A 490691-nucleotide genomic window follows, 5' to 3' on the forward strand; every position below is an offset into this window, starting at 1 on the left:
ATGGACATGAATTTTAGCAAACTCTGGGAGACAATGAAGGACAGGGAAGCCTGGAGTGCTGCATTCCATGAGATCGCAGAGTCGGACACAACTGATCAACAACAGCCTTCGTTTTGCAGATGGGAAACAGACACCCAGAGGTTAAATGACTTTTCAAAGCTAGTTAGTGGCAGAAATAGAGGCAGGAGAATGCATATCCCCCTTGCTCCCAGTTTGCTACTAAACACTCCAAGGCCACTGAGAAGACTGCTTCCGCTTTAGGTTATACTGTTTCATTTTGATTTTTTCCTTTTTCTTCTTTCTTTCTCTCTTCACATGCTTTATCCCACTACTCGTACAAGAGATCAACAGGCAAATCAGAGAATTTAGAACTTTTTATAAAAATCACGGCTGTTGTGTTGTGGCCCAGTGTGGTGGAGGTGGAGCTTTCTCTTTCTGGAAAGGTTTTGTATTTACTCATGTTCTCTGGGCCATAGTTGAATGTGGGAGCCTTGCCCAGGTGCAAGCATCTTTATTGTTCAGTAGAGGTGCCTTGCCCTGGAATGTCAGGAGACCTGAGCTCTCACCTTGACTTTGTCACACTTTTGTGGCTGTGGGAAAGTTAATGTTCCTCTCTAGGCCTCAGTTCCTCCTTTAAAAAGCATGAACTTGTACTATGTAAACTCTAAAATCCTATGAGTTTACCTGTTTCCACTTCTGAATTAGGAAGAATTAAAACTGTTTTCTATTTTTAAAGTAAAAGCCACACCTAAGCTCCATGGAATTTGATCACCCTTACATTTTTGTGTGAGTGTTGACAGGCCTTCTCTGCTCTGCTTGGTATAACTGGAATGATTTAATTTTCATTTCAGAGGTTTCAATTATTGGCTTCCATTTGTCATTCTACCAAGGAAGTAATTGGCACAATGGTTAAAGGTGATCTATGACTCAGTTCTTTTGGGTCCTGTTTCAAGTGTTACTTTGAAAATCTCTAGACCTCCTCCCCTTTATCTGTTACTCATCCGGAGTTGGAAGATATCCATGGAACCTATCTTCTTTTTCTTCTTGTGCAATTGGGAGAGAGGGCATAGGGTCTCTTTAGGATCAGGGATCCAGGGAGATGCCTGGAAGGGGGAACATTTTCTCTAAGTAGATGGAGGGAAAGCTGCCAGGTTGCTGACTCTGCTATAGCAGGTGATAAGGAGTTAGTTGCAACCTGACTCCTCTCCCCGCTGTGGGGTTACTGACTTTGTGTTGTCTCAGCAAAGTCCCCTAGACATGTCATGGCAGCCTATCCCTTGCCTTCTTCTGCCTACACACCCAGGAATGGAGAATCAAGAGATCAGCTTTCTGGCTGCTATTGAAAGGATGCCCTGTTTTTCAGAGGCAAGTGGCCTGCCTTACAGTGAAAATTGTCCTGATGTGCAGAGCTGCAGAACGCATAGTTACGATACCTGCACTTAAAGGAACATGAGACCCAGTGTCACATTACTTTGTTTGCCTCTAACAGAACTTTCTTTTTTCATCGACTGTTTCACACCATTCATCACTCAACAGCATTTATGAAGCACTTCCTTTAAGCCTGAAGGAAAGGTTGGAAAGGAAGAAAAACCATAATTTCTGGCCTTGAGGACCAGAAACTTGCTGAGGAGAGACTTGAGAATGCATAAAAACATGAAGTACTACACAAACAAATACAAATTAACATAATGCAGAGTATTTCCAGACAGATTTAGGAGTTAATTGGCAAGTTCAAACTTGGGGGGAGTTAATCAGAGAAGGCTTCTTAGAAGAAGACTTCCCTGCAAATGTAATTGACTATACTAACATACTTACCAAAGAACCCAGGGACGGTTTTCCAATGTTTAAATGATTAAAGAAAGAGTCATATTCCAGAGAACACAAAAGTTGCAAACATGGCAAGCTGTGTGGAAAGGGTTGAATAGACCGAGAATGAGGAAGCGAAACAAGATTTTGTAGAAATATACCTGAAGGCCGAGTTGAAGAATTTGGATCTGATAAAATTTGTGATAGAGAGCCTCTGGAGATTCTTAAGCATGGTAATGGTGTATGAAATTGTCTGAGGAAGATTAATCTTCCTCCTGTGTATAAACTAGCATGGAAAAGCTAGTAGAGGTGCTCAGATTAGAGTTGCAGCTATGAAAATGAAGGAGAGGTGACCTGGAGGCATAAGATGGACCAGTGAACAGAGCTTAACCATCACTTGAACAATTATCAGGACCACCCCTCCCCTCACTGAGTGCTTTCTCTGTGCCTGTCACAAGGTAACAGCTTGTTATGTGAATTAATGTGTTTAAACTTCAACAGAACTGTTTGAGAAGAAATTAAATAACCTGCTCCAGATCATACAACTATAAGCAAGGAACCAGAGTTTATATCCAGGCACTCTGGCTCCAAAGCCACTTAACAACTAGGCTACATCTCTGAATTCAAAAAAAGTTAGGAAGAAACTTACCCTACCGCCATGGTTGAGAGTATGACCTCTAGATTCAGATTCCCTGGGATTTCTGCCTATGGCTAGTAAGTGCGACTAGCCACAAATGCCTAAACAATCCACTTAAAAGTCTACCTTTCCTTTTCCTTATCTATAAAAAGAGATAATAGCACCCAAGTATAGGGTTGCTATAAAGTATAAATGTGCTATAGTGTGTGCTGTACTCAATCCAGTTCCTGACACATTGTGAGTGTTCAATAAAGGTTAACTATCAATAAAATGGTTTTTATTACCCCATGTTTTAGAACCTGGCAGGACAGTACTATAATTGCCAGAATAAGAAAAGGGAGACATTTGGTTACTTTCCACACACAAGTCCTTTGCTCTTGAGTTACAGAATATTTAGGGATCAGTAGAAATCATGCTGAGGGCAGTGAAGAGAAATTGAAAGATGTTCCAAAGAGAAGAATTAACTGAAAATGCCAGTCATTCAGAGCATTGGAGAAAAACCATATAGAAGTGAGAGAAAGGGAGGGAGGCTAAGACTTTGGTTGGTGTGGAGCCTCTGTTTTGTGGGCAGGAAGGAGTGGGATTGCTGCTTTATTAACTTACATATTGAGTGTGAATTTAACTTCCCTTTTGGTTTCTGCTTTTTTATCCTCACTGTTAATAGATGATGCCCATATTAAGAAGGAATCCATGCTGCAACTCTCTTTCAAAACTCTGAGTACTTAAAGGGAGTTACGAGTGGGTTTTAAAAGACATTGCTTTAAAATATATATATATATTTTATATATACACACACACACACACACACACAATGAAGAGAACATGATAGGCAATTGTCATTGTTCATAGGTCAGAGCTGCTAGTTCTCTACCAGCTTTTCTCTCTAGAGAGATCTCTAAGGAGAAAGGTCTTTGTGCCCCATGTAATGAGTACTTGGGAGCTGAGTCAAACAAGCAGTCTGATTTTAGTTCTCTAAAGACCAAGTCTGGGCAGGCCTATGCTTTCACTACATGGGAGGGGTAAGTGATTAAGTTTATTCACCTGTGAACTGCCTAAGTCATCTCACAGGGTACCATGGCTCAATTAATTCTCCCAGCTGACTGGAGACACATGCATGGGGGGCTAAGCGACTCCCCACTGAATCTAACAGGAAGCAGTGATTTGGCACTCTGCTGTTTGGATTCGCTCTGTATTCTGGCATGACTAAGTGATACTGAGAAAAGATAGTGAGTGGTAATCATTGGTGAAATTAGTGACCTAAAATCACCCATCCACAAATATTTATTGACAATGATGAGTATAGAACACAGTACTAGTACCTAGTAAAATCTCACATTTTGTTGACTCCAAACCAGTGCTTGGACTGTACATTTGCCAATATACAGCTTTCAACTGCATTTCTTTCAGGAAAGTTCAACTGTATCTATAAAGTAAAAGCTTAGGTAAGAAGGAGTGATTAGGTACAATGTAGACTGACTATTTTCTCTCTTCTGTTTCCCTCTGTTAAGAAATCCAGCTCCAGTTCAGCAATGGTACAGTGACGATTACATAGCAATGATTGGTAGCCTGTGAGCTCATGTTGAATGCTTGTTATAGAATTTGAAAGGGCAAAGCATATTTTGTGTACCAGCCCTCAACTATCTCCATCAAGTTGTCACCATAGAGACAGAAAATGTAAAGGCTTCCTTACAGTCATTTGAGAAGGGAAATGTCTATTTCTGGCTGAGACTTGGCCTCTCCAGGGTAGAGTTTGTGAAGAATTTCTTACTGTCTGCCATGCAGTGAAGAATTTAAGACAAAATATGGAGCAACTTTATGGGGTAAGATGATCAGCAATTTTAAAAAAGGAAAAACCTACTTTGATTACCATAGAGGTAGATCCTACAGGTCAGTTATGACCTGGATGTAATTTAGCTACTTTAGAAGCTAGGGTTAGGGTTAGCTACTTTAGAAGTAGCTAAATTGGGCTTCTCAGGTGGTGCTAGTGGTAAAGAACCTGCCTGCCAATGCAGGAGACATAAGAGATGCGAGTGCAATCCCTGGGTCGTGAAGATCCCCTGGAGAAGGGCATGGCAAGCCCACGCCAGTATTCTTGCCTGGAGAATCCCATGGACAGAGGAGCCTGGAGGGCTACAGTCCATAGGGTCGCACAGAGTCAGACACAACTGAAATGACTTAGCACGCATGCACTTTAGAAGTAACTTATCTTCATGTTCTGTGGCCTGCCTCTTTCTGGAGTGTGGCTGAATAGTTTCTTGCCCTAATTATTCTTGTAACTTACAGAGCAATCACTGCCCTGAGATAGATCTCCCACAAATAATTAAGTCATAAACTCAAATATCAGTTACCAAAGATCATCTATCTGGTTTAAACAGTTTTTTTAACTGCTACTTCCTTAGGTCCTTATAGATAAATAAGACCAAGTACCTCTTTATAAGTTTCCATTTTTGCCTCTATTGCAAATGGCCTTTATGGAGAATCTAATTTTGTTTTCTAGAAAGGTGAGAAATTCTAATCTTTCAAATAGCCTGTATTAGCACTAATTCTGAAGCCAAGTAGGACCCATGGAAAAAAAGAATGTATTTCAGTCTATTTTACCTCTTGGAATGTTAATTCCATAAGAAAAGCATTTTATTAAATTCTGCTGACATTTAAAACTTATAAAATGCATTTACTTTGTTCTTTTAAACCACATTAAACTTTTTTCTTTGGATGCTTCTAAAATTGCATTGGAATCTATCAAATTTTAAAATGCATACCCGTAGATACCACAATTTCACCTCAAGGAATTTTTTCCAGAAAAATATTTCCATTAAATAAAAGTCTATTCTGAACTTGAAACTACTCAGCCTAGTTTCTGCACTTGGCTCCAAGAATACCAGACAAGATATTGGTGGATTCTCTTTTGAAAAAATGTATCATCTCAAGAGAAATTATGTTTGGGGGCTCTACAAATGAAGCAGGTGGATTCCTGCTTCATGACCCTGAAGTAAAGCCCACCAACAGACAAGCACTACTGGAGTACACAGAGCTACCAATCAGCTATTATGTGAAAGTCACTTGACCTTTAAGGATTGCCTCCATCATGACAGGCACATTCCAAAACAAAAGGATTTAGAGGAAAAAAGAGACAATGCAGGAAAATAAATTATATCCACAAAACATGAATAAACAATGGAATGCTATAAAAAAGCAGGAATGATCAGAGAATAAAGGGAGCTTTTGGAAATGAAAAATATAGTGACTGAAGTAAGAAATCTGTAGAAGGGTTGGGAGATGAAGACAAGGAAATTTCCCAGGAGGTAGATCCAAGAGATGAGATAGAAAATAGAAGAGAACATTAGAGGGTTAGTCCAGGAAGTTCAATAATTCTTGGAAAATGGAAAGAGAGAGATTGAGAGCGGATTGTAGCAGTCGGAGTCCAAACAGCAAACCCAATTGACCCTACATGGTTCTGATGAAGTCATTTTTATAAATGGACTCCTTATGAAATGTGAGAAGGAAGGATTAAGGGAAAACAAGGGTGGTATAATGTCAAGGTTCTTCCCAAGTGGTGCTAGTGGTAAAGAACCTGCTTGCCAATTCAGGAGACCTAAGAGATGCGGGTTCTATTCCTGCGTTGGGAAGATCCCCCTGGAGGAGGGCATGGCTATCCACTCTAATATTCTTGCCTGGAGAATCCCAAGGACGGAGGAGCCTGTAGGGTTGCAAAGGGTTGGACATGACTGAAGCAACTTAGCATTGCACACATGCATAGTGTCCAGAGACTAGCAACAGTGAGAAGCTGTTACACTCCCACGGCTAAAGGGATGAGGTTGGAGGAGGTGGTATACACAGAGCCCAGCGAGAACTGTAGCCAAGGAAGTAGGCCTTCCTAGCAGGAAGAAATGTACCCAAGAAATGTGGCTCCACTTCAGGGATTCATAAGCAGGGAAGAATTACTCTGACTTCTCTCTTTGTGATCTGATCTCACATTGGCCAAGCCTAACCAGAAACCAGTTGATACAGTCTATAGTGTACAGGAGTCATTCTCTCAGAGCAGGACAGGACTAGCATATGAAAGGAAATAATTTACTGAAGAATAATACTGTAACAATTTCCCTTCTGAAAACCATCCGGTGACCATCCCAGAGAATGTGACCAAAAAAAAAAAAAAAAAAGCCCAGCAAAAGCACGGAATAATGAAATTTCACAACCCCATTAATAAAGAAAAGATCTTAAAAGCTTCCACAGAGGAAAAAACAGATCTTATATAAAGGATCAGAAATCACAATGGTGCTAGGTTGGATCAACACTGAATGCTGTATGACAATGGAGCTATGTCTTCAACTTTCTGAGGAAACATTCTTTCCAAGCCAAATCTTCATTAATTGTAAGGATGGAAAAAAGACTTTGGCAAACATGCAATGTCTCAGAAATTTACCCTCTAGACACTCTTTCTTAAGAAGCTATCACACACACAAAAAAGGAATGAACAAGCAAAGAAATAAAAACAGAAGTTTCCTGGGTTAAGGGAACATGTTGCATAGCCAAGAAGTGAAGGGAAATCCCAGGCTGACAGCTATGCAGAAATCCTAGAATATTTCTAGGATTTAAACATAGCAGGAGAGAAGAAGCTTCCCTTAAGGCATCTTTAAGGAAAAAGACAAACTACTAATCATTTTCAGAGAGATTTAACAATTCTTTGGAGGATTTGGGAAGGGCAATGAAATCAAATGACCATTTAAGAAAATCAGCCTTCTAAAGCTATTTGACTTCTTAATTTGTGTATATATATAACTAAGATCATGGCATCTGGTCCCATCATTTCATGGCAAATAGATGGGGAAACAGTGACAGATTTTATTTTGGGGGGCTCCAAAATCACTGCAGATGGTGTCTGCAGCCATGACGCTTACTGCTTGGAAGAAAAGTTATGACCAACCTAGACAGCATATTAAAAAGCAGAGACATTACTTTGCCAACAAAGGTCCATCTAGTCAAAGCTAAGGTTTTTCCAGTGGTCACGTATGGATGTGAGAGTTGGACTGTGAAGAAGGCTGAGCGCCGAAGAATTGATGCTTTTGAACTGTGGTGTTGGAGAAGACTCTTGAGAGTCCCTTGGACTGCGAGGAGATCCAACCAGTCCATCCTAAAGGAAATCAGTCCTGACTTTTCATTGGAAGGACTGATGTTGAAGCTGAAACTCCAATACTTTGGCTACCTGATGCGAAAAGCCGACTCATTTGAAAAGACTCTGATGTTGGTAAAGATTGAAGGTGAGAGGAGAAGGGAAGACAGAGGATGAGATGGTTGGATGGCATCACCGATTCAATGGGCGTGAGTTTGGGTAAATTCTGGGAGTTGGTGATGGACAGGGAGGCCTGGCGTGCTGCAGTCCATGGGGTTGCAAAGAGTCGGAGACGACTGAATGACTAAACTGAACTGATTGCATTTATACAACATTAAATTTAAAATACCCTCACAAGAATGCAAAGTATAAGTGCAAAGATATCATTCCACCATTGTATGATATATCAAAAAGTTGAAAATAAATGAAATGTCCATTAGTGAAAGATTGGTTAAATTATGGTGCTGCCAAATGATAGAATACTATGTACCCTTGAAAAGGAATGAAAAAGAATCCAGATGTATACTGAGCAAAAAGATGTCCAGGTTATATGTGTAAGGGAAAAAAAGAAACAGATCTCAAAATTTGTATCCAAGATGTGACTCTATTTTTTAAAGTAAAAAACTTCTTCTATAAATTACTTTATACATAGAAAAACGAAAGTCTGAGGAACTGTGGATTTTTATTTCCTAATTAAAAATTTTGGTGTTGAATTGTTGTTCATACTGAGGATGGACTTCATGTACTAAGAAAAATCAACACAGATGAATTTTTAGTTTTATTTATTTTCATTTTTATTAAACACAGTTGATTTTTAATGTTGTGCTATCTCTGCTGTACAGCAAAGTGACTCAGTTATACACATATAGATGCTCTTTTTTTTGTATCCTTTTTCATTATGGTTTATCACAGCGTACTGAATATAGTTCCCTGTGCTATACAGTACAACCTTATTGCCTATCCATCCTATATATAATAGTTTCAGATTAATTTTTAATAAGATTACTTTGGAGCTTAGAAATCAGTTTTTCTATACTTTCAGTTATCACGATTCATTCATCAAAATACTGTGTTTGGTACTAAAAGACAGAGATGAATAAAATATCTTCCTTCAATTTTATCACAGTCTAGTGGAAAGGTTTTTAAATTGCCTAGTGCTTTAGGGATGGAGTAAATGTTTGCTCTGAATTTCATTTCAAAATATATTTAAATATTAAAACACCTATAATAAAATCAATTAATTTAGTATAATAAATATAGCTGTGTAGCTATCAGCACTGAATTTTTCCTGTTATTTCTGAGCATATATTTGAATTTATTGTAAACATGTCATTACTTAGAAAGATGTAGCTTCAGGCTCCCCTGGTGGCTCAGTAGTAAAGAATTTGCCTGCCAATACAGGAGACACAGGTTCAATCCCTGATTCAGGAAGATCCCACATGCCTCGGAGCAACTAAGCCTGTGCACCACAACTACTGAGCCTGCGCTCTAGAACTCGGGAACCCCAGCTGCTGAGCCCACACGCCACAGCTACTGTGGCACACTCACCCTAGAGCCCATGCTCTGCGACAAGAGAAGCCCGCACACCACAACTAGGGAGGAGCTCCAGTTCACAGCAACTACAGAAAAGCCTGTGCAGCAATGAAGACCCAATACAGCCAAAAATAAAATAAAACAGTTTTTAAAAAAGATTGTAGCTTTATATTGGTCTTTTAAAAAATCTAATCTGCATAAATGTGCTTATATAATAATTGCAATGAGACTATGCAACCACAGCATATATGTACTGAACATGACTAAATACACAGCAAAGTTCAAGTTCATCTGCTTGATGGGCATTCTTATGTGCCATAACAGATAAATGTATAACAGGTAGGGTAGATAGGATTTTGCAGATCCTTAAAGTTTTATAAAGTTTTCATTGTTTGACTTTTGTAGTAAAGCATGTGAGTGGTGGTTGGCTATTTTTGTGAATCAATGTGTAAATCATTTTATTATGAACACTTTGAAATAGATACAAACTGAACAATACAGTAATCAACAACTCTACATTTATTGCCCAGCTTTAACAGCTATAGTCTGCCATTCTTACTTCATCCAAACCTCCATCTGTTCCCTACTTGATTATTATTTTTTCTAATAAACATTTAATTATTCCTTTTTATCTGAATCTGTCCAGTTGAAGAACAATTAAAAGAACACTGTTACCATTTGTAATTCCCTATCTTTGTTAATCAGGATTTCCTCAATGTTACTCAGTCAAAACAAAATAGAGAACTATTTTGGATAGTGAAGACTACAATTAAAAAAAAAAGAAAAAGAAAAAAAAGAGACTTTCCTGGTGGTCCAGTGGCTAAGATTCTGGGTTCCCAATGCAGGGGCCCTGAGTTCGATTCCTGGTCAGGGAGCTAGATCCCACATGCTGCAACTCAGAGTTTGTGTGCTGCAACTAAGACCCAGCACAGCTAAATAAATAAGTTAAAAAAAAAAAAAAGATAAAGACTGCAATTATCATTTATAAATCCTAATTTCAAACCTGAGTGTTTACCAAAATAATCTGGTTTTGAGAATTTTTTATATTAATTTTTTTGCTAAAATTAACACATAAAGATGCTTTAAAGGCTTCAAATATAGTACAAAGAGTACACATAAAAAAGAACATTTTCAAAAAAAAAAAAGAACATTTTCCTCCTACCCCTACCCCTCTTAGTTCCTCTTTTCAAAGGCCAGTTTCTTGGGAGAATTTCCAGAAATATTCTATGCATGCACACACAAGCATGTGTGTAACTATAATCCTTAAAGAGAAAAGCGTTATTGGCAGTGTACACTGTTCTATACCATACCTTTGTTCATTAATGTTTCTTCTAATACACAGATCAAAGAGTTTCTGAAAAGACACAAAACTGCTGGTATAATGGGAACCATATCTCTGACAGCACAAGATCAAGGAACAAAGAGAGGAGGGAGTGAATACCTAGCTTTTGGGAAATGAAAAAGGCCATATGATGTTTTAGCTGAATCTTGACGGAAAGGCTCACATGGCAGAGAAGTACAAGAAGCTTTTTTAAAAAAATAATTTTATTTATTTAGTTAGTTATTTCTGGTTGTGCTGGATCTTTATAGCTGTGTGGGCTTTTTTCTGGCTGCTGTGAGCTGCTCTCCAGTTGTGGTGTGCAGGCTTCTCATTGCAGTGGCTTCTCTTGTGGCGCACAGACTCTAGGGCATGCAGGCTACAGTAGTTGGGGCTCCCGGGCTCTAGAGCACATGCTCAGTATTTGTGGAGCATGGGCTTAGTTGTTCCAAGGCATGTGGGATCTTCCCGGATCAGGGATCAAACCTGTGTTTACTGCATTGGCAGGTGGATTCTTTACTGCTGAGCAACCAGGGAAGCCCTAGAAGATTGTTTTAAGTAGTAATACTCACTGTTCCAAACCTGATTCCTTGGTTTTTCTTTTTTCTTTCTTCACAGCAAATGTGAATTAGTAGGTACAAAAGGCCCATCTAGTCAAGGCTATGGTTTTTCCAGTGCTCATGCATGGATGTGAGAGCTGGACTATAAAGAAAGCTGAGCACCGAAGAATTGATGCTTCTGTGGTGTTGGAGAAGACTCTTGAGAGTCCCTTGGACAGCAAGGAGATCCAACCAGTCCATCCTAAAGGAGATCAGTCCTGGGTGTTCATTGGAAGGACTGATGTTGAAGCTGAAACTCCAATATTTTGGCCACCTGATGTGAAGAGCTGACTCATTTGAAAAGACCCTGATGTTGGGAAAGATTGAAGGCAGGAGAAGTGGATGACAGAGGATGAGATGGTTGGATGGCATCACCAACTCAATGCACATGAGCTGGGGTAAACTCCGGGAGTTGGTGATGGACAGGGAGGCTTGGCGTGCTGCGGTTCATGGGATCACAAACTGTCAGACACGACTGAGCGACTACACTGAACTGAACTGAACTACCCAGAGCAGCTGCTAGTCGGTTGAAAGTCATCCCTGCTATGTTGAAAGAATGCTGAAATTTGAGTCAAAAGACCTGGGTTCTGGTTTTAAGGAAGCACGTAATTTCTGTAATTTTCTATAATTTCTGTAATGGGGATACCACATTACTTAAATTTGTCACCAGGTTTTGAGACTGTCTACTGAACTAGAGTAACATCCTATGGTGAGAGCAGATTAGATTGTCTTTGGAGTCTAAGACTCATAGGTATGAAAAGACTGTTTTGAAGCTGTGAATGGATAGTTGCAAAATCATTTATTTCATTCACAGGACATTATTGAGCACCTGCTGTATGCTGGACACTGTCCTAAGTGTGAGGATATAAGAGTGAACAACACAGACGGGAGCTTAAGTAGTTTTGAGCATTTATTATGTGCCAGGCTCTGTGCTAAGGCTGAGAAGTAGTGGTTAATTCTTTAGTTGTCTCGTTTGCTCACATGGCTACAAATAATATCTACATATGAAAACTCCCAAATTTACACTTCCAGGACTAATGTTTCTGAACTTGACTTTCATATATACAATGCCTTTTTTTTTTTTTTTTTACAATGCCTTTTTGATGTTGTTGTTTAGTCACTAAGTCATGTCCGACTCTTTTGTGACACCACAGACTGTATCCTGCCAGGCTCCTCTGTCCATGAGTTTTCCCAGGCAAACTCCCAGGAGTGGGTTGTCGCTTCCTTCTCCAGGGGATCTTCCCAGCAGGGATTGAACTTGTGTCTCCTGCATTGTAGGGTAGGTTATTTATCACTGAGCCACAAGGGAAGCCCGTTCACCTTTTTGATGACTCCTTTTAAATAAAATTCATAAGAAACTCAATACATCCAAACCTAGACTGATTTTGATCCCAAAGTTGTTTGTCCCTCCTCTTGTCCCTATCTCTGTAAACAGACCACCATCCACCAAGGTGTTCAAGCTGGAGACGTGGGGGCCTTGCCTGACAGCTCCTCTCCCTGACCTCCCACCTGCAAGACAAATTAGTTCTACCTAGAAGGCAGATCTTGACACCATCTGCTGTTTGTCCCCCTGCAACCCTCCTTGCTTAGACTTCTTGCAATAGGTGCTCTACTATTTTCCCTGCTTCCTCTTGCTACCTTACAAGCCCTTCTCTATACAGTGGCCAGAATGGATTCCCAGTGTGAAAGCAACAGCTACAGTACTGGTAACAAACACAAAACACAACAAGTAAACAAAACTAAAAATATAAGTATTCTTCATTCCCACTCCTTTCTGGGAAGATTCTTACCCCTGGGCCTGGGGCTTCTGTTGTGTTGATGAGGGTAAATTGGTAGAGATAAAGAACTGATGAGATCAGAAAGGACAGATTGATTTACATGAGCAAGAGCAGGAGGTTATTCAAGGATCAAGAATGGTCTCTTAAAAGGTTAGAGAAGGAGGTCAAGGAAAGAAGAGTCAGGTCCAGGTCTGGTCTAGTTTGGGGGTCAAATTTAAAGAGAAGTGCAATTGCAGACTGTTGTGCTGTGATAGGTAGAACTTAAGAGAAATAGATAGATCAAGATTTTTAAAAAGTACTGTTTACTGAGACTCATACACAGAAATTTCCCTTTTGTGCTTATTTCATAAACTTCTATAAACATTGCTTTTCATTTTTATTTTTGGTACTTGCTGTTTCTTTTGAATGAGACAGGCTATGGTGATATAAGCAATGAGTGGGCTCAGCTTTATTCAAAATCCTTTACCAGGGCCTAAAGGATGGCACATTCTTATTTTAGGTCCTATCTTAAATGTCATCTTTTCAGAATGTCCTGTGCATCTGTCTTAGCTGGCTTTCCATTGTTGTTCTCTTTCATGGCCCTCTGTGGTTTAGTTCATAGAACTTTGTAATTGATAATTTATTCATGTGTGTGCGCACGCACGTCTGTGTTGTTCATTGTCTCTTTCCAGCAGATGTACGTCTAAGAGGACAAGGAGTTTGTGGCTTTGTTCACTGCTGTAGAGCCAATGCCTCTCTCAGTGCTCTGCACATAGAAGGCTGCAAATGAACACTTGTTAAGTGAACAGACAAGCTCTTGTAGAGCTTAAAATTTTGAGAAGACAGATACTGAACAGATGATCACGTTATGACGACCGCAACAGGGAAGTATGATATTACTGTTAACCTGGAGAGGATAATTTATGTAGGGAGCAAGTCAATCCAGGCCTCCCTGATATAAAAATGGGTTAGGAGTTGGCCAAATGACTAGAGTGAGGATTGTTTCAGGCAGAGGAAATAACACGTGTGAAAGCCTCAGGATACTCTATAGAGTATGGAATATTGGGGAGAATCAAAGAAGACCACTATGGCTAAAGCCTAGAGAGGAAGAGGCGGGCACATGTGAATACTTGCTAACCCTCAGGATTGGGAGCTTCGTCCTAAGGAAATGAAAATCTTCAGGCAGCAGAGTGAGATGATTAAGTTTGTGTTGTTTTTTTCTTTTAATTTTTATTTATTTACTCTTGGCTGCATGCAGGCTTTCTCTAGTTGTGATGAGCAGGGACTACTCTTCATTGTGGTGCTTGGACTTCTCATTGCGGTGGCTTCGCTTGTGGCAGAGGACGGGCTCTATGTGTGTGGGTTTCAGTAGTTGCGCCACATGGGCTCCGTAGTTGCAGCTTACAGGCTTAGTTGCTCTGCAGCATATGGGATCTTCCAGACCAGGGATCAAACCTGTGTCCCCTGCATTGGCAAGCAGATTCTTAATCACTGGACTACTAGGGGAAGTCCTAAGTCTGTGTTTTTAAAATACCACTAGCTGTGTGGGGAATGGATTACAGGTGGGGAATGGATTACAGGTGAGAAATAGAGCGCATGGAGGAGGGAGGAGCTTGGAGGAGGCCAGGGCAGAGATGATCTTGGTTAGAGTGGCTACGTAGGAGCACAGGCCAGAGAAGATAGAGGCTTGGCTAGAGAAGCTGGCAAGTTTGCAGAATAATGGTAGATCCATAAGAGATTTAGAAGCCAGAGTAGTTAAGATACGGTGGGTCACTGGACTTACTGTAAGAGAGCTGGAGGACCAAGATGATTTCTGAAGTTTTGATTTAGATGACTGAGTGGTACCATTGACAGGGATAAGTGAAAACTGGAAGAAGAGCCAGTTGTTTGTGGGTAAGTGGTGGGAGAATGATGAATTCAGCTGTGGACACAATTTGAGGCACGTGTGAGATACAAGGTGTGAGGTTGAGCAGACAGGGAAAAGATGGCAATATAATGGTCAGCCGGAGTCTGTGTACACATGAATCTGTCTAGGAAGTGAGTGGAGTGAAGGGCTTAGTATGAAATCCTGAGATCCTCTCACCATTTTAAGGATCAGGTTGAGAAGGAGCCAGCAAAGTGACCAAGGAATAGTCAGAGGGTAAAAGTAACACTGCACTGTGTGGTGCTATGGAAGGCCTTGAGGAAATGGCCTAAGACAAAGTTTCAGTGAATTAGCAGTCAAATTTTAAGTAGAGAACATCACTCAATAGTTTATGTTCTGATAATTCTTCCCTTTTGTTAGGAAATTGTATATCAACATTTCTTGGGGGAAAAAACACCTCCTTCACTCCCACCTTAAAATAACTATTTTCATATAAGTATTTTATCTTCCAGTATTTATTTATAATGCATAAACATTTTTGCATGGCTGTAGCTAAAATGAATGCATAAATTTTTTCCATTTGAAAGTGAAAGAAACTTAATGACTTCCTAATTGTCATTTTAGTGGCTGTGTAATGTTTCACTCAATAACATTTTAGAGATCTGTAAAGAGATATGGTCTAGACTATCAAAACTATAGGAAGAAAAAAAAATTACAGGATGATCAGCTTTTCTCACAACCCATCCTCCTTTACCATTAACAAGATCATTTACAATAGTTTAAAAACCATGGAAGCAAATGAGTCTATTGATAATCCTGTCTTCTGGAAATTAAATACCAATAAGCCTATTCAATGTATTGCTTCTTCAACTTCATACAGTTAACCTTGGAGAGAAAATGGAAAATTCAAATTATATCCTAAGAACAGGGTTAAACCACAGGGAGACATGTTTATTTCATCGAGTCTTGAAATACATGGACTGTGTTTGTAGATGAACTAGCAAACTGAATATCAGTGATGAGCTGGTTGGATGGCATCACCAACTCAATGGACATGAGTTTGAGCAAGCTCCAGGAGTTGGCAATGGACAGGGAAGCCTACTGTGCTGAAGCCCATGGGGTCGCAAAGAGTTGGACATGGCTGAACTGAACCTTGATGCATATCGTTTTGAATCTTTATCAACAGATAATGTAAGTCAAGGGCAAGAGTATATAATGCTTTTATGCATTGCCATCAAATCTTAAAAACAGAATGAAGAGTTCTCAGACATCCAAACAAGTATTTTTTTTAATAATATAAAATTCTATTATTGTAAAAAAACAACAAAAATAACAACATGCACATACTAATAGATAAACAGGTTTAACAGAGGTTTTTCTCCCAGGGTAGAACTATGGTTATTTTTTCTCTTTTTTCATCGGAGGATAGTTGCTTTACAATGTTGTGTTGGTTTCTGCCATACAACAATGTGAATCAGCCATTAAGCATACACATCTGCTTTCCCTCTTGAACCTCCCTCCCACCCCCTCTCCCCCATCCCATCCCATCCCTTTAGGTTGTTACAGAGCACTGGGTTGAGTTCCGATTATATAGCAACTATGTTTCAATGCTACACTCTCAATTTGTCACACCCTCTCCTTCCCTTACTGTGTCTAGAAGTCTTTCTCTGTGTCAGAGTCTCTATTCCTGCCTTGCAAATAGGTTCATCAGTACCATTTTTCTAGATTCCATATATATGTGTTAAGGTATGATATTTGTGTTTCTCTTTCTGACTTACTTCACTCTGTATATCAGGCGATTCATCCACCTCACTAGAACTGACTCGAATTCTTAGTTCCATCTTTTAATGAGACTATTTCTTGAAATACTCCTTAAAAATGACATCTTAAGTATCCAAGGGTTTTGTCAATTTTGGAACAGATGAATGGATAAAGAAGATTTTGTGTATACAATGGAATATTGCTCAGATAATGCCATTTGTAGCAACATGGATGGACCTAGAGATCATTCTAACTGAAGTAAATCAGAAAGACAAATACCACATGCTATCACTTGGTGCAGAATGTAAAATATGACACAAGTGAACACACCTACAAACCAGAAACAGACTCACAGACATATAGAACAGACTTGTGGTTACCAAGGGGGAAGAGAAGTGGGGGAGGGATGGATTGGGAATTTGGGATTAGCAGATGCAAACTATTACATATAGGATGGATAAACAAGAAGGTCTTTCTGTATAACACAGGGAACCATATTCAATATCCTGTGATAAACCATAATAGAAAAGAATATGAAAAAGAACACACACACAGTCATTTTGTTGTATAGCAGAAATTAATACAACATTGTAAATCAACAAAACTGCAGTAAAATTTTTTTAAAAAGTAATTGGTCAGGAAGTCTAAGACATTAGGGCTGTGGAACTCCCTCAGTTTAACTCAGTGAATATGCGTTGGGTTACAACTTTTCTTCCTGATAGTTCAGTTGGTAAAGAATCCACCTGCAATGCAGGAGACCATGGTTCAATTCCTGGGTCAGGAAGATCTGCTAGAGAAGAGATAGGCTACCCACCAGTATTCTTGGGCTTCCCTTGTGGCTTAGCTGGTAAAGAATCTGCCTGCAATGTAGGAGACCTAGGTTCCATCCCTGGGTTAGGAAGATACCCTGGAAAAGGTAAAGGCTACCCTCTCCAGTATTCTGGCCTGGAGAATTCCATGGATTGTATAGTCCAGGGGGTTGCAAAGAGTCGGACACAACTGAGCAACTTTCACTTTACTACTCTGCATAGGACAAAGTACCAGATACAGCTTCTAGGGTAGTCTTGTGGCTTATCTTCTCTCTTACTCATTATTTTAAGACTAGCTTTAGCTGTCTGCATTGGTGTTTGCAACTTCCTTCTCCTTGTCTAGGGAGAAGTTGCTTTTGTCTTCATTCCAGGTTATTGGGATGAGTAGTGATGTTAGGTCTATCTAGAGCACCAGCCAATTTAAGGAAGGTCCTAGAATAAGGGCCTGGGGCCTTTCTTTCTGGTAGGGAAGAGGGGAGGAATGCGTGATAAGGAGAGACATGGGCCTCTGAATCACATGGAGACTCAAAGTACTGAGTACTTTGCACCAGGAAGTGAAGTGAAGTGAAGTTGCTCAGTCATGTCCGACTCTTTGCGACTCCATGGACTGTAGCCCACCAGGCTCCTCCATCCATTGAATTTTCTAGGCAAGAGTACTGGAGTGGGTTGCCATTTCCTTCTCCAGGGGACCTTCCCAACTCAGGGATCGAACCCGGGTCTCCTGCATTGCAGGGAGACACTTTACCGTCTGAGCCACCAGGGAATCCCTTGTATGCACCATACTCTCATTTAACTCTTGGTTGAAAATCACAATTGTATGAAAGAGATGGTATTGTTTAACTGCATTTTACAGATAAAGGAAAGTGGCTGGTGACTTATCCCAGCCACAGAGTATGTTGTGGATCTGGAATATGAATCTCTTTTCTAGGTCCTCAAAGGCTCTCCACCACAGTGTATAGGACCCAGCAGAATTTCAGGTCCAGAGCAAATCACACTGGGCCCTCCACTCCCATATTTTTACAGGATGAAATCTGTCTAGAATATTTATCTAATGAAGTAGTAAAGGGAAAACAGGTCATGCACAGGGAGTATATAGCTTGGGAAATGAGTATGTGGGGTATGGGTTCACTTTTTTTCTTTTTTTGTCTTGATGAAGAGCCTTTCAGGTTATTTGAGAACTAGTGTTACTGATTTCTTGCCCATTCTACAAAGACCTGTTTTCTCCACTAGACAAAAATACGAATGGCTGGTCCACTTCTGTCTCAAATAATGACTGTGAGGATAAAATAGGCCCTTTGAAAACTATGGCACTTAACAAACTTGTAAGGCAACAATCATCTTTCCAAGGTATCGGGGAACTCGGAAGTGGCTGATTGAAATAAATTCTTGATTACTTGAGATACAGGAGATGTAGCAATAGCATTTGGTTACTGGGCTTCGTTGATACAATCTAAAACAGCATTCAAACCAGCAGTTTTAATCTTTCTAAGATTTGGCTCTCTACAGAGCTTTAAAAAAAAGAGAAACAAGGTGTAAAATGCCAGTAACATTAAATTTCTTTTCCTTTGAGCCCTGTCAAGACGTTGATGGAATTAGGACAGAACAAAAAGATCAAGGGAAAAAAATGCCAGAAAGAGACTCAGGAACACAGACTGTGCCAGTAAATACTGAGTTAAGGAAATGAGTTGGGGGGAAAAGACTTGAGACATCCCTGGGGACCGCTCTGGTTCGGGGGCAATCCCTTTGGCAATATTCCAGAATCTGAGTCCCCAGGGCTCCCCCCAGTGGGAAGGAAAAGATTGCGCGTGGCCAGGCGCAGGCGTACGCGTGTACACTCACGTGTACACTCACACGCGCGCGCGCGCACACACTACACATACACACAGCCTGTTTCCTCCGCTCCCCCTCCCCCCGGGGGGGCGGGTCTCTTTCTCTTTAAAGAGCAGACGGTCTCCGCGCAAACCCAGGTTCTCTAAGGCCCCGGGGCCCGGGACCCGAGCTCCTCGCAGCCAATGGGCACGGTGGAGCGGCTCGAGCGCGGCTGACGCTGCACCAATGGGCGCTCGCGGGGGGCGGGGGCAGCGAAGGAGACACTATTGTTGATGAGGAGGAGCAGCGGCGGCGACGGCTGCACCACCTCGTTGCTGCCGGCCGCGGCCCGGGAGCCCCCAGCACCCCAGACTCCGGCTTCGTCACCCCGTCGCGGAGGCCTTCCCTCCAGCCTCGAGAATCCTCCCCCTGCCTTCTAACAACAAAACCACCCCACGTCTCGCCCAGTCACCAGGGAGGGGGGGACCATGTCCCAGCGGGTGAGGCGCAATGGGTCCCCCACGCCGGCCGGCTCCCTCGGGGGCAGTGCGGTCGCCACGGCCGGGGGATCCGGGAGCCGCCTGCAGCCCATGAGGGCGACGGTTCCGTTCCAGCTGAAGCAGCAGCAGCAACATGGCAGCCCCACGCGGAGCAACGGCGGCGGCGGCGGCGGCAACAACAACGGCGGCTGCTGTGGTGGCGCCTCAGGCCCCTCGGGCGGCGGCGGCAGCGGCGGGGCCCCGCGCACCGCCTCGCGCAGCACGAGCCCCACGCGGGGCGGCGGGAGTGCGGCCGCGCGCACCAGCCCCACGGTGGCCACGCAGACGGGCGCGTCCGCGACGTCCACGCGAGGCACCAGCCCCACGCGCGCCGCCGCGCCAGGGGCCCGCGGAAGCCCCCCACGGCCGCAGCCGCCGCCACCGCTACTGGGTACCGTGTCATCGCCCTGCTCGTCGCCCACCCACCTGTGGACTGGAGAGGTGAGCGCGGCCCCACCCCCAGCCCGCGTCCGGCACCGGAGGAGGTCCCCGGAGCACAGCCGAAGCTCCCCGGAGAGGAGGAGCCCGAGCGCCCCGGTTTGCAAAGCAGGTAGGTGCTGGGGGCTGCGCGAAGAGGGAAAGGCGGCGGCGGGAAGGGGTCCGGGGCGCGCGCCGCTACCGCGCGGGGACTGCGGCGCTACCGCGGTGCCGGGGTGGCCGTGGGCGGGGCTGGGGGCGGGACCTGGGCGGTGCGGCCCCGCCTTCCCCGGGCCAGCCCCGAGTCCCCTCCGCCGCTCCCGGCCGCCTCATTCATCCCTCCGTCCGCCTTGAGTTGGTCCTGGTCCGTGGAGATGCAGTCGCTAACCTTGTGCCTAAGCAGATGTGTTAATGATAAACCTGGGGTTCTGGCCGCCCGCTGTCTATCGCTTACCCTCTCTTGGGAGTGAGGCTAAGAGTAGTTTGTCACTTTAGTGACATGGTTGATGTTAGTATAGTGCATGTTTGTTGCTAAGCCTTTCTCTTTCACAAAACAGTGTCAGATTTGGGTAACTTGAGTGCACTAGCATAGCAGGTTTGGTTGGATCCCTGAAGAGACGTAAGGCTGGGAGTGTGTTAGCATTTCCTAAGACTAAGTGGGTAGCAAGAAGTGAGAAGTAAGTTAAGCAAGATTCCTTTGGAAGGTTTATGGGCTTTGAGGGTCTGGTATATTTCTGATATACTGATTTTGTGTTTAGGATATAAAACCATTTTTTTTTTTTTTTTTTAAGAACAAGATCTAAAGCTTTGTCTCCTTCTTGTTATTTTAGGGACCTAAAAATTGTTTTCGGAGAAGGCAATGGCAACCCACTCCAGTACTCTTGCCTGGAAAATCCCATGGACGGAGGAGCCTGGTAGGCTGCAGTCCATGGGTCGCTAAGAGTCGGTTATGACTGAGCGACTTCACTTTCACTTTTCACTTTCATGCATTGGAGAAGGAAATGGCAACCCACTCCAGTGTTCTTGCCTGGAGAATCCCAGGGACGGGGGAGCCTGGTGGGCTGCCATCTATGGGGTCGCACAGAGTCGGACACGACAGAAGTGACTTAGCATCAAAAATTGTTTTTCTCTAGACCTGGGAGCTTTTTTGGGAAAGGTCCTGAATGGAGCTGTTGAATTCCTCAGTAGTCATTCATAAGACAAATTCAGATTGTAGACATTGAAAGAGATAATATTTATCATCTGATTGTCTTTGTAGAATCTCCTGAAAAGAGGAGTGTGTGGTTTCTAGCTTGTGTTTTAATACTGCCAGCATCTACCGTTGTCTTACCCTGTTTGGGAAACTTGTTAGAATTTTTAGGCAGAATGGCTGATTATTTCAGGAAACGTAGTACAGTACTTCCTAACCAAATAAAAATGATAATGAAATGGTTTCAAGGGTTCATTCAGAATTGCAGGGAATGGGATGAATCTTTTCTACCATTTATTTTATCAAAGATTTTAGATGGTGGATACTTTGAGGGGAGAGAATTGTCCTGAAAAATGATTGATAGTGAAACAAGAGTACTGTTTTAAAACTTTCAAACATGCAAAATGCTTTATTCTAAACTTTGTTGAAGAAAAAATCCCTCTCCCTCAAATAATAGCTCTTATTTAGCTCCTACTTTGAGTGACTTACTTCCTGATTCTTACTTTAACTCTCACAGGGGATTTTGGAGAGCAAGCAGTGGAGTGGATATTTGAACTCTGATGAGTGGCACTCCAAAACCATGTCTTTTACATTGTATCAAGGAGGAAGCTTCATGGTGTGTAAGATAGTACAGGGGAAATATGTAGCACACCAAAAATGACATGTGCTTAGTTTTCCAAGCAGCTCTTAGAGGTATATGGTGAACATAATCTATTCAGTTTGCTTTCAACCTTCTGGAGCCGGTGTAATGTGGCAGGTGGAAAGAAAGGAGAACTACTTAGGTAGGCAGTTAAGATGGAGGAAGCAGGTGGTGATCTGATGGTCTGATAACAACATCTGACTACTCTCTGAACTATTTGACCCTTAAAAAGCAGCGACCTGATGAGAGCCGGGTTAAATTAAGTATTGGGAATGTGTGGAGGAAGGTGCTCTTTTCTTATCTTTCTAGAAGGGCTCTATTTTCCAGGATCTCAGACTCCCATATGCCCACTTTTCATGTTTCCCAAAGCTTCTTTATCTCAGATCTGTCATTTCATAGAGTATTCATGCTGTAAAATTGACTCTTTTCATTAGCCCTCTCCTCCCACCCTCCACCCCCCACCCCGCCCCACACACAAACAAAACAGAAAAATAAAACCTTTTTCTTCGAATGGAGCGCTCTCACTTGGGTGTGAAAAAGGGATACTGCTTGTTACTGAGTTATACCATCTGAGTATCTGATAGCTTCCTTCCCAGGAATGTGCTCTTGTTTTGCTCTGCTGCTGCTGCCGCTAAGTCGCTTCAGTCATGTCTGACTCTGTGCGACCCCATGAATCACAGCCCGCCAGGCTTCCCTGTCCATCACCAGCTCCTGGAGTTCACTCAAACTCATGTCCATTGAGTTGGTGATGCCATCCAGCCATCTCATCCTCTGTCGTCCCCTTCTCCTCCTGCCCCCAACCCCTCCCAGCATCAGGGTCTTTTCCAGTGAGTCAGCTCTTTGCATGAGGTGGCCAAAGTATTGGAGTTTCAGCTTTAGCATCAGTCCTTCCAGTGAACACCCAGGACTGATCTCCTTTAGGATGGACTGGTTGGATCTCCTTGCAGTCCAAGGGACTCTCAAGAGTCTTCTCCAACACCACAGTTCAAAAGCATCAGTTCTTCGGTGCTCAGCTTTCTTTCAGTCCAACTCTCACATCCGTACATGACCACTAGAAAAACCATAGCCTTGACTAGACGGACCTTTGTTGGCAAAGTAATATCTCTGCTTTTCAATATGCTATCTAGGTTGGTCATAACTTTCCTTCCAAGGAGTAAGTGTCTTTTAATTTCATGGCTGCAGTCACCATCTGCAGTGATTTTGGAGCCCCCCAAAATACTGTCCTCTTAGCACAAACTAAATCTGGAAGGAAAGGGATAAATCATGAGACTTCCTTTAAAATTTTTTTATTCCTTTTTTTTCCCCTCTGGACGCCCTACATGGCATGTGGGATCTCCCCTGACCAGGGATCCAACTCATGCTCCTTGCAGGGAACGTGTGAAATCTTTACCCCTGGGCCACCAGAGAAGTCCTTTATTATTTTTCACTGAAACATAGTTGATTTACAGAGTTTCAGGTGCACATCAGATACTCCCTTTTTGATTGAAGGAGATTACTGCTAGTATTCAGCTTCAGTGAAATGCAGACATCCTTATTGGTAGAGGCAAGGGTCTACCTTATTAAATAAACCTCATGTAACTCAAATTCTGGGGTCCATCTAGATCAGGCAGTCAGCTTGTAGGTGAGTTGGATGCCCTAATCTTTGTTAGGAATCCAGTCTGAAAGTCCCCTGTTTGAAGGTCTCAGGATCTTTTGAGGGGTGTCCCTATTCAGTCAGCTCCCTCCCCACTTGCTTTATTCCCCCAGGGTTACAGTTAATCATTGGCTAATTGAGAACTTCCTTCTCTTGAGGACTATAAGGTAATCCAAACACCTGTCCCTGACAGATAGCTTCAACTTCCCACCTTCAATGCCTGCCATTTCCAGGGCCAAGTGGTTTGTCATTAGAAGCTGAGATAGGCTTAGAGAAGATAACTAGGCAGCAGTGTTAACTGTAGATAAAATGGTGAAGAAGGTGAAGTTTTTGTTCCTTCCCTCCTTTTACCTGACTTTGTCTTACTCTGTATAATGTCAAACGGATGAATTACAAATAGAGAGGCGGCACAAAGAGGGCAGGAGCACAGGCTCTGGGTAGACATTCTGTCCTCTACCACTCAGAAGCCACATGATACAGGGAAGTGATTAACTTTCTATCCCTTAACTTTCTCATTTGTATTAATATAATCGGTGATGATATTTACTTCATATGGTAGTAAGGATTAAATGTAAGAAAAGTGAAAAATACCCAGCACAGTACCTCAGTATAAAAGTGAGCTGCTGTGTGTCATACTAGTTTTTGCTTCTGGTTGTAGTGGATATAGCATGAATTGCCACTGTAGGCTTAGTTTTCATGGTGGTATGACATTTCAAGTTGCCAAGAACATCCAGAACTGTTTGGAGTGCGATCTGTGGTTCATTTGTATCAGAATCATTTAGGGTCTTTGTTAAAAATGCAAGTTCCCAGGCCCTACCTACTCCAGATCTTGAAAGTACCTTGCACCTCTTTGATTTTGCTGAATTCTGTGTTTGAAAAACAGTTACTAGAAGCAAAAAAGGGAAATAGTTTGAAAACTCCTCTTTAGAGAAAAAGGCATTGGTACAGTATGTGTAAAAATTATTTTTGCAGTATGGCTCACTAATAGGTAGACAGCAAGTTGTGTTTTTGCTCATTTTTCCATTACTTTGGATGCATTTGTTGTGTATGAATATGGTTATTAATTGAGCTGGGAGTGTGGCAAGAGCAGCAATAAGAGATGGACTTCTCTGGACTAATAATAAGGAAGTAGTGAAAGGGAACTTAATATTGGTGCCATCTTAGACGTCTGCTTTCTAGTACTTTGTGAAATATGCAGCTTAGAGACTTAGGTGTTTCTAACCATTTGGAGGATTGCTGGTAATCTCACACTTTCAGGGGAATCCTTTTGGTTTTAATATCTGTATTTTACAAACATTGAAGATGAGGCAACTGGAACCTTATTATTAGTTCAGCATCTTGGCTAATAGAATTTATATTGAATTAAGTTCAATTCTATAATCTTTGAACTACTCTGTGTTAGTAACTGTGTGGTGTGCTTAGTCGCTCAGTTGTGTGCAACTCTTTGTGAACCCATGGACTATAGCCCACCAGGCTCCTCTGTCCATGGGGATTCTCCAGGCAAGAATACTGGAGTGGGTTGCCATGCCCTCTTCAACTGTGCAATACAGGAATGTAAAAGAGAACTCCAAAGACACAAACCAGCCTTGTAAGACAGGTTCCTAAGTATGTAATATGAGAGCTTTGGGTTCATAGAGAAGTGAGTAATTCTGTAGGGAGTGGGTATAGAAATTCAGAGGAGATGGATTTTGCTTTGAGTTGGAAAGAGAGGACCAGCATTTTACAGCTGGATCATAGAGGTGTGAACATATACATGTCATATTCAGTCCTATGTCTTAAAATGTAGAGTATAGGATGTGTGGGGAGGAAAGAGAGCAAGCAGTCGAAAAAGAGAGTAGGAAGGTAAGTTTACAGAATGGCCTGGAATAGAATGTGTGAATTCAAATGTATCCCATGCATAATACCATTGGAGCTAGACTGTCAGGTTCAAATCTTGGTATTACTGCTTACTTAGTAGCTGTTTAACTTTGGGCAAATTCACTTCACCTGTAAAAATGGGATACTAACTAATATTTAGTAATAAGTTGACCCTTGAACAAAGCAGGTTTGCATTGTCCTGGTCCATTTATACGTGAACTTTAAAAGTCTAAATCATGCTACAACATACCTGATCTGAGCTTGATTGAATCTGGACATGTGGAACTGTGGAACCAGATGGCCGACTCTAAAGTTATATTTGAATTTTCTTCTATGCAGAGAGTCAGTGGTCATAACCCCTTGTTATTCAAGGTCATTGTTGTTCAGTTGCTCATTCATGTTTGCCTCTTTGCAGCCCCATGGACTGCAGCACACCAGGCTTCCCTGTCCTTCACTGTCTCCCAGAGTTTGCTTAGATGCATGCTTATTGAGTCAGTGATGCCATCCAACCATCTAATCCTCTGTTGCTCCCTTCTCCTCCTGCCCTCAATCTTTCCGCATCAGGGACTTTTCTTTGCAGGTGAGTCAACTCTTTGCACCAGGTGGCCAAAGTATTGGAGCTTCAGCTTCAGCATGAGTCTTTCCAGTGAATATTCAGGGTTGATTTCCTTTAGGATTGACTGATTTGATCTTCTGTCCAAGGGACCCTCAGGAGTCTTCTCCAGAATCACAGTTCGAAAACATCAATTCTTTGGTGTTCAGCCTTCTTTATGGTTCAGCTCACACACCCGTACATGACTACTGGGAAAACCCATAGCTTTGACTAGATGGCCCTTTGTCAGCAAAGTGATATCTCTGCTTTTTTAATATGGTGTCTAGGTTTGTCGTAGCTTTTCTTCCAAGGAGCAAGCATCTTTTAATTTCATGGCTGCAGTCACTGTCTGCAGTGATTTTGGAGCCCAAGAAAATAAAGTCTGTCACTGTTTCCATTTTTTCCTCATCTATTTGCCATGAAGTGATGGGACTGATGCCATGATCTTAGTTTTTGAATGTTGAGTTAGCTGACTTTTCACTCTCTTCTTTCACTTTCATCAAGAGGCTCTTCAGTTTTTCTTCACTTTCTGCCATTAGGGTGTATCATCTACATGTCTGACGTTATTGATTTTTCTCCTGGCAATCTTGATTCCAGCTTCAGTTTTATCCAGCCTAGCATTTGTTAGAAGGACAAAATGTTTTGTAATTTCTGTGTAGGAATAATAAGGAATCTCTTGATATTAGCTATTTTCACATTATTTTTATCATCCTCATCATCCAGGGGTTTAGGCATTAAAAATAAATTGATTACATTAGTGGTGTTTACACTCTTCAAATACACAGAGTTGGTAAATATCTCGGATGAGTAGACTGCAAATGTGAGATGGGAGAGACTGTCGAAGGCATCAAGCACATGAATTTAGTTGCTTTGGCAGTGGGAATGGTAAGGATAAAGGAGACTGAGGAAACTTGGGTTCAGTAACCTGTTGGATGTAGGGATGGAGAAAGGAGGAGTTGAGGGTTGGATGTACTAACTGAGACAACACTGAGTAATGCCAGTTTGGGAAGAGAAAAATGAGTTCAGTTTTGGGCATACTTAGTTTGTGCTCTCAGGAAATTCAGGTAATTTTCTAAATTGTGGCAAATACAGTTTAGAACTTGGGGGTACAGTTTGAACTGGAGGCAAAAAATTGGGACTTGTTTACTTCAGCTCAGTAAACATTCATTTAACCCACACTTCATGCTAAGTGTTTGCGTGTGGGTGGTAATTGAAATGATTAGTTACTAGGATGGATAAGATGATAGGAGAATGCTGAGGATACAACGGTGGGAGAATACAAGCATTTTAGCATATTACTGACTGGGGAAATTTTTGTAGAAGCTAATGCCTGTGGCTGTAATATGTCTCCGGTCAATAATGTGTTAAGTGAAAGTTGCTCAGTCGTGTCCGACTCTTTGTGACCCCCGTGGATATACAGTCCATGGAATTCTCCAGGCCAGAATACTGGAGTGGGTTATCTTTCTCTTCTCCAAGGGATCTTTCCAAATCCAGGTTTGAACCCAGGTCCCCTGCATTGCAGGTGGATTCTTTACCAGCTGAGCCACCAGGGGACGGTAGATAGAAAAGCCAACGAAGAAGCCTAAGAATGTGGTGGTAGAATAGTTAGTGTCGAGAAAGCCAAGAGAAAGATTTGGATTTCAAGGAGGAGATGGTAAAGATTTTAAAATTCTGTGGTGGTAACAAGTAGGCTGAGCCTGGAGAATAGGCTTTTGAATTTGACATTTCAGTCCAGTTGTTAATGTTAGAATAGCATGTTGGGGACACAAATCAGGTTAAAGTTTTGGTTGAGGAAGTAGAGGTAATGATTATAGATTGCCCTTGCGGAGTATTAATTACTGTCTCACTGTAAGGAAGGTGACAAAACAGGACCAAGAGGTGAGCTAAAGTTCACTTGTTTACTTATAGGATGGGGAGAACTGCGGCATGTTTTATAGGTTTGGGGAAGGATTCACAAGAAAATGAAAGACTGCAAGTTCAAGAGGAGGAAATAATAGATGGAGCAAGGTCATGGAAAATGAGAGGCAGTGGGCCAGCACAGGGTGTAGTCTGGAAATCTCAGAAACAATTAAGGACACTTCTTTCTCTGAGGATGGAGGGGAGGTAAGGGTGGGTTAAGATGATAGATGACTCAGCAATAGACAGGAAGGGAGTAGATAAAGTAAGCTATTTCCATTGCCAAACTACTTGAAGAAGAAATAGTATGTTTGTCAGATACCGTATTTTAAAATTTAAATTTTATTTTTATCAAAGTACATGTATGTAATTTAAAATGTCAAGTAACACTAAAACTCCTAATCAAGTGAAGTGTCTCCCTGCCACATCTCTTTCCACTCCCGCTTCTTGCCACTTTGAGACAGCTGCTTTCACCTCTTGGTTTCTTCAGGTGTTCACCTACATATTTCTAAATGACTGATAACTGCTGCAGGATTTCTTTGTTCATCTTCGTGTATTATACAGTGACTTCCTACTTTGACAGCTGTAGACTTGGTCCTTTATTGTCCTTCCCAGTCTTCCCGTTGTAGTTACAGCACTCTCGGTTAAATTATTATTAATGTTTATATTATTATGACTGTGTAAATACTATTTACAGCAGAACCTTGTGGTATGCTACGATTATATTTCCTTTCTTTTATAACTTTTTAGGCTCCTTGAGATTGAAAAGGCTTTTGGTTTGCTTTATTTTCTGTGTGCCTCTGACTAAGTCATCCCCAAAGTTTTCATAACAAACTTTCTTTCAAGTATTTTAAAACGCATCCAGTACTTTGTCAGTTTTAATTTTTTCTTGAAGATAGCCTTTCTGGAATCTCCTATCCTCCTATTCCCAACTGTCACATTGTTTCCAGATTGATGGCATGGCTTTTGCCTTGGAATGTCTCTGGAAACTCCTTCTCCTCCTGTTTTTGGACACCCTGATCTCTGGAACTTGTTTTACTAGAGCATAACCTCCAAAGTGTTTTTTAAGACCTTGAATGTCTGCACTTATCTGTCTTTGCACTTAATGGTTTAACTCAGTATAGAATTCCAGGTTGGAAATAATGTTTCTACTGATAATTGAAAGGACTTCATTTTTTAGGCTCTAGAAAAGCCTTTGGGAAGTCTGGACGCCATTCTGCTTCTTAGTCCTTTGTGTATGGTTTGTGTGTGTGTGTGTGTGTTTCTTTGTGAAAGTGCTACCACTGTTCTGAAGTGATTGCCTTGGTGTAGGGTTGTTTTCTCCCATTCAGTGTGCTGGTTACTCTGTGAATTTTACAGACTCTTTGTTTCTGGGACCTTTTCTTCTCTAATTTGTTCTTTCTGTTATCTTTGTTTTATCTTGTTGGAACCACCACTATGTGGAACCTCTTGGATTCAATCTATAATTTTCTTATTTCTGTCCTAGTTTCCATGTCTTTTGTTGTTGTTGTTGTTCTTCTAGCAGATGTATTTTCTATCACTTCAACTGAGTTTAAATTCTTTGGACATAATCATTTTTGGGAAGGATTTAACCTTACTTTTTGTGTTAGTATCTTTTAAGTTATTCCTTGTCTTGTCAGTGTCTTCTGAAAACATTTATAAAAGGTATAAATACCCTCCAAGTTTTCTTTGCCTTCTTCGTTGTCCTGAGAGACCTTTTTGTCTTGAGCCATGTCTTTCTGGTTGGAAACTTTCCTTAGTTTTCTATTAATATTTAAAAAAGATACAAAATTGCTGGTTAGGTTTTCAGTCTGAGTGCAGGTCAGTCTGGTAGACTGGAGGATCTCAAAGTTGAATGATGATGCAGCGTCTCTCAAAAGTAGGTTTTTTTTTGTTTTTTTCTCCTCTTAGGCCAGATTCTCCTGGAAAGAGTCCTACAATATCATGCCCGAGGATCTGTCTTGTGTCCTTAAATACAGAGCCGGTCTAGTTAATCTCTCAAGCAGTTTCTCCCAGTCTTTTTGCTCTGGAGACACCCTTGGAATAATTTTCATTTCTCAGGGAACCCCTGCATGAGTAAGTTGAGATACGATAAAATAATATTGTTCTGAGTACAGACTGGTTTCTCTGTGGATCTTTTTATTTGGCCAGTTTATAAGCCTATTCATTTTATAGGTGTTTAGGTGTAAACAGGTAGGTGTATAGATTTCACCTCTACCCTTCTTAGACACAAACATAGTTCAGCTTAGCTTACCGTTCTTGGTATTAATCCCTTTTCATAGATTTTTTTTTAAAGCTCAAAGGCAACCAAAGTACACTGTGATTAAATAATTGGCTTAAATCAAATGAGGTTTAATTTTTCGAAAGGTAGGCTCAGTAGTTTTAATGGGGCTTCCCTGGTGGCTCAGATAGGAAAGAATCTGCCTGCAACGTGGGAGACCTGGATTCGATCCGTGGGTTGGGAAGATCCCCTGGAGGAGGGCACGGCAACCCATTCCAGTATTCTTGCCTGGAGAATCCCCGTGGACAGAGGGGTCTGGCGGGCTACATTCCATGGGGTTGCTAAGAGTTGGACACAACTGAGTGACTAAGTACAGCACAGCAAAGGTAGACTCAGTAGATTTAATTTAAGTAAAATTAGTAAATTTATCCTTTTATAATGTGAAAATTTATTGAGAAGATTGTACAGTAAAATGACAGAAATTTAGCCTGAAATACAATTTTGTTTAAATTTGAAAAACTTCCAGTTACACGTGCCTGCTCAGTTGCTCATTTGTGTCTGACTGCAGCCCCATGAACTGTAGCCCACCAGGCTCCTCTGTCCATAAGATTTCTCAGGCAAGAATACTAGAGGGGGTTGCCATTCCCTCCAGGGGATCTTCCCAACCAGGGATTGAACCCGCATCTCCATCACTGGCAGGCCATTCTTTACCACTGAGCTACCTGGGAAGCCCCCTGAAGTAACATCCCCTGTCTCAATATAGGTTTAGCAGAATTACTGGCACATATTGACTTTGTGACCTCATTTATAGATCTATACATAAAAAAATGATATTTTAAAATTTATATTTTTAAAGTGAAATGTGTTCTTGAGGTTTTTGTGTGTATGTGTGTGTGTGTTTTCTGTACAAATAGTCAATTCTGAGTTGAACTAGAAATGAACACAGCCACATTTCATTTTCAAATGAAATGAAACATTAGTTTCCTAGCTCTTGATACTTGTTAAACAATTAAGTTTGTTTATTCATGTAAGAAGTTGAAAATGCAGCAAATTATTCATTGCTTTCCTGTGAATGACAAGATACTTTTCTTGCCACAGAAATCTAGAACTTGTGTCAGGGCAGATCAGAAAGTCTTGATTTAAGTTTATAGTCAGACCGCAGCTAAGTTACCACTTAGACATCTGCTTTGGAAACTTCATTGAAACCTCTTTTCTGCTCTTGCCTCCTTCCCTGTCTGTTGTCTTTGTGAGTAACATGTTTTTATTTCTTCAGTATTATTTTAATTGGAAATCTTTGCTACTTTTTCTGATAAAGGCTAGTCAAGGTGAAATTAACTATAGTTTATTCCAAAATGAAAATACATATAACATTTTTAAGTGACCCACTTTTCTTTATGAACTAGTATAAATTTCTTTTGGAAGTAAATTTCAATTTGGTGGGATTTCTTGCCTCCAAGGAGCTAATTCTGGAATTGTGTATTTTACAAGTTTACCTCCCGGCCTGTATTCCTCTTTCCCTCCTTCCCTCTTTTCCTCCCTTTCTTCCTGCCTTCCCTCCTTCCCTCCCTCTCTCTCTCTTTTCTTTCTGTGCAGTTAATATATGCACATGATAAAAATTATAGATAATAAAAATAATACAGTAAGTAGTCTTCCCCTACTTGTCTTTAACATCACTCTTCTCAGAGAAATAGTTAGCTGCTGCTTTTGTATTATTCTACAGTTATTCTATGCACGGCTTCCCTGTGGCTCAGACGGTAAAGCGTTTGCCTGCAGTGCGGGAGACCCAGGTTTGATTCCTGGGTCAGGAAGATTCCCTGGAGAAGGAGACATGACTGAGCGACTTCACTTTCACTTTCATTCTATGCACACATACATATATGGGTGTGTGACTTTATGATTAGGGCTGCTGCTGCTGCTAGTCGCTTCAGTCTATAGACCATATGTTATTTCCCCAGCCTTCTGTTTTGAACGTTTAGAGCATTTTCCAGTCTTCTGTTGTTAAATGGTCCTATGTTGAACGTTCTTATTTATACTTCTTTGTGCACTTATACATATAAATGAGCTTATCTGTAGATAATTTTTAGAAATGAAATTCTTGATCAAAGATGTACATTTTTTCTTTCTATTGTAAAATATATTTCAGGAGTCAATATCAGTTCAGACTTGAATTCTAAGATCCTGCTTCTTTTTTCCTATCTTTGTTTGGATTATTTTTATATTCATTTTATCTCTACTGTTAGTTATCAGTTACACCTCTTTTCATTACACTCTCAGTGGTTAATGGTTACGCTACAGCAGCGCTGTTCAAAAGAACTTGGTGCAGTGATGGAAATGTTCTGTATCTGTTACCTAATATTTTACACTAGAACCTTATAGTAATATACTTCCATTTCCTGCCTTACATCTTTTGTGCTGTTGTCCAGTATTTTGTTTTTCTGTTGTAAATTCCACAGTACATTGTTACTCTTTGTACCTTAGATGGTTATTTTTTATCTTTATTCTCATTTTCATCATTCGTAATTTCTTTGTGTGAAATAGGGTGGTTGTAGTGTGAGTGAAAAAAGGATTATTTGAGAAGCAAAGAAATAACAGGACTTGTTACCTGATTAGATTTGCGGGGTGAGAAGATGAGAAGTCATCATTTTGACTGAGATTTCCAACCTACCTGGGTGGTTAAGTTAATAATGCTGTCGTTATTAACTGGTTTCGTAAATGCTGTTATATTCAGAATACATACAGAGTAGGCCATAAACTTTTGAGGCATAATGCACTAAAATTTTTTAACATTTCAGAAGAAATAATAATAATATGGAAATTTTGGAAGATAAAGCCTAATTTTTTTTCTGCGTATACTCTTTCCAATTTATTATTCTTAAAAACTTGTAATAGTTATTTTACTTACTGTCCTACTGTGTTTACTGAGATCTATCTAGTATTTTCTGGAAAACTATTTTGCATTAATTATGTTTTCCTATTGTGCATGTATGCTGATATTTTTAAAGATAAGGACAAATGGTATCTTTTTTTTTTTTATTTTTTAAGACGTGTGCTGATCTTTGTTCCTTTTCTCTAGCTGCAGTGAATGGGGTTACTCTTTGTTGCACTGCACAGGCTTCTTGTGGTGGCTTCTTTTACGGAGCACAGGCTCTAAGCACCTTGGCTTCAGTGCTTGCAGCCTCAGTTGTGGCTCGCAGGCTCTAGAGCACAGGCTCAGTAGTTGTGGCGCCTCAGCTTAGTTCCCTGGCACGTGGAATCTTCCCTGACCAGGAATCGAACCTGTGTTCCCTGCATTGGCAGGTGCATTCTTATCCAGTGCACCACCAGGGAAGTCCAAGGGATGTCTTTGTATTCTTTTAGAATCCGTGCTCACTCTGTGCAGAACAACATGTAAGCCATTGAGTCGGCATCCCTGACCTTATGGGCTTTAGAATTAAAGACAGAGACAGTGTGGATTTTTGTACTATTCAAGGATTAACAATAAAAGTAAGAAAATATATAGTATTACTAAGAAGAGTATTACTTAATTGCAAAAGCATGCTCTGGCCCTGTGGGACTCTCTTGATTCTGAGTGGTTTGTGTGCAGTCAGGAATTGCTAGGTGACTTGGAGGATGGACATTCGTCACTTCTCTAGAAAGCAGTTGCCATTAATACTGTCCCTGGAATTCTTGGAAAGTCTGCTCCTGGAAATTGATTTAGTGTCACAGGAATGCTGTTGTCCTACTTCAGAGATGTCTCTATTGTATTAGGAAGAATTAGGATCCACAAGTTAAACTTATATTCTCCCAGATAGCCCATCCAAAACCTCCTTTGTAATTAAATCTGTTACTCTCTCCCCTCAGTTGGGGTATTAGTAAAATGCAAGATTTAAATGAGACCCAATAAAAACTTTGAATGAATGGATGGCTTCCTATTTTAAAGCAGTGTGAGCCTGAAGACCCATGCCTGTCTTCTGTGTGTCTTTTGTCTGTTCCCTTGGTTTGGAGTCCTTGCATAGCACTAGGTTTTAAGTGCTACTGTTTTCTTGTAATTGAGCTTTGCTTATGAAGATTGTACTGCTAGCTCAATATTGAGTAGAATATCTTCAATAATCCTTGGAAGGCCTGTTGGACATCCTGTTGGATAGGGAAGTTACATATTTCTGGTAATGGTTGATGAGATTATACTGATCCATCTATTAATACATACTCTTGTCTGATACATATATTTTTTGGGGGGGAGCCTGTCCTGGGTCTTTGTTACTGTGTGGGCTTTCCTCTAGTTGTGGAGAGTGGGGACCACTCGGTAGTTGTGTGCAGGCTTCTGATTGCTTCTCCTATTGTGCAGCACAGGCTGTAGGGTTCGTGGGCTTCAGTAGTTACGGCCTGCAGTCTGCAGAGTGTGGGCTCTGTAGTTGTGGTGTATGGGCTTAGTTGCTCCAAGGCATGTGGGATCTTCCTGGACCAGGGATTGAATTGATGTTCTCTGCATTGCAAGGCAGATTCTTAACCACCGGACAGAATCCTGATATATTTTTTTTTATTAATAGTATACTTTTGACTGATAAGTGGGTTTAAGGCTAAGTATAGTGAGAGGTTATAGAACAGCTTCCCCTTTGTAAAACTTTATAAACTTTGGCTTAATCACTCTCCTTTTCAGTGGATTTCTATTTTCTTTCCTATAAATTACCTTAGTAAAAATATATTTAAAAATGTGTGTGTTTGGGGATTGGTATAGATAAGTGTACGTTGATATGTATCCTCTTTAGGAAAAAATATTCCCAAGATTGAGATTATTTAGTTGTTTTAAATAATTTGCTGCTTTGTAGTGCTGCTTACCAAAAAAGTAATTGAGTCAGTTTACCCTGCAAACAGAAAGAAGTGTGTCTACCTGTTGCTGTGAAGCCTTATCAGAATTAGACTTCATATCTTTTCTTTAGTTTTATCAATTCAGTACGTGTAATAGAGTACCTCATTGCTTCCATTGATATTTCCTTAATATTTATTTCTTGGAGTCATAGAGAATATTTGAGATAATATATTTAATAACTTCATGTAGTAGCCATGTAATGCCATTTAATAAGAAATAATAGTTGTTATTAATTGGACATGAAACAACAGACTGTTTCCAGATAGGAAAAGGAGTAAGTCAAGGCTGTGCATTGTCACCCTGCTTATTTAACTTACATGCAGAGTACATCATGAGAAACGCTGGGCTAGATGAAGCACAAACTGGAATCAAGATTTCCGGGAGAAATATCAATATCCTTAGATATGCAGATGACACCACGCTTATGGCAGAAAGTGAAGAAGAACTAAAGAGGCTCTTGATGAAAGCAAAAGAGGAGAGTGGAAAAGTTGGCTTAAACTCAACATTCAGAAAACTAAGATCATGGCATCCGGCCCCATCACTTCACGGCAAATAGTGGAAACAGTGAGACTTTATTTTTCTGGGCTGCAAAATCACTGCAGATGGTGATTGCAGCCATGAAATTAAAAGATGCTTACTCCTTGGTAGGAAAGTTATGACCAACCTAGACAGCATATTCAAAAGCAGAGACATTACTTTGCCAACAAAGGTCCATCTAGTCAAGGCTATAATTTTTCCAGTGGTCACGTATGGATGTGAGAGTTGGACTGTGAAGAAGGCTGAGCGCCGAAGAATTGATGCTTTTGAACTGTGGTGTTGGAGAAGACTCTTGAGAGTCCCTTGAACAACAAGGAGATCCAATCAGTCCATCCTAAAGGAGATCAGTCCTGGGTGTTCATTGGAAGGACTGATGTTGAAGCTGAAACTCCCAATATTTTGGCCACCTGATGCGAAGAGCTGACTCATTTGTAAAGACCCTGATGCTGGGAAAGATTGAAGGTGGGAGAAGAAGTTGACAGTAGAGGATGAGATGGTTGGATGACATCACCGACTCAATGGCTGTGAGTTTGGGTAAACTCTGGGAATTTGTGATGGACAGGGAGGCCTGGTGTGCTGCAGTCAGTGGGGGCTCAAAGAGTCGGACACGACTGAGTGACTGAACTGAACTGAATATTCTTTTTATTTATTCTATTTCTTTTGATCATGCCACAAGGCTTGCAGGATCTTAGTTCCCCATACTGGGATTGAATCTGGGTCACGGCAGTGAAAGCTCTGAGTCTTTTAACTATTGGACTGCCAGAAAGTTCCCACATGTGGTATAGAGTACTATAGGTATATAATACTGTACTGTGGTGGTTTAATTGTTAAGTCGTGTCCGACTCTTTGCGACCCCATGGACTGTAGCCTCTGTCCATGGGATTCTCCAGGCAAGAATACTGGAGTGGATTGCCATTTCCTTCTCCAGGGGATATTCCCAACCTAGGAATCGAACCTGGGTATCCTACATTGCAGGCAGATTCTTTACCAACTGAGCTATGAGGGAAGCCCAATACTGTACTGTAATAGGTTTATAATATTTTTCACACAAATAATACATAAAAAACAACACAAAATTAAAGAAGACATGTTTAATCTCACAGTACACTACCTTGAAAAGTATAGTAGTTCAGTACAAATGTTGGTTACAGGGGCTGGCATTGAGTAAACACGCAAGAAAAGTTACTGACTAGAGGAGGGAGCGGAGGTGGGAGATGGTAGAGCAACTACGTCACCATGCGTTTACGCTTGCGTCCAGACATCTTGGTCTTGAAATAAAGACACTGTACTGTTGTACTCTATACAGTGCTGTACACTCAAGTACACAAAAGCACAGCCGGGTGTAGAGGATGCGTGCATATGACAGTGTACATGTGTGAACTACACAATGGGACATGCAAATGCACATTCACATCTTTGAGAGTTTGCAGCTTGGAGGTTCGTAGGGGACTTAACTGTATTCTTTTTAAGTGCTTGTTCCCTATTTATATGAAATATATAATTCTGTTCGTATCTGTTGAGTGAACATTTTACTCATTGAAAGTTTAACTTTTTTAGCCCTTACTGTTTTTAAAAGATTGTCTTCATTTGGTAGTTGTGTGGAGTGTTAGGTTTATTGAGGTATAATTTACATACACTAAAATTCATCCTTTTTAAATATATACTGTCGTATGAACTTTGACAAAGAACACAGTTATATAATCTCAACCACAATCAAGATACAGAACATTTCTATCACCCATAAAGTTTCCTCATGCTTTTTAAAGTCATTCCCATCAGTGGTTGCTAGGCCATAGCAACTACTGATTTGTTTTTGGTTCCTGTAACTTTTACTTTTTTCAGAATATTATGTAAATGATTTGTATAGTACTTAGCCTCTTTATTCTGTCTTCATTTGCTTAGCATAATGCATTTGAGATTCATTCATGTTCATGCATATATCGGAAGTTCACTGTTTTTTATTTCTGAGTAGTATTCCATAATATAGCTGTATCCCAGTTTGTTGATTTATTTCCTAGTTGAAAGATGTTTGGGAATTTTCATTTCTGATATTGGAAATTTGTGTCTTTTCTTTTTTCCTTAGACATTTTAACTATAATTTATGATTTTTATATACCTTGTCCTAGAATCAGCTTTTAGTTTAATTTACATTGTTACATTTGTTTCATTGCCGCTCCTATCTTTATTTTTTTCTTTGTTCCACTTGCTTTGTGTTTAGTTTATTCTTTTTCTAGTTTTTCTCAGATGGAAAGTTAAATTATTGATTCGAGACCTTCTTTTCTAATAGAAAAATTTAATGTTGAATATTTTTCTTTAAGCAGTTGTTTAGCTGCATCCCACAAAATTTACTGCATTTTATTTTCATTTTAACTCATTCAAAGTATTTTCTAGTTTCTAGTTTCTCTGAGGTTTCTTCTTTGATTTATGGATTACTTAGAAGGGTTTTGTTCAATTTCTAAGTATTTGAGAGTTTTCCACATAGCTCTCTTTGATTGATTTTTAATTTGATTCCATGCCAGAAAACATACTTTCTATGAGTTCATTTCTTTTAAATTTCTTAAGAATTGTTTTATGTCCCTGAACATGATCTACCTTGACGAATCTTTCATGTGCCCTTGTGTATTCTGCTGCTGTTGGATGGAGTGTTACATAAATGTCAGTTAGATAAAATTGATTGATAATGGTTTTTAGGTCTTCTCTGTTCTTTCTGATTCTGTTTTCTTTATCAATTACTGAGAGAGGAGTGTTGAATTCTCCAAATATATTAGTGGGTTTTTATTTCATTCCAGTTAGCTTTTGCTTTGTGTATTTTGAAGGTTTTTTTGTTTATTTTTGTTTTTTAATTTGCAGAACCATTTAAGAGTTGTTATGTCTTTTTGGAATTGAGCTTTTTATCATTATGCATTTTTTTGGGGCTCTGGTAATTTTCTTTGTTCTGAAGTGTGCTTTGATTAGTGTTGGTATTATCTATTTTTTTTTCTATCTTTTCTGTATTATTTTATATTTCCATCCTATCTGTATTGTATTTGAAGGGCATTTCTTACAGACACCATATACCATCTTTTTGGATTACTTGAGTATTTTTTAATAATATATTTTATTTTATATATTGGCTTTTGACTGTGTCTCTTTATATAGATTAAAAAAATTTTTTTTTTAATATTTGTATTTATTATTTTTGACTGCGCTAGGTCTCCCTTGCTGTGCTTGGGCTTCTCATTGTGCTGGCTTTTCTTTGGGAAGCACAGGCTCTAGAGCGCGAGGGCTTCAGTAGCTGTGGTGCCGCTCAGTAGCTGCGTTTCCCGGGCTCTAGAGCACAGGCTCAGTAGTTACGGTGCACTGGCTTAGCTGCTCTTTGGCATGTGGGATCTTCGTGGATCAGGGATCGAACCCATGTCTCCTGCAGTGGCAGGCAGATTCTTTACCACTGAGTCACCAGGGAAGCCCTAAAAAAAAATTTTTTTTAATTGAAGTATAATTGATTTACAATGTTCTGTTTAATTTCTTTTTTTTTTTCTGTTTAATTTCTGTTCTTTGTATACTTTTTCGTTGTCATTGTTGGTTGCTATGGGAATTATAATATATATACCTAACTTTTCATGTAATCAGATAAAATGTAGAAATTATATAATCAATTATGTCTTTCTGTCCTCTTCCCTTTATATTAGAGTCTTCATGTATATTATATCTTTAGACATTGAAAATTCTGTACAGATCATACATATGACCATATGTATATGCCTTTACAATTTTTCCTTAAGAAATTGGGCATGACAGTAATAATTTTTACAAAGGAAAACTCTTGATGATAAAGGCCTTAATTGATAAAATTTGACGAGTCAAAAGCCGATTGCATCTTTTCTGTAAGCTTTACATTAAAGGCGATTGAAACAAAAAATTATTTTAGCAAAATAAACACGAAAATTGAAAAAAATTAGAAATAGTCTACCTATCATCTTTAGTAAAGTAATAAAAAATTAATGGACTCATTAGAATTTGCACTGAAAGAATACTTTGTTGATAAAAGATGAATTAATGTTGCACATTCAAAAACACATACACGACATACTATACACACACAGCTTTGGTCAGGATGGACGGAATGAAGGCTTGAAGAGTCAGAGAAGCTTACACTGCCATATCTGTTTTTTAAAAAAATTGTATCTGAGTGTGTACATATGAACATTTATATTCTGAAAAATCTCAGACTCTACTGCCTGTTAGCTGGGCTTCCACTGATGGCATGGGGGAATGCAGCACAAATAACTTTGCACTTTCTACTTTATCCAGTTCCATTTCTTTTAATATTTTGATATAGCATGCTTCATTTCTATAATAAAAAGCTAATCAAAATTCTGTGTTAATAGCACTGACTTACAATGGAATTAACTGTTGAAAAAAGAAAGGATAAAAAACAGTAAAAGCGTTACCTCTGGGATTTGCTCTAAGGTTCTATTTGGGCTGTTTTGGTAGAGTTTTCTTTATAACACGGTCCTAAACAAGCTGCTTCTGTGTGTGTCCTCTATTTCCATAAGAGAAGTGATATTCTGTATTGGATCCAGTTCTTATGATGAAAATAATTGCATCTAGAGGGACCGTTGTGTCAGGATGCCCTCAGATGGTATTCCTTGTGTTATGTTTTAGACTAATCTCAAAGTGAACCTTAGTCATTGGGCCCCACTGGATTATTTCAGGATGTAAGCTAAACTAAGTAAGTTGGGTTACAAAGTTAAGTAGAATTCTGGGTGTGTTGATTTCTGCTAGGTTTCATTCTTTCTGAGGCCTTTGGAATAGTGGCTGGTGAGAAGATAAACGGGTATGTAGTGAAGTAAATTAAAAGACGCTTACTCCTTGGAAGGAAAGTTATGACCAACCTAGACAGCATATTAAAAAGCCGAGACAGGGAGGGAGGTGGGAGGGGAGGTTCAGGATTAGGAACGCGTGTACACCCTTGGCAGATTCATGTTGATGTATGGCAAAACCAATACAATATTGTAAAGTAATTAGCCTCTAATTAAATAAATAAATTAAAAAAAAAAATCCGAGACATTACTTTGCCAACAAAGGTCTGTCTAGTCAAGGCTATGGTTTTTCCAGTGGTCATGTATGGATGTGAGAGTTGGACTATGAAGAAAGCTGAGCACTGAAGAATTGATGCTTTTGAACGGTGGTGTTGGAGAAGACTCTTGAGAGTGCCTTGGACTGCAAGGAGATCCAACCAGTCCATCCTAAAGGATATCAGTCCTGGGTGTTCATTGGAAGGACTGATGTTGAAGCTGAAACTCCAATACTTTGGTCACCTGATACGAAGAGTTGACTCATTGGAAAAGACCCTGATGCTGGGAGGGATTGGGGGCAGGAGGAGAAGGGGACGACAGAGGATGAGATGGTTGGATGGCATCACCAACTCAATGGACATGGGTTTGGGTGGACTCTGGGAGTTGGTGATGGACAGGGAGGCCTGGCATGCTGCGGTTCATGGGGTCGCGAAGAGTCAGACACGACTGAGCGACTGAACTGAACTGAAACATCTGGCATGGCTAAACCACAGAAAAGTGGATAAGGCTATAGAATGATAGTGCTGTTAGAACTGAAATCACTGTAATAGCAACATACATATGCCTGGTCAAAACAACTAGGTCCTAAACATCAGTGGGCAGAACTGCCCTACACACACACACACTTTGGTTTATCTAGAATCTAAAAATATAGAGTACAATTTTTTAAAAAGTCTGTTTTCTGTTTCTAAGGAGAGGTTAGTAATCAGAGCAGATCAGTCGCTCAGTCGTGTCTGACTCTTTGCGACCCCATGAATCGCAGCACGCCAAGCCTCCCTGTCCATCACCAACTCCCGGAGTTCACTCAAACTCACGTCCATCAAGTAAGTGATGCCATCCAGCCATCTCATCCTCTGTCGTCCCCTTCTCCTCTTGCCCCCAATCCCTCCCAGCATCAGAGTCTTTTCCAACGAGTCAACTCTTCTCATGAGGTGGCCAAAGTACTGGAGTTTCAGCTTTAGCATCATTTCTTCCAAAGAAATCCCAGGGCTGATCTCCTTCAGAATGGACTGGTTGGATCTCCTTGCAGTCCAAGGGACTCTCAAGAGTCTTCTCCAACACCACAGTTCAAAAGCGTCAATTCTTCGGTGCTCAGCCTTCTTCACAGTCCAACTCTCACATCCATACATGACCACAGGAAAAACCATAGCCTTGACTAGATGGACCTTTGTTGGCAAAGTAATGTCTCTGCTTTTGAATATGCTCTCTAGGTTGGTCATAACTTTCCTTCCAAGGAGTAAGCGTCTCTTAATTTCATGGCTGCAGTCACCATCTGTAGTGATTTTGGAGCCCAGAAAAATAAAGTCTGACACTGTTTCCACTGTTTCCCCATCTATTTCCCATGAAGTGATGGGACCGGATGCCATGATCTTCGTTTTCTGAATGTTGAGCTTTAAGCCAACTTTTTCACTCTCTACTTTCACTTTCATCAAGAGGCTTTTGAGTTCCTCTTCACTTTCTGCCATAAGGGTGGTGTCATCTGCATATCTGAAGTTATTGATATTTCTCCCGGCAGCCTTGATTCCAGCTTGTGTTTCTTCCAGCCCAGTATTTCTCATGATGTACTCTGCATATAAGTTAAATAAACAGGGTGACAATATACAGCCTTGACGTACTCCTTTTCCTATTTGGAACCAGTCTGTTGTTCCATGTCCAGTTCTAACTGTTGCTTCCTGACCTGCATACAGATTTCTCAAGAGGCAGATCAGGTGGTCTGGTATTCCCATCTCTTTCAGAATTTTCCACAGTTTGTTGTGATCCACACAGTCAAAGGCTTTGGCACAGTCAATAAAGCAGAAATAGATGTTTTTCTGGAACTCTCTTGCTTTTTCCATGATCCAGCAGATGTTGGCAATTTGATCTCTGGTTCCTCTGCCTTTTCTAAAACCAGCTTGAACATCAGGAAGTTCACGGTTCGCATATTGCTGAAGCCTGGATTGGAGAATTTTGAGCATTACTTTACTAGCGTGTGAGATGAGTGCAATTGTGTAGTAGTTTGAGCATTCTTTGGCATTGCCTTTCTTTGGGATTGGAACGAAAACTGACCTTTTCCAGTCCTGTGGCCACTGCTGAGTTTTTGCAAATTTGCTGGCATATTGAGTGTATCACTTTCATAGCATCATCTTTCAGGATTTGGAATAACTCAACTGGAATTCCATCACCTCCACTAGCTTTGTCCGTAATGATGCTTTCTAAGGCCCACTTGACTTCACATTCCAGGATGTCTGGCTCTAGGTCAATGATTACATTAATCATCGTGATTATCTGGGTCATGAAGATCTTTTTTGTACAGTTCTTCTGTGTGTTCTTGCCGTCTCTTCTTAATATCTTCTGTTTCTGTTAGGTCCATACCATTTCTGTCCTTTATCGAGCCCATCTTTGCATGAAATGTTCCTTTGGTATCTCTGACAGAATGATCTCTGTTTGTTTCCAAGGGAAACCATTCAATATCACAGTAATCCAAGTCTACGCCCCAACCAGTAACACTGAAGAAGCTGAAATTGAACGGTTCTATGAAGACCTACAAGACCTTTTAGAACTAACACCCAAAAAAGATGTCCTTTTCATTATAGGTGACTGGAATGCAAAAGTAGGAAGTCAAGAAACACCTGGAGTAACAGGCAAATTTGGCCTTGGAATACGGAATGAAGCAGGGCAAAGACTAATAGAGTTTTGCCAAGAAAACGCACTGGTCATAACAAACACCCGCTTCCAACAACATAAGAGAAGACTCTGTACATGGACATCACCAGATGGTCAACACCGAAATCAGATTGATTATATTCTTTGCAGCCAAAGATGGAGAAGCTCTATACAGTCAGCAAAAACAAGACCAGGAGCTGACTGTGGCTCAGACCGTGAACTCCTTATTGCCAAATTCAGACTTAAGTTTAAGAAAGTAGGGAAAACCACTAGACCATTCAGGTATGACCTAAATCAAATCCCTTATGATTATACAGTGGAAGTGAGAAATAGATTTAAGGGCCTAGATCTGATAGATAGAGTGCCTGATAAACTATGGATGGAGGTTCGTGACATTGTACAGGAGACAGGGATCAAGACCATCCCCATGGAAAAGAAATGCAAAAAAGCAAAATGGCTGTCTGAGGAGGCCTTACAAATAGCTGTGAAAAGAAGAGAAGTGAAAAGCAGAGGAGAAAAGGAAGGATATAAACATCTGAATGCAGAGTTCCAAAGAATAGCAAGAAGAGATAAGAAAGCCTTCTTCAGTGATCAATGCAAAGAAATAGAGGAAAACAACAGAATGGGAAAGACTAGAGATTAGTAATAGGATAGTGAATAAATAGACTGATAAATCAATGGATGGGAGGGGTCCAGGAAAATTGGTAGAAGAGGTTAGAAAACAGGGCATTTTAAGTAGAAATATTAATCTCAGCTCTTGATTTCGTAAATACAAATATTATGCTGTGATGTTAGAAATTTTCAAAACAAATATAGTTTAAAAAATAAAGTGATTCTAGGAGAAAAAAATTTTAGTTTCTAAAAAATAGATACTCTTCTGTATCAGTCATGTAATGTCAGTATAGATGGGTCTGCTTACTTGCCAACAGGCTTGTCAATCACACATAATGTGGAATCCGAGTTTTTAATTTTTGGAAACCTGATTTTATTGCCAGAAGTACAGCAAGAAATATCAGCTTTGCAAAATAAATTATATAGGGAGGATAAAGTTTGCTTATTTTTGAGGGGCAGCAAACTAGAAGACATTTCGCCCTGAAATTCTCCAGACTATTTTTTGAAAATTACTTTGTTAACTGAGACAAGCTTAAATTATAAAACCTATTCTTAGAGATATTTTGGCCAAGCAGGAACATAACTAAGGGAAGTGTTCCTCACATTGTTTCAAGTGGAATTTTGAGACATGTCATTGTGAAAGTATTTCCTTAGATCATCCTTTAGAGGAGTATTGCTTTTTTTTTTTCTTTGAAATCCTTATTTTTGAGTTTTTTATTGGGTCAAGAATGAAGGAATATTAAAGCACCAATTTGATTTATGCCGTTTTTCCTTTGTTTGCTTGAGGTAGTTTTTTCTAGCCTCTTGGTTGTAAATGACAAACCAACTTAAATTAAGTAGAATGACAGTAGATTTGGTGAAATTCTGAACAACTAAGAGCTTGGATAGATCTGTCCACAAGGATCAAATGCTTTCAGGATACTTTCTGAAAATCCTTTAATTTTTCATCTTTGTCTATCTCTTAGCTTCATTCTGTCCTGTTGACTCAAATCAGTAGTCCTTTATTGAATATGTAGTATGTGCTAGACATGATTTTAGTTGGTGGAGAAGCAAGTGATAACATAAGACAAACTAAGTCTGTGTCCTCAAGAAGCACTCTTTCTAGTGCAGGGACTTGGTCTGCATAGCAGGGGACAAGGCCAGAGACCATTATGGACTTGATTTTCATCTGTAAGACCCATGAGGCAAGAGGGCGTCTTCCCCACCTACTCTCCTAGAAAAATTCCAGGGAAGGACTGTGGTAGGTTGTGATCCCATTCTGCAATCAGTAACTGCACCCAGAAGGGTAAAATATTGTTACTAAGCCTGGGTCATTTAAACTCAATATTCAAGGACTAGACTCTGTTACCACAAGGAGGAAAGGCAAAGATACTAGCCAGGCAAACATAGCAGCTCTTCTTGGCATTTGCATTATGAAGTTTGATTTCTTGTATTTGTGCTTCAGATAAATGTATCACATATGCCAAAGCTTTACTGATTTTGAAGACTTTAAAAAAATGTTAGTCTTTCTCCTCATTTCTAAATCTAAATTGTGAACTTCAGTTTGATATGCGAAGAGCCAGATAAATAATTTAATATGTTGCTTCCCACATAATTCGCCACATTGATAGGAAAGTTGTTGTCTTGTAGATTATAAAGACATGGTTTTGAAAGCTAATGTTGCATGGTGTTTTAGTTTGGTTTCTCCAAAACATGGACTTGTTTGGTTGATTCCAGGAAGAGATGTAAAGGAAGTAATGAAGAGATGGGGAAAGGACAAAAGCCAATATGAATGTGTTAATAAGTAGTATACCACAGTGGAAAACAGGAGCTCAGGCCTACTAAGCACCTCTGATTGATCATGTGGAACATACCTCAGAATTGTCTCAATGAGGAGATAAGGAAGCTGGGGTATTTATCCATCACCTTTTGTCCCTCAGTGGTTGGAGGTTTAAGGGATGTTGACTTCCAGCCACTTCCTGTTTGGCCTGCTGCCTATTGAGTGTGTTCCTTCAGTTTGCAGAAAGCTCTGAGGCACAGAGGGACAGATGCTTGAGAATTATTCAGAGAATTATCCATAGAAACTGCAGGTGCTCTCCATAGTGGCTGTGAATGGATATGGGTAGGGCTTTAATAGTTTCTTTCCTTTATTGAGCCCATCTTTGCATGCAATGTTCCCTTGGTATCTCTAATTTTCTTGAAGAGATCTCTAGTCTTTCCCATTCTGTTGTTTTCCTCTTATTTCTTTGCATTGATCGCTGAGGAAGGCTTTCTTATCTCTCCTTGCTATTCTTTGGAACTCTACATTCAGATGCTTATATCTTTCCTTTTCTCCTTTGCTTTTTGCTTCTCTTCTTTTCACAGCTATTTGTAAGGTGTCCTCAGACAGCCATTTTGCATTTTTGCATTTCTTTTCCATGGGGATATTCTTGATCCCTGTCTACTGTACAATGTCACGAACCTCCGCCATAGTTCATCAGGCAATCTATTTCTCACTTCCACTGTATAATCATAAGGGATTTGATTTAGGTCATACCTGAATGGTCTAGTGGTTTTCCCCACTTTCTTCAGTTTATCTGAATTTGGCAATAATGAGTTCATGATCTGAGCCATAGTCAGCTCCCAGTCTTGTTTTTGCTGTCTGTATAGAGCTTCTCCATCTTTGGCTGCAAAGAATATAATCAGTCTGATTTCGGTGTTGATCATCTGGTGATGTCCATGTGTAGAGTCTTCTATTGTGTTGTTGGAAGAAATGGTATGGATCTAACAGAAGCAGAAGATATTAAAAAGAGGTGGCAAGAATACATAGAACTAAAAAGAAAAAAAGAAGAGAATACATAGAACTGTACAAAAAAGAGCTTCACGACCAAGATAATCACGATGGTGTGATCACTCAACTAGAGCCAGACATCCTGGAATGTGAAGTCAAGTGGGCCTTAGAAAGCATCACTACGAACAAAGCTAGTGAAGGTGATGGCATTCCAGTTGAGCTATTTCAAATCCTGAAAGATGATGCTGTGAAAGTGCTGCACTCAATATGCCAGCAAATCTGGAAAACTCAGAGTGGCCACAGGACTGGAAAAGGTCAGTTTTCATCCCAATCCCAAAAAAGACAATGCCAAAGAGTGCTCAAACTACCGCACAGTTGCACTCATTTCACACGCTAGTAAAGTAATGCTCAAAATTCTCCAAGCCAGGCTTCAGCAATACATGAACTGCGAACTTCCAGACGTTCAAGCTGGTTTTAGAAAAGGCAGAGGAACCAGAGATCAAATTGCCAGCATCCGCTGGATCATGGAAAAAGCAAGAGAGTTCCAGAAAAACATCTATTTCTGCTTTATTGACTATGCCAAAGCCTTTGACTGTGTGGATCACAACAAACTGTGGAAAATTCTGAAAGAGATGGGAATACCAGACCACCTGACCTGCCTCTTGAGAAACCTATATGCAGGTTAGGAAGCAACAGTTAGAACTGGACATGGAACAACAGACTGGTTCCACATAGGAAAAGGAGTACGTCAAGGCTGTATATTGTCACCCTGTTTATTTAACTTATATGCAGAGTACATCATGAGAAATGCTGGGCTGGAAGACACACAAGCTGGAATCAAGGTTGCCGGGAGAAATATCAATAACCTCAGATATGCAGATGACACCACCCTTATGGCAGAAAGTGAAGAGGAACTCAAAAGCCTCTTGATGAAAGTGAAAGAGGAGAATGAAAAAGTTGGCTTAAAGCTCAACATTCAGAAAACTAAGATCATAGCATCTGGTCCCATCACTTCATGGGAAATAGGTGGGGAGACAGTGGAAATAGCCTCAGACTTTATTTTTCTGGGCTCCATAATCACTGCAGATGGTGATTGCAGCCATCAAATTAAAAGACGTTTACTCCTTAGCAGGAAAGTTATGACCAACCTAGATAGCATATTGAAAAGCAGAGATATTGCTTTGTCAACAAAGGTTCGTCTAGTCAAGGCTATGGTTTTTCCTGTGGTCATGTATGGATGTGAGAGTTGGACTATGAAGAAAGCTGAGTGCCGAAGAATTGATGCTTTTAAACTGTGGTGTTGGAGAAGACTCTTGAGAGTCCCTTGGACTGCAAGGAGATCCAACCAGTCCATCTTAAAGGAGATCAGTCCTGGGTGTTCACTGGAAGGACTGATGCTAAAGCTGAAACTCCAATACTTTGGCCACCTCATGCGAAGAGTTGACTCATTGGAAAAGACCTTGATGCTGGGAGGGATTGGGGGCAGGAGGAGAAGGGGATGACAGAGGATGAAATGGCTGGATGGCATCACTGACTCGATGGACGTGAGTTTGAGTGAACTCCGGGAGTTGGTGATGGACAGGGAGGCCTGGCGTGCTGCGATTCATGGGGTCGCAAAGAGTTGGACACGACAGAGCGACTGAACTGAACTTGATAGTTTCAGCTGTAAATGGTGAAAGATATCCTCAAGTATATCCTCAAGTAGGTGGGTTATTCCTTTGATTTTTCACCAAGATTCTTGTGTAGTGCTAGAACAACATAAGTACCTATACTTACCTCCCACCCCAGTTCAGCTCATTTTCTCTACATTATGATTGTTGATACTGTCGGATGAAATATACCGCAGAAATTTCAGCCACTCAACAAAGGTTTATTGTGGCTAGTGTACATTTGGTGGCTTTCTGGAAGAGCTTTCCTCCAAACAATGGATGACTCAGAGCTCCAAGCTGAAATTCCACTGTCCCAGAGTACTCCCTGTCAACCAGGTGGACAGGAGAAAGTGTGGAGAGGGGACATGTCACTTCAATCATATGTGTGGCCAGAACCAGTTACAGGGCTCCAGCCTTATTAGAAGGAAGGCACTGTCTCTGACCCATTTTGCAATGAAGAATTTTCACTCAGCTGTCAAGATTTCATGAATTTTAATGGTGGTCTCCAAGATCCATAAGTCACATTTCTTCTTCCTTAATAGTATTCATATATTGCACATACACAATTAATTAGTTTCCTTTATTGATGGTTACATCACAAATGGTAAAAATAAAGAGCAGTTATTTACTTTTCACAAAACTGAAAATTCTTGCTTTGTCATTAATTTGGCACCCGGCAAAGAATTGCAGCAGAATTTCTTAGTTTCCTCTTTAAAGTTTGGCACCACTTTTCAAAAGGATTGTTTCAGTGGCTAATTTATTCTACATGAACAAATGGTAGCAGAGTGTAGGATGGGATGGTGGGAGGAGAAGCCAAAGCTGATTGATGTAATTGTCAAAGCAGGAAGTGATGAAACCTGAAATTAGGACAGATGGTAAAGAATCTGCCTGTAATGCCGGAGACCCAGGTTTGATCCCTGGGTTGGGAAGATCCCCTGGAGAAGGAGATGGCAATCCACTCCAGTATTCTTGCCTGGGAAATCCCTTGGACAGAGGAACCTGGGGGGCTACAGTCCATGGGGTCACAAAGAGTTGGACACAACTGAGTGAGTGACACTGATGGATATGGAAAGGAAGGAATGATAAGGAAGTATTGTCTTGGTGAATCTTACAGTTTTTGTTCGGGATAGTTTACAGGAGGGGAAAAGGTAAAGTGATTTTGGAAGGTCAATAGTGCTTCTCCCACAGAGCTTTTTCCCAAGCTGCTCTTCTCTCCAGCTGGGCCACCCCTCCTATACTCTTTCCTCTCTTCTTTGTCTGTTCAAAGGCCTTCCTAAGTTCTGTCTAAAATGGCAACCTCACACAGCTCGCTCCTCTGCTGCTTTGCCCTACTTTCTCCCTGTTATTAGCACCTACCATATTGGTTTTATGAACAACTTCCCCTATTAGAATACAGGTTTTGCAACTGCAGGCATCTTTTCTCTCGTTCATTCCTGTATCTTTAATAGGTACGCAATAAATGTTTATTGAATGAAAGCCATGGAAGGTAGGCCACTCAGGAGATGAATAGACGTGGTAGGTTTAAAATTGCTTTGTAACTCACCTCTTTAGACATATATGGCAGGCAGTTCTAAAGTGTACTTCTTAAGGGATAGAGAATTGAAGCTAGTGGTGTAGACGTTAACAAGTACAACATGACGCATGTACTGATTGATATTAAAATTCCAAGTACCTCCTGAAATAGGAAATTTAAATTCCCTTTTGTTTTTTGTATTTTATTTATTGTTGCTCTTTGAAGACTTGTATTAACAAGTTTTTATTGGTTGTAAAAGGATCTGTTTATTTTAGTTTTTTAAAAGAATTATTTGCAAGAAAAGTGTTAAGACTGCAGTGGAAGCCCAGAAAGGAGCTGTGGCATGCTGTGAACTAAGATAGCATGAACTTTGGTTACAGCTGGCTGATGCTGAGAATGCTCGAGGGCTAAGTCCTTGCTTCACTGTTCAGTATTTCCTCTTACTGTTTGTTTAGACTTGAATTTAGTGTAAAAAAATTGCTAGCGCCTGCTTTAGAGTGATGAATTAAAGGCCAATTATTCCTTCTACTCCATTTCTTTTTAAAAACTTTATTGAAATGTAGTTGCTTTACAATATTTATTCATTCTGCTGTATAGCAAAGTGATTCAGTTATACATTTATATATTCTTTTTTATATGTTCTCCCCTTCTCCTCCATTTCTTAAAGCTTTTACTTTATACTCCTTTACCAGGAACCTTCTTTAAAGGGTCATGTGTGACTTCTCACATCCTGTTTATGCCTCAGACTGTACAGTATAACCTCTGCCTGTTGACTTCATTGACGTATCTCTTGAAAGGGAGGGAGTACAGTGTTCTCTACATGCCAGGTGCTTTATGTATTTTTTTCTGTTTAATCCTCACAGCAATCCAGAGACAACCTTTCCCCCAAACATCTCTTTGCAGGAAACGTTCTTGTTTCCCAAGATCCCATTCAGTACCTGCTTCTCTTAGGCTTCATCCGTTGTGTATGCGTCAGTGGCTTTAACCTGTATAGGCAGATTACTTTTAAGTTTCTCCTTCTGACACAGAACTCTAGACAAACTCACCAAAGTGTAAAACTGACTTAACTCTCAATTTAATATCCTACACCTGTATCAAACCCAGAGTTTGAAACTGAATTATAGACAAGTTGCCTAAGCCTGCAACTTGGGGAAATCGCCATCATGCTAGATGCTATTTACGAGATTTGCATTCTGTACAGAAATATTCTCTTTTAATCCTCACAACAACCCAGTTTGTTTTACAGAAGCACTAAGAGAGATTTAGAACAGTTAAGGAGCTTAACCAGTCGGCAGTACAACAGATGGAGTTGGGTTTGAACAGAATATGTGTAGTTGCAAACTCCATACTCTATCCGTTCTGTGGCACTTCTGGTCCCCCTCCCTTCAACATGAACACAGCACACTTACACGCCCCTCTGAGCACCCACTACTGCTGACCTTTTGAATTGCTATGAAATATTTCATGTTTCTTGATTCTGTTTGCCTTGCTTACTTGGATTATTGCAATAGCCACTTAATAAATCTTTCTGACTCAGTTTCTTTTACATCCATACTGCTATCAAAAAATTTCTTCTAAAATGCAAATCTGATTATGTCATTTCCCTTACTGCTTTTGGGATAAAATACTTGGCACGGTATTCAAGACCTTCTTTGCTCATGGTCATGTTGTGTGCACGGTCCTTTTGTTTCAGCCATTATAAGGTACATTTACGTCCTAGAGCTATATTTCAGGATTACGTTTTGTTCTTCGGGCATGCCCTTTAGTTGTTTCATCACTGTCAAATTCCCATTTTTAAGAGTTGCATCAAGTGGCAGCTTTTTCACAAGACCTCTGCACTTTCAGCATTTCCTCTCCCTTTGAGTATCCTCATTTGTGATCACTAGGACCGTGGTCCTTATAGGTATGACCTCTTACAGGTGGGGAAAGGAAAGATGCAAATGATAATGGAGAAATTTAAATTTTGACTATGAGGAAGCTGTAGTTGAGAGCTCAGAAGGAGATGAGAGAGATGTTGAAACTTGAGAAAGGGGCATCCTTGTTATGTTGAGGCAGAAAATTTAGCCACACTATTGAGATTAGTAGGATAGAAAGTAGGAACTATGCCTAAAAAACAGGATGATCTAGCTAAGGAGATTTCTAAGCAGAGTGTAAAGGTGCCAAGAAGTTTCTTCTTGCTGCTTATAGCAAAATGTGTGAGGTGCCCTGTGACCTCTTAACACTGTGGACTTATCACTCGTCTCATTTGTGTGTGTGTGTGTGTTTTCTTAATGGAAGTAATAGTTAATTTACAATGTTGTATTAGTTTCTGGTATACAGCAAAGTGAATCAGTTATACATACATCTCTGTATATGTGTATATATATTCTTTTCATATTCTTCCCCATTATGGTTTATTGTAGGTTAGTGAATATATAGCAGGACTTTGTTTCAATCCCAGTCTCCCAGTTTACCTGTCCCTTACTCCCTCTCCCCTTTGATAACTGAAAGGTTTTTTCTGTGTCTGTGGGTCTGTTTCTGTTTTGTAAATGAGTTCGTTTGTGTCACATTTTAGATTTCATACATAAGTGATAAGGTAAGTCACTTCAGTCGTGTCTGACTCTGTGTGACCCCACAGACGGCAGCCCACCAGGCTCCCCCATCCCTGGGATTCTCCAGGCAAGAACACTGGAGTGGGTTACCATTTCCTTCTCCAATGCATGAAAGTGAAAAGTGAAAGTGAAGTCGCTCAGTTGTGTCTGACTCTTAGCGACCCATGGACTGCAGCCTACCAGGCTCCTCCGTCCATGGGATTTTCCAGGCAAGAGTACTGGAGTGGGGTGCCATTGTCTTTCTCTTTGTGACTTCACTTAGTATAATAATCTCTAGGTTCATCCATATTGCTGCAAATGGTATTATTTCATTCTACTTTATGGGTGTATATAGGTACACACTGTATATATGTATACAGTGTATATATGGACCACACCTTCTTTATCCATTCCTCTGTTGATGAATATTTAGGTTGTTTCCATGTCCTGGCTATTGTCCATTAGATTTTTACATTTCTAGAATAGACTTTTTTTTGATAACCAGTTTGGTTAATTTGATTATTTAGTTCTTATTAGGGTTAATCATTAATTTGGTACTGCTGTGCCTGCATCAGTTCTTGATGTTATCTGTTAATGTTTCATTGAAAACTTAATCAAAAAACTAACTGAAACCTGGAGTAACTGAAGAATGTATGAAGTAGAAATAAATTATGGAAGCATATACTTTTCCCCTAAATTTCCCTTAACAGATTATAAATAAAGTTCTCATGTTTATCGTTTTAAAACATACTTTTTAATAATTTTACTATTCCATTATATTTTTCATCAGTTTCCTTAACCTCCACTATTGGCTATATTATTTATGGTTTTTACTATTGTAAATGTTATGAATGTCTCTGAATTTAAAACCCTTTCCACATTAAAAAAATATTTAATTTATTGGCTGCATCTAGTCTTATTTGCGGTATGCAGGATCTTCGCTGTGGTGTGTGGTCTTCTCTTGAGTTGTGGTGCGAGGGCTCCAGAGCGTGTGGGCCCCAGAGTCTGCGGTCCACAGACTGTCTAGTGGAAGTGCCTGCGCTCAGTAGTTGCAGCACACAGGCTTAGCTGCGCTGAGCTGGGTGGGATCTGAGCTCCCTGACCAGGAATCGAACCCACATCCCCCGTACTGGAAAGCAGAAGCTCAACCATTGGACCACCAGGGAAGTTCCCCTTTTCTACATTTGATTATTCTATTTACATGTCTAGATAGAGAGTCATTGAATCAAAGTTTATGAATTTTTAAAATACAGGTAGTAAGTTCACATGTAAATTTTAAAACGTATAATTAGAAATACAGTGAAATAACTCCCTTGCCACCTCTCTTGTCTGCCCACCATCCAGTTCCCCTTTGTGGAGGCAGCCATTGTCATCAATTTTTTATATTTCTTTCCAGAGACATTTTAAGTATGTGTATGTCTGTGTGTGTGTAGGAGGTGGGAGCTTAGACAGTGGATGAATAGACATACACTGTTGTAGGCATTTAATCATACTACATGTACTATTTATGAAGTAGGAAATGGCAACCCACTTCAGTATTCTTGCCTGGAAAATCCTATGGACAGAGGAGCCTGACAGGATACAGTCCATGGAGTCATAAAGAGCTGGACATGATTAAGCGAGCACATGTGTACTATTTAAGACAAAATCAACTACATGTAACTTTACTAGAATATAATAAAAGAAGAGGAAGGTAAAGTGAAATTGAAGGAATTTCTTTTGATTTAACTATTTCTTGGGGATTCCCTGATGGTCCCATGGTTGGGACTCTGCTTTCACTGCCTAGGGCCTGTGTTCAATCCCTGATAAGAGAACTAAGATCTCTCCTGCAAGCCACACAGCACAGCCAGAAAAAAACACAAAAGCATTCTTCATCAGAAGAAAATAAAATACTTACAATACTAGTAACGTACGAGAAATATAAATTAGCAGTGAAATTAAAATTTTTAGAACTCAATAACAATTGAAATGCAAATAAAGTGATATTTTTAATCTTTGGGAAAATTGAGAAAAATTAATGAATATACTTAAGGATGTGGTAAATGAGTGTTGTTGTAAGGGCAAAATTCTTTCTAGTGGCAGGTAATTTGGCAATATTTAAAATTTTAATATGTGTTTACCGTTGGAGATACAAAATTTGATGTCTAGAAATTTTTCATAAAGAGATAAATAAGCATAAAATGATATATATCTGCCGCTGAAAATGTCCATCACTATAAGATTAAGTTATGATGTATCCGGTCAATTGGATACTGTACAGCTGTTAATATTAAAAATGGTGATGAAAGGAGGAGGGGACATGTATACCTATGGCTGATTCATGTTGATGTGTGACAGAAACCAACACAATATTGTAAATCAATTATCCTTCAATTAAAAATAAACTTTAAAAAATGGTGATATAGATTCATATTTATTACAGTGGAAATAGGTCCTTGACATGCCCTTCTTCTTTCTCAACAATAAATAATAGTGTGCCTAATGGGACCTCATTTATATAAAATTGTACATGTGTGTAAATGTAGACAGATTTCTGGAAATAAATACTGATTAAAATGATTATCTCTGAGTGGTGGCCTTTTGGGATTTTGTGGGTTTTTTTTTTTTTTAGTACTGTTTGGTTTCTTTATATTTAATCTTTATCATTTTTATACCTGAAGAAAGAAGAGTATTTTTCCCCTTTCTGAACAAATAAATATGTCTAATTTATCCCTTCTGCTTGTTAATTAACTTTGTGGATAACAAAAAATACAGCTTTTAAACTAATACCTGATAAATTCTAGAAATACCTAACTCTACCAGTGTCTGTAGAAACATTCTAATGTGATATCTGGAGCCATGGTTTGGGATGCTGTACCACTGCCATTGAAACTACCCAAGCACTGGTGCCGGTAGTTGGGGAGTTCTGAACTCCAGACCCCAGGGCATTTACTGAAGTTTTCATTGCCACACCCTGCTGTAAGTGCTTTAAGACTTGATTTTTAAAGAACAGAGTCAAGTTTGAACCTTTGTTTCTGTTGCTTTGATTTACTTTTTCTCAGCTTTGTTTATAAATAACAAAGAAATTGTTAGATATATAAAGCATAGCTCATAATGATGTAATATATGTATACATTGTGAAAGATTCCTCCCATTTGGTTCATTAAAGCATCCATCACTTCACATATTTATCTTTTTTTCATTTATGTGAGAGAAAACATTAAGTTCTACTCTTTCAGTGAATTTCACTTGTACAATATAGTGTTACCAATTGTAGTCACCATGTTACATATTACCACCTCAGACCTTATTCATTCATTTATAGCTGAAAACTTATGCTCTTTCATCAGCCTTTCCCTGCTTCTCCCATACCTCTGGCCGTCACTTTTCCTACTATCTGTTTCCATGAGTTTGACTTTTTAAAAAAGATTGTACATGTAAAGTGATACTGTGCAGTATTAGTTTTTGTTGATTTACTTTGGATTAACAAAGTATCTGAATTTATTGCACACACCTGTTCTTGTTGATAAATGATAGAAATATTAGAAATCATTCTCTTTTCTGCATATATGTCAGGTATTGTTTAAATCATTGGGTTGAGGGAAAGTAAAATTCCTGCCCTCCAAAATCTCACTCTGCTAGAGCACTGGTACAGTCAGGAGAGCGTATCGGTGAACGATGCTAAGGCAGTACACAGGAGGGCTTTTGACCTAGATGCTGATGTATCGTTTTTTTTGGGTTTGGATGACTATTCAAGGAAGATTTTTTTTCAGAGGAAACATTTGAACTGAATTTTGATCTGAAGTTTCAAAGATTAAATGTAAATTAGCCAAACCCAGGAAAGGGATATGAGGGTAATGTAGGGTAGAGACAAATTCTTAGAGGCAGACAGGGCATGGCACATGTTGGGAACTGTAAGGCCTTCAGCATGGTTGGGATTACAGGCAGTCCAGGCAAGAAAAAGGGAGGCTGGAGAAGCCAGATCATGAAGGGTCTTGTCAGCTGTCAGCGAGTTTCTTTCTCTGGACTTCCATGTAAATACAGCCTTTGTTCACATAGACGGGAATTCTTTGAGTCATCTTTGACTCTTAAGTCTTCCTCCCTTCCCTTAAACTTCCTCATAATTAGGCACCAACTCTTGTCAATTTTGGGAACTTGGATTGAAATAGAATAATGACAAGCTAGATGTAGACTCTGTGTTCTTTATGGCAGGCTGTAACTTAGTCTTTTTAATTTCTAGGGCTTAGCACTGGCTCCCAGACCCTTAGTAAATATTTACATGAAGGGAGTTCAAAAGAAAATGTTTAGTGTTTTTACGTGTGACCATGTATAACTTTTCTATTCTCCATTTTGTTATGGAAAATCTAATAGTCTTAGAAAGTCTAGTTGAAAAGTCAGTGCTTGGATAATTTAAAATCTTGATGATGAAATCAGACCTATTTGATTAGTGCACTGAACAGTGATGGAAGCAATGTTGTAGTTAAGGAAGAAAAGGGCCAGCTTTTAACAATTGGATTTTAATGAATATACCCCAGTTTACATAGTCGGTGTCCCTTTTTTGTGGACAAGAACAATATTTTTGTGACTTTCCCAATAGAGATTCATTTTTTAGTTAAAGGAAAAATCATGTACATGTATATTTATTGCTTTTCACTTGTTACAGGTAGTTACATGAGTACATGCTTCCTTGAACTTATGGATGTGTACTGTATTTATTTTGTGTTTATAAAAGGAAGACACTGCAGAGATATGGTTAGCATTTGCAACATTTAGGCATTGTTTTAGTGAAATAATTGTACCATTTTGAAAACAAATTATGTATCTGAGGCATATCTTGTGAGGCAACTTTTTTTTTTTTTTTGTGAGGCAACTTTTATGATTATCAACAACACAGCTGCTAAAACTATTATCTTGGTGGAATTGAATCTCTTGTTATTTGGGTCACATAACCAGCAACTGAACTTTTATACTTGTAACTATATAAGACCCTTGTCAAGAAATAATGTGATACGATTAGAAGAGAGGCATCTTAAAATGTTTTCATATATGGCCTTAAGAAAAACAAGGTATTTGTTATATAGAGAGAGCTAGAATGGTAGCACTATAATATAATCTACTCATGCCTATATTCAAGTTTCATATTTTTAAATCCTTTAATTTTTAAATTTTTGTAATATAATTAGCTAAGCCTATTACTTTCCCCCTTCAAAAAAAAAAAAGGAAATAGAGTATTTTTTCTGTATCACTTCTAACTTCCCATTACCTCTAGTTTCTTTTTTTTTTTTTTTTATAGTTTTTATTTTTGGCTTATATCTAAATACATATCCTGTATCTTGAAATGGAAAATATATTTGCATATATGTCTTCAAGTATAGCTCCTATAGGCTGGTTAGTTTGGTTTCTTGAAGTCTATTTAGTATAACAAAACTCAGTAAGACATGTGCCTGACTGAGCTGATTAAAGTGGAATTTTACCTGTAACTTTATCTTATCTGCCTTATTTCCTTTTGAGTGAGTATAGGTGGTATAATAATAAGTGATATTTACCTATTACACCTACTTAATCTTAAACCCAAGGTGAGCATTTTGAAAATGGGTAGATAAGGATGGTGACCTTTCTTATTATGCCTTTTTATCTCTCAGGACACGGTAAGCTTGTAAATCCTCTCATGGATAATATTGATACATTTGTCTTATTTTCTGTTTTTTTTGTAGAGATTAATTGTAGTTGTAAGAAATAATACAGAGATCTTTTGTACGTTTAGCCTATTTTCCCCAGTGATAACATTTTTGTAGGATTACATAGGATTTTGACATTGTACAAACCACTGCCCTTACTCAGATTTCTTCAGTTTTTACTTGTACTTGTGTGTGTGTGTTTTAAATTCTATACTGCTTAATCTCCTTTTTATGTTTGTACATCCCCACTACAGTCAAGATGCTGAATAGTCTCCTGTCACCAAAGGGTCCTGCACGTTGCCCTTTTGTAACACCTGCTTCTCTCTTGCCACTTCACCTTCCCTCTTCCTATCTACTAGTGGACCCCTGGCAACCATTAATCTTTCTTCCATTTCTAACATTTTGTCATGTCAAAAATGTACAAATGAAGTTATAAGTAGCCATTAGAGAGTGACTGTTTTTACTTAATATACCTGGAAATGAAATGAAGTTGCTTCAGTCGTGATCAACTCTGCAACCCTGTGGACTATAGCCTGGCAGGCTCTTCTGTCCATGGGATTTTCCAGGCAAGAATACTGGAGTGGGTTGCTATTTCCTTCTCCAAGGGATTTTCTTGACCCAGGGATTGAACCTGGGTCTCCCGCATTGCAGGCAGACTCTTTATCTTCTGAGCCACCAGGGAATCCCTTAATGTGAGAGCCATCCAAGTTTGTGTGAATCAATAGCTTATTCCTCTTTGTCACTCACTTTTTATATTTAAGTTAGAGAAACTCTACCTAGTTTCTGCTTTGTTTCCTTCCTAAGCTATTTTAAAATAAATGTATCTGTCTTAAATCTAGGGGACAAAACGAGACCGCCTTCCTCCAGCCCCTCTAGCATCATCCGCCGTACCTCCTCCCTGGATACACTCGCTGCTCCGTACCTCGCAGGGCACTGGCCTCGTGATGGTCATGGGCAAGCTGCTCCTTGCATGAGGGACAAGGCTACACAGGTAGGTTTATTACAGTTCTTATCTTGAAGTGTTTCACTCTGAAACCATTTCTCATAATATTGTTTATTCTACTCTGCTCTCAAATTCTTAAAACTAGTGTGTATTAGCATTATCTGGGAAGCTTATCAAAAATGCAGATCCCCAGGCTTGACCTTGAATGTTCTCCAGTAGGTTTTGATTGAGCCTTAAGAATGTGCATTTTAAACAGTTCTCAAAGGAATTCTGATACATGCAGTAATTTATGGACATGTTTTCTCTCACTTTTTTACAGTTTAGAACATCACAGTAAATTTAACTTATGGAAATTGGACTTAAAAATTTGTTACAGTAAAGGTTACTTTTTCATCCAACCTTATATTTTTGTGCCAAAAATCTTCATGTTTTGGGGAATGGATATTATTTTATATTGCTGATAGAGTCTATAAATGTAGATATCCTGACAAAGGGAGTCTGGAAGCAAAGTTTTGTACTTGTAGATTTATGAAAAGTTTTAATTAAAGGGATCTTAAAGGATCATTTGATCTAACTCCTAGTTTTACGAGTGAGGAAACTAAGGTCCAAGATCATAAAGCCAATTGTTGACTGTGTCTTAGTTGGGTGTAGTTTCTGTCACAGCAACTTAACTACAGTTATAACTTAATTAAATCTTTGTATAATCATTTAATGTTTCTCATAATCATTAGATGGCAAGCCCATGAAGGCAGGAACTGTGTCTGGCTTGCCCATTTTTATATTTTCATCCCCTATCTATACTTGATGGAATAAGCACTCCAGGAATATTTGCAACGGATTGAATGAGCAGAACAGTTAAAGCTTTATGGCTAGTGAAGAATGAAAATCATTTTAAAGAGTTAAAAGATCTTTGATACTGATTGTTGAAAATCAGCTAAGGTACATCTTGATTTAGACTTTAAATTTACGTCACTTGATGGTTGCTTGATCTCAGCACTTTATGAGAGAGCGTCCTTTTACAGGACCAAGTAAATACACTTTGCAGTGGTTTTTAGATTTACATATTGGCTTCCAGAATTCCATTAGTTTGTTTTCTGTTTTTTTGTTCTGATACTCTTAAAACTGAGCCCCACTGTTAGGGTAGATACTTAGGATTCGAAATTACCTTGAGGGTTATACTCCAGTTGCAACTGCAGAAATGAAAATGCAGAGTCTGTACTCTGCGTTGAGTCTTGTACTCATCAAAAGTAATGAGTCTTTTAAGGAACTGTGACTCTTTAAGCCAAAGAGTTCTGTGGTGGTTGGTGGTTTAGTGGTTTAGTCGCTAAGTCGTGTCCAACTCACTGCGACCCCATGGACTATAGCCAGGCTCCTCTGTCCATGGGATTCTCCAGGCAAGAATACTGGAGTGGATTGCTATTTCCTTCTCCAGGAGATCTTCTCAACCCAGGAATCGAAACCGGGTCTCCTGAATTGCAGGCAGATTCTTTACCAATTGAGCTATGAGCGAAGCCCTCTGCATTTATTCTAAATCTGTAACTTTACTGAGATTAGGGCATGGTCGTATAGAAAATGAGTAAAAATTCTTTTCCCATTTAGGTTATTACAGAATATTGAGCAGCATTTCCTATCCTATACAGTAGAATTTGAAAAATAGAAACCCATATATGTATAACTGAATCACTTTGCTGTATACCTGAAACTGACACCTTATTAATCAACTGTGCACCAATATAAAATTAAAAAAGGAAAATGAATATGGTCTCTACTTGCTTTAGCTTCATCCACATGTGATGTTTAAAGTAGTGTGAGTGTATTTCCTTCAATATTTCTGCAACCTTCTTTATTTCCTCTACAGTTTCAGATTCAGTGGGTTCAGATATTTTGCCTTACCAGTAAGAATGTACAGTTTTATAAATCGCTGGGAGCCCCTTGTTCTGTGGAAGTTCAGTAAGTCTCTTCAGCAAGTTGCTGTGATCTAGCTCTAGCTACCACTTGACTTGTGTTCCTGGCTTTCATTTTGTTTGTAATGCTTTCCCACCATTTGCCTGGATAGTTTACACTCTAATGCTCACAGCAGCTGCCTCTAATCCCATAGAATCTTGCCTGCCTACTTTTCCTGTCCTTCCAGGTTTGGATTAGGTGCCTTTCTTAGGGGACCTCAGTCATCACATCATATCCAAATTGGCTATTTATCCTTTCTCTCCTAGAAAAAACTCTTTGAGCATAAAAACTGTATTTTCTCTCTAACTCCAACACCTAGTCTAGTACCTGATATGTTAGAAGATACATATTGCTTTCCAGTATACAATGCAAAATTGAACAAAATTGATACATACTTAATTAAAACTCAATTTTACTTTGTATTAATTCCTGAGTGTCTTATAATAAAGGCTTGGCTTCTTAGTTGAACAAAGAAAGCAATTATCTTTTGAATTAGGAGGTTAAGTAAAATTAACGACTTTTGCTGAATATTTTTTCCTGCCTGAACATCTTATCACTGAAATTAACAATGCTGTCTTTTGCTCTTTATGCTTATTTTTATTTGTTTTGCTAATTAATACTTTTTATCTTTACTTTGTTCTTAAATCTATAAGAACCTTCCATATTCCTTTGCTTTTCCTTGAGTTTTTATACTTATATTGAATATCTTTAGTAATTTCTCTAATTTTTAAAAGCTTTTTGTTTGGAAAAGTCTCAAATTTATAGAAAAAAATCACAAGAATTAAGATTGAGCACCAGGGTACTCCTCACCTATATTTACCAATAAACATTTTTGCATATTTTGTGTTCTTTAATATATAATTGTTATTATCATTGATGTTATTATTTGCTCTTTGTACTTTACAGACATTGTGACTCTTCTCAAATACCTCAGAAAGTATATACGAACACAGACTTTAAAAATTTAATTATCAAATTCAGAAGATTGAGCATTGATGCAATTCTGTTCTTTATTATGTGGATACATAGACCCATTTTTTTTGGTGTGTTTCCCCAATTATGTTCTCTGTAGCAGTTTCTTCCTTAAGCTAGGATCCAGTGAAGGAGCGCAAGTCAACGTTTAAGTGTCATATTTCTTTAGAATTCTTTAATTTGGAATAGTTCCTCAGCTTTTGTCATTTGTGACATTGATACTTTCTAAGGATGCAAGGTGGTATTTTGTTGAATCTCAGCCCGGGTTTATCCATTTTTTAAACAATTCGATTCAGTAATAACATTTTTTACAGAAATACTGTAGTTGATGTGTGTTCTTTGTGCATGTGCATCAAGAAGTGCCCAACGTCAGTAATGTTGTTTCACCCACCGGGTACCCTTTGTAACTGTACCTGCACAGGCTGTGGGGAAATATTTGAGACTATAAATATCCCATTCCCCAACAGACTTTCACCCATTGTTTTTAGCATTTGTTGATGATTCTTGCTTAAATCAACAATGACTGTAGAAGTTCCAAATGATGACTTTCTAACTCTTGTCATTCTTCCTGCCTTTCTTTGTTGGTCTAATACTTTTTGATAGAAATGGTTCTTTATGAAATTGTCCAAAATGGATTTAAAATGTCGACTGATACGACTTAAGATTTATTTTTCCCCCTCTTTAACTTTTTACTAAGAGAATGTTCAACATATAAGAAAATGGGAAGGACATGTTAGCTGTCCTTAGATTCAGCAGTTTTAAACATAGCCATGTTTGTTTTATCAACCTTTGTGCTTTTATGTATGTATTTGCTGTACTTTCTCAAAGTGTGTTGCAGATTTCACATTTTATCCCTAAATCTTTCAGCATATATCTTCTTGTATAATCACAGTGCCATTAGCTCACTTAGGAAAATGAATAATTACATAATATCATGTAACGTCCAGTTTATGTTAAATTTACACAAGATTTCTTTCTTTTTTACCAGGATCCATTTGGAGAGTCAAGCATTTTACTTAGTTTCTCTTAGTTCCTTTTAATTTAGAACAGTTCATTTTCATTCTTATACTTTCTTTCAGTTTTAATAACATTGTTATTTTATGTTTTATGAATGACATATTTGTAAAGGAGATACTTTATCCTTTTTGAATTAGGAAGTAACTGTAGAATATGTCTCTGCACCAGTGAATATCCTGTTCCTTAGTAACTTTTCACCTAATGTTTTAGTGTCCATTGATAATCCTTGCCTAAAGGTGATATTTTTTTTTTCCTTAAACACAAGATAGCATATTCTGTACATTCTTCTGCAATTTTGTTTTCACTTAAAGGCATCATTTTATCCATATAGAAAAGTTTCCCCTGGTGTTAAAAGTTTTTTTACATCATATATGTAAAGAGGTATTATTTTGAATAGGCTATACATTTTTCATATAGTACAGAATTTGAGAGACATCTTCCCCTGAGGCAGCCACTGATACCAGTTTCTTTTGTTACCATGTATACTCTACATGTGTATATATTCTTTCTAGCAGTCCTATCTATAAAGGTCATTGCTGTACATACTGTACTGAGCCTTGACTTTTTCATTTAACAGTATCTCATGGAAATTATTTTGTGTAAGTATATTTTAGATTTCCTTATTAATTTTTATAGCTGCATATTATTCTGTTGTAATGATATGCCATAATTTATTTGGCCAATCCTCTGTTTGGTTATGGTGGTGATTATAGTCGCTAAGGTGGTTAAAATCCCTGATTGGGAAGAATTGAGAGCAGAAGAAGAGAGCGTCAGAGGATGAGATGGATGAATGGCATCACTGCTGCAATGGACATGAACTTGGGCAAACTCTGGGAGGTGGTAAGGCACAGGGAGGCTAGGCATGCTGCATTCCATGGGGTTGCAAAGAGTCGGACACGACTAGGTGACTGAACAACAATAGTTGCTAAGTCTTGTTCGACTCTTTCAACCCATGGACTGTAGCCTGCCCGGCTCCTCTGTTCATGGGATTTCCCAGTCAAGAATACTGAAGTCGGTGGCCTTTCCCTTATTCAGAGGATCTTCCTAACCCAGGGATTGAACGTCTCCTGTATTGCAGCCAGAATCTTTACTGCTGAGCCACCAGGGAAGCCCAGTCCTCTATTAACATTTTTCTAATCTCTTGCTTGCACAAATGGTGCTGTAGGGAATAATATATGTCATTTTGTGCATAGAGGCATAAATTTGTAGATCTGTGATATAAAGTACCAAAAGGTTATTGTGTCAAACAGTGTGTACATTTGTAACTCTGACAGCAGTTGCCATGTCACCTTCACTAAAGACTGTACGAATTTTACATTACACCAGCAATGGAGGAGAGTGTATGTAATCAAATTGCCTAGTCTTAGTAACCTTAACTTGCATTTCTCTTATTATGGGGTGAGGCTGAGCAGTATTTTCATGTGCTGAGAATGACTTTTTTCCCCCCGATACAGTGTTTTTAAGTTCTGGATTTTGTGTAACCACTAAGAATGTAACATTTTTGAAGCTGTACTCTGCAGTTATTTAAACCAAGAAAAGACATAATTTAGAGATTAAGATTATAAACTCTGGAATTTTAGGTTTATATCTTTGACTTCACCATTTCCTAGCTGTGAGACCTCAGGCAACTTCCCTAACCTCTCATTGTCACAACTTCTTTATCTACAGACCTTGAAGAACTTTGTGTATGTATTAAATCAGATAGCACAGTGATGACCTTTCATTTACTTTCATAAAGCACAGTATATAGCACATAATAAGATCACAGGAATGTTGCCTATTATCAGTATGCATTTGCTCAGTAAATGGTATGCTTATAATTATATAAAAATAGTAATTTTTATTAGTAATAGAAATGAAAGAAATAGGCTAAAGTATTGCAGTTAGGTAACTGGTGCTGAAGAATTATGGGTAATTTGCGTTATTTTAAGTATTTTGTAATACCTAATTTTTCTGTAATAGGCATGTATTTTGTAATAGGAAAATATGGTATACTTTTTTTTTTAGAAAGGAAAAATGTTTTCAGGTTTATTGAGATATAACTGACATATAACACTGTAAAGTTTAAGCCATACAGCATAATGATGTGACATATGTGTAGCAAAGAAAAAAAAAAACAAAACGTAAGCTTAGTTAACATCCATTACTTCATAGTTACCAAAAAAATCATTTTTCCTTGTGATGAGATCATCTAGGATCTAGTCTCTTAGCAACTTTCTAATACACCATACAGCAAGTGTTAACTATAGCCATTGTGTTGTATGTTATATCCTCAGTACTTATTTATCTTGTAACTGGAAGTTTATACATTTTGACCACCTTCATCCAATTCCCCCTCTGCTAACCACAAATCTGATCTCTTTTTCTATGGGCTTTTTTCTTTCTTTTAGATTCCATGTGTGAGATCATACAGTATTTTTTTATCTTTGTCTGACTTATTTCATTTAGCATGATGCCCTCAAGGTCAATCCATGTTGTTGCAAATATGGCATTCATTATTGTTAAATGATTTACTATTTTATTAAAACCTCTTTCTTCTCTTTCCCATTATAGACAGAGAGTGCATGGGCTGAAGAATACTCTGAAAAGAAGAAAGGGTCTCACAAACGTTCAGCATCGTGGGGCAGCACAGATCAGCTTAAGGAGGTCAGGAAAATGGTTCTAAGGAAGTGGGTGTGAAAGTTTGATCCCTTGGTTGACTAGTTCCCAGAAACCTGTGAGCTGCAGAGATTTGTCAGTTCCATTGTTTTTTAATTTATTTCTTTTTTTTTTGGTGGTGGTTTTGTTTATGAGAAATAATACCAGAAAAACAGAAAGATTTGAATAGGGAAATATACATGTAACTTACCTGATTATGTGGTTTTTTTATTTTTTAATGAGAATCCATAGCTGTTAATATAATTAAATATCAAATGTATGAGATTGTAGTGATACAACAAATTCACTCTTATTATTTCTATATACAATGGTAAGTATTTTTGATATTTAGTAACCCAGTATAACCAAGTTGATTATGGCCCTATGTTATGATTACCATTTTTTGTGCCTATAATTAGCATATTTGTGTTTTAAATATAATGTAGCCATAAAACAGAAAAATTCAGTCAAGGAATAATAATATTAATCATAATTAATAATCAGAGATTAATCAAAATTATATTTGTTATTTAAAGATTGTATCTAAATGCATTTCATGGCTTGAATTGATTTTTAAATAATACTGTTTACTTTTTTGGAGCTGTTGAAGGTAAGGTATTTGATAAATCTAATTCTGAATAAAATGTGACTTACTGTAAGGAAAATCAGAGAATAATTATCATTGTTTTTGAATTGTTTGTGAAAGCTATAAGGTATAATTGCTAAAAGCTTCATGTGTTTAATACTTTTGGGAAGCTTAAAGGTGCAGAACAGTGTTGGAACATAATTTTTTCTTTGAAAGAAAAATATACATTTATACATAGAATAGATATGTGTATATATACATATAAATTTTTAAAAGTAAATCAGATTTTTGTGGTATGGTTTAAAAACTCAAAAGATATAATAGGGTTGAGTTTTATTGGTTATTATTAAGCAAGGATATGTTTTATGTGATGTGGAAGACACTCTGACGCACTTATTTTCCCCTTTTCAGATTGCAAAATTACGCCAGCAATTGCAGAGAAGTAAACACAGCAGTCGGCATCATCGAGATAAAGAAAGACAGTCTCCATTCCATGGCAACCATGCAGCTATTAACCAGAGTCAGGTAGGAGCACAAGATACCACAAAATCCAGACAAGGGATATGTAGTTTTCCTGGTGTTATGTTATTGCATAGGTAAAGGGTTATGATAAAGATGTTCAAAAGCATGTTTGAAACAGTGATTAAATACTGAATCACAGCCTTCATTAAAAAAAAACCACAATACTAAGTTGACAAAAATGATATTTTCCTTTAATGATATGAGTTCTAGGAGATATAGCTGGTTACATATTTTGAATTTCGTCTTTGTCAGTGTGGTGTATTGGAGGCAGAATAACACAGATGAGCGTTGGCTGTGGAGCTAGAGCCTGGATAAGTAACCTGTTCAAAGTCTGTTTCCTCATGTGACAACAGAGGATGATAATGATACCTGGCACATGAAGTCTTTTAGTAGAAAAGGTCTTTAACTGCTTTGATTTCTTAATTGAACCCTATGAACTGCTCTTGATTGCTCACCCAGGGAGCATTTCTCTTCACTGAAATTGAATTGAAATTGGATGGCATCCCTTGGCAAAGAGAGAGCAAGAAAAACTTTGCCTGTTCCTTTTTTAGGTTGATAGCTTCTGATGATTGTCAAGTATATGTGGATTGTTTTCAAGAGAAAGTATGAGTGAAGGTGTATTTTTTTTTCAAACTAACTGATCATGTCTTAAAATATTGATAGGTGGGTCAAACTTGATTTTACAGATTTATAGTTTGATTGCAGTTTGGCTTCCAGTAACGTTTTTCCATATATAAGCCATTTTAATTATAAAATATGAATATACATTGACACATTTAAAAGCCTAAACAAATTGCATTTATATTTGGAGAAATGGAAAATGCAAAATTGACCAAGTAAGAAGTGAAAAATTTGAATAGACTATTGGGATACTAAATATTCCACTCACAAAAGGCTGCAGACCTACCTGGTTTTACAGGTGAGTTCGCCAACCTTCTGCTCCCTCTAATTCATCCATAAATAATTTAGATGCATTTCTAAGAGATAAATCCAGTTCTTATTTCCTATTCATATTTTTATTCCAAGTAGAATAGAAGTTAAGATTGAGTTTTATTGAATTTTAATTGATGGATTTTAGCAGTTTATAACTTTCTGAAGTGGTTTTTTAAAAAGTTGTATTTAAATTAACAGTTACAGTGGTAAAATTATCCAAAAATTTTTTTCCCCTGCTAGTTGAATTTGCTTAGTAAAGACTATTGAAGTTCACATGAACTTCACAAAGGTGCCTCTTTGTGGAGAAGGTGAGGACTAGAAAATACAGTAACTTGAAAAATAAATTCATGTGGCTTGACTTTTGTACACTTGACACACCAATCATCTTGACTACTTGACTTGCTTTATTGAGTGTTAAAGCCAGTCAGAGATCAAGCACGTGTGTATTATGATAGCTATGGCAGTAGTATTCAGAGTTAACTGAAACTTTAAGACTGTGAACATGAAAATATTATTCAAGTCATGATTGTGGCTTTGTGTAGTGGATTCTCTCTCTAAAGGAGAAAGTACCACTTGGAGATATGTGTGCTTTGAGGCCATTCCTCCATCCACGCAACATTTATCAAATATCTGCCATATGACTGGTATTGTAGTACTCATTAGTGGATGCAGTGATAAATGAAATGTTGGGGCTTTCCCCCCACCAAATCTCAGATAATAAGTAAACAGTTAATTTTTATACAGTATAATGAGTATGTTGATCAGGAAGTGTTCAGAGTATTGTAGAAGGAGCATTTATCCTTGAATTGACAATGAGCCATCTAGAAAGACTTCTGGAGAAAGTGGTGTCTAAGTGATCCATGAAGGATAGGTAGAATTTAGCCAGTTTTGGGCTTCCCTTGTGGCTTAGCTGGTAAAGAATCTGCCCACAATGTGGGAGACCTGGGTTCGATCCCTGGGTTGGGAAGATTCCCCTGGAGAAGGGAAAGGCTACCCACTCCAGTATTCTGGCCTAGAGAATTCCATGGACTGTATAGTCCATAGGATTGCAAAGAGTCAGACAGGACTAGAGATCTTCACTTTCACTTTCTGGACGCAGAAGAAATCATGGCTCTAGGGATGGTTGATAGTAAGAGATTAGGTTAGCCAGAGCTGAAAGTCTTCATGTCTCAGTTGTTAAGAAATTTGGACTTTGTCCTTGAAGCACCTGAGAACTATTTGCTACAATGCAGGGGGTTGACAGGTGATCAGATATGCATTTTGACATGATCATTATGAGTTCAGAGTAGAGAATGAATTTGGTACAGGACAAGATTAGGGACAGGAAAATCTATAAATAGATTTATAATCCATGTAAGAAATGATGGTGACCTAAAGTAAGGTAGAAGCTATGGAACTGGAGAGAATGGACAAACCTGAGTCATATTTAGAAAGCAATAATTAATAGTTGAACTTGAGTAAGTACTTCAGAGAAGGCAGTGGCAACCCACTCCAGTACTCTTGCTTGGAGGGTCCCATGGGCGGAGGAGCCTGGTGGGCTGTAGTCCATGGGGTCGCACAGAGTTGGACATGACTGCAGCGACTTAGCAGTGAGTACTTACTAAGTAGCGACTTAGCAGTGAGTACTTACAATATGGGAACACTGTACTCAGCTTTTGTATATTTAGCAGTGACTTAGCAGTGAGTACTTACAATATGGGAACACTGTACTCAGCTTTTGTATATTTAGCAGTGACTTAGCAGTGAGTACTTACAATATGGGAACACTATACTCAGCTTTTGTATACTAAGCAGTGACTTTGCAGTGAGTATTTACAATACGGGAACACTGTACTCAGCTTTTGTATATTTAAGCATTTAATCCTCATCTTTGAGATGGAGATTGTTACTATTCCAATTTACAGGCAAAGAATTAAGGCTCAGAGAGTTCATGTATCTTGTTCAAGGTCATATGAGACAGAGCTGGGATTCTAATAGAAGCATTTTGACTTCAGAGTCTGAGTCTTTAAACTTTTTTAGCTTATGGTTGATGATATGGGAATGATAGACATATAGGAGTAAAAGGTAAGGCCAATTCTAGCCTTTAAATATGATTTAAGAAATATATCGACCTACCTCACACCATGTACAAAAGTAACTCAAAATGGATCAAAGACCTCAATATAAGAGCCAAAACTAAAAACTCTTAGATGAAAACATAGGCATAAATGTGATGTTGGATTAGGCAATGGTTTGTTAGATATGACACCAGAAGCACAAGCAACAGTAGAAAAAAGTACATAAATTGGGCTTTATCATAGTTAAAAACTTTAGTGCTTCAAAGATAAGCTACAAAATAGGCAAAAATATATACAAATCATATGAAACACTTGTATCTAAAATATATGAAGAACTCTTGAAACTCAACAATAAAAAGACAAGCAGTCCAATTTAAAAATGGACAAAGGATCTAAATAGAGAGTTCTCCAAGGAAGATGAGCAAATAGCCAATAGGTGTGTGAAAAAGATATCTATCATTATTTGTCTATAGGGAAATGAATACAAATTCCAGTGAGATACTACTTCATACCCACTAGAACAGCTAAAACTAAAAAGACAAATAGCAGGTTTTAGAAAGAATGTGGAGAAATCGAAACCATTATATATTGCCGATAGGAATGTAAAATCCTGTTAGCACTGTATAAGCTGATAGGAATGTAAAAAAGTCTAGTAGTTCCTCAAAAGGCTAAATAAACATAGAGTTACTGTATGACCCAGTGCTTCTTCTCCAAATTATGTACTAAAAAGAGTTGAAAACATATGTTCATAAAAAAACTTGTACACAAATGTTCATAGCAGCATGGCTCACAGTAGCCAAAATTTGGAAACAACCAAATTGTCCTTCAACCGATGAGTAGATAAATATAATGCAGTATATATCCATACAATGGAATATTCAGTTCAGTTCAGTTCAGTTACTCAGTCGTGTCTGACTCTTTGTGACCCCATGAATCGCAGCATGCTAGGTCTCTCTCCTGCTAAGACGCTTCAGTCGTGTCCGACTCTGTGTGACCCCATAGACGGCAGCCCACCAAGCTCTGCCGTCCCTGGGATTCTCCAGGCAAGAACACTGGAGTGGGTTGCCATTTCCTTCTCCAATGCATGAAAGTGAAAAGTGAAAGTCAAGTCGCTCAGTCGAGTATGACTTTTAGCGACCCCACGGACTGCAGCCTACCAGGCTCCTCCATCTATAGGTCTCTCTATCCATCACCAACTCCCTGAGTCTATCCAGACCCATGTCCATTGAGTCGGTGATGCCATCCAACCACCTCATCCTGTTGTCCCCTTCTCCTCCCGCCCTCAATCTTTCCCAGCATCAGGGTCTTTTCAAATGAGTCAGCTCTTCGTATCAGGTGGCCAAAGTATTGGAGTTTCTGCTTCAACATCAGTCCTTCCAACGAACACCCAGGACTGATCTCCTTTAGGATGGACTGGTTGAATCTCCTTGCAGTCCAAAGGACTTTCAAGAGTCTTCTCCAACACCACAGTTCAAAAGCATCAATTCTTTGGTGCTCAGCTTTCTTTATAGTCCAACTCGCACATCCATACATGACCACTGGAAAAACTTTAGCCTTGACTAGACGGACCTTTGTTGGCAAAGTAATGTCTCTGCTTTTTAATATGCTGTCTAGGTTGGTCATAACTTTCCTTCTAAGGAGTAAGCGTCTTTTAATTTCACGGCTACAGTCACCATCTGCAGTGATTTTGGAGCCCAAAAAAATAAAGTCTGACACTGTTTCCACTGTTTCTCCATCTATTTGCCATGAAGTGATGGAACCAGATGCCATGATCTTCGTTTTCTGAATGTTGAGCTTTAAGCCAACTTTTTCACTCTCCTCTTTCACTTTCATCAAGAGGCTCTTTAATTCTTCTTCACTTTCTGCCATAAGAGTGGTGTCATCTGCATATCTGAGGTTATTGATATTTCTCTCAGCAATCTTGATTCCAGCTTGTGCTTCATCCAGCCCAGCATTTCTTGGTGTACTCTGCATATAAGTTAAATAAGCAGGGTGACAATATACAGCTTTGATGTACTCCTTTCCCTATTTGGAACCAGTCTGTTGTTCCATGCCCGGTTCTAACTGTTGCTTCCTGACCTGCATACAGGTTTCAGAAGAGGCAGGTCAGGTGGTCTGGTATTCCCATCTCCTTCAGAATTTTCCACAGTTTGTTGTGATCCATAGAGTCAAAGGCTTTGGCATAGTCAATAAAGCAGAAATAGATATTTTTCTGGAACTCCCTTGCTTTTTTGATGATCCAGTGGATGTTGGCAATTTGATCTCTTGTTCCTCTGCCTTTTGTAAAACCAGCTTGAACGTCTGGAAGTTCACGGTTCATGTATTACTGAAGCCTGGCTTGGAGAATTTTGAGCATTACTTTACTAGCGTGTGAGATGAGTGCAATTGTGTAGTAGTTTGAGCATTCTTTGGCATTGCCTTTCTTTGGGATTGGAATGAAAACTGACCTTTTCCAGTCCTGTGGCCACTGCTGAGTTTTCCAAATTTGCTGGCATATTGAATGCAGCACTTTCACAGCATCATCTTTTAGGATTTGAAATAGCTCAACTGGAATTCCATCACCTCCACTAGCTTTGTTCGTAGTGATGCTTTCTAAGGCCCACTTGACTTCATATTCCAGGATGTCTGGCTCTAGGTGAGTGTGAGTTACCACACCATCGTGTTTATCTGGATCATGAAGATCTTTTTTGTACAGTTCTTCTGTGTATTCTTGCTACCTCTTCTTAATATCTTCTGCTTCTGTTAGGTCCATACCATTTCTGTCCTTTATTGAGCCCGTATTACTTGGTTACAAAAAATGAATGGAATACTGATACATACGACCATATGGGTGAACCTTGGAAACATTATGCTAAGTGAAAGAAGCCAGACACAAAGGAACACATGATTTCCCTCATATGAAATGTCCAGGAGAAGCAAACCCATAGAGACAGATTGTAGACTGGTGATTGCTTAAAGGTAAGAAAGTTGAGGGAAGATGGAGAATGAGTGCTGATGTGTGAGGGACTTGTTTTTTGGTTTGATTCTAAGATTAATTGTGATAATAGTGGTACATTTCTGTTCAATTACTGTTCATAAGCAGAAGTTGTACACTTGAAATGCGTGAGTTGTATGATACTGTGAATTATTTTTCAATAAAGTTCTACCAAAAAACGTGTACTAACCAACATAAAAATGAATAGATAAAATGCAAATGTAATTGTCTGGAAATAATAGATTAGATGCTAACAAAGAACCCAGAAGTAACCCAGGAGGTCTTATAACTGTAGAAGGTGAGCACAGGTGCTCTGAGCTCAGATTGTTTAGCGTAAGATCTGAGTCATGCTGCTTGCTAGCTATTTGAAGTTCCTTGGGTTCTCTGCATTATATTACCTGTTTGTTGTGTTGTTCTGAGGATTAAATGGTGCATGTGTGTGTGTGTTAGTCACTCAGCTGTGTTCGACGCTTTGTGTTCCCATGAACTGTAGCTCTCCAGGCTCCCCTGTCCATGGAATTCTCCAGGCAAGAATACTGGAGCAGTTAGCCATTCCTTTCTCCAAGGAATCTTCCCAACCCAGGGATTGAACCTGGGTCTTCTGCATTGCAGGCAGATTCTTTACCATCTGAGCCACCAGGGAAGCCCACTAAATGGTATTCAGTTTAGTCCAGTCACTCAGTTGTGTCTGACTCTTTGTGATCCCATGGGCTGCAGCATGCCAGGCCTCCCTGTCCATCACCAACTCCCAGAGCCTGTTCAAACTCATGTCCATCGAGTCAGTGATGCCATCCAACCATCTCATCCTCTGTTGGCCCCTTCTCCTCCTGCCTTTGGCTTTTCTCAGCATCAGGGTCTTTTCCAATGAGTCAGTTCTGCACATCAGGTGGCCAAACTATTGGAGCTTCAGCTTCAGTCCTTCGAATGAATATTCAGGACTGATTTCCTTTACAATTGACTGTTTTGATCTTGCAGTCCAAGGGACTCTCAAAAGAGTCTTCTCCAACACCATAGTTCAAAAGCATCAGTTCTTCGGTGCTGAGCTTTCTTTATGGTATAGAGTATTATAAAACAGTTAATGTAATTCTTGGCATAGAATAACTGCTCAATAAATCTCAGGTTGCCTCCAGTTGGATTTTTCTTTAGGCTTCTCTGCCAATTCATATTTAACTTATTTTCTAAAACTTTAATTATCATAAAAATATTTACATGCTTATTACAAGAAACTTTAGAAACTAAAGTCAATAGAAAAATTATATCTCTATACTGTACATTTTAAACTTATACAATGTGGTATGTCAATTATCTCAATAAAACTAGAAGAAAAACTAAAAATAAGAAATGTTAGACCTCAGTCAAGCTGTTACTTTAAAAAAAAAATCAAATAGGAAAGAAAAATCATCCAGTTTCACTCTATAAAGACAGGTATTCCTTAAATTCTTTCTTTTTCCTTTTTCATTCCTTGTGGAGATCATACCATGTATTAGAGTATGTATTTTTAAAAATTTATTTAGTGTGGAAAAATGTTTGTTATTCAGAGGGCTTCAGAAACATTTTTAATGTTCCAGATTCTGTAGAGCAGTTCTCTAACTTTGGTCATTTAGTTGGGTCCAGTTACTGTGTGCTTAAAGCTTTTTTCTACATTATACTTTTCTAGGGGTAGAAAATAACTTTCCATTATTTGGTTAATAAGTTTAAATATCTGGGGGCTCTTTGACTTTCCTCTTCATAGGCTCTCCAAGTTATTACAGTTTTTTTGTTTGGAGTTCATGATATGTAGATGATTATTTTGGGGGGGGGGCGGATTCAGCTTTTATCTTTACCCCTTTACACTAAACAAAACAGAAGAAATTTTATTGGATTAAACTGCAAAAGTAGTTAATTGGTGGAACACATGCATAAAAAGCCAGATAGGAAGACAAGCTTATTTATCATGGGGGACCCAGTGCTCTGTGACTACCTTGAAGGGTAGGAGGTGGGAAGGGGAAGGCAGGTTCAAGAGGGAGATGACATTTGTATGCCTGTGGCTGATTCATGTTGATGGATGGCAGAAACCAGCACAGTATTGTAAAGCAGTTATTCTCCAATTAAAAAAAAAGGAGACATATGTGAATGACAGTAGTTTGTAGTTTTTGGAAAAGACATTAAAAAAGAAAAGTCAAATTACATGTTACTGTTTGTAGCACACTGTTTACATCAATATTAAAGGGGAGAAAACACTAATCTAGGGACAGATAAACCACATGGTCCAAGTCTTTAGGAAGATTATTGGGAAATTCCTTTAGCATCCTTTAATGATCAAGGACAGTATTGTTCTGATAGTGGATAGTCTGTAACCACTGGCTAACATGAGATCTTTTTCTTGGGCTTGCAATGGATTTTTTACAGTTAGAGAATTCTGACATACTTTTGAGTGATTCCTTCCCTGGAAATTCAGGAGGGGGGATTATTTATTATGAAGAATAACTGCTGCCAAGTTCCTTAGGAGAGAGAAACTTTTCACATGTCATTGGTTTCCAAAATTGACAAAACTCTTGGATACTTAAGGTATCATTTTTAAGGAGTATTTTAATAAATACCCTCATTAGAAGATGTGGCCAAGAATTCCAGTCAGTTCTGGTGAGGTGGATGAACCTAGAACCTGTTACACAGAGTGAAGTAAGTCAGAAAGAATAAAATATCGTATGTTAACACATATGTATGGAATCTAGAAAAATGGTACCAATGAATCTATTTGCAGTGCAGGAATAGAGACGTAGACATAGGGAACAGACCTGTGGACGCTGCAGGGGAAGGAGAGAGAGGGATGAATTGAGAAAGCAGCATTGACACATACACATTATCGCATGTAAAAGAGATAGCTGGTGGGAATTGCTGTATGATGCAGGGAGCTCAACCTGGTGCTCTGTGACTACTCAGAGTGGTGGGAGGGAGGTTCAAGAGGCGGGGACATACGTATACTGGTGGTTAATGCATGTTGATGTACGGCAGAAACTGACACAACATTGTAAAACAATTATCCTCCAGTTAAAAAAAAAATTTTTTTTCCAAAAAGATGTAGCTATCACGTTTCAGAATTGTTTGATGATTAGAGTCAGATGTTAGTAACAGAAGAGCTGGAGATGCAGCATAAACTAATTTAAGAGTGCACATTTTTAAAATCATGCAGGTGTTTCTGGCTGTGATAGGCTCAAACAAGAAAGCCCTCCCATAGGATTTTCTTATTGCTTCATCTGGGCTGGGCACACGATAGTTTTGTAATAGCTTAGGAGGGTTTGAGAGCAAAGGGATCATGAGAAAGAAAAGGGGAGGAAAAAAAAACATATTTTCATCTGAGAAGTGAGAGAAGCATTGCACTTTAAAGAGAAAATTGCTTCTTAGCACTGGAATCTTTGTGTGCCTGTCCAGGACACGATTGCTGTTCTTGAAAGTTTCAAGATTTTGCCACTGAGAAATCAAAACAGTAGGTGCTTCAGCTGTGACCTTCATTAGAGAATATAGCTATAGCTTAGAAGAGCTAAAAGGGGGATACACACCAGAGGACACTGATCTCTGGAGGACAGAAATAAAGTGATGCTGACGGGACAGGAGGAATCAAGGCCCCCCTACCAAAGCCCCTATGATGGGAAAGCTTTTTTCCCCCAGTGCTTTCTAATTTTTTAAAAAATCCATTCTAAACATCCGTTGTGGCCACCGTTTTGTTGTATTAGGGTTTCTGGCTCATATTTCTCTCCTAGATTTCTGTTGAATTGCTCAACAGACCTTTTTCTATCCTACACAGTTTTGTTCCTTTGAAAATTTAGCTCTCTTTGTCTTTTCCCCTGCTCAGCTACTACTTCAGTAGGTATTCTTCCCATCTTTCCTGAGTCTGCTTGTCTTGCCACAATTTTATCCCCATTCTTTGAAACAGATATTTAAGTTATAGTGTAGATTGGATTCTTATGAAGCTTCAGGGTTAGCCAAACCGTCTCTTGGAGTTCTTTGTTGGTTAGTTCACAGCTTTAATGCAGTTTGATCTTTAAGCTGTAACGTAATATATAGATAGACGGAGAATGTAAATAGCAAAAAGAAAACTTTAAAACCGTGATTCACCTAATTGAAATCTTACTTGAGTGGAAAACTATGATTTGAAGAGAAAGAATCAAGAACTGAGAAAAATAAGAGATCCTTGTTGTTTCCAAAGGCCAAATCTTAGGAGAGAGAGATTTTTCCTTAATAATGGAAGGATTTTTAACCTTTCAGAGCTGTCTAAGGATCAGATCAGTTCAGATCAGTCGCTCAGTCATGTCCGACTCTTTGCGACCCCATGAATCGCAGCACGCCAGGCCTCCCTGTCCATCACCAACTCCCGGAGTTCACTCAAACTCACGTCCATCGAGTCAGTGATGCCATCCAGCCATCTCATCCTCTGTCGTCCCCTTCTCCTCCTGCCCCCAATCCCTCCCAGCATCAGGGTCTTTTCCAATGAGTCAACTCTTCGCATGAGGTGGCCAAAGTACTGGAGTTTCAGCTTCAGCATCATTCCTTCCAAAGAAATCCCAGGGCTGATCTCCTTCAGAATGGACTGGTTGGATCTCCTTGCAGTCCAAGGGACTCTCAAGAGTCTTCTCCAACACCACAGTTCAAAAGCATCAATTCTTCGGCGCTCAGCCTTCTTCACAGTCCAACTGTCACATCCATACATGACCACAGGAAAAACCATAGCCTTGACTAGACGGACCTTTGTTGGCAAAGTAATGTCTCTGCTTTTGAATATGCTATCTAGGTTGGTCATAACTTTCCTTCCAAGGAGTAAGCGTCTTTTAATTTCATGGCTGCAGTTACCATCTGCAGTGATTTTGGAACCCAGAAAAAGAAAGTCTGACACTGTTTCCACCTTTTCCCCATCTATTTCCCATAAAGTGATGGGACCGGATGCCATGATCTTCGTTTTCTGAATGTTGAGCTTTAAGCCAACTTTTTCACTCTCCACTTTCACTTTCATCAAGAGGCTTTTGAGTTCCTCTTCACTTTCTGCCATAAGGGTGGTGTCATCTGCATATCTGAGGTTATTGATATTTCTCCCGGCAATCTTGATTCCAGCTTGTGTTTCTTCCAGTCCAGCGTTTCTCAAGTTAAATAAGCAGGGTGACAATATACAGCCTTGACGTCCTTCTTTTACTATTTGGAACCAGTCTGTTGTTCCATGTTCAGTTCTAACTATTGCTTCCTGACCTGCATACAATTTCTCAAGAGGCAGATCAGGTGTTCTGGTAGTCCCATCTCTTTCAGAATTGTCTACAGTTTATTGTGATCCACACAGTCAAAGGCTTTGGCATAGGACATCTCTCAGTTAATATGATTGCCCACTTGTATTTGTATAGGCTGACTTATATTTAGAAATACAGATTTTATTAAAGAAAGCTATGTAGATGTGGGAAAAATAAATTATATATACACACAAAATTCCTTAAGAACCCTTGAAATGAAGCATAAAAGTTCCAAGTATAATCATTTTTTTATTTTTAAATATTTTAGAGCATAGTTTATGTAAGGAGTAAAACCAAAGGCCTATTACTTTTTATTTATGGAATAATAACACTATGCTTAATGAAGAAAATATTTCCCAGACAGCTTGGTAGATTATTTTTCTTCTAATCGTATAACTATTTGCTGGTTAAATGAATTACTGTTGAACCTTTGCTTCATTTACCTAAAATGGTGTGTTGACCTTAAGAAAGTGGGCATTTTCTTTTTTTTTCCTTCCTTTCTTTCCTTTGCTTTAAATAAATTAAACTATTGACACTTGCCGCTATTTTAGATTACATTTGAGAAGAACTTCTTACCAATTATCTAGGATATGACTTCTGTAGCTGCCTGGAAAGGCAGTAACAAGATGTCCAGTTATTACACTGGTGGGTTCCTGTTGTGTGCATTTCTCAACATGACACCCAGCAGACTTAAGCTTTCTGTTCTTAGAAGACTTACTAACAGATCCTTATGGTTCCAAAATCCAGAAAGGTCAACATTTTGCAGAAACCTTGACAGATCATCTTCCCCTTCTAGTCTTCTCCTTCTTCATTTTTGTAATGTTAGCTACAAACCAGATGCAGCCTAAAAATGGCATCCAAAGCAAGCCATTATTCATGTTGTTTTGTGATTTTAGGAGAGAAAATTAAGTTTAGAATTGAGTACCTTTCACTCAATATAAAAAATAAAATCAAAGTTCTGTTTGTAGTATATATACTGATAACTCCTGAAATCTTAGTCTGTAGCAGTTCTCTGTTACCTCATTAGTTTTTGACAGAGGAAGAGTCCAGGCACAGGAAGGATGCCTGCCTGACAGAAATGCTCTCACACGCGCTCCACTGCAGACTAGTGAGCTCTGGGTTCCTTTTAACCCATAGGTGCTTCCGTCCAATCAGTTTCCTTTCGTCCCTTCATTCGTTTTTGTTTTCTCTTGCCACCGCTTTGAGAAAGGTTTCTTTCCTTCCTTGACCTGTCATGAACCAAACCATATTCTTAGCTTCATTCTCCCACTCTTATCCCAAGAGTAAGTACATATCTAATTGGAGAGAGTTTCTTTTCTTTTCTTTTTTTTTTTTAGGCCTGTTTTAGATTATTCTTTGGGATATTATTCTGTTGCTAAGGAAACAAGAGGGTGAGAATAGGTAAAAAAAGAAAAAAGTACCCTTCAAGGTGTTAGTGACAGGTCTTGGGATATAAAAAACTGATGGGAAATTGCCAGTTTCAGTGGCTGTCTTAGGCATTGTTTCACTGAAGTAGGAAAGTGAAGACCTTGGGGTGAGAGTAGGGTGGAGGGTGGAGAATGCAAGTTCTTGGAAGAATGGAGGGGAGGGCTCTGGTGTTTACTTTCCTCTTCCTGTCCCGTCTTATCACAGTCCTGTCACAGGGTGAACCAGGCTGGCCTGCTGATGAGGCTTTCGGGAAGTGCGGGAAGTTACTGGCTTTGTAGCACTAAGACGGAAGGATTGAAGAATAGGGGATCTGAAACCTCCCTGAAAGAGAGGTTTCTCAAAGAGGCCTCCCTAAATGAAGGATGAATTAATCACATTTCTTTACCAGACAGCAGGACAATACTAGATGACCTTCTGGCACACTGTTGCTATGAACTTTGGCAGATACCTTGCAATTCTTGTTTCATATTTTATTTTGAGTATCTTGTCAGGAAACCAAGTGATATCCTGTAATATAATCAGTTATTTTTTTTCAAAAGTAATACTGTGCCAGTGGGAACATTTTTTTTAAACTAGAGATAAGCTTTGAAACAAAACATTAAAATAATTGCAGTTGAAGTATAAATAAATTTCACAGGGAAGTTACTCTATCATCTTGCTACTGTATATGGACTTTGGAAGTGATTTTGTTTTTCCTACCAAATTTTTTTTTTTTTTGATAAATTACTTTTTGTTATTTATTTTCTGGAATATAGATAATTATGGCAGTGGAGGACTTTAAAGTTATGTTCTGAAATCTGAACTCCTATAATCATAAAAGAATGTCTGAGGTTAAGATTCTTTTAGTGTTTTCCTGTATCCCTCTTCTCTTTACAGTCCCTCATAGATGTGAATTAATTTCTGAAATTCTACCTTGATTGTCTGGGATTTTTGCTTGAAATTATATTTTATGTATACCAAGGAGCAGGTTTCGTTATTCACACTTTTTGTGAGGTCTATAAATTTTGATTTATTTTAGAGTTACCCAGATCAAGTAAGTATGTTTCCATCTAGAGAATGTAAAGGTAGTAATAAATGTTTCTTCTCCCCACTCCACCACTTTTTCTTAAGGCCCCTGTTCCAAAGAGTGCACTTATTCCAGTAATTCCCATCACCAAATCAACAGGCTCCCGGTTCCGGAATAGTGTGGAAGGACTGAATCAGGAGATTGAAATAATAATTAAAGAGACTGGGGAAAAGGAAGAGCAACTTATAGTAAGTAATCTTGTATCTTAAAATCAGCCTTATACATTAATTCTTCTAATTATTTTTTAAAAATCACAATTTTGGTTTCCATATTTACATGTTTCTTGCTTCTTGTTGAGAATAAAAATTTATCTCTTTTGAAAAACTCTTGACCTTTGCAAGTAAATGACAGTTTTTGTTTCTTGGCATCTCATAGAGACAACTGATAGGACTTAAATTTGGGTCTTTGAACAGAAACTATTTTTTGTTTTTCTGTATTTAAAAAATCAATATCACTTCTCATTATCTGTAACTCCATTTAACAAAAGTTCAGCTTACTGGTTTGTTGGTGGTGGCGTGGAGTATTTTCTGAGTATGAATATATATCTTACGGTTTGTCAGTTACTGTTTGGTTGACTGTATCATTGTGAAGCACAGGTCTGTTTACCTATAACATACATAGAATGTGTATTCTATTAACTGTGACATACAAAAGTATGGTTTATATGTAAGACAGAAAATTTCCTGTTTATATTTAAAAGCATGTCACAGTATCCTGAAGCTTTCATTCTCCAGTGAAAGAGGATTTGGGGAGTTTAAAGTAGTATTTTATTGATGCCTGAGATTTCTCTCCCTTAAGATGAAAGGCTGGTTTAGCTTAGAGAAAACACCACTGCCCACACCCTACCCTCCTTCACTGCATGATGGTGAAACTTCCCCTGATGGATAATAAAGGTAAACGCGGCAAAGGTGTCCAGGGAGCTGGTTTCCCTGCTAAGTGAGTCACACAAGCCTTCCTCTGAACATTCTCCTTGATTTCCCTCTATAATTAGCACTGCTGTGATTAACCGTTCTCTCATTTAGGAAGGTTTTGAGAACACTGTTTGAGGAGGAAGTGAGCAGGGGGAGAGGGCGGCAGAGGCTATCATCAGGTATTACTAGTTCACACAGTGCACAACCTTTTCTTCTCATGTGGAACCTAGAGTTACACCTAGGTTTCTCCTCTTTTATAATGGTGTGTCTTGTTCATTTTGAAAATAAGTTAGCACGTGATAAGTAATTCAGTGTTGTTTCATCCTTCAGCGAGCACTGACCACTCATGTGCCAGACCGCTGTGAGTTCAGAGGCCCTCTTCTGCCAGTCGGTGTCCAGCGGCAGGGGGGGCAGGCAATGAGACAGGAATGGCTGTCCCCACAGCCAACACAGAGGCTTCTCCCTCTATCGTGAGCCCGATAAGGAGAGGGTTTCTGACTTTTGAGTCTTCAGCAACTGCAGGGGAAGGTTGAACCTTGGGTGCCTTTCCAGGGGAATTTCAAAATTAGTGACCAAAACACATACATTTAAAACATTTTTGTAACAGCCCCAAGACATTCCAGACGGCCACCGTGCGCCTCCGCCCCTCGCTCAGAGAAGCAGCAGCACACGCAGCACCGACACGCAGACCCCCGGCGGGGCCGAGCGGGGGAGCAACGACAGCAGCCGCTCCCAGTCTGTGTCCCCCACATCCTTCCTCACCATCTCCAACGAGGGGAGCGAGGAGAGCCCGTGCTCGGCTGATGACCTGCTTGTCGATCCCAGGGATAAAGGTACAACACGGGAGGAGTTTGCTGCCACGGGATAAGCGACACCACCGCTGTATCCTGCTTTCTGTTCATTTTCTAGCAGAACACATACACTTAGGGCCACTAAGATCATGACTTTGAGATGTGTTCAAAATACAGATTTTAAAGAATTGTAGTACAGAACCGTAGGTTTTACTGTGGTACTCAGGTGATGGTCAGGTTGGCTGGGTTTATGGGCTTTTGTTTGTACACTTTTTTTTCTTTTTGCATTTACTAATACAAGTTCCTTAATAGTGAGTAACATTGTTTTTTGGTATAAATGAGATAAACATTTGTCCTGAAAAGCATTTGTTTTCTGTTACCTTAGTTGTCATGTTTTTACTATCTTACTACTTTTTAATTGAATGTGAAGCCTTCAAGTTAGTGTGTTTCAGGATCTATATTTGTGATATTTCTAATAAGAATTAAGCTGACTTATATCAGTGCAAGATGAGTATTCCAGGCAAGCCTGGAGTAAAAGGGGAGGTGGGATACTTATAGTATTAAACCACTTGCATGATTCAGAAAGTAATTGGAGACATAGCACTTTGAATATTAGTTACTGATAATGTTTTACTTTTAAAACAAATATGATCTTTCATCTATCTTTATCAAGGCAATCTTTTCTTAGCCTAAATTCTAGTTATTACTGCATGAGCTTGAGAAAAATGATAAGATAAATTCTATGGCTCAGTTCAGTAGTCATTTATTTAGACCCTCCTACTTGCAATGTGTTGACTGTCCTAAAATGTTCCACGTCTGATGACAGCTGGTCATTAGTGCCAGTCATCTGAAGTACTGAGACTATAGCAAGTGCAAAAGACCCAAGATTTACTGAAGAAGTCACTTCAGACCATGGGCAATTGTAAAATCATACTATTTGGGCCCTTATTTGTCATCTACAAGGTTAAATAAAACATGGCTATACCCTAGACCAGTTATTAATAAATCACACCCCCTGGGGGCAGGACACAGGCACCAGCAGTTTTCCGTGCTCCCAGGCGATTCACATGCACAGAATTTTGACGCCACTGAATTAAATCCTTTGATTGGGCCTTGTGTTTCTTGTCAGTTGACATACTTAATTACTTCTGATACTTGCTAAAGGATTAAAAGAGAGAGTGAATGCAGCTCCAAGTACTTAAGCTCAATCAGGTGCACCCGCCCCCCCCCCCCCCCCCCCGACTAACCACAGCTATTAAAATCTGCCCTTCATTTTCCGTACTTTCTACTTTTACTTCAGCAGCATATAAGGAACTCTGTAAGTTTTGTGTCCTGTTCATTTGACTTCAGGAAACTAGTGACTGGTTAACTTCTCTGGATTTCTTTTGTAATAAAGTGCTACTGTCAGCAAGGAGTTGTAGTTTAGTTGACACACACTGTACATTTAGAACACACAGGTTACATATCAAGAATTCTAAGTTAATGTGGTAGAAACTGAGGAAATCAGCACTGAACAGAATCACCAGAGTAAAGAAGTGTTCCCTTGGGTAGGGTTAATTTAGAAAGATAACAAAAACTTTGAGCCAGACTTTGAAGGAGGTTTTGGAAAATGAGCAGAGGAGGACCTCTTAGGTACAGAGAAGTTTGTAGGCAAAAGAAAGTCTCTGCCATACACTGTGCATGGACTCTGACTACCCGGAGCAGAGACTGCAGCCAGAGGAGTAGAGGAATCAACTGAGAGATTCTGAGGGGCAGCCAAGAGTGAATGATAAGCCACCAGTGAGGAACCATTTTAGTTATTTGTCTTGGGAAGAATGGAGGTGGCATTTGAGCCCGTGTGCTGTGTATAGAATAGAAATAAGGAGCAGCATACCGCAGTATTCAGTGCTGAGGAGTAAGTTATACAGGCCTAGGCTGTGGTAATTGTAAGTAGAAAGGAAATCTCTGGTTTATGCATTTTTTAACAATTATGTCTTTTTTTACCAGGAATTGTGTTAGATATTGGGGTAATGTGGATGAGTAAAGCCTTGTTCCTACCCTCAAGTAGTAGCTCATGGTGTACGGGAGGCCAGGAGCAATCAAATACAGTAGGACTATGCACGCATGTGCTAGTATTGCTTAGTAATCCAGCATGTCGTTTCTTGCAGAGAATGGGAACAACTCTCCTTTGCCCAAATATGCAACCTCACCAAAACCTAACAACAGTTACATGTTCAAAAGGGAACCTCCTGAGGGCTGTGAGAGGGTCAAAGTCTTTGAGGAATGCTCGTAAGTATCCCCCCATCCCTCCCCCACCCCAAACTTTTATTATGAGAAGTATTAAAAGAATTTCAAACAGGCTGAAGAACAGTACGGTGACCACCTGTATATCCAACACTAGATCCTATGGTTAACATTTTGCTTTGTCTCTCTGTGTTTTGGTGTTAGTTTTTACGGAACTGTTTGAAAGTAAGTTGTAGTCATGACATTTACCCTTGAATACAGTTTACTTATTTCCTAAAAGTAACCACTCCTACATAACCACAGTACCATTGTCACACCAAAGAAAATTACAGTTGTGCTTAACACCAACTAGCATCCAGTTATTATTCACATTTCCTCAGTCATCCCCAGCATATCACCCGTGGTTATTTTTGAACCTGTGAACAGTCAGCGCCACACATTGAATTTAGCAGTGTATTTATTCAAGAGAGACCACAGATCTCAATGCAGAGTGGGTTTCCTCCTTTCAAGGATCAAATTCCCTTCAGTTTTTAGTCTCTGGTTCTTTAAACAATTAAAATATTCTGCTGCCAACATGGGGAAGAGAATTCTATTACTTTGCAGAAACGTGTTGCTGTGATAAAGATCATAGAAGAAGCAGAACTTTAAACAGCATCTGGTACCCTTGGTATGCAATCTTCTGTACTCATGTATTTCTGTTGGCTTTTACTCTAGCCAGGGACTCTTAATTTTAGACTCAGAATCTGTTTAGAAGGTATTGCAGCCATGGCCTGTTTTCAGCAGCTGTGGCCCCTTGCTTGTAAGTGATGGCTACAGGGTTGTAGGTATGTATGATGCTGAGCAAATTAGGTGACAAACATTATTTGAAGAGAGAATGATGGTACATATATAAACCTCACTTTTCAGTCTCGTTGCAAGACTAAGAGACACCTTCTGGCTTTTTCTCACTATGAAACTAAAAATACAGGGTGGAGATTGTCCGCCCTTGTTTGGTTCACATAACTTCTTTGTTCCATCATGAGTATCTTAGAATCGTTCTGAAACATGGCATCCTTTTGTTCTGTGCCCCTCCTCTCAGTGCTTCCTTTAATGTCAATTCTAAACAATTTTCCACACAAAGAGCATTGTCTTTGAATCCCTTCACCTTCTCTACTAGGAGATCCCAGCTGTCAGTCTTTTTGCTTTTGTGACAGTAATTGAAAACCCTGTTCTGGCAGCTTCTTCTTTACTCTTTGCACCATGTAAGTCTGAAGGCATGCGTGGTGCCAGAGAGTTTAAGCAGTATTTCTGCACACATGTGTTTCATGGACTCCTTGCACCATAATCATCCAGGAAATCAGCTCAGACTACAGAGTCCCAGGTCCCACCCTAGCCCTAAGGAGTGAAACAATATGGAGCTAGATAGGACCTGGATTATGCATCTTTAACAGATCTCAGAGGACTTTTATGCTTCCCTTCAACATGCTGGCTTAGACCTTTTCATGAGAGTTCTTCAGAAATGGAGTCATTCTAATAGGTAAAAGTTAGATGGTCCACGTGGAACCTTTTGGAGTATTTGACTCATGGCTGATGGACTTAAAAAGCAATTTGAATTTCTGTATAAATGACTTTGAGTGAATATTAGTTGTGTAGGTTGGTGTCCTGTGGCATCTGCCTAGACTGTTATATTTGGAAAAGTTCTCAGTATCTGAACTGTATACATACAACTGTGTTGGTTGTTTCTAAAGAGAGGGAAGAAAGGATGGGGAATATGTATGTATTGTGTGTGTATGGATGGATGGATAAATAAAAGGTGAACCATGACATATAAAATGTTTTATGGCATATCCATCTGTTATTAGAAGGTAAATCTCTTTTTTGAATGCACATAGTTTATTATAAATTTTACTGACATAAAGGATGTGTAGCACACAAAAACCTATTTATTTTTAAATATCTTAATTGTATTCCAAAAAGAAATGAATGGCAGTAACCCAAGAATGGATTTTTTAGAGCTAATTTTAACCTTCTATCAATAAAACAAGTTACTCAAAGTCTAAAATATTGGTTTCTTTTTGCCCCAGATATGTATGTCATAATTAGAGCAAAACCCACTTTATGCACTAGCATTAAAGCAAGGGTAATTATTGGCCCTAATCTTAAAATTTTAGCTTATTTAATCATTCATTAAAGTATATTTTTCTAAGTCTTCATTTTTGCTTAAAGGTAGACTTAAAGATCTGAACCAGGAGTCAGGTGAGGGCTTAGTCTCTTATTTGCATGTTTATTTGCCTGAAAGAAAATAGGTAGTTGGATTTGGGCCCAGAAAGGACAAGACCAGATTTAGCTTTTTTTTTTTTTTGATACAGCAAAGACCTTAGCCATTCCTTCTGCACTTAGCAAGTCCTTTTTAATGAAGTCACATAGGCTCTTTCCTGATCCCAGTTAATGAACTCCTTGACCTTAGTTATCTTAGGTTCCTAGATATTATGGCCTCTTTGCAGTATAGAGATTTTTTTAAAAGTATGACAGAACTGCTTCCTCTCTTTCTTCCTTTCTTTCCCTCTCTCCCATTCAAAGTAAATTGGAACCACCATTTCTTAGCTGATAATTTATTCCTGAATTTGAAAAGAAAATTGCATAAGGCTTTAAAAAAAATAGCAATTCCTTACATCAGTATGAAAATACCTATAATAATTATCTAGTCTGACCATTTATTTTTCAGAAATCATCTAGCAAGCAGTTATATCTGTTTTTGAGAAACAGTAACTTTTGGTATAACTTATGGAAAAATAAAATATTTACATTAGTTCTGAGGGTTTCTGTGTGTGTAAGTGTTTTGGTTTTTTGACATCCTTGTTTCTTAAATTGAAGAAAGCTTTGTAGTAGTATTAGAACTTGCAGCTTCTATTAATAGTGGCATAAGTATTATACTGGTTGTGGATAACGAATTTCTTGGAGAATCTTCTCCTAAAAGTTAAATGGAGTGAAAATTGATTGCTTTTGGTGGGCTGCAGTCATGACTCGGGGGGAGACTGGAAGAGGGGTGGGGGCCTGATACTTTTTTTTTTCACTGTTAGTGTTTTGTTTCTTGATCTGTGCCCATTAGACAAGTTATGTTTTTTTATGTTATTTTGTGTGAGATCTGTTGCTAAGTCTGTTTTCATGAAAGCAGAAAGGGAGTTAAACTGATTTTAGGTTCTGTCATTTAAAAAGTCACAGTTATCAGATCATTAGTTGAAGAAAAACTGAACAGTTTTTTTGACTCAAGTATAAATATATGTAATTTTTAAAAGTGTATTTTTTGTGCTGATGGGATGTAGGTGAGAGGGAATTTTAGATTCTCTTTTAGCAGTACAGAGGCTGAGAAACTTATTGATAATAATGATGCTATATAATTAATGTTGTGTTGAGAATTCATTTGAAATGTGATCCCATTTAGGCTAGAGCTGGAACTTGGAGTAGCTACCTACTTAATAGCATTAACAAAACAAATGAATTAGCCTTAAAAAAAAAAAAAGGAAGAAGTTTGTTTGTATTTCAGAAATACGAGGTTTCATCCTCAAGATCCATTAGCAGCATTGTGTCTTACGTGATTTTTAGCAAGATAACATCAAACAATAAATAATTAAAAACCTAAGCCTCATTTGAAGGAGGGTATAAAACTTGATTAGCCCTTTTTCCCCCTAATATAAGAATGAAAGTTATCTTTACTAATTCTTCGAAAAAAAAAATACAAGCATTATTTAATTATAGAAACATAATATCAACTTCCTATCTGCTTTAAGGAATTGAAAACCATGTTGTCAGTAAAAATAGAGGGGTGTATGCCCTTCTTACAGTATACCCAAATACACATGTGACCCTAAAAGTACTCACCATATAAAGTTTCCATTTTATCCAAGAATAACAATACACAAGTAAAACAAATTTAAATGATGTAATTTCTTTCTTCTTAAATTATTCTTGCCAAAGATATCCATGGGTAGTATTCACTATTAATAAAATATGCCTGCCCAAAACACTGCCTATATGGAACATTTTTTTTTTTGCACCTACTCCCCAGGGTTGGTGTTTATTCATTCTTTAAAACTCAGCTCAGATGTTCCTTCCTCTGGAAGTTATCTTCTACCAAACTCCCCCTGTTTCTTTGTGCCAGAGGTTATTCACTCGCTTGTTCTACCTCTAAACAATTTACAGACCATTTTTATCACATCTCTCAGACATGCTTGTGCCAGTTTTTAACCTTTTTTTTGCTGTGGACATCTCTGGCAGTTTGGTAACGCCTTTGAAGTGATTCATAGCTTCTCTGAATTATGTTTTAAAAACATATTAAAGATTATAATGGAGACTGATAATACTGGAATGCAGTCTGTCCCTTATACCTCTCTCGTCCCAAGAACTACATATTTAGTATGTCTCCATGTACGTCACTCTATCTTTAGGTCTTCAGAATCTAGTGCAGACGTGGCACACTTGTATTTTTTTTTTTATTAGGAGAGATGAGAACCATACTTTTATCGTATGATCATACTACCTTTCCCCACCTGAATCATGATTTATTTAGGTTCTTCCATTTGACTTTCTTCTTAATTTTGTGTCACCTCCATGTTACTTTAACAGTTTAAATTTTATATTTTTACTTTTAGGGAATACCACTAACACTTGTATCCTTTTCCAACCATTTGGGTTAATTGTCAAGAGCACCTGAGGAGAGGGAAGGATTTGGCTTCAATAAAACCTTTAGAACACAGGACTGTCGTTAGTTTTACTTTGATTTTACATTTACATTATATTATTCAGGAAATCATTATGGCTGTTAACTCAGAACTGTTTCAAAGAGATTTTTAAGCACACTTGGAGAAGCCAAGCCCAGCAAAGTTTAGTCACGCAGTGGCAAAGCTCAGCAAAAGATAGACATCTTGGGTCATTCATTTCTTTGCCTTTGCCCTTCAAAATAGTACAGACTTTGGAACAATCATAGTGGAACATATTTTTGTCTTTAAACAGCTGGAATATCTTTTGCTTTAGGAAATTCTTTATTCACATTGGCTGTCTTAGAGCTTCACTGAGATGCCTGAGCATCCTGTGTGGAGCCTGGGCTTGCCAGGGAGCTGAAATCAACAGTTAAACTCATGTCCTTCCAGCATTCTGAGATGCATAATTCAAATCATGTGTCCTTTGGTTGATGGCATTTGGAGCCTTAGACATAGCTTGAGTTTTGTTTTCCTTTTTTGTGTCTATAAGTTGTTGTTTTTAAAGAAAAAACTTCTAGTGTTTCGTGACTTAAAAGTCTTGGGTTATTTATTCTGTGTCTAGGCCAAAACAACTTCACGAAATCCCGGCCTTTTACTGTCCTGACAAAAACAAGGTGAATTTCATTCCTAAGAGCGGCTCTGCTTTCTGCCTCGTCAGCATCCTGAAGCCACTCCTCCCCACACCAGATCTTACCCTCAAGGGCTCTGGCCATAGCCTGACCGTCACCACTGGCATGACCACCACTCTGCTGCAGCCCATCGCTGTGGCCTCCCTGTCTACAAACACAGAGCAAGATCGAGTCTCTCGAGGAACAAGTACAGTCCTGCCCCCCGCCTCTCTCCTCCCCACACCAGAACCCATTGAGGAAGCAGAAGGATAGGTCCCAGTGCTGTGAGGCTGGAGTTCTGGGCAACTGAGAACCTCCTCGACCCCTTGGCAGCGATGGCATCGTGGCTCCTGGTTGGCTGTGAAGTGCCCCAGCTCTTCCACACTGATGCGGCGTGGCGTGGCTGCTGGAAGGGAGCGGCCCCTCTGGAGGCCGGCCCTCAGCGCCGAGCCTGCCTTTGCTTAAAGCACCGGTTGAAACAAGAAAAAGGTATCATTCTTTGCTTTTGGAGGGCCAATATCACGTTTTTTGTTCTCAAATTAGACTTTTTTGAAAAAAACAAAAAACTGATCCCTGCAAACATGATTCCTGAAGGGAGACGTGAATGATGCTGCAAGAACCATCTTTTCTATGAAAATGACTATTTTATACCAATGTTACATTTTCTGGAAACGTAGCAAACAGGATGTTCTTTGGTGGCCTCTGTTTCTTGTTTCCCTTTCTAGATGTGTGCTTTTCTCAGCTGTTTTCAGCTTTGGGACCAAAGGGATTGTTGACATTTTCCTAGCAATCTTAATCTCATGACTGTGTTCTTTCTCCCAAACAAGAATTGATAGGTTAATAATACCTTGAACCAAGTACATATATAAAAAAGATAAAAAGCAATATGAGTACATTATGTGACTTATGTTTTCTGATGTCAGAAGTTTGTGCTTTGGGTGAAATATTTGTAAAACTGCTGTTTTCTTCACTACTCTTGTATACATTTCACCACGTTGTCAGAAAAATTATAGTCTGGAGACAAGTGCTTTAATATTTTCTCACCCATCATTGGAACTTGGTTTAAAAGTCAGCGAGCCAAAAGGAAACTTAACTGCCCAGTGTTGACTGCTAGCTAGGAGTAAGGAGCCCCTTGGATTTTCTGCGCAGTTTTTATCACAGGAACACCCTTCTGTCCCGTGGGTGTCATTCTACCTTTAACCGTCACTGTATCATAGCCCCAAGAGATCCTGAAAATGGCTGTGCATGGATTTCCTCCTCTGCTTTTGTGATGTTGTCGTCTTGTGGATTTGGTCTGGGTTAGTAGTTTGCCAGGAGTGTGATCCATTGAATAGCAACCCTTAGTCACAGAATCTTGAGACTGACGTTTCCTTTGTGGTGGCTGGCACTGAGATATGTTGCCTATAGATTTTGCTAGTTTTTGCTCCAGCATTCCACACAGAGGGGGAAAAACAGGCCAGAAGGGCTTTGGAGCATAAACAGCAGGAATCTTTGAAGAATTGGGGATTTAGTCCGATCTTAACACAAGCACTGCCAGTATCACGTGACAGCAGGCTTCATGTCTGGATATGTGGTATTAAGGAGCAGCGCGTTTTAAAGTTACAGCCTTGTTGATAGAAAGCATCCTTCTAAGATCTTCGTAAACTACCTTATGATGCAATAATTTAATGTTCCTATACATATTATAGGAAGAGAACATTTAAATACTGTAAAAGGGATTCGGTTTAGAAGGTTACTATGTCAGTTTGTCCAGATATATCCCATCAAAGAAAACCTAGTGGTAGCAATAAATCTTCTGAAAGGACTTCTTATATTTAAGTACCTTTAAAACATCTAAATAATTAAAAATATGCCCTGTTAAAAATGGAGATGGATTTAGGCAAGTTAGGTAAACAACATTTGAACAGTCTCAGGTTTCAGTTGGTAGGCCTGATGAATTTTGGTTCCTTTTCCACCCAAAACTGATTTAGCTGGAATTAGTACATTGTGGCTTCCAAATTGGAAAAGCTCAGTTATTCAAGGTCTAAGTGTTCTCTGGTGGGTTGGTTTTTGAGAACCTTGATCATTTGACGTTACCATTTCACCACCGAGAACCGTTCTGTGAGAAGTACAGAAAAGGGCAAAACAGATCAGGTGAGCTGGTGTTGAAGGTTGGAAGTTAAAAGTAAGGTTTCAGAAAAATCCCCCATCAGTTTTTGGATTACCTGAATTCTGTTAAATCTCTGTTCTTTTCCTTGCCTCAGACTTACTTCTTTTCCCACCTGGACGTGGTCACAAGGGTGTTTTACCAAAATGCCACTTTGTAATACAGTTTCTCTTCTTACTGTGTTGTGCACGTTTGTCTAACACATCTTTCTGTAGAGTATTCATATATCCTTAATCTACAGTAATTTAAAATCAGAATGGGAGACAGTTTTAAGATACTATCATTTTCATAGTCTTATAGGTGGAACTTTTAATGTTTGGCTGTAAGGAGAATGTGAATTTGCAGGTAAATGAATTATATGGCAACCGGACATAGCCCTCGTGTTTGGGAGAAATAGAGCCTGAGGTTTGAAGGAAGGAAAAAAGGTACAAGGTATAAAAAAACTCTTAACTGCCAGTGCCAAAGGGCTAAATTTTAAGTTTATGAGCTTTATGCCGTCTTGAAAAAATATTGATTGTAGTCCATTTAGCTTTTATTTAACCTTGGTGCACAGGTGGTTGACTTTTTTTTTAAATGGGTCTACTCTTAATAGAATGCATAATATTGTTTTCTAAAATTACATTCCATAATTATCTTGTTATTCTGTAGAAAACTGTACAGAAGGTAAGTAAATCAGAATAGCTTCAATGGAAATACAATTTAAATTTTTAAAAAATTTTGAATAAATGTACTTCCATTGCGGTAAAAGAAACAGGTGGCTTGTATATTTCAGCAAAAGGAAGCTATTCTCTGGTTATTAACTTTGTCAGTGTTGTTATTTTTACTCTTAAACAGTTTCTTCCTTGCTGTGATAAAAATATATACATTTACTGTTTCTGATCATGACCAAGTCTGTATTACTTGTCAAATTTAGATCTTAAGTTGTCATGGCTTTTGTGAACAGTTATGTTTTTAAAATACCTGTTTTGCTTCTTTGATTAATACGGTGAGCATGGATGCCAAAATTATTTTTTAATTAGATTCATTTTTTTAAAACTATTTCTGATGTTTGTGACAAGCCAAATCAGCCTTTTAGAAGGTGCTACTGCTAACTGTGGAGTAACTGGCAACAAGGAAGCCCCCACCCCCCTTTTTTCCCCTAATGGTTGGCTTTTACTGGGAAAAGGTATTTTAAAAAATAGCAGAGTTTATAGCCTCCTCTGTGTCCATGATTAGGACTGGATTGTCAGAATTTTCTTTTGTTAAAGAAAGTAAAAGAAAAATCGCCACTACTGAATTTATTAAATATAACTCTGAAGATTCATTCCTTAATGCTTAGAATTTTGATGTTTCAAGACTAGACCAGTGGAAGTGCTGAATTTGCATTCAAAAAGCTAAAATACTTAATTTCGCACTTTAAGGTTTAAGTTTTACTCTTCCTAAATTAGGGGTAAGCAGATCAGCCCTGAACAATATTTTGTTTATACAATCCTGTTGATGGATATAATTTATGTTTTTTAAAAGTCTTTATTTTTCATTTCTGTTAAAGCTGTGTAAATCTTTTTCAAATGCAATTTTTAAAGTTTTGTTTTTCTAACAAAATTCTCCCCCCAAACTGCATTTCCAATGGTGATATTGTTACTGTGTACTTATGTATTCCCTATATCTGAACACTTGTTGCTGCCTCACAAGAAAATGGAACTTTTATGTTAAAAATAAAGTCTGTTCTTCTTGAGAGTTTTTTTCTGTGTACTTTTATGAATATTGCCTCAAATGCAAATTTCTTTTCAGATATTTCTAACTTGAAAAAACTTTAGTATATTTTCACAAGTAGAATAATGAATTTGTATTAAGTAGCAGGATATATAATATTCTCAGTTGTTCTTCCTTATTTCCTTGCTACCTCCTCCTCCCTCTAGAACTGAGAGTGCCTGGTATTTGTGGTAAGTGCTAAGCAGACATTAAAATATCAGCAAGCGCACTGAACGATGTACCTGTAATTCAGTACTTTACAGGTTAAGAGATTTAGCTGGGGGCAGTCACTTAATTTCATTCTAAATTACACATAAAGGAGTTTTTTCCCTTTTGGTAATTCGTTCTTGCTAAGCCAGGTATATTCTTCCTGGTTTATAGATGCAAGGCAGTTGTTAGCCTGAGGGTTTAGTCTGTATGAAGATTGTATGCAGTATAATCTCTTAGAAAGCAGGGTCACCTTTTAAGTGAAATAAGTGTCACCATGGCTGCCTGTCATAAAAAGTGGTCACCAAATTACTTTGTAAGAAATTCTAAAAATTATTTCTGGGGGGAAAACATTAACCATAATTTGGATATATATATATGTGTGTATATACATACATACATACATAAACACACAAATATATAAACACATAATGTAACATAGCATCAAATATGAAGAGAATCTCTCAAACTGGTGTAACATTTTCTTCCATTTTTCTTTTTTTCTGTCTTTTCCCTCCACCTTTAAAGAGGTTGAGAGGAGAAAATTTAGATCTTAAGTTGGGTGTGCCTAATTTTCTCTGTTTTTTTATTTTTTTGCTTTGATTCATTAATATTAAATATACCCCCTCTCCCCAAAAGTTTTTAGGTCTATAATGATTCTTTCCCTTTAATTTCTTTTAAGTGGCTGGTTGTGAAATACTTAGCATCCCCTTCCTAGGAGTTCCCTGCTGATGTATATCACTTTTTCCCTTGCTAGACCTCTATTAGAATGGGCTTCCCTGATGGCTCAGACAGTAAAGAATCTGCCTGCAATGCAGGAAACCCAGGTTTGATCCCTGGGTCAGAAAGTTCCCCTGGAGGAGGAAATGGCAGCCCACTGCAGTACTCTTGCCTGGAGAATTCCATGGACAGAGGAGCTTGGTGGGCCACAGTCCATGGGGTTGCAAAGAGTCAGACACGACTGAGCGACCCACACTTTCACTTCTATTAGAACATGGCAGGATAATGTAGGTGACTTCACAGGTGGCGCAGTGGTAAAAGAATCCACCCGCCAATGTAGGAGACTCGAGACGTGGGTTTGTTCCCTGGTTCAGGAAGATCCCCTTGAGTAGGAAATGGCAACCCACTCCAGTTATTTTTGCCTGGAAAATTCCATGAACAGAGGAGCCTGCCAGACTCCAGTCCATGGGGTTTTAAAGAGTTAGACACAACTGACTGATGATATAAATAACCTTTGTATCTTTTTAGTTCAGTGTTTTCAAACTGTTTGGGTCTTGAAATGAATTATATAGGTCTAGCTAACATTTTTTTTTAATGAAATATAACAAAAAATATAAGTATATTCAGACATGAGGGGAATAGTATTTGTATGTAAAGCTTTTGCTAGCCTTGAAAGTGAACGTGAAAGTCAGTCCTGTCGGACTTTTTGCGACCCCTTGAATATATAGTCCATGGAATTCTCCAGGCCAGAATACTGGAGTGGGTAGTCATTCCTTTCTCCAAGGGATCTTCTTAATTTAGGGATTGGGAAGGGATCTGACCAAGGGATCAAATCCAGGTCTCCCGCATTGCGGCCAGATTCTTAACCGGCTGAGCCACCAGGGGAGCCCTTAGTAGCCACAGGGATACATGTGTACTAGGTTGTAAAGTAAAATACATTTCTTATTGTGAGTTGTCATCAAAAATGATTTGAAAAATACTGTTATAGATACAACTTTTATATATATGTGTTTTGGGGTTGGTCTGCTATCTTAACAGGGAGACTGCAGTCTTTAAGGATACTGTTTCTACTTTTTAGTAACTATCTCCAAATTGCTGGTTTTATTTAAAAATTTCTCTTTAGTGGTTTGCATCTTCCTCACATGGAGTGTTTAACTCCATATACTCTTTGATTTTATACAGGAGTATGGGTACATCATACTAAATCATTGTTTTGGAGAAGACTATCACGGAGCTCAGGGCTTCCCTGGTAGCTCAGTTGGTAAAGAATCCGCCTACATCGGAGGAGACCCCAGTTCAATTCCGGGGTCAGGAAGATCCGCTGGAGAAGGGATAGGCTACCCACTCCAGTATTCTTGGACTTCCCTTATGGCTCAGCTGGTAAGGAATCCACCTGCAATGTGGGAGACCTGGGTTCAAACTCTGGGTTGGGAAGATCGCTTGGAGAAGGGAAAGGCTACCCACTCCAGTATTCCAGCCTGGAGAATTCCATGGAAGTATAGGCCACAGTGTCGTAAAGAGTCGGACGTGACTGAGCGACTTTCTATCATGGAGCTTTGATGGCCAAAAACCAGGAGTATGACCATTCATCTCAGTTCCATGCCTTAAGCAGTTATTTTTGAGATCATTGGGATCATTCAGAGGAGATCCAGGAAAAGCCCAAGATTTAGGGCCACAATTCGGGAACTAGTTCTGGCTCTGCAGCTTAATGGTCATGGGATCTTAAGCAAAGAAGTCACCTCTTTGAACTTCAGTTTTCTGATGTGATTTCAGGAAATGCTGATGACAATGCTAGTCAGTTAGATGGCGAGTATGAAAATAACAAAACTGGAAGCAAACACATGTTATCTTCTCCTTTCTCTTTTGTTGGGTAAGTTTATTCATTCCTTAGAAAAGCCACAAGTTGTTGATCAGGGAAAATGATCCCATGAAAATTCATTTTACCTTGTAAAGTATAATACAGTCAAGGGTGTTTAGCTGAAATCATAATAAAGGTAGGTAACACTTTCTGATAGCTTTCCACGTGCCACAGGCTTAGTGCTTACAGAACCCTAGGAAGCCAGATACTACTAGTTACTATCTTATAAATCACAAGATCAGAATTAGATTAACTTATCCATGGTCATATATCTGAAAAATGTCAAAATCTGGCTTTGAACCAAGTCTGACTCCACAATTTAGACTTAACCACAAAGCCTTACTGCTACTTCTCCTGTAACAATGACATTAATAAAATATAAGTGTCCGGTATCATTGCAGATTATGTGCCCTTGGGTCATTGCCTCATTTGTTCTTTGTGGTATTCATTGGTTCAACTGCTGGCAGTTTGGTTTGGAGGGCAAAGAGAAAGTAAGCTGGTTAAACATCAGTTCCTGACCAAGCAAGTTAGTGACACAAATCCTCAAGCTCTGGTTTTTAATGTTGCTACAGCTGCAGAAATTCAAAAGAAATATTTTAATTTGAGAAGCATATCTTTTAGGGGTTTCCCCGGTGGCTCAGATGGTAAAGAATCTGCCTACAATGCAGGACACCCAGGTTTGATCCCTGGGTTGAGAAGATTCTTTGGAGAAGGGAATGGCTACCCACTCCAGTATTCTTGCTGGAGAATCCCATGGACAGAGAAGCCTGGCAGGCTGTATATAGTCCATGAAGTCTTAAAGTGTCAGAAACGACTGAGTGACTTTCACTATCTTTTTTAGAGAGGCAAAAAGTGGGGCTTTCAATCACATTTTTGGTGAGTTTTTTTTTAATGTGACTTTTTGAGGTAAAGACTTAGTAATTTTTAGTCTGTTACTTTGCATGCCCATTTCAGACACAGTAAAATCACCCAGATGACAGTTTAGTTCCTATGTAACATTAATAGGAGTTACCCCTAGATGGTCAGGCTGTGGAGGATTTCTTGGTCTTCTACTTTTCCAGACTTTTTAAATGAGAGAGCATTATTTTGAAATGGGATAAAGAAATTTTTTTAAACGTAGTAACACGCCCTTCAAAATCTTACCTGTTAACACTCACCTCACCTTCATCTCCAGTTTGTACTTACTTTTTGGATGCTGAATGGTTTTATTTACATCACTGAGTACAGAACCATGTCTTGAATTTAGATGCCAAGGACAGTTCTTAATGAACTCCGTGTGTGTGCATGCTTAGTCGCTCAGTTATGTCTGACTCTTTGTGATGCAATGGACTGGAGCCCACCAGGCTTCTCTGTCCATGGGGATTCTCCAGACAAGAATACTGGAGTGGGATGCCATGCCCTCCTCCAGGGGATCTTCCTGACCAAGGTGTCAAATTCATGTTTCCTGTGTCTCCTGCATTTCAGGCGGATCTTTTACCCACTGAGCCATCGGGGAACTCTTTAGTCTTCTTTTTTTTTAAAAAAATTTTATTTATTTTAATCATTTATTTATTATTATTTTTTTTTACTTTACAATATTGTATTGGTTTTGCCATACATCAACATGAATCTGCCACAGGTGTACACATGTTCCCCATCCTGAACTCCCCTCCCACCTCCGTCCCCGTACCATCCCTCTGGGTCATCCCAGTGCACCAGCCCCAAGCATCCTGTATCCTGCATCAAACCTGGACTGGCGATTCGTTTCTTACATGATATTATACATGTTTCAATGCCATTCTCCCAAATCATCCCACCCTCTCCCTCTCCCACAGAGTCCAAAAGACTGTTCTATACATCTGTGTCTCTTTTGCTGTCTCGTATACAGGGTTATCGTTACCATCTTTCTAAATTCCATATATATGCATTAGTATACTGTATCGGTGTTTTTCTTTCTGGCTTCACTCTGTATAATCGGCTCTAGTTTCACCCACCTCATTAGAACTGTTTCAAATGTATTGGCTGAGTAATACTCCATTGTGTATATGTACCACAGCTTTCTTATCCATTCATCTGCTGATGGACATCTAGGTTGCTTCCATGTCCTGGCTATTATAAACGGTGCTGCAGTGAACATTGGGGTACACGTGTCTCTTTCAATTCTGGTTTCCTTGGTGTGTATGCCCAGCAGTGGGATTGCTGGATCATAAGGCAGTTCTATTTCCAGTTTTTTAAGGAACCTCCACACTGTTCTCCATAGTGGCTGTACTAGTTTGCATTCCCACCAACAGTGTAAGAGGGTTCCCTTTTCTCCACATCCTTTCCAGCATTTATTGCTTGTAGACTTTTGGATCACAGCCATTCTGACTGGTGTGAAATGGTACCTCATTGTGGTTTTGATTTGCATTTCTCTGATAATGAGTGATGTTGAGCATCTTTTCATGTGTTTGTTAGCCATCTGTATGTCTTCTTTGGAGAAATGTCTGTTTAGTTCTTTGGCCCATTTTTTAATTGGGTTGTTTATTTTTCTGGAATTGAGCTGCAGGAGTTGCTTGTATATTTTTGAGATTAGTTGTTTGTCAGTTGCTTCATTTGCTATTATCTTCTCTCATTCTGAAGGCTGTCTTTTCACCTTGCTTATAGTTTCCTTTGTTGTGCAGAAGCTTTTAATTTTAATTAGGTCCCATTTGTTTATTTTTGCTTTTATTTCCAGTATTCTGGGAAGTGGGTCATAGAGGATCCTGCTGTGATTTATGTCGGAGAGTGTTTTGCCTATGTTCTCCTCTAGGAGTTTTATAGTTTCTGGTCTTACATTTAGATCTTTAATCCATTTTGAGTTTATTTTTGTGTATGGTGTTAGAAAGTGTTCTAGTTTCATTCTTTTACAAGTGGTTGACCAGTTTTCCCAGCACCACTTGTTAAAGAGATTGTCTTTTCTCGATTGTATATCCTTGCCTCCTTTGTCAAAGATAAGGTGTCCATAGGTGCGTGGATTTATCTCTGGGCTTTCTATTTTGTTCCATTGATCTATATTTCTGTCTTTGTGCCAGTACCATACTGTCTTGATGACTGTGGCTTTGTAGTAGAGCCTGAAGTCAGGCAGGTTGATTCCTCCAGTTCCATTCTTCTTTCTCAAGATTGCTTTGGCTATTCGAGGTTTTTTGTATTTCCATACAAATTGTGAAATTATTTGTTCTAGCTCTGTGAAAAATACCGTTGGTAGCTTGATAGGGATTGCATTGACTCTATAGATTGCTTTGGGTAGTATACTCATTTTCACTATATTGTTTAGTCTTCTTTTAAGTTGCACATAAAACATGGGAGAAGATAGACTGTGACCCATCCTAACAATAAGCATTTTTCTTCCCATCCTGCTCTTTAGGTTTTCTTTGGTATATTTAAACGAACCCTTATTGTTGTGTGTTTTAAATGCATTACTTTCAGTACTGCTGAATTGGTTAATATGTTAAAGTTTGTAGTTTAATGTAAAGTTAAAGTTTCCCAGTTTAATGTCTACATCCCAAGATTCTGGGTGTGTTTCACTGCTCAAGGTAAGGAAATGCAGGGCCCTGCCAGTGCTGTGGAAGATAGAAGTAACTGGATCAGTTAATCCTGGCTTTCTATTCCTCCTGTCAGCAAATCAAGTTAAATAATATGGCTTATATTTCACTGGTTATTGCGTCCAGGCTCAGAACTTTGCTGTTTAGTATTCTGTATTTTGTTACTAACAGTATTTACACAAAGAACACACATTCTGTTATTTCCCATATCTTACAAAGTCCCTCCTGCATGAAATAGAAAGAATCAGTCTCACAAGGATATTAATTGCCCTGGTTTTATTTTCATTCTGTGGTATCTGTATCATTCAAACTACCTTCTTACTACTATGGTCCTGAGGTAAAAACCAACGTTTTTGAATAGGGAAACAACAACTAGATTTGTATTGAACACTTTAGAAAATAAACTTTTTAATGCCATCTTATAGTTTTATTATTAATAAAAGAGGCTCAGAAAAATAGCACATTCAAACTTCCTTTGTTCGTACACAGTTAAGACCTTTACATTTCCAGATGGTCTGAAATACAAACACTTTTTCATTGTGCAAATACTGAAACCTGTTTTGTTAAAACAGGTTGTTTCTAATCATATCAGAGTTATGTTTTACACTTAATGAAAGATTTCAAAAAATACAAAGTCACACCAATTTGATCTTAATCTGCCCTAAAGTTGGTTGAAGAAAGATTAGGCAAATTTTAGTTCTTCTGGGGGCTCTTCTAAGTTTAAATGCATTTTTGTCTGCTATTAAAAAGTATAAGATAGCTATCCCCCCCCACTCAACATAAAAAGCATTCATTTATTTTGATAAGAGTTGTTCTCAGCTCACCCTTGGTTAAGGTTAATTCATTTATTTATTGAATGGTGGTTCTAGATTTAAGCAAATAGCAACTGACCACCTTTCTGTTCTGTGTTTATCCTGTCCTTTCCTTTCACTCCCAACTGAATATGTGCTTGGTTTGCTATTATACCTATTTTAAGTGTAATACAGCCAAATTTCTGTTTCTGGCTCTTAAATTAATGATTGAGCTTCAAATAACTAACCTTGAGGAAAAATAAAGTTTTAAATGTGCACTTCAAAAATGGAGTCATTAGACTTGCTGAAGTTATAACTGGACTTTCTAAGGCAGTGTTGCTTTTGGGTTAAAGGAGAAAATGGATACTCTGTTGAAAGCAAAAATGTTAGAGAAACTAAGAACTGAATAATACAAATTCTGATATGTTTCTATTTTTTGATAACCTTTGCTCTTGGAAAACTGGGGGGCAGTATCCCCCTACATCCACTGTCAGGGATTTAGGCCTAGGGAGAGTACTGGTTTTCCTCTTTGTTTACGCCATAACAAGGACTGCTCTGCATGGATGTGAGGGAGCTATTCAAGTATTTTTTAACTAATGCATTAGTGAGAATTAATAAGAGAAAAATGGCAAAACTCAAGACAATTAACACTTTCTGAGGTACTCCCAAAGTTGAGAGCTCAGAGTGACCATGGGTATAGACTTCAGATTGTGATTCATAATCATGACCCTGGTGATGGATTTTGGTGGAACAATGTACTGCACTGGCAAATGTCACTGAATACAAAGGGAGAGTTACAAAATGCTTAAAGGTTAAACCAAGTAAATATGAATAAGCACGTGAAAATATTTTAAGGAAAGTTTTACAGACTCTTTTAAGTCCATATTCCTGACCCTCAGTTAAGGTCTTTCTAGCCAGCCACTACTTGACCACAGTTGTGGTTTTCCAAAGACCCTGTGGGCGGTTCAGATCGTAGTTAGGCCAGACTGCTATGGATGGGAAGTGGACTGCGATTTACCTGCCCTAGTCACTCCTAAGAAAATGTTTTTTCTATATACAGTGACTCAGAGATTACAAGCAATTCTCCTGTAAATAATAGTTAAGCTTGCTTGGAACTAGGAGTATAGTGAAATCTGCTGTGAACATGTTCGTGAACACGGTCACTTATGCAGATACAATGGACTGGACGATGATGAAACAGGACAGTGGGTGAACTGCCTCAGAACTAAGGCTGGGCAGGAAGAAAGAACAGGACATAGAGTGACTGTGTCTACAATGGCTGTGCTTGTATCAGCATATACTTCAACTTCCATTAAAGGACCTGCCTTCTGATACTTAAGACTCTAAACCGTCCAAGGGTAAGTTTGTCCTTAGTAATCAAACAGAACCTCAGCTGATGTCACCCACAGAAAAGTGGAAAAATGAAAGACTGCTTTACTGATGGTATAGAGCTTTCTGTAACTGTGCCAGAAAGTATTCTGGGTTATATCATGTTAAGAAATACTGGGTAAGTATTGCACATCTGTTCGAGGGTGAGTTAATCAGATTTTTCCCTCATTCAAGTAGACGTTTCCGGGTGGTTGCAGGAATACGACTGCCAGTTGCCCAGGGAGTATCCTCCCTGGTCTTCCTTCAGGCAGCGTGTGAATACAGGGCACTGTGACGGCAGTGTGTGAAGACTTAGGCCTGAAGACAAAATGAAGTACAACGTCTGAAATACTGTTGGACAGTCCTGTAGTTTATAAGATGGGAAGAGAATTTTCTGTTTCTACAGAGGGTGGACTTAGCAAATAACTCGTCCTGCTACTTTCCCCAAAAAATTCAATAATGAAATTGGAGGGTGTCCATGATTTTGTATGAAGGAAAAGAACTGAGATACTACATTTTAGCCTCCAAGTGGAGAGAACAAATACCAAGTTTCTCTGTGATTTCATCAAAGAAAACTGAGTTCTCAAATCTTATTCTACCTTTCTAAAGACAAAACTAGTCTTGTTTCTAGTGCTATGTTCCACAACAGAAAATCCCCCCTGCCAGTGTTTTATTTAAAAACCAACCTCAAATCACAACCCAGTTTACATGCTGTCCTTTATCTATATATAGAAATCTCACAGCCAGCAAGGCAACTCATACATAAAAGATTTTCCAAATAAATAAACCCAATCCCTACTAAGTTTTGGTATCAATTTCAGACTCAATAGTGTTGTAAAGTTTTACATATATTACCAACTGCTGCAAATCCAAGATATTAAATAGACACTTAATGTATAAAAATGTGGTTGGTCCTTACCATCTGTCTAAAGTTGGCTGTCAAGTGTTAAATTTGCAAACACAATGTCTTCATATGTGAGTGACAACATAAACTCCTTTTCACTAAGGCAGTAAGTTGCAAAACTGGTGTCTCAAGGCCATTGAAGTGGCATCGTAACTTCAGTCAAGCATTAAGAAGTTCATCATCTGAGTGTCCGATAGCATCTGGGTTTGAAAGTGGATCCAAGTCTGCAAATAGATTGAACCAGGCTGACATGTCTTGGTTACCACTGTTGGGAGCTAGTAAAAAAGAAAAAAAAAAAAACAACACATTGAAGAGTCCCAGATTTTTAAAAAATCACATCACTGTACCACATTTATAATTTTAAAGTAGATGCTGCTTCTTTTGAATCAAATTTAAGACAACTGACAAGAATAAACATCGATTATGTCTCCTTGAGGATAATTTGGAAAGCTAATTGCATGTTGCTCTGAGAAGGACTTGATTAAAAGTGAAAAGGCAGGAAGTAATAGAAGACTCTCAGATAAGGCTCAAGGTTAAAAGTAACCTTTGTTCCTACACTTGCAAACTTAGTGCTTGGAATACATATTTATTATCAAAGTAATCTTAAAATATAGACGTAGGGAGGAAACAATCCCCTAATCCTGTCTCTCAGCAGTTGTCCTTTTCATTTACAGTTGTTTTGTCTTTTCCACGTGTACTTTACAAATTTTTGATAAATATGGAGTGAATTATGTCTCAGATACAACTTCCTGTTAACCAACTCTCTCCCTGTGGAGAATGGAAAATTGCATATATGGATAATCTACAAGTAATGGGCAGATAGTCAAGAATAATACATTTATGCTGAAGGCTGGGGCTAGTGAAAGACTGTTCAGTGGCATGGACAGTGGGTCATCTCAGAAGGCCAGGGGGTCCAGAAAGCAGGGCTGAGACCCAGGGGACAATCCGAAGGTTACATATGAGACCAGAGACGCAGTGGACAGAGGACGGAAGGCAATCCAACTCACGAGGCTAAAGCAACCCTCTCTTACAAGCATGGCTGTCACTTTACACAGAGGAGGGGGCTGGAGACTGGGCTGTGGGGATCCCAAGCCTCAGGGATCTGGACAGAGTGAAAGGCAGCTTTGTGTATCCAGTTCTGTTTCTGGGAACCCCAAGGTAGTGTCAGTGATGCCCACACAAAATTCTGGCTCTGAGTCCTGGGTGTACCTACTAATAAGTAATAATGAGCAAGTCATTTAACCTTGGGTCCTCTTGCTTCCTCATTTGTAAAGATCATATAATTTATTATTAAACCAGGATACTTGAGAGGAAGTAGGGCGGGGCAGGGCTTTTAATAATTAAACTTGAAGAACAGTGTCAAGCAGGACATTTGATCATTTCATTAACACCTGAACTCCCTCTAACAGCTGTTGAGAGGTTCTGATGAGCATATAAAAATCGTACAGTATTCTACAAATGTGGCATGGTTTTATATTTATCTGTCACAGTGGGAAATGAAGGTCTTAATTACGTTATTTTCATGGGGGCTTTCCTTGTGCACTTTTCTTGCCTACAGAGATTCTTAGAGGACAACAAGTAGAGGGTGAAGGAGTGAGTCAGGTGGCGCTAGTGGTAGAGTCCAGCTGCCAGTGCAGGAGGCATAAGAGACGTGGGTTCGATTCCCTAAGTTGGGAAGATCCCCTGGAGGAGGGCACGGCAACCCACTCCAGTATTCTTGCCTGGAGAATCCCTTAGACAGAGGAGCCTGCTGGGCTATGGGTGGCCCAGAGTCAGACATGACTGCAGCGACTTAGCACGCACACATGTACAGAGAAAAAGAGCCTAAATAACTAATTTTCATACAGTAAAAGCAACCATAAAAATACCAACATCAAGAAACAGAACATGACCACTCCTTAGAAGCTGGCACCCTCCGGTCACTACTCACACCACCCTCACCCAACCTCTCACCCAGCATCACAGATAAAATAAATACCATTGGGGCTATTAGCAACAGTGCTGTCAAAACATCCTTTTGCATCTATTTTGGTTAACAGTTGAATGCATTTCTGTTGGAAAAGTACTTAGGAGTGGAAAGGTACATGCATCTTGTGGTGCGTGTATTTCAGTTTTAGCAGAAACTGCCAGTTTTCCAAATGGTAATGCTAATTTACACTCCCACAAGTAGTGTCCAAGTTCTTCCATATCCTTGTTAGCATGAGTGGTTTTCAGTTTTTATTTAAGCTGTTCTGATAGGTGGGTAATGGTATTATTGCATTTTTGGTTTTAGTTTGCATTTCCTTAAGGTGGATCAGCTAGTCAAAGAACTCACCTGCAATGTGGGAGACCTGGGTTCAATCCCTGGGTTGAGAAGCTCCCCTGGAGAAGAGAAAGGCTACCCACTCCAGTATTGTGGCCTGGAGAATTCCATGGACTGTATATAGTCCATGGGGTTGAAAAGAGTCAGACATGACTGAGCAACTCACCTCACTTCACTAATGACTAATGAAGTGGGGGGTACTTAATGAGTGAATTTTAAAATTGTTAAGAACTTTAATTTTTATTAAAATTCTAAGGTTTAATTTTATTGTAGCTTTTTGCTGAAAGCTTTTTCCCCCTATTTTCCCCCCACTAAGCCTCAAGGATTATAAGCAAATAGCAGTATTCTCAGTATCTCAGCTTTTTTCTGTTCAGTGGTAAAATTTACTCACTTTTTTAATGATTAAACACAATTAAGTTTTAGTGAGTTTAAAAAGAGAAAACTAAATAGTCTGAATCCCTAAAGGTGTCTGTATTCAGAATTGGCTGCTGTGAATCTGTGATTTGCTTGGAATTGACAGATTCCCCAACTGATTTATCCCAAAGTATTAGGAAGAATAAAATAGGATTCCATGAGTCCACAATGATACATATCAACAAGTAAGTAAAAGTGAGGACAAGACAAAGCTTTTCTGTACAGCAGAACGCCAACTAGTAAACGTAGAAGGAATGACCAAACAGAAACCTATCATCTGGTAACAACCACAGTAACAGACGTTTCATGCAGGAATTATCAAGGAATGCTGAGTTAGTGGGAGAAACTTTGGTAATGAGAAACAACCCATTCTTACAGTTTCAAAATATTTTTCCACATGATAATTATTCATCACAAAGGAAAAAACAGAATAGTAATTTGATAGTGAATAAACCTGGCAGACACCGCCTTAACCAAGTGATCGAAGTTAATAACATCGTGAGCAACGGAGCACAAGAGGCACCGTGTGCCTCCCGGTATGGTTTCCTAAGAACACACAACATCATTCCTGTGCTGCTAGTCCTGACAAAATGCATAACCTGAATCTATGAGACAGCGTCAGATAAACTCAATTCGAGGAATATTCTACAAAATTAACCACACACACACACAAAAAGCCACAACAATGGAAGGCAAAGACTGAGGAACTGTCCCAGATTAAGAGGCTAAAGAGACCTGACGACAAATACAGTGTGATCCTGCATTGGATCCTGGATTGGTCTAGGAAAATATCTTTTTCTCTTGTTATAAAATACATTATATAATTTGTAACACTACTGTATTTTATAACAACTGAAATAATCTGAATAAGATCTATAGATTGCATAACAGTAGTAAGGTAATGTTTAATTTCCAATTTTGATCACTAAATTGTGATTATGTAAAAGGATGTCCTTCTTAGGAAACAGATGCTAACGTTTTTAGCGGTGAAGGGCATTACGTCTGCTATTTAAGTCTCAGAATAATTTCAGTTCACAAGAAATTACATATACTGCACACACAGAATAAGGCAAACATGGTAACATTTTTTGAAATCTAGGTGGGAAAATATGGGAATATTTGGTACTATTTTTGCAAGCCTTTCTGTAGGTCTGAAATGGTTTGAAAATTTTAAAATATTGATACTACAAAGATTTAGATGTCAGCCTAAAAGTGCTCCCACTGGTCAACATGGGGACAATTTGAGAACCAAAATGATTAAGAACAGCAGTGATTATAAACCACAGAAAAAGTATGAATCCATTCTGACAGTGAACACATATGTAAATAGGGAATAAGAGATAGTTTTCTGCTTACAGCAGAAGGGATAGGCCACTCATTCTAGTATTCTTGGGTTTCCCTGGTGGCTCAGACGGTAAAGAATCTGCCTGCAATTCGGGAGACCTAGGTTCAATCCCTGGGTTGGGAAGATCCCCCTGGAGGAGGACAATGGCAACCCACTCAAGTATTCTTGCCTAGAGAATCCCCACGGACAGAGGAGCCTGGAAGGCTACAGTCCATGGGGTCATAAAGAATTGGACACAACTGAGTGACTAAGCACACACAGCACCGGGCAGGTCAGTCAGTCAAATCAGTCGCTCAGTCGTGTCCGACTCTTTGCGACCCCATGAATCGCAGCACACCAGGCCTCCCTGTCCATCACCAACTCCCAGAGTTCACTCAGACTCACATCCATTGAGTCAGTGATGCCATCCAGCCATCTCATCCATCCTCTGTCATCCCCTTCTCCTCCTGCCCCCAGTCCCTCCCAGCATCAGAGTCTTTTCCAATGAGCCAATTCTTCGCATCAGGTGGCCAAAGTATTGGAGTTTCAGCTTCAGCATCAGTCCTTCCAATGAACACCCAGGACTGATCTCCCTTAGGATGGACTGATTGGATCTCCTTGCAGTCCAAGAGTCTTCTCCAACACCACAGTTCAAAAGCATCAATTCTTCGGTGCTCAGCTTTCTTTAGGAGACGGCAACGGCACCCCACTCCAGTACTCTTGCCTGGAAAATCCCATGGACGGAGGAGCCTGGTAGGCTGCAGTCCACAGGGTCGCTAAGAGTTGGGCACAACTGAGCGACTTCACTTTGACTTTTCACTTTCATGCACTGGAGAAGAAAATGGCAACCCACTCCAGTATTTTTGCCTGGAGAATCCCAGGGATGGGGGAGCCTGGTGGGCTGCCGTCTATGGGGTCGCACAGAGTTGGACACGACTGAAGTGATTTAGCAGCAGCAGCAGCAGCTTTCTTCACAGTCCAACTCTCACATCCATACATGACCACTGGAAAAACCATAGCCTTGACTAGACAGACCTTTGTTGGCAAAGTAATGTCTCTGCTTTTTAATATGCTGTCTAGGTTGGTCATAACTTTCCTTCCAAGGAGTAAGTGTCTTTTAATTTCATGGCTGCAATCACCATCTGCGGTGATTTTGGAACCCAGAAAAATAGTCAGCCACTGTTTCCACTGTTTCCCCATCTATTTGCCATGAAGTGATGGGACCAGATGCCATGATCTTAGGTGGAAGAAGCCAATTGTATGGCATGTGAATTATATGTCAATAAGGCTGTTTAAAAAATGTGATTAACAGATGAGTGGATAAACAAAATGTGGTATATCCATACAATGAAATATTATTCAACTTTAAAAAGGAAGGACACCCTGTCACGCACTACAACACGGATGAACTTGGAGGACAGTACGCTAAGTGGAATTAGCCAGGTACAAGAAGACAAGTACTTGCAGGACTCTGTTTATATGAGGTGTGAAGGTAGTCAGATTCATAGAAACAGAAAGTAAAATGCTGGTTACCAGGGGCTGGGAAGAGAGAACAGGAAGTTACTGTTTAACGGGTACAAAGTTTCACATTTTTCACAGCAATGTGCATATACTTTACTGAACTATACACTTAAAAACGGCTAAGATGCTAGATTTTGTTCTGTGTTTTTACTACAATTTTTAAAAAAGTGTGGAGAGAGTGCTAGGGTTGGAAAATCATCACTTTTCACCTGTAACAGGACAGGCTGAATCAGGCAAAAAGCAAAAACAGATGCTAAACCTAAGTGGAAATTCTGACAAACAGAAAAGCAGGACGTGTCCCAGGTTTCAGTGTCTTCCCACAGACTGCTCAGTAACTGTCAGGGAGGACAGAACGAAATAGTGATCATATAGGAGAAAACCTGGACAGCTCCCTGGGTGAGTGGTCGACGTGACACCCCTAAGGGAGAGAGGGACAGCTCTGAGCTGTGAAACACTGAGAAAGGAACATCACCTACGTGTGTTCTAGTCAGGATAATCTGACTAGATATTCAGGAAAACGAACAACCTAAATTTAATTACAAGGAGACCTCAAATCAAACTGAATAAGGAGCCTTCTATTAAAAACAACAGTGGAGCAGAAAGACAATATTCTTTTAAGATGCCCATGTCCAAAAAAATCAAAAGTTGTGGAAAAATTTCAGATTAAAAGAGTCTAATGAAATATGGCAACTGAATACATTACATGACCACAGACTCCCCCTACCCCCTGCCCTGCCAGGCAGACTCAGGACAGTGCTATAAAGGACATTACTGGTCAACTCAAACATAAGATACAAATACTTAGTAGATTATAGAAACGCGTGTTAACATTTCCTAACATTACAGCCATGTTGTGGTTGTGCAAGAGAATATACCTGCTCTCAGGAAACACAAGCTGCAGCGTTTAGGAGGAAAGGGTCATGGTGCATGTAACTTACCCACAAGTGGTTCAGATAAAACAACGCGTGCATTACACACACACCTGTATAAAGCAAATGGGATAAAATGCCGACAACAGGGAAATCTGCATGAAGGTGTTCTTTGTGCCATTTTCATTTGTGAAATATTTCTGTGTGTCTGAAATTCTGTCCAATTAAAAAGTTAAGTCAACGTCAGTGACTAGGATTAATATGTATAAGATCCTGTAAGACAGGGAATGGGTCTATTTTCTATGTATATCCTACATGGTAATTACAACATGAACCAGCTCTGCAGACAAAATACAGTGAGTACTCCATATATGAAAGCAATTACTATGTACCCGGTCCTGTGCTATAAGCCTGAGTGCGTTCTCTGTCAACAGGCATCCTGTGCACACAGAGCATGTTCTATTCTAATGGCATTATCCATTATCAATAGACTTTAACACAAAACATAAAAGACTGAAGTAGAGGATGAAGTTTACCATGGCAAGCCCACAAAGTCTAGTCACTGCTTTCCACAGTGAGGGACAGCCAAATACAGCTTTCATTTTAATTCATTATTAACAAAATAATTTTTTGGACAATATGAGGCAAAGGCTATAAATTGATTCTTTTCTAAATTTACTTGAATTTGACTTATTATGATGGCAGATAATGTAAATAAGTAACTTACACTTTGTTAATTTCTTTGGACTCTGTGAAGGCACTGGCTGGTTATCAATGTGTGACAGAGGAAATTCTAATCCCCCATGGGAGGCCCAGCCTGGGGAGAGAAATAATGAATTATGCATTGTTAATCAAGTGGGAAATAACAACAGAAAAACAAGGGGAAAATATCTAATAAAAGTCCTCCAATCTTTGTACCAGGGTAATATTCCATAATATAATTAGGGTTTGGGAGACGTTAGGTGGAGTCACAGTAACCCAGGAAACCAAACCACGTTCTAAATGGAAGAGGAGTGGGAATCTGAGACACAGGTTAGAAATGTAATTGATAGGACTTAGGAACCATTATCCAAGTGGGGGACAGTATGATTCCTAAGGCGTCGGGCTGGACACAGGACGGTGGAACAGCAGGTGAGTGGAGAGACTCCCTGACATGTAAACAGAGCAGGTGGCCCTTTCCTGCTCCCAGCTTTCCACACAGCCCTCCACTCCCACCGCATTGCCCCGAAGGCTGTCATGGAACCAGCTCCGGAGTTGTTCCCTTTTCTTTTGTCATCTCTGAGCTCACAGGAAGAGAATGCATCAAGTTTTGCTAGGTGGAAGAAACAGTGTCACCTGCCCTAGGCAGGGATAACTTCACAGATCAAGAATTTTTAAACAAGACACTGGTTTTCTATGTAGAGAAGATACCTGGAAAAATCAATGAAGAAAATATGGGGTTTAGGGGAGGTGGCAGGAAAACAGCCTTTGTTTCACTCTCCTTGACAGACGCCAGTGATATCTGTTGTTTTTCTTGTTGACTGGTGTGACTGAAGATTTTATCTAGCAGTACTGAAGCTAACTTTGTTTCCTTGTTGATTTCAGCATCCACATGTACCTAGTTTTGCTTCACAAATATACAGCAATTCAGGGGTATCCAAATATTGCACAGACACTTACTGTTGAAAGCTCCAGCAGCATGAAGGCCAAGGTCAAAGAGCTGTGAAGGAAGGAATCCTGCGGAGTGAGCAAGAGGCTCAGAGCCCCCAGAAGGCTCCTGGCACGTGAGACTGGCCTTGGGGCTTCCAAAGACAGCCTGACATTCCTGGGAAGATTCACCAGCACTCCAACAACCAGGACTTAGAAGGCTGTTCAGAAACGAGAATTCCTTCTCAAAATCATCTTCCAATGAATCTACTGGCAAATCTTTTGCAACTGTTGAGTGAACATAAAAACAAAATGGCTTTTATCTTTTCAAGGAAATAAGAGTAGGATATACAGCAAATCAAGTTTGTTTCATTCTCATATTTTATTAACATAATTTTAACAAATAAAGTGATTAGAAGTTTATGTGAAGACAATTTCTAATTAGGTAGGCTACATATCAAAATTCTTAAAGAATTCTTAAAGAAATTTGTGGAAAATTCTTAAAGAAATGGGAATACTAGACCACAACTGGAGAAGGAAATAGCAACCCACTCCAGTATTCTTGCCTGGAGAATCCCAGGGAGAGAGAAGCCTAGTGGGCTGCCGTCTATGGGGTCGCACAGAGTTGGACACGACTGAAGCGACTTAGCAACTTAGCAGACCACATTACCTGCCCCCTGAGAAATCTGTATGCAGGTCAAGAAGCAATAGTTAGAACCAGATGTGGAACAACAGACTGGTTCCAAATTGGGAAAGGAGTACATCAAGGCTGTATATTGTCACCCTGCTTATTTAACTTATATACAGAGTACATCATGCAAAATGAGCACAAGCTGGAATCAAGACTGCCAGGAGAAATACCAATAACCTCAGATATGCAGATGATACCACCCTTATGGCAGAAAGCAAAGAGGAACTAAACAGCCTGTTGATGAAAGTGAAAGAGGAGAGTGAAAAATCTGGCTTAAAATTCAACATTCAAAAAAACAAAGATCATGGCATCCGGTCCCATCACTTCATGATAAATAGACAGGGAAACAATGGAAACAGTGACAGACTTATTTTCTTGGGTTCCAAAATTACTGCAGATGGTGACTGCAGCCAGGAAATTAAAAGATGCTTGCTCCTTGGAAGAAAAGCTATGACCAACCTAGACAGCATATTAAAAAGCAGAGACATTACTTTGCTGATAAAGGTCCATCTAGTCAAAGCTATGGTTTTTCCAGTAGTCCTGTATGGATGTGAGAGTTGGACTATAAAGAAAGCTGAGCGCCGAAGAACTGTGATGTTGGACTTTTGAACTGTCGTGTTGGAGAAGACTCTTGAGAGTCCCTTGGACTACAAGGAGATCAAACCAGTCAATCGTAAAGGAAATCAGTCCTGAATATTCACTGGAAGGACTGATGCTGAAGCTCCAATAGTTTGGCCACCTGATGTGAAGAAAAGACTCACTGAAAAACCCTGATGCTGGGTAAGACTGAAGGCAGAAGGAGAAGGGGACAAAAGAGGATGAGATGGTTGGGTGGTATCACCGACTCAATGGATATGAGTTTGAGCAAGCTCTGGGAGTTGGTGACGGATAGGGAAGCCTGGCGTGCTGCAGTCCATGGGGTCTCAAAGAGTTGGACATGACTGAGTGACTGAACTGAAAAATCAAAATGACATTTCACAGTGAAATTAATAGCTATAAATACTTATGTATAAAATAACTAAGCAACCACCTGTGTAAGACAGAAACTACAGGAAACACGAGGAAAAACAGAAGCTAATAATAGGAGACTATAATATACCAAGTTAAAAAACAGGCCAAGAAGACAGAAGTAAAGATGTAGAAGATCTAAACAACATAATCAACAAGTAGTTTTTTTTTTTTTTCCAGCTATGCTGTGCAGCAGGTGAGATCTTAGTTCTCCAACCAGGGATCAGACCTGCACCCCGTGCATTGGGCATACAAAGTTTTAACCACTAGACTGCTGGGGAGGTTCTACTGTGGTTGTTTTTGAATATATACAAACCCTAATGAAAATATACCTTCTTTTGAAGCACACATTGAAAATTCATGGAAATTAGTAACTAAGGCACACACACAAATCAGTTTCTTAAAACAGAGATATTACAAACAACATGCTCTGATTATAATGAAATAAAATGAGACAATTCTTGGAGAAGGAAATGGAAACCCACTCCAGTGGGATTTCTTGCCTGGGAAATCTCATGGACAGTGGAGCCTGGCGGGCCACAGTCCATGGGGTCACAAAAGAGTCAGACATGACTTAGCAACTCGGCAACAACCACAGTCGATTATAGGCAGGTCTTTCAACTGTCGGAGGATGGGGGCCCAGAACCCCCACTGAGTTCAAGTGTCAACTGTATTTGGTCTTGTGACTCCTATATTTATGTATGAAACAAAAACTTACTAAATTAGTACCTTAAATAAAGTTTAAGGGAAAAAAATGAGACCGTTTTTTAATGAAACCAGAAACTAAAGGGCTCTTCTGCCTGCACGTTCTTAATACCTTCTTTTAAACAACTCCTGGTTGAAAGGTGAATGTAATTTCTGAAAAATAGTGATAAAGAAGACGTTTCATATCATAACCCATGGGGTATTTAAATAATAATTAATAGAAAAATCATGACTACATTTATCAATAAAAATCAAAGAGGCTTCTGGCATGACAGAATGATGAGGTCTAGGGACCTGCACATCAGTTTTTAAGTAACTGGTGAAAATAATTTTAAAATCTCTGGAAATTTTCCAAGGACATACTTCAAATGAAGAAACATTTACACAAGAACATCTATTACAATTCAGAAAGAATGAAAGACTATGGTATTTGAACTAAGAACCATTCCTTTCCACCCCCCTTTCTCAATTCAACAAGATGAAAATTTGCTCTAGTCTGGTGGGAGTCAGGGAGGGGACCAAGGAATAATTGCAAACAAGCATGAGAGAATTTGGAGGGTAATGGAAATATTCTAATTCTCAATTGTGATGGTTGCCCAACTCTATAAATTTACTAAAAGCCACTGAATTTTATACTTACAATGGGTGAATCTTATGGTATTTAAATTATATCCCAATAAAACTTAAAAAATCAAGAGAGATTTTGTACAAGTCTATGCAAATAAATCTGAAAACCCAGACAAAATGAATAATTTCTGAGAACAATATAACTTATTAAAATTGGTCCCAGGACAGGTAAAAAGGTTAAACTGATCAATTTCCACAAAGAAGAAAACTAAAAAAAAAAAATCACAGGCTGAGATATTTTCACAGGGAAATTAATATCAATGTAAACATAGTAAATAAAATATCAATAGATAATGCACAATGACAAAGCTGGATTTCTAACTGGAATCCTATTAATATAGCTCACCATCTTAATGTATTTAAGAGCAAACATCAAATAATCACTGGTAGAGATGCTGAGAAAGCTGTTGGCAAAATTCAACAAGGAGTGGGTGTGCAACCATTCCTAATAAAATCTCTTGAGAAAACAGTAATGTGTGGATACTTAACATTATAAATTATATACCTCAATCTAAAAGCTAGCATCTTAATTAATTCAGAAACAGGCACTGACACCAAGATCAGGACATGCTTGCTATTATTTCACATTGTTCTGGAGGTAGTAACCAATTTAAAAAAAGAACTTAATTACAGTCACAGGAGTTATTAAAGAAAAAACAAGACTATCTGTATTTGCTGAAGACATGATGGTTTACCTGGAAAGTTCCAGAAAATCACTCATAAAACTAACTCAAAGTATAAACAAATTTAGCAAGGTAGCAGGATACAAAACTAATATGTAAAAATCAATAGCACTTATATACACAAAATAGTAACCAATTAAAGATGAAATGGAAAGAAAATGTCATTTATAATCACAATAAAAGAAAATATTCAGAGATGATCTTAACTAGAAATGTTCAAAACCTACATAAAAAGACTATATATGAAAGCTATACAAGTAAACTTTAACAGAAAGATACCCCTTGTTTGACATCATCAACCTGTCAGTTTTCAGATTTAATGTGATCACAAAGTATCGATGAAACTTTCTTATGGAGCTAGACAATAAGCCTTTAAATAAAAAATGTGGCAATGGTACATTGACACATCTATAAGCTATAAAGAAAGTCCAGAAATTGACTCAAATACGTATAGAAATCTAGCATATGAGTGGAAGTTAATTTCAAATTACTGGGGCAAAGATGGCGTTTAAAAAAATAAAGGATAGCCATTTGGAAAAATATAACATTCAATCCATTGTTCCAATACCATTTGCGTGAATAAACTCCAAATGAATTGGAGATCTAAACGTTAAAAAAAAAAAAACTATATAAATACTAGTAGAAAGCAGCAGCAGCAGCAGAAAGCACAAATGAACTCCTCTAACCTGGGCTTTGCATAGGACATAAATCCAGATCCAATGAAACAAAAGATGAATAAATTTGACTATATAAAATGTTTAAATTGTTTTCATGGCAAAAAACAACTAAAAGAAAAGTCAAAAGACAAATGACAAACTGGGAGAAAACATGCAACATAATTGCTTGGGAGAAATGCTCAAGGTAGTGCTGACTGAGTGCCTGCACTGGTAGGTGGCAGAGATACGTGAGACAGTGAGGGGGGCAACAGTCCCGCACGTCCTCACAGTCACAGACGCTCCCACAGGGCCGAGACATACAGAATAAACAATTGTTTAATTTCCACTGTGACATGCTATGAAGTAAAAGAGTAGGATTGTATTCCTGTGAAAAGACCTATCAGATTTTCATGTTATGAAAATGAATATTAAATAAAAACTAAAGAATTTTAAATAATAAATTATCCATATATATATAGTGAAATTATAATATACCATTTTCAGAATCAGAAAACTGAGGTGCTACAAATTCTTTTATTCCAGAATGTTTTTCCTTATGATCTTCAGTTGCTGAAACAAAAGCACATGAACGATTAAGTTGAAGAAGAAAAAATTTAGCATGCTGATTTACTATAGTAGTTTATAATAATTTAAACCCAACTGTTCAACTGACCAAATCAGATTATAATCCATATATGTAAAATTTAAAGATCTATAGATAAAAATCATGTATGTATAAATATAGCAAATAATTTTATAATACCCACAAATATTGGGGTCCTCTGTTATATCCATGCCCTCTTAAAAGTTAAAAGTTTTCACATTGCATGTAATTGGCACAGTGCCTATGCAAAACAATATGGAGGTTCCTCAAAAAAACTAAAAATAGAACTACCATATGATCCAACAATGCCACTTCTGAGTACTTTATCCAAAAAATAAAAACAAAAACCCTATTTCAAAAAGATACATGCACCCCACTATTCACTACAGCATTATTTACAACAGCCAAGACACTGAAAGAAACCAAATGCCCATCAATGGGTGAAAAAAGAAAATGCGGTTCATATACACAATGGAACGTTATTCAGCCATAAAAAGAATAAAATCTTAACATTTATGACAACATGGATGGACACTGAAGGCATTATGCTAAGTGAAATGGGTCAGAGAAAGACACATACTGTACCATCTCACTTATATGTGGTGTATCAAGAACAAACGATAGCTGAGCTCATAGATTTAGAGAACAGTGGTGGTTGCCAAAGGCTGAGGTGGGGGCACAATGAGTGAAGGAAGTTAAAAAGTACAAACTATTATAAAATAAATAAGTCATGGGGATGTAATGTACAGAATGTTGATTATAGTTAGTACTTTGTTACTATTTGCAACTCCAAGGACTGCTGCAGGTCAGGTTTCCCTGTCCTTCACTATCTCCTAAGTTTGCTCAGATTCATGTCCATTGAGTCGGTGATGCTATTTACAAGCATCTCATCCTCTGCCACCCTCTTCTTTTGCATTCAATCATTCCCAGCACAAGGATCTTTTCCAATGAGTCGGCTCTTCGCATCAGGTGGCCAAAGTATTGGAGCTTCAGTTTCAGCACCAGTCCTTCCAATGATTATTCAGGATTTATTTCCTTTAGGATTGACTGGTTTGATCTCCTTGCAATACTGCTGTTGCTGCTGCTAAGTTGCTTCAGTTGTGTCCGACTCTGTGCGACCCCATAGACGGCAGCCCACCAGGCTCCCCCGTCCCTGGGATTCTCCAGGCAAAAACACTGGAGGGGGTTGCCATTTCCTTCTCTAATGCATGAAAGTGAAAAGTGAAAGTGAAGTTGCTCAGTTGTGTCCAACTCTTAGCGACCCCATGGACTGCAGCCTCACAGGCTCCTCCATCCATGGGATTTTCCAGGCAAAAGTACTGGAGTGGGTTGCCACTGCCTTCTCCCTTGCAATACAAGGGACTCTAAATCAAGTCTTCTCCAGCACCACAGTTAGAAAGCATCAGTTCTTTGGTGGTCGCCTTCTTTATGGTCCAACTCTCACATCTGTATGTGACTACTGGAAAAACTATAGCTTTAACAATATGGATCTCTGTCAGCAAAGGGACGTCTTTGCTTTTTAATATGCTGTCTAGGTCTGTCACAGATGTCCTCCCAAGTAGCAAGCATCTTTTAATTTCAAGGCTGCAGTCACTGTGTGCAGTGATTTTGGAGCCCAAGAAAAGAAAGTCTGTCACTGCTTCCACTTTTCCCCCTTCCATTTGCCATGAAGTGATGGGACTGGATGCCATGATCTTAGTTTTCTGATGTTGAGTTTTAAGCCACCTTTTTTACTCTTCTCTTTTACCCCCATCAAGAGGCTTTTTAGTTCCTCTTCACTTTCTGCCATAAGGGTGGTATCATCTGAGGTTGTTGATATTTCTCCTGGCAATTTTGATTCCAGCTTGTGCTGTAGCCAGCCGAGCATTTTGTATGATGTGCTTTGTATATAAGTTAAATAAGCATGGTGACAATATACAGCCTTGAAGTACTCCTTTCCCAATTCTGAACCAGTCCTTTATTCCATGTCTGGTTCTAACTGTTGCTTCTTGACCTGCATACAGGTTTCTCAGAGACAGGGAAGGTAGTCTGGTATTCCCATCTCTTTAAGAATTTTCCACAAATAACAAAGAATTTGTTAAGATAGACAGTCAAAGGCTTTTGCATTGTCAATGAAGCAGATGTAGATGTTTTGCTGGAATTCTCTTGCTTTCTCTATGATCCAGTGAATGTTGGAAATTTGGTTTCTTGTTCCTCTTCCTTTTCTAAACCCAGCTTATACAGTTAGTAATACTTTCAAATACTGCATATTTGAAAGCTGCTAAGAGAGTAAATCTTAAAAGTTTTCATCACAAGAAAAAAATGGTCACTGTGTATGAGGATGGATATTAACTAGACTTATTGTGGTGATCATTCTGCAATATATAAATATAGCAAATCATGTGTACACCTGAAACTAATACAGTTTTATGTCAATTATACCTCAGTATAAGTAACAAGTGTACAACAGACTGATTTGCAATTTTTAAGTTATGCTCCACTTATAATTATTATAAAATATTGACTATATTCCCTGTAGTTTATTTTATACATAATTGTTTATATCTCTTAATCCCTTAGCCTTATTTTGTCCTTCCTCCCCTCCTTGTCCCTGATGGTAAATACTAGTTTTCTCTATATCAGTAATTCTGGGTTTTTTGTTGTTGTTATGTTCAACAGTTTATTTAGCTTATCATATAAGCAACATTATATAGTATTTGTCTTTCTCTGACCTATTTCACTTAGTTCATCCATGTTGTTGGAAATAGCAAATTTTCATTCTTTTTTATGACTGAATAGTACTCCTATATGCACACCACATATTCTTTATTTATTTTCATCTGTTGATGGACAGTTATTGCTATGAACAATGGGATACGTGTATCTTTTCCAATTACTGTTTTGGGGATTTTTTTCAGATATATATACCCATGAGTGGAATTGCTTGCTCATATGGTAATTTTATTTTTAGTTTTTGGGAAACCTCTATACTGGTTTTCATTATGCCTGCACCAATTTACATTCCCACCGGCAGTGTAGGAAGTTTCCCTTTTCTACACATTTTCACAGGTATTTATATTTGTAGTCTTTGTGGTGACAGCCATTCTGACAGGTGTGAGATGATGTCTCATTATAGTTGTATTTATTTTTAAACAGTTGTTTGGCTGTTTCAAGGCCTTAGCTGGAGCACACAGGAGTGTCAATCTTCACTGCAGCACGTGGGATCTTTAGCTGTTTCATGTGGGATACAGTTCCCTGACCCAGTATTGAAACCAGGCCCTCACTGCAGCACGTGGGATCTTTAGCTGTTTCATGTGGGATACAGTTCCCTGACCCAGTATTGAAACCAGGCCCCCTGCATTGGGAGCACGTCTTAGACGCTGGATCATCAGGGAAGTCCCTCGTTATAGTTTTAATTTGCATTTCTCTGATGATTAATGGCGTTGAGCATATTTTCATGTTCCGGTTGGCCACCTGTATGTCTTTGGAAAGATGTATGTTCAGGTCATCTGCCCATTTAGGTTGTCTTTTTGATCTTGAGTTGTATGAGCTGTTTATATATTTTGGATAATAATTTCTCATAGGTCATATCATTTGCCAATTTTTGTCCCATTACACAGGCTGTCTTTTGATTTTGTCAATGGTTTCCTTTGCTGTGTGTGCAAAAACTTTTAAGTTTAATTAGGTCCCATTTGTTTATTTTTGCTTTTATCTCCTTTGATTTAGGAGAAAGATCCAAAAGAAAATTTTGCTATTTATGTCGAAGAGTGTTCTACATAGGTTTTCTAGGATTTTCATGGTTTCTAGCCTTACATTTAGGTCTTTAGTCATTGTGAGTTTATTTTTGCCATGTATAGTAACATGGATGGATTTGGATGGTATTATACTAAGTGAAATAAGTCAGACAGAGAAAAACAAATGCTGCATATCATTTAGATGTGGAATCTACAAAACAGAATAGACTCGTGAATGTAACAAAAAGGAAACAGACTCGCAGATACAGAAAACAAACTAGTGGTTACCAATGGGGAGACGGAAGAGGGAAGGGCAACTTCGGGATAGGAGATTAAAAGATACAAACTATTATGTATAAGATAAGCTAGAAGGATATTATATAACAGTTATATAATAGTATAACACAGGGAATATAGCCAACAATATCTATAAATGGAGCATAACCTTTAAAAAGTGTGATCACTCTGTTGTATATCTATAACATATAATATTACATCAACTGTACTTCAACAAAAAGGGGACATAACTACTGATACAGCAGGCTTTAAAAGATAAAATAATACTATAAGTGGATGTTGAAACTACAACAATGCCCATTATATTTCATTTATGTTGGTTAAAAAATATTCTCTAATTGGATACAGGATTATGTATGCACAATTAGATAACATTTAGAACATATGTTTGATGGTATGTTAGATATATAGAACTCATGACTATTGTAGTCTTTAGTTTCTTTTATCAGTATGGTCTGTATTTATGTGTATGCTTAAAAAATATTGGACACCTACTATGTGCTACATAGTTTATAAATATATCTAGCATCCTGCCAGGTAGGAGTGTATGAGTCATTTTTCTGAAGAGAAATATGAAAAAGGCATAAATGACTCATTAAAAAAAAAAAGTTAGCCTTTAAATCCAGATTTTTATGGCTCCAAAGCTACAGTAATTCATATATATGTTGATTGTACATATAATGTATATTTATTTTAAAATAACATAAATTTAAATATGAGAATAATTTTTGAAACAATCATACTGCCCTGTGAAATGAATATCTATACTAAAAGCAATTGTCTCTAAGAAGGCCAGAATTCCCTAAAGAAGATAATTGGACACTCTAATTATGATTGCCTGAAAGCTAACTCATTGCCAAGCACAGCCTCCAGTTCCACCCGAGCAGGAAGCCTGGACTGAGACCCTGGGCGGCTGCAGAGCAAATCCTACCACCTGCCCAGGCAGGGAAGCAGGTGAGCAGTCCCACCCAAGAGGGGAGCGTGGTCCTTGGCCCACCTGACCAGGATGCCTTAAAAGTGACCCTGGGGAGCCTCAAGCCCAGCTTACAGTACTGCCCAGCACCACATCCCAAATTAAATACAGTAACTATGTGAGGTGATGGATGTGTTAACTAGTCTAATGGTGAAAATCATTTTGCAATATATACAAGTACCAAATCACCCAATCGTACACCTTAAACTTAGAGTGTTACATGTCAATTACAACTCCATAAAGCTGTTGTAATGCGAACTCAGAAGGGTTTGTACAGAGACATAAAGCGACTTAACGTTTTTTAATTAAATGGATATTAATACAATCTCTCTGAAAAGGCTGCAACGAGCTGTTTTCACATTTGTATGTGGTCATTTCACATTTTAATGAATCTACCATCTTACCTGGTTCACTTCCCAAGTTCACTTCCTCATCTGACAAAACTAACCTAAAGTAAAACAGAAAAATGAAAAGATTTTGGTTAAAATACACTGGGGACTCATACTCTACAAACAGTTCTGTATGGCTTAAAAATTTTTTTTTTTAAACTGAGGAGGCAGTTGTCTGGTAGATCTCCTAAAATCTGAGACAAATCTTTTCTAGAGCTATACAGACTGTAAAAATAACCTTTCACCTCTTATTCTTTCAATGCATTTATACTGAGATTGACTGAAGCACCAGGTACCATGTTCAGCATAGTGAGCACCGTGTGAAATACCACACAGAGAACATCTGTCACCAAAGCCGTCAAGTATGAAGTTTAGTTTTCAAGCATTAAAAGGTTTTTGCTCAAGAATTCTTGGCAAGTGAAGTATTGACAGGTTGGGGTTGACACGTACACACTGCTGTATTTAAAACAGATAACCAAAAAAATAAATAAATAAATAAAACAGATAACCAACAAAGATTTACTATTTAAAAAAATTAAAAATTTTAAAAAAGAGATTAAAAAAAAAGAGTGCTTGGGAACTACAGGGAATGAAGAACTGTAGAAAAAATGGAGTACTCTATTTTGAACAAGAAATTGATGGTTACATTTGGCTAAAATAAGACACATTTGGCTAAAACATTCTCGACCAAAACTAATTTTGGAACGTGTTATCATCCATCTGGTATAATAATTTTAAAAAATGAGATAAAGAAAGTTTTATCTTTTTTTTTTTTTTGGCTGTACCGAGCGGCATGTGGGATCTTAGTTCCCAGACCAGGAATGGAACTCATGCACCCTGCGTTGGAAGCACAGAGTCTTAGCCACTGGGTCACCAGAAAAGTCCCGAGATACAAAACCATTTTTCATAATTCTTGGGGTATAAACTCACAACTCTAGTGTTGGTTTTTTTTTTAATAAGCCTTTAAAGACACTTAAAAGCAATACAATATTTATTTGCAAATCCCACAGAAATAAACCTACAGAACAAATGGATAGTTTGATATGGAATGAAATGTTGAACAATAGTATACCTAGATTGTGTTTTAAACATTTTGGACAGAAGAGAGGGTTGAGGTGCTTTGGAACCTGTTAGTTAATGTGAAAGGCAGCTTTCATAATGCTGAAGATGGGTGAGGAGATTTCAAATAAAACTTCCATAAAATGTGATAACAAATATAGCTACTAAATTAATAAACAATGTACAATTTAAAGTCTCAATATATGTAACTAAGTTAATACATTTAATTCATATCTATACATTTGATTACTTAATCTATATTCTAAAACATTGTACATCCAAGGTGGTTAAAAAAATTTTTTTTGTTTGGATATCCCCCTGGGGAAAAGAGTGAAATGCCTATATTTCAGATCACCTTTCACTCAACAATATAGTGTTGTCATTGTTTGGGCCTATTTCTGGGTTCATCATTATACTCAGCGCAATCTAGTTAAAATGACAAGTGGCAGGTCTGCAAGGAAAAGAAAGGTAACATGTCACTACAGGGAAACAGGCAACATGAAGGATGAGCACAGCAAGGGCCTCCCTCTCTAGGGAACCAATCCCAGTCCCCTCGGTGTTGTCTTGGAGACAAACTGTCACCAGCTTCCATCTCATAGCTACCAACACCTAGCTCTTTCTTTTTCAAGCAGTCCCTTCTGGGATTCACTAGAGACAGGCTCTTAGTATAAGACCCAGTCTCCTACACTAAATAATTTGGGATTATCACCCAACTGTTCTGTATTCCTATCACCAACTTTGCCTGCCATGCCAAAACTGGGGCAAGGGGTAAGTTTCAGAGCAGATGTCTAATGTTAACTGGAAAGATGACATAGAAGTATTCAGTATTTGGTAAACCAGAGAAGAAACAACTCTTTACAAATATATAATACAATGGTATCCAGAACTTCACAGCACGATCTGTAACTTTTGTCTGCTCACCTATTGAGGTTTTCAGGGAGAGAACTGTCTTCTCTTCGTTCTTCCTTGTGGTCTTCAGTAAGCTTCATTGGAGTGTCTTGTAGTTGCTAAGAAATTTAGTGTTAAGTAAGTGGGAGGAATCTTTTTCTCTCTTTGTGCAAACAAAAATGAGAATAAAAATTCTAAAGAACAATATAAAACAGGAAGAGTTCTGAAGTCAAGAGTGGGAGATATATGCTGTATAATTTGACCCGAGCCCTGCGTCCTTTGTATCCTGGCTGCCCGTGGCCATGACACACACTGTGGACTAGTCACAGGGTCCTCCACACTAAGATACGCCACAGAAGACCTCACTGTGTTGCCAGCCAGCACTGTGATGCTCTAAATACAACTAAAGATTTTCAGTTTCAAGTCTGAGCTGAAATTGGATATGAAAGTTGCCTAAATACACAGTATGTTATCCAGTAAAACATTAACATAGAAAAGTAAAAAACCAAAACACACACAGCAACAACAACAAAAAAACAAAAAATCCCCAAATCTATTAGATTGGAAGATGCTATGTCAGGACCTGACTTAAAAATAAAAATCTACACCAAGCCCCAGTAACACATGGTTATAGGATATGAACCCATCACAAACATCACATCCAGCTTAGGCAAACTTAACATTTTCAACTTCTACTGAAAATAAAGCAGAATGATTAGTTCAAAGGAACTGAAACGTGGCCTACTAGAATGGATGAAAGGATTAGCACAGTGCATCTCTGCTGGGTAAGCCACACACACAGAAAGTTCACAGGAAGAGTACGTTTTACATGTAGGTGTTATGGAAAGAGCTGACCTAATTCGGTACTCCTCAGCAGCAATCACACATACATAATGACCAAAACTGGCATAATGGTACCGTGGATCACATCTATGACATAAGTGTAAAAGGAAAGCAAACAGACTTTAACTCCTAAAACTGTAATGTCATTTTTGAAAACACATGACCACTTTCCATCACCTGTTTCTCTTTCCATTACCTTTTCTTTTTGCATTTTAATTTTCTTTTTACTTTTTCTTTTATTCCCTTCTCCCCCACTCTACTGATATCATGAGCCCACCAGCAGCGTGCCCATGTATTTGTTTAGTGCTGCTGGCAGCATTTGGAATCTGGGCATTTCATAAAAATGACTAACTGAAAGAGTATAAAAAAATGATTCCCAGTGTTTTGTAAGTTTGAAATTAGGCTTAGCAAAAAGCAGTCTCAAGGTTATCGTCCAGATGAAGTGTCATATATCTAAGAAAAGAGCACTGAAGGGAACGTACCTTGAGAGCTACAAAGTCGTATGGATGAAGGCCTATACAGGTCCCATGAATCTGGGACATCATTCGAGCTGTTTTCTCCCAGAATCCAAGCAGTGTTCTCTGTAGAGAAAGAAACGGTGACACTACAGTCTTGCTTCCTCTCCTTTTTTCAGTGCTACTTTTCCTCGCTATCGTAGACAAATAGTTGTTGTCAAATAACAAGAAGTAGGATCTAAAATCAATTTCCAGGTCTGGGGAGCCCGAAAGCTCTGTAAACAATAACTGCACAAGGACTGGCACTGTGTCTGCACGTATGTGCGCCCGTGTGTGTACAGCACTGACACATAACCGGAGCCAGCTCGGGAGGAACTGCAGCCAAGAGAACGATGCTGGCCGATGAGAACACCTTCCGAGGGACCCAGGAGAAAAATGTTCAAAGCACCAAAATATCATATTTGCATCGGAGGTGTATGTGTAAACTTTTATGTTGGTAAGCATGTATAAAACTTTATTAATTGGAGTAAAATAATTTGTACCATTAAATTTGGACTTTCATTTAGGGCTCAAGAAAGATTTGTCAAAAAAAAATGCGTTATCAAGCTAACTCAAGTAATTGTACATTTTCCTCGCTGCTTCAAGGTTCCTGTTCAAAGTGAGGAGGTGAGTGAGGAGAACAAGGGAGAGCTGGGTAACAGCCACGGTGTTCCTGGCATGATGCGACACAGATCACCACGTGCTTTTATTTTCAAGTGTCACTTGTCTTGATTCTTAAATCCCACAGAATTGAACTGAAGTAGGCAGATTCCTTAAAAGCAGCATCGAATGCCATTTCTTTTAGTTTATTATCATTCTCCTATGCAAAAGTTTATTCTATTTTGCCACTGACGGATAAAATCAGTAGCTGTTACCTGTTAATATCTAACTTACTCACTGTATGCTATTTATGTGTGACTTGGACTAAAGTAAACACAAATGTAATCTCCTTCTGAGATGACAGTGGTATGGAATGATGATCTGGCAGAACTGAACATAAGACTTAGAAAACCTAAGTTTTTAAGCCCAACACTGCCATTTCCTTTAAGTATCACTTAATTTTCACTTTCCTCATCCACCAATGGTAGAAAAGTGTTAAACTTTTGGGTCACAGCATCTTTGCTTCAAATAAAATTGTGTGTAGAATTAGTTCAAAGTGGAGCATCTCTGAATGAACCAGGCTAAGAGGCCTTGAATCCTGACTCCTCTCAAGCTCCTAAATGTCTGTCTGTCTCTCCTTCCTAGGATATCAAAGGGAATAACATGAAGCTACAGGAGCAGGTAATCGCTAAAGTCTTTTCCAGTCTAGTATTCTATGATTCTGAATGTCATAACCTTAGTAAGTCAAGTTTAACAAAATCAAAGGAATCTGATCAATTATACAATTTTTTTGCACCCTTTAGACAGCTTTTAAAAAGGAATCTCACCACTCATCTTTTTACTGCAAGGATATGCTGACCATGGAGGTGGGTACCTGGTAGGTAGCAAGTGAATGAGACAACATGTTGCAGCGACTAGCTCCAAGTAAATCCACTTTTTGACAAACATCCATCTTTAACTTGTCAAAAGAAGTTTTGCTATTTCTCACTTGGATCTGTACCTGCAACCACAAAAATGTAGCTTATTAATACTTCTAATATAGAAATAAACGTACCACACAGGTTCATGATACATGTTTTCAGACACATGAAATCGTAACAAAGAAGATTCTCCTTCCCTGAATTAGTATTTCATGATTCACTGAAAAGATTTTGGCTATTTTTGGTAACTGTGGGAGATTCTTTCCACCAGGTATCTTTATGCTGAGAAACTATGTGACGAAAGACAGAAAAAAAAGTATAAAACTAAGAAGAAAAAACAGATTCCAAGTAAAAAGAAACATCCAAAACTACTGATAGATAATATTTAGCTAAGAAATAGTAGAAGAATAAATGGAAAGGGAACATAGTTAAAGTGTTATAAAGCATTAATAATAGCTCTGAATCATACAGATGTATTTATGAACTTAAATATAGGCTTATATTTCTTACACATAAGGTGAGTCATTTGTCAGTAAGTCATGTGAATATTCAACTTTAAATGTACTCATTCATTCAACGAATACTTAAAAGGTATCTATTATGTGCCAGGCACTGCTCAAGGAACGGGGATACTGTGGTGAACAATGTTCTTCGCCACCATCCCTGAGTGAGGGGGCACAGGAAAAAAAAGGAAGTAAATAAATATATAAGATGATCTCAAGTCACAAGATAGCATATACATGAAACAGAACTGAGCAACAACTTTTGGTAAGATGTCAGCAAAGCCATTGATGAGCTCAATGCATGATGTCTGAACTGGGACAGGAGGACAATGAGCGGATGAGCAGACCATGCTAAGACACTGAGGAGAGCCTGCTAGACCCAGGGAAAAGGAAAGACAAGTTCTAGGTATGGGGGGGTGTCTGCAGAAAGGGAAGGAATGGGGTAGAGCATATTCCTTCCTTAAGCACAGAAAGTAAGTATGAGATGTGGCTGCAGAGGGCCCAGGGAATGGAGTGTGCAGGGCTATGTGGGCCTAGATAGGAGGTGTGGATCCTATTCTTTTTGTTTAATTGAAGTGAAATTCACATAACATGAACTTAACCACTTTAAAACTGTACAATTTAGTGACATCAGTGCACTCACACTGTTGTGCAAGCACTCCCTTGGATTGTATCTGTCAAGGATTATAAAGGGGATAGAATGTCAGGTTGACTGAGGCCACGTGTCCACCTACTGCCCATGTCTCTTGGAGAAATCAATGAGGCAAAGCACTTGTAACAGCTAGTAGAAAGATTCCATCTATATTAAATCTAAGTATGAATTATTACAGCTACTTTAAATATTTATAAAATGGAGTGAGTACATTTAAAAAAAATATTTATTTGGCTGCAGCGGGTCTTAGTCATGGCACGAGTGATCTTTTAGTTCAGGCACGCAGCATGCGAACTCTTAGTTGGGACATGTGGGATCTAGTTCCCTGACCAGGGATGGAACCGAGGCCCCCTGCATGGAGAGCATGGAGACTTAGCCCCTGGACTACCAGGGAAGTCCCAGAGTGAATGAATTTCACTATTTATGTATGGTAAATTCAGGGGATACAATTTATAATAAATAGATTATTTAGCTTATTTAACTAATATGCAGAGCACATCATGTGAAACGCCAGGCTGGATGAAGCACAAGCTGGAATCAAGATTGCTGGGAGAAATAATCAAGAATCTAAGATACGCAGATGACACCACGCTTATGGCAGAAAGCGAAGAGCAACTAAAGAGCCTCTTGATTGAAAGAGGAGAGTAAAAAAGTTGGCTTAAAACTCAACATTCAGAAAACTAAGATCATGGCATCCGGTCCCATCACTTCATGGCAAATCAATGGGGAAACAATGGAAACAGTGAGAGACTTTATTTTTCTGGGCTCCAAAATCACTGCAGATGGTGACTGCAGCCAGGAAATTAAAAGATGCTTGCTCCTTGGAAGAAAAGTTATGACCAACCTAGACAGCATATTAAAAAGCAGAGACATTGTTTTACCAATGAAGGTCTGTCTAGTCAAAGCTATGGTTTTTCCAGTAGTCAAATATGGATGTGAGAGTTGGACTATAAAGAAAGCTGAGCGCTGAAGAATTGATGCTTTTGAACTGTGGTCTTGGAGAAGACTCTTCAGAGTCCCTTGGACTGCAAGGAGATCCAACCAATCCATCCTAAAGGAAGTCAGTCCTGAATGTTCATTGGAAGGACTGATGCTGAAGCTGAAACTCCAATACTTTGGCCACCTGATGTGAAGAAATGACTCACTGAAAAGACCCTGATGCTGGAAAAGACTGAAGGCAGAAGGAGAAGGGGATGACAGAGGATGAGATGGTTGGTTAGCATCACTAACGTGATGGACATGAGTTTGAATAGGCTCCAGGAGTTGGTGATGGACAGGGAAGCCTGGTGTGCTGCAGTCCATGGGGTCGCAAAGAGTAAGAAATGAGTGACTGAACTGACTGAACTGATGATATGTTCACACACACAGTTGCTTTAAAAGTTTGTGGTCAAACTTATGTATTGTGGCAGAATGAAAAATTTGATAACCTTCACTTATAATTAATAATCACTTTACATGAGTTTTCACTTAAGTACTTTCCCTACTTAATGAATGACTTTCCTCCTGAAAACCACTCCTAAAAGCCCAGGTAAGCAATATTTGAAAGGCAATTATATCTATTACGCCAAATAGTGGGGGGGGGGGGGGAAGTGCGTGACAACTTTTTATATTTACTTCAACTGGAGATTTCCAAGCAATTTAAGAATTTGTAATATAACACATTTTCCAAAACTAGTCTGATGTTTTATGCTCTTAAGTTATTCTGTAGAGGTTCAAAAAAATAAATTAAAAGGATGTATTTTCATACTTTTCGGAACTTTTCCACTTGTTTTAAGGTGTCTGGGTCCAGTTCTTGAGATACATCTTTCATCCACAGCAGGGCTCCTCTGTATTCTGTGCGCGCCTGCTCCATCCGATTAATTGTCGTCAAGGTATCAGATATCGCCCTTTGACTGAATGTTGCTACTTCTTGCTGAAGTCGAGACAGGGGAGTATACAGGGCCAATCTAATGACAGAGAGGTAAAAATCAGAGGAATGTACATCCCACAAGCAAAATAAAGACAACCATAAAGCAGAATTTGCTGTCAAGATGAGTCTATAAACAGGAAATTATTAAGATGCCTAAGAAAATTAGAAAGCAATAAGGCTCATACAGCTAACTCTGAATTGTTAATATAGGTAATGTTCGTATTTCTCCTTTTTCTTCTTTTAGGGAATACATCATTTTTGCAACATTTTGGGATGTTTACCATGTATAAATGATCTGCCAAGTAAATCTGCCACTTAGAAAAGAATTTCATGAGTAAATGAGATCCTGTATTTATAAAGCATGTTCCTATAAGCAGAAAGTTGGGGTTTTTTGAAAAATTGAAGGAAAATCTGGGTGTTAGAAAAGTAGATAAAATGCTAGATGAGCTAATGAGGACAAAATCCATAGCATCTGAGGATGAGAACGAGAGAAATAAAGGATTTAAGAAACATAAGTCAAACCCAGTTTCTCTATCTGCTTCTGACTCTGACTTAGTGAATGGAGGGACTTGTATTTCATGTCCCTCGATCATCTCCTTAAAGATGGACTTTTGCACTAATGTGGTGTTTCAGCATAAAGCCACTTAAGTTATGCAATGCCATTTACAGGTCTGATAAAGCCTGCTTTTATTTTTCTCTAAAAAAAGGAAATATGTTGGCTGAATTTAGTAATTGCAGAGGATTCTTTGTAACAAGTATCTTTATGCTAAAAAGTTATAAAATAATAAATGTAAAGTATGTAATTAAGAAAATATTTCCTCTGCTTAAAAAGACATGTTCCAATGTACTCATAGATGGTACAGCATCCAAAAAGTGAAAAAAAAAATATATATATATATACACATACTTAAATTTTAGCCATTGGTTGCCTCTATTTCACTAAACCACTTAAGAAATTTAAATACAGGCCTAAAGGCTATTTCCAGGAATTAAGCAACCTATGAATATAAAATTTTAAGTAATGATTTTAAGTACAAAATAAGAGTTAGGCATCAAAACAGTTATATACTGCAATATACAATTCTTCTCTTTTAACCTTCCACTGGAATCAAGAGAAGCCTTAAAATATTTAAATTTAGTTACATACATCAAAACTGTCATACTGACTATAAAGTTAAAGATGATGCAAAACCATGATAAACCTTTGCTTGGCTGAAGAACAGAGTGCCTTGCCAGTGGCATCCATCATTTTCCCAGCCTGCGTTGTATCCCGTTCTGCTTGGAACTTTAAAAAGAGCCCTAGTTCGTTTTCTTCCTCCGATATAACTAGGGGAAAAATTACAGTATAGTTCATTGTTTCATTTCATCATTTGTTTAAAACACACACATATACAACTAACATTCTCACAGCAATAATTCTCTATACTTAACAATTACTTAGGGGCAGGAGGAGAGAGACTTGTTTTTAAAATGTAAATTCCTGGGCTCTGTTTCCACAGACTTTGATTTTACAGGTCTGAGGATCTCCCTTTTTTTTTTTTAAACAAGAATTTCAGATGGTTCTGATCAGTGACTCCATAGACCTCACTTTGGGAGAGACTGATCTTTAGTGGAAAAAAAAAAAAAAATTCCAAAATGATAAAACCACAGATGACACATTTTCAAATGTGCAGAGATGCATATTAGGATCATTAGCACTTATAAAGTATTTGGTGGCCTATTTAAACTTATTCTTGTCTCCCATCCTGGCTTCATCGTCTATGTTCAGTACCACAGATTCACAATTGCCCACAATTTTGCTGCTAAAACCCTAAAAGTTGTCACATAGTGCAATGCTACTCAAAGTGTGGTCTGTGGACCAGTGCTGGCCAGGCTAGTCCAATGGTCTGATCTGTGGACCATTTGCTACCAGCTTGCGACAAATACTCACACTAAGATACCATTAAGAAACTTTTACCTGTTTGACTATCTTCTATCTGTTGACTCTAATCACCAAAAAGTATGCTTATATTTGTGCATGTCTTTTTAATTTTGTTTTTCTAAAAATTTTTTATTGTATTTTCAAAAGTGTCAGCTGACGACAGATTGAAAATAAAACAATGACCCTTCACCACAAAGTTTTAGAAGTACTGATCTAGTGGAAGATGACTTTTCATCACAATAAGACCAACAGGTGAGGTGAGCCCATAAAGTGTTCACACTGTGAGCTTAAAGTGAAAAACATGACAAATGTCATGACTCGTTTCACTCTAGTTTACTGATGGAAAAACTGAAGTTAAACACTGAAAGGGAAGTCCCTTGAGTCCCTCTGAAGCAGCAGGGGAACTCGGGCCTTCTCACCTGCTAGCTGCCCCCTCACCGGTCCTCCCACTACTAGTGCCTACAAGGAAGTCCCTAGGAGGGCATGTGGTGTTTGAGAGAGGGCGTCTACACATCTGTAGTCTCGTCTGAAAAAAACATGTGCTGTTTTATAAACAGTTTGCCTGATCAAGAGTGGATTGGATCTGAGGAATCTTGTTAATATTCCAATTACTTCAGAGATGTACCAGTTACACATTTCCTCTGAATCAGAACTTCATAAAATTCATAAAATATACCTCAATGAAAACTACTAGAAAAAGATATTAATTTGTAGATGATGATCCGGAAAAGCCTCACAAAACATGGACCACCACCTTATCAAATATCAACTGAACAGTAACCGTAATTGAGCCTCACCCTTATCAGTGCAGAAAGGGAAGGAGATGAAGCTGAGTCTGCGCTGATTTGGTGCTGAGACCTGATGCCAAAACCCACCGAGACCCTACTCCTATGTGTCCTTCCCCAGTCAAGAGATTCTCATAAAGGTTTACAGTGCTGGAAGAATCTATGCAATGGTCTGATGTTAGTCTCAACAGAAGATCTATTAACCAAATAGTCTTCAAGAAATCACACAGTTATATACAATCTTAAAGAGAAAGCTATGACAAACCTAGACAGCATATTAAAAAACAGAGACATTACTTTGCCAACAAAGATCCGTCTAGTCATAGCTATGGTTTTTCCAGTAGTCATGTATGGATGTGAGAGTTGGACCAAAAAGAAGGCTGAGCGACAAAGGATTGATGCTTTTGACTGTTGTGTTGGAGAAGATTCTTGAGAGTGCCTTGGACTGCAAGGAGACCAAATCAGTCAATTGTAAAGGAAATTGGTTCTGAATATTCACTGGAAAGACTGATGCTGAAGCTCCAGTACTTTGGCCACCTGACATGAAGAGCTGACTCATTAGAAAAGACCCTGATCCTGGGAAAGATTGAAGGCAAGAGGAGAAAGGGACGACAGAGGATGAAATGGTTGGACGGCATCACCGACTCAATGCACATGAGTTTGAGCAAGCTATGGGAGATGGTGAAGGACAGGGAAGCCTGGTGTGCTATAGTCCATGAGGTCGCAAAGAGTTGGACACGACTGAGTGACTGAACTGAACTGGAACATTTCAGGATAAGGAGATGTACAGATATAGATTTTATCATATACTTTCTCTTTATTGTTGTTCACTCAGTCGTGTCCGACTCTTTGTGACCCCATGGACTTTAGCACACCAGGCTTCCCTGTCTTCAGGCTTCCCTGAAATGCTCTACCAGCGTGCTAAATGATCTGGTGATTCCAGGACAAAACGCAGGATGCACAAACCGGCCAGTGTTTCTTTACATTTCCATTTCTATCACAGAACTCCCTTGGTCCAATGACTGCTTGATTCAATGACTCCCTTGGTCCATTTTACTGCTTGGTAAAATATTTAAGGTCCTTAGCAATCCGACTGGAACCTTCCTTTGCTCGTATATCACCCTATTATTCTCCATTACAAACTCTTCTGTCATGCTTCTCACCCTTCAACTTTATTCCCTTGACTCTGACTCCCTTTTTTCCCCACATATTCAACTTCTATAAACCCTTTGAGTTTTACTTCCGTTCCCATCTAAGTAGCTGCCAATCTCTCTAATACAGTTATTTTTTACTCCAAGAGAATTCAGAGGCATGTCTGCATCACAATCCTGAATTCAATTACATACTATTCTTTGTCTCTTATTTTATTACAGAAAGTTGTTTCTCCAACTGTTTCCTGGGGAAAAATACATAGTTTTACACATGGCAGGCACTAAAAAAATTATCATGCTATAATGGATTTCTTGCCTTAATGGACAATATATGAACTTTGATTATCAACTTTTGATACTAATTTACATTGCTGCACAAAGAAATCATTCATTGAGAAAATATGCACTGCACATGGACTATATGCTAGACACTGTTTCAAGGCTAGGAGATACAGAAATAAACACACAAGTTTCTATCCTTAAGGAGAGCATATTCTAGTGGTGGTAAGAAAAACAACAGATAAAATATACAGAACGTTGAATACTGTTAAGTGCTATTGTTAAGTAGACAGAGATTGATGAGAAAGAGGGGTATATTTCATTTCAGATATGGGAGTCAGAAGGACTCACTAATAAGATGACACTTGACCAAATACCTAAAGAGGATTAGGTATGCAGATAAGACTACTGTAGAGGAGATTAATGGCTCAGAAGGAGCAAGTTTTAGGAGATGAGACCAGGGAAGAAACCAGGATCAGAGAGGTGGCCACGCCCAGTAAGGCAGGAGGAGAGATTCAAAGATTGAGTTCTAACCAGAAGAGGTGAAGAAGAGAGGAGGTTCCAGCAGTTAGAGGATACTGAGAAGGAACGACCATTAAGAAGAAATCCAGGAATGCTGGTACCTGGAAGCCAAGTGAAGAGAGTACAGTGTCTCAAGGAGGAGGGAAAATCAACTGTGTTAAATAATGTGACAACGACTGAGAACTGGTCCCAGAATTAAGTTCTTCATGACTGTGACAAGAGTGATTTGGTGGAGTGAAGGGGATGAAAACTTGACCGGGTGAGCAGAAGAGAAGGAGAAGGAATAGAGACTGTGTGTACAGATAATTACGTCAAAATTTCCTGTGAAAGGAGCAGAGGAATGAAGGGTAACTGCTAGAGCAAGTAGGGGTGGAGAAAGAGAGCTTTTAAATGATGGAAAAAAATCCACTTAAGACTCTGGGAAGGAAAACTAAACTCAGCAAAATCAATCTGTGTCAGAGGACTTGATGAATTGAGCATGCTGGGGGATTTCAGGGTAGATCACTGTAAATATTCATTTTTGTCATAAGAAACGATTCCAAAATAGTTCAGTAAATTACTATTTTTACATTAAATCTTTCATCTTCAAAAATGCAAATGAATATTTATTTTAAGCAGGAATTGTTGGTGGATAGATATCTATGATTTCATACCATTGAGTCTTAGCTGATATTTCTCAACTATCTTCAGAAGTTCAGTACATGTCTCTTGAATGGAGTGAAAAACCTTTGAAATATAAATTTTATTAGGACAATTTAAAGAACCATAAGCAAATACAAAATATAAAAAAACACTTCAAAAGCAAAACATTTTCTCATAGGTATTGTCTATTTTCCTTGACTGTGATATACTTCAGTTTTGGTTTTATTTCAGATGTAGAAAGCACATTTAGCTTTCTCCCATTAGAGTTGGAAAAAATGATGATAAATACATGGAAACTAATAAAAATTTATGACTGTGGAGTTTGTCCTCCCCTCAGCTCCAAACTATCTAAATAGCAATTTAAAAATGTACATTAAATACTGTCTACCACTGATGAAAAGAGTATAGATAGTTTTAGACAATATTAAGTAACTTAGAGTCTGGCTTTTCTCCAATATTGGTCTAAGAAAAATAGGTCAATGAATTTACCATAAAAATTAAATAATGTTGTTATAACAACAAAAATAAATTACCTTCAGATTATTTTTGTTTAGAATTTTCCATGAATATTAATCCCTTCATTACCACTGCTGCCAATAGCTAACAAAAAAGTAAAATATCTAATAGACTCCCATTTCAAACTTAGTGGCTCAGTCATGTCCAACTCTTTGTGACCCCGTGGATACAGCCAGGATCCTCTGTGCATGGATTCTCCAGGCAAGAAAACTGGAGTGGGTTGCCATGCCCTCCTCCAGGGGACCTTCCCAACCCAGGGATCGAACTCAGGTCTCTCGCATTGTAGGTGGATTCTTTACTGACTGAGCCACCAGAGAAAGTGAAAGTGGAAGTTGCTCAGTTGTGTCTGACTCTTTGTGACCCCATGGACTATACAGTCCATGGAATTCTCCAGGCCAGAATACTGGAGTAGGTGGCCTTTCCCTTCTTCAGGGGATCTTCCCAACCCGGGGATCGAACCCACGTCTCCCCCAATGCAGGTGGATTCTTTACCAGCTAAGCCACCAGGGGAGCCCAAGAATACTGGAGTGGGAAGCCTATCCCTTCTCCAGGGGATCTTCCTGACCCAGGAATCAAACAATGCAGGGGTCTCCTGCATTGTAGGTGGGTTCTTTACTGCCTGAGCCACCAGGGAAGCCCATCTCTATAGCAGTTTTGCTTTTATTTTGATGTTTGATCAGGCCAAAGGAAGACTGATAACAGATACTAAATTCTAAATGCAGGAGTGACTATCAATTTTCCACGTAAGTTTAAGTATGTTTGAATTGCACTTGGTATATGTATTTGTATGTGTGTTAACTCGCTCAGTTGTGTCCAACTCTTTGCAACCCCACGGACTGTAGCCACCAGGCTCCTCTGTCCATGGAATTCTCCAGGCAAGAATACTGGAGTGGGGTTGCCATTTCCTTCCCTAGGGGATCTTCCCAACCCAGGGATCAAACTTGGGTCTCCTGCATCACAGGAAGATTCTTTACCATCTGAGCTACCAGGGAAGCCAGAGCTGCTGTAAGTCCATGTGGAAGATTAGAAAAGAATACAAAAATAATAGTTCCATTAACACTATGGTGAAGCAATTACAGTTGATTTCCCCACCATGGGTCCTTGAAAGATACATATGCTATTGCTTTTCATTTTTACAACAAAAATATTTTTCTGTTTTAGTGAGGTATAAAATTGTAATATATTTAAAGTGTACAACATGATAATCTAAGTACATACTTGATGCATATGTATACTTGAAAATATTTCTCATTCTTAAAAAAGATAATACAATTGTGGGAGAAAGTTCTTGGGTGATTCCAAATAATTCTCTAATGGACAAAAATAACACTGAATATAAAATGGCACCCACAGATTACCTATCAATGTGAAATAAAACACAAAAAATCTACTTCTGTGGGAATATACGAATGGGTAGTGAAGAGTTCCCTTAGTGATAAAACATATTACTTATAATAAAGCCCCTTCATTTTTTTTTCACAATTTGTCACTCAATCCTAAGAAGAATACTTTTTAACACAAATAGTAAAATCTGGTTAAATAGAAATAATTTTTATTTTCATATTTGTTATGGCAGTGATCAGAATTTATTTTTATAGAAAAAATTACTTAGTAAATTATGACATTTTATTAGACCTATATTTTTTAGACCTATATTTATTTATTAGACCTATAATTATTAGACCTATATTTTTAAGAATCCCAACAAATCATTATATTTTTAAGCATAACAGAGCCTCTGGCTAGAAATGTTTGTAAAAGGTTACCTAAATTAGGATATACACATGGAATTGGCAAATCTGCATTAAATAATTCAGACTTCATTAATATACATGAGACCTTTCTTCTAATTAGCTTGATTACTTAAAAGTATAAGATTACATATAGGTTTAAAGTTGTTTCATGGTAATTATTTCTTTTATTTAAAATAAAAAACAGCCAAAAATACATTATGACATACTTTAAACTCCATCCTTAATAAGAGAAACAAAAACTCCAACTTGTAAAATCCTCACTCACTATTTGATCTCAGTAATCTATAATTATCACTGTGTCAGTGAGGTATAGACTTCAGATAAAAGTAGTACAAAATACTAGTGACATGATACATAATGAGTATATGGTCCCATTAGAACATAACTAATTCACTTACATAGCACACAAAGTATTACACTAGTGCCAGAGAAATCATCTAGTTCATGGTCTACCTACTATGGACTCCAGCTCTGCCAATGCACAATTTGCTATGGCTTGCTTAACCAGAAGATCTGATCAACAAATAGATACAACTATTCTATTATCAAATTCTACATGTATCCAGGTCAGCTCTTCAGTGTGAAACTTGTCATAGTCCCCCTAGTAGTCCCAAATAACAACAAGTTATATGCAAAACGCTGAATCCTTATAAGAATTTACCTCAAGTTTAGCATCCAGTTCAGCATCAGATGCCACCACGTGCTCATCCTCCTTCTTTCCGGTTGCTTTGATGAAGACCTGTTTGGTTTTCCAGTATTTCTTCTGCATTCTACTGACTACTGACTGGTTATCTTCTGATCTGTGCTGCCCAAAAAAATCCATGGAGTGACTACAAGAAACAGACTAAAATTAAATTTCTTTAAATATATTTTCAATAATAAGTATCCATTTAGCCAATATTTAGTTGAAAAACTGAAACAGATACTAAATAGAGTATTAATGTTAATAGCTAAACACACTGTTTACTTTGTATGGTCTAAATTTATATTTTAATTATAACTTGCATAAATAACAGGCTGAGAGATTAATGACATAATAATTAGGTAACAAAATGATCAACTGTTATGATTTTCCAATAATGACTGGCAATAATTTTTTGTTCAACCAAGTGTCTACTTGCAGACACTTCTTAGTTTCTAATTTTTGCTTTTGTAAAAATACTGACAAATGAACTTATACACACATCTCTGCATCCTGCTATTATTTCCTCAGGAAAACTTGCTATGGATTAACTGCTATTTCAGAAGAAAACACATTTATTATATATCCTCAGCTATGCAAAGATTCAGATATATATTCTTCTTTAAAAGTCACTTAAAGGAATATTTTAGCATCCAATAAATTAAAAAAATAAACATCTTAAGTATAAGGGAGACATATTGTAAAAGAAACAGAGGTGAAAACTGTAACCATTTGTAAACTTAAAAATTAATGGTCTAAGTAATTGTTCTTAACAAGGCTAACAGGGCTACATTTAGGAAATGCAAATGTGAAGTGTTCCTTAATGAAATGTGAAAAAAAAAAAAAGAAATAATAATAATAGTTTTAAAAGCCCAAGTGATTCCAATCAATGGTGGGAGGTAGGAACAAAAGGAGGTACTAAAGTGTGTGACTCATTTTGAGGGGAATCAACAGATGACTAATGTATTCTTAATGTTGGGAAAGAAACAGAAGTTTCCTTTCCTTTTATTTTGAAGTAATTACTAATCAAATAAAAATAGGGTGTCTAATTTCTAAATTACTAGGAGCAAAACAAGGCAACAAGAAAAACTAGCAAAAGCAAAAGAAGATTGAAAAAACAGGAGTAAGGCAACATAAACAGTGCAAACAAAGATCACAGAATAAGAACAATTATACTATTTAGTATAATAAATGCAAGTTTCCTCTTAAATAGATTCTTTAATCTCAAATCATAAAAAAAATACTATATCCAACTACATGCTACTCAGGATCCACCTAAAATAAGATGACAGAGACAAGTATTAGTTAAGACATACCAGGTAAATATAGTGCAAACACAATGAAAGCGGGGATGATGGCCGCATTAATATCAGACAAAGTAGGTTTACATAAAAGCATTATATGGAACAAGGACAAAAATATAAAGTCCACAGGTGGCCACTCTTCCAGATACTTGCTGGATATTCTCCTTCGTGTATCCTACTGGATTTCTGGACAGAGAGATCAGTCATCATCTAACTGCACAACCTCTCGTGTGCTATGTTGGTAACTTGGCTGGACATGATTTGGGATAGAAAGCAGTATGGAGGGATAATGGACTTGATATAAGCACTACATTGTCTGACACTAGTCTTGAGGGAAAACTAGCAGTTCATTTTTCCCCTTCATTTTCTGCCTGTCTTTAGTTGCTGTTGATGGTTTTCAATTAGTTTTCCCATCCCATCAGTGTGATGGTCAATCCAGTTGTATGACAAACTGCTGGTTTCTTCAACTACACTGATGCTTTGTTCTTGCTGTTTAGTTGCTAAGCTGGATCTGACCCTTTGCAACCCACCCCATGGATTGTAGCCTGCCAGGCTCCTCTGTCCATGAGATTTCTGAGGCAAGAATACTGGAGTGGATTGCCATTTTCTTTCCCGGGGATCTTCCCAACCCAGGGATCGAACCTGAGTCTCCTGCGTTGGCAGGCGAATTCTTTACCACTGAGCCAAGAAAGGCAATGCCAAAGAATGCTCAAACTACAGGACAACTGCACTCATCTCACATGCTAGTAAAGTAATGCTCAAAACTCTCCAAGCCAGGCTTCAGCAATACGTGAACCGTGAACTTCCAGATGTTCAAGCTGGTTTTAGAAAAGGCAGAGGAACAAGAGATCAAATTGCCAACATCCACTGGATCATTGAAAAAGCAAGAGAGTTCCAGAAAAACATCTGCTTTACTGACTATGCCAAAGCCTTTGACTGTGTGGTTCACAACAAACTGTGGAAAATTCTGAAAGAGATGGGAATACCAGACCACATGACCAGCCTCTTCAGAAACCTGCATGCAGGTCAGTAAGCAACAGTTAGAACTGGGCATGGAACAACAGACTGGTTCCAAATAGGAAAAGGAGTATGTCAAGGCTGTATATTGTCACCCTGCTTATTTAACTTACATGCAGAGTACATCATGAGAAATGCTGGGCTGGATGAAGCACAAGCTGGAATCAAGACTGCTGAGAGAAATATCAATAACCTCAGATATGCGGATGACACCACCCTTATGGCAGAAAGTGAAGAGGAACTAAAAAGCCTCTTGATGAAAGTGAATGAGGAGAGTGAAGAAGTTGGCTTAAAGCTCAACATTCAGAAAACTAAGATCATGGCATCCGGTTCCATCAGTTCATGGGAAATAGATGGGGAAACAGTGGCTGACTTTATTTTTCTGGGCTCCAAAATCACTGTAGATGGTGACTGCAGCTATGAAATTAAAAGACGCTTACTCCTTGGAAGGAAAGTTATGACCAACCTAGACAGCATATTAAAAAGCAGAGACATTACTTTGTCAACAAAGGTCTGTCTGGTCAAGGCTATGGTTTTTCCAGTGGTCATGTATGAATGTGAGAGTTGGACTAGAAAGAAAGCTGAGTGCCAAAGAATTGATGCTTTTGAACTGTGGTGTTGGAGAAGACTCTTGAGAGACCCTTGGACTGCAAGGAGATCCAACCAGTCCATCCTAATGGAGATCAGTCCTGGGTGTTAATTGCTAGCACTGATTTCAAAGTGGAAACTCCCAATACTTTGGCCACCTGATGCGAAGAGCTGACTCATTTGAAAAGACCCTGATGCTGGGAAAGATTAAGGGCAGGAGGAGAAGGGGACGACAGAGAATGAGATGGTTGGATGGCATCACCGACTCAATGGACATGGGTTTAGATAGACTCCGGGAGTTGGTGATGGACAGGGAGGCCTGGCGTGCTGCAGTTCATGGGATCGCAAAGAGTAGGACGCGACTGAACTGAACTGAACTGAACTGAGCCACTAGGGATGCAGGCTTAGGCAAAATCAGTGAAGAGTACAAGTCTTCACAGTATCAGAAGAGAACCTCTCTTCCCTACCCCAACTCATGTGCTAATATAGCTCAAAAGTATATGCCTGAAAAAAAAAGTGTATGTCTGGCCTGTCTCCATTCCCTTACTAGTTTCTTCATAGGAGACAAAGAGTAACTTATCTGATTGGTGGTGGTTTAGATGCCAAGTCATGTCCGACTCTTGCAACACGATGGACTGCAGCCAGCCAGGCTCCTTTGTCCATGGGATTCTACAAGCAAGAATACTGGAGTGGGTTGCCATTTCCTTCTCCAGAGGATCTTCCCGACTTGATTGGATTTCAGAGTGATCAACTTAGTCCTCCCTTTCCTGTTTGAAATCTATCCTGCCTGCAGAGAGCACACATTCCCTGGCAAAGGGAACACAGTGTCTGGGTGGGTAAATCTGAGAAAGGTGAGATCTGCACATCTGTGGTTTTTTATAGAAATGAAGTGTTAGTTGCTCAGCCAAGTCTGACTCTGCAACCCTGACTGTAGCCCGTCAGGTTCCTCTGTACATGGAATTTTCCAGGTAAGACTACTGGAGTGGGTAGCCATTTCTTTCTCCAGGGGATCTTCCTGACCCAGGGATCAATCCCAAGTCTCCTGCACTACAGATTCTTTACCATCTGAGCTACCAGGGAAGCTGTTTTTGACAGAGGGCACTGCTAAATCTGCTTGCCACTGGGGGCCTGAGTTAGATTAACACAATGAAAACCACAAACAGGCACATCCTAGATAAACTGCTTAAATCCAAAGAGAAAAACTATCTTGAAGCAGAGAAAAATGGTGTATTACGTAAAGGGGGACAAATACATAAATGAGATGCAAGTTCTCAAGGAAAACAACAAAGCCCAGACTGTAATGGAAGGATAAATTTAAGGTGTTGAAAGAAAGAAAGAAAAACTATCAACTCATAACTCTCTATTGAAACTGTCCTTTAAAAATGAAATCAAAATAATAAAGACATTATCAGATAAAGAACTGAGACAATTCATGGCTGGGGACTTTTAGAAATGCTAAAAAATTCTAAAGGGAAATTACAGTAGTAATTTGGATCTACAGTAAAGAGATGACTGGAATTGATAAATGTCTGAATAAACATAAGACTTGTCTTTTTCCTTAATTTCTTCAAAAGTTTTATAGTTTAACACACACGGACAACAGTAAAATGGTAGCTCAGTCACCATTCTGTCATTTTTTGTCATTTATATGTCTTCCCTACCACCTTACTCCATAATCGTTTTCATCATCATCACCATTATATGATTCCTTTTGGTAATACTTCCATACATTGAAATGTACAATTTTTAGCTATATACTTTTGACAAAAAGATATTATGTTACAGAACATTTCCAGCACCCCAGAAATTTCCCTTGTATCCTTTTCCAGTGAATGCCTAACCTATCGCAAGTGATGTTTTGCTTTTTGCACCTTTAGTTTTCCTTTCCTACTTTGTTCTTTCTTATCACTGAACAGTAGTCCATTGTATCCATATTAACAGTATGTTTTAACTTTCAACTTGGAATTAATTGTAAATAAATCTGCTATGAACATGCCTAAACAAGTCTTTTCATGGACAAATGTTTCACTTTGATAAAACCTATAAATGGTTTTTCTGTCAAAGGATTGGTGTACATTTTATAAAAAACTGTCATTTTACATTCCCATTAGCAATGTGTGAGAGTTACAATTGTTCCACAATCTCAGTAACACTTAATGTTGGCAGACTTCTTAGTTTTATCTGTTCTAGTTGTGTATTGGTATTTCCTTATGGCTTTAATGCATCTTTTTCTGATGACTGACGGTAGTGAACACTTTTTCAGGTGCCAATTGGCCTTCTGTAAATGCTCCACTGTTTTAAGTCTTTTGCCCATGTTTAAATTGGGTAGTCTTTTTTTTTTTTTTTTTACTATTGAGATGTAGAATTCTAAGATTTAGATTGGGATGGCACTGAATCTACAGATCAATTTGTGAAGGATTGGCATCTTAATAATTTTTGAGTCTTTCAACTCATGAATATAGCATTTATCTCCATTTATTTAGGTCTTCTTTGATTTCTCTCAGCAGTGTTCTGAAGTTATTTTAGTATAAGTTTATTGCTTTTAATTTATTCCTAAGTATTTTTGGTCTTTAGATGCTTTTATAAATAGCACATCTCCTAGTCTCAGCAAAGCTCTTTCTATCTGTATATTTTACTTTACTAAACTCCACATTTTTATTTCCTGATGTTCTCATCATTACATGAAATTGTGGGATCTTTGAGGGGACCCCAAAAAATGGTATAACTTTTCCCTGAATTATTCTAAACTAGTTAAACAGATAATATAGTATAGTATCTGGAGGCCAAAATATATATTTTTTGTTTTGTTTTGTTTTTTTACAAATAATAGCAAAGTTTGTGAATATAGTTTAGTGTGAGGTAACTGGTCCTCCTAACTGAGCATCAAGACTAAACAAATTTACCAACCAGTCAGGTAATTCGGTTTATGGAAGGCTTCCCCATATGGGAAGTGGAAGAAGATTTCTTTTATCCTATACTTTCCTTCTTTCCTCTTATATAGGACAATACTTTAAAAGTTCATTTAGTGAATCCTGTGGGGAGAAATTCTCTGTTTTGGTACCTGTGAAACTCTATTTTGCCTTCATTCATAAATGACAGTTTAATTGTTTATAAAAAATATAAGGCTGGCAACAACTTTCCTTTATTTTCTTTTTTAAAGCTATCATTATCGATCCATGCAAGACTCATTCTTTTGTTTCTTCATTTACTTGTACATTCCTTTTTAACCCCTTCCTCATATCTATCTCCCCTCACAATCATTCTAATGTGTTTGATGTGTGCCTTTTTATTTGAATGCGTTCTTAGAAAATGTTATATACATATGCTAATCTCCACAAATGATAATGTGCTGTAGATTTCATTTCTGATTTTTCAGGGTTTTTTTCACTCAGTACTTTAAGTGCTATGTATGTTGCTATGTATCCATCTCTTTTGCTGTTTCCATTATATTAACATTTCTTGCTGCTGCTGCTGCTGCTAAGATGCTTCAGTCGTGTCCGACTCTGTGCGACCCCACAGACGGCAGCCCACCAGGCTCCCCCGTCCCTGGGATTCTCCAGGCAAGAACACTGGAATGGGTTGCCATTTCCCTCTCCAATGCATGAAAGTGAAAAGTGAAAGTGAAGTCGCTCAGTCATGTCTGACTCTTAGCGACCCCATGGACTGCAGCCTCCTGGGCTCCTCCGTCTATGAGATTTTCCAGGCAAGAGTACTGGAGTGGGGTACCACTGCCTTCTCCATAACATTTCTTAGTGTTCCTTAACTCTTTGAAGACAGAATCCCTACACCTTAGTTCATCTATTGTAGTCAATGGGTCTGGGCTCTACTGCCCCTCCTTTTTCTCTTTGAATATTTGAAAAAGTGTTTTAATCTGTGATGTCCTGAGGTTGTCTAAGATGCATTTATGTAGATTTTTTTTTCATTATGGAGGTTCATATTTTAATCTTTCGCTCTAGAAAGTTTTAAGCTGTACTCCCTTCAAATATTCCTTTTCAGCCATAATTTCTTCTTTTTATCTGAATCTTCTATTGGGTGTTATTCTTGATATGTCCTATGTTTTGGATAAAAATAGTTCATTTTTATATGTTTTTCTGTCCTATATTTTGGACAAGTTCTTTAGTACAACCTTCCAGTTTATAAACCTTCCAGTTTAAAAATTCTCTTTTCATTTCTGTCCAGGCTAGAGTTCATTCCACCTACTGAGGTTTTTTTTTTTTTTTTTTTCAATCCAGTGACTTTTTCTTTTTTAATGTTCAAGATTTCTAATTGGCTCTTTTTAATATTCTAATGAGAGCCAATTAGAAATCATGGACATTAAAAAAGAAAAAGTCACTGGATTAAAAAAAACAAACAAACAACCTCAGTAGGTGGAATGAACTCTAGCCTGGACAGAATTGAATTTTTAATTGGTTCTTTTTTTTAATATTCTAATTCATTGGAAAAGACTCTGACGCTAGGAGGGATTGGGGGCAGGAGGAGAAGGGGCCGACAGAGGATGAGATGGCTGGATGGCATCACCGACTCGAGGGACATGAGTTTGAGTGATCTATAGGAGTTGGTGATGGACAGGGAGGCCTGGTGTCCTGCGATTTATGGGGCTGCAAAGAGTCGGACACGACTGAGTGACTAAACTGAACTGAATATTCTAATTTTGTATCCTTTTTAATAACATCATTCCATAATTTTTCTCTTTAGCACTCTAAATATATAGAACTCTTAGACTTTTTACCTGGAGTAAATTCATGTTCCAAATATTGACTGAATTCCAAATATTGGCTGAATTCTACAAGCTTATTGTGAGTATATAATCTTTACTTTTTTCTTTCTTCCTCTCTGGTTAATCATCCTTATCTAGTGATTATCTATAATCCTTAGTTATCTCCACTTAACTTTCAGGGTTTCTACTTCCACAGTGTCTTCTACTGATATTTTAGGGCCCCTGATACAGTGCTATCTGAAATACCTTTGGTGTATTCAGGTTACTGAAGGACCACTGCAGGTGAAACACTTAATTCCTACCAAGCTGCAGAAACTGAATCCCCAGAAACAAGGACCTCATTGTGTATTAGGAGCTCAGTGCATGTGTTTCCGTCCACTCACCGCTTTGTCCTTCTGTTCTGTTTCTAGTCCATGTTTATCTTATAATCTAGCCAAGATAAATTTCCTGGGTTTGTTTTATTTTTTATAATTACTATGAGTTTGATGCAAAACTTACTATGCCATCTAAACTAGGAATCTCCTTTATTTTTCTTTTTCTGGCTTCACCACAGGGCATTCAGGATCTTGCCTGATCAGGAATCAAACCTGTGCCTCATGCAGTGGACACACAAGAGTCCTAACCACTGGACTGCCAGGAAGTCTATAATCTCCTTTATTTCCAGAAAGTGTACAGTATTTTTTACTTGAACACAGTCACCTTGTTGACAACTTTATTCATTTTTGCACTATATAATATTTAAATCTGTATTTGCAGCTATCTCCTGGATATGGAATACAAATATTAGAATAAAACAAATCAGTATTCTCTTTAGAGGTAGTTCTGTACTCACCTTACTTATTTCATTACTGTGTAATCACTAAGAAACAAGCAAAACAGACTGATGGTAATATGCAAACTGAAGCTCTGAAATCCTCTGGAGAAAAATAATCTGTGAAGACTTAACTAAATATAACATCACTGTTTGATGCAATTAAGGAAATACATTAGCCAAGTTTGCTGTTTAATATTAATGTAGTATTCTTGATTACTCTGGCTCTGAAGCCATGAATTTTCTTACAAACACAATCAGCATTTCCTGAAAGATTCAGAGTTTGCTAGTAAATTCAACTTGAGTGAAGGCAAAACTGACAGAAAACACTCCAAAATGTCAACAAAGGTTTTCTCTGCAGTGGGATAACAGATGACAGTTTTCTGCAGTTTCCAAGTTTGCTACAATTAACATGTACAACTAGCTATTGTATCACTCTTATGAAAAACATTTACTTGATTATCAAGGCTTTTGCTTTTGTTTTTTTTTAAATTTACTGCTGTATATTGTCACCCTGCTTATTTAACTTATATGCAGAGTACATCATGTGAAATGCTGGGCTGAACGAAGTACAAGCTGGAATTAAGATTGCTGGGAGAAATATTAATAACCTCAGATATGCAGATGACACCACCCTTATGGCAGAAAGCAAAGAGAAACTAAACAGCCTCTTGATGAAAGTAAAGAGGAGAGTGAAAAAGTTGGCTTTAAAACTCAATATTCAGAAAACTAAGATCACGACATCTGGTCCCATCACTTCATGGCAAATATATGAGGAAACAATGGAAACAGTGACAGACTTTATTTTCCTGGGCTCCGAAATCACTGCAGATGGTGACTGCAGCCATGAAATTAACAGATGATTGCTCCTTGGAAGAAAAGCTATGACCAATCTAGACAGCATATTAAAAAGCAGAGATATTACTTTGCCAACAAAGGTCCATCTAGTCAAAGCAATGGTCTTTCCAGTAGTCATGTATGGATATGAGAGTTGAATTATAAAGAAAGCTGAGTGCTGAAGAACTGATGCTTTTGGACTGTGGGGTTGGAGAAGACTCTTGAGAGTCTCTTGGACTGCAAGGAAATCCAATCAGTCCATCCTAAAGGAAATAAGTCCTGAATACTCATTGGAAGGACTGATTCTAAAGCTGAAACTCCAATAATTTGGCCACCTGATGCGAAGAGCTGACTCATTGGAAAAGATCCTGATGCTGGGAAAGATTGAAGGTGGGAGGAGTAGGGGGTGACAGAAGATGAGATGGTTGGATGGTATCACCGACTCTATGGACATGAGTTTGAGTAAGCTCTGGGAATTGGTGATGGACAGAGGGAGGCCTGGCATGCTGCAGTCATGGGGTCGCAAAGAGTCTGACATGACTGAGTGACTGAACTGAGGAAGTGATTACTATTTAACACCAGCAGCCTTTATCCAAAGTAAGAGCCATTCATTTATTGTTATATATTAAGTACTTATACTTTTATGTAGCAATTTTACTTATCTGAAATGCGTCAGAACTAGTTTAACTCCATAAAAATATCTGAGAAGTCAGAGAATTCCCTGGCTGCCTAGTGGTTAGGGCTCAGTGCTTTCACTACTTTTGCTGGGTTCAGTCCCTGGATGGGGAACTAAGATCCCATAAGCTGTGTGGCATGGCCAAATAAAAAGTCAGAGGAGTTAAAATAGTTATTACAAAGACTATCACATACACATTATTTTTAAGAGAGCTCCTATTCCTCTCTCCTGCCAACAACCTCACACTGTCACTATTTGCAGGTAACATGATATTATTCATAGAAAATCCTAAATATACCATGAGAAAACTATTAATGAATTTGGTAAAATTGAAGGATACAAAATTAATATGCAGAAATCTGTTGTATTTCCATATGCTAATAATGAACTATCTGAAGGAGAAATTAAGAACAATCCCACTTACAGTCATGTCAAAAAGAATAAAATACAGAGAAATAAATCTAAGGAGGTAAAAATCCTGTACTAAGAAAACTGTAGAATGATGATGAAAATAACTGAAGACTACCCAAAAAGTTGGAAAGATAAACTGTGCTCATGGACCAGAAGAATTAATACTATTAAAAAGATCATACTACTCAAGGAAATCTACAGAGTCAATGCAATCCTAACAAAATACCAATGGCATTTGTCACAGAACTAGAACAAATAATTCTAAATCTGTATGGAAACACAAAAGACTCTGAATAGCCAAAACAGTCTTGAGAAAGAACAAAGTTGGAGGGATCATGCTGCTTGATTTCAAACTATACGACAAAGCTAAAGTCATCAAAGCAGTATGGTATTGCCACTAAAACAGATACATAGATCAATGAAACAAAACAGAGAGCTCAGAAATGAACCCACACCTACACTGGTAATTAATCTATGACAAAGGAGGCAAGAATATACAGTGGGGAAAAGAGAGCCTCTTCAATAAACGGCTTTGGGAAAACTGGACAGCTATGTGCAAAAAAATCAAACTGGACTACTTTCCCAATGATAAAAAAAAATTTTAAATGGATTAAAGACTTAAATACAAGACCCCAAACCATAAAACTTCTAGAAGAAAGCATAGGCAGTATGTGCTTTGAAATTGATCTCAGTAATATTTTTTGACTAAGTTTTAAAGACACTTGTTAGTTCACAGTAACATAAACACTTACTTGGTTTAATAAAATTATAATACAGCTATACTGGGGAAGAACAAAAGGGGATTGTGGTGGTGAAGGAGAGCTAGTCCTCATCTGCCATATAGAAAGTAAGTAGATAATGTTTTAAATTAATAAATCAAAATGTAGCATATAAACATGTGATTTAGAAAAGGTAAGGTAAGTCACTTCAGTCGTGTCCGACTCTGTGCGAGCCCATAGACTGCAGCCCACCAGGCTCCCCCATCCCTGGGATTCTCCAGGCAAGAACACTGGAGTGGGGTGCCATTTCCTTCTCCAATGCATGAAAGTGAAAAGTGAAAGGGAAGTCGCTCAGTCGTGTCTGACTCTTAGCGACCCCATGGACCACAGCCTACCAGGCTCCTCCGTCCATGGGATTTTCCAGGCAAGAGTACTGGAGTGGGGTGCCATTGCCTTCTCTGGTGATTTAGAAAATACCAGCAAAAACACAGAGGTGAAGGTATGAGACACTGGAGATTGGAACTGGAGCAGGAATGGGAGAACTGCTTTTATACATTATAATCCTTTTAACACTTGACTTTTAAACATTATGGACATGTACAACTTTAACAAAATGATAATTATGAAAAAATAAGCCTGAATGTGAATTTTACTAATTAAAACAGAATGGCACTGATACTAGAACCATAAAACAGTGGAAACAAATGAAAAGAAATACACAAAGAGATTAAAAAAATAAATAAAAAGAATGTAGTATATGGTCTATATGTTAATTTCCTAGGGCTGCTGTAACAAATTACCACAAACTTGATGGCTTAAAACAACAGAAATTTGCCATCTCAGTTCTAGAGGCCAGAAATCTGGAACTAAGGTCTTAGCAACCCTGTACTTACTGTGCGACTCTAGGGAAGAACACTGTCTTCCCTCTTCCACCTTCTGGTGGCTGCTGGTAGCCCATGGCCAATAGCAACGTAACTCCAACCTGCCTCTATCTTCACATCACCTTCTCCTCTCTGTATGTGTTTAATCTCCCTCTGTCTCTCTAAAAATTGAGGACACTTATGATGGTTCTCAGGACCCTCCCAGGCAATCCAGAATAATCTCAAGATCCTTCACACAATCTAATCCTAACCACATCTGTAAAAATTTTACCATATAAGGTAATATATACACAGAGTCCAGGAATTAGGACTTTTTATCTTTGGGGATCACATTTAGCTCACTACAGTGAATGTAGCATTTCAAATCACTAGGAAAGTGATATATTATTCAATAAATATTGTTAGGATAATTAACTGTCTATTTGGAGAAAAAAAGTGTTTTATTCTCAGTCAGTGTAAGGATGGTTCAAAATTTAAATGTTAAAATATTGTAACAGTGACATGTGAAAATATAGATGAATGTCTGGGGCCAGAAAACTTAGGTGGAACCAGGCACAGAAATCATGTAAGATATTGTAAAAAAAAAAAATCCTAATTCATATAACAAAATGGGCCATAAGTAAATCTGGAAAAGAAATAACTGGGTAAAGTGAGATATAAAGAAGAAAAAGTATTTTTAAATTAGAGAATTCATAACTCAATAGTGAAAAGATAAACTAATTTAAGAATAAGGGTGAAACAAGAATAGGCAATTCACAAAAGGATTTCAAAAGCCCAATGTTTTGTGTAACATTACACAAAAATGTTATTTAATCACGTTTGTAACTAAAGCACAAATGAAAGAAAAATATGATTATCCTATTGGATGAGCAATGATTTAAAAGATGAGCGAATGAGCACATGTCTGTATCATTCCTTTCCCTGGAGAGACTACTTTCTTCCAACCAGTAGGTTGTCTTCTCATTTCCTTTGTTTCCTTTGCCATACAAAGCGTTTAAATCTAATTAGGTCCCACCTGTTTATTCCTGCTTTTATTTTCTTTACCTTAAAATTAGGCAGAAGGAGATTTCCCTGGGGTCCAGTGGCTAAGACTCTGCACTACCAATGCAGGTCACCCAGGTTCCATCCCTGGTCAGGGAACTAGATCGTACATGCTGCAACTGAGAGTTCTCCTGTCACAACAACAGATCTCTCAGGCCATAACAAAGATTGACAATCCCATGTGCCACAACTAAGACCCAGCACAGCCAAGAAAAGAAATAAATTTTGTTTTAAAAAGGCAGAAAACCTGAATAGACATTTTTTCAAAGAAGACATACAGATGACCAACAGGCTAATGAAAAGATACTCAACACGGTTAAACATCAGGGAAATGCAAATTAAAATTCCACAATATCACCTCACACCTATCAGAAAAGTTTCCATAAAAAAAAGAATACATACAAAGAGTACTGGGGAAGATGTGGAGAACAAGAACCCTTGTACATTGTTGGTAAGAAGATAAACTGGTATAGTCATTGTCGAAAACAGTATGGCAGTTTCTCAAAAACACTAAAAATAGAACTACCTTATGACCCAGCAATTTCACTCCTGGGTGTATATATCAGAAAAAAATAACACTAATTTGAAGAGAGACATGTATCCCAATGTTCGTAGCACCACTGTTCACAGTTGCCAAGATATGGAAGCAACTTAAGTGTCCAGGGCGTCCCTGAAGGCTCAGAAGGTAAATAATCTGCCTGCAATGTCGGAGACCCGGGTTCAATCCCTGGAGAAGGGAATGGCAACCCACTCCAGTATTCTTGGCTGGAGAATTCCATGGACAGAGGAACCTGGCAGGCTACAGTTCATGGGGTCAGAAAGAGTTGGACATGACTGAGCAACTAACACTTCTACTTCCACTTACTAAATGTCCATCAATAGACAAATGGATAAATAAGATATGGTATATATACATACAATGGAATAATATTCAACCATAATAAAGAATGAACTTTGTCATTGGCAACAATATGGATGGACTTGGAGGTTATTTTGCTAAGCGAAATAAGTCAGAGAAATACAAATACTGTATGGTATCACCTATAACTGGAATTTAAAATACAACAAAAAGGAAACAGACTCAGATATAGAGAAAAAAAACTAGTGGTTACCAGTGAAGACAGGGAAGAGGGGAGGGGGAAATAGAGGTAGGAGATTAAGATGTACAAACTACTATGCATAAAATAAACTGCAAGGGTATATTGTACATCACAGGGAATATAGCCAATGTTTTAAAATAACTATAAGTGGTGTATAACTTTAAAAAATTATTGTACACTTGCAACATATAATACTCTACATGAACTATATCTCAATTACAAATAAAATTTAAAAATCCCTCTATTCATTAAATCAGGTTCCCAATGAGAAAAAAATTACCACATTTCATAGCACCGATCATTCAGTGCTTACAAATCCCTTACGATTATACAATAGAAGTGACAAATAGATTCAAGGGATTAGGTCTGATAGACAGACTGCCTGAAGAACTATGGATGGAAGTTCATGACATTGTACAGGAGGTGGTAATCAAGACCATCTCCAAGAAAAAAAGAAATGAAGAAAGGCAAAATTGTTGTCTGAAGAGGCCTTACAAATAGCTGAAAAGAAGAGAAGTGAAAGGTAAAGGAGAAAAGGAAAGATATAGCCATCTGAATGCAGAGTTCCAAAGAATAGCAAGGAGAGAGAAGAAAGCCTTCCTCAGCGATCAGTGCAAAGAAATAGAGAAAAACAATAGAATGGTAAGGACTAGAGATTGCTTCAAGAAAATTAGAACTACCAAGGGAACATATCATACAAAGATGGGCAAAATAAAGGACAGAAATGGTATGGACCTAACAGAAGCAGAAGATATTAAGAAGAAGTGGCAAGAATACACAGAAGAACTATACAGAAAAGATCTTAATGACCCAGATAACCATGATGGTGTGATCATTCACCTAGAGCCAGACATCCTGGAGTGTGAAGTTAAGTTGGCCTTACAAAGCATAAAGAGGTGATGGAATTCCAGCTGAGCTATTTCAAATCCTAAAAGATGATGCTGTGAAAGTGCTGCACTCAATATGCCAGCAAATTTGGAAAACTCAGCAGTGGCCACAGGACTGGAAAAGGTCAGTTTTCATTCCAATCTCAAAGAAAGGCAATGCCAAAGAATGTTCAAACTACTGCACAATTACACCCATCTCACACTAGCAAAATAATGCTCAAAATTCTCCACGCTAAGCTTCAGCAGTACGTGAACCAAGAACTTCCAGAGGTTCAAGCTGGATTTAGAAACGGCAGAGGAACCAGAGATCAAATTGCTAACATCCATTGGATAATAGAAGAGCAAGAGAATTCCAGAAAAACATCTACTTCTGCTTTATTGACTATGACAAAGCCTCTGACTGGGTGGATCACAAAAAAGTGTAGAAAATTGTTTAAGCGATGGTTATACCAGACCACCTGACCTGCCTCCTGAGAAACCTGTTTGCAGGTCAAGAAGCCAACAGTTGGTACAGGACTTGGAACAATGGACTGGTTCCAAACTGGGAAAGGAGTATGTCAAGTCTGTATATTGTCACCCTGCTTATTTAACTTCTATGCAGAGTACATCATGTGAAATGCTGGGCTGGATGAACCACAAGCTGAATCAAGACTGCTGGGAGATATATCAATAACCTCAGATATGCAGATGATACCACCCTTATGGAAGAAAGTGAAGAGGAACTAAACAGCCTCTTGATGAAAGTTAAAGAGGAGAGTGAAAAAGCTGACTTAAAACTCAACATTCAACAAACAAAGATCATGGCATCCGGTCCCATCATTTCATGGCAAATAGATGAGGATACAATGGAAATAGTGACAGACTTTATTAATTTTCTTGGACTCCAAAATCACTGCAGATGGTGACTGCAGCCATGAAATTAAAAGACGCTTGCTCCTTGGAAGAAAAGCTATGACCAACCTAGACAACATATTAAAAAGCAGAGACATTATTTTGCCAACAAAGGTCCATACAGTCAAAGCTATGACTTTTCCAGTAGTCATGTATGGATGTGAGAGTTGGACGATAAAGAAAGCTGAGTGCAGAATTGATGCTTTTGCACTGTGGTGTTGGAGAAGACTGTTGAGAGTCCCTAGGACTGCAAGGAGATCAAACCGGTCAATCCTAAAGGAAACCAGTCCTGAATATTCATTGGAAGGACTGGTGCTAAAGCTGAAGCTTCAATAGTTTGGCCACCTGATGTGAAGAACTGACTCACTGAAAAGATCCTGATGCTGGGTAAGACTGAAGGGAGGAGAAGGGAACAGAGGATGAGATGGTTGGGTGGCATCACCAACTTGATGAGTTTGAGCAAGCTCCAGGAGTTGGAGATGGACAGGGAAGCCTGGTGCGCTGCAGTCCATGGGGTCGCAAAGAGGCAGACATGATTGAGCGACTGAACTGAACTGATAGCACTGAAGCCAATGAATAAATGTCAGATACAATGAAGTCTGCATTAGATTTAAAGAGGATGTCCAAATCTGACTAGCATCTCCTCTAATCTGAAGCAGATTCGATTTTGGCAAATTGAGTAGGTTCTAAAGAACAATTCCAATGATTAATCACTAATTTGAAGACATGAATTCTTGTGCAAGCACAGCCAGACTTAAGGAGACAGTTTACTTGGCCTGTCTTCCTCTACTATCGTATGCTTGCAAAGACGACTACTGAAGAAGAGATCATTGTGTTTATGGTGGGAAATGTTTCTTTTAAGCTCTTCTGGTTTCTATGAAGGGCAATTTTCTATAAATATTCCCAGCTTCTTGCCCTTTTTCTCCTACAGTGAGAAACCTGACTGGTGAATTAACCACTGGTCCATATTTCTTGACTGAGTAGAGCTAATCTATCAAGCCAGAGAATTAGTGAATTAGGTCTTTTTTTAAACCTCTAATCCACCACTTGCAACCTAATCAGAATGAGGTAAAAGTCTTAGGCAAGTGTGTCTATTATGAAGACCCAAACTTTCCCTTGAGCGGGCTATTTCAGGTATGGACTAGGGGACAGAAATATTAAAAGACCATTGATATGATACACATCCTCTAACAGTTCTCTCAATATTAAAGTTTATCTCCATCTTCCTAGGTCTTGACCACATCTGAATTGGTTTCAATCTTAAGGGATAACAAAAAGGTGAGAGGTATTATGTACTGGGCTCCCTATACCCTACAATGGCCAGGGTGTTTTTAGTTCTGCCTGCCAAGAGGCAAGGCATGGCTGCAGAGAAACAGAACGAGCTGGTAGTGAACCTTGCACAGCAGACAAAAGCACCCTAGAATAACCACAGATTTATCAGTATTCACCTGCCTCTGGAATCAGTGACTACACATGCTAAGGGAAACCGCTTAAAGAGAACATATAAAAACTGTCCCCAAGAAGCCAATTAAAGAAGAGATCACAATAAGGTACCTATTCACCTATGCAGCCTCTGAAACTGTTATTCCAAGGTACAGGGATATATAATAAACTACTTCCACTACTCTTGGGCAAAAAACAGGCCAGAACAGAACTGTTCTTTCCAACAATAACATGCAAAATAAATAACATGAAAAAGTAGCACTACAGGAAAAGAAAGTGAAACTGAAGTCACTCAGTTGTGTCCAACTCTTTGTGATCCCATGGACTGCAGCCTACCAGGCTCCTCTGTCCAGGGAAGGGTACTAGAGCGGGTTGCCATTTCCTTCTCCACGGGATCTTCCCAATCCAGGGATCGAAATCGGGTTTCCTGATTTCTGTCTGCAGGCAGACACTTTACCCTCTGAGCCACCAGAGAAGCCACAAGAAAAGGAGGGATCATAACACAAGAAAGGGGAAAAATACATACATCTGAAAAATTGCTTCATTGAACAGGTTTAAAGAAACACTGGTCTGCCTGAAGATAAATGGACCAAAACTCCATAAAAGAGATTATTTCAGTAAGGGCTAAAGGAAGCTAAATATATAAAGAAAAATACGAAAAAAAAAAACCCCCAGAGAATTCAAAACTACGTTAGAAACAATTCCAAGTAGAATAGATACTTCAGAAAACTAAGTTAATAATACTGATGACAAACCTGGGAAGATCATTCAGAATGAAGATTATAAGATAAAGGTGGTTTGATTTAAACAAAGTGGTTAGACAGAACAAACGATGTATAGGTTTGGAATATAAACAATTGAGATCTAATCTAAGTAATATTCTTGGACAGAGAAAGAGATATATGGAAAAGCCAAAATATTCAAGAATATAAAGCTGAAAACTGAAGGGGTTCATCGTGTTCCAGGAAAAATCAATACAGAATGATCAAGAATAGGATATACTGTGGAATGTTGCTGAATTTTAAGGGTAAAGAAAGAATGCTACTAGGATCTAGACGAAAAAAGAGGACCACCTACAAGTTAAATTATTTATCCTGACCTCAGGCATCTCCTCAGCCACATTAGATTATGGATACAAGTGAGACTGTCCAGTGCTGAGGGTAAAAGAACATGACATGGAATTTTCTACATAACTGTAATACAACTGTAATGGATATATAACATTTCATTTGTATGGATGTACTATAATCTACTTGACTGGTCTATTATTGACAGATATTTAGACTGCTTCTAGAATTTTATTATTTCAAACCATGCTGAAATTAATAAACATATATGTATTATTTAAAATACATGTAAGTGTACTATAAAATTAATTCATGGACAGATAAGGGCTGAATCAAGAGTTTACGCATTAAAAAACTTTAAACCTAAAGTGATATTTGCAAATGAATCAACAAGGGGAAAAAAATCATCATCATAATAACACAATAAAGAATTACATAGAAAGCAAATATTGGATGCGAGCAGAAGTTTGAAAAGTCTGACTTCAGAAAAAAGGAAACACATAACAGATGAAAGAAAAACACAATGGAAAAGGGGAATAAGGATATTATATAACAAAAGCCAGTTCACATGAGGAAATCTTTCCAGTCACAGACATACTGAAAAGTCTTTCACACACCCCATCTGTTGTTAAAAATTTAAAGGAGGCACAATGAGTACTGAGAAAGGTAAACAACAAAGGAAAAGGAAAAATTTTTAATAAAGCATGTACTACCACACAATGAAATATTTGACAGAGTTTGACAGCACAGTAGAACAAAACAATACTGCTTTATATCTGATATTTAATATTTTGTCCCAGTTCAGTCATTGGTATAAATTTTATTGCTTTATAATAAATATTTCTAAAAAAAAATATGGCTTCCTAGTTTTTCCACCAGTCTTAATGTTTGCAGTTTTTACACTTCAGACTGGCTGATCTCTGAGCAACCACCTAACCCTAACATTAATTACTGTTAATTAGAACAATGTCTTGCACATAACTGTTTCAACGTCAAGATGTACAATAATTTTGCACTATTAAATACATAATTTCAAAGCATACTGGATATGTCAGGCAAAGACGAATACAAAAGCGACTAGAAAGTTTAGTCATATAAAAAATATATACATACCACTGGATGATGTTTATTTGGCCAGTAAATTATTAGTATAATTAACTCCTACTAAAGGATGAGGGCACCTGTGGCTACTGCATAAATATTGATGTGAAGATCATTAAAGGAATATCACCTTACAGTGCGTTAACTGAGTCAGAACCAAATCAATACATACTTAAAAAAAACCCCAAATCACGGTTAAACGTTATCTTCCCAATAAGCTATTCCACAGTGATCCATAGTTTATGATAGCTTTTATGCTCCGGGCATCAAGATAATCTATTACTTGAAAAATAACCCCACCCCCTCTACCGGCAAATCCACAGCATCGCGGGTTAATTGCCAGGATGGATTTTTTTTTTCCCCTCCCTTCTCCATCTTTCTCAGAGCATCAGGTATTTAACTGCTGACAGCACTTGGGCACTGACCAGGTGATCCGAGTTTCCATGACCGCCTAGGATCGGTCCGTGACGCTGGAATAAAGGCCTCGGGCTGCAGGATTTGTGCGCCGGGACTCTCGGCAGGTCCTGCCGGCCGCACTTCGTCTTAAACCGCGCCTTTACTTAGGTTGTGTTTTTACCCATTGCTAGCCATTTAATTTCTAAAGAAGACATTCCCATTACAAAATAACGACAGGAAAATAACAAGATAAAAAGGAGGTCAAGAGGAAAGCACCTAAAGGCCCGGGAGCATCTGCTTCTAGTGGAAGTGACCTCCACCTTCGAGAGAAATCACTCAAGCCTCAGGCCCCGGCGCTCCTTCGCTCCCCGTGGGGAGCGTGGGCGGGACTCCCTCAGTCCCGAGGGGACGCAGGCAAGCCTAAAACCACTGCCAGCCCGATCTGCCCAGAGTAAGCCCGGAGGACCTCGGCCAGGACCTCGTCCGGGAGGGAGGCCACAGGGGCCAGGGTCCCCAAGGGAACCGGGAAGGCCAGCGAGGCCCCGAGAGACCGCGTGCGCGCGTGGCGGGCGCCTCCCGCTGGCGCAGCCACCCAGGGGCGTCGCCATGGGAACCAAGGGTTTGGCCTCCGGGCCCCAGTCGGCCGGGAAGGGCACGGCCCTTCCGCCACCACGCAGGATGGGAGCCCGGGGAGGCCGCCGCCGCCGCCGACACTCACCTCGACGCCGGAGGCGCGACGCGCACGTCCTCTGCCGCCTCGGGTCCCGCTCAGCCGCGCGGGGGTCGGTCCCGGTGCCTGTTCCTGCCGCCGCCGCCGCCGCCGGGGCTCTCCCGCAGCCGGTGCCCCTCCGCACCAGAGCGTGGAGGTGTCGGGCTCCAGCCGCGGGAGGCGGGAGATTTAAACGCTGCGGCCTGGCGCACGCGGGAGCCGCGCTGCCCTCGGCGCCTCGGCCAAGCGTCCTCCGCGTTCACGCCTCTCGGGCTCCCGCCTAACCCCGACCCACGGAGGCCCCAGATCTTAGCTGGTTCTTGAAGAAACTCCGGGACCCTCTCTGCTCCTCCTTTCCGGAATCCCTCTAATAAAATGAAATGACAAACACCAAATCGTTAGAACAGCGCTATAAGGTACTTGAGTGGGCGACCTCCGAGGCGTGGGGAAGTAGGGGGAATTCGGCGCTCCTTATCTGAGCCCGGGACCCCGCCGCCTCCCTGCCCTTCTGCACCTGCGGGCGCTGCGCTGCCACCCCTGCGGAGACAGAAGCTTCTGAGCCCTGGTCATCCCTGAGTCCTCGGGCACTTTTCATCACGCCTGGCGGCACGCGGGAAACGTTCACGTACTGTATAACTTATTTGAAAGTGTAAAGAGAATTAAGTCAACGATTTAATAACTGACCTGAGATGCACATTTGTGCCTGAATGCTCAGTAGTGTCTGACTCTCTGCGACCCCATGGACAGTAGCTCCTCAGTCCATGGGATTTTCTAGGCACGAATACTGCAGTGGGTGGCCATGCCCTTCTCCTGGGGATCTTCCCCCCGCACCGAGGGATCGAACCCTTCTGAGCCGTTGGGGAAGCCCCAACTTAACCACAGTTTGTCATAAATTAATCTACAAGAATCAAAGGTAAAATTTGCACCTAAAAACCTCAAGAAAAAATATGGGAAATAAGGCAAAAGTAAAATTCTGTTATTGGTAGAAAATGATTTAAACTCAAAGTGCTTTCTTTTTATTTATTTATTTGGTTGCCCTGGGTCTTATTTGCGGTATGCGGTATCTTTAAGTTGTGGCACGTGGGATCTAGTTCCCTGACCAGGGAACAAACCTGGGTCCTCTGCTTTGAGAGCATGGTCTTAGCCTCTGGACTACCAGGGAAGTCCCAAAGAGCTTTCTTTTTAAAGGTTAACACAAGTTATCAGCTTTAAAACTTTACAAAATATGAATTAGTCACAGCTGTGACATATGGGCTAGCAAGGAAAAAAACTTGAGGTGGTAACTAAAGTCTGTAACATTATGAAAAACATAAACATGGGGTGAGATTCTAGAATATTATTACAAAGTACTTAGCTTAAAAATCTGCGGGAGAAAGGTTTTATAATAAGAAAAAGGGTAAGCTATTTATACTACAGAGCTAATTTGGACTGAAAATTAAGTCTTTGGACCAGGGATTCTAACCCTGAGATATATGAGGTTTCAAGCTGAATACATGAAATAATATGCAAAAATTTGGCTTTTTTTAGAAAAAAATCTTCAGCTTTCCTCAGAATCTCACAGTCCAGATCCTTAAAAGGGTAAGAGTTATAATTTGGCAAATATGATGTTGGCTGTAATTCCACGGATCTTTCCTGACTCAGGAGTCCCTCCTAAAGGCATACGTCTACTCTCAAATTCAACTACTCTACTGTATTTACCTGCCTGTCTCTCCATCAGGTGCTTCTCCATATGCATGTCCATAGCCTTATCTATTAGCACAGTGCCTAATGCACACTTCCTTACGAATGAATGTTTATTCAATTAATAAATGAACAGAATGGATAGCTAACTAACAACTTAAGTATACAATGTTAATTACCTAAAAAGAACTGAACACCTTTCTCCCCAAAGAGTAAATGCTTCTAACGTGGTAAGCAAGATGACTTCAAAACTGTTACTATACAGCATAGTAAGTTTCTTGGGATATTTTAGAAAGTGCTTATTCCAACTGGATGAAGTTTAACTCAAGAGGATATTCAACTAATAGCTTCTACAGGTCAACCTGAAGCAGAGAAAGGGCCTCCAAGGAACACAGAAGGAAGTCAGGGCAGTGACTCTAGGGCCAAAACTGTCGGTTTTGCTCACTTAATTAGGGAAAATTACCAAGGGATATATCAGTATCTCTGAGCCAAATAATGTAGTATTTACACATCACTTTCCTTTACAGGTCACTAAGAAAAGTGTGCAGGTGGGAGCACAGTATAGGAAAGGTGTCAGTAAGCAAGGTAGAGCTACTGACACTTCCTGGTCAGGAATCAGGTCTTCTCACTCATGGTGTTGGATTGATAAGAACTATTTAAATGTCCTTGTACAAATCCCTTAACAAATGAGGCAGCAGCAGTAGTTAAAATTTAGTTTTTCATTAAAAGAAAAAAAAACCTTTTTTATAAAATGAAAGGATTTAACACTGTGAAAATACTTTATATGGGAGGGTTTAATTTCATTAAGAAGTGACAAACATTCAGAGAACTGCTATTTCATTTCCTTCAACATGCTAATAGATTTATCCCAGAATAAGCAATGTTTTCCTCCATTTCAGGCTTCCACAATCTAACTAGAAAAGCGGACCATTAGATGGCTTGGAATGTGGAGATCCACAATCTAGCAGTGGAGCCCAACCTGGAGTCCAGATTTCCTTAGCGAGCAATAATCTTTACTTTTATTTTTGCACCATCAAGCAAGCCTCTGGTTGTTGTTCAGTTGCTCAGTCGTGTCCGACTCTTTGCAACCCCATTGCCTGCAACATGCCAGCCTGCCCTGTCCTTCATCATTTCCTGGAGTTTGCTCAGACTCATGTCCATTGAATTGTTGATGCTATCCAACCATCTCATCTTCTCCCCTTCTCCTCCTGTCTTCAGTCTTTCCCAGCATCAGGGTCTTTTCCATTGAGTCGGCTCTTTGCATCAGGTTCAGCTTCAGAATCAGTGCTTCCAATGGATATTCGGGGTTGATAAACCTTTAGGATTGACTAAAGCATGGATTAGGATTGATAAGCCTCTGTTAACATCCCAAATAAAACATTAATTGATATGAGAAAACACATTAAGAATTCTACCCTCTTGTTTTACTCTTAAGGATTAGGAGTTGAACCTGATGTCATGAAGCCTGATGCCATGGAGATAGCGCCAGTTCTTCCAGGTGTTCCACTTTCTTTGTAATCTGATTTTATCAAGGAAGTCAGAAGCAGCAGGTCAGTGGCAGTCAGAGTGTGGAGAATCTATCTCCCCAGATGCTCATGCTAGTAATTACTTACACATGGCAAGGTGAGTATGCTTACTTTCCCATACTGCATTTTTGTTGATTCAAATAAGGCTAGAATTAGTATTAGTGAAATGAATTGTTTAAAATGTGAATTGTTAGAGACATAAAAAGGTATTTCTTCCTCCTGAAACAATCATTTAACTTTATTTGGTGTTAGTAAGTCCCAGGCATATAGCTATATATAGAATTGAGATGTTGTAAACTTTCTATCAGATTGTACCTAACCAAGATCATTTTCCTGTAGTCTTTATTATTTGGAAACATGTCCCTGATCTCTGTGACTAATTGGTTGTACACCTTCACACTAGATATTTAACCTGTTGGGTTGAGGTTTCCTTTAACATGAATAATATGATAATTAAAATTGATACAAATAACAGGATAATTTTCAAAGTTCCTATTTTGCTTATATTTCACAATTCCTATGTGAAAATATAGCAATGGATCTTGAAAGTACACATTTACATATTATTATGCTAATACATTAAGTGGTATACTAAAATTGAGATCGTTCTAAAGGCAAAAACATGCAAAGCTGAACATGGTAATTTGGTACCAAATAAATGCCCCTTATATATGTATACACTCTTTCATCTAGGTGAAGACATTTTTCCCACTTACTCTTTACATGTATAAAAAAAAATTGTTCTTATGCATGACTTAGGCAGAATTTGTATGATTAAGAGCTTGAGCTCTAACTGAGATAAATCCAAATTCAGATTCTTACTCTGCTCTTTACTGGCTGCATGAGATCTGGTCAAATAACTTGACCTCTCTAGCAAATATTCTTCTTTAAATAAAAATCTTTTGCTTTTTGCCAGGGAATTTTCTGGGGCTCCAGTGGTTAGGATTCAGGGCTTTCACTGCCATGGCAGGGGTTCAGTCCCTGGTTGGGGAACTAAGATCTTGCAAGCCCCGCAGTGCAACCAAATAAATATTTAGTAGCCATGTCAGAAGACTGTTACAGAGGGATAGTTTTTTGCTGTTTTTATAGACACCACCGGAAGATAATACACTTCCTCAAACCTGGGAACCAATGGAACTAATACTGGAATAACGATAGTTAATCTAATTATATTAAACCAAAAAACCCCTTTTCTACTAAGCTACATTAAAGATATATTTGGCTTCTGTAGCATAACAATAAAACATGAATATGGTTACTAATAGAAGTCTACGCTAGTCAAAAAATGTCAGTATTAAAGTGACTTAACAAAATTCCTGCTGATTTTATACCTGGCAGTTTCTGATTTGCACAGTTTGGATGTGTGTGTGTGTGTGCGTGCGTGCTCAGTCGTGTCCGACTCTTTGCAACCCCATGGACGGTAGCCCGCTTGGCTCCTCTGTACCTGGGATTCTCCAGGCAAGAGTACTGGAGTGGGTTACCATTTCCTTCTCCAAAAGTTTGGAAAACAATCACTTGTGAAATGAAACCTGATTCTAATTAGTGGCTTTTTTAATAAAACATTAATTGAATACCCTTGCTCATACATACTGTTAAAATGTCATTTTTCCCCCCTTTTAAGAATAGAAGGTTTGGTGTGTTTGTGTAGTTGCTCAGTCGTGTCCGACTCTTTGTGACCCTATGGATTGTAGCTTGCCAGGTTCCTCTATCCATGGGGATTTTCCTGGCAGGAACATTGGAGTGGGTTGCCATGCCCTCCTCCAGGGGATCTTCCCAACGCAGGAATTGAAGTGGGATCTCCTGCATGGCAGGCAGATTCTTTACCAGCTGAGGTACCAGGGAAGCCCAGAAGATATGGTAGTATATAACAAAGATTAATATTTCTCCTTATAAGCAACTGATTTTTCAAAACTGTAACATTGGCCAACCCAGTACACCAAAATAATTTTTATAAACAGATTTAAATGTTATCAGAAGTTCCCAGATAGTTTCACTTTGTAGGGCTGTTTGTTAAATTATGTGTATTTTATGTCAATTTAAAATTTGATTTGTACTTTCCTCCTGATAATGCTAAGAAGCATTCCAAAATATTATGCATTGTTGACAACAGTTCCAAAATGGTCATTCTAAATTCAAAGAATATGAAAAAGAAAACATTGGTCATCTATTCATAGAAAAGCTATTATATCATTTTATATAGATTAAAAATCTTAAGTAACTAAAATTTCTACTCTAATAATCTCTAGGTAATCATCACAGCCAGGTTTTATTTTCAGTTTCCAATACAGGAAGATCATCGTCTTACATAAGACCTGGAAAGCAGCTTTATTTAAGAGGAAAATAAAACTTCTTAGCAAATGAAAATATTATGCTCACTTTCTGCCACAAGGTATTTCTGAGCTATCATTTCTGATCTTTCTGGGCTTCTTCCTGCCAGAAATAAATTCCATCTTCACTTTCCCAACCAATTATCTGTCCAAATCTCGATCAGATGTCACTCTTCTACATGCCTTTCTTGGTGGCCACTTCGCTCTCCACAAAAATAACTGCTCCTTTCTCTATGCTTCCTTTCTACCTTAGATTCACATCTTTCTTTGCACTTCAGGATACTGTTGTAACCAATTTTTAATTGAGCATCCCCCATGTGAAAATGTGATCTTTTTGAAGGTAGTCTCCATATCTTATACATTTTCCCCCCTTCCCTCCACCCCAGCAGAGACCCTGGTACATGGTAGAAGTGAAGTAAAGTCGCTCAGTCATGACGAAGGGTCGGACGACTCTTCGCGACCCCATGGACTGTAGCTTACAAGGCTCCTCTGTCCATGGAATTTTCCAGGCAAGAGTACTGGAGTGGGTTGCCATTTCCTTCTCCAGGCGATCTTCCCGACTTAGGGATTGAACCTGGGTCTCCCGCATTGCGGGCAGACACTTTACCATCTGAGCTACCAGGGAAGCCATGATAGAAGGTCAGCCTTATTCCTTGGACTGACTTCTTCAACATTTAGAGTATATTTTGAGCCTAACTTTAAAATTAGGAAGTTTGTTGCCAAACAGAAAAGAAATTTCTTAACACTTTGATGAGGTAGAAATAAGGATTAACGTGTTTATGAACAGCATTACTATGGCAAGACAGCATAGATAACCCTGTACTGGTCTGCAGGTCCTGAACACTGCACTGTCTGGTTCCCAAATTCCAGCTGTAAAAAAGCAGCTCCAATCATTTCTCCAAGCAAATCTTAGGAGCAAACAAGTCCACGTAAGGCCTCTGTCTCTGGTGTAACTAAAATGGAGGAAAATGGACTATTGAAAGGGACCCGCTACTGTTTTAGACAAGACAAATGATGGGAGGTAGGAAAGCACTATGTTTTAAAAGGACTTAAGTCTTCTAGGTTTCTGTTGGCCTCTCATGCTCTTCCTGTTTGGAGAGTAAGATCTAACCACTTGAGTTACATAAGAGGTTTGGTAAAGATCAATCAGTCTTTCTCTAAGAGACTTGGCCACTGATACTACATCCACCGCAAAGGAGAATACCTAAACCATGAATGTATCCTGCACTGGCACCATCATTAAGAATAGGCTTGGAAACAGGACTTGTTGCCACTTCCTTCTTTGTCCTTCATCTAGTAAATAGGCCTCTTTGTGTCTGTGTTAGTTGCTCACTCAGTGTCCCACTCTTGGCGACCCCATGGAGTCCATCAGGCTTAACTGTCCATGGGATTCTCCAGGCAAACATACTGGAGTGGGTTGCCATTCCCTCCTCCAGGGGATCTTCCCAACCCAGGCATCGAAGCCAGGCTTCCTGCATTGCAGATAGATTCTTTACTGTCTGAGCCACCAGGGAAGCCCTTTACCTTTACTTTAACCACCTAGGTTATGCATACTACGTGTGAGCAGAACAGATTGGGTGAATTAAGAAAAATATTTTCTGTAACTCTGTTCTTAAGGTTCATTCAGAACCATCCAGAACACGAATATAAATTCATCGTTGTCCTTTGAAACACAGGGTCAAGAGGGAGTGCAGGTCCCTAAGGAGTGTGGAACAAAACCACTTTAACAGTACTGGACTGCCTCTGAACTTGTAGAGGACTAATCATTCACATGGTTTAATCCACTGTCAGTCTGGCTCTCAGTTGCAGCCAGGTTACTCTGGTTGTTTCCTAGACCTCTGTAATAGGAAACCTCATATGAGAGACATAGCATTAGAGTCTAATGATGAGACCAAACTGATTTCCTGTTTATTAGAGGCAGAGGTGCTCTGCTTGAGAAATACCAATCCATTAAAGTCACATTTTAAGACATTTAAATATCTGGCATATAATAAATGGATTTAGATAAGTGCTAATGATACAAAAATTTTAGAATGTTTTTAACCTAAAGCTTACTGAAAGGTTTTGTCTGAAGAACTCTTATCTATACACAAATATAAGTATGGGAGAGAGATTCCTGGTTACCATGGAATCTGTATGCTATTTCTAAAGGATTCTGACTTGTCTTTATGTATTTTTTAAATCTTTTATTTATTATATTTTTGGCCACGTTATGCAACTTGTGGGATCTTAGTTCTCCAATCAGGGACAGAGCCCTGGCCCCCAGCATTGCAAGCATGGTGTCCTAACCACTGGATCGCTAGGGAACTGCCCTGACTTATCTTTAAAACAAAGTACTTCACTTAAAATATTTCAACAAGTTCTTAATAACTGGCAACATCTACATGTTTTAATGAATACTTACAAAGAACATTATTACAGTTACAGAATCACATTTTTACCAAACACAGATCGTATTTCTGATTTTTTCAGTTAAAATTGATTACTTTTTAGGTGCTTTTTTTTAAATGCTAACTTTAAAAAGTGAAGTTTCTCCCTCAGAAATAAAAATCTGAACAATTACTGAACTTTTAATACATACTTTTATAGGACTTCAAAAGCAAATCGTAATTCAAACCAATACCTTTAGAAAAGAAATTAAAAACTCAGTTTAATTTCAAAGGTTTTCATAAGGTAGAGAATGCAGGATATGTTTTATATTTAATAAACACAACTGTTGTATAATAAATACAAAGTAAAAAGACAGTGATAATTATCATCAAGGGTGAAACAGTATATTAACTTTAATCTAAAACACTGCTTCCTGTATCTGTATTGGTGTTAGCTGAGTATTCTCTATTGATTTTATTTATAGAAGGAATCTCTGTAGGCAAATTTATCTTTCACTTTCATGCCCCCACATGGGAAGTCGTAGGTGAATATCTGTAGGAATACAATTTATTGTCTGCTCCTCCACTCAGAAGTAACTGCATAAAGCAAGAGGGGAAAAAACAAACACAGAAGTAAATACAATTATTTCATATGATAGCTAAACCTAATTAAACTATCAGTAGATATTCTGATTACAGAAAGAATTACAGATGAGCAATTAACTTGCATTGACAGTTAATACTCAGATGGGCCAACTGCATCAAATTTCACTACTAAAGCACACACACACATACACACATATATATACACAGTATATTAAAACTTTAAAAGCGATGATTTTAATTTGGCTGAGGCATAATATGCTATCATACTTTCTATGAAGCATTTGCTAAGGAATGTAATAAAACGAATTTTGAAGGGTAATATAGTTTTACCTATTTAAGAAAATCAAGTTTGTAAAGAACAGCACATTGTTTATAGATAAGTGGGTATTACAGATTTTTCAAATAGCCCTAGGACCTATATTTAGAAAGAGTTCTTAGGCAGTAAAATAACTAAATTGTAATTCTTTAAGTACATTTTATAATATAGCCATATTATGTAATATTTTTCTAAGTAGGAAATACTTTGACACAATTAGTCTGAAGCAGCAAGTTTATGGACTTAAAAATTTTATTAAAAATACTCTTGAGGAAAAAACTGCTTCAAAATATTCAAATTCTTCTACTCCTAATAGTAAAGGATACTTTTTTCTTCTTTAAATGATGAGGTTTTATGAGTATTAACTTAGAATACAGAATTGTAAATATCAGATAACTATGTGAACACAACAAATTTATGCTAATAATGTAGTTTCCTCTCTATCAGATAACTGATAAATTCTTACCCCTGAGTCTGTCCAGTCTACACTCAGAACTTTGTCTTCATGAGCAGCCAGATCATAGAGAGGAGCCTTACAACTAAAGATGAAAATATTAACGTGTTATATGCATTTCATAGTATTAAACAAATATATGTGCATAATCACTTATACTCTTCTGAAAATTTCAGTTTGCCATCCTTGTCCCAATAACCACTTAATCTTAAAATTCTGAGTATATTCTTGACTATCTCCTCCTGTATCATTAACAGATTATGGGTTTGGTTACTGCTTCTCCATTCTACTTGTAGAAATATGTAAATAAATTATATATACATTCTCTTGGAGGCCCTTTGCATATATTATTATTATAGCCCTAACTAAAGAAAGGAATTTTTAAATTTTTATCTTTAAAAAGTATATATTTTTATTTAATTTCCTATTAACATAATTTCTAATTTGATCAGTTTCATTCATTTAGGCCACTTGCCTTCCAATTCTGTGTCATATTTATATTAAGGCTCAGGATTCTTTTTTGCTATTTTATATAACGAGGTGAGAAAGATGGATTTCATAAACTTGTGTATGTTATTTTTTGGCAAAAGATAAACTATCACAAATTCACCCAGAATGCAAAAGGTAACATACTGAGAAAATTCCTTTGATCCTGGCCTTCCTTTTTGATACCAATTATGTATCATTTCAGGGCATATGACCAAGAACATTTTTTTCACCATTCTGCTTTTGGATAGTCATTTCAGTGTTCATTTTCTTTGTATTCAACAGGCAATTGATATACATCTTTTATTAATCATAAACAGGAATTACCTTCTGGTATCCCACAGCTTAACCATGTTATCTAAAGAACCAGAAATGAGCTGCTGTTCATGGGTAGGCGACCACTTTACTGATGTTACCCAACCTGTATGTGAGGTTAGGGACAGCGACACCAAAGAACCATCTGAACAAAACAGATAACGATTATTAAATTTTAGAAAAGAGAAGTAGGCAGAACACCTCCCCCACCCCCCACATCAAATTTGTAGAAAATTATCTTTCATACACAGCTCTAGAGAGAAGAGAAATTGATGTTATTCATCCATGTTTTCCTCTGGAGATTTATATAACTCACCTTTAGTTCTGGGATCCCACAGTCTGATATGCCTATCTGTACTTCCAGATGCTAAACGTTTACAAAGTGGAGAATAGGAGATACAATTAAACACTTTATTTCCTGTCTGGGAAGGGAAAAAAAAAGGAAAGACCATGTAACCAGAGTAGGCTAAAAGTGATCATCTCTGAGAAGTTTACCACTTAAAAGCTCAAAGTTAAAATAAGTAATTTTTTTTTTTAAAAAGCTCTATCAGAGAAGCACTGATTAAAGCTCAAAGTTAAAATAAGTAATTTTTTTTTTTTTAAAAAGCTCAATCAGAGAGCACTGAATTTGTAAGTCTTACCAAAGTTGACTTTAGACTGCCAGACTCAACATCCCATACTTTAATTGTGTGGTCCCAAGACGCACTGCAGATTTCTTCAGCATCTGACCATAGAACTGAGGAAATTGCTTCCTTGTGGCCAGAGAGGGTCACAATGGGAGTCTAGAAATGAAAAGACACCCAAAAGGGAAAGCATTTTCAGTTCAGAGTAATCAGAACAATCATAGTAGTTATTACTTCTGAAACCCATATGGCAGATATTCTGTCAGGTGCTTTAGCCCTCCTGTCCTGCCCTATTTCATCTTTACAGCGACCCTCTAAGAGACACTTCAGTTGAGAAAGATAACTTGCCCAAGGTCATGCTGCTTAAAGATGGCAGATTTGAGTTTGAACCCAAATATTACTCCAAAATTTGTAGTCTTTCCACAAGATTCTGTTACTACCCCATCTGCTCTACTTTTCATTTTCAGGAATATTGACACTAAATTTTCTCAGTTGACAAACATGTCACATGTAGAAGCTAGGAGAAAAAGCCCTGGGAGCAGAAAGATGTAGGTTTGAGTTAACGTGCTGCCATTTTCTACATGACTCTTCCAGGTTAATTAATTTCAGTAAGTTATTCTCACCACCTCATTTCTTCAGCATCCAATCTTTAAATAATGTCCCTGGTTCATTTATTAAAACTCCAAAATCTCTAACATCCCTCTCAAATTAAAATCCTCAAACTAGGTAAGGTATCTGTATTAAAGACAAGGAAAATGTAAAAGAAAGAGGGAAAGAGCTCTGAAATGAGGGATAGTCTATCTACTTTTTAAACTCTTGTTACATTTCACTTCCTTACATGTTAAGGGAATTACACCAGATTAGACATCAGCAAAGTTTTTTGATAAAGGTCCAGAAAGAAAAATTTTTTAGCCTTTCCAGGCCACATACAGTCTCTTTTGCATATTCCTCTTTGTTTTTAAAGCCTATTAAAAATGTAAAAATCCCTCAGCTCTCTATAGCACAAAAATAGGCCAGAGTGAGAGCTCCTACTGGGCTGTTATTTGCCACCTCCTGTACCAAATGATCCCTAACATCTCTTTTCCAGTTCTAAAATTTTCCTGGAAGTAGTAAAGGAACCTGATAGAGAAGTGAGGAACAGAGCAGCCTCTGTTGTGATCCAAAACAAAAGGTAACAGAGATCATCAGAGGTTCCAGGATAGGAAATGACATGTAAAATAATGGGTAGACTTAAATGAATAAGCAATTACATTCCTAGGTATGGAATTGGAATTGAAAAATGAAGACTTTTCAAGAAAAATGAAAACTTAGGTTCATACAAAAAACTGCCCACAAGTGTTTCTAGCAGTTTTATTCATAACTGTCAAACCAGAAACAACCCAAATATCCTTCAACTGGTGAATGATTAAACCAACTGTTGTACAATATATCCATACAATAGAATGCTACTCAGAATTTAAAAGGAATAAACCATGATATGGGGGCTTCCCCGGTGGCTCAGACAGTAAAGAATCTGCCTGCAGTGTGGGAGACTTGGGTTTGATCCCTCAGCTGGGAAGATCTCCTGGAGGACAGCATGGCAACCTGCTCCAGTATTCTTGCCTAGAGAATCCCTATGGACAGAGTAGCCTGGCGGGCTACAGTCCATGGGGTTGCAAAGAGTTGGACACTACTGAGCGACGAGGCACAGCACAAACCATGATATACCCAATAACTTGGATGAATCTTTGTTTTTTCCCTCAAATATATTATGCGGGAAAAAAAAAAACCTTGATGCCAAAGGCTACTTACTGTGTGATCCTACTTATATGATATTCTAGAAAAATTCTAGGAATGAAGATTAGATAGTAGTTGTTAAGAGTATATAAATAGAAAAGGTTGACTACAAATGGGCAACGTGAGTTTTAGGGGATGGCAAACTGTTCCATATTTTGAATATGTATTAGTTACATACTATATGTATTTACCAAAACTCAAAAGCTATACACCAAAAAGAGTGAATTTTCTTGTTTTTGTTGTTTAGTTGCTAAGTTGTATCTGACTCTGTGAACTCACGGACTATAGCCTGCCAGGCTCCTCCATCTATGGGATTTCTCAGGCAAGAATACTGAAATGGATTGCCATTTTCTTCACCAGGGGATCTTCCTGACCCAGGGACTGAACTTGTGTCTCCTGCATTGGCAGGCAGATTCTTCACCGCTGAGCCACCAAGGATGTACATTTTTTTAAAAAGAGGTAGGGAAAAAAAAAAAAGGTAGAAAAGTCAACTTTGGCACTGTTAACTGCAAACAAACTTTAGTAGAATGAAAATGAAAGTGACTCAGTTGTGTCCAACCCTGCAACCCTGTGGCCTATACAGTCCATGGAATTCTCCAGGCCAGAATACTGGAGTAGGTAGCCTTTCCCTTCTCCAAGGGATCTTCCCAACCCAGGGACTGAGCCCAGGTCTATTATTATTATTCTACTATTTAGTAGAATAATACTGGAGAAAAGCCATTTTGAGAGAAAATGTGGAAAAAACCTTATCGTATGTTAATGTATTAATATGAAACAAATGGCCATTAAATGAACTCATTGAGAGTGTTATTTGTGTTAAGAGAAGTCAAATACTAGAAAGAAATCTAGAGAGAAGATAACTGTTTTTGAAATTTGTTTTACTTTAGTCTTCATAACCCAACTTTTCCTATTATTTCTGATTTTCACTTCAAATAGCTCTTCTACCTTTTCTCTGCATTCACAATTTGGCTAACTGTTACAAGAGTCCTAGCTTTTTGGTCTGTCTTAGCTTCTGACATGCGTTCTTCACTAAGCTTAATCATTTCCAGCTTTTGATTTAAAATGTGAGACATGAGACACTGCCTTTCCCTTCAACACCTAGAGTCCACTGTGGGGTTTTTAACTGGCCTGATTTCAATATTGTTGAATCTCAGGAATAGGGAGGCCCAAGGAGGGAGACAAATGGGGCAGCGGCTTGTCAGTGGAGCAGTCAGGACATACACATTTACTGATTAAGTTCACTGTCTTACAGAGGCATGGTTCATGGCAGCCCAAAGCCATTACAATGGTAACGTCAAAGACCACTGATCAGGACTTCCCTGGTGATGCAGTGCATAGCAATTTGCCTGCCAATGCAGAAGACATGGGTTTGATCCCTAATCCGGGAAGATTCCACATGCTGCAGAGCAGCTAAGCCCGTGCGCCACAACTACTGAGCCTGCGTGCTGCAACTACTGAAGCCTGTTCACCTACAGCCTGTACTCCACAACAGGAGAAGACCCTGCAGACACAATAAAGAGTAGCCCTCTGCTCGTCGCAACTAGAGAAAGCCTGATCAGCAACAAAGACCCAGGGTAATCATAAATAAATAAATAAAATTCTATAATAAAGATCACAGATCACAATAATAATAATAATTTAAAAGTCTGAGGATTTCTCATGTGGTCCAGTGGTTAAGGAGAGTGGAGGACAGGAAAGCCTGGCATGCTGCAGTCCATGAGGTCGCAAAGAGTCAGGTATGACTGAGTGACTGAACAACCAGTGGTTAAGATGCTGCGCTTCCAATGCAGGGGTTGCAGATTGGATCCCTGGTCGGGGAGCTAGGGTCTCACATGCTGTTTGGTGCAGCCAAAAAATAAATACATTAATTTTTTTAAAAATGTCTGAGATATTGTGAGATTTATTGATATCAAAGTGTGACACAGACACGAAGTGAATGAATGCTGTTGGAAATATACCAACAAACCTGCTTGATACATAATTGCCACAAAGCTTCAATTTATAAAAAACATATTATCTGCAAAGTGCAATAAAAATGAGGTATGCCCGTATACATGAAGTATAAAACTGCTACTGCTAAGTCACTTCAGTCGTGTCCGACTCTGTGCGACCCCATAGACGGCAGCCCACCAGGCTCCCGCATCCCTGGGATTCTCCAGGCAAAAACACGGAGTGGGTTGCCATTTCCTTCTCCAGGGCATGAAAGTGAAAAGTGAAAGTGAAGTCGCTCAGTCGTGTCCGACTCTTAGCGACCCCATGGACTGCAGCCCACCAGGCTCCTCCATCCATGGGATTTTCCAGGCAAGAGTACTGGAGTGGGATGCCATTGCCTTCTCCCAGTATAAAACTCTAAGTGATGTAAGTCAGAAGAATGATCACTTTCAGGAGGCTACTGATTTCAAGGGAGCCTAGAGAGAGTCTTCTAGGAGGTGTTGGTAATTCTTGATGTTTTGCTTTGGATAGTGATTACTTGCGTATACACAACTAAAAATTCATTGAGCTGCATACTTCACTATATGTATGCCAACTTTTAATTAATATAAAGATTTTTAAGAAGCTACCTTATGAGTAAAGAATTTTGATAATTCAAGAAGTCTTTTTCTACTCAAGATATATTCTTTAAAGGTTGATTAGGTATATGCATCAATAAATTGGCACTGGCACATTATCCAATTGATAAGGCATTTATAGTTTTAATTTGTCCTATGAGAAAAATGATAAGGAAGCTGAGTTGCGAATCATTCCACTTGCAATTCAGCAGTCTGTGTTTAAATGTATACATTGTAAATCACTACTTCCAATTGAAAACAGTAAGTGCTACTACTTATTGCAGTTTACCTGAGTTTGATGAATCATTTGTGATCATACTTTATTCCTCATTTTCAACAGCTTTATAAGCTATCTTTTTATTGGTGACTATAAGAATTAAGGTGCAAATGTGTACCTAATTCACTGCATATCAATTAAAGCTGTGAGATAATGAAAGAAAAAAATTTGATTTCCTACATCTGACTCAGTATTGTTCCTCTCATTAAGTATATTAATTCAGGTCAGATCATAATAAATATCCTTCTAAAGGAACAGAGCAAATATGAATGAACTTTCTGAGTGTAATTTAATTGGCTATACTACTGAAATGATAGAATAAAAACTTCAGAACTCTTGATTTCTAGTGATTTAGGAGATGTACTAGAATTACATCTTCGATGTATGAAATGTTAATATTATTACTACTTTTTAAATTGAAGTATAGTTGATTTACAATGTTTGTTAGTTTCTGGTATATAACAAAGTGATTCAGTTACATATTCTTTTTCGGATTCTTTTCCATTATAGTTTATTACAAGATATTGAATATAGTTTCCTGTCCTATACAATTAAGACCTTGTTGTTATATATAGTAGTCGGTATCGGCTAATCCTAAACTCCTAACGTGTCCCCCCCAGCCATCACCTTTTCCCTTTTGGTAACCATAATTTTGTTTTTTATGTCTGTGAAACATTATCATTAAACAGTTAGGTAATGAGATACTTAACTTTGTGCAAGCTCTAACAATTAAAAGATCTTACTTTAAAATTCACCATGAGATCAAATAAAATAGCTAAATAACCTACCAATCTGTAAGCCTAGCTTTTTGTTGTTGTTTAGTTGCCAAGTGGTGTCCAACTCTTTACACCCCATGGACTACAGCACGGCAGGTCTCCCTGTCCCTCACCATCTCCCGGAGCTTGCCCGAGTTCATGTCCATTGAATCGGTAATGCCATCCAGCTATCTCATTCTCTGTTGCCATCTTCTCCTTCTGCCTTCAATCTTTCCTAGCATCAGGGTTTTTTCCAATGAGTTGGCTGTTCGCATCAGGTGGCCAAAGTATTGGAAATTCGGCTTCAGCACCAGTCCTTCCAATGAGTATTCAGGGTTGATTTAAGATTGACTGGTTTGATCTCCTTGCTGTCCACAGGACTCTCAAGAGTCTTCTCTAGCACCACAGTTCGAAAGCATCAATTCTTCAACCTTCCTAATGGTTCAGCTCTCATGTTAGTATATGACTACTGGAAAGACCATAGCCTTATACAGACCCTTATCGGCAAAGTGATATCTTTGCTTTTTAACACACTGTCTACGTTTGTCATAGCTTTCCTGCCAAGAAGCAACCATCTTCTAATTTCATGGCTACAGGCACCATCTGCAGTGAGCTCAAGAAGAGAAAATCTGTCACTGCTTCCACATTTTCCCCTTCTGTTTGCCATGAACTGATGGGACTGGATGCCATGATCTCAGTTTTTTAATACTGAGTTTTAAGCTGGCTTTTTTAGTCTCTTCCTTTACCCTCATCAAGAGGCTCTTTAGTTCCTCTTTGCTTTCTGCCATTAGAATCGTATCATCCGCATATCTGAGGTTGTTGATATTTCTCTCAGTAATCTTGATTCCAGCTTAAAACTCATCCAGCCTGGCATTTTGCACGATGTGCTCTGCATGTAAGTTAAATAAACAGGGTAACAATAAACAGTTTTGTTGTACTCCTTTCTCAATCCTGAACCAGTCATTTGTTCCATACAAGAATCTGTTACTTCTTGACCCACATACAGGTTTCTCAGGAGACAGGTAAGATGGTCTGTTCCCATCTCTTTAAGAATTTTCCACAGTTTATTGTGATCCACAGTCAGAGGCTTTAGTGTAGTTTATGAAACAGAGGTAGATATTTTTCTGGAATTCCCTTGCTTTCTCAATGATCCAGCAAATGTTGGCAATTTGATCTCTGAGGTTCCTCTGCCTTTTCTAAACCCAGCTTGAACATCTGGAAACTCTCCGTTCACGTACTGCTGAAGCCTAGCTTGAAGGATTTTGAGTATAATCTTACTAGTAGCATGGGAGATGAGTGCAATTTTACAATAGTTTGAACATTCTTTAGTATTGCCTTTCTTGGGAATTGGGATGAGGATTGACCTATTCCAGTCCTGTGGCCATTGCTGGGTTTTCCAAATTTCCTGACATACTGAGTGCAGCACTTTTATAGCATCATCTTTTAGGATTTTAAATAGCTCTGCTGGAATTCCATCACTTGCACTAGCTTTATTGGCAGTAGTGCTTCCTAAGGCCCACTTGACTTCACACTCTAGAGTAGCTGGCTCTAGGTGAGTGACCACACCATCGTGGTTATCAGGGTTATTAAGATCTTTTTTGTACAGTTCTTCTGTGTGTTCTTGTCATCTCTTCTTGATCCCTTATGCTTCTGTTAGGTCTTTACCATGCCCATCTTCGGATGAAATGTTACTTTGATATTTCCAGTTTTCTTGAAGGTATCTCTAATTGTTCCCCTTCTGTTGTTTTCCTCTATTTCTTTGCATTGTTCATTGAAAAAGGCCTTCTTGCCTCTGCTGTTCTCTGGAACTCTGCATTTAGTTGGGTGTAACTTTCCCTTTCTCCCTTGCTTTTTTGCTTCTCTTCTTTCCTCTGTTATACACAACCACTTTGCCTTCTTACATTTTTCTTTGGGATGGTTTTGTTTGCTGCCTTCTGTACAATATTACGAACTTCTGTCCACAGTTCTTCAGGCACTCTGTTTATGAGATCTGATCCCCTGAATAAAGCGATGAGGTATGCTGTGCAGGGCCACCCAAGACAGATAGGTCATACTGGAGAGTTGTGACAAAATGTGATCCACTTAAGGAGGGAATGGCAAACCACTCCTGTATACTTGCCGTGAGAATCCCATGAACAGTATAAAAAGCCTAGCTTAATGCCATTATATTCAGTGACTCAAAATGCAGCAGTTTCATAATAAAAATTTAGTAATCTACCAAAAGAAAGTCTAATTATGGTTGAAGTACCAAGACAAAAGGAAACTAAATACAGTAAAGTACCGTCAGTTCTCACAAATACTTACCCGTGTTAGTCCCAACTGCTCTGTTTTCTGTTTCTTTCTTGGTCGATTTGTGGATTCCTCCATTTCATCTTCTTCATCTGTAGGAACTGTATCATAGAGAAGTAGATATGATAAGTTTAAAATTTAAAGTAAATATTAATTACAAACAATATCAAAGGATTGTTATATTTCTGGGCATATACTTCATGTTATCTCAACTGGTTAGGAATGAATATTTTTCTTTATTTTGGTTAATGGAAAATCCTATCTAAAAAAATACATGGGTTACCAATCTTCCAAAAGGAGAAAGCAAAAAATAAAGTACACTAAAATCCTAAAATCTAACCAGTTTGGTATCTTATAAAGATTATCATTATGGACCTTCATCAGTTTACCAGATCTATGAAAAGTTGCTTACCACTTTAGTTGTAGGAGAGTTTTGACAAAAAGTGTATTTATATTATAAAGGGAATCATATGGTAAATAAACACGTTAAAAGGACATACATTCCAGCCATCTTTATTTTTCTTGACTGTTTCACTTTTATTTTTACTGCATTAAAAAAAAATTAATTTTATTTATTTATTTTTGGCTATGCTGGGTCTTCATTGCTGCATGGGCTTCTCTCCAGTTGCAGCAAGCAGAGGCTACTCTCTGGTTGCAGTGCGCTGGCTCTAGGGTGTGCGGGCTTCATGAGTTGCAGCTCCTGGGGGCTCCAGAGCACAGGCTCAATAGTGTGATGCATGGGCTTAGTTGCTCTGCAGCATAGGGAATCTTCCCAGATCAGGGATCGAACCCATGTATCTCCTGCACTGGCAGGTGGATTCTTTACCACTGAGCCACCTGGGAAGACCTATTTCACTTTTCTATCAATAAATTAAAAGTGTTTCATAGATAGTTTAAAAAAAAAAAAAAAAAACTTTGTTATCCACCATTTGGCTAGGTAGCAAACCCAGATAAACAAACCATAGAGTTTAATGTTTTGTAACTGTTTATAAATGTCATGTGCTTTTCCCAGAATGACTATAAGCATCTTAAGGGTAACAAGTATTCACATATATGTCATCTACCCAGCACTATCAAAAAGTATTTCACAAGAGGAAAAATTCCTCCATAAATGTTCTGCCTCAAAACTGCTTGTTTTAATGAATTTTGGGGAAAAAAAAAACTAAAATGGGTTTATATTTCCTGCCATCTTACACATAATTATTTAAAACTGTTTAGGCTTTTCTTGATTATCTTCCACTCCCTGCCTCTACTTTGTGAACTGAATTTAGGGTGGTGATGGCACTTTAGCCTCCAAGTTGTGTCTGACTCTTGCAACACCATGGACTGTAGCCCGCCAGGCTCCTCTGTCCATGGGACTCTCTGGGCAAGGATACTAGAGTGGGTTGCCATTTCCTTCTCCAGGGAATCTTCCTGACCCAGGAATTGAACCTGGGTTTCCTTCATTGCAGGAAGATTCTTTACCAACTGAGCTATGAGGGAAAATGTACAGTAGTAATAGAGCAATTTCCTCAAAAGTTAGCAGAGGTATTCTGTTAACCTGTGCAATAAATAGTTCTGTACTGTTATTCTTTAAAACATACATGGGTTTTCCCCTTCTTTTCTTCTAGAAGTGTCTTCTTACTATTATCAAAGAACCTTCCTCTATGAGTCCCCCTTTCTCCTCTAATTGTTCCTTCTAATCTATTTTTTCAAAGTAAGAAAGTTCAGTAAAATTGTATTAAAAAAATCATTTAAACTAAGCCACCTTAACTAAGAAATTTCTCTAATACTAAAGTATCAATATGACTCAGAAGGTTAGTTATTTCCAGGTTTCTGAATAAGGGGACTCTGAGAACTAAGGCAGTTAAGTCCCACTGCATCAGACGTGTTCCTGATACTTGCAGGGATTCAGTGACACTGCCCAATAAATAAGGGAGTGGTGGGGCAGAAAGACAGAAATCACTAATTTTTCTCTCTACTATAGTACTTTGTTTTGGGCTTCCCAGGTGGCAATAGTGGTAAAGAACCCACCTGCCAATGCAGGAGATGTAAGAGACCTGGGTTTGATCCCTGAGTCAGGAAGATACCCTGCAGGAGGGCATGACAACCCACTCCAGTATTTTTGCCTGGAAAATCCCATTTGGATTCTGGCGGGCTACAGTCCATGGAGTGCAGAGTCGGACACAACTGAAGCGACTTAGCATGCATACAGTACTTTGTGACCCAAAAGCCATGGTCCAATTTTTATGGCAAATTATGGGCTAAAAAAGTTTTTTTTTACATGACAATTCTTAAAAAGCCACTAATAAGTGAAAGTAGAAGAAATATTTCATTTACCTGTAGACCATATCTTTAGCATCTTATCCCAGGAGCCACTGCAAAACTAAAAAAAATATATATGTGAAGGGAAAAACAGGATGAAATATAATCCATCATATTATTTGCCTTTTTCCCCCCCTGCTATTTAATTTGAAACATTTACTTTGCCATGAAATCCTTCCTACTATGGCATCATCTTTCTGCTTGTCTTCCTAGTCTCTGGGAAGTTATATCCTCCATCTCATGGCAGTTTAAAGAACTACCATTCTTACAGGGCCTGTACCCTGGTCACGGTTGCTTACATCAGGGTGGGCAACTGACTGACACTGTGCTAATAAGTCTTTTCCTCCTTCAGAGCCTTTTTTGGGAAAACTTGTGTTCTAGACAATTGAAGTTATTTGTTTCCCAGAGACAGACAGTACAGGGTGTAAAACTTGGGAATACTGAAGGCTAGGTTTTATTGCCATGTAGGGAAACCAGTTTGAGTTGAGAAAATGAAGTCAATATGGGGAGACAAGAGAAAGAGGAGATGTGCCATATGCAAGCTTCTACTCCCCTGGTTCGAAAACAATCATTGCCCTGCTCATGATGTGATTCATCACTCCTTCCTTGGATCTTTTAAGCTAAAAAATTTCAGGATGAGTTTCTGTCTCTTATAGCCAAGAGACAGGGAACAGTTAATTCCTTAAAGTTTGACTCAACAACATGTAAACCTTCATTATGGCTCAGAATGAATACACATCAATCTTTGAATGCAGAAATGTCCTCTATTATGCTAACTGGCAAAGAACTATTGAAGAAACAGTCTTAAATCTAGAATACTTAATTGTGGTCTGGAGAATTTCCAGATGAAGAGTTTATAACCCGTCTTAAATAAAAACTGTGTTGCCCTCATGGTTTGTTTTAACTTTTACCATTCTGTCATGATACAGAGTAGATTGGCAATAATTGTAAAACAACCTCGATTAACACCAACTTTAGCATATGCCAAGTCTTAGGTGATCCGCTAGACATTTTCATCTGATGACAGCACTATCAGTAGTTGAAGGACTGAAAACGGCAATCACTGTGATTTAAGACGGTTACACAAAGAAATTACTTGTTTACCTGAGTTCTTAAAATTTCTGCAGTTTATGTAAAATTCCAAATCAAAGATACCTAGAGTGAGGGAATGACTCTTGATATGTCTTATTATATGAGTATTTACTTCTGGTTTGAAATCATATTCTTCAGCTGTTATAAAAGTAGGCCAATCACAGTGACTTTATGTAGAAAAGAACTTACTCGCACAAGAATCTCAAATTCTAACTGCACACAGTACTACTAACACAGTAACTACTTACTTTGGTTCCTGTGCTGTCCACAGCGATGGAGTCCACACTGCCAGCATGGCCCCTGCAGCAGTGCAGAGCTTTCACCTTGTTCCTTTCTACATTCCACTCCCATAAGAGAATAGTCTGATCCATAGAGGCACTCAGTAGCAGGCAAGACAAACTGTCTTAAGAAAGGAGAACACAAGAAACAAATTAGTACAAAAATTTTACAGTGTTCTGAAACTAAAGAAATAAGTTTTTTGTGGTTGTTGAGAAAGATGTTAAAAAGGCAAAAGACCTCACGTAGCCACCTTTGAAAAAAAGCTAGCTTATGGTAAAAGGGGAAGATTCTACTATAGGGACTTCCTTGCTGGTCCAGTGTGTTAAAACCCTGCAGCTCCACTGCAGGGGGTGCAGGTTTGATCCCTGGTCAGGGAACTAAGATCCTGCATGCCATGTGGTGCAGGCAAAAAAAAAAAAAAAAACCTATAAAAAAGATGCGCATTTAACACACTATTAACTTGACAATGTATATTACAAGACATAATTTTAGGATTCACTTCTACTGATTCATGGATTTTTAAAAAATATGTCTTTTCTTCAACACTGGGTATTTTAGAGTCCCCATAATAACTAAGGCATGAGACATTTCCTATCTTGTCCCAATTCTGCCCAAGCATTGAAAATGGCTTGTTTCCAATCCCTATCTAGGATTCCTTTCAGTTTAGGCAAAGAGTCCTAACCTTTTTTCACCCAGGCCACATCTTTTACAACATCTGTATGTCCCACAATTGTCATTATTGATTTCCCTTCCAAGGACCAGATCCGAGAAGTCTTATCATAAGAACCAGTCAAGATCCTATGAAGAGAAAAAAAAAAAGTCCTATGAAATACAAAAAGCACCTTTTTCAAACCCTGAAATCAATTTTATTTCTAGAGCAATGATAAAGCAAACCTTGAAGATTGTATTTTCTAACCTTTAATATAAAGATTAAGACTTCAAAATACACTAGAATAAATCAGAAGATGTTACATTTGGCTTTTCCTCACCTCCTAAAAATAAAAATATAATCCACAAGCCATAAATATCATTTTTACTATTGTTGTTAAATACTACCGCTCCCAGGGAAGCTAAGCAAATTGTTTGAAAAGCCTAATAGTCCTTTGTGTTTAACCAGTGAAAACCATTAAATAGAAAACCAGTAGAACCATTTAAAATAAAAAGTAAAATCAATAAAAACATAACTATGTAATAACTCTGGGGAGACATTCATTGAATGCAGACTCCTACTACAATCCATTCTTGATGTGTTTTTCTACAAGTAAGGCCAGTAGGGTTTTGCTCTAAACCATTCACACCTTCTGATTCCAATCTGCTCTTTTCAGCCCTAAAATAGCATGACCTGCATCTTCAGGGTAGTAAGTTAGGAGATCTGTGGCTAGAAAAGATTTTTTTCCCCTCTATGAAACAAGTTATAGTCTTAAGTCTTAAAAGCAACATAATCAAATAAATGCCCTAAGAGAAACAACCTATTTGGAAGATAAATGTCATTATGACATCTTGAGACAGGAAAGAAAACCTATTAATAGGTATGTTTCTTCTTGACTATACTAAATTTAAAGGTCTTTGGCATGGTGACGAGATGTGTGTGTGTGTGTGTGTGTGTGTGTGTGTGTGTGTGTGTATACACATATATGTAAATTACTTTCACAAAGAACAGGCAATCAGAGAAAAATATTCACATATTACATTTAAAACAAGAACATTCATCTGGCAATACCATTCCTCTGTCCCTTCGATCGCACTGATCCAGTCATCATGGAACATGCACTGTTCTGGCTGAGGGGCAGTGTACTTCTCCACGTACTCTAGTTCCACAACTTCTTCCTAGTTACAGAGAAAAAGCAGAAATCCATCAGGTGGTGCAGTTTTTAAATAGTACATTATGAAAATAAAAGAGCCCCAGTTTATCTCCTTCATAATTCCTCTTCAAAATCAAAAAATTTTGGAGCCATATAGAAAGTGAAAAACTTTATTTGACCTAACAGTATGCTAACAGTAATATTAAGAAATATTAATGATCTTGGAAACTTATGCTTAAAGTGGAAAAAAAGAATATAAGAAACTATAAATCATAAAAACATACAATTTAATGGATACAGAACTTCTCTTTAAGATGATGAAAAAATTCTAGGAATGGACAATGGTGATGGTTGCATAGCACTGGGAATGTACTTAATTGTACACTTAAAAATGGTTAAAAGAGAAATTTTATGTATATGTTACTACAGTTTCAAAAATTGCCCCCTTAATTATAAAAGCAATTATAAATTATATTTTAAATTATAAAAGCAATAATAAGGTAAGTTTGACAATTAGAGGAAGAGAGCAATCACTAAAAACCACATAAACCCCACCCACAAGCTTATATATATGTACAATCGTTTTATACACCTTTACTAGTAGAAAACATATTTGCTTGATGTTTCTTGATAACTTCACAAACATGAAGTTATCTTTCCATATTCATTTATCTGCATTCTTTGAATAATTTTCCTCTCTTAGAAGAAAAGAGGGGACTTAAAAATTGAACATATAGAAACCAAGGTTCAAATTTTTAGGGAAAAATAATCAAAAGGCTCTTGGTTGCTGTAGATTCAGGTTAATGGAGTTTTCCTACATTATCTGGTAATACCTTCAGTAAAATAGAGCAGGTAAACATTTGAACTTACTGATGAGATGTTTTCCAGTTCCATGTGTTTGAACAAGGGCATTCGTAGAAACTGGCCCTTGATGAGGAAATCAAACTCCACATGTTTGTGGAACTCTACAGAAAATATGTAATACAAGTATCAGTATTAGGACCTGAAGTGGTATTGGCAGACATAAATGAGAGACCCCAAAACAAACAGGTACCTATTATCCCAGTGTGGCCTCCAAGTTTCCCTAGACTGTCCCCATGGCACAACAGGACCACATATTCCAGTATATTACGTGATTTTAAAGAACAGAAATACTTTGTTGGTATTAATATTTTCACTGCGGATAGTGTAACCATTTTGAGTAACGAAAAACTTAGTATTTTATGAAAAATCCCAAAATACACAAAAGCAGAAATAGCATAATGAGTCCTCATTTGCATCTTTTGCCAACTCATGGACAATCACCTATACTCCTCCCCCTCCTCTTCCTGCTGGTTTATTTAAAACCCAAACTCAGAAATGATATAATTTCATCTGTAAATGCTTCACGATGTATCTCTAAAATATAAAGACTTTTAAAAAGTCACAGTATTAAAAGTTTTAAATTATTTCTCTTAATATCATAAAGCCAGACAATGTTCTCATTTCCTTGTTTTGTAAGTGTCTTTTTACAGTGAGTTTTTTTAGAATTGGCATCCAAAGTCCTCACATTATATCTGATTAATATCTTTAACAGTTCTCCATCCTTCTTTTCCTCTGCCTTTTATTTAGTGAAGAAACTGGGTCTAATACTAACATTCTGGCTTTGGTTGTTTATATCTCCAAGGTATCCCTTAACATGTTCCTCTACCATGTACATACAACCTGTACATTGCTGCTGCTGCTGTTGTTAAGTCGCTTCAGTTGTGTCCAACTCTGTGTGACCCCATAGACGGCAGCCCGCTAGGCTGCCCCGTCCCTGGGATTCTCCAGGCAAGAACACTGGAGTGGGTTGCCATTTCCTTGTCCAACACGTGAAAGTGAAAAGCGAAAGTGAAGTCGCTCAGTTGGGTCTGACTCTTAGCGACCCCATGCAGCCTACCAGGCTCTTCCGCCCATGGGATTTTCCAGGCAAGAGTACTGGAGTGGGGTGCCATTGCCTTAGGCAGACCTAAATGCCTGATTAGACTTTGGGTTTACTTTTGGCAAAATATTTACACACAGTATTGTATCACATTAGGAAGCACCTGGGGGCTTCCCAGGTGGGGCAAGTAGTAAAGAACCTGCCTACCAACGTAGGAGACATAAGAGACATGGGTTTGATCCCGGGGTTAGGAGGAACCCTTGGAGGAGGGCATGGCAACCCACTCCAGCATTCTTGTCTGGAGAATCCCATGGACAAAGGAGTCTGGCAGTCTAAGTCCACAGGGTCACAAAGAGTTAGACACGACTGAAGTGTCTTTGCACACACGCATGAAGCACGCTACCTCACTGTGACTCTTTTTACGATATTAAATTATCTCTGAGTTCAGAGGATGTCAGTCTGTTCACATCCATCACAATGTTCTTTGTTAGCCTTTTACCTAATAAATGGCTTTAGTTGCTACTGATGATCAATTCTTAAATCCATCACTTCATTTAGAGTTACGAAATGCTAAAAATTCTTCCTTCTATCTGATTTATTAACTATACTCTTTTTAAAAGAATTCCCTGTCTCTCTGTCTTGTTACTTTTTAAAAATCTGCATCACAGAATTAAGAGAACGAACTTATGCTTACTGGCGGGAAGGGATAGTTAGGGACTTTGGGATGGACATGTACATACTGCTATGTTTAAAATGGATAACCAACAAGGAAATGCTGCACAGCACATGGAACTCTGCTCAGTGTTACCTGGCAGTCTGGATAGGAGGGGAGTTTGTGGGAGAATGGATACATGTATATGTGCAGCTGAGTCTCTTCACGGTTCCCCACAACAACATTGTTAACTGGCTACACCCTACTACAAAATAAAGTTTTTTAAAAAAAAATCTGAATCATTTGCATCTTCAACTCAAAAGCAATGACTCAGTTATTTGATTTATACAAAAAGATAAATGAATATTCATCTACAATTTAGAAAACTATGCAAATATTTGCTTGCATGCTCAGTTGTGTCCAACTTTTACTTGGGTAACAACAACCATGTACTAGTATTGCAAAGTCTCTATTGCGAGAAAATAATTCTTATTCTAGTTCGAAAGAGTTTTTCAGCAAGTAGGATATATGACATATTTGAAATGTAGAAAACTAACTATGCATCAGAATCTCTATATCCATGATGAAAACGATAGGAAATGCTATACCAATATTCTGTATCAAGAACTTTTACCCTAAAAATCTTTATTCCTAAATCTCAACCATCTTCTCTCCATATTGCCTTAAAAGCAGATTAAACTAAATTTTTTCCCTAAAAACTTATTTCAAAGCATTTTTCAAAGTTATCATGTAGGAGGGAAATGATATGTTATAATTTATAAATTTTACCATTATAAAATGCATGCAGTATTATAGAATAATGCCCCCAAAGGGCTATAAATAACAATGTGATGTACTTTAGTTAGTTATTTTGCCCTCTCCTAACTTTTCATGGTATATACCTACCATTTTTGGCCTCCAGCAATTTATTGATGAGGTTACTAAGGTCAGCAATTTCAGAGGCTGCAGGTATGGAGAAGGGAACATCATCTACTGCATATCTACAAAAAGGAAATGATACATCAAATCAAGTCTACAAATATTTTAACAAATGTGCATTTATTCATTCAACAAACATTTACTGGGTATCTAATACATGCCAGACATTTTGCTACATGGGGTTAGCAAAAAATGAATTAACCTGTGGTCTCTGTACTTGAAAAGGGTTTATGTCTGGTAAACAAATACAAGGAAACTGTGTAAGAACAATGTCATAAGTAATACATAAAATGAGAGAACAAGGAAGCAGTAAGGTATTTCAACCAGAGAAAAGGAGGATGAGAGAGCAGACTCTGAAAGGATGTATAAAAAAAAAAACACTCTTACACTACACATAGAAAAGTGAGTTTTCCCTGGGTGACATGGGAGAAGACAGAAAGAAGGGGTGCAAAAAAGCAGCATACACAAATAAAAAAGCTAAGTTATTAAACTGCCCAACCAACCTATTCCAAAGTGTTATTTTACTCTAGACAGTGACCAAGGATAAGGCTAAAGAGATGTGCATGGAGTGGCTTGGATGCTGTGTGCAGTACTTTTGACTTCTTTCCTTAGGCAATGAGGAACCACTGTCTAAATCAAATAACATCATCAAAATTTTGTTTAGTTAGATCTCTCTTGGGCAGCATTGCAGTGACTAGATTAGAGGCACCAACAGGAGGCAGACCAGAAACTCTTGTACGAGAGAATGGGAGAAAATTCTTGCAAATGATATATCTGACAAGGAACATGCATCTGGAACATATAAAGAACATTTATAACTCAAAAATAAAGACAACCCTATTTTTAAAATGGGCAAAGGATCAAAATAGGTATTTCTCCAGAGAAGACATACAAATGACCAACAGGCACATGAAAAGTTGTTGAGCACTGTTAGTCATCAAGGAAATGCAAATCAAACCACAAGGAGTTATCGCTTCATACCCACCAGGATGTTTACAATAAGAAAGACAGATTTTAAGTGTTGGTGAGTAAATGGAGAAACACTTATTTATTGCTGGCAGGAATGTAAAATGGTACAATTGCTTTGGAAAAATCTGGCAATTCCTCAAAAAGTTAAACATGGAATTATCACTTGACTCAGCAACTCCATTCCTAAGTACATACCCAAGAGAAATAAACACATATGTTCACACAAAAACTTGTGCACAAATGGTTCACATTACCTCTATTCTTAATAGCCCCAAAGGTGGAAACAACATAGAAGTCCATCAACTGAACAATGAAAACAAAATGTGGTATACCCATACAATAGAGTATTATTCAGCAGTAAAAAGGAATGAAGCACAACATGGACAAGCCTTGCAAAACACCATACTAAGTGAAAGAAGCCAGTGACAAAGGACCACATGTTATATCATTCCATTTATAGGAAATGTTAGAGACAAAAACTGAATAAGTGACTGCCCTGGGCTGGTGGTATTTGGAAAATTTTGGAAGGGTGGGGGAAAAGGGTAACAGCAAAAGAGTCATGAAAAATGTTCTAAAATTTTCTGTGGTGATGGTTGCACAATTCTACAAAAATACTCAAAATTAGTGAATTGAACACTTCAAATGTGTGACATCTACTATACGTGAATTACATCTTAATTGTTGTTACAAAATCCAAAACCAAAAAAGTCTCCATAACGTCTGAATTACGGTTTTATATGTATGTATGCATATGTATGCAGAATGTAAAAGAGGTTTAGGTAGAACTTACAGGGCTCATCATGTCAAAAAAAGTAAGGACTTATTTAGGTTCTCCAAAAGGTAACAAAATCTAGAAATTCAAAGTTTTGGTTACTGTTTTGGTCAGTAAGATAGGGGTGGTGGGGGAAGAGAAGCATAATTCACATACTTATATATGAATATACATGCATATGTAAATTATATGCATCAGTTCAGTTCAGTTCGGTCGCTGAGTCGTGTCTGACTCTTTGTGACCCCATGGACTGCAGCACACCAGGCCTCCCTATCGATCACTAATTCTGGGAGTTTACTCAAACTCATGTCCATCCCATCGATGATGTCATCCAACCATCTCATCCTCTGTCGTCCCCTTCTCCTCCTGCCTTCAATCTTTCCCAGCATCAGAGTCTTCAAACTCCAAACGACTGGAGTTTCAGCTTCAGCATCAGTCCTTCCAATGAATATTCAGGACTGATTTCCTTTAGGATGGACTGGTTGGATCTCCTTGCCGTCCAAGGGACTCTCAAGAGTTTTCTCCAACGCCACAGTTCAAAAGCATCAATTCTTCGGTGCTCAGCTTTCTTTATAGTCCAACTCTCACATCCATACACGACTACCATATGGGAAAACCATAGGCTTGACTAGACGGACATTTGTTGGCAAAATAATGTCTCTGCTTTTTAATACGCTGTCTAGGTTGGTCATAACTTTTCTTCCAAGGAGTAAGTGTCTTTTAATTTCATGGCTGCAGTCACTATCTGCAGTGATTTTGGAGCCCAAAAAAATAAAGTCTGCCATTGTTTCCACTGTTTCCCCTTCTATTTGCCATGAAGTGATGGCAAATCTTAGAAAACTAAGAGCATGGCATCCGGTCCTATCACTTCATGGCAAATTATATGCATATACATGAATAAATCTACTTTCCCTCTTCGTTTTACTGATCAGAACACATTATTATATAATAATAATATGGGAGAAGAAAGAAGTTTAATTTCTAGATTTTGTTAACTTTTGGGAAAATCTAAATATATAAACAAACACATATACACACATTTGGCATTTATCCATTTATCACAGCCATTTAAATAGAGTTGCAGTTGCTCTAGTATTTCTTAAAATTTTGTGTGAATCAACAATAATCTCCATAAACCTTTTAATTAGAAAAAATACAGCAGTCATGCTATTGCATCACCATTTTCCTTTAGAACTATTTAGACTCAGTATATATACTCATATACAATTCATATACGCTGTATGCAACAGTAAAGAGGTGTAAGTATGATTTACCAGGTCAATTCATAAAACGAAAAACAAAGAATAAAAAATGTAATCTTAATTGATGTGGGAGTTTTTTTGTTTTTAGCTGACATTAACTTGTTAATACAGCTTATATTTATTATTTATCATCAGTACCAGAAAAACTAGACAAACATTTGTTGACTTAATCAATCCAATTAGCATAACTGCAGTCTCTACCATCAGGAGACTTAAAATATAGTTGAAGAGACTAGGCAAACAAAAAGAAACATTAATAGTGTAATATATGCCACAAAGCAGAATATAATTAGGTTTCAACGATTGCTATGTATCTGGGGACCATTTGTAAAATTGGTAAAATGTTCATATACATATACGTATACACATATGGGTGTGTATATATGTATACACACACATATATAACATGTATACGTATATGTGTAGATATATGTATATAAATACCCAAAATTATAACTGAATTGACTTCACACTTTTAGCAAAAATCAGTTCTACCAACTCCCTATTGGGAGCTCCACCTTCTAGCCTGGTTTGGAAAAACATCATCTATCACCTACTTAAGAAGATGAAGTTCATGTTTTCAGACAACACCACTAGCCGCCAGACTCTAACGATTTGGTCCGTTGTTCACTGCTCAGTTGCATAATACACTTAAATCAGGAAGCAAACCTGAAACCCTCAGGTCTCTCTACCCTTACAATTCAAATTATGTACAGCCTGAGAAGCTAGGCAGGAACGATGGGTGATTCTTGAGAAGTCCTCGGAGGCACCGCAGAAAACGCGCTGAAGCGACGAATCCAGTCAAAAAGGGAACAGGTAAATTGACGGCAAAGACAACCAGGGATGCACAAGGTCACATGGAAGAGGTCCTACGAACGAATTCCGGGGGCCCGGGGCGGGGGAGGGGAGGGAGTGAGGAAGGGCGAGAAAGGGAGTACGCTCACTTACTTCTTGTTGTCAGTGAAGAAGCGTGTCTGGAGCTGAGCCATGGCGTATCTAGAGAAACGTATGAGTAACAGTCACACAATCTGCACTCTGGTCTTTCAGGACTACAAAAACAAGGATCTCAAAATGAGGCTGCACGTGTCAGAGAAAAGATGCAGTCGATCCCAGGGCTTCCGCTTTCTTTGCCTGGGCCTCAGCCCAAAGGCACCACGAGGCTGCCCTTCCTCAAGATCCAGCCCATAAACATCAACTACCTATTCCTAGAGTAGGAGTCGTCGATTAGTGAGGCATAGTTTTAAAGGCGTCGCGTCTCTTCAATTTTTTTTTTTTTGTATTTTTAAAAAGATATATATTTAAGCTTGCGATCGATTATGGAGATAGAAAGAGGCCCGTTTCCAACCGACTTCTCTCCGTTTGAAATGTTAGCAGGCTATCCTTAGTCGCGATAATCCAAACACAGCTCCTAGATACTACAACTCCCAGAAAGCAGCGCTCCTCAGATAATGTAGCCACTGGGAATTGTAGTCTTTTTTACCACGCTGCCCTCAGGCTATCTTTTTTGCACTAAACCGTCCCGACTCCAGGCAACGACCTATTATATTTCCTCGGCCTTCAGCTTTAATTTGCTAAAGTCTTTCCGGGTTTAATTTCTAAGCATACTTCCAATCAAAACTCTCAGTCTACCGAGATTTCTCTACTAGCCTCAGGCTTTAGATCCAGGTGAGAGGCGGGGATACGAAAAAAAAAAAAAAAAAGAACCAATCAGAAAGGAAACACGCGACGGTGGCTGATCAGGATCTTTTCTAAAGCGGCTGCGCTGCGCGCTCCCGGTGGGCCGCGGCTGCGCACTGTACTGGTCTCCATGGCGCGGCCTCGGAACCAAGACGAGGTTGAGTAGACTCGTTTTGAATTTTCTCCCCTCTGCTCCAGCACTTTGTGGACTTCCCTTCTCGCCCTCTAGGGCGCTCTGCGGCGGCGGGGTTGGGGAAGTCGGAGGTTTGGCAGAGCTGTCTCCGCCGGCGGGCGAGACGCTACCTCCCAACCCGCCCCCCCCCCCCCCTTTCTTTCTGCTGCCTCCTCCTCCTGTCACCTCCTGACCCGCCGGGTCCCTGAGCAACCGCCAGCCCCCGCCCCCGGGCGCCGCGGGCCTCAGTGGCGTCTTCCGGGCCCCGCCTCGGGCCGTGTTCGGGGCCCCACCTGAAGAGGCCTATTGCTCCCCTCCCCGCCCCCGCCCGGACGGGGGCCCCGGGCCCTGGACTGGCAGGCTGGAGGAGGTGCAAGTTCGGTGTCGTGAGGAGGGCTGCCGAGCCTGAGTACGCACTGGCATGGAGGAGGAGGACTGGACCCCTGGGCGGGAGCGCCCTCTCTGTGGTCCTTTGCGCGGCCCCGCTTTTCAGGGTTCTTTTTTCTGTTTATGAGATCCTTTATACCTTCCTTAGGCTTCCCTGGTCGCTCAGAGGGTAAAGCGTCTGACTGCAATGCGGGAGACCCAGGTTCAATCCCTGGGTTGGGAAGATCCCCTGGAGAAGCAAATGGGAACCCACTCCAGTACGCTTGCCTGGAAAATTCCATGGACTGAGGAGCCTCGTAGGCTACAGTCCATGGGATCGCAAAGAGTCGGACAAGACTGAGCGACTTCACTTTCACTTTCACTTTTAGACCTTCCTTATGGAAAGCGAAAGGCGTCCTCCCACACCTTCTCCCTGCGCTTTTTTTTTTTTTTTACTTTGTTCTTGACATTACCCAGAGGCCTATATCTTATTTTTAAATGGTCCGGACAACTATTCTAATGGAATGTAGTTGTTTTTCTGAGGGAGGATGGATGGAGAGAGATACTATCCAACTCTCACAGTCGCTTTTTAAGGCGTTCGCCAGAAAAGCTTCAAGAGGGAGGCTTAAAGAGAGCATTTTAGAGTAAGGCACAACAGGATTGCAAGGTTTTGGCAAAGCGGGCTGTGTGCAGATGTAGACAACTGAAGCGTTCCTCTATTACGTTGCTTAAAGATGTACTACAAAAGACATGATATTTAAGTCAACCATAGACTATGAGAAGGAATTTGAGGAATTATAAGCGAAAAATAATCTGCTAATAGAGCGCAGTGATAATGAAACTAGGAGCATTTTCAGTTTACTCACCTTCCTGGAATGCGGACTGTGGAACCTGAAGGCCTGGGTTCTAATCCTGCCTCAGCTTCTTATTTATTAACCTCTCTGTGCCACATCTTGGTCAGCAGTGGGATTAAGTGCCTAATAGTAGATGTCAACTATTCCATGGTTGTTCTTTACGTATTAGTTTAACTAGGAGCTCTGCTGATGTGAACAACTTAAGAAAGACTAGCCTCATGGTTAGAGGAATAAGAGAAAACCTCTGCTAATGGGTCTAGGAAAGGACTGGGCTTGCAGATAGAAGCGGTGGCCATGCAACCACGTGATTCATTGTCATGGTGAGGGTTGTATGCATTATCTAGACCACGTGAAACTTGGAACTCTCAATTGAAGTCTTGCTGTGTAATAACATAGTTTTGAATTTGGTGGAAGTAAAAAGAAATTTGACAGCTTTAAACATCATTTGCCTTTAATCATAAGTGATTCTTTAGTTACAGTAGTAAAATTGTCTGAATTTAAAATCAGAACCTGAAATAAATCTTATAGGTTCTTCAGATAATTTTTGATAGTTGATAATATATTATTTGTTAAAATGCAGCTTTAAATGTGTACTCAGGTTAATTCACTTTTAGCTATCAATTTGAAATTTATCAAAATAAGACAATACTATTGTGATACTCAATACAGGTTCATCCTAATTCGAATGAAAAATTTTTCTATGATCAGTAAGATACAGAACCTAAATATGTGCTTAATAAGATAAAACTTCAACTTGCAAAGTAGAATGTTGAATTCACTAAAATACACTTTTCATTTAACTTGAGACCTTTAGTTAAGGGATACAGTATTATATCCCTTATATGGATATGTAAGGATATGTATATATATATATTATTTTTAGTTATTGTAACAATTCTAGTTAAGGTGTTCCAAGATACCTGAACACCTAGTATGAGAGCTTTGGTTTTATTTCATCAGTGGCTTATGTGTCATATTCGGTGTTTCCTTTACATAATACCTAGAGTAATTAGTCTTTTTACTTTTGAATGTTTTTCTTAACTGTATTAGAACATTAACTTCAAGCTTTTGGTTCTAATGATTTCCTACATGATTTGTTTACTAAGGTGCTTATGAAGACTCTTTGTTGTTTGGATAACCACAGTTGGAAAATGTTTCTCTTTATTAAACTTTTTTTTTTTTTCTGTATGTAATGGCATGGTGTGGTATGATATTTATACAAAGATGGCGTGGGTGTTGGAGTCCTATTGATTTTGGTGATTTTTTTCCTTCTTAGTTTTGAATCTGAGCTGTAATGTTCTGTGATCTTAAGCAAGTTACTTGACACCTTTGGTTTTCTTATCTATAAATAGAGAAATAAGGTCTATCTCAGAATCATTGTGGAGATTAAATGAAATAATTTGTAAATCCCTCAAAGAGCAAAGAGATAAAAAGAGGTATGTACAGGGTAAGAAATAAGTAGAAACCAAGGTTACAGGGAAGTTTCTAGAGAGGGCTGCTGCTGCTGCTGAGTCGCTTCAACCATGTCCAACTCTTTGCGACTCCATAGATGGTAGCCCACCAGGCTCCCCCATCCTGGGCACTCTCCAGGCAAGAACACTGGAGTGGGTTGCCATTTCCTTCTCCAATGTGTGAAGGTGAAGTCGCTCAGTCGTGCCCAACTCTTTGTGACCACAAGGACTGCAGCCCATCAGGCTCCTCTGTCCATGAGATTTTCCAGGCAAGAGTACTGGAGTAAGTCGCCATTTCCTTCTCCAGGAGAGAGGGCAAACCTTAAATAAAAGAAATACTATGAATAGTGACCTTAAGTTTTTTTCACTGAAAAATGAAAAGTTGAAATGGATTGCTTATTGTTTATATATATTTGAGTAAATTTACCATTTTGATGTTGCTCTTAACACACTGTAACTTTCAAAGTCCATCTGTTAAAAAATATTCTATAAAATATTTGTGAACTAGGAGTCTTGATGTAATTTTTGACACCACTGATTCATAGCAATTTTGTATACATCATAGAAGGAACATTGTGTTGTTTACCTACCCTAAAAGATGAGGGAAATTGTATTTTCTAAAGTACTTTTGAGCAGTATTTTTTTAATGTAGTTAATAAAGGTCAGACACTGATTTTAAATATAAGATTTTAATATCTTTTAAATCTCGGGACGTTAATCAAGGTACCTAGAATTAAGAGAAACCCTAACTTAAGTCGGAGAAGGCAATGGCACCCCACTCTAGTACTCTTGCCTGGAGAATCCCAGGGACGGGGGAGCCTGCTGGGCTGCTGTCTATGGGGTCACATAGAGTCGGACATGACTGAAGCGATTTAGCAGCAGCAGCTAAACTTAAGTGGCTTCATCTTCCAATTAACCTGTTTTGGGATTTACTCTTAGATTATTGGCTTTTAACAGATAAATTTTACCACACAAAAGCCTCTAGAGAAAACAACAACAAAGCAATCAAATATTAAGACAATTTTTTAGAACTTAACAGTGAGAATTATCTTTAATGTTTTGAGCAAATAAATTTGCTGTTGAACAAAGTCAAAACAGAGGTAGCCCTATTACAGTCCACTGAGATTTGAGTAACTACAGTGTGAATGGTGTCTTCCCCTCTACCATGTATTCAATACATGTGTATAAATAATAAAAAGCCCTTTTTTCCTATAAATTTAAAACATTCTAATTTAACAATTCTTCCTATTTGCTTTCGGTATACGATAAAATCCACTTTTTAAAATGTGACGTGAAATATTCTATAAAGCAGTTTGCCAGCAAAATTTAATGGCCTTAGTGTGGGTTCTGAACGGCAGTTATTTTTAACCTTAGATTATAGATTTAATGCTTTCTTTTTTTCTCTCTGTTCTCTTTATCCCATTCCATACTACTTAGGAAGTAAGCTTATCAATTTAATTCCAAGATTTTATAGGAGGTGCTGTCTAAGGAGGGGGGGCCTTTATTCTCAAGCATCTGTGGCTCAAAATTAGTAAATATGTCCAATCAGTAAATATTTCCTTTGTGGAGAAAAATGCAATTTCCTGTGAACATCTTTGTTTCTGTAGCAGTTACAGAATGTGAGAGTTTGAAACAAGGCCTTAGTCTGAATGCCCAGCACAGAGAGGTAATGGCTGCCTTCCATAAAGGTAGTTCCAGTCTTTGTTTCACTTTGAGTTAATTGTTGGGTTAACTATACCAGACTGGTAATGGCTACAGTAAAATCTGCATAACAAAAGCTAGTAGATTTCTCTATGTGTAGGAAAATAAATATACATTGAATACCTTCTCTTTACAGAAAAAATGCTGCTGTGAAGACATAATTATAACTTTCACATAAATGAAGTCACAACCATCATGATTTAGTGCTCCCCAAAGGAAGAAATTCAGTGGAAAGGAGGGAATACCTCTCTGTATTTCTGGGGATAGTAGAATGCGTAAGACCTGAATTTAAACTTGAGCTACTGCCTGAAGGTAATAATTTTATTTTTTGACTAATTGAAAGTAACAGCTCTATAAAAGTTAACTATTATCTATTATATATTAATGAAAAAGTCAAATTACGCTTTATGTATGGGTACTTTGTTTTGTTTATGGTTACCAGTTGGAAGAGAACGTTTTATTCCTAGCAATTTAGTCTTAATATCTTCATTCTTTGAAACTTTACTTGGAGGTGGTTAATTGAAAGTTAGGGATAATAATCTATAGTATGTGCTGACATTGAGGTTAGATGGGAAATTTGGGTATTTTAAGTCACTGAAGTTGTCAGGATTGAGGAGTATAATGCAAATTTATGGAAGAATTAGGGAAGGCAGGAGTAATAGTTTTCACTTTATTCAAATTATTTTTTGAAAAGGATGTCTAATTTTAAAAGTATTTTTAATCTCCATTTCAACAATAAATCAGGTCAACAGATATTGATACCCATTTTTTCTTATAATAACCACAAAAACCTTTTTTTATCATGTAGTACTACTCCGTACTAAACGTACTGCATAAAGGAAAAATTTGAGTTTTGAATTTCCAGAAGACAGTAGGAAAGAAGTTACCTTTCTTCCATTTGCAAAATTCCAGTCTGGTCAAAGTTCTGAAGTAAGTAGTTTACATGTGGCAAGCGTCCTGTGTTATTATCCCATCCCTTCACTAGTGTGGGCTTCCCCTGTGGCTCAGCCGGTAAAGAATCCGCCTGCAATGCTGGAGACCTGGATTCAATCCCTGGGTTGGGAAGATCCCCTGGAGAAGGGAAAGACTACCCACTCCAGTATTCTGACTTGGAGAATTCAGAGAATACAGTCCATGGGGTCACAAAGAGTGGGACACAACTGAGCGACCTTCACTTTCACTTTCACTAGTGCACTTCTCCCAGAGAAGGCGATGGCACCGACTCCAGTACTCTTGCCTGGAAAATCCCATGGACGGAGGAGCCTGGTGGGCTGCAGTCCATGGGGTCGCGGACACGACTGAGCGACTTCACTTTCACTTTCACTAGTGTACTTCTCCAGGGCATTCATCCTGCCCTCCCTCTTCACTGCAGCATCTCACTCAGGCCTGCAAAATCCCTTTTAAAGTGCTCCGAGCCTCAAATGTGCTTGCTTTCTAACCTCCAAGTTCCAATTTTTCAGGGTAGTTGTTTTTAACATATGTTAAAGGAAAAAAGTTATTATATAAATATATATACAAATTTGTCAATGACTGATAATCTCTCCAGAGTTTTTCTTTTTAAGAAAAAAATCCTTGTTAACTCCGATGAAAATTTCATTGATCAATTTTCAAATAGGGTAAGGGAAAGTAAATGAAGAAAAATGTAAGTAAACCAGTAAGGGGTGATTTGCAGTGGAATCAGGGCACATATTAGGAAACTGAGAGTAAGTTTTCAGAATTTTTCCCCTAAGCTGTTTTCACTTTTTACCTCTCTGTCCTAAGGTCTGCTTTTGGACCTGTTTACAGAATATTTTCTCAGTGACTGCAATTCCTGCATAGTTAGAATTCTAGCTTTTTCATGAGGTCAGAGATGTTTAGATTTCTTGTAGGAGGGCTTTTGTGTGTTAGGGACTGCCTGTAATTAAATTTCAACCAGGAATAGTTGAGAACAGAAATGAAAGAAGAATTTCTTTAGCACGTTTAGTTTGCTAACCTATCAAAAACAAAACAAAACTTTAAAGCCATGACTGATGAAGAAAGGGATTCCTTGGTGGCTCAGCAGTAAAGAATTGCCTTTAATGCAGAAGACACAGGAGGTGCAGTTTCCATCTCTGAGTTGGGAAGATCCCCTGGAGAAGGAAATGGCAACCCACTCCAATATTTTTGCTTGGAAAATCCCATGGACAGAGGAGTCTGGTAGGTTACAGTCCATGGGTCACAAAGAGTCAGACATAACTTGATGACTAACAACAACAAATAAGTCTTAATGCCTTACATGTAAAACTGGACCAAGTAACTGAATCACAGGGTTGTTGAAAGGATTAAATAGAATGACATGTATAAAACACTGAGCCTAGTGCTTTACTGTGGTAAGTGCTCAGTAAATGATAACTGTATAACTTTGCGGTGAGCCTCAGTTTACTTTTTTGTAAATTGTTGATACTAGGTCCTACATCACAGAATAAGAATAATTATTAATAATTCTAGCTAGTAATTATTAAGTGAGCTTCTGTGGTGATTCAGATGGTAAAGAATCTGACTGCAACCCAGGGTTTGATCCCTGGGTCGAAAAGATTCCCCTGGAGATCAGATCAGATCAGTCGCTCAGTCATGTCCAACTCTTTGCGACCCCATGAATCACAGCACGCCAAGCCTCCCTGTCCATCACCAACTCCCGGAGTTCACTGAGACTCAAGTCCATCGAGTCAGTGATGCCATCCAGCCATCTCATCCTCTGTCGTCCCCTTCTCCTCTTGCCCCCAATCCCTCCCAGCATCAGAGTTTTTTCCAATGAGTCAGCTCTTCACATGAGGTGGCCAAAGTACTGGGGTTTCAACTTTAGCATCATTCCTTCCAAAGAAATCCCAGGGCTGATCTCCTTCAGAATGGACTGGTTGGATCTCCTTGCAGTCCAAAGGACTCTCAAGAGTCTTCACCAACACCACAGTTCAAAAGCATCAATTCTTCGGCTCTCAGCCTTCTTCTCTCACATCCATACATGACCACAGGAAAAACCATAGCCTTGACTAGACTGGACCTTTGTTGGCAAAGTAATGTCTCTGCTTTTGAATATGCTATCTAGGTTGGTCATAACTTTCCTTCCAAGGAGTAAGCGTCTTTTAGTTTCATGGCTGCAGTCACCATCTGTAGTGATTTTGGAGCCCAGAAAAATAAAGTCTGACACTGTTTCCACTGTTTCCCCATCTATTTCCCATGAAGTGGTGGGACCGGATGCCATGATCTTCGTTTTCTGAATGTTGAGCTTTAAGCCAACTTTTTCACTCTCCACTTTCACCTTCATCAAGAGGCTTTTGAGTTCCTCTTCACTTTCTGCCATAAGGGTGGTGTCATCCGCATATCTGAGGTTATTGATATTTCTCCCGGCACTCTTGATTCCAGCTTGTGTTTCTTCCAGTCCAGCGTTTCTCATGATGTACTCTGCATATAAGTTAAATAAACAGGGTGACAATATACAGCCTTGACGTACTCCTTTTCCTATTTGGAACCAGTCTGTTGTTCCATGTCCAGTTCTAACTGTTGCTTCCTGACCTGCATACAAATTTCTCAAGAGGCAGGTCAGGTGGTCTGGTATTCCCATCTCTTTCAGACTTTTCCACAGTTTATTGTGATCCACACAGTCAAAGGCTTTGGCATAGTCAATAAAGCAGAAATAGATGTTTTTCTGGAACTCTCTTGCTTTTTCCATGATCCAGTGGATGTTGGCTATTTGATCTCTTGTTCCTCTGCCTTTTCTAAAACCAGCTTGAACATCAGGAAGTTCATGGTTCGCATATTGCTGAAGCCTGGCTTGGAGAATTTTGAGCATTACTTTACTAGTGTGTGAGATGAGTTCAATTGTGCGGTAGTTTGAGCATTCTTTGGCATTGCCTTTCTTTGGGATTGGAATGAAAACTGACCTTTTCCAGACCTGTGGCCACTGCTGAGTTTTCCAAATTTGTTGGCATATTGAGTTCAGCACTTTCACAGCATCATCTTTCAGGATTTGGAATAGCTGAACTGGAATTCTGTCACCTCCACTAGCTTTGTTGGTAGTGATGCTTTCTAAGGCCCGCTTGACTTCACATTCCAGGATGTCTGGCTCTAGGTGAGTGATCACACCATCATGATTATCTGGGTCGTGAAGATCTTTTTTGTACAGTTCTTCTGTGTATTCTTGCCATCTCTTCTTAATATCTTCTGCTTCTGTTAGGTCCATACCATTTCTGTCCTTTATCGAGCCCATCTTTGCATGAAATGTTCCTTTGGTATCTCTGATTTTCTTGAAGAGATCCCTAGTCTTTCCCATTCTGTTGTTTTCCTCTATTTCTTTGCATTGATTGCTGAAGAAGGCTTTCTTATCTCTTCTTGCTAGTCTTTGGAACTCTGCATTCAGATGCTTATATCTTTCCTTTTCTCCTTTGCTTTTCGCTTCTCTTCTTTTCACAGCTATTTTGTAAGGCCTCCCCAGACAGCCATTTTGCTTTTTTGCATTTCTTTTCCATGGGGATGGTCTTGATCCCTGTCTCCTGTACAATGTCACAAACCTCATTCCATAGTTCATCAGGCACTCTAAAGAAATGGCTACTCAATCCAGTATTCTTGCCTAGAGATTTCCATGGACAGAGGAGCCTGACAGGCTACAGTCAATGGGGGTTGAAAAAAATATGATAAGCATTCAGTAAGCATTAAATTATTTTATAGCTATGATAATTAAATTAATAATCTTTATTCTGTGTTAATAGTGCTGGTATTTAAAAATTAGAATAGTCTCAAAAATATTTCTTTTTTTTTCTTTTCATCAAAGGTTTTTGTCTCAGCTGCCTAAGGACTTTGGCTTTCTGCTTTCTGGTTCTGAACACAGCCCAGATTTTCTGACCACTGGGAAAGGGCAATCCAGATTCGTTTATTTCTAATTCCTTGCAACCCCATGGACTGTAGCCCACCAGGCTCCTCTGTCCGTGGGATTTCCCAGGCAAGAATCAAAAATATTTCTTAATGTCACCATGTCTAGACAGTGAATATCTCAATGTATTTAATTTACTTAAAAATTGTATTCTTGACAGCAGTTATTTCAATTTTAAGTCCCTCAGTAGGACTTGAATTAATTGGATCTAAACTCTGTGAACATTTTTTGTTTGAATAGTTATTTTTATACTCAGTGCACATTAGAAGTCAGTTCATAAATGACAGTTAAATTAATTTTAGAAGTCATCAAGATAATCAACTATTAGGAACATAAAATCTTAGAACTGAGTGGGATCTTTAATGAACTAGTAATTGTAGTTCAGAAAAATTGACATATTGGTTTTTTTAATCAAATCTAGACTGACCCTTTGTTTTTTACTACATGCAAGATGTTGGATTTAAAACAGTAATATTGAAATAGAACTTGTTAGTCATCTGAAAATGTAACACTTTTTTAATTTTTTAAAGATAGTATAGAAAAGTACATTGAGAAGCTTTATACTAAGCCCAGGTAAATTTTGATTACATCAATGAGATGACTGATATTTAACAGATTTTTGTCTTCAGGAATCAAATTATTTATAGATAGGCAGATTTTTAATCTTAGTTTGTATAATTATAGGTAGTAGGAATAATTTATTAGGTACTCACAATGTTCTGGGAATTGCACCAAGCCCTTTGCATACATTATTTTGTTTAATCTTTTTAACAGCCTTGTGAGGGAGATGCAGTATAAATGCCAGTTTACAGTAGAGAAAAACTAAATCTCAGAGTAGTTAACTAATTTAAGTATAAAGCTGAAATTCAGACCCAGACCATTTGACTACAGAACACTGTCTTCAACGATTTTATACAGTTTTACTGACAAAACTTTGTCAATTTTTATTTTATAAGTTAATGAAGAAGTAATACATTTTCTTGTTCACCCTAACTGCAACCTTGTCCAGAGTGCAGTAACTTAACCAAAAATTTCAAGATAATTTTTAAATTCATGTACTATGGTTTGTTACTGGCTTTAGTTTACAGGCACTCTGATTGCTTTTTAAATATAAGACTTTTTTTTTTTAGAAAGGTTTGTTTTTATTTTTTTGGCTGCACCACATGGCATACGGGATCTTAGTTCCCCAACCAGGGATCGAACCCCAGGCCTGGCAGTGAAAGCACTGAGTCCTAACCACTGGACTGCCAGGGAATTTTCTTCCTTTTTTTTTTTTTTAAACCCCCTTCATCCATATCTCCCACTGCCAACCCCCTTGCCTGTGGCATCCACTAGTCTGTTCTCTGTATCTGTGAGCTTGCATTTGTTTAAGATTCCACATGTGAGAGAGGTCATACAGCATTTGTCTTGTTCTAGCTATAGTTTTACCCCACTCCAGTACTCTTGCCTGGCAAATCCCACGGACGGAGGAGCCTGGTAGGCTGCAATCCATGGGATCGCTAAGAGTCGGACACGACTGAGCGACTTCACTTTCACTTTTCACTTTCATGCATTGGAGAAGGAAATGGCGACCCACTTCAGTGTTCTTGCCTGGAGAATCCCAGGGACGGGGGAGCCTGGTGGGCTGCTGTCTGTGGGGTCGCACAGAGTCAGCCACGACTGAAGCGACTTAGCATCAGCAGCAGCAGCTATAGTTTTGTGGCTTCTTTAGTGAAGTGTCCTTCAAATATTTTGCCTACTGTTGATTGGGTTGTTGTCTTATAACTGAGCCAAAGCAGTTCTTTACAGAGTTCGAATACAGAAAAAGTTTTTTCCAGATGTATGTTCTGCAAATATATTCTCCTGATCTGTAATGAGCAAATTTCATCACTTTAAAAAAAAACTAAATCTCAGAGTAGTTAACTAATTTAGGTATAAAGCTGAAATTCAGACCCAGACCATTTGACTACAGAACACTGTCTTTAAAAAAGTCCAATTTGTAGACTTTTATCTTTTATATTTCATGCTTTTTGGGTCCTGTTTAAGATATCTCTGCTAAACCCAAAGTCAAAAAGATTTTCTCTACTGCTTTTGTCTAGAAGTTTTATAGTTTTATAGTATATGATACATTTCAGGTTAATCTTTGATATGAAGTAAGGGTCAAAGTTTATTGTTTTACGTACAGTGATTTAGCAATATCCCCAGGGAGTAAGGGGATGTTGGAGGTATATGTAGGGGCAAAATCACCACCTGTTGAAAACCACTGTACTAGACCTAATCTTTTTGGAATACATATTTCTTCCTTTTCAAAGCTTGTCATTCCAGTGTTAAGTGGTATGGTTGTATGTTATGGTAAGAGTTGTGTGTATATAATCTCCATCTGCACCAAAATATCTTTTAAAATTCTGTAATGCTATCATATGGCACATCTCATTAAACATTTTCATTTAGAGTAAATCTTTGTAAAATGAGAATTTTAGAAGTGTCTGAAAGCATGTAACAACAGTGTCTGTCACGTAGCAACAATCTTAATAAACCAGTGTTTTAGTTGCTCAGTCGTGCCCGACTCTTTGCAACCCCATGGACTACAGCCCACCAGGCTCCTCCGTCCATGAGATTTCCCAGGCAAGAATACTGGAGCGGGCTGCCATTTCCTTCTCCAGAATAAACCAGTACATATGTATAATTAAGGATAGGGTGAGTAAAGTACATAACATTAATCTTTGCTCTGCCTTGAATTTACTCTGGTGCCTTTGCAAATCATTTAACAAATTTATTTTCTTAATCTTATAGGGTATAAATTACTTAACCTGAGTTGTGTGGGGTAATACAGAGAGATGAGGAATTTATTTAAGACAAACATTCTATAAAAATATTATGTATTTTATTTGATCAGGCATTTAAACTCTTTCAGCTGTTAAACAACAGAATAAAATGGAATTGAATATGATATCAGCATGGAACAGTCTGTTGATTCATTAAAAGTCAACCATAATGATTCTGAAGAGTCAAAAACAGATTCTCAGGTATTTGAAGTAGGGATTCAACTGGGAACTTTTTTTCATTCAAAGGGAAAACAAATAGTGTTATATTTAATATATTCAAGAATTTTAACATTTAATTTTCCATAATCCTATCATTTATTTAATTTTATATTATAGAACTTAAGAAAGGGATATATTCATGAAGATTTATGTATAAAGAAAAATCTGCATGTTGAATTATGTTTCATCATTTCACGTTGTATTCCAGTGAACAATTTGCAGTAAAATAATAATAAAACTCAACAGTTTCACTTAACAACTTCTGTCTATATCAGTCTGAATTGATAACCCTTACAAAAAGTAAAGTGAATAATGAACTGAAAAATGAATGTTTCCATTTTTTTATCATAAACATTCTCTGTTTTAAAAAATTGTGACATATTTTACAAACACTCAAGTGACTTTTTTGTTTGCAAAAGCATCTAACCTATATGGACTCCAGTGAGCCTTCTTTTGGACAAGATGGTTCGCCTAGAGTTTTACCCGTTACTACTCCTGAAGAGGACGGTTCACTCACATCTCAGAATATACCAGGGCCCCTGACTCAGGCACAGACCCTCTCTGCAGAGCAATTCCATCTAGTGGACCAAAATGGGCAACCTGTTCAATATGAGCTTCAGTCATTGGGGGATTCTAACGCACAAATGGTGAGTAGGTTTTTAAAATAACCAATTTTCTGCTGTTTGGCAAAATGTGTTAGTCTAACTTGATGATCTTAATTTCTTGACACTATTGATTTACATTCCTTTGAAAACACTGTCTCTATGATACTCATTTTTAAGTTATGTAAGGATTTTAAAAGATTTCCTAGGAATTCTCTGCTGGTCCAGTGGCTAACATTCCATGCTTTCTTTGCTATGGGCTCAGGTTTGATCCCTGGTTGGGGAACTAATGCATGCTGTGTCGTGCAATCAGAAATAAAACGTAATAGATTATTTCCTTTCAGAACCACAAATAGTACTTCAAACCAATAGACACAGCTACCACCTTGTCTAGGCAAACTTGTGCTTTGAGAGCAGTTGGAAATGTAACGTAATTGGTCACTAGTGCTAACGTGCCAGAGCTTACATATAACTTACATTTATTTTTTGTTTATGCCTTTAGCTGAACTCAAGGTTATTTGCTCTATCAGTATCTCATTTACTGATTTGCATGCCACATGCTGGTGTGCTTTCTTGAAGAAAAAGAAAGCGATGAAAGTACCAATGAAATGATGGAATTTAGACATACCCTTATTGATTTTGTAGGTCAATATGTAGATGTCATGTGAATAACAATGTATAAAATTGAAAATGGTGCTTTAAATTGTTAGCCAGAAGTATTTATGACCAAGTCATAAGTTGAGTAATAGAGGTGAAAGATGGTTTTGATTGAAATAAAATTGAGAAAAACTTCTAAATTGCTCTCTGATTAATAATATACTTATATTAGCAATAATATGAACAATAATATATCTGTTTTGGTTGTTTTTTCAAATTTTCCTACAGTGAATTTTAATTCAATAATAAAAATTACTTTTAAAATCTTAACTTCAAATATCAACTATGTTTAAGTAGGCAACCATTTGGGTGAGAGGTTAAAGCATCTGCCTGCAATGTGGGAGACCTGGGTTCAATCCCTGGGTTGGGAAGATCCCCTGGAGAAGGAAGTGGCAACCCACTGCAGTATTCTTGCCTGGAGAATCCCATGGACAGAGGAGCCTGGTGGGCTACAGTCCATGGGGTCGCAAAGAGTCGGACACGACTGAGCTGCTTCACTTTCACTTTCACTTTCAGGCAACCATTTATAATAACCCAAAATTAGTCTTTGTTTTTGTTTCTAGTGTAGAGCATTCTAGAGTTAATCTATGTCCTTTGGCTCCCTTTTAATCCAGTTAAATTTTGGGGTTGAGAGTTATTGACTGAGAGGGGGCTAATTGTAGATAACTTTATTATGTTATGTTCAAGCTCAACATTTTCTGGGCTTCAGGACTGAAATGCAAAGTAAGGAAAAAAAAAGAAATGCAAAGTAAGGGTAAGCTTCTGTAACCATACTGTATCACCAGCAGAGGTTAATAAACAACAAATAATTTAGATGTGAACAGATCCATTTTAATATTTCATGTTCAGAATGAAATGCTTCTGTAATTTCCCTTGATATTTGAAATTTATTCTAGTTTCTATCAGACCGTTTAGAAAGTCTGTATTTTCTAATGGAAGGATACAAGAGTCTGAATGTATGAAGGGTGCTCATTTTACACATGGTAACTTTCCTAAAAAGCATGTTAAAATTATTTATTTATCTGGGTCTGAAAAAAGTTGGAGGTTTCATTCTCTCTGTAATTGTATTAAATTTCCTATCTGCAGTAATTATAAAGGTGATTTTTACACTGTTTGGGGTAGGAGGTGATATAGAGAGTTATTTGAAGTTGTGAAATAAGGAAACACGTCAGGAACTTGGAAATTAAATGTAAGCAACAAATGGAATGTAACTAGTTACTTTCTCCAAAGAACCAAAGATCAGAAGCTGGTGATACTCTGGGAAACTTGGTGGAGATTTTTAATTTTTATTGTTTATTTTAATAGACTTTTAATTTTAAGATCAGTTTTAGGTTCACTGTAAAATTGAGCAGAAAATACAGATTTCCCTCCCATATGCCCCCTACCTTCATATATGCATAGATAGCTTTCCCCATTGTCAGTACCTCCCAACAAGTAGAGCTTTTTGTAAGAAATGACTTTTTTTTAAGCTATCAGTGAACTAGCAAAGTTTCTGTAGTGGGTGAATCTCCTATGGATGGAAGGAGGTTTTAGAATGAATCAGGGATGATGTTTTTTATTTACTAGAAATATTGTACACAAAGAGCCCAGTAAATATAAAACTACTCATTAGCCAAGATTTTCTGATAATTTTTGTGGAGTGAAGTGAAGTTGCTCAGTCGTGTCCGACTCTTTGCAACCCCATGGACTGTAGCCTATCAGGGTCCTCTGTCCATGGGAATCTCCAGGCAAGAATACTGGAGTGGGTTGCCATTTCCTTCTCCAGGGGATCTTCCCAACCCAGGGATCGAACCCTGGTCTCCCACATTGCAGGCGGGCGCTTTATCATCTGAGCCACCAGGGAAGCCTATTTGTGGTGGGTCTCAAATAGAATGTATTGCAGCAGATGACTCTTCAAAACTATGTTTGTTTTCATAGCAAAGATTAAAGATGATTACTTTTTTGGTAATAGAAGCAGTAATGTTATCATCACCATTGACAAATTATAGGAATTGAAAATAGTTTTTAAGGTACCAGGTGGAATAAGGTAAGAAAACAGAAAATAGAGGAGATTCTTTTTCACTGTTGAGAAACAGTTTCAAAATTAAGAGGATATTTCATAAATTATTCTTAATTATGAAATTTCCATATGGTTGAATAAATTATAACTTTATTATATATATATATATATATATATATATATTTGGATTTAAAAATAACCACAACACTTTTATAAGAATGAATGAAATATTTTTCACATATATTTAATCTCATTTATATGGAAAGAATTTAAAACTATTATTATTATTGCCTTTTAAAGTCCAGCAGGGTTTTTGTATTGTTTTCTTTTTGTCTTTTTTTTAGGTTAAGTAGCATCATCAGGTATTGGGATGCAACATAGTACACTTGCGATTATGGGTAGAAGACTAAGGCAGTACAGAGTAGTGGTTAAAAGGAGTAGGGCTGCTTGGGTTTGAATTTCAGCTCAGAACTGTATATATAGCTCTCTGTTACCTTGCATGGGTTTTGTAGCCTCTGTGTAACTATTTCCTCATGTATAAAATGTATATAGTTCATGAAGATTAAGGAAAGTCCTGCCACTAGTATGAACTCAACAAATGAAAAGCAGTTGTCATCATCAGGGTTTACAGGTTTTTTTTCATGCTGAGGTGATAAGAGGTATGGCAAGATATGTTTAGCTCAACAAACATGATAAACATTGGGGGAAGGAGAGAATTCCTAATCTGAATTTCTGGGAAATGTTTATGATTGTACTTAAGGCATTCTATTTTGTTGGGGTTTAGGTTTGTTGCCCCCCCCCCAAATGTAAAGGTTTTCAAATGACCCTCGAGTAAGAATACTGTCTCTATCAGGCCATTAGTAATGTTTCCATGTTTTACATACCAAAAGTGAGACTTGACAAAGTAGGTTGGAATGCTTAAGGAGACTTTCCTGCCTTAGGGAAAACTGAAGACAGGGGTTTTTGGGTAAAGCAGTAAAACTGTTAGTAGTTTTTTAGGTAATAAAGTTTATAAGGTGTCTAGAAAGTCTGGAAATAAAGGATAAACTTATTTTTAAATAATATTTTAGTTATATTTTAAATCATAGGCTCAAAATGTTTTTCTTCAGCTTACATGCTTTCTCAGTTTACATTCCTCTAAATTTGAGGCAATGAATTCATTTGCTAAACTGAGAAAAAAACAAAGGAAATAATAAATATACAATTTCTGTATGTTTTCAGACTTTGGGGGCACTCTATTATTCTTTATGGATCAAGACAGCATATAAAAAATGCGGAGATATAAAAATCCTGTTTAACTAAACGTTTTACAAGTTACTGTTTTTAAATGAAAATTAAACTATGAGACTAGTGATTATCACACAAATAGGTCAAACGTGTGGATAATACAGTAAGTAGAAAAAAGTAAATTATCTTTAATCCAGTCAGAGACGTGTTCAGGTTACTAAGTAATTAGACTTCATACCCATGCAATGATTAAGATCATAGAACATAGGGTCAGACTACCTGTTTTGAATCCTAGTTTTACCGTTTATCGACTGAGAGACTTTGGGGGGAAATAAAATGTTATGTACCTTGTGTTTTCATCTATAAAGTGAGGGAAATGATAGTATCCATTGTTGAGGTAGGCATGTCTAACAGTTTTCTAAGTAGTGATTCTGTTGAATCATTATAGACTTATGCACTTGATTTTTTTAAAATGCTTCCAAGATGATTGTTGCCAGCCCATCAGAAAATGGACAGGTGCTGCGTGTAATTCCATCTCCCCAGACAGGAATGACACAAGTGATTATACCTCAGGGACCACTTGTGGATGAGAATAGTCCTCAAGGTGAGTAATTATGGGATATAAGGGATTTAAGAATGTTTTAAAGAACAAATGTATATTTCAGAAAATCACCCCATGAAAGTCAGTGCTAAAGTGGATTTCTTTGGGTAAGATTGTGAACTGAATGATTAGAAAAAGTTTCTTAGCCCAAATAAATTTCAAGTTCATTTTTCAACTCCTGTCTAGGTTAGCTGTCTATTTCATTTTGGAATTCTATGAAGCTGGTTGACTCTTGCTTCCTCCCAAATGACCAGTGAGCATAAAATAAATTCTTCTTAACTTTAATAACAGTAATAATAACAGCAATAATAACAAGAACATAGTGCTAATAGCTACTGGAGACATTTTTATATTTGTATTTTTATCAATATTGTTGTTAGGCATATGACATTCATTTGTAAAATATTCTTCTCATGTCCTCTTTGCTCTCTTCTTCTTTACTTTGTTCCTTCAGATTCCGAAAGAATCATGCTCCTTATTTATTTTATTCTTTCTTTACCTATTTAATATCCCTATTATCCCTATTAGTTCTCTTCCTTTTGCTTTCTTTCCTTTTCCATCTATTTGAATCTCTTTTCTAACATCATAGCTACACTGTTGTGATTTTTTCTTAGATAATGATTTAGGGTAGATATTCTTAATTTAGTGTTATGATTCTGTGTCTTTGATAGCAGTTGTTAAAACTTAAGAGAAAAAACATAGTTTTCAGAAAACATAAACATGATATAGAAACAAAAAGGAGTTAGTTTTACATTTTCTTGTTATATTGAGGTTCTTTTAATATGTTACTTCTGCCATTTTTATATCCTAGCTGTTCAATATAAGTTCCAAAACTTAATTATAAAGCTTCAATAATCAGTTTTACAGTTTAAAAGCAAGTTTATCAGAGAAATTCTCAGTAAAGTATTATAAGTTTTATTATCTTTAGCTTCAGAGCATATCTTCCCTTTCCTGTTTCAAATATATTAGTTTCAGTTAGTTACATTCTCATCGTCTTTTAAGGTATTAATGTTGCTTTGTTCTTACTCTTGTTAAGATGTCTCTGAAGAGAAACTGAGTGACAGAAACTTACCAGCTGTAAGAGTGGATGCTCTAGCAGACAGTAACAGTAGTTACGTTCTTCATCCACAGGCATCCCTCACATTGCCCAAAAAGACAGTGACCAGGTGAGTCAGTGGGAAGGAGGAGCTCATCTTTGTATATCACCATGGAAATCACTTTTTAGGATATCACATTTACAGCTGGCTGCCTATAGAGAAGATCAGAAATGCAAGAAATGAAACAAGTCATCATCAAGTACATCTTTAAATCATTTTGATAGCATCTTGGCAACAAGAAAACTACTTTAGAAGCTGTAAAAGATCAAAGTGCTACTTTACCTCAGTGACGCTTGCTTGTTATCTTTGAAGAAACCTGAAAACATCTAGCATTAATAGAGTTTTTAAAGTAAAGAAATATCTATTCTAGGCCCTATAATTTTTAATGGTTCATCACATTTTATGCATCACATTTTATCACCTCTGTAGTAAATTGTTTAAAATGTTTTTTGTTCATATCTATTTCAGCTTTTATTTTTGCCGTAAAATAACACTCTTTATAATAATTTAGGGAAATATAGACATGGGTTTTGTATTTATATTTTAATTGTTCTATGAAAATATTTTAAAGTTAACAAGTTAAGTGACATTTAATCTTAGACATAATATCATGTTACTATTAATAAGTCACTTGAAGATGGTTTATTAGCCCATTTTTTGTGAAATGAAAAATGTATAAGAATACAAAATAAGCTCTGAGAAAGACATATAAAGCAGTTGAATTTGTTAGCAATTGATAAAATACTAATGATTGAAAAAAAGCATAGTTACAGCCATCAGAATAATCTTTCATCATTACAGTTTCTCCTTGATGACTTCAGTATTGTCTTTGACTGGCAAGAGGAAAAAGCAACTGAATGCTCTGTGTGTCTGTGTACCTGGTAATATATATTAATATATATTCTTACCTATCCCAGGATACTTGAAGAACCTCTTTTGGCTCCACTCCAGCCACTTTCTTCTAACACACCTATATGGGCCTGCCGTCTTAGAAGCTGTGAGGTGAGTTAAAATGTAATCCTTAAAAAAAAAAAAAAAAGTAATCCTTATGTAGATTGACTTAGTTGATTATAACTATAATTCATTGTCTACTTTTGAGTATAACTAATAGAGGCTGTGTCTGTAATATTTTATGTTTGTGCTCCTCATCTATTATTTTATTCCTTAGGGATTATAAGATCTGTTAAAGCAGAGATCATATAAATCCCTTCATTCTTCATTTTCATTTCTTCTCTTACAATCTTTTCCTTGTCTTCCATGAAACTTCATGTTTCTTTATGTTTAATCTTTTAATCATTCCTTCTCTTTCTTTGCCTGCACTTATTTGTTTTCATATTCTCAGTGGAAATTCTTCAAGGTTCACTGTTTGACCTTATCTTGTTTCTCTACTTCTTATCCCTTGAAGAGCTTCCCAACTTTGTTGACTTTAAATTCTCACTTTTATAAAAATGATCCCAATTCTCTATGACCAGTTCTTTAATTCTTCCCTTGCTTTTGTCCCAGATCTCCAGCTACTTACTTGAAGCTTTACTTGAACTTTACCTCAAATTCACCATATCCTAAACAGAAATTATCTAACATACCATAACTAGCTCTACTTCCTAAATTTCTTGTCTGTATAATGACAAATACCATTTTCTTAGATATAAAGTTTTCGATTAATTTATTTTTCCCATATTTAGATAATCACCTGATATTTTTAGTTTTTCCTTTAAAGTGGTTTAAAAAGAGCCTCTTCCACAGCTTTTTATAATCTTGAACTCAGTTATAGTAACAGCCTTCCCATTAATCTCTTTGAATCTTCCATTTCTAGTCCTTACTGTGTGGTTTTCTAAAACTACCAATCTTTTTTTTTTTTTTTTTGATGTGGGCCATTTTTAAAGTCTTCAATGAATTTGTTACAATATGGCTTCTATTTTGTATGTTTTGGCTTTTTGGCCATGAGTCATGTGTGGAGAAGGCAATGGCACCCCACTCCAGTACTCTTGCCTGGAAAATCCCATGGATGGAGGAGCCTGGTGGGCTGCAGTCCATGAAGTCCTAAAAGTCGGATATGACTGAGCCACTTCACTTTCACTTTTCACTTTCATGCATTGGAGAAGGAAATGGCACCCCACTCCAGTGTTCTTGCCTGGAGAATCCCAGGGACGGGGGAGCCTGGTGGGCTGCCGTCTATGGGGTTGCACAGAGTTGACACTACTGACATGACTTAGCAGCAGCAGCAGCATGTGGGGTCTTAGTTCCCTGACCAGGGGATTGAATCCACACTCTCTGCATTAGAAGGTGAAATCTTAACCACTGTACCACTAGAGAAGTCCCTAAAACTACTTATCTTTACATACTACTTTCATTATCTTTTCTCACTGCCCAGTAAGCTCAGTGTTATTTTTTCCACATCATTTAACCACTTGTTACTAGCTTTCAAGATCATTCATAATCTGATATCACTTAATCTTGTCCTATTTTATTTCTTACTTTTCTCCAATTTAACTTTCATTTGTATTAGCCCAGTCTTCTTACTTTATACTAGCACTTCAGAATCTTCCTTTATACCCCCTTCAATTGTTTTTATATCCATTTCCTAATGTTATTTTTTTTCTTCTACTTACCTTTCTAACTACTATTCTTCAAATCCCAGTGCAAGTCCTATATTTCTTTTCTGAAATATTCTAATAGTTATTTTTTGCCTATTTCTCTCTTAAAATTCTTTGAAAATGATTACCATAACCATTCTTAATTATTTGCTATCTTGGGTTATTCATTATTACATAACATTTAGACTGTATACTTTTTGAGGGAAGGGATCATGGTTTTCTACATATAAACCATACATGATAATTAGTATTTAATTATTAAAATGCTTCATTGTTTTAAACATTCTTAAAATACGAGAAGGAAAAGCATTACATCGGTTTTAACATGTTGAGGAAATTTCTTATCATGAAGTCAAACGATGTATTATGTTTGTTAGGACATTATCATTGTTTTTGCTTTTCTAAGTTACATACTTATATGTATGTATAGACAGTAAGATTTTTTTTCCCCTCACCTTTTTGCTAGTCATGGTTTTTCAATGGTTTCTTCCTAAAGTTACTATTCTTGTTCTTTGATGAACGGTTTTGTTGTTGTTGTTTTTTTAAAAAAACACAATGATTTGTCAACCATGAAATTTATATATTTTTGGCTGTCCTGGGTCTTCATTGATTTCTGTGCAGGTTTTTTCTAGTTGCAGCAAGTGGGGCACTCCTCAGTGCTGTGTGCGGGCTTCTTGTTGCAGTGGCTTTACTGGTGGAGCATAGGCTCTCGGCACATGGGGTCTCAGTAGTTGCAGTTCATGGGCTCTAGAGCAAGGGCTCAGTAGTTGTGCACAGGCTTAATTGTTCCATGGCACGTGGAATCCTCTCAGACTAGGAATCGAACCCGTGTCCCCTGCATTGGCAAGTGGATTCTTATCCACTGTGCCACCAAAGAGGTCCTGATGAAAGTTTTAAAAATCATTATTATAAACTTCATTAAATGCTATGGACATTAAAGCATTGGCAATTAAAGGGCCAAATTACTTCATTTTATACCATGGTACATTGTGTAGCTTATCTAACATCATATATCTTGCAAGAAATTAGTTGAAACTGTTTAACAGCCTGAATTAGCTCAGTGAAGGATTCTTTTTTTTTTCTTCAAGCTGTATCAATAGTGAAAAACATTTTTGGTTAATGACTGAAGAAATATTTTATGCATTTTGCTTTAAAATACTGTTTCCTAGTCCTTTTTACTTTTTTGAGTTTCTATTTAATGATGTTTTTCTTATAGGCATTTTTTAGATTTGACCAAAATTTATTAGTTGGAAAAATTTCAATACTGAATTAAACTTTTATCTCCTGATATGGGTTTGACTACATTGTAGTTCTGAATTTTTCCTTTCACTGACAACATTATATACTCTATTTTATTTGTAAAAACATGTCATAGCTAGACTTTATGTCCCTACTTTTATTTGTAGGGGATATTTTGATGAAGAACTATCTAGGCTAGAAGAAAATTCATAAGCACAGGCATTTTCATTATTTTTAAGGGAAATAATAGATAATGTATTGTTTGGCATTAGATTATCTCTTTTTATTACGGCTCAGAGTGTACGTACAACAGTATGTTCATACCTTACTTTTGTTAACTGTATTCTTGCCAGGTGAAATATTTAGTCTAATTAGGATCAACAAGATCCCTATTCCACATTTCTGCTCTTATTCCCTATAAGGGAGAAACATGAAAGTGAAGTTGCTCAGTCCTGTCCGACTTTTTGCAACCCCATGGACTGTAGCTTGCCAGGCTCCTTTGTCCGTGGGGTTTTCCAGGCAAGAGTACTGGAATGGGTTGCCATTACATGGAGTCAGTTCTAGATCTAAATGCATTTCAGTTTAAGAGATCACAGTTTAAAAAAAATTCTCTGTTGGTATAAAGAAAGAAAGAAAAAAAGTGAAGTTGCTCAGTCATGTCCGACTCTTTGCAGCCCCATGGAGTACCAGGTTCTTCCGTCAATGGGATTTTCTAGGCAAGAATACTGGAGTGGGTTGCCATTTCCTTCTCCAGGAGATCTTTCTGACCCAGGGATTGAACCCAGGTCTCCTGCATTGTAGGCAGATGCTTTACCATCTGAGCCACCAGGGAAGTCCAATTGGTATAGAGAAGTCTATTGGTATAGAGAAAGCTTTTTTCTTAGTTGAGAGATACAAGATAGATACTATCAATTTATTTATATGATATATTTATACTTGCCTTGTTTCAGGGAGAATTTAAGACAGCTTACAAAAATGCTTAAAAATAAATTAGCAAGGTAGAAGTTAAAATGGGAGCTGAAGAATAAAGAAAAACAAGAATGGAAGTATGAATTGAAAGTAAGAATGTTTATCTTAATGAATTATATGTGTGTGTTTACATGCGCACACATCTGTAATCTAAGTATCTACATTTCAAAAGGGGAAACCTAGTTAGTTACTAAGGTCTGTATATGTTAGGTAAAAGCAATTATGTTGATTTCCGTAAGATAAAAGAAAACTGTAACTATTTTTGATACTAGGCCAGAATTTCTCTCAGAGGAAGATCTTCATTAATAGAATATTGATATAATAAGCAAATTCTTTGACATCATTTTTTATAAGAGATAATGATCACAATTTTCATAGGTTTTCAAATAGATTCATTCATCATATCAAAATCTTATTTCAGGAACTTCCCTGATGGTCCAGTGGTTAAGACTCCATGCTTCCACTGCAGAGAGCATGGATTGGATTCCTGGTCAGGAAACTAAGATCCTACATGCCTTGCAGCCAATAAATAAATGAATAAATACATTAAAAAAAAATCTATTTCAGTAGAAGAAGCCCCACAGGGAACCAGTACTTTGTGGCTAATTTTATGTTGATCTAGTTGGATCCGGGGATAGAATTTTATTTGGAAGAATCAATACACAATATGTTCTTCAAGCTATTTTCACTAAGTATTAATTCTCTCAAACAAGGTTTTAATAAAGATACTTTGGCAGTGAGTTTGGCATTATACTCTAACAAACTACTACAAAATATCTTTTTGATGATGATGTTTGAATTCAGCTCAGACCTACTGGTTGTAATAGACACCATTGACCTGAGGGCAGAAATAACATTCTCTTTTGCAAGATTATGAGTCTTTCATCTTAGGCAACCACCTTATTAAATTTCTTGTACAATGAAGCACAATTGTTGATAATTTTGTTACTGAATTTCTACATGCAGAAAATTGGAGATTCATACCGTGGCTACTGTGTAAGTGAGACTGAATTGGAAAGCGTCCTAACATTTCACAAGCAGCAAACACAGAGTGTTTGGGGGACCCGCCAGTCTCCGAGCCCAGCCAAGCCAGCTACGAGATTGATGTGGAAATCCCAGTATGTCCCATATGATGGAATCCCATTTGTCAATGCAGGTACTTTAGTAAAGATTTATTTTTAAAAGTTCAGCAGCAGCCATGATCCATTGTGAAAATGTGGTTTTCCTAAGGTGATACATTTTTATTTTGGTAGATGACAACTGACTGTTAATTGGTGAAAATGTGTATTAAACTGAAAAGAAAACTTACAGTAAATACAACCAATTATTTTATGTTGTAAAATTATATTTTAGTACGTTAGGGTAAATAAATAATATTTTATACTGAAAAATGAGAAGTAAAAAATAATTAAATTCAAGGTAGATCTATTTAATAAAAATTAAGCCATAGAGCAGTTTTATTATTTTAAATATGTGAAGCTATTGTAGTTGGATTTTTCCCCCCCATCCAATCCAGATATTCTTTCCTTCTGTCTTGATTTGTCTTGTGGGGAAAAAAAAATCACTGTTTGTTTTATATAGCTTAATAACTCTGGGGATACTGTATAGGATTGGTATACAATTTGGAATTATGATATAGAATTCTGATATTCTAACATCAGGTGTGTTACAGCATTCTCAAACACTGTGCTAGTACTTACTAAAGTAGTAGAGTTTCAAGCAAGTCCCAAAGTGTCATCCTAGGACTAGTCAGACCACAAAGAACCTAAGAATAAGTTATTTGTTTCAAAACTATGTGGGGTCAGCAATTCTACACGAAGAGTTGTAGACTCATCTTGGACCTCTGAGGGTAAAGAGAACTCCTTAGAGGAAGATGAGATAAACGTAACCCCTTCTGCACAGGTTTTATTCTCCTGCCTAGTTCTAATCCCTTTTTTTTTGTTTTAATTAATATATTTTTTAATTGAAGGATAATTGTTTTATAGAATTTTGTTGTATTCTGTGAAACATCAATATGAATCAGCCATAGGTATACATATATTCCCTCCCTATTGTCTAATCCCTTCTTAACTCTCCTCAGGCAGCTACTCTATGAATATGGTGTGTATTTTTGTACTTCATCATACATATTTGTATTTATAATATTTTTTATTATTCTAAATATTTTAAAGTATACGTAAATAGTAAAATATAGACATTATTAAGTAAACTTTTGACACACTCATTTTGAAAATCTATCTATATTGATACTTACAGATTCTGGTTAATTCTATTTCATTATTATATAATTTAATATCATATAATATGGACTATTACATAATAAACTGTTGCTTAAATTTGGTCTTTTCAGCATGTGACCAAACTGTAGTTATTTTTCTACTAATGATCATTTATGTTGTCTCCAACTTTTCAATATTACAAAGAATTTGATAGTCTAACCTCCAAAATATATATTTTCTGTTCAAAAGTGTGAGTAGTTTTCTAGAATATTAGTTTGAAACACAATTTCTGTGGGTCAGAAATCCAAACTAGTTTTTTAGTTTTGTGTGCATTAAAGAAGTTGTGAAGTATGTGAAGTATGCTCACTTTGTCTTTGCAAGATTATCACAAGTTGCTCTCTGAGATGATAGTTCAGGTCCAAATCCCTTCTCGAAATTTTTTTTCCAGATGTATTTCAGAATTCTAAATTTTTTGGACTGTAATATGATAATATTATAGAATGCTCCCAGCAAGTATTCTATAGGCAATATTACTTGCTCAAATATAGTTACAGTAAAAGGAATAAATAAAGACTATAAATAGCCCCATGAAGTTCACACCAGGTTTTACAGCCAAATGTATTCCAAACAATTTTGTTTTCTCTGCTTTTTAAATTTCAAAATCTTACATGAGGGATTGACAACCTGTATTAATTTTTAGTCCTTTCAGCAATGTATGAAAATTTCCCTTTCCCACATTTGTTCTATGATTTAGCATTGTCAGATTTAAAAACGTCTTTATATTATGGGAATTTTCATATGGACATCAAAGTAGAGGTGATAATGTATGAAATCTCATAACTCCATGTATCCATCATCCAGCTCTGACAAGTATCAGCATGTGGTCAGTCTTGTGTCATTTATATCCCTATCTACTTCTTCATTCTCAAAGATGATTTCACAGGAAATTCCACATATTATTTCATCTATAATTACTAAGGTATATAATATATACTAAAGTATGTATCTGAAATATAAGGATTCTTTATATATATAAATGTAACAACAATTCCATTATTGCACTTTAAAAGAATTAACAGCAATTTCTTAATATCATCAACTGTCCAATGTTCGCATGTTTCCACTTAGCTCATAATTTTTTTTCAGAGGTTTGTTCAAATTCACATGCGAACCAGGTTCACAGATTAAATTTGGTTAAGTTTCTTCTCATCTAAAAATTTCTCTCTTTTCCTCTGGGTAGTTTGTTCTGTAGTGTTTGCCATACTCAAGATTTTGCTGCTTCTGTCTCAGGTGTTTTTTTTTAACATGTTCTTTAATCTCCTGTATTTCCTATAAACTGTTAGATCTAGGAGTTTGATTAAATGAAGATTTAATCTTCATTAAAGTATTTTGGAAGAATACTTCATAGGTGTGCTGTATACTTGTTATTGCTACCTATATAGCATTTTTAACTTTAAGACTGATCAGTAGATTCAGTTGTTTTAGAGTATTGTCAGATTTTTATTTTTGTCAATTTGAGGAGGGTGAGAGTATTTTACTGTTGTTTTAATTTGCATTTCCCTGCTTACTAGTGCATTTGAGCATCTTCTTATTTGTTTATTTAATAACCTTTTTTTTCTTTCTGAATTGCCTGTTCATAGTCTTTGCCCATTTTTCTGTTTGGTAGTTAGTTTTTATTTTAAAAAAATTATTTATGGTTCTTTATATTCTGCATATTAATTCTTTGTTTTATGTATTATAAAATAGTTTCTCAAGCTGATTTTCCTTTTACCATTACTTAGAAGAAGTTAGTATCATTTTTATCAACATTTTTACTCATGATTGGTGTGTTTGGCTTTTATTTGCAAGGTTTACTGTACCCTACATAGATTAGGATATTCAACTTAGCATCTTAAATTGTATAGTTTTCACATCTACTTATTTGTATTATATATTGCAATGTAACAAATTACCCCAAATGTGGTGGGTGAAAACAACAAACATTTACTGTTTCACAGTTTCTGTGGGTCAGAAATGCAGGAGCAGCTTAGCAAGGAGGTTCTGCTGCAAGTTCTCTCACAAGAATGCAATTAAGGTGTTGGCTGGAGCACAGTCATCTTTGGGCTTGTCTGGGGGTGGATCTGCTTCCAAGCTGACTCCTGTGGCTGTTGGCAGGCTTCTTTCTTGTTGGGTGGGCCTTCTCACAGAGCTGCCTCACCATATGACATCTGATTTCACCCAGAGAGAGCAATTGACTAAGAAAGTATCTTAAGATGGAAGTCATAGTCTTCTTATAACTTAATATCAAAAATAAATCCTGTCACTTTTGCCATCTGAGCCACCAGGGAATCTACAAATGGACACACCAGATGGTCAATACCAAAATAAGATTGATTATATTCTTTGCAGCAAAAGATGGAGAACCTCCATATAGTCAGTGAAAACAAGACCAGGCCCTGACTGTGGCTCAGATCATGAACTCCTTATTGCCAAATTCAGACTTAAAGAAAGTAGGGAAAACCACTAGACCATTCAGGTATGACCTAAATCAAATCACTTACGATTATACAGTAGAAGTGACAAATAGATTCCAGGGATTAGCTCTGATAGACAGAGTCCCTGAAGAACTAGGGATGGAGGTTCATGACATTGTACAGGAGGCAGGGATCAAGACCATCCCCAAGAAAAAGAAATGCAAAAAGGCAAAATGGTTGTTTGACCAGGCCTTACAGATAATGGAGAAAAGAAGACAAACAAAAAGCAAGGACAAAAGGAAAGATACACCATTTAAATGCAGAGTACCAAAGAATAGCAGGGAGAGATAAGAAGCCTTCCTTAGTGATCAATGCAAAGAAATAGAGGAAAACAATAGAATGGGAAAGACTAGACATCTCTTCAAGAAGATTAGAGATTCAAAGGCAACATTTCATGCAAAGATGGGCACAATAAAGGACAGAAATGGTATGGACCTAACAGAAGCAGAAGATATTAAGAAATGGCAAGAATACACAGAAGAACTGTACAAAACAGATCTTCATGACCCAGATAATCACGATGGTGTGATCACCCACCTAGAGCCAGACATCCTAGAATGAGAAGTCTAGTGGGCCTTAGGAAGCATCACTACAAACAAAGCTAGTAGAGGTGATGGAATTTCCGTTAAGCTATTTCAAATCCTAAAAGATGATGCTGTGAAAATGCTGCACTCAACATGCCAGCAAATTTGGAAAACTCAGCAGGACTGGAAAAGGTCAGTTTTCATTCCAATCCCAAAGACAGGCAATGCCAAAGAATACTCAAACTATCGCACAGTTGTACCCATCTCAAAGGCTAGCAAAGTAATGCTCAAAATTCTCCAAGCCAGGCTTCAACAGTACGTTTACCATGAACTTCCTGATGTTCAAGCTTGATTTACAAAAGGCAGAAGAACTAGAGATCAAATTGCTAGCATCCGTTGTATTATTGAAAAAACGAGAGTTTCAGAAAAACATGTACTTCTGCTTTATTGACTATGCCAAAGCCTTTGACTATGTGGATCACAACAAACTGTGGAAAATTCTTGAAGAGATGGGATACCAGACCATCTGACCTGTCTCCTGAGAAATCTGTATGCAGGTTAAGAAGCAACAGTTAGAAGTGAACATTCAACAACAGACTGGTTCCAAATCGGGAAAGGAGTACGTCGAGGCTGTTATATTGTCACCCTGCTTATTAAACTTAAATGCAGAGTACATAATGAGAAATGTTGGACTGGATGAAGCACAAACTGGAATCAAGATTGTTGGGAGAAATATCAATAGCCTCAGATATGCAGATGACAATACCCTTATGGCAGAAAGGGGAGAAGAGCTAAAGAGCCTCTTAATGAAAGTGAAAGAGGAGAGTGTAAAGGCTGGCTTAAAACTCATTATTCAGAAAAGTAAGATCATGGCATCTGGTCCCAGCACTTCATGGCAAATAGATGGGGAAACAGTGGAAACAGTGAGAGACTTTATTTTGGGGGGCTCAATATTACTGCAGATGGTGACTGCAGCCACGAAATTAAAAGACGCTTGCTCCTTGGAAGAAAAGTTGTGACCAACCTAGATAGCATATTAAAAAGCAGAGACATTACTTTGCCAACAAAGGTCTGTCTAGTCAAAGCTATGGTTTTTCCAGGAGTCACATATGGATGTGATAGTTAGATTCTAAAGAAAGCTGAGCACCAAAGAATTGAGCTTTTGAACTGTGGTGTTGGAGAAGACTTGAGAGTCCCTTGGACTGCAAGGAGATCCAACCAGTCCATCCTAAAGGAAGTCAGTCCTGCATATTCATTGGAAGAACTGATGTTGAAGCTGAAACTCCAATACTTTGGCCACCTGATGCAAAGAACCTACTCATTTGAAAAGACCCTGAGGCTGGGAAAGATTGAAAGTGAGAGGAGAAGCGGATGACAGAGGATGAGATGGTTGGATGGCATCACCAACTCAATGGACATGAGTTTAAGTAAATTCCAGGAGTTGGTGATGAACCGGGAGGCCTGGCGTGCTGCAGTCATGGGGTTGGAAAGAGTCAGACGTGACTGAGTGACTAAACTGAACTGCACTGTCCTGAGCACTGAAGAATTGATGCTTTTGAACCGTGATGTTGGAGAAAACTCTTGAGAGTCCCTTGGGGTACAAGTAGATAAAACCTGTCCATCCTAAAGGAAATCAGTCCTGAATATTGATTGAAAGGACTGATGCTGAAGCTGAAACTCTTAATACTTTGGCCACCTGATGCAAAGAACTAATTCATTGGAAAAGACCCTGATGCTGGGAAAGATTGAAGGTGGAAGGAGAAGGGGATGACAGGGGATGAGATGGTTGGATGGCATCACCGACTTGATGGACTTCAGTTTGAGCAAGCTCTGGGAGTTGATGAAGGACAGGGAAGCCTGATATGCTGCAGTCCATGGGGTCACAAAGATTTGAGCATGACTGATCGACTGAACTGACTGATGACTTCTACCATAGTCATTAGAAGTAAGTTAATAAGTATAGCTCATGCCCACAGGGATGGAATTACCAAGGACATGAGTACCAGGAGCCAGGATCATTGAGGGTCATCTTAGAGGTTGGTAATCACATGATTTGAACAGCTCAAATAGAAATAAGGAAATCAATTATAAAAGGAAATAAAAATATAAAAGACTTTCATATTTGTTAACAAATGTAGCATTTGCTAATTTTTACTTACAAAGTAATTTTATTATTAAAATTATGTGTATGTAAATATCAGTTGACATTCAGTGGATGTGGTGTTTGCTGATTTCCTTACATAATTTGATACGATTGGTAAATATTATAATAAACTTTTATATTTATGGGTTTGTATATCTCAGTAGGACTGATATTTTCTTTCCTTAAGATTGTGTAATTGGAAGTATAGATTTTGTCACTGCTACTACCAAGTAGTTTTTAATCTAGCACCCAGAGCAGATGGATACTTGAATTAATATCAATAGTTGGTTTTGGCCCACAGGGAGTAGAGCTGTCGTAATGGAGTGTCAATATGGGCCAAGGAGAAAAGGTTTCCAGTTAAAAAAAATTGGAGAGCTGGAAAATAGGTCTTGTCAGCTCTACAAAGCCACTTGTCCAGCCCGGTAAGCTTCATATTTCTTTTATTTTTTATTAAGTACTTATATTTGAATAGTTAATATGCACATGTGCATGTTTTTATTATGTTTAAGCTGTGCTGGAAACTATACAGTGAAATCTGTTTCCTCTTACCCTGCATGTCCCACTTGAAGGCAACAACTCTTACCAGTGTCTTGAGTAACTTTTCAAAGATATTCTGTATATATGCCTATTATATATCTCTCTCACTTTTCCCTCATAAATGTTGAAGATCACTAATATTTTCTTTCCTTAAATTTCGGTAGTAGCATACCTTCTTTTCTTCTATAAATTCACATGGATATATTTCCATTCTGAATGCCTAATGTGGTTATTTGCTCAAAACTATTGTTTCATACTAGTGTGATTGTAGAGACATATACTACTATATACACTTAAAAATTGTTTTAAATTTAGGTATAATTGATTTATAATGTGTTAGTTTCTGCTATACAACACAGTGATTCAGTTATATATGTAATTACTCGTTTTCATTTTCTTTTCCACTGTAGTTTATCACAGGATATTAATTATAGTTCCCTCATTATATTGTAGCACCATGGTGTTTTACTCTGTTTTTTTATTCATTCTCAATATGTCTCAAAGCTGGCACCATGGCTGTGTATAAATGAGCTGATTCCTTCTTTTTATTAACTGATCAATTGATTTTAAAAATTGAAATATAATTGACATATAACATTATATTAGTTTCCTGGTTCCATTTTAATAGCCATATAATATTCCACTTGTAGATGAATTATCGTTTACTTAGCCCTCCAACAATGAACTGTAGGCACTGAGAAGTATTCTTCATTATTATTTATGAAGCTGCAGCTAATAACACTGTAGCTATTTCTATATTAATGGAATAAATTCCTTGAAATTAGATTGTTAGGGCAAGTATTGTGTTCTTTTTAAATGCTGGCAGTTGTTGGAGAGTTGGAGAGTTGCTTGGTAGTGATTTTACCAATTATATTCATAGCAGCAATATATAAGACCAACATAGTCAGTTTTAGGTAGAATAGGACTACTGAGTAGTCATTGCTTTGACTGAGGATGAAAAATGTACACCAATGAAAGACTTTTATAATGTCTTTCAGTAATAATATTCTGTTTCACACATTTATAGTGTTCTAAATCATAAGATAAAATTTAAAAGTAACACGTAAATGTTAAATTTAGTTGAGCTTTGAAATCCTTATTTTAGCAATACATGTCATATCACAATCTCAGCATTCTCAAATAGTTTTTAAAGCCAGTTAAGCTTTAATCTGATAATGTTAACTTTAGACAGTGTTAAAACCTGACTGTTAAACATGACCATTAAACAATTGCTTTGAAGTATAAGCAATTTAGAACTTTAGACATAACTTGGGAAAAAGTCCCTATATGTGAAGAAATTATTTTATTCTCAATCATTCTAAAAGTACTTTTTGAGTATCTAATATGTACCAGAAAGAATGAAGTGACAGAGGCAAAGCAAAAACAACACCCAGTTGTGGATGTGACTGGTGATGGAAGTAAAGTCTGATGCTGTAAAGAGCAATATTGCATGGGAACCTGGAATGTTAGGTCCATCAGTTCAGTTCAGTCGCTCAGTCGTATCCGATTCTTTGCCATCCCATGGACAGCAGCACGCCAGGCCTTCCTGTCCATCACCAACTCCCAGAGTTTACTCAAACTCATGTCCATTGAGTTGGTGATGACATCCAACCATCTCATCCTCTGTCGTACCCTTCTCATCCCACTTTCAATCTTTCCCAGCATCAGGGTTTTTCAAATGAGTCAGTTTTTTACATCGGGTGCCCAAAGTATTGGAGTTTCTGCTTCAGCATCAGTCCTTCCAAAAAACATCCAGGACTGACTTCCTTTAGGACGGACTGGTTGGATCTCCTTGCTGTCCAGGGGACTCTGAACAGTATTCTCGAATACCACAGTTCAAAAGCATCAATTCTTCAGCACTCAGCTTTCTTTATAATCCAACTCTCACATGCATACATGACTACTGGAAAAACCATAGCTTTGACTAGACAGACCTTTGTTGGCAAAGTAATGTCTCTGCTTTTTAATATGCTATCTAGGTTGGTCACAACTTTTCTTCCAAGGGACAAGCTTCTTTTAATTTCATGGCTGCAGTCACCATCTGCAGTGATTTTGGAGTCCAAAAAAATAAAGTCTTTCACTGTTTCTACTGTTTCCCCATCTATCTGCCATGAAGTGCTGGGACCAGATGCCATCATCTTACTTTTCTGAATGTTTAGTTTTAAGCCAACTTTTCACTCTCCTCTTTCACTTTCATCAAGAGTCTCTTTAATTCTTCTTCACTTTTTGTCATAATGGTGGTGTCATCTGCATATCTGAGGTTATTGATATTTCTCCCTGCAGTCTTTGTTCCAGGTTGTGCTTTATCCAGTCCTGCATTTCTCATGATGTACTCTGCATATAAGGTAAATAAGCAGGGTGACAATATACAGGCTTGACATACTCCTTTCCCGATTTGGAGCCAGTCTCTTGTTCCATGTCCAGTTTTCTCTGTTGCTTCTTGACCTGCATACAGATTTCTCAGGAGGCAGGTCAGGTGGTCTGGTATTCCCGTCTCTTCAAGAAGTTTCCACAGTTTGTTGTGATCCACACAGTCAAAGACTTTGACATAGTCAATAAAGCAGAAATAGATGTTTTTCTGGAACTCTCTTGCTTTTTCCATGATCTAGCGGATGTTGGCAATTTGGTCTCTGGTTCCTCTGCCTTTTCTAAATCCAGCTTAAACATCTGGAAGTTCACAGTTCACGTACCATTGAAGCCTGGCTTATAGAATTTTGAGCATTAATTTGCTAACATGTGTGATGAGGGCAATTATGCAGTAGTTTGAGTATTCTTTGCATTGCCTTTCTTTGGGATTGGAATGAAAACTGACCATGAATTAAGGCAAATTGGAAGTGGTCAAACAGGAGATGGCAAGAGTGAACATCGACACTTTAGTAATCAGTGAACTAAAATGGACTGAAATGGGTGAATTTAACTCAGATGACCAATATATTTACTACGGTGGGCAAGAATCCCTTAGAAGAAATAGAGTAGCCATCATAGTAAGCCAGAGTCCAAAATGCAGTTATTAGATGCAATCGCAAAAATGACAGAATGATCTCTGTTTGTTTCTAAGGCAAGCCATTCAATATCACAGCAATCTAAGTTTATGCCCTGACCAATAATGCTACAGAAGCTCAAGGGAATTGTTCTATGAAGACTTACAACACCTTGTAGAACTAACACCCCAAAATGATCTCCTTTTCATTATCGGGGACTGGAATGCAAAAGTATGAAGTCAAGAAACACCTGGAGTAACAGGCAGATTTGGCCTTGGAGTACAGAATGAAGCAGGGCAAAGGCTAATAGAGTTCTTCCAAGAGAATGCACCGGTCATAGCAAACAGCCTCTTCCAACAACACAAGAGAAGACTCTACACATGGACATCACCAGATGGTCAACACCGAAATCAGACTGATTATATTCTTTGCAGCCAAAGATGGAGAAGTTCCATACAGTCAGCAAAAACAAGACTGGGATCTGACTGTGGCTCAGATCATGAACTCCTTATTGCCAAATTCAGACTTAAGTTGAAGAAAGTAGGGAAAACCACTAGACCATTCAGGTATAACCTAAATCAAATCCCTTAAAATTATACAGTGGAAGTGACAAATAGATTCCAGGGATTAGATCTGATAGACAGAGTCCCTGAAGAACTATGGACAGAGGTTCATGACATTGTACAGGAGGCAGTGATCAAACCATCCACAAGAAAAAGAAATGCAAAAAGGTGAAATGGTTGTCTGACGAGGCCTTACAAATCGCTGAGAAAAGAAGAGAAGTAAAAGGCAAAGCAGGAAAGGAGAGATATACCCATTTGAATGCAGAGTTCCACAGAATAGCGAGGAGAGATAAGAAAGTCTTCCTCACTGATCAATGCAAAGAAATAGAGGAAAACAATAGAATGGGAAAGACTAGAGATCTTTTCAAAAAAGAAAAAAAAATAGAGATACCAAAGGAACTTTTCATGCAAAGATGTGCACAATAAAGGACAGGAATGGTATGGACCTAACCGAAGCAGAAGAAACTAAGCAGACGTGGCAAGAATACACAGAAAACTATACAAAAAATTTCTTCACGACCCAGAAAATCACAATGGTGTGATCACTCACCTAGAGCCACACATGCTGGACTGTGAAGTCAAGTGGGCCTTAGAAAGCATCACTATGAACAAAGCTAGTGGAGTTGATGGAATTCCCATTGAGCTATTTCAAATCCTAAAAAATGATGCTGTGAAAATGCTGCACTCAATATGCCAGCAAATTTGGAAAACTCAGCAGTGGCCACAGGCCTGGAAAAGGTTAGTTTTCATTCTAATCCCAAAGAAAGGCAATGCCAAAGAATGCTCAAACTACCGCACAATTGCACCCATCTCACACGCTAGCAAAGTAATGCTCAAAGCTCTCCAAGCCAGGTTTCAATGGTACATGAACCGTGAACTTCCAGATGTTCAAACTGGATTTAGATAAGGTGGAGGAACCAGAGTCAAGTTGTCAACACCCATTGGATCATTGAAAAAGTGAGAGTTCCTGAAAAACATGTACTTCTGCTTTATTGAGTATGCCAAAGCCTTTGACTGTTTGGATCACAACAAACTGTGAAAAATTCTTGAAGAGATGGGCATAACAGACCACCTGACCTGACTCCTGAGAAATCTGTATGCAGGTGAAGAAGCAACAGATAGAACTGGACATGGAACAACAGACTGGTTTCAAATCGGTAAAGGAGTACGTCAAGGTTGTATATATTTAACTTACATGCAGATTATTTCATGAGAAATGCCAGGTTGCATGAAGCACAACCTGTAACAAAGACTGCCGGGAGAAATATCAATAACCTCGAATATGCAGATGACACCACCCTTATGGCAGAAAGTGAAGAGAAACTAAAAAGCCTCTTGATGAAAGTGAAAGTGGAGAGTGAAAAAGTTGGCTTAAAGCTCAACATTCAGAAAACGAAGATCATGGCATCCGGTCCCATCACTTCATGGGAAATAGATGGGGAAACAGTGGAAACAGTGTCAGACTTTATTTTTGGGGGCTCCAAAATCACTGCAGATGGTGACTGCAGCCGTGAAATTAAAAGACACTTACTCCTTGGAAGGAAAGTTATGACCAACCTAGATAGCATATTTAAAAGCAGAGATATTACTTTTCCAACAAAGGTTCATTTGGCAAAGCTATGGTTTTTCCAGTAGTCATGTATGCATGTGAGAGTTGGACTGTAAAGAAAGCTGAGTGCTGAAGAATTGATGCTTTTAAACTGTGGTGTTGGAGAAGATGTGAGAGTCCCTTGGACTGCAAGGAGATCCAACCAGTCCATCCTAAAGGAAGTCAGTCTTGCATATTCATTGGAAGGACTGATGGTAAAGCTGAAACTCCAGTATCTGAAGCAAGGAATTGATTCATTTGAAAAACCCTGATGCTGGGAAAGGTTGAAAGTGGGAAAAGAAGGGGTCAACAGAGAATGAGATGGTTGGATGGCATCACCGACTCAATGGACATGATTTTGAGTAAACTCCGGGAGTTGGTGATGGACAGGGAGGCCTCGCATGCTGCAGTCCATGGGGTCGCAAAGAGTCAGACACGACTGAACTGAACTGAACTGACTCTGTGCCCAGCAACGACATTGTGTATCTTGGGAAGGAGGGAGATGGAACATTGAGATGATAAACTTCACATGAAAAGCAATATAATATTTGAAGAAATTAAAAGATGGATAAATAAACTAGAATCATATAGAATGCTCTGAATGCTGCTAAATCATTTTTACTTGATTAAGGCGCAAATAGATTTCAACAGTGGTACAAATGTGAAGAATTATTATGGCATTGATATAGCAAGTGGATGTAAGAAATGAGATAATGGTGGCTAGAAGCCCCAGAAGGAGGGCATTACAGTAATTAGGCATGAGCAGGAGAATGGAGAAGAGACAGATCCAGGAAAAAAAAAAGTTAGTTTCATAGTGTTTAGACATTTTTACTAAAGTAATGACTACTGTTAATTTGCTAAGTATTATATACTGAGACTATGGCATATCTTTCACATAATGATCTGAATGCTTTCTAGATAATCGAATTTTCTCTAAACTTTAGTAATGCTTAAATTAAACTTCTGTTTGACAAGTTAGATAATCTTGAGATTATAGTTTAATGGAGCAAATTCTTGTTTTTCTTATGAAAAGGATTTACATTAAAAAAGTACAGAAATTTCCTGACTATAGAGTTCCTACAGACCCCAAAATTGACAGGAAGATAATCCGAATGGAGCAGGAGAAAGCCTTTAACTTGCTAAAAAAGAACTTGGTAGATGCTGGTGGTGTTCTTAGGTATGACGTTTACATTGTTCTTGTATTTACAAGTTACTGTGTTCCTTTTACAAGAATTCTGTCTATAAGAGAAATTATATTATGTTTTCCAATTATTCCATTAAGAAATAGTTTCTATAAGGTAGATGTTGTATTAGTAGCTCCCTAGATATTAAACTGATTTGCCATGTATAAGTCATTGAGTTCATCAACCCCATGTGGATAATTTTGACCAAAGAATTCTGTATACCACATGGAAGTTTTTTCCCAACATGATAAACTCATATTTGGAAACACGTTTTATTATATAATAATAAATATATAATATATAATAAATAATAAATATATAATAAAACAGGTTTTATTATATATTTAGTACTTTCTTGCAACCTGATTTACTATAGCCTACCAGGCTTCTCTGTTCATGGCATTTCCCAGGCAATAATAGTGGAGTGGGTTGCCATTTCCTTCTCTAGTGGCTCTTTTTGACCCAGGGATCAAACCCACATCTCCTGCATTGGCAGGTGGATTCTTTACCACTGAAGTACTTGGGAAACACTTAATATGATATTATTATATATAATTTTTCAAAAAAATTATTACTTCTCTTGATGAGTATTAACAGAAGTATATAATTCTTGCCTTTTTCTAGTAATATAATTTTAAATATTTTCTCTCATTAGGTGGTATGTACAGTTACCTACGCAGCAAGCTCATCAGTATCATGAATTAGAGACTCCCTGCCTCCCTTTATCATCTTCCTCCTTTCCCATATCTTCTCTTGAAGAAGAAGAAGCTGCAATTAGAGATGAGAATTGTACATTGCCCTCACGTCTACATCCTCAAGTAGCACATAAAATTCAAGAATTAGTATCACAGGGAATAGAACAAGTGTATGCAGTTAGAAAACAGCTAAGGTACAGTAGAAACAAATTGTTCTTTTATGTTTTTCATTTTTGTTTGCTGGTTTAAATAATACACTTAACATTATAGACATATTCCAGGATATATGCTATCAATATGCAGGGAATATAGTTTATTAACATATTAAAATAATATTATTTATGTGTTGATCACTTTTAGCAGATGCCTTGCAAGCCATGAGTAATGATTTGAATTACTCATTTGAGATATTCTATGTTCAGATTTGGCAAATTAGACTATTTTAAAATGATATATATATTGAATTACATACTAAATACCTTTATAGAAAGAAAATTTTTAGCAAAGATTTTAAAACATTGGCCAAGATATTTGTTTTAACCCATTTGAAATGTGCAGTTAAATTTTATTGAAACAAAATAATATGAGCAATTTTTTGTCTAATGAAATTTTATATGTAGTACTCTGTGTGTGCATGCTAAGTCACTTCAGTCGTGTTCGACTCTTTGCGACCCTGTGGACTGCAGCCCACCAGGCTCCTCTGTCCATGGGATTCTTCAGGCAAGAGTACTGGAGTGGGGTGCCATGCACTCCTCCAGGGTATCTTCCTGACACAGGGATCAAACCCATGTCTCCTGTGGCTCCTGGATTGCAGGTGGATTCTTTACTGTTTAGCCACTGGGGAAGCCCCATATAGTACTCTGGTCTAATTTTATTGGTACTCAGGATATAATAATAATAATTATTATAAATATGAGGCATTTACTATGTGTGTGCCAAATAGTATGCTAAGTACTTTATAGGCACAAGCTCATTTATTCCTATGACTTTATAAATTTAGTGTATTTATCCTCATTCTTCAGATGAGGAAGTGGAGACTTGGGATGGTTAAAGAGATATAGCTAGAAGTAAAGTCTAGGTGTACAACCTTGCTCTTCACCATGGTTTCTGCTTCTTAACTGACCTTATTCCTGCTGGTTACTGTGTAGTCAGATCTGAATGAGTGTTTCCCAGGATTATTTCTTTTTTTTTTTTTTTCAATTTGTTTCGATTGTTTATTAACCAGATTACAATAATAATCCTGGTAGATACCTTAGTTCATCCTTCTAATAAGCCTGTTGATCTGGTCTTCCCTGTTGCCAGCATCTCCACCTTCTACAAAATGGGTGGTCTTTTTCTTCATTCCACCTCGTGGAGAAGACAATTTAAAGGGCCACAGGAAGTTGTTTGCTTCTTTGAAACGTTTTCCAACGGTATAGATCTCATGAATCAGATCCTCCATGCAGATGATTCCATATTTCCCAAGAGATCGAGCAATCAATGTGTTGTCTGTCAGGGCAATTCGCTTTTTGTTGATTTTGCCGTAACCACGCTTGTAAATCAATTCATTTACAGACTTAAGATTTGGGTACCCCCATGCAATGTATGGCTCCACAATTCTCAGCATGTTAATTGATGCCTTGTTGAGCTTCACAAAGGTGCCGTTGAAGATCTGCCGGAGGCGAAGGAGCTGCAGCACCTTTCGAACCTTTGGGCTCACACCATTGATACCTCTGATCCTGATGACAAATGCCAATTTGGGTTCCGCGGGTACATAAAAGTTACCGGCTTTTCGTGCCATCCTAGCCATTCGAATTTCAGTTCTGTACATCTGCCTGTATTCCTTGTGGTAATGCTTAGCTTTTTCATAGATAAGCTTCCTCCTTGCCTTTCGAAGCATCTTTTGGGCAAACTTCTTTCTCAGTCGCTTGATCTTAAGCTCTGCGAAATGCTTCCGCTTTTTCTTAAGGGTTTCTGGCACAGCAGGAACCTTCTTTTTCTTCTCTTCTGCACCCTCCATGGTTCCAGCCGGGAAAGAGCAGATTATTTCTTAATTAATACATGACTTCTGTTTAACAGATTTCTTAGACATTTTATGTTTATTTACATTGGGGCATTGTTAGAACAGAGCCAAAGTTTGGTAAGCCATCCACTATTTTACTAAACCTAAATCTTAAGAACAGAAGTATGATATAGCTCTGCAATATGGCCTACTGAATATAATGCACAAAGCATGTGTATATTTAATTTTATTATTTCTTTTTATATATTTACTTTTTATACCATCTTGTGGCAACATTGCCTTTTATTTCTATCTTTTTGGTCTACTTGTGAAATTTGAGCAGATCATTTTTCATATATTATTTGAAGACTTTTGAAAGCAATGAAATATATTTATATGTGTAAATTTGTTATAGGCCTAGTCTGTCTTAGTTACTAGCCTGGTGTATGACTTTGGGCAAATTACTTAATTTCTGTAGCCCTTAGTTCCCTCTTCTGTAAAGTCGGAATGTTGATTATACTTACCTCACAAGATTATAGGATGGGTTAAAGGAGATACTAGATGTAAAGTCAGAGAAGGCAATGGCACTCCACTCTAGTACTCTTGCCTGGAAAATCCCATGGATGGAGGAGCCTGGTGGGCTGCAGTCCCTGGGGTCGCTAAGAGTCAGATATGACTGAGCCACTTCACTTTCACTTTTCACTTTCATGCATTGGAGAAGGAAATGGCAACCCACTCCAGTGTTATTGCCTGGAGAATCCCAGGGACGGGGGGAGCCTAGTAGGCTGCTGTCTATGGGGTTGCACAGAGTCGGACACAACTGAAGTGACTTAGCAGCAGCAGATATAAAGTGTTCAGGTCAGTGACTGACAGAGTAAGCATTCAAAAGCATACTATGTTTGAACTGAAAATAGTGATTTCATTAAATTCATAAAAATATCAAAGCTCATTCTAAGATATGCAGGTGTTTAACCAGTGAAAATATTACCTTTCTTTTAATCTGCATGAATTCTATGACTTAACGTGTTGAAAAAAGTAGAAAAATATAAATTACTTATAAAGCTGTAAATCATACTTTACAGAATTATATGCTAAAAGAGAACCTTTCTCACTATAACTAAATTATTAGATTGCTAGATTATGTTTTTATTCTATTTTATATTTCCACAGAAAATTTGTCGAAAGGGAACTCTTCAAACCTGATGAAGTACCTGAAAGACATAATTTATCCTTTTTTCCAACTGTAAATGATATAAGAAATCACATCCATGAGGTACAGAAATCCTTGAGAAATGGAGATAATATATGTAACTCAGAGATTATTCCAGCAACGGTATGATTACAACTGTAATTTCTTGTTTTATTACCAATGGTCTTTCTCAGCTAATTCGTGGTTGCTGTTAGGCCATATAAATAACTGTGATGTAAGGAAAAATAGTGTTTTTCCCCAAAATGTAAACACTGAACTCTTAGGTGATGATTTAACTAAAATGTTTTTTATTACTCCCATAAAAAGAAATTTAAGTGAATTTCTAGCCGTGACTATAATAACAATAGTAATCTTCACTTAAAAATCAACATATTTTATCTCCATAAAAGTATATCTTATTTATGTGACAGATATTTATTGAGTGCATAGTATGTATATCTCCACCTCTTTTTAAATATGTCAGCAAGTTTAAATAGAATAGTATAGACTTGAATGTGATGATGTTGGTTCTATATGCCCTCTGCGGATGTAAAGCTTACCTCATACTCTGATACTGTAGTTACCCCCAGCAAAGTGGCCATTTCTACCTACTCTGAAGAGAGTATAAACTACCCAGAAACTGCTGATAGTAATATACACAATGGTTACCTGGAAATTACCCAGAAACTACTAATTGTGATACACACAATGATTTTGGCATTAAAATCTCAAGTAACAATATCTGCTGTCTACATTTTTAATCTCTAGATTCAGTAACTGAATAGTTTGAGATTTGTTACTAAGCTTGAGCTACTCTTCTTTTCTATCCAAAACGCTTAGTCATTCACTATCCAAAATTCAGAAACTAAAACAGATTTGAGTACCAGTAGTCTTTGTCAAATTCTTGCTATCTGAACTTGGGAAGATAATTTATTTGAGTAGTTAAGTATACTTATGCTTTGAGAATGTGAACAAGTGAAGAAAGTAATTATAGAATACAGCACATTTATACTATGATTGGGTAAGATATGACAGTTGCATTGCTATTTTAAAATAGTTTTAGAGATAAATGCTTTGTTCTTTTTACTGAAGTAAGTGTTCCCATTTCAGCTTCAATGGACTACAGATAGTGGGAATATTCTCAGAGAGACTGTGACAGTTACACTTGCAGAAGGTAGGTTATCTTGAATAATTCAATTTCAAGATATAAAATCAAGCAGTGTTAAAACTGGAAAATATTTAAGATATTATCTCATCTAATTTGTCTCATCTAAGTTATGGATAAGGAAACCATGGCCCAAAGAGGCAAGAGCAACTATGTTAGGATTTATCAAAAATATTTCTAGCTATTTAAATTTCCTATGTATATATCAGATTTTATTTTTATGATTGAAATTTTGAGGCTAATGATTATTAGCCTGGTTTACTCTAAAGCTAGGCTAATTTCAATAGTAATAACTCTAAGATACCTTGATCAGGAAACTATTGTCCATTTTGTATGGTTTGCTTTTTCTCTTATGTTTCTTACTCCTGTGTTCTCTCCATATTCCAGGCTTATTTCAGCCCTTTTGTTCTGTCTTCCAGAAATGTCTTTTCTCCTCTTCTGAGTGGCAAACTCCTCTCACCACTCAAATTGCAGTTTCTTTGGCCTTAGGTGCTTTCTTAACTTCATCCCCCTATGTAAATTTGGATATTCACTCTTTTTTATTTACCTCTGCATTTAACATGCTATTCTTTGTTTATGGATATATATCTTTTATTATGATTTGGGAATTGTGTTTTTTTTTTTTTTTTTTTTGTAAATGCAGGTACAAAGTTTGTTACCAGAGACATAGCAGAAAAAGTGGGACAGTACTCAGAGAAATGGTTAGTTTAGTTAAGATGCAGGGGCAAGGCAGAGATATACACCCAGAGAGAAAGGCTGTTGGCGTTCCCCCTAGTGAGGAGGAGCTGAGAATCATATTCAAATTAATATCCCTAGTTCTTAGCATGCTGCTGCTGCTAAGTCACTTCAGTCGTGTCCGACTCTGTGCGACCCCATAGATGGCAGCCCACCAGGCTCCCCTGTCCCTGGGATTCTCCAGGCAATAACACTGGAGTGGGTTGCCATTTCCTTCTCCAATGCATGAAAGTGAGAAGTTCTTAGCATAGTGGCTTCTAAAAACTTAACATGTAAATAAATACTTTAAAATAAATTAATAATATGTAGAATACAATTTTTTTTTAGTCTTTGGCTATTGACCTTTAAGAATTACTTTGCTTATAGAATAGCTTGCAAATTGTTTAGAATTATTCTTTTGTTCTGTGTATATTTAATTCAGTGTATGCTGAGCATAGAAAAGTAAGTTTCTTGCTTCATTGAATTTAAATTTTAGGAAGATAAAAAGACTACAGCATATTCTAATTAACTACTATAATGAATAGTAATGGTATTACAATGAGAGAGAGTTGACAGTATTACCATGATAGAATTGTGCCAAACTATGTGGGAACAGTGATAGAGATATGTAACTTAGTCCAGAGAGTAGGGAAGGGACATTTGAGAAAGTGACTTTTATTTTTATTTTTTTTAATTAGAGGACAGTTGCTTTAAAACGGCTGTTAGTTTGTGCTGTACAGCAAAGTGTATCAACTGTGTGTATACACATATTTTCTGTTTTTTGGATTTCCTTCCCATTTAGGTCACCACAGAGCACTGAGTAAAGTTCCCTGTGCTATACAGTAGGTTATGATTAGTTATCCATTTTATATATAGTAGTAGAAAGTGTGACTTTTAAACTGAGAACTGAAGAATGAATAGGAATTTACTAATCAAAGGAATAGCATGTTCAAACGCTAAGCAAGAAAGAGGATGCCATGACCAAGGAACTTAATGCTTAAGTGGTCTTAAGTAGAGACAGTGGTTGGAGATAAAACTGAATAAGCATAATAGATTTAGGAGGTCCTTTCACCTTTCCAAATGAAAGGTGATAGTGGTGTTGTTTGCAGTTGGTGACATTTATACAAGAATTAGGCACATTTAAGAGTTATCTTCAGTTCATTTCAGTCTCTCAGTCTTGTCCAACTCTGCAACCCCGTGGACTGCAGCATGCCAGGTCTCCCTGTCCATCACCAACTCCCGGAGTTTACAATCTCATGTCCATTGAGTCGATGATGCCATCCAACCATCTCATCCTCTGTCGTCCCCTTCTCCTCCCGCCTTCAATCTTTGCCAGCATCAGGGTCTTTTCAAATGAGTCAGCTCTTTGCATCAGGTGTGTCATCTGCATATCTGAGGTTATTGATATTTCTCCCGGCAGTCTTGATTCCAGCTTGTGCTTTATCCAGTCCAGCATTTCTCATGAAGTACTCTGCATGTAAGTTAAATAAGCAGGGTGACAATATACAGCCTTGACGTACTTGTTTCCCGATTTGGAACCAGTCCATTGTTCCATGTCTAGTTCTAACTGTTGCATCTTGACCTGCATACAGATTTCTCAGAGGCAGGTCAGGTGGTCTGATATTCCCATCTCTTCAAGAATTTTCCACAGTTTGTTGTGATCCACACAGTCAAAGGCTTTGACATAGTCAATAAAGCAGAAGTAGATGTTTTTCTGAACTCTCTCGCTTTTTCGATGATCCATCGGATGTTGGCTATTAAATCTCTGGTTCCTCTGCCTTTTCTAAATCCAGCTCAAACATCTGGAACTTCGTGGTTCATGTACTGTTGAAGCCTGGCTTGGAGAATTTTGAGCATTACTTTACTAACGTGTAAGATGAGTGCAACTGTGTGGTAGTTTAAGCATTCTTTGGCATTGCCTTTCTTTGGGATTGGAATGAAAACTGACCTTTTCCAGTCCTGCTGAGTTTTCCAAATTTGCTGGCATGTTGAGTGCAGCATTTTCACAGCATCATCTTTTAGGATTTGAAATAGCTCAACTGTAATTCTATCACCTCCACTAGCTTTGTTCCTAGTAATGTTTCCTAATGCCCACTTGACTTCATATTCCAGGATGTCTGGCTCTAGGTGAGTGATCACACCATCGTGACTATCTGGGTCGTGAAAATCTTTTTTATATAGTTCTTCTGTGTATTCTTGCCACCTCTTCTTAGTATCTTCTGCTTCTATTAGGCCCATCTTTGCATTAAAAGTTCCTTGGTATCTCTTTTTTTTTTTTTTTTGAAGAGATCTCTAGTCTTTCCCATTCTATTGTTTTCCTCTATTTCTTTGCACCGATTGCTGAGGAAGGCTTTCTTATCTCTCCTTGCTATTCTGTGGAACTCTGCATTCAAATGGGTGCATATCTCCTTTTGTCCTTTACCTTTTGCTTCTCTTCTTTTCTCAGCAATTTGTAAGGCCTCGTCAGACAACCATTTCACCTTTTTGCATTTCTTTTTATTGGGGATGGTCTTGATCACTGACTCCTTCCTGTACAATGTCATGAACCTCTGTCCATAGTTCTTCAGGGACTCTATCAGATCTAATCCCTGGAATCTATTTGTCACTTCCACTATATAATATTAAGGGATTTGATTTAGGTCATACCTGAATGGTCTAGTGGTTTTCCCTACTTTCTTCAACTTAAGTCTGAATTTGGCAATAAGGAGTTCATGATCTGAGCCACAGTCAGCTCCCGGTCTTGTTTTTGCTGACTGTATGGAACTTCTCCATCTTTGGCTGCAAAGAATATAATCAATCTGATTTTGGTGTTGACCATCTGGTGATGTCCATGTGTAGAGTCTTCTCTTGTGTTGTTGGAAGAGGCTGTTTGCTATGACCAGTGCATTCTCTTGGCAAAACTCTATTAGCCTTTGCCCTGCTTCATTCCATACTCCAAGGACAAATTTGCCTGTTACTCCAGGTGTTTCTTGACTTCCTACTTTTGCATTGAGCACAGTCAGCTCCCGGTCCTTTTTTGCTGACTGTATAAAGCTTCTCCATCTTTGGGGCACTGAGTGCATGGGACCTTTTGAAGGAGGTTGCCATTTTCTTCATTACCTCTACCATAGTTTGGCCTCAGGTCAAATAACAAGGAGGGAACACAGCCCTGCCCTTCAACAGAAAATTGTATTAAAGATTTACTGAGCATGGCCCTGCCCATCAGAACAAGACCCAGTTTCCTCCTCAGTCAGTCTCTCTAATCAGGAGGCTTCCATAAACCTCTTATCCTTCTCCATCAGAGGGCAGACAGACTGAAAACCACAATCACAGAAAACTAACCAATCTGATCACATGGACCACAGCCTTATCTAACTCAATGAAACTATAAGCCATGCCATGTAGGGCCACCCAAGAGCTTCAGGGTCATGGTGGAGAATTCTGACAAAATGTGGTCTACTGGAGAAGGGAATGGCAAACCACTTTAGTATTCTTGCCTTGCAACCCCATAAACAGAATGAAAAGGCAAAAAGATAGGACACTGAAAGATGAACTCCCCAGGTCAGTAGGTGCGCAGTATGCTCCTGGAGAAGAGTGGAGAAATGACTCCAGAAAGACAGAAGAGACGGAGCCAAAGCAAAAACAACACCCAGTTGTGGATGTGATTGGTGATGGAAGTAATGTTTGATGCTATGAAGAACAGTATTGCATAGGAACCTAGAACGTTAGGTCCGTGAATCAAGGCAAATTAGAAGTGGTCAAACAGGAGATGGCAAGAGTAAAACATTGGCATTTTAGGAATCAGCGAACTCAAGTGGACTGGAATGGGTGAATTTAACTCAGATGACCATTATATCTACTACCGTGGGCAAGAATCCCTTAGAAGAAATGGAATAGCCATCATAGTCAATGAAAGAGTCCAAAATGCAGTTCTTGGATGCAATTTCAAAAACGACAGAATGATCTCTGTTCATTTCCAAGGCAAACCATTCAATATCACAGTAATCCAATTCTATGCCCTGACCAATAATGCTGAAGAAGCTGAAGTTGAACAGTTCTATGAAGACCTCCAAGACCTGCTAGAACTAATACCCAAAAACGATGTCCTTTTTATTATAGGAGACTGGAATGCAAGAGTAGGTAGTCAAGAAATACCTGGTGTAACAGGCAAATTTGACCCTGGAGTACAGAATGAAGCAGGGCAAAGGCTAACAGAGTTTTGCCAGGGAATGTACTGATCATAGAAAACACCCTGTTCCAACAACAAAAGAGAAGACTCTACACATGGACATCACCAGAGTAGTCTTAGAAACTGGTTCTTGATTGAATAGGTGTGATAGGTAAAGGAGTGGGAGTGATCTGGGATGACTCTTGAATTTCTTCCATGAACAGCTCATTGATCGTGGTATTTACCGAGCTCAGCAACACTGGCATAAGAGTAGAATATTGGTAGCAGAGGAGAGAAGATCCTGAGATCAAGTTTGCAGAAGCATGAGTACCAGAGTCATTTCAGTGAGGTGGACTGGGAGGAAGCCATATTGGAATGAGTTAAGAGTGAATGGGAAATGATTGAAGGAAGTGTAGATAGTGTGGACAACTTTTTCAAAAAGTTTGCTATGGTACGGGGTTGAAGGAAAGTATGTTAGGAAGGGAGAGACCTGAAGAGGTAGGTAAAGAGGAAGGTATTTGCTAGCTTTGGTGATGGATAGTTCATAGCTTCTCTTTTCTCTTCAAGTGAGAGTGCATCCAGTCCCATCACTTCATAGCAAATAGATGGGGAAACAGTGAGAGACTTTATTTTTGGGGGCTCCAAAATCACTGCAGATAGTGACTGCAGCCATGAAATCAACAGACACTTGCTCCTTGGAAGAAAAGCTATGACAAACCTAGACAGTGTATTAAAAAGCAGAGACTTTACTTTGCCAACAAAGGTCCATATAGTCAAAGCTATGGTTTTCCAGTAGTCATGTATGAATGTGAGTTCAACCATAAAGAAGGTTAAGCACCAAAGAATTGATGCTTTTGAACTGTGGTTCAAAAAAGTTGGAGAAGACTCTTGAGAGTCCCTTGGACAGCTAGGAGATCAGTCAATCCTAAAGAAAATCAGTCCTGAATATTCATTGGAAGGACTGATGCTGAAGCTGAAGCTCCAGTACTTTGGCTATCTGATGTAAAGAGCTGACTCATTAGAGAAGGCCCTGATGCTGGGAAAGATTGAAGGCAGGAGGAGAAGGAGATGTCAGAGGATGAGATGGTTGGATGTCATCAGAGAAGGGAAAGGCTACCCACTCCAGTATTCTGGCCTGGAGAATTCCATAGACTGTATAGTCCACGGGGTCGCAAAGAGTCAGACACGACGAGCATCTTTCACTTCACCTGAGAAAAATCCCTGGAAGAATAGATGTTGTGATCAGAGAATGGGATGTTTGAAATAGAGATTTTACATGTGGAATAATCTAGGGCATGCTCATAGTAGTGGGAGACTGCAGTGAATTGAGGTGGGACAGTTAGAAATGGAGAAGCCTAGAAATGTGAGAATACTGTTAATTCTCTCAGTAGTCCTTTGAGAAAAATTCTCTTATCCTGGATATACAGATGAGGAAAGTGAAGGTTAGAAACTGTTAACTGGCATGTTGGCACTTAACACGTTGCCAGAGAAAAACCAGTACTTAAATCCATCCTTGTCTGATAGTAGGGCCATTTTTTTAAATTACCCAGTTACATGGGTGCAATATGCAGTATGGAAGCAATAAACAGTTGTTTTTTGTTTGATAAGGGTTTTTTGGCTGCACCATGTAGCATGTGGGTTCTTAGTTCCCTGACTAGGGATCGAACCCATGCCCCCTGTATTGGAAGCATGGAGCCTTAACCACTGGACCACCAGGGAAGTCCCATTAGTTATTGATTATTTGTTTTTGATTGACTTAAAGAGATGAATATAATTGGGTTAACATATAACCCAAATTTGAGGAGGAATTTGAGGAGGACTCATATTCCCTAAGGACAATTACCTTAAAAATTGAGACATTTAGAAAAGAAAGAAATTTTTACTCCTATTGATTTATTCCAAATTGAGTTGTTGAAAGAAATTTAATACTATTATTATTGAAGACCTGCTTTATGCTCAGGATTGTCCTAGGCACTAGGGCTACCAAAGATGAATTGAGTTTCGTCTTTGTAACTGAGAAACTCAGTAGGTGCTCCATATCTGGAGAAGTGTAAGCCCAGTATTACAGCATGAAAAATGGACTAGGTTAGAACTACAGGTATAGAATCTTTCAAGGAAAAAAAAATAGTTTCTTACAACCCATCCTAGCTATGCTGAATTAAAATTACTGGAGGCTGAATCTAGGAATTTGTATATTTTTAAAGTTTTCTTAGTGATTCTGATGAACTATGTGGTTTTAGAAATAGTAGACTAGACAATTAGATATAACTTCTTGCAGTCCTTTGACCTTATTTCCTATTCCATTTCTGATAGTATAGGCTGTAATAAAGTGTAGCCATAAAAATTATTTTAATAATTTATTTTTTATATAATTTAGGTAATTCACAAGGAGAATCAGTTTCCAGCAAATTGGAAACAAATCAGACAAGGAATTCTTTGTCACCAGAACCAGCCCAGTTGCTCTCCTCACTTTCTTCATTTCAGCCAAAAATATTCACACACCTGCAGGTAAGTATCCAATGTAATACCACATTTGAGGCCCTTATCTTCTTCTCAACCTCTCTTCTTTTCTTTGGGATTTTACAGAATTGTTATGGAATTATGAACATGGTCAGTGATGTTTTTATCATTAAATTTCTGACTTTTTTGTGTCTTAATTTAAGATGATAATTTAAACAATATGTTTTGGAAAAGTTCGAATTGATTATGCATGCAAGAAAATTTAGTAGTGCAGTTTTCCTTTGGTTTTTGTTCTGTCCTCACTTAATATTTGTTAGTAACTATACTCTTAGCTTTTATTCTAAGTTTGGGTCAAAAGAATAATACATTAAAAGCAAACAACATACACAGTAAATTCAAACATTTGATATAACTCTTTTTGGTTCAAAAGGGTTTGCAGTTACAACCAAGATTCACTTCTGATGGATCACCAGCTCTAATATCAGTGAATAACCACCCCTCCTCCAGTCCTTCAAGACTTCTGGATTCAGTAGGAAGTGTTGTAATGAATAATAATTCTCTACTGCTTGGTCAGACTCATTGCCTTCAAACAGATACACCTCTAACCCCAAACAGTAGTATTTCTTCTACCATGAGTAACCTTCCAGGACCAGATCAAAATCTAGTTGCAGTGGATCAGCTGGTAGAAGTTGAAGATGTTGAAGATACAGAGACTCTGGAAGGAAATGTTCATCGTATTCTATTGGGAAATGTGCAGACCATACCAATACAGATTATAGACAGCCCACCAGTTCTTAGTAAGTTAAAATCATCTTTTTTTTTTTTTAACCTTTATGGACTATCATCAGTATTACACTACAGGAAAAAAACTATTGTTTTTTATTCAGTGAGTATATAATATATAAATAAAATAAAACCAGAAGAAAAAGGAAAGTTTTGTGAGCATGAGTTTAATAGCTTGTAAACTTAATTTTTTTTCTTTATCGAGATTATTCATTCCTTAATTAACCTAGTTTTACATGGAAAATCTGTGGTGATGTGAAATCAGGAAGGTCATTTTTGTATACATGATAAAAAATTAGAAAAACTAAAAACTATTCAGTGTAAAGGTTATCATAGAAAAATTGCAGCACACAAAAATGGGGTAAAGTTTGCGGATGTAAAGGTTAAAAAGGAATTTAAGTTGTAAACTTACATGTTGAGTGAGTCCTATGGAAATTGAAAGGGAATTAGGAAGACTTGAGGACTTGGGTTTAATCAAGACTTTGTTACCTTCACTTTGGAATGAACCCAGTCAACATAGTAATAAACTCTGAATTCCTACCTGATGTATGCCACAAATTGTTCTGGATTGAGCATTTTTGTGGAAAGAGATTTGCAGTTTGCTTTCAAGAAAAAAAAGTTTTCTTAGAAATTATCCTTAGAACATATATTTTCCCTCCATGTATGAGATAGTTCCTTCCAGAAAAGAATCACCGTCTTTTAAATTTATTACTTTTAAGAAAATTTATCCAGAGGGCTGTGGCAGTTGTCTCTAGGAAATTTACTGAAAGTGATCCTTACAACTGCTCCATGAAATAGCCAGCAATGTTCCCATTCTGCAGATGGGGAGGCCAAGCTCTGGGAGGTTTACATAATTGCCTTAAAATCACATGTAGTAAGTGACAGAGAGGACATTTGAAGCCAGATCTGTCTGCCTCCAAAGCATCTTCCTGTTCCAAGATGCTTCCTTCCCTCTGTTGTGCCAGGGTATTTCTGGGAGCTCTAATTTAAATTGCCTTAAAAGAGACCCTTTTTGGATCTGAACTTGCATGATGTATCAAGTTAGATCATGATCTGAGAGACTATGTCACCTAAATATGAATTCTCAGGATTACTCAAATCTATCCTGTATTAGTTTTCTTGATATGGCATAAGCTAAACTCTAACCCATATGTGACAATCATTAGGTGTGTCCATGGCACTTCTGACCAAGTAGAATCCCCTTAAGTTTCATTCCCTGTAGCAACTGAAAAACTGATATTTTCCTGAGAATTGGTAGAGAAAAAAAACTGATAGATTTCTGAGAAAGAAAAAGATTGTATCGTAGGTATCCTAGGTGCCAGATGTCAGTACTGTTGCTGGTTTGCTGCACTTACATTAATTTGCTCATAAGTACTTTGAAATCAGAATGGTTGTACATTCTGAAATATTTCAGATAAGCAACACCTAGCTGTGCAGCTAAGTCAGAGCTGTCATTTAAGATGTGGCATATTTTTTTCTGAAGTACTTTTGTAGTACAGTTTCTTTATGGAGACAACATTTTTTAAAAATAAATGAGCATGTATGCAAACCATATGAATGGTAACACATCAATGATTTGTAGTACATGCTTGATGTTTGTAAAAAAGAAAAAAAAAAACATTTTCAAATAACGAGAGGCTTCCTCACTTTTGGGCACACAAGTATTTAAGGAGAGTTAAGTTTAACTATGAGATATTCCTCATAATTTCGTCAAATTATGGACTGCTTTTTGGTCAGAGTATATTTTGAAGAGAATAACTTGGCAGTTTTATTGGTTTCTTTTTTTTTTTTTTTCCATCCTGAAGGAATTTAGTGTGAATGACCATTAAGATGTCAGAAGCACTGAGTTCTCAAATACATCAATTGATTTTCTAAATTTACTTGGTTCTAGCAAAATACTGTTTTTGTGCTTTGCTTCTAAATTCATATAATTTTTAAGATTCCAGTATTATAAATTATATTAACCATTAGGGTTTTTCTTTTATGTTTGGTTTTAAAGTTGAAGAAAATTCAGAAGGTACCATTTCTGTGAACCAAGTTAAGCAAGAACCCAAAGAACCAGCTTTGTCTCTGGAAGCAAAACCAAATTTGGACTGTAAGAAATTATCTGCTACATAAATTATTGAAGCTTTTCAGAATTTACAACTCTGGTGACTTCTGATGTCATAGAAAAAGAAGGTGAATGTTATCAAAGCACAACGTTGTGATAAGTGGACTGAAGACTGGGTCAATGAGCAGCTTTAATTCAAAACTGATGTTTGTTGCTAACTCCCTATTTTTACCTTAAGAGATATTTTACTCTTATTTTATATAATTCTTATACTTTTGATTATCTGATAAGGCCAGTATTTCAGAAGATCATCTGAACTTATCCACAGTGATACAGTCTGAACACAAATAGTTATCTAATTCATCCTTTGAAAATATCTAATTTTGGTTCTTAAAAAAGAACATCAAAAACAGTATTTGAGTATATATGTGTGTGTGATGATTTTTTTTAAGTTTTAAAAGAACTAACTCCCTCTTTAAAGTTACGAAGAAACATTTTAAATTAATAGACAAGAGAATATCTGAAGTCTGTCTTATTTGCAAAGAAAAACAACAGATTTTGCATCATAATATTAAGCACAAGATTCACATCTGTGAAAACTATGTAGTTGCATTTTAACTTCTTCCATAACTAGAAACAAGTAGTATACCAATGGTCATCTCATAGAAATTTACTGTGTCATGATTAAGTACTGAGAATTTTAACTTGAGTCAAATAAGCAAGAGAAATAAATGCCTTTTGCATGGATTTATATGATGTTATAGTTAAAAATACTACTTATGGGTTGAAAAATGTAGAAATGGAGAGAATTCAGAAAGAATAATAGAATTCCCTAGTGTTTCTAGATAGTCAGGGGAACTTTTTGATATCAGCAGAAGATGTTTATTCCTATTTTGTATTAAAGAATCAGCTCTGGTTAGAAAAGAATTTGAGTTGTACTTATTTTTCTGTGCCAGAGTTCTTAATAAATTGATGGTGTTTGAAAGATGGTAATCTTTCAAGGTAAAGATTTATAGTTTAAAATTTAGCTCATATTTAAAACTTTAAAACAACTAGTGTGTTATATTTGCTTGTTGAATAAGCATATTTACTTCAAATACTGAATACATACTAATCAGTATATTCATTATAAGCTTCTCTTTTCTGGAAGGTTGGTAAATTAGAAATGATACAGCTATCAAGAAATCAACCTAAAGCCTTTCCCCCCGACCCAGAGACCTTTTGTGGGTATATTTAAATTTTCATTTCAAAAATAATAATGATTTTCAATGGATATTAGTGTTTAATATTCAAAGCATACAGCATATGAAATTTATCTTTAGTACTTTATATGAATATGAGTCTTTTTGGCTTTTCTAAGTCCAGTCTCACATTCTTAATTCACTTTGTTTCAGGTACACAACATGTATCTAAGTATAAAGCACTGTTAATTTAGAAGTAGATAGAATTCTAAAATTCCTTGCTCTTTATATTTAAACCCTATTTAACATAAAATTTATTATTTACACCTCTATTTAATGCAAAGTTAATATTCAGTTACATAGATGATTTTTTTTCATGATTTTTTAAAATAAGAATTGCTTTTCCTTTTCCTAAGAATCAAAAATACTTGATGTCAGCATTTATAGAGGCAGGCTGCCAAATCTATGTTATGTGTGCATGTGTGTGAAGTCAATGCTAAGCTGAACACAACTCTTAGTTACCTCAAACCCAGATTTTTCTTAGTTTGTGTGTACTTAACGGGTATAAGTCCAAATTAATTTATAGTTTAATATTGCATTGTGGGTAATATTCTTTTCATTTGTTATTTCTAGTTTTTATGGGAACTTTTTTCAGTATTTCAAGTAATAGATCTTTACTTTTCATTAATGACAATAGATAATTATAGTTTCTTGAACTCTATTCCTTTGGAGACATTCCTTGCTTTTTGATGTTGAGTTGTTAAGGAGAAATGCTTGTTAAGATACAGACTCTAGTCAGTTACCTAGGAGGATGAGAGATGGTATAGGATCCAGACTTTGGCACCTAAAAAAGAACAAAACATAGTTTAAAAACATTTCTCACTCCATTCTATGTGACTGTCTCTTCCGACATTTTTTTCATGAAAACAGAAAGTTGCAGTACATCCTCCCCAAAAGCAAAAAGCGAAAGAAAAAAAAGAGCATGAAGGTTTAAATCCCTAATTGTATACTCTTTTGGTTTTTAGGTAGGAACTGGAACTATCAATATTTTCATGTAAGTATTTTAATGAGTAGCTCTTTAAAAATGCTTTCTAAATTAGTTTATAAAAATTCATTTGTCCTCTAAATGCATGTTCAGTTACAGTATATCAGTATTGTATTTTAAAGGTGCTTAGCATTGCTTTTTAAAAAGTATGTTTACATATTTTCAATATTCAGTTTATTTTTAAATGCACAGGGTATTAAATACAGCACATAGAGTTCTCAGTATCTGTATTTGGCATTCTCCTAACAGCTCTACAACAAAGTTTGACATATACTCTTTTGTGTCATGTGTTACAAGGTGTATATCTGTAGTAGAAAGTTGGGTGTTCAGAATAAGCAGTCAGAATTCATTATTACAGCTGAGCTTGTTTCTTCATTGTGGTTATGATCCAAGCCTCTGAGTGAACATTATATACACTACAGTGAATTATAGATAAACACAGCCATGGTGAGTCTTTCCCTCAACTTTCTATGTAAGTGGTTAACATACTTAAAAAGCTTTTATGTCTTATACAAGGTAAATGTTTCCTAAAAGTCACAAAAGTAATAGAAAATAGACTTGATGACACGGTCCTGCATTAGAATTTCTAATCTTGAGGCCTAGCCGTGTGTGTTCCATCTTTATATCCTGTCAAAATACATACGTAATCATGTGAATATGAGAAAGATGCAGTTTAATTTTGTACCGGGTTTTTTAAAAAGTTTAAAATGTGTGTATATGTGTGTGTGTGTGTGTGTGTATATATATATATATATAGTAACTTAATGTTTAGTGTTCTTGTTATAATTTTTTTCATTAAAAAATCTTGTGTTATTTTTTTCTTACACTTGTTTGTTTTCTTTTTATACATTTCCTGGGCATAGTGGTAATTTTGTTCATCTTGAAGATGCTAAATAAACACATTAATACCTGAAAATATTGGCTAGAGATTTATGTTCATTTTGGAACCTAAACATTTTAAAGGATAACTACCAGTAATTCCTGTTATTATTATGTTAGGGGATATAAATGTATTTAGTGCTCTCAACGTAGCCAACTATCAGCATTTTAAAACAATGCATGTAATAAGGTATAAACAGTTCTTCCCCCACCCCCCATATTTTTGGAATTATAACATCTTTAAGTACAGTTTTATATTTTTGGAGTAATAATAAGAATATATGATTTAAAAGGGAAGGATCATTAATTTTTTTCCCTCTTGGCTTTTTTTCTTTCTTTTTTCCCCTTTATTCCACTCTGCCTGTTTTTCAGGATCATAGAGTATCTTACTCTCTCCAGAAAGGGACTGCATTGACTCTTCTCCATCAACTGATTAGGCTTTAGACATTTAAAATAATGTACTATTTTTATCTAAATACCTGTTCAGTTCAGTTCAGTCGCTCAGTTGTGTCCAACTCTTTGTGACCCCGTGAATCATGCACACCAGGCCTCCCTGTCCATCACCAACTCCCGGAGTTTACCCAAACTCATGTCCATTGAGTCAGTGATGCCATCCAGCCACCTCATCCTCTGTCGTCCCCTTCTCCTCCTGCCCCCAATCCCTCCCAGCATCAGAGTCTTTTCCAATGAGTCAACTCTTTGCATGAGGTGGCCAAAGTACTGGAGTTTCAGCTTCAGCATCAGTCCTTCCAATGAATATACAGGACTGATTTCCTTTAGGATGGACTGGATGGATCTCCTTGCAGTCTAAGGGACTCTCAAGAGTCTTCTCCAACACCACAGTTCAAAAGCATCAATTCTTCAGCGCTCAGCTTTCTTCACAGTCCAGCTCTCACATCCATACCTGACCACTGGAAAAACCATAGCCTTGACTAGACAGACCTTTGTTGGCAAAGTAATGTCTCTGCTTTTGAATATGCTATCTAGGTTGGTCATAACTTTCCTTCCAAGGAGTAAGCGTCTTTGAATTTCATGGCTGCAATCTCCATCTGCAGTGATTTTGGAGCCCAGAAAAATAAAGTGTCTCACTATTTCCATTGTTTCCCCATCTATTTCCCATGAAGTGATTGGACCAGATGCCATGATCATAGTTCTCTGAATGTTGAGCTTTAAGCCAACTTTTTCACTCTCCTCTTTCACTTTCATCAAGAGGCTTTTTAGTTCCTCTTCACTTCCTGCCATAGGGTGGTGTCATCTGCATATCTGAGGTTATTGATATCTGTAATTCTACTCAATTAACTTAGTGATGATGACAAAACTTAGTATACTCCCGCCACATACAGGTTAGCTATATTCTGTAATATAAATATATTATAAATGTTGATTGCTGACTGAATTTTTAAAACTTAAGGAATAAAATCAGAATTTAAAAAAAATCACATTGTTATTGGAAAATTGATTTCTGAGAAAAATAAACTATGATTAGTATGGAAAATGTTTGAGAATGCGATATGGGTATAAGTGCAGGGGAGATATTGCTTAATAGTGCAAACTTGCAACTAGTAGTTATATAAGTCCTGGAGATCTGATGTACTTACTGCATGGTGACTATAGTCAACAATACTATATTATATATATCAGAGTTGCTCAGAGGAGATCTTAATTATTCTCACTACAAAAAAGAAATAATAATTAGTAGACATAGTAGAGGTGTTAGCTAAAGATATAGTGGTAATCATATTGCAATATATAAATTATCAGATTAACACATTATACACCCTAAATGTTATATGTCAGTTATATCTCAATTAAAAAAAGAATTTTAAAACCAAAGGACAGAGTGGGAGTCAGATACCAGCAAGAGTTTTTATTTTTTAACTATCTCTGTTGAAGTGGATAATTGACATATAATAAACTGCACACATTTAAAGTGTACAGTTAGGTAAGTTTTGATGTATATATATACATCTATGAAACCATCACCACAGTCAAGATAAGGAACATATCTATCACCCCCAAAAGATTTTTTGTGCCCCTTGGTAATCCATTTCCACTTCTTCCTGCCTCTACTCCAACCTGCCCCACCCTGTCCCCAACAATTACTATACTTCTTTCTGTCACTAGAGATCAATTTATTACATCTACTAGTTTATAAAAATGAAATCATATAGTATGAGCCTTTTTAAAATCTGACTTTTGTCACTCAGAATGGTTATTCTAAGGTTCATCTGTGTCACAAGGTGTATGAATAGTTCATTCCTTTTTAATGGTGAGTAGTATCCCATTGTGTAAATATGCCATAAATTGTTTATCCATCCAGCTGTTGATGGACATTTAGATTGTTTACAGTACTTGACTATTAGAAATAATGCTGCTATGAACATTTGTGTAAATTTTTGTAGGGACTTATGCTTTCATTTCTTTGGGTTAAATAGCTATAGGAGTGGAATGGCTGGGTCATATGGTAGGTATAAATTTAACTTTTTAAGAAACTTTCAAGTGATTTTCCAAAGTGATTATACCATTTTTACATTCCAATCTGCAGTTTATGAGAGTTCCAGGTCCTGTATATTGTAGGTAACACTTGGTATGAACAGGTTAGGCATTGTTAATAGGTATGTAGTAGTTGCTCATTATCATTTTAATTTTCATTTCTCTAGTGACTAATACTGTTGAGCATCTTTTCATGTTTCATTTGCCATCTGTATTTCTTCTTTCAGTGTCTGAGTCGTTCACCTGTTTTTAAATTGAATTGTTGTTTTCTTATAGAGGTTTAAAAAGTATACCGTAGATACAAGTCCATTACTTGCATGAAACATATTTAATATGTATTTTCACCTGATGTATAGTTTATGATTTTACTCTCAGAATCTTTTGAAGGGCGGAAGTTCTTAATTTTGATACCTAATTTACCTTTTTTTTTCTTTAAGGATTATATTTTCATGTTGTATCTAAGAGATCTTTGCCTAACCCAAGTTTAGATTTTCTTCTATGTTTTCTTCTGAAAATTTTATAACTTCGGGTTTCAATTTAGATCCATGATTCATTTTGAGTTAATTTCTGTATATAAGTACAGGGCATAGAGTGACTCTTTTGAGCATTTGAGTATTGATTTGTTCCAGCATCATTTTTTGAAAGAATTATACTTTCCCCATTGAATTGAATTTATCCCTTTGATAAAAATCCATTTTCTGTGTGTGTGTGTGTGTGTGTGTGTGTGTGTGTGTGTGTGTATACACACACACATGCATGTCAGTTTCTAGACTCTCTGTTCCCTTCCATTGATCTATTGTCTCCTATCTCAGTGGTCTCAGCTGAGGCAATTTTGTCTCTAGGGAACATTTGGCAAAGTTTGAGACAACTTTAGTTGTCAAAACAAGGGAGATACCACTGGTTTCTGGTAGATAGAAGTAAGTCAGAGCTGCTGCTCAGCTTCATACAGTACATAGGACAGATTCCACAACAAAAATTGTCGGGCCTAAAATGTGAATAGTACCAAGACTGAAAATCTCTGGTCTATTTTGACACCCAGTACCACACTGTCTTGATTACTGTACCTTTATAATAAGTCTTGAAGACAGAGAGTGTAAATCCTTGAACCTTATTCTTCTTTTTCAATTTTGTATTGGCTGTTTGGCTTTTCATGTGAGTTTTAGAGTCACCTTGTCAATTTCTTAAAAAACAAGCAAACAAACAAAAAACCTGATAGAATTTTGATTGGAATTATGTAGAATATACAGCTGAATTTGGGAGTAATTGAAATCTTAATATTGACTCTTAATTTTTCTCCGCAATATATTAGATTTTTCAGTGTAGAAATTTGACATGTCTTTTGTCAGATTTATCAATAAGACTATATATATGGTCTTGTTTTTAATTTCAGTATCTGATTTTTGCATTAGTATGCAGATATACAGTTGATTTTTTTATATGGACTTTATATCTTGAAACCTTATTAAATTCATGTGTTCTAATAATTTTTTGGTAGAGTCTGTTAGATTTTCTACATAGACAGTCATGTTGTTTTATATCTTCCTTTCCAATCTGAATGACTTTTATTTCTTTTTCTCAACTATTACACTGGCTAGAACCTGAAGTACAATTGTGATTGTAAGTGACTGGAGTGGACATACGTACTTTGTTTCTTATCTTTCACCTTTAACTCTTAATACCATAATTTTTGCATAAGTCCTTTATCAAATTGAGTGAGATTCTTTCTGTTCTGGGCTTCCTGAAAGTTTTTATTAAGAATGGATATTTGATTATATCAAGTGCTTTTTCTGGAATTATTGAGATGATGATTTGGTTTTCTTACCTTTGTTGTATGTTTGCTTTTACTGGAGAGCTTTCTCATTCATAATTTTCTTATTTCTAGTTGTGGCCTTTTCTACCTAGAGAAGTTTCTTTAGCATTTGTTGTAAAGCTGGTTTTGTGATGCTGAATTCTCTTAGCTTGTCTGTTAAACATTTGATTTTTCTGTCAAATCTGAATGAGAGTCTTGCTGGGCAGAGTATTCTTGATTGTGGGTTTTAATGTTTCATCATTTTAAATTAAATATATTGTGCCACTTCCTTCTGGCCAACAGAGTTTCTGCTGAAAAATCAGCTGATAACCTTATAGCAATTCCTTTGTATTGTATTTGTTACTTTCCCCTTGTTGCTTTTATTCTCTGTCTTTGAAAGTGAAAGTGAAGTCGCTCAGTTGACTGTAGCCTATCAGGCTCCTCCGTCCATGGAATTTTCTAGGCAAGAGTCCTGGAGTGGGTTGCCATTTCCTTCTCCAGGGGATCTTCCCAACCCAGGGTTCGAACCCGGGTCTCCCACACTGTAGGTAGACGCTTTACCATCTGAGCCACCAGGGAAGCCTTAATTAATTTTTCACCAATTTGATGTGTTCCTCCTTAGCTTTATCCTGTATGGGAATCTCTGTGCTTCCTGGACTTGGGCTACTCTTTCCTTTCCCACGTTAGGGAACTTTTCAGCTATTACATCTTCAAATATTTTCTCAGGCCCTTTCTCTTTTCTCCTGTTGGGACCTCTATAATGTGAATGTTGATGTGCTCAACACTATCCTAGAGGTCTCTTAAACTGTCCTCATTTCCTTTTATTCTTTGTTCTGTTCTCTGTTGGTGATTTCCACCATTCTGTCTTCCAGCTCACTTATCTGTCCTTCTGTCTCATTTATTCTGCTATTGAGTCCTAGTGTACTTTTCATTTCAGTTATTGCACTTGTTCAGCAGTTTATTTTTTTAATATTTTATCTTGTATTTCTTGTATCTTCTTGGTATGCCTCTATTTTTCTGATATCTTGAATCTTCTGAATTCTTTTTCAAGTGGATTTTCTATCTCCACTTCACTTAGTTATTCTTGTGGTGTTTTGTATTGTTCCTTCTTCTGAAACATAGTCCTCTGCCTCATTTTCTCTGACTTCCTATGTTTGTGGTCCACAGGCTGCAGGACTATAGTTCTTGTTTCTGGTATCTGCCCCTGGTGGGTGAGGCTGGTCCAAGAGACTTGAGTAGGCTTTCTGGTGGGAGGGACTGATCCCTGCCCCTGATGGGTGGAGCTGGGCCTTATCTCTCTGGTGGGCAGAGCCATGTCAAGGGATATGTTTAGAAGAAGCTGTGGATCTAAAGTAATTTTGATTGATCTAAAGTAATTTCCAAGAACTGCATGTTTGGATAGCAACCACCTTTGAGGGTATAGTTTCCAATCCTCGCTGCTGTGACTGTGCCAATCCTAATGATTCAACTTTGTGTGTACCATCACTGACAGAGATAGGTGCCATGTAACATACCAAAAGGAATGATTCAAAAGTTTCCCTCAAGGAAAATAAGTGTCTATTACATGAGATATTTAACTTTATACAATATAGAAAATGGTAAATTTAATAATAGGAATTGTTGTTGTTCAGGAACTAAGTTGTGTCCAATTCTTTGCAACCCCATGGACTGAAGCACGCCAGGCTTCCCTGTCCTTCACCATCTCCCAGAACTTGCTAAAACTCATGTGCATTGATTCAGTAATGCCATCCAGCCATCTCATCCTCTTTGTCCCCTTCTCCTGCCTTCAGTCTTTTCCAGCATCAGGGTCTTTTCCAGTGAGTTGGCTCTTTGCATCAGGTGACCAAAGTATTGGAGCTTCAGATTCAGCATCAGTCTTTCCAGTGAATATTCAGGGTTGATTTCCTTTAAGATTGACTGATTTGATCTCCTTGCTGTCCAAAGGACTTTCCAGAGCCTTCTTCAACACCACAGTTCAAAAGCATCAATTCTTCAACGCTCAGCCTTCTTTGTGGTCCAACTCTCACATCTATACATGACTACTGGAAAAAACCATAGCTTTGACTATATGGACCATGTTGGGAAAGTGATGTGTCTGCTTTTTAATACTCTATCTAGATTTGTCATAGCTTTTCTTCCAAGAAGCAAGTGTCTTTTAATTTCATGGTTGCAGTTACCATCTGCAGTGAAGAAAATAATCTGTCACTGCTTCCATATTTTTCCCTGTCTTTGCCGTGAAGTAATGGGACTGAATGCCATGATCTTAGTTTTTTGAATGTTGAGTTTTAAACCAGATTTTTCATTTTCTTCTTTCACCTTCATCAAGAGGCTCTTTAGTTCCTCCTTGCTTTCTGCCATTATGGTGGTATCATCTGCATATCTGAGATTGTTGATCGTTCTCCTGGCAGTCTTGATTCCAGCTTGTGATTCATCCATCTAGCCTGAAATTTTTCATGTTGTACTCCACATACAAGTTAAATAAGCAGGGTGACAAAATACAGCCTTGATGTACTCCTTTCCCAAATTTGAGCCAGTCCATTGTTCTGTGTCCACTTCTGTTGCTTCTTGACCTGCGTATGTTTCTCAGGAGGCAGGTAAGGTAGTGTGGTATTTATTCCCATCTCTTTAAGAAATTTCCACAGTTTATTGTGATTCAGACAGTCAAAGGCTTTAGTGTAGTCAGTGAAGCAGAAGTAGATGTTTTTCTGGATAATAGGAATACAGATAAAATTATATATAATAATTCAGAGGAAGAAGACATTACTTACAAGGAACAGAACTGACATTTTAATGAGTACTAGAGGGATCACTGAGGGTCAGACACGAATGAGTGACTTCACTTTCACTTTTCACTTTCATGCATTGGAGAAGGAAATGGCAACCCACTCTAGTGTTCTTGCCTGGAGAATCCCAGGGACGGGGAAGCCTGGTGGGCTGCCATCTATGGGGTTGCACAGACTTGGACACGACTGAAGTGACTTAGCAGTAGCAGTAGACATTGTGAAAGTGAATGTCGCTCAGTCGTGTCTGACTCTGCGACCCCATGGACTATACAGTCGATGGTATTCTCCAGGCCAGAATACTGGAGTGGGTAGTTTCACTCCTCCAGGCGATCTTCCCAACCCAGGGATCAAACCCAGGTCTCCCACCTTGCAGGCAGATTCTTTACCAGCTGAGCCACAGGGAAGCCTAAGAATCCTGGAGTGGGTAGCCTATCTCTTCTCCAGGGGATCTTCCCGACCTAGGAATCGAACCAGGGTCTCCTACATTGCAGGGGGATTCTTTACCAACTGAGCTATATACTTATGCTTTATTTATTTATTTATGTATTTTTTTGGTTAAATCACTTGGCATTTTGCCTGGGATAAAGTAAGTGGCTTCTTATTATTAGAGCTTCGACTTGTGGTTAATAGCACGTGCTAGGATTTGAATCCTCCTTCCTCTTTACGAGCTGGACAAATTACCGAGACTTTAAGTTTTTCATTTTTTTAATCTGAGGGAGGAGTAGTCATAGCTACCTAACTGAATTGTTATGAGGATTTAGTGAGTTAACCCATGTTAAGATCTTAAACAGAATCTGATATATGCTGCTCAATATATGTTAATTTTTATAATTAATCTTATTAATAATGAGCTTTAAAATCCTGAAATGGAAGCTTTAAGATCCTGAAATTATCCTTACTTTCAAGATAGTGTATCTGTTAGGGAACACCTTTGGCTACTCACAACAGAGACATCATTATGGTGGCTTAATCAAAGAGTTTGGTTTTATTTTTCCTATGAAACCAAGTCCAAAGGCAGTCTAACCAGACTGACCAGAAGTGTTTGCTCCACCTCCAGCAATAATCAACATTAAGACAGGAAGAACTGTCTTAAGACCTGATGTGAAGAACTGACTCATTGGAAAAGACCCTGATGCTGGGAAAAATTGAAGCCAGGAGGAGAAGGGTCCCGACAGAGGATGAAATGATTGGATGGCATCACTGACTCGATGGACATGAGTTGAGCAAGCTTCAGGAGTTGATGATGGACAGGGAAGCCTGGTGGGCTGCAGTCCATGGGATCGCAAAGAGTTGAACATGACTGAGTGACTGAACTGAACTAAAGACAGGAAGACTGGAATAGGAAAAGGTCTGAGTGAGTGAGCCAAAGATCATTATCAGAAGGAAAAGCAACTTCCCCTTTCAACTTGGTGGTTAAAACCATTGTATGATTACCCTCATTACAAAGGATTCTAGGAAATATAGTTCTTTTTAAAGGGCACGTTACCACCCCAAGAAAAACTGTGGTTTTTTAAGAGAGAAAGCATTCATTAAATATCACTTAAGCCACTAATAGTGTCTCCCACAAATTGGAGAACTGAAATTCAGAATTCAATAATTTGCTTGAGGTTGTTACGTAACTATTAAGTGATAAAGCTCTTATTGGTACCAAAGTCTGACCAATACCATTCTACATTAGTTTTGCTACACAGTCCAGAAAATCAAGTGATCTTTTCAAGGCAGGATTTTTAGGCTGGATCTTTCATGACAGGCTATGACATGAGATTAAATTGCAGATGTTTCAAATTCAAGGAGCAAGTAGAAGGAATTATATAGCTCGTTTGGGGGGTGGTTGTAGGTTCATTGTGGTGAGAACTTTATTCAGGGAATTTAGGGAATTTAAGAAGCTGGGGAAATAATAGGTTTGAAAGATTAAAGGTTAAATAATAGCAATTCTACAGGGCTAGGCTAAGATTTTACATTTTGCTTAGTGTGTGTTTAGAAGTCTTATTTAAATGATCTATTAAAGTAGCCTGTTGAATCAAAATGCTTTCCTATAATCTTAGTGAAAAATTAAGCATCACAGATTTTTGAAAATAGATATGGCGATCCAATGGAAGTGATAAGGTAATTTATTAATATTGATAAGGTAATATTAATAAAATTGTATAATATTTTTCTGGCCATAACTATTATATCTGTAATTGCTTTTAGAAACTCTTGTGTTTTTTATACTTATGTTCTATAAAAACATCCTAAAATCTTAAAGATGGACATTCATTCATTTAAGAAAACAGATTGCCTACCTTTTGGGAGTTTATATTCCAGTAGAGGGTGATACACAATAAATAATAAACAATATATGTCTATTATATGTACTTATATGTAGTATATATGTATATAAAGTACTTCTATGTTAGGTTGAGAAGTAATATGGAATGAAAATGGAGCAGAGAAAGGGTTCAGTGTGGAGAGAATTTCAGTTTTAAATAGGGTAAGCAGAGTGGGCTTCATTAAGGAAGATGTAAGCAAATTTTTGAAAAAAGTAAGATTGTTAGGCAGATAGCATGAAGAATAATGCAGTTAAGAGGGAACTGCAAGACTGAGAAGTACTCGCTCTGCTTGAAGAAGCATGGGTACCTCATCGATGGATGGATGATGACCAGACAGACTACGTGGGTAAAGACGCTAGTGGGTGGGTACAAGTGAAAATCTAAGGAAATTCTGTTCTTATTACTTCAGTTTTCTCAGTGAAATAAGAAGCAAGACCCTTAGGGGAGCGTGGAGATTGGTGCAGGGGTGAAGGGGGTCGTGTGTTAGGGAGTTGAGGAGAAAAGCTAATAAAAGAGTAAACTAGGAAAGAATATTAATAGTCCTCCTTGATTAAAGATTCATTTGAGTTCATGTCCATAAATTGAGAATCAGATTAGTCAGCATGTTGTGTGTTTTTCTCCACTCATGGGCAACAGTGACTTGAGTATTTATTGAGAACCAGAGAATGTGTTAATCTGCTGACTGTAAGAACAATGAACTAAATCTAATCCTAATCCTACAGGGATTCAGTATAGTGGCAAGCAAACATTTAATCAACCAATTGTAAAATTACATGATAAGTACTATCAATTCTAACAAAGGAAAAACCATTTTAAATCAAAGAAGTTCCAAGCTGTTGAACAATTCAGGTTGTGTAGGGAATAGCAGACCATTAGACCAAAAATGCAGAAGATTTTGAAAGACTCACTTCTAAACTCTCACCTCCCTTTGTCCAATCAAAAAATATGTAATAAAAATTTTGCCTATTTTGCCATTCAGATCCCATTTTGAAACTCATTTTAAACCAGATCGCCAAAGCTCATAAAGATTGTACCTCTGACTTCCCTGTGAAGACTGCTAAGACTATCAAAATAGTATTCGCCCTTACTGCAGTAAGCAAAAAACTCAGTTTTGCTTTATCAACAGGTAATTTTGGAAGTATTTTAAAGGAGCCAATATTTGACTGTTTTGGAGGTCCCATCAAAATCTGACCAACTTGGAAACAGCGTGTTTTTCTGAGGCCCTTTGAGCCTCCTGCACAGGGTCTTTCAATGACAATGGTGAGATGGTGAGGTAAGTTCATATCGGGTTTGAACTCTTATTTCTTTTTTTTTTTAATCAAACACTACAAATGCAAATGCTAAGTTTAGTTTGTTAAATCTGAGAGTAATATCTAACAATAAGAAGCTCTTTAAAAATCCATTGATTTATCAGCCTGAAAAACGTATTTTGGGTAGAAATCTGCATTATTACTGACAACACTACTGTTTGTCCTTGTCATTTCTTCATTGTGCATCTATAAGTGGAAATTCATAAGGATGAAGATGAGGCGAAGTTTTGTATATTCAGAAGGTTTCTCTGTAGACTAGCATCCCTTAGAAAAACTGTCTCAGGTCACTTATGAAAATCTTATCAGAACTTTACTTAAGTTCAGTTCAGTTCAGTTCAGTTCAGTTGCTCAGTCGTGTGTGACTCTGCAACCCCATGAATCGCAGCACGCCAGGCCTCCCTGTCCATCACCAACTCCCAGAGTTCACTCAGACTCATGTCCATCGAGTTAGTGATGACATCCAGCCATCTCATCCTCTGTCGTCCCCTTCTCCTTCTGCCCCCAATCCCTCCCAGCATCAGAGTCTTTTCCAATGAGTCAACTCTCCGTATGAGGTGGCCAAAGTACTGGAGTTTCAGCTTCAGCATCATTCCTTCCAAAGAAATGCCAGGGCTGATCTCTTTCAGAATGGACTGGTTGGCTCTCCTTGCAGTCCAAGGGACTCTCAAGAGTCTTCTCCAACACCACAGTTCAAAAGCATCAATTCTTCGGCACTTAGCTTTCTTCACAGTCCAGCTCTCACATCCAACTTACTGTTGTTTTATTTTGTCCATTGGAAGTCTAGTTCTTGGTGTAGGGCGGGGCCCCAAGATACAAAGTAAATAAAATTTGGCTTACTGTTGCCAGTTTACCTTTAGTCTGCTTCTGCACTCACTCTCTGCTGAACTCTTGCATCTTATCTGTATTTGTACTAAAATCACAATGTGTAATCTTAACTTTCTAAATGATAGAAGGATTATTTAGAATTTTAATGGTTACTTTGGGGGAACTTTTGATATGAACAAAATTGTTCCTTTTGGGAGGCACTTTGAAGCAAAAAAGCAGCAACATACGAAACATACAGCCATCTACATTTTAAGGCAAGAGGAAACTTCCAGAATATATTCCAGGGATTATGAAATTGCCTCCTTAAAAGATTCTTTGGCAAAGGCAAGGGGAAAATAAAAAAAAGGAAAACCATATTTTTTAGATCTTTTCAAATCATAATTTCAATATAATGTCCTTTATTCTTCTTTCCTCGTCCTGTGTTCCTCCATTTCCCTCTGTTCTGTCTCCCCTTCTTTTTCTTCTTCCCTTCAAAACACCTCAAAAGGAGGTCTTATTTATCTAAAAGAGAAGGATTACTTTGTTTAATATGAGGTTCCCTCCCTATCATTACTACACAAGTATTAACAAGTACTGGCTTTTTAATCATGTAAATCAAATTGTCAAGGGACCTGAATTAACGTTTAAACCAATTATAATGGTCCTCTCCCTCTGTCTCTCACTCTGTCCCTCCCTTCTTCCCTCTCCCCCGTGCATGTATGTCAAAATAACTTTTGCTGAATCTAAGTTTTCCCATCTCTTTAATTAAGTAAAGATAATTAGTCTTTTAATGTTAATTTTGTATTTGACTAAAGCTCCCTCTCATTTTTCCATTTTGCTCCTCTTCTCCTTTTCCCTCCCTAGGGAAACATTAAAGATTAATTGGTGAAAATGATTATTCTGTCATCGTGTGCTCAGTCTGGCAATATCTAATGAATTTCTAAAATGGAAAGAAAAATAATGAAACTGTTTTTGTTTCTTTTCTATAAAATTGCTTTTAAGAGACACTTCTGGTTAAAAGTAAGAGAAGTCTTATTTCTAAGATGAAGGGCTCTGAAACAGGATTTAAAATTTTTGTAATTTTATTTATGAATATGAACATTATATAAAAGTGAAAGTGTTAGTCGCTCATCTGTATCTGAATCTTTGCGACCCCATGGACTGTAAACCACCAGGGCTATAGCCCTACTCTGCCCATGGAATTCTCCAGGCAAGAATACTGGAGTGAGTAGCCATTCCCTTCTCTAGCTGATTTTCCCAACTCAGGGATGAACCCCAGTCTCCTCTATTGTAGGTAGATTCTTTACCATTTGAGCCACCAGGGAAGGCCTGAAATTTATATACTTTTATAAAAATTTTTCATACAATATTTCTGATAAATAGATGAATCATTAGATAAATTAGAGTGAATTAATCATACTGGTTTAAAGGACTGAAAAACAATTATCTTTTCCTGACTTTATGAAATTACTACCAATACAATATTCTAGATTATACAAGAAGATTGAACATCTCATGGTTTAAACTTTCTATATTTTTGCATTGGTTTTATGGGCCAAGTGAGATAGCATTATAGTTTTTATTTCTATGGATTGCTTAACATTAAAAAAATTTAGAACCATTATTATTCAGTTTAGTCACTCAGTCGTGTCCGATTCTTTGTGACCCCATGAATTGCAACATGCTAGGCCTCCCTGTCCATCACCAACTCCCAGAGTCCACTCAAACTCACGTTCATCGAGTCAGTGATGTCATCCAGACATCTCATCCTCTGTCGTCCCCTTCTGCTCCCAATCCCTCCCAGCATCAGAGTCTTTTCCAACGAGTCAACTCTTCACATGAGGTGGCCAGAGTACTAGAGTTTCAGCTTTAGCATCATTCCTTCCAAAGAACACCCAGGCCTCATCTCCTTGAGAATGGTCTGGTTGGATCTCCTTGCAGTCCAAGGGACTCTCAAGAGTCTTCTCCAACACCACAGTTCAAAAGCATCAATTCTTTGGCGATCAGCTTTCTTCACAGTCCAACTCTCACATCCATACATGACCACTAGAAAAACCATAGTCTTGACTAGACGGACTTCTGTTGGCAAAGTAATGTCTCTGCTTTTGAATATGCTATCTAGGTTGGTCATAACTTTCCTTCCATAGAGTAAGCATCTTTTAATTTCATGGCTGCAGTCACCATCTGCAGTGATTTTGGAGCCCCCCAAAATAAAGTCTGACACTGTTTCCACTGTCTCCCCATCTCTTTGCCATGAAGTGATGGGACCAGATGCCATCATCTTAGTTTTCTGAATGTTGAGCTTTAAGCCAACTTTTTCACTCTCCACTTGCACTTTCATCAAGAGGCTTTTTAGTTCCTCTTCACTTTCTGCCATAAGGGTGGTGTCATCTGCATATCTGAAGTTATTGATATAACAGGCAATCTTGATTCCAGCTTGTGCTTCTTCCAGCCCAGCGTTTTTCATGATGTACTCTGCATATAAGTTAAATAAGCAGGGTGACAATATACAGCCTTGATGTACTCCTTTTCCTATTTGGAACCAGTCTGTTGTTCCATGTCCAGTTCTAACTGTTGCTTCCTGACCTGCATATAGGTTTCTCAAGAGATAGGTCAGGTGGTCTGGTATTCCCATTTCTTTCAGAATTTTCCACACAGTCAAAGGCTTTGGCATAGTCAATAAAGCAGAAGTACATGCTTTTCTGGAACTCTCTTGCTTTTTCCATGATCCAGTGGATGTTGGCAATTTGATCTCTGGTTCCTCTGCCTTTTCTAAAACCAACTTGAACATCTGGAAGTTCATGGTTCACATATTGCTGAAGCCTGGCTTGGAAAATTTTGAGCATTACTTCACTAGCGTGTGAGATGAGTGCAATTGTGCGGTAGTTTGAGCATTCTTTGGCATTGCCTTTCTTTGGGATTGGAAAACTGACCTTTTCCAGTCCTGTGGCCACTGCTGAGTTTTCCAAATGTGCTGGCATATTGAGTGCAGCACTTTAACAGCATCATCTTTCAGGATTTGAAATAGCTCAACTGGAATTCCATCCCTTCCACTAGCTTTGTTCCTAGTGATGCTTTCTAAGGCCCACTTGACTTCACATTCCAGGATGTGTGGCTCTAGGTGAATGGTCATACCATCGTGATTATCTTGGTCGTGAAGCTCTTTTTTGTACAGTTCTTCTGTGTATTCTTGCCACATCTTAATATCTTCTGCTTCTGTTAGGACCATGCCATTTCTGTCCTTTATTGAGCCAATCTTTGTATGACATATTCCCTTGGTATCTCTAATTTTCTTGAAGTGATCTCTACTCTTTCCCATCCTGTCGTTTTCCTCTATTTCTTTGCGTTGATCGCTGAGGAAGGCTTTCTTATCTCTCCTTGCTATTCTTTGGAACTCTGCATTCAGATGCTTATATCTTTCCTTTTCTCCTTTGCTTTTTGCTTCTCTTCTTTTCACAGCTATTTGTAAGGCCTCCTCAGACAGCCATTTTGCTTTTTTGCATTTCTTTTCTAGGGGGATGGTCTTGATTCCTGTCGCCTGTACAATATTAGGAACCTCTGTCCATAGTTCATCAGGCACTCTGTCTATTAGATCTAGGCCCTTAAATCTATTTCTCACTTCCACTGTATAATCATAAGGGATTTGATTTAGGTCATACCTGAATGATCTAGTGGTTTTCCCTACTTTCTTCAACTTAAGTCTGAATTTGGCAATAAGGAGTTCATGATCTGAGCCACAGTCAGATCCTGGTCTTGTTTTTGCTGACTGTATAGGGCTTCTCCATCTTTGGCTGCAAAGAATATAATCCATCTGATTTCGATGTTGACCATCTGGTGATGTCCATGTGTAGAGTCTTCTCTTGTGTTGTTGGAAGAGGGTGTTTGCTATGACCAGTGCATTCTCTTGGCAAAACTCTATTAGTCTTTGCCCTGCTTCATTCCGTATTCCAAGGCCAAATTTACCTGTTACTCCAGTTTCTTGACTTCCTACTTTTGCATTCCAGTCCCCTATAATGAAAAGAACATCTTTTTTGGGTGTTAGTTTTAAAAGGTTTTGTAGGTCTTCATAGAACCGTTCAACGTCAGCTTCTTCAGCATTATTGGTTGGGGCATAGACTTGGATTACCGTGATATTGAATGGTTTGCCTTGGAAATGAACAGAGATCATTCTGTCATTTTTGAGATTGCATCCAAGTCCTGCATTTCGGACTCTTTTGTTGACCATGATGGCTACTCCATTTCTTGTAAGGGATTCCTCTCCATAGTATTAGATATAATGGTCATCTGAGTTAAATTCACCTATTCCATTCACCCATTCCATTATCATTAGAACCATTATTTTAACTAGGTAAAATTATAATGGTAGGTATCTTTAAAAGGTTATTATATTTCTATAATGTGAAAATTCTTAAGAACTTTATATTTAACTAAAATTGTAATTTCTAAATCCTTGAAGTGAAAATTGCTTAGTCATATCTGACTCTTTGCATCCCCATGGACTGTAGCCTGCTAGCCTCCTCTGTTTATGGAATTCTCCAGGCCAAAATACTGGAGTGGGTAGCCATTCCCTTTTCCAGCGTATCTTACCAACCCAAGGATTGTACCCAGATCTCCCTCATTGCAGGTGGATTCTTTACCATCTGAGCCACCAGAGAAGCCTCAGGAATACTGGTGTGGGTAGCCTATTCCTTCTCCAAGGATCTTCGTCGCCCAGGAATCAAACCGGGGTCTTCTGCATTGCAGGTGGATTCTTTTACCAGCTGAGCTACTGGGAAGATCCTTAGGTAACTTAAAATAGGTTAGACAGATATTAAACTGAGTTATTTGATATATAATCTTTGAATACTTAGACAAAATCTAAAAAACAGAACACTGGCCACTAAATAGTTTTATCTTACTGTTGCTGTTGTACATTTAAAAATAGATATAGATCAATCGGATGTGAAAATGCCTTTGGATTTTATTATATACATAGCATCCTTAAAATTTATAAATATAAAATGGTAAGCATGCTCATTAGAAAAATACAGTTCCTGGTGTTCTGTCTTTTAGTTGTCTGGGGAGGGGAAAAAGTTGGACGTCTAGGTTAATGCAGCAATTAAGACTGTATTCAGTATTAATACAAAGAGTTATGAATATGTATGCAAAATAATTTATGTAGAGGCAGTCCAAGCACGGGTTGGAAAAGAATTTCCAGACTCAGAGTATTGCAGAAAGGAGTGAGTTCATTAAGAACAAAGAATAGAGAGAAAATGAGCACTGTGAGCACAGAGGGCTGACAACTCCTGACAGGCCAGGGAGAGTCGACAGTTTTCATGAGTTAATAGTCAGTTTTTATAACCTCAAGGCAAAATTCCTGCTGGAAGGTTGGTGTTAGGTGATTGGTTGGGGCAGTATAGGTTGTTTACTGGAGTGGGCATCTTTGTCTAATTGCGAGTCAGGTAGCTTGTTAGTAATGCTCATGAGCTTTTGGCAACAGTTACAAAGGGGCTCAGTCAACTTCCAAGGTTGCCTTAAATTTTGGCTCTGCTTCTGTGGCCTTGGTGCAAGGCCTTACACCTGTGACCTTGGGGGCAGGATTCAACAATTTGTATGATTTGTTTCTTCAAGAAATTGCTTCAGTTAAGTTGGTAAGTTCATAGAATGCTGAAATGGCATTCTGAAAGCAGAGCTATGCATTAACTGAGAGGCAACCTTCTGAAAGTTTGAGTGCCATCCTTGGTGATACAGTGTATGCATTACATCAAAGACCTCTGGATGGTGCTGTCTTCCAAACAGGAAGAATGCATGAGCCTAATAACAAAGGGGCTGAGGCAGGAGTGGCTGCATTTACCATCATTCCCAATGACACACTGGGAGATTTTGTGTTTTCTACCTCTTCAACTGTGGGGCCTGCAGGATTGTAGGCCCTGGTCCCCAAAGGGAGCATACTCTTGCCAGGGGGAACACAAAGTTTTAATGGAACTTACAAGATATAGCTGATGTCAGGACATTTGGAGTCCTTGTATCCAGGAACCAGCCGGTGAGAAGAGGCGTCCACATTCTGTCTGGGATGGTGGATTCTGATCAGCAGGAGGAGTTAGGGCAGGGAGACTATATGTGAAACCCAGATGATCCATTTGGGCACCTTTTGGTGCCCCATGCCCTACTGTATGGGTGAACAGACTCATGCAGCAATGTCAGCATGAGGACAGGATGACTGCTAAGACCTTTCAGGAGTTAAGATTTTGAGTCATACCACTTGCAAGCCACCAAGACGTGATGAAGTGATAGCTGAGGGTGAGGGAGAGCGTATCAGTTGTGATCCCAAAGATCTACTGTGGTGTCAGAGGTACTGTCTGAGTTTACCCTCAGGAAGACAGAAGAACCACAGAAGACCTGCACCCTGAGCCTGTTTGCTGAACCTGTTTAGCACAAGAGGTGAGCCTTGACAGCTATGAAAAGGAGCCACTCGGAGCTTTTGCTTTGGGGTGGAGTAATTGGCCAGCTGCCCCAACTGCTATGCTCTGGATCCAGCATGGTGGTGTGTAGAAAATGTGCTGCTCACAGGCTACTCCCAGACAATGACTGAGCATGGCAAAGGTAGTGAGGCAGGCCCATTTCTGTGAGAAGGGCTCTTTGATGGGTAACTTTGGCTTAGGTCTGCAGACTTCACCCAATACCTCTCAAGTTCTTGCATTGAAAAACAGCTTAAACTAGACTCCCTTGCCAAACTAAATATCTTGCTGTTGTCTTTCCCCCAAGACACACTATTCAGATTGTCAAGGTAGTATTTCTTACATCAGTAAGCAGGAAACTTAGTCTTCCTTTATCAGCTTATTATTTTGGTGATATTTTCAGAGAGAGCATTCAACAGATGAAAAGAACCTATCACTGAAAAAGCAGAGGGAAGACCTTCACAGGTAGAGGAAACAGTTAAATGCAAAGGCCTTGAGGTAGGGGAAAAAAATGTGTTAAAGGGTTGAAACAAATGCAAGCAGGCATAAGCTTAGAGAACAATACAGAAAATGGTTTGAGATGAAGTCAGTCAGGTACAGAAAGCCTTGGAATCCATGGTAATCAGAGGGTCAATTTCATCCTGAGTATCTTTTGGGGCCAGTGTGAGGAAAGCAGGAGAGACTCCATCTTGAAGCCTGTTCATCTTAAAGACAGGATGTGAACTGGGCCTGAACCCTGCCCAAGAGTGAGGAAACTGTTGCTAGTGAAAACCAGGTCTCCTTCAACCCTTCACATGAGGTGGCCAAAGTACTGGATTTTCAGCTTTAGCATCATTCCTTCCAAAGAACACCCAGGACTGATCTCCTTTAGAATGAACTGGTTGGATCTCCTTGTAGTCCAAAGGACTCTCAAGAGTCTTCTCCAACACCACAGTTCAAAAGCATCAATTCTTCTGTGCTCAGCTTTCTTTACAGTCCAACTCTCACATCCATACATGACTACTGGAAAAACCACAGCCTTGACTAGACGGACCTAGTTGCAGGGTATAAAACTGGCTTCTCAGAAACATCAGGGTCCTTGTTGGGAACTGATTCCCTTTAGAAGATTTTTAGTGGAGAGTGAGTGATACACCTTGCTTTATATGTTGTAGGAGAGTGTAGTATATAGGGACACAAATGGAAGTGGGAAGAGCAATTATAAGTTATGGGAATTGCACAAGTGAGAGCTTAGGTGAACTAGAGTGATAGTGATACAGCAAGCAAAGAGAAATGGACAGATTCAGGATATATTTTGGAGAGAAGATCAACAAGACTTGCTGACTGAAGGGCTGTTGGGAAGTGGGTGCGGGGATGGTAAGTGATGGAAGGGGAGAAATGAAGAATGACTCCAGGGGTTTAGCCTTGAGCAACTATAGGGATGGTAGTGAATTTTACTGAGTTGAGGGAGACCAATTTGGGTTCAGTAGATTCAGAAGGGAAAAGCAAGAGCTGTCTTTGGACCAGTTAGTTTGATTTCCAAATGGAAATGTTTAGTAAGCACTTAGAAATATAAGTCTTGAGGTCAGAATTGGAGATAAACATTTTGTGATTTATCAACATACAGATGGTTTTTAAAAACAGAAAACAGAGAAGAAACGTAGATAAAGAAGAGAAGAATGCTCAGGATGTAGCCCTGGAGCCCTCCAACACTTAGATCAGGTAGAACAGGAAAAACAGCTAAGAAATGCAAAGGAACGCCAATAATGCTTCACACTGGTCAGCTGAGTCCACTCTGGAACCTGTGAGCGAACTTAGGGGCAGAAAGTACTTCAGATCAGTTGCTAATTGAAGCAATCTCTTCAGTCTCTTAACAAATACTTATCCGGTGAATATTATAAACAGTGGTCTCCAAGAGATACTGCAATACGAAGGAACTCCAGTCTAAATGCCTTTTGTGTGTGTGTGCTCAGTCATGCAGTCATGTCTGACTGTTTGTGACCCCATGGTCTGTGGGCCACCAGACTCTTCTGTTCATGGAATTTTCCAAGCAAGAATCCTGGAGTGGGTTGCCATTTCCTACTCCAGGGGATCTTCCCTACCCAGGGATCAAACCCACGTTTCCTGCCCCTCCTGCTTTGGCAGTTGTTGTTTAGTCACCCAGTTGTGACAGCTCTTTTGTGAGTCCATAGATTGAAGTTTGTCAGGCAAGAATACTGGAGTGGACTGCCATTTCTTTTCTCCAGGGGATCTTCCTGACCCAGGGATCAAACCCGAGTCTCCTGCATTGCAGGTGGATTCTTTACCACTGAGCCACAGGGAAAGACACTGAGCCTTGTGGCTTATTTTTAACTACTCTATAATAGACTATATTTACATATATCACTCCCCTGTACCTGAGGGGATTCAGATTTCTAGGCTTGATTATAAAAATATTTCAGAAATTTTTTTCTTTCTAGTCCTTCTGCTTTCTATTCTTTTTTAAAAACGGCTTTAAACTAACATTTTTTTGTTCTCTTTTTATACTTTATTCAATTTTACATTTAATAAATTACTAAACTTGCTTTTATCTAAATTTCAATTAAGTGGCAGTATAAATTCTGGGTTTAAATAGACAGCTGAAGTTATGTAAATATATTAACTCTCCTAAGAAGATCTTTCCTCTCTTTTCAGGATTGATTAACATTTCAAAATACATTGAAATGCTTTGGTATGAAAATTATATTAATAAAAAAATACGGGTATATTTAGACCTTCAAGAAGAATTTAATCAAAGAGTATGCTGCTGCTGCTGCTGCTGAGTTGCTTCAGTTGTCTCCGACTCTGTGTGACCCCACAGATGGCAGCCCACCAGGCTCCCCCATCCCTGGGATTCTCCAGGCAAGAACACTGGAGTGGGTAACCAAAGAGTATAGGCAAGAACAAAACAACTGAAAAACATCTAGCTTGTAGTAGCTAAGACAGAAGGTGTGACTTTCAGAGTAACAGACTTCTGTATCAGTTGCATAATAGTTTTTTATTCATGAGGTCTTTTTATTTCCATGGAAACACTGAAGTCATTTTAATTTTTAATTAACACTTAAGTTTATAGTTCCAGCGATTTTAACTCAGTAGTAAGTACAGAAGCTAAAGCTTTACCTATTTCTACTTTAAAAAATGTAAAGGAGGAAAAGATGGTTTAAAATAGTTATGCATTTCATTTTGGAGAAGGCAATGGCACTCCACTCCAGTACTCTTGCCTGGAAAATCCCATGGATGGAGGAGCCTGGTAGGCTGCAGTCCATGGGGTCGCTAAGGGTCTGACACGACTGAGCGACTTCACTTTCACTTTTCACTTTCATACATTGGAGAAGGAAATGGCAACACACTCCCACACTCCAGTGTTTACCACTTAGCCACTTGGGAATCCACATGGAATAGTAGTTGGAGTAGTCAATTTATTCATAATGGTAGTAATACTACTAAATGTGCTGATGCAGGAGACATGGGTTCATACCTGGATTGGGAAGATCCCCTGGAGAAAGGAAATGGAAACCCACTCCAGTATTCTTGCCTGGAAAATTCTATGGACAGAGGAGCCTGGCAGGCTAACGTCCATGGGGTGGCAAAGCATCAGACAGGACTGAGCACACATGCACTCCTATTACATGCAGTATAAACATTAGCTCTAGACTCTGATTTTCTAAGTTAATCTTACCTTTATACTGTTACATTTGCTTAATACCTTATAGTACTAGTAGTAATGCTGCTGCTGCTAAGTCACTTCAGTCGTGTCTGACTCTGTGCAACCCCATAGACGGCAGCCCACCAGGCTCCCCCGTCCCTGGGATTCTCCACAACACTGGAGTAGGTTGCCATTTCCTTCTCCAATGCATGGAAGTGAAATGTGAAAGTGAAGTCGCTCAATCGTGTCTGACTCTTAGCGACCCCATGGACTGCAGCCTACCAGGCTCCTCCATCCATGGAATTTTCTAGGCAAGAGTACTGGAGTGGGGTGCCTAGTAATAGTAGTAGTTAAAGTGTTAGTCACTCAGAGTTGGACAGGACTGAAGCAACTTAGCATGCAGGAATGTATGCATGAGATATGTAGGATTTATTATTTACTTTATTCCTAAATATTTTCACAAGTTGTTTAACTTCCCAAAATTTCTGTGGTAGAATTAAGTCTGAGTATATTTTTCTATTCTGTAGCTATGGACACAAAATTGTAGGGAATAATTGATTTTTTTTTTTTTTGGTACTACTTGTGAAATCATTTGGAACTGAAATTATATATGATCATTTGAAAGTAGTTTTCTGAAACTTAACTGAGTAATTTTAAAATTTGAGATTAAATAAGCCACAACCATTATATCTTGGAATTCTTAAATTTCCTTACTTTTCCTAGCTTTGCAATAATTCTGCTCATAATTCAGGACTGAAAGCATTGATTTTAAAGAGAAAATGAGCAGAAATGAACTGAATCACTTTTTATGAAAAAGGAATTATGTTTACTTATAAAGAATTGTCTGAACTTTGTACATAGACAAAATTAAATGCATAGTGAATGACAATATATTTAATCATTTGCTTTTCAATAATGTACTTGGAACTTGTAGTACAGGCCTTTAGGATTTTGAAGTCATTTAAAAGGAAGAATTGCATAATGCCTTGCTACCTAGCAGCATGCGTTTCCTATTTAACTAGTCTGCCTTGCCATTCCCCAAGCTATGCAGCATTTGGACTGTCAACAATGGTGGAAAATAAAGGTGTTGTTAATTTAACATGTATTTACTTAGTTTCAAGATACGATAATTAACATTTATTGAATGCCAGATGCTTTTTATTTATCAGTTAATCCTCTCAACTGGCCTGGGTATTATTATCCCAATTTTTATGGAAGAAAAATAAACTCAGAGAGATTAAATGCCTTATAGCTAGGAAGTCAATAACTGAAGCTCTAAAACTAAAAAAATAATAATGTTTTTCTTCCTTTAATTTCTTTAATTTTCTATTCTCCCTCTTAATTTATACTGAAACAAACTTTTGTTTCATTCACACTTGTTTCTTTAAGGCACTATTTTCCATATGCTTATTCACAGCTGGAAACCATAATCTTGACCTACTAATGTATTTCACTATGATGAATCATGTCATAAGTAAATGCTAATGATCCTTTTGGCAGGAAATATATGTGAGAATGGAATGTTCAGTAAACAAAGATCTTTTTCCTTATATTAAATCCATTATAATAAAATGGGGAAAATGAAATATGTAATTTTTTTAGAAATGTCCTCAAAAAACTGAAGCATTTCCTGTTTTAACCATTGTTGACTGCCTTTAATATGTATCAGACTATTAAAGAACTACTTGATCTCAGATCTTTTTAAATTGTTATTTGATTACCATTAAAATTTTAGTATAAGAAAGTTAAGCCTAATGAGTCACAGTTACAGTCATTTACCCCTGAAACTCTAGATCTCATAACCTTAATTCCAAATAAGCTGATAATTATTAAACCACTTTACTACTCAAACAGAAAAAGTAAAAGAAGCCAGTCATTCAAATGAATATACAAGTCAAAAGAACGATCCAAAACAAACCCTTGAAAACAGTGCTAGATATAGTTCCTAGGAACACTAACTGTTAGAAATATCATACATTCTTTAAATTTTTTTTTTTAATGTGGACTTTTTTTTTTTTAAGTCTTTATTGGCTTTGTTACAATATTGCTTCTGTTTTTGTTTTAGTTTTTTGGCCATGAGGCCTGTGGGATCTTAGCTCCCTGACCCGGGATTGAACCTGAGTTCCTTGCTTTGGAAAGCGAAGTCTTAACCACTGGACCGCCAGGGAAGTTCTTTTAATTTTTTTCCATGAAAAGTGTAGGGAAAAAAACTATCTATCTATGTGGTGGTAGAACCGATACAGGAACAGAGATTACACAAAGTTTTTTTTGTAATTCTTAAAGTGGGTTTCCCTAGTGGTTCTGATGACGGTAAAGAACCCTCCTATGATGCAGGAGACCTGGGTTTGATTGCTTGCTTGGGAAGATCCCCTTACCTGGAGAAATCCATGGACAGAGGAGCCTGGCTAAAGTACTGCATTGCTCTGAGAAGGAGATACTCCTTGATACGTGGTAAGTAAAGAGACTTATTTGGAGAAGACCCCGATGTTGGGAGAGATTGAAGGCAAAAGGAGAAGGGGACAGCAGAGGATGAGATGGTTAGATAACATCACCAACTCAATGGACATGCATCTGAGCAAACTCTGAGAGATAGTGGAGGACAGAGGAGCCTGGCGTGCTGTAGTCTTTGGAGTTGCAAAGAGTTGGACATGGCCTTAGTGACTGAACGACAACAAGAGAGACCTCAGATGGTGATTCACTTGAATTTGAATTACAGCAATTGAATTTCAAGAAATCTGCTTTCTTAGAACAAGAAATCTCTTCCAGTCTCAAAATTTTCTTTCCTTCACATTTAAGAAGAAGGAAATAAGAATTTTAAAGAAAAAATATTGCCTTTTAAATTAAAATTTCCTGTAATTTCCTTTTTCTTCTTGATTAAAGAATTTTTCTTTATTGTAAACTAGGGAAGTCGTAACTTTCAATTAACTTGCCAGCCACCATAGAAATTTCATTATACATGAAAGTGAAGTGGTTTTCTTTCATGTTTCAACTGAATTTAAATTACTGTATTACTGTGTGTATGCGCGCGCACGTGTGTGTGTGTGTGTGTTGTGTGTTAGGAGTGTACGATTACATCTTGCCTTCAGAAAGATATCACAAGGTCTGAACGACAAATATAGTTTTAATCTTGTCATGTTCCTACTTAAAAAACTCTAATTTACACAGAATGGAGTCAAAATCAGTGATCCAGCATTCAGGACACTCTGGTGAGCTAGTTACAACCTATATCTTCCCAACCTCATCTCCTTCCTTTTTCCACCTGAGTTTGACTGCTCATGGTTTTCTAAAAATTTGGGAAAGAATTTCCCCAGGAATCAAGCCTTTACCTAAGCCCTTCTTTTTTCAGAATTGTCTTTCTCTTCTTTCTTGACACCCAAATTCTAACATTCCATCACAGCCTTGCTCAGGTACCACTCTCTGCTAAAAGCCTGCCTTAATCATAGTAGTTATTTGGTGGTATCTCCCTGCAACTCTCCCCATTAAATATAACTTTACCTCAGTAAGAGTCCCCTTTACTCTTTTTCCCCACCTTTCTTTATCTTATGCTTCAGATCTGCAGTCTTGAGTACAAAAAAACTGTTAGATGGTTATCCAAGTAGAAAGTACATGCATGTTAAATTCAGAGATTGCTAATCGGTATGAATTTTGCCTCTTTTTTGCTAGCTAGCTGTGACCTTGTGAAAGTGCAAGTGTTAGCCACTCAGTCGTGTCTGACTCTTTGTGACCCCATGAACTGTAGCCCACTAGGCTCCTCTTATCCTCTGTCCATGGAATTTTCCAGGCAAGAATACTGGAGTGGGTTGCCATACCCTTCTCCAGGGGGTCTTCTTGACCAGGATTGAACCCAGGTCTCCTGCATTGCAGGCAGATTCTTTACCATCTGAGCCACAGTTCCTTAAACTTTCTGAACTGCAGTTATCTAATCTGTAAAATGAGAATTCCATTTGCCTTGCAATGTTATTTTGAGAATTAGAGATAAAGGATGTAAAGCACATGGTACTGTGCATGTAAAATACATAGTGCCGTGCACACAGTAAGGTGCTCAACAAACAACTATTAAGCATGCTTGATTTTTAGTCTTAGTTCTGGTGATAGCCACCAATAGCAGCCCAGTCTTGAGTTAATTTACTTTATTTATTTTTTTGGGGGGGGGCTGAGCCAACTTGTGAGATCTTAGTTCCCTGACCAGGGATTGAACCTGGGCCCTGACAGTGAAAGTGCTGAGTCCTAACCACAGGACCACCAGGGGATCCTCTAATTTGCAGTTTTAAAACTAGATCACATTCTTGACGAAGTTTTCAGTACACTATTAAGTAAGCTGGATCTACCTTGCCTCTCTTGGGGGTCCTAAAGGACATCTTATGTACCTACGAAATCCTGGGATTCAGAGGTTCTCAACTGAGCATAGTTTTGCCCCCAGGTTTTGTCCCCAGGATATTTGGCTTTGTCCGGAGACATTTTTGGTTGTCATAACTGGAAGACATATTGGCATTTACTGGCTGGATGTCAGATGCTGCTAAGCATTCTTCAATGCACAGGAAAGCTCCCTAGGACAAAAAAGTACCTAGTACAAAATGTCGATAGTGCTGAGGCTGAGAAAATTTGCTCCAAACACATCAACCTATGGACTCTGAAAAGGCAGCACACGATAGTCAAAAACAGCCTAGAATTAAGGAGTTCTGGGTTCTAGTTCTGTCAGCCATATGCAGTATGTTGCAGGGCTCGTCAACTCCTCCAGACCTCAATTTATTTTTAATATCATTTAACTTATTTCTCTATCCTCTGTGTTTTCTACAATGCAAATTAACTCTAGAGCTGCACTGTCCAACAGTAGCCACTAGCTACTTGTGACTAAGTTAAAAATAAACAAAAAATTCATTTCTCAGTTGCACAAGTCCCATTTCAATTGGTCAATGGCTGCATATGGCCAGTGGCTACTGTACTAAATAGCACAGATGTAGAACATTTCCATCCTGGTGGAGATTTCTGTTGGACAGTGCTTGTCTACAGGCTTGGTTTGATCAGATTCAGGCCTTAATTTTTTAATATTTAAAATGAAGATATTGAATTACATGATCTCTAATGGTAACTTCCAGTTTTCTAGTTCTGTGATTCTAAAGGACAATACAATAATTCTCTTATTCTGAGTGAATAAAGTAATCAACTTTAATAAAAGAATTGTAAATGGGTGGAAAATTCTAGAAAAACCCATATTTCATGTATTTATGTACACCCATGTTCCAGTCAATGTAATCAGAATTAGAGTGTTTACATTAGCATGCCTGATCATAGTTTAGACAACTGTGTGGTACCTACTGAAAAGGTATGGGATAGGACTTCTAGTTTTTGGTTTAGCATGTAAGTATCTTGAAAACTGTCACTCCATCCTAACAACAGTAAACAATTGAACAAACTGAAAAACAACAATTCTTCCTAGCTCCGTGAGAGATGAGAGGTCACAGGGCAAACCATTACTTGCAAAACTGCAGTGACAGGTGAGTACAGAGAATCCCAAGTTACCAGAAGAGAAACCCTTAGCAGAATCCTCCATAGCAGTCCATACTGGGTTGGGGAAACTTGCCTGTAATTAACAAACATCTGGAGGCTGAGTGGACAAGTCTGAGCATTAAAGGAGGTTCCAGCCATTGAGGCCCCAGACTCCACTTTTATGAATTTTATTGCTAGGAGCTCAATGAGGTTGTCACAGTAAATACTGGAGAAAACTCTCATGTTGCTGGCAGAGGGAGGGTGAGAATAACCATTCTCAAATAACCAAAGGTCTGCCATCAGAGAAACTGTTTTACCAGAGCTGAAATTATTGGGGTTTTATCAGAGCCTAACTGATCTAGGGGATGTGAAATACCCAACTTTAGTACACTCTAGCCATCCTGTCCCTCTTAAGGGGCAGGGGAGTGACAAAGCACTTGTGAGGTACACAAGTCATAGACCTAAAAGACTGAGACCTAATCACAGGACTATAGAAAGCTTGCCCTCCTCTAATACAACACCATCATAATACTAAAGGTTTATTTATTGCAGTTCCTTTGCTCAGTATATCATGTCTGGCTATCATAAAATTACAGAGCATGTTGTTGTTCAGTTGCTTAGTCATGTCTTACTCTTCAGCCCCATGGACCGCAGCATGCCAGGCTTCCCTGTCCTTTACCATCTTCCGGAGTCTGCTCATATTAATGTCCACTGAGTTGGTGGTCCCATCCAACCATCTCATTACAGAGCATACTAAAAGGGAAAAAAATCACAAGTTGAAGAGACCAAGCAAGCAACAGAACCAGACTTACATATGGCAAGAATGTTGAGAATTATCATACAGAAAAATTTAAATGGTTATGATGAATATGCTAACAGCTGTAGGAAATAAACAGCATGCAAGAAGAGAAGGTCAATGTAAACAGAGATGGAAATTCTAAGAACAAAGAAATGCTCCAAATCAAAAACATTGTAATAGAAAAGAAGCAGCCTTTGATGAACTCATTATTAGACTGACACAGCTGAAAAAAGCATCTTTGAGCTTGAGATATGTCAGAAGAAACTTCCAAGATGGAAAAACAAAAAGGAAAAAAGACTGAAAAAAAAATAGAATATTTAAGAACTGTGGGACAACTATAAAAGATATGTGTATAATGGGAATACTAGAAACAAATGAAAGAAAGGAACAGAAGTAATATTTGAAGCAATAAATATTGAGAAATTTCCCAAAGTAGTGACAGACAAGATTTGGGAATCTCAAAGGACACCAAGCAAGATAAGTGCCAAAGGCTATACCTAGGCATATCATATTCACAGTTAGAAAATCAAAGAAAAATCTTGAAAGAAGTCAGAGGGGGGGGAAATCACTTTTCCTATAGAGGAACAGAGACAGAAACTTAAATCTGACTTATCTTCAGGAGTCATTCAAGCAAGTAGAGTGGAGTGAAATATTTAAAGTGCTGAGAGAAAACATGCACCTAGAATTCTGTACCCCATGAAATTACTCTTCAAAAGTGAAGGCGAAATAATTGGGGGTGGGGCACACAGCATGGCATGCAGGATTCTTAGTTCTCTGACCAGGGATAGAACAAGTGCCCCCAGCATTGGAACCGTGGAGTCCTAACCACCAGACTGATAGGGAATTTCCTGTAAAGACTTTCTTTGACAAAAAAAAAAAAAAAAAATTGAGGGAAATGGTTGCTAGTAGATCTGTCTTGCAAGGAATAGTAAAAGAAGTTCTTCAGAGAGAAGGGAAACAGTGCATCAATAGATTATATACTTGGAAACGAAAGGAAGAGCATCAGAGAAAAAATAAGTGAAAGTGCTTATTTTTTATTTTTTTAGGCCACACTGTGTGGCTTGTGGGATCTTAGTTCCCTGACTAAGGATGTAACCTGTGCCCCCTGCATTGGAAGCACAGAGTCTTAACCACTAGACCCAGGGGAGTCCCAAATAAGTGAAAGTAAAATTAAAATTTGTATTTTTCTTGATAGTTCAAAATAATATGTTCAACAGTGTATGCTTATGTATACTAAAGAGCCTCTTGATGAGGGTGAAAGAGGAGAGTGAAAAACTGGCTTAAAACTCAACACTGAAAAAATTAAGATCATGGCATCTGGTCCTGTCCCTAGTGTTATTTGCTCAGTTGTGTCTGACTCTTTGTGACTCCATAGACTGTGGCCCTCCAGCTCCTCTGTCCATGGAATTCTCCAGGCAAGAATACTGGAGTGGGTTGCCATTTTCTTCTCCAGGGGATCTTCCCAACCCAGGGATTGAACCTGGATCTCCAGCATTGCAGGCAGATTTTTTACCATCTGAGCCACCAGGGAAGCCCCCACTTCATGGCAAATATAAGGGGAAAAAGTAGAAGCAGTGACAGATTTTATTTTCTTTACTGCAGATGATGACTGCAGCCGTTGGTTGTTTTTTGAAAGAAAAGCTATGACAAACCTAGACAGCATATTAAAAAGCAAAGACATCACTTTGCCAACAAAGATCCATATAGTCAAATATATGGTTTTTCCAACAGTCATGTACAAATGTGAGAACTGGACCATAAAGAAGGCTGAGCATCAGAAGAATTGATGCTTTTAAATTGTGGTGTTGGAGAAGATTCTTGAGAGCCCCTTGGATAGCAAGGAGATCAACCCAGTCAATCCTAAAGGAAACCGGCCCTAATTACTCCTTGGAAGGGCTGATGCTGAAGCTGAAGGAAGCTCCAATACTTTCGTCAGCTGATGCGAAGAGCGGACCCATTAGAAAAGACCCTGATGCTGGGAAAGATCCAGGGCAGGAGGAGAAGGGGGCGACAGAGGGTGAGATGGATGGATGGTGTCACTGACTCAATGGACATGAGTTTGAGCAAACTCCAGGAGATGGTAAAGGACAGAAAACCTGGCAATGCTGCAGTGCATGGGGTCGCAAAGTCAGACACGACTCAGCGATTGAACAACAACAGCCACTACCAATCTCATGCGTCTTCCCCTCTCCTTAAACCCCTCCAAACCCCATCCCGCGCAAAGTTGTCTACCTATCTCTAGTGAATGCTGCCGTTTTCCTTTTGTTTCTTTTCTTCTAAGAGCAATACCCTTTTTGAAGCCTTTAGTAGTTTTGCACTTGACACTCAGCGACAGCGAAAGTTTGACACGGGGTGGCACGAGGCTTTGCACAAACACGATTAATGGAAAGGATTTTTGGGGGGTGTGGGAGCAGGTGTATGTTCTCACGACACACTGCCCTGACCAATCCCCTTTTTACAAACATAAATCAAAATGAAATCCCTTCAGTTATCACCGTAGGGTTCCCTGCCCTCAGATGACTCCCGGAAATGACGCCGACAGCCTTACGCTCCGTCTGCCAGTCGGCAACAGCGGCGGGCCGTAGACGTAAGCACGTCTGTCCTCCAACGCGTCCAGCTCAGGGAAGTCTAGAGAGCTCCGCCGGGGACCGCCGCCGGGTCTTCAGGAGCCGGGTCGACTGAGGCTGCGCAGGTATGCAGGGGCGAGGCATCAGATAATCCCGCCCCTTCCAGCCTTTGCGGCCAATGAGCAGCTAGTGACCCGGGACGGGTAAAGCCTTAAAGGCCGGAATGATTAGCCGAAAGCGCAGTCCCGCCCCTGGCTCCTCCCAGCCCTCGCGCCCCGCCCAGACCCGTCACCGCCCCGCCTCCGTCTCCCGCCCGCCTGCCTAGCAGCGGGGTGACACGGGGCTTTGGCTTGAGAAGGGGGCGAGGGAAGCGAGTTAGACGTCGGCTTGGCGGCAGCGGCGGCGGCACAACCCCCCAATGTGAGCGCGGTGTTGGGTAGCGGGTCATAGGGAAACGAGGGCCGCGTGGCAGAAATGGGAGGGCCCCGGGTGCTTGGTGGCGAACGCGCTCTAGAGTGAGGGGCTGCCGAGAGGGGGCGAGGTTGACCGGGGCGTGTCCCTGTGCGGTCGGGAGGGCGTGGATAGCGGCTCGGGGGACGCCCTGCTCTTCTTGTCTCCTTTCCAAAGCTTCTCTTGGCAGCTTGGCACAAATTAAGTTTGCCTCCCTTTCGGTTGGCTGGGCGGCGAGGTGGAAATTTAAAGATCCCCAAAACACTTGGAGGCTTTCCCAGGGTGTTTTCCTTGCTGGTGCGTTTGTGCTCCTTTCTTCTTGCTGGATGGAGAGGTAGAGAGGCTAGGTGGGCTGGTCGACCTTTGCTGTCTGAGGATTGTTCAAACAAACCAGGAATTCTTCACCCTCCTCCCCACGCCCTGCCCTGCAAAACAACAGCAAACATTCCCAACAAGTTTTAAGAAGCCGACTGTAAAATTCTGAGGGATTCTATGTCTGCAATGTGTCTGTAGTAAGTTGTGCTCTTTCTTAAGTTTACAGAAAGTCTATGAGTGGCATTTTTGCTGCTTATTATCATTGGACAATTTTTTTTTTGTTATAAGTACTCATCTTTGAGTTCTGTCCAAGGGGATTCTGACTTTATGTTGATATGAAATATTGCATTAGTTGTGATGTTTTCCTGAAACGAGTTTCTGTGAAATTCAGTCAGTTGTTAAAGCTTAGCCAGTTGTTCGTGGATGTGAGGTAGATAAATTTCTAGTTCAGATAAACCTGCAGTTACTATTATAGCCTCTTTTTAAAACAAATCCTTGGCATGTTTTTCTCTTTCACAGATTTTTATAATTATCCAACGACCACTGATGAAGATAGGTTGGAGTAACTGCTGAAACTGAATTTTGTTGACCAGAAGGCAGTCCATTTGTTCCACTTCTTTTTGTTTTCCTTACTGCTTTGAGCTTTACTGTAACGGCTGAAAAACTTGGAAAATAAAATGAACACTCTATGGTCTTGAACTTTTTTTTTTTTTTTTGGAGGAAAAATTAAAGTGCCAGAGTGAAAGCCAGAATGGCATCTAGAGAGAGACTCTTTGAACTTTGGATGCTTTATTGTTCAAAGGTAACTGCTTTCCTTTTTTATTTCTAATTTTAAAATACTTATAAAATTTTGTGACTTGCCTTATCAGCAATTTATTTAATTGATAATGGCATATTTATTCCCAGTATTGACTTTAAGAACACGAAATTTTCTTTTTTCCACTTCATCAGATTTGAACACAAACAGTATTGGCATGCTATTGAAAACTGTAGGGTGTGGTTTTAATTTGACTTCAGTGATCCTAAACTTATATAAGTAAAATTATGACCTTTGAGAAAAGTAAAATATTTGTACTTTTGTTTGTGCTAGTTTTTCCTCCCACACTTCGGAGTAAAAATAGAGATATTTTTATGAGAAGAGAATTAAGCATTTTTCTCATAATTAACCTCTTAAAAGGTTATTATATAAAAAGGCTATTGATTTGAAGTGGTTACTGTAAGCTTGCCCTGATGTTGGCACCATTGTCTCCCTTGATCCTCACAATAATTTTGGGAAATGTGTATTGTAATTACCCACTGCGCGCCCCCCCCCCACTTTTTTTTTTTTAATTTTTATTAATGAGAACTGATGCAGAATTTAAAGAGGTTAGTGAGAAGCAGCCCCTTCTGCTTCTGAATATAGCTGGTAAGTCAGCACTGCCGATTCAAGTCTGTGCTCTTATCTATTATGACTCCTCACTATTTTTACTTTAGTTGCTCAAAAATTATTTTTTCTCTCTTCATCTTTATGTGAATTTTTACATGTTAGTTTTGATTGCATGTTATTAGAGGAGAAGGGTACTACTTTAAAACATGTTTTTCAAGTGAGGAGCTACATTACTACTTTGAAGATATTGGCATGTGTTAGAGTAACATCTCTAATTCATTACTTAAATTACTTTAGGTCTCTGTGAAGGTCTCAGCTTCTGTTTCTGCATAATCCCTTAGGGCTCCCTTTCAATACTTTGAGCTCTTTAAAGAACAAGTTATTCTTTAACAGATGATCTCAATTATCTTAATATTAAATATTAGAGCTCACTCTGGAATTTTCTGTGACTTCCTGGTTTGGTATTTCTTACTGAAGGACATATACTTTGAAATATTTAATATGGATTTTTGAAATAGTTTTTAGTCTTGTGTAATTTAATGCCAGAAATGAATTTTTAAAAATAGGCCACTCTTCCAATAAAAAAGGAATCCAATTCATTACTTTTGAAAATAGTCACTAACACATGTCAGCCGAAAGTTAAAATGTGTTTTACATTTTGGTATGTGTGCCCAGTAGTTTGAAAATGACTCCTTTAAAAATCCATCAAACTTAATAGGTTTTACACTTTAAGAATGACAAAAAAGTAAATGGAGTTACACTGTCTTACTAATTAGTCATGTTGTTTCTAGGTCGAGTTCATGTTTTATTCAAGGGACACTGTGCTTATTGAAAAGATAGTGCAATTTTGTTGACATACGCAGAATTTTGTTTTTAATGACTTAACATAAATGTGAATCCTTACTATATTATGAGAATGTTTGAGTAAATATTGAAGCCCCTTCGTGGTCAAATTTTGAAATTTATGCTTGGGCTGGAAGATCAATCCCATTTTTATATTTAAGATTTAAATCACTTGTGCTCTTAATAAGATCATGATTTTTTCAGCTGTTTTCATAAATCATTATTTAAAGTAATGATTTTATGTTTCAACAATTCATGAATAAGCTCTTATAAGCCAGACAACAACTGTCTTTTCGTTCAACACCTTGAATTCAAGTAGCTTCCAAATATGCATCATAGATTTAAGCCTTTTGCTTGCTAGTGAGGATGATTCCCTAATACCCAGTTCTTTGTGGTACTATCTTCTAGCCTTACCGCTCTCACTCTAGCACACAGCCCTTCAAACCACCTGGCTTTCTCTTTTTCTCTTGACTAACATTTAAGACTTTCTTTTTACACCTTTGATGGGTTTTCTGACTGCTTCAGGACTGCTCAGATCTTCTTTTAACTTGGCTTGGACTTAGACCCCTTTTTGGGCTTGCAGTTGTGGTGTCTAGTTTTGGCTCTGCTGCTTTGTTTTGCGACCTTGCTCAGGACTTATCTCTTTGGGTTCAGTTCTCTTATTTGTCAAGTAGTACTGTGTATACAAGGAGAATTCTTGTCTAACTCACTGTATGATTTTCAAATGATTTTCATTTGTTTTGACCTCTGGGACAAGGAGCTTTTTTAAATCCCTTTTCTGTGGATTATCATGTGATACTTTGTAGTTCATCTTTCTTTTTTAAACTTTTATTATGGGAAATTTCAAACCAGCACAAATAGAGAGGATACTGTAGTGAACACTTTGGTATCTGTTACTATGCTTCAATAACTATCAGTTCATATTCAATGATGTTTCAGCTATAACCCTTCCCTAACCCTTCTCCCCACCCCTGAATTATTTTAAAGGAAATCTTAGACAACGTATCTGATCCATCAATTTTTCTTAAATTTTTTAATTGAAGGACAATTGCTTTACTGAATTTTGTGGTTTTCTGTCATACATCAACAAGAATCAGCCATGGGTACACCTATGTCCCCTCCACCCCCAACCTCCTTCTCTTCTCCCTTCCCATCCCACCCACCCTTCAGCCTGTCACAGAGCCCCTGTTTGAGGTCCCTGAGTCATAGAGCAAATTCCTATTGGCTATCTCTTTTACATATGGTATTGTAATTTCCATGTTACTCTCTCCATACATCTCCCCTTGATCCGTAAATATTTAAAAATATATCTGTAAAGTAAGAACTCCTCTTAAAAACATAATCTCAATATAATTCTTTAAATTATCAAATATCTGGTCAGTTTTCAAACTTTCCTAAGCTTCATAAGTGTTATTTCCCTACTGTTTGACATAGTATTTAAACAAAACATACTTGTATTTTGCTGAAAATTTATCTGTGAAGTCTTAATCTGTAGGTTCCCCCTCACCACACTTTTTATCCCTACTATTTGTTTGTTGAAGAAACCAGGTTTTGACATTAAAATTTCCTCAGTTGGGTTTTGCACGTTGAATTCCCTTGAGTTTAATTGTTGGGCTTCCTTTGTGGCTCAGCTGGTAAAGAATCCGCCTGCAATGTGGGAGACCTAGGTTCAGTCCCTGGTTTGGGAAGATCCCCTGGAGAAGGGAATGGCTACCCACTCCAGTATTCTGGCCTGAAGAATTCCATGGACTGTACAGTCCATGGGGTTGCAAAGAGGCGGACAAAACTGAACAACTTTCACTTAATTGTTACATCTGCTGGTGTTTGCGCACTGGCAGATCAGGAGGCTTCGTTGATTCACATTCTTTTTGGTGTGGGGAGCCTAGTATAATTCATGAGTATCTTGGCCATCAGTGACTTTTGCCTATACACATTAATTATTTCAGTAGGAGTGTGAAAAACTATGATATCCCAATTTTATCTTTTATTTATTAGTAGAACATATATAGAAAAATGTCTCCTCATCAATTATTTGATGACAGTTCCTTAAAGGGAAGTCAGGCAGAATAAATGTTTGATTCTTTCTCTTTGTTTTCAGAATAATGCCTTGATTACTAGCATCCTCCCAAGGTGACCAGTTAATTTTCTTAACTATCAAGTTCATCTTAATGAGTAAAATTTAAACACTGTCTTCTGTTTTGCTGCCCTAGTTGGTATTCCATTCATATTAAACACTGTACACATACCTGACTAAAGAAGACTTTGAAGATTTATGAAGGTCTGCTTCAGGGCAGTATGTATGGTTAAGACATCTTCCCTGTTTGCCACACTGCAAACCTTGGCACAGATATTCCATGGTGTATTTGCAGTAAATGAATATTAAGATGCTGTCATACTGTTCTGTCTAAAGTGATGTATTAAAGGTTGCCATTGAGCATTATCTCCAGGCCAGAATACTTGAGTGGGTAGCCTTTCCCTTCTCCAGGGTATCTTCCCAACTCAGGGATCAAACCCAGGTCTCCCGCATTGTATGTGGATTCTTTAACAGCTGAGCCACAAGGGAAACCCAACAATACCTGAGTGGGTAGCCTATCCCTTCTCCAGGGGATGGTTCCGACGCAGGAATTGAACCAGGGTCTCCTGCATTGGCAGGTGGATTCTTTATCAATTGAGCTATTAGGGAAGCCCCAAAAGAACCTCATGAGAGTTTTATAGATGTTTAAATAGGACTTTTATCAGAAAGAACCATTGGGTAAATACTGCTTGGTCAAAGGAATACTAAAGAGATGTATAAAGATGTCTTCTTCCCATTAGTCTAGATTCAGTTGCAAGCCTAAATCCTAGTATTAAAGTTTTTAAAGTAGAATTAAGATAAATCCAGTGTTTGCCAGGTGGGTCTCACATATTAAACTCAATATTTCAGAAAAATTTGGCTAAAACACTTTGTAATTTGTTTTTTTTTTTAACCAAAGTTTTCAGGTCTAACTTTTCACTTTCTAGGAATAGGATTTGATTGTTAAAAACATGCATCTTCCTTGCAGGTTATTTATTAACCTCATGTAGTTGTTTTTATATAATCGAGGCAGGATGATTTCTGATTACCCGACATGCCTGTTCTGTATAGAATCTTGCCCCAGTGTATAAGACTAGTAATTCAGTTCTGTAGTCTGAACTTTTCTTGTCTCCAAACAGGCATCCCCACCCAGGGTCAAGGATTTCATCAACAATGCATTTCATATAGCTCTTGTAAGTTAAACATTAACTTGGAAACAGGTTTACTCTTGTTCCTGGATTTTAGTTGAGTGGTTAAGTACTTCTTGTCTGAGCATATTTTTCTGAAGTGTAGAAAGCAGCTTTATTTTTTAATATCTAAAGATTTTAGTTTATTTTATCTGTGTTAGGCACCCTCTTATTCCCTGTATCTTTTGACATTATTTCTTTCCTTAATGTGCTTATGGTAAGAGAGATGGTGCTGAGAACAATTTTGGTGTGTACATTATCATGCAACTTTTTGGAATTCATACATTGGGGAACAAGCATGTATGTATCCCTGTCACAACTGTTCCCCTTAGAGGGCCTAAGGATATATTTCTGTTCAACGTTTATTCTTTTGGAAGTCCTTCAGTTGGTCACCAAGTATGCAGAAGAGAAACTGAGTTCTCAGATTCTTTGATAAAGTTGGTTTTGGTCTATGTAGTGGAAAGTATCAACTGTATTAACTCAGTAAAAAGATACAAAGTGAGTAAAAAACATATGTTGAAAAGTGGCAATGTGAGTTGAAATTTCATGGTTCATTTTTGTCACTGGCCTTTTTTTTTTTTCCCCGAGATTCAATTTACACTGAAAAATTCTGTGAAACTTCAGAATTAGAGCCAAGATTTAGTCCCAGTTCTCTTTCTGATTTTAAGGACCCAGATCAGGTTATGTAATTTCTTTATGTTTCAGTTTTTTTGTCTGTCAAATGGAAAATAAAGCTATTGTGCATATCTTCCAAAGTTGTTGAGAACAAAACAAATTGACTGTATTTAAATGCATTTTAAGGGTAAGAAATATAAAATATCATCTTTATTAGTATTTAAAGAACACATATATGATCATGTGAGTATGTGTATCAAGATTACTTCCATTTTGTCTTTATATTGTATAATGATAGTGGGAAATATTCTCTTGTTTTAACCAGTAGTGATGAATGTGCTCATGAATGTCTAAATTTTTAATCTGTATTTATATTTGCTTTCAAGCTTAGTGCTTAATTATCCTAATAATGCTTCAGGATTTTTTTTTTTCTTTTTTTTTTTACTCTAAACCAAGTTTGTTTTGGATCTTGGTGATGCTCCATTTCCTGCTGTTGCTCTTTGTCCTGCTAAATCTGGAATATGACTGAAATAGATAGTTTTGCAGTGAGCTCAGAGTAAACTTCCTTTTCAGAATAAAAGTTTTGCTTCATAAGGAAGGTAGAATTTAGAGGTATTTTATTTAGATAAAAAGGCAAATACCTCTTTTGATACATAGTTTTTGGAAAAAACAGATGAATGAATACTCTTCTAAATCAGAAAATTATAATTTATTTTTACAGGTTTAGTTATAATCATAAGTGAAGCTTTTGGCAGGATGTACCATATACATCAACCCTTATAATTTAGCTCATTTTTAATAAGTCTCTGGTATGTGCAAAATGTAGATAGAAATAGCTCTTAATTTTCTATGGCTTAATAAATGACTTTGTATATAAGGAAAGTGTTGTTGTTTGACTGAGGCAAAACAAAATCATCAGCTTAGTAGTATTGGTTATCAATTGCATGTTTATTTTAGGAAGTTAGATGTGAAAGAAAGTAAGAAATGAGTACTTTTTGTTAATAGAGTTGCCCTTAGGAAAGGAATATTACTAGTTTTGTAGTTTGACTTGTGAACTTACACACTACACTAAAAAGTTGTTAAGATGCATGAAAATTTATTCTTTTCTTTTGAATACCATAATTTAAGTTTCCCTGGTAGAAGGTTGAATTGATAGCCTGTCAATGTGTAGATGTGGAGGAAGAGGGAAAAGAAAGAGCCTAAAATAATTTTCAGGTTTTACAAACTTAGTACTTGGTCATCCCATTCAGCAAGTTGACTAGGTTTTCAGGTGAACATGTGAATTTGCAGTGCCTGAGGGATGTCTAAGTAGAGAAACACCCCCACAAAATGGAGTTTAGAAGGTGATCTATGCTGGAAATAAAGATCTGAGAGTTGTCACAGTGGCAGTTATTGAAGAGTTACTTGAGAGTAAGAAGAAAAGAGGATCAGAGTCAGGGAGTCCTGATGAACATTATCATTTAAGAGGAGGATAGAGGAAGAAAAGTTAGGAGTTGGAATGGGAGGAGAACCAGGAATGAGTGGTTGCCTCTGAAAGTAGAGTAGTCAGTAGTATCCAATTCCACATAGCTTTGAAGTAAAGCATTATGGAGCATGTATTGGATTCCACAGTTAAGAGATTATTGGTGGCTTTAGCAAAGCAGTTCTAAAAAGAATGGAGAAAAAAGATGTTAAAAATACAAGTCCCTATTTTAAGTTGAATTCAACAGAATTAAAATTATGACAGACTGCCATTAAAGTTGTAAATGTTTACTCTTGATTTTTGTACTCTTCTACCTTTCAAACTTATTCTTAACTACATCTAAGGAATATCAGCATTTGCTTTGAATTTATGTATTTTGACTTATGTATTTTATGTAATTACTTACGTAATTTATGTGTTTTACCAGATTTAGACTGGTAAAATTACTCTTTGGTTGAACCAAAGCATTAACTGGTCCATGCATTTCACAGAGAAGTCATTCAAGCATTTCAAAACAGTTTGCCTCTTTAAAAAAAATAAGTGGTTTTGTTTGATGCATTTAATTTAACTACAACATAATCTTTCCTGATAATAAACATTAGAATAGTAGGAAAGATATGTACTGTTTCAGCTTATGCTGTCACTGTGAGGTGAGTTTATACTTTTTTACTGAATAATTTTGACTTAGAATTTTTCTCAAAATATAAATTTAATTTTAAAATATAAAATTTCATTTTTCTAATAAATGAACTTCATTTGAAGGATAAAAATATATAGACTTTCTAATTTTGGTTATGCTCTAAGAAAAGTAGTAAAGATGTTTTACTGAGTTTTAAAATTTTTTAAGAAAAAATTTAGTAAAATGCAGATATGCAAAAAGTAAAAATTTCATTATTCAGAAATTTTTAGAGTACTTTTATGCATGTGATTGAAATCTATGTAAATTAGTTAGATTTGCTACTACAAAACATTAAGATACTAAATTTGAAAAACTTCTATCTGATGTGAAATTTGAACATTGTTTTAAGCTTCTAAGCCCCATTTAAAAAGTGTCAAAGTTATATTTATTTAATGCCTATGTAGCGATATCCTTTTCCTTTCTAAAGAATTTATTTTAGTCCAATTTAGCTAGTTTTATTGGATGCCTGGGACTTCCCTGTAGCTCAAACAGTAAAAAATCTGCCTGCAGTGCAGGGGACCCGGTTTGATCCCTGGGTAAGGAAGATCCTCTGGAGAAGGGAATGGCAGTCCTCTTCAGTACTTTTGCCTGGAGAATCCTATGGACAGAGAAGCCTAACAGGCAATAGTGTGTGGGATCACAAAGAGTCAGACACGGCTAAGTGACTAACACACACACAGTTATTTACTGTCATTTTATTTCTTGAATTTTATATTTTTCCTGTTTTTAGAAATTCGGTCATTTAAAAAAAGTAAATTATTTTTTTAGAGCAGTTTCAGGTTCACAGCAAATTGAACAGGAAGTTCCTATGTATCCCTTGTACATATATGTACAACCTTCCCTGTTATTGACATCCCACACCATAGTGGTAAATGACCACTTGACTGACTCCTGAAAACACTTGAATCAGGAATGTTTTTACCTGTTCACTCTGTGTGAAACTCCAAGAAGAACACAAAAAGTTAACAGGACATACCTAATATTCCAGCATTTAAGAGGTTGGTCTTTACAAGCTCTGCTAATATTAAATGATAATTTTCTATACTCTATTGATCAAATGTAGCATTTCATTAACCCTGCGTGTGGGTAGCTCAGTGGTAAAGAATCTGCCTGCCAATGCAAGAGACACTGGTTCGATCCTGGATTGGAAAGATCCGCTGGAGGAGGAAATGGAAACCTACTTCAATATTCTTGCCTGGAAAATTCCACGACAGAGAAACTGGTGGGCAATAGTTCATGGGGTTGCAAAGAGTTGGACATGACTGAGCATGCACACACAAATGAATAGTTACTTAAAATCTAAGAAATATCTAAAGTAAAAATTTACATCTTTCTCACTCGGGGTAAAGAGATGGGAATACTAGACCACCTGACCTGCCTCTTGAGAAATCTGTATGCAGGTCAGGATGCAACAGTTAGAACTGGACATGGAACAACAGACTGGTTTCAAATCTGTAAAGGAGTACGTCAAGGCTGTATATTATCACCCAACTTAATTAACTTATATGCAACGTACATCATGAGAAATGCTGGGCTGGATGAAGCACAAGCTGGAATCAAGATTGCCAGGAGAAATATCAATAAACTCAGATATGCAGATGACACCGCCCTTATGGCAGAAAGTGAAGAGGAACTAAAGAGCCTCTTGATGAACATGAAAGAAGAGAGTGAAAAAGTTGGCTTAAAGCTCAACATTCAGAAAACTAAGATCATGGCATCTGGTCCCATCTCTTCATGTCAGATAGATGGGGAAACAGTGGAAACAGTGTCAGACTTTATTTTTGGGGGCTCTGAAATCACTGCAGGTGGTGATTGCAGCCATGCAATTAAAAGATGCTTACTCCTTGGAAGGAAAGTTATGACCAACCTAGATAGCATATTGAAAAGCAGAGACATTACTCTGCCAACAAAGGACCATCTAGTCAAGGCTATGGTTTTTCCAGTGGTCATGTATGGATGTGACAGTTGGACTGTGAACAAAGCTGAGCGCCAAAGAATTGAGCTTTTGAACTGTGGTGTTGGAGAAGACTTTTGAGAGTCCTTTGGACTGTAAGGAGATCCAGCCAGTCCATCCTAAAGGAGATCAGTCCTGGGTGTTCTTTGGAGGGACTGATGCTGAAGCTGAAAGTCCAGTACTGTGGCCACCTCATGCGAAGTGTTGACTCATTGGGAAAGACCCTGATGCTGGGAGGTATTGGGGGCAGGAGAAGGGGCGACAGAGGATGAGATGGCTGGATGGCATCACTGACTCGATGGACATGAGTTTGAGTGAACTCCGGGAGTTGATGATAGACAGGGAGGCCTGGCGTGCTGCGATTCATGGTGTCGCAAAGAGTCCGACACGTCTGAGCAACTGAACTGAGGGGTTGGTATATTCTAGCTTATTTTTTATGCACAGGCCTCTTTTAGAATATAGCTTCTTTTGTTTGTGCTAAAATGGCTTCACACGACTGAGCAACTGAACTGAAAATCACTGCAAATGGTGACTGCAGCCGTGAAATAAAAAGACGCTTACACCTTGGAAGAAAAGTTATAACCAACCTAGACAGAATATTAAAAAACAGAGATGTTACTTTGCCAACAAAGGTCTGTCTAGTCAAAGCTATGGTTTTTCCAGTAGTCATGTATGCATATGAGAGTTGGAGTATAAAAAAAGCTGAGTGCCAAAGAATTGATGCTTTTGAACTGTGGTGTTGCAGAAGACTTTTGAGAGTCCCTTGGACAGCAAGGAAATCCAACCAGTCCATCCTAAAAGAAATCAGTCCTGAATATTCATTGGAAGGACTGATGCTGAAGCTGAAGCTCTAGTACTTTGGCCACTTGATGCAAAGACCTGACTCATTTGAAACCACTCTGATGCTGGGAAGGATTGAGGGCGGGAGGAGAAGGGGATGACAGAGAATGAGATGGTTGGATGGCATCATCAACTCAGTGAACATTAGTTTGAGTAAACTCCGGGAATTGATGATCGACAGGGATGCCTGGCGTGCTGCAGTCTATGGGGTTGCAAAGAGTCCGACACATCTGAGCAACTGAACTGAGGGGTTGGTATATTCTAGCTTATTTTTATGCACAGGCCTCTTTTAGAATATAGCTTCTTTTGTTTGTGCTAAAATGGCTTCCAAATCTTTCCTGGATGTAACTGGCTTTTTATCAGAATTTCCATCAAAATTTTGTATATTTCATCTGTTTGATTGACTGTGACTTCATCTGAAGTCATGCTTTTCCAGTTGGAGTCAGTTTTCCTCTTAGATTGTAGATTGTGAGATCTAAGGAAGATGAATGAAGTCATCAGTGATCGCTTAGTTGAAGAGGTAGTATTTGATCAAGGTTTGATATTGAAACTGCTAGTGAAGTTTGCTCAGTTGTGTCCAACTCTGTATGACCCCATGGACTATACAGTCCATGGAATTCTCCAGGCCAGAATACTAGAGTGGGTAGCCTTTCCCTTCTCCAGGGAATCTTCCCAACCCAGGGACTGAACCCAGGTCTCCCACATTGCAGGCAGCTGATTCTTTACCAGCTGAGCCACAAGGGAAGCCCTAGAATACTAGAGTGGGTAGCCTATCTCTTCTCCGGCAGATCTTCTTGACCCGGGAATTAAACCAGGATCTCCTGCTTTGGGGGCGGATTCTTTACCAACTGAGCTATGAGGGAAGCCCTAGTATTTTAATAGTCACAGAGGATATTCCAGACACCCAAGGCATGACCAAAAGTACAAAGGAAAAGTGATCTTAATATAGATTTGCATCATTAATGTCATGTTGTACCCTGCTGCTCTGTTTTTGTGCATATCTCTACTGAATAGCTCCATTTTGCTACCTAATTTAGTATAATTTTTTGAAGATATTTTGAACAGCAGTTAATCTCAACATCAGCAGCAGTTGATGTTGGAGTATCAACCATGCACATACATCTAGTGAAAGAAGATCAGCGTGAACACCTGTGACTAGGGTTGCACAGGCTATGACAATTATGTCATAACAGCAGCCTTCCTGAGAGCAACTGTAAGATGCATTTTGATTTCAAAGATGCCAAAGTATAAAAAATTATGTTTTAGAATCAGAGAAATATAGTATACAAGTGACCTAGCACTTTTAAAAATGAATGTCTAGAAATAGAAAAGAAGATCCCAATATTGATAAAGACCAATAAAAAGGATATGAGTTTAGATAGCTGAAGAGAATTAGAGAGTTGGAATGAAGATCACAAGAATTCTTTTAGAATATATCCTAGAAAGTCAAGGAGTTGGAAAATATGGAAGACTGAATAATAATATGAGAAGATTTAATACATATTTAATTGGTCTCAAAAGAAGAGTAAAGAAAGCATGAAATGAATGTTAGTATTTGAAGAGATTGCAGGTGAGAGCTTTCCAGGATTGATGAAAGTCTAGTGAAACCCACAGAGAACGATGAAAGCAAATTCCATACCAATATACATCATAGTGAAACCCTAGTGGTTCTGCAGAAAACCAAAGCAAAAGAAAGAAAGCTTAAAAGCTACCAGAGGAAAAAAGAACTGTCTTCAAAGGGATTACAAGTTAACACCTGATTTTTCAATAATAATGATTGTGAGGAGAGGACAATGGATTGATATCTTTAAAGGAAAGACTAATGTAGAATTTCCAACCAAGTGACGTTTCTTCAAAGAGGAAAGTGAAATAAAGCCATTTTCAGCAAAACAGAAACAGTTCAATTCATCAAGAAAATATAACAATTCTTGGTACTATTGTTGTTTAGTTGCTAAGTCGTATTGGACTCTTTTGGGACCCCATGGACTGTAGCCTGCCTGGCTCATCTGTCCATAGGGTTTCCCAGGCAAGAATACTGAAAAGTGAAAAAGTGGAAGTGTTAAGTCCCTCAGTTGTGTCTGACTCTTTGCGACCCCATGGACTAGAACCCACCAGGATCCTCTGTCCACAGGATTCTCTGGGCAAGAATACTGGAGTGGGTTGCCATTCCCTCCTCCAGGGGATTTTCCTACCCAGGGATTGAACCTGGGTCTCCCACATTGCAGGCAAATTCTTTGTGTTTTTTAAAATTTATTGATTTTTTAATTGAAGGATAATTGCTTTACAGAATTTTGTTTTCTGTCAAACCTCAACATAAATCAGCCATAGGTATACATACATATATCCCCTCCCTTTTGAACCTCTCTCCCATCTCCCTCCCATCCCACCCCTCTAGGTTGATACAGAGCCCCTATTTGAGTTTCCTGAGCCATATAGCAAATTCCTGTTGGCTATCTATTTTACATATGGTAATGTAAGTTTCCATGTTACTCTTTCCATACATCTCACCCTCTCCTCCCCTCTCCCCATGTCCACAAGTCTATGTTTGTTTCTCCATTGCTGCACTGTAAATAAATTCGTCAGTACCATTTTTCTAGAAAACATATGTATGCATTAGGCGGGCTGAATCTTTACTGTCTAAGCCACCAGGGAAGCAAGAATACTAGAGTGGGTTGCCATTTCCTTCTCCAGGACATCTTCTTGACCCAGGGATTGAACCTGCATGTCTTGCATCTCCCGCATTGCAGGTGGATTCTTTTCCGCTGAGCCACCAGGGAAGCACAGGAAACTGCAACAATTTTAAATTCATGTGCACCTCATAACATAGTCTCTAAAACAAGCATTGACAGCACTAGAGAGGAATAAACATATGACAGTCATGATAGGTTTTTTTTAACTTAACATAGGTTAGTAGTTTTTAAAAACATATTTTTCTCAGTAATTGATAGAATGAACAGACCAGAAAAAAAAAATCAGTGAAGATACTGAAGACTTAAACAATGTATGTTTTATGTTAGTTGCTCAGTCTTGTCCAACTTTTTGGGATCCCATGGACTGTAGCCCACCTGGCTCCTCTGTGGAATTCTGGCAAGAATACTGAGGTGGGTTGCCATTTCCTTCTCCAGGGGATCTTCCCGACCCAGGGATTGATCCTTGGTCTCCCGCATTACAGGCAGATTCTTTACTGTCTGATCTACCAGGGATTGAAACAGTAGAGTTGACAAATTAAAAGGGACTTACGTAGAACATTATACCCATACATTCCTTTCAAGTACACATATTTACAAAAATGATGATATGACAGAACTTAAAGCAAGTTTCATCAAATTTCAGATTATTGAAATAATAGAATATGTTTTCTAATGAGAATGTAGTTAAGGGAGAAATGCAGCTAAGGAACAAATTGCAAAAGTATTTTTTAAAAAGTCATACAGTTTAAAACAAAGGTTTGATTAAGAAATAAAGGAAAATTGGAATTTTTGTGGGGGAGAACTGAATGATAAAATTACACATTTAGATCCTTTTGGGAAGTACCTACAGCATTACCTGGGAAAATTTGTGGCTATAAATGTGTTAGAGAAAAAAGCTAAAATGAAATGAACTAGTCATTTGTGGTAGCCAAGCCTTCAAGATCCCACCTTGTCATATGCATGCCTTTTTACAGTCCTCCTACATTGTATTGGTTTGTCTATGATGTGTAGAATTTTTTGTTGTTGTTAATTTATTTATTTTTAATTGAAGGATAATTGCTTTACAGAAGTGTGTTGTTTTCTGTCAAACATCAGCATGAATCAGCCATAGGTATACATATGTCCCCTCCCTCTCGAACCTCCCTCACATCTCTGTCCCATCCCACCCCTCATCATTGTTACAGAGCCCCTGTTTCAGTTCCGAGTGATACAGCAAATTCCCATTGGCTGTCTACTTTATATATGGTAGTGTAAGTTTCCATGTTACTCTATCCCGATGTGTAGAATTTGGCAAAAGTGATGGTATATCGTTTCTGAAATTAGAAAAGACACTGTTTTTTCTACTGTTTCCATCTCAGTTGCTCTCTTTTTCCCTGTATCATTTGCTCTCTGGGAAACAAGCTGCTGTGTTATAAGTAGCCCTGTGTAGAACCCTATGTGAACAACCGAAACCTGGCCAACCACCACCTGAGTAAAGTTGAAAGTAGCTTCTCCAGCCAGTCAGTCTTTGCTGTGATTGCACTCTGGTTTCTATCTTCATCACAGGTTTGGGAGAAATGCTGAGCCAGAACCACCCAGCTAAGCTGTTTTTCAATTCTTGGCCCTAAAAATCTGAGATAATACTTGTTGTTCAAGCTCCTAAATTTAATTTGTTATGCAGGAATACATTAATATTATAGATAAATTTTCCATTTCAAGAAGACAATGAAAGAATAAAATAAGCCCAAAGTAGAGTGAAGGAAATTATAAGGTGTTTTTTTTTTTATGTAAAATTATGAACTTTATTATGTTTATTTTTCAGTTTTTCAGGGAGGTGTGCATAAGTAAGAAGATCAACAAACATTAAGGAATGATTAACTTTAATAAAAAATTATCCATTATTTAACACCTTGGCATGAGTAGCATAAACACAATCTGTATCTGGATATAATTTTAATTAAGAATCTAGAAGTGAGATTGGAGAAGGCAATGGCACCCCACTCCAGTATTCTTGCCTGGAAAATCCCATGGATGGAGGAGCCTTGTGGGCTTCAGTCCATGGGGTCGCTAAGAGTCGGACATGACTAAGCGACTTCACTTTCACTTTTCACTTTCATGCATTGGAGAAGGAAATGGCAACCCACTCCAGTGTTCTTGCCTGGAGAATCCCAGGAACAGCAGAGCCTGGTGGGCTGCCGTCAATGGGGTCGCACAGAGTCGGACACGACTGAAGCGACTTAGCAGCAGCAGCAGCAAGTGAGATTGAAAGTAAATCAATAATAGCTCTTCATTCTGCAAATCTTTCTAGTAGTCCTGGTGATATCATAGGGGAATTATAAGGTTTATTATAGAAATTACTCATAATAAAATACTGAATCTAAGAAAAGATAATCAGTAGTTCCAACATCACAGAAGAGATAACTAGATATATATCTTCTGAAGGACATATATAACATACCTGTGTTGTATTTTTTGCCAGAAAACCCCTAAATCTGACAATCTCTAGATTTACTACTTCACAGAAAATACAGAGGACTGAGAAACATGTTAAATGACAGTCAGCAAAATCTCTAATGTGAGAAATATTAAATCACAAATGGCATAGTGTCTTCAGCAAATAAATTAGAGAAAAAAGAAATGTAATAGAAACCCATAGGTTTAAAAAGACTTAAAACATATACCAACAAATTGCAATATATGGACTTTCTTTGGGTCCTGACTTTATCAGACAGTTAAGAAAGGCATTTCTGAGCAAGTCAGGAAAATCTGAACATCAATGGGTGTTAAAGGGCTATTAATTTTTTCAGATTGATAGTATTGTCATATTTTAAAAGATGTATTTTATGGTTATGTATTGAAGTATTTGTGGTTGAAATATGATGTCTGGATTTGCTTAAAAGTAATTCATTAGAGGACGGGAATATAGGTGAAATATATGTGTGTATCTAAAAGTTTATAAAACTTAAAAGAATATACGTGTGTGCTTGTGCTCAGTCATGTCCGACTCTTTGCACCCCATGGACTATAACCTGCCAGGCTTCTCTGTTGATGGGATTTTCCAAGCAAGAATACTGGAGTTGGATGCCATATCCTTCTCCAGGGGACTTTCCTCATCCAGGGATTGAACCCATGTCTCCTTCATTGTTCGTGGATTCTTTAACCACTGAGCCATCAGGGCTTGAAAGAATGTTAAAACCCAACTATTGTTATGTGGAGAAAGGAAGGTGTTCCCTCTATTCTTACCTGTAACCCTATCCCATAAGAACTTGGTGAAAGTATATGGCTCTCATAATCCTATTACTACTAAAGCTTCCCAGCAGTGGAGTGGATGTTATGAAAAAGTAAAAATTTCTCATGCTTGAATATAATTTAAGTCATCACATTCAGCTAGTGGTCACTGCATTGGACAGTACCTCTCTAAGTGTTTAGATGTCATCCTCTGGTAATGAGGAGCCTTTGAATGTATTTGAGCAGAAGAGAAGATTATATTTAAATTGAACAAATCCCGTTAGTAGCTGTGTGTCCACTGGGAGAAATTGAAACTACAGAGACCTGTGGGGATCTACATAACAGTCCAAAATGAACAGTTATTTTAATGGCAGATGATTGGATGGATATTTGAGTATAAAATCAATAAACTTGATTCTCAGTTATTTTATAATTGCTTATTTTATGACATTGGATCATGACCAACTTGATAGCAGAATCTGTGTCTTAATAATGGTAGCCGACATGTTTTGAGCATTTGCTAAATGTCAGGTATTGCCAAATGCCTTATATGTATTATCTCATTCGGTGCTTTCAACAGTGCTATAAAGAGAGTATTATTTTCATTTTATAAATCCAGAACAGATCAGAGAAATGAAGTTACCTGCTCACAGTCACACAGATAGTAAATGCAAACGGATGTGAAAGGAAAAGAATACAATTAAGATCATGTGGCACTGGGGATCATGAAATATTTAAGTATGCATATGGGTAGCTTAGAACATTCTTGTTTGGGAGTGTTACCTAATTTAGGCACATAATAGGTTATAAAAATAACTATACTTAGCCTATACTATGTGCTAGGCATTGTTCTAAGCCGTTGACACTTACTAGGTTATTTCATTTTCACAACCCTGTAAAGAAAGGTGCTATGATTATCTTCATTTTTACAGAAGAAACTTGTGCATACGTAGAGTGACTTGTTCAAGAAAGTGCAAAGCGGGGATTAGTGTCCATTTAATTTGACCTCGGTGCTTCTGCAGTACTTAATACATTTGTGTTTTGTGTTAATAAATATTGTGCAACTGGGTAGGTAGACCCTACTGTGTTATTTTATTGTACCACACTCTCATAACCATGAAAATGCCTAAGCTTGAGATTTAATTAATATTGTTTCTGGATGTGTGGACTTTTTTCCTTTTATGACCTTTGGCAGTTCAGTATAGATCATTTTAAGGGTTTTCTCAGGCTGTGTCGGATGTGGCTCTTTTATGTGTTAAAATTGTTTATGGACCTGAATGTACTGATCCTGACTCAGTTCCTCTTTTCCTCTTTTTGCTCACAAAGCCAAAGCTCCATTTTATTCCTGCTCACAATTCAAAAATAGTGTAGTGTAGTGGAGAGGACACAGTTGGATTCATATATCTTTGCATTTTAATCCCTGCACTATCAATGACTAGCTGTATGACCGTGGATAAGTTATATATCCTTAGAACTTTGCTTTTCTAACCTGTAAAATGAGAAAAATGAAACCCTCTCTCAGTGGTTGTAAGGAGTAAATGGGATAATGTATATTTTTAAAATAGCTGATGTAGTACTTGGACAGTCTTTTGGTGGGTTTCCCTGGTTGGTCAGTGGTAAAGAAGCTGCCTGCCAATGCAGGAGACTCAGGTTCTGTTGGAGAAGGAAAGGACCACCCACTCTAGTATTTGCTTGGGAATCCTATGGATAGAGGAGCCTGGCGGGATACAGTGAATGGGGTAGCAGAGAGCTGAATACAACTTAGTGACTAAATGACAACAATAGTACTTGGTACATTGCAAAATCTGAAAAGATTGTAACCGCTTCACTTCTTACTAGTAAAACATTTCCAGGTTTAAATACCATTTCTTTCCTTATAGTTAGTTGTTCACTTCCTAAGAGAACTCTGTACTTAGCAAACACTTGATAGCCCTGACTTTCAGACTTTGAACTAGATACTGTAGAGTTTCTAAATAATCTATAAGGAGAAATACATTAATTCTTTATGGCATTATGAGCTGTTCTGTGTTGAACTTTTACACGATTTATTAAAACTGCTCTGTTAAGAAAGAACTTCTTAATAGAGGCAGACTCCAGCTACTTGTATTTCTGGAGTCTTATCCTGAATGTTTGAATGAATGGATGATGTGCTGATTGGAAATGAAAAAAAACAATTAATGAAATCCTTGAGAAGATTTCTCACAAGAGGTAGTTCTTTTTCTGAAATATTTCCATCTTCTCAGTGATGATGTGGATTATAACAATTTATGATCTGATTTTGGAACAGTGTATTAATAGAAAAAATAAATACACAAAAGGTCAGCTGTCTGCATATTCTGGGAACATTCTTTTAGGAATTCTCATTTGTGTGTAATGCTTTTATTTTAGGGAAATAAATTACTTGAGTTCTTGTTATCCAAGAGCAGTGCCTAACAAATGATAAATAAAACTCCTGAGGGTCATGTTTAAATTGACTGGAGTAAAAAAGTGTTAAGAACATGAAGGAAACATTTTGAGCACCATTTTTAATGATGCAGTTTATATTTAAAAGAATTTATGAGAAATCATGGTTTTTTCCAAATCATCTTTGAGATATAACTTACCACAAAATGCACAGATTTTAAGTGTCAAATTTGATGAGTTTTGGTGCAGCAAACATTTGTGTAACTGCTGCCTAATAAAACAAATAGAAAATTTCTATTACCTGGGAAGATTTCCTCCATGCCCTTTTGTAGTCAGTCCTCTGCAAGACAGTCAGTGATCTAATTTCTGTCACCATAGGCTGCTCTAGAACTTTTATAATTGAAATCACAATTTCAGTATGCTTTAATGCCTGGCATGTTGCTCAGCATGTTTTTGAAATTTCTAACTGTTGTCATATCAGTGGTTTATTCATTGTTATTGTAAGCTAGCATTCCATTGTGTGACTATACCACAATTTATTAATTAACCTGTTGATGGAATTTTGGTTTATTTCCAGCTTAGGGTTATTAAAAATAAATCTTCTATGAACATTTTGGTACAAGTGTTTTTTGTTTTTGTTTCTGCTTTTCTCTTGAGAGGAATGACTGGGCCATGTGGTAAATTTATGTTTAAAAGAAACTGCTAAACTGTTTTCCAAGTGATTGTACCATTTTATACTCCCACCAGAAATGTGAGTTCCAGTTATTCCACATTTTTACCAATACTTGATTTCAACAGTCTTTTAAATTTTAACCTTTTTAGTGGGTGTGTGATGGTATTCCATTTCATTTTAATTTGCATTTCCCTGGATAACTAGTGATATTGTAAATGTTTTTGCATGCTACTTGGCCATTTGTGTATTCTCTTTTGTGAAACATCTGAACCTTTTGCCCGTATTTAAATTGAGTTGTCCTTTTTATATTGATTCATCGGAGTTCTTTTTATATTCTTGGTACCAGTCTTTTGTCACATGTATGTACTGAGAATATTTTCATCTGATATATGGCTTGCCTTCTCCTTTTCTTAATGGTGTGTTCTAATAAATAAAAGTTTTAAATTTTGAATAAGAACAATTATTATTTTTTTCTTTTTTTGGTTTGTGATTTTTGTGTTCAAGCTGAAAGATCTTTATGTGCCCCAAAGTTGCAAAGGTATTCTCCTATATTTTCTTTTAGAAGATCTTTTAGTTTTTATGTTTAGGTTAATGACCCATCTCCAATTTTATTTTATTTATGTTTTTTATATTTTTCATTAATTCATTGGGCAAGTATTTGTTGAGTGCCAGGAACTGTTTCAGGCACTTGGTATCCGTTGGTAAACAGAATAGTCACTTGTGGTGAGCCTTTAGATAGGCCCTATGATTGTGAAGTCCACAGTCTAGGGGCACTGACAGGTAATAAATAAATTCTAGAGTATGGGGGAAGGTGAGAAAGCACCATGAAGTGGGTCAACAGAATAGCGTATAAGGTAAATGTTGACTTGTAAGGCTTGTAATTTTAGGAAAACATGGTCAGAAGGCTTCTGATTTTAAGAAAGGGTAGTAAAATTTGGCTTCATTGAGAATAAGCCATTTAAAGAATGACTTGAAGAAGATGCAGGGGTTAGCCATTCAGCTATCTGGGAGAAGAGTGTTCTAGATAGAGAAAACAGCCATTGCAAAGACCTCAGATGGGAACATGTCTGGCTTGTCCCAGTAACAGTCAGGAAGCCAGTACAGTACAGTGTGATGGAGAGGGCAACTTGTGTAGAATCTAACAGTATTGTTAAGACCGTAGCTCTTTGTGTGAGTCACATGGGATCATTATACTTAAATACACATTTTAAAACAGCTCCTATGTCTTCCTGAGTATCATTTAGAGATTTCATATTATTACTTCTTTAGATTATCAGTTTATATTTGCTCAATAGGAGTTAAAACCTTTTTTAAAAAAGACTCCTGACATACTTAATCTTACGATGATTTTCTTATTTCAGAAAGATCCAGATTACCTGAAGCTGTGGTTGGACAGTTTTGTTTCTAGCTATGAACAATTCTTAGATGTTGACTTTGAAAAGCTGCCTACCAGGTATGTAGAAACACTTGGTTTCCTACCCTTGGGTGAATTTGTTAATTCTTGTCATAAAAACCTCATTGATGACATATTAAAAGGATGGCAATTATATGACACACATGCCCCTCCTGCATAACCCTGCTTTCCTAGCAGACATTTCTGATTGATCACAGTCATCTTTCTTGCTGCCTCTTCTTTGCTTTGTTAAGGCACTGGCAACCGAGTGTCCTGCAGTTCGTTTCAGTTCTGATATTACCCAGAATTAGTGCTATATGCCACGAGTTAAGGGCAAATTCCTCTGAGAGACTGTCCTCACTTCAGTCATTATTAGCAAGTCTGCGGAGAAGGCGATGGCACCCCACTCCTGTACTCTTGTCTGGAAAATCCCCTGGATGGAGGAGCCTGGTGGGCTGCAGTCCATGGGGTAGTACAGAGTCGGACACGACTGAGTGACTTCACTTCCACTTTTCACTTTCATGCATTAGAGAAGGAAATGGCAAGCCACTCCAGTGTTCTTGCCTGGAGAATCCCAGGGACAGGGGAGCCTGTTGGGCGGCCGTCTATGGGGTTGCACAGAGTCGGACGCGACTGAAGTGACTTAGCAGCAGTAGCAGGGAGACCTTGACACTTCTGACCAGCGGGCTACACATTTGGAGGTTGTCATGACTCCCTCACGTTCAGTAAGTTTGCTACAGTGACTTAGAAATCTCACTGAAAGTCCTGTATTTAGGATTACTGTATTATTATGAAGGATACACATAGGAACAGGGCTAGGGTCTGGGAGGGCCTGGATGCAGGGCTTTTTGCTGTCTCCCTGTGAAGTCAGGCTGTGTTGCTCTCCCTGAGCATCAGTGTGTTCAAAGAAGGAAGCTTTTTGAGCTTTGGTTTTCCAGAGTTTTGTTGGGTCTTATTACATCATTGACTGTTCGATCGACCTTAGTCTGTACTTCCTCTCCCCTCTCAGAAAGTTGGGGGGTGAGTCATTCAGATATGCCCAGCCCCTTTTTTGAAACTATCTAAGGGTCCACTGTGTGTCACTCCATTCATTTGCCTAAAATTTCTCTGCTATATGACAGGCATTGTAGTTGAAACTTATTTTTCCTGGCCTATAGTAGGGCCCTGGAAAACACCTTGAAGTAGGTCAAGTTTTCAGATTTTTAAAAACTGGATTTGAAAATCATAACATAGGGGAAAAACTAAAATCTTGGAGAAATGTATAAGTGAAAGTACAAATATTTTCTCCCATTCTTCTGCCTGCCACCATTTCCATAGTCTCGCAGTTCCCAGGCCCACTTCCTTGATAAACTTTGTATTGTGTCTCAAGTCATCTTGTGGACCTAATCCTTGTTAGGCAGGAGAGGTTAGGTTGGCTGTGGTTAAAAGCTGGAGCAAAGAGGAGATACTTTTAGCCACAAAAGGAAGTCAGTTTGTAGAGATGTATTGAGAGGGGAGGGGAGAAATGGCTGGTGGTTGATGATGAAAAAGATTATCTGGAGAATTGAGACTTTCCTGGTGGTCCTAGCTTCCCAGGTAGCGCAGTGGTAAATAAGCTGCCTGCCAATGCAGCAGCTGCAGGAGATGGAGTTCCATACCCAGGTTGGAAGATCCCCTGGACTCCAGTATTCTTGTCTGGAAAATTCCATGGATAGAAGAGCCTGTCGGGCTACAGTCCACGGGGTTGCAAAGAGTTAGACGTGAGTGAGCAGGCTGGTGGTTCAGTGGTTAAGGCCCCATGCTTCCACTGAAGGTGGTGGAGTTGTGATCCTTAGTTTCCAGGGAACAAAGATCCTGCATGACCTGCTGTGCAATCCTCACATTCCCCCGAAAAAAAGAGAATCTGGAAAATTAAAAATCTTCAGGAAGGAAAATGTTTGCAGTTTGGGGTAGAGAGAGGTAGGCACTGAGAGTGTGGCCCAGGTGAGTTGAATTTGGAGAATCAAATTGGAGCCAGATCATGAAATGCCGTGAATATACTCCTCATCGACTTTGATTTTTTGTTATGGAAGATACAAGACTCTAGTAAGGAATTTTTTGTGTAAGAGTATCATGATCAAGTTTTTTTTTTTTTTTTTTTAAAGTCATTTAGGTGTTTTTATGGAGGTTGGATTGGGAAGGGTTGAGATTGAAGGCAAAAAGCCCCATTAAGAGGTGATTTAATAATTCAGAGAAAGAAAATCATTTGAGTTTTTGGACCAAAGCATTGAACTTAAGAAATGATGTGGTTATGCCCAAAAAGCGCAAGTGCTTTATTGTTTATAAATGCAATTTCAGAGTTCTTCCCCATTAGATTATTTGTTACAAGTTTATAAAGGCTGAAAAATCAGTATTAAATTTTAACTCAAAATAAAATTATGTATTATTGATTCCTACTCATAAAAGAGTATTCTTTTAGTTTATATTACATGCATGCATGCATGCTCAGTTACTCAGTTGTGTCCAACCCTTTAAGACCCCATGGACTGTAGCCTGCCAGGCTCCTCTGTCCATGGGATATTCCAGGCAAGAATACTGGAGTGAGTTGTTATTTCTTTCTCCATGAGATCGTCCCAACCCAGGGATCGAACCTGGGTCTCCTTCATTGCAAGCAGATTCTTTACCATCTGAGCCACCAGGGAAATGAACCACCATTTATACTTAGAAGTGCTTTTATTATCAAAACTTACAGCTCACTTTAAATCATGAATGTAAGAGTTTTTATGGAATCAGAATTTTGGCCTTTGAATGCTTGGTGTTTTGTGAGATGCACTTGTTATCATCCATCTGTTGTAAATGTCTCCTTTCTTCAGAGGTTATTTCTAAAAACAGTACATAGAGTTATATTGCCACTACATTTAAAGTAAGATGAAGAATGCCAATAGTGTTTTTACTTGCGATTTAGTTTATTTAAAATTATTTTTCATATCTTTGTCAGAATATGGATTTAGATTTTGCTAGTAGTAAATTTTCCATTTTTCAAGTGAATAGTATATGTCAGATGTATAAAACTAGTTGTCATCTTAAAGCAGCTCACAGATAATCCTCATTTAAAGTATACTGACTTTATAAAATTTCCATGTTAGAGAATTCATAATACAAAGCAAGAGTTGCTTTTACCAGATTACAAAGCCTTGAAATTTAAGCTGGACTTTTTCCTGTGTTAGAACAATTGGCAGCTGTTTACAGGAGACATTGAGTAGGCGAACAGAGGAGTGGAAAAGATTTCTGGAGTTTGGGAAATTTCAGCAAAAGGAGCTTAGAATTTTGGCAAGGAAGTCTTAGAGGTGGGAACATACTTCTAAACTCTGAAATCTTTATCATATTAGGCCAAAAATTCCAACTTGGATTATAAACCATGTTCTAATTTTATGAGCGTCAGTTAAGAAAAAAGATTACTCTTTTAGAAGCTGATATTGTTTTCTGCCTAGGAAAATAAAAACATGTAAATAGAAAAAGGGACAACTAAGGACAAAAGGAACTAGTTTTAAATAACTAGAATGAAATATTGGGAAATCTGATGTCGTCTTTCTTGCTGACTTACATTTTTGGAAAAGTGAGGAGGAATAGTTTTGCTTAGTCTTGAAAATCAGTTTTATTTAAATATTTGTTATTTTGAAGTTGCTCTGTTTTTTCTAATCACCTTTTTTAGCTTTTCAGAAAAAGTTAAATATAAAAATGAGTGTTTGTTTTGCCATCTGTAAATAAGAGAGAATTAAAGAATCCAAAGTTGCAAGTGAAATGATGCCCAGACTAAAATGAAGCATATTCTATAACACAGTTGTAGAATTAGGCAACCTTGGTGGTCTGCTTTGTGATTTGTATTTATTTTATAAAACACTTTATTAATTTATATTGTAGGGTGGTTCAGGAAGAGGCTAATATTTATCATGTGTATTTATGTGACTGCTGCTGAGGTGCTTCAGATTTTTCTATCTACAATGAATGCCTTTTACTCAATGTAAAAATAGTACTAATACTTCATGTTAAGCATTATCTGAAAAAGAGACCATTATAAAGTATAATTGTCATTTAATCATATAAGTTCTTCACAGTGCTTCTTTATGATTTGAGCATTTTCCTAATAGAGATAGGAAAATTAGTATAATGACTTATGAAAAGATTCTTAGGCTTTAGAAATGTGTATTTAAAATGCATTACATTTTTAGAGTTCTTCACCTATTTTAAAGTGGAAAATGCACATTGACTACTTGGTTTCAGAGCCCAGTGAAATAGGACAGATATCTGATATTACAGTTTCATAGAGATATTACAGTTTCAGAGATGAGATTAAATGAATGCTTTATGTTACAAAGGTGGAATTTAGCATTCAGGCTTCTGACACTGAATCTAGGGGATTTTAATGTGAGAGGCACATGCAAGGAGTCACTTATATCTCGTGTTGGTTTTTGCCCTGTAGAATCAAATAGTTTTACACAGAAACCGCTTGTCACAAAATATTGATATATCACTTGAAAAGAGTCTTCTGTTGATGTTTGTGCTTGGAGTTCTACATTCATCTCTTTCTCCTTTCCTTTTGCTAGTTATCTTCTCTCCCTCTTCTGATCAGATGGCTTAGGGAGCCTTTAGGTAGGTGAATATTGTTTATTTAGTGAAGCAGTTAACAGATTAAACTAGTTATGGGTACTTCTTTTTTATTTGCTAGTTACTGTTTCTTTTTGAATTGGTATAGACACATATTTTATTTCTAAGTAATAGAAGGTGAACTAATATATTTTAAGTATGTTCTTTAAAAGTAGCACAGTTGAGAATACTAAATAGCATCTTTTTCTCTTTTCAGTAAGCCTCCTCTGAAGTGTTACTAATCACTCTGCTCTAACAGTCTTCTAAAATACCACTAATCATTTGGTGGTACCTTGCAGAGAGGAGGCACAGAATATGGGATCTAGAGGAGCTTCTTTAGGACTTGAACTGAAAATGTAGTTCCTTTAAAGTGCCAGAGATTTTCATCCTGTATTTAAACACACTTCTTATTTTGTTCCCTTTCTATTGTAGGGTGGATGATGTGCCTCCTGGAATATCTCTGCTTCCTGATAATATTCTGCAGGTTCTGAGGATCCAGCTTCTACAGTGTGTTCAGAAAATGGCTGATGGGTTAGAGGAAGAACAGCAAGCCTTGTCAATTTTGCTTGTCAAGTTCTTCATTATTCTTTGCAGGTATCTGGTGCAAATAATTTCTGTTTTAAATAATTAATAGCAAACTAATAATGTATTTATTGGTTATTAATGATGTTTGTTGTTCATGTGGAGTTCTTAAGGATGAGTGCAGCTTTTGAAGTAGACTTGTAGTTTGTTATTATATTGGAAAGCCTTTTAGTATACCTACGTAGAGAGATTCAGCCAAGATTAAAGAATAAGTGCTTTAGAGTTAAGACAACGACAAGAGTTGTTACTTAAGAATTTCTTGCACTAGTATTTTCTCTATGGTCCTCACCTGTAAACATGTACATACACATTTTTATACTGTGCATTGCCATTTGAAAAATGTATTTTTCTAGTCTTTCATTTTATAATTTAACCAAAGAAAGTATAATTATTCCATAGCTTATATTTCCAGATTTATAGATGATTGGGTCTATGGTACTTAAATTTGGTGTGTATAAATAACAATTGGGAAGCTTACTAGAAATGCAGAGTTTGAGCCTTATGTATGGAAATTCGGATCTAAAAGAGCTCATGCATTCTGATTTTCACCTATTCCATGTTAATCTGCATATAAAAATTTGAGAGCCATTGGGTTAGGAACATCATATGCTTCTTAAAATCTGTCTTCTTGTTCTTAGAGGAAAAACTTTTAGTCTTTTACCGTTAGTCTGATATTTGCTGTGAAATTATATATAGATTTTATTAAGTCGAGACAGTTTCCTTTTATTCCTAATTTGCAGAGTGTTGTTCTCAGGAAAGATTGTTGAATTTTCTCAAATGCTTTTTGTGCAGTTAAAATGCTTTTTAATTGAGATGATCAGGTGGATTTTTTTCCCTTTATTCTGTTGATGAAGCATATTACATTGGTCAGGCAGGTTTCATATGTTGAACCATCCTTTCATTTCAGGAATGAATTCCACTTAGTCATGGTATGTAATCCTTTTAATATGCTGTTGAATTCTCCTTACTGGAATTTTGTTGAAGATCTTTGCATTAATGTTTATAAGGATTTTGGTCTGTAGTTTCCTTGGAATCTCTTGTCTGATTTGGTATCATGGTAATACTGGTATCATATAATGATTTATAAAGTGTTTCTTCTTCACTTTTTGGAAAGACGTTGAGAAGGATTGGCATCAGTTCTTCTTTAAATGTTTTGTAGAATTTGCCAGTGAAAATATCAGGTCTAGGGCTGCTTTGTTGAGAGAGTTTTGACTGCTGATTCAGTATCCTTATTAGTCAAAGATCTGTTCAGATTATTTATTTCATCACGGTTTAGTCTTGGGAGGTTTTGTGTTTCTAGGAATTTCTCCATTTCATCTATGTTATTAAATCTGTTGTACAGTCCTTCATAATACTGTAATAATTATTTTTATTTCTTTATAATCAGTACTGTATATCTTTTTATTTCTTTAATCAGTCACGTCCAACTCTTTGCAACCCCATGGACTGTAGCCCACCAGACTCCTCCATCCATGGAATTTTCTAGGCAAGAGTACTGGAGTGGGTTACCATTTCCTTCTCCAGGGGATCTTCTTGAACCAGGGATCAAACCCAGGTCTCCCGCATTGCAGAAGCAGATGCTTTACCATCTGAGCCACCAGGGAATCCCAATTGGAGAAGGTAATGGCAAACCACTTCAGTATTCCTGCCTTGAGAACCCCATGAACAGTATGAAAAGGCAAAAAGATAGGACACTGAAAGATGAACTCCCCAGGTCATTAGGTGCCCAGTATGCTACTGGAGATCAGTGGAGAAATAGCTCCAGAAAAAATGAAGAGATGGAGCCAAAGCAAAAAAGTACCCAGTTGTGGATGGGACTGGTGATGGAAACAAGGTCCGATGCTGTAAAGAACAATATTACATAGGAACCTGGAATGTTAGGCCCATGAATCAAGGCAAATTGGAAGTGATCAAACAGGAGATGGCAAGAGTGAATGTTGACATTCCAGGAATCAGCGAGCAAAAATGGACTGGAATGGGTGAATTTAACTCAGATGACCATTATATCTACTACTGTGGGCAAGAATCCCTTAGAAGAAATGGAGTAGCCATCATGGTCAACAAAAGAGTCCGAAATGCAGTACTTGGATGCAGTCTCAAAAACGACAGAATGATCTCTGTTTGTTTCCAAGACAAACCATTCAATATCATGGAAATCCAAGAAAAGCAAGAGAGTTCCAGAAAAACATCTATTTCTGCTTTATTGACTATGCCAAAGCCTTTGACTGTGTGGATCACAATAAACTGTGGAAAATTCTTAAAGAGATGGGAATACCAGACCACCTGACCTGCCTCTTGAGAAATCTGAATGCAGGTCAGGAAGCAACTGTTAGAACTGGACCTGGAACAACAGACTGGTTCCAAATAGGAAAAGGAGTATGTCAAGGCTGTATATTGTCACCCTGCTTATTTAACTTATATGCAGAATACATCATGAGAAATGCTGGGCTGGATGAAGCACAAGCTGGAATCAAGATTGCCAGGAGAAATATCAATAACCTCAGATATGCAGATGACACCACCCTTATGGCAGAAAGTGAAGAGGAACTAAAAAGCCTCTTGATGAAAGTGAAAGAGGAGAGTGAAAAAGTTGGCTTAAAGCTCAACATTCAGAAAACTAAGATCATGGCATCTGGTCCCATCACTTCATGACAAATAGATGGAGAAACAGTGGAAACAGTGGCAGACTTTATTTTTTTGGGCTCCAAAATCCCTACAGTTGGAAGAAAAGTTATGACCAACCTAGACAGCATATTAAAAAGCAGACACCTTACTTTGTCAACAAAGGTCTGTCTAGTCAAGGTTACGGTTTTTCCAGTAGTCATGTATGGATGTGAGAATTGGAGTATAAAAAAACCTGAGCGCCGAAGAATTGATGGTTTTGAACTGTGGTGTTGGAGAAAACTCTTGAGAGTCCCTCGGACAGCAAGGAGATCCAACCTGTCCATCCTAAGGGAAATCAGTCCTGAATGTTCATTGGACAGACTGATGTTGAAGCTGAAACTGCAATAATTTGGCCACCTGATGCGAAGAGCTGGCTCATTTGAAAAGACCCTGATGCTGGGAAAGATTGAAGGCAATAAGAGAAGGGGACGACAGAAGATGGGATGGTTGGATGGCATCACAGATTCAATGGATATGAGTTTGAGTAAACTCTGGGAGTTGATGATGGACAGAAATGCGTGGCATGCTGCAATCCATGGGGTCGCAAAGAGTCAGACACTACTGAGCGACTTAACTGAATTGAACCGAATCAGGAGTAATGTCCACACTTTCTTTTCATAATCTGTCTTTTTTTTTTCCCTTTGTCTGTCTTGCTAAAGATTTGTTAATATCTTTAAAGAACTAATTTTTGTTTCATTAATTTTCTCTGTTTTTAAGAATTTTTTGGTCTCTGCTCCGATCTTTATTGTTTCCTCTTTCTGCTAGCTTTGGGTTTAGTTTGTTCTCTCTTCTTGATTCCTTAAGTTAGGCAATTGAGTAGTTGGTTTCTTTTCTTTAGTGTAAGCACTTAATACCTATAACATTTTCCCTTTCACCACTTTCACTACCTCTCATAGGCTTTCATAAGTCGTATTTTTCATTTATCTCAAGTATTTTCTAATTTCCCTCTTGGTGTCTTCTTCGATCCATTGATTGTTTAAAAGTCTTTTGGTTAATTTCCACAGTTTTGAGAATTTTTCAGTTTTCATTTTGATTTTAGCTTCATCCTGTTGTGGTTAGAGAAGATGCTTTGTATGATATCTGCCATTTTAAATCTGTTGAGACTTAATTTGTAACCTAACATAGTGTCTATCCTGTAAAATGTTCCAAGTGCACTTGTGAAGAATGTTCTATTGTTATTAGCTAGAGTGATCTGTGTATGTTTGTTAGATCTGTGGTTTACTGTGTTAATTAAATCCTCTGTTTCTTTACTTATCTTTTGTCTAGTTGGTTTTATTCATTATTGTGGAGGAGATATTGAATTCTCCAGCTATTATGGAAGAAATACATTTCTCTTTTCAGTTCTGTCAGTATTTGCTTCATATATTTTGATGGCCTGTCATTAGATATGTAAATATTTATCATTGTTGTATCTTCTTGCTAGTATTATACCTTTGTTATATTGCCTGTGCCTGCATGCTACGTGGTGTCTGACTCTTTGTGACTCTCTGAACTGTAGCCCACCAGGCTTCTCTGTCCATGACGTTTTCCAGGCAAGAATACTGAAGCAGGTTGCCATTTCCTTTTCCAGGAAATCTTCCCGACTCAGGGATCAAATCATGTCCCCTGTGTTTCCTGCATTGCAGGAGGATTCTTTACTCACTGAGCCAGCAGGGAAGCCCCTTGTTACATATATAATGTTATATATACCTTTATTATATTATGCTTTTTAAAGTATATAATGTCCTTGTCTCTTGTAACCTTTTTTTGATTTAAAGCATGTTGTATCTGATATTCATAGGTCAACCTCTGCTCTCTTTGAGTTATTCTTTGCATGGAGTATCTTTTTCTCTGCTTTCACTTTCAACCTGTTTGTTTTCTTGGACCTCAAGTAGGTAATATATAGTAGGATCATGTGTTTGTGTCAATTCTGCCAATCTTTGTCTTTGATTGGAAACTTTAATCCATTTACATTGAAAGTAACATTGCTGTTATTGTGCTATTTGTTTACTTTATGCCTTCAAACAAGATTTTGTGCCTTATTTCTTAATTACTGTCTTCCTTGACATTTTGTATCAAATGTTTAAATTCCTTTGTCATATTCTATTGTATATTCAGTTCAGTTGCTCAGTCGTGTCTGACTCTTTACAACTCCATGAACCATAGCAGACCAGGCCTCCCTATCCATCACTGACTCCTGCAGTTTACCCAAACTCATGTCCATTAAGTTGGTGATGCCATCCAACCATCTCATCCTCTGTCGTCCCCTTCTTATGCCTTCAATCTTTCCCAACATTAGGGTCTTTTCAAATGAGTCAGCTCTTCCCATCAGGTGGCCAAAATATTGGCGTTTCAGCTTCAACATCAGTCTTTCCAATGAAGAACTAGGACTGATTTCCTTTAGGATGGACTGATTGGATCTCCTTGCAGTCCAAGGGACTCTCAAGAGTCTTCTCCAACACCACAGTTCAAAAGCATCAATTCTTCAGCGCTCAGTTTTCTTTATAGTCTTAACTTTCACATCCATACATGACTGCTGGAAAAGCCATAACCTTGACTAGACAGACCTTTGTTGACAAAGTAATGTCTCTGCTTTTTAATATGCTGTCTAGGTTGGTCATAACTTTCCTTCCAAGGAATAAGTGTCTTTTAATCTCATGGCTGCAATTACCATCTGCAGTGATTTTAGAGCCCAAAAAATAAAGTCAGCCACTGTTTCCACTGTTTCCCCATCTATTTGCCAGGAAGTGATGGGACCAGATGCCACTATCTTAGTTTTCTGAATGTTGAGCTTTAAGCCAACTTTTTTACTCTCCTTTTTAACTTTCATCAAGAGGCTCTCTAGTTCTTTACTTTCTGCCATAAGGGTGGTGTCATCTGCATATCTGAGTTTATTGATATTTCTCATGGCATATTCAATAGATATTTTCTTTTTGATCACCATTGGTATTACATTTAACTTTCTAAAGTTATCACACTCTAATTTGAATTTATACCACTCTAATGTCAATAACATACAGAAACTCTGCTCTTTTATGGCTCTCTCCCTACTCCTTTTGGTTTTGGTATCACAAAATTACATTTATACGTTGTTTTCCCCAAAGCATAAGCTAGTAATTATTTTAAATGTGTTAGTCTTGTAAATTATATAAAAATAAAATTTGGAGTTACAAACCAAAGTTACAGTAATTCTAGGTTTTACATGAACAGTATTTTTTTTCTTTAAATATGACCTCTTAAAATATATAAAAACAAAGAATGCAATTACAAATCATTGTTACAATAATATTCTCTTTTATAATTGCCCACATATTTACCTTCATTAATATCTTTATTTTTTCATACAACTTTGAGTTGCTGTGTAGTATCCTTAATTTTCACCTTGCAGGACACTGTTGAGCATTTTTTGCATGGTCGACCTAGTTGGCACAGACTCCATTACCTTTTATTTTCTAGAAATGTCTTTGTTTCTCCCTTACTTTTGAAGCAGTTTGTCAGATATTGGATTGTTGGTTGATAGTTTTTTCTTTTAGCATTTTGAATATATTCTCTCACTGTCTTCTGACCTAAGTTTGTTATTAGAAATCTGCTGATAATTGTGTTGAGGATATCTTATATGTGATGAATTACTCCTCTCTTCCTGCTTTAAAGATTCTCTCTATGTCTTTTGAGAATTTGATGATAACTTTGTGTGTCTCAGTGTGGGTGTCTGTGAGTTCACCTTATTTGGAGTTTATTAAGCTTCTTGGCTGTTTATTTTCATGTCTTTCATCAAATTGGGAATGTTTTCACCCACTATTTCTTCAAGTATTCTCTGTTCCCCCTTTTCTTTCTCTTCTTTTTATGCAAATATTTTTATTTCTGTTATTTAGACTTGTTAGTTTCCAGTGTGCTATCTTCAGGTTCCCTGAGTCTTTCTTCTGCCTCTTCAAATCTGTCCTTGGATTCCTCTAGTATATTTTTCATTGTAATCGTTGTACTTTTCGGCACCAAAATTTCTTTTGGCTTCTTTTTAGTTTTTTAAATCTCTTTATTGATATTCCCATTTTGTTTACATATTAACTTCTTGATTTTCTCCACGCCTACCTTGAATACTTCGAGTGTCTTGAAGACAGTTAATTTGAAGTTTTTGTCCAATAAGTCTTTTTCACGAAATTTCTGTTGATTTCTTTTTTTCTCTTGACTGGGCCATAGTTCTCTAGTTCTTTGTATACCTTCTGATTTTCTTGTTAATTGAATGCAGGACATTGAATCTAATAATGTAATGCTGAAAATCAGATTTACCTTCCTTCCAGTGGTTTACTGCTTTTTGTTGTTACTTTTGTTTATTGCTTTTATAATATTTTTTTTATTACAGATTGTCTTTGTGCTGAGAATCAACCTGAGTTGTAAACCTGAGGTCTGCTCAAATCTATTATGATTTTCCCTCAGCATATGTGGTCACTCTCTAATTTTCCCCATTTATGCCATCATTTTTGAATATCCTGGTCTTTAATATCTGTCTCCCAAAAGGGGAAAAAAATTAAAAAGATGAAGGTGGGAAGGGAAATGACCCATTAAGTCCCGTGGAAATTATGTTGCCCATAGAGGGAAGAGTAATAACTGTCGGGGTAGGTGCAATAGCAGTGGCTGCCTGTCTGTTTCTGTGCACCTTTATAATCAGACGCAGCAGTCGGTGATCAGAGCACAGATCTCCAATATTTGGAGGACAGGGTCCTTTTTGCCCATAATGGTTCCTGTAAGCTTGCTTCCAAGCTGCTTCTGGAACATATGCACAGCTGTTTACCACATGTCTGGGATGGGGATTGGTAGCTGCTGCTGTGCTAATAGCTGAAATTTAAATTAATGTCCATAATGTAGGACATTAATTGCAATTTACCATCCAAATCTTCATCTGGAAGTTGCCAGCCTTCATTAGAGGCTCAAGGTTTCCAAAATACTTACATCAAACTGATTTTGACAGTGTATCTGTTTCTAGGTGGGGAGACAGATTCCTTGTGCTTCCTACTTGGCTGTCTTCCCAGAATCCTCCACAGGGGCTTTGAATGTTACCTCTGCCTTTACTCTCTGCTTTCGCAAAGATGTCCTGCCATTCTGACTTCTTAAGAAGTCTATTAATTCAGTTAATTTTTCCTATTCTTTTAGCATCTACTGAATTTTAAGATACAGAGTATTTTTCAAGGTCACAATGTCTCAGAACTTAATAGAGTTTTTTGTCTTAATAGAATTTTTTTTTAATATGTAAAGAAAAACACTGCCAAGGTTAGGTAGAGTACACTTTAGCATTTTATGTGTCATGGGGAAAAAAAGTGCAAGTTTTAGTTGCTCAGTTGTGACCCTCTGGGCTGTAGCCCACCAGGCTCCTCTGTCCATGGAATTGTCCAGGCAAGAATACTGGAGTGGGTAGCCATTCCCTTGTCCGGCGGCTCTTCCCGACTCAGGGATTGAACCTGGGTCTCCTGCATTGCAGGTAGATTCTTTACCAGCTGAGCCACCAGGGAAGCCCTTTATGTGCTATACCTTGATCTTGTTAAAAATGGAATAAAAATGAGGGTCAGATTTTAACTGAATGCCATGCCCTTGTTAATCCATTGCTTTTACACAAGGCATATACTCTGCTCTCTTGGAGTATGTATAGATATCCACCCTTCTCTCAGGCTTTTTAATACAATTGAAGAGATATATTATGAGTCTAAAGAAAGTGAAAGAAAGTGAAGTCGCTCAGTCGTGTCCGACTCTTTGCGACCCCATGGACTGTAGCCTACCAGGGCTCCTCCATTGATGGGATTTTTCAGGCAAGAATACTGGAGTGGGTTGCCATTTCCTTCTCCAGGAGATCTTCCTGACCCAGGGATTGAACCCAGGCCTCCCGCAATGTAGGCAGACGCTTTACCATCTGAGCCACCAGGGATGAGTCCCAAAGGGGAACCCAATTTCAGAAAGCAAGATGATAACTGTAAAACTACACAAAATGTCTTGTAAAGGCAATGATATGTAAAAAAACCAAGCTAAGAATCTACAGAAGAAAATAGCAACTAATCTGGAAAGAAATAATGCACAATGTATCTATTTGCTAATGTTTGAGTTGTAAGAACATTAATGACTTTTACTCTTTCTACTTTGTGATATTTTCCAATTTTTCACAATAAACAAATGCTAATTAACATGTATTTCTTATTCTCTGTTTATAGTAGTTAAATAGTGCTTGAGGTGTGTTTTGCATTCTCAGTGGGAAAGCAATTATATAATCAAATTGATTTTAAGTTTTAATGAATATTATTTGTACTTCATTTGCCAACAAGTGTTCTGAAAATCAGTCTGAATATGAGCGTGCATTTTTCTCACCATTCATATGCAATAAATATCTGGCTATTCTTTTTTTTTCTCTCACAGAAATCTATCTAATGTAGAAGAAATTGGGACCTGCTCATATATCAACCATGTTATCACTATGACAACACTCTATATTCAGCAAGTAGGTGTGAATTAATATATTTCTTTTTGTTGCTTTACTGAGAGTAATTAGTTTTTACTTTTTAAAATTTAGTAAAGTTAAATGTTTTCAGAGGAGGTATTAATTGAGAAGATCATTAAATTATCATTGGGTACATTATTGCAGGCATCTTATGCATATTATCTAAAAGTAGAAAAACAGTTATTAATACATTTTGTTATTTTAATTTAAAAATTGAAACATTTTGTAAGTGGCTTTTTAAAATGGCACAGTTTGTCATTTTATGTTTTTATTATTTATTCATCAAATAGCCCTCTTACTGAAAGCATCTTCATTTTTGGAAAAATGTTTGGCTGACAATTTGAAACCTTTCCTAGGAAATATTTAAAATTTGAGTGGTTATATGTAGTCCATATGATTAACTGACCTTCTGCAGATTCAAGTGGAACTTAGACTTATTTGAATAAAAATTATCTGTTATTATTAGATGACTGAAACACAGTTATCTCTTAATGATATTGCACAGTATGTCATATGGCTTAATATTTTTAAGTGCATATAATTTTATATTTAAATTCTCAGTTAAAAAGCAAAAAAAAAGAGAAGGAATTGGCAGATCAGACATCTATTGAAGAATTTGTGATCCATGCATTGGCATTTTGCGAAAGTTTATATGATCCATATCGGAATTGGAGGCAACGAATTTCAGGGTATGTTTTATAAATCATAGTGTTCATTTGCACACTTAATGTCCTAGTGAATGTAATTCTTCAAAGCAGGTCTCGTTCTCTGTGAAAGCAACTGGTAAGTTGTGTTTGAGGCTCCATCTCTATCTCTGAAATAGAGAAGTACATTAGAGGTAATGAATTAGTGGTAAATGCCACTTCTGGATAATTAATTTACTCTGATCTTTTATTTTGTGATGCAATTGAATGCTAATAATCTGATGGTAAAAAATCTCAGAGCACAGTAACATCAAGTAGAGTATACATATTTTTCAAGGAAATTTCTCTTTTTATAAAAGCATATTTCATAATTTGTAAATGAATTTTAATAATGTTTTATGTATTAATGTTTATTTTAAATTGTGGACCTTGTGTCAGCCAAGGTCTAGTTAGGAAAACAGAAACCAGTGCTTTAAAAGAGAGAATATAGCAAAAGGAAAGTTTTAAGTAGGTATTAGTGAAGTCGCTCAGTCGTGTCCAACTCTTTGCAACCCCATGGACTGGAGCCTGCCAGGCTTCTCAGTCCATGGGATTTTCCAGGGAAGAGCACTGGAGTGGGTTGCCATTTCCTTCTCCAGGGGATTTTCCTGGCCCAGGGATCGAACCCAGGTCTCCTGCATTGTAGGCAGACGCTTTACCCTCTGAGCCTCCAGGGAAGCCAGGTATTAGAGGATTCAAAGAGCAAAAGGGGGGACACTAGTGTAATATAGAAATAGTGGCTTTAGGAAGCAGCTACTTCCCTGGGGCTGTGGGAACAAAGGGAAGAGTTTGGAGTTATCAGGAACTAGAAGTTTCAGAGAAGGGGTCCTGCAGTTCCTGGGTATGAGATTTCTGAGGAAAGAGCCCTAAGCCAGTGCTGATATCACTGAGCAGCCATGAAGAGCTGGTTCTGGGATTGCTGAAAATAAGCTGAAGACAGAAACCAACTGTGAATGCCATAGTTAAGAACTGTTGGCTGGTGAAAAAAAGAAAAGCAATAAAGAATCATTCCCCTTTCAACCATTCAGTCTTCCAGTCTCCATTTAGTACAAAGTGTTGATGAAACCAAGACTGAGGTACCTGGAGAAAAAGAAATATAGTTTGTAGCATGCCTATCCTGCATCACAAAGCAGATGAAATGTGGAATGATGGATTGGTAGCTTAGCAACAAAGGCATAATTACCAGTACACAGCTCAAAGAGTATAAAAAACTCAGATGACTTTCTTACCTTTGGGAAAAGAATAGGTATATTGTCACCTACAGTCAGATCTCTTTTTTCAATCTTCCTGTCTGCTGTACTTTCAATCTGAAGATGTTTTATATTCAGTGTAATTTGTCTTATTTATAAGCAATTCCTACTTCCTACAACATTTCGTTACTAGAATGTTTTGATTTTTTTTAAATAGGATTTTCAGGATTTCCAGGGTATGATACCCTCACTTTGAATAGCCACTGTTGAATAGTGGTTAAGAATTAATAACTGAAAAAAAACAAAAAAAAGAGTTAATAACTGAGAGAACATGTATATAGACTATGTGGTAGTACTTTGTATGTTCTATATGGTAATATTTTATTGAAATAACACATCTTTTAGCTAAAGCAAGAAGAGTCTAATAGAAATAATAGGAACAAATATTCCAGCTATTAAATATAACTGGCTTCCCAGGTAACTCAGTGGTAAAGAATCCACTTGCCAATTCAGGAGATGCAAGAGACACTGGTTCGATCCCCTGGGTCAGGGAGATCCCCTGGAGGAGGACGTGGCAACCCACTCCAGTATTCTTGCCTGGAAAATTCCATAGACAGAGGAGCCTGGCAGGCTATAGTTTATGGGGTTGCAGAGTCAGAAATGACTGAATGACTTATCACTGCCATTAAATATAATGATCCTATCCACTTATACATTTGCTTTCCTTTATATGTTGAAATAAGTTGTCTTTAGTCATAAACCATGGAGGAAGAAAGGAATTCATAAGTCTGTACCAGTGATTGATTGATAAAGATTGGGAGAGAGAGAAAAATAAGGGAGTAGAGAGGGCTCTTGCTTCCATTAGAAGGTCAAATGACAATTAGGAATGTACAGGGGATGCTGATGTTTGAAAAGAATCAACATTTTGGACACATTATAGGAAAGTTAGGAATCCAAATCTACGGTGGTGAAAGTTTGGTAAGGAACATGGGTTTTGCATAATTTTAAAATGTTTCTCTATAGAATTACTTTCTTGTTGCAAAGGATAAATTAGTAATTATTTTGTACAGTACTGGATAGTACAGTGACTGGATAATCAAAATTAACGTCATCATTCAGAATCAGATGGACACCCTGTGCCTACAACTGTGATACTCTAAGAAGGACCCATCGTTGCATGTATAATATTCCAGCTAAGAATGCATAATCTGAATCTTAATTGTATGGAAACATCAAGCAAACTCCAAAGGGACAACATTTTAGTGAATAAAAGGAAGAGTTAGGAGACAGCATTCTTTAAAAGTATCATAGAGAAAAGCTGTGGAAATGTTTCAGATTAAAGAAGGTAAAAGAGGTGTGACTGCCAAATGCAATGCCTGACCCTGGATAGGAAACTGTACTTAGGGACGAGAAGGTGGGAATGCTTTAGAACACTGTTAGGTCAGTTGACATATTGGATTATAATAGTAGTTTCAATAAATGTATAAAGTTAATGCTAAGTGTATTGAGATTTATAACAGTACTGTAATATTATATATGACAGTATCCCTATTCCTAGGAATTATTCACTATCAAGTATTTAGAGGTAAAAGGGCATAATATTCATAATTTCCCTTAAATGTTCTGAAAAATTATAGGTCTCAATATGTGTACATATATAAATACACATCGGAGAAGGCAATGGCACCCCACTCCAGTACTCTTGCCTGGAAAATCCCATGGATCGAGGAGTCTGATAGGCTGTGGTCCATGGGGTCGCTAAGAGTCGGACGTGACTGAGCGACTTCACTTTCACTTTTCACTTTCACCCATTGGAGAAGGAAATGGCAACCCACTCCAGTGTTCTTGCCTGGAAAATCCCAGGGGCAGGGGAGCCTGGTGGGCTGCCGTCTGTGGGGTCACACAGAGTCGGACACGACTGAAGCGACTTAGCAGCAGCAGCATAAACACACACATATATAAATATATGTGCATATATATTTTGGGGGAAGAGTAAGCAAATTATAAAGCATTTAGGATAAGATTTTAAACAATGACCCTGAGTAAGCGCTTCTTGAAGTTCTTTATACTATTTTTATTCTGGCAGCTTTTGCCAGAGTTTAAATTTATTTCCGGATAAAATTGAGATAAAATTCCGGATAAAATTAAAAATTGAGAATAAAAAACTTATGTTCTAGGTATGATGGGAACACAAAAAAAGCATAGAAAAATTGACCAGGGGACATAAACTTTAGAAAACTGAGATGCAAACAAACATTTTGCATCCCTCTCAGCAACCTGTTGCTGTGTATTGGCATCAGCTAGGTGCTAAATGCTTGGCCAGATACCAGTTAATAATGGAGCAACCAAATATACTATGTTTTAAAAATGATACATTATTAGCTGTTCTGTTTCAACCTGTTGAAAGCATGCAGTGTAAATTACTTATGCTCTGATACCTGTTATGATATAATTGTTTTCTCCTCTTTTAATTAAGCTTATTAAATTTTACCACAAGTATAATGGAAATTATTTATGTTTGTATGTCACATCTAATACAGGGCCTTTAGAATGAGTCATTAATCACAGATCACAAGAGTATATTTTTATTGTGTTAATCAAATGAGAATCTTTATTGTTTGCAGTACAGGATCTTTGGATAGGATATATATTCTATTAGTTAATATCATAATTAATAATGTGCAAAATGTAAATAATATTGTGGAAAAGCCTAACTGAAGCTAAATCAGATTTCATCCTTTTAAAATTAATTTTTCTACAACATGACTGATTTTTTATTTTTTTTATAGTTTGACTCAGTTTTTTATTTGAAACTAGTAATATTTGTATTGTTTAAAGACATGCACTGAAAACCCTGGTAAGGTCTTAATTAAACAGGAAGATCCAGTGATGTTCCAAGATGTTATGTTTGTAAATACAGAAGTATGATAATTCCTAAGCCCTCTGGAAAATGGAAATAGGCATAGATTTGGAAAACAGTGCAGTAACAAATGGTGTCTGATATGATTTCTAGTGAATCTCGATATTAGAGCTGAATCTTAGAACTTTTTATTCGATTAGTACTGAGTCCTATCCTGTTTGTCTTATTCTATGGTCAGTTGGCTTTTCTTACTTTACAGTTACAAGGAAAATAATTTCAATAACATAATGGAGTATTGTTCAGATTGTTAAGAAGAAGGCAGCTTAATGTAGTGCTTTATCAGTAATTCATATTTAAATATATGGGATTTCTTTGTAGTTGTCCTCCAAATATTTTCTATTTTGTTGGCTCTAACAGTGTTAAAAGCATGTTCAGGGAATGAGAAAAAAAGTATGTATATATATTTTTCTAATTTTTCAACAAGCCACCAGTTGCTGATGTATCATCATAACAGTAACCTTTGTTCCCTAAACCCCATATCCACCATGCGCATCTAAGATACACTTATTTTGTGTTGAATTAAAATGTTCTTGGTAAAAGCACATGCTGTTTGTGTTGGTCTTACCAAAGTCAGTAGAAATATTTCAGCCATCGAAACTACTGGAATTGTGATTCCAGCCCTCTAGATCAGTATCCTTCATTGTGAAGGAAGCCGGTAGTATGGAGTCTGTGTGTCCAAATAAAATTTCAGAAAGTGCCACAAAATAGCTTGATTTTAGTCGTGCTGTATAAACTACTGCCTTAGGTGTCAACTGGAAAGGTCAGTTTTCATTCCAATCCCAAAGAAAGGCAATGCCAGGTAATGCTCAAACTACCGCACAATTGTATTCATCTCACACGCTAGTAAAGTAATGCTCAAAATTCTCCACGCCAGGCTTCAGCAATATGTGAACCGTGAACTTCCAGATGTTCAAGCTGGTTTTAGAAAAGGCAGAGGAACCAGAGATCATATTACCAACATCCGCTGGATCATGGAAAAAGCAAGAGAGTTCCAGGAAAACATCTATTTCTGCTTTATTGACTATGCCAAAGCCTTTGACTGTGTGGATCACAATAAACTGTGGAAAATTCTGAAAGAGATGGAAATACCAGACCACCTGGTCTGCCTTTTGAGAAATTTGTATGCAGGTCAGGAAGCAACAGTTAGAACTGGACATGGAACAACAGACTGGTTCCAAATAGGAAAAGGAGTACATCAAGGCTGTATATTGTCACCCTGTTTATTTAACTTATATGCAGAGCACATCATGAGAAACGCTGGACTGGAAGAAACACAAACTGGAATCAAGATTGCTGGGAGAAATATCAATAACCTCAGATATGCGGATGACACCACCCTTATGGCAGAAAGTGAAGAGGAACTCAAAAGCCTCTTGATGAAAGTGAAAGTGGAGAGTGAAAAAGTTGGCTTAAAGCTCAACATTCAGAAAATGAAGATCATGGCATCCAGTCCCACCACTTCATGGGAAATAGATGGGGAAACAGTGGAAACAGGGTCAGACTTTATTTTTCTGGGCTCCAAAATCACTGCAGATGGTGACTGCAGCCATGAAATTAAAAGACGCTTACTCCTTGGAAGGAAAGTTATGACCAACCTAGATAGCATATTCAAAAGCAGAGACATTACTTTGCCAACAAAGGTTCATCTAGTCAAGGCTATGGTTTTTCCCGTGGTCATGTATGAATGTGAGAGTTGGACTGTGAAGAAGGCTGAGCGCCGAAGAATTGATGGTTTTGAACTGTGGTGTTGGAGAAGACTCTTGAGAGTCCCTTGGACTGCAAGGAGATCCAACCAGTCCATTCTGAAGAAGATCAGCCCTGGGATTTCTTTGGAAGGAATGATGCTAAAGCTGAAACTCCAGTACTTTGGCCACCTCATGCGAAGAGTTGACTTATTGGAAAAGACTCTGATGCTGGGAGGGATTGGGGGCAGGAGGAGAAGGGGACGACAGAGGATTAGAGGGCTGGATGGCATCACTGACTCGATGGACGTGAGTCTCAGTGAACTCCGGGAGTTGGTGATGGACAGGGAGGCCTGGTGTGCTGCGATTCATGGGGTCGCAAAGAGTCGGACACGACTGAGCGACTGATCTGATCTGATCTGATCGACTAAATTCTTCTACAGATTGGAAATTTTAAAAGGCTAGTTCCTTTTTCTATTTCCAGTTGTTGTAAGACTTTTAATGTGGCTGCTATGTTTCACCAGTAACTGTTGTAAATTTTTTTGCACAATTCAAAAGAAAAAATCCTTTCAGTTGGTGAGCATTTAAATTATTGGCTAGACTTCTCTTTCAAGCTTATTCCAATTCTGGTGGTGTATTTTTAATATACAAATGAAAAGCAAAGTATTGTTTATCATTGTTTTTGCAATTGTGCCTTCTCCATTTGCCCATGTTGTAATATGCCATTAACTTCTTTTTAATGGTAGACGAATCTTTAGTACTGTGGAAAAGAGCAGACAGAAATATAAACCAGCTTCTCTCACAGTGGAGTTCGTCCCTTTCTTTTATCGTAAGTAACAGCTCTAATTTCTCTTGCTTTGATTCTGATGTTACTCTGATCATTCCTTATTCTTATTCTGATTCTGACCTTGTTTCAGCTTGTGTATTTATAAGATAAAGATTCTAAGAACCTGTTACTAGAGAAGTTGATTGTTATTTTGCTGTCATTATTCCTCTTGGTTTTATTTAATTTTCTGTTCTCTGAGTGTTTTTCTTTTGAGAAGAGCTGAATATTTTAAAGACAATAGTATATTTTGGAACTTCAGAACTTTTACTGAAAATAATCTTGAGAGAATTGGTTCCTATTTGTATGATCTATATGGACTCTAGTTTTCTTTCTTTAAAAAAATGATTATGCTGTATTTCAAGAATATAGAACATTTTGCAGAATGTAATAGCAACCTCCTGTGTTTCCCACTCAAATTTGTCAGATTTTAACATTTTGCCATTTTACCACATTTTTATTCACCTTTTCCCCCTCTAAGAAATAAGACAGAAATAGTCCCTTGTAGGGCAATTGATCCTGCCCAAAATGTCTTCCCTCATGGCACAGACAGTAAAGAGTCTGCCTACAATGCAAGAGACCCAGGTTCGATCCCTGGGTTGGGGAGATCCCCTGGAGAAGGAAACGGCAACCCACTCCAGTATTCTTCCTGGAAAATCCCATGGTTGCAGGAGTCTGGTGGGCTTCAGTGCATGGGGTTGCAGACTCAGGCGCAACTGAGCAGATAACACAAAATGTATATAAAGACATTTGGTTCTATGCAGTTGGAAAGAGTCAGACATGACTTAGTGACTAAACAACAGCAAAATGTCCATAAGACATTTGGCTATGCCAAAAGGTCCTTGAAATTTAGTCCTATCCAAAATGAGCATATTTGGTTCGTGCTGAATAGTTTTGGGTAGGACCAAATATCAAGGAGCTTTTGGCATGGACCAAATATCTTTTGGACATTTTGCACCGGACCAAAGGTCTGCTTATCAATTAGTTCTTTGATTGCTTGGTGAAGATGAATGCAATACTTTGCTTGACCACCAGTAGTGATACTGGTTTTAGCTAGATAAGCAAGCTCATGTGTCCACACCGGGAAAGCCAGCATTCCAGGGAAACAGTGTAGGCATTTCTTTTCAGAAGGAGATCTCACAACATTACAAGGGCTTTTCTTGGATTTTCCAAGTCAGGATATGAAACCAAACTGATGGGTGTGTGAGCCACCCTGGCTTTGAAGTGCAGTATCCCATAGAAGACATTTATACCATTATACCCGTGAATGTAACTTCTAAATCCTAGGAAAGGAAATGCCTAAATTATAATTTACACTGAAATCAGGGAAGCCCAGGGTTATAAGTCCCCATCAGGTTATTTATAGTCATCATAATCTTTCTAGTCCAGATCAAGGGGCATTTTTACCATGAACAGTGTTGCCTGGTAACACGTTTGTCACGCATTGACTATCTACATTTGTCATATTTCCAGTGATTGAATTCTTGGTGAATTTTCTAATAGAGAAGGAAGAAGAGTTTTTCTTACCCTGCATAGAGTGAATATCTTATTTTTCAATACTTTTTCATTTAATATTTTTGCACTCATTGATGATACTTGCAGTTATTTCATTCAGGGTTGCAATATTATCTTCAGATTCCATTCTTATACTTCCATAAGTTGTTATATTCTGTAAAAAGAATTTTCCCTCATCCATTGGAGATAAATTACAATTATTCCTAAAAAGGCTGCATAAAGTACTTAAATCTTTCTCTTTTACTGTTTTCAAAATGAGTTCAAATAATACTTAAGTGGGGCGAAGGTTTTATTTCTCCCTTTTTTATGTATCACTGTGGACTCAGTCTTTTATTTACTCAGCATTTTAGAATCAGTTATAGGTTTTTTTTTTAAATACTTATTTTTATTTCTTTGGGTGTTCCAGGTCTTAGTTGCAGCACGTGGGATCTTTGACTTTTGTTGCACACCCAGGATCTTAGTTGCACCATGTAAAATCTAGTTTCTGACCCCAGATTTGAACCCTGGGCTACCTGCATTGGGAATGCAGAGTCTTAGTTACAGGACCACCAAGGAAGTCCCTCAGTTGTAGTTTTTGATGGTAAAATTATTCTAAACTTGATCACTGAGAATATTTTCTCCTAGAATGTTTATCTTTTCATTTGAGTCTTTTGAAACATAGAAATTTTAAATCTGAGTGGAATCTAATTTATAAAATTTTTCTGATGATCTGTGGTTTTTGTGTCTTCCCAAAGAAATCTTGCTAATTACCTCAAGGTCATGAAGATTTTCTCTTATGTTTTCTTCTATTAGGTCAGTTACCTGTTTTAAGTCGGTATTTTGTATCTAGCCTAAGGTTTCTCATTATTGTTCCAGCAATATTTGTTGAAGAAACTGTTCTTTTCTTCTTTTGAATTACCTTGGCACATTTGTCAGAAATTGGTTGACAGTAAAACATGGGTTGACTTCTGGCTTCTCCTTTTTGTTCCGTGTGTCTGCCTTTATGCTGTTTCTACACTGTATTGATTATTGTGAGTTGATACCAAGTCTTGAAGTCATTAAAACCTCCAGTTTTATTCTTCTTTCTCAAGGTGTTTCTGCTATTCTGGTTCCTTTGCATTTTAATATATGTTTTAGAATCTGTTTTTCAGTATTGTTACAAAAAAGCTTGCTGGGATTTTGATTGAGATTGTATTGAATCTCTGGGACTATTTGAGGAGAATTGCCACTTTAAGAATATTTAGACTTCCAACTCATGAGTCTGATGTATCTCATCAGTTATTTGTATGTTACTTATTTTTTCAGTCAATTTTACATAGTTTTCAGCATGTAGATTGTGCACGTATTTGGTTAATTTATCCCAAAATATCTATCTCAAGTGTAGATGTACAGTCTGTAAAATAAACTATTGCAGATTTTTAAAAAAGCCGTATTTTCATGTCTCTTTCTATCCATGGTAATATTCTTTGCCTTGCCTTGATAATATTTCTTGCCTGTTTTGTCAGTGTCAGTATATTGCTGACACTCCAACAGTCTTATGATTAGAATTTACATAGTGTATCTTTTTTTACACCCTCTCTCTGTGTTTCCTGGCTGAATAGAACTCTGTCGTGTGTGTGAAATCTCACAATTCGGTTTACAACCTCTTGTAGGTTTTTGGCTGTCTGGTGGGATTTCATGGTTTAAATTAGGATTGGTACTTGGACTCAAAATGAGCCCTTTGCATATTTCTGGATTGCTTTTTCTGTATAGCTTCCTTCATTTTAGTACTGCTTTATGAATTCCGGTTTCCTAGGCCTCCCCCAACTTGTAATCTGTCTCCTATCTCTGGAAATAGCCATGTTCTTTTAGGGTTCCCCCTTTCTGTACATTTGTTCAGAAAATGTCTATAAACCGGAAACTGAGGTGATCCTTGAGTTCACTTTCAATTTCTAGAACCAAAAAAATCTCTAAAACCTATTTTGCCAAATTTTGTAGTAATTTATAGCAGGAAACCTTGTATAGTGAAATTATTCCAACATAGCTGAGATGTCTTAATGTTTTAAATTTATCAATACCTTTTAACTGAAAATTGTTTCTTTTTGGAATGTTTTTTGTGTCTAAAATTGGAAATCATTCTCGTGTTATAATCTTTCTTTGTGTATAGTGATGTATGTGAAAGGATATTTATTACTGGATTGTTAGCAGTATCAAAAGAAAGTGAAAAAGCATAAATGTTTATCAGTAGAGAACTAGTTAAGTAAATTAAGGTATGTCGTTGTAGTGGAATGCTCTCTAGTCATAAAAATGAATAAGGCAGATGTATATGTTAAGATTGATGGTTTATCTTTTTTTTCTAGGAAAAATGCATATTAACCTTGCTTTTTAATAAATTTCAGCCTTTCACAAATAATTTTTAATATTTCCATTCAAACATTCCTTAGAAATCAATCAGTTGAAAGAAATCTTATGTGGTTATTTGAGAAATCTTATGTAGTTATTTGTGTGTTGTATTCACAGAGTGTTTTCAAGAAAGTGAACATCTCAAGGAGAGTCTTAAGTGTTGCTTATTGCATCTCTTTGGAGCCATAGTAGCTGGTGGGCAGGTGAGGAACATGTTGAAAGTTAATCTGTAAAATGACGGTAAATACTACAAACAGTTTGCCATGGGTTATTTAATGAAGTCTTTGTCTTTTTGCAATTTAATGAACAAATATTTTTCTGAAGTTAAATCTTGTTTAAAACTAATTTACTTAGTTTTATTTATGAATTTCAAAAAAAACTCAAGAAATAATATTAGCATTAACTATAAAAGTACTGCATAAATAGTTAGATTTAACAGTTTTGGGTATATGAAGTTCTTAGCTGTATTGACTTTCAGCTTCCAGTTTTTGCTTTAGAATATAGAGGATAGTCATCTCTGATAGTTCACTTAATGAAATCAGACTTTCATTTCCTAGGACATATGAATTTAGTCACTTTTCTGTCTACTTATAATTATTAAGTGCATACATACATGGTTTATATTCATTTTTTCAACCACTCAACTTTTTAAAATTATTTACAGTAAAGAAGTTTGAGTAATGTTTATTTTTTTCAGTTGAATGTCTTAACAGCTGTGGTAAACTCTGAGTCTAACTGCTAGTTGAAAACAGGTTATAGTTCAGAAGGAACATTCTACTTGTTTTATTTAACCACAAATTTAGATCAGAGGTTTCTGACACATTTTGTACCACATACCCTTTGGCAGTCTGATATAGCCTCTTGTCAGAATGTTTTCACATACCTGAAAGAAAATACACACCATCACAAAGGAAACTATACTGAAATGCAGTTACTAAAATATTAATAAAACAAGTCTGTTACATAGTAATGGGCTTCTTTATAACATATCAAATTAAAAAATACAGCAGCAAGTCTAGTGACTAATGTAATTTCGAAGAAGAGATGAGCATAATTGATGTTTAAAGATACTGTAACTGTAATACATGAAAATTATATGATTTCTACTGATGACAAAATCATGGGTATTGCTAATAATACTGTTTGGATTTCCTAGTGGGTCACCTTGCCCTCTCCTCTTCACTCTCGTAGAAGATAAAGAGTCTCCGTTGTGAGAGGAATGGTGACCAGAATCTTATTTTTCACTTTATCTGCTTTTTCACTTTCCTTTATTAGCTAATATCCGTCTTTTGCTTCAGTTCCTCCCCATTTCCATCATTTCTCCACTACTAAGAATTAGTAAGTGTACAGGAACAAAATTGGAAATGGCATTCTTTTTGACTAGTGGAGAAGTTGGTTGGAGCCCATACCCTTTTTGAACAAATCCAGACTTGTTAATGCCTCCGGGTAATTGAACCTTAAGAGACTTCCAGTAATTAAAACTCACATGGAAATCAAATGGATATTTAAAGGCCAGTTTATTATTTTATATACTGAAAATAACTCAAAATCCTATAATTGGATCATAGCTATAATTACAACTATATTGAAATCATAAGACTGTTGAATATAGCCTCAGTACAGGGGTATTTAGATAAATGGAGGATCTAAAAGACATAATAATACCTTTATCATAAGGAGTTGAAGATTTAAAGTCCAATGATTGGTCTCCCTTTCCTCAGCATCTTGCCTAGCTTCCTGCAAGCATATTTATGCTGTTTCATGCTATGTTAAGAGCAAGGGCTCTGGAGCCAGAGTTAATTCTACGTCATTTCTAACTATTTGTATGACCTTGGATAAACTATTTATGTGTGTTTTAGTTTCTTTATTTATAATGTGTAAATAACAACACACAAGGACCAAATGACTCATTGTATATGTAAAGTACTTAACAAAGTGCTTGTGATTATAAGCACGAAGTATATCATGGGTGTATCAGATTTATAACTCCTTAAAAGTGAAAGTGAAAGTCATTCAGTCCTGTCCCAACTCTTTGCCACCCCATGGACTGTAGCCCCCCAGGCTCCTCTGTCCGTGGGGATTCTCCAGGCAAGGATACTGGAGTGGGTTGCCATGCCCTATAGCAGTAAGTAGTAAAGTTCTAACAGCTTTAATTAGAAGTTTACCTTTTTCTCTCATTAAAAAGAAAAAAGCAGTAAACAGTCCAGAATGAATTTGGTGGCTTTAGGAGATCTTCGGGGACTTGGGTTCCTTTTTAATGTCAATATGTTATCCTTACTGTTATGTCTTATGCTACAAAATAGCTTCTGGAGTTCTGGCCATCGTGTCTGCGCTTTGGACACAAAGATAGGGGGTTAGTGAAGAAGGAGACAAATGGCAGGTGCCAATTACCTTTGAAGGAGATATTGAAAAGCTGACAGCATCTCATTTGCAAAACTCCATCAGATAGCTGCACAGTTGCAAAAGGTGAAAAGGCCAAGAGCCAAGGATCCTTCCCTCTTTTATTTGTAAAGTGATATCCTCTTCCTGGTCTAATGGCATGTATTCGTGACCAAGGACTACCCCTAGCTACAAGGGAGGGTGATGAGGAAGTTTTCTATATGAGCAGATTACTCTCTGAATAAAATTAGAATTCTATTAGTAGTGAAGAAAAGACTTAATATGTGTAATACACCAGCAGTGTCTGTCAGAGTATCCATGTAAAAAATTTGTAATGTTGGTTTTTAAAGAAAAAACTGTCTGCAGATTTATTAAAGTCTCTTTGTTTTTGCAAATGTATAGCACTTCAGTTAGGTTTGGATTTCACTTTTTTTTTTTTTTTGTCTCTCATGTTTCAGAAGAATGCTTTGCAAGCAATTTCTCCAGCCACCATGGAAGTTCTTATGAGAGTTTTGGCTGACTGTGATTCTTGGGAGGATGGAAATCCTGAAGAAGTGGGTAGGAAGGTAGAACTTACTCTGAAGTGCCTTACAGAAGTAGTGCATATCCTTCTCACTAGTAGCTCCGATCAGCGTCAGGTGGAAACCAGCACTATTCTGGAGAACTATTTTAAATTGCTAAATTCAGATCATTCAGCTTTACCTAATCAAAGGAGGTCCAGACAGTGGGAAAACCGGTTCATAGCTCTTCAGATCAAAATGCTGAGTGAGTATTAGATGAAGTTTATTCTGTTTGGTTTTCTTTGAATCTACTTGTTTTACATTTATATTCTCCATTTTCATTTAGAATTCACGACCATTGTATAGAAAATAGTGAATGTTTAATTCAGACTTTGTGTGACTGTTTATAGATTTTGACTTTAAAATAATGTGCAATTGATTTGTCTTTCACGTATTTGCTTTAGCAGTGACAAAATTGAGCCGTTATATTCTCTTTTGAAAGTTGTAATCCTCTCAAAGCATCAGTGTTAAAAAAAAAGAAAATCAACTGTGATTTTGAAATTTTAGAAGTAAATTTTCAGGAAGTGCCATTTGTAAATTTCTAACCTACAGCAAAGGGTCATATGTAATCAGTTTTGTATGTGCTTCTCTAAGATCTCTATGGCCATTGCTTCAGCATGGCCCTCCTCTTGAGAGTTTCTGGTTTCTTGTTTTGTTTTGATTCCTCAGATCCTCTGTGTGTGTGTCTTGCTTTTCTTTCTCTTTCTTTGTGTTGGTTGTTCTGTGTCCCTCTGTGCTTCTCTCTCCCCCTCCATTGCTTCCTCACCCAATTTCTTTCCCTCTCCTTCTCTCTGCTCCCTGCAGACTCCTTAACCAATATATGTGGTTTCTTTTTGTATTCTTATTAGATGAATAGGTATACTAATATTATTAACTGAGAGTTCTTTTTTATGGAAATAAAATATTTTCATTATAGCTAAACTAGAAAATTCAGAGAAGTTAAAAGGAAAAGGTTTTTGTATGCTGCCATCTGACGTAACCAACACTAATGGTTTGTTGTATAACTCTAGAGACTTTAAAAATTGTGTGGGTATGTGTGATGTCCAATTGAAAAAATACTGGACATCAAAATCTTAGTGAAACTTAATGATTCATTACAACAGTGTTTTGTATATAGATTCACCTTATATAGTTTGTATTCTATGTTATAAAATATAGTGTTTTAAAATTATAAATTTGAAGTTTATAAGGAAATTTGAGTCTCTATTGAATGGACTTCTTTTTTGTTACGAACTTTCATATTACCTATGTCAAATTCCCCTTGATTTCCAAGTGAGGACATTGTTTTTGGTAGGAAATAGGACCAAAGCATCATCACAAATAGATTAATTACCTAACTCTCATTTTCATGATGGCTATATGTTAATTTTATGTTGTATAAATGAAACTGTGTTGCCAAATATAATCAGGTGTTACTTATTCATAGCAAGTTGGGAACCACAGTTTGTTACACTTAAATTAATGGAAGAACACCTAAGTAAATCTCTGAAAAATATTTATAACTCATATATGCAAAAATAAATACTTTTTATAATAAAGTATAAAAATGTTCACTTTTCTTATGAAGAAATAAGTGCGTGAGTGAGAGTGAAAGTCGCTCAGTCGTGTCCTACTCTTTGCAATTCTCTAGGCCAGAATACTGGAGTCAGTAGCCTTTCCCTTCTCTAGAGAAGTACAGGATTTGTTTTCTACTCCACCTCCTTATTATTTCCTATTAATTTACATCTATTTGTCAGCTGAAATGCCTAAGTTAAATATACAGCTAGAGTGAATGTTTCTGTGATCCCAAATATTCCACTTTATTAATGGACGATTTTGTTTTTATTTTCCTAGATACCATCACAGCCATGTTAGACTGCACAGATAGACCTGTTCTTCAGGCTATTTTTCTTAACAGTAACTGCTTTGAACATCTCATACGACTGCTACAGAACTGCAAGGTATTTTTCTGTTATTACTATTATTATTGTCTTTAATTTTAAGCTATTATTTTATGTTTTGATTTTATCTCGAACATATTATAACCATAGCTAAATTTGTGGTAAATACACATAACATAAAATTTACCATCTTAATCATTTTTTAAGTATATCATTCAGTGGTATTAAATACATTCTCATTGATGTTGCAACCATTACCACCATCCATTCCCCATAACTTTTCATCTTGTAAAACTGAAATTCTGTATCCATTAAACAATTTCACATTCTCCTGTCCTTTCAGCCCCTGGCAACTACTACAGTTTCTGTCTCTATAATTTTAACTACTCTTAAGTACCTCATATAGGTGGAATTATGCAGTGTTTGATTTTTATAACTGGCTTATTTCATTCAGCATAATACCTCAAGATTCATCCATGTTGTAGCATATTGCAGAATTTCCTTTCCTTTTAAGACTGAAGAGTAACTCATTGTATGGATATATATATATATATGCCACATTTTATTTATTCAGTCATCTGTTGATGGACTCTTGAGTTGATCTTACCTTTTGGCTATCATGGATAATGTTGCTGTGAACATGAGTATTACAAATATCTCTTCCAGACCCTACTTTAAATTCTTTTCGGCATATGTTCAGAGTGGACTTGCTAGATCACATAGTAATGAAACTTTTGATTTGTTGAGGTGCCTTACTGTTTTCCATAGTGGCAGCACTGTTTTATGTTCCTGTCAACAATGTACAAGAATCCAGTTTCTCCCATATTCGCATCAACATTTGTTTTCTCCTTCCTCCTCCTCATTCTCCTCCTTTTCTTCTTCTTCCTCTTCTTCCTCTCTCTTATTTTTGATAATAGCTGTCCTAATGGGTGTGAGGTGGTATCATCTCATTGTAGTCTGATTTGCTTTTCTCTAATGATTAGTGATACTGAGCATCTTTTCATGTGCTTATTGGCCATTTATATTGTCTTTAGAAAAATGTGAGGTTCTTGGTGCATTTCTAAATTTTCTTTTTAGCTTTTTTGTTGTTAAGTTTTAAAATCTTTTTTTTGTTACACATTATTAAAATTTGGTATGAGCATTTGATAAGCATAGGTTTTTATACTTTTGTTTCATTTAAGTTTATTTCATTAGCATTTTCCAGAGAAGGCAATGGCACCCCACATCAGTACTCTTACCTGGAGAATCTCATGGACAGAGGAGCCTGGTAGGCTACAGTCCATGGGGTCACAAAGAGTCGGACACGACTGAAGCGACTTAGCAGCAGTAGCAGCAGCAGCATTAGCATTTTCATTTGTTATGATTTTAATATTTATATATTATTATATTAAGTGAATATATGACTTACTTAAATATTCCCATTAGTTAAGTATAGTATTAGTTAAGTATATAGATATTTAACTTGTTTCCAGTTTTGTTTGCTATTACATAATTCTTTAAAATTTCATGGGACAGAATTCTATTTCTAGTACACTATTAGATCAAAGAGCATACATTTTTTAAAGCAGGGAGCACTGTATGGAAAAAACTTATAAGTGGAAAATGTAGAAAAATAGAAAAACAAGAATACTATTAGGGTTCTTGATGTATACCTCCAATTTGCTTATTTTTAAAAGTTTTTACTGATTTACACTTGTAGCAGATTTGCATATGAGTACATAATAACTGATATCTCTGATTATTATATATTTGCATAAATATCAAGATGCCACCAAAAACCTTTTAGAGAGCTTCGTGAAAACCCTTTGAAAATAAAACTACTTCATAGAGCTTTTACTTTCTATTTGAGGTATTCCTTTCATGAATTCCCTGTTGAAAAATACTAGGGGTTCATTCTGATTTTGTGAGAATATTCCAGAATAAAAATTTTAACGTCAGCTCCTTGAATTTTTCCACACAGTTAGGAGAGTATCTTTGAAAGCATTATGTCACTATGTTGCTTAACTTACAGTAAAACTATGAAGAATAGCATAAAATAGTAAACAATATATTGATAAAATAAGTCAGAATGAATACTTACGAAGTCAACACAAGTACCAAATTACCACTGAAGCGTCAAGATTTCTCTGTCCACCTTTTAAAAATCATTCTTGGAGAAGAAATCCAAGGGAGGTGAAAGCAACATAAGAGAAATATTTGTAAAACCTTCTCTGTGTTGTAAAAATGCAGTGTGGCTTTATGAATTATAATGATAACTTCAGTGATAGACAAGATCTCACATGTGTAGAGAAACTGTTAATCACATACTACAGAAGGATGAATCACTAGGATAAAATAATTTCTACTAAAATTTTTGGTATGCATTTATACAGTATGTGAAACTAAGATATAATTTTTAAAAATCTCTGTCATATGGTCAGCAGTACCTTTTTTTTAAGAATACAAAACTGTTTGTTTGACATAGCTGTCATGACAACAAGCTAATATTTACTCTTTCTACCATGTTAGAAGTCAAGGTTTCTTATAATTTAGATCTTGAAACTTGCTGATGGTCATAATGTTTTAAAATTTAATTATTTGACGGTCTTTCCTGGTGGCTCAGTGATAAAGAACCCTCTTGCAAGTGCAGGAAACACTGGTTTGATCCTTGATCCACATGCCGTGAAGCAGCTAAGGCCATTTGCTACACTCTTGGGCCTGTGAGTTGCAATTATCGAAGTCCACAGGCCCTAGAGTCCATGCTCCCTAGAGTCCGTGCTCCATAACAGGAGAAGCCACTGCAGTGAAAAACCCACACATTGCAACAATAGAGTAGCCTCTGCTCTCCACAAATAGAGAAAAAGCCTGTGCAGCAATGAAGACCCAGCACAGCCAAAATAAAAAATAAGTAAATAAATAAAATTTAATTATTTTATGCCGTTTGGGCTTCCCTGATAGTTCAGTTGGTAAAGAATCTGCCTGCAGTGCAGGAGACCCTGGTTCTATTCCTGGGTCGGGAAGATCCCCTGGAGAAAGGATAGGCTCAGTTCAGTTCAGTTCAGTCGCTCAGTCGTGTCTGACTTTTTTGCAACCCCATGGACTGCAGCATGCCAGGCTTCCCTGTCCATCACCAACTCCTGGAGTGTGCTCAAATTTTGGGTACCCATTCCAGTATTCTTAGGCTTTTCTTATGGCTCAGCTCGTAAAGAATCCACCTGCAATGTGGGAGACCTGGGTTCAATCCCTGGGTTGGGAAGATCCCCTGGAGAAGGGAAAGGCTACCCACTCCAGTATTCTGGCCTGGAGAATTCCATGGACTGTATAGTCCATGGGGTTACAAAGAGTCGGACACGACTGACTGACTTTCACTTTCACTTTGATGCTATTTATCACACATTTTGCTTTTGAGAAGAAACCCATTTTGGAGAGGAAAGCTAGGTTTTGGGACCTGAGCCTTTTGTCCTGGCAGTATTCTGTATTTGTGGAATATTCTAGTCAGAATCCCTGTAAATTCCTCACTAAACATTAGAGTTATTAAGTTTTTAAAAAAATTTTGTAAAAAGTAAATGGCTCATAGCTTCATTGAGTTAACCAAGCCCCTTCACCATGATAAAGCTATAATCCATGATGTATTGGGATATAGTCAATTGACAGTGTTGTGATAGTTTAAGGTGAAGAGCAAAAGGACTCAGCCATACATATACACGTATCCATTCTCCCCTAAATTCCTCTCCCATTCAGGCTGCCTCGTAACATTGAGCAAGGTTCAGTGCGCTCTACAGTAGGTCCTTGTTGGTTATCCATTTTAAATATAGCAGGGTATACATGTCTATCCCCAAAGGACTCATTAAGTTTTAAAAACAAAGGAGAACCTTGGAAATAAACTGTCCCAACTCTCTTATTATACAAATAAGGAAATATGTCCTAAGAGATTAACTGACCAGTCCAGGGTTAATGCTAATATATGATGGAGGTAGGATTTCTTACACAGGTATTCTGACCCTAAGCTCATTGTTATATGTGGTTTTTTAACTGTATTATTTGTACTTAAAGCCACTGTTTAGTCAGTAGAAGAATGTTTTCTGTGTATTAGGTATAAGAGAATTACAGGTTTTGTTCACTGTATATACAAACATTTGGTGGAGATAGGTGATATGATTTATGAATGTATAAAAATGTTTGACATATTGTGAAAACTTAAGTTCCTAAATGTATAATAGGATGCTACAGATGTCTGATTGATTTCTGTTAAAAATTTTTTTTAAAAATAAGGAATGAATCATTTATTCTTTTATATAATAATACAGAATCAAGACAGTTGTCATTTAAATATTCATACCCATTTGAAGCATTGCCAACTAAAGTTTAAAGTATCATAAACAATTCATGAATTACATGGAAATCTTTAGGCTTTCTGCTGCAGTTTCTATGCTTTCTTTTTGCTCTTGCGTGACATTCACCAACCAGTTTAAATACGCATTAATTTCCTTGAATATTTGTGTAAAAACTTTTGAGTTTCATCATACTATAGCATATTTTAAATATAGTTCCAAGGAATCATATATTTACTTTTGCCTAGAAAATCCCATGGACGGAGGAGCCTGGTAGGCTGCAGTCCATGGGGTTGCTAAGAGTCGGACACAACTGAGCGACTTCACTTTCACTTTTCACTTTCATGCATTGGAGAAGGAAATGGCAACCCACTCCAGGGTTCTTGCCTGGAGAATCCCAGGGATGGGAAGCCTGGTGGGCTGCCGTCTATGGGTCGCACAGAGTTGGACACAACTGAAGCGACTTAGCAGCAGCAGCAGCAGCATGATGAACTTTAAATATTTAAGCATTATTTTGTTTTACTATATTAAATTTTGAAAGGGGAGATATGCTTTGAGTTAATGAAAAATTTTTTAAAGCTGTCCAAAAATATTTAAATTAATGTGAAGAAAATAACGGCAAATTTTTAGCAGCAAAGAGGATTCAAAACCATTATGTTGACTTCAGTACTTCGCTGCTGCTGCTGCTAAGTCACTTCAGTTGTGTCCGACTCTGTGTGACCCCATAGACAGCAGCCCACCAGGCTCCCCGTCCCTGGGATTCTCCAGGCAAGAACACTGGAGTGGGTTGCCATTTCCTTCTCCATCAGTACTTTGCTAGTTGAAATCATTTTTTTAAAATATACATATGTATATAAAGTTTCATTTGAGGACTTAAAATTCTGGAAAGCTTTTGATGTGGCCTTGCTCATCTAATTTGTTTTCTTTACTTTTTTCTCTTTCTTCTTTATATCTACTCTTTAAAATCAACTACCATAGAAATTCATCATCATGACAGTCTTAGTAGAAAATGAGAATTTAGGAGAGGAACAACAAAAGAATACCTTATGGAAAAGAGTGTTAGGAATGAATAGACAGAATGGTAAAGTTGAAAGCCTGACTTTGGGAAGCACACCTCTGGACACACATTGCCATAGTGACTTTTGACATTGAACAAGTTTCTTTTTATTTTTAAAATATAGATTTTTATTTACTTTGTAGAAAAATACAGTGTGGAGGTTTCAGAGGAAAAAGAAATATAAAAATATATTTTAAATATTTTTTACAATGCATATATATGTGCATAATATTTAAATTACTACAAAATATAATAACAATATTTATGTGTATATTTTTAATGTAGATGTATTTTCCTTTACAAAATTGGAATACTGCTGAGTGTTATTTTATTCTGCTTTTAAATATTTTATATCATGAGTCTTTCCATAGTCCATCATGTATTTTTTGAAAGATTACTTTTAATGACTGTAAATATTTCAACCCAGCAGTTCTCAAATCATGAGATCCCCAGGATCATTTTAGGGAGTCTTCGAAGTCTGATCTTAACCAAGTTTCTTTTTGAGGCTAATTTTCTTATTGAACTTTAACCAAAACAACATTATAAATGTCTGAATGCAGAAGCAAATAGGAGAGCTCATTTGTTTTCTCTTAAGCCAGACATTTAAAAAATGTGCAAAAAAATGTAAAAGCAGTGCCATCCTTATCAAAGCATATTTTGGAAAACAGTTATTTTTCATAAATATGTAATTTATAGATACTCCTAATCCCTGTTTCTAGTATACAAGATAGTATAAATTATGCTCAACTCTTGATAATTTGGGAGAGTACTACTGTAAATTTTTAAAAATTTATTTTTAATTGGAAGATAATTGCTTTTAGTGTTGTGTTGGTTTCTGCCATACATCAACATGAATTAACCCTGAGTTTTGAGAATATTGCTATAAAATTTTAAACAAAAATATGTGGTCATATAAATTTGGGAAATGCTACACACTGACCTCCCTTGTCAAAGTACATATTAGCATATTTGAGACTCTAAGAAGTATTGCTAGAAAGACCCCTTTTTTAAAGTTAAATAGTAATTCACAAGCATGCATGGCTACAGAACCATTACTACACATTATTTACTACAGTATCTTTAGTCTGTCTCAGTAGCAGTTTCCTTCTTTTCTGAGTCATTCTCTGCTGATTCTTGAAGAATTCAAGAACATTAACTAAGTATTCCTAATAATTATTTAATTATTGCTGTTGTTTCTTACTTTAGTAACTTTGAGTTTCAGAGAGGAATCAATAATAATTAATTATGTAGCATATGTTAGTTGGTCATTGAAAAAATGGATAGTTGATTGTCATTTTAAAGTGGTATACTTCATGAGTGGCTTCCTGGATTTATTTTCAAGAGACATGGCAATCCATTTAAGCTTCGCTTCTACTTATAGGTAACAATTTAATTTTCTTTCTCCATTATTCTTATCTCTGTTTTTAACAGCTATTTTTAAATGCTAACAGTAAGGTGGCAGACAAGAACGAGAAAGACCTTGCCAACAAATTACTGACAGAAATGAATGAGGACCAGGTATCTACAAAGCCTGCATCTTGTATCAGCTGAAGACCAAAATCAGTCAATGGGAGCACCTGTTCCTGTACTTTTCTTCTTATGTTTTAAAGTACACAAACCTTATCTATTTCTAATCTTGAGTAATTATTTTTGAAAATTATTTTAGAAATTAAAAATTGCTTCTATCTAAAAGATAAATATATTGAGATATTGCTGAGGGATATGAACAGTCAACAGTATCCCATGCATGTATGTGTATTTTCTTTTCATTTTGAGACATAAAGTACAGGAATGGGATCCCAGTTTCAATGCTGTCCACCTGGTGATGACTCCGTATTTTGGGGGCTTCATTTTCTAAGCATTGTGGTGTATTGGGATCTAGGGCTTTGTTCGTGAATATGTTTGATCAATTTTAATATCTTGATTCTTTGCCTCTTGTTGATAAATAATGATTATAATTCAATGGACAACCCAAATCTTGGAGGAAGGGAAGAAGATGCCCAACTCTTTGAGTCATAATTTAGCATATTTTTCTTTTCTAAAAATTCAGCTCTATATAGGTATCAGACAGAAATATAAAATTCATCTCGGTTTTAATTATGCATTATGTAATGTAGTTTGGAAAAATCTACCTATAAAAATTGCTTTCTTGTCTTTCCTAGAATGTCTGAGAGAGCTTACATACCCGATGTCTTTTATTAACATTATCTTAATGACCAGATGTATACACAGATCTACGGTATAAAAAGAGCCATGATAATCTATTATTTTTTCTTCTGGATGTGAAATATCAATTACAGTCTGCTCTTCTGTATTTCTCTAACAGTTTAGTTATCTTTTTTAGAGGTTTACAATTAGTATTCCTGATTAAGGCACTGTGTGCCTAGTTCTCTTCTATAGAGTCTAGAAAAAATCTTAGTTGTATGAAATTCTTTGTGCTAGTAGTTTTCACACTTAGTTGTATGCAGAATGTTTAATGACTATGATATTTATTATACCTGTTACATGTTTATTTTATATAATAGTGTTTAATAAACAAACAACATCCACAAAAGTCAAAATACCAGCTTTAAATAGCTTGCCTGAAAGTGGTAGAGGTTAGCTTACAGTGACAAAGATCTAATCCTTGCCCTTTTACTCACATCATTTTTAGTGGGAGGAAAAGAGGGGAATTCTATTTGTGGGATAATGAGTTTCCAGTCATAGTAATATGTTACCCAAAAGTAGATTTTGTGGACTGGTAATTTTTACAACTTTCTAGTCCTCAAACTTGGAGAAGGCAATGGCACCCCACTCCAGTACTCTTGCCTGGAAAATCCCATGGGCGGAGGAGCCTGGTAGGCTGCAGTCCATGGGGTCGCTAAGAGTCGGACACGACTGAGCGACTTCACTTTCACTTTTCACTTTCATGCATTGGAGAAGGAAATGGCAACCTACTCCAGTGTTCTTGCCTGGAGAATCCCAGGGACGGGGGAGCCTGGTAGGCTGCCATCTATGGGGATCGCACAGAGTTGGACACGACTGAAGTGACTTAGCAGCAGCAGCAGCAGTCCTCAAACTATGCTTTGGTGGTCAACTAAGTGCAATGATTAACATTCATATTCAGTTTTTTTTTTATATCATTGATATTCTATTTTGGTTTTGTTTTCATTTTGCTCTGAATGCACTACCCTGAAATTTAATACATCTCTTCTTATAGAGGCTTCCCTGATAGCTTAGTTGGTAAAGAATCCATCTGCAATGCAGGAGACCATGGTTCGATTACTGGGTCGGGAAGATCCCCTGGAGAAAGGATAGTCTACCCACTCCAGTATTCTTGGGCTTCCCTTGTGGCTCAGCTTGTAAAGAATCCGCCTGCAGTGCTGGAGGCCTGGATTCGATCCCTGGGTTGGGAACATCCCCTGGAGAAGGGAAAGGCTATCCACTCCAGTATTCTGGCCTGGAGAATTCCATGGATTGCATAGTCCATGGGGTTGCAAAGAGTCAGATGTGATTGAGTGACTTTCACTTTCTTCTTTTTGATGAAGCTTAAACAGACAAAATGGAGATGGTATTTATTTATTTTTCCTTACAGCTTTTGGCATTAAAGATTGCCATCTAAAAACATGACAGTGCTTATAGACACACACTTCATTTTCTGTTCTGCCTCAAATTCTGTATTTTATGTACAAATAGATGTACATTGTTGTTTGCAAATGTGATTGATAGATTGGTATAGGCGTATACCAATTCATTTATAAGACTGTTTTATACACCTTATTATATATGCTAATGAAATTTTAACCTAGGAAGTTTCAAGGAAAATTAAGACATATCATGATAGCCTTCCCTCCCTTCCTTTTGAGATTGTCCATTACTTTTAAACAGCATGTATGAAGCTTGGTTTTTTTTTTCCCTTCCCAAAGCATTTTAATGTAATGAGTGAATGTAGCCTTATTCTCTTTGACACATGGCTTATTTTCTGTCAAGTATGTAACTCGTCTTACAGGTTTTGCTGTTTCAGAAATCCATTTCATTGGAAGAGGAATGTATTGCATGTTAAATAATTATTTTTTTTCAGGTTTTCAGAGAAAAGGTTTCCTAACAATATAAATCTTGAATACATTTGTTAATTTCTTTCTTTTTTTCCTTTTCTGGTAGGTGTTTCAGGGACAGTTGGACTGTTTGGCTGTATCAGCTATTCAGGCTTTGACAGCAGTAATGAACAAATCTCCAGCTGCTAAGGTAAAACATAAGTCCTCAAGCTCTAAAAGGTTGTCTTAGATATACCAGTTTTCACTATGTAATTCCCAAAGTAATATATGAAGTATATAATACATATATTTTCACATATAAAATGAAATAGTTCACACAATATCTCATTTTTGCATAAGAATCACTTTGCTGATAATTTAAAAGGCCGATACCTATGGGCAGTGCTTTTATTCACTGAGGACTGACTGCAAGCTCTGGAGCTTTACAGCATCAGTCAGTGATTGGGAAGAGAGCAGTGGGGTTAAAATGTTGAAAGCATCATTTTAATTGATTATTTGATTAATGCCTTTACAGACTTAAAATTTATATTCTAATTTTTGTTTATTAATAAAGTAATCACCCTTTGACTATTTGGTCAGTTTATGACTGCCTACAGTTTGAACACTTTTCATATGTGAATAGACCTATCAATTTGGGACTTGATTTTCCAGATGGCCTTGGAAATTCTGCTTCTTTGTTTGTAGTCACTGATCCTCAGAATTTTCTTTCCTTTTTCATTCAATACCACTGACTCTGCCCTGCAGCCCACTTATGCTGATTTTGTGCTAGTAGTTTTCCCACTGAGTACTTTTAAGGATTAGTGGCATCTTCTATGTAAAATGGTAAGCAGAGTGCCAGGCACATGGTAAGTGCTTAATAAGTATAAATGTCTGTTTTTATTTTCACCATTTTACTTTCTTTTCTGCCACCTCTTATATATTTCATTCTTCTTAGAATCAGAAATGAATGATCCCTTGTTCCCTAAGCCATGCTTTGAGTCATATTTCTTACATTCCATTGGTTTTTGTTTGAAGACTAACTTTGTCCTGTAAGTGTTACTATAAATAACTCATGGTTAAATTACTACTGAATAGGTTTTGGCAACTATTAAGGCTGGCATGGGAATCTAATCTCCATTTATAATAGTTACTTAAGGGAAGAATTATTTTTAAGTTCTAAGTAATTGGTTTATGAGTATAATGGATTGCCTATACTGTATTATAAAATTTAAATCTGAAATGATGTCAAAGTCTTTTTTAAATATAATTTTTAAAACTATGTTATGCATTTCATGGTTTAAAATTGAAAGATTATTTTTTAAAATGCCTTTGGCAAAGAGATTTTCCTCCTGTCTTTGGCCCACAGTCAATGAATTCTCCTTTCTAGAGACTACTAACCAGTCATGCTTGTTTTGTTGAAATCTTTTGATTTTATGAAAAGTGTATATATTTTTGCCTAACTTACTGAACCAATTTATTATTGATAGGTTTTTTGGTTGTCTTTACATTTTACTTTATGACTTTGGGTGCCCACTAATTCAAAAATGCATGTGATTTAGAGCTTATTAAATTGAACTTCGTGCTCCAGATATTTCAGACCATTTAGATACAAAGAACAGAGAGAAAACCATACCCAGTGTTTTTCTGGCCACTACTCAAAATTGCCAGGAATCTTTAAAATAGTTCTTTGAGGCTGCTGACTCCTGTTATCCCTAAAATCTCCTCATTTTTTTCTCCATTTTTATTTTGACTTCAAGTAGTACTGTACTAATAACAAAGCACGTGAGGAAAATAAAGGGATCTGCAAGTAATAGAACAGTTTTATAACAATTTTTTCAATTCCAATTGTTTTACATATTTTATAACATTGTATTCCAGAAGGTATATGGAATCTTGATATTTAAGATGAAGACATCTGACTTAAGAAAACAGAAATACTGAACTCATGATCTTTTTAATATTATTAACTTAAATGAATATTATTCAACATCTTTAATATTTTAACAAATTCAGTCTTAGAAAATCTGCTTTGATGTATTAATTTCTTCTCCCTTAGGAAGTATTTAAAGAACGAATTGGTTATACACATATGTTTGAAGTATTAAAATCACTGGGTCAGCCACCACTGGAGCTACTTAAAGAACTTATGAATATGGTGAGATTTTTTTTAGCTTTATTAAAAGAAGTTCCATTTTCTTTGTATCAAAGATGGTGTCTAATTTTTTGTTTCTTATGTTGCTTTACAGGCTGTAGAGGGTGACCACACTTCAGTGGGTATTTTGGGCATTAGTAATGTCCAGCCTCTCTTGCTTCTTATCCAGTGGCTTCCAGAGCTAGAATCCCATGACCTGCAAGTCTTCATCTCAGATTGGCTGAAAAAAATTTGTTGTATTAACAGGCAGAGTCGAACTACTTGTGTCAACGCAAACATGGGAATTAGAATCATCGAAGCCCTTAATTCCCATTCTTGCCTCCATCGAACTTGTGCTGAGAACTTGATCGCTCTCCATGGTTCCTTGGGGAGTCAGTCAGTGAGCTCAGAAGAAATCCGCCAACTACTAAGATTGCTAAGAGTGGATGAATCTGAATCTGTTCACCCCTATACCACTCCTGTAACTCGAGCAATCCTGACAATGGCCCGAAAACAAAGTCTAGAGAGTGCTCTTCAGTATTTTAATTTGTCACATAGTATGGCAGGAATTTCTGTGCCTTCCATACAGAAATGGCCAGGGTCTGCCTTTTCTTTCAATGCTTGGTTTTGCTTAGATCAGGATCAGTTGACTCTTGGCAACGCTAACAAAGGAGGAAAAAGAAAACAATTATACAGGTACTGGTAAAAGTTATGGAATATAAATGGATCCTGTCCTAACAATATATCTGCTGTGATTCTTCAATAGGAAAATGCTTTTCAAAGCTTCTACTTTTTATATGTACAACAATTTATCTGAAGCCTCTCCTTAGGATGTACACAGTTTAATTTTAAGCTTATTTCATAGTAATAATTGTACATTCAAACATTTTGCTAGTTCTGAAGCTAATTTGGACACAAAGTTCCTTCTTAAAATTATTGTAAAAGTGGAGGAAAAAGTAATAGTAAACTTGAAAGTGATTGGTGATTTCTCTGTTCAATTGAGGATGCTACTATACCTTTATATGAAGGACCTGAAAATCTATGTGCTTTCAAACTTGTTATTTCGGTAACTAATAATTTTTACTATGCCTTGTGATTTTTTTTTGGAAAGTTATACTTTTCTAAGAATTTGTCCATTTCTTCCAAGTTGTCCATTTTATTGACATGTAATTGCTCATAGGAGTTTCTTACAATCTTTTGTATTTCTGTGTTGTCTGTTGTAATATCTCCATTTTCATTTCTAATTTTATTGATTTGATTCTTCTCCCTTCCCTTGTGATTTTTTAAAGACCTTTATTCATGCTTTCTGAATCTTATTTGGAAGAATTTTGAAGATTTTAAAATTTATAGTTTTGTTAGCAATTGCTAATGGCATTCTGTGTCTAAGGCTACTTTTTATAATTAACTAAACCTGTGCCTAAGAAAGATTTAAAAATCATCTCTGAGGCAAGGTGGAATTGATGAGGTACGACAATAGAATGTCAGCCACAGTGTTTTGATAAAGATATTCATGAGGAAGTTATGGTGTGTACCCCAGTGATGATAAAACTGGACAGCTGATTTCAAAAGTTCTGATAATACGTATTTTTGTTAGCTTTTTTACAGGAAGTGGTATGGGTTTTGAAGCTTTTATTACCCATTCAGGTATGTTGGTTGTGGCAGTGTGCACGAAAAGAGAATATGCGACAGTTATGCTTCCTGACCACAGTTTCTGTGATTCCCTCTGGGTAAGACTTTAGGGCATCACATTTAACTTCTTGGTTCTTTCCTTTAAAAAACACATTTTATGCATGTACATCCGGTGTTGTCATCTAGTTTTTGAGAGTTCATCTTAAATTTTACTTATACAGGAGTTAATACCATTTTTTATAATAATTGTAATTTCAGCAGTAATAATTTTTCTGCTAAAAAATTACATTGAAATGTTACGATTTCTTTCAAGTTTTCTATAATCAAATTTGATTTTGAATTTCAATTTTAAATGAGAACAGAGGTTGTTAAAAATAATGCATTTCCATTGCTTTTCTTAAAAAATAAAAGGCTTCTCATTAGAAAAAATTATTCTAAAGAATACACACAGACTTGGAAAATGCAGAAAAGGTACTATGTTATAGTTGTGTATAGATTTTTTAGAATATTGAGAAGTGCTTTTATAGTACTTCAAGCAAAATTGTTATTTACTGTAACAACATCATTTTAATCAAAATTTAGTTATGCTTAAACTTACTCTTCTACTGTTCACACAAACTGGTTATGTAGTAATACTCTGAAAACATTTGTCATCCCAAGGACTTAATGCAATTTTTACTTTTTAAGTATATGTTTTACTTTACCAGCACAACATAACCATTGTTCACATGCCTGGAAAAAGGCCCTTTGGTCAGAGCCTTGTGTATATCTATGACAATGGACAGCAGAAGGTCTCTGCCCCGCTGAGATTTCCTGCCATGAATGAAGTAAGCACATCTAACCTACTCTTTATGCAACCAGTTGATTGTGAACTCTTGAACATTTTTCCAACTTAATATGTAAGGTTCTATTTATTCTAAATATGTGCCTCTAAGTTTTTGTATTTTCTATATACTAAGATACAATAAGTAATAATTCTGTTTGCCTGTCATCAGTAGATGAAGTCAGACTAATGTATAATAAAGAAAAACAAGGACGAAACACATGTAATTAATGCTTAGAAGAAAAAAAGGCTCATGACAGGATAACCAAAGAAATTGACTAGACCAGGCTGAAGGATTGTTTAATAAAGCTCTCCAAGTATATGAAATAATTAGATGGTTATGATGGACTCTTTGCCATCAGTGAATTTAAAACAGTGAAGAAACTTTAGATTTTTATATTGTAGTTAGGTAGAATTTATTTACTGAGAAGATTCTTATAGAACATTATAAAAGTTCTTTGAGAATTTTTGGATATTTTTGAAAGGGCCTTTTCTGAAGATAGTGGAATGGATTAGGTTATTTCCCAAGTCCTTCTAGGATTCCAGTAATTTCTTGTTGTTGTTTATGTCAGTGATCACTTCAGGATAACCTGTAATTAGCAGTATTAAACTGATGTGTAATTCTTTGTTTATAAATTTTAAGGGAGAAAGGTGGTTTTCTCTATTTTAGAATACAGCAAAAAAATATTTTAAAAATACATTCATTAACATTCAAAATTTACAAAAGGATGTAAAGTGAGTTTTAAAAGTAATGCATCCAAATTCCACAGGCCAAATGTAACATCTGTAATGTTGTCTTATGTATACACACGCACACACATCATGATCCAGTAAAAATAAACCTTTGTTTTTTAGTGTGGTGCTAAATTTTATGTAGTTTCATTTTAAATATGAGGATGAAGTTTTACTTAAAATGTGTAATTTATTAAGTTTGTTTGCTTCTTAATATTTTAGCCTTTTATTTCTTGCTGCATTGGTTCGGCTGGGCAAAGAACCACCACTCCTCCACCATCCCAAATCCCAGATCCACCTTTTTCTTCTCCTATTACTCCTCATCGGACATCATTTGGTGGAATTTTGTCTTCAGCCTCCTGGGGAGGGACAACTGAAAAATCAAAATTGATTACCAAATTGATATCGGCTGGAACCCAAGACAGTGAATGGGGATGCCCCACATCTCTGGAGGGTCAGCTGGGGTCTGTTATCATCTTCTATGAAGCACTGCAGCCTCCTCAGGTGAAGGCATTATATTTAGCAGGTGAGCATGTGCCATCATACTGCCTAATTAAATTGAAATAGTTTTTTTCTGTTGCCTATATTTATTCTGGAGAATATATTTGATCTGAAGAGTGTACAGTTGGCCCTTGAACAACTCTAGGATTAGGGGTGCCGACCTTTCATGCAGTTAGAAATCCAGCTATAACTTAGAATTGATCCTCTGTATATGTGGTTCCTTTGTGTGTGTGGTTTTGTATTGTAGATACAGAATTGTAGTACTGTAGTATTTACTACTGAAAACAATCGCGTTCAAACCCATATTATTTAAGGGTCAATTGTCCTTGTTTTGATTAAAGCTGAAAGGGAAAGAGAAGCCTATTGCACACCATACATTCACTCCCTTTGGCTTTATTGTGATTTTGACAATACAACGTAACGTTAAGGTATGCAATGTGCTGATTTGATACACATACATTGCAAAATGATTACCATAATAAAGTTAGTTAACATCTTCATCTCCTTCCATAATTACCATTTTTTAATGTGTGTGTTAATAACATTTAAGATTTACTCTCTTAACAACTTTCAAGTATATTGTACATCATAATTAATTACAGTGCACTTATTAGCAGCAGCAGCAGCAGTGGTAAAGAACCGCCTGCCAATGCAGGAGACTTAAGATATGCAGGTTTTATACCTGGGTCGGGAAGATCCCTTCTTGGAGGAGGACATGGCAACCCACTCAACTATTCTTGCCTTGAAAATCCCATGGACAGAGGAGTCTGGCAGTCTGCAGTCCATAGAGTCGCAAAGAGTAGGACATGACTGAAGCGACTTAGCATGCACGTACCTTTTTTGGTAGGCATAAATAAAGCAGACATTGGGAAATATTTCAGAGATCATCAGTAATACTGTTTGTATTATTCTGTTAGGTCTGCCATAACAAAATACCACAGACTGGATGTTTAAACACTGTTTTCTCACATTTCTAGAAGCTAGAATTCTAAGATCAGGTTTCGTCTGGCTTGGTTTCCTGAGAAGCCTCTATTCCTGGCTTGTAGGTGTCTGCCTTCTTGCTGTATCCTCACAGGGAGTATTTCCTCTTTTTATAACGGGCTCTATTAAATTAGGGTCTGACTCTTAGGGCGTCATTTGGCCTTAGTTACCCCTTAAAGTCCCTATCTTCAAATGCGGTCACATTGTGAAATTTTGGGCAGGAGGCGCATAATACAATCTATGGTACTGCCAGTACTTTTGACAGATTTTAGTACATTGATGAAACAAAATATAAGTCTTGTCTGTATAAGAAATCACGTAATTGATTCTAAAATCATGAGTCTTATTCAAGACTTGTCATTTTTTATAATTTATATCATAATAATCTGAAGAATTCATGAAGGCATTAGAATAAGGAGTCCTTTGATAAAATTACAAGCTGTTTTCGTTTTGGCCATTTTTTTCTTTTGGCTCTGATTTTAAAGATACGTGCTGGTTGTTATTGGATCATAACTGTTTTCAAAATTATGTCTGTATTTTAGTAGAATGTTTAGGAGTTAAGCCTACAACTAGTTATGTGTATTAAATCAACAAATTAGCTTAGTATTTGTCAAAATATCTTTTTAGATTACATGGGGTTTTGAGATGAATGTCTCTGTCCATACTTTAACAGTTTGTATTAGAACCTTGTCATTATTTTAAAACTCATCAAAACATTTGAAGTTGATCTTTAATTTAAATAAATTCCAAGTTAATAATAAATCATTTAGTGTAGTCCTAACAGCTATATAGCTTAGATTTTGTTCTTAGTTTTTCTTACATCAAATTTTATTCCTATGAATAATAATTGTTTTATAGTATTCATTAAATAGTAATGTTTTATAGTAATCATTAAAAATGAGTATTTTTAATGGCTACATGATATTTCACTGAATTCACTATGTATGATTTAGATTGTTTATAATTTTAATATTGATAAAAGCATCAGATATTAAATATGATGAACTATTTTACCAATTTTTTTTCATGCTTTGGTGGATTTGCTTATGATAAGTTCCCAGGATAAATATTTAAAGTGGGTGAATATTTTTATGGCTCTTAATTCCATTTTACCTAATCAGTTTCCGTAAGGAATATACCAATTGACAATGTCTACCAGTAACAAAATCTACCAGACTCACCACTGCTGCAATAAGATGGAATGATTAATATTGTTTTCTCTATTTTTTGTGTAAAATGTAACCTTATTGTTTTTAATTTATTTTTTAATTGGAGAAAAATTGCTTTAGAATGTTGTATTGGTTTTGGAACCTTGTTTTAACTTTTTTTTTTTTATTTTGTTAGTAAAGTCAATAATCTTTTTTTATTTGTAATTCTTATTCCACTCATTTGTTATTCCATTTCTATAATAACTATTCACATTATTGATTGGTTGTTTTGCCATTTTATCTTACAGTTTTGAATGTTTTACTTTCAATAAATATATAAGCTTTGTTATATTTTATATTAGTTTTTGATGCTATATAAAATTTCTTTTCTGTAGTAGACATTGATCAACCCTCTCCTGCAACTTTACTTGTGTTGGATAAATTGGAGGTGATATAAAAATAAAGTACATTTTGGCTAGTGTGTTTTAACTGTATTATATAAGAAGTTTGAAACGGCTAATTAAAAATTTCTTTCTGATTACACACAACTGAGGAGGCCATATATATTCAATGATACGTGTGTGTTTGTGTGTGTGTATAATTTTTAGGTCCAAACTGTTTAAGCCCTTGGAAATTTCAAGAGTCTGACATGGCTGACCTACCTGGTAACGTCCTTCTTCACTACACTGCAAAGGTCAGAGTAAATGTGTGGACTGTTCATGTAGCTATAACTATGTTGTGAACTAAAATTCCATTTTTATTCCTTTTGTCATTTCAATGGGTAATTGAGAAGAAGGGGCTTGAATTATCATTAAAAATTATAAATTTTTAAAAGAAAATGGGGAGCAGTAAAAATTATGTTGCAGCTCTCAACTAGGGTTCAGATGTTATGTCATTCCAGTATTATAAATGGGAATGCTTGTAGTGGGAATTTGTACTAATGAATCAACTTAAATGTGAAGTTCCCTGCTTTATAAACCTTAATGGAAATTAACAGATAACTTTAGCAATTTCGAAAGTTGCAGAAAAACCTAATTTGAATATAACTAAAATTGTTGGTAATATAAGGGAAAATAGTGTCTTATGTCAGTGGTTTAACTTTCCTGTCATTATAATTTTTTGTACTAATGGGACTAAGACGTTGAATTTTTAAAAAAAGTAAAATATCTGTTTTGCACATACTGGTTTAGAATAGAAAGAATTTTAACTTATATGATTAGTGAATGATAAGTTCTGGCTCAAACTTATCTGTCAGATGACAAGCAGAAATGACCTGCATTTTATGAGTGAGTGTGTTAGAATCTAGTCCTTGATTCTTTTAAAAGACAGAGAATAGTAACACTAAACTTAATATTGTAGGCATCTTATCATTGAGTATACTATATACCTTTTAAAATTATGATGAAATGTTCCATATATAAAGTTATGTTTTGTCTTAATTGTGCTTAGCTGTTTGCCATTCTTTTCTTTTATTTTTAGGCCTGCAAAAATGCGATCTGTCTTGATTTATCTACTAATTGTTTCCATGGAAGGTTAACAGGAAACAAAGTAGTAAACTGGGACATTAAGGTAAGTTAATGGTGAACATTGGGCAGCATATTATCTAAGTGGACTGATCCTTTAAAAACATTTGTCTTTTGAGCAGCCCCAGATTGATCTGAGTAAATCCAGTTTAAAATATCTGCAGGTGAACAGTTTGAAGGATAAACAAATAAGTAGTTGAATGACTATTTAATTTTTTTGTAACTTAGTTATCTTTTTAAGTTATACTCTCAGTTTTCATAAGAAAAATATGCTGCCCTCATTAATTGCTCCACTTTTAAGATATTTAATCCCTAAAACTATGTAACAGATTTCAAACCCTCAGAGACTTCACTGATTATCCCTTTTCTCCTATATCATACACTTCTTGTCTAGTCTCCTGTCCATCAGCTTTAAACAAACTTAGATTATTCTTCTCTGAGGTTAAAGAGTAATTTTCCCTCTTCTCCAACACACTGTCTAGCTGTCACATCTGGTTTGCCTTTTTCCTGTGCCTCATATTTATGTCTCATCTGGATATATTTTTGCTTCTGTCTAAAGGCCTCTACTTATTTCCAAGTACTCTTCTTCTCATGAGTACTTGTACCAGTTTTTATTATTTCACTCATCATGAATAGTTTAACGATTTGCTTGCTTGATTCTCCAGTAGTCCTTAAGAACTTCAAAGGAGGGACCACTGCTTTTTCCACCAGTGCCTGGCGCCTGGGATATACAATAAGATCATTGACTGAGTGATTATAAATTAGTAAAGATTATTTGGGCTAATGTGAAAGTCAGAGACATCCTGTTTCTAAAATATAGAATTTCTTTAAAAGATATATTAAATAGAAACTATAGCCTAAGTACAATAAAAATAAAAGACATTTATGTTGGAACTTGCTGGTAAAGCAGCAAAGAAAATAAAACCCTTTTATCTTCTAGTCATTTAATACCAATCATATAAGCTTATTGTTTCAATGAATAGAAATCATTAGGATAATTCTGCCTGGGCTAAAATGAATCCATCAATTTGTATTATTCTCATGTTATTCATGTGATATAAAGCTTTTTTCTCTTTGAGATAACACTTATTCTTACCTGTTAACATAGTAAGATTTATGACAGTTTGCCAGTTTATAAGTTAACTTTTGATGACCTATAAGATTGATTTTATAAGGCCAGTTCTATGAATTACTTATATAGAGAAAGCTGATTATCTGTCATACATTATACTTGAAATTCAAAGCAGTCTTTGAGCCTTGAATATAGCTATGCAGAAGTCAAAAAGAAACAATTATCAAGAAAAAGACTATTGCTTTTTTATACTGAAGCAAAATCAAAGAAAAAAAAATTTAAATGACAACTGGAAAAAAATGCTTTCCATCCAAAATTCTAGTTTACTGATTACAAAGCCCTTAAAAATCAATATGAAAAACAAGCAAAGACTAGGAAGAAGTTGTTTACAGACTTAAGCTATGTATACATGGCAGTTCAGAACATTTTAGCAGTCTAATCTTATATAGCACCCCCTGTATGTCAGGCACTAAGCACTTTTCGTGTGTTAGCTTACCTCATCCTTGTAACAACTTTACAGAGTGGAAATTAATATTATCTTTATCTTACAGATGTGGAAACTGAGTCCTGGGAAATAACTTGTCTAAGATATTGAATATATCTGAATATATTTTGCTATCCACAATAGTCACTTTGAACTTAGGTTGAAGCCACTGACTCCACTTTTTTGTAAACTTAGAGGAGTCAGTCATATTTGTAATGCAAATACATTCTGTTTTTTCATGACTTATTCTCCTGTTTGTTATGCCTTATTGCCTTGTGACAGTTGTTACTTCTTACATCATTAATGATAATGACATGTACTTAGAGGGTCATGTTTGGATTGCCTGTCTTTTGAATTTGTAAACTTTGGAAAACAGAGGTGCATTAAAAATGGTCTGGCCTGGCTAATAAACACAGGAAAAGATGTTCAATATCACTTTTTATTAAGAGAATTGCAAATCAAAACTGCAATGAAATATCACCTCACACCAGTCAGAATGGCCATCATCAAAAAACCCGCAAACAAGTGCTAGAGAGGGTGTGGAGAAAAGGGAACCTTCTTGCACCGTTGGTGAGAATGTAAATGGATATAGCCAGTATGGAAAACAGTATGGAAATTCCTTAAAAAACTAAAAATAAAACTACCATACAACCCAGCAATCCTACCACTAGGCATATACCCTGAGGAAACCAAAATTGAAAAAGACACACGCACTCCAGTGTTCATGGCAGCACTGTTTACAGTAGCTAGGATGTGGAAGCATCCTAGATGTGCATTGACAGATGAATGGATAAACAAGCTGTTGGAGTATTACTTAGACATAAAAAGGAACACATTTGAGTCAGTTCTAATGAGATGGATGAACTAGAGCCTATTATACAGAGGGAAGTAAGTTAGAAAGAGAAAAACAAATATTGTATATTAATGCATATATATGGAATCTAGGAAGATGATATGATGAACCTATTTGCAGGGCAGCAGTGGAGACACAGACATAGAGAACAGACTTACGGACATGGAGTGGGAGAGGAAGGAGAGATGGATGAATGGAGACAGTGGCATGGAAACATATACACTACCTTATGTAAAATAGATAGCCAATGGGAATTTGCTGTATGAAACGGAACTCAAACTGGGGGTGTGTAACAACCTAGAGAGGTGGCAAGGTGTGGGAGGTGGGAGGGGTGTTGAAGAAGGAGGGGCATATGTGTACCATGTGTGCCTAAGACAGATTAATGTTGATGCATGGAAGAAACCAATGCAATATTGTAAAGCAATTTTTCTTCAATTAAATATAAATTTTAAAAAATGATCTGGCTTTGTCTCTCTTGAGTATTCATTATGGTGACCCTTGAGGCTGCCCTTAAAGCATATATATGCCCATACAAGGTTCCTTTAGCTTAGGCTGTTGTACACCTTGCTTAAAACGTTAGCAAATTATAACCTCATACATGCTGAATAGGTATTAAATGATAAAATTGCCCATGCATCTTAAGATTAATCAACTGTGGTTTCCTCTTTCAGGATGTTATAAATTGCATAGGTGGATTAAATGTACTCTTTCCTCTATTGGAACAAATCAGCCACTTTGGTGAAGGACAGATTCCTGAAGGATTGAATGAAAGCACAGTTTCTGAGTTGATAACACCTGTAGAAGGAGATTGGGTGGTATTGACCTCCACAAAGGCATCAGGTATTTAGCTGAATAAATGTGAAATGGTCATTGAGAAATGTGAGAATTAATTGGAAATGCCTTGCTACCATTTGTAGCTGAAGTGGTCCATTCCTAATTTTCCTAATGGAGTTCAGAAGATTCATAATACTTTGTTCAAAACACTTAGGATGTTGACTGTACTCTTGACTATCCTTAGTTTGTACTGTTAGCAGAAATCTGACAACACTATTAAATTTATGGTAGAGAAAATATTTACATGTGTATTTAAATATATAATATGCAGTCACTGTTTTCTGTGATATTTATGTTCTGCAAGTGACCTTTAGGATGCAAATTCCTGAGCCCAATTCCTTGTTTGTTACAATATGCATTATGATGTAGAGCATCTGATATAAAAGTGATTAGAGTAATTATGATAATTAATGACTTGTTCACAATCCCACAGAGTCAAGACTCGAGAGAAATTTAATTGCAACATTTATCTTGATTGTGAAACACTTTATTCAAAGACATCCTATTAACCAGGACAACCTTATTCACTCCCATGGAGTTGCTGTTCTTGGAGCCTTACTTCAGAAGGTGAGCTAGTCTAATATTCTGCAGATATTTCTGATGATTGTAATTACCAGTTAGTATTGAGACTTTTTCTTTCCAGTAGATAAATATATTTTAAAACTTATACTATCATAACTTAAGTTATATTAGTGAATATAATTTATTTCACAAGCAGCTTTTAAAAATTTCTATGAAATCACCTTATATAAGAACTACTTATCTTACATATAACAGTGTATAATCTTTGATATTCAGGACCTTATGTGTTAACTTTGGTATTTGGGTTATTTGATCATTTAAAGACTATTTTAGGAATATGTTCTAGAGTTATATCAGAAAAATTAATGTTTAAATTGTTTATATTTTTCTAACCAAAATTTTTATATTTAGTAGATGTTCTGAATTAATCATTTCAAATTATAGCTTAATGACAGTTGTTTAAACTGAACTTTACAAGAACCTTCTTCTGTTTGGATTTCAGGTGCCTAGTGCTTTGATGGATGTTAATGTATTGATGGCAATTCAGTTACTCATTGAACAGGTATCATTAGAGAAAAATATGCAGCTCCTGCAGCAAATGTATCAGTATTTACTCTTTGACTTCCGTATTTGGAACCGTGGAGATTTTCCCTTTCGAATTGGTAAGCTCAGGCTGTCGGATAAAATTTTATAGTTGCTTTAGAAATTTATTACCACCTATGTGACTTTTATTTTAGGTATATAAGAGTAAACTTTCTATTTTAGGTCACATACAGTATCTTTCTACCATCATCAAAGACAGCAGGAGAGTTTTCCGAAAGAAGTATGGTGTACAATTTCTCCTGGATACACTTAGGATTTATTATGGGTACGATGTCCTTCTTCTCAGTTTGATAATGTGTCTGTTACTTGGTTGGAGCACTTAGATTGTTATATTTTCTAGAAGTTCTGATGCCTTTAACTTCAGAGAGCCAGGACATTGTGAAGGTTAAAATGATGAACAAGGGATCACATACAAGGGCAACTTGCTCAACTTTTCTGTGCTAAGGTTTTCTGCTTTGTGACAAGAACTGTATGATTTCCTGTGTTTATTTCGAGGATTAAATTAAATGAAATATTAATGTGTAAAGCACTTAAAATTGTGTCTGCTACATAATACATAAACTATTTTTAACAATTTATATCTTTATTATTGCAACTCCTAACTTAAAAAGGTTTTTCTTAAAAAGAAGCCAAAGATACTATGAATTCTAATAGTTATATGCAAACATCTTTTAAACTATGGATTCTTTTATATATAAAAGTACAAAGATGTAAAAGTTAAAAATTTCAGTTGTTTCTTGTTTATTTTCTGTTTTAGGAATGATTGTAAATATAATGAGCTGTCTCCCGATGATATTCGAACAATAAGGACTTCTTTGTATGGACTAATTAAATATTTTCTGAGCAAAGGCGGAACTCATGAAGAGATACAAAGTATTATGGGTTACATAGCTGCTATCAATGAAGAAGAACAGGTATTATGCTCTTGATAAACCTGTTAGTTTTAATAATTAAGTTGCTGTATCATAGGCTATGTATTGTATGTTTAACTATTAACAAAAGTTACTAGGTAGATTTCTCACATAAATTTTAGTATTTAATAGGTTCATAAAAATTTTACATAAAGAGTAAATTATAACTATTTCTATTTTTAAATTCTTTCACATACACTATTCATTTATACCTCAGAGCTACCCTTTAAGACAGTGGTTCTCAATATATGGACCCACTTACCTGAGAATGTTTTAGAAATCCAAATATATGTCCAAATCAAGCCCTCAAGGTGATTCTGATGTATGGTAGAATTTGACCACTGACATAAAATATGCAGACCAGTGATTACTCTTCCCATGTGTACATTTGAAAATATGTGCTCAGAGAGATTAGGTGACTCAACTTAAAAAGTCACACAGCTGATAAACCTGGAACTATATAACCATAGGTGTTTTTGTTGCTGTTTCTGTGTTCTTTTGGTATTATACCACTCTCAACACCAAATCTGAGCAGCCTTAATTTATGTTGACTGAAGAATTTTTTCCTCTATCATGAAATATGCATTGTGTAATCAGTGGTTATATGACTTTGTAGTTGGTATTATACAGATAAATTAACTTAGGCTATTTCCTTATAAGGTTGAACTACTTCAAAAGCTTCTCATTATTTAGAATAATGAATAATCATCTTATTTCATGATTGCTGTATTGTCACCTATGCTATGATTCATTGCTAATAATATTTTCTTGATCAATTTAGTCAAACATTTATTACATACTTAACTATATATTTATTGAATACTTACTGTACATATACATAGAATAATACTAGGTATTGTAGGTATTTAATGATGAAAGAATTATCATTCTTGTTTTTAGCCTAATGAAGGCAGGGATTGATAAGAAAGGTTTATAAGTAATTATGAAAATAAAAAAAGCATGATAATATCTGTAAGAGAAATGTGAAGTAACATGAGATTTCCATAGGAGAGTGTTAGATGTTGAGGAACCAGGAAAGACTTTTGTGGAAGAGATAGCTGTATGGAAGAGAAAGACTTTATGGAAGAGAAAGGTTCAGCAGATGAATGTGGGTAGTGAGAGGATGTGCAAAAGGAAATGGAATAAAACAAAAGCATAATGAAGGAAAAGGCAAGGCAGGTTCAGAAGACTTCTGATAATCTAGTTAAGCTAAAACATTAGAGGATATTGAATTTAGTTAAGTAACTGTGGTTTATGACTTTTATTTGTGTTTCTGTATATGAATGTGGTTATTTGTTTTCTGTTGCTTAATTTTAAAAGCTTCTTGGAATTTTGGACATACTCTTCAGTCTCCTACGTACCAGCCCAAATAGAGGTCAGCTTTTCTTACTGCTGTTTGAACCTGGAAATGCTGACATACTTTATGCCTTACTCTTAAATCAGAAGTACTCTGACAAACTAAGAGAAATCATTTTTAAGGTACAAACATGTCTTAAGCATCTTTATATTTGGGGACATTTGTGGGTATATGAATTTACTTGGAACATATCCATTCTGTGAATGTTAATTCTTTTTTCACATCCCTACTTCTAATTTTAAATTGTTCGGTTTGTTTTGATATATATTTTTAATGTTTTTGCTGTTTGTGTGTTTAAAAACTATATTATTATAATCTGATTAGTAATTTCAGTGGAAAATCCACTTTGTCATACTCAATAGAAAAACTCTTAACTCCTTTTGACTTCCAGTGGGTCTGTGTAGCCCATCATACTAAGCTTATTTAGCACCCACTATTTATCAAGCACTAAGCCCATTTTGTGGCTCAGACAGTAAAGCGTCTGCCTACAATGTGGGAGACCTGGGTTCAATCCCTGGGTTGGGAAGATGTTCTGGAGAAGGAAATGACAACCCACTCCAGTATTACTGCCTGGAAAATCCCATGAACGGAGGAGCCTGGTAGGCTATAGTCCGTGGGGTCACAAAGAGTCAGACACAACTGAGCAACTTCACTTTTACTTCTTTAAGCCCATTTTATGTATAGTTTATATAGTCCTTGCAGCAACTTTATGAAGTGGATATTATTATTATCATGTTACAGATGAAACTGAAGTCGAAAAATTAGTAACTTGTTAAAGGATGTAGGACATGTTTTATTAAGCTTTCCAGAATATCCCAGACTTTGAACTTGGACTGAAGCCACCCTCTCCACCTTTTTGGTTAACTACAATTTAAAAAGTCAGTCATATTTCTACTGCAAATGCATTTTTTTCATCCTTTGTTATGCCAAATTGCCTGTGACAGTTGTTTCCCCTACATCATTAGTGTGACATAAAGTCTACTTGTGGGGTTATGTTTGGATTGCCTTAATATGGAATTCCTAAATTTTGGAAAACAAAAGTACATTAATGATGGTCTGACATAGTCTCTCCTGAGTATTGGTTATGATGACCAATTTAAAGAAGCTATTCTTTAAAGCATGTACCCATACACGGTTCCTATATGGATATTTAATGTCATTTCTTCAAAAATGGCCCCGCAGAGGTTGTTCATGATACTCTTTTGCCAAGATTACCCTTTCATAGAAGCTTTCAGTATGTCATTTTGTAAAATTATTGATTTACCTTCAAGATGTTTGAGGTTACTAATTTATTCTTCCATTTTAACATATGGATGAGGTGTTTCACAGTATTTCCTTGTTGTTGAAAATTATTTTGACAACTATCACATAAATAGATTACTAGATTGATCTAGAAGTATCTTTCTTATATTTCAGAGCACACGTTTGTTCTTCTTGCAAGCTACAGGATTTTTTCCCTCTACACTTTAGGCCATTAAAAGAAAATTTTAAATTATTTCTTTTATCTACTAAGAAATTGATATAAATCAGGGTTTGAAACATATTAATTATTCAAATGCAGTTGCTTTTAAGTTCATTTTTTAATTGTAGCAAGATATGGAATAGTCTTCCCTATTAGTGCCATTTTTAAAAAATTCTTGAGGAATAAAATGATGCTTCAAAAACATTGTACACTAATATTTATTCAATGTTAACCTAAGTGACAACAGTTCTTAGTTTTCTATATTGAGATGAATATATTACCATTGTGACCAGGTTATGGAACAGATGTTGAAATGCACAAATGTTTATGAACGAAGTAAACAACGTATTCGACTCAGAGAAGTTGGCTACTCAGGATTTGGACTCCTTCTTAATGAAGCACCTGTTAATACTTCTCTCATTAAAAGTCTCACCAATCAAATTATAAATACAGGTATGACCAAGGCTAAAAATACTGATGCATAGAAATGTTCTTCATCATCATATAATTCTACTTGATGGCTCTAAGTTTTTTTTCTTCAGAAGGTTCTTTCCCCCTCTTTCCTCAGGTTGCTTTTAAAATTACCTGTTACTTGATTCAGCAAGGCTTTCATCGGATACTGTTTCAAATATACCTTTGTTGTTTTTCCCCAGAGCATAGCATGGAACCTTACTTGGCATGCCTTCAGTAGATGTTTATTGACTGAGTGATAAGCAAATAATTGACTATGTAAAAAGAAAAGGACATTAGAGAAAACGTGTACAAGATATTGTTTTTCTTTACAGAGCTTAAAATCTTAAAGGAAAAATGAAAACTAATTTTAGATATTCTTTTTTGTTTTTAATTTTTCTTTTATAAACCTTTGTGTTAGTACTTACTACAAACTGTGGAATTTATATCAGACGCTAGAGATTCAGAAAGAGCTAAGATAAGCTTCTTTGTCTTGAGTGGTTTATCATTTTATTGATAAGACATATACATAAGAAGGTAATACAAGTATAACATCCAAGCAGTTTGGACAGTATGTTTAGGCAATCAAACAACAGCTATTTTGGGTTTACTGAGGAAGATGTTGAACGTTCTAAAACTATTGTCTTTGTAAAATTTAAACATATCTGTGATTCTTAACCAAAATGAAACAGTTATTTCGGCATTTATGTGACTATTATGTATCATTCTTTTTTTGAGAAAGCAGAACGCTGGAGGCATCATACTTTGGGATTTCAAACTATACTACAAAGTTGTAGTAATCAAAAGAGTGTGCTCCAGTATGCATAAAAATAGTCACACAAAAAAGTGAAACAGAATCAAGAGCCCAGAAATAAAACTACGCATGTACAGTAAACTAGTATTTGATAAGGGATCCCTGAACTCAATGGAGGGAAGATAGTCTCTTCAATAAACGTGGTTGGGAAAACTGAATATCCATTTATAAAAGAATGAGAATGGACCCATACACCACCCACAAAAATTAACTCATATAGATTAAAGGGTTAAGTGTAAGAATTGAACTGTAAAAATACTAGAAGAAAACATAGGGGAAAAGCTGTTTGACCTTTGTCTTGGCAATGATTTTTTGCGTAAGACAACAAAAGTAATAAAAATCAAAATAAACCATGGGATTAGATCAAACCAGAAAACTTCTACATAACAAAAGGAACCATCAACAAAAGGAAAAGTCTTTTATACAAAAAGTATATACATACAGTCTATAGTATAGGAGAAAATGTTTATAAATCAAATCTTATAAGGAGTTAATATCTAAAATATATAAGGAAATCATACAACTCAATAGCAAAAAATCCAATTAAAATATGAGCAAAGGATGTGAATAGACATTTTTCCAAAGAAGATATACAAATGGCCAACAAATACATGAAAATATACTCAACATCCTTAATTCTAAGGGAAATGAAAATCAAAAACACAGTGAGATATCACCTCCCACCTGTTAGTTTGGCTGTTACCAAAAAGAGAAGAGAGAAAAAGTGCTGGTGGTGAGGATATGGAGAAAAGGGAACCCTTGTGTGCTGTTGGTGGGAATGTGTTATAAATTGGTGCAGCCACTACTGTTGGTTTTCAGTCTCTTAATTGTGTCTAACTCCCTGCGGCCCCATAGACTGCAGCATGCCAGGCTCCTCTGCCCACTCTCTCCTGGATTTTGCTCAAATTCATGTCCAAATTCATGCCAGTGGACATGAGTTCATTAAATTTGAGCTGACTGTCCATTGAATTCACATCTAGTCAGCTCAGATTCAACGGATATGAATTCGCAGCCACTTTGGAAGGTTCTTAAAAAATTAAAAATAGAACTACCACATGATTCAGCAGTTCTTCTTCTGGGTATATATCTAAAGGAAATGAAATCATATCTCAAAGAGGTATGATCTGCACCGCTATGTTTATTATACCATCATTCTTGATGGTCAAGATACAGAAACAACCTAAGTGTCCATTGACAGATAAATAAGTAACAAAAGTCAGGCATGTATATATGTGTGAATATTGGCCATATAAAAGAAGGAAATCCTGCCATTTGCAACAACATGGAAAAGCCTAGAAGGCAATCTGGTAAGTGAAGTAAGCCAGGCAAAGAAGGACAAATGCCATGTGATCTCACTTAACCTATGGGGGGCGGGGAAGTGAGAAACAGGGTAGACGAATGGTTGCCAGAGCTGGGGCAGTGAGGGAAATGGGTAAAGGTACAAAGAGTGAAAACTTTCAGTTGTAAATTAAGTATGTTTTGTGGATCTAAGTTATAACATGGTGACTGTAGTTAACAATACAGTGTTGTGTATTTGTAAGTTGCTAAGACCTTAAATGTCCTCACCACAAAAAGAAATATGGTAACTATGTGAGATAATGGATTTGTTAAATAACTTTATTGTATAATCATTTCACTATATATATATATATAAAATCATTGTGTTTTGCACCTTAAACCATGTTTTTATGTCAGTTATATCTTAATAAAGTTGGGGGTAAAAGGCATGTTTGTTGACAGCAGGAAAATAGTATAAATGAAATGAATATGTCAGCTTATATATAACTATTAACACATATCTTTCTTGTTTTTTCTCTAGTACTTAATTTTAACTGTTTTTTTTTTTTTCTATCATAGATCCTGCTATTAATTTCAAAGATCTGTTATCTGTGGTATATATATCTCACAGAGCCTATATAAATGTCAGGGTGGTCATCTGCAGAAAGGTTAGTAAACTTTAAAAATATACTCTAAGAATTTCAGTATTATTGTGAATAACCTTTAGATTAAGTATTTTTCACCAGATATAAGTTCTAATATCTTTTATATGACATAATGTTATAGTTTACTTTTTTGAAGTGAATTAGGGGAGCCTAGTGGGCTGCTGTCTATGGGGTCACACAGTCGGACACGACTGAAGTGACTTAGCAGCAGCAGCAACTTTATGTAATAATAAGAAATATAGCATACAAATTTGTTCTTCTTCACCGTACATGAGCTCTTGGAAATAATGCCCTTCCCAGAGTCAAAAATACATTCCCAGAGCGTATTTTCTGTATTAAGATCCTTCAGTTGTGACCTTTTCTAATTCATATACCATATTTTAGAGTTTCTGAATCTTTTGACCTTTATGGAAAGGGTTTTCTGTAGTTTATGAGTGTATTCCAACAATGATTTGCCTTCAGTCCACTTATTTAACCTTTAACTAAGTTGATGAATGGTTATCCCATGTGTTTCTTCCTGCTTAAAACCTTTTCTACTGGCAACCAGTGACCAGTCTGGTATTTAATTTGCTTCCTTGCTTTTCTTTTTAATTTTGTTCCCTAATTATGTCACAGTACTTTTCCACCAGTAAATCTGGATATGTATTTCTCCTTTTTTCTTTAATTTTTATTTTATTTATTATTTATTGATTGATTGCACTGGATCTTTGTTGCTCCACGCAGGTGTTCTCTAGTTTTGGTGAGCAAAAGGCTTCTCTTTGTTGTGGTGCGCGGACTTCTCATTGCCGTGGCTTCTCTTGTTGTAGAGCGAGGGCTCTAGGTGCTTGGGGTTCAGTACTTGTGGCATGCAGACTCAGCAGTTGCAGCTCACAGGCTCTAGACATGATGAGCTCAGTAGTTGTGGTGCACGGGCTTAATTGCCCTGCAGCGTGTGGAATGTTCCTGGACTAGGGATCAAACCCATGTCTCCTGCATTGGCAGGTGGATTCTTATCCACTGTACCACAGGAAAGTTCCCATGTTTCTCTTTAACAGCTGCATAGTTTTTTATTCTATGACTGTTCTATGAAGTATAGTCTGGTTTCCTATTGATGGACATTTTAGATTGTTTCCTGTTTTACATGTTAACAAACTTCTGTTAGGAGCTTTTTTTTTTAACCTGTCTGTGGTAATACATATGTAGGACATAATTCATGAAATGTAATAGCTCTTCAAAGAGTTTTCATATTTTACATATTAATGGATTTTGCTATATTTTTCTTGAAGCAAGAAAAATGTAAATTTATCTTTTCCTCTCAGTGTGCAATTAGAAACCTCTCCCAGTGCAGCCTAGTTTTTATTCATTAGGTGTTTATAAAATAGCTGCACAATAAGTCTTATTTCATGGAAACTTTAAAATCATGAAAAGTTTTCTTTGCCCACCAAGATTTAGTATGTTTAAAGCTGACAGTTTGCACTGACAGAGGCATAGTAGCTCACTGATTGACAGCATTAAGTGAGGAAAGATACTTAACATGTCATTGTAACTCACTTTGACCCAACTGCTTTCTGTGCCAGCATCAGTGTACATAAGAACCATTAATTTTGAAGTCCACACTGATATAATTCATCTCCTGCTATGAAATTTGTCAGAGTTAGAAATTCTGATAAAGAGATACTCTATAAACACTGGGAGCTGAGTTCTTTCCATCTACTTAGAAGTTAATTTGCTTTGCGATTTAAATCTTAAAGATCCTAACAGCATTTCTTATAAATTTTTTTTTATTTTTTAAATAATTTTTTTGAAATACAGTTGATTTACAATGTTGTATTTCTGCTATACAGCAAAGTGAATCAGTTATACATATATCCACTTTTAAATATTCTTTTCCCATATAGATCATTACAGAGTACTAAGTAGAGTTCTTTATGCTCTATGGTTGGGCTTTGCTCTTCCCCAGTACCCTTCCTATTCTCTACCAGAAGGCAGTGTGGTGTAGTGGGGAGCACTTGGGTTCTGGGGCCAGACCACTTTTAACAGCATTTCTGATAGTGTTTGAAAATTTTTTTTAATCCAAAAAATATGAAGTCATTTGGGATTCTAGAGATCATACACATTGTCAAGTCAATATCTACTCTTTAATTTGTTTCTTATTCTAGCTAAATAGCAGCATCCATCTCATTGGAAATAGTTTTCTGGAATTGAAGTTCAGTTTTTGTTTGTTTGCACCATATAGAGTTAATGAAAAAAAAATGTTTTTGCAAAAGCAACCCATTAACTTTGCTTTGGGGGGGGAATGATATGGGACATTATTCTTGGTGTACTTAGGGTCTTTCAAAGTTTCTTATGTGTTCTAATGATTCCCCAAACCCTAGTGTTAGAACCGGAGAAGGCAATGGCACCCCACTCCAGTACTCTTGCCTGGAAAATCCCATGGACAGAGGAGCCTGGTAGGCTGCAGTGCATGAGGTCGCTAAAAGTCGGACACGACTGAGTGACTTCACTTTTACTTTTCACTTTCATGCCTTGGAGAAGGAAATGGCAACCCACTCCAGTGTTCTTGCTTGGAGAATCCCAGGGACAGAGGAGCCTGGTAGGAGGCCGTCTCTGGGGTTGCACAGAGTCGGACACGACTGAAGTGACAGCAGCAGCAGCAGCAGTGTCAGAACTGTGCGTGGTACATAGTTGTTGTTCATTTCTGAGTCATGTCTGACTCTCTGTGACTCTGTGGACTGCAGCACACCAGGCTTCCCTGTCCTTCACTGTCTCCCGGAGCTTGCTCAAACTCATGTCCACTGAGTCGGTGATGCCATCCAACCATCTCATCCTCTGTTGTCACCTTCTCCTCCTGCCTTCAATCTTTCCCAGCATCAGGGTCTTTTCCAGTGAGTCAGCTCTTGGCAGTAGGTAGCCAAAGTCTCGGAACTATCCAGTACTTTGGCACATAGTGATGTTCAGTATTTGCTAAACAAATATAGTAGGCTCATGGAGAGTATTTAGTTGAGAGGATATAACTTTATTACATTTTATATATGCCTTAAATCAGTTTATATTTTTTCTCTGACCAAATTTAGTAACATGAGTATGTTGGTATGTGCAGGATTATTTTATCTTTTTTCTTTTTTATCTTTCAGCAAATATTTGAATATATCCCTACTCTAGATATACAATGACTCATACTCAGATTAGTTGCGAACCCAGTGTCTGCCCTCCAAATAGTCTGTAATCTAGTTAAGAACATAATCTGTTGAAAATGTATCCTCCAAAGTTTTTATTAAAGTACTTTGTCATGAAATAACTGAAACTGTTTCTGATGTAAAGTACCATTTACCTTTTGACAAATTTTTGCATTCTTAATCTCTTTGCAGATGCTACAGATTTTGCAGTCCCAGCCAGATGCAGCACATCAGATATCTCAACAAGTGGGCTGGCAAGACACCTTAGTTAAGCTTTTTTTAAAAGCAAATTTTGAAAATGGAAATACTCTTCATAAGCACAATAGGGCTATTATAGTGAAAGACAATGATAAAAATATATCAGTGGAAGATATGAAGAGGAACTTTGACGAAAAGACAGATGAAGAAAAAATTGCCTCTTTTGCCTCAGCTCATGTGTCTTCAGATGAGTGGAGTTTGGAGGATAGACATTCTCTAGACTCAAACATGCCATTATTTCAAGAAGATAGCTCGATGGGAGAATTATCTTTCAAATCAGAGAATCAAGAAGAATTCTGGCATAATAACCCTTCACCTCTGAGTTTAGATCTCAGTGGAATTGATTCATGTGAACTGAGTGATGGTGGAAGTCAAATGCCAGACAGCCTGCCTAGCACTCCTTCCCCAGTAGAGTCCATGAAGCCATTTCCTGTACAGCCTGACAAAGAAAGCAGCGTCACAAATGATGTGGGTTTTAGTGATGACTTCTCTTTACTTGAAAACAAAGAGGTAAGATGCCTTATTTGTCCAAATGTGTTTTTATTTTTATATGTCTAACCGCAGAAATGTGTAATTGTTAATAGCTTCATATATTATTCATGTTCCAAGTCTCATGATTGAAGGTATTAGACACCTAGAAGTCCCACAGTGGTGAGTGTCTTGAGAGCAAAGCCAGTGTCTTATTTCTCTTTACATCTCTGGGGCCTTCCTAGTAAAGTTCTAGGTTCATCCAGACACCTTAAAAATATGTTAAATGATTATAATCTATAAACCTGATAGTTCTGTTTATGTGTTTTTAACAACCCTTCCCTCCAATAATTTAATATTATATTTATCTTTTTTATAGAGATGTGAGGAGGAGCTTATTCAGTTACTGACCAATATTTTGAGCTGTATAATGTGTAAGGGACTGGAAAAGTCTGATGATGATACTTGGATTGAACGCGGACAAGTGTTTTCAGCACTAACTAAACCAGGAATATCCAGTGAGCTACTTCGACCATCAGATGAAATAAAACTAGTGTAAGCATTCCGTTAGTGATATCCCCTCTGCTTTTGAAAGTGGGCAGGAATCTAAAATATTTGTTATTGAACATTTATTCCGTATTCACTGGGTAGGGAGAGAGAAAAGGGGAAGCTTTGTGCTCAGCCCTTTTCCTGTCTGTTGCCATTCTAGTGGGATCTAGAGAGAAATACAAAGCAAACTCCAATGTGAAGAGATTTAAATCTTACATTAATTTGGGTTTGAGGTGATTATACACTCATTGTTTCAGTTGTTTCCTGTAGTGTCTAAGGACTTGGTGCTTTGTGTTCTATAGTCTAGCCCAGGTTTGAGTGCTTCCATGCTAAAGGAAGGGAGTAGTGTTTCCATGAAAATTACTCCTCTAAAGCTTTGAGTTCCAGGCATATGGTAGGACACTGTAACAGCAGCATACTGCAACAGAATTACTTCCTTGTTTTTGCACAGAGCTAGATTCTGTGTAAGGCATAAGGCTTTCTTCCCTAACATTTCCAAATTCAGCTTTAAAAGAAACTTAAATATCTCATGGCCAGAATGTCAATTATTTTCATAGCTTTTTTTTTTTTTTTAAAGGTCAAGTAAAACTGGTAACTTTTACTCTGCCTTTTAGTATTAGGTTATATTTAAGATAGATACTCCAGAGATGAAAAAGTGGTTTCATTGTTACTAAAATCCATCCACAATGTCTTATGATACCTGCCAGTGAGAGTTTATCTTTGGAAATACACTCCTGTTAATAAATAGCTGGCTTTGCTGTTGCTGTTTTCTTTTCAATTTTTAATGACCTGTTATTTTTATAAGTATAAAGTGGTTTTACTTTGCTTTATACCTAGTTTGCTACAGAAGATGTTAGAATGGGCCGTCACAGAAAACAGAGAAGCAAAAATGAATCCAGTAACTGCTGAAAATGCTTTCCGACTCACACTGATCATACAGGACTTCCTGCAATCAGAGGGACTAGTCAATTCGAACATGTGGACTGAGAAGGTGCGTAACATCTCTTTGAAATCATTTTTTTTTGGTCGTGAGAGACTTTATTCAAAGAAAGAAATTTTATATCCTCACTCAGCATTAATATTTAATCAGATGCAATAAACAATGGATAAACATAGTTACAGATTTTAACTATTGCTAGGATAATTCTTTTGTTTTTTACCAGCTGAATATTGAATCAGCCTTGAAATATTTATGATTTGTATTACTTTTTGGGGAAGCTCATCATAGATAGATTTAAAAATGGGAATATTTTTATTTCTCAATTTTTCCTTTGTGTTAGCTTTTAGAGGATTTGATGCTGCTCTTCGACAGTCTGTCAGTTTGGTATTCTGAAAGTCCACTAGGGGTGAAACTCTCTCAGATTCAAATCCAATTGCTGCTTGGCTTCATTGGAAAGGGTAATTTGCAGGTTTGTCGCTTCTTTTACATTATTTTATATACTTACATGCAACATATGAATTTGTATAATAACTTAATGGCAATTATGTTTTTAGCACTTTAACTTTTTAGTTTCAAAAATACCATGATTTAACTCTGCTTTCCATTTTGTAGGATTAGAAACAAGCTTGAGAGGCAGCTGGTCAGTTATTTTTTCTCTGATGTTTGTGACTCTGTATAATTTATGGTTTTCTTTTAGAGCATTAATACATAGCTTATATTAGAGGGCGTTACTCACATCATCTGTATTTAGGTAGATTTAAATACAGTATAGCCTGCATAGACTTTTTGTACATGTGCAGTTTAGAGCTTGCATTTTTTTTTGTTTGTTTTGATTTGTTTTGTTTTGTTTTTCTTTTTTTTATTGAAGGATAATTGGTTTACAGAATTTTGTTGTTTTCTGTCAACCCTCAACATGAATCAGCCATAGGTATACATATATCCCCTCCCTTTTGAATCTCCCTCCCATCTCCCTCCCTATCCCACCTGTCTAGGTTGATACAGAGCCCCTGTTTGAATTTCCTGAACCATACAGTAAATTCCCGTTGGCTATCTATTTTACATATGGTAATGTAAATTTCCGTGTTACTCTTTCCATACATCTCACCCTCTCCTCCCCTCTCCCCATGTCCATAAGTCTATTCTCTATATCTGTTTCTCCACTGTTGCCCTGTAAATAAATTTTTCTGGACCATTTTTTGAGATTGTGTATATGTGGGTTAGAATATGATATTTATCTTTCTCTTTCTGACTTACTTCACTCTGTGTAATAGGTTCTAGGTTCATCCACCTCATCAGAACTGACTCAAATGCGTTCCTTTTTATGGCTGAATATTCCGTTGTGCATATATACCACAGCTTCTTTATCCATTCATTTGTCAATGGACATCTAGGTTGCTTCCATATTCTGGCTATTTCAATTGTGTCTTTTTCAATTAGGGCTTGCATTTTTGAGAAAATTATTTTTTAAATTGCTCCTGTCAAAATCTTTTTCTATACTAACACACGACTTCAGTTTTACATTTTTTCATTTTTTTCATTTATTAAGCACTTAGTGAAGACTAAGTGTTAGCTTTGTGCTACGTTTCTGTAATGAAGGTAAGTCAAAGATGGACACACAGAATATTTATTGTTTCTGTTTTAAATTAAAATGTTAAAGGTTAGAGAAGTTCCATGCAGATTTTAGTCTGTCATCTTTCCGTTTACTTGGCTGTTTGTGATTACCTGGGTTGAATTAGTCATGACGTGTTCCATGGCTATTTCAGTTCAGTTCAGTACATTCACTTAGCTGTGTCCGGCTCTTTGTGACCCCATGAACTGCCTTCAGCACACCAGGCTTCCCTGTCCATCACCAATTCCTGGAGCTTGCTCAAACTCATGTCCATCAAATTGGTGATGCCATCCAATCATCTCATCCTCTGTTGTCCCCTTCTCCTCCTGCCCTCAATCTTGCCCAGCATCAGGGTCTTTTCCAGTGAGTCACTTCTTCATATCAGGTGGCCAAAGGATTGGAGTTTCCGCTTCAGCATCAGTCCTTCCAGTGAACATTCAGTACTGATTTCACTGGATGGACTGGTTGAATCTCCTTGCTGTCCAAGGGACTCTCAAGAATCTTCTCCAACACCACAGTTCAAAAGCATCAATTCTTCAGCACTCAGCTTTCTTCACAGTCCAGCTCTCACATCCATACATGACCACTGAAAAACCATAGCCTTGACAAGACGGACCTTTGTGGGCAAAGTAATGTCTCTGCTTTTCAATATGCTATCTAGGTTGGTCAAAACTTTCCTTCCAAGGAGTAAGCATCTTTTAATTTCATGGCTGCAGTCACCATCTGCAGTGATTTTGAAGCCCAAAAAAATAAAGTCTGACACTGTTTCCCCATCTATTTCCCATGAAGTGATGGGACCAGATGCCATGATGTTTGTTTTCTGAATGTTGAGCTTTTAAGCCAACTTTTTCACTCTCCTCTTTCACTTTCATCAAGAGGCTTTTTAGTTCCTTTTCACTTTCTGCCATAAGGGTGGTGTCATCTGCATATCTGAGCTTATTGATATTTCTCCCGGCAATCTTGATTCCAGCTTGTGCTATCGCTAGTTTGTTTCCTCCTGCCGCATAAGAGAGATAAAAAGGTTGTGACACTTGCAGGCTATTTCTTCCTTTTGGAGACCCCTGTCCTTCCTGCCTGTTACCCTCTCAGTTTCAGTGTCTGCCCTCTGATGCCCTCTTGCAACACCTACTGTCTTACCTGGGTTTCTCTTACCTTGGACGTGGGTTATCTCTTCACGGCTGCTCCAGCAAAGCGCAGCCGCTGCCCTTACCTTGGACGAGGGGTATCTCCTCACGGCCGCCCCTGCTGACCTTGAACGTGGAGTAGCTCCTCTCAGCCCTCCTGCGCCCGTGCAGCCACCACTCCTTGGACGTGGGGTTGCTCCTCTCGGCTTCTGCCCCTGACCTTGGGCGTGGGTAAGCTCCTCTCCGCCGCTCCTGCGCCGTCGCAACCTGGCGCTCTCGGCTGCTGCCCCTGACCTCGGAAATGAGCCTGCTGGCTGTTAAAGCCCTTGGAGCCAGCATACTGGGTAGCTAATTGTTTTAGATGTTAGGACTCTGTTTTTTCCCAGTGATAATGACCCTCAGTGTTTTTCTCCTTGGTGAGATATCCAAGGAGAAATAACATGTGTGTTATAATATGTTCATCATTAAATATCCATTGCCTGTCCCATAGTAGGACTCTATGGGAGTCATATTAAATAAATACGTATTAAAGAAATGAAGAGTTGTAGCACCTACAGCTTAGACTTGATTCTATCAACCAGTGGTTAGTGATCTAGAACATTTCTCTCTAGCTGCTTGTTTAATTTCACTCTCTCAGGCTAAAAGCTGATTTCCCTGAAATCAGGTCATGTATGTTAAAAGATTGGGAAAGGAACCCCTTCCCTCATAGGGGTTTAAGCAGGATTGCCTGCAAAATGAACCTGGCCAGCAAATTTGTTTTATTTGGCTCATTTATATTATTTAGTTCCCAGCATTTAATTATCAGGAGATTTCACATAAATGCCAAAATTTCCCAGCATGTCTTTAAAGCAGGACCAAGTAGCTGTTCATTTCTTTAGATGCTGCATATGGTCACCATTTTGTCTGGGTTTCTTCTCCCTCAGTGGTCTTAGCTCATCTAATGGTTCTCTTCACTAGCTGCACGTGAAGTCACCTAGAGGAGCTTTCTAAAAATTCCTTTGTGTGCTTTGTGTGGGGCGCCACTCAGTAATTAAGCAAGGAACTAGGGCATTGGTGTTTCTGTCATTTCTCAGGTAACCATAATATAGTACTCTTTATAATGTGAGAGCAGGGGGACCATATCTATGTGTGTGGGGGGTTGGGCAGTGGTATGTAAATCATTGTATTCACTAAAAGTGTCTTTATACTTTTTTTTTTTTTTTAAACTTTACAGTATTGTATTAGTTTTGCCAAATATCGAAATGAATCCGCCACAGGTATACCTGTGTTCCCCATCCTGAACCCTCCTCCCTCCTCCCTCCCCATACCCTCCCTCTGGGTCGTCCCAGTGCACCAGCCCCAAGCATCCAGTATCGTGCATCGAACCTGGACTGGCGACTCGTTTCATACATGATATTATACATGTTTCAATGCCATTCTCCCAAATCTCCCCACTTTCTCCCTCTCCCACAGAGTCCACTTTAAATAAACATATAAACTTATAGTTATGTAATACTGTGACACTAGTTAAAAGTAGAGCACTGAATATTGAACTTTTTATGTAAACAGTGTTTTTAAAAACATGTAGAAAATAAGTCTAGAATATTAGCATTGGTGTTTCCTGGAAAATGAGATTTTATGACCTTTTGTCTCACATTTGTTGCCTTCTATCGGGTTTACGCTGCTTTAGTCAGATTCAAAGAGTAAAGTGAAGGGGTTTGGGGGAAACCTGAGGAGGGTAGAGATGCTTCACAAGTAGAACCTTAAGTTAAAAGTAGAAAAGTTAAAATTCGAACCATCTTAGAGGTTATTTCCTCAAATGCTGTTTGCTTCTATAAGTCTTCTTTTACGGGAAGACTGCTTGAGATCCCTTATTGTTGCCTTGGCTTTCGAAGACCTGTGCATACAACTCAGATGAGTTTTTGGCATGCTTAATTCTTGAAGTCATGTTGGTTTCTAATACTTCCTTTTTTTTCCTCTTGCTTTTCTTTATTTTGAGAGTATTTTGATCCAAGATTGGGATATAGGTAAAGGGAAAAGGAGGCGCCTTTTTTTTTTTTTTTATCATTTGTCTTGTTATGGTTTTAAGACCTATATCTTTCTCTAGTCTCAATGAAAGGAGGCCCCTTTGTGACCTAATTTACCTTTTTGCAATGAAGTTTGAGGCCAGAGCTTAAGAGTAATATAGAGTATTACTTTGTGTGAGTTTGTGCCCTAAATGTGTATTTACCTTGGGGACTCTTCTTCCCAGGTGGCTCATTGGTAAAGAATCTGGCTACCAATGTAGCAGATCCAAGAGTGTGAGATTTGATCCCTGGGTTGGGAAGATCTTATGGAGAAGGAAATGGCAACCCACTCCAATATCCTTGCCTGGAGAATCCCATGAAGAGAGGAGCCTGGTGGGCTACGGTCCATGGGGTTGCAAAGAGGTGGACACAGCTTAGAGACTGAGCATGCATGCATGTGTCCTAAATGTGTATTTTCTTTGGGACCTTAACTTGGTATCCTATGTACTGTTCTTTATCTGTAAGAATGCTTGTAATTCCAAATAACAGAAATGTCAATACAAGATGAAGATTCATGTAGTTGAAAATTCCATTGTTAAGATGAGTTCAAGGCATGATTCAGTCAAGGCTCCGGTTGCATTTTTTTGCTGTTCTTGTAGCATTGCTTTCCATCCTGTGCCAGCTTGTCTTAAACTGGCTGCCGTTACCATCACAGAACGGCTGCCAGCAGAAGCTAAGGCTGCATGCTTGCTTGTCCATATTCAGAGAAAGAGAGTGGTTCTTCCTATAGTCCTAGTTGGTAGACATTTCTTCATGGATCTCTTGTGAATACAGACAGTGGATGCCTTTGTGATAAACTGTCTTTTTGACGATGCATGTATAGTAAACAGCTTGAGAAGACAGAGATCATATCTCCCTCCAGACTAAAAGGCAGGTCTTTTTTACTGTCCAGTGTGATAAAGATAGTATCTCCCTCCACGGCAATGTTCAGGTACCTTTACTACCCAGGGTAGAAGATTTGGATTCCCTTTGCTTGGGGCTCCTCTCTTATAATGCACCTGTTGGGTGTGCAGGCATCATCTCCTAATCATTTCTCACCATGGAATTAGTTTGGGAAACAGGGCAAATCCTGATATTCTGCTGCTGCTGCTGCTAAGTTGTATCAGTCATGTCCGACTCTGTGCAACCCCATAGATGGCAGCCCATCAGGCTCCTCTATCCCAGGGATTCTCCAGGCAAGAACACTGGAGTGGGTCGTCATTTCCTTCTCCAGTGCATGAAAGTGAAAAGTGAAAATGAAGTCGCTCAGTTGTGTCCTACTCTTCACGACCCCATGGACTGTAGCCTACCAGGCTCCTCCGTCCATGGGATTCTCCAGGCAAGAGTACTGGAGTGGGATGCCATTGCCTTCTCTGCCTGATATTCTGGTTATTGCTAATGCTGTAGATCATTGTTTCTGTTCCAGGAGTCTCATTCTTCTGCCTGCGTCTGTGAAACTGTGGTAAACTAACTTGTTAGCTTGAAGGTGAGGTAGTATCCAAGTCCTTTCACTGTTCTTTACAGTTACTGTATAAAAGTTCTGTCATTGCACTAATAAAGCTATACCTGACCTGAATGAATCTTTGTGACAAATAAAATGACATGAGTTGACTGAGAGATGAGTTACCTGAATCAGTCACTGTAGCAAGGGGTTGGATATTCTGTTTGGCTTATATCTTTTAGGGCCTAATTTGGAACTAGAGATGGAATCATCCCCCACTTCTTACAAACTATAAGAAGGAGTAGAGTGGATGTTGGGGTGATTAATTGTCCACTTTTAACTTTTCTGTGTATTCCATGGGTTACTTTTATAATTTATTTTAAAAAACAACTTCAAGAAGAGCCAAAGAACTTTGCTATCACTAAATATCTGCTTTATTTTACTGTTTTCCTCCAGGTTTGTGCAATGGCATCTGCTAAACTAAATACCCTTCTTCAGACCAAAGTGATTGAAAATCAGGATGAAGCATGTTACATTTTAGGGAAGCTGGAACATGTTCTAAGTCAGTCAATCAAGGAACAGACTGAAATATATTCATTTCTGATTCCCCTTGTCCGTACCCTAGTTTCTAAAATTTATGAACTTCTCTTCATGAACTTGCATCTGCCTTCTTTACCTTTGACTAATGGTAGCGCTTCATTTTTTGAAGATTTTCAAGAATATTGCAGTTCAAATGAATGGCAAGTTTACATTGAAAAATATGTAAGTTTTCTCTTTATTGAGTGAGGTTTTTGTCTACTAAAGTATCATTTCTATGGAAGCATATAGTAAATTTTGTGTATATATATTTTTTATAAGATTGTACCTTATATGAAGAAATATGAAACCCATACGTTTTATGATAGTCATGAGAGCATGGCACTTTATTGGAAGGATTGTTATGAAGCCTTAATGGTGAATATGCATAAGCGAGACCGGGACGGGGGAGAAAGCAAGCTCAAGTTTCAGGTAAAAATTATTAGATGTTTTAATATTTGGTTTTTTATGTTGATTTCAAGCAGTTAATGTTCAAATGAGAGTAATAACAAGCCTGAACTTTGAAAACAAACAGTATTTCTTACTGTTTGTGAGAAAATTGTTTCAGAATTAGAAGAAAAAAACTGAAAAGTAGCAATTTAAAAATTAATATCAAAATGTTCTAAGCACAGTGATTATGTAAAATGTCTATTAAGCTGATAAGGTATCTCTAAGGAGGCTGAGTATATACCAGTGCTTAGAGGGTAATTTATAACACAAAGTACTTATACTAAAAAAGGAGAAAGACCTCAAATTAATAGGTTCATTCCATCCTAAGAAACTTGAAAAAGTAAGGTAATCTACTGTTATTTTTTTTTCGCCTGTGCTGCACCTCTTGTAGGATCTCAGTTGCCCCACCAGGGACTTAATCCCCGCCATCACAGTGAAAGCACCAAGTCCTAACCCGTGGACCAGCAAGGAATTCCCTACATTAGTTTTTAAATAAGAAATTATTAAAGAGCATAAAGTAATGAAAATGAAATCAGAAAAGCAATAGAGAAAGCCAATGAAACCAAAATCTGCTTCTTTAAAATATCAGTAAAATTTGATAGACTTGTAGCCAAATTGAGGGGGGAAAAAAGGGGCAAACAGTACTCCTACCAGAAATTAATCACCACTGACCTCACCGACATCAACATGCTAATTGGATTATTGCAGCCAATCTGTGCGCATAAATAAGATGCTTTAAGTGTAATTGATCAGTTTTTTCACAAATACAAATTTCCAAAAATAATTCAATAATAAGTAGATAACCTGGATAGTCCTCTATCTCTTAAAGAAATTGAATTTATAGTTAAATAGCTTCCCTTGTGGCTCATCTGGTAAAGAATCCGCCAGCGATGCAGGAGACCTGGGTTTGATCCCTGGGTTGGGAAGATCCCCTGGAGAAGGGAATGGCTATCCACTCCAGTATTCTGGCCTGGAGAATTCCATGGTCTGTATAGTCCATGAAGTCGCAAAAAGCTGGACACGACTGAGCAACTTTCACTTCACTTCATCTTCTAAAACAGAAAACTCTAGACCCAGATGGTTTCACTGGCAAATTTTACCAAATATTTAATAGAGAAATTAGACCAGTTCTTCAGAGTCTGTTTAGAAAATAGAAAAGTGGCATAACTTCCCACCTCATTATATAACGGCAATATTACTCTCACATTGAAACCATACAAAAACAGTATAAGACAACGGAAGACAGTATCCCTTTTGAAACATAGATATAAACCAAATCTAGCAATGTATAATAAAATAACATCATGACTGGGATAGTTTATCTTATAAATGCAAGGCTGATTTCGACATTTGATAATCATTTGATAATAAGTCATATTAATAAACTTATCAAAAAAAGGCACATGATCATATCCGTAGATGCAACATTTGGCAGAATTCATCATCCATTTATGATCAGGTTTTAGCAAACTAGGAATAGAAGGGAAGACCCAAATCTCTACAAAAATCCTACAACTAGCTTCATATTTAATGATGAAGAACTGAGTGTTTTGCCCATTAAGGGTGAAATGTTCACTTCCATGCTTCTTTGTATTGTACTGTGAGAAGTAGCAAATTCAGTAAGAATAGAAAAAGAAATAAAAGACATATTGGGAAAGAAGAAATAAAACTATTTACGGATCGCATGATTGTCTGTGATCAATATACAAAATTTAATCATATTTCTATACAGTAGCAATGAGCAATTGGAAACTGAAATTTAAAAAAAAATACTATTTACAGTAAGACTAAAAAGAATAAGGTAGTTAGATACCAGTCTAACAAAATATGTACAGAATATATATGCTAAAAACTGAAAAACACAGATGAAACAAGATCAAATAAAAATAAAGCTTTATTTCATAACTTAAGCATAAAAAGAAACATTTTTAATCCACTACTACTAACATTTTGCTGTGTTATCTTTCCTGTGTTTTTATGTATATATTTGGTTTAAGTGAAATCATAGTTTCATTTGCTACTACTTTAACTTAAAATGTGTCATGAGTATTTTCCCATGCCATTAAATGGCTAATATTCTGTAATGTTATATATTAGAAAATTTAAACTTATTTCCTGGTTTTAGAAATTTCCTAATTTACGAATTTTTTCTTTATTATGGCTATTACTGATCATCTCTCTAGTCATATTTTTGTGTTTATCCAGAATGACTTCCCTAGAATAAGTGGAATTACTGGTGCGTAGCAATTATGATCAGAGAAGGCAATGGCACCCCACTCCAGTACTCTTGCCTGGGAAATCCCTTGGACGGAGGAGTCTAGTAGGCTGTAGTCCATGAGGTCGCTAGGAGTCAGGCACGACTGAGCAACTTCACTTTCCCTTTTCACTTTCATGCATTGGAGAAGGAAATGGCAACCCACTCCAGTATTCTTGCCTGGAGAATCCCAGGGACAGAGGAGCTTAGTGGGCTGCCGTCTATGGGCTCGCACAGAGTCAGACACGACTGAAGCGACTTAGCAGCAGTAGCAGCAGCAGCAATTATGATAATAATTATTATTATATTTCCCTCATAGAAGTTCTACCAGTTATTATTCCAACCATTCTTTTCTCTGTAATTTCACCCTTTGCTTCTAGAAAAACCTAATTTATGTGCCCAAATATCCTCATGTGCTCAAATTGCAAAGCTGTGAAACTGATGTTTAATTATCATGGAATTCTCATGACTTCTTCAGTTGTCACAGCAATGATCTGTTTTAAATATTTGGTAACACTGTATCCCAAATCATTGATATCCTATAAATCTAGCAGTAATTACAGTAATAATTATAATAATAAGTAATTTATTGAAAGCTTGCTACTTTTCTTCTGCTGCTGCTGCTGCTGCTAAGTTGCTTCAGTCGTGTCCAACTCTGCCACCCCGTAGACAGCAGCCCACCAGGCTCCCCTGTCCCTGGGATTCTCCAGGCAAGAACACTGGAGTGGGTTGCCATTTCCTTCTCCAATGCATGAAAGTGGAAAGTGAAGTCACTCAGTTGTGTCCGACTCTTCGCAACCCCATGGACTGCAGCCTACCAGGCTCCTCCATCCATGGGATTTTCCAGGCAAGAGTACTGGAGTGGGGTGCCATTGCCTTCTCCGTGCTACTTTTTTAGCACTATATTAAACACATGACAATTATTGTCAACCTCAACTTACAGGCAATGATACTGAGCCTCAGAGAATTAAGTAGGTAAGATTTGTACTGAGGTCTAGCTCCAAAGCTTGTATTCTCAACCATACAGTACAGTATTATCTCTTTAAAAGATGCTGGTAGGGACTTCCTTGATGGTCCAGTGGTTTAGGCTCTGTGCTTCCACTGCACAGGCTCAGGCTTGATCCCACATGGAAACTAAAATACCCCAAGTTGCGTAGCATTAACCAAAAAAAATAAATAAAAGATGTCTTTTAAATCCATGTCTTTACCATTCGTTTTAATGCAATTCACTGTTGATTTGTTTGAAACAAGTTGAATAGTGTTTTAGTTCCTAATATTTCTTAATCAATGTCAGTGTGAGGTAGGTAAACCAGGCTTCCATGCTCAGTCGGTCAGTTGTGTCTGACTCTTTTCAACCAACCCCATGGACTGCCAGGCTCCTCTGTCCATAGCATTTTCCAGGCAAGAATACCGGAATGGGTTGCTATTTCTTCCTCCAGGAGATCTTCCGCACCCAGGGATCAAACCCATGTCTCCTGTATTGGCAGGCAGATTCTTTACCACTCTGCCACCTGGGAAGTCCTAAACCAGGCTTACTTCTTGTCTTCCTGAAAACTTTAGAATTTTAATTTCCGGGTTTAGAGTTATATCTTGGTAGAATTTATTATCAGAATCTTATTTTATCCTGAAAACTGGAATAGGTATGTGAATTCATTTGCTAGAGAGGATGCTATTCTAAGAGAAGCACTCCTGAATGATGGAATTTTTCATTGTGAGAGATTTACTCCTATAGGTGTCTTTTGTCTTCAGCACTGCCTTTCAGGCCATCAGTGTGGAAGGTGGTCGTCTTACTTTATTTGACTTGAGTCAGATTCCAGATGCCTTATAAATCAAAAGATCCCCAAAGAAAATCATTTTACTTGATGGGATACAGTTAATAATTCTAAGTCTTAAATAATCTGATTTTGAGACACTTTACAGTTTTGAAGTTCTTCACATATTTATTCTTGACTTGTTATTTTCTTATATTGAAAAAACAAGTATTATACCTAGTCATATTAATGATTCTAATGGAATAAGAAAATCATGTTGGTTGCCAGCTTCTTTCTTTTCATTTTATGATTTTATTGAGTCAGATTTCTAAAATTATGACATTCAAATTTAAACATGCCTCTCAATACATGATTTGGTGCTCTTATTTATTGCTCTTTCTTTCAGGAGTTTTTTGTGGAGCCATTTAATCGAAAAGTACGCCAGGAGAACTTGAGGTATAATAACATGCTGAAACAACTTAGCAGTCAGCAGTTAGCCACTCTGAGACGCTGGAAGGCAGTGAAGCTTTATCTTACATGTGAAAGGGGACCTTGGGCAAAAAGGTAGGATTAGCTGTCATTCATTAAATGCCCTCTTCTTTACAACTCTGATCTAGAACTTCGTGAACTCTCCAATGACCTCTCCAATCCAATTTTTACAAGATTGCTTTTAATTAATTTGCTTGTCTTTTATGAATTATAGGTTTGGTAAGTGTAGAGCTTTGTGTTTATATGTTTTTCACTTGGAGTTGTTTCCTTTACTGTTACCCTTTAGTGTAGAATTTGTTTTGAATCCGTTTACTTCTGTCTTCCTGACACTACCTCTTTGAGCTAGGGTTAGTGATGCTGTGTGTTTAAATATTTTACTATTTCTTTACTTGATCAGTCATTTTTGTTTTGCTGAATTATATTACATACACATATTTTTAACAGCCCTTTTTTATTCTAGTAAAATACACAATATAAAATTTTCTCTTTTAACTGCTTTAAAATGTATAATTTAGTGACAGTAAGTACATTTCTAATGTTGTGTAATCAGCTTGAGATGAGAGCACTGTCCAGCTTGAGAACCTTTTCATCACCTGAAAAAGAAACCCTGGAACCAGTAATAGTCACTGCCTGTTAACTCTTCCCCTGATCCCTGGTAACTGCTTGTCTGCTTTCTGTCTCTATGGATTTACCTATTCTGGGTATTTCATATAAGTGAAATGATACAATAGGTGGCCTTTTGTACCACTTCTTTCACTTAGCATAGTGTTTTCCTTTTGTTGTAGTATGTGTTCGTACTTCCTTTCCTTTTTATGACTGAATAATACTCCATTGTATGAAATGGATGATGGATATTTGGGTTGTTTTCTTTGTGGCTGTTGTGAATAGTGGGCTTTCCTGTTGCTCAGTGGTAAAGAATCTGCCAGGAGCCACTGGGGATACAGTTTCAATTCCTGGGTTGGGAAGATCCCCTGGAGGAGAGAATGGCAACCCACTGCAATATTCTTGCCAGGATAATCCCATGGGCCGAGAAGCCTGGCGGGCTCTAGTCTATGGGGTTGCAAAGAGTTGGACACGACTGAGCACACACATGTTGTGAATAGTATTGCTGTAAACGTTTGTGACCAAGTGTATGCTTCAACTCCCGTCTCTAGTTTTTTTGGTCGTATACCTGCAGGCAGCATTGCTATGTTAATTCTGTATTTAACTTACTGAAGAATTGCATAACAGTTTTTCATAGCAGCTGCCCCATTCCTATCAGCAGTGCTTGAAGGTTCCAGATTCTCTGCAACCTTACTATGATACTTGTCTTAAAAAAAATTTTTTTTTAATTATGGTCATCAATTGGTTATACCGTGGTATTTTATGATTTTGTTGCATTTCCCTAATGACTAATGACATTGGTATCTTTTCATATATTTGTTGACCGTCTGTATATGTTCTTTAGAGAAATGTATAAGTCCTTTATTTTTTTTTTTCCTTTGTCTATTTTTAACTTGGATTGTTTGATTTTTTGTGGTTGAATTGTAAGAGTTCCTTTTATTTTCCCAATAATAGGCCTTTATTGCATATATTGTCTATAAATATGTAGGTTGTCTTTTCACTTTCCTGATAAGTGGTCTTTGGTGCACAAAGACTTGAAGTTTAAGTCAAGTTTATCTGTTTCTTTTGTTGCTTATGTTATTGATATCATATTTAAGAAACCATTTTCAAATCCAAAGTCATGAAGATTTACTCCTATGTTTCCCCTAAGAGCTTTAACTCATATTTAGATCTTTGATACATTTGTAATTATATTATCTTTATTTGTAGTAAAACTATTATTTTATTTTGAAAACTGTGTTTTGAATAAACTCATATATAGCTAGTTAAGAAATTCCTTGTAACAGTGAAAGAGTAAAAAATATCAAGCTGTAAGTCTGAAGATTTCTGTTCAAATCTTATTTCTGATATCTGTAAACTCCATGGCATCTTAGGCAAATAATTTAGCCTATCTTAGATTCCTTAGGTATAAACTGTTGATATGCATACTAACATTGGTTTTTTTCCTCAGGATTGTTTGGGTCAAATGAGATACGAATGTGAATGCTTTTATAAAATGATGCCAAAGAAACATAAAATACATGTTACTTTTTTACTTTGTTTCAATCAGCTGACCTTTTGTAATTTTAAACTAAAATAATTTTATTTGTTTACTTATGAATATTCATAGGCAACAAAATCCAATTCACTGGAAACTAGCTAATGTAGAAAATTATTCCCGCATGAGACTTAAATTGGTGCCAAATTATAATTTCAAAACCCACGAAGAAGCTAGTGCTTTGAGAGATAATCTAGGTGAGTTTCAATGGCTGTTTAATTATCTATTGCAGATAATGAGAGTGGTGGTAGGGGTTGGTACTTGTTTTTATTGTTTGAAAATGGTTTGTTCTTGAGAGAGGGTGATGTTTTATAATTGATATTTAAATGGCTGTCTATGTTGCCTTTGTCAAATCTTAGTCAAATCTAAAATGACTTCCAGTTTCAGTTGATTTTTGAAGGTTTTCAAAGAAAAATATAAACTCATAAAATTATACAGCAGTTGGTGTGAAATGCGTTGTCTCTGTATCCATTATGGTATAGTAAAATACGGTACTTCAACCTGAGCCTTTTGCCTTCTGAAACTGAAGCTAATCTTAAATATATTTCAAATTCTTAGCAACTCTTTAGGTCCTTCTTTTATGACGTATTCTTCTTATAGAACTCCAGACATTTTAGTATCTAGATGGGTCAATGCCTTTTTTTCTAGGAAAAAAAAAGTGTTTAAAAATATGTAGCCTAGCAGTATATCAAAACAGATTTTAAAGAGTGTCTATAATTCTTTAGGAAGCCCTTCCTTTATAAGCCCTTCCTTTATAAGCCCTTCCTTTATGAGACTTGCCTGGTGGCTCAGACGGTAAAGTGTCTGCTTGCAATGCAGGAGACCTGGATTCGACCCCTGGGTTGGGAAGATCCCCTGGAGAAGGAAATGGCAACCCACTCCAGTACTCTTGCCTGGAAAATCCCATGGACAGAGGAGCCTGGTAGTCCATGGGGTCACAAAGAGTCCGACATGACTGAGCGACTTCACTTTGACTTTCCTTTATAACCATCTGACTTGACAAATCCTTTTCTTTTTGAAGAAGGGTCTCTGAAATACCCAAAATATTAAAAGTCATGTGTATACTAAATTGTAGTTACTTTACCAAAGCTAGTCGTGCATCTTGTGTTTAATGACTAAGTTATAGATAAAATGAGTACCAATTTTTTAATCTTATTTTTTTTAAATTGCTATAGTAAATTGGCCCATACAGTAAGTGCCATAAAAATAAGAGAGCTATCATGCCTGCCATTTCAAATCTTACATTCTGAAATAAATGAGACTCAGTAATTTTCCTTAATGTAAAATAATGGCCTTTTCCCTGGTACAAACACTAACTTTGAGAATCTGTTACATAGGAATGGTCACTTGCATACAAGCTTGTCTTCCCTGTTTGTGTCCTGAGACTATTATACTTTTCTACCTCTTGAAATTTTGTACTTGTCACTCAGAAAACATCTTTTGGTGAATGACTTCAATTTAGTAACACTTAAGGAATAGTATTCTATATTTTTCTTCATTTTTGTCAGGAAATATCACTCCAGGAAATTCCTTGTCCCTTTCTTCTCCTTCTTCATCCCTCTTAACACATGTACACAGATATAATTTTGTTTCTTCTTCTTGGTCGCAGTTGTTTTAAGTTCAGGAAGACCAGTGTCCTTTCTCTTTCTCCATCTCTTTCTCTCTTTACTTAATTTTCAAAATTATCCAAGGTACAATGGTGATAATAAAATTGTACAGAAGAAAGAAATCATACATTTCAAAGTGAAATTGGTAATAGTAGAAAACCAGTGGTATCAGTCTTTAAAACTTTTAAAGTTCTCTGAAGCTTACTTCAGTGTTTTACCTACTCCATATGTTTGTCTATATTTTCATCGATATTATTCTGTTTATATCAGATTATCTAGACTTGTATCTGATCAAAGTGATCAAAGCAGATTTATAAAGGAAAAATGCAACTGCACATTAGGTTAATTCAGTTTGTGTGTCAGCAAGGATACCATTTGATAAATTGAGCAGTTTTGTTGTCTTTATAATGTTTTGTTATTTAGCATGAATTGTTTTTATTTTCTAAATATGAAATGCCTATGTACATAGTTAAACATATGAATTTTTTCTAGTCCTATCTATAAATTATGCATATATTTTCATTACTACTCTTATGCCACTCAGATAATTCAGAGGTAAATGTATAGTAAGGATAGCTACCATTTATTTTATGTGTAATGTGATGTATCTCCATTTCACAGTTACAGAAACATAGGTTCAGAGGGGTCATGTGGTTAATAAATGGAAGTTGAATTTAGGTTTACCACTTCACAACCCATGTTCTTTCCATTGCACTAGCCCAGCCTTCTTACATAACGCATAGTTCATTACATTTGTGGCATATATATGTATCAGAATTATCTATTCTATGTACTCCAGAAAGGAACACTTCAGAATGGCCTATGTATTATCTTGCAGTCAATAATAATTTTTCACATTCTTTCTTAATATTTCTATAGTACAAATGCACAGTAAGGATAATTCTATTGAATTAATGTAGTGAGAATAACACTTACTTATTGGCATACTTTAGAAGTAAATATGGTTAAAGAGATTACTTGGCCTGTTTCTGAAACATAAATAATACCATCATTAAAAACAAATACCATTTTAAAAACATTTATTCCTTTTGTTATATGTATAATAATTTAAAAACATTGGTTAAGCAGCATCAGTTCAGTTTAGTTCAGTTGCTCAGTCGTGTCCGACTCTTTGCAACCCCATGAATCACAGCATGCCAGGCCTCCCTGTCCATCACCAACTCCCAGAGTTCACTCAGACTCACGTCCATCGAGTCAGTGATGCCATCCAGCCATCTCATCTTTTGTTGTCCCCTTCTCCTCCTGCCCCCAACCCCTCCCAGCATCCGAGTCTTTTCCAATGAGTCAACTCTTCGCATGAGGTGGCCAAAGTACTGGAGTTTCAGCTTTAGCATCATTCCTTCCAAAGAAATCCCAGGGCTGAACTCCTTCAGAATGGACTGGCTGGATCTCCTTGCAGTCCAAGGGACTCTCAAGAGTCTTCTCCAACACCACAGTTGAAAAGCATCAATTTTTCGACCCTCAGCCTTCTTCACAGTCCAACTCTCACATTTGTACATGACCACTGGAAAAACCATAGCCTTGACTAGACGGACCTTTGTTGGCAAAGTAATGTCTCTGCTTTTGAATATGCTATCTAGGTTGGTCATAACTTTCTTCCAAGGAGTAAGCGTCTTTTAATTTCATGGCTGCAGTCACCATCTGCAGTGATTTTGGAGCCCAGAAAAATAAAGTCTGACACTGTTTCCCCATCTATTTCTCATGAAGTGGTGGGACCAGATGCCATGAATGTTAGTTTTCTGAATGTTGAGCTTTAAGCCAACTTTTTCACTCTCTTCTTTCACTTTCATCAAGAGGCATTTTAGTTCCTCTTCACTTTCTGCCATAAGGCTGGTGTTATCTGCATATCTGAGGTTATTGAGATTTCTCCCAGCAATCTTGATTCCAGCTTGTGCTTCTTCCAGCCCAGCGTTTCTCATGATGTACGCTGCATATAAGTTAAATAAGCAGGATGACAATATATAGTCTTGACGTACTCCTTTTCCTCTTTGGAACCAGTCTGTTGTTCCATGTCCAATTCTAACTGTTACTTCCTAACCTGCATATAGGTTTCTCAAGAGGTAGGACAGATAACTCTAAATTATGTATAACAGCTTTTCTGTGGTAAATCACTTTTTTATGCTAGAAAATTTCAAGCACCTTCTTATAATCATACAATTAACAGTCAGAAATTACAGAAGGACTCTGATATGATTTTTCTACTTGTGTTTAACAGATATTTTATGTTTAAACAGGTATCCAACACTCACAGCCTTCCAGTGATTCATTGCTTCTGGAAGTGGTGAAACAAGTAAAAGTTAGTGATATGGAGGAGGATAAATTAGATCTTCCTGAAGAGGAAATAACATCCAGAGTAAATATGTATGTATCAGTACTTGAGAGAATTTAAAATTACTTTATTCTGAGAGATAGGATTGTAAAATTGTGGAAAATAGTTGCTTGAAATTGTAGTACTATACATTTCCAGAATCCAATAGTTAATACTGTATCAACTGTTAGACTCTATCAGTGTCAACTGAAACCATTGAAGGCTTCTTAGAACTGGGTTAATTTGGAGCTGGACCTTGAGATTAGAAAGTATTTTGAGCTGAATGATAATAAAAACATTACCAAATTTATAGATACCACTGAGGTGTTTAGATGGTAAGTACAGGACGAAATATAAGCTCTTAAGCAAAAGGAAGAAATTATTATAAAGATAAAAGCAGAACTCCATGAAAGAGAAAACCAAACAACAAAAAGAAAAAGTGAAAAAAAGCTGGTCATTAAAAATCAGATAAGTGAACAATAAACCTCTAGTTAGACTATTTAAGAAGTATCGGAGAAGGCAATGGCACCCGACTCCAGTACTCTTGCCTGGAAAATCCCATGGATGGAGGAGTCTGGTAGGCTGCAGTCCATGGGGTCGCTTAGAGTTGGACACAACTGAGCGACTTCACTTTCCCTTTTCACTTTCATGCATTGGAGAAGGAAATGGCAACCCACTCCAGTGTTCTTGCCTGGAGAATCCCAGGGACGGGGGAGCTTGGTGGGCTGCCGTCTACAGGGTCGCACAGAGTCAGACACGACTGAAGTGACTTAGCAGCAGCAGGAAGTAAAGACAGCATAAATTACCAGTATCAGGAATGAAGGAGGAGAAGATGATATTAAAATGATTAATGATGATATTAAAATGATTAAAAAGAAATACATTAAAATAATTAAAAGGAAATGACAACTTTATGCCAATAAATTTGACAATTTAAATGAAATGGACAAATTCCTTGAAAGATATAACTTATGAGACCTCTACCAGAAAAAAATATATATCCTGAATAGCCTTAGATATACTTAAAATTTTTGAATTTGTAGTTTAAAAACTTCCCCTGTGCTTTGTTGCTCAGTTGTATCCAACTCTGTGACCCTGTGGACTGTAGCCCACCAGGCTCCTCTGTCTGTGGGGATTCTGTAGGCAAGAATACTGAAGTGGGTTGCCATGCCCACGTCCAAGAGATCTTCCCAATCCAGGCATCAAACCCAGGTCTCCCACATTGCAGGCGGATTCTTTCCCCTCTGAACCACCAGGGAAGCCCAAAAACTTCCCCTAAGCAAATGTAAAACATTTTCATTTCTCATATCTCCTTTGTTTTATTACCATAATATTAAATCTTTATATATTTTAAGCCCAACAGCACAGCTTATGCTGTTACTGTTTCATGCACTTGTCTTAAAATTGAGAAGAAAAAACTATGTAATTATGTTTTCATTTATATTTGCCTGCATAATTACCTACCTATATACTTTATTTCTTGGTGTACATTCATATTACCATCTGGTGCATTTCCTTTAAGCCTGAAGGACTCTCTTCAGTATTTCTTATAAGGAACGTCTGTAAGCCACAAATTATCTTAGTCTTTTGTCATCTGTAGAGGTTTTTAATTTGTCTTCATTTTTGGCTGCTTTTTTAAAAACAGATATATTTTTTGAAAATTGAGATTCACTTAGTATAAAATTTATCATTTTAAAGTGTACAGTTCAGTGGTTTTTTAGTCTGTTCACAGAGTTGTGCAGCATCACTACTATCTAGTCCAAGAACATTTCCATCACTTCAAAAGCAGATCTTCTACTTTGCAGTTCAGTTCAGTTCAGTCGCTTAGTCATCCCCGACTCTTTGAGACCCCATGAACTGCAGCACACCAGGCCTCCCTGTCCATTACCAACTCCCAGAATCAACCCAAACACGTGTCCATCGAGTCAGTGATGCCATCCAACCATTTCATCCTCTGTCTCCCCTTCTCCTCCTACCCTCAATCTTTCCCAGCATCAGGGTCTTTTCAAAGGAGTCAGCTCTTTGCATCAGGTGGCCAAAGTACTGGAGTTTCAGCATCAGTCTTTCCAATGAATATTCAGAACTGATTTCCTTTACAACTGACTGGTTTGATCTTGCAGTCCAAGGGACTCTCAAGAGTCTTCTCCAACACCACAGTTCAAAAGCATCAATTCTTTGGCGCTCAGCTTTCTTTATAGTCTAACTCTCACATCCATACATGACCACTAGAAAAACAATAGCCTTGACTAGATGGACCTTTGTCGGCAAAGTAATGTCTCTGCTTCCCTCCCTGCATCCTCTAGCAATGGCTTATTGGCTTTCTTTCAGTATGAATTTGCCTGTTTTCAACATTTCATGTATTTCATATAATATGTTGCCTTTTGGTATAAATGGCTCGGGCGGTAAAGAATTTTCCTGCAATGCAGAAGACTTGGATTCAATCACTGGGATGGAGAGATCCCCTGGAGAAGGGAATGGCTACCCACTCCAGTATTCTTACCTGGAGAATCCCATGGACAGAGGAGCCTGGCAGGCTACAGTCCCTGAGGTCACAAAGAGTTCGACATGACCGAGCGACTAACAATTTTTACTTTTTTCCCCATAATATTTCCAGTATTTATCCAGGTCATTGCATCTAACAATATTTAATTAGTTTTTTTGGCTAAATAGTATTCCATTATATGAATATATTATTTTTGTTTATCTGTTCATCAGTTGATGGACATTTCTGTAGTCTCTAGTTTTATGATGATTATGAATAATACTGCCTTGAATATTCATGTATACATTTTTGTGTGAACTTATGTTTTTTAGTTATTTTCAGTATTAAAAAAACTTAGATTTGCTGATCATGTGCTAATTCTATGTTTAACCTTTTGAGGAATTATGAAACAGTTTTCAGAATGACTATGCCATTTTACATTTCAGCAATGTATGAAAGTTCTAATTTTCATATTAGATTCTCCAATCCATTCAAGTGTCTGTTATTCTCTCTCTTGTTTAAGTCTAAATTAATTTATTATTTTTGGCTGTATCTTTGTTGCTGCACAGGCTTTTTTCTCGTCGCATTGTGTGGGGGCTACTTTCTAGTTGTGCACAGGCTTCTCTTTGCAGTGGCTTCTTTTACTGCAGAGCGTGGGCTTTAGAGCACGAGAGCTTCAGTAGTTGTGGCACATGGGCTTAATGCTCTGCAGCATGTGGGATCTTCCTGGATCAGGAATTGAACACATATCTTCTGCATTAGCAGGCAGATTCTTTACCACTGAGCCACCTGGGAAGCCCTTTCTGTGTTTTTGTAAAATTTATTATATCATTCTAGAAGGTGGTGGGCTTCACTGGTGGCTCAGATGGTAAAGTGTCTGCTTGCAATGCAGGAGACCTGGCTTTGATCTCTGGGTCAAGAAGATCCCCTGGAGAAGGAAATGGCAACCCACTCCAGTATTCTTGCTTGGGAAATCCCATGGACAGAGGAGCATAACAGACTTTAGTCCATGGGGTCTCAAAGAGTTGGACACAACTGAGCAACTTCACTTTCAGAAGGTGGTATCTAGTGGTTTTAATTTGCAGTTCCCTAATGACTAGTGATGCTGAGCATCTTTCCATATGTTTCTTGGCCATTTATATGTCTTTTTTGGAGAAATCTTTATGAAGATCTTTTTTGCACTTTTTAATTGGGTTGTCTTTTTGTTACTGAGTTGTAAGTGTTCTTTATATATTTTAGCAACAAGTCCTTTATTAAATATAGGATTTACAAAAATGTTCTTTCCATTAAATTGGGTTTTTCACTTTTTTGTTGGTATTTTTAATTTTGATGAATTTCCTTTTATCTATTTTTTCCTAAGTTTTATATTTTATCTCTTACGTTAGGTCGTTGATCCATTTTTTGTTAATTCTTTTATGTGGAATGATGTAGATATCTGTATTAATTCTTTTGCATGTGATTCTAGTTGTCTGAGCACTGTTGCTTTCTCTTTGATGGGTAGTTTTGCTGGTTATAGAATTCTCGGTTGACAATTTATGTACTGTATTGTTATGCTTTAAAGTTATTCTTCTTGTCCTTAGCTTTTATCACATTGATTTTCTGTCCATGTATGGATATCTTTGTGTTTGTCCTCCTTGGAGTTCACTGAGCTTCTTGGATGTGTAGATTAAATTCTTTGATATTTGAGAAGTTGTTACCATTATTTTTTCAAATATATCTTGGCCTTTTTCTCTATTCTCTCCTTCTGGGTCTCCCTTTGCACTTATGTTGTTTTGCATAATAGAACCCTCTGAGGTTCTTTCATTCTGCTTGATTGTTTTTCTCTTTGTATTCTTCAGATTGGACAATTTCTTTTTGATCTATCTTCAAGAGCTCTGCTTCTTTCTCCTGCAAGTTCAGATATGCTGTTGAGTCTTTCTGGTGAATTTTTCATTTAGTTATTATATTTTTCAATTTCAGAATTTCTCATTTGGTTCCTTTTTATAAATATATGTATAATTACTATCTCTTTATTGTAATCTCTCTATGAATAGACATTTTTGCCATAATGCACTTTGGTTCTTTAAACATAGTTTTCTTTAGTTCTTTTCATGTATTTTTATGATAGCTGTCTTGATGTCTTTGTCTACTAAGTTGAACTTCTGAGGTCCTCCCTGAAATAGTTTCTTTTTACTTCTTTTAGGTTCATGGTCCATAGTTTCCTGTTTCTTGTTATGTCTCATAATCTTTGTGAAACCCATACATTTAAAAAAAATTGTATCCACTTTGGTTTCTGATCTCCTCCCTTGTTTTTGGTTGTTGTTATTGTATTTTTGTTTGTCTAATGACTTTGGTAGATTAAGTCTGTGGAATCTGTTTTACCTGTAGTGAATGTCATTGATGTCTGTATTTACTGGGTTTTTGTTCTGTTTTATTTTTAAAACTCTGCTTATTGGGGGTTGCCTCTGGATCAGCATAGCTTAGTGGTCAGCCAGTAATTAGTTTGTGCTTGTGTTAAACTCCTTGATCAGTAATACTGCCACTCTTTGCCAGTGGATCTGTAAGTGGTTTAGGGAATTCATTCAAATTTGGTGATTTACACATCTGTCCTGACTTTTATTATGATTGTAAAGCCTCACATTCAGCCAAGAATGATTAGCTAAGTCTCAAGTTTATAATTTATTCTGAGTATCACTTTGTTTAGGTTATAAACAACATATGGCAAATATTTCTTCAGAGCTTATTTTAATATTACAAACTGACCAGATTCAATAATATCTTTTGTTGGTATAAGCAGGTTCTTTTGTTCATATAATTTTAATGATTTTAAAATATTTCCTTGATTATTTTTAGCAAACTGAGTAGATGTGGTTGTCTAGGGAGCTCTTTGATTTGGGTAGATTTTTTTGGTCAGCGTTTTAATGGGGTTTTATTTTTTTTCTTCAATGATTAGTGAATTCAGTGGATGTCAGTCTCATTCACTTTCAAATGAAAAGCCAAAACTCCTTCTTTCATAGAATATAAATAAGCAACAGACTGTGTACTGCCTTAAGTTACTTATTTCTCAATTTCATCACTGTGAACTTTAGAATTTCACTATTTAGGAAAACATTCTTAGCTTTTTTTGAGCTTAGCTTTAAGGATTGCAGTATTACCTGTTAGGTTGGTGAAATATGCAGTGGAATGTTTTTTGTAGAAAATTCAAGTACCCTTTCTTGGATAGTGATTTCACAGAAATGAGATTTGATTTTGAATATGATGTTCTTTTCCATTTACCCAGAATACATTGTTGGATCTTTTTTATTTATTTTTTCCCTTCAGTGATGAGAAAGAAGAACAGAATCAAAAAGAAAAATTGGTGTTATCAGAAGACTGTGAACTCATTACAATAATTGATGTAATTCCTGGCAGATTAGAAATCACTACTCAACACATTTACTTCTATGATGGCAGCATTGAAAAAGAAGATGGTGAGGAGTTCTGGGGGAATAATTTCTGTTGTTCAATAGTTAAGTATCCAGTTTATCAATCATTAATGAGAAGAAAATAATAAGATGGGCCTGTAAAATTGTAGTCTTTCATGTAAAGGGAGAAATGGAAAGTCAGTATGGGATTAAATTCATTATTCAACAATGTACTGAGGGGAATGCTTCTTTTTATTATCAATGTTTTTTTTTAAAGGTTTGCCTAGTGGGGATTGCTATAAATTTAAGTTATAAATGCAATATTTTATTTATATGTACTCTTGTTCCTATAGGCATCTCACCTAATCTTTTATCTGAAAATAAAAAGATATTTAAATCTAAGCTGCTAACATAAAGAAAAAAGGGAAAATGTTTCTAAGATACAATATTCAGAGTTATTCTCTATTCCAATGGAAAGGAAGTATAAAAAGCTATAGAATTTTAAAATAGTTTTAAAAGAAATAGTTTAAACATGTAATACATTTAACAGATGGTTTTTATCATATAGAGGTTGAATTCTTTTTCCCTAAATGCTATTCTTGTCAGGAAAAGGAGATATTTTCTGCATAGCGTATGTAACTTTATGTGGTCCACAGTCACAAGATTTTTTTCTGTTTTCAGGAGTAGGCTTTGATTTCAAGTGGCCTCACTCTCAAGTTCGAGAGATTCACCTACGACGGTACAATTTAAGGAGGTCAGCCCTTGAGATTTTTCATGTTGACCAATCCAACTACTTTCTCAATTTCAAAAAAGAGGTTTGTAAAAGGCTACCTTTCTCCTAGATTGTTAGCTTGAAATAATTTTCCAACTAGTAAGCTGTAATGAAACTTTATACTCTGCTTTTCCACTGAGTCAGAATATTAGAGAAAAAAGATACATACTTTGGGACTAAGCAGCATATGAATTTTTGTTGGAATTTATGTTTGAGTGTTTGGAGGATATCTTATATATAGATAGATAAAGAAGTTAGTAGAATTTGGGGTGTCAGCAAATAGATCTCACATTGTGAGATACTATGGTGTATATATATATGATATAATTGGATTTATGAAATTTGGGTTGAATTCAACAATAATGGAGTATGTGTAATCAGAAAAAAAAAATAATGGAGCATATGCTTCTTCTATGAATAGCGTAAATTCTTAAATAGTATAAGCAGTTAAGAGATTGCCACTGAATTCAGGTTCCCTGGATCCAAAACCATTCCACCACTAGCAGTGTAACCTTTGGCACGTTACTTGCTCTCAACCTTCCTTCCCTTTGGCATATACTTGAGGCCAGACTTGCATCACAGTTTGATAGCTTTCTTTTACCTTGCCTAGCTTTCTCTCCATTTTCTCTCTCTGGTATCTCTCCTAATAGAATCCTCCATGTTGAATTCTGTCTTAGCATTTGCTTCTCAGATTACCTGGATTCAGTTCAGTTCAGTTCAGTCGCTCAGTTGTGTCCAACTCTTTGCGACTCCATGGACTGCAGCATGCAAGGCCTCCCTGTCTATCACCAACTTCCAGAGTTTACTCAAACTCATGTCCATTGAGTCAGTGATGCCATCCAACCATCTCATCCTCTGTTGTCCCCTTTTCCTCCCGTCTTCATTTTTCCCCAGCATCAGGGTGTATTCCAATGAATCAGTTCTTCACATCAGGTATCCAAAGTACTGGAGTTTCAGCTTCAGCATCAGTCCTTCCAATGAATATTCAGGACCGATTTCCTTTAGGATTGTCTGGTTGGATCTCCTTGCTGTCAAGGGACTCTCAACAGTCTTCTCCAACACCATAGTTCAAGAGCATCAATTCTTTGGCACTCAGCTTTCTTTATAGTCCAATTCTCAGAAAAACCATAGCTTTGACTAGATGAACCCTTGTTGGCAAAGTAGTGTCTCCACTTTTTAATATGCTGTCTAGGTTGGTCATAACTTTTCTTCCAAGGAGCAAGTGATTAGCAGAGTATAATTTTTCTTCCAAGGACCTGGATTAGCAGAGTCAATAACTAACTTTCTATTCATTTGAGATCCAGGTATATTTATAAATGAGATCCAGGTAAATTTATAAATTTTGAGGAACATTTTTCTATTTTTACAGAAGGGTAATTTTTCACTATTAAAAATAAATATTCACCGATAGGAAAATACAATGTATGTGTTTTTTAGAAAGTTACTTTATATAATTAAACTAAGCACACTCGTGTTGTATGTAGTTTTTTTTTGTTTTTTTTTTTTAATTTATTTTTTTTGGTTGCACCATATCTTAGTTGCAGCATGTGAACTCTTAGTTGTGGCATGTGGAATCTTGTTCTGTTACCAGGGATTAAATCTGGGCCACCTACCCTGGGAGCTCGGTGTCTTAGCCACTACACCACCAGGGAAGTCTCTTGTATATATAAACCATATTTATATGTGGTACCTAATCTTCATAACAGTCTTCAGATTAGATATGAAAAATTCCATTCCTTTTTTTTATAGATGAGGAAGCTGAAGTTCAAAGATTAATTTTATTTCTTTACATTTGCATAGCCCTGAACAATCCACAAAACTGTAAAGGGTAAAATTATTATATTGAATACACAAATGAGACTCAGTAAATTAATTGATTTGTCCAGATGATTAGTAAATGACAGAACTAGATTTGAACTGGAAGTGAGCTGGTTTTCTGATAAAATGTGTGATGATTACTCTATTAATATACTGTAGCATTCTAAAAAAAATGTATGTCATAAGTTTGTTAAGCCTAGTAAAATAAAGAAGTTAAAACTGTAATCTTCTGTTTAAGTGAAGTGTTCAGATTAGGCAAATCCATAGTGACAGAAAGTTTAGTTGTTGTCAGAGGACAAGAGGGAAATTGGGGAGTGATGGCTCATAAGTATGTAGTTTCTTTTGAGGATGACATAAATGTCCCAGAGTTAGATAATGTGAATAGTTGTACAACTCTGTGAATATTTTTTTAAAAAAGAGAAAAACCTCACTGAATTATATACTTTAAAAGGGTGAATTTATGGTATGTGAATTATATCTCAATAAATCTGTTAATAAAGCCATAATCCTGTTTTCTCTTATTCTATTTTTAACGCATAAAGTGCTGCTTTTTTAATAGGTTAGGAACAAAGTATATAGCAGACTGTTGTCACTTCATTCTCCAAATAGTTATGGAACCAGATCACCACAGGAGTTATTCAAAGCATCAGGACTGACACAGGTAGGAAATTTTAAGTCACTGTTTGGTGTTAATTTTGTATCTTAGACTTTTGCCTAGAAGTAAATCTTCTTTCTGACTGTTTTATTTTGATCATACAACTGCTGTTCTTCCATTCAGGTTGATCTTTTGAATTGTCTTTGAATCTTTCTGTTTCTCTCACACATAAGAGTTCCCTGTCCTCCAGCTCCCATTTTGTTCAGTTCATGGGCATGTCTTATAACTTCTTCTTTCATTTTAATGTTCTTTTAAAAAAATAATGTGGGACTTTTCTTAATAATAAAAATCCATGCACAAGAAAAAATGAAAAAATACGAGACACCTTGGAATACAGGCAGAAGAAAGTTTCTCCAGTCTTTCTATCTGCCAAAACTAACTAATTCTTCCACGCATTTTATCCTCATATAATCCCAACATCTCTTGAATTTTCACTGTCAAAAGCCAAGGAAAGGCTCTTGTTTTTTGCTCTCTGGTGTTGTTAGTAGTCTCCTAATTAGGTTCTCTGCCTCCTGACTCTCTCTTTCCTCCTACATATGTGTTAATCTTAATCTTTAAACGTTGCTCTTGTTCAAAAGCCATTAGCAATTCCTTCCTGTTGTTTATGGAATAAGCTTTATTTAAAAGTACATTCCCTGCTTTCTGTGGTATAGACTTTATTCGTTAAAGTACTGATTCCTCAATTTGACACATAAGTATTATTGGACTTTCTGTATAGATAGATTCATTTCTCACATTTCTACATGTCTTTTGCTTAAGGCACACTTTAAGTGAACTTACCAAATTCAGACTTAAATTGAAGAAAGTAGGGAAAACCACTAGACTATTCAGGTATGACCTAAATCAAATCCCTTATGATTATACAGTGGAAGTGAGAAATAGATTTAAGGGCCTCGATCTGGCAGATAGAGTGCCTGATGAACTGTGGAATGAGGTTTGTGACATTGCACAGGAGACAGGGATCAAGACCATCCCCATGGAAAAGAAATGCAAAAAACAGCAAAATGGCTGTCTGGGGAGACCTTACAAATAGCTGTGAAAAGAAGAGAAGCGAAAAGCAAAGGAGAAAAGGAAAGATGTAAGCATCTGAATGCAGAGTTCCAAAGAATAGCAAGAAGAGATAAGAAAGCCTTCCTCAGCGATCAGTGCAAAGAAGTAGAGGAAAACAACAGAATGGGAAAGACTAGAGATCTCTTCAAGAAAATTAGAGATACCAAGGGGACATTTCATGCAAAGATGGGCTCGATAAAGGACAGAAATGGTATGGACCTAACAGAAGCAGAAGATATTAAGAAGAGGTGGCAAGAATACACAGAAGAACTGTACAAAAAACATCTTCACGATCCAGGTAATCATGATGGTGTGATCACTCATCTAGAGCCAGACATCCTGGAATGTGAAGTCAAGTGGGCCTTAGAAAGCATCACTATGAACAAAGCTAGTGGAGGTGATGGCATTCCAGTTGAGCTATTTCAAATCCTGAAAGATGATGCTGTGAAAGTGCTGCAGTCAATATACCAGCACATTTGGAAAACTTAGCAGTGGCCACAGGACTGGAAAAGGTCAGTTTTCATTCCAATCCCAAAGAAAGGCAGTGCCAGATAATGCTCAAACTACAGCACAATTGCACTCATCTCACACGCTAGTAAGGTAATGCTCAAAATTCTCCAAGCCAGGCTTCAGCAGTACGTGAACCGTGAACTTCCTGATGTTCAAGCTGGTTTTAGAAAAGGCAGAAGAACCAGAGATCAAATTGCCAACATCCGCTGGATCATGGAAAAAGCAAGAGAGTTCCAGAAAAACATCTATTTCTGCTTTATTGACTATGCCAAAGCCTTTGACTGTGTGGATCACAATAAACTGTGGAAAATTCTGAAAGAGATGGGAATACCAGACCACACGACTGGGCCTCTTGAGAAATCTGTATGCAGGTCAGGAAGCAACAGTTAGAACTGGACATGGAACAACAGACTGGTTCCAAATAGGAAAAGGAGTACGTCAAGGCTGTATATTATCACCCTGCTTATTTAACTTATATGCAGAGTACATCATGAGAAACGCTGGACTGGAAGAAACAAGCTGGAATCAAGATTGCCAGGAGAAATATCAATAACCTCAGACATGCGGATGACACCACCCTTATGGCAGAAAGTGAAGAGGAACTCAAAAGCCTCTTGATGAAAGTAAAAGTGGAGAGTGAAAAAGTTGGCTTAAAGCTCAACATTCAGAAAACTAACATCATGGCATCCGGTCCCATCACTTCATGGGAAATAGATGGGGAAACAGTGGAAACAGGGTCAGACTTTATTTTTCTGGGCTCCAAAATCACTACAGATGGTGACTGCAGCCATGAAATTAAAAGACGCTTACTCCTTGGAAGGAAAGTTATGACCAACCTAGATAGCATATTGAAAAGCAGAGACATTACTTTGCCAACAAAGGTCCATCTAGTCAAGGGTATGGTTTTTCCTGTGGTCATGTATGGATGTGAGAGTTGGACTGTGAAGAAGGCTGAGGGTTGAAGAATTGATGCTTTTCAACTGTGGTGTTGGAGAAGACTCCTGAGTGTTCCTTGGACTGCAAGGAGATCCAACCAGTCCATTCTGAAGGAGTTCAGCCCTGGGATTTCTTTGGAAGGAATGATGCTAAAGCTGAAACTCCAGTACTTTGGCCACCTCATGCGAAGAGTTGACTCATTGGAAAAGACTCTGATGCTGGGAGGGATTGGGGGCAGGAGAAGAAGGGGACGACAGAGGATGAGATGGCTGGATGGCATCACTGACTCGATGGACGTGAGTCTGAGTGAACTCTGGGAGTTGGTGATGGACAGGGAGGCTTGGCATGCTGTGATTCATGGGGTTGCAAAGAGTCAGACACGACTAAGCGACTGAACTGAACTGAACTGAACTGAACTGAAAGGTGTATGTTAATCTGTCTTCAAAAAAAAATGCTTGAGCATATTCACACTGTGTAGAGTAGGCTAGATTTAACAAGGTGATTAAAAAAATAATGATTATGTCTTTCTTTAGAAAGTTTTATCTGTTATAGCAAAATCCCACCTACCTTTTCTGTATAAAGGAATTTTTCTGAGCAGAGATATAATAATATAATGTTATTTAAAATTTGTAGATCTGTTAAGTACATTGAGATACTGGTATTTTAATATATATACTTAGGAAGATTTCAGTTAATGACAAAAATTTAAAATTTGGGCACTCCTAGAATTAAAGATTTTTATATTCAAATAATATATTTTTTAACTAAAGAAAAGACTTAATTATTATAGGAGATCTTTTAGACTGCAGTGTGAGAACTTTCTTTTCTAAAGACCAGTTTTTAAAAGGAAGTGAACTTAGGAGAAGTATTTTGACTTTTCTCTCTGTTTAATCTTTTTTCAAAAACTTAACTTCTTTTACCAGAAAGATGATAGAGATAGTGGATGCAAGATTATTTTAGTACTGTCAGTAATAGTCATTGATTTCTAAGAGATGTAAACTAATTCTGATTTTTTTCTATGCTATCTAGAAATGGGTAAACAGAGAGATATCAAATTTTGACTACCTCATTCAGTTAAATACAATGGCAGGACGAACCTATAATGACCTTGCACAGTATCCTGTGGTGAGTTTTATAAAAATCCTGTAAATATACACTTGCCTTTCAATTTGATTATATACAAAAATATAAGTGGCTTATATCTAGTTTTTATTTTTAAAAAGATGTAAAAACTATTTTTCCTTTCTATTTATTTCTTACCCTGCTATTTTTAAGATGTATATAAATATTAAGGGCATTTTAAAAATGAAAGCCTTTTTTCTTTCCCTTCATTGAGAATATTTCAATGGGATTATAGGAGTTAATGCTTCTGGTTATTGAGCTAAAGATGAATAAACATTTGCAACAGGGAAAAAGTAAAGACTGTCCCTTTTTGTCTTTAGAAAAGTGTTTGATATTAGTTATCAAACTGGTAGCTTCCCTTGGAAAGAATGTCTAAATTGTAAATTGTGGCTCTTTTAGTTCCCCTGGATTTTACAAGATTATACTTCAGAAGAGTTGGATCTTAATAACCCATCTGTATTTCGAGATCTATCCAAACCAATTGGGGTAGTTAATGATAAGAATGCCAAAGCCACGAGAGAAAAGTAAGTGCCTTTCATCTGCTTTGATAGATATACCCATAGCAGTTTGAATTTGTATTGATTTCTCCTATGGCTAACCAAGTGTTACTTTTACTAATTAGAGTCTGATAATTCCATCATTAAGTTTTCTTGATAATGTTATCAGTTGTCTTTCCAATATCTTGACTGTAGTCTGTGTCCCTTCATTACCAAATTTAAATTAATGTTGTTTAGAATTTCTTTTCTCCTTGTAATAAGAGAGTGAAGTCATAAAAAGAAAAACAAATATCATATATTAATACATATGTATGAAATCTAGAAAGGTGGTACAGATGAGCCTGTTCGCAGGGCAGGAATAGAGATGCAGACATAGAGAACTGACATGTGGACACCAGCAGCAGGGGGTTGGGGTGGCAAAGTGTGGGATTAGTTGAGAGCGTAGCACTGACATGTAAACAGAACCTTGTGTAGCATAGACAGCTAGTGGGAAGCTGCTCGATAGCACAGGGACCTTAGCTCTGTGCTCTGTGATGACCTAGAGTGGTGGGATGGAGGGTTGGGGGGAAGGGAGGCTCAGCAGAGAGGGGATGTGTATATGTATAGCTGATTCACTTTGTTGTACAGCAGAAACTAAAACAACATTGCAAAACAATTATCTATCCAATTAAAAGACAAAAAGTATGTGTGCAAGGGTGGAGTTCTTTATCCCTAAGTATTTTAGACTTAATAACCTACTAATCTAGCATTTACATCTGATGTACTATTTTGGTAGATACCAAATTAATAATACTAATCTTTTCAGTAATAATGTGAATAAAAAACAGTGAAATGTAAGAAAATTTAGAAAGTAACATTTGAAAGGAAAGAAAATATTTATAGTTATATATATTGATGATCATCCATCCTGTAAATGTCTCATTTTTTTTTTATTCAAAGCAAGTGGCTGACAAGTAAAAGAATAATTTTAATTTTCCTTTTTCTCCATGTGAACTTATGGAAAACTTCCAGTAATAAAGACAAAGTGTTTGCAAACAAAAACTTAGTTGTAGATTTTTTTGAGAGTTGATAGTACATTATTTTTTTCCTTTTTATTTGCAAATCTTCCATAAGACCTTTTTGCAGTGTTTAATATTTGATTTACTAATGGAATTTTGCTGTATGTATATTACCTCACTGCTGTTAGTCAAACTACTAACACTGTTCCATAGGAAGTACATTTCATATAGGTTAACTTATTTTGTAGATAATGGAAGATACAATTTAATTTATGTTTCAATAATATATTTTTCTTTATAGGTACAAATGACTTTGGCCTAAAAACTCTCTTTATTCTCCTGAATATTAATGATTTCTATGTAAAAAGGAAATTGACCTTAGCTTGACAAATTGATTAGTATTTTGGTTTAAAATTTTAATGTGTATTGCTTCCAAAAAACTGTTCGTTCTTATTTAGATTTTATACCCACTAACTCAGATGTCACCGTTCAGAACAATTACAACATTAGTGATAGTGCTTGAAGAGTTATTATATATATGCCCTTTGCTAGTAATCTGACTTAAGCCTTCTTTCTATTTCACTGTCTACTTTTTTTATTTAATTTTATTGGAGTAGAGTTGATTTACAGTGTTAGTTTCAGCTGTACAACAACATGATTCAGTAATACACACATATATTCATTCTTATTCAGATTTTTTCTCATATAGTTTATCACAGAATATTGAGTAGAGTTCCTTGTGCTATACACATCTATTTCCTTCTACCTTTGAATTATTAGACATTCATTTTCACAATTCTTGACTGACCCTCTATATTTTTTTCTATTACCTTGGCCGTACTATGATGTCTAATTATCACATTCTTAAAACAGCAAAAAAATAGAAACAACCTAACTATCTATAAATAAATAGTTAAATCGTTATATATTCTAAGATTTTGTAAAAAATTTTTATTGATATGTAGTTGATTTACGATGTGTTAGTTTCTGCTGTGCAGCAAAGTGAGTCACTTATATATTTTGTAAGATGTTAATAAAAAATTGTTAGATGAAAAAATAAGTTGTGAACAATATACTAGGTGTAACAGTTTTATATTAAAATGTATTTTATATTAAAATATATATTAATGCATAATTGACAAATGTTTGCCAGAATGTTATTATTTATTATCTCTGGGAAGTACAATTTTAATTGATTTTAAATTTCTTTATTTTTGGTTTTCTGTGATTTCTAATCTATCTGTAGTGAAAATAATTATTGCATAATACAAAAGTATTCCAAACTCCACTATTAGTACTACTGTATTGTTCAGAAAGTATTAGTAATTTTTTTCATTTATTATGTGTTGTGATGATATGAGTACATAGCCTCTTAATAAACTGTTTTCAGCAATACAATACAAGCATCTATCCTAAATTAATTTTGTTATTGTGATTATAAAACTTTAGTTTCTATTTTTAGATATGAAAATTTTGAGGATCCTATGGGAACTATTGACAAATTTCATTATGGTACTCACTATTCAAATTCTGCTGGAGTTATGCACTATCTTATTCGTACAGAACCATTCACCACCCTCCACATCCAGCTTCAGAGTGGAAGGTATGTTTCGGGTAAATAAACTGTTTTCTTAAGACTATATGATAGTGTTGAAAACTCTTTGCTTTCATGTCATGTACTGTTATAGGGTTCCCTGGTGGCTCAGATGGTAAAGAATCTGTCTACAATGCAGGAGATCTAGATTTGATCCCTGGGCCAGGAAGATCCCCTGGAGAAGAGAATGGCTACCCACTTCAGTGTTCTTGCCTGGAGAATTCCAGGGACAGAGGAGCCTGGTGGGCTACAGTTCATGGGATCACAGAAAGTCAAGCACAATTAAGCAACTAACACTTTCACTTTCATATACTATTATAACAGGACCTTACCTTTTTTATTCTCCTCTTTTTAGGTTTTGATTCATATAATAGCCCCTAGATAAAAGTAACCAAACTAGTTTGGTAACAGGGCACTCAAACTGACTTACACAAATGACTTTTAAGGCGAATTCCTCTTTACTGTTTACATCCAGTGTACTTTTGTTATTTTCAGCTGGGTTTAGGAATCTACCAGAGATTCAGACTTAGAACTGATTTAGACCTTAATCCAAAACATCTACCAGAAATGTCTAACCAGTGCCTCTGTAGTCCTCCTGAAAATATTGATCAATAGGAATAAAAATAGAGAGGAATGAGAGCCCTTAGATTATTAATAGCAGCTCAAACAGGTCTGTGATGCCACCGTATTATTGTTATCACCTGTCTATATTATACCTTACCTAAGTTTCACATTTTCTTATTTATCCTAAAGAAAGAAACTTCTTCAAGAATGCCCCATTCCCCAGCGTATCCTCCAAGTGCCTCTCTACTTACTCTCATTTTGTCTCCCTGTTGCCTTATTCTTTAACATTATCCTCTTGCCTTTTCGGACCAATCAGAAACTATGTAAACATTGCCTGTTCTGCTCTCTTTCCATGTAATGTTTATCTCTCAAAATTAGCCTGGGTTCCTTATTCCTGTCTTTAGTTCACTGAGCCTTGTCTTTCAAGGAGAGGCTTAGATCACTACATATCTCCAAATGTTATGTTTGCCATGAAGTCAGGTAATTTTCCTTCCGGGAAAGCAAACCTGGGTCTCTTCAGCTTTTAGTGATTTTACAGCTTTTAAATGATTTTTTTAATAAGGCCTCAAAAATAGATTCTGTTTGTGCTTCAGAGGACCTCATCAAGAGAGTAAAAAGACAGCCAGTTCAGTTGGAGAAAACATTTGCAAATTATAGATCTGGTAAAGGACTTGTATCTAGAATATATAAAAAAAATCCTTGCAATGCAACAGTAAAAAGACAAATGACTCAATTAAAAACTGAACAAAAGATCTAAATGGACATTTCTCCAAAGAAGATTACAGATGTCTGATAAACATGTGAAAAGTTGATCAACATCATTGGTTATCAGGGAAATTCAAATCAAAACCAAACTGAGATACCTCTTTACACTCATGAAGATAGCTGTAATAAAAAGATAGATAATACCTACCGTTGATGAGATGTTGAGAAATTGGAACAATTATGTACTGCCAGTGGAAATTTAAGATGATGCAGCCTCTGTGGAAAACAGTCTGGCAGTTCTTCAAAACATTAAACATAGTATTACCCATGACCCAGCAATTCCAGTCCTAGGTATAGACCCAAGATTATTGAACATGTATGTTTATGCAAACACTTGCACACAAATGGCCTTAACAGCTTTATTTGTAATAGTCCAAATATTTAAATAACCCAAATGCCCATAAACTGGTAAAGGAGTAAATGAAACGTGGTATACCCATGGTGTGGAATATTATTTAGCTATGAGTTAAGAGAAGGAGTGAAAGATTGATATATGCTACAACATGGATGAAACAGTAGTATGTTGAATGACATAAGCCAGGCACAAGATACCATATGTTATATATGATTTACATAAGGCGGCTAAAAAAAACAAATCCATGGAGACAGAAAGTAGATCAGTAATTGCCTAGGGCTAGAGGGAGGGTGAATGGAGAGTGACTGCTATTAGATACAGGATTTCTTTTTGGAGTGATGAAATGTTCTAAAATTGTTTATTGTGATGGCTGCACAGTTCTGAATATACTGAAAGCTATTGAATTGTTCGCTTAGAGTGAATTACATATATGTTAATTATATATCAGTTAAGCTGTTCTCCCTCCACCCAAACAAAAAGATTCTGCCCTTAAAGCTGTACCTTTCACTGAATTTGAATATATCATTCTTAGACTTTATTGATGACCCAGTCATTGACTATAGTTAAATTTAGAGTTCTGCTAAGTTCAGTTGTGCTTCAAAACAAGATTGCTAGGCACAAGAAGAGTCATATTAGTCATCAGTTGTCACTTAGAAGACATCATTTATGGGATAAAACTGGGAAAACAGTGTCAAAGGAGATGAAACAGAAGGGGTTTATGCTGTTTGTGATTAGCTAAAACATAATAAAAATTGCAGCATGACCACGTCTTTCAATTACTGTAGGCAAATGATGGAACTTGAAAATAAAGTTAAAATAAGGTAATAGTATATGGGAGTAAAGTATAAAAGCTTTAGCTACAGAATTATTTCCCTAACTCACTATCTACTTTTTAGCCAAAGTTTGTAAAGATATTTTGTATCATAAATTAATCAGCAGCATTCCTATAGATCTGTTAACTATATCATAAATACTATAATACTTAGTGATATTTAAACTCTGTAATTTTAAAATATCCAAATAATATTTATTTACACTCTGTAATAAATTTTACTCAGCAGAATTATGCCATTTTCATCTAAGATGATACTAGTGATTAAAATTATAGTATTTACTTCCTGACAACAAAATAAAGATTCTCATAAGGAGAGCATATTTTGTTTTTAGATGTTAAAGAGAAAGGGTAAATAAAGAGAAACTAAACATGAGGCACCCTGAAGAAAGTGTAATTTGTTTTAGCCTGTTGTTGCTCAGTCAGGACTCACTGCTCCCTTCCCATTTCCACATGTAGGTTCGACTGTGCTGATCGACAGTTCCATTCCATCCCTGCTACCTGGCAGGCTCTCATGGACAATCCATATGATGTGAAGGAACTTATTCCTGAATTCTTCTATTTCCCAGAGTTTTTGGAAAATCAAAATCGTAAGAAATAGTTTAAAAACTGGATTGACTAGGTCCCAATGGAAGATCTTGAAAAATATCTTTTAGGACATTTTTTGTGATGACCTATAGATTATTTATTCTGTGTTTTTATTACTCAGTGACATGGCTTAACTTAATGTCCAGGTACTAGTCTTACCTTCTACAGAAATGCTACAGTGAATAAGATAAATGAGTGAAATATGAATTAGTAAGGGAATTTATCCGAGTACAATGTTTACTAGTGAAGCAAAAAGTGGCTGCTGTATTTCAGCCGTACAGCTACATGAGTTAAAGTGTTTGAGTTAGATAAGATGAAGGTTTATATCAGGGGTCAGCAAACTATAGATTCATGGGCCAAATCTGAGCAAACTAGTATTTATCAATAAGGTTTTTTGGAATACAACTGGCCAATACATTTACATAAGCTGTGGCTGCTTTCACAGTGTAGTAGCAGATTTGACTAGTTGCAGCAGAGACCATAGGTTCACAAAGCCCCAAATACTTATTCTTTGTCTCTTTGTAGAAGTTTGCTGACTTCTTTTAGAGTAGAAAACAGGAGGCAATTTGAAAATAATGACTGAGTTTAAGTTACCACAATATTTGAAAAACCATATTATTATTATGTTATTATTTTAAATTAATTTTTATTGGAGTATAGTTGCTTTATAATGTTGTGGTTGTTTCTACTATACAGCAAAGTGAATCAGCTATACATATCATGTTATATTTTTGAAGAATCATAGAAGGAAATATGGTCTTTTAAGAATATCCAAATACATTTTCGATGACTTGGTTTTAGATTTAAGTACAAATAAGAAAATGGCAAGATTGTTCCAATTTGTGTTCTTCAGGGAAATTCCAGAGTCAAGGGCTGTTAACTTCCTTTTCCTCCCCTAGCATGAAATGTTAATGTTTGACCCATTGCTTGCTCAGTAGAATTATTTGCCATGCTGGTGAGAGCATATCCAGGGTCTCATGACCTTGGATTGTGCGCTCTAGGACCGGTTGTTGGATCCAAGGCATCTGATTCTCAGAGAAAGGCAGTTCTAATTGGTCACCTTCAGAAAACTGAGTGAAACTGTTGACAAATCTGACCCTAGTCAACCAGAGGACTGGATCTTCTAGGGCAAGGTATCCAGGATAGAAGGGATGAGCAGATTAAATTTGGACCCAGAATTCAAGGTCTGCTTAGCAGCTTGACAATTTCTGACATTCACCAGAGCCAGAGCTAGTTGCTCTCTATTACTACTGTCCTGGTGGCCTCCATTTCTAATTATCCATTGCCAATTTATTCAAAATGAGCTGGGTGGGAGAAAACAAAGTATATTCATTAGAATGACAACAAATATTAATAAAAGCCACTCAAAATTGTATGAGGAAGAAAATGTTAGTATTTATTTTCCATAATAAAAATCCTGAGATATGGTAACTTAACAGCATCCTCAGAGTCAAGTTCCTTCTGTATCTTTTTACACTGCTGTTCTGAGTGTTTTAGATTTGTTCTTGGCCATTACTATCATGACTAAAAAATTCTAGACATCATAGGCAGATGCAACATTGTCTTTGAAACAATTGAAACTTTTAATTCTTTGTGTTGTTTCTTAAGAATGAAAAACCCTTTCTCATGATCTCCCTTCACTGTCCAGAGCTGGGTCATGTACCAATGCCTATGCCAGTCACCTGCAACAAGCATGAAATATAGGGCAGGATGCACACTTGAATAAACTAAAGTTTCTGCTATTAGATAAGGAAGGATGCTTGTCAGGTGGCCACCAGTATCTGCCATATAGTAGTTGAGTTAAGGCCACAGACCCTGCATTGTGATATTTTATGACCTTTAAACGTCTCTGCAGCTTTAAGGAACACTGATATTTTTAGATAACTTCTTTAATGAAGGACTTCTGTGTTAACACTTTTCCTTTTCCATATGTATGAACAAGAAAATCTTATCTTTGGGACAGTTTTGTCAAAATACTGTCTTCTATCATAACTAGTATGAGCAAATATTTATTATGTCAATATCTATTTAAAATAGTGTTGTAGGAATATGTTGTCCTTCCATAAGGTAAACTTGAGTAAGTTTAAGGTGTAAGTTACACCCAAAAACTTTAAGTCACTGGGTTTTGTAAGTTAACCATTAGAGGAACTGTGTTAATTCTTTTTAATGTATGAAGAATGCTTACTGTTGCATTTTTGTTCAGGTTAAGATTTTGGTCATAATTATAATTTTTCTCAGCAAAAAATAAACTATTAATTTGATTTATCTTCTAATAACTAATTGTAGTTTATTTTTTTCTAATAATTCATTTTAAATTATCTTATTTTCATTTTCTTTTTTGATCAAATGTTAAAGAAAATACATTCTAATAGATGAGTTATTTTTACCTGTTCAATAAATTTACTCAAGAAGGGAACTTAATAAGTGGGATTGACTGTGAGTTTGAAATTGATGTGCATTCTGCTATATTTAAAATAGATAAGGACCTGCTGTGTAGCACAGAGAAGTGTGTACTCAATGCTCTGTAATAACCTAAATCAGGAAAGAATTTGAGAAAGAATAGATACACATCTATGCATGGCTGAGTCACTTTGCTCTGTACCTGAAGCTGACACGCCACTGTTGATCAACTGTACCCCAATATAAAATAAAAAATTTTTAATTGATTTTTTTAAGTCAAATTTTATAAAAACTTGATTCTCATCTTTTACTTTTAAAAAACAAAACAAAAAAAAATAAAAAACAGAAAAAACTTAGTTTTGCTAAGGAATATACCCTTTTATTTGTTTTACTTGATTTATTTAAATCTAAAATGATATGATACATTTATTTTTTACATCTTAGAATTTAACTTGGGTCGTCTACAAGTTTCCAAAGAACTAGTAAATGATGTCGTTCTCCCCAAATGGGCTAAGTCTGCTGAAGATTTCATCTGTAAACATAGGAAAGCTCTGGTAAGATTTTTATGTTTAGTTATTAAGCAGATTAATAAGATAAAGATATATGTGTTTTCCAGAGAATGATAGAATAAAGTATAGCTAATATTTTTCTTCATTAATTTGTAATCTGTATTATATGCTATTTTAGAAAGTATAATATGGTAATTTATTTTGAAGTTATGAATCTTCTGATATAGTGAGACTATAGTAGTACTGTCCCTCAGATATATAGCAAAAAAAAAAATTCACTTCTGTAAGGCATCTGCCTGTTGTATGTATGTTTCAGTCACCAAGCTGGTGTAGTTTGATATATCATAGTTCCCTTATTTGTTTCAAATCTATCAAGGATAAGAACATTGTTTTTTCCTCTGAAGGAATTCAGTAAGTTTTTAATAAGATAGCTAAATGAATACTAAATACTACGTAAATGTTTTGCTAGTTTTAGCAAAATTTCCATTTTGGAGTTGAAGGACTAGTAAGATTTCATTTAATATCGCTGTTACGTTATTATCTTGAAGACACTGTTTCCGCCTCCGCACCCACAGAGCCCACCTAGCTTTCTATCTAAACTGACATGTTTCAGATTCTAGAACTAAATGGCCAGTACCTGGGAACGCTCCTTATTGTTAGTAGGTAGTTTGTCAAACTTCAAAATTCTGGATTAGTTTATAATTTGTTGTTGTTGGTGTTCAGTCACTAAGTAAAGTCCGACTCTTTGTGACCCCATGGACTGCAGCATGCCAGCCTTCCCTGGTCTTCACTGTCTCCTGGAGTTTGCTCAGATTCATGTCCATTGAGTGGGTCTGTCTCATCCTCTGTCACCATCTTATTTTGTCTTCAACCTTTCTCAGTATCAGGGTCTTTTCCAATGAGTCAGCTGTTTTCTTCTAGATTTATACTTGTAAACAATAACCCCATGCATGAATAGAGAATTGGGGGAAAAAGTAACACAACTCTGAAAGATAATCTATAACTTTTTAAGTAGGCAGAAACTTTTCAGAAGCTTCCTGTGAACTATCTGGTTTAAGCTGTGAACTGTCGCTGTACCACATATGCCTTCCTCTCTAATGGTTAAATAGTACAGGATCAGTGCAGATTCCACAGGAAAGAAAGTAAACCCCATCTCTTAATGGTGGGAGTGAGAAAGAATTGCAACTATCTTTAATCCACCACACAGAGGCTGCCCTTTGGCCTCGAAGTGTTTACATTCCTTCCGCATGCAAAATGAGCATACTTCCTCTTAAGAGCTTCCCACAGTCCCACCTCATTAAGGCAGGGTTCTGCAGACCTTTTTTAAAGGACCAGGTAGTAAATATTTTTGTTAGCTCTAAATTTAGTGTGTGTTGAAATTCTGCCATTCTAGTGCAAAAGAAAATGAGATATGGCTGTCTTCTACTAATCTACAAATCTGAATGCCAGTAAGGTTTGGCCCACAAGCAGTAGTTTTGCTGACCCCCGCAGAAAGCCATGAGGCCTGAAGTCCAGAATCTTATTAGTCATCTACATCAAATCCATGTGTGGATGAAACTACTCCAGTGCATCTCCTCTTGGATCTGAAGACTGTGAAGTAGATACAAGTTAATCCCCCACGCAACAACAGTAGTGTAATAAGGACAGGAGAACTATAATAGACACTAACATTCGAAAGGGAGAGGGAAACCAGAGGCACCTAACTTCTTACTTTTTACTGTGAACTTCTGACTGTTTACAGCAGTTCAGAATTCTAGCCTGGACATGCTCTCAGTTCCTTTATCAGTTCAGTCACTCAGTCATGTCCGACTCTTTGCGACCCCATGAATTGCAGCACACCAGGCCTCCCTGTCCATCACTAACTCCCGGAGTTCACTCAGATTCATGTCCATCGAGTCAGTGATGCCTTCCAGCCCTCTCATCCTCCGTCGTCCCCTTCTCCTCCTGCCCCCAATCCCTCCCAGCATCAGAGTTTTTTCCAATGAGTCAACTCTTCGTATGACGTGGCCAAAGTACTGGAGTTTCAGCTTTAGCATCATTCCTTCCAAAGAAATCCCAGGGCTGAACTCCTTCAGAATGGACTGGTTGGATCTCCTTGCAGTCCAAGGAACACTCAGGAGTCTTCTCCAACACCACAGTTCAAAAGCATCAATTCTTCGGCACTCAGCTTTCTTCAGTCCAACTCTCACATCCATACATGACCACAGGAAAAACCATACCCTTGACTAGATGGACCTTTGTTGGCAAAGTAATGTCTCTGCTTTTCAATATGCTATCTAGGTTGGTCATAACTTTCCTTCCAAGGAGTAAGCGTCTTTTAATTTCATGGCTGCAGTCACCATCTGCAGTGATTTTGGAGCCCAGAAAAATAAAGTCTGACCCTGTTTCCACTGTTGCCCCATCTATTTCCCATGAAGTGATGGGACCTGATGCCATGATGTTAGTTTTCTGAATGTTGAGCTTTAAGCCAACTTTTTCACTCTCCACTTTTACTTTCATCAAGAGGCTTTTGAGTTCCTCTTCACTTTCTGCCATAAAGGTGGTGTCATCTGCATATCTGAGGTTATTGATATTTCTCCCAGCAATCTTGATTCCAGTTTGTGCTTCTTCCAGCCCAGCGTTTCTCATGATATACTCTGCATATAAGTTAAATAAGCAGGGTGACAACATACAGCCTTGACGTACTCCTTTTCCTATTTGGAACCAGTCTTTTGTTCATGTCCAGTTCTAACTGTTGCTTCCTGACCTGTATACAGATTTCTCAAGAGGCAGGTCAGGTGGTCTGGTATTCCCATCTCTTTCAGAATTTTCCACAGTTTATTGTGATCCACATAGTCAAAGGCTTTGGCATAGTCAATAAAGCAGAAATAGATGTTTTTCTGGAACTCTCTTGCTTTTTCCATGATCCATTGGATGTTGGCAATTTGATCTCTGGTTCTTCTGCCTTTTCTAAAACCAGCTTGAACATCTGGAAGTTCACGGTTCACGTACTGCTGAAGCCTGGCTTGGAGAATTTTGAGCATTACCTTACTAGCGTGTGAGATGAGTGCAATTGTGCTGTAGTTTGAGCATTATCTGGCATTGCCTTTCTTTGGGATTGGAATGAAAACTGACCTTTTCCAGTCCTGTGGCCACTGCTGAGTTTTCCAAATGTGCTGGCATATTGAGTGCAGCACTTTCACAGCATCATCTTTCAGGATTTGAAATAGCTCAACTGGAATTCCATCACCTCCACTAGCTTTGTTCATAGTGATGCTTTCTAAGGCCCACTTGACTTCACGTTCCAGGATGTCTGGCTCTAGGTGAGTGATCACACCATCATGATTATCTTGGTCGTGAAGACCAGTTCCTTTATAGCCCACTGCTATTCCATGATAACTGGTTTTCCATGGATCATTTTGTTCTACCCTCAGGCATTTGGGCTTTTGCTCTGAGTTATTCTTTTCCATAAAAACTAAAACAAAAAATATTTTTACAAGAGTATCTTTGCCAGCCTCTTTTCCTAATCGTAGTTAAGTTGGAAGCCAGTGGTAAAGAACCCATCTGCCAATGCAGGAGACTCAAGAAACGTGGGTTTGGTCCCGGGGTTGGGAAAATCCCCTGGAGAAGGGTATGGCAACCCACTATAGTATTCTTGCCTGGAGACTCTCATGGATAGAGGAGCCTGGTGGGCTATGTTTCATAGGGTCACAAAGAGTCAGACACGATTGAGCAACTTAACATGCCTCATAGTAAGTTGGAAGCCAAAAATCTTATTTTTTGAACAGTTTTTATCTTTCTCATGTTGAACTAATGCGATTTCTTTTAAAATGTTGTGGGTTTCTTATAAATCAACTCTATTGGGTAAAAAATAGTCCACAAACAAGATTGTCCATTATCTCCTTTGAGCTCAGGGGGAGGCTACAACAGGAAAATGTTCTTAACAATCTTAAGAGGCTCTATTTTCTAGTTAAATGGGTCTGTCACACACAACCTCAGATTTTTGACATCTCAGTAGATTGTCTTGTAGCCACGCTTTTGATCTCAATGGCTCGGTGGTAAGGAATCTGCCAGCAACGCAGGAAACACAGGAGACTCGGGGGTTGATTCCTGGGTCTGGAAGATCCCCTGAAGGAGGAAATGGCAACGCACTTCAGTATTCTTGCTTGGGAAATCCCATGGACAGAGGGAATTGAATTTCTAGACAAATATTTCAGTAGAAGTTTCACAAGAAAAATGTATTCTACAGCTATCATTAATTTTTTTGTTGTTCATATTTGGGCTATTAGAATATATGTTATTTTTCCACCCAATAGTTAGGAGATATTTATGTAATAAATATTAGTAAATATGATATCTACATTTTCCTAGATAGAATATAGTCAATATTTGTAATAGATGTTAGATACGTACTTAGTGTCATTTTGAGATAATTTTATTATAGCATTAATATTTGTATGTGGAAATATTTCAAATGCTCTTACTTTTTCAAAGGACCTATGTTTACAGTGTAGTCAAAGGTAACTATATTAATGATTAAATTTGTTCTCTTTCTAGGAGTCCGAATATGTTTCTGCTCATCTTCATGAATGGATAGATCTGATTTTTGGCTATAAACAGAGGGGGCCGGCTGCAGTGGAGGCACTCAATGTTTTCTATTACTGTAGTTACGAAGGTATAAGCCTATATACTTTTTTCTTATATTATGTTGATAGAAAATATTATTAGAAATTCCCTGACTGTCCAGTGGTTAGAAATCTGTTCTTCCACTACAAGGGGCATGAATTTGATCCCTGGTAGGGAAATAAGATCCTGCATGCCACAGGAGTCCATCAAAAAAAGGGAAAATATTATTTAATATGTATTTATAAATGGTATTTTAGACATAACTATTTAACATGAGAAAGACTACATTTTAAAAATAGTTTGAGAGACTTCCCTGGTGGCCCAGTGGTTGAGAATCCATCTTACAATGCAGGGGACGTGGATTCCATCCCTCCTTGGGGAACTAGGATCCTACATGCTGTGGAACAACTGAACCTGTGTGCGGCAACTAGAGAAAGCCCATGCACTGCAATGAAGACCCTGCACAGCCAAAAGATTAAAAATAAATAATTAATTAAAAGAAAACCAACCAACTACTTGTGGGGGGTTATCCAGATGGTGGAGTAGTAGGATGTGAAGCTCACTTCCTCCCACAAAAAAATCCACAAAATTTTTAAAAAATAGCTTTAGTGGCCTTTTGTATTTGAAAGAGTGCTTTTTTAAAACAATAGTTTCATTTATCCCATCTCTAAATTTAAACATCCATTTGATCACGATTTGACTCAAAATATGGAGAATGAAATCTACTTGGCCTCAGTGGAAAAAAAATATAATGAGTTGTCAGCACCAAATCTACTGTATATTATCTCTTACCATAGATTCATAGTAAACTTCATCTTAGTTTTAACATAGAAGATTGAACTTTTCTTTAAACTTGAGTGGAAAATATCTCCATAAAATATTTTAATGAAATAAATTCTGTCTTACATAAGGAGTTTGAGATGCTTTAAAGCTAGGAAGAGATGACAAAAATAACTACAATATTTTTCTTGAAGGGACACGTAGAATTTATGAACTATCATGGAATTATTATGTACCAAATGAGTACTAGAACTTCTGAACACGTTTTCTTTAGGATGAATGAAAATGAATGTAAAGGTTGAGATAATAGGGCCTCATATGTCTTTTAAGTGTGAGCAACCCCAACCCTTTTGGATAGTAACATCCTTGAGAAGCCTTGGTGAATCTGCTTCATCTTGATGCTATAAATAGTTGGGTTGAGTACTGATGGAAATAAGAGGTAAATGTTTACCATTGTTGCTGTGTTCATTGCTTAGTTGCTAAGTTGTGTCTGACTCTTGCTACCCCATGGATTGTAGCCTGCCAGGCTCCTCTGTCCATGGAATTTTCCAGGCAAGAATACTGGAGTGGGTTGCCATTTCCTTCTCCAGAGTGCTGCTTAAAAAAAAAAAAAAAGGTACATATATGCAAATCAAATTATAAGGATCAAATATTGGTGGCATTAAATATTTTGATCTCTGGCCATATGTGTCCTGTTCAGGAAAGTCTGAATATACAGTTTTAAATTGTTAACACACTTTATAGAAGACTTTTTAGAATTATGAATGAAATATTTTCCAGTGATAGTACGATGACATTATTTGAGCAAACTTTGGAGACAGTGAAGAATAGAAGAGCCTAGTGTGCTACAGTCCATGGGGTTGCAAAATCAGAGGTGACTTAGTGACTAAACAACATTCTGATGTCTAGCTCAGGATCACATGCATTTTCTGAAGGCTTTGAAAGGCTTAAGAAGAATTTCTGCTGTATAATATTTTTGTTTATTTTATTTTTGATTGTTCTGGGTCTTTGTTGCTTCACATAGTCTTTTTTAGTTGTTATGAGAGAGGTTACTCCTCGTTGTGGTGCATGGGCTTCTCAGCGCAGTGGCTTCTCTTGCGGAGCACACAGGCTCTGGGCGTATGGGCTTCAGTCTTGTGGCACACAGGCTTAGTTGCTCCGCTTCATGTGGAATCTTCACAGATCAGGAATAGAACTCATGTCACCTGCAGTGGCCGGCGGATTCTTATCCATTGTACTACCAGGGAAGTCCAGGAGTTCTTTTCTAATCCTTCCATAGAGCTAATACTTCTAAAGATCATGAATAGTATGAAGTTTTGTGAATTGAACAGAACCCACTTGACTTTTGGTAAATAGACAAGCTTGCTCTATCTTACCTTACTTGGTTCATTTGGTAACAGTTTTGTAGAGAGGTAGCATAACATGGTGGTTAGGAGCATAGATTTTGAAATCAGACTACCTACTTTGGTCAAATACTAGCCATGTAACAATCCATATTAAGTATGACTTGGTATAATCAGTTTGCCATGGTGGTTAGGAGCATAGATTTTGAAATCAGATTTTACCTACTTTGGTCAAATACTAGCCATGTAACAATCCCTATTAAGTATGACTTGGTATAATCAGTTTGCCAGAACATCACTTTTTCCAACTTTTATTAGATAGACAGTATAGCAGCGTTTTTGTGTGGTTTTTACACTTGTTTCAGCTTAACTATCATAAAGAAAGCAATCAGGTGTACAATGAGTGTAGTCTATATTTTTCCAAGAGAAACTTTTATAGACTTTTATAGAAACTTTTATAGTTAACTTTTGGTTAAAGCCTTTTTAGTTGTAAATAGTGGGTGGAATTTATTTTTATGCATATTTAATATCTGAAGTGTTACTGATTTTTAAAAAATTTACTTATTTCCATTCAGAATATTTTGTTGAAAATATACTAATCAGTCTCTGGTATTTTAAACAGTTGCGTGGCTTACTGATTTGTTTTCACTGTTTCGGCTTATTTTTCTTGGTTTTAGGAGCTGTGGATCTGGATGCCTTAACAGATGAGAAGGAAAGAAAAGCCTTAGAAGGGATGATTAACAATTTTGGGCAAACACCTTGTCAACTGTTAAAGGTAAAGCGTAAAAGTTACTAATTACATAAGTCTAGAAGTTAATTGCTAAGGAATAGTACTACCATTATTTTCAATAATTTTAATGATTTAAAACTTTATTTCAGAATTATCTAGAATTTGGAAAAAAATTATACTGTGACTAAAAAAAAGTAAATTTAAATGATTCTTCCTATTTTGAATAACAAAATATTACAGTCGAAATTCACATATTCAGTCAATTTCTCTTGAGTCACAGAGGATTTATATTTACTCAAAAAGCCGATCATCTTTATTTAGTTATCTCCTGAGAGGAAAAGGTGAGGTTGAAGGTCCCTGTCAGGTGAGCTAGTATTCCCTCCTTTGTTTAAATGGAGAAAGAGAACTTCCCTGGTGATCCAGTGGTTAAGAATCTACACTGCCAGGACAGGGGCCACCGGTTCAATCCCTGTTTGTCCACACAGGGTAAAAAGGAGAGAGAGAGAAGGAAAAAAAAATTATCATAGAGGTTAGTCTAATATTAGTTTGCAAAGACATTTTTATCTTTGTTAGTGTGAATTTAGAAATGAAGAATACATAATAGCATTTATTAAGTTGATACTGTCCTATGCTAGCACTGTGCTAAGTGATTTACCTAACCCTCACAGTAAATATTCAAAAATTAGCCTTATTTTTTTAGATGATAAAGCTCTATTTCATAGAAATTAATACCTAGCCTTAGAAAAGTCAAGTACTTTTTCCACCTTTACACAGCTAGAATGTGACTGGGGCAGAATTTGGATGCCTGATCATTTAACTCTGAAGCCTTTCTGCCATCCCGTGTTTCCTCTGAATTAATAGCTGTAAGCCCCCTTGTTGAACTTGTAGATCATTTTTCCAGTTCTTGTAGGTTGTTTACATCCTAATTATGACATTTTCTGACTTAGTTGTTTATTTATCCATCTGCATCACTATATTATAGCTATGTTAAAGTCAATAACCTTCTTTTAATCATTTTTGTATCTTTCTTGCATATAATTTGTGTGCAGTAAATATTTGTTGAATTGATATCTCCATAGCTATAATCACAAAGGTATATCTAAATTCTGACTTATAGATGTTCTTCATTAATTCATTGATCAGACTGAGCTTTATAATTGTTACTGTTTATTAGCAACGATTTATTTGAAGTCTCCAATATTGATCTTTACAGAATATCCATATTTGAAATCAGTGCTTGCTGACAGTCAGAGGTAAAAGTAACAGAATAACAGAACACTTCATTGAACTTTAAAATAGATTCTATAGTAATTTTTCAGCAGCTTAACTTTTTTTTTTTTAACAAGGGTAGTGTGAATTAGTTTTTATAATAAAAAAAGTCATTAAAAATAAGCTTTTGATTTCAAATAAAGTGAATACTCTCATGGTTAATTGAGAGCTAAATATTGAATTAGAGCTGCCAAGTCTCTTTCCCATGATTTAATATTTTAGAGAACACTCTTGAGAGTCCCCTGGATTGCAAAGAGATCAGACCAGTCAGTCCTATAGGATATCAGCCCTGACTTTTCAGGAAGGACTCATGATGAAGCTGAAGCTCCAGTATTTAGGTCACCTGATGCAAAGAATTGACTAATTGGAAAAGACCCTGATGTTGGGAAAGATTGAAGACAAAAGGAGACGGAAATGGCAGAGGATGATATGGTTAGATAGTATCACTGACTCAATGGACATGAATTTGAGCATACTCCAGGAAAAAGTGCTGCAGTCCATGGGGTTGCATAGAGGCAGACACAACTTAGTGACTGAACTACAACAGCAATATTTTACAATAGAGACAGAAGAATCCTCTTTAGATAGAGTTCTATTCTACATTTTAACTGTGGCATTGGAATAATAATTTGACTTGTAATTCTCTTATTTAAAAAGGTGATACTGTCTTTTTTCTGTGACATAAAATCTAAGAAATAATAATAATTTATTTGAAAAGCAATGCAGCAGTATCTATAATTCAATTCCAGTAATATGGACATTCAGATCTTATTTCAGGAATTATAAAGATTCACCCATTTTATAAACTTTGATTTTTGAATAATCCATTTAAGTTTACCAGTATATATACATCAGTGTGTACCATATTTATGATACTCTTCTACATGGTTAAAATCCAAAACTGAATAAGATTTACTTTCTTACTTTAAGATATCTGTTGTCTAGTTGGAAAAGACCATAACCAACTATATATAAACCAACATAAAAAGAAATAAGTACTGAATAAAATGCTAAATAATGTAATGTGCAGAGGAAAATAATGAAAGAGAGTAATTAATTACTTCTGACTTAGAATTTCAAGGGAGATATCAATAAGAAAGACTGTAGAAGTAGGGTTTCTCTAGGAATGAAGAGAGCCAAACTCTGCTGAGGGAATTGTCTGAGCAGTTCAAGTTGTCAATAGTGCATAGAATGTAATCCATTGAATCTAGAGTCCAGTATGTATGAGGGAATATAGTGAGAGGTATTTTAATGTAATTATGAATTATTTTTCCTTAATTTTTTTAAGGAACCACACCCTTCTAGATTATCAGCAGAGGAAGCAGTGCAGAAGCAAGCCAAAACAGACACTTCAACCTTTAACCTATTTCAACACCTCCCTGAACTCAAGTCATTTTTTATAGAGGTAATCTCCAACTTGATAATATCAATGGATTTTCTCTATAAATTCTATTCACTTCCACATTCCTTTTATACCTTAATGGAGAGTATAGGTGTTAATCCAAAATAGTAAATAATTCTTCACTTTTATGTTCTTAGAATTTTTAAAACAACCTTGTTGAACGGTTTTGTTTGCTGCTGAACTTTTTCTCCTGGCTTTCTCTCTTCTAATTTCATGTTTTCCTGAAGGAAACATAAGAAGGAAGGATAATTTGATTTAAATGGCTTCTTGTGTCAGTTGAGATGATACATAGAGGAAATCTAAAATAACTTGTAGTTGTAGTGTCTATTCATGTATAAAACATGGCCCATGAGTCAACTTGTTAACTGCTAATATCAGAAGGAATAGTCAGTGAAGCAAGGTAAGTAATTAATGCAGTTCTTGAAAGAGTATGTTCAAATTCAAATGTTTAAATATACATATTGAGTTACAGTTGATCCTTGAACAACACATGGTTGAACAGTGTGGGTATACTTATACATGGGTTTTTTTTCAATAGTAAATACTAGAGGTACTACATAATCTCTGGTTGGTTGAATTTGTGGGGCCGAACTGCAGATAAGGAGGAACTGCAGGTACAGAGGGCTGACTACAAATTATATAATGCATGGAGAGTTGGCATCCCTAACCCTTGAGTTGCTGAAAGGTCAGCTGTTCTTTGAATAATTCAGAATGTGAATGTGAAATGCGTTCATACCTATAAATGTGTTTAGAACAGATAATATTAACTCTTTTGAAAGAAGAAAAATGATAAAAAGGTATCAAGAATAGATTGAACATGTACATAGAACGTGTAGTAACTCTTATGCAACATAACAGAGGTTGGTAAATGTTTTCTTAAAGGGCCAGATAGTAAATATTTTGGGTTTTGTACCTACATATAATTTGAAGGTGCTTAATTTCTTCCGGTAGTGAAATGGGACATGTTTTTGTGTCCCAGGGAAGCTCATTAGCGACTCAGTACCCAACATATTTATCGGGGGCTGGTCACTGAAGTACCCTCTGCCTAACACATTCCAAATTCTAGACTCTGCAAAGAAAAGCAGGTGTTTAGACGATTGTCTGCACAAACAGTCTAGACATAGTGAGCCATGTGCATCATTGAAGACAAGTTTTACATCTGTGTAAGGAAGTCTTTGCCTGCCAAGTTCCTTGATGCCAGCCAATGGCCAACCTTGCAAACAGCCTTCCTAAGGAGAGCAGTCTCAATTCTGCTATGTTATCTTTTTACTATACAGAGTAACCCATAAATTCCTGTTTGACCCCTAAGTTGATGGACATGTAAGACTATATTTATTATGTAATTCTGATAAGTATTTTAACTGCATCTAATCTGGGAGGGATTGGGGGCAGGAGGAGAAGGGAATGACAGAGGATGAGATGGCTGGATGGCATCACTGACTCGATGGACGTGAGTCTGAGTGAACTCCGGGAGTTGGTGATGGACAGGGAGGCCTGGCGTGCTGCAATTCATGGGGTCGCAAAGAGTTGGACACGACTGAGCGACTGGTCTGATCTGATCTGAATCACTTATGGCATTTTCTGGATTCTATCTGCAATGCAGTGACATTTGCCCCTCTCTGCACCCAAGTTACATGGTAGCTTTCCTAGGGCCAGTATCTGGATTAGGATAAAGAATGCAATTGATATCCTTGGGTACCAGTAATTGTTAATCCCTTTTCATCATCATAAAAGAAGGTGTTTCCCACTCACTCATATGAAAAGAGAAGGCCTCTGTTAGGTCTCGTCATAGATAATAAAATGGTGAAAAAAATTGATGTAGCAGTGAAAGCAAGAGCTTATTAAATAGATTCCTTCAGATATCATTTCCATTTATGCTTGTGTAAATGTCAGTTGTCTTCTCTTGATTAATTCACAGTATGAAGAGAAAAGATATATTCTAACTTCATATGGTTATAATTAATTATTTAGTTCATATAAAACTCTTAGAAAATCACCTGGCATGTAGTTTGTACCTAGTAATATTAGGTTATAGTTTACCTCATAAATGTTAACTGTAATTTATGAACTATTGTCACATCAAGAGGCTTACTTCAAATCCTTGTTCTCTTTAACATTGTAATAAAATAATGGTAATATAATAATGGTAATAATGTAATAAAATAATAAAATTATGTTTTCCAAGGAGTGTCTTTATTTTCTGGTTCTTTTGTTGTGGCTTTCAGGAAGGGCCTCAGGTAATGGAACAGATCTATTTTTTGAAAGTTAAACCCAAAAGGAAAAGTCTGTAATATATAACTAGTTTTTCCATTTCACTTATTTGAGTAATGTTTCCTTATAAAGTCTATATTTTCTACTTTATATTCATGTCTGTATGCATGGGAAAAATAAATATTTTAAATCATTGGCTATTTTAGATGGTTGACACTCCTTGAAATCTACATCCTTGTTTAATGGCAGGATAGTGGAATATAAGAAAGTGATGGGTTTCAGAACTTTCAAGTATGCCATTCAAACACAATATAAAATTCCTTTCTTGTATTTTAAATTAACTGGTAATATGTTTTAGATAGAGTAAAATGCTATATTACAGGGTTTATCTTTATTTAAAGAAATAGAAGTTTTCAATAATTTGTATCTAATAAAGATAAGAGGAACCAGCCACTAAAACCTCTGTCCTTTATTTTATAGGGAATTAGTGACGGTATTCCGTTAGTAAAGGCAATTGTTCCCAAAAATCAGTCTCGTTCTTTTATGTCACAAGGAAGTCCTGAGTTACTGGTAAGTTGGTTTATACCTTTTTCACACTGCCATGTCTATATCCATTACAACTTACTGAAAAAATTGAGAAAATAAATTTTTTTAAGTCTTTTAAAAAATTAATAGATAAGGGAATTCCCTAGCCATCCAGTGGTTAGTGCTTTATGCTTCCACTGCATGGGGGATGGGTTCCATCCCTGGTTGCCTGGTTGGAGAACCAAGATCCCACATGCCACTGAACATGACCAAAAAAAGAAAAAAAGATAAAATTTTTATAGAATTAATTTGACCAAGTATAAAAATGTATCTTTTATTTATATAGCTTTTAAGTAGTTCTGTAATTCTAAAGTTTGTTTGGAATAATAAATATGTGAAAAATACCAGGAAATTTTATATAAGAAAAGTATGCTATGGCATCTTATTAGATATTAAAATTTATCATAAAGCAGTGAAAATGAGATATAATACAGGATTGATAAAGGTCCGACCACCTGCAGGACATATTAGGAAGTATGTGAATTTTGTCATTTACTCCTCCTAACAATCCTATGAGACAGGCACGATTATTATTATTTCCCTTTTACAGATAAGGATTAAACCTCAGAAGTCACTTGCTCAGAGTCACAAAGCTAGCAAGTAAGGGATCTGGGACCCTAGCAAGTTGACCAAACATAGGTCTGTCTTATTTTATCACTGAGAGATGATAAGAATTTGAGCATAGCACAGTGAACAGTAGAGATTTCAGAGTTAGACCTATGTTTCTAATTATGCATATTGTGTGTTTGCTTAGATAAAACGTCTTCAAAGATTAACAAAAATAATAAGTACTTTTTTTTAAAGTGGCAGAATTCTTAAGTTATCTGAATTTTTTTTTGGAAGTCTGTCACTTTCATCAAGGGGGAGTAAAACTTTCCATTTTTTAATGTAAATATTTACTATTACTGTCCCTCCTAAAAAGAGACCTCTTTAACAGTTCTTCATAAATTCTACTTATGATTTATGTTCTAAATGATAAGTATCTTATTTTTGTGGTTAAGACTTGATCCTTAATTTCTTCTGACTGCCAACTAATAGATGCTAGTATTTGAGAAATTTTGAGGAAAATAATCTTACTAAAGGAGGATACATTGGGACAACTTTTTTTGTAGTATGATAACCATGAGCTTTTTAACCATTTGAATTATTTTAAGACTTTTTTAATGAGTCTCATGTTTTAAGTACATAATCCTGCATTATTCCCTAAGTGACAAAAGCTAATAACATTATGTGGGCATTTGGTTGTTTTTGAGTTGCTTTCTTTAATCTTTTCATTGAAGGTTTGTCCGCATGTGTTTCTTTTCCAGATAACATTAAGCATGAATCATATTATTGGAACCCATGGGTGGCTGCCTTACGACAGAAACATTTCTAATTACTTTACATTCATCAGGGATCAAACTGTGACAAATCCTAAGTAAGTCAATGGACATTTAAAACAAAACAGGTACCTTTACTATCTTATTGCCAAGAAAAGCAAATAGATTAAAATTTCCAACTCCCAAGTTTCCTGTTCCTGACATCCCTTTATCTTGTCTTTATCCTTTGAGGCTATTTACAGAATTGACAGTCTTACTAAATTGGTTGTGAAAGTCAAGATTTAAATCTTTTTCACACCTTCACCAATCTCACTTTCTTTACACTCAATCCTCGAGACTATATTGTTATATATATTTTTGTTTAATTAATAATATTAATAAGGTTAATGTATTTTCTGAATGTATCATTTATTAATAGATATTTCAAATTGAACATTTGAACAGACTTGTTTTTTATTTCTTTTGGAAGAGATTAAAAAAATCATTGCTATCAGTCTAAATGATCTTTTACAGAAGAGTCTAATATTTAATTGTGTTTACAGAACTCAGCGTAGTATGAATGGCCCTTTTGCTCCAGGGCTGGAGATCACTTCTAAGCTATTTATAGTATCACATGATGCGAAGTTGCTTTTTAGTGCTGGACACTGGGATAATAGCATTCAAGTGATGTCACTTACAAAAGGCAAACTTATTTCACACAATATCAGACATATGGGTAAGCATTAACTCCCCCCACCCAAATTTTTGTTTTTAATTTCTAACCATGATAGTAGTACATGCCTCTTATATTATAAAAGGCATGAATTTTACCTTTGAAATTGAGTGAACTTTTTGATAGAGTGTTATGAATATTCTTTCTTTAAGAGTGTCTAATATATTTTGGGTATACTAAGCATCATATAAATTAAATACAGCTTCACAGTATTAGAAAGATGCTAAGGTAAGTCTTTGGAAAAATCGGTTGATAGAATCAGAATTTTATGACAAAATGGTAAAAAAAAAAAATCTCTCATAGAAGTCTCATAAGTCTCATAGATGACTTCTCATAAGAAGTCACCTGTTCTATTACTTTGTTAGTGGTAAAGCATGAAAGAGGTAAAATTGTTGAATATAGTTTAATCTGGTGCTTCCTAATATCTCAATCTTTTCAATGTAAGGATAAATCATTGAGTAGATTTTTTTTCCCCAATAAAGCTGTTAAGAAAGGGAAATAGAGTCTGCTACTAATTTTGCACCAGTGACTGTCGCTTAGCTCAGGTTTTTTCAGTTTAGGAAAAATATATTTTATATTGTGAACTTATGGTGTAATATGTACTGTTTTGGTTAGGGACACATATTCAGTAGGATTGTAGTTCCAGTAGTAGTGGAAGGTAATAGGAGATGAGAGAGTGAGGGACAGAGAAGAGTATCGAAATAAGTGGGGATTTCTTTAAAGCTACTTAAACTCATGCCAAGATTCTGACAGGCATATCTTGCCCTATGTCTAGTCATCACCCTTGAAGAAGGGTGGGCTCAAAGAAGGCTCTCCTAACATGATTTGAGTGACATCCTTTCCTGTGTCACTCTTTCCCAGTGCTTTTCCAGTGGCATTCCTACATTTCTCCCTGCTAGAACGACTGAGTTAGTGATAGTTTGAACATAACCTAAAATTGCCCCTGTATTTCTGTTTCAGTCAAACTATGCCATTTCATTTTTTTTTTTTTTTACATTCTTTTTTCTTACAGATATTGTGACTTGTTTAGCTACAGATTACTGTGGAATACATTTGATTTCTGGTTCCAGAGATACTACATGTATGATATGGCAGATTACCCAACAGGTAGTCACACATTTAAATACGCTGGGTTTAGATCAGAAATTCTCCCTGGGGATACTACTGAGATGTCTTAATAGACAGTGAATTTTTCTCTGACGTTGAATGGTTATTTGAGCTCCTTTGCCATCTTTTACCCCTCATTCTGCTCTGTGTTAATCAGCACTTTTTTCCTAGGTTTATTGTCCTGATTCATGACCTTATCTTGTATTAATTTCCAAAGATAGCTCCTTGTTAACTTATTCTAGAAAAATGGTTATTTTTCTTGTCTTTGTTTACATAACATTCCTATTTTCAAGTGCAAAAACTAGAAATTATAAATTAGAATTTTCATCAACCTTGTTGTGTACTCTCACGATGGTGCAAGGAAGTGTCTTTCTCTTTATGGCTTTTGGATTTTCTACCTTGCTTAGAAAAATAAACAGGCTTTCTCTCACTCCAAATTTATGAAAATATCTAAAATATTTCTTGTAATACTTTTCTTATTTTTTTTATATTTCAATCTTTAATCCATTTTTAAATTTTATAATATAGAATATTTAATATTAGATGTATTAGTTATATAGATACATTATATATATTATATAACCATATAGCATATAAAAATACATGCTTTTATTTATTTGTGAGTAGAAAGTCATTTATGCCAACACAATTGATTACCCACTGAATTGGATCTTTTTCTAGATTTCCCTTTCTTCTATATCTATTCTGTGTCAACATCAAAATGACTTTATTTTAGCAGTTTTAATATTTGGTAAGGCAAATCCCCTCTCACTGTGTTTCCTTTATTAAAGATTCTCAGCTATTCTTTTATGAGTTTTTATTCTTCCATATGAACTTTCAAAATATTTTAACTGTCCTCAAAACATTTCATTTTAGTCTTAATGAAATTATATTTAATTTCTATATTAATTTAGTGTGGATTACCATTTTATAATTATTCATATTGCAAAAGAGGAAATGTCTTTCTGTATTTGTTTCAGGTCTTTTTTCAATGTCTTTTGGTAAAATTTTTTAATAATTTTTTCCCCATTTTGGTCCTGTACTTTGTTATGTTTACTTTTAACTATCTTTTTTTTATGACTGCTTCAGTGGAATTTTAAAAATCGTTTTTATTTCTAACTGATGATTGCTAAAGAAGTTATTGATTTCTACACAGTTATCTTGTACCTAATCAGTTTACCAAATCCTTTTATCTAACTCATAATTATTAGTAGTATTTCTTGAATTTTCTGAAAACAGGGTAAATACACATTCGTGTGATCTGAAAATAATAGTGATTTTCTTTACTTTTTCCAATATACTAATTACTTCATTTTCTTGCCCTATTATACTGTTAGTGAATACAATAAAGCACAAAAATTATAGTGAGCATTCCTGTCTTAATGTCTGATTTTGATGAACTTGCCTTCACTGTTGTACCATTTAGTATACTATTTGCTGTTAGGTTTCACTATTTGTGGGTTTTGTGGGTTTTTATTTTTTTTATACTTCAGTAGTTACCTTCTTTTCTTTTTTGATAACTTTTTAGTTTTAATAAAATTTCAATTTACAGAAAAGATACAGAGCTAGTACATTTTTGCCATTTGCCTTAGCATTCTCTCCCTATCTTTTTCCCCTATCTTATTTTTTTTCCTGAACATTTTAAAAGCTGGAGGCTTTTTGTTCCTTTACAACTAAACACACCAGTGTGTCTTTTCTAAGAACAAAGACTTTCTTATATATAACCACAGTGCAATTATCAAAACTGAAACACTGAACATTTATACAATACCTTTATCTGATCCACAGTCTGTGTTCTAATTTTGTTAGTAGTCCTAATCATGTTCTTTTTAGCTGTTTTTCCCAGTTTCTCTTCCTTTTTTAATGTATAAGTTTTTCTTTTACTTTTTTTAAAAGTAATGTATTATGTTGGGAAATGTCCTAGTTTTGCACCATCCTTGAATTTCTATAATAAACCTTATACTTCATACTGTCTTGTTATATTTTACAGCAAGATTTTCTTTTCTAGTCCTTTATTTTTCTACTTATATGTGAAAGAAATCTGTTTTTATTCTATCTTTGCATGTTTATCATTGGGATATGCAACTTTTATAAAATGAATTTGGGAAGAATCCATCTTCTTTAAATAATATAGGAATTATTTGACTTTTAAAAATTAGATGGGAGTACAGTAAGCACTCAGACTGATACTCTTAGAGGAAGACAGATATGACCCAAGTAATAGAGTGTCAGGGAGAATTCATCTACATTGTGTAACGGAGGAAGAAAGTCTGGACATTTATCCATGGTAATCATAAATCAAACACCATGGCAACTATTCAAGCATTTGTATCATAGAAAGTACTGTACCAAACAAAGCATGCTACGAACAGATAAAGAAAATAACTTAGGTACAGAGAGATTGCCTGCAATAAGTTGTGCTATTAGAAGAATAGAATAATAATATTAACTGAATAAAATAGGACCTCAAAGATGAAATTATAAACTAGCATAATAAAATGAAAGGGAGATTGCAGAAGAATCAAACTGAGATTAAAATCAATACCATTACAATTATAAATAAACCCAAAGCAGAAAAAGCAAAGAACAAATTTAATGTGACTGAAAAATCAAATTATTAGCATGGAAGAAAGATTTAAGGTAATCAATGTAAATAGAAACAACAAAAGCAATTAGAAAAAGAATGATAGTTCTAGAAATCAGAGACAAGTCAGCATAAAGATAATTGATGTCCCTGAAATAGGACTCCAATAAATAAAAAAGAGAAAGTATTCAGAGATGTAATAGAAAAAGTTTCTTTGAAGTAAAGGGAGAATAATTCTGTAAAGGGCAAACAATACACTTGTTAAAATTAATCCAAAGCAAACTTTGAAACTCTTCATATTATTAGTATGTTTTTGAGGTTGAAAAGATTGAGAACCATTTGAGAATCCAAGGAGAAATCCAAGAACAAGTACTTCTGAGAATAGACTTAGTGGTAAGAACTAGTTGCAGGGTTGATTTGTGACTAGACATTTAAACTACAGTATAAGTTTTTGTATAGAAAATAGTGTACGAGAAAGTGACCTTTGCTTTTCTGTTTTTATATTAGGGAGGTGTTCCCGTGGGCCTAGCATCTAAACCCTTTCAGATTCTGTATGGACACACTGATGAGGTGTTGAGTGTCGCCATCAGCACTGAGCTAGACATGGCAGTGTCAGGATCAAGGGTAAGATTGTACCTTTAAAAATACTGATTTTTTTTTAATATAAATTCAGAGAAAATATTTATATTATATAGGAGAATTGGTAAAAGCATAGAAATTTTATGCTAAGTTTGTCCAGGACTTTGCAGAAGTAGAAAAATACAGCAAGAAAAAATTTAAAGAGACTGGATTCTATTTGTAGATTTTTATTAGTTAAAAGAAGGCCAGTTTATGAAATAAAATGCCATTTGAAATTTCAAGATTGGAATTTTTCCTAAGGTACATGTATTATTCCATGATGGAATAATCATTTTCTCAGGTCCTTTCCCATATTTCTTTCTCTTGCTCAGTTTTTTTCTTTTTCTGTTCTTATTTTCTAATATCTTCTGTGTGTAGGATGGCACTGTGATTATACATACCATTCAGAAGGGTCAGTATATGCGGACTTTACGACCGCCTTGTGAGAGTTCTCTGCTCCTGACCATTCCCAATTTGGCTATATCTTGGGAAGGACATATTGTCATGTACTCCAGCATTGAAGAAAGTACCTCTCTCAAGGTATGTAACAGTTTCATGCACTATGGCTAGACCATTAATGAGATTGTCTTCTCCTTTCCATGTTGTATACATTGTGTACACATGGGGCATTTTGAAAAGGGAAAGAGCTGCTGCCGCTGCTAAGTCACTTCAGTCGTGTCCGACTCTGCGCGACCCCATAGACGGCAGCCCACCAGGCTCTGCTGTCCCTGTGATTCTCCAGGCAAGAACACTGGAGTGGGTTGCCGTTTCCTTCTCCAATGCATGAAAGTGGAAGTGAAGTCGCTCAGTCGTGTCTGACTGTTCGCAACCCCATGTACTGCAGCCTACCAGGCTCCTCCCTCCATGGGATTTTCCAGGCAAGAGTACTGGAGTGGGTTGCCATTGCCTTCTCCGAAGGAAAGAGCACAGTATTTTGAAAAGGGTATTTTCCTTCCATTATGCAATTTGTTCATTCCCTATCACAATATTAGCCTCATGTTTTGTTTTAGGGCTTTTTATAGGCTTTGGAGAAGGAGATGGCAACCCATTCCAGTACTCTTGCCTGGGAAATCCCATAGACAGAGGAGCCTGTCAGGCTACAGTCCGTGGGAGTCCCAAAGAGTTGGACACGACTGAGAAACTAACACTAACTAGCACTTTAGGCCTATATGATTTCAAAAATAATTTCTAATTGTGTGGCACTTCATAAGCTTAGATGGAAATTATTCTTTTTGCACAAGGCAGGGTATAAATAAACCATGAATTTTATATGTTGATTTCATTTCAGTGATAAGGCTTTTTAAAAATTACGAGAACTTTTAAAAATTATTTTGGAGGGGTGAGAGTTCTTGTTTAATATTTATTTACTTAGCAATCTGATTGAAATCACTTTAACAATGTTGTCTACATATTTTCTCTTTAAGTATAACATATGTTTTTTCCAGAATTTTAAACCCAGTCATCATTCTGTTATTAGTCATAGTTTTAATTAACAATTCTGAAACTGTTTTAAGTTGAGATCATTAAATTTTCTTTAATCTTTGCAGGATAAGAATGCATTGCATTTGTTTTCTGTAAATGGCAAGTATCTAGGGTCTCAAGTCCTGAAGGAACAAGTATCAGATATATGTATAATTGGAGAGCACATTGTCACAGGCAGCTTACAAGGATTCCTGTCCATAAGAGATCTCCACAGGTAAATAATAAGAATTACTGAAGTAACACTTAGGAAAAGACATTAGTATTTTCAGAGAGTAAAATCTGTAGTCTAAGATTTCTAATCTTTTTATCATTTATTATGAACATGTTTTTTTGGTAACTATAAAAATGTTGGGGAAGCTAAATTATTTCTGGATTAGTAAATAAAATTTATATGTACATTTAAAAAATATAGAAAATTTTATTTTGTATACATTTTACCACAATAACAACAATTTTTTTAAATAGCCAAAAAAAAAAAAAAAAAAACAGTTTTCAAAGTGCCAAGCCTGCATTATGGATTTGGGAATATGTCCAACTGTAGCTTCAATTTTTAGAAACTAAAGTTGGGTTGGGTTTTTCTTTAATTGAAGGAAAATTGCTTTACAATGTTGTGTTGGTTTCTGCTGTGCAGCAACGTGAATCAGTTATAGTTATACATATGGATCCCCTTGCTCTTGAGCCTTCCTCCCCTCCCTTCAGCCCACCCCTCTAGGTTATCACAGAGTGCCATGCTGGACTCCCTGTGTCATATAGCAAGTTCCCACTAGCTATCTGTTTTATTTATATATATATATATCTTAACCTTAGTTTGTCCCACCTGCTCCTTCCCCTGCTGTGTCCACAAGTTCATTTTCTACATCTTCATCTCCATTCTTTCCCTGAAAATAGTTTCATCATTTTTCTAGATTTCATATATATATATATATATATATACACACACACACACACACACATTAATACATGATATTTGTTTTTCTCTTTCTCACTTCATTCTGTATAACAAACTCTAGGTTCATTCACCTCACTATTGCTGACTCAAATTTATTCTTTTTTTTATGATTGAGTAATGTTCCATTGTGTATATGTACCATATCTTCTATATCCATTAATCTGCTGATGTACATTTATTTACGTTGCTTCCATGTCCTGGCTATTGTAAATAGTGTTGCAGTGAACACTGGGGTACACATGTGTTTTAGAATTGTGATTTGCTCAGGGTATATGCCCATTAGTAGGATTGCTGGGTCATATGCTAAATTTAAGGACTTCCCTGATGGCTCAGACGGTAAAGCGTCTGTCTACAATGCGGGAGACCTGGGTTCAATCCCTGGGTTGGGAACATCCCTTGGAGAAGGAAATGGCAATCCACTCCAGTACTATTGCCTGGAAAATCCCATGGACAGAGGAGCCTGGTAGGCTACAGCCCATGGGGTCACAAAGAGTTGGACACGACTGAGCGACTTCACGTTCATGGTAGATTTATTTCTATTTCTTTAAGGAATCTCCATACTGTTCTCCATAATGGCCGTATCATTTTACATTCCCTTCAGCAGTGCAGGAGGGTTCCCTTTACTCCACATCCTCTCCAGCATTTATTGTTTGTAGAGTTTTTGATGGTGGCCATTCTGACTGTATGAGGTGATACCTCATTATAGTTTTGATTTGCATTTCTCTAATGATGAGCAGTGTTGAGCATCTTTTCATGTGTTTATTGACCATCACTATGTCTTCTTGGTAGAGATTGTTTAGATCTTCTGCTCATTTTTTGATTGAGTTGTTTGTAAAGTTGGGTTTAAAATATTTTTTTCAGTTGTAATCAGATAGTCTTTTTCAGGCTAAGTCTAGCATATCTGTTCCTGTTATGTATGTGTGTGTTTAAAATTGGTGAAAGGCTTTTGTTATTTACCCAGTGAAGGAAAAAATCTTTGTAAAGTAAGTACGTTTTTAAGTTTGGTGTTCTTTATGTTTAGCAACTTATATTCACAAAGCACTGTTTTCCCTTGCATGCCCAAATACATTCTTTTCTTTTCTTCTCTTAAAACACTTACTGTGACTTATTTATATACCTCTTAGTATCTTGGCCCCTCCCTAAACCCTTCCTTCTTAATAGTTTCCTGATCCAGAGTGTTCTCTTACTGCCTTCATATCAAAATCACTTCTGTATCAATATCACTTTTGATTTTTATATTTTCTTTCTCATTTTTGTCATTCTTTCCCATGTGGTAGAGCATTAAGTCTACATTTCAATAATATCTTTCCAACATTTTGTATTACAACCCTGATTTTAGGGTATGGTTAGGAGAATCCCAAATTAGAAAAAATTAATGGAATCTTTTAGCAAGTTAGACTAGAGCATAGTGTGTACATCTTAAATTCTTCATTCTCTAATCATAAAAGCTGTGAACATTTATCATAATGGCATGTTATATTTTTATACCACATTATCTTTTAAAATATATATTACATCCTTTATGACAAAGCAAATATACCAATTTTATTAACCTTATCCCCCACCAGCACATAGTTTTTGGGCTTTTACCCTTTTGTTTATCCAACTTTCATTTGTTAATCATTTCGTGAGAGCACATATAAATGGTTAGAGTGCAAACAGATGTTGGAAATAGAGAAAAACTGTATTAAGTATTTTGAGTCATGCTATAAATGTCGGCTCTTGTGTCACTCAGGTTTTCTGAACTTAAGTTCCCACATTTATAAAATTAGAATGTATAATTAAATGACTGTTAACTTCCAGTTATAAAGTTCTGTGAATCCATTGTATATCTGTGTAATTATGTGCTTTTTATTTCTCTTCTAGTTTGAATCTCTGCATCAGCCCATTAGCCATGCGATCGCCTATCCACTGTGTTTGTGTAACCAAAGAATATAGCCATATTCTTGTAGGATTAGAAGACGGCAAATTGATTGTAGTGGGTGTTGGCAGGCCAGCTGAGGTAAAACCTAGCATCACGGATGTAGTTTCCCGTACTTTTGGGGATTCCCTTGGTTCTTCTTTATTCCAGCTAAATCAGACGTCTCCATTATGGATAAATAAACTGAAAAACAGATTTGATTTTTCAAAGTACAGTAAATGAAAGCGAACAAAGCCAGTATTCAAGAGTGATAGTTATATTATTATATTATTGAAATCACATGTTTAGCAGTTTTCATTTATAGCTCTAGATGAGTAAGAAAGTTCTTTTATTCTGTCTTTCCAAATCTAAATTTAAAACCACACACTTGCATTTTTAATACATATAAAAGCATTTATAAAAAATGAAATTAGACTAAATAACAAAACAGTTTACTTTATTATTCTTTTGTAAATTTGGCCATGCTGTGTGGCTTACAGGATCTTAGTTCCCTGAACAGGGATCCCACTTGAGCCCTGGCAGTGAAAGCACTGAGTCCTAGGCACTGGACTACCAGGGAATTCCCCAAACTATATTAATTTCAACAGATATTTAGCATGATTGTATATCAGTTGTACTTTTGTAAAAGCAGCTTTCTGTTTTTTACTTGGAACTACAAATATCCCCATATAACGTGCTAATTCTCAGTGTGTTTCCTATAGTTCCTATACATTTATTTGCCAGTGGCTTATTAATTACTGAATATTCAGATATCATAAATCTAAGACTATTCCTAAGAAAATGTAGCAGCTGTACTCCAAGTAATCTAGTGATTCTTTTAGAAAATTTATTTTGTTACATAGACTCATATTTAAGCATTATAAATTTTTATTGATATCATTGGTCTTTTCTGAGAAATCTAAAATATGACATCTGTGGGGGTTATTTCAAGAGAAGACATTATTGAATAACATACTGTCATTGGTTATAATAAATCCATTATAGATCATATGAACCTCTTTGCCAGATACTTTCTTCCAGGATATTAATAAAAGAGGTCTTACTAAAGTGACTACAACAACATTTAGTTTCAGGTCTAATGGTTCCCCCAATAATGTCAGCACGTCTATATTTCAATATTCCACTTACGTTTAAAACATTATACACATTTTTACATTCAGTAATAGAGTTTCTTAATTAATATACTTACAAGTAATGATTTCCCTCCTGTCCTTTGCTAATGTGATGATTACTTGAGAACTCTGCTCAGATATTACTCTTTGAGTATGTTTGTTTTCACTGTCTGTGGTTTACTCACATGCCTTTAAATTTGCCTGTCCTCCAGCTCAGTAATTTGTTAGCGTACGATTTTACTGAAGTTTTAAAAAATGAAATGCCCTTGTGCACACACATTTTAAAAAAAATTAATTGGAAAAAAATACCTAAATAGCTTCATTTCATAGGCCTAATAAGGCAATGCTCTGTAATATTTACCAAATAAGTTTTTGGTCCCCATTGAAAGATTTATGTAGTCTGCAACAATAGAATTTGAATTATGTGTAGATTTTGATTAAAAGTATTTTTTATCTATTTTTACATCTTTGTGAAATTCATCTCCCATTAGCTGAATTATGGATCTACTTTAGTAAATAATATAATTGAATGCTTAGAATTCTGCATAATTAAAATATAATTTTATGTGAAATTTTCTATAATTTTATGTAGAAATTAAATAGATCAGTAGTTCTGAAGAGTTCTATTTCAACATCTATTTTTATCTAAAAGTAAAAAATGTTGGTTAATATGTATTTTTAAATCATGTATCAGTTTTATACATTATGCTGTTGTACAGAATCCATATTTGTAAATTAGATGTTAAACTGGAACTAGATGAATAGCAATGATGGTTTTGGAAATACGTCTGGAAATGAAAATGCAGAGCAAACATGCCAAAATGTCTTTGCTTGAGGCCTGTCTTTTATCTCTAATGAATGGACCCTAGAAAAGTAACCATTATAAAAGGGTAGCAGATAAAGCACCATTAAAAAGTAGATTGCTCTTGGGAAAGTAATTCCAACAAATCATATGGTTAGATAGAGAAATGTTACACTTTCAGAGGGGCATTAACCCACTGATTCAGTTAATTTTGATTAATAATTGTTATATGCCAAGAAGTGTGCTAAGTGGTAAAAAATTTAATGATGGAAAAATGTGATTCTCACTTTCAAAGAGCTTATGCTGTTCTTTTTTTCTAAATTACTTTTTATCATTCTATTGATAAAGAATTTTTAAATTTCTTAGATCAAACTATTTAAAAATTACTTTCTTTTCATCAAAATGTTATTTTAATTTCTTATGATTGTGATTGTCATTAATAGTACTGTAATTAGGAGAAAAATCCTCAAAGCAATGTGTCTTATCGGCGAGATTAAGTATAATTTGAAATTATTTTAATGAAGTGAAATGTAGTTTTGTAAATACATAATGTAAGGGAGTCTTATAATTTTGATATAACCGGCACATTTAATTAAAAAATTTATACATTGGTATTTGATCTTTCTCAACTAAAAGACAGTGTAGAAAAGCCTTTCTTTAATTATTATTAATTAAGAATCATTAAAATGTTAATGATTCTGCTAACCAAACCTATTTTTTTTACACCCTACAAAATCATTGTCTTATATATTAATTTCATTTTTTTTCATACTTAATAACATTTATTCTTAATTTCTCTGGATTACTTTAAACAGATGCGCTCAGGTCAGCTTTCTCGAAAATTGTGGGGATCTAGCAAACGGCTCAGCCAGATCTCAGCTGGAGAAACTGAATATAATACTCAAGATTCCAAGTGATTGTTATTTCTACCTTCTGTCATGGATAACTGAAATTTGATTTATCACTTTGTCACTTTAACCACATCTCTCAACTATCTCAAATGCTTCAGGTCTGTTATCCCTGAAAATCATTCAGGATTTACCAAAATTTGGTATAAATTTGGCATATGTATAAATTTAGTCATAGATATTACTGTTATCCACTTAAAAATTTTCTGGTTAACATCATTGAATCTATCTTATTAACTAATTCTTAGTCTGTACTAAGATGAATTTGAGAAAAGACATTTGATTAGATTTAGTGGTTTATTCCTAAGGATAATTAGATCTTTTTTAAAAGATAAACTTCTAAAAATGAAGAAGTTAGATTCAACTCACTTATTATAAATAGCAAAAGTTGTATTTCTAATAAAAGAGTAGATAGAGATAATGGGACAGTTGAGAGATATGGCTTTTAATACTTTCTTTAGTTAATCATTCTATTTACTGACCACCATATTTAAAAATACGATTTATTTATGGAACTTCTGATCAGAGGTAATATTTGAAAAGCATCCGTTGCATACTTGTATTTTTGAAACTGGTACATTGGCACATCCCACTACTACTTAGCATATTACTAATGAGAATTTATTGCAACATATTATCATCCTTAAATAATAAAGTTTGAGTAGGAATAAAAGAAACTAGAGATACATTTTATAGATATATTTCACTAGTAGTATAGTTAAGGAAAAATGCTAATTATGATTTTGACATTTGGGTCCTGTATAGCATTTGCAGCTCAATTTATATATGCAGAGTACAAAATTTCTTGGCTTTTTCTTTATTAAACACTGTGTTTTCCCTCAATAATTTTTGGAGTTAGAAATGATACCCAAATAATTATGTTTTTACTTATTTCATATGATTGATGAACTGAAAAGATATGCATAACTTAAACTAGTCATTTAGATATAGTAATTTTTAAAAATACACATTTCTGTTTCATGTTATGTATAATTTAGGATTACAATTAATTTTATTATACATAGCTAGATGTTACATTATGCTTTGCTATTCAAGATTTTAAAGTACTGATAGATTTATTTTAGAATTCAAAGAGATTGTTAAACCTTCTACTTTTGTAAGGTCATGTTTTGAGTAAGGTCAGAAAGCTTTTACAACTATTTGAGTGTCCTTAATCTGAGATTCCACAGGTTTGGTGAGGAAATTCTGTTTGTTAGCTGCTTTTTTTTTTTTCCTAAGAGTGGGTGGTTGAGTGGCTTTCTAAACGGGGTCTGTGAAAAAAGAGGAGAAAAAGACTTTTTACAATGATACCTTTTAAAATAATATTTTTTTTATTCCACAAACTATAGAATTCCTTTTATCCAGTTGTCTTCTCAGTTGAATCTTTGAAGAATTTCCCCTTTGCAGTCCTCTCCTGTTGCCTGTTGCCCACAGTTGTCTACTACCCTTTTCTTTATAATCCTATGAGAGAGTAAAAAATACATGAGAAGTGAAGGATTCTATAATAGGGAAACTATTTGATAGATTTGATCGGCTTGTATAAGAACTAGCAAAAAGTTGTAGACGAATATTCTTTCCAGTCATTTAAAATCCTCTCTTTTATCAGTAAAAAACTTCTGTTTAGGTGAATCACACTGACATAAACTGATGCAGCATAAAGTAGAACATCCGTAAATGTGAAGGTTTCCTTTTTTGAGGACTTCAGTAATTTGTGGTAAAAATGCCTCAAAACAAGTCAGTAGAGATGATTATGATATATTAAGATTAATTTCTTCTATTAGTTTTTTCATTCTTATAAAATATTTCATTCTTATAAAATATTCATCAATATTTTCATTTTTCATCTTATAAAATGTAGGTTACCCTCCAAAAGCTATTTTGTAGGTTTGAAGTCAAGAGAATCAAAATGATTGATTTTTGGTATTTTAAATGTTGAAGTTTTAAAAAAAATGTTTCTAAATCAAAACTTTGGAAATGTTTCTTTTGCCTATTTTAATCTAGGGATTTTGGTATAAGGATGCCTTTTTTATTTTTAAGGTTATTTAATACTGGTTTTGGAAGTTATTGGCTTTGGAAGTTACAGAAAAGTTTAACTTAGATTATTAGAGGGAAATTCCTAAATTTTTGGTACTTTGCTACTGTTTAGATGGAGTAACTAAAGAAGCAGGGTACATTTTATAGCACAAACATGAAGAAGCTTTGTTCACAGTAGATCTTCTATTTAGAACAATAGTAGATGTTCAGAGCACTAGAATTCATCCTTACATTTTCCAAAAAGTGAAAACCAAAATCTCAAAATTTTGAGAAAAGTCTTTGAGAATACTAGCAACAGTCTAGAAGAATGGAACTTAAAGTTTATTAAATAAGCAAATATAGTAGTAGTTTTGGCTGAATAGGGCTTCCCTGGTGGCTCAGCTGGTAAAGAATCTGCCTGCAATGCGTGAGACCCGGATTTGATTCCTGGGTTGGGAAGATCCCCTCGAGAAGGGAAAGGATACTTATTCCAGTATTCTGGCCTGGAGAATTCCATGGACTGTTCAGTCCATGGGGTCGCAAAGAGTCCGACATGACTGAGCGACTTTCACTTTTGGCTGAGTAGTTCCTCTTTTAAACAGTGTAGACCACTGAATTAAAAATTGCTAGGTAAAATCACTGAAAAGATATACTTTGAGGGATTCTGGTGTATTTAGATGTTATCCATACAAATTAGTTTTGTATTGTATATGGGAGAGATGAATAGGATCATTAGTGGAGTAACAGGTGGACATTTTAGACGATGAATATAATATCTCAACTTAGCTCTTGTATGAAATGTGTTGTCTTTGAAGAACTTTTCTTCTGCTTTTGTTTCTTGACACAAATAAAATCTTTGCATCCTGATGATGCGGAGTGATTTATAGTAAGGGTCAAGTATTAAAACATATAATACAGGTACTACTCATTTAGAGAAAAAAGAAGCTTTGTAAGATTTTTTCAACTCCTCCCAAACAGTATTCTTTCATTACTTAGATAAAGTTGGAGGAGAGAAGGGAAAAATAGAGCAGGGCATGAATGAGCTTGACCAGTTGTTTTAAAGTCTTTTTTTTTTTTTTCCCCCACCCCTTTCCCTGTTTTAAAGTCTTATAAGCCTGTGAAGCTCATGTCATTTATGAATCCATTTCTATTAATTTCCTTTAGTCACAGTGCTTTTTCAGGTCACATCCTTTTGTAGACAAGAAAATGTCAAGTATTTATTTGTCATTAACAAAGAACAACAGTGAGGCTTCCTTTTTTCTCTGTGTTAAGGTGTATAAAAATTATCCTTTAAGAACTAGTATTGAAAAGCACTTTTAACCTTCTGAAGGAGGAAACGTGCCCTCATAATTAATCAGAATTTAGATTTGAAAGTTGAATCTTAATCAAAGCTTAAATAGAAGTAGATAGAGGAAATTAACTTGAATACCCTATTTTTATTTAATGATGACACCATGACATGGCCTTTGCCTTTAAGTATATTAAGTATCTTGTTATTATTAAAAGAATCACTAATGGAAATCTCTTAATTGAATTTAAAGAGCTAACAATCCTTTTATATATTTATTTTTATAAAGTGAATAGCATTGTCTTTATCACCTTTCCAATGAAAAGATGCAAGTACATGGACTATTTTAGATGTAAATATTACATAAATATTAAACAATATCATGTAACATGTAATATCATGTGTGGGTATATATATATGAAGGTTGGTCTCTTCAAATACATCATTAAATATGTCATCCATAAATAAATTCTTAAACCTGTCTTTAGGATATAGTTTTTGACTGAGTAAGAAATGAAATACATTCTTTTTTATTCCTAAATCTAATCTGTTGTTATCAGGCAGACTCATAGCTTGTCCTAACTCCCATTTCTCTGATCAACTAAAACTGTCCTTTCCCAGTAAGTGACTAGTCTTAAACATTTTTATCACTCTAAGCAAATATTGTTCTCAGTATTCTTTTAGCTTTATTTATTTATCATGCATACATTTGATTTGCTTTTAAACTTGATCATCCAGAACATTGTTCTAGAGAGTTTTCCCATGTGAGAGTCCTTGTCATCATTTCAGTATTATTGAAATGACAGTCATCATTTCAATATTATTAAAATATGGGCCACAGCTTTATTTAATTTGAATCTAGCATTTTTCAAGGCCATTGTTTCTTAACTGAGATTACAGGTAGACTTCTCTGTGAAGTTTTATAAATATACAGAAGTTTAGGCACTACTCTGGATATTTTGAACCTCTTTACTTGATATTCTTGGTATAAAAAAACTATGTCTCAGGGTTATTAAATCAAAATATTTTCTGCTATAGCAATTATATCCATTCATTTTTTATAAATCATATCTGGTATTCACAGGCTTATTTGAAATAGGTGTGATCATTATCCTTGAAGACATTTGTTTCTAAAATTTGCTTGGAATGGCTTTCTTATCTTTGTTTTGCATGCCACAGTAACAACTAAATTTCCTTTTCAGTTTGCATTATTCTTATCATAAACTCTCTTCAGACCTTTCATATTTGAAAATTGTGACTAATATCTGTCTCCAGAAAAGTGTTTGCTTGTATTAGTTCCTAGTGACTATCAGTGAATATTTTGCATATCTGAATTAGGTAATATTTTTAAGTGTTAATAAAATCATGAGTAACAAAATGCTAGATTTAAAACATTGATTTAGATCTCTTAAAGCTTTGAAGCTACTAATCAATAGTTTTCCTAATTAAAAGCATTGACTTAAATTCCCTAAGCACTTCTGAGGACTTTTGTAGGTGTAGCCTCTGTATGGAAGTACTTCTTAATTTTTCGTATGAAAAGTCCTAGTATTAAGAAAAAATAGAGCATTAACATTTAAGATATTTAAGCCTGTATTGAGAACAATCAATTTTCTGCATTCAAAACATAGGGCCATCTTAGATTATAGAAATTATGATTTTCATCAGTATAAGAAAGTATGTAAAAGTGGCTATCTTACCAAGTACTTTTCTGATATATTGTAGTTAATTCATCAAATACATCTTCTTAGATTATCTCACTGACATTTGTCACATGTGGATGATTTTTAAAGACACTGTAGGATTTGGACCTATAAAGCTAATGGCTTTAGTGAAAAAAGGACAGAGATAAAGTTGTATTTACTTTTGTCTTAATGCCTTTAATCTTATGAATTGAAAATTCAAAGGAAAAGAACAAGTAGAAAGTCACTTGGTCAACATTTGTTTTCCTTGATTTAATTTTACTGTTTCCTTGGAAACTTATTTTGCAAATATTACCATAATAATAATACCACAATATTATCATTGAAAAGGTTACCAATTCTTTTTTTTTAAATTCCCATTCATTTTTCAAAGTTGACTGCTAGTGGACTCGGTATTTGTGTGTGTGTGTGTTTTCACTTAAAATGGCTGTCTCATTATTTAAAATTTATAACTATTTTTGAGTGTACAAACTGATTAGCTATTTATAATACTATTACAGTACAGCATTGTAATTTGAGAAAGAAAACAAGTTAGGATTTAGGTGGGATTGAAAAATAAAATTATATTTTATTGATTAAAATATAAACTTTTTAAAAAGTCTTATTCCAATGGACCTTTTAAAATTTATTTTTGTAATAATATATTGTACTTAATGTGTATTAAATTAGAGGCTTTCTGGTAGCCAGTATTCCAAATAAATAGTTAATATTCAAATGCTATTTTTGTTGTTCCTTATCTTAGAAACATTTTCCCATAATATCTAAGCAATGTGTTTTAATATTTACTGGACTCAATCTACAGATTCAACAAATATTCCTCTTGCATTTTGGAGGAAAAAAAGCTTATCTATGATAACATATTTTTCTCTTTAGAATACTAAAATTATATTAATCAATAAACAATTTAGAGAGTAGTTCTGGTAAGACAATGTCAGGTGTCAGACTTAATTGAAAAAATTTCAGCCCCTTAGTTTCTTATATAGCTATTAAAGGGAATAATTTTATTCCTTTGGGATTTCAACTTTTTCATGGATAATTTTCAAAATATTTAATTACAATAGTTTCTACATTTCTTCCAAAATTATTACATATTTCAGTACATCTTACTGTTAAAGATCTTTTATACTTTTTATTTTTTTTTCCTATTGTACTTTTTACTGGTCTCTCCAATTCTTAAATACCATCACCAAAAAGTTTTTGTGGCTACTGTTTTACAGTTAGCTTTACAGAAAACCATATGGCTGGTTTGTTCTCTTCAGAAATTCCTAGTGGGTATTGCTTTCCTTTCCCCAACTGTTTGCTTTTATATGGATTTGTAGCAAAAATATGAGCAAACAATAATCATCTAACCAGTCATTTTCTGTCTGGTTCATTGTTATAGAAGTGAATTACATTAAGATTGAAAAATACTGAACACATATGATTTGCTTCTTACGTCAATCTTTCTGGGACCCAGATTAAATAGGAGTATTTCAGTGTTATCATAGAGGTGACAGTGATTTGAATGTGTGTGTGTGTGTATATGTGTGTGTGTGTGTGTGTGTGTATATATATATATATATATATATATATATATACGCACATAGTCAATTCAGAGGAGGATAGCTAAAAATTCAGAATTACTTGTTTAAAAAAGTACTTGCAAATTGTGCTGCTACTTAAATATTTAAGGAATTCAAAAAGTTATGTATTTATCATAAAGTGTTCCTTCTCATTTGTTCTACTGGAATTGACCATTAAAAAGAGAATATTAAGCCTTATTTATATCTGATTATTGACTGCAAACTGTGACTCAATGAATACTTGTATGCCAAAAAAAAAAAAAAGGTTTTAAAGTTGAGATAGTTTTAGACTTAATAAAGATGTGTAAATAATTTTGATTAGTATTCTCATTATAATGAAGTTACTGTTAATTTGGTGCAATACGTTCTTCCCTTTCTCATCCTTTTAAAATTAAATATATAAGATGTATGTTTTGTTTTGTTACATTGAATGTTTTAAAATTTTTCAGTGTGTGTATATGAGCTAGTTTGATTGTTTCTGTATAGCATGATTGAAGATAATTGAAAAATTTGCACATTTTTTAGTCATTTGGAAATTTGTAGTCTAACAGTTTTTAAGAATATGCATTTATTTTGTAAATAATAAATTAGCTTTGTATATGAAAATGAGTTTGAATCAAATAAAAAAGTAATGTTACTTTCTTCAGCTCATTTGTAATTCTCAATTTATATAGTCTGATTGGAACTTAACATTAGCTAAGCTATTTGAACTTAGCAAATTATAGACCTAAATGCAAAACCCGTAACTATCAACTTACAGATGAACCTAAAAGAATGCATTTCACACTCTTATGTCACAACTGAAGAATTTGAGTTTTGGAAAGCTGAATCTTTTATAATGGGCTGCAAACAAACCTTCCTGACCTTTGCCCTGGAGGGAAACATACTGATGAGTAAGCAAACCTGCCTTCTATTCCAGAAGGGGACTCTCTGCCTTCTAAGGTTGTTTGCTATACAGACGTCCTTTAAAAGACATGTCCAGAACAGAATGGCAGTTTATACCTTGCTCTTAACAGACTGTTTCCCAACACTACCTATCATCCGCTAAGTCTTGTCAGACCACCATGTCTTAAGGACCATAGGAAAGAGGGAAGCTACCTGAGCAAGGATCCCAGATCTCCAAAGTCTCCACCACTGTTGCACCAGTGCCCCTTCCTCAGCTAACACATTGGTTTACAAATCATCTTGTATGAGTAGATAAGAGGAGAAAAAAGACCAAACTGCATTTACAGAGGGGATGGCTCAGTGTGTGAGTAAAGACAAAAATGGATAGCAGGTGAGTTGAAGCCTTACTTACGGGTGGTCTTGAAAAACAGTGGCAAGGGAAAACCATCTTGGTGGGCAGATCTTTAGTGGTACACCATGTCATTTACTTTGGGTGGAAAGAGAAGGGGCCTAAGGTTAGACTATAGATAGGAATCATGGGCCATGATGAAAGACCTGGCCAGCTGATGAGAGGCATAAATGGAAAAAGATTTTTAAGACTGGGGACATGAAGGTGTCAGATACAAGTGTGTACATGGACATACGGGATTAGGAAAGAAGCATGAAAATCTTTGAGTCAAATATTAGCACTCATCGGGAGCATCCACCATGAAAGAGGCATTAAGCAATCAAGTGGATCAAACAAGCAATTCAGGTCATGTCAGGTGGCCCCTGCATTGGCCACTCTAGGGCCGGTACAATGGGGAATTACATGAACAAAGTGGCCACAATGGCAGAAATGGAGACTATCCATGGGCTTAATAGGATGAACCCTCCACTTCTCAAGGCTGACCTAGCTGTTGCCACCAATGAATGTCCAGATTACTAACAATGAAGATAAATGCCTAGTGCCCAAGCATTCCTCATTCCTCAATGGGCCACATACTGGCAAGTTATGTATTTTGGGCCCCTTCCATTCTGGAAGGGCTAGAAGCTCATTCTTATAGGAATAGATATGTATTTTATGTACATGGTTTGCCTTTTATGTCTGCAGGGCCTTAGCCAGCACTATTACCTTAAGGACAGCGGAGTATTAATCCATTGGCAGTGAATTCCACATAACATGACCTTAGATCATAGGACCCACTTTATAGGAAATAAATGCTGGAGGGAGCCCATGACAACAGGATCACTTGTCCATTACCCACAAGCTGCATGCTGATAAAGCATCAGAATAGCTAGCTGATGTGAGGGGTAATTGACCCAGATAATTAGGGAGAGGGATAGCTGCCACTACATAATGGAATATGTAATAGTGTAGAACCCAGGCGATCTCCTTGGGCACTACTTTGTACTTCTTTGCCCAAATGTGTCTGTAGATAGAGAAACCATAGTCTGAGAAGTACATGATCACCAGGGACTCAGGCAGTTCAGAATCATTCATTCATTCTTCCAGGCTGACTAAGCAAGCCTCAAGACTTGGTGAGTAGAGATTCTAGTATGGATAGAGGAGAAAGAAGATATTAAGTATCAATTGTGGCCCTCGGAAAAACCACAGAGGCTAATTTCCAAGTTTTTTCTCAGGAAGAGAGTAAGGTGGGTACATAGAAAAAAGGCCCAGTAAAGCCCAATTATCGTTGTAATTCTCATCCCAAACTCCCCACTAGGTTGGTTTAGGAGTTATGGGGGCTGCATCATAATTCCACTTCCTCTGCCCAATCCAGGTTTCATCCTTCGCATGTATTAATCCCCACTAAATATCAAGCATTTTAAACGCCATCTCAGACTGCTGTTACAATATGCAAGTACTCCTGCCACTCAACCTGTAGGCACTTTATCACTATGCCAGACTCCTAAATAATTTTTGAGATTTCTCTTTGACTTTCTGGCATGTATTTTTTTTTAAGGCATCTAGGAATTTCTACTTTATGCTCACCAGGTCTCAATAGTATGTCATCAGACATACTATGGACAGACAAGATATTGTGTGGAATACCATTACAAACAAGTTAGAGGTATATGTGCTCACATCACAGAGGAGAAATGACAATGTCCAGGTGTATTACACTGAAGGTGTAATACTCTCTCTTCCAGTTAAAGGCAAACTGTATCTGATTACCCTTATTCATTAGAATTGAGAAAAAATATTTGCACCCACCAAATAGGCAAATTTGATGATGATAATTACCATGTGGATCAGAGTCCCAACAGGAAACAGATGGCATGCTGAAATTAAAAGAGTTCAAGAATGGAAACTTACAAAGATGTGGGAAGGGTTTAAGGAAACCACAGGGTTTCAGTGCCCCAAGACTAGCAACAGTGGTGAGCTGTCATTAACCCCAAGCCTGAAGTGAGTTCCAGCTCCTAGAAAGGGTATCTGTGTGGGGGCCTTATGACAGAAGCTGCACTCAACAGTGAGTCCACAGCATGAAAACCAGGAGAATGAATATCCAGACTTTCCTTTCATCCTAAGCTACTATTTCCTGTTGGCCAATCTAATCAGAAGTCTCCTTTTATACGGATAGTACTACCTATAAAACAGAGCAAGAGAGGCCCCTGCCCTGGGCCCCATGCTCGAGAGAAACCCACATATCACAAATCCATAAAAATGGTCAAATTTTTATGCCCACATGGGCAAATCAGTATTTGGCATTCAGTCAGGATTTAGTGGTTAATCAGGATTTTGTGGTCAACTGAACTTTTAATATCCACCCTCATAGCTAACACTGCTCAGGCTCTAGGGAAATACTTCATATCTCATGTTCTATATCTTTTAAATAAAATGGGACTGCATCTAAGTGCTGTAAGGGTTTATAGGTTACGCTTTAAAGTTGGAGGAGACTATAACAGTGCAAACAGTATTTGAGCAAGTCGATAAAAATAAATTAGCAATCTTTGTTCTCAGAATAAACAAATAGATTTTTGCCTAATTAAAAAACATTGAAAAGTGAAAGTGAAATCGCTCAGTCGTGTCCGACTCTTTGCGACCCCATGGACTGTAGCCTACCAGGCTCCTCTGTCCATGGGATTTTCCAGGCAATAGTACTGGAGTGGATTGCCATTTCCTTCTCCAGGGGATCTTCCCAAGCCAGGGATTGAACCCAGGCCTCCCACATTGTAGACAGACGCTTTACTGTCTGAGCCACCAGGGAAAAACATTAGGGTTCCATTAATGGACTGGAAGCACTTGACAATTATTGTGGCAAACATGGTGGTTGCAACTGTCAGCTTAGGAACAGTTTTCCATATTAAATTCCTTTTAAAATAATATATATGTAGGTCTAGATATGATGTTGGAGAAGGCAATGGCACCCCACTCCAGTACTCTTGCCTGGAAAATTCCATGGACGGAGGAGCCTGGTGGGCTGCAGTCCATGGGGTCGCGAAGAGTTGGACTCGACTGAACGACTTCACTTTCACTTTTCCCTTTCATGCATTGGAGAAGGAAATGGCAACCCACTCCAGTGTTCTTGCCTGGAGAATCCCAGGGACCGGGGAGCCTGGTGGGCCGCTGTCAATGGGGTCGCACAGAGTTGGACACGACTGAAGCGACTTAGCAGCAGCAGCAGATATGATGTAAAGTGTGATACCAATTCTTTACACTACCCTACAGATTTAGTTGTTGCTTTAAGAGATGGTGAGGGCTGCCCTGGTGCCTCAGAGGTTAAAGTGTCTGCCCGCAATGCGGGAGACCTGGGTTCGATCCCTGGGTCGGGAAGATTCTCTGGAGAAGGAAATGGCAACCCACTCCAGTATTCTTGCCTGGAGAATCCCATGGACGGAGGAGGCTGGTGGGCTACAGTCAATGGGGTTGCAAAGAGTCGGACAAGACTGAGCGACTTCACTTTCACTTTAAGAGATGGTGAGAATCAAAAATGATACAGTTGTTACCATAAATTTAAACTTTTACAATATTTGCTGTAATAACAATGGTACCATATGTAACAACTCCATTACAGTTGAACACCATAGATAAAAGTCAGTTCATTTCTGAAGCTAAATATTAACTATAAATTTTTATTGATAATTCCAGTTTCTACTGCCTGGAATTTTGCTAACAGAGCGAAATTTCTTCAATTTGAAAGTATTAAAACTATCCCATATATTAATTATATTACTCAATAAACCTGAAAAGATTGTTTTAAAATAGTCTATGAAAAAAATCTTTTCAAGGACCACAATGACTGGGAACAGGATAATTTGGCATTTCTGCCAACAGAAGACAAATGATGTCAAAATCTTGATCATAAAAATATAGAGATCATGCTGAAATAAAGGGAAGACACATATTTCATGAAGTAAATACATAATAATTGTGAATTATGTGTCCATATATTTGATTAAAAAATCACTAGACTGTGGTAGAACATCCAGACGTGCAACAACAATGATTAACTTGAGCTATTTTTATTTTGATATATGTATTTTAAACCCACTTGGAAAACACTTGGTTAGGACGATAATTTCTAACGTTTTCTAGAAGGCGGGGTCCCTCTTTCTTCAGCAACTCGGTCCGGGAGTCGTGGGCGTGTTCGGAGTCGAATCCGCCGGAATCCCGCCTCGGGTCTCGCTGTTTCTCGCCGCCCGACCGCAGGGGTGACCACGGCACGCCCCCAGCGACCCAGGCCACGCCCCCAGCGACCCAGGCCACGCCCACAGCGACCCAGGCCACGCCCGGGCGACCTATTCGCTCGCAAGTCCCGCGGGCGCCCCGGCCCACCCCTCTGTCCCTCGGGTGCCGCCAGGCTGGGACGCTGCAGCGGAGCGCGGAACTGAAACGTGGTTCCCGGGCGGAGGCACCATGTTGGACTTCGCGATCTTCGCTGTTACCTTCCTGCTGGCGTTGGTGGGAGCGGTGCTCTACCTCTACCCGGTAACCGCCGTCCCGGCCCTCACGGGCTCTGGCCGCCGCCCGCATCCACGTCGCGCAGCCCGCAGCGGGCGCAGGGAACGGGCCCCGGGGGAGGGCTCCAGCTCCCGCTCCCGCCCTGCCCCGCTCCCGGAGCACGTGACCCCTAGCGGGCGCGCGCGGCTAGCGCTGAAGACTGAGCGGGGCAGGAAGCTCGACCACCCTCGGACGCCGAGAGAAGCACGGACGGAGGCTCGGTGGAGCGGGCGCGGCCGCAGGGGCCTGAGGGCTGGTTCGTGGGTCCGGCCTCCCTGTCCTCGCCGCGCCGCTGTGCAGGGCGGGTCCGAAGTGCTTCGGTGGCTTTCGAGCAGTAACTGTGCCCACCCCACTTCCATTTTCTAGCGTGTCTGAGAGGAAACTCCAGGCTGCTCGTCGCCTTTATCCATTCCCAAGGATTTTCCCCCAGTGTTTCTTTTGTCGCCTGCTTTCCCGTCTGTCTTTCGACTTTGATTCCTGAAATCTAAAGTCCTTAAGGTCCGGACCGGGTTTTGTTCGTCTTGGGCCTCACATGCTAAAGGGGTTGTGGAAGGAGCATACAGCCAACTGCTGTATCTCTAAATCTCCTCCTGACCTTTCCTTCTCTGCTTACCTTCTTCAGCCTCAAAAGATGCTTCTGAAAACAAAGAAACTAATGGATGAGGAATCATCTACAAAGCAAGGTGGTTTTGTAGAAAAAGTTGTAAAGCAACAGAATAATGGCAAACACATCACTGATATTGACAGAACACCTTAAATATTCTTGCTGGTAAATGAATTTGATTGGAATGTTAGAACTACCCAATCTGGAACTTTCAGTGTGTCTTTATTTTCTGAGAAATAGCCTTCTAGGTCAGGAGAGTGAGGGAAAGGAGATTTCCAGGCAACTCACTTGAAATTCATGAAAATAAAATAAGACTAGGCAGCATGCTGTGTTTTTCCTCAGCTGTTTTCCTTCAACTATGTGGCATCAGGGCAGTTGACAGAATGTTGGATTTAATTAGGGTTCGTGTTTTGCTAGGTACTTTTGAGAAAAGGAAACAGGGCAAGAGACTGATTAAAAGGGACAATGGAATCTGAGCTGGATGGCTGGAAAATGAGTATAGGAGTAAGTGGGTTAACAGTCTGTTTGGGGTAAAAATAGTTTTTGGAGTCAAGATATTAAAAATAGAAGGAGAAATAGGAGGTGCTTGGAGATTTGGAAGCTTGATGTTAAAACTCCAGGAATGGTAAAGTTACTGATAATGTCAAGGCCCAGTGCAACCATAGGAATGAACGGCTGAGATCAGGTGGGGTTTTGAGTTGGGGACAGATGGATCAGGAAAGAAGACAAACTTCTGTAGGAATAAAAAGTCTAGGGGATGAAGGAAGACCTGGGGATGGTAGTCTTGGGCTTAGTGTGGTGTCTAATGTATGTAAGGGAAAATGTCATAATAACAATCTGGATGGTCTCAAGGAAGATGATAGTGGTGAGGCTGTGATTATCAGAGAGATTAAAATTTTGCTGGGTTCTGCAAGGGGCATGCCAGGTGTGGGGATTGATCTCATTATTTTAGCTGTTTCAGAGTTGTGAATGTAGTGAAGCACAGGGGAATGTTTTGCCTGGTATTTTGGGGCTCACTCTTCATTTCTCATGTTGAAACATGGAATCTGGTGTGGGAGCCATTTATCCAGAGCACACAGAGTTCTGAGGCTCTCTGCATGCCTGCTGTTGGAGCTGTAGACCTGTGATTAGGGCGGAGAAGAGCAGTTGTACTTAGTATTTGCATAGAGGTTCTTTACTTGTGCCTGTCAGTAGTTTGGAGCAAATATCTCAGCATTTCTGTCATAATGCTTTTCAATGAGCTTGTTCAAATATTCAAAGACATCAGTTCAGTTCAGTCACTTGGTCACGTGCAACTCTTTCTGACCCCATGCACTGCAGCATACGAGGCTTCCCTGTCCATCACTAACTCCCGGAACTTACTCAAACTTATGTCCATTGCATCAGTGATGCCATCCAACCATCTCGTCTTCTGTCGTCCCCTTCTCCTCCTACCTTCAATCTTTCCCAGCATCAGGGTCTTTTCAAATGAGTCACTTCTTTGCATCAGGTGGCCAAAGGATTGGAGTTTTAGCTTCAACATCAGTCCTTCCAATGAATATTCAGGACTGATTTCCTTTAGGATGGACTGGTTGGATCTCCTTGCAGTCCAAGGGACTCTCAAGAGTCTTTTCCAACACCACAGTTCAAAAGCATCAATTTTTCGGTGCTCAGCTTTCTTTATCGTCCAACTCTCACATCCATACATGACTACTGGAAAAATCTTAGCTTTGACTAGATGGACCTTTGTTGGTAAAGTAATGTCTCTGCTTGTATTTATTTTTATGGGAAAAAAATTCAGAATTGATATTCTCTTTTCCTTTGTTTTATACCCTGTTTCCTGGGTGCTACATGAGTCTCTCTCTCTTTCTGTTTAAATTCTTTTATTTGCTGCAGTGCATCATTTTCCATAATTTCTTGAGGGAGTGTGCATGAAAATTTTTTCAAAATCTTGCTTTTTTGAAAATCTTATCTTTTCTAGCTTCACACTTGAATGATAGCTTGGCATGGTATAAAATTGTAGGTTGGGGAAAAAAAAAAATTGTAGGTTGGAAACAGTTTTCGCTTAAGATTATTGGGGATGCCACCCACCAACCTGTTGTTCCTGAATCTGGAATCTTAAGGTATCTTTCCAGAAGGATGGCAGTTACAAGAATGATGTCTAATGGATCTGTATACTGACTTTTTGCTTATTGTTAAAGTCTTGCATCTTACTCTGCCTTTGTGGTTACAAGTACAAATCTGATTGCTTCCTGTGGGAAGCAAAGGAGGATCCTGCAAAGGAGGATTCCTTTGCAGACCCCAGAGGAGGCCTCTCAAGGTCAACTAATCACTGCTCCAACAACTAACACTTCCAAGAAAACTGGTCAGATTATTCATCCACTGTTGCTTCCTCTCCCATTCTCTTTATCCTTATTTTGTCCTTTTTTATTTCTTCACTTTCATTTTGTGGGATTTCAGGAATAGATCACTGATGAGTGTTGTCAGTCTACCATATTTGAAGAGAAGTCAGGAACCTCGCTTCAGTCATTAATAACTTCAACCTAGAAAATAACAAGTAGGGTCTTTTTTGTTGTTGTTGTTTTTAGTATCACTGACTTTTATTATGGAGTTCCTTCCATTCTTTCCCCCACTTTTTATACATTAAACTTGACGAGTTTCCATTGTTGATGAGACTGTAGGACAAAATCTTACATTGTAGGTTTCGTTGTCATCAGTTAAAATGCAAGTTACACATACTATTGTCTAGATAGTATTCTTGTAGTATGTAGTAGAAACTGTAAAACTCCTTTGTTAGTACTGTTGAACTTAGTGTATCTCTTGGCATACATAATCCAAAGGAGGAAAAAGTAAAGTTTTACGGTGATTTTCATGGCACTACCTGTAATAATGAGAAAACGAAAGAAATAGCCTAGATGTTTTACAACCTATGGTAGGAACATGATTATACAATTCTGAATATGTAATGGAAGACAGTTTAAACTTTAAATGTTCAAATAAATATTTATTTATATAATGTTAACCACTCCAGTACTCTTGCCTGGAAAATCCCATGGACGGAGGAGCCTGATAGGCTGCAGTCCATGGGGTCGCTAAGAGTCAGACACGACTGAGCGACTTCACTTTGACTTTTCACTTTTATGCATTGGAGAAGGAACTGGCAACCCACTCCAGTATTCTTGCCTAGAGAATCCCAGGGACGGGGGAGCCTGGTGGGCTGCCATCTCTGGGGTCGCACAGAGTCGGACACGACTGAAGCGACTTAGCAGCAGCAGGGGGAGAAAGGGGCAGAATGCCAAACTATGATTAATAACTACTTAAAATATTAGACAAAATTCAGAATTGATTCTAAAGTTGAATATTTTAGATTATTTTTTCTATAGATATTTAGCTAATTTAAAAATTATAAGAAGTCTTATTTTAAAAGTGATATGCTTGTTTTAAAATAAAAATGCTCACCTCTAAATACAGTAACCATAAACCCAGTACAAAATTGTAAAAAAATTAAAATTCCCCCCAACTTTTTTATAGTTCATTCTTCAGAGGTTGTCACTTTAACAATTTGCTATAAATTATTTTGTTATTTATTTGTATACCAGGTGGTCTCTCTGACTGTATGACTCTGATAATGATAACTACATTAAACCAAAAGATAAATGTGTGTGTGAGCTTACTTGTGCAATCATGGAGACCCCGACTCTTTGTGACCCTGTGACTGTAGCCTGCCAGTCCCCTCTGTCCATGGAATTTTCCAGGCAAGAATACTGGAGTGGTTTGCTATTCCCTACTCTAGGGGGTCTTCCCAACCCAGGGATCAAACCTGAGTCTCCTGTGTCTCCTGGGTTGGCAGGTGGATTCCTTGAAAGTGAAAGTCACTCAGTCGTGTCCGACTCTTTGCAACCTCATGGACTAAACAGTCCATGGAATTCTCCAGGCCAAAATACTGGAGTGGGTAGTCTTTCCCTTCTCCAGGGGATCTTCCCAACCCAGGGATTGAACCCAGGTCTTCTGCATTGTAGGCGGATTCTTTACCAGCTGAGCCACAAGGGAAGCCCGGCGGATTCCTTACGACTACACTAACCTGGGAAGCCCTAAAAGATGAATATCACTTTGTATTTTGACAAATTCTTTGACTTGAAAGAGGAGAACTATTTTAGGAATGACACTATTATAATTATGACATTAAATTTTTTGAAAGCCGAGCCAGACGAGACCATTTATAGTCTCAGAACAAAGAAAAATGTACTTAGTTTTATATATTAATTGATATATAATGGATGTTAAATTTTTCAGACACCTTAGTTTAATTGACAGAGGGGAGGAATATTAGGATAATTCTTTTCAGTACAAAGAATCCAGTTTTTTTATTTTAATATAGAAATAATCTCTGAAATTCAACCAAATTGAATAACCATCATTTAAAGTCCTGCACATGTCTTGGCAAAACACATGTGACTTATGGGATATATGATCATTCATTATACTAAATTATTTAAATTTTTTTCTCTAAGGCTTCCAGACAAGCTGCAGGAATTCCAGGCATTACTCCAACAGAAGAAAAGTGAGTTGGTTTTTTGGCTTTTTTAAATCAGGTAAAGTCAGCTCTTAATTTTTGGATAAAAACTAAACCATATCTTTAGATTGCTCAGTTTATTTAGTCCCTTTGTTTTCTTTAAAGTTGTATTTGGGCATACCACCTAAACTTTGTTAATAAATGAAAGGAAGCCTGTATAAATCAAAGCCTTTAATTTCTTTCACTTCCCCTAGCCAGAGAGTGTTGAAAATAGAAAGATAGGATTAAGATGGAATAAGAAAAAATTGCCATAGCTGATTTAAATTCACCTGTGATTTAATAGCCAGTGGTGGCATCCACTGCTGTCTCAGAATGAGGTGCTGCAAAATTGGATCGTTTTTCCAGTGTCTAAGTCAGATGCTCCTTGTGCAGCTTTGTTGATGTGAAGTGTTATGAATTCTCAAAATATCAGACAAATGCATATCTAAATGTGGCTACTGAAAGTGAGAAGTCAAATATAATAGAGTTTTGGATTTTGCAGTAATTTGATTTTTATCTTTGTTTTCATCTGTTCACACAGTTAATTCAGATTCAACTAGTATTTTTGTTTTTCTGCTTCTTCCATATTAAATTATTTTGTCAAATATTGCTGATTTTTCAGAGATGGTAATCTTCCAGATATTGTGAACAGTGGAAGTTTGCACGAGTTCCTGGTTAATCTGCACGAGAGATACGGGCCTGTGGTCTCTTTCTGGTTTGGCAGGCGCCTTGTGGTTAGTTTGGGCACTGTTGATGTACTAAAGCAGCATATCAACCCCAATAAGACACGTAAGCCTGATTTTCTTTCTAATTAGCTGATCCTTATCTTTTAAGAATAGATGTCTGTAAATGAAGGTCCATACACTGCTCTTAGGAATAGCTAACATTTATTAAATACTTTGTATTATATGTCAGACATTGTGCTGAATCTTTATGTTAATCACCTCACTTCACTTAAGACACAGTATTTTTAAATGATCGTGTTCTTCCTTCAATTTATAGACAGATGTGAAAAAAATCCCAGTGCAAATGCCAATAGGATTTTTTTTTTTGAACCTGAAAAAATAGTTCAAGGGTACATCTGAAAGAGTAAAGGTATAAGAGCATTCGGGCTTCCCAGGTGGCTCAGTGGTAAAGAATCCACCTGCTAATTTAGGAGATGTGGGTTTGATTCCTGGATGAGGAAGATTCCCTGGAGTAGAAAATGGCAACCCACTCCAGTATTCTTGCCTGGGACATGAAGCTAGGCTGTCTGGGTTGAGTCTGTGCTCTTAATCACTAAGTTTCCACAATGTGGAAGGCTGTTTCTGTTAGAAAATACAAAGATGAGTAAAACCAGACATGGCCTCTGCTCCTGTGAAATTTATAGTCCAGTGGTGGTGAGTTGGGAGCTTGTAAATGGTATTTGAATGATTAGAAGAGTAAACTGAGAGATGTACTCTGAAAGAAGGGACTGTAGTTCTTTGTAAAATCTGACAGATTTTTCTGTCTTTCACTGGTAAAAAAAATGTTAACAGCTGTTAAAAACAAAACAAAAACCTCAAATATTTAACAGTGAGTATCTCTTGTGTGGTGAGATTTAGATGAATTTATTTTCTTAGTATCTTACTGTGTTGTTTTAATTGTTTAAAATGACAGTGTATTTGTGTGTGTGTGAAAACAGTATAGTCATTGAAGAAACACATAAAAGTGAGTAAAGGAGAAAAGAAAAGGTTTTGGACTCAGCTAAGTAGTTTTAACTGTAATACTCGACAATTACACATACAACATCAATTTTGTCTTAAAATTGGTGGAGTGAGTTCTTTTACAAAGATACATGCTGTCATGCAGTAGAAAATTTATTTGAGTATTAATGGTTTACTGTGGAATTCCCAATTTACCAGATTGTTTTGTTGGCAATTTTTATTGTCTCTTGAACTGTTCACATTTAGAAAAGACAAGGGAGTTATGGAAAAAAAGTTCCTGGCCTCTCTGCTATAGTCCCATACCTTTCTGATCTTTGTTCTTTTGCTGGAGGTTTTTTTTTTTTTTTTTGAGTGATTACTCTGACTTAGAAATGTTTAATCATGTCTGTTTCAGTGGACCCTTTTGAAACCATGCTGAAGTCATTATTAAGGTATCAGTCTGATAGTGGGAACGTGAGCGAAAACCACATGAGGAAAAAATTGTACGAAAATGGTGTGACTAATTGTCTGCGGAGTAATTTTGCTCTCCTTATAAAGGTAAACTAGTTTGACCTGGATTTCTGTTTTACAGATAATAGTATGTGGATCTTCCTTGATTTATAATGGGGTTATGTCCTGATAAACCCATCGTGAACTAAAAAAATATCATAAGGTGAAAATGTATTTAAATACACTTAACCTGCCGGACATCATAACTTAGTAGCCTAGCCTGCTTTGTATGCACTCAGAACACTTATGCTAGCCTGTAGTTGGGCAAAATCATCTAAAACTAAGCTTTGTTTTATAATAGAGTGTTGAATAGTTCATGTAGTTTATTGAATACTGTACAGAAAGTGAAAACCAGATGGTTGTCTGGGGACAGAATGTTTGTATGCTTAAGGGCTGTTCACTCTCATGATCACGAACGTGGCTGACTAAACTGGCTGCTGTTGCACCCAGCGTTATGAGAGTATTGCACCTCCTATCACTCACCCAGGAGAAGATCAAAAAAAAAAAAAAATTCAGAGTATAGTTTCTTTTGAATGCCTATTGCTTTTCTGCCCTGTTGAAAGTTGAAAAATTGTAGGTTGGAGACCATCTGTGTATTTTGGCTCTTAGTGTTTCTTTGTCTTTGCTATTCTTACCTTCTTTCTCAGCTGATTTTTATTCTCCTAAAATTCTAAAACAGAAACAAAAGCAAAACAATTTTAATACCTAGACTTACTTTGTAAGTTGGAATGATGGGAGTGAAGAGAAACTGAATAAGTTTTTTTTTAATTAAAACTTTATGTTTCTTTACTTTTTTTTAATAATTTATTTTTTAACTGAAGGATAATTGCTTTACAGAATGTTGTTTTCTGTCAAACCTCAACATGAATCAGCCACAGGTATACATATATCCTCCCTTTTAAATCTCCCTCCCATTTCCCTCCCCATCCCACATCTCTAGGTTGATACAGAGCCCCTATTTGAGTTTCCTGAGCCATACAGCAAATTCCCGTTGGCTGTCTATTTTATATATGGTAATATGCTGCTGCTGCTGCTGCTGCTAACTCACTTCAGTCATAATATAAGTTTCCATGTTACTCTTTCCATACATCTCACCCTCTCCTCCCCTCTCCCCATGTCCATAAGTCTGTTCTCTATGTCTGTTTTTCCATTGCTGCCCTGTAAATAAATTCTTCAGTACCATTTTTCTAGATTCTGTACATATGTGTTAGAATACGATATCTATCTTTCTCTTTCTGACTGACTTCATTCTGTATGATAGGAGAACCTGAAGAAATTTTTAGAGCAGTAGATTTGTATCAATAGATTTGTTCTTTGTTTTCCGACCCGACTCAAAACCAGCAGCAAGTAGAATCTTTAGTTATGGCATGCAGACTCAGTGCATCTCAAAGTTATTTATTTTGTTGTATGTTTTATGTAGCTTCTTGGGAAATAGCAATATGGTATAGAGCAGAGACACTAAGTTTGGAGAAAAGGCTTTCAGTCTTATTTCTGTCATTTAGTATCTGCATGATTGACCTTTGTGAGTTTTTATTGCCTGCGCTGTGCAGTATATGGGATGTTAATTCCTTGACCAGGGATTGAACCCATGCCCCCTGCGTTAGAAGTGCAGTCTTAACCACTGGACCACCAAGAAAGTCCTATTGCCTTATCTTAAGTTGAGGATAATATTAATAGCATCCACATTACAAGTTTGCTGTGAGGATTATATGAGATCATGATGTAAAATTCCAAACATCAAGTCTTACAACACAGTCAGTGCTCAAAAAAATACCTTTCCTGCCTCTGCTTGAGGTTTTCCTGCCATTTGTTTCCTGCTCCCCCCACTCCTTATATTTTTCCTGCTCCTCTGAAACTGTATCTCCTTGTTAATGTTTCCAGTTTATCTAATGTGTTACTTCTTTCATGCAGGGTTTTTATAGTTGATGGGCCTTTATTGGTCCCATTTGGAAGGTTACATGGGAGTCCTTTCTGTTCTATATAGAGTAAACCCACATACACTCACAAGTACACAAATACATCCCACTGTCTCTCACATTACATAGAGTAAATAATTTAAAAAATCATGGAAATTTTAAATAAAAACAGAATACTATAACACACATCCATATTCTCATCACTAAACTTTTTTTAACAGTTATCAAATTTGATGCAGTCTTATTTTATCTTCCCCTACTTAACTCCCCTGTTTTCTTTCTGGATTGTATTTAAGCAGATTCCAGACATCACAATGAGGACATGCTTTTTCAAGAACTTAACAGGATTTAGCATGTAGCCGCTACTTGGTCAGTTTTCTTTGACCTTAACTATGTTCATTCCTTCTAAAAATGTTCAGACTGCACATTCTAAGCACTTTTGTGACTTTTTTGAGTTGTACAATAGTTGATAATTCTTAAGAGGATACCATTTTGATTCATCCTACAGTATCTACTTTTTAAAAATTATATTTGATAAATGCTTAATGCCATTTCCCCCCCTTATTCTCCAATTCTGTTTGGAACTCACACTTTACATTCAAGATTTGAGACTGGCTTGAGTCTGGATCAAATCTCAAACTCACTGGCTTCCAAATGAGTTTACTAGAAACATTAATTACTATGTTGGCTCCTCTCTGCACAGTTTTACTTCCGAAAAGAAACTGAACAAGGCTTTTACTCATAGCTGCTGATTAGTCTTTCTCCTTTCCAGTTCCCTTTTCTCACTGATAGCCACTATTCACAGGGCCATCAGGAGATTTGTATATCAAATGTCTACCTTCTCATCGTTGTCAGTACTATTCTGTATTATTATGTTCTCTGGACCTCTCAGGCTGCCTGCTTGGGTTGTCATAGCTGGTCCTGTCACACCCGATTGTCCTCCTGAAAGCAGTTATGTTACCTTTGTCTAAGCATTCATGAGTCAGAATCTTTCTTTCTATCTGTTTAAATACCTTAAATTTGTCCATAAGAATCTTGGTATATAATTGTATATCTCCAGAGAATTTTACCCATTTTCTCTTTGCTTTGCTTCCAGTGATTATGCTTTTCAGTACTTTTTATTGTTAAAAGCTTTAATTACTCTTTCTTTGCTTTAAACTAAGTAATTCAAATTTCTTTACTCTTTTATCATAGGCTCTATGTCCCAAATGTTCGATCTTTTTTATTGTTTATCTGTATTGTGTTTTTTTTCTTCTCCTGTCTGATCAAAGGCAAATCAAAGTGGAAATTATTTCCCAATTTTGACGTTTCTTACCATCATATGTTCAAGCTTTGGCGCATAGACTGTGTCCATACATGAGAAATGTGTTTCAGGCTTATATTGTCAACCCCTTAGCACAAGCCAGTTACTTAGCTTATTTATTAGTCAGAAATACCAATTAATATTTAATCATCAAGAACATGATTGAAGAGGACGTAGTCTGAGCATCCTCCTCCTCCCTACTAATGGTTTTCTGTAGAAGAGGGGTGTTTACCAGAGTTACCACTCCAAAGTAAGTTAATTTCATACTGACACAACAAACCTTTTCCTTTTTTTTTTTTTTGATCCAGATCTGAGTTCTGTGTTTTGATTCTTCTCTAACCCTCTCAAACCTCATCCTGTAAGTTCTGGCTCCTTCCTGCCCTGACTGTCTCTGCTCCAAGGCTGTGTGTGAACCTGCACTCTAATTCTGTGAGTGTGATTTCTGTCTTCAGTGCTTCAACCCCATATGCTCCTATGACTTTTGAGTTAAACTATGACTTAACAAATATTTCTGGATCTTAGAATTTATGACAGTTTTACAGAATCCTCTTAGTTGACAGTTCAGTAGTCATATGTTAATAGCCAAAATTATTGAACTCATTGATTTAACACTTTCAGATGAAGCTCAACAGATTGTTAGCATTCCCATCTAATGTATATAACCAAGATTCATAAACCAAAATTCATAAACAAATTCAAGATTCATAAATGAGATGCACATAAGCTTCTAGCAGATGCACTAGCTTTGTGTCTAGAGTAAAAACCTATATGACTCATATCTAATATTTGCATTGTATTGTAGAATACTGTGCAAAACAAATGGATGAGCAGATCATAATACAGTTCTGTGATACAAATGAGAGTATTGATGATAAAATTTTTATGGCCATGGCTTAAAAGAGGGTAAAAAAAAGAATTTCCCAACATAGATTGAAAGCATTTAATCTGTTCGTTACATAATCAGCAATGATCTGGTACTGGGGGGAGATATCCACAATTAAATTCTCTGGTAAGTTGCATGTTGTCCTGATAGGTTTTTAGGATACCATTTGGAGCCCAGATTTGGTGTTTGGGAGTACCATTTTCAGGTTTTCTCTTATTTTACTGTGTAATATTTCACAGAAGAAAGGTCACCAGAAAACTGTTGAGTACTCATCACTTAGAACTGAAGAAAGATATATCCTGGACTTCATTTAAAAACCAGCTAGGCACAAAGCTCTTTATTTAAAAAAAAAAAAAAATATATATATATATATATAAGCCCCAATAGAAACATGGCTAAAAAAGTAAACATGCAGTACTGCCGGGGTCCAGCCCCGGTGGATCCAGGGGTTTCAAAGGAGAGACGGCTTCGGCAATCAGGAAACAACAGCTTACTTAAATGTTAATTAAAGATATAAAGAGTGGTTAAATAAGGATAGCTCAGTGAGGAAATTCAGTGGAGAAAAGAGGCTGAATAATTCAGCCAGAAGGTGAGAGAAAGAACGACATGGGGAGACCAAGCTTCGGTGAACAAGGCCCGCACTTTATTTTCCAAAGTAGTTTTTATACCTTAAGTTATGCATAGAGGATAATGGGGGAAGGGGTAGAGTCCTGCAGTAAGCCAGGCTTTCTTCCTGCAAACTTATCATATGCAAAAGTTTAGGTAATTTGCATCATCTTCTGGCCCGGAGGCCTGTTAACATTTTAAGACCCTTTCTTCAGAAAACTTATTTTTCTCTAAAGGTGATTAGTCGGGTGCCACCCTCCAAAAGCATTAAAGTTGCATTCTTATAGGACAAAGGTGTGGTGGGCTATAACAAGAAAAAGAATTAACTCAAGGGTCCAAGGTTACAAACATTAAAGCTACTACTAACACCAATCATATTAATCAATACACTGCCAGGGACACAGCAGGTAAGGGATATGGAGACTTAGCAGCAAACGTTGGCCCAACAAGTGAAAAACCCTTCACCAATACAATTTCTAATCAATCTTTTAACTGCTCAAAGGAATCTGTATTTAGACAGTTTAGAACATCTCATGCCTCTCACGGTTGGGAGGCTCTGAGCAATCACATGTGGCCGGAAAAACCTATTCAGGCAGGCTAGAGGACTTCCAAAGGAGTTTGTAGGTTGAAACACTATCACACCCAGGAACTTTATTAACTGGAGCTGTAAGTTAACTCTTTTGTTCTGAGAGAGGTAGTGGGGGACAGCCCCCCGTAAAGTCAGAGGTGTAGGTGAGAGCACAAAGCAGAAAGTAGGCAGACTCTGGTTTTGGGGGTAGATGCTCGAGAATTTCCAGGGGGACTCCTGAGGCTCGATCCCGCCTTTGCGTATGCCGAGCCTCCTTCCTCATGACCTTTGCCACAAGTGGAGCTCCTCACCGCCGGCTCCCGGCACAGTACTTTATGGGAAACATGTAGAGGGCCATTAAATTTGAAACTTATCCAGAGCCTATCAATAATTAGCATGAAATAAACCAATTAAAGCAGTGTTGGGATTTTTTTACCCGTTAGACCGACAGAGATTTTATAAAATGACCACACTTAGTACTGTCCAAGGTATGGGAAATGGGCATTTTGCTGATAAGCGTATAAGTTGATATATTCTTTCTCCAGTGCAGTGTGGTAAAAGCTTAAAAAACAACTTCTTAACTCAGAAATTTCATGTCAAAAGAAGCCAAATGGCAAAGATGACTATTGAAGCATTGTTTATTGAGGCAGAAATTAGAAAATACTTAAATGTCCAGTGGTAGAGAGAAAACGAAGATCATGGCATCTGGTCCCATCACTGCATGGGAAATAGATGGGGAAACAGTGGAAACAGTGTCAGACTTTATTTTTTTGGGCTCCAAAATCACTGCAGATGGTGACTGCAGCCATGAAATTAAAAGACGCTTACTCCTTGGAAGGAAAGTTATGACCAACCTAGATTGCATATTCAAAAGCAGAGACATTACTTTGCCAACAAAGGTCCGTCTAGTCAAGGCTATGGTTTTTCCAGTGGTCATGTATGGATGTGAGAGTTGGACTGTGAAGAAAGCTGAGCGCCGAAGAATTGATGCTTTTGAACTGTGGTGTTGGAGAGGACTCTGGCGAGTCCCTTGGACTGCAAGGAGATCCAACCAGTCCATTCTGAAGGAGATCAGCCCTGGGATTTCTTTGGAAGGAATGATGCTAAAGCTGAAACTCCAGTACTTTGGCCACCTCATGCGAAGAGTTGACTCATTGGAAAAGACTGATGCTGGGAGGGACTGGGGGCAGGAGGAGAAGGGGACGACAGAGGATAAGACGGCTGGATGGCATCACTGACTCGATGGACGTGAGTCTGGGTGAATTCTGGGAGCTGGTGATGGACAGGGAGGCCTGGCATGCTGCAATTCATGGGGTCGCAAAGAGTCGGACGTGACTGAGCAACTGAACTGAAGAGGATTATTTGAATCATAAATCTTTGCAATGGATGAGAATGAAAACATTAAGAAAGATGGCAAAGACATTTATTTACTGACATGGGGAGACAGCTTTAAGGTGATATATTAGTTTGCTATGGCTAGCATAACAACGGAGAAGGCAATGGCAACCCACTCCAGTACTCTTGCCTGGAAAATCCCATGGATGGAGGGGCCTGATGGGCTGGAGTCCATGGGGTCGCTAAGAGTTGGAACGACTGAGCGATTTCACTTTATTTTTTCACTTTCATGCATTGGAGAAGGAAATGTCAACCTACTCCAGTGTTCTTGCCTGGAGAATCCCAGGGACGGGGGAGCCTGGTGGGCTGCCGTCTGTGGGGTCGCACAGAGTCAGACACGACTGAAGTGACTTAGCAGCAGCAGCAGCGTAACAAAGTACCACAGACTTGTTGGCTTAAATGACAGAAATGTGTTGTCTCGCAGTTCTAGAGGCTGGCTGTTGGTCCAGGATTCCGGTGTCAGCAGAGTTGGTTCCTTCTGAGAGCCTCGAGGAAAAGTCTGTTTCATGCCTCGTTCCTAGTTGCTGGTAGTTTGCTGACCATTTGTACATTTATCACCTCAGTCTCTGCCTTCTTGTTTATAATGAGGTCTCCCTGTGTGTGTTTATGTTTGTGTGTGTGTGTGTGTGTGTGTGTTTCAGTGTCCAAATTTCCCCTTTTTATAAGGACATAGTCATATTGTGTTAAGGCCTTAATGTGCACATCTTAAATTATCTGCAGAGAACCTATTCACAGGTACTAGGGGGTTAGAACTTCAGGATCTTTTTTTTTGAGGGGGGCACAGTTCAACCCATAACAGATGATAAGTGAAAAAACCCATATACAGAACAGTTTGTAGAGAATTACTACATTGTTCAAAGTATACCTCTATACACACATATATGTACACATATACATAGATACACTGTAGAAAAACATGAAAAGCTGTATAAAAAATGTTATCTGTAATTATCACTACTGGATTGTAGGGTGATTTAAATTAATTTCTGTATTTTCATTTATGTTATTTTTTATTAGTTATTATTTTCTACATATTTTCTTTTACACTAACCTGTGTTACTATCCAAAAAAAAAAAAAAAACAGTGAACCTCTTGACTATCACTGATAGTCTTAATATTCATTAAATTTTCATTAGAAACAGAGCTTAATAATGTTGTTTTTGTTGTTCAATCTCTAAGTCATGTCTGACTTCTAGCGACCCTATGGACGACAGCACTCCAGACTTCCCTGTCCTTCATATCTCCTGGAGTTTGCTCAGATTCATGTCCATTGAGTCCATGATGCTATGTAACCATCTCATCCTCTGCCTCCCTCTTCTCCTCATGCCCCAGGGTCTTTCCCAGCCCCAGGGTCTTTTCCAATGAGTCAGCTCTTCAAATCAGGTGGCCAAAGTATGGGAACTTAAGCTTCAGCATCAGTCCCTACAATGAATATTCAGGGTTGATTTCCTTTAGGATTGGCTGGTTTGATATCCTTGCTGTCTAAGGAACTCTCAAGTGTCTTCTTCAGCACCACATTTCAAAAGCATCAATACTTCATGGTGAATAGAAAGGGAAAAAGTGGCAGAAGCGTGACAGATTTTCTTTTCTTGTGCTCCAAAATCACTACAGTGATTGCAGCCATGAAATTAAAAGACACACCTTGGAAGGAAAGTTATATAAACCTAGAGAGCATATTTAAAACCAGAGACATTACTTTGCCAACAAAGGTCAATATAGTCAAAGCTATGGTTTTTCCAGTGGTTATGGATGTGAGAGGTGGACCATAAAAGAAGGTTGAGTACCAAAGAATTGATGCTTTCAGACTGTGGGGCTGGAGAAGACTCTTGAGAGTCCCTTGGACTGCAAGGAGCTCCAACCAGTCAATCCTACAGGAAATCAACCGTGGATATTCATTAGAAGGACTGATGCTGAAGTTGAAGCTCCCATACTTTGGCCACCTGATGCAAAGAGCTGACTGACTGGAAAAGACCCTGATACTGGGAAAGATTGAGGGCATGAGGAGAAGAGGGTAACAGAGGATGAGATGGTTGGGTGGCCTCACCAACTCAACGGACCTGAGTTTGAGCAAACTCGGGGAGATGGTAAAGAACAGGGAAGCCTGGCGTGCTGCAGTCATGAGGTTGCAGGGAGTTGAACGTGACTTAGTAACTGAACAAGTTCAACAAGCTTGTTTTGATGAACAGATTCTAATTTTAGCGTAGTCTGACTTTTTTCTTTTCTTTTTTGCTTTTATGTTTACTGCATTTTAATCTTATATAAAACGTCTTTAACCTATTGTCATGAACATATTCATTTAAGGTTTGTTCTCAGAGTTGTCATATTTATCTTTAAAACTTTGATGAACAGATATATATATATTGTATATTTTATATATTATATATTATATACATAAATACATATATTATATAAAATATATATAATATAATTATATATAATTATATGTAAATATAATTATATATATATAACCTGTTTAGTGTTTATTCCTGTGCAAAGAACGAGGAAGGGATTAACATTTTTTTTCCCATATGATTATCCAGTTGATCCAGCATAACTTATTGAAAAGATCATCCTTTTTCCTTTGTACCGTAATATTCCCTTTATCATAAACCAGGCAACTATATAGGGCACTTGATGTATGTACAGTTTTGTTGGCTGGAAAAAAGTCTGCAACATAAAAATTGTGAGTTATGTTTTATTTGGGGACCTTAGTGGGAACAGTAGCATGGGGAACAGCCTCTCAGATGGCTCTGAGGAACTGTTGTTTAAAAATTTTATTAATTTTATTTATTTCTCATTGTGCTGAGTCTTCATTGCTGCACTGTCCTTTCCTTAGTTGTGGAGAACGGGCTACTCTTTGAGTTCAGAGTGCAGGCTTCTCCCTGTGGTGGCTTCTCTTGTGAAGCGTGGGCTCTAGGGCATGTGCGCTCAGTAGCTGCAGCTCCCAGCTCTAGGGCACAGGCTCCATAGTTGTGTACGGGCTTAGCTACTTCCCAGCACATAGGATCTTCCTGGATCAGGGATTGAACCCCTATCTCCTGCTTTGCCAGACAGAATTGTCTGTAGAGGTAAAGGAAAAGCCAGGATATACTCCTGTGTATCCTGAGAAGACTGTGTAGTCAAACATCAAAAGACTACTGCTGATCACAAAAACAGGACTTCACAAATTAGTGACTTTAGTGCTTTTCTTCATATGAGAAATTTATTTAAAAGTCTGGGCTCGTTAAAATTATTCCTTAGATACATATCTACTTACCTAGGACCATCTAGTCAAGGCTATGGTTTTCCAGTGGTCATGTATGGATGTGAGAATTGGACTATAAAGAAAGCTGAGCACCGAAGAATTGATGCTTTTGAACTGTAATGTTGGAGAAGACTCTGTCCCTTGAACTGCAAGGAAGTCCAACCAGTCCATCCTAAAGGAAATTAGTCCTGAATATTAATTGGAAGGACTGATGCTGAAGCTGAAACCAGTCCTTTGGCCACCTGATGCGAAGAGCTGACTCATTTGAAAAGACTCTGATGCTGGGAAAGATTGAAGGCGAGAGGAGAAAAGGACGACAGAGGATGAGATGATTGGATGGCATCACCAACTCAATGGATATGAGTTTGGGTAAACTTGGGGGGTTGATGATGGACAGGGAGGCCTGGCGTACTGTAGTCCATGGGGTCGCAAAGAGTCAGACACGATTGAGCGACTGAACTGAACTGAACCTAGGACCAGTATCCTGTTTTTCTTCATTCTGAATCCCCTCACCATACGCCATGTCGGGAGGAAGGGCTGCGGTGACTGATGGCTTGATGGCAACATGCCTCCTTGTTTATTGGAATGGTAAGCAACATACCTTGTCCACAATGTTATGGAATTTTCCAATCCATGAATATGGAAGGACATTCCTTGTCCACAATGGTAGGACATTCCTCATCCACAATGGTAGGACATTCCTTGTCCACAATGTTACGGAATTTTCCAATCCATGAATATGGAAGAATACCCTCCCACTTTTTGGTTTTTAGTTTTGGTCTTTAGTTTTTCTCAATAATTTTTTCACTTTTAAGAGATCTTATATATCTTTTATTAAATTTACTCTTAGATAATTAGTAGTTTTAAAAAAATACTATCATAAATGGTACAGTTTTTAAATTTCATTTTTATTTGTTATATATATGATTAATTTCTGCATATTGATGTTATTTATAGTCATTAACTTTGCCAAATTCCCTTATTAACTCTAAAGGTTTATCATGATATCTGAGCTCTCATTCTCAGAGATGTCTCTTCTCCCAGTCTCTTCTTTCCGTGTCTTCTTGGTCTGTTTATTGCTCGTCCCAGTTGTTTCATTCACCAGCTGTTGCAGCCTGTACCTGCATCTTTAAATGTTTTCAGCAGAAGTCACCTAGGAACCTGTCTTAGCTGTAGGAATGCTCAGAGTTGGGCAAGACAGGGATGGTCTTAATGGGAGTTTTCAGGTTGAGACTCACAGCCACAATTTTTTTACCAAAATGACTGTATTGCTCTCTAGCAATTTGCATCAGGAGCATGTGCTGCTGTTCTCTTAGCTGCTGCTTCTCTGGGATATGGGAATCAGAACCAGGTTGTTTAAAATGCCACAGTACTTCCTTACCTCAGAGGAGCTGCTGCTTTCTTCATCAAGCCTTCCCCTGATTGTTTTTTTACTGTATTCCAGAGTTTTTCGGAAGTTGATTCTGACAGCTTAGGAGCTCATTACTTAATTTTGGGGAGGGATAGAGCCTTGGGGTTCCCTAGTTGTCCATTTTCAGTGACCATTTTGGTCAGCAATGGTGATGGTGCTTTTACTAGAGCTGTTTTCTGCAATGCTACCATTGAGATGGGGAGACAAAGGAAATCAAATAATGTTCAGTTGCAGCTGCTAAGTCGTTCAGTCGTGTCCGACTCTGTGCAACCCCATAGACGGCAGCCCACCAGGCTTCCCTGTCCCTGGGATTCTCCAGGCAAGAACACTGGAGTGGGTTGCCATTTCCTTCTCCAATGCATGAAAGTGAAAAGTGAAAGTGAAGTTGCTCAGTCGTGTCCGACTCTAGGGACCCCATGGACTGCAGCCTACCAGGCTGCTCCGTCCATGGGATTTTCTAGGCAAAAGTACTGGAGTGGGGTGCCATTGCCTTCTCTGAATGTTAGGTTACAAACATCAAAGACCTCACTGTCTTACAGTCCAGTTGTTCCTGTTGAATAGACACTTCACATTGGGTATTGAGTTTTGGTTAATTGCCTAAGTGCTAAAATGGTTAATGTTAGTTGTTTAGTGGTTTTGCACGTATTTTCATTGTTTTAGAGGCAGAATGAGATCACCAAAGTTTCACTCCACCATTCTGGAAGTCAGTCCCTCTTCTGGAACTTTTTGAAACAGAATTGTAATGGGAAATATAAAGATACAATAAATTTTCAAAATTTATGATAGTGGCATATGTGTGGATCAGTGAAGTCCTTTACCCTATGACAAAACTTTCATGGAGTTGATATAGCAGAGTAGCTTAAATTTGAGTTCCTAACATGAAAGTGTCTACATATATTTTACTTTACAAACCTAGTTACTGTGTTTTGTGATGTAAGTACGATTATCCCTATCACAGCAACCATGATAAGTAGGAGATATCATCCCTGTTTAACTTTTGAGACACCTGCACCTTGGAAAAGTCAAGAAAATTGCTCAAAGTTGCATTGCTTCTAAGTCACAGAGCCAGAAGGAAACCCAGGATTTTTTGACCCCAAAGCTTTTGATCTTTTTATTACACATTGTTGGGCTTCCATGGTGGCTCAGAGGTTAAAGCATCTGCCTGCAATTCGGGAGACCTGGGTTCAATCCCTGGGTTGGGAAGATCCCCTGGAGAAGGAAATGGCAACCCACTCCAGTATTCTTCCCTGGAGAATCCCATGGACGGTGGGCTACAGTTCACGGGGACGCAGAGTCAGACACAACTGAGCGACTTCACTTTCACTTTCTTTACACATTGTGTTTTGTTCCACAAGGGATTTGATAAAATATTCAGTGGATGAAGGAATGACAAAGAGACCCTGAGAGATTTCTGTCACTGACGCTTATCTAAGACTTTCACACATTTGTATACTTATTGTTTACTAGATCACAGGTACTCTGTGGTGAATCTTTACTATTTTTAATTTGATATTAAGACTCTTAATATTGAAAGTTCCTTTAGGTTCAGGGTTTTCCCAGCCTTTAAATGACTTGTATTTTCTGTTCTTATTGTTGTGGTTGTTTTGTTTTACATATTGGCCCTTTGACAGAATCTGAACCTAAATTACTAGGGATGTAATTATTGTTAGAGTCAGTGTTAGTCTGACGGATCAAGTAAACACCTGAATGCTTGCCTTGGTTACAGAATTGAACTCTATGAAATGAATCTACTTAATGGAGTTCTCTAAGATTTAGTAGGAGGGAATAGAAAATCATTGTGGTTTTCTGTTCTGTTTCAGCTTTCGGAAGAATTACTGGATAAATGGCTATCGTACCCAGAGTCCCAGCATGTCCCCCTCTGCCAGCATATGCTTGGCTTTGCTATGAAGTCTGTTACACAGATGGTAATGGGCAGTACATTTGAAGATGAACAGGAAGTCATTCGCTTCCAGAAGAATCATGGCACAGTAAGTCTAGGGCCAAGTTTAAGTTTACTCTTTCATCAGATTGGATACTTGAGGAATGTAGACCTCGCCTCCTAAGAAGTTTTAAGATTCTGTAGAACAGAGTGTCCTTGTTTGTGGCTAAAAACAACAATGTAAGAAAGATAATTGTTGCCTTTTTAAGAAGTTTAAGAATTACCTTTTTAAGCAGTTACCTTTTGAAACTTAAAAAATGACTAAAAAAATTTTCTTGAATATTTAGCAAGTATGTCAGGAGTTCCCTAGTGGCCCAGTGGTTAGGATTCTGGGCTTCCACTGCTGTGGCCTGGATTCAGTCCCTGATTGAGGAACTGAGATCCTGCAAAAGTTGTGCGGCATAGTAGAAACAAAAACAAAAACCAAGTATGTTATAAAACAATGATAATTTCTAGGATAAAGAGAAAAACTGCACTTAGTAGAGCTAGACTGTATCCTCTACTGAAAGAAATTAAACTTGATGGAGCATTAACGTACTAATAAAATGAATATGATTTGAAAAAAGGATAATTCAATTGAAGATTGAGTTACTATTTGCCTTTTCTGGACTCTCATATGGACTTTATTATTCTCTATTTTTACCAGTCTCAACATTATATTAATTTGTTTTTAATTGTACTTAAGTCATTTATGTCACTGAAGTTTTGGATCTCTGATCAGTTATTCCTTATTTTCTTCAAATCTATAAAAACAGGTTAAATAATCAATGCAATGCATGTAAAACAAAATCACTAGAAACTGTGGCTTAGTACTCTGTCACTGTTTAATATTATCCTCTTTCCCATTAAGATGGTTTTATTACTTGTGTTTGATGATTGAAAAATGTCCATTTCTTAGAAAATGTTCACATGTTTAGGAGTATAAAAATAAAACTGGAAAAAAATCACCCTAAATTCTACTTCCTAGAATAAACTGCTCAGGGTATCCAGGTAAAATAAATTGGCTAAAGGATTCGTAAAATGTTTTCCTATTTTAATGAAGAATCAATTTTTGACTCAGTTGTTGATGTCTGATTTTTTTTCATGTTGATGAGACAGCATTTTTAAAAAAGGAACTCCACTGTTATTTCTAGGATTTTATTCCAAGCTGCTGATCCCTGTTCCTATTCTGGGTATTTTTTTTTAATGTTTTATATATTTATTACACATGCAGCATGTGGAATCTTAGTTCCCCAACCAGGGATTGAACTCATGCCCTCCATTGGGAGCTCAGAGTCTTAGCCACTGGACCACCAGGGCAGTCCCTATTCTCGGTATTTTTAAGCTGACATTTTCTTTACTTTTCTTTCCTTAGAATTTCAAAGTAGAAGTCATAATTTCAAATGTACAGAAAAGTAGCAACTAGTACTAGGAACTCCCATGATATCCTTCAGCTCTTGTTTACATTTTGCCCCATTTACTTTTTTCATTCAGTATCCATCTGTCTATCCATCCATCCTTCCATCCATTCCTCTCCTCCTTACCCAAAACATTTGAGAGTAGACAGTTTACTTCTTTCCCCCTAAATGGTTCAGTTTGTACATCACAAAAACAAGATTATTCTCTCATATAGCAACAAAATAGTTGTCAGACTTGGGAAATTTAGCTTTCATACCATATTTTTATCCAGAGCCCGTATTCAGATTTCTTTACTTTCAGAGGTCAAACCTCTTTAACATGAAATGGTTTTTCAGCTTTTCTTTGTTTCTTGATGTTGACTTTTTTTTTTGTAACTAAGTACAGGCCAGTTATTTTGTAAAATGTCCCTCATTTGGGTTTAATTTGACTAGATTCAAATTACATACTTTTGTGTGTGACTAGGTACAAATTCTCTATCTTTGGCAGGAATCTGTTTTTTTTGTTTTTTTGTTTTTTAATGTTACTGTAAGTTGTCAAAGAAAGGTTTTCAGACCATAATCATGACCTGAAATCCTGCCTTAAGTGATTTTTAATGTCCTTAATGTCTGATCTTTAATGTCTGAAACTCTAAGGGGTTGCTGTTATCCAGCCGAGCCACCAGAAGTACTGACTGGTTGTGAATGCAGAGGCAGTGTTAGCTGCACCATGCCTGCTGCTTGGCTGGCCACACTTGGGAGATGTCATCGGCTCTAAGATGCGTTTCTGTTCACAGGTGTTAAAGTGAAAAAATGTACATCTCACAGCCAATTGCATACTGTGTTTCTGAAGTGCCCTCCAAAAACGTGGTCCTAGTTATTTTCCCACCAACATTAGTGTGCTCTTTCCTTGTGTTTTTGACACAGTTATTCGTCTTTTAAATATTTGCCTATCTAGTAAGTAAAAAATGATCTTTCGTGATTAAAATTTGTAATTCTCTTCTTGTTTGTGAAGTTAAACATTGTTTAATATTTTTGCTGAGCAACTTGTATTTCTTTTTTATGGGATGCTTTCTCATGTCCTCTACCTGTATTTCAATCAATGTCTTTCTTTTTCTTACCAATCTGTAAGAGCTTTTAATTTTTTATCTCAATTTTCATTTGCTTTTACTTTTATTTATAGTGTGTTTTAAAAAAAGACTTTTTTTTTTTTAAGCAATTTTAGGTTTACCATAAGCCTCTGTTTTTGACTGTCAGAGTTGTGTATAGTGAATCTCCAGCCGTTAGTCAATTTTAGTTCAGGTTCTTCTATGCCAGCACTGGTTCCTGAGGTAATTTCCACCTGTAAGTCTGCTACAGTAAGACACACCTCCCCATTTTCACCTCTCTCTCCAGTCTTAGGGGCCTCAGTTTGCCTAGGCCCCTATTCTATCTCAGAGATCCAAGAAGAGCTGTTGATTTTTCAGTCTGTTCAGCTTTTTTTGTTGGGGTGGAATTAACTAATTAATTTAGCTAATTAATTAATTAGCTTTCAACGTTTTCATCATAAATTTTTACCCTGTGCTCTTTGTTGTACTTAGGCACTTCTTTCTCACTTAAAGCGTATTCCTAATATAAACATTTGCTGCATGTTTTTACAGTACATTTAGTAGTTTAATTTTTTACATTTAAATAGTCTGAAAGGCATATCTTTGTAAGGTAAGACTTGAGGACTCATAACTATGAATATTTTTTAAATACTTATTTATTTTCTTTTTTCCACAAGTTCTTTCAGAATTTCTCAATTATAAAGAAAATTTTTCGGGACTAAGTATCCAGTATTGAAATCCTATTGTTAACTCTCTCCAAACTTTAGACTAATTTTTAACCTTTTACTAGATCTTAGGCAGTGCTCACCAGTTATCATCTTAACTTTATCTTTGAGGTCCAGAACAGCAGGGAAGAGTGAAGTCGAGTGAAGTCAGTTGTGTATGACTGTTTGCAACCCCATGGACTGTAGTCCACCAGGCTCCTCCGTCCTTGGGATTTTCCAGGCAAGAATACTGGAGTGGGTGGCCATTTCCTTCTCCGGGGATCTTGCCGACCCAGGGATCCAACCCAGGTCTCCCACATTGCAGGCAGACTCTTTACCGACTGAGCCACTAGGGAATCCCTTCCAGTTATCATGGTGAAGTAAAAATTTGGAATTCGTCTCAGATGGTAAACAATCTGCCTGCAATGCAGGAGACCCGGGTTCAATGACTGGGTTGGGAAGATTCCCTGGAGAAGGGAATGACAACCCACTCCAATATTTTTGCCTGGAGAATCCAGTGGACAGAGGATCCTGGTAGGCTACAGTCCATCAGGTCGCAAGGAGTCAGACACAACTGAGCAACTTCCATTTTACCACTTTACAATGAATTTTATTTATCCACCAGTGCCATTGTAATAAAAAATTGAGAATTGACTCTGCTGCTATTTCCTCTTCCTTTTCATTCATATTCCTTTGAAAATAGGGCAACTTTGACTTTTTAGTTATAATTAGTTTGAAAGTACTTTGACTGAAATTAGTAAGATATATTTTGTGCCTCATCTTCAAAGACAATGGAGTAAATGATTTCTATGTGAAAGGGAGAGTTTAACAGTTCTGTTGGTGAGACAGAGGTTCTTCAGTTATTAGCTTAGATTCCTTGGTAGTATTTGGAAAATTTATGTACTAAATAATAGGTATACTTTCTTATTTTGAGGTTTGGTCTGAGATTGGAAAAGGCTTTCTGGATGGATCACTTGATAAAAGTACAACTCGGAAAAAACAATATGAAGATGGTAAGTTTTTTCACTCTTAATTTTTAGTAAAGACAAAAGGAAATGTGCCCAGTTTTAATAGGGTTATATCTGATTCATGAAGTTATAGGTCATGTGTTTTTTCTTCCTTTTATGTTTTTTCCTACATTTCCTATTATGAAAGTTTTTCTTAAATGAAAGAGAGGGAAAGGCTGTCAATTAGTCAGTAAACTCTAGCACTTGTTCAGAATGAGAGTACTGTAGCTCTGGTAAACCCTACAGGATTAATGGAAAGTGCAAAGGTACAGTGCTGGGAAAGCAAGTTAAAAATACATGTTAAGTAAGAGTTACAAATAATGAGTGAAATTATCTAAAATAAGAAAATATTTGTGAATATCTTTGTAAGGATATTTCTACAAGTAGAAAAACAGAAGAAAGTCTAAATATCCAACAATATAGGAATTGCTAAGGAAATAATATCAACATGACAAATGTTATAAAAGAAATGTAACAAAATAAAAAATTCTTGCTATTATAATGTTGAGTAAAAAAAAATTTATATATTTTATAAATACATCCACATGACCAGGGGGAGAAAGAATATTCCATGTAGAGGAAAAGTAGTTGCAGAGTCCTTGAGGTAAGATTCTTCCTGATATATCTGAGGTACAACAGGGAACTCTATGGCTGGCGTGAAATGAGTTAGGAGAATAGAAGACCAGAAAGACTGATGGGAGTGGAGCAGATTTTGTCTGGCTTTGGGGTGACTGGGCTGCTGTCATCTCCGGGCTTAGAACAGAAGCAGCAAGACTAATTAGGAGGCTACTGCAGGGAACTGGGCAAGAAAAATAATGTGGCTTGGACTAGGTGGAAGGTAGCAGAAAATAGAATATTATTTTTAAAAAAGAATAAGGGAGAATAATTCTGTATTTTGAAAATTAGAACTGCCAACATTGATGGCCAGGTTAGATGTGAGGTATGAGAGAAGGAAATACCAAGGTTTCAGACCTGAGTAATTTGAAAATGAAATTGCTAGGAAATCAGATGGGACAGATACTATGGAAAGATCCAGTGTTGAGGAGAAGATCAGATCAGATCAGATCAGATCAGTTGCTCAGTCGTGTCTGACTCTTTGCGACCCCATGAATCGCAGTACGCCGGGCCTCCCTGTCCATCACCAACTCCCGGAGTTCACTCAGACTCATGTCCATCGAGTCAGTGATGCCATCCAGCCATCTCATCCTCTGTCAGTTTTCGATATGTTATGTTTAGTATACTTCAGACATCTCACTGGAGATGCTGAGTTGATTGTTTGATATGAGTCTGAAATTCAGGGGAAAGAGGTCCTAACTAGAAATATAAATTTGGGAGTGTTCCATCTGTAGATTGTATTTAAAGCATGAAAATGGTTATCACCAAGGTAATGAGTATAAATAAAGATCTAAGAAAAGAAGTCCTTGACCTTGGGCATTCCATCATTAAGAAATTGGAGAGATGAAAAGGAACTGATAAAGAATCCTTAGAATGAGCAGGCAGGCAATGGCACCCTACTCCAGTACTCTTGCCTGGAAAATCCCATGGACGGAGGAGCCTGGTGGGCTGTAGTCCATGGGGTCGCAAAGAGTCGGACACGACTGAGCGACTTCCCTTTCACTTTTCACTTTCATGCATTGGAGAAGGAAATGGCAACCCACTCCAGTGTTCTTGCCTGGAGAATCCCAGGGACGGGGGAGCCTGGTGGGTTGCCATCTATGGGGTTGCACAGAGTCAGACGTGACTGAGGTGACTTGGCAGCAGGCAGCAGGCAAAGTGGGAGCAAAGCGTGAAGTCCAGGAGAGTGGATCCTGGGAGCCAAATGAGAAAGTGTTTCCATCAGGTGCTGTGATAGGTTAAGTAAGATGGGGCCTGAGAAATGATCTCTGGATAATTTTCTCGGAAGTTGGATTAATCTTCTAGGCTTTAGAAATTTACTTTTCTGACTATTTCACACTTGTTGGCGTCTCTAAATGAGTGATGCTTGATTTGGGAGAAGAATGGAATTAAGAGGACAGAATTTAGAAGAAAGGTGAATAATACCAGCAGAGGGGTACCTAAGGGGCTAGAATCATTCTACTTCTTGACCTGGGTGTTTGATTTAGTTATTTGTTACATTGTGCATATATGTTTTATGCATTTTGGTACATGTGTTAAAGTTAGCAAAAAGAAGAAATAATAGAGTTTAAATTAGCTTTAAAAATTATGTTATTATTCTCTTAACTGAAAGTTGTACTCTGCACGTAGGAACATTGTAGAAATACAAAAAACTGTTCAATCCTCACAAATGAAAATCTTTTTTGTTTTTCTTCTCTAAGCCCTTATGCAACTGGAATCTATTTTAAAGAAAATCATTAAGGAACGAAAAGGAAGGAACTTCAGTCAGCATATTTTCATTGACTCCTTAGTACAGGGGAATCTTAATGACCAACAGGTGATGTAATTCTTAAATGTTTATCAAACAAAGGATAATCAGACATGTATAGAGTGTGCTTTTTATTCACTTTAATCCAGATGCCTTCCTAGAATTCAATGGCTTTTTCCTTTTTTATTGTACATCATCCATAAATAGTATTTAGATTTGCTGTCCTGTTATTTAGCTCTTGGAAATAGCTATATAGTATCTAATATTTGAGTAAGCAGATATTGAACCAAAGTTCTGTGGTTGTTACAGAGCCTTTTTCGACTAAACAGCCCTGCCCACATGACCAGATGTGGCAGTGTGGCTTGTTCCCAGTGTGGATCTGTCGCCCAGCACACTACTGGGCTACTGTGTGTGGAGGTGTCAGGCACGACAGGAGTGGAGCCATTGCTGCCACACCTGTTCACTGTAGGAATCTTCTGCCTCCTCTGTGGATGTAAGTCCACATAGACAAAAAGTGGTTTTATAGGTGTGTGTGGGTACAGAAATTAAATCGTGCTCCAGAACAGTGGCAGGCTCCTCACTCTTCCTGAGTCTTCATTGCTGCACTCAGCCAAGCTAGAAAGATAAGACTGAGCCGGTTTGTTTGCTGTATCATGAGCCAGTAATATTACTGGATAAAAGTTCACTGAATCAAAAATGCAGTGCAGTGTTTAGGTTGGCTTTTACATTATATAGATTTTATTCAAGTGAAAACGTTATAAAGGAATAACATACTTTGTTCCTTCTTAACTCCCAATTCTATACTCTAGATGATTTTACTGGGTCTAATACGGGGTCTAATACAGGCCACCTTACATGTCACCTTACTGTCTAAACTTAGTTTTGTTTCCTAGATCCTAGAAGACACTATGATATTTTCTCTGGCCAGTTGCATGATAACTGCAAAATGTAAGTATAAATTGATTTCTTTTTGAGATAGATTATAAAATACAGAAAGATAAAGCTATTCTAAAATAAAGGAAACACTGTTTGCAAGATCTCTTGATAATTTCCCTTAGCTCTTATTTTTTATTCCTGTTGGAAAGGCTAGATTCACACCGCGCTCCTCCCCCGCCCCCCACCCCCACTTTTCTTAGCCCCAGGTGCTCTGTGCCACCTCTGAACATTGCCATAAATTTCCTGACACAGTTTATGGATTGTGAATTCTAGTTTGTGCCTTTAAAATGAACTGTTGTTGACACCTTTCCAACCAGAGCTGTAAGCTTTTCAGTTGCCTGCTGCGGCTTTTCACTTTGACTTCAATCCTGTCTGCTGTTAATAAGATCTACCAGCAGTGAATATAGGCCACAGAAATCATGATTTAAAAGAACTTCTTGGTGAAATTAAAGGTGATTATTATTTAAAATTCTAAAATGGGTGATACATTTCTAAGCTTTCTTACTGGTTTTGAGTTTATCAGACTACCATTTATTTATACAGTTTTTAAGAATGTGTGTATCCATAAACTTGTGTTAACAAAAAATGCTAAAGTATTAAAACACAAGTTGAAAATCTAAAGAATTTATGTTTACTTAAAGGATTTTGTTCATAACTTTTTCTGTTTAAGAAAATTTAAAAAGGATGAGTACAAATGTGAAGTTCCTGTAAGTTTTTCTTCTTTGTATACTTTTTTGGTATCTAGAGATGTCCCAGATTTTATAGATTAAGTGGAATATAGGTAAGCATGTGTCAAAAATAATGTCTTGAACCTTTTAAAAAAATACTTGTTTAAAAAATGTATTACTGTTAAAATATATCTTTGCTGAAGACCTTCAAAAAATCCCTGGTGGTCCAGTGGCTGGACTTCATGCTCCCAATATAAGGGGCCTGGGTTTGATCCCTGGTCGAGGAACTAGATCCCACATGCTGCAGCTAAGACTCAGCAAAGCCAAATAATTAAATAATAATAAATGTTTAAAAATCTGGGAGAATGGCATTGAAACATGTGAAACGTCATGTATGAAACGAGATGCCAGTCCAGGTTCAATGCACGATGCTGGATGCTTGGGGCTGGTGCACTGGGACGACCCAGAGGGATGGTGTGGGGAGGGAGGAGGGAGGAGGGTTCAGGATGGGGAACACATGTATACTAATTAAATAATTTTCTATTAAAGAAAAAAAAAAATCTGAATCAGTTGTACTCTGGATATTAAAAATCGATTTTCCAAGGTTGACTTAATATTTTAATATTTTTTGTAGTTTTGGGGGAAAATTTGAGTATTGCTGTTTTTTTGCATGTGGGTTGGTTGTTTTTTAAAGCACCTCTGAAATTTTGAGAGGCAAGATCAGCAGAAAACCTTAATTAAAGTCCCTCCTCTGCGACTTAGTAGCCTGAAGCAAGATACTGACCTCTACATTTTTTTCCTCTTCTAAAATAAGAATGACCTCCAAGGTTTCCAACTGTAAATTGGTGTCTTGATTCAACATTGTAATTAAAGAACATTAAGTGGCTTAAAATCACATTTTAAAGCTATACTCTCTGTCTTTTAATAGAGTTGTACAAAAAAAATAGTGTTTGAGGTTATTTTTAATAGAGTTGTATAAAAAAAACTGAGGTTATTAAACAGTTATATTAATTTTAAATGATAATGTAGTTAGTCAGGGTGTAGAGTGCCTACTGTATTCAAATCCTTGTGCTAAATCTTTCAATGTTATATATTACTATATATTATTAAAAGATTGCATACGTGTACATATATACTGTCTGCATAAGTTTTCACATCACTTGTGAAATAGAAGTTCTGCAGTTCACTCACAAGCCATAGTAAGGAAACATATATAGAAAAAAAGTTAAAGTGAGTTACTCATATGCCTTTTATGAACTCTGGATGTGAATAAATTATCAAAATAATTGAGTACCAGGTAGCTATTGATTTTACTGATAATAATATTAAATGTAGAAAGTGAATTATGTATTTACATTGGATTTGGATAATATGTGACTTTGGCAAATATTTTTAAAAATTAACTTTAAGGCCAATTTAAGCTAGCCCTTTAGCTCAGGCAAGAGATAATAAGTAGAAGTAGAAATTATTAAACACATTTGAAAAAGTACTTGACATAGAAAAGGTAGAGCTGTAGATAGAGTCATGTCAGGCTTAATCTAAGGAAAGAGATGCTGTATGTCTGGATGGTTCCATTTGAACAGTTATAATCCCAGTGGATCTCTAAGGGAAATATAACTGTTTTATATTTATTTTGTAATTAATTTTCTTACCTTTTGATTTCCTCAGTGATTACAATCCATAAGCCATTTTCAGAAAAAGTAAGCCATAAGCCAGTGAACTCCAGTGTTGGCGTTCATCAGAATAATTGTGATATTTGTTAGAAATATAGATACCTTGGACACACCCTAAACCTACTAAGTCAGGATCTGTGGATGGTGGGATTGTGTCATCATACAGTCTCTGACTCCCAGGAGATTTTTGAGAACCACTGTCCTAAGCAATTAATCAGTTTCAGCTCTTGAACCAGTGTATTACAAGTAAAAACTTAGAAACACTGATTTATAGGTAAATCTCCTGCTATTTTTACTTGTGTGAATCATTTCATTAGGGCTCCTGAGGAAACTGACAAGTCAGCTGTTTTATTTTACATGGTCGAGTGAACCAAACAGTCCATCACAGTTGCCAGCATTTAACACTTCCCCAGATGTGAAGTTTATTTATTATCATTACTGTTTTGCTTAAGGTAAAATGCGTCAAGTGCCTTTGACTACTTGCCAATTTTATGAAAGAAATTTTCTAGATTTCACTGTCTTTGAGAATATTCTGTAAATGTTTATGTTCTGTTGAATGAAGCACAAATGTCATGAACAATCTTGTTTTATCTTCTGGTAGCATTTATGTATCTTCTGTATTGGGGGTGGGCTGGAGAAAATACCAAAAAATTGTAAGTTTGTTTTTTATTCAGCACCCAAACTATGAATTCGCTGCTTTCACTGTTATTAATATAAACTTTCACTTAGTGTGCACCTGGGCAGTCTGTTTTTTAACCACCTATGAGGAAATTCAGAAAAAACTATATGAAGAGATTGACCAAGTTTTGGGGAAGGGACCTATCACTTCAGAGAAAATTGAGGAGCTCAGGTAAGAACCTGAGGAAAGGGAGGGGCGGGCAGATCTTTAAAATTTGAATTGGTTTATCTTATTTAAAACTAATGCCAATATGGAGGAAAGCTATGTATTTTTACAGGACTTAAAGTATTTACATATAGATTTTAATAGATGACTTAATTTGCTTTTTAAAATCATAAGGTAGTCTTGGGAAACTTTTACATGGGCCTATATAAAATAGCATCAGTAATGTCTAATAAGTGGAACATTCATACATTGATGGTAGGAATGCAAAATGGTACAGTTCTGTTGTAAAACAATGTGGCAGGATCTTACAAAATTGTACAGTATGACCCAGCAGTTCTCCTAGGCATTTACCGGACAGAAATGAAAACATGTCCACACAGTGACCTGTATGCAAACATTTATTGCAATATTATTCATAATAGCAAAAACCAGGAAGTAGTCCAAATATTCATCAACTGTTGAATAGATAAATTGTGTTATATCCATACAATGGAATAGTACCTAGTAATAAAAAGTAACATAAAATCAATACACAAAACAACATGGATAAATCTTATTATGCTAAGTGAAAAAAATCAAGCACAAAAACAGTCTACAATGTGTTTCATTTAGGTGACATTCTGGAAAAGGCAAAGCTATTGTGATAGAAAGTAGGGCAGTGATAGCTGGGGCCCGAAATGGGGAGGGGATCAACTGCAAAGAGGCATGAGGAAAGTTTTCTAGGGAGAGGGAACTGTTACATATCTTTCTTGTGGTTGTAGTCACACAGTCATATATGATGACTAAAATTCATCAAACTGTACAGGTAAAATAGATAACATTTTTATATGTAAGTAATACCTTAATGTAAAAGATTTTTAAAAATAGCAACTGTGACTTCTTAGGGGGTTGGAAGTCTGAGACTGGGTAGCAAGCAACCTTACTTTGGAGCATCTTTCAACTATAGAAAAGAAGATATGGATACAGCCAGTAGAAAGAACTTGAAACCATGGATTTCACAAGGAGACATTTGTTAGGGATTCTTTAAAATGTTGAAAGCTTTATTGATTACAATTTTAAAAAGTAATACATACTTGTTTTTTGAAGTTTTTATTATGCAGAAATGTATGACATAGAAGGTGAATGTCCTTTGTAAATGAGGACAAGAAAGATAACAACTGTTAACTATCTATATTATTTTTCCAGACATATATATGTATTTAAAACAAAAAATTTAAAAACATTTAAAATACAAAACATGTAACTCTTCCGTAAATTCCATGTTTTCTCTTAATGTGTTGTAGACAGTGTTCTATACGTAGTAACTCCACCACATCTAGTCAGTGAGGAAGTTTTGTTGATTTTATTTTCCAAACAGCATTTAGCTAGAAGTTTAGTTTTAGTTCTTTCCATTGTCCCCCACCCCCACCCATGAGGAACACCACCAACTTGTTTGGGGCATTTCAACAGCCTTGTGTCTTTCTTCCTCCTATGAAAGTGAAAGTGAAACTCTCTCAGTCTTGTCTGACTCTTTGTGACCCCATGGACTACACAGTCATTGGAATTTTCTAGGCCAAAATACTGCAGTGGGTAGCCTTTTGCTTCTCCAGGGGATCTTCCCAACCTAGGGATCAAACCCAGGTCTCCTGCATTGCAGGTGGTTCTTTGCCAGCTGAGCCACGAGGGAAACCCAAGAATACTGGAGTGGGTAGCCTATCCTTTCTCCAGTGGATCTTCCTGATTCAGGAATCGAACTGGGGTCTCAGCATTGCAGGCAAATTCTTTACCAACTGCACTACTCCAGATTGCTCTTGGAGCCAGTGACTGTACACTAATCTCTTCAGGTGCTTTAAAATTATACCTAACCTGAGACTAATCCCAAACCAACAATCTCTGGGCATCAGAAACTTTCAGAAGCTTCTCAGATGATTCTAATGTGTAGTTAAAGTTGAGAATCACTGTGCTAGTCATCTTTCTATATCTGGGGAGTTGTATCTGATCATGCTGCCGCTAAGTTGCTTCAGTTGTGTCCAACTCTGTGCGGCGCCATAGATGGCAGCCCACCAGGCTCCCCTGTCCCTGGGATTCTCCAGGCAAGAACACTGGAATGGGTTGCCATTTCCTTCTCCAATGCATGAAAGTGAAAAGTGAAAGTGAAGTTGCTCAGTCGTGTCAAACTCTTCGAGACCCCATGGACTGCAGCCTACCAGGCTTCTCTGTCCATGGGATTTTCCAGGCAAGAGTACTGGAGTGGGGGTGCCATTGCCTTCTCTGGTATCTGATCATACTCCCCTGTTTAAAATCCTTCAGTGACTTCTGGTTGCCCTTAAGATAAAATTTATACCCACTAACTTGGCTTATGAGGCATTTCAGCTTTACTGAAATTCTTTTGTTTCTTCAAATGTGAAGCACTGTTTTTAATTTTCTGACTTTGGGCTACATTCTCTCTTCCTCTGTCCTCTAGCTGAGTCCAGTTTTTTCTTCAGGTCTCAGGCTAAGTGTTTATTCATCTGCAAAGTCCTTTCTCCAGTTGGGCGCTCCTGCCATGTGTTCCCCAACACCCTGAACTTCCTTTATCATAACAGTTACTGTGCCTTTTTAATTGTTCATCCTTGATGTTCCTCTGTCCTTTCCCCTGCCAGCTAGACTTTGAAATTCTTTGAGGGTTTTGTCTTGTTGACTGTTGTAGCTTAGTATCTGATGCAGTGCTTCTAATGTAGTAGGTACCTAAAAATATTTGTTCAAAGAGGAAAGGATGTTTCCTTTTTTGTTTTTGATGTTTTTAGAAATTATATAAATCAATATTCCTATGTTTACATCTTTGCAAATATTTCCAAATTTTTCTATTAATAAGGTCTGAGAAATGAGATAATTATTTAAGAATGTATGCAGTAGTGTAGTGTTTACAGTTAGGGGCTATGGGGTAACAGATTTGGGTTTGAATCCTGTCAATACCACTTACCTGCTGTGTGATTTTTTTTTTTAATTAATTCATTACTAATTACTTTACAATATTGTGGTGGTTTTTGCTATACGTTGACATGAATCAGCCACGGGTGTACATCCCAAACTCCCCTCCCACCTTCCTCCTCCTCCCATCCCTCTGGGTTGTCTCAGTGCACCAGCTTTGAGTGCCCTCTTTCATCCTGCTGTGTGATCTTAAACAATTGCCTCATTTTTTAAATCTGTAAAATTAAAAACAATAATACCCATGAGTTTTTTATAAGGATTAAATGAAATACTGCATAGAAACTATTTAACAGAACTGGTGCATAGCAAGATTTCAATATATTTTAGCTTTTATTCCTCTTATTGTAATGCAAACTTTATATTTTCATATATATTGCCAAGCTATCCTTCATCAGAGCTTCTCTGGTGGCTCAGATGGTAAAGAATCTGCCCGCAATGCCGGAGACCTGGATTCAATCCCTGGGTTGGAAAGATCTCCTGGAGGAGGGCGTGGCAACCCATTCCAGTATTCCTGCCTGGAGAATCCCCATGGACAGAAAAGCCTGGAAGGCTGGTCCATGGGGTCACAAATAGTCAGACATGACTGAGTGACTAAGCACAGCACAGCATCCTTCAGTAAGGTTGTACCAATTTATACTTCCCCCAAGTGAATATGAATGTCCATTTTCCTATTTTTTATTAGCATTTTCTGCGACAGTACTCTTGTTCATATTTGCTAATCTGGCAGGTAAAAAATTTGCTTCTTTGGCAGTCTTTCCATTGTTAATGAGGTTGAGTATCATTTATGTTTCCATGACATTTGCAATTTTTTTTCTTTTTTTGTGGATTGCTTTTATATTTTCTGTCCTTATTCCTGTTGGGATGTTTGATCATTTTAATTTGGAATTTTAAAGAGTTTTGATGCATTAAGGATATATTTACAGTAAATAAGTTTTCTACTTGGCTTTTAATTTTACTTAATGATGAGTTCAAGTATTTAGAAATTTTTCCATAGTCATGTTGTTTTTCTTTATGATACCCATCATTGTTTCAATATTTTTTCTAATTTTGAAGTAGAAAAGTCTTATTAAAATTTTTATTAAATCCTTTATTAAAAATAAAGGATGCTTCTGCACACAAATTTTAAAAATATTGTTTTGAGTTTTCTTCTGGTACTTTTAAAGTTGTTTTCATTTGTTTAATTCTTACTCACCTAAACCTAAACTTTATATCCTTCTAGTATACACTGTGTTTTAAGCAAATAAGAATTATGATGACTATTTCATTAGGAAGGTTATTAAAATTGTTGAATGATACTTTAAAATGTATATACATTTCAAATTGATTCTCCCAAAATAAGGATCCTCAAAAAAAATTTTTTTAAACAGGTATTGTCGGCAAGTGCTTTGTGAAACTGTTCGGACTGCCAAACTGACCCCAGTTTCTGCCCGGCTTCAAGATATTGAAGGAAAGATTGACAAATTTATTATTCCTAGGGAGGTAGGAAACATTTGGTATGCTTAACCCATTCAGTTATTCTTTTCAACTCTTTTAGTGTGTATTTTTAAACTTTATTGTTTTAAGTATTATTGGATACTTTCCAATAAATGCTACCTATTGTTAAATAAAAGACAGTTATTTAAAATTACAAAATAATATATGCTTGTTTTAAGGTTCAAACAGCATAAAGACTCCTTTCTCCCTAGGTACTACTATGAATCGTTTAGTGTATATTTTGTAGGTGTTTTCCTGTGTATATGTATTACTCTATGTATATATACATATATATGTATGTATTTTAAAAACCTAATTTATATGTGAAAATATACTGTTTATGTGTTGTTTTTAATTTTCTTCCTTTATTGAGGCAATTAATACAACTGGCACTTACTGTGGATCCAATTCATTATTTTTAATGGATGTATAGTACTGCCTTGTATGAATGGACCATAATTTAAGTGGTCCTCATTGATGAAAATTTAAATTGACATTAATTTTTTTCATTACTACAAATTGCCTCTAAAAGGCAATTTATATTTTGAGCAACAGTGTATGAGAATGCTTTTCCTCTCCATATTCTTTACTGCCTCTGGATTTATGAATCTTTTATGTATTATGTGAATCATATATAAAAAATTATCTCATAATTTTAATTTGCTTCCTCTGATAATTGGAGAAATTGAACAGCTTTTCATACATATACTCACAGTTTGTATTTCTTCTGTGAATTATTTTCTTTCTAGTGAGTTTATATGTCTTTTTGTAGATTATACATATTCTGTCAGTTATATGGCAAATCTTTTTTTTCTGTCTGTTGTTTATCTTTTACTAGTTTTATGGTATGTTTTGTATTTACTGGATGCCGGTTTTAAATTTTCACATAGTGAAGTCTGTTATTCTTTTATGACTTCAGTATTTTGTGACGTGCTTAAGGGATACCTTCTCACTATGAGATCACCAAACTAATGGCCTGTGTTTTCTACTGTTATGTAATATTTTTATAAGTTGGCTTTCTGGGAGTCATTTTGTCTCTGTTAGACTTTTCATAACCAGAGTATCCTTTTTTTTTTTTTTTTGCAGACCCTTGTCCTGTATGCCCTTGGAGTGGTGCTTCAGGATCCCGGTACTTGGTCATCTCCGTACAAGTAGGAAATTTCTGTCATTGTCTCTGCAGTTCTTAATTTTTATGTGTTTGCATGTGTTGTGTTCTCCTTCTATGTTTTCAGGAGAAATTCAGTATGTAACAGTAACATAAAAACAGAAAGCCACCACCTTCCCTGTATATCTTCTGCTCAATACTTTTTCTTTCATGAATCTGCTGTCTTCTACTCTTTATTTCTGTTACCGCCTCTGTCCCAAGATCTATTTAATTACTTAATCTCTACATTCATCCTTTAATTTCAGTGGTATTTTGGAGTTCTGTTACTGGTAAATGGGTATTGCATATGCAGTTTCTTGTTTTCATTCTATTGGTCTCAGTTATTAAGCTCTTTGGTTGAATTTAGGAAATAGATGTTGTGCGTATATTGTGTGTGAGAACAGCAAGGGAGGGGAAAGGTGAAGAACAAAGCTGATACTGTTTGCCTCCTCAGTAGGCATCTGGTAAAATCTGCCTTAAAGAAGTAGGTTAAGATCTACTGGCCTGAAAGAAGGTTATATGTTGAGTTGATGAGGGCTAAGACAGCTATGTGACAGGCAGTGGGCAGAGTTGATGGCATGGTTGAAGTAAAAGAAAAACCTACTTCAAGAGTATATGGCTGGGACATTTAAGCATTAAGTAATTTTAGTTTTTCACGTTACAGTTATATTAAAGGGATATCTATTAAGAAATTAAATAACAATACTTCAAACTCTACTAAAAAATTAAGTAAATTTAATATTCCAAGGGGCTTTCATAGCAGAATTAAAGATATACATTTGTAAAATAAAAATGTTATAACTTATAAAAAATTAAAATTTCACATTTCAAAAATTTTTTTAAAATCTCATGTGGAAAAATGCTAAATTTTTGATAAACTTTTAGATGTAATACAAAAAGCATAAGAACTTTGCTAGAACTTTTGACACTATTCCTATCCTCAAAACACTCAGAGAATCAGGGTCACAGATTGAAGATACTGAAAGAAATATGTGCTAAAATATAGAAATCATTTTTAGGAATCAAATGCAGTCAAACTTAGGAAATGTTATTAGTAATGTTGTATGCCAGGGAAAAGCTTTCTTCAGTTGGATACCTCATCATCCATCCCTTGTGGAAACTCCAGAGATTAATTTGTGTCAGTGCCTTGAGATGATCCTTTAGAGACTGCGTCACACTAGCCAAAATGTACATAGGACTGAGGTAGACCCTATAGAGACAATTGATTAATTGCAGTTTAAATATAATTATCACACAGAGGAAGATGGAGAGATTGACTTTTTTCACTAAATTTAATGCTCTTGAGATCAACAAAGGGTATTGCATATTTTTTACGGCTGAGTAGTAGTCTGCATGTGCAGAGTTTGTTCAGCTTCCACCCTCTGACCCACTGAAGGACATTTGGCTTGTTTCTAATATTTTGCTTATATGAATAAAGCTCTTATGAACATTTGTGTACAAGGTTTTGTGTGAACATGGCGTTTCATTTCTTAGGAAAAATGCCAAAGTATGATTGGTTATATGGTTAGTGCATACTTAACTTCACAAGAAACTGTCGGACTATTTTTTATAGATTCTCAGCAGCAGTGTTTGAGAGATTTAGCTTCTCTGTAGCCTCAATAGCATTAACTATTGTTTCTATTTATTTTAGTTCTAATGGGTATGTGGTGATATTTCATTGTGGTTTTTAGAAGTTTTCTTTTCAAGTAACTGACATTACCTTATTCTCCTTATAGAAAACTGTCTAGACATTTATTTATAGAAATAAATGCATTGTTGCTTTTATTGTATTGGCGGTGTCTCAGAGGAAGAAACCCTGACTCAAATTCTGTGATTTAAATTGATAATAATGTAAATGCATCACTGACTCAATGGACATGGGTTTGGGTAGACTCCAGGAGTTGATGATGGCCAGGGAGCCTGGCGTGCTGCGGTTCATGGGGTCGCAAAGAGTCGGACACGACTGAGCAACTGAACTGAACTGAACTGAACTCTAAACCAAATAATGAAATATTATCAACTTAAAAAAAAACAGACTGAAATAGAATTCTCAACTAAAAAGAACTAAGGCAAACATTAAAATCCTTAGTATGGACTGAGACCAAGATGGTGATATAGCAGGTTCGTGAATTTCCTTCCTCACACAGATGCTCTGAATGTAGAGAAATTCCCTCTGAGAAAAATCCAGGAACTAGCTGAGTGACTCCTCCACATTTGGTAAATGAGAAAATACCCGCATTGAAACAGGTGGGAAAGGCTGAGACACATTCTTGCCATAAACTCCACCCCCAGCACAGTGTCATACATCAGGAGGGAACATCCAACTCTCAGCTTCTCTCTGAGGATCCAAGGCTTTGAACCATACATTTTGTGCCCCAGTTTTAAATGCTCCCACCTGAGGGATGGGCTTCTAAAACATCTACTTCAAAAGCCATTTGAGCTTGTGTTCCTGAATCACACAGGACTGTAGCAAAGAAGCAGTTCTTAATGGGAGCATGTTGGGAGCACAAGCATTCACCATGGCTGTCCCCAGAGGGCTCAGCATAGAGGGAACAGGCAAAAAAGCCTATCTCCCAGTCTCTCCCTGAAAGGGGGTTGATTGCGTACTTTACAAGCTGCTGCCTGAAGATCCAGCTTCTTAATGAGCATGCATTTAGAAATACTGGCTGTGATCCGCTCCAGAGCCTGTGGGAGTCAGTGGACACACCCCCAACCTTCTTCTTCTAGTTCACTCCAACCATAAAACCAAGTTGTCAGCATCTCCCTTTCACACACATCGAGTGTCCCAACTTTTATGGCTGCCATCGAGGGAGGGATATGCCCCAAATTTCCCTGCTCTGTTAACTGGCACGTCTTGCATTCATAAGTCCCACAAGATCATAGCAAACAAAGAAGCATATGTTAAGGGGAATGGAGGTACTGGCTGTGTTTAGCCCTCACATTTCAGCACAGGGGGAGCAGCAAAATGCCTATTTCCCAATCCTTCTCTGGAAGGAGTTTGACTACATACCTAGAAAGTTTAGTGTATTTTCAAAATTCTGAAAACCTAGGATTTGGATGGAGAAGGCACTGGCACCCCACTCCAGTACTCTTGCCTGGAAAATCCCAGGGACGGGGGAGCCTGGTGGGCTGCCGTCTATGGGATCGCACAGAGTCAGACACGACTGAAGTGACTTAGCAGCAGCAGTATTTGGGTAATGCTGTCATTTGCTACATATTTTATAATCTTGTGTTGTAAATTGAGTTAAATTCATGATGGAAAATAAAATTGGAATTACCTCTTAACCTGCAAATAAATAAACAAATAAAATAAGTATTATAGAAGTTTTTAAAAAAAACCTCAGTACTTGAGATTAGGTTACCTATTCATTTTCATTTATTAATCCTTAAAATTATGAGATATTTAACAAAATAGCTGGATGTCTCTGTGTCTTTTTTGGAGAAATGTCTTTTTGGATCTTCTGCCCATTTTTTTATTGTGTTGTTTGTTTTTTTGATATTGAGCTACATGAGCTATTTGTATCTTTTGGAGATTAATCCCTTGTCAGTCACATCATTTGCTAATATTTTGTCCCATTCTGTGTGTTGTCTTTTCACTTTGTTTATGGTTTTCTTTTCGCTGTGCAAAAAAGTTTTTAGGTTTAGCTAGCTCCTATTTGTTAGTTCTTACTTTTATTTTCATTACTTTAGGAGGTGAACGCAAAATGATATTGTTGTGGTTTATGTTAAGGAGTGTTCGTCTGCCTGTGTTCTCCCGCAAGAGTTTTATGGTATCCGAACTTAAAACATTTATATTTTTAATCCATTCTCAGTTTATTTATGTGTACAGTGTTAGAAAATGTTCTAATTTCATTCTTTTAACTGTAGCTGTCCAGTTTTTGGACACCACTTATTAAGATTGTCTGTTCTCCACTGTATAGTCTTGCCTCCTTTATCGTAGATTAGTTGACCATAGGTGTATGGGTTTATTTCTAGGCTTCCCATTGATCTCTGTCTTCAGGCCAAAATCATACTGTTTTGATCACTGTAGCTTTATAGTACAGAATGAAGTCAGGGAGCCTGATTCCTCCAGCTCTGTTTTTCTTTCTCTATATTGCTTTGGTCATTTGGGGTCTTTTGTGTTTCCATACAAATTTTAAGTTTTTTTGTTTTAGATCAGCAAGAAATGCCATTGATAATTTGATAGGGATTGTGTTGAATCTGTAGATTACCTTGTGTAATATAGTCATTTTGACATTGATTCTTTCAATCCAAGAATATGGTATATCATTCCTTCTGTGTAATCTTCGATTTCTTTCATCAGTGTCTTATAGTTTTTGGAGTATCAGTTTTTCACATCCTTAGGTAGGTTTATTCCCAGGTATTTTATTCTTTTTGATGTGATGGTAAATGAGATTGTTTCCTTAATTTCTCTTTTTCATCTTTAGTTGTTAGTGAATATGGCTTAAAACACATGAAAGATGCTCAGCATTACCAATTATTAGAGAAATGCAGATCAAAACTACAGTGAGGTATCACCTCACACTGGTCAGAATGGCCATCATTAAAAAATCTACAAGCAATAAATACTAGAGAGAGTGTGGAGAAAAAGGAGCCCTCCTACACAGTTGATAGGAATGTAAATTGCTATAGCCACTACGGAAAATAGTGTGGAGGTTTCTTAAGACTCTAAAAATCAAGCTACTATATGATCCATCAATCCCACTCCTGGGCATACATCTGGGGAAAACCATCATTCAAAAAGATACATGGACTCCAGTGTTGATTGGAACACTACAGTAGTCAAGTCATGGCATCAACCTGTGTTCCTCAATAGAGAAATGGTTAAAGAAAATGTGATACATATATACAATGGAATATGTTGTTTAGTCACAAAGTCATATCTTGTTCTTGCAACCCATGAACTGTAGCCCACTAGGCTCCTCTGAATCTTCCCCACCCAGGGATTGAACTTGTGTCTCCTGCATTGGCAGGTGGGTTCTTTACCACTGAGCCACCAGGGAAACCTGCAATTAAATATTACTCAGCCGTAAAAGAGAATGAAATAATCCCGTTTGCAGCAACATGGATGGACCTAGAGATTATCATACTAAGTGAAGTAAGCCAGATACAGAAAGACAAGTATCACATAATATCACTTGTATGTGGACTCTAAAAGAGTGATGCAAATGAACTTATTCACAAAACTGAGACAGACTCACAGACTTATAAAACTTTCAGTTACCAAGGGGGAAAAGTGTGAGAGTGAGGGATAAATTAGGAGATTTGGATTAACATATACACACTACTATATATAAAATAGATAATCAACAAGGACCAACTATATAGCACAGGGAACTCTGCTCAATATAATAACCTATATGGGAAAGAAACCAGAAAAAGAATAGATCTGTGTGTATGTATAACTGAATCATTTTGCTGTTCACTTGAAATAAATGCAACATTGTAAACCAACTATATTCCAATATAAAATAAAAAATTTTTTTTAAGTTGGAAAAATCTAGTTTCATTATCTTTTAACCTGGAAACATAGATATCTTCAAGTAAACACTTAGGGTCCCAATTTTCAAGTTAGTTTACAAAAGGAAAAAGCTGATTATATTTGATATAATCTTTCTATAGACTCTAATGTAAATAGAGTATATTCCAAAAGTAAAAGATAATTTACACTCTTTAAAAAGACTATGAAAGCAAAATTCTCTGTTTTTTTTCTCACAGTAGAGTTTAGATCTTTTAAAAACATTTGTTTTTGAGCGGAATTTTTATGCTCATTGGTGGGTTGATTTATTTTGTTTTAATATATCCACTTCCCCATGACTCTTTACAGAGTAAAACTTTTTTTCTGTACAGTAAAAAATCCTTGGTGATGGTGGTTTAGTCGCTAAGTCGTGTCCGACTCTTGGCGATCCTATGGACTGTAGCCTGCCAGGCTCATCTGTCCACGGGATTCTCCATGCAAGAATACTGGAGTGGGTTGCTATTTCCTTCACCTCGGGATCTTCCCAACCCAGGAATTGAACCTGGGTCTCCTGGTTCAGAGGAGACAGATGCATTTACCAACATTTACCAGTCATTGCAGGTAGACAATTTACCAGCATTTCCTTCACTTATTAATAAGTCTGGGTCTCATGTAATATAATTTTGATGTGTATAATTTTAAGTCTGGTGACTTCAATTTTAAGAAATGAAATTTAATTGAAAAGGCAGTGTAAAATGCTTTGCATATTGATTTGATGGTCTCATGCACTCTTAATGTAAATACTCACTGTTATTATGTGTGATTTATCCTTAAATCTCATGTGATTTTGTGTGATTTATCCTTAAATCTCATAAATGATATAAGTGCGTGTTATGCTTTTATTCCCTGATGGTTCTAGAGAAGTGTATTTTGCGCCTATTGTTTAGAAATAATAAAGTAAGCAAAAAGAGACATATATTCAGTAGTTTAGGAACATAAAAGGTCAAAATGAAATATAATATGACAGCAGTTTCTATCTTTACTAGTTTTTAAACTTTATTACATACCTGTGTTCTTATAGTGTAAATATATGCCATGCCAGTGGAGCTCTGTTTGACTGGCCCCAATTCTTCTTTTTAGGTTTGATCCAGAGCGTTTTGATGATGAATCTGTTATGAAAACTTTCTCCTTGCTTGGATTTTCAGGCACACGGGAATGCCCAGAGTTGAGGTGAGATGATAAAGGAAAATGAAAGGAAAGATGTCAGACTTTGTACTTAAAATTTTGATAATCACTGTTGAGGAGAATGAACAATCTGTATAAATTGTATAAATTAACTTTAAAAGTTAAATTGTATAAATAATCGTTAATCTTTGGTAACCATGTCACTCTCTTCCTGACTAGGTTTGCCTATATGGTGACTGCAGTGCTTTTGAGTGTTCTGCTGAGGAGACTGCACCTCCTTTCTGTGGAGGGACAAGTTATTGAAACTAAGTATGAACTGGTGACATCATCCAAAGAGGAAGCTTGGATCACTGTCTCAAAGAGATATTAAAATTGTATGCATTTAACTTTGTTGAAGAAAATGATCATTAAGAAATCTGTATTGAATCCTTTTAGAAACCAAGCATCATTGTGTAAAATAAACACCTATTAATACTTCATCATGTAAATTTGGATTTTTGTATACCAGAATTTCTTGATGCACCATATACACTTATATTCATTGCATCAGTATAGTGATCATTTTAATGGGAGGCCTTCTGCTTTTAACTTTTGTCTTATCACGTTCTATGCCATTATTTTCATTTTCTTAGCCTTGGTTTGATTTCTAAAATTAATATTCTTGAAGATAAATTATTTTGCACAGTAATATTTTCCAAATGTTCATAAAAAATAAAAGTAATATTAACTCCTTTTCATAGTTATGGTAACTTTTCATAGTTATGGTAAATCACCTTAAAGGGGGGGAAAAGGACTTTTCGTGATTTTATTTATTGGATTAATGTTTTTACTTTCCAAGTATAAATTAATTTGTGTTTAATTATTGTTATTAGGTTTGAGTAATTCAGTGAATAATGTACCTGGTATTTGCTATTGTTGTGCATTCCCAGACAACAGTGTTCATTTCATGACTTATACATTGCTCATCATTTTAAACAGTTCTGAATCATTTGGAAAATTATATAGTTGTTTTTGAATGTGTTTTGAAATGTCCCTCCTAAGTAGCAAATCAAGAATGAGGCTCCTCTGTCCATTTTTGCTGAAAATCTTAGTAGCACTATATTATTCCACTAATTCTCATTTGTGGAAAAAGCAATTCCTAAATTTATTTATTATGTTATATCCTAACCATAATGAACTTATGATTAAGAAATGAGAGAACATTAACTAAAAACCAAACCAAATTTTTAAAAAAAGAAAACAAATATGGGTGAAAATATTTGCAATATATATGACAGAAAGGGATAATATCCCATATTACATATAAAAAGCTCATACAAGTTGGCAAGAAAACATGCAGGAGATAAATGGACAAAATAGCTTCTACTGGGAAACAGCTAATAAGCTTTTAGAAAAATGATCAATCTCATTAGTAAGAATTAATAAGCAATACTTCTTTATTGGAGCTTTTTAAAAAATATTTGAAGTATCATTCCAGATTTACATTTTAGTACTGACAAGTTTTATATTTAATACTTTTTTATTGACAGCATTGTATTTTAGTTTTGCTTTTTTTTTCTGGTTATATTGTTCTTGAAGAATTTCTTTTAAATAACATTTTTAAAAATATAACTGTGAAAAAAAAAAAAAGAAAAAATATAACTGTGAAGGAAATATGCCAAGTGCCAATAGAGAGGAAAGGAAGAATAATGATAAATGTTTACAAATGGACTTTTTATTGAGACTGCTGAATTTCCCTTGTAATTTTAAGTTTCAAGAATGTACTCTGGTTAAAGAGTCCTTTTATGCTGTGTTTATGGTTATATAGCTAACATTTCAGACCTAATAATGAGTTTTTAAACATAGAAATTAAGTAATAACTAGATGCAGCCTTTATTTCTGTCAAAAATATTTAATTTATGGAATAATTTAAATTTGGAAACTTTAAGTGAAATGTCCTAGATCTTAGCAAAATGTTGTTTTAATGAAGGCATGTTTTACATTTATTTCCTCTCACCTTCATTTTCTATGGCTTAGTGTATACAGAGCATCTTCCTTTATTATCTAAGTACCTTATTTGACTTTGAAAATGGCAGTGGAAGGTTAGAGGAGGCAGAAGATGTGTAAGCCAAGTGTCATTAAAATCAGGTAAGTGGAATTCTAGTGAGACGAGATCAGCAACAATAGGGGAGCTGAGCCAGAGTCAGGGTGTTGCCATTATTGCCAATAAATGAAAAGAAACAGTGTTTAATAATGATTGGATTTGAGGAAAATAGAGGATAGAAGAATCAGGTACATAAGCATATTTTATCCAGAGTTACATAACTAATTTGCAACATTAAAAATAAGTCATCTTCTATAAGATTTTTAAAAAATACTCTTTATCATGTGTAAAATAAGTTATCCATTCACTGTTGTTCTTGGCCCTTTGACAAGCAACCTAAATTTTAGTAGCCTCAGTATCACTGATGCTTGTAACATGCCTCTGGCCAGACTCAAGTTTTATAGCTTTTTAAAATCTATCTCTTCACTGGTTTTGATCTGCATTCTTTTTGATAGTTCAGAAGTTTATTTTTAAAAACATCAACACAACACATTTCTTACGGCATGAAAGGGCTCTTCCATATTTTGTGCTAATAAAATTCAAAACAGAATTAGTTCTGTGCATGTGTTTGGGAAAAAAGAAAAACACATGTTGTCTGGCCCACAAATGTGCAGTTTTATTTATATATATGTAAATAGATTCTATCTTTATAGATCCAATATCAAAATTTCATTTGTTTCTTTTGTATTAAAATAGTTTGTATTTTAAAGATAAAATGTTCTATTTTTATTAGAAAAATTATATGGGTTATTGTAGAAAAATCTAGGAAATATAGAAGCACAAAAATAGGAAACTCCATCCCCACTATTTGAACTTAACCAGTGTTCAGCTTCTGAGGTTAATCTTTCTACTCTTTTATCCACATATACTTTTCATAGATATACATAAAGTTCTCTCATTTAATGTGTTGTTAACCAATAGTGTTTTCTACAACTGAAACATTACTATTCTCACTCAGAAGTAAATACAGACTTGCCAATTTTTTCTTCCCCTCTTTCTCTTCTCAGGTATTGTTATTCTTTTCAGCTTTAAAAATGGCCTGCCTTCTCCATCCATTCTATCAAAACAGTTATATATTAATAAACTCAAGCTGCTTAAGTCAAAACATAATGTAGGTACTATAGTGAGCACTTAAAAAATGAAATTACTCCGCTAGCCTAAGAAAAAATTTTGATATAAGTAAGTTGAAATTGGGGTGGCATTTTATGTTTTAAAAGGACATTTTAAGAATCTTTGTTGTCGTTTTTGGACTCTGAGGGAAACATTAACATTCTTCTCTGAAGACATCTTGATTTTTTTCTTCAGATCCATAAAAAGTACTGTCGCCTATTATAAAATGTACTTTTTTTTTCACATGTGGTTATGTTGACAGATTGAAAATTGCTTAAAAAAGCATAATTCTACTGAGTGTATAAAAGTGAAGACATGGCCAGTACAATCAAAGAGTCGTTTGGGAGCTGCGAGAAGACAGCTACAAGAGAAATGGACACTATTTCAAGGGTGGATTTTGATAATGTCAATGAGATGATGCTAGTGATCTTGTTTTTCTTCTTTGCCAGTTTCCTAAGTTCCTAAGACCAATGATGAAGGTAGAAGGGGAGTAGTAGCGGGAGGGAGACTGACAACAAAGCTGTTACTATTACTGTAGAAGCCAGAAAACTCGCCCAGCCAGCAGGGCTCCATACAGTGTTGCTTTGAGTGTGGTGAGTGACCTACACTGATAAAAAGGAGTGAGACCGAAACTTGCTGCAAGTAGAACACGGGACTGGAGAAAGCGTTTGTTGCCAACCAGCTTCTTTATATACCCATCTCATTTAGTCCTTAGAACATGACTAGGTGCTGGTGGGACTAACTTGAGGTGGATGAACCTAGAGCCTATTATACAGAGTGAAGTAAGTCAGAAAGAGAAAATAAAATATTGTCTATTAATGCACGCGTATGGAATCTAGAAAGATGTTACTGACGAACCTATGTGTGGGGCAGCAATGAAGACACAGATGTAGAGCACAGACGTGTGGACACAGTGGGGGTGGAGTGGGTGGATGGACTGAGAGAATAGCATGGAAACACATCCATTACCAAATGGAAAACAGACAGCCAGTGGGAACGTCCTGTGTGACAGAGGGAGCTCAACCCAGTGTTGTGTGACAACCCAGAGGGGTGGGATCTGGTGAGAGATGGGAGGTGTGTTCAGGAGGGAGGGGACGTAGCGAGGGGGCTGATACTTGCTGATGATGTATGGCAGAGGCCAACACAATATTGTAAAGCAATTGTCCTCCAATTAAAACAAAAAATAGTTCTTCGTTCTTGCAGGAGAAAAAGAACTGTAAATGAAGATAGCAAATATTAGCTAAGAAACACTGAAAGATCTAAACTTCAGATTATCTTAATATCTTCAGTGGGGTGTAGTGGGGTTTTGTTCTTAAGAGAGAAGCAGTAGTTTCAAATGATATACAGTTTATAAGAGTAATGTAACAGAGGTATTAAAAGAACTCTCAAAACTAATACTGCCAACTCAATTGCCATTTGTACAGCTGTTTTTTTCCTGTTCCCACATAACCTATATTTTTACCCATTGCGGTCAGAACAACAT

At 37.1% G+C, this 490691-nt stretch overlaps 6 protein-coding genes, 1 long non-coding RNA gene and 1 pseudogene across 27 annotated transcripts; 5 read left to right on the forward strand and 3 right to left on the reverse strand.

Annotated features, from left to right (window-relative positions):
• Positions 1–19353: 19353 nt before the first annotated feature.
• On the forward strand, positions 19354–93277 carry FAM117B (family with sequence similarity 117 member B). Its single transcript, XM_070770295.1, has 8 exons — positions 19354–20092; positions 58660–58811; positions 65250–65342; positions 66331–66444; positions 80193–80336; positions 81667–81892; positions 83998–84118; positions 89372–93277. Exons 1-8 carry the CDS (start codon positions 19492–19494, stop codon positions 89688–89690), a joined length of 1770 nt encoding a protein of 589 aa, XP_070626396.1. The 5' UTR covers positions 19354–19491; the 3' UTR covers positions 89691–93277.
• Positions 93278–99875: 6598 nt separating this feature from the next.
• On the reverse strand, positions 99876–157914 carry ICA1L (islet cell autoantigen 1 like). 9 transcript variants are annotated; one of them, XR_011561473.1, is made up of 14 exons: positions 157120–157237; positions 137183–137351; positions 134263–134335; positions 130154–130277; positions 128790–128988; positions 125842–125967; positions 124356–124454; positions 123064–123149; positions 121099–121142; positions 115603–115677; positions 110771–111025; positions 109839–109928; positions 102697–102956; positions 99876–102095 (listed from the first exon to the last, which is right to left on the reverse strand). XR_011561473.1 is itself a non-coding variant. In XM_070770566.1 (13 exons), exons 2-13 carry the CDS (start codon positions 137288–137290, stop codon positions 102841–102843), a joined length of 1395 nt encoding a protein of 464 aa, XP_070626667.1. In that variant the 5' UTR covers positions 137291–137321; positions 157809–157914; the 3' UTR covers positions 99876–102840. The 9 variants fall into 9 exon arrangements, 8 of the variants coding, with proteins under 8 accessions (XP_070626667.1, XP_070626630.1, XP_070626643.1 ...); XM_070770566.1 differs by lacking the exon at positions 157120–157237 and adding an exon at positions 157809–157914 and having other exon boundaries at positions 99876–102956; positions 137183–137321; XM_070770529.1 differs by lacking the exon at positions 157120–157237 and adding an exon at positions 157809–157900 and having other exon boundaries at positions 99876–102956.
• A 2269-nt stretch (positions 157915–160183) lies between these two features.
• Positions 160184–189418, reverse strand: WDR12 (WD repeat domain 12). Of its 2 annotated transcripts, none has more exons than XM_019975359.2 (13): positions 189070–189418; positions 185086–185180; positions 182495–182589; positions 181543–181649; positions 180505–180620; positions 179792–179946; positions 178467–178512; positions 176163–176248; positions 168520–168660; positions 168195–168300; positions 167891–168023; positions 167090–167162; positions 160184–166298 (listed from the first exon to the last, which is right to left on the reverse strand). In XM_019975359.2, exons 1-13 carry the CDS (start codon positions 189108–189110, stop codon positions 166221–166223), a joined length of 1272 nt encoding a protein of 423 aa, XP_019830918.1. In that variant the 5' UTR covers positions 189111–189418; the 3' UTR covers positions 160184–166220. The 2 variants fall into 2 exon arrangements, with proteins under 2 accessions (XP_019830918.1, XP_070626679.1); XM_070770578.1 differs by lacking the exon at positions 189070–189418 and adding an exon at positions 188679–188876.
• Positions 170510–172157, forward strand: LOC139177072 (uncharacterized). The gene is made up of 2 exons (XR_011561484.1): positions 170510–170736; positions 171530–172157. It is a non-coding gene; the product is annotated as an uncharacterized lncRNA (long non-coding RNA).
• Positions 189419–189847: 429 nt separating the features above from the next.
• Positions 189848–277658, forward strand: CARF (calcium responsive transcription factor). Of its 11 annotated transcripts, XR_011561463.1 has the most exons (21): positions 189848–189955; positions 194479–194654; positions 195151–195272; positions 202118–202229; positions 202667–202894; positions 207216–207336; positions 208370–208499; positions 209348–209432; positions 214199–214388; positions 220933–221053; positions 227334–227477; positions 228140–228373; positions 231331–231493; positions 232460–232523; positions 239753–239883; positions 240266–240632; positions 242618–242796; positions 244875–244903; positions 256277–256423; positions 261889–276319; positions 277479–277658. XR_011561463.1 is itself a non-coding variant. In XM_019975275.2 (17 exons), exons 4-17 carry the CDS (start codon positions 202161–202163, stop codon positions 242734–242736), a joined length of 2166 nt encoding a protein of 721 aa, XP_019830834.2. In that variant the 5' UTR covers positions 189848–189955; positions 194479–194654; positions 195151–195272; positions 202100–202160; the 3' UTR covers positions 242737–245718. The 11 variants fall into 11 exon arrangements, 10 of the variants coding, with proteins under 10 accessions (XP_019830834.2, XP_019830828.2, XP_019830872.2 ...); XM_019975275.2 differs by lacking the exons at positions 256277–256423; positions 261889–276319; positions 277479–277658 and having other exon boundaries at positions 202100–202229; positions 242618–245718; XM_019975269.2 differs by lacking the exons at positions 256277–256423; positions 261889–276319; positions 277479–277658 and having other exon boundaries at positions 242618–245718.
• LOC109569714 (large ribosomal subunit protein uL30 pseudogene) lies at positions 229380–230197 on the reverse strand (annotated as a pseudogene).
• On the forward strand, positions 277618–437414 carry NBEAL1 (neurobeachin like 1). 2 transcript variants are annotated; one of them, XM_070770452.1, is made up of 55 exons: positions 277618–277761; positions 298293–298384; positions 303359–303520; positions 312545–312626; positions 313188–313315; positions 319848–319930; positions 323918–324003; positions 326638–326944; positions 328573–328679; positions 335418–335504; positions 338127–338210; positions 340056–340154; positions 340246–340826; positions 341725–341857; positions 342467–342586; positions 343537–343840; positions 346553–346638; positions 347424–347513; positions 350548–350716; positions 351144–351277; positions 351735–351894; positions 351998–352100; positions 352593–352749; positions 354067–354225; positions 355859–356018; positions 358687–358775; positions 362120–362695; positions 363033–363208; positions 364040–364193; positions 364483–364611; positions 370797–371102; positions 371199–371348; positions 375778–375935; positions 378073–378197; positions 381863–381989; positions 387719–387867; positions 388483–388616; positions 390951–391052; positions 394572–394667; positions 395064–395188; positions 397622–397762; positions 400729–400859; positions 403702–403811; positions 408303–408420; positions 411172–411269; positions 413782–413898; positions 416587–416676; positions 417999–418108; positions 418553–418725; positions 419735–419829; positions 422921–423037; positions 423410–423571; positions 424579–424727; positions 427329–427464; positions 430113–437414. In XM_070770452.1, the coding sequence occupies exons 1-55, from the start codon at positions 277711–277713 to the stop codon at positions 430212–430214; spliced, it is 8169 nt and encodes a 2722-aa protein (XP_070626553.1). In that variant the 5' UTR covers positions 277618–277710; the 3' UTR covers positions 430215–437414. The 2 variants fall into 2 exon arrangements, with proteins under 2 accessions (XP_070626553.1, XP_070626559.1); XM_070770458.1 differs by lacking the exon at positions 335418–335504.
• A 4943-nt stretch (positions 437415–442357) lies between these two features.
• Positions 442358–486494, forward strand: CYP20A1 (cytochrome P450 family 20 subfamily A member 1). The gene is made up of 13 exons (XM_019975417.2): positions 442358–442565; positions 447672–447721; positions 448335–448501; positions 449792–449934; positions 463033–463200; positions 467251–467329; positions 469639–469754; positions 470579–470633; positions 473692–473812; positions 478123–478234; positions 479315–479379; positions 485971–486060; positions 486235–486494. Exons 1-13 carry the CDS (start codon positions 442494–442496, stop codon positions 486383–486385), a joined length of 1389 nt encoding a protein of 462 aa, XP_019830976.1. The 5' UTR covers positions 442358–442493; the 3' UTR covers positions 486386–486494.
• Positions 486495–490691: the final 4197 nt, after the last annotated feature.

Source organism: Bos indicus, chromosome 2 (assembly GCF_029378745.1).
Source record: "Bos indicus isolate NIAB-ARS_2022 breed Sahiwal x Tharparkar chromosome 2, NIAB-ARS_B.indTharparkar_mat_pri_1.0, whole genome shotgun sequence".
NCBI classification, from domain to species: Eukaryota; Metazoa; Chordata; class Mammalia; order Artiodactyla; family Bovidae; genus Bos; species Bos indicus.

What these genes read in the sequence shown, in the direction of transcription:
- FAM117B (XM_070770295.1), top strand. Translation starts at nt 19,492, where the DNA reads ATGTCCCAGCGGGTGAGGCGCAATGGGTCCCCCACGCCGGCCGGCTCC. An exon ending in TGTCGATCCCAGGGATAAAG is followed by an intron (nt 81,893 to 83,997) that starts GTACAACACGGG and finishes CGTTTCTTGCAG; the next exon opens with AGAATGGGAACAACTCTCCT. An exon ending in AAAGTCTTTGAGGAATGCTC is followed by an intron (nt 84,119 to 89,371) that starts GTAAGTATCCCC and finishes TTCTGTGTCTAG; the next exon opens with GCCAAAACAACTTCACGAAA.
- ICA1L (XM_070770520.1), bottom strand. Translation starts at nt 157,139, where the DNA reads ATGGAAACTCGGATCACCTG. An exon ending in AACTGGATGCTAAACTTGAG is followed by an intron (nt 134,336 to 137,182) that starts GTAAATTCTTAT and finishes TATATTTCAAAG; the next exon opens with GTTTTTCACTCCATTCAAGA. An exon ending in TGCTGCTGGAGCTTTCAACA is followed by an intron (nt 109,929 to 110,770) that starts GTAAGTGTCTGT and finishes TTCTCTCCCCAG; the next exon opens with GCTGGGCCTCCCATGGGGGA.
- WDR12 (XM_019975359.2), bottom strand. Translation starts at nt 189,110, where the DNA reads ATGGCTCAGCTCCAGACACGCTTCTTCACTGACAACAAGAA. An exon ending in ATCGAAGGGACAGAGGAATG is followed by an intron (nt 180,621 to 181,542) that starts GTATTGCCAGAT and finishes TTCTCTTCATAG; the next exon opens with GATCTTGACTGGTTCTTATG. An exon ending in GTGGGATCCCAGAACTAAAG is followed by an intron (nt 168,024 to 168,194) that starts GTGAGTTATATA and finishes TGTTTTGTTCAG; the next exon opens with ATGGTTCTTTGGTGTCGCTG.
- CARF (XM_019975275.2), top strand. Translation starts at nt 202,161, where the DNA reads ATGGAACAGTCTGTTGATTCATTAAAAGTCAACCATAATGATTCTGAA. An exon ending in CCCAAAAAGACAGTGACCAG is followed by an intron (nt 208,500 to 209,347) that starts GTGAGTCAGTGG and finishes TACCTATCCCAG; the next exon opens with GATACTTGAAGAACCTCTTT. An exon ending in GACAGTTACACTTGCAGAAG is followed by an intron (nt 232,524 to 239,752) that starts GTAGGTTATCTT and finishes TATATAATTTAG; the next exon opens with GTAATTCACAAGGAGAATCA.
- NBEAL1 (XM_070770452.1), top strand. Translation starts at nt 277,711, where the DNA reads ATGGCATCTAGAGAGAGACTCTTTGAACTTTGGATGCTTTATTGTTCA. An exon ending in AAGCATCAGGACTGACACAG is followed by an intron (nt 391,053 to 394,571) that starts GTAGGAAATTTT and finishes TATGCTATCTAG; the next exon opens with AAATGGGTAAACAGAGAGAT. An exon ending in CACCTTGTCAACTGTTAAAG is followed by an intron (nt 411,270 to 413,781) that starts GTAAAGCGTAAA and finishes AATTTTTTTAAG; the next exon opens with GAACCACACCCTTCTAGATT.
- CYP20A1 (XM_019975417.2), top strand. Translation starts at nt 442,494, where the DNA reads ATGTTGGACTTCGCGATCTTCGCTGTTACCTTCCTGCTGGCGTTGGTG. An exon ending in TATCAACCCCAATAAGACAC is followed by an intron (nt 448,502 to 449,791) that starts GTAAGCCTGATT and finishes TGTCTGTTTCAG; the next exon opens with TGGACCCTTTTGAAACCATG. An exon ending in TTGCATGATAACTGCAAAAT is followed by an intron (nt 470,634 to 473,691) that starts GTAAGTATAAAT and finishes ACTTTCACTTAG; the next exon opens with TGTGCACCTGGGCAGTCTGT.